This window comes from Heteronotia binoei, chromosome 11 (assembly GCF_032191835.1).
Source record: "Heteronotia binoei isolate CCM8104 ecotype False Entrance Well chromosome 11, APGP_CSIRO_Hbin_v1, whole genome shotgun sequence".
Taxonomy (NCBI): domain Eukaryota; kingdom Metazoa; phylum Chordata; class Lepidosauria; order Squamata; family Gekkonidae; genus Heteronotia; species Heteronotia binoei.
In genome coordinates, this window is record NC_083233.1 from 77,635,439 (window position 1) to 78,187,371 (window position 551,933).

Sequence of the window (551,933 nt, forward strand, 5' to 3'; positions counted from 1 at the left end):
CCCAGCAATGGTGCCCCTCGACCATTCTGTTGCTTAACAGACAAGACGTTAAGACTCAATAGGTTCTGAAGGTCAAATAAGAGATTAAAAATTAAGTGTTCTTCCAGGCCATTCCCCACAACTATATTAAATATAAACATGTCTTCTCTTATGTTCTAATCTTCTGGGGGGTAATTGTGGCTCAGTCAGTCTCTCTCTCTCAGCCCAACTCTTGCTGGGTTGTGGTGAAGGAAAAGTGCAGAAGGGAGACCTTGGGGTGCAAGGATAGAACTAGTGTAGTGGTTCAAGAACCAAATATGGCAGACCCCTGCTTCTTCTTTTTCTGTGAGGCAAATTATCCCACCAAAAATTCCTTTTTAGTTCCATGCTGTGACTGAGCAGCCACCAGTAATGCGCATTAATAAAGATTCTTATATTTGGGTGTCCCACCCCCTTTTGTCCGATAAGTTTTTTGGCTTTTGCCTAGTTTATAGATTCGTTGAGGAACGGCAGGAGTTGATCGATAATCCCTTTATTTAAAATGGCAGCTGAGATGTTGTAAAGTTCAATCTGAAATAACAGTTTTATTTAACAGGCATGGCAGGTTAGGGATAGGAAAGGGATGAGAAAGCTGAGGTAAATTTTGTCGCATTTACAGGCGATGATGTTTTTAATAGATTCAAGAGTATTTGTTGACGCTTATTTTCATAAATGCTTGGTTCTTAACAGCGAGAGATTTCTTTGTCCTAGAGATGCCTTTGCAGCAAAACTGTGTCTTCATAAAGGTTAATTTAACTAACTTAGTTTCCTGGAGGCAACAACTTTCTTCCTGTACTTATCTCCCTCCCTGTGAGATTATAGCGATCCCTTTGAAGGTGTCCAATACCATTTTCTTTGACACAAACCAGGGGTCCTTTCGCAGTTAAACCCACTGAATAACTGAGAAGGAAATATCCTCTGCTTCCTAGAAACAATATTCCTTTTCTATTTGCCTGGACTGGCTGTTTCAACCTACTGACCAGTCTCTTCTGTCAAACCTGATCCTCACTTCTTAACACTCTGAATAAATGGTTTTCAGCCTGGCTGGTTTTTAGAAGAAGAAGAAGAAGATGATATTGGATTTATATCCCGCCCTCCACTCCAAAGAGTCTCAGAGCGGCTCACAATCTCCTTTCCCTTCCTCCCCCACAACAGACACCCTGTGAGGTGGGTGGGGCTGGAGAGGGCTCTCAGCAGCTGCCCTTTCAAGGACAACCTCTGCCAGAGCTATGGCTGACCCAAGGCCATGCCAGCAGGTGCAAATGGAGGAGCGGGGAATCAAACCCGGTTCTCCCAGATAAGAGAGCTATGGCTGACCCAAGACCATGCCAGCAGGTGCAAGTGGAGGAGTGGGGAATCAAACCTGGTTCTCCCAGATAAGAGTCCGCACATTTAACCACTATACCAAACTGGCTCTCCTTTTTAGACTGAAAGTTCCTATTTTGAACTTTTCCTCAGACTCAGGTAGTGTTCAACAAGGGCGAGGGTTTATTTATTATTTATTTATCACATGGCGGAGTTCCACACAGGAAGCACATAATAATGTAAACTATGTAATCAAGGGCAAGGAGTTGTGTGTGTCCCCTGACTTTCAAGGTGACTTTGTCCGATTCCCTCTAACAGACAGAATTGCTCCAACTGTCTGGCTACTGACTCCAAACAGTCCCAAAAGACCCTTTTCTCAGCACTCAGCTGCTCTTAAAGTTCTCCTCAGCTGGCACTGACCAATCAGAGCAAGGAGGCGCTGACCAATGGGGGAGGGTGCACACAGGCTGCGGCTTGTCAATCAGACGGTATCGCAGTGAGGCATTAACTCTTTACCTTCCTGCTTTCTGAAACAGCTATAATGCAGTCCATCACAATAGACTAGGGTTGCCAAGTCCCATTCAGGAAATATCTGGAGACTTTGGGGGGGGGGGGTGTCAAGCATGTGGTTTATATTCAGTATTAAGTTTTAAATCTTGTTCTTTCCTTTAGAGTTCCTTTCCATTTAATTGCATATCAAAGCTAAGTAGCCTTCCTTTGTTCTCGCCCCCTTTTCCTTTTCCCACCTTTGAGTTGCAAATGTAGGAACGTCAGGCTTTGATAATAGGCGCCTCCCGAAAAGGTTTCCAGGCAGTAACTATCAACTGTAACAAGAATGCATGAGACCGAGGGAAGTTTCAATCGCAGAGATGCATATTAGTAGTAATTCACAATCCTTGTTATGTCTTTAAACTATCTCTTCTTCGCGCTTTGATGTAACCCTTAAAGCTTCATACCGTACAGTACATTGTATCACTTTCAAGGTGTTCTACCTTGAAGCAACAATGGATTATCAATAAACTGAGACTTTGTATTAAACAATTACTTGGTTATCTGAAACTTCCATGCTTGACAGGTGGAGCCAGGAGACTTTGGGGGCGGAGCCAGGAGCAAGATTGTGATAAGCATAATTGAACTCCAAAGGGAATTCTGGCCACCACACTTCAAGGGACTGCACACCTTTTAAATGCCTTCCCTCCATTAGAAATAATGAAGGATAAGGGCACCTTCTTTGGGGGCTCACAGAATTGGACCCCCAGGTCCAATCCTTTTGAAACATGGAGGGTACTTTGGGGAGAGGCATTGGATGCTATGCTGAAAATTTGGTGCCTCTACTTCAAAAAACAGCCCCCCAGAGCCCCTGGTCAACTCTCCATTATACCCTATAGGAATTGGTCTCCATAGGGAATAATGGAGTGCCCAGCAGACATTTCCCTCCCCGCCCCCCACCGCTTTCTGATGGCCCTGAAGCAGGGGGAGGGCCTCCAAACCGGGGGATCCCCTGCCCCCACCTGGGAATTGGCGACCCTACACCAGATTATAAAGAACAAAACTGTTCTGGGTCTCCATTGTTTTAGACATAATTTACTCAATTGCAGGACTAGATTTTTTCACCAGTATGCCATCAAAAATTAAAAAAGGGGGGGGGGGGTTTCCCCTGACCTGGATAGCCTAGGCAAGCCTCAAATCTCAAAAGCTAAGCAGGGTCAGCTCAAGAGCACTTGGCTGGGAGACCTCCTTGGAATACCAGTCGGGAGGTGGGGGCAGGCTTATTCAGCCACTTCCTTGAATATCCTGCAGGCCCCCAGGAGGGGTCAGTCACCAAAAATCACCATGACCTCCAGGTGCGCGCACGCACACAGACATATAAATAAAAAAAATACCAAGAAATAAAGGGGAGAGTTTCTCTTACACTAATTTACTCAAACGCAGGTCTAGATTTTTTCACAAGTATGCCATAAAAAGGAGGGTTGTCTTACACTAGCAAAGAAGTTATAGTGATGTCCAGAGTTCTCTCTAAGCTCAGTTTTTTGTCTCAACTGGCCTCGGAGCAAACTAATTTATGTAGCAGCTCACAACTTTCATGCCAGTAGCTTGTGAAGCAGAATTTCTGCTCACAAGACTCCACAGCTAAGAGGGGGTATTGGTTGCGTCCAATAATTTTTGCGTGTGTGCATATCACATTGTTAAGAGGATCACACATTCAGAGTCCTCTTCCTAGCGAGTAAATACAGGAGACAGATAAGAACATAATATAAATACAGTGGTGTTGATCAACGGTCCATCTATCCACCTATTTTACACAGTTGCTCCCCCCAAAGGCCCACAAATAAGACACAAATGCCAAAGCGGCCTCCTATTGTTGCCCCCACAAGTGATAATCAGAAACTGAACATGGAAAATCACCCATCCATCACCCGACAGCTCCAAAAGCCAGTTTGGTGTAGTGGTTAAGTGTGCGGACTCTTATCTGGGAGAACCGGGTTTGATTCCCCACTCCTCCACTTGCACCTGCTGGCATGGCCTTGGGTCAGCCATTAGCTCTCTTATCTGGGAGAACCGGGTTTGATTCCCCACTCCTCCACTTGCACCTGCTGGAATGGCCTTGGGTCAGCCATAGCTCTGGCAGAGGTTGTCCTTGAAAGGGCAGCTGCTGTAAGAGCCCTCTCCAGCCCCACCCACCTCACAGGGTGTCTGTTGTGGGGGAGGAAGGTAAAGGAGATTGTGAGCCGCTCTGAGACTCTTCGGAGTGGAGGGCAGGATATAAATCCAATATCATCATCATCAAAATTAGCCAACCCCACCTTTTTCAATCCCACCAAACCAGGTGCCATCCCTACATCCTGTGGCACAGTGGCAATGAGTTCCAAGGGCGCCTTTAAGTCCAACCAAGTTTTATTCGAGGTACAAGCTTTCATCTGCATTTATACTTCTTAGTGTGCATGCACACAAAAACTTATACTCATAATAAAACTTTGCTGGTCGTAATGGTGCCCTGGACTCAAACTTGGTTCTCTGTAATGTAGCATTTCCTTTTTATTAAGTCCTGAGTGGCGCTCCCTCTAAAGCTGACTTACTGTGGCCTAGCTTGCAGATTTTTAGCTTCCAGCTCACACATTTTTGTCTTCACTCAAGAAAAATGGTCCGCGGCACAATAATTGATGCAGTTGCTCCCAACTTTAATACCAATAGCTCACAAAGTAGAATTTTTGCTCACAAGACACTGCAGCTTAGAGGGAACGCTGGTCCTGAGTTCTAGTGTTTCGGGAGAGGGAGAAAAAGCTCTCTTGGTGCACTCTCTCCATCCCATGCCTAATTTTATTATAAACATTTTGTCATCTCTGTCCCCCACCCCACCCCCCAGTCATCTCTTTTCCAAACTAAAAAGTCCAAGGCTCTTCAGCCTCTCTCCTCTGAGGGAAGGTGCTAAAAGCCCTTCGTCCTCTTGGTCGTCCTACTTTTTGCAACTCTGCAATGCCCTTTTTCTAAAAGAGCCAAGGGGAAGCGCAGGAAAGCCGCTGGAGCCATGCAGGGAAGGGGTCTTCCTACCCCCAGTCGCCCTAGGGTTGCCATCTCGGACTCAAGAAACATCTGGGGACTTTGGGGGTGGAGCCAGGAGACTTTGGGGGTGGAGCCAAAAGCAAAGGTAAGGTAAGGTAAAATTTTATTTGTATCCCGCCCTCCCCACCTAGGCAGGCTCAGGGCGGCTAACAACATCTCATGCATATACAATAATCAATGTAAAAACTTTAAATTTAACAATAAAACTTAAATTAACATCGTTTAAAAACCAGTTAATGTATTTAAAATTCGTAATTTAAATTAATCTGGCAGCAATGGTGGCATTCTGATGCTAGTTTCTGCCAATTTGATTAGGTGTGACATAATACAGATGTGACTCCAAAGGGGGTTCCGGCCATCCCATTTTAAATGCCTTCCCTCCATTTAGAATAATAAAGGATAGGGGCACATTCTTTGGGTGCTCATAGAATTGGACCCCCCGTCCCAACCTTTTTGAAAATTGGGGGGTATTTTGAGGATAGTCACCAGATGCTATGCTGAACATTTGGTGCCTCTGCCTCAAAAAACAGCCTTCCAAGGGCCCCAGATACCCACGGATCAATTCTCCATTATACCCTATGGGAATCGGTCTCCATAGGGAATAATGGAGCGCCCAGCAGGCATTCCCTCCCCCCCCCCTTCTGATGACCCCAAACCGGGGGATCTCCTGTCCCCACCTGGGGATTGGCAACCCTCCGCCAGCAGGCTCCTCAGGGGCCAAGAGGCTTCGGGGAAGGGGGGGGGAGCTGGGGAACCGGCAGGCCGCCCGCCATGGAGCAGGCCCCGCAGCCGGGAGCGGTTTCCTCCGGCTTCTCTGAGGGAAGGCCCCGGGGGAGCCTCGGCCTCGCTTACCTGCCGCCGCCTCTTCCCGCGCCGGCCCCTCGGCCTCTCTGGACGGGCGCTTTCTGGAAGGAAGGAAGGGGACGGGCCGCGGCGCCCCCGCAGGCTGCTTGGCCGGCCGGCCGGGACCCTGGAGGAGGCTCCCCTGCGCGGCGGGGCTCGTCCCGGCCTCCTGGCTCCGGGTTAGAAGGCCTTCGAGCCCGACGGGTTATAATCCGGAGCGGCCCAAACCGCCGTCGAGGGCGAGGAGGCCCCCTCTCTGCCTCTCCTTCAGGAACAAAGTTGGAGTCCGGGGGCTCCTTGAAGACCAGCAAAGTTTAGTTCTGGGTAGAAGCCAGGGGCGGCCAAACTTGCTTAATAGAAGAGCCTCATAGAATAAATGCCAGATGTTTGAGAGCCACAAGGGAGGGAGGGAGGGAAGGAAGAAGAAAATAGATACGGGAGGGAGGGAGAGGTAGAAAGAAAGCAGCTTTAACTTTAAATGGCCCTCGAGCCCGCCACTGCGGGCAAGGAGGCCCCCTCTTTGCCTCCGTGTCAAACTTTTCTTCAAGAACAAAGTTGGAGTCCGGGGGCTCCTTGAAGACTAGCAAAGTTTAGTTTTGGGTAGAAGCCAGGGGTGCCCAAACTTGTTTAATAGAAGAGCCTCATAGAATAAATGTCAGATGTTTGAAAGCCACAAGGGAGGGAGGAAGAAAGGAAGGAAAGGAGGGAGGGAGAGGTAGAAAGAAAGCAGCTTTAACTTTAAATGGCCCTCGAGCCCGCCACTGAGAGCAAGGAGGCCCCCTTTTTACCTCTGTGTCAAACTTTCCTTCAGGAACAAAGTTGGGAGTACAGGGGCTCCTTGAAGACCAGCAAAGTTTAGTTCTGGGTAGAAGCCAGGGGTACCCAAAATTGCTTAATAGAAGAGCCTCATAGAATAAATGTCAGATGTTTGAGAGCCACAAGGGAGGGAGGGAGGGAAGGAAGAAGAAAATAGATACGGGAGGGATGGAGAGGTAGAAAGAAAGCAGCTTTAACTTTAAATGGCCCTCGAGCCCGCCACTGAGAGCAAGGAGGCCCCCTTTTTACCTCCGTGTCAAACTTTCCTTCAGGAACAAAGTTGGAGTACAGGGGCTCCTTGAAGACCAGCAAAGTTTAGTTCTGGGTAGAAGCCAGGGGTGCCCAAACTTGCTTAATAGAAGAGCCTCATAGAATAAATGGCAGATGTTTGAGAGCCACAAGGGAGGGAGGGAGGGAAGGAAGAAGAAAATAGATACGGGAGGGAGGGAGAGGTAGAAAGAAAGCAGCTTTAACTTTAAATGGCCCTCGAGCCCGCCACTGCGGGCAAGGAGGCCCCCTCTTTGCCTCCGTGTCAAACTTTTCTTCAAGAACAAAGTTGGAGTCCGGGGGCTCCTTGAAGACTAGCAAAGTTTAGTTTTGGGTAGAAGCCAGGGGTGCCCAAACTTGTTTAATAGAAGAGCCTCATAGAATAAATGTCAGATGTTTGAAAGCCACAAGGGAGGGAGGAAGAAAGGAAGGAAAGGAGGGAGGGAGAGGTAGAAAGAAAGCAGCTTTAACTTTAAATGGCCCTCGAGCCCGCCACTGAGAGCAAGGAGGCCCCCTTTTTACCTCTGTGTCAAACTTTCCTTCAGGAACAAAGTTGGGAGTACAGGGGCTCCTTGAAGACCAGCAAAGTTTAGTTCTGGGTAGAAGCCAGGGGTACCCAAAATTGCTTAATAGAAGAGCCTCATAGAATAAATGTCAGATGTTTGAGAGCCACAAGGGAGGGAGGGAGGGAAGGAAGAAGAAAATAGATACGGGAGGGATGGAGAGGTAGAAAGAAAGCAGCTTTAACTTTAAATGGCCCTCGAGCCCGCCACTGAGAGCAAGGAGGCCCCCTTTTTACCTCCGTGTCAAACTTTCCTTCAGGAACAAAGTTGGAGTACAGGGGCTCCTTGAAGACCAGCAAAGTTTAGTTCTGGGTAGAAGCCAGGGGTGCCCAAACTTGCTTAATAGAAGAGCCTCATAGAATAAATGCCAGATGTTTGAGAGCCACAAGGGAGGGAGGGAGGGAGAGGTAGAAAGAAAGCAACTTTAACTTTAAATGGCCCTCGAGCCCACCACTGAGGGCAAGGAGGCCCCCTCTTTTCCTCCGTGTCAAACTTTCCTTCCTGAACAAAGTTGGGAGTCCAGAGGTTCCTTGAAGACCAGCAAAGTTTAATTCTGGGTAGAAGCCAGGGGTACCCAAAATTGCTTAATAGAAGAGCCTCATAGAATAAATGTCAGATGTTTGAGAGCCACAAGGGAGGGAGGGAGGGAAGGAAGAAGAAAATAGATACGGGAGGGAGGGAGAGGTAGAAAGAAAGCAGCTTTAACTTTAAATGGCCCTCGAGCCCGCCACTGCGGGCAAGGAGGCCCCCTCTTTGCCTCCGTGTCCAACTTTTCTTCAGGAACAAAGTTGGAGTCCGGGGGCTCCTTGAAGACTAGCAAAGTTTAGTTCTGGGTAGAAGCCAGGGGTGCCCAAACTTGCTTAATAGAAGAGCCTCATAGAATAAATGGCAGATGTTTGAGAGCCACAAGGGAGGGAGGAAGAAAGGAAGGAAAGGAGGGAGAGAGAGGTAGAAAGAAAGCAGCTTTAACTTTAAATGGCCCTCGAGCCCGCCACTGAGGGCAAGGAGGCCCCCTTTTTACCTCCGTGTCAAACTTTCCTTCAGGAACAAAGTTGGAGTACAGGGGCTCCTTGAAGACCAGCAAAGTTTAGTTCTGGGTAGAAGCCAGGGGTGCCCAAACTTGCTTAATAGAAGAGCCTCATAGAATAAATGCCAGATGTTTGAGAGCCACAAGGGAGGGAGGGAGGGAGAGGTAGAAAGAAAGCAACTTTAACTTTAAATGGCCCTCGAGCCCACCACTGAGGGCAAGGAGGCCCCCTCTTTTCCTCCGTGTCAAACTTTCCTTCCTGAACAAAGTTGGGAGTCCAGAGGTTCCTTGAAGACCAGCAAAGTTTAATTCTGGGTAGAAGCCAGGGGTGCCCAAAATTGCTTAATAGAAGAGCCTCATAGAATAAATGTCAGATGTTTGAGAGCCACAAGGGAGGGAGGGAGGGAAGGAAGAAGAAAATAGATACGGGAGGGAGGGAGAGGTAGAAAGAAAGCAGCTTTAACTTTAAATGGCCCTCGAGCCCGCCACTGCGGGCAAGGAGGCCCCCTCTTTGCCTCCGTGTCAAACTTTTCTTCAGGAACAAAGTTGGAGTCCGGGGGCTCCTTGAAGACTAGCAAAGTTTAGTTCTGGGTAGAAGCCAGGGGTGCCCAAACTTGCTTAATAGAAGAGCCTCATGGAATAAATGGCAGATGTTTGAGAGCCACAAGGGAGGGAGGAAGAAAGGAAGGGAGGGAGGGAGAGGTAGAAAGAAAGCAGCTTTAACTTTAAATGCCCCTCGAGCCCGCCACTGAGGGCAAGGAGGCCCCCTTTTTACCTCCGTGTCAAACTTTCCTTCAGGAACAAAGTTGGGAGTACAGGGGCTCCTTGAAGACCAGCAAAGTTTAGTTCTGGGTAGAAGCCAGGGGTGCCCAAACTTGCTTAATAGAAGAGCCTCATAGAATAAATGCCAGATGTTTGAGAGCCACAAGGGAGGGAGGGAGGGAGAGGTAGAAAGAAAGCAACTTTAACTTTAAATGGCCCTCGAGCCCACCACTGAGGGCAAGGAGGCCCCCTCTTTTCCTCCGTGTCAAACTTTCCTTCCTGAACAAAGTTGGGAGTCCAGAGGTTCCTTGAAGACCAGCAAAGTTTAATTCTGGGTAGAAGCCAGGGGTACCCAAAATTGCTTAATAGAAGAGCCTCATAGAATAAATGTCAGATGTTTGAGAGCCACAAGGGAGGGAGGGAGGGAAGGAAGAAGAAAATAGATACGGGAGGGAGGGAGAGGTAGAAAGAAAGCAGCTTTAACTTTAAATGGCCCTCGAGCCCGCCACTGCGGGCAAGGAGGCCCCCTCTTTGCCTCCGTGTCAAACTTTTCTTCAGGAACAAAGTTGGAGTCCGGGGGCTCCTTGAAGACCAGCAAAGTTTAGTTCTGGGTAGAAGCCAGGGGTGCCCAAACTTGCTTAATAGAAGAGCCTCATAGAATAAATGTCAGATGTTTGAAAGCCACAAGGGAGGGAGGAAGAAAGGAAGGAAAGGAGGGAGGGAGAGGTAGAAAGAAAGCAGCTTTAACTTTAAATGGCCCTCGAGCCCGCCACTGAGAGCAAGGAGGCCCCCTTTTTACCTCCGTGTCAAACTTTCCTTCAGGAACAAAGTTGGAGTACAGGGGCTCCTTGAAGACCAGCAAAGTTTAGTTCTGGGTAGAAGCCAGGGGTACCCAAACTTGCTTAATAGAAGAGCCTCATAGAATAAATGCCAGATGTTTGAGAGCCACAAGGGAGGGAGGAGGGAGAGTAGAAAGAAAGCAACTTTAACTTTAAATGGCCCTCGAGCCCACCACTGAGGGCAAGGAGGCCCCTCTTTTCCTCCGTGTCAAACTTTCCTTCCTGAACAAAGTTGGGAGTCCAGAGGTTCCTTGAAGACCAGCAAAGTTTAATTCTGGGTAGAAGCCAGGGGTGCCCAAAATTGCTTAATAGAAGAGCCTCATAGAATAAATGTCAGATGTTGAGAGCCACAAGGGAGGGAGGGAGGGAAGGAAGAAGAAAATAGATACGGGAGGGAGGGAGAGGTAGAAAGAAAGCAGCTTTAACTTTAAATGGCCCTCGAGCCCGCCACTGAGGGCAAGGAGGCCCCCTCTTTGCCTCCGTGTCAAACTTTTCTTCAGGAACAAAGTTGGAGTCCGGGGGCTCCTTGAAGACTAGCAAAGTTTAGTTCTGGGTAGAAGCCAGGGGTGCCCAAACTTGCTTAATAGAAGAGCCTCATAGAATAAATGTCAGATGTTTGAGAGCCACAAGGGAGGGAGGGAGGGAGGAAGAAAATAGATAGGGGAGGGAGGGAGAGGTAGAAAGAAAGCAGCTTTAACTTTAAATGGCCCTCGAGCCCGCCACTGAGGGCAAGGAGGCCCCCTCTTTTCCTCCGTGTCAAACTTTTCTTCAGGAACAAAGTTGGAGTCCAGGGGCTCCTTGAAGACCAGCAAAGTTTAATTCTGGGTAGAAGCTTTCGTGTTAATGCACTAAAGCAGCTTATACCCACAATTAAACTTGTATGTTTTTATAAAGGCGCCTCTGGACTAGGGTTTCCAAGTCCAAGAAATATCTGGGGACTTTGGGGGTGGAGCCAGGAGCAAGGTTGTGACAAGCAGAATTGAACACCAAAAGGAGTTCTGGCCATCACATTTAGAGGGACCACACTAAATGCCTCCCCTCCATTGGAAATAATGGCTAGGGACACCTTCTTTTGGTGCTCATAGAATTGAACCCCCGGGTCCAATCTTTTTGAAACTTGGAGGGCGTTTTGGGGAGAAGCACTGGATGCTGTGCCGGAAATCTGGTGCCTCTACCTCAAAAAACAGCCTCCCCAGAACCCCAGATACCCACGGATCAATTCTCCATTATACCCTGGGAATTGATCTTCATAGGGAATAATGGGAGTGTCCAGCAGACACTTCCCTCCCCCCCACAGCTTTCTGATGACCCTGAAGCGGGGGGGAGGGCCTCCAAACCAGGGGATCCCTTGCCCCCACCTGGGGATTGGCAACCCTACTCTGGACTCCTTTCTTTGGTTGCTTTGGACCAACACTGGGACCCACCTGAATCAGACTTTCCCCCAGTTTAAATGCTCTGGAGCAGGGGTGGCCAAACTGCAGCTCGGGAGCCACATGTGGCTCTTTCACACATATTGTGTGGCTCTCGAAAACCCCACTGCTCCATCAGCCAGCTTGGAGAAGGCATTTCTCTCTTTAAATCAGTCCACCAAGCCAGCCAGCGGCTTAGAGAACACATTTAAAGTTGCTTTCTTTCCACCTTTCTCCCTCCTCCTTCCCCCATCAATTTGCCTGCCTTTCTTCCAGCTCGCAAACATCTGACATTCATTCTGTGCGGCTCTTACGTTAAGCAAGTTTGATCACCCGTTACAGAGGATGGTGCAGAATTTTCTGTTGCCCCAGAAGGTTGGACCAGAACCAGTGAGCTGAAATTAAATCAGAAGAGTTTCCAGCTCAACATTAGGAAGAACTCCCTGACAGAGCGGTTCCTCAGTGGAACAGGCTTCCTCGGGAGGTGGTACACTCTCCTTCCGTGGAGATTTTTAGACAGAGGCTGGCAGGGAGTTGGACTAGATGACCCTGGAGGTCCCTTCCAACTCTAATGATTCTAAAAAAAATGTAAACGTAAAGTCATCCAGCTCTCGACTGCATAAAGAGCAAAACAGGCTGCAGAAAGATCACAGTTGGAGGACAGTGATAACATGTTGAGGTCAAGATATGTATGCACCTTGGTTAAGTGAATCAGATGTTTGCTTATCTGAGAAATTTATTTTGCTTCTGCTAGCATGGTTCTTAACCCTGTCTTCAGGACTCCACATGTGCTTCACCGGTGGAATCTTCCTCAGTTCTTCGCAAAGATCACTTCAGAGGGCAGCCGTGTTGATCTGCAGTGGAACAGCTAGGTTCAAGTCCAGCAGCAGCTTAAGAGACCCAACAAAATTTCCAGGGTATCAGCTGCGACTCTTGAAAGGTCATACCTCGAAAATCTTTCTTTACATTTTTTTAAAAAGTATTTGTGTGTGTGTGTGTGCCTGGAAGTCATGGTAATTCCTGGTGAACCCTACTGGGGCAAGGCCATTTTCCAGAGGCGGATTGGTACACCTGCCTCTGCGTCCCAGCCCTGGTATTCCTTTGGAGGTCTCCCAAGGACTTGCTAGGGTCAGTGCTGTTTGGCTTCCGAGATGTGATGAGATTGAGCTTGCCTGGGCTGTCCAGGTCAGGTTAAAAATTGCCAAACAATGGAAAACAACGTTGTGCCCCACGATACAACAGTGGCAGGCAAAGGTTTGGGAAATTGCGGCCATGGATAAAATAGCAACACAGATCTATGTAGCAGAAATCCCTACTAAAGAAAATAATTTTGTAGCAAAATGGTTCCCCTTCTTCGAGTATATTAACGCCACTACAGACTTCAAATCGCATATTCCAAAGAAATATCTCAACTTCTCGTTTTACTGATGTGGTCACCTAAAATTTCGACACGTGCTGTATTTCTGTGGATGGAAAACTTTAATAGTGCTAAGAAAAGATGGTAGTGCTGTTGGAAATAATTTATGTTTACTGGTTTTGATACAAAATGTATATTAACACTTTGAAAGAGGACTGTGAAGAGAGCGGTTGTTGTAATTGTGTACCTTGTATTTTTTGAAAATTTAATAAACAATTATGTTTTAAAAAAAATCTTTGTTTCTCAGGTACTACTGCACTCAAATCTAAGTCTTCCTCAGCTCCACAATTCTCCAAAGTCATGTGTATTTTGTAAAACTTCTCCCTGCAATCATGAGGACTAGAAACCCTGTTTGGGCAACTGCTGACACACAAGAGCCTAAGCATAACAGTAAACTTTGTTCCTACAGGTACTCTTGTGTAGCCCTTAATCTATGTTGAATACCAGCGGTCCCCAACCTTTTTGGCACCAGGGACTGGTTTTGTGGAAGACAATTTTTCCCCGGACAGGGGAGGGGTGGTGGTGGTTTCAGGATGATACACTTGTGCACCTTTTTTTCTGTTAGTTTGGTGTAGTGGTTAAGTGTGTGGACTCTTGTCTGGGAGAACCGGGTTTGATTCCCCACTCCTCCACTTGCACCTGCTGGAATGGCCTTGGGTCAGCCAGAGCTCTCGCAGAGCTTGTCCTTGAAAGGGCAGCTTCTGGTAGAGCTCTCTCAGCCCCACCCACCTCACAGGGTGTCTTTTGTGGGGGAGGAAGGGAAAGGAGATTGTGAACTGCTCTGAGACTCTGAAATTCAGAGTGGAGGGCAGGATATAAATCCAATGTCTTCTTATTATTACTACTTTGTAATATATAATGAAATAATTATACAACTCACGGCCCAGTTGCTAACAGGCCACAGACCGGTACCAGTCCACGGACCGGGGGTTGGGGACCCCTGGATTAGACTATGCTGAATGAGCTCATAGGTTATTTCTGGTCTTCTGAATCCTTTCTTTAAAGAGATTCTAGAGTGGGCCAATGAAGGAGCAGAAACTGCAAAAGTGTGCAGGGGAAGGGAAACAAAAGGAGGAAAACCATCAACTGGGGAGGAACAATAACTTCTTTATTTAAGTCTCTACGTCATGCGCAAGCATGATAGACCCACTTCCCCAGGTTTAAACTTTGGCAGAAATCACAAACAGAAAGTAAGCAGCCAATAGGACAGTGACATTGCCAACAGTAACGACCCGTGGAACAGTTTGCTGTCGGGTGGACACACTTAGAGAAGCCTCGCTTTGGCTACGTCGACTAGAACTCGGTGGTTATTAAAAGGCAGGGTTTTTAAAAAAAGAGAATCACTTCTTGACTTCTCCTAGATCTTCGATGCTGTCGTCATCCACCTGCAAACAGAAAGAAAACCGCATTATTGCTCGGAATGGCATTTTTAAAAGTAAAATAATAACAAAGTGTGTGTGTGTAGGGGGGCGGGGCTCAAGACAAGGTCAGGATTTCTGAAATTTCAGATAGCTCCCCAGGAAAGGAGAAGAATTTGACCCGATGCATTGGTCAAAAGAACTAGAATTCCCTGTTCCCCCAACATCCAATCAGAGCTGAGTGTGGTGCTGGAGACCAGCTGAGAGTCTATTACAGGGGTGGCCAAACTGTGGCTCAGGAGCCACATGTAGCTCTTTCACACATATTGCGTGGCTCTTGAAACCCCCACCATCCCATCAGGTGGCTTGGAGAACACATTTAAAGTTAAAATTGCTTTCTTTCCACCTCGCCCCTCCCCCAAATCAATCAATCATCTATCCATCCATCCAGCCGGTGGCTTGGAGAACACATTTAAAGTTAAAATTGCTTTCTTTCCACCTCGCCCCTCCCCCAAATCAATCAATCATCTATCCATCCATCCAGCCGGTGGCTTGGAGAACACATTTAAAGTTAAAATTGCTTTCTTTCCACCTCGCCCCTCCCCCAAATCAATCAATCATCTACCTATCCATTCATCCAGCCGGTGGCTTGGAGAACACATTTAAAGTTAAAATTGCTTTCTTTCCACCTCTCACCTCCCCAAAATCAATCAATCATCTACCTATCCATTCATCCAGCTCGTGGCTTGGAGAACACATTTAAAGTTAAAATTGCTTTCTTTCCACCTCTCACCTCCCCAAAATCAATCAATCATCTACCTATCCATTCATCCAGCTCGTGGCTTGGAGAACACATTTAAAGTTAAAATTGCTTTCTTTCCACCTCTCACCTCCCCAAAATCAATCAATCATCTACCTATCCATTCATCCAGCTCGTGGCTTGGAGAACACATTTAAAGTTAAAATTGCTTTATTTCTACTTCTCCCCTCCCCAAAATCAATCAATCATCTATCTATCCATCCAGCCAGCCAGCTGGTGGCTTGGAGAACCCATTTAAAGTAAAAATTGCTTTCTTTCCACCTCTCCCCTCCCCAAAATCAATCAATCATCTATCCATCCATTCATCCATCCACCCTCAAAAATCTGATGCTCATGTTTTGGAACTCTCAAACATCTGACGCTTATTCTATGTGGCTCTGGCATTAAGCAAGCTCGGCCATCCCTGGTCTATTAAGAACATAACAAAAGTCCTGCTGGATCAGAACAAAGGCCCATCAAGCCCAGAACTCTGCTCACACTATGGCCGGCCAGCTGCCTCTCTAGGAAGCTCACGAGCAGGAGGACCGTGACAGCAGCCTCCTGCCCGTGCGCCTCAGCAACAGATATGGAGAGGCCCACTGTCTCTGGTACTGGAGGAAGTAGATATCCATCGTGACTAGTAGCCACTGATGGCTCATTCCTCTATGAATTCATCCACACCCTTCCCCCTTTTAGAACCTTCCAAGTTGGTGGCCATCATCACATCTGATGGCAGCGAGTTCCAAAGTTTTAACTATGCGCTGGGTGAAGAATTTCTTCCTTGGGTCTCTCCTGAACTGCCAGCCCTTCAGGGGGAGGAGGGAGAGGAGCCCTCAGCCAATCAAGGGAAGAAGAAGAAGAAAGAAGACTGCAGATTTATACCCCACCCTTCTCTCTGAAAGAAGAAAGAAAACTGCAGATTTATACCCCGCCTTTCTCTCTGAAAGAAGAAAGAAGACTTCAGATTTATACCCCGCCCTTCTCTCTGAATCAGATACTCAGAGCGACTTACAATCTTCTATATCTTCTTCCCCCACAACAGACACCCTGTGAGGTGGGTGGGGCTAAGAGGGCTCTTCCAGCAGCTGCCTTTTGAAGGACAACTCCTGCCAGAGCTGTGGCTGACCCAAGGCCATTCCAGCAGCTGTAAGTGGAGGAGTGGGGAATCAAACCCAGTTCTCCCAGATAAAGAGTCCGCACAAGGGAGGCTTGATTTTCTTTCTCTCCTCTGCGAAGCAGGAAGCAGGAGAGGAGAGAGCTGGGCAAAAATGAGCTGTGATGCAGTAAGGAGACAAGAGCCAGTTGCTCACAGGATGGATAGGAGCCCTGCAGGGGCCAGTTCTGGCCTGCAGACCATCTGTTTGACACCCCCGCATAGAGTTACAAAGAACCGCTGAAGCGTTTGAGTGTTGTTTCACCCTCAACCAAAAACCTCAAAGGAGGCTACAAGAGAGGTTTATAATTTTGGGAATATGATGTATGTGGGAGGGACATATTGCTCCCTTGTGTTACTACCTAATAATACTTCGTGCCATAAAACTGACTGAAAAAAGATTCAGGACAGACCAAAGAAAGAACTTCGCATGAGTGGAAGATGCTCGTCGGTACAGTGGGCCGTATGCAGCCTTCCCTTCCGTTAGAGGCAAAAGCTATGGGGTCAGACCCACTTCCCGCCCCACGGCTTTGAAGTCCTGCCTGCTTTACAGAGAGGAGACAAGGCCACCCTTGTATGAATTTGGCCCTGAATGCAGAACACAGTGGTAGCTGTACAATTTCCTCAACAACTGAAAGTCATACAGAGTTGCTAGTCCTCATGAAGAGCGAAAAAAAAAAATCTTAATGGACTACACAGCGCTCAAGAAGGGAAGGCTGCATACGTCCCACTGTACCGACGAGCATCTTCCGCTCATGCGAAGTTCTTTCTTTGGTCTGCCCTGAATCTTTTTTCAGTTAGTTTTATGGCATGAAGCCTAGAAGCACCTTAGAAACGAGTAAGATTTTCAAGATATAGACTCTGAGAATTAAAGCTCTCTTTGTCAGACGCTCTTAGTTTTTGGTCTCCCAAAAATCGCCAGAGGAAAAAAAATAGCACATGGAAATTTAAAAACTTGTGGGGGTGGGGTGGGGAGAGAAAAGGCGTGGTTTACCTCCGTCCACTTCTCTTGGATGACGTCGATGATGTCATCCGTGAAGTCGCCCTGAATGATGATTTCGTCCTCCCCTGTGACTGAGGCACCGCAGGAAAACTTCTGAGCAAAGAACCTTTGTGCTTCCTTGAGATCTATTTCTGTTAAACCAAGAACAAGGAGGAACCGTGACCACCGGTCTTTCCTTATTTCTGTCATACCGCCATTGTAGTAGGGTTGCCTAACTCTCCAGGAAGGGCCTGGAGTTCTCACAGAATTTCAACTCATCTCCAGATAACAGAGATCGGTTCCCCTGAAGGAAATGGCTTCTTTTGGAGGTTGAACTCTAGGGCTTTATACCTCATGGAGGTCCCTCCTCAAACCACTTCCTCTCCAAACTCTGTCCCCAAATCTCCAGGGATTTCCCAACGCAGAGGTGCGAAGCCTATGCTGTGCATGTTGCTTTGCAGAATAACAGAAGGCCCCCAATCCCACCCCGAGAAGACCCCTGCCCCAAACAGAATTGAAGAAGAAGGTATTGGATTTATATCCTGCCCTATACTCTGAATCTCAGAGCGGTCACAATCTCCTTTACCTTCCTCCCCCCCAACAGACACCCTGTGAGGTAGGTGGGGCTAAGAGAGCTCTTCCAGAAGCTGCCCTTTCAAGGACAACTCCTACGAAAGCTATGGCTGACCCCAGGCCATTCCAGCAGGTGCAAGTGGAAAAGTGGGGAATCAAACCCAGTTCTCCCAGATAAGAGAGCTCTGGTTGACCCAAGGCCTTTCCAGCAGGTGCAAGTGGAGGAGAGGGGAATCAAACCTGGTTCTCCCAGATAAGAGGGCTATGGCTGACCCAAGGCCATTCCAGCAGCTGCAAGTGGAGGAGTGGGGAATCAAACCCGGTTCTCCCAGATAAGAGAGCTATGGCTGTCCCAAGACCATTCCAGCAGCTGCAGGTGGAGGAGTGGGGAATCAAACCCGGTTCTCCCAGATAAGAGAGCTATGGCTAACCCAAGGCCATTCCAGCAGCTGCAAGTGGAGGAGTGGGGAATCAAACCCAGTTCTCCCAGATAAGAGAGCTATTGCTGACCCAAGGCCCTTCCAGCAGCTGCAGGTGGAGGAGTGGAGAATCAAACCCGGTTCTCCCAGATAAGAGAGCTCTGGCTGACCCAAGGCTATTCCAGCAAGTGCAAGTGGAGAAGTGGGGAATCAAACCCGGTTCTCCCAGATAAGAGTCCGCACACTTAACCACTACACCAAACTGGCTCTCTTTGACAGAGGGGGAGAAGCTGAAGGAAGGAGAGAAGCGGGGGGGATTATTTATTATACATTATAGCCTGTCTTTCTCTCCTAAGGCTGCACAAGCAGGGGTGGGAGGGTGGAGAACAGGCCTTGCCCAGACCCACTGCAATCTAGCGCCCTCCCAGTTCATATCCACAGCACAGGACATCCAACAGCAGCTAAACTGGGGACCCCCAACCGTTTTTGAGTCTGTGGGCACCTCTGAAATTCTGCCACAGCATGGTGGGCACAGCTACAAGATGCCGCAGGAGATGGAGCCAGCTGCAAAATGGCTGACACGGGTTACCATCAGTCCACACAGTGAAGATCCCTGTCATGTGGCGGCGGTTGCTGCTGAATCAACGTCTTTAAAAATCTCCACAGCCAATCAGATCTCCGAAGGCCAATCAGAAGCCTAGCTGGACAAAAGACTCTTTTGGCCTCACCTACTTTCTACAAACAGTTGGAGGGAACCATGGTGCCCATCGGCACTGCATTGAGGAGGAAAAAAGAAGAGACTGGATTTATACCTTGCCCTTCACTTGGGAGTCTCAGAGCGGGTTACAGCCTATTTCCCTTCCTCTCCCCACAACAGACACCCTGTGAGGAAGGCGGGGCTGAGAGAGCTCTGAGAGAACTGCCCTTGAAAGAACAGCTCTGAAACAGCAGCTCTGAAACAGCAGCTGCACGTGGAGGAGGAGTTGGGACTCAAACCTGGTTCCTCCAGCTTAGAGTCCACATTCTTAACCACTACACCAAACTTTCTCTCACTGATGGGAACATCCAGGCACTGGTGTGTTTTTTTCTTTACAGACCTGTTTCTGTGATCGCCATTTGCCTGGCAAATAAATCTTCAAGCTTGTTGTTACCCAGTTGTCTTTCTATTTGGAACTCCAGCTAGACAACAAGCCTCGTGAATTCCACAATTCAGAAATTGGGGGGGGGGGCAGGGTTTCGTTACAAAAAAGTCCTCATTCACACGGTTCTCCAGCTGCACTGTACAATGGCACAGCCCAGCAAACGTTGGTTCAAGACCTCACTGAGGACGACGCTTTAAGACCTCCTTCACTCACCGAAAGTCGCAAGACCACACACCCTTGTGACGTATTTCTTTTTGGCCCGAGGAATTTTCGCTATCGTCACTTTCTGAGGCACAGTCTTCTTCTTCTGTTTTATCTGACCTCTTCCACCTAGGGACAGGGCAGGGAAAGGCCATAAGAGTCCCGGCAGACACCTGACAGGCAAGGCCAGGCCGAGATGTCAGATCTTTCCACCTCCCAGCATCTGCAATATGGTCCTTGTCAGCCAGCCTCTACAGAGCCCCATTGAACATGAACATATGAAGCTGCTTTCTACTGAATCAGACCCTCCTGGGTCCATCAAAGTCAGTATTGTCTTCTCAGACTGGCAGCGGCTCTCCAGGGTCTCAAGCGGAGGTTTTTCACACCTATTTGCCTGGACCCTTTTTTGGAGATGCCAGGGATTGAACCTGGGACCTTCTGCTTCCCAAGCAGATGCTCTGCCACTGAGCCACCGTCCCTCCCCTTGGCTGTATTCTTGGCTGTATTTCAGCCTGTAAATAACTGGCTGTTTAGACCTTGCCTCTCTTTTGCTTTTTCTTCTCTTCCTCTTCTCCTGTTGTTCCTTGGCCTTCTCCAACTCCAGATTCTTGTTTAGGAGAGTTTTCTACATCAGAATATAAAACAAGGTTAAACTGTTGGTTTTTTTAAAAAAATGGTTATTTCTTTCACTTTTAGCCATTCGTTAACCTCCTGGTTCAATTTTTCTTCTTTCCATTCCTCCCACCCACTTTCCTTCCTTTCCCTCCCCTAATCTTATTCTTATTTATTTTTGCCTAATACAAGGTCTTCTTTATTTAATTTTTAATTTAATTTAATTATTTTATCCCTTCAATATTATTATAAGTAAAGGTAGTCCCCCGTGCAAGCACCAGTCGCTTCCGACTCTGGGGTGATGTCGCATGTGACGTTTTCACGGCAGACTTTTTTAACAGGTTGGTTTGCCCTTGCCTTCCCCAGTCATCTACGCTTTCCCTGGGTACTCATTTTACCGACCTCGGAAGGATGGAAGGCAGAGTCAACCTTGAGCCGGCTACCTGAACCCAGCTTTCGCCGGGATGAAACTCAGGTTGTGAGCAGAGTTAATAATGTCTTATAATGTAAATAATTGCCTATATCTAGCTGAGCTTTCACCGTTCTAGTCTTTTCACGTTGGTGTTATATTTTTCTGCTAAGTTTTCAATAAAACTTTTTTTTAAATGGTTATTTCTGAATGAAACTAAGCAGACTTGTACCATGGTGAAATCAGTGGAATTTAAGCAAGGATAATTTAGCTCTCTGGACTGCACACAATGTTTTTTATAGTGATACTCTCTGGGCCAGATCTTGCAGCCAAATAGCTTCTCAGCACATTTAATTCCTGAACTGTTCTCGTTGAGAAAGAAAGCAATAGGGAAGAGGTGAAAAGGATTGGGGATGGTGGGGTCATGTCCCAGCTGATTAATGGCAACTCTGTAGGGTTTTTAAGGCATGAGACAGTGAGAGACACTTTGCCATTGCCTGCCTCTACGTAATGACCCTGGTATTACTTGATGATCTCCCATCCAAGTATTGGCCAGAGCTGACCCGGCTTAGTTTCCAAGACCTCTGATGAGATCAGGCTAGCCTGGGCCCTCCAGGACAGATGAAAAGGAATACTGACCTCAAATCCCTTCCCTGTTGATGCAAATAGCAACCCACCCCCCAGAAAGACCTGCTGCGACTCTTCCTCGAATTCCTCCGCCTGCTATGTTAAGTGAAACGATTGCCAGTTTGGTGTAGTGGTTAAGTGTGTGGACTCTTATCTAGGAGAACTGGGTTTGATTCCGCACTCCTCCACTTGCAGCTGCTTGGGCCAGCCATAGCTCTGGCAGAGTTGTCCTTGAAAGGGCAGCTGCTGTGAGAGCCCTCTCAGCCCCACCCACCTCACAGGGTGTCTGTTGTGGGGGGGAGAAGATATGGAAGATTGTAAGCCGCTCTCTGAGTCTCTGATTCAGGGAGAAGGGCGGGGTATAAATCTGCAATTCTTCTTCTTCTTCTAGGGCAGGGGTGGCCAAACTTGCTTAACGTAAGAGCCATGTAGAATAAATGTCGGATGTCTGAGAGCCTCAAAACATGAATGCCAGATGTTAGGGAGGGAGGGAGGGGGGAAGGGAGGGAGGGAGAGAGGAAGGGAGATAGGGAGGGAAGGAAGGAAGGAAGGAAGGAAGGAAGGAAGGAAGGAAGGAAGGAAGGAAGGAAGGAAGGAAGGAAGGAAGGAAGGAAGGAAGGAAGGAAGGAAGGAAAATAGATGGGGGAGGGGGAGTTATAAAGAAAGTAATTTTAAATGCATTCTCCAAGCTGCCTTTGAAAGAGAAATGCCTCCTCTAAGCTGGCCAATGGGCTTCAAGAGCCACACAGTTTGTGTGAAAGTGCCACGTGCGAAGCAACAGTTTGGCCACCCCTGCTCTAGGGGTATCATCACATGACCCCATGGAACAGAGTTGCCCTGTTAGGTTCACGCAGGCAGGGGAAGGAGACAGCAGAATGCTGACTGCACCACAGACGAAGGACGAGGTGGTGGAGGAGGAGGAGGGGATTGGACTTATATCCCGCCCTTCACATGGGAGTCTCAGAGCAGCTTACAATCTCCTTCTCTCCTCTCCCCACAACAGACACCCTGTGAGGCAGCTGGGGTTGAGAGAGTTCTGAGAGAACTGCTCTTGAGAGAACAGCTCTGAGAGTGACCCAAGGTCACTCAGCGGGTGCATGTGGAGGAGGAGTAGGGAATGAAACCCGGTTCTCCCAGATTAGAGTCCGCGCGTTTAACCACTACGCCACACTGGCTCTCTGCAGTTTGCACTGCAGTGGATGGATTGCAGCTCTGAAACTCCATGCAAGCTGAAAACTAGCAATGCAGGGAGAACAGACTCTCTCCCCCACCCCCACTTTGCTTGAGGTCCTGGTCTGCTGTTTTCTGGGAGCTTTTAAATACCGAGGATTATTCCAAAATGTGATCCTCCCATGACCCTCTGCCCACAATTTGAAGTGGTGCAGTCCATTTTACCATCTGGGGGGGGGGGAGAGGTTGCATATGTGAACCAGGCCACAATAGGTTACTGCAAAGGCAACGGAGTACCTTGAAGGCTAACATATTTTCACAGTTTCCATAGTCAAGACACTCAGTTTTACCCTTGGGAGGAAGCAAATTTGTTAGAAATTGCAAGCACGCAAACATGCTCGGGGGGGGGGGTCTATTTGTCTTCTCACTGAAGCAAAGGATTGGGGGAGTCACTGGGGGTGGAAAGGGGAGCTACACGAAACCCTAAAGGATCTGACATGATGAGCATTGAAAGAAGGACTGCCACGCCCAGAAAGAATGAATATATCTGTGTCTCACGCTTCCAACCATTGCTACCGAAAGAGTGAGGCATGGATATACTCAAGAGTTGTAATTTAGAATAGTTTATATGTCAGCATCTCTAAGTACAACCCTGTTCCCACAGCAAAATCCCCACAGCCTCTCTCTGCCTTTGCGCCCAGCTTTCTGAACCCCCAAGTCTCCCGTTAATGCTAGAGAAAGATCCTCTTACCTACAGTCAGTTTTGCAAACTCGTTTGGAAAATTCTTCTCTAGCCACTGCCTGCATTTTGCCACATCAGGCATGTATTCGCAATACTGTGAGAGAAATGCAATTCATTAGTTGGGAAGCTATACACACACACACACGTGCGCGCGCACAAAGCAAAGCAGGAGTCAAGTTGCACCTTTAAGACCAACCACTTGACTCCTACTTTGTTCTACTGCTTCAGACCAACACGGCTGCCCGCTTGGATCTATCTGCACAGCAAAGCAGTTTGTCTACGGCTGCACAAACAGCTTGCATCTAGAATACTTCATTCCCCTGGAAGTTACAGCAGGGAGAAACTCTCACCAAGGGGGACCCAACCCTCCTCCCCAGGACTTCCTGGCTAGCACAGGACACTTCTGCTCAACCTTGCTCACATTTGGGAGACTAGCTTAAACGGTCTGCGATACCCAGGCAAATACAACACAAAATTATGGAGTGACGGCCTATACAAGAAGAATCAACAGCACCCGACACTAGGCAATACATAAATTATTAAGTCCCACGGTGCAATGTTGTTAGCCCAAGTAGTCCAAATGAAGACCCTGGGTTATTACTCAGTTTCAATTTTTTCATAAGATCATAAGAGAAGTCATGCTGGATCAGGCCAATGGCTCATCCAGTCCAACACTCTGTGTCACATAAGAGAAGCCATGTTGGATTAGGCCAATGGCCCACTCAGTCCAATGCTCTGTGTCACATAAGAGAAGCCATGTTGGATCAGGCCAATAGCCCATCCAGTCCAATGCTCTGAGTCACATAAGAACATAAGAGAAGACATGTTGGATCAGGCCAGTGGCCCATCCAGTCCAACACTCTGTGTCACATAAGAACATAAGAGAAGCCATGTTGGATCAGGCCAATGGCCCATCTAGTCCAACACTCTGTCATACAGTGGCCAAAAAAACCAAGTGCCATCAGGAGGTCCACCAGTGGGGCCAGAAGCCCTCCCACTATGGCCCCTCCAAACACCAAGAATACCGAGAATCACTGGTCCAAACATAAGGACATAAGAAAAGTCATGTTGGATCAGGCCAATGGCCCATCTAGTCCAACACTCTGGGTCACACAGTGGCCGAAAGTGTTGGACTGGATGAGCCATTGGCCTGATCCAACATGGCTTCTCTTATGTTCTTATGAAAAAATCAAAATGGAGGAATAAAAACCCAAGGTCTTCGTTTGGATGTTTGTACTACTTGGGCTAACAACACTGCACCGTGGGACTTAATAATTGATATATTGCCTAGTGTCGGGCGTTGTTAATTCTTCTTGTATAGGCCGTCACTCCATAGTTTTGTCTTGCATTGTATTTTCAATCTTCGACAGCGGTGAGAGCTTCGGTCGAGTTAATTTGGATGCCAAGGTCATTTCTATTACGATTTCTGAGTTTCCTGCTTCGATCGAGTATACGTGGGTATCAAGGAAATGTTTCTTGTTACATTCCTGAGTTTCTTTATTATTCCCCACGTTGCCTAAGCATTAATGCAGCCAGTGGAATTAAGGCAGCGCTCAATCAGACAGGCATCTTCCAGCATGGGACTTAATAATTTATGCACTGCCTAGTGTCGGGTGTTGTTGTTTCTTACTGAGATTTCAGGTCCGGCACACTGTCCTCAGCTCAACGGACCAATGGCCTAGCTCAGTCTAAGGGCAGCATCGATCAGACACCTGCTATTTTCTTTTGAAAAAAGAAACCAGCCTGATTAAGTGCAGGTGGGCCAGCCGTGTTGGTCTGAAGCAGCTGAGCAAAGCAGGAGTCAAGGGGCACCTTTAAAACCAGCCGAGTTTTATTTAGAACGTAAGATTTCGTGTGCTCTCTAAGCACGCTTCATCGGACGAGGGGATCAGGTATTGTGGCTGGAACACATGCGGTTTGTCGATTAGGAGGGCAAACTAACGGATCACGTGGTCACGTAAAACAGCGCGGCTCGGCCATTTGGTCCGGATAAGCCCTAAAAGGTCATTTTAAAAAAGCCTGAAGAAGCGCAGCTCACAGAGGGACATCACTCCACCTCCACTGCCCAGAGCTGTCCCGAACAGAAGAGCCTCAACACATTCCGTTCAGGGGAAAGCGAATCCGGTCTGCCTCCCTTGGCAAGTCCACAGTTTCATTTATTCATCCGATTTATAACCTGCACCCTTCTCTTCTAGTCAGGGTGGTTCACAATATACGCAACGTAACATTACAACTTAAAATAGACAGTAAAGCCTATAAACACAAATAAATATAACAGATTCTAATAAAAATTCAACCAGCCAGCTGGCTCGCCCATACTCTTGGTTAATTAAACGCTGCACAAAACAAGGCAGACTTGCATGCCCTATAGAACCCTAACAGATCCAGCAGGGCATGAACCTTGTTGGGCACTGTGTTCCAGAGGGCAGGAGCAGCCACCAAGAAGGCCCTTGCCCTAGTGGATGACAAAAAGGCTGTTCATGCAGTAGGTGAGGGGGGGGTCATACTGGGAGAAGAGGTCCCCAAATCAAGGTGCCACCACTGTTAAGTCCCTTCATCCCCCCAATAGCTTTATGCCATGCTTCCGATGGTGACAGCTTCCTATTCAGGGCCTCTTTGGCCAGTCTTCGGCCAAAGATGCAATCTGCACAAAGAGATACTCATTCACATAATCTGGGCCATACCCCTACACTCCTATCTCCGTTTCACTGGGACGTAAAAAGGATGCCAGCAGGGAAACCAAGGCAATAAAAATGAAGGCGACTCACCTCTGTTGGCAACGAGCAAACTGAAAAAAAAAAAGAAAAACCAGTTTGATTAGGAATATTACATTTTCCCTAAAGAGTTATGCCATTCTCAGCCTACTGAAAACAATGGACTAGGAGTAGACTAACTCTGCAGAGGATTGTACTGCCAGCTCACTTCAACGGCACGACAAAGAACGTCCTTTTCTCCCTTTCTCACAATACGAGAACTCGTGGGCACTCAACGAAATTGCGGAGCAGTCAGGTTAGAACAGATAAAAAACAGTACTTCTTCGCCCAAAGAGTGATTAACACATGGAATTCACAGCCACAAGAGGTAGTGGCGGCTACAAGCATGGATGGCTACAAGAGGAATTGGATAAACATATGGAGCAGAAGTCCATCAGTGGCTATTAGCCGCAAGGTATAGATGGAACTCTCTGTCTGGGGCAAGTGATGCTCTGTATTCTTGGTGCTTGGGGGCGTGGCAATAGTGGGAGGTCTTCTAGTGTCCTGGCCCCACTGATAGACCTCTTGATGGCACCTGGGTTTTCTTGGCCACTGTGTGACAGTGTTGGACTGGACTGGCCACTGGCCTGATCCAAAATGGCTTCTTTTATGTTCTTATGACAGAGACTCCCATGGCTCCTTAAAGCCTAATGGAACTATTACAGCAGACACTTTACACTACAATAACTTTTAATAACATCTCTATAACACATGCATTTAAAACCCCAACACGCTTCTGACTGATAGACAAGCTGGAACGGGTCCAGAGGAGGGCGACAAAGATGGTGAGGGGTCTGGAGACCAAGTCCTATGAGGAAAGGTTGAAGGAGCTGGGTATGTTTAGCCTGGAGAGGAGGCGGCTGAGAGGTGATAGGATCACCATCTTCAAGTACCTGAAGGGCTGTCATGTAGAGGATGGTGTGGAATTGTTTTCAGAAGGCCGGACCAGAACCAGTGGGTTGAAATTAAATCAAAAGAGTTTCCAGCTCAACATTAGGAAGAAGAAGAAGAAGAAGATATTGGATTTACATCCCGCCCTCCACTCTGAAGAGTCTCAGAGCGGCTCACAATCTCCTTTACCTTCCTCCCCCACAACAGACACCCTGTGAGGTGGGTGGGGCTGAGAGGGCTCTCACAGCAGCTGCCCTTTCAAGGACAACCTCTGCCAGAGCTATGGCTGACCCAAGGCCATGCCAGCAGTTGCAAGTGGAGGAGTCCGCACACTTAACCACTACACCAAACTGGCTCTCCAGGAAGAACTTCCTGACCATTAAAAGCGGTTCCTCAGTGGAACAGGATTCCTCCTTGGGAGGTGGTGGACTCTCCCTCCTTGGAGGTTTTTGAACAGAGGCCAGATGGCCATTTGACAGCAATGAAGACCCTGTGAATTTAGGGGGTGGCATTTGTGAGTTTCCTGCACTGTGCAGGGGGTTGGACTAGATGACCCTGGAGGTCCTTTCCAACTCTATGATTCTATGATGTATCTACAGTGTCAAATCCTACCATGGCCTGAATTTTATTAATCACCCAGAGCAAAGTTTAGACCTGATGCGGCAGAAAGGCAGGATACAAATTTTGCAAGTAACTGCAATAAATAAGTTTCACTCATTTTTCATAGAAAGTTAAAATGGCTGAAATTAGGACACCGACTCTTTGTAAAGCCCCATTTTAACACCAAAGGAGGAGGGCAGAGGGCGGTGAGAATTCTGCTCTTTTTCAACCATGTGTTTACAGCTGAGCTTCTCAAAACTGTTCGTTTCCGGAGGCGTCCCCGTTTCTTTTTCCACCTCTGTCAAGGCGTTGCAAGAAGATAATATACACAAAGGAAATCTACTTGCTGTGCAATATAGGACACACTCCACATTTTCTTATACAGCAAACAGTACAGGAGAATCATTATCGCTGTTGGAAGGACTGCCTCTCCCCCATCCAGAAGGCACTTACGCTGGTGACCTTCTATCAGGTTTGCAAAACCTTTCTTGTTTCTGTGGGCTTTTCTCCGGAAGGATACATGAAACCATGCCTTCACTTACAGCAACATTTCAGACAGGCAGGGCCGGCCCTAGACTCTCTAGCTCCCTAGGCAAGGCTAGGTTCTGGCATGTGAAGAGGTGCCCAAGTTGGTGCCCCCAGAAGACCAGCGCCCTAGGCAGTTACCTAGTTTGCCTAGCGGTAGGGCCAGCATTGCAGACAGGCAATAGGTGCTCTGTTTTGGAAAACTGTTAGGTTCAGTGTTCCCTCTAAGCTGAGTTCGCGTGAGTCAGCTCACAGATTTTTAGCCTCCAGCTCACACGTTTTTGTCTCCGCTCAGGAAGGATGACCCCAGAGCACACTCATTTATGCCGGAGCTCACAACTTTAATGCCAGTGACTCACAACTTTAGTCGCTCACAAAGTAGAATTTTTGCTCACAAGACTCTGCAGCTTAGAGGGAACATTGGTGAGATTCACGCTGTAGTTCTTTGCATTATCTTTTTAAACCTGTATCTATCAGGCTTGTGTTTTTTGAAGTTTTTTTGGACCGATCAGGAAAGGCGGAACATCATTTTGCGAGGGGGGGGGGGAGAGGGAAGGAAAAACAAAGAAAACGTTCTTATAAGACACTGAGGCTGCAGTCCTTGAGCTGGCAAGCCCTATGATGGGAAGAGTATCGACAAAGTCATGGACAAGTTTCTTTCTTTCGCAAACATCCAGGTAGATCTTTCACTGTCTGTTCTGGGCTGTTCTTATGAATGGAATTATTACTATCATCATCCTCAGCATTCATACATCCTGTATCCTTTAAGCACTTGCCTCCGCAGTAGAGAACTCGCAGGGGATAGTCGCCATCTGACCTGGCGTTGTACCTTTGGTCTCCTTTGCAGTCAAGACCGAGAGGCTCCGCAGCGTCCATGCCTCACAAACCTAGGAAGCGTCCAAGCAGAGAACGTCAGCACTGTAATAACGATCCTCTCTCTCTTTTCTCCGTTAGGCCAAGGTCTTAAACAATAAAATTGAAATTGAAAACAATAAAATTGAAAAACTGAAATAAAACCCGTTTAAAATCTACCAGGGACCGGGCCTTCTCTGCTATGGCCCCTTCCTGGTGGAACCAGCTGCCGGAAGAGGTGAGGGCCCTGCGGGACCTTGCTCAGTTCCGCAGGGCTTGTAAGACAACCCTCTTCCGGCTGGCCTATAACTAACCGGCACAAGAAACTAAGTGTGGTTTTAGTAGATTTCTGCTGCTCTTAATGTTTTAAATGTTTTAATTATTGTAACTGTTTAAATGCCTAAACCTAATTTATGTGAGATTCTATGTTGTAAGCAGCCCTGAGCCACTTGGTGGGAAGGGCGGAATATAAATCATAAAATAAATAAATAAAATCGAAAAACGCCTCCCTTCAAAGATTCTCTACAACCTCTAGAAACTGAGCAACGAAATAAGTGGGACGAGAATTGGAATCCTCCAAGATAGGGTGGCCAAACGGTGGCTCTTTCACACATATCGTGTGGCTCTTGGAAGCTCCCACCAGCCGGCTTCGAAAAGACATTTCTCTCTTTAAATCACATCTCTCTTTAAATCGCTTCTCCAAGCCAAGCCAGGCGGCAGGTGGGAGAATGCATTTAACCTTCAAGCTCCTTCCTTCCTATCCAACGTCTCATGCTCATGTCTTGCAGCTCTCATCTGACATTTATTCTGCGTGGCTCTTTTGTTAAGCAAGTTTGGCCATCCCTGCTCTACGAGAAATTGAACCTTTGGCTCTAATTTTGCTAGCTGAAGCAGAGTCCAATTATCAAGGCATGGCATAACCCGTTTTAGCCTAAGCTGGAGCTCATAAAGAACGTTGGAGGAGAATATGTAAAAGAGAGTCCAATGACTGGAAGGGGCGGGGACAGAACTAATTTGAAAAAGGGACCCTTGGCAGATGACCCAGCAATACCATTAAAAGGGACAGCTGAGTCACGAATGCAGAAAAGGACCTACATAAATTTGGGGTAACCAAGGAGTCTAAATAAGAGAGTTTACTCTTAGACAAACGAACGTAAGAGAAGCCATGTTGGATCCACCCAATGGCCCATCCAGTCCAACACTCTGTATCACACAGTGGCCAAGAAACCAGATGCCATCAGGAGGTCCACCAGTGGGGCCAGGACACTAGAAGCCCTCCCACTGTTGCCCCCACCCAAACACCAAGAATAATAATAATAATAATAATAATAATAATAATAATAATAATAATAATAATAATAATAATAATAATAATAATAATAAATTTATTCTTATACCCCGCCCTCCCCCGCCAAAGGCGGGCTCAGGGCGGCTCACAAGCATGGAATTCCATGGTTCAATAAAACAATACAATACAACAGCAATTTTAAATAATCAATAACATAATAAATAAGTTAGTTAAAATAGATAAAAGGTGCTACATTACTATGGGTCATAATATCCACAAGATGGCTGGATGGCTACACATCAATTTCATCAGTTTAGCCAGGTTCTGTTTCGAAAGCCAGCTGGAAAAGAAATGTTTTACAAGCCCTGCGGAATTGATTCAAGTCCTGCAGGGCTCGTACCATCTCTGGCAGATGATTCCACCATCGAGGGGCCATTGCGGAGAAGGCTTGCTCCCTGGTTGCCTTCAATCGAGCCTCTCTTGGCCCAGGGATTATTAGGAGATTTTGCGAGCTAGATCTCAGTGCTCTCTGGGGAACATATGGGGAGAGGCGGTCCCTTAGGTAGGCAGGTCCTCGGCCATATAGGGCTTTAAAGGTAATGACCAGCACTTTATAGCGAACACGGTACACAACCGGCAGCCAATGCAGATCCCGCAGCCCAGGCCGCACATGTTCCCACCGTGGTAGTCCCAATAGCAGCCTGGCTGCCGAATACAGAGCATCACTGCCCCAGACAGAGAGTTCCAACAATATACTGTGGCTAATAGCCACCAATGGACCTCTGCTCCATATGTTTATCCTAAGGCAATGTAAGAGGAGAATATGTCCATCATCGTTTTTATCTCGGGCATAAATCAGTTTGGCCACATTTTTTTGCTCTTTAGCTTGCAGAAAGAAAAAAGATCCTCCTCCACCCCCACAAAAGAGGACCTCAGCACCAATGGTGAGCCTAGGAGTCATCTCAGCAAACCTTCAAACCTGAGACTAGAAAGTGGGCAGAGAGAAATAAGAGAAGAGATGGAAACTGACAATCTGAAGTTCACACAATTAGCAGAACCAGAACCCAACAGGGTGCCATTAGAAAACAGCAAGTTTTGCCAAGAACATAGATACAATACTGAATACTGAACCTGAAATTGAATTTGAATTGAGTGTAGCTTTAAGACCGCTGTATGATTTTAACGTTTATGTACATAACAATTGCCTAGATTTTTAACTATAAATTATAAAATGTTAATTTTAATGTTTAATTTTATACTTTTATGTTAGTTTTACATGTTGTAAGCCGCCCTGAGCCACCTGGTGGGAAGGGCGGGATATAAATCTCAGATAAATAAAAATAAAAAATAAAATAAACAAGACCCAAGGAGAATCAAGGTAAGATCTGAAGCAAGCACTATGAGCTGAATGAAGAAGAAGACTGCAGATTTATAACCCACCCTTCTCTCTGAATCAGAGTGGCCTACAATCTCCTATATCTTCTCCCCCCACAACAGACCCCCTGTGAGGTGGGTGCGGCTGAGAGGGCTCTCAAAGCAGCTGCCCTTTCAAGGACAAATCAGCCAGTATCATAATGCCCCTTGTATAAATCGATGGTGCGGTCTCATTTGGAATACTGTGTGCAATTCTGGTCACAGCACCTCAAAAAGGATATTATAGCATTGGGAAAAGTGCAGAAAAGGGCAACTAGAATGATTAAAGGTTTGGAACACTTTCCCTATGAAGAAAGGTTAAAACGCTTGGGGCTCTTTAGCTTGGAGAAACGTCGACTGCGGGGTGACATGATAGAGGTTTACAAGATTATGCATGGGATGGAGAAAGTAGAGAAAGAAGTCCTTTTCTCCCTTTCTCACAATACAAGAACTTGTGGGCATTCGATGAAATTGCTGAGCAGTCGGGTTAGAAAGGATAAAAGGAGGTACTTCTTCACCCAAAGGGTGATTAACATGTGGAATTCACTGCCGCAGGAGGTGGCAGCGGCTGCAAGCATAGCCGGCTTCAAGAGGGGGTTGGATAAAGATATGGAGCAGAGGTCCATCAGTGGCTATTAGCCACAGTGTGTATATGTGTATGTATGTGTGTGTGTGTGTGTGTATATATATATATAGAAAATTTTTGGCCACTGTGTGACACAGAGTGTTGGACTGGATGAGCCACTGGCCTGATCCAACATGGCTTCTCTTATGTTCTTATGTTTAACTCCTGCGATAGCTATGGTTGACCCAAGGCCATTCCAGCAGCTGCAAGCGGAAGAGTGGGGAATCAAACCTGGTTCTCCCAGATAAGAGTCCACACACTTAACCGCTACACCAAACTGGCTCTCCACTATACCAAACTGGCTTTCAAGGTATGGGTGCTACAGTATGCATTACCTTTTGGGTCAGAAAATACAAGATGGTGGTGGTGGTGGGGAGACAATATCTAACGTACATGGCACAGCTGTTAGAGCACAGGGTGGGAGGGGGGGCTTCCAAGGTGGGGACAGGCCACATGGGATGTAACCAGGAACTGGAAAGCAGAGGTCGATCGAGTGCAGAGCAAATACAATGCCCCAGGATCAGCATGTCTATCTAAAAGACTGACCAAAGCTAACAGATGAACACAGAAGATTGATGGCAGATGTTCTAATCTTGAATACTGATTTGGCAGCAGGCAAAGCAGAGAGATCCACGGTTTGTGACTTGGAGGGCAGGGTTGGAGGAGAGAAACAGGAGTACCTTTTGAATACCAGGAGTGAGGCAGAAAAAGTAGCTTGTGGGACATCTGAACATGAGGGCAAAAAGAGAAGCAATGCTGGCAAGGCACAGCTGTTAAGAGGGGTGGTAAAGGTGGAGGGTCTTGAGCTAGAAAATGTGAAGATGGAAGATAACTGAATTTAGACGAGAGAAGAAGGGTCACACCTCACTGGCAGGTCCCATGCACAAGGTCCTGAGTTCAATCCCACCTCTCTAGCGAAAAAAAAGGACAAAAGGGAGTAGAGCTGGGACCAGGAGGGCTAATACATGGGCCAGCCAGACCAACAGAAATTCAATAAATAAAGACAACAGCACAGAGCCTCTTCTCTGATGTCAGGGGTGGCCAAACTGTGGCTTGGGAGCCATGTGTGGGTCTTTCACACATATTGTGTGGCTCTTGAAGCCCTCACTGGCTGGTTGGCCAAAACAGAGAATGCATTTCTCTCTTTAAATCACTGCTCCAGCCAGCAGCTGAGAGAATGCATTTAAAATTGCTTTTTTTCCCACTTATCCCTCCCCTCCATCTATTCGCCTGCCTGCCTTCCTTCGATGTTCATATCTTGTGGCTCTCAAACATTTGACTTTATTCTATGTGGCTCTTACATTAATCAAGTTTGGCCAACCCTGGCTTACGTTTTCTTGAAGCTATCAAGAGGGCCTGGCTGCAGAGGTCCCCAGGGATATCCAGGGAACAAAGTGTGAGTCCACTGGCAGGGAGGAATGGTAAAGGAGGGGAGGAAGGTAAAGGAGATTGTGAGCCGCTCTGAGACTCTTTGGAGTGGAGGGCGGGATATAAATCCAATATCTTCATCTACCTCACAGGGTGTCTGTTGTGGGGGAGGAAGGGAAAGGAGATTGTGAGCCGCTCTGAGACTCTTCAGAGTGGAGGGTGGGATATAAATCCAATATCTTCATCTACCTCACAGGGTGTCTGTTGTGGGGGAGGAAGGTAAAGGAGATTGTGAGCCACTCTGAGACTCTTCAGAGTGGAGGGGGGGGATATAAATCCAATATCTTCATCTACCTCACAGGATGTCTGTTGTGGGGGAGGAAGGGAAAGGAGATTGTGAGCTGCTCTGAGACTCTTCGGAGTGGAGGGTGGGATTTAAATCCAATATCTTCATTTACCTCACAGGGTGCCCGTTGTGTGTGTGGGGGAGGAAGGGAAAGGAGATTGTGAGCCGCTCTGAGACTCTTTGGAGTGGAGGGGGGGGATATAAATCCAATATCTTCATCTACCTCACAGAGCATCTGTTGTGGGGGAGGAAGGTAAAGGAGATTGTGAGCCGCTCTGAGACTCTTCGGAGTGGAGGGCGGGATATAAATCCAATATCTTCATCTACCTCACAGGGTGTCTGTTGTGGGGGGTGGGGAAGGTAAAGGAGATTGTGAGCCGCTCTGAGACTCTTCGGAGTGGAGGGCGGGATATAAATCCAATATCTTCTTCTTCTTCTTCTTTAAGGCCAACAACGTTTTATTCAAAGCATGAGCTTTCCTGGGCAATCTTAAAGGTGCCACCGGATTCAAACCTTGTTCTCCCACTACAAACCAACACAGCGACCCACCAGGATATCTGTTCTTCGCAAGCTTTTCATTTTTCACTGCTTCTGTGGACCACAGCTGGTTTTGGTTGGCCAAGACGCCCCAACCTATTTTGCAAACCTTGGGCAGAAAAAAATTTCCTACAAATGCATAAAACTGGGCAAAGGGGGAGGAAGAGGAAGGGTTGGAAGACTTTCCGAATGAAGGAAGGTTAACACACTTGGGGCTCTTTAGCTCGGAGAAACATCGATTGAGGGGTGACGTGATAGAGGTCTACAAGATTATGCATGGGGCAGAGAAGGTAGAGAAAGAAAGAAGTACTTTTCTCCCTTTCTCACAATACAAGAACTCGTGGACATTCAATGAAATTGCTGAGCAGTCGAGTTAGAACGGACTTTAAAAAGTACTTCTTCACCCAAAGGGTGATTAACACATGGAATTCACTGCCACAAGAGGTAGTGGCAGCTATGAGCATGGACGGCTTCAAGAGGAATTGGATAAACATATGGAGCAGAAGTCCATCAGTGACTATAAGCCATAAGGTATATTAGAACTCTCTGTCTGGGGCAGTGATGCTCTGTATTCTTGGTGCTTGGGGAGAGGGGTGGAACAGCGGGAGGGCTTCTAGTGTCCTGGCCCCACTGATGGACCTCCTGATGGCACCTGGGTTTTTTGAGCCACTGTGAGACACAGAGTGTTGGACAGGATGGGCCATTGGCCTGATCCAACAAGGCTTCTCTTATGTCTGGGGCAATGATGCTCTGTACTCTTGGTGCTGGGGAGGGGGGGCACAGTGGGAGGGCTTCTAGTGTCCTGGCCCCACTGATGGACTTCCCAATGGCACCTGGAGTTGTTTTTTTTGGGGGGGGCACTGTGTGACACAGAGTATTGGACTGGATGGGCCACTGGGCTGATCCAACATGGCTTCTCTTATGACTTCAGAAAGAGCCCAGGGGAGGGGTCGCCAGGGCAGAGAGGTGGGTTGATTGGTTGCATCATGCAGGGGGCGAGTGGCACGCTAGGCAAAGAGTGCCCAAAGGCATGGGTGTGCAGGGGGGGAGGGACTTGAAAAACTGAAGGTAACAACTTTTTTTGGAAAGGGGCAGAATGCCAAGGCTGGTGGTGCCAACCCAGGGCTGGGCAAGGCATAGGGAGGGGAGAGGGAGTCATGCCAGGCTCAAGGCTGACAGGTGCCCAAGGGAAGGGGGGGCAGGGCGTTTCTTACCCAGGGAGTCCCTAAGCCACGGGGGAGGGGCCGGTGGTTCCTCCTCCTGCCGCTGCCAACCTCCCGAGCGGCACATGCAGCAGCAGCAGCGCCGGCACAGCTTCAGGGAGCCAGGAACAGGAAATCTCGCGAGATCTGGCGTCTCCTCTCGCGAGGTCCGTGCCGGAGTAACAGCAACAGGAGTTCCCCAATGAGCTTCTTGCTCGTGGCTCCGCCTTCGCCGCTTGGCTTGAGATGGGCCGTCTCGGCCACCGTCAAAGCTGAAATGATTGACAGTTCGTCCCCTCCTAGTCGAAAGTGCTAACAAGTACCTGTTGGAAAACGTGTGGCTGATTTAATCATGGATATTCTCGTTTTCGGTTTTATAAAATCTAAGCATTTGCTTATTATGAATCTTAACTGCGGACATTCTCATTTTGTTTTATAAAAATCCAAGCGTTTATTATGATGGCTCTTTTAATTGTGGGCATTCTCAATTGTTTAGTTTTATACAATCCAATAGGGTTTCTTTCCTGATTATCGTTCCCATGTGGTTTTTAAAGCTCCAGTTTTAAACGTTTTTAGTGTTCTATGTATTGAATAAAAATTACTGTGGGTGCCCTTATTAGTGTAAGGCGGGGTATAAAAGTTCTCAGTAAACATTTTTTTTAAAGGTAAAAGTAGTCCCCTGTGCAAGCACCAGTCGTTTCCGACTCTGGGGTGACGTCGCATCATGACGTTTTCGCGGCAGACTTTTTACGGGGTGGTTTGCCATTGCCTCCCCCAGTCATCTACGCTTTCCCCCCAGCAAGCTGAGGACTCCTTTTACCGACCTCAGAAGGATGGAAGGCTGAGTCAACCTTGAGCCGGCTACCTGAACCAAGCTTCTGCTGGGATCGAACTCAGGTTGTGAGCAGAGCGCTTGAACTGCAGTACTGCAGCTTTGCCACTCTGCGCCACGAGACTGCCTCAGTAAACGTAGAAGAACGTATTACGTTTTTATATCCAAGGTGGGTCCCCGGGTTGATCTGAAGCAACAGAACAAAGTTTGAGTCCAGGGGGGCACCTTAAAGTCCGACAAAGTTTAATTCCGGGCAACAAGCTTTTGTGTGCATGCATCAGTTCAAATATTGAGGAACTCAAGTATCAGTACTGCAAAGGCAAATGAAAATTCCCTGCATGAAACCGACTTGCAAACGCTTTGGCGTCCCATAAAAGTCACTTGTGCCCCGAGGGGAAGCGGGCAAGCCAGCTGCAGTCCTCCTGCCCGTGCGCAAAGAACAGTAAAAAAAAAAAATATTGCGGGCTCTCGAGTTTCTGCTGCAAACAATCTGTTCACACTTTAAAGTCCCGCAAAACTTTTATTACGTCTGAATAAGGAGGGGGAAAAAAGAGCCAGGATCGGGTTCGCGGTTTGAACCCTGGAGCTTGCCATCTTGGCGGAAGTGAAGTAAACGGTCGAACGAGAGACAAAACCATAGAGAGGAGAGGGAATGAGAGGACCAAAGGCGGCCTGCACTACGGAAAGGTCCCTGGGCCAAACTAGTGGCACTCGCTGTTTCCCAGGGCTGGACAGGGGCAAAAACGCGCTCTTACCATGCCCCGCTTCGCCCAGCTGGTGATGGGGCCGGCGGGGAGCGGGAAGGTGAGCCCGGGGCAAGAGGGTCGTTTTGTGCGGGGAGAGTTGGGCAGTCCTGGGCTGAGCTAGGAGGTCGTGGCGGTCGGGGAGGGGGGCATTGCACGTGGCTCTCCTGCCAGCGGGACTTCTTGTACGGCCAGCTGTCTCTGCGGGATATAAATGATCTAAGCAGGGGTGGCCAAAGCTGCTTTTATTACCTTTTATTGTTATCTAGACCAAATGGTCTTCCAGCTTATTACACTATTTTGCCATTGGATCCTAACTTTGTATCAGTGAACCCACCAATTACATGTAGTTCAGCCCACTGCACCCTATCCTTTTGTCTGAAGAAGTATGCATGCATACGAAAGCTTACATTCTGAATAAAACTTTGTTGGTCTTAAAGGGGCAACTTGATCCCTACTTTGTTCTAACGTTGCTTAACGTAAGAGCTAACTGAATAAACATCAGATGTTTGAGAGCCACGAAAGAGGCAGGCAAATGGATAGGGAAGGACAGGTGGAAAGAAAGCAACTTTAAATGCATTCTCTGAGCTGTTGGCCATTGGGGTGGTGAGGGCTTCGAGAGCCATACAGTATGTGCGAAAAAGCCACGTTTTAGCCACCCCTGATCTAAGGAAGCAAATCCATGAAGCGTTTTTTCTGTTGGCTGAGTCAGACTCCCTGCACGCGAGAAACTCCAGATGGTGGCCCAGCTATTCTGGTTGCAGCAGAAATAAACAGAAGGCGGGGTGGGAAGAACTACCTCAGACACATGGATATGTTTTGCACCCGCTGAATACCTGCTATCTGATGAAGTGTGCTTGCACACAAAAGCTGATACCGTAAATAAAACCTTGTTGGTCTTAAAAGTGCCACTGGACACAAACTTCGTCCTGCTTTTTAGGACAGGAACTCCACGGGAAGGGGGCCACTGCAGAAGAGGCCATGCATAGCCTCTGGGTGCCAAAGACACCTCTTGAGAAATGCTTCTTTGGACACTTTGCTCACAGGCCAAGGCTCTTTTGATCAGTGGCTTTTTTGAGGTGATGACATACCCTTCTGTAGGGACCAAAGCAGAGCACACAAACTATTCAGTGTTATGCTACATAATAGAAATAACAGATCATTACTGAGTGGAGCGAAGGCTCAGCTGACTTAGCTTCTCCCTCCCCATAGCCGTCTGATTGCTGATGTCTCATGGCTTTTGCTATTCCATGCATGTGTTGCATTCTTTCTTCCAGAGCACTTACTGCCACACCGTGGTCCAGCACTGCGAAGTGCTGAAGCGCTCTGTTCAGGTAGTTAATCTGGATCCGGCAGCAGAACATTTTGACTACAATGTCATGGCAGGTATGTTCACAGCTTTGGCAGACAGCACATGAAGATATGGCTAGTGAAGGTTTCAGAGCCTGTATCTAACTTGTAGAAAGCCCTCCTGAGACTCTCTGCTGCTGTCTACCTAGAGGGAATCATTGCATTGGGATGGCTAGGAGGCTGAGGCATGAGCCAGCAAGTCTCAGGTTCAAACCTCATCTCCTCCACAACTCCACTTGGCTTCTCTTCCTCATTAGCAAAATACAGATAGTAGAGACCTACCATAGAGAGTCAAAATGATGTAGCAGAAGGGCTTTAAGTATAAGAGACATCATTTGCCATTACAACTGGAAGTCCTGGGAAAAACTGGGAGAGGAAGAGGTCCGTCCAAGGAATAGGTTCTTTCTAGGACTTTGCATTCAACGAAGTGATTGTAAAATAATAATAATAATAATAATAAGTTTTATTTATATCCCGCCCTCCCCGCCGAAGCAGGCTCAGGGCGGCTAGATCCTTCATGTTCAAGGACAGTATAGCTATCAATACCAAATGCCGGGGAGGAACATGAGAAGAGGGCTGCTGCCTTCGCGTCCCGCTTTCCGGATCACTGTTGGAGATTTTAAGATCAAATTAATTTAGGTCTGATCCACCCAGGGCAGTGGCTTCGTTCTTCAGCTCTCCAGTGTAACAGTGCCCTCTTCCTTTCAGACATCCGAGAGTTAATAGAAGTGGATGATGTCATGGAAGACGATTCTCTGAGGTTTGGGCCCAACGGTGGCTTGGTTTTCTGCATGGAATACTTTGCGAATAACTTTGACTGGCTGGAAGAATGTCTCGGCCACGTGGAAGACGATTACATACTTTTTGATTGCCCAGGTAAAACCCAAGAAGTTTTCCCTTTTAAAAAGTTCATTCATAACTCTGAACGAGAGAGAGACGTGACCTTCGGGACGCACTTTCGTCCGTCTTTCTTTCTGTGATTTTGTCTCAAGAGTCCTCCAGATGCAATAATCAGCAGTGACCATAAATCTTTTCCTGTCTGCTATTGGCCCTGGGATATCCCTGGTTCAGCTTGAGAGAACCCCCCCCCCTCTAGTTCTGTGCACATTGCAGGAAGCATAAAGGGAGGGGGAAATTTCTCATTGCATGCCTCTGAGTTCTCTAGCACATATGCCAAAGTCTGCTGGAGTGGGGGGACTCAGCCTTTGGTTGTGCTTCAGAAGCCCCTGAGCCCAAACTAGACATTACCTTTAGCACAGATGTCACAAAGCAGGGCCTTCTACTGGCTGGCACCATTCTGGTCAGGGTCTGCTTGGGAGGGCCCAGAGCACCTAACCACCCTTGTCTTCCTTATTAATAAATACCTCTGAACTGTGACCAAGGAGACGTGAGAACCCAGGCAGTATAACGACATAAGTTTATTACTAGTGCTCTAAAAACAATACGTGGGTGATGAAGATTTAGTGCTATAGTGAATACGAAACAGTAAAGGTTGGTGCAAATAAACAAAAGTCCTGACACGTTTAGTTATACAGTCTCTACTCTAATATTAAAACTTACCATCTCCCTTGGGTGAGGGATTTTCCTACTGCCTGTTCCAGAGAGCACTCCTTTTCTGTCTGCAACCTCTCTAGACAGAGAACCTCCCTGCCTGCGGCCTCTCCAGGAAAGAACACACCCTGTCTATACTTGGCCCTTTTTATGCTCTCTTCCCAGTCCCACTCCCCTCCGGGCTAGTTTCCCTCCAAAACCTTGCCACCCATTCAGAGAGACAGAAGGGATCTTGGGAAATGCAGGCTTTCTTTAGTAACTCCTAGGCAGGCTTCTCTGGAGCCTGTAGGCCTCACTAGGCCCAGGATCATGACAACAGGTCAGGGGGAGGCTGAATTCCCCTCCTCCCCCCTCCCCCCCACATTGCAGTCCTGAGCCGAACTGGGGCCTTGCATACTTGGGGGCTTCGGTTACCTGCTGTCACATTCAACTGTGCAAATACCAGACTCAAGAGCCAGTGTGATGTTGTCAGAGTGCTGGATTCGGATGTGGGCATTCTTTCTTTGTATCTGTCTCTTTGTTCAGGTGTATTTAAATTTGGGTCTGTCCCACAGGTCAGATTGAGCTGTACACTCACTTGCCAGTGATGAAACAGCTGGTGGAGCAGCTTCAACAGTGGGAATTCCGCGTCTGTGGAGTTTTTCTTGTCGATTCTCAATTTATGGTGGAGTCCTTTAAGGTATCTTACAGTTATCCCTAAAGAAATGTTTTGCAGTTCATGCTCTTCATGTCTTTTTTAATATATATATATATATATATATATATATATATATATATATATATACACACACACACACACACACACACACACGCACACACACACACTATCTTGTGGGAAAGCAGGTGTTTTTGTGCGGAATTGAAATGCAGCCTCTCTCTTAAAGTTTGAGGCATGATTTGTTGTTATTATTTATCCATTGCTCTTCACTCTTTTATTGCTTTTATTGTTTGACGGTTTTAGCTTGTAAGCTGCCCTGAGCCCATTCTTGGGGTAGGGCAGCGGTATTAATTAATTAATTCATTCAATTATAGAATAAATTAAAGACTTGACCTGTTATTTCCCCTGAATCTGCCACCTGCAGATGACTGCTGTCCTGATCTGACCTCGTTTAATGGCAGAGCCTCCTTCTCTTCCTAACTTCCAAAGAGCCCTTGAGTTTGGGGCCTGTACCTTTATGGGGTAGTGGGAGTGGCCAGTTGGGTGCTTCTTTTGAAGAGCCCTCCCGGAAGAGGCAGTTTGGCACAGTGGTGAAGCGCACGGACTCTTATCTGGGAGAACCGGGTTTGCTTCCCCACTCTTCCACTTGCAGCTGCTGGAATGGTCATGGGTCAGCCATAGCTCTCATAGGAGTTCTCCCTGAAAGGGCAGCTGCTGTGAGAAACCTCTCAGCCCCACCCACCTCACAGGGTGTCTGTTGCGGGGGAAGAAGATAAAGGAAATTGTAAGCCGCTCCGAGTCTCTGATTTAGAGAGAAGGGCAGGGTATAAATCTGCGGTCTTCTTCTGACATCTCTCTTCCTTTGTGTCGCTCTCTGCCAGTTTATCTCCGGTGTTATGGCAGCCCTCAGTGCGATGGTGTCTTTGGAAATTCCCCAAGTCAGCATCATGACCAAGATGGACTTGCTGAGCAAGAAAGCCAAAGCAGAAATCGAAAAGTAAGTTTTCAGAACCGCGGGCTCCTCCGCTCGGCACCTCTGGGACGAGACCCAAGCAAATCCTGAGTCTCTGCCTCCACCAGTTCTGTCTTGTCCTGTTTCTGCAAGGCCTTTCTTGTTTGGGGACAGTGTGGTGTGGTGGCTAAGAGCAGGAGGTCTCTAATCTAGGAGGACCGGGTCAATGAATTTGCTCATGAGGAGGAACAGCTATGATGAAATATACAAGGGAAAATCTTGTCCCAGCTGCACATGATGCTTCTGATACGTAAAAGACAAAAGTGAAAGCGGGACGTGGCTAAAGCACAAAGCCGAGACGCTTCCTGGGCTACCAATTAGCATGTTTCGGCTATGATGTTTTCTTCCGGCCACGCTATTATTTCAGAACCTCTGCTCACATAAGAACATAAGAGAAGCCATGTTGGATCAGGCTAATGGCCCATCCAGTCCAACACTCTGTGTCACATAAGAACATAAGAGAAGCCATGTTGGATGAGGCCAGTGGCCCATCCAGTCCAACACTCTGTGTTACACAGTGGCCAATATATGTGTGTATGTATACACACACACACACACACATATATACACACCTACTGTGGCTAATAGCCACCGATGGACCCCTGCTCCATATTTTTATCCAATCCCCTCTTGAAGCTGGCTATGCTTGTAGCCGCCGCTACCTCCCGTGGCAGTGAATTCCACATGTTAATCACCCTTTGGGTGAAGAAGTACTTCCTTTTATCCGTTTTAACCCAACTGCTCAGCAATTTCATTGAATGCCCATGAGTTCTTGTATTGTGAGAAAAGAAAAGTACTTCTTTCTCTACCTTCTCCATCCCATGCATAGTCTTGTAAACCTTTATCATGTCATCCCGCAGTTGACGTTTCTCCAAGCTAAGGAGCCCCAAGCGTTTTAACCTTTCTGCATAGGGAAAGTGTTCCAACCCTTTAATCATTCTAGTTGCCCTTTTCTGCACTTTTTCCAATGCTATAATATCCTTTTTGAGGTTCATTCACAGTTTTTCATTCATTCCATTACCTGGAGGAGGTGACAATTGCCAATGAACTGAATCCCAGAAGCTGCATTACAGCAACTCTTGGTTGACCTAGATCAGGTCTTTCTGCTCTTGCTGGCAGGTGCTCTCCAGGGCCTCAGGTAGAGGTCCTTCCCCCCTTCCCTCTGCTCTTTGCACTCCCATCCCCAGAGATGCTAGGAGCTGAAACTTGGGCCATCTGCCTGCAAAATGTATTCCACTGAGCCTCGGCCCTCTCCCCACTCCAGACCTTGGAATTAAACTGAACAAAATGCAGGGGTGGAATTCTAGCAGGAGCTCCTTTGCATATTTATTTTTATTTATCTATTTAGTAGGCTTATATTCCGCCTTTTCCCGTAAACGGGCTCAAGGCGGATCACGTTAGGCCACACCCCCTGATGTAGCCAATCCTCCTGGAGCGTACAGTAGGGCCTGTACTAAGAGCCCTCTAAGCTCTTAGAGGATTGGCTACATCAGAGGGGTGTGGCTTAATATGCAAAGGAGCTCCTGCTAGAATTCCACCCCTGGCAAAATGTCCAGGGTGGGTGGATGCTGCTGCTCTGGTTTGTAGCAGTTTTTGCATCTGGACTTGAAACAACCAGCCGTGTCTTGCCTCATCTTAGGCAGTGTGTAAAGAAAAGACACGTCGTTGTCGCCGTCGTTGAAATGGAAGAGTTAAACCATTCCTTGCCATAGCACAAGGCCCTTGGGTTACAACTTCTCACCATGAAAGATTCTGCCCCTGCAAAGGGAAGTACCTTGAATCAGCAGCCCATACCTTTCTCTGCTGCGACTTTCATGAGGAAGTGCAAGACCGTATAATGAGACCTGTTCTGCCCAACCATCCTGAATTACCAGATGCAAACTTCGTCTTTTTTTTTTTTAATTATCCAGTCGATGCCCTCATATCACAAATTCAGTGGCAGGATACTTTTTGGCTGTTAATCAGGGAGCAAATGACAAATTCTCCCATTTGATGTCTATCGGCAGATCTTGTATTTTTTCCCTCCTGAGAAATATGTTCTATTTTGTGTCTTTTTTTTATGCCAATAAAGGTATTTTGATTGGATTGGGTTACAGCGTTATTGCGATACAACTGCTTTTTCATGGTTCGTCTTCCAGGTACCTGGACCCTGATATGTATTCGATGCTGGAAGATTCGACGGGTTTGCTCCAAAGCAACAAGTTCAAGAAGCTGACAAAGGCCATCTGCGGGCTGGTACGTTTGTGCCCGCTTGCATTTTTCCGAGTTTTTGGATTCAGCATGGAATGCGCAGCTGTCAGGGGTGGCTGATGGTCCACGTTGGATGGCTCAACTCTTCCCCCACCTTTCCCGGTTGCTCACTAGTTTCCACAGCCAGGATAGTCTCTCGTGGGTGCTGAAGGCAATACGGGCCGCTCACCCATGCACAGGAAGGGAGGGGAAGGGGCTGGGAGAACGGAAAGATGTCTCCCGAGAGCAGCTCTGCTCGGTCACATGGAAGCCTTCTTGGCCCAGCATCCTGTTTCCAAGGGTGGCAACAAGCCAAATGCCCTCTGGGAAGCCACTTGAGTCAGGCCTTTCCTTTTTGCTTGCCAACCAACATGTGGTTCTTGGTGGTAGACTGCCTCTGAGCATGGATGTTTCATACAGAACTGGTGGCTGATCGTTGTTGATGGCTGTATCCTTCGTGATCGTGTCTCATTGTTTCCTAAAGCCATCTAAGCTTGTCTTATATAAGTGAATTCCAGGGGCTTTTTTAATAGCAGGAACTCCTTTGCATATTAGGCCACACCCCCTGATGTAGCCAATCCTCCTGGAGCTTTCAGAGCTCTTCGTACTGCTGGGGAATGCTCCATGTGGTCCCACCCAGGGGTGGAATTCTAGCAAGAGCTCCTTTGCGCTACATCAGGGGTGTGTGGCTTAATATGCAAATGAGCTCCTGCTAGAATTCCAGCCCTGGTCCCACCCATTTCTAAAAACACTTCCCGGGATCCAGGAAAGGTGTAATGCGCTACACTGGCAGTTAGACAACTATCTGTCTGAGCATTCTGTCGATGGAAGTGGGTGGCACCAGCGTTCCTTTCTCCTCAAAGCGACCTGTGAGCGCTGAAACGACGTGCTTTTCAAAAACCGAAACGGTCGCTGCTTCTGCCCACCGCTGCTGTCTGAAAACCCGGCGGTTCCCTTTCAGATCGACGACTACAGCATGGTCCGCTTCCTGCCGTTCGACCGCTCTGACGAGGAGAGCGTCAACATCGTCCTGCAGCACATCGACTTCGCTATCCAGTACGGGGAGGACCTCGAGTTCAAAGAGCCAAAGGTAATGAGCCAAAGACCTTGGACGCAGATAATAATAAAACCGGGCTTTCTCGGCTGAGGTTAAACCGCCCTTGAAAAGTAACACGAGAAAAGAGCGCAGTTTTGTTTTTTGTTTTTTTAACGAGGTTAAAGGCTCATTTGTGATGTTGACAAAATGGAATTTGTCAGGGCTTTTTTTTTTTTGTAGCAGGAAGTCCTTCGCGTATTAGGCCGCACCCCCCTGATGTAGCCCATCCTCCTGCAGCTTAATAGGAGGCCCTGCACTAAGAGCCCTGTAAGCTCTTGGAGGATTGGTGTGTGGCCTAATATGCAAAGGAGCTCCTGCTACAAAAAAAGCCCTGTAATTTGTGATATTTCCTTGCCTGGTGAATTTGTAGGATTGTACTCCCCAAAAGTGACCAGGGATCAAGCCATCCAAAACGGTGATGGGTTCTGATTTCACTGAATCCCCCACTCCGCCCCTGGAAGCTCGCTGGGTCATCTGAGGCCAGCCACAAACTCTCAGCCTAACCTCCCTCACAGAGTGGTGGTGAGCAGGGCTTTTTTTTGCAGCAGGCACTCCTTTGCATATTAGGCCCCACCCCCTGACGTAGCCAATCCTCCAAGAGCTTACAGGGCTCTTCATACAGGGCCTACCGTAAGCTCCAAGAGGATTGGCTACATCGGGGGCGGGGTGTGGCTTAATATGCAAATGAGTCCCTGCTGCAAAAAAAAGAAGAAGAAGAAGATATTGGATTTATATCCCGCCCTCCACTCCGAAGAGTCTCAGAGCGGTTCACAATCTCCTTTACCTTCCTCCCCCACAACAGACACCCTGTGAGGTGGGTGGGGCTAAGAGAGCTCTTACAGCAGCTGCCCTTTCAAGGACAACCTCTGCCAGGGCTATGGCTGACCCAAGGCCATGCCAGCAGGTGCAAGTGGAGGAGTGGGGAATCAAACCCGGTTCTCCCAGATAAGAGTCCACACACTTAACCACTACACCAAACTGGCTGGTTGTGAGGATAAAAATGGAGGGTGGGGAAAGAACGCAAGCTGCTTTACGTTCCAGGTTGGGAAGGAAGGCCCGGGTACAAATCAAGCAAACAAAGCAAAGGTGTGCGTTGATTATGCTGAAAGGGGAAATAGTGTCCAGCAGCATGATTAAGAGGGAAAGAGAGTCAGCCCCAGGAGGGTGCGCTCCTCCGCTCTGTGGCTCCTTCTGCAATTCATTAAATAGAATCATGGAAGGGGGCATAGAGGCCATCTAGTCCAACCTTTTGCTCAACGCAGGATCAGCCTAGGGCAGGGGTGTCAAACTTATTTGTTACGAGGGCCAGATCTGATATTTATCTCAGATCTCGGGCCGGGCCATGTGTGTCCCTATTTAAGATTAGGTAGCAGAGAGATAAACTTTATAAAGGACACAAACACAATTGAAGATTTTTTTAAAATAAAACCTTAAAAAAATAAAACATGCTTAAAACATTAGCACTCATAGGTCTTAAAGGTGCTTTCTTTGTATCTCTCCCACGGGATCCAGGGAACTGGGCAAAGGAAGCTCTGGTTCTTTCCTTTTTTCCCCAGGAGATCAGGAGGGGGAGGAGCTTCAGCTAACAGAAGGAAGAATAGCTCTGCTGTGCGACTGAGAGAGCCTGGCAAAGCAAGCTTTGCCTCCTCCCCTTCCTTCCCAAGGGAGGAGCCTCAGCCAATGGAGAAAATAGAGGCTTTGCTCTGTAGCTCTGCTGTGCAATTGAGCAAGCCTGGCAAACCAAGCTGTGAGGCAGAATGAACCAAGAGAGAAGGAGCAGGAAGCGGATGACAGACAGTTGCTTGGGGGCCTGATAGGAGCCCTCCGGGGGGGGGGGGGAGGGCGATTCAGCCCCCAGGCTGCGTGTTTGACACCCCTGGCCTAGGGCACTCCTGACAAGTGATCATCCAGCAGCTGCTCGAAGACTGCCAGTGAGGGGAGCTCAGCCCTCCCAAAGCAGCTGATTCTACTGCTGAACTGCTCTTACTGCGATTATCTTGCGTAATATCAGCCAGTATCTTTCCTCCTGCAAATTTAAGCCCATTATCCCAATTCCAGTCCATCGCTGACAAGAGAAGCAGCTCCCTGGAATGGGCCCAGAGGAGGGCGACGAAGCTGGTGAGGGGTAGAATCCTGGAGTTGGAAGGGACCTCCAGGGTCATCTAGTCCAACTACCTGCACAGTGCAGGAAACCCACAAACACCTACCCCTACCTACCTACCTACCAAGTCCTATGAGGAAAGGTGGAAGGAGCTGGGCATGTTTAGCGTGGAGAGGAGGCGGCTGAGAGGTGATAGGATCACCATCTTCAAGTACTTGAAGGGCTGTCCTATAGAGGATGGGGTGGAATTGTTTTCTGTGGCCCCGGAAGGTAGGACCAGAACCAATGGATTGAAATGAAATCAAAAGGGTTTCTGGCTCAATATTAGGAAGAACTTCCTGACCATCAGAGTGGTTTCTCAGTGGAACAGGCTTTCTCCTCGGGAGGTGGTGGGCTCTCCTTCCTTGGAGGTTTATAAACAGAGGCCAGATGGCCATCTGACTGCAATGAAGATCCTGTGAATTTAGGGGGAGGTATTTGTGAGTTTCCTGCATTGTGCAGGGGGTTGGACTAGATGATCCTGGGCGGTCACTTCCAACTCCGGAGGTGGTGGGCTCTCCTTCCTTGGAGGTTTTTCAACAGAGGCTAGATGGCCCTCTGACAGCAATGAGGATCCTGTGAATTTAGGGGGAGGGGTTTGTGAGTTTCCTGCCTTGTGCAGGGGGTTGGACTAGATGACTCTGGGGGGTCCCTTCCAACTCCGGAGGCGGTGGGCTCTCCTTCCTTGGAGGTTTCTAAACAGAGGCTAGATGGCCATCTGACAGCAATGAAGATCCTGTGAATTTAGGGGGAGGTATTTGTGAGTTTCCTGCATTGTGCAGGGGGTTGGATTAGATGATCCTGGGTGGTCACTTCCAACTCGGGAGGCGGTGGGCTCTCCTTCCTTCGAGGTTTTCCAACAGGGGCTAGATGGCCATCTGACAGCAATCCTACGTATATAGCAGGGGTGGCCAAACTTATTTAATGTTAAGATCCACGCAGAATAAATGTCAGCTGTTTGAGAGCTGCAAGACGTGAATGTCAGATGTTTGAGAGCTGCTGAGGAAGGAAGGAAAGAAGGAAAATAGATGGAGGAGGGAGGGAGAGGTAGAAAGAAAGCAACTTTAACTTTATATGCATTCCCCAAGCTGCTGGCTGGCTTGGCTTGGAGAAGTGAATTAAAGAGAGACACCTTCTCCAAAAGGGCCAACAGGATGGTGGGGGGGCTTCAGGAGCCACACAATATGTGTGAAAGAGCCACATGTGGCTCCTGATCTACAGTTTGGCCACCCCGGATCATAATTGTCATAGCCAGAGCTGGGGTGCGTATTAGACAACTGAGCAAACTTGGCGAAAACTCAAAAGTGTTAAAACATTTGTGTCGATTCTCTCCCCCCCTCCAGGAAACGGAGGAAGACAAACCTTCTGCTTATGATGAATTCTTTCAAGACAGAGAGGACGAATGAAGACTCCTGGCTGGTTTTAGCGAGGCTCTCGTCATGTTTCCTGCATCTCGGACTTTAAAACAGACCTTGGAATCGCACCGGGCTGTGGGGGGGGGGCTTTCCCCCAGGAAGCTCGTTATGTATATAAGTGTACAGCTGCAACTTCACATGCGGTTTTCTCATCTTTAAAGGGGGATGAATAAATTATTTGTGTCGTTTTTGGTAGTTGGCTGCCTTAAGAAAAGGACTCCCCCCCCCCCCGTATCGCTGTATCGCTCACACCCTGCCACAAATTTTGTCAGTCTCGAAGGTGCTGCTGGATTTGTGTGTTCTTAGTGTAATGCTCGTTCAGCCTTGCCGCTGCATACCTTCCGTTGGAAAGTGAGCTTAGCCCCCTCAGCGAGTAAATGTGGAAGCGTTACCTCTGGTCTTGGGCAGGGTGACTGTCGCCTCAACACTGAGTTTCTGTGGTGAACTCTTACGCATTACGGGGAGAGGTAACAAGGATTTCCAGACGTGTGAGGAAACAAAATATTCTGCCACGCTGGAGTCTCCTAGTGACTCTTAGTGGAAAACCCCAGATCAGAAGAAGAAGACGACTGCAGATTTATACCCCGCCCTTCTCTCTGAATCAGAGACTCAGAGTGGCTTACAATCTCCTATGTCTTCTCCCCCCACAACAGACACCCTGTGAGGGGGTGGGGCTGAGAGGGCTCTCACAGCAGCTGCCCTTTCAAGGATAACCTCTGCCAGAGCTCTGGCTGACCCAAGGCCATTCCAGCAGCTGCAGGTGGAGGAGTGGGAAATCAAACCCGGTTCTCCCAGATAAGAGTCTACACACTTAACCACTACACCAAACTGGCTCTCGGGGGGCGGGGGGAAGCCCTGTGTAAGAATCTCTGCAGCCTTGTCCAGATTAGCTAAAAAGCTAATTTTAATTTAAAAATGGCAGACATCTTTAGAGAGGGAAAATTTGGAGTTAGCCGTTTTCTTTTTGCTTTTTAACTGAAAATGCTTTTCGCTATTCCCATAAGCCGCCTTGAACCACAGGGAAAGGTGGGATATCAATGTTTTACTACATGAATCTCCTTGAAGAACAGGATGCAGAGTAGATGTGGAAAACAGCTATGGCCTACAATGTCCTTCCTGGCGTTATATATGTTTTCAGGCTAATTGGAGAGCCCTAGCTGCCAAAGGAACTATACGGGTTCTAAGAAATTACTGACGGGAACTGGCATTCAGGATCTGTTGGTTCTGTCGGAGAGCCAGTTTGGTGTAGTGGTTAAGTGTGCGGACTCTTATCTGGGAGAACCGGGTTTGATTCCCCACTCCTCCACTTGCACCTGCTGGAATGGCCTTGGATTAGCCATAGCTCTGGCAGAGGTTGTCCTTGAAAGGGCAGCTGCTGGGAGAGCCCTCTCAGCCCCACCCACCTCACAGGGTGTCTGTTGTGGGGGAGGAAGGTAAAGGAGATTGTAAGCCGCTCTGAGACTCTTTGGAGTGGAGGGCGGGATATAAATCCAATATCTTCATCATCATCTTCTTCTTTCAGTGTGGTTGCAAACATGTAAAGATACATTGAAAAGGTTCAACCACTCCTTAAACGTAATTCACCTTACCCTCTGATTAGAGTACATTCCACAGTTCTAAGAGGGACACGAAGAAAACAAACATTATAGATTTTTCCCTCTACAAGATAACATGGCACCAGCCCTTAACTGAGATATAGTTGCCTAGAGACCAGGAGGTCAAATATCAGGTTTAGGTAAGGGTGAAAATAAGGGCGGGAACATTCTAAAACAAGGGTGGCCAAACCTGCTTCAATGTAAGAGCCTCATAGAATAAAAGATGCTTGAGAGCTGCAAAACATGAACGTCAGATGTTTGAGAGCTGTGAGACAGGAAGGCAGGCAAACGGATGGAGGGGTGAAGGAAGGAGAGGTGGAAAGAAACCAACTTTAAATGCGTTCTTCAAGCAAGCTGACAGAGTGGTGGGGGCTTCAAGAGACATACAATAGGTGTGAAAGAACCACGTGTGTCTCCCGAGGCACAGTTCGGCCGCCCCATTCTTAAAAATAGCAAATCATTCCACAGGAGATCAGACTAATCTTCAGGCTCACTAGAAGTTATTGGAAGATCCTTTATTTTTGCTTAGTGGTGAAATAAAACCCTCTAATGCTTCTGAATGAATGTAAAGATCACATTAAAGTAAGGGCGATTAGATCCTTACCAATGGCCAAGTCTTTTTGGGGTGGGGGGTGGGGGGGGATGCCAGATTAACACATCTAGATGGCCAGTGACTGGGGGTCTATGGTGGAAGAGTCTGGTTGCTAAATTTTAGGATTGCCAGCCTCCAGGTGGGGCCTGGAGATCTCCCAGAATTACAAGTTATGTCCAAACTACAGATATCAGTTCCCCTGGAGAAAATGGCGGTTTTGGAGGGTGGGCTCTAGGGCATTGTTCCCTCCTCAGGCTCCGCCTCTAAATCTCCAACACAAAGAGTTGGAAATCCTAAATTGCTTCTCTCCTCTCCACCCCCATCATTAACAGAAGTGTGGCAGGCAAACACCCATCTGGTGGGCTCTGAATGTGTACTGAATACATCCCCCCTCCTTTCTGCTTCCTTGTTGGGGGACACTTTACCTGTTGAACTTCTGCTTGTCACAGCCGCTAAAGGCTCAAAAACTCCTGCGAGGGTGGAATCTCGGATCTGTTGGTTGGTTTCCAGGGCGGCTGCGCCTGTCCTCTGCTGCAAACCTAAATTGCTGCTGGGAATCCTAAATTGCTTCTCTTCTCTCCCCGCCACCCACCCATCCACCACGGTCATTAACAGAAGTGTGGCAGGCAAACGCCCATCTGGTGGGCTCTGAATGTGTATCACAGGGGTGGCCAACGGTAGCTCTCGAGATGTTTTTGCCTACAACTCCCAGCAGCTGCAGCCAACATGGCCAATGGCTTGGGCTGATGGGAGTTGTAGGCAGAAAACATCTGGAGAGCTACTGTTGGCCACCCCTGGTGGATCGAATACATCCCCCCTCCTTTCTGCTTCCTTGTTGGGGAACGCTTTACCTGTTGAACTTCTGCTTGTCACAGCCGCTAAAGGCCCAGGAACTTCTGCGAGGGTAGAGTCTCTGATCTGTTGGTTGGTTTCCAGGGCGGCTGCGCCTGTTCTCTGCTGCAAACCTAAATTGCTGCTGGGAATCCTAAATTGTTTCTCTTCTCTCTCTCTCCCCCCAGTCATTAACAGAAATGTGGCAGGCAAACACCCATCTGGTGGGCTCTGAATGTGTATCGAATACATCCCCCCTCCTTTCTGCTTCCTTGCTGGGGAACGCTTTACTTGTTGAACTTCTGCTTGTCACAGCCGCGAAAGGCCCGGGAACTCCTGCGAGGGTGGAATCTCTGATCTGCTGGTTGGTTTCCAGGGCGGCTGCGCCTGTCCTCTGCTGCCCCCTCGTGGCCGTAAATTTCCCTGCGCGCCCCCTTTTTTTCCCCCCACGCCTGGCCTCTCTCTCACTTCCTGCTTTGGGTGGAACAGGAAGGGGGTTGCCCGGTTGCAAGATCGGCTGTTTTGCTAGCTGGAAGGGGGACTTCGCCGCCTTAGCCTCGGATCGGTCGGACTGCAGCCGCTCAACATGCCGGTGAGGCCAAGGATCTGCATGCATTTGGGTTGGTCCGGGGGTGGGTGGGTGCGTTGCTGGTCGGAGAAAAAAGCAGGAAATGCGGTTAGAGATGCTGGGCCTGGAGGGAAGAGATGAAAGGAGCTGCCATTGATGGATTGATTTGTCTTTGCTTCCTTTCTGAGATCCATGCCGGCCAGCCCAGCCTCCCCCCGTGCTTTAAACTAAAGCCCATGTAAAACTAAAGCCCATCTATCGTCCTGCAGAATGATACACAGGTAGCATAGAAGGACACAAAATACGTAGAGGGTTGTGCACACGCCAGTTTCTCACCTCCTTAAAGACAGTCTTGCGGGGAAAGGGGAACTTCCTTATATGGCCATAGTTACACATAAGCAGCGTTGATACCAGACCTGGGACACAATCTGTCCTCCCCCCACCCCCTTCCAAACGTGGGTGGGTTTCTAGATGCAAGTGCCTCTGCGTAATCTTCCATAAGCTCGTTCAGATGCAGAGCACAGAAAAATAGGATGCTTTGTCAAATAATTTTTTTAAAGTAGCTGTTTCGAAGCAGCGTTTGAGATCTGTCGGGAAAGCCCTTCTGGAGGAGAGCAAAGGTTTCTCTGGTCCAGCATCTTATTTTCTCGCAAAAGTCATCTGGGTAGCTTGAGGAGACCCCAACCCGGGGCTTGAAGTCAAGAGCTGTCTTCTGCGGATCTCGCCTTTTGTGCCTGATCTTTAGGGGTGCGAGTGCCTCTGAACATGGAGGTTCCATTGAACCAGCACGACTAACAAGGAAAGGGAAGGTCCCCTTGCGCAAGCACCATTCGTTTCCGACTGTGGGGTGACATTGCTTTCACATTTTCACGGCAGACTTTTTACGGGGTGGTTTGCCATTGCCTTCCCCAGTCGATGGCAAACCACCCCGTAAAAAGTCTGCTGTGAAAACGTTGTGAAAGCAACGTCACCCCAGAGTCGGAAACGACTGCTGCTTGCATAGGGGACCTTTCTTTTCCTTTCCTGTACACTAGTAGCCATCCCTGCATCTTTTGGCAGAGAATTCCCTAAGTCGGTTCAACATTTCAACACCTCCTTTCCAGCGTTCCCTCTACGCCAGTTTGATGTAGTGGTTAAGTGTGCGGACTCTGATCTGGGAGAACCGGGTTTGATTCCCCACTCCTCCACTTGCACCTGCTGGGATGGCCTTGGGTCAGCCATAGCTCTGGCAGAGGTTGTCCTTGAAAGGGCAGCTGCTGTGAGAGGCTTCTCCAGCCCCGCTCACCTCACAGGGTGTCTGTTATGGAGAAGGAGGGTAAAGAAGATTGTGAGGGACGATGGCTCAGTGGTAGAGCATCTGCTTGGTAAGCAGAAGGTCCCAGGTTCAATCCCTGGCATCTCCAAAAAAGGGTCCAGGCAAATAAGTGTGAAAAACCTCAGCTTGAGACCCTGGAGAGCCGCTGCCAGTCTGAGTAGACAATACTGACTTTGATGGAGCAAGGGGGTCTGATTCAGTAGAAGGCAGCTTCATATGTCCATATGTGAGCCGCTCTGAGACTCTTCGGAGTGGAGGGCGGGATATAAATCCAATATCTTCATCTACCTCACAGGGTGTCTGTTGTGGGGGAGGAAGGGAAAGGAGATTGTGAGCCGCTCTGAGACTCTTTGGAGTGGAGGGCGGGATATAAATCCAATATCTTCATCTACCTCACAGGGTGTCTGTTGTGGGGGGGGGGGGGAGGAAGGGAAAGGAGATTGTGAGCCGCTCTGAGACTCTTCGGAGTGGAGGGCGGGATATAAATCCAATATCATCTTCTTCTTCTAAGCTGAGTTAGCGTGAGCCAGCTCACAGATTTTTAGCCTCCAGCTCACAAATTTTTGTCTTGGCTCAGGAAGGACGATCCCAGAGCACACTAATTTATGCAGCCGCTCGCCACTTTAATGCCAGGAGCTCACAACTTTAATGCCAATAGCTCACAACGTAGAATTTTTGCTCACAAGACTGCAGCTTAGAGGGAACATTGCTCCGATCTAAAAAAAAATCTTTGTTGGAGGTTATTCAAGGGCCACCCTAGTCCGGATAGGGGTCTGGGTCGTTTGCCCTTTGCTTCCTTGTAAGTCACCCCAGCCCCATTTCTTCTGCTAAAAGACGGGCTTATTATGCTGCTGGTGGGCGGGTCGGAATGTAGCTTGGCTCACTTGCCTGAGTGACCTAAATGCCTCTGCAGCTCCTTTAAGGGCCGCTTGCCTTGGACTCCCCAATGCAACGCTTTGTATGACTTGCTCGGTGGAGGTGGGCTTGATCCTGCCTAGAAGCAGGTGTGGGAGCCACGGGTCTCCCTCTCAGCTGGTCCGTGGCTGCACTTGAGGGAGGTGGCGCAGGACTCCCACACCCCTGGGCTACTGCATAGCCGCCACTATCCAGCTACACGCTTTTCTCTCTCCTTTCCTCTGAGAAGCTTGGTGTGGGGCGCATCGTTCATTTCCCCAGCTCATCCTCACGACACCCCTGGCCAGGTAGGTTGGGTGGAGAAGGTGTGTCTGGCTCAAGGTCATTCAGAGGGATTCCAGGCATGGAGGGGAGGGATTTGAACCCAAGTCCAACAGGTCCTGGTGTGACGTTGCAGCCGGTGCACAACACTGCCTCCTACAGCCCTTGCGGTGTCTTTCCCCTCTCATTCATCTTGTTGTAGTGTAGTGCTTAAGAGCACAGACTCTAACCTGGGAGAACCAGGTTTGATTCCCTCCTCCTCCTCCCCATGCAGCTGCTGGTGTGACCTTGGGCCAGTCACAGCTCCTGAAAGAGCAGCTCGCAAAAGAGCTCTCTCAATCCTACCTGCCTTACTGGGTATCTCTTGTAGGGAGAGGAGAGGAAAGGAGATTGTATGAGACGCTCAGTGAAGGGCGGGGTATAACTCCAGTCCCCTCCTCTTCCTCCTCTTTTCCTCCCTAGTCCTTCTTGTAGGCTGCCTCTTCTTGGCAAGAGAGATGGAAGCCTTAAGATGGTACCCAGACCGGCCTTGGCCCAGGGGCTGCAGCTGCCGATTCTTCCTTCTTGCCTTGCAGTCCTTGACTTTTTTTGACTGAGAACTGAGGGCCAGCGGAAGGGCAGCTTTGTCTCTCTCCCTCAGTGCGTTTGCAGGAGAACGGCAAAATGCATTAGCTGCTCCTCTTGATGTCATGGTCTTTTGGTTGCTGACAACCCTTCCTCTTTGGTGTAGTGGTTCAGTGCGCGCACTCTCGTCCGGGAGAACCGGGTTTGATTCCCCACTCCTCCACTTGCAGCTGCTGGAATGGCCTTTGGTCAACCGTAGCTCTGGCAGAGTTGTCCTTGAAAAGGCAGCATCTGTCAGAGCTCTCTCAGTCCCACCCACCTCACAGGCAACGTTCCCTCTAAGCTGCGGAGTCTTGTGAGCAAAAATTCTACTTTGTGAGCAGTGTTTCCCTCTACGCTGAGTTAGTGTGAGCTAGCGCATAGTTTTTTTTATCTTAGCTTAGGAAGGATGACCCCAGAGCACAATAAGTGATGCAGGAGCTCACAACTCTAATGCCAGTAGCCAGGGACCTTCTGCTTCCCAAGCAGATGCTCTACCACTAAGCCACCGTCGCTCCCCAAATTTTTGTCTTGGCTCAGGAAGGACGATCCCAGAGCACAATAATTTATGCAGAAGCTCACCACTTTAATGCCAGGAGCTCACAACTTTAATTCTATGTTTTGTAGAAAAATAGGTGGTGGAGCTCATCCAGGAATTGTTATGCAGCTGCACCTCCTATTCAGTGGACAAAGTAGGTGGGGAGGAGGAGGGGGAACCCTCAGAAAGGTTCAGGAGCTGAGCTCCTGTGAGCTCCTGCTGAATCTGAGGCCTGCCAGTAGCTCATGAAGTAGAATTCTTGCTCACAAGACTCCACAGCTTAGAGGGAGCTAGTTCACACTAACTCAGCTTAGAGGGAACATTATATGAACATATATGAAGCTGCCTTCTACTGAATCAACCTTTGGTCCATCAAAGTCAGTATTGTCTACTCAGACTGGCAGCGGCTCTCCAGGGTCTCAAGCTGAGGTTTTTCACACCTATTTGCCTGGACCCTTTTTTGGAGATGCCGGGGATTGAACCTGGGACCTTCTGCTTCCCAAGCAGATGCTCTACCACTGAGCCACCGTCCCTCCTTTATTGCTCACGGGGTGTTTGTTGTGGGGGAGGAAGATAAAGGAGATTGCGAGCCACTCTTAGCTGGAGATTAAGAGCGAAGGGTGGGATATAAATCCAGTACCTTCTTCTTCTCTGATGCAGGCCTATCACTCGACGCTGATGGATTCGGACACCAAACTGATCGGCAACATGGCCTTGCTACCCATTAGAAGTCAGTTCAAGGGTCCCGCGCCCAGAGAAAGTAAGTTTGGACAGCGCTCTGGAAAGAGACCTTCGCTGCGACTCTCGTCTGTGTTCTTTGCAGCCTTGAAATGTCTACAGTGAGGCGCGAGGGGGAGTCAGCTGCTTTCCACATGCAAAGTTCAGCGGCTGGCATCTCCTGGGAAAGGGCCTCTTGGAGCGAGGGTCAGGGGGAAAAAAAGTTTTCTGTGTGAAAATCCGGAGAGCCGCTGCCTGTCAAAGTTCTGCTCCAGATTTCGGCCCTGACCTGGATAGCCCAGGCAAGCCCCGATCGTGTCAAAACTCAGAAGCTAAACACGGCTGACTGTGGTTAGTACTTGGATGGGAGACTGCCTTTGAAATACCCAGTCAGGAGGTGCGGGCAGGCTCTATTCAGCCACCTCTCTGAATATCCTCCAGGCCCCCTGTAGGTCAATGTGACTTTCAGCTGCACGTGCGCACACCCCCCCCCCCCTCTAAAATATACAAAATTACAAAAAAATCCGGAGAGCCACTGCCTGTCAGAGTTCTGTTCTAGATTTGGGCCCTGACCTGGATAGCCCAGGCAAGCCTGATCATTTCAAAACTCAGAAGCTAAACACAGCTGACTGTGGTTAGTACTTGGATGGGAGACTGCCTTTGAAATACCCAAGCAGGAGGTGGGGGCAGGCTCTATTCAGCCACCTCTCTGAATATCCTCCAGGCCCCCTGTAGGTCAATGTGACTTCCAGCTGCGTGTGCGCACACACACACCCTCTAAAATATACAAAATTACAAAAAAAAAAAGTACTCCTCCAGATTTGAGAGAGGCTGTGGCTTAACAGCAGAGCTTGGGGAGGGACGGTGGCTCAGTGGTAGAGCATCTGCTTGGTAAGCAGAAGGTCCCAGGTTCAATCCCTGGCATCTCCAAAAAAAGGGTCCAAAAACCTCAGCTTGAGACCCTGGAGAGCCGCTGCCAGTCTGAGTAGACAATACTGACTTTGATGGACCCAGGCAGGGTCTGATTCAGTATAAGGCAGCTTCATATGTTCTGTTTGGCATGCAGAAAATCCCAGGTTCAATTCCCAGTGTCTCCAGCTGAGGATCAGGTAAGGCGTATCTCGGTGCTAAGTGCCCTCAGGTCATTTCCGATTGGTGGCAGCCCTATGAATTCACTCCCTCCAGCGTGTCCTCTCGTTTGCAGCGTTGCTCAGGTCTTGCAACCTGAGGGCCCTCGTGGCTTCCTCGACCGAGTCCATCCATTTCATGTTGGGGCTTGCCCTTTTTTCTGCTGCTTTCTGCTGTTTCTAGAATGAAACTGCTCCAGTTTGGCCAGAGATCCTGGAGGCTTTTGCCATCTTCTGAGCATGGAGCAGGGGTCAGTGGGGATGTGTGCATGTGTGTGGGGTGGTGGTATTTGTGAAGTTCCTGCATTGCACAAAGGATTGGACTAGATGCCTCCGGAGGCCCCTTCCAACTCTATGATTCTATAATGATTGTCTTCCCCAGTGACTCTTGTCTTCTCATAATGTGACCAAAGTACTATAGCCTGCATTTAGTCATTTAAGCTCCTAGGGAGAGTTCAGGCTTGGTATGATTTAGGACCCGCCGATTTGTCTTTTTTGAAGCTCCGTGCTGACCTTGATCGGGCAACGGGTGATAGGAAAGGCCTCCGCCCGAGACCCTGGAGAGCCATGGCCAGTCTGAATAGACGGTTCTGACTTTGATTTACCAGGGGTCCGATTCGGTATAAAGCGGCTTCGTGTGTCCACGTGACCGGCTCAGCCCAAATCAAAAGACGTCACCCCCTTCGCCCCCCATAACGTTGTTCTTCCTTTGCAAAGCACAAAGTCTCCCATATTTCCCCAGCTTCTTCCGGACAGGGCAGACACAATCTCATCTTGCAAGCGCTGAGCTCTCAACAACTTCAAAGCAACAAACCCTTTGAGAACATCTGAAACAGCACTGTAGATGTTGGTGTTTTCTCCCCTGTAAGAATCGGTATTGAGCCACTAGAACATAAGAGAAACCATGTTGGATCAGGCCAATGGCCCCTCCAGTCCAACACTCTGTATCAAACAGTGGCCAAAAATTTATATTCTTTATATAAAATTTATATTTATACTTCACCCAAAGGGTGATTAACATGTGGAATTCACTGCCACAGGAGGTGGTGGCGGCCACAAGCATAGCCACCTTCAAGAGGGGTTTAGATAAAAATATGGAGCAGAGGTCCATCAGTGGCTATTAGCCACAGTGTGTGTGTATGTATAACATTTTTTGCCACTGTGTGACACAGAGTGTTGGACTGGATGGGCCATTGGCCTGATCCAACATGGCTTCTCTTATGTTCATATATATATATATATATATACACACACACACACACACACACACACACACACTGTGGCTAATAGCCACTGATGGACCTCTGCTCCATATTTTTATCCAACCCCTTCTTGAAGCTGGCTATGCTTGTAGCCGCCACCACCTCCTGTGGCAGTGAATTCCACATGTTAATGAAGAAGGACTTCCTTTTATCCGTTCTAACCCGACTGCTCAGCAATTTCGTTGAGTGCCCATGTGTTCTTGTATTGTGAGAAAGGGAGAAAAGGACTTCTTTCTCTCCTTTCTCCATCCCATGCATAATCTTGTAAACCTCTATCATGTCACCCCGCAGTCGACGTTTCTCCAAACTAAAGAGCCCCAAGCGTTTTAACCTTTCTTCATAGGAAAAGTGTTCCATACTAGCAGTGAGACGTGCAAGGTTTGGTGAACAGGACTCCCCAGAAAAGGCAGATCTAAGCCAGTATGCATTTGTGGTGCCCAGTTTTGATTTTCTACCAAGGAACCTGAACTCATCTCCTGACCCACGGGGTCAAAGATCTGCATGAAGTCTTCAGCAGTGCCTTAGACTTTCTGAGATGACCAATGTATGTACTGGACATCTCTCCTTTCCTCCAAGACCTCTTTATGAATCTTCCTAGTGCTGTTAATCAATTTAAGATTCATTCAGTCCTGACCAATGTTTCCTCTAAGCCATGGAGTCTTGCGAGCAAAAATTCTACTTTGTGAGCTTCTGGCATTGAAGTGGTGAGCTGTTGCCTAAATTAGTGTGCTCTGGAGCCCTTTTTCCCGAGCTAAGACAAAAATGGGTGAGCCGGAGGCCAAAGATCTGTGCGCTAGCTCACATTAACTCGGCGTAGAGGGAACGCTGGTCCTGACGTGTTTATTGGGGTGCAAGTCTCCCAGAATTCAGCGGCAAATACTTCTGAGGAAACGTTCATGTGACCAAACTGTTCTTCCTTAAGGCACCTACCTTGGTGTGCAGGCAGCTTCATGTCTCTTAGGGGACCTGTTCCTTCCTTCCTTGAGTCTTCCAAGTAACATTTTCCCTCTCCCTTTCGGCAGCCAAAGACACAGACATTATCGATGAAGCCATCTACTACTTCAAAGCAAATGTCTTCTTTAAAAATTACGAAATCAAGGTAAGGACTTCAGCTGTTTGGTGTAGTGGTTAAGTGTGCGGACTCTTATCTGGGAGAACCGGGTTTGATTCCCCACTCCTCCACTTGCACCTGCTGGAATGGCCTTGGGTCAGCCAGAGCTCTGGCAGAGGTTGTCCTTGAAAGGGCAGCTGCTGTGAGAGCCCTCTCCAGCCCCACCCACCTCACAGGGTGTCTGTTGTGGGGGAGGAAGGTAAAGGAGATTGTGAGCTGCTCTGAGACTCTTCGGAGTGGAGGGCGGGATATAAATCCAATATCTTCATCTACCTCACAGGGTGTCTGTTGTGGGGGAGGAAGGGAAAGGAGATTGTGAGCCGCTCTGAGACTCTTCGGAGTGGAGGGCGGGATATAAATCCAATATCTTCTTCTTCTTCTTCTGTAAGACGTTCGCTAGGCCAGTATGGCGTTAGGTTGATTCCAGGAGGATGGTGGCAGCAGCAGCTTAGTTTGGTGTAGAGCCAGTTTGGTGTGGTGGTGAAGTGCGTGGACTCTTACCTGGAAGAACCGGGTTTGATTCCCCACCTCCAGTTGCAGCTGCTGGAATGGCCTTGGGTCAGTTGTAGCTCTCATAGGAGTTGTCCTTGAAAGGGCAGCTTCTGGGAGAGCTCTCTTGGCCTCACCCACCTCACAGGGTGTCTGTTGTGGGGGAGGAAGATAACGGAGATTGTGAGCCACTCTGAGACTCTGATTCAGAGAGAAGGGCAGGATATAAATCTGTGGTCTTCTTCTAAAAATTGCTGATATAAGTACAATGAAAATACGGGTGGTGCATTGCGAATTAAAAGGGACTGCTTCTCCCCCATCAAGGGCAGGTTCGTGCCTAATTCCCACCCTTTTATCTGTTTCTCAGCTATTGTGAATTCCTAACCTGGGATTCTCCTTTGCAGCTGGGGGTAGGTTGGGGGTGGAATTTCCAGGGAAAGAGAGATAAAGTCGGATCGTGAGCTGAAGGTGGCTGTGTTGGTTTTGCTTCCTGTTTATTTATTGTTTTACTTTCTAGAATGAAGCTGACCGAACTTTGATCTACATCACCCTCTACATCTCCGAATGCTTGAAAAAGCTGCAAAAGGTAACCGAGCAGAGTTGCAAACTCAGCTGCATAAAACAAAACAAAAAAGAGGTAGAAATGTGTTCTCCATCCGTACCTAACAGAGCTCCTATTAAACAGGAGACAGAGATCTTGGAAAAAATATATGGGCTAAACTCAGTCGCTTGAGAGAGACACTGGAAAAGTTGCAGAAAAGGACAACTAAAATGGTTAAGGGGGTGGAACACTTTCCCTATGAAGAAAAGTTAAAGAGGTCAGGGCTCTTTAGCATGGAGAAACAATGACCGAGGGTTGACATGTTAGAGATTTACAAAATTATGCACGGGATAAAGATACAAAAAGAAGTACTTTACTCCCTTTCTCACAATACAAGAACTCATGAGCACTCAATGAAATTGATGAGCAGTAAGCTTAGAACAGATGAAAGGAAGTCCTTCTTCACCCAAAGAGTAATTAACATTTGGAATTCACTGCCATAGAAAGTGGCGGCAGCTACAAGCACAGACAGCTTCAAGAGGGGATTGGATAAACATATGGAGCAGAGCTCCATGAGCGGCTATTAGCCACAAGATATAGACGAAACACTCTGTCTGGGGCAGTGATGCTCTGTATTCTTGGTAGTTGGGGAGGCAAGAGTGAGAGGGCTGGAGTTCTGGCCCCACTGGTGGACCTCCTGATGGCACCTGGTTTTTTGGCCACTGTGTGACACAAGAGTGTAGGACCGGTTGGGCCATTGGCCTGATCCAGCATGGCTTCTCTTATGTTCTTATAGCCAGCTTCAAGAGGGTACTGGATAAACATATGGAGCTGAGGTCCATCAGTGTCTATCAGTCACGCTCTGTCTGGGGCAGTGATGCTCTGTCTTCGTGGTGCTCGGCAGGCCACAGGGGAAGGGCTTTTGGAGTTCTGGCCCCACTGATGGACCTCCTGATGGTAGCTGGGTTTTGGCCACTGTGTGACACAAGAGTGTTGGACTGGGTGGGCCCCTGGCTGTTCCAACATGGCTCCTCTTATGTTCTTAAGGGTGCATGCTTCTGCTCGCATCTCTTTTTTTCCCTGAAGGGAGGGTATCACTCTTGCCTGTGCTTCCTTCATTTCCAGTGTAACTCCAAAGGCCAAGGGGAGAAAGAAATGTACACCCTCGGAATCACAAACTTCCCCATCCCTGGAGAGCCGGGATTCCCACTCAACGCTCTCTACGCCAGGCCCAGCAACAAGCAGGAAGACGGTGAGGAGTGTTCTCAGCAGATCCGTCGGCTTCGATCGACACGCGGGGGCCAAATTGCAATCCTGCACGTGCTTTCCTGGAAGCAAGTCCCACTGGAGTCAGGGGGCTTTACTTCTGAGTAAACACAGTTGTATAATAAGCCCAAGACCCCCAGGACCAATGTTCCCTCTAAGCTGTAAAGTCTTGTGAGCAAAAATGATGCTTTGTGAGCGACTGGCATTCAAGTGGTGAGCTACTGCATCAATTAGTTTGCTCTGGGGCCATTTTTCCTGAGCTGAGACAAAAATGTGTGAGCTGGAGGCTAAAAAATTGTGTGCTAGCTCATGGAGAGCCAGTTTGGTGTAGTGGTTAAGTGTGCGGACTCTTATCTGGGAGAACCGGGTTTGATTCCCCACTCCTCCACTTGCACCTGCTGGAATGGCCTTGGGTCAGCCATAGCTCTGGCAGAGGTTGTCCTTGAAAGGGCAGCTGCTGGGAGAGCCCTCTCCAGCCCCACCCACCTCACAGGGTGTCTGTTGTGGGGGAGGAAGGGAAAGGAGATTGTGAGCCGCTCTGAGACTCTTCCGAATGGAGGGCGGGATATAAATCCAATATCTTCATCTACCTCACAGGGTGTCTGTTGTGGGGGAGGAAGGGAAAGGAGATTGTGAGCCCCTCTGAGACGCTTCGGAGTGGAGGGCGGGATATAAATCCAATATCTTCATCTACCTCACAGGGTGTCTGTTGTGGGGAAGGAAGGGAAAGGAGATTGTAGGCCGCTCTGAGACTCTTCGGAGTGGAGGGCGGGATATAAATCCAATATCTTCATCTGCCTCACAGGGTGTCTGTTGTGGGGAAGGAAGGGAAAGGAGATTGTAGGCCGCTCTGAGACTCTTCGGAGTGGAGGGCGGGATATAAATCCAATATCTTCATCTACCTCACAGGGTGTCTGTTGTGGGGAAGGAAGGGAAAGGAGATTGTAGGCCGCTCTGAGACTCTTCGGAGTGGAGGGCGGGATATAAATCCAATATCTTCATCTGCCTCACAGGGTGTCTGTTGTGGGGAAGGAAGGGAAAGGAGATTGTAGGCCGCTCTGAGACTCTTCGGAGTGGAGGGCGGGATATAAATCCAATATCTTCATCTACCTCACAGGGTGTCTGTTGTGGGGAAGGAAGGGAAAGGAGATTGTAGGCCGCTCTGAGACTCTTCGGAGTGGAGGGCGGGATATAAATCCAATATCTTCATCTGCCTCACAGGGTGTCTGTTGTGGGGGAGGAAGGGAAAGGAGATTGTGAGCTGCTCTGAGACTCTTCGGGGTGGAGGGCGGGATATAAATCCAATATCTTCATCTACCTCACAGGGTGTCTGTTGTGGGGGAGGAAGGTAAAGGAGATTGTGAGCCCCTCTGAGACGCTTCGGAGTGGAGGGCGGGATATAAATCCAATATCTTCATCTACCTCACAGGGTGTCTGTTGTGGGGAAGGAAGGGAAAGGAGATTGTAGGCCGCTCTGAGACTCTTCGGAGTGGAGGGCGGGATATAAATCCAATATCTTCATCTGCCTCACAGGGTGTCTGTTGTGGGGAAGGAAGGGAAAGGAGATTGTAGGCCGCTCTGAGACTCTTCGGAGTGGAGGGCGGGATATAAATCCAATATCTTCATCTACCTCACAGGGTGTCTGTTGTGGGGAAGGAAGGGAAAGGAGATTGTAGGCCGCTCTGAGACTCTTCGGAGTGGAGGGCGGGATATAAATCCAATATCTTCATCTGCCTCACAGGGTGTCTGTTGTGGGGAAGGAAGGGAAAGGAGATTGTAGGCCGCTCTGAGACTCTTCGGAGTGGAGGGCGGGATATAAATCCAATATCTTCATCTACCTCACAGGGTGTCTGTTGTGGGGAAGGAAGGGAAAGGAGATTGTAGGCCGCTCTGAGACTCTTCGGAGTGGAGGGCGGGATATAAATCCAATATCTTCATCTGCCTCACAGGGTGTCTGTTGTGGGGGAGGAAGGGAAAGGAGATTGTGAGCTGCTCTGAGACTCTTCGGGGTGGAGGGCGGGATATAAATCCAATATCTTCATCTACCTCACAGGGTGTCTGTTGTGGGGGAGGAAGGTAAAGGAGATTGTGAGCCGCTCTGAGACTCTTCGGAGTGGAGGGCGGGATATAAATCCAATATCTAAATGCTAACTCAGCTTAGAGGGAACACTGCTCAAGAAGACCCCATGTGTTTGCTTTACAGTCAGCCATTAGGCTGTGCGTTCAATCCGATAAGGCTGCCTTTGAAAAATCTTTGTAAGATTCCTCATGTTCAGAATACAGGGTGTTAACTGTCGTCTGCTATAATAAGCATACGGTATAATACAGTATAATAAGCATAGAGCCCCGTGGCTCAGAGCGCTAAAGCTGCAGTACTGCAGTCCTAAACTCTGCTCACACGACCTGAGCTCGAACCCGGTGGAAGCTGAGTTCAGGTAGCTGGCTCAAGGTTGACTCAGCCTTCCATCCTTCCGAGGTCGGTAAAACGAGGACCCAGCTTGCTGGGGGGAAAGTGTAGAGGACTGGGGAAGGCAATGGCAAACCACCCCGTTAAAAAGTCTGCCATGAAAACGTTGTGATGCGACGTCACCCCAGAGTCAGAAACAACTGGTGCTTGCACGGGGGACCTTTCCTTTCCTTGCTGGGGGAAAAGTGTAGAGGACTGAGGAAGGCAATGGCAAACCACCCTGTAAAAAGTCTGCCATGAAAACATTGTGAAAGCAACATCACCCCAGAGTCGGAAACGACTGGTGCTTGCGCAGGGGACCTTTCCTTTCCTTGCTGGGGGGAAAGTGTAGAGGACTGGGGAAGGCAATGGTGAACCACCCTGTAAAAAGTCTGCTGTGAAAGCAACGTCACCCCAGAGTTGGAAACGACTGGTGCTTGCACAGGGGACTACCTTGTCCTTTTTTCTAAAAAAAACATTTTAATGGGGGTCACTCTGCATTTCATTATGTTATGCATGGAGCATAGAGAGTTGGCAAACAGAACCTTTCTCCTCCTCCTCCTGAGAGACTAGAACTCGAGGACGTCTAATGACACTGATGAGCAGTAGGTTCAGGATGGACAAAAGGGAATACTGCTTTATACAAAGAGTGATTCAAATGCAGAATTCGCTGCCGGAGGATGCGGGGATCGCCACAGGAACAAACAGCTTTAAAAGGGGATTACATAGAATCATGGGAGAATAAGTCTATCAGTAGCTACTAGTCATGGTGAGTAAATGGGGAACCTCCACGTTCAGAGGCACCGATCCTCTGGAGCCTAGAGCCAGGAGGCAACCTCAGGGGAAGGCCTCAGCGACTGTGCCTTGTTGGCTGCTGCGTGCGACAGGATGCTGGACTAGATGGACCTTCACTGATCTGATCCAGCAGTGCTCTTTAATATTGCTTCTGCCTCTATACCTTGTTGATGGCCCTGCAGAGGAACTGGTTGGCCACTGTGTGAGACAGGATGCTGCACTAGATGGACTGTTGGTCTAATCCAGGAGGGCTCTTCTTTTGCTCTTACGATGTAACAGAGGTTGCCAATCTTTCAGTCACATTTTTGGCTCTCCTGAAATGTACCTTTTGTTGCTCTTTTGGAACAACCCTGGGGAGGGAGGAAAAGATCCAGAGCTTCCTTTGCCCAGTTCCCTCGATCACATGGGAGAAATACAAAATAAGAGCATAAGAGAAGCCATGTTGGATCAGGCCAATGGCCCATCCAGTCCAACACTCTGTGTCACATAAGAACATAAGAGAAGCCATGTTGGGTCAGGTCAATGGCCCATCCAGTCCAACACTCTGTGTCACATAAGAACATAAGAGAAGCCATGCTGGATCAGGCCAATGGCCCATCCAGTCCAACACTCTGTGTCACATAAGAACATCAGAGAAGCCATGTTGGATCAGGCCAATGGCCCATCCAGTCCAACACTATGTGTCACATAAGAACATAAGAGAAGCCATGCTGGATCAGGCCAATGGCCCATCCAGTCCAACACTCTGTGTCACATAAGAACATAAGAGAAGCCATGTTGGATCAGGCCAGTGGCCCATCCAGTCCAACACTCTGTGTCATATAAGAACATAAGAGAAGCCATGCTGGATCAGGCCAATGGCCCATCCAGTCCAACACTCTGTGTCACATAAGAACATAAGAGAAGCCATGTTGGATCAGGCCAATGGCCCCTCCAGTCCAACACTCTGTGTCACACAGTGGCCAAAAACCCCAAGTGCCATCAAGAGGTCCACCAGTGGGACTAGAAGCCCTCCCACTGTGCCGCCCCCCCCAAAGCACCAGAATACAGAGCATCATCACTGCCCCAGACAGAGAGTCCCAACAAAAAGCTGTGGCTAATTGTGTTTGTCTGTGTCCTTTATAAAGTTTATATCTCCGCTACTTGGCGTTACAGTTTATGACTCTCATGGCCCGGCCCCCCAAAGTCCCATTTACGTCAGATCCGGCCCCCATAACAAATGAGTTCGACAGCCCTGTTCTAGGGCGACTTGCACTTATAGCTGTAGGCTGGCTTAGGAAAGCATGCCACAGTGACGAACCGAGAGAGCAGGAAAAACAACTTCCCAGAGCCCCCACAACACAGGATGGAATGTAAAGCAGTCTCTTCTGCAGGGCAAGCTAGGGTGGCCACCCTCAGCCTTACGCTTTGGTGTGTGTGTGTGGGGGGTGCCCTTTAACATTTCAGCGGCATGTAGCCATAATAAACATATATAACACGGGATTTGTCCCCTTGAGGCTGCTCTGACTGAACGAAAGCTCGAATGTGATATGGTCACACTGAGAGCCAGTTTGGTGTAGTGGTGAAGTGTGCGGACTCTTATCTGGGAGAACCGGGTTTGATTCCCCACTCCTCCACTTGTACCTGCTAGCATGGCCTTGGGTCAGCCAGAGCTCTGGCAGAGGTTGTCCTTGAAAGGGCAGCTGCTGGGAGAGCTCTCTCAGCCCCACTTACCTCACAGAGTGTCTCTCCTGAGAGTCAGTTTGGTGTAGTGGTTAAGTGTGCGGACTCTTATCTGGGAGAACCGGGTTTGATTCTCCACTCCTCCACTTACAGCTGCTGGAATGGCCTTGGGTCAGCCATAGCTCTCTTATCTGGGAGAACCGGGTTTGGTTCCCCCACTCCTCCACTTGAAGCTGCTGGAATGGCCTTGGGTCAGCCATAGCTCTCTTATCTGGGAGAACCGGGTTTGATTCTCCACTCCTCCACTTGCGGCTGCTGGAATGGCCTTGGGTCAGCCATAGCTCTGGCAGAGATTGTCCTTGAAAGGGCAGCTTCTGGGAGAGCTCTCTCAGCCCCACCCACCTCACAGGGTGTCTGTCGCCTGAGAGCCATTTTGGTGTAGTGGTTAAGTGTGCGGACTCTTATCTGGGAGAACCGGGTTTGATTCCGCACTCCTCCACTTGCAGCTGCTGGAATGGCCTTGGATCAGCCATAGCTCTCACAGGGTTGTCCTTGAAAAGGCAGCTTCTGAGAGAGCCTCTCAGCCCCAACCACCTCACAGGGTGTCTGTTGTGGGGGGAGAAGATAAAGGAGATTGTGAGCCGCTCTGAGGCTCTTGAGTGGAGAGCAGAATATAAATCCAATGTCGTCATCGTTGGTCTTAGCTGGGCATGTTTCTCTCTGTTTTCAGAGGTGATGAGGGCTTATCTGCAGCAACTGAGGCAAGAAACTGGGCTGAGGCTTTGCGAAAAGGTCTTTGATCCCCAGAGCGACAAGCCTAGCAAGGTAAGATGCCCTCCGCCGTGTTTTGGTCCTGTTCAAGGCTGCTGAGTGAACGGCAGTGCCATGCCTCCTCTCTTTTGTTAAAAGTAAGGAACTGCAGAGTTTGTCAGATGACAGGATCAGGGTTATCAATCTCCAGTTGGGGCAGGGGATCCTGTGATTTGGAGGCCCTCTCCCCACCTCAGGATCATCAGAAAGTGTGTGTGGGGGGGAAATGTCTGCTGGGCTCTCCATTATTCCCTATGGAGACTGATTTCCATAGGGTATAACAGATAATTGATCCACGGGTATCTGGGGTTTGGGGGGAGGGCTGTTTTTTTGAGGTAGAAGCCTCTATCCTTCATTATTTCCTATGGAAGGAAGGCATTTAAAAAGGTGTGCGGTCCCTTTAAATGTGATGGCCAGAACTCCCTTTGGAGTTCAATTATGCTTGTCGCACCCTGTCTCCTGGCTCCACCCCCAATGTCTCCTGGCTCCACCCCCCAATGTCTCCTGGCTCCACCCCCAATGTCTCCTGGCTCCACCCCCAAAGACCTCAGATATTTCTTGAATTGGACCCGGCAACCCTAGACAGGATACCGGTGAAGCCCCCTGAGGGCGCAGCTGTTGAACTTAGCAGCCTAGCACTGTGTATCTTAGTGGTTGAATAGGAATATGGGTGGTTCTTTCATTACAGAAAAATGGTCTTCCATTTTGTGTATGTCTTCTGTTCGTCCCATGTGTGGACACTTATTGCAGTGAACCCTGAGCCAATGGGGTAAGGTAGGGTATATGGCAAAGTAAATATTTGCACTTTCCACTTTATCAGAGCATGTTTTGTCCCTCTTTTTAACAACAAAAAAAATTATTTGGGCAGCAGTAGAGTTTATGGAAGACATAAGACTGTCTTTTAAGACGGAAGCTGGGTCTAGCTCTCCCACAATCCTTTGCAACGTCAGCAAACCTCCCCACAGGGCACTACACTGAATTGGTGGAACAGGAGCAGAGAAACTTCTAGCATGCTGAGGAGCGGGGCTTTTTTTGAGCGGGAATGCAGTTCCGGCGGGCTTGGCGTCAGGGGGTGTGGCCTAACATGTCGATGAATTCCTGCTGGGCTTTTTCTACAAACCCCCCCCCCCCCCTATATCAGGGGTGGCCAACGGTAGCTCTCCAGATGTTTTCTTGCCTACAGCTCCCATCAGCCCCAGCCATTGGCCATGCTGACTGGGGCTGATGGGAGCTGTAGGCAAAAAACAGTCTGGAGAGCTACCGTTGCCCACCCCTGCCCTGTGTGAAATGATGGTGACACCAGGGTGTGTGGCCTAATATGCAAATTAGTTCCTGCTGGGCTTTCTTTCCCCCCCCCTTCCAAAAAAGCCCTGCTGAGGAGCATGTCGTGATTTAAATAGGGATGCCAGCCTCCAGGTGGGACCCAGGGATGCTCCTCAGAACGACAGAGATCAGTTCCCCTGGAAAAAAGAGGCTTTGGAGGCTGGGCTCTATTTCATTGGATGCCACTGAGGTCCCCGTCCTCCCCGGGCTCCATCCCCAAACCTCCAGGAATTTCCCAGTTTGGATCTGGTATCCCTGCCCCCCACCCCCCATCGACCACCCGTGGTCAGGGGAAACCGACAACCCTAAGTGAATTTCATTAGGCATTTGGGGTGGGGGGGGAGAATTTTAAAAAGAGATGCCATTTTTAGTGGTAGTGTCATGTCTCCCATAATGTCTAGTTCAGGGGTGGCCAAACTTACTTAAGAGAGCCAGTTTGGTGTCGTGGTGAAGTGCGTGGACTCTTATTCCCTACTCCTCGACTTGCAGCAGCTGGAATGGCCTTGGGTCAGCCATAGCTCTCGCAGGAGTTTTCCTTGGAAGGGCAGCTGCTGTAAAAGAGCTATCTCAGCCCCACCCACCTCACAGGGTGTCTGTCTCCTGAGAGCCAGTTTGGTGTCGTGTTTAAGTGTGCGGACTCTTATCTGGGAGAACCGGGTTTGATTCCCCACTTCTCTGCTTGCAGCTGCTGGGATGTCTTTGGGTCAGCCATAGCTCTGGCAGAGGTTGTCCTTGAAAGGGCAGCTTCTGGGAGAGCCCTCTCAGCCCCACCCACCTCACAGGGTGTCTGTTGCTGGGGGGAAAGATTGTAAGCTGCTCTGACTCTCTAATTCAGGGTGAAGGGCGGGATATAAATCTGCAATTCTTCTTCTAGTGTAGAAAATCAGTTTGGGGACAGGACTGGGGAAAGGAGATAAAGGAGGTTGTAAGCCACTCTGAGTCTCTGATTCAGGGAGAAGGACAGGGTATAAATCTGCAATTCTTCTTCTTATCTGGGAGAACTGGGTTTGATTCCCCACTCCTCTATTTGCACCTGCTGGAATGGCCTTGGGTCTGCCATAACTCTGGCAGAGGTTGTCCTTGAATGGGCAGCTGCTGTGAGAGCCCTCTCAGCCCCACCCACCTCACAGGGTGTCTGTTGTGGGGGAAGGAGCTAAAGGAGATTGTGAGCCGCTTTGAGTCTCTGATTCAGAGAGAAGGGCGGGGGTATAAATCTGCAATTCTTCTTGTTAACATAAGAGCCACATAGAATAAAGAAGATGAAGAAGAAGACTGCAGATTTATACCCCACCCTTCTCTCTGAATCAGAGACTCAGAGTGGCTTACAATCTCCTATGTCTTCTCCCCCCACAACAGACACCCTGTGAGGTGGGCGGAGCTGAGAGGGCTCTCACAGCAGCTGCCCTTTCAAGGACAACTTCTGCAAAAGCTATGGCTGACCCAAGGCCATTCCAGCAGCTGCAAGTGGAAGAGTGGGGAATCAAACCCGGTTCTCCCAGATAAGAGCCCGCACACTTAACCACTACACCAAACCACTACACCAAATGTCAGATGTCTGAGAGCCGGAGGGAGGGAGGGAAGGAAGGAAGGAAGGAAGATGGAGGAGGGAGAGGTGGAAAGAAAGCAACTTTGACTTGAAATGTCTTCTCCAAGCCACCGGCCAACAGGGCAGTGGGGGCTTTGAGAGCCACATAATATGTGTGAAAGAAGAAGACGACATTGGATTTTTATTCCGCCCTCCACTCAAGAGTCTCAGAGCGGCTCACAATCTCCTTTCCCTTCCTCCCCCACAACAGACACCCTGTGAGGTGGGTAGGGCTGAGAGGGCTCTCACAGCAGCTGCCCTTTCAAGGACAACCTCTGCCAGAGCTCTGGCTGACCCAAGGCCATGCCAGCAGGTGCAAGTGGAGGAGTGGGGAATCAAACCCAGTTCTCCCAGATAAGAGTCCGCACACTTAACCACTACATCAGCTGGCTCTCTTCTCAAATGTGGCTCCTGGGCCACAGTTTGGCCACCCCTGGTCTAGTTACAAGGCAAAATTAAAACATTTAACTCTTTCTTCCTGTATTCCTTTTTAAAATCTCTCTCTCTTTTTTCCCCCCCTCCCTGCAGTGGTGGATCTGTTTTGTGAAGAGGCAGTTCATGAACAAGAGCCTGTCAGGCCCTGGGCAGTGAAGAGGAGGCCGAGGAGCCATTTTGTTGAAGCACTTTGCTGCCAGTCGTACCCAACTCTGCCTCTGTTTTAATATACGTTTTCTACTGAGAGAGAAGACGACACGCTTCTGCAGGGGGGTGGGGGGAAGCTACCGACAGCATGAAACGTGGAACCAAAATCATGTGCAAGACCTCTTGTTGAGCCGGAGCTTAATGACGGATGACAATAATAATAAAAAACTGGTTTCTAACGATTTTTTCCATCTTTCTTTACCTTTGTCAGCTGCAGGTGTGTCTTCAACCCACTGTTTGGAGGTGCCTGGTGGCCATATTTGAACAGTGATTTTTTTTTTTCCAGACTGTGTTCTGGGGAGAGATCAATAATAAAAGATTATCTTCTCTGAATTATGCTTCTTACAGGCTACCAGTCTTTCTTTGCCATTCAATTTCCATGTTACCCCCAGTGAATTGACTTTATGCCTAAGCATAGGTCCCTGGATCTTCTGCAAACTATTGGACAGGGTTGTCAAACATGTGTCTTGAGAGCTGAATCAGGCCCTCGGAGGGCTCCAATCAGGCCCCCGAGCAACTGGCTGTTGTCTGCTTCCTTCTCCCTCTCTCTTGCTTCCTTCTGCATCACAGCTGGCTTTGCGAGGCTTGCTCAATCGCACAGGAGCTACAGAGCAAAGCCTCTGTTTTCTTCATTGGCTGAGGCTCCTCCTTTGGGGTGAAAGGGGGGGAATAGCTTGCTTTGCCAGGCTCTCTCAATCGCGCAGCAGAGCTACTGAGCCAAGCCTCTCTTCCATTGGCTGAGGCTCCTCCCCCTCCTGATCCCTTGAGGAAAGAAGGAAAGAACCAGAGCTTGCTTTGCCCAGCTCCCTGGATCCCACAGGAGAAATACAAAGAAAGCACCTTTAAGACCAATGAGTGCTAATGTTTTATTATATATATATTTTTAAATCTTTAATGGTGTTTGTATGTGTCCTTTATAAAGTCTATCTCTCGGCTACCTAATCTTAAATAGGTTCACACATGGCCCGGCCCAGCATGGCTTGGCCCAACAAGATCATATTGATGTCAGATTTGGTCCTCATAACAAATGAGTTTGACACCCCTGCTCTAGGTGTTCCCAGGGTAGTCTTAGTGATTTGGAGGCCTTGGGCAAAAGTCCAGCATGGACTATCACCCACACACCCCACTGGAGCCAAGCAAAGAGTGATCCTCTCATGCCATGCCAGGTGGGTGGGACTTGCTGCTGGAAGCCATAGGCCCGATTCCCAGATGGGACAGGTGCAACCATTCGCAGGAAATATCCCTATTCTGCCTGGGAGAGCCAGTTTGGTGTAGTGGTTAAGTGTGCGGTCTCTTATCTGGGAGAACCGGGTTTGATTCCCCACGCCTCCACTCGCAGCTGCTGGAATGGCCTTGGGTCAGCCATAGCTCTCTTATCTGGGAGAACCGGGTTTGATTCCCCACTCCCCAACTTGCACCTGCTGGAATGGCCTTGGGTCAGCCATAGCCCTGGCAGAGGTTGTCCTTGAAAGGGCAGCTGCTGTGAGAGCCCTCTCCAGCCCCACCCACCTCACAGGGTGTCTGTTGTGGGGGAGGAAGGGAAAGGAGATTGTGAGCCACTCTGAGACTCTTCGGGGTGGAGGGCGGGATATAAATCCAATCTCTTCATCTACCTCACAGGGTGTCTGTTGTGGGGGAGGAAGGGAAAGGAGATTGTGAGCCACTCTGAGACTCTTCGGGGTGGAGGGCGGGATATAAATCCAATATCTTCTTCTAGCTCACAGGGTGTCTGTTGTGGGGGAGGAAGGGAAAGGAGATTGTGAGCCACTCTGAGACTCTTCGGAGTGGAGGGCGGGATATAAATCCAATATCATCTTCCAATATCTTCTTCCCCCCTCCCTTGAAGGAGTAGGGATGTGGAAGGTCAGGGTCCCCCCCCCCCAAGATCCCAACTGCCCCCGTTGCCCATTAGCTATGACCACCTCAGGGGGCCCACAGAATTGGAGAGAAATTTCTTGGCATGTCAGTAGCAAAGAGCAAGAATCCAGTAGCGCCTTCAAGACTCTCTTTCTAATCTGCCTTTGACAAAGGGATTTCAAGGGAGATTAGAAAGAACGACTGCTGAATTGCAACTGATAATGAAGCTCAGGACAATGCCTCCTCCTGGACAGAATAGAGACGTAGGTTTCCTGTCCAGTTTTTTTTTTAACCAGTGCTGATCTCTCCGAACCAACTACCCCTCTGCATATCACACCTAATCCAATCATGCCTGTTATTTTCATTTGTCTGCTGTTGTCATTTGGCATCTGAAATCACTCCACTCTCCAATAAATAAGGACAGATAAACTCACATTTTAGTTGTATCTGAAGAAATTAGCAGAGACTCACAAAAGCTCTTCCCCTGTCACAAATTTTGCTAGTCTTTCAAGTGTTCCTGGACTTTTGCTCTTTTCTACAGTTACAGACAGACTGACGCGGCTTCCCATCTTGGTGTATCTTCCCGGCATACCCATCATTCTGGAAAGGGTTTTCTGAATGTACCGTGCAAACCTATGAACAGTTACTTCTGTCTAAACTAACTGAAATCAATTGGCTTAGATGAGAGTAATTCTGTACAGGACTGCACTGTACAGGGTTTGAAAAACTGCCGTTTAGATACATTCTGCATCCTGAACTGAGACTAGTAAAAGGAAAACAGAACTTCCTGATTCCACAACAAAGATCAGATACAAGTAAGGTTCGTCCTCAGCGTTCCCTCTAAACTGAGTTCGCATGAGCTAGCTCACAGATTGTTAGCCTCCAGCTCACACATTTTTGTCTTACCTCAGGGAGGATGACCCCGGAGCACACTCATTGATGCAGGAGCTCACAACTTTGATGCCAGGAGCTCATGAAGTAACATTTTTGTTCACAAGACTGCAGCTTAGAGGGAACATTAGTGGCTTTTATGCCTCCATCCATCGCTACCTATTTCTTAGGTCCTGGCAATCTGTTGAGCTCTGAGAAGCTTGAGGAAGCTTGTCATTCGGATTAATCTGTTAAAAAAGTATGGCGGGAAGGGGATTTGCATTTTTGTAGGGTCCAAAACTAAAATTAAAAGACGTTTGCTCCTTGGGAGGACAGCTATGGCGAACCTGGGCAGTATAATAAAAAGAAGAGACATCAGCCTGCCAACAAAAGTCCGTATAGTCAAAGCGATGGTATTCCCAGTAGTAATGTATGGCTGTAAGAGCTGGACCATAAGGAAGGCCGAGCGCAGAAGAACAGATGCTTTTGAGCTGTGGTGCTGGAGAAGACTCTTGAGAGTCACTTGGACTGCAAGAAGATCCAATCAGTCGGTCCTAAGGGAAATCAACCCTGACTGTTCCCTGGAAGGTCAGATGCTGAAGCTCAAATCCTTTGGCTACCAAAAATGAGAAGGGAGCACTCACTGGAGAAGATCCTGATGCTGGGAAAGAGAAGGCAAAAGAAGGGGATGGCAAAAGAGGAGATGGCTGGCCAGTGTTACTGATGTAACAAACACGAATTTGAGCAAACTTCGGAGGATGGTGGAAGACAGGAGGGCCTGGCGTGACTTTGTCCATGGGGTCGCAAAGAGTCGAACTCAACTGTGCGACTGAACAGCAAAAGGGTCCAAAACAGCTCTGTGCTATCTACCAATGTTCTGTTCAAATTCCTCTTAATTTGGCATTTTCTGTCAGTGTAAATCTGGATCTGTTTCAAGTTTTTTTCTTGATCCTGTTCATGCTCACTGAGAAGAAAGACCCTGTTTATTCAGTGGACTTATGGTATTCAGTGGACTCTGGTATTATGGCCCTTTATGCTTGGAAAAGTCCAGTTTTGTGTCATGGGGGAAAACTGCAGAGTGTGGGATTGCATGCCTAATTTGTGTAAAATTGCACACAATAAAAACTACACTAACAAAATTGCAAAAAAACCCAACTTAAGTGCTGGAACTGGTGTAAGGGGTAAGAGTGCTAAACTAGTATCTGGGAGATCCAGGTTCGGATCTCCACTCTGCCCTGGAAGCTGTCTGGGTGACCATGGGCCAGTTAGCCTACCTCACAGGGTTATTGTTAGGATAAAATGAAGGGGACCGACGTAAGTGACTTTGGGAAGCCCCCTTGGGGAGAAAGGCAGAGTGCAACTGAATGAAGTAAAATAAACTTTTCTAAAGAAATGTCAAATGTTTGAATCAACCCTGTATCTTTCTAGATAAGCCTAAAGCAGTTGCTAGGCGCTCAGCGCATGCGCCCTTGCCTTATCCTTGTCTCAGAGATAGGAAAAGATACATGACAGAAGTCTGGTGAGCTACTTTCGGTTAAAAAAAACAGGCTTGTCTGTCTATCATACGGCTATAGAACGGCTAGTTAGAGAGCGGCGCTTTCTTCCGTCCTCAAACCACCAATAGCGCCTTTCGATTTTTACCGGAAGTTTATTAAAGCGCTTGGCTAGTCTTTCTGTAGGAGCGCCGGGCGTCTATTGCGCATGCTCTATTTACCCCTTTCTTATTAAGGTCTTTTTGTTCGTTCAAGGCGTCCAGAAATGTGCCTTAACCATTTTTTTGTTAAATCGTCTGCTCAAGCAACAAAATATAGTTTTGAAACGAGGAGAAAAATCTCAGTCTGAAGTAGGAGGACGACAACGTCAGGCCAGGAGCGCGGCAGCTGACGTCAAAGATGCCAGGCGAACAGCGTGGACAGCCCCGCAGCGCTGACGCCGTTATGGCCTCCTTGGCGGCGAGGACCCCTAGCCGAGGCGCCATTTTAGAGTTCCTTCAGAGGGCTCCCACCGGACGGGTGACCGATCGACCGACCGACCCGCCGCCGTTCCTTCCTCTTCCTCCCCGGCCGCCGTTTCGCCTCCTCCCCGTCGCCATGAGCGTGGTGGATCACGTGCGGGAGATGGCGGCCGCCGGGCTCCACTCCAACGTGCGGCTCCTCAGCGGGCTTCTGCTGACCATGAGCGGCAACAACCCGTGAGTGAGACGCCAGCCGCCCTGCGCCTTCCCCTTCCTCGTCGGGGGCTGCAGAGGCCGCGTCCCGCCTTCTCCCCAAGGGCTGGGCGACCAGCAGGCTCAGGGCGGGGGGTTCCGCCCCATCCGTAGGGTTGCCAACTCCCGTTCAAGAAATATCTGGGGGCTTTGGGGGTGGAGCCAGGAGACTGGGGGTGGGGCCAGGATCAAGGCTGTGACAAGCATAATTGAACTCCAAAGGGAGTTCTGGCCATCACATTTAAAGGGGCGGCACACCTTTTCAATTCCTTCCTTCCATAGGAAATAACAAAGGATAGGGGCACCTTCTTTTGGGGCTCATAGAATTGGACCCCCTGGTCCAATCTTTTTGAAACTTGGAGGGTTTTTTGGGGAGAGGCACTAGATGCTATACTGAAAATTTGGTGCCTCTACCCCAAAAAACAGCTTCCCCAGAGCCCCAGATACCTGCAGATCAATTCTCTTATTATTTTCTATGGGAATAAATCTCCATAGGGAATAACAGAGTTCCCAGCAGACATTTCCCTCCCCTCCCCCCCCCCCGCTTTCTGACGACCCTGAAGCGGGGGGAGGGTCTCCAAACCAGGGGATCCCCTGCCCCCACCTGGGGATTGGCAACTCTAAGCTGGGGGCTTTGGGGGTGGAGCCAGGAGACTTTGGGGGGTGGGGCAGGACCAAGGTTGTGACAGGCACAATTGAACTCCAAAGGGAGTTCTGGCTATCACATTTTAAATGCCTTCCCTCCATTAGAAGTAATGAAGGATAGGGGCAGCTTCTTTGGGCTCTCATAGAACTGGACCCCTTGGTCCAATCCTTTTGAAACGTGGAGGGTACTTTGGGGAGAGGCGTTGGATGCTATGCTGAAGATTTGGCACCTCTACTTCAAAAAAAACAGCCCCCCCCCCCCCCGAGCCCCAGATACCCGCAGATCAATTTTCCATTATATTCTATGGGGAATTGGTCTCCATAGGAAATCATGGCGTGCCCAGCAGACATTCCCCCCTTCTTTCTGATGACCCTGAAATGGGGGGGGCGCACTCCAAACTGGGGGATCCCCTGCCCCCAACTAGGGATTAGCACCTCAAAACCCCAGGGTCCTCTGGATGCAATACGTCAGTTGCAACTTGATGGCACACAGTTGTAGCCAGCACCTGCTAATGTTTAGTGCAGGAGTGGCCAAACTTGCTTAACGTAAGAGTCACGTAGAATAAATGTCAGATGTTTGAGAGCCACAAGTCATGAATGTCAGATGTTTGAGAGCTGCAAAGCAGGAAGAAAGGAAATAGATGAGGGAGGGAGAGGTAGAAAGAAAGCAATTTTAACTTTTAAGTGCATTCTCCAAGCTGCAGGCTGGCTTAGCTTGGAGAAGTGATTTACAGAGAGAACTGCCTTCCCCAGGCTGGCTGATGGGGTGGTGAGGGCTTTGAGAGCCACGCAATATGTGTGAAAGAGCCACATGTGGCTCCCAAGCCACAGTTTGGCCATCCTTGGTTTAGTGCTTCCATGTGCTGTCTTTTAAAATACTCAGAAAAAGAGCTTCATATACCTTTTTTTAATATAATCCTTATAACAATCCTGAAAAATAGGTTAGCAGTATTACTTATGCATGCGCCAGTCTTTTTAGCCCAAACCAAAAACCTGCCTGACTTCATCTGCTGATAGGGGAGCAGTAAAATTTGGATCGGGGAATTTCTGTTTTGTGGCTCAATCTGCTGACCTCTTTGCTATACTTGTTCCCTGTTACGGGGGCGATTCAGAGGAGGGGGGTACTGTTTGGACACATAGCAGTGTAGGGGAATTACTTGGAGAGAGAAGTGGGAGGGTTCTCTAGTCGCAGTGTGTCAGAGATCCAGCTCTAACATTAGGTGCGAATAGAAAAGATTTATAGAACAATAGACACACAGAGAGACGTCTGAAAAGTTTCAAAAGGTGCACCGGGAGTTTTCGTGAGGAATCAGCAGAGACTAACTCCTCCTGTCGCCCCCAGTTGCTTTTATTAACAACATGACCTCACAGCATTCCACCTACATCAGCCAATTAGGGGTCATATTTATTCTATCTCTGCGCATGCTTACATCAATCAACCATAATGTTTTTCTCTGATAACACTAACAAGCTTCAGTGCAATACATTCTGTGATGCAGTTTCATCTCTCTGCTCTTCAACCTGCATTCCTACAGCAGTGATGTGGGGTTTCTGCATATTTAAATAACTTAAGTGTTTAAATAACGTTAGCAAAAGAAAACAGATAGACCACATACAGTCCCTTTGTCCGCGCTTCGTACCCCCAATCACCCCGCCAAACACGATGGATTTGCAGCATGAAAAGCACTGATGAGAATAGATAAATGTACTGCATTAACATCATGGGTGTGGGAGGTTTTTGGAGGACGGTGGAAGACAGGAGTGTCTGGCATGACTTTGTCCATGGGATCGCAAAGAGTTGGACTCGACTGTGCGACTGAACAACGTGGGAGGTTTTCCACTGGAAAAATACAGCATCAGAGTTTTGTTTTGTTTTTTAATTTCTGCCCCGTATCAGGAGGCACAAATGTATCTGGCAGGGAACTAGTGTCTTTAATAGTTATTTAGTCATTAGGGTTTGTAGAATCTTTCGGGCTCAAGTGCCGTGTTCTACTGGAAAAAGTTTTCCTTCCAGACGTTTCGTTCTCAGCTGCGGAGAACATCCTCAGTGGCGTTGCAGCCGGAGCAGGCGCTCTGACCTTCTTGGCTGCTGTGCGTTGAGTGGGGCCAGGGCTGCTGGAGAGCTGCTATTTCTAGGCTGGAGGGGGTGTGATGAAAGGGCAATTGGTTTGTGGATGTGCCCATTGCCCTTTCATCACACCCCCTCCAGCCTAGAAATAGCAGCTCTCCAGCAGCCCTGGCCCCACTCAACGCACAGCAGCCAAGAAGGTCAGAGCGCCTGCTCCGGCTGCAACGCCACTGAGGATGTTCTCCGCAGCTGAGAACGAAACGTCTGGAAGGAAAACTTTCTCCAGTAGAACACGGCACTTGAGCCCGAAAGATTCTACAAACCCTAATGATGTTACCAGCCGTGAAAACCTGAAATCTTTGAGTTATTTAGTCGTTTAGCATCTATATAGCAGGACTTTGTGTCCATTCTTCTAAAAATGCTTATATACATAGAGTAAAGTGACACATTACTGTTAGTCCCATATTATGAAGGGTGTAGAATCATAGAGCTGGAAGGGACCTCTAGGGTCAACTTCTAGGTATGTTTGTCGTAAGACTGACAGTATATTGACAAGCGGGCAGCCGTGTCGGTCCAAAGCAGTTGAACAAAGCAGGAATCGAGTGGCACTTTCAAGACCAACCAAGTTTTATTCAGAACGTAAGCTTTCGTGTGCTCTCTAAGCACACTCGTCTGCTGAAGTGTGCTTAGAGAGCACACGAAAGCTTACCTTCTGAATAAAACTTGGTTGGTCTTAAAGGTATGACTTGACTCCTGCTTTGTTCAGTGTATTGACTTGCTGTACGCCGCATAGTGAATTCATGGCAGAGGGCTTCCTTGTCCCGAAATACTTCTCAAAGAGAGGATTGGCTTTGGAGGGTGGATTCCATTCTGAGGTCCTTCCCCTCTCCAAACCCCAGGTGCCACCTCCAAATCTCCAGGTATTTCCCAAGCAGAAGTTGGCAGCCCTGCTTATGACATCTGTGTGTACATTGTAGAATCTTGGCGCATGATGAGGAGATGAACAGATGGCCCTTGAGCAGAAATTCACTGTGGAATTCACTGCCACAGGAGGTGGTGGCGGCCACAAGTATAGCCACCTTCAAGAGGGGTTTAGATAAAAATATGGAGCACAGGTCCATCAGTGGCTATTAGCCACAGTGTGTGTGTATATATAAAATTTTTTGCCACTGTGTGACACAGAGTGTTGGACTGGATGGGCCATTGGCCTGATCCAACATGGCTTCTCTTATGTTCTTATGTGACACAGAGTGTTGGACTGGATGGGCCATTGGCCTGATCCAACATGGCTTCTCTTATGTTCTTATCTGACACAGAGTGTTGGACTGGATGGGCCATTGGCCTGATCCAACATGGCTTCTCTTATGTTCTTATGTGACACAGAGTGTTGGACTGGATGGGCCATTGGCCTGATCCAACATGGCTTCTCTTATGTTCTTATGTGACACAGAGTGTTAGACTGGATGGGCCGTTGGCCTGATCCAACATGGCTTCTCTTATGTTCTTATGTGACACAGAGTGTTGGACTGGGGGGGCCACTGGCCTGATCCAACATGGCTTCTCTTATGTTCTTATGTGACACAGAGTGTTGGACTGGAGGGGCCACTGGCCTGATCCAACATGGCTTCTCTGATGTTCTTATGTGACACAGAGTGTTGGACTGGATGGGCCATTGGCCTGATCTAACATGGCTTCTCTTATGTTCTTATGTGACACAGAGTGTTGGACTGGAGGGGCCACTGGCCTGATCCAACATGGCTTCCCTGATGTTCTTATGTGACACAGAGTGTTGGACTGGATGGGCCATTGGCCTGATCTAACATGGCTTCTCTTATGTTCTTATGTGACACAGAGTGTTGGACTGGATGGGCCATTGGCCTGATCCAACATGGCTGTTCTTATGAAACCAAATCCCACCGTTTACCCCTCTGTTAAAAGCGCAGGAGCCCTTGCCGCCCCTCGTGTAGCCTGTTCACCCTTGTTCGCCTTGCCTTCCTGTCAGGCAGTCTAACTTTTCCTGAAATAAAATGCTTAGCCTAATAGCTGCCATGTTGAACCGCCGTTACTAACCATGAGGAAGACCTTGCATATCAAAGTAGAATGCTGTAGATGGTTGCCAGTGCTTGATGTGAACCTCTCTCTCCCTAATACTAACAAAAGCAAGAATTCCCCTTTGAAGATAAAGTGCCTCCAGGGACGAGCCTCTTGGCCATCCCCGGAAGACAAACCGTAGGAATAAGATAAGAGAGAGGGACCATGTGAACCTTCACACCTCAGCTCAGCAGTGTTTAGAATTGCGGCTTTTGTGTAGAAATCTTTGATGTAGCCTTCTTAAGTACTTCTGGTTGCTTTGAAACCTTATTGCCCGACGCTTCCTTTCAGGGAGCTGTTTTCTCCATCGCAGAAGTATCAGCTCCTGGTGTATCACGCCGATTCCCTCTTCCACGACAAGGAGTATAGAAATGCCGTTAGTAAGTATACCATGGCTTTGCAGCAGAAGAAAGCGTTGAGTAAAACGTCCAAAGTGAGGCCTTCTACCGGGAATGCTGCGTCGACTCCTCCGAGTCAGGTACTCAGACTTCGTGTGCTAAGCTGTAGCACCCTGCCTCACTGGCGAAGAAGTTGGGATGATTGACATAGCATGTAAATCGTGATCAACGTTAGTTTATGCCTGAACGCTTTGATAAATGAAAAGCGATATACCTGATGGTGCATGTTTTTTACCTTAAGGGCTGGGGGCATAGCTCAGTGTCGGAGTTTGCATGTAGGAGTCGGAGAACAAGCATGTCGGAGAGCAAGTTTGGTGTAGTGGTTCCCCACTCCTCCACTTGCACCTGCTAGCATGGCCTTGGGTCATCCATAGCTCTGGCAGAGGTTGTCCTTGAAAGGGCAGCTGCTGTGAGAGCCCTCTCCAGCCCCACCCACCTCACAGGGTGTCTGTTGTGGGGGGAGAAGATAAAGGAGCCCCTCTGAGACTCTTCGGAATGGAGGGCGGGATATAAATCCAATATCTTCATCTACCTCACAGGGTGTCTGTTGTGGGGGAGGAAGATAAGGGAGATTGTGAGCCGCTCTGAGACTCTTTGGAGTGGAGGGCGGGATATAAATCCAATATCTTCATCTACCTCACAGGGTGTCTGTTGTTGGGGGAGGAAGGTAAAGGAGATTGTGAGCCGCTCTGAGACTCTTCGGAGTGGAGGGTGGGATATAAATCCAATATCTTCATCTACCTCACAGGGTGTCTGTTGTGGGGGAGGAAGATAAGGGAGATTGTGAGCCGCTCTGAGACTCTTTGGAGTGGAGGGCGGGATATAAATCCAATATCTTCATCTACCTCACAGGGTGTCTGTTGTTGGGGGAGGAAGGTAAAGGAGATTGTGAGCCGCTCTGAGACTCTTCGGAGTGGAGGGTGGGATATAAATCCAATATCTTCATCTACCTCACAGGGTGTCTGTTGTGGGGGAGGAAGGGAAAGGAGATTGTGAGCCGCTCTGAGACTCTTTGGAGTGGAGGGCGGGATATAAATCCAATATCTTCATCTACCTCACAGGGTGTCTGTTGTGGGGGAGGAAAGTAAAGGAGATTGTGAGCCGCTCTGAGACTCTTCGGAGTGGAGGGCGGGATATAAATCCAATATCTTCATCTACCTCACAGGGTGTCTATTGTTGGGGGAGGAAGGGAAAGGAGATTGTGAGCCGCTCTGACACTCTTCAGTGTGGAGTGCGGGATATAAATCCAATATCTTCATCTACCTCACAGGGCGTCTGTTGTGGGGGGGGGGGAGGTAAAGGAGATTGTGAGCCGCTCTGAGACTCTTCAGTGTGGAGTGCGGGATATAAATCCAATATCTTCATCTACCTCACAGGGTGTCTGTTGTGGGGGAGGAAGGTAAAGGAGATTGTGAGCCGCTCTGAGACTCTTCAGTGTGGAGTGCGGGATATAAATCCAATATCTTCATCTACCTCACAGGGTGTCTGTTGTGGGGGAGGAAGGGAAAGGAGATTGTGAGCCGCTCTGAGACTCTTCGGAGTAGAGGGGAGGATATAAATCCAATATCAGCATCTTCTGCATGTAGATAGATCCAGCTGGGCAGCCGTGTTGGTCTGAAGCAGTAGAACAAAGTAAGACCGACCAAGTTTTATTCCGAATGGAAGCTTTAGTCCCTGGCACCTCTGCCTTAGGAGCACCGTGAAGGGCTACTTGAGAAGATCCTGGAGGAGGGTTGTTAGGATCAGGCAGAACCGGGCTAGACGGGTCGAAGATACGACAGGTCCTAGAGCAGCCCCTGAAGATGATGAACCCTGTTGTATAAAATCCCATCGTACTGTTTCCTTCTGTTGTAGGAGCTGCAAAGCTATTACAGAATTGTCTCTGTTGTGTTTTTAGTGCCTGCCGTCCGAAATCGAGGTGAAATACAAAATGGCGGAGTGCTATACCATGTTGAAGCAAGACAAAGACGCTATCGCTATACTTGATGGAATCCCATCAAGGCAGAGAACCCCCAAGGTAGGGCCTTGAGAAGGAAACAAAGGTGGTGTTCCTCTGGAGGCACGGGATAACTAGTTGGAGGAAGATAATTATTCTTTGCGGCGTCTTTGCTTTCGGGATTTAATGGGCAGATCTCACTTCCTCAAATAAAAAGTGAGGACAGATTGACATTAATCCTTCTCAGGATACATTTTGGTCCCTCCCCTGTGTCATTTTCCTTTACCAAGAGCTGAAACCGTTGAGAGAGTGAAATCTTAAGCCCCTTCTCCGTTGACTAGCTAGGTCTCTCGTGACTGTATTAACTCCGTTGTCTTTATAACTGGATTTCTGTGGGTTACAGATTAACATGATGCTGGCCAATTTGTACAAGAAGGCAGGTCAAGAGCGGTCCTCCGTCACGAGCTACAAAGAGGTGCTGAGGCAGTGTCCATTAGCCCTGGATGCCATCCTAGGTAGCCGTTTTTCTTCCCACTAATGATTGCTGTTAAGATAATTTTAAATGTCGCAAGCATAAAAGGTGCGATTGAAGGAGGTGAATAGGGTTGAATGTTTTCAGTGTGGACTGGTGCCAGAACGTGGATTCATGCAGGGGTGCAGCAGCCCACCTTTTCAGGAGTGGGCACTAAGAGACTTTCAGAGCTGTCTCTCTCTCTCTCCTGTCAGCTAGCACGGTGGGTGAGTTCTGTTGAGCCCACCAGTCTGCAAGGACGAATGCATGTTGTTAAGTTACCTGTTATACGTGGATACCGGAGCCTGAAGTTTCCTCGGTCACAGAGGCAGCCGTCTCAACTGTCTGCCGTGTCTTTTTTAAGGTTTGCTGTCGCTCTCTGTAAAAGGCGCGGAAGTTGCCTCCATGACAATGAATGTGATTCAGAGCATCCCAAACCTGGACTGGCTTTCCGTGTGGATCAAAGCATATGCGTTTGTGCACACTGGAGACAACACCAGAGCGATCAACACCATCTGGTAAGAACTGGAAAGGGCTGCCTTGAAGAACAAGTGGCCGGAGGGGCTCAGCTCATATCAGAAAGCTGCTTCTTGTGTGCTCCTTGGGAGAAGACATTTCACCGACATCATTTAACTCAGATTATTATTATTCTTTACTTCTTCTGAGTTTAAATATCATCCATATGTATTTTGAGTGGTGTTTAAACTCAGAAGCAGTAGCAAAGACTTATTTGATTTTTAGCCTGCCCTCCCCTACACCCCTGATGTAGCTAATCTTCATGGAGCTTATTGTAGGCCCTGTACTAAGAGGCCTGCAAGCTCTTGGAGGATTGGCTACATCAGGGGAGTGTGGCCTAATATGCAAAGGAGTTCCTGCTACAGAAAAAGTCCTGGTAATGGGGAATACTGCAGCATTAATTACTTTGATCTTTGGACATCAGTGATACATCCTTACATCTAAGTATCTTTTCTAGTACCTTCATAGTATAACTTTAAAATTACAGGATGCAGTTTACTCCTATTGAAGGCTTAACTGTCCCTGTTTTGGATTTTACCAAGGACAGGCTGACTCCTCTCCCTAGGATTTCAGCTGGCCAGAACGAAAAAGCAGAACTAAACAGCCTGACTTTGAGAGAGGAACCACCTTGTGAAGGCTTTTTGTGACCTAGAGCTGAGCATCGTCACTTGCTTATTGATCCGTAGCATTCTCTTGTTCAGGTGACAACTCCAGGGGCAGGTCCTCCCATGTGAAGGACAAAAGCTTCTTCCTTTTTTCAGACTCTTAGATAGTTTGTAATAATTTGGGAGGGGCCGTGGCTCAGTGGCATGCAGAGGGTCCTTCTAGTGCAGAGGTAGGGAACAGTGGCTCTCCAGATGTTTTTTTGCCTACAACTCCCATCAGCCCCAACCAGCATGGCCAATGGCTGGGGCTGATGGGAGTTGTAGGCAAAAAAAATATCTGGTGAGCCACTGTTCCCTATCCTTGTGGAAGGGCTTCTAGCTCCACTGGTTTTTTTGGCCACTGTGTGACACAGAGTGTTGGACTGGATGGGCCACTGGCCTGATCCAGCATGGCTTCTCTTATGTTCTTATGTGACACAGAGTGTTGGACTGGAAGGGCCATTGGTCTGATCCAACATGGCTTCTCTTATGTTCTTATGTGATACAGAGTGTTGAATTGGATGGGCCATTGGCCTGATCCAACATGGCTTCTCTTATGTTCTTATGTGACACAGAGTGTTGGACCGGAGGGTTGGATTGGATGGGCCATTGGCCTGATCCAACGTGGCTTCTCTTATGTTCTTATGTGACACAGAGTGTTGGACCGGAGGGTTGAATTGGATGGGCCATTGGCCTGATCCAACATGGCTTCTCTTATGTTCTTATGTGACACAGAGTGTTGGACCGGAGGGTTGGATTGGATGGGCCATTGGCCTGATCCGACATGGCTTCTCTTATGTTCTTATGTGACACAGAGTGTTGGACCGGAGGGTTGAATTGGATGGGCCATTGGCCTGATCCAACGTGGCTTCTCTTATGTTCCTATGTGACACAGAGTGTTGGGCTGGATGGGCCACTGTCTTGATCCAACATGGCTTCTCTTAGGTTCTTATGTCCCTGGTTCAATCGCTGACATCTGCAGTTAAAAGGACCAGGTAGGAGGTGATGTGAAAGACCTCAGCCTGAGACCCTGGAGAGGCACTGCCATTCTGTGTAGACAATACTGACTTTGATGGACGAAGGGTCTGAGTCAGTAAAAGGCAGGTTCATGTATTCACGTGCCCTCTCCTTTTCCTTTTTGTTGCCTCCTTTGGGCTGAAACAAGTCCTACGGCAAAGGTAGGCTCAAGGCAAATGTGTCCAGTATTTGGATTTCAGGAGGCTGTTCATAAATTGCTGATCACCCCTGCAATTTATTTTTCTGCTTGTTCTTCTCTCTCGAAAAAGCTCGCTGGAGAAGAAGTCACTGCTGAGGGATAACGTTGATATATTGGGGAGTCTAGCAGACCTTTATTTCAGAGCCGGCGACAACAAGAACGCAATTCTGAAATTCGAACAGGCTCAAATGCTGGATCCGTATCTAATAAAGGGTAAGTCTGTGGGAAATCCGGGGGCTTTGCTAGAATCTTTTGTGCGTTCAAATTAATTACGCTACGGCGTTTGTAACAGCACTAAAGCTGAACGAGAAACTAAAGTAAAATTATAGGATTCATTCCGATTATTTCCCCCCCCCCCTTTTTGTGCTCCTACAATCAGGGGAATAAGCAGGGACCCACAAGGAACTCGCGGGGGAGTAGAAATCCCACCCCGCTGTCTCTTCATCCTCTGCCACCTCCTCCCCATAGTCGCTGCTCCTGATTTCTGTTCTCTGCCTTCCTTTCACCTGCCACTCCTCCTCCCCTGTCCCCCTGCTGTCGCTTTCTCCTTTACCTCTGCCTTCTCTGTTCCGAAAGTGCCTGCTGATGCAGCGTCGCTAGGCAACCCCACGCCGCCAACCGTGATGTTGTGAGAGCTCAGTTGGCATTTTTTTTAAAAAAAGCTCCGCGCCGTGTACGCGCGCAGGCTCACCAGCTGCTTGCTTAGTTTGCAGATGTTTTCTTAAACAGTACACCCCCCATGCGGGGTCAGGTTCAGAATTAGATAAATACTTGTGAATACCCTCAGTGTTAATTTGATTGCAGTGAACTGAAGAAGAATCTGTAAGGTTACTAGTTGATGCATCGATAGTGTTGTGGAGCTTCAGCTGTTCCGGCTGAAAAAGCAAGAATATTATTACAAGTTTGCGTGCAGTCCTGTCTAAAATTATATCCCGCCCGTTAATGTAACTTAAATGTTAAGTATTGAACATAAAAAAGATTCTTAGTCTATACACATCGGTGGGTGTGTAAATGTAAACACTTTTGCTATTCTTCCTAAGTATTTGGGAAAAAATCTCTTTTCCCCCTACATACTATGCAAGAAAGGTCAAGGTAGTCCCCTGTGCAAGCACCAGTCGTTTCCGACTCTGGGGTGACGTTGCATCACGAAGTTTTTGCGGCAGACTTTTTACGGGGTGGTTTGCTCTTGCCTTCCCCAGTCATCTACGCTCCCCCCCCCCGCCCCCCAGCAAGCTGGGGACTCATTTGACCGACCTCGGAAAGATGGAAGGCTGAGTCAACCATGAACCCAGCTTCCTCCGGGATCGAACTCAGGTCGTGAGCAGAGAGTTTGGACTGCAATACTGCAGCTTTACCACTCTGCACCAGGGGGCTCTTACTATTTTACTTACTATCTTACTTACCATGACAGAGATGCAAAAGATTTTGTCCTTACTGGTTCATCTGGGCTTTTTCTTAACTTTTCTTTTTTTTAAACAAGCAAAACATTGTAGTGAAACCTTAATTCTTCATTTAGGAATGGATGTCTATGGTTATCTGTTAGCTCGTGAAGGTCGCCTGGAAGACGTGGAGAATCTGGGCTGCCGCCTCTTCAATATTTCTGACCAGCATGCAGAGCCTTGGGTGGTCTCAGGGTAATGCGCCGCTTCTTGTTCCCTTTGGCCTCTTCCATTGAAATGCCAGTCAAGCCTAGCTCAAGGCCCCTTTAAGCAAGTTCTCAGCTGGTTGCTTTCATGTTATAGGAACATACGAAGCTGCCTTTTACTGAATCAGACCCCCCTCGGTCCATCAAAGTCAGTATTGTCTACTCAGCCTGGCAGCAGCTCTCCAGGGTCTCAAGCTGAGGTTTTTCACGCCTACTTGCCTGGACGCTTTTTAGTTGGAGATGCCGGGGATTGAACCTGGGACCTTCTGCTTACCAAGCAGATGCTCTACCTCTGAGCCACCATCCCTCCCCAAAGTATGCTTACATATATATGAACACATGAAGCTGCCTTCTACTGAATTAGACCCTCGGTCTATCAGAGTCAGTATTGTCTACTCAGACTGGCAGCGGCTCTCCAGGGTTTCAAGCTGAGGTTTTTCACACTCATTTGCCTGGACCCTTTTTAGTTGGAGATGCCGGGGACTGAACCTGGGACCTTCTGCTTTCCAAGCAGATGCTGTACCACTGAGCCACCGTCCGTCCCCAAAGTTCAGGATGGCTGGCTTAGTGTCCAGCTGCAGCTCCCAATTCACATGAGGTTGGTAGATTCCCTGAAGACCAGGAGTTTAGTGAAGGTTCAGTGTGAGATGTCTAGGCACTCCCAGCAGTTGCCATCTTGAACCATGAGGAAAGGCAGGGTATAGATGTTCAGTGAATAAAATTGGTGTGAACTATCCTATCACAACTTCCCAATATCCTTGCTGTTCCTGAACTTCTTAGAAGTTCTGCCTAGAAGCACAGACAGCTTCCAGAGCGGATTGAATAAACGAATAGAGCAGAGATCCATCAGTGGCTCTTAGCAGCAAGGGATAGACGGAATACTCTGTCTGGGGCAGTGATGCTCTGTATTCTTGGTGCTTGGGGGGCAAGAATGGGAGGGCTTCTGGAGTTATGGCCCCACTGGTGGACCTCCTGACGGCACCTGGGTTTTGGCCACTGTAGGATCCAGAATGTTGAATTGGATGGGCCACTGGCCTGATCCAACATGGCTTCTCTTATGTCCTTATGTAGAACTGTTGGATCAAATAACATCTGTTAACAAATGTAAGAAGTCATTTCCTTAAAATTACAAAAAAGCCCCCAAAAGCTGGCCTGTGATTAAAAAAAAGCCCCACTTTATTACGGTATCTCACATCTTTAGGTGTCAAGCAGAAATGGGCCTCCTTCAGCAATATATTTCATAATTTTGGAGGCACTACTGACCAGTAACCAGCTATTTTTTTTTCTATCCTTTTCAACTCAAATTGTTATTAACAGTAGTAGACCTTGATCCTTCCCCTTCCAAAAACAACAACAAGGAAGTTGGAAAAGTGCAAGTACTGAGAGCCAAGTGAAGAGAGGGTGTTTTTGGGGCAGACAATATACTATAAACCTTCCAGAACCCGTCATTCGTCAGACCTGATGTGAAAGTGGGCGGGACGACAGCAGAGTAGCTCCACCAGCTGTTGTTTGTTGAGGGGGGTGGGGGTGGAGAAGAAGGTGAGTCACATGCCTGTCTTCTTTCTGCAGGTGCCACAGTTTCTACAGCAAACGCTACTCCCGAGCCTTGTACTTAGGAGCCAAAGCCATCCAGCTGAACAGCAACAGCGTGCAGGCACTGCTGCTGAAAGGCGCCGCTCTACGGAACATGGGGAGAGTGCAGGAGGCGATCATACACTTCCGCGAAGCTATCCGGCTCGCCCCTTGCAGATTGGACTGCTATGAAGGTGCATAGCGATAGTGCAGGGGCGGCCAAACTTGCTTAGCGTGAGAGCCACAGAGAATAAACATCAGATGTTTGAGAGCTGCAAGACAAAGAAGGATAGATGGGGGAAGGAGGGAGGGAGAGGTGGGAAAGAACACAACTTTAACTTTAAATGCATTTCCCAGGCCGTATTCCAAACACACCGGCTTCCAATTTTTTTTTTTTCAGTCAATTTGGAAAATTGTGTTCGTGGGAAATGTTGAAAACGCTAGGAAAATCCTTACTTTACAGCTATGTATTCTAATTTGCCCTTTTTTTATGCTACAATTCTGTAAAAATAAGTCCTTGATATCTGACACTACAAGGCTCTTTCCTAAAGATTTGATCTATGCCAATTCCTTTGGCCTTTGCTCCGATGAGTTTCAGTGTCCTTAAGCCAAACGGGCTGCTTACGCTTGCTATGAATAGCTCTGAAATGAAGGCCACTTTCTTCTGGGGGGGGAAATGAAACTGACTTTCCTGCCTCTGATCCTCAGGCCTCATAGAGTGCTACTTGGCATCCAACGGTCTCCGCGAAGCTACCGTCATGGCCAATAACGTCTACAAAACCCTGGGAGCCAATGCGCAGACACTGACGCTTCTAGCCACCGTTTGTCTAGAAGATCCCGTTGCGCAGGAGAAAGCAAAGACGCTGCTGGACAAAGCGTTGACGCAGAGGCCCGACTACATTAAAGCCGTGGTAAAGAAAGCCGAGCTCCTCAGTGAGTCTTTTAATCTTTATTTATTTACCTTACGTTTGTTTGCTGCCCACTCCATACGGACTCTGTGCAGCTCACAGTCACAATACCATAATAACAGTGCCTTATGGTTATAAAATCAAAAACATATAACAATTTATAATTTAAAAATTTAAAATGGTGCTATAAAATTTCTTACTGGACAGGCGGTCCAGCTTCATTATGGTTCCATAAAAGCGTGTTCCATAAATTAGGGGCTGCCACAGAGAAGGCCCTCGCCCGCGTAGAGCACAATCTGGCCTCCCTTGGTCCGAGGATGGATAACAGATGTCTGCCTCCTTTGTGCCACTTGTCTGCATAGTTTATTCTGTGAGCATAAATATGTTCCTAGGTAGATGTCCCCTCTCCATTCTCTCATAAGAGAACATAAGAACATAAGAGGAACCATGTTGGATCAGGCCAGTGGCCCATCCAGTCCAACACTCTTTGTCACAAAAGAACATAAGAGAAGCCATGTTGGATCAGGCCTGTGGCCCATCCAGTCCAACACTCTGTGTCACAAAAGAACATAAGAGAAGCCATGTTGGATCAGGCCAGTGGCCCATCCAGTCCAACACTCTGTGTCACATAAGAACATAAGAGAAGCCATGTTGGATCAGGCCAATGGCCCATCCAGTCCAACACTCTGTGTCACATAAGAACATAAGAGAAGCCATGTTGGATCAGGCCAGTGGCCCATCCAGTCCAACACTCTGTGTCACATAAGAACATAAGAGAAGCCATGTTGGATCAGGCCAGTGGCCCCTCCAGTCCAACACTCTGTGTCACATAAGAACATAAGAGAAGCCATGTTGGATCAGGCCAGTGGCCCATCCAGTTCAACACTCTGTGTCACATAAGAACATAAGAGAAGCCATGTTGGATCAGGCCAATGGCCCCTCCAGTCCAACACTCTGTGTCACATAAGAACATAAGAGAAGCCATGTTGGATCAGGCCAGTGGCCCATCCAGTCCAACACTCTGTGTCACATAAGAACATAAGAGAAGCCATGTTGGATCAGGCCAGTGGCCCCTCCAGTCCAACACTCTGTGTCACATAAGAACATAAGAGAAGCCATGTTGGATCAGGCCAGTGGCCCATCCAGTCCAACACTCTGTGTCACATAAGAACATAAGAGAAGCCATGTTGGATCAGGCCAGTGGCCCCTCCAGTCCAACACTCTGTGTCACATAAGAACATAAGAGAAGCCATGTTGGATCAGGCCAATGGCCCATCCAGTCCAACACTCTGTGTCACATAAGAACATAAGAGAAGCCACGTTGGATCAGGCCAGTGGCCCATCCAGTCCAACACTCTGTGTCACATAAGAACAGATGAAAAGCCCTTCTTACCCATCATGGAGCTGGAAGGAGCAGCTTCCAAACAAATAGCCGTATTTTGATTTTCAGCTCCTTGGTTTTTCCGCATCTAATGCCGGCTTCCATCTGCTGGCCGTCTTAAAATTTCCTTAGTTTCCCCTTCATCGTATTGCAGGAATTAAGACACCCTGTGAGGTAGGCAGGGCTGAGAGAGCTCTCTCAGAAGCTGCCCTTTTAAAGACAGCTCTGCGAGAGCTATGGCTGACCCAGGGCCATTCCAGCAGGTGCAAGTGGAGGAGTGGGGAATCAAACCCGGCTCTCCCTGATAGAAGCCTGCACACTTAACCACTACACCAAACTGTTGTTGATTTGTGGGTGTTTATTTTAAGTTAAAAGCTCTCCTCGCTGACAGGCCGGGAACAGAAATACGAAGATGGAATTGCTTTGCTAAGGAATGCCCTGGCCAATCAGAGTGACTGCATCCTGCATCGGATGTTAGGGGATTTCCTGGTAGCTGTTAATGAGTATCAAGAAGCCATGGACCAGTACAGTATCGCTCTAAGGTAAGTTTGTGAGAACCTCAGGCTTCTGTTGTCTGGCAGGGGCTGTGGCCCTTGATGCTTACAAATTGCTGTGCTGGGATATCTGCCTCCAGTAGTTGTAAATGGCCTGGGTTTTCTGTCATTCTTTTATCGTGTATATTCACACATGCCTGTTTGTGGAGTGGTCTGTCAGTTCTCCTGAAGGATGGCTGGGTTCTGGTTTTCCCAGCTGAAGAGACTCCTAGGCAGTATTCAGTGAGCTAGCTCACAGTTTTTTAGCCTCCAGCTCACACCGTTTTTTAGCCTCACGGCTCAGGAAGGATGGCCCCAGAGCAAACGGATTCATACAGTAACTTACAACTTTAATGCCAGTAGCTCACAAAGTGGAATTTTTGCTCACAAGACTCCACAGCTTAGAGCAGGAGTGGGGAACCTCCGTCCCGAGGGCCGTATATGCTAATGAGTGTGTGACCTAATATGCTAATATTAGGGGATGTGGTCTAATATGCTACTGAGTTCCTGCTGGACTTTTTCTACAAAAAAGCCCTGGACCTATGCATTTGCCTAGGACGGTGGGCGCCAGATTAGGCTCTCCCCACGTGACTTCAAATAGAAAAACAATTTGCATTAATTTTGCTGGCTTGAATCATTCTCCCTTGGCGGAGCACTGTTTTTTAAGTTGATAATTTTGTATGGCCCGCGAATGATGTTATAAATATCCATACGGCCCTTGGCAGAAAAAAGGTTCCCCACCCCTGCCTGAGAGGGAGTATTGCTCCTAGGAGCTTTGTGTTCCTGTGTGCAGCAGGCTAGATGCTTGGAGCTTTTCGCTCTGACAAAAAGCCATAAGGAAGCTGGCTGGGCATGAGGCTAGTTGAAGTCGGTGGGGCCATTGCCCAAATGCTCAGGCTACTGGTTACAATCACGTGACCTTGTGGCTTACTTCCAGTTGCTCACTTGCTTGCTCTTAGCTCTCCTAGAAGGGTATCTTCAGGGATCTGAAGAAATGAGCGGTGGCTCACAAAAGCTCATATCCTGCCACAAAACTTATAGGTGATTGGGGAAACCTATGGAGCAGAGGTCATATGAACATATGAAGCTGCCTTATACTGAATCAGACCTTTGGTCCATCCAAGTCAGTATTGTCTTCTCAGACTGGCAGCGGCTCTCCAGGGTCTCAAGCTGAGGTTTTTCACACCTATTTGCCTGGACCCTTTTTTGGAGATGCCAGGGATTGAACCTGGGACCTTCTGCTTCCCAAGCGGATGCTCTACCACTGAGCCACCGTCCCTCCCCAATGGCTATTAGCCACACATTATAGAACCCTCTGTATTTTTTATTTATTTATTTATTTATTTATTTCATTTATATCCCGCCCTCCCCCACCTCGGCAGGCTCAGGGCGGCTAACAACATTCCATAAAAACATACAGTAATAAATAAAACCCTAGATTTACAATATAGAACAATAAGACATTAAAACATTAAGTTAAAACCAATCCAGTAAATACAGTTGTACTGCGGTATAGATCTTTAGACCGCATTGGCGGATCCTTGATTGCCGTTTTCTTAGCAGTCCGAGTATGCTAATTTAAAAAGAGTGGTCTTGCAGGCCCTGCGGAACTGTATGGGGCAGTGATGCTCTGTATTCTGGGTGCTTGGGGGGGGCACAGTGGGAGGGCTTCTAGTCCCACTGGTGGACCTCCTGATGGCACCTGGGGTTTTTTGACCACCGTGTGACACAGTGTTGGAGCAGATGGGCCGTTGGCCTGATCCAACATGGCTCCTCTTTGGTTCATGGACCTAATTGTGTTCAGATGCCAAACTCTTTTAAGATTTCTACAAGCTTGTAATGGATCGATCTAAATTTTGCGACAGCCGTTTTCTCCTCCTCTGAGTACAAGGGACTGTTCACCTCTTTTTCTGGAGAGAAAAGCAGGGAGAAGCTGCGAGTATCAGCAGTTAATCTGGGTCAGGGGAGGCCAAATTTGCTTAACGTAAGAGCCACATAGAATTAATGTCAGATGGTTGAGAGCCACAAGACATGAATGCCAGAGTTTGAGAGCAGGAAGGAAGGAAGGGAAATAGATGGGGAGGGAGGGAAGGAGAGGTGGAAAGGAAGCAACTTGAACTTTAAATGCATTCTTCAAGCTGCTGGCGGCTTGGTTTGGAGAAGCGATTTAAAGAGACAAATGCCTTTTCCAAGCTGGGTGATGGGGCGGTGGAGGCTTGGAGAGTCACACAATATGTGTGAAAGAGCCTCATGGGGCTCCCGAGCCACAGTTTGGCCACCCCTGATCTAGATACATCCCCCTCCTCCCCAAAAAAAAGAGTCTGGGCTTGACAGCTTCTGCTCTCCCCGCCTCCCACCCCCTTCTTTCTCTCTTACGACTTCTCCCTTCAGATAGTTCTGTTTGCTGTTCCCCCAGCCTGGATCCCAACGATCAGAAGTCTCTGGAGGGGATGCAGAAGATGGAGAAAGAAGAAAGCCCCACAGATGCTACCCAGGAGGAGGACGTGGACGACATGGAAGGGAGCGGGGAAGAAGGCGACTTGGAAGGCAGCGACAGCGAAGCCGCCCAGTGGGCCGACCAAGAGCAGTGGTTTGGCATGCAGTGACTCCCCCCCCACCCCCCAAGGCCTGCTTCTCCCTGGACCGAGGAGGGCCGAGGGGCCATAAAAACTGGACGGTGGCATGCCTCGAAGCTGCCACGGAGGTTCAAAAGCTCACGTTCTTGGTTGATGCTTCTTTAATACAAATGCCGAGTGACTGCAGGGGCTTGTGCCGGGGAGGCGTTGGTATCAAACCGCGACTTGCCTCCTTTATGTCTAAAATTAGAAGCGTTGAAAGAGCGTGAACCGTTTCCCTCGTTAATGACTCAACCGACCCCGGAATCGTGTTACAAACTAATTACTCTCGATTCCCTTTGGTGGCTAAACGCAGGCTCCTTTGTATCCTTTCCGTAAAAGAGGCTTTGCGCACAAAGCCCACACGGCGGGTCGAGAGGCGGGAACTCCTCCGGAAAGCTGTGGGAGTCTCTCACAAGGGCAGCCTGCCCGCCCCCCCCCTTCCCGGTCTCTCCTTCTCTAGATGGCACGCTATAAAAACAGGAGACCACCTTGTGCCTCTAATTGATGAGCCGATCGATTCACATATGGCGACACGGGAGAGAATTACAGGCATTTCCACATTCCGTGCCGGTGGGTTGCCGCTCCTATAAACCTTTACGGGGTGTCGAAAACATAAGAGGGGACAATGGAAAAGGTCATACCGAGAAGAGGCAATTGAAGGCACTTAGGGCTATTTGTACCGAAGAATGCAAATTCTCAACCTGAAAGCTCCCTCACCTTTGTATATAACTATTAAAAAGAGCCTTGCAAACTTGTGGGTCCAATTTGGATTTGTTGGAAGTTCTTCTGTGCGTGCGTGTGTTCATTGAGATGAAAAGAAGCTACGTAAGAGCTCACTAGTTGTGTATTTCTTGCAGAACAAAGCCCTGTTTCCTCGCTGGACTCTTAAGGAGGCTCGCTTTAAAACAACAACTTGTGCCACACAGCTGAAACGTCTCAATAAGAAAAGTTTCCTTGTTTCAGAGTAGTTACAAAGAGCCCCGATGGATCAGACCAGTGGTCCATCTAGTCCAGCAACTGTGGCCAGCCAGTTCCTCTGGAGGGCCAACGACAAAGCACAGAGACCAAGATTTTCCCCATATCATAAGAACATAAGAGAAGCCATGTTGGATCAGGGCAGTGGCCCATCCAGTCCAACACTCTGCGTCACACAGTGGCCAAAAAAACCCAGGTGCCATCAGAAGGTCCACCGGTGGGGTCAGGACACTAGAAGCCCTCCCACCCAGAATACGGAGCATCACCACCCCAGACAGTTCCATCAATAATCTGTGGCTAATAGCCACTGATGGACCTCTGCTCCAGACGTTTATCCAGTCCCCAATCTTGCTTCCTGGCACTGGGATTCAGAGGTTGACTGCTACTGAACAAGGAGGCTCCCTAGCAATATTGTTTCTCTCGCTATCTATGCAGATATTCTCGGGTTCCACCCCTAGCATTTTCAGTCAAAAGGTTAAGTAATCCACAAGACCTCTGTAGCTGCCGCCAGCCATAGTAGAGAATACATTTAGATTGACGGTATGATTCAGGAGAAGGCAAAGGCAATATCATGCATGCGTGACCGAGTTGTAATCTATTCAGAATGGCTCTGAGTTGCCTTCAAGAGAGTGTGCTGCAGCAGCCAAAATGCCTAGGTTGCAGCGGCATTGATCCGCTAAAAGAGAAGATGTCCCCTGCCAAAATTTAACCTATTCTTCCATCAGCAGCCGCATCAGTAAAATCCTTAAAATGCCTAGTAGCTCTTAATTGATCTATATACCCTGTGTTCCTCCCCAACGAGGAACTAAAGCAGCTTACATTGAGCTCATCACCTCCGTTTTATCCTCACAACAACCCTATGAGGTAGATCAAGCTGAGAGTGTGTGATGCCCAAGGCCACCCAGCAAGTTTCCCATGGGCCCAGTGTGATTCATACCCAGGATGGTCTCTCGAGGTTTTAATCCAGCCACTCTTAACCGCTACACCACACTCTCTCAAGCTGTTATTGGACTCTTATACTGACTTGGTAGATCAGAGTTGCTTCTCTTAAGCAGCTGGACAGTCGTTTTTTCTACAGGGAGGGGGGAAGCTCCCATCCACTCACCCTGAGCTTTTAAAAACATGGAAAGAGAGAACAGAGCCATTAGGTAATGCTTCATGCAATCTAGCCTAGACGGAGTCTGGAAGAATAAGCTTTGCAAAAACTCTGGGGAAGGTCTTCTTTTAGCGAGGGATGGGCAAGCCATGTGGGGGGGTCGCTTGGCCTCCATCGTAACAGTCTCTCAGAGGGCAGCAATCATCCGCAAGAGTTGATAGAAACCATTCAGTGGGAGAAAGCAAAATAGTGCATTTGGAGCCAGGAAGTGGGGGAGGGAGGGGACAATTACTCCTGCCCCTGCTAGTGAATGCCCGCAGTTAGGAATTCATTTCAATATCCCCTCCGATCTGCTTCTTGTTCATGAGATTTTTTTTGTTTAATGACAGCAGAGCTGGAATTTTAAAAAGGAAAACCATGCCAATGCTATACTTACAACCCTTGCCCTAAAACTCTGAAAAAAAACCTGGCATATTAATAGACTTTAATTAGGGCACACTTAATTTTAGAACACGATCTCTGCATTTCTACAGCTTTCTCCTGACCAGACTTGTGACTGTTCTCGCTCCCTGCTTCAGCGGAGGGAATAGAACTCTTCCAAACCAATTGCCTCAGATGTGGTCTGTTTTGTTTCGGTCCACACCCCTTCCTAACGCTGTTTCTATGTGTGTCTTCCAATACTGGCAGGTTTTCCTCAGTGAGCCTGAAATGGCCTTGTGCACACATGCATTCTGCCTCTGCTGGATAATCCATGTTGGGCTCTCGGCAGTAGCAATTCCTGCACTGCTCTGCAAAGAAATTGGAACTCGGCGTACACCTTGTGATTCTCATATATTGCATGTGGGAGCTGAGACCGCCCTAGGGCCTAGTAGTGTTCCCTCTAAGCTGAGTTAGCATGAGCTGGATCAGGAGTGGCCAAGGGTAGCTCTCCAGATGTTTTTTTTTCTACAACTCCCATCAGCCCCAGCCATTGGCCATGCTGGCTGGGGCTGATGGGAGTTGCAGGCAAAAAAAAAAATCTGGAAATCTACCCTTGGCCGTCCCTGAGCTAGATCATAGTTTTTTAATCTCTGGCTCAGACATTTTCGTCTTAGCTCAGGAAGTATGGCCCCAGAGCAAGCTAATTCATGCAGTGGCTCACAACTTGAATGCCAGTAGAACAATACTGCATTGGAATGTGGAGATAGCGTTACTGATGTCACTAACACGAATCTGAGCAGACTTCGGAGGATGGTGGAAGAGAGGAGGGCCTGGCGTGATTTTGTCCATGGGGTCACAAAGAGTCGGACTCGACTGTGCGACTGAACAACAAAAAGGGCCAGGGCTTCTTTTGAACAGGAATGCCGTTCCGGCTGGCTTGGTTTCAAGGGGTGTGTGGCCTAGTATGCAAATGAATTCCTGCTGAGCTTTTTCTACAAAAAAAGCTCTGCGAAACCATGGTGACAGCAGGGGGTGTGGCCTAATATGCATATTAGTTCCTTCTGGGCTTTTTCTACTCGGAAAAGTCCTGGGTAGGGCCATCTACTGAGTTTGGGGCAGATGCGTAATTTGACCCCAAGGGGCCTCCTGGGTCTTAGCTGGTTCTCTTAGCCACTCAGCCCTGGATGCTGTAACCTTAATAATGGGATTGGCTCTACTTGGAAGCGGCTGGCAACAGTTGATCTGAGGAGCAGCATGCTCTTGCTTCCTCCAGTTTGGTGAGTGTAATGTAATGTAATGTAATGTAAAATTTTATTTATACCCCGCCCTCCCCCGCCAGAGCAGGCTCAGGGCGGCTTACAACATTTAAAATGAACAATACAATAATAAAACATTAAGAACACATTAAAACCAATCAGTGATTAAAACATTCCTAGACTAACAGTGGCGGTAAGCATTATTAATTTAGCAGTAAACATTGGTACCATCATTAATGAACGCCTGTTTGAAGAGGGCGGTCTTGCAGGCCCTGCGGAACTGATCTAAGTTCCGCAGGGCCCGCACCTCCTCTGGGAGCTGGTGTGGGGCTGCGGCGGAAAAGGCCCGAGTGCGGGTGCTTTGCAGTTTTACTTCTTTCGGCCCAGGGATATTCAGTTTATTTTTGCCTACTGACCTCAGTGCTCTCTGGGGCTCATATGGGGAGAGACGGTCCCTCAGGTAGGTCGGTCCTTGGCCATATAGGGCTTTAAAGGTTATGACCAGTACTTTGTACCGGATCCGGTATACAATCGGCAGCCAGTGCAGTCCGCGCAGCCCAGGCCGTATATGCCTCCATCTTGGAAGACCAAGTAGTAGCCTGGCTGCTGCATTCTGCACTAGCTGCAGTTCCCGGGTCCGGTATAGAGGCAGCCCCATGTAGAGAGCGTTACAGTAGTCCAGTCTTGAGGTGACCGTCGCATGGATCGCCATCGCTAGGTCCTGCCGCTCTAGGAAAGGGGCCAACTGCCTCGCCCGCCTCAGATGAAAGAATGCTGACTTGGCAGTGGCTGTTATCTGGGCCTCCATTGATAATGAAGGCTCCAGTAAAACACCCAGGCTCTTCACCCGTTGCGCCGTCTTCAGTGGCGCCCCGTCAAAGGCCGGGAGAGATATTTCCTTCCCCAGAGTGCCACAACCCACCTGGAGAACCTCTGTCTTCGCTGGGTTCAACTTCAGCCCGCTCAGTCTGAGCCACGTTGCAACAGCCTGCAAAGCCCGGTCCAGGTTCCCCGGGGCGGAGGCGGGCCGTCCGTCCATTAGTAGATAGAGCTGGGTGTCATCTGCATATTGATGGCAACCCAGCCCAAATCTCCGGGCAATCTGGGCGAGGGGGCGCATATAGATGTTGAATAACATCGGGGAGAGAACTGCTCCCTGGGGCACCCCACAATCTAGTGTGCGCCTCTGGGATCGCTCACCCCCAATTGCCACCCTCTGTCCCCGACCCATGAGGAAGGAGGAAAGCCATTGTAAGGCCAGCCCCTCTACCCTTATGTCGGCGAGTGGTTAAGCCAGGAGAGCCAGTTTGGTGTAGTGGTTAAGTGCGCGGACTCTTATCTGGGAGAACCGGGTTTGATTCCCCACTCCTCCACTTGCACCTGCTGGAATGGCCTTGGGTCAGCCATAGCTCTGGCAGAGGTTGTCCTTGAAAGGGCAGCTGCTGTGAGAGCCCTCTCAGCCCCACCCACCTCACAGGGTGTCTGTTGTGGGGGAGGAAGGGAAAGGAGATTGTGAGCCGCTCTGAGACTCTTGGGAGTGGAGGGCAGGATAGAAATCCAATATCTTCTTCTACCTCTCTGGGTGTCTGTTGTGGGGAAGGAAGGTAAAGGAGATTGTGAGCTGCTCTGAGACTCTTGGGAGTGGAGGGCGGGATATAAATCCAATATCTTCATCTACCTCACAGGGTGCCTGTTGTGGGGGAGGAAGGTAAAGGAGATTGTGAGCCGCTCTGAGACTCTTCGGAGTGGAGGGCGGGATATAAACCCAATATCATCTTCTTCTTCTTCTTCTTCCTTCCATCTTCCCCCTGGTTTTATGGACAAGAGTATTCTCTTGGGGCGAACGAAGTTAATTGAGTCACCAAAAGCTGAACCTTGCCCAGAGAAGCGGTTTGGCTCACGGCTTTCTTTGAGAACTGACACACAAGGCCAGTATCGATGTTAAGTGCCCTGCGAATAGCCCTGAAAACAATACTTTGCCAGTGGGCAGCCGAGACAGTCGGCGCAGTTGCTATTAACGTCTCCGGACGAGACGCCTGCAGTGCTGCTAATGGTGAATTTAATAGCTCTTTAATGCTTTGTGCGGAAGGCGCATTGGAAGTTTCATTGCCGCTAGTGACGGATGTTTACATCATGAAATCCATCATTAAACTACCCGCCAGCCTTATTTTCTCCCGCCGACGTACGACTAGAAGTGTTTTAATGGACTTGCGAGCCCAAGCTCCCTGGTCACAGAAAAACCTGCCCTGTATTCTTGTTTTGTTAAAGTACCCTTTTGCTTGCGAGTAGGCTACCTGCACTCGGATTGCCACCCACGTGCAACTTTGGGGGGGGGGGGGTTTGGAGAGGAAGAATAATTATACCTGCCAATGCAAAAGCTATTATTTCCAAACCAAGAAAACTGGGTGACTCACTGGCTGCGATCACCTGAACAAAAGCAAGGACTTTTATGTAAGGAACAAAAGTTATTACTTATAATCCGTCAATGCTGTATAGGCCACTTTTTGTATTTTGAGTTACAAATGCTTTATAGTTGGACAAAGAGATAGGGTCAAGCAAAAGAGGGGAGAGATGGACAGAGATACTCAGATTAGAATGCCTTGTAGTCATGGAATTTGGCGGGTATCTTCAGACCAGCCATTTCTTCTTTCCTTTCACGGAAAAACCCCATGGCCTCTCCTTTTCCTGTTTCCTTCTTTCCTTCCTGCTCATCAACCTACCTACCTTTATCTTTATTTCAGCTTTCCTTCTGCTGCTCCCCTGGCAGCTTTTCTGCAGGTAGGTTGATGGGTGGGAAGGAATGAGGAAAAGGAGAGAGACTATGGGATCTTTTATCTTCCCTCCATCTTCAGCTGTATTTATTACTTGTTTGCACCATTTCTACCTCACCCCTCTCCACAGTGGGGACCTAAAGCAGCTTTTGTCATCTTTCTCCCCTCCATTTTATCCTCACAACCACCCTGTGAGGTAGGTTAGGCAGAGAATTGTTACTGGCCCAAGGTCACCCAGCAAGCTTCACAGCTTGGGAGTTGTGTGGCGTTGAGTCACTGGGTGTTTGCTGCCAGGGCTGGCCCCGACTGGTCCACCCTCAAAGGCCAAAATAGCCCCGGAAAGGTCTGAGCCCTCCCTCTGCCTTTTACAGACAGACGTCAGAACTAGAAGGCTGACAATACCGTTATGGTTGCCTAGCAACCCTTATAATTGCCTTAGGGAGGACATTTGTTTCTTACAACTACAGGTGTCGCTTCTCTTGTTTCAGGGTGTTTTGTTTACACCCCCAATGGATATATATTTTTGTAAGATTTCAGAATTTTCTGTAAACCTGAGGGTTGTAGAAAGAGCCGCCTTCTCTGTTCACGGCTCCAGTCTCTGGATTTAACTATCCACAGATCTGGCCATGCTGAGAGCTGGATACATGGATGTAAGAACCAGTTGGGCTTGTCAATTTGGAAATGTTTACCAACTGACAAAAAGGACCAGAAATGAAAGCTGGCTTTGAGAAGGGACAGAAGCTACCAGCCTACATAATTGTTAGCGGAGCTTTCAGGAGTTTGGATGGTTTCCCAGATGGGATCCTTGCCTTAGGAAGTTTAGTGTTTGGCAGGAATTAGAAACTTCTACTGGCAGCCAGTCCAAGAACTTGGCAATAGTCAATGGCCTCGCAAAAGCCCCAGATCAGAGTGGCCGATAGGTTTCATGGCACATTAAAAAAAAATTATTATAATCTCATGGGAAATCTTCCCTCCCATACCAACATAACCTCTGTTTCTTTAACCACTGGACAGCACCTTCCATATACCAAGTCTAAATACCTGATATCCATTAAAAGGTGCTCTTGAATCCTTAAGGTGCCAGAGCATTCCTGTTTTTTTGCTGTCACGTGGCTGGCCACAGGTATTTGAAAAGGTTGAGTCAGTGACAATGGAGAGTTCTGCTGCATTGGATGTGTCTAGTTCTAATTTTAGCTGCTTCTCCTTTCTTGGGAAGGGAAGGTCCAGAAATTCAACTATGGAGGCATCTGCATAGCAACCCCTCTGTCTGCACCATTTAATTTTAATGACACAAGAGCTGATTTCCCATTGGGCTGATTCTGGGAGGCCTGTTTGGGGATGATGATGATTCAGTATGTATGTGTGTGTGAATGTGCTTGCATTGCTGTTCAGTCACACAGTCGAGTCTGACTCTTTGCGACCCCATGGACCAAGTCATGCCAGGCCCTCCTGTCTTCCACCATCCTCTGAAGGCTGCTCAAATTCATGTTAGTTAAATCAGTAACGCTGTCCAGCCATCTCCTCTTTTGCCGTCCCCTTCTTTCTTTCCCAGCATCAGGATCTTCTCCAGGGATTGGTGGCCAAAGTATTGGAGCTTCAGCTTCAGCATCTGACCTTCCAGGGAGCAGTCAGGGTTGATTTCCCTTAGGACTGACTGACTGGATCTTCTTGCAGTCCAAGGAGCTCTCAAGAGTCTTCTCCAGCACCACAGCTCGAAAGCATCTATTCTTCTGCGCTCAGTCTTCCTTATGGTCCAGCTCTCACAGACGTACATTATTATTTGTTGTTGTTCAGTCACACAGTCAAGTCCGACTCTTTGTGACCCCATGGACCAAGTCACGCCAGGCCCTCCTGTCTTCCACCATCCTCCAAAGGCTGCTCAAATTCGTGTTTGTTACATCAGTAACTCTGTCCAGCCATCTCCTCTTTTGCCGTCCCCTTCTTCTTTTGCCTTCTGTCTTTCCCAGCATCAGGGTTTTCTCCAGGGAGTGCTCCCTTCTCATTTGGTGGCCAAAGGATTTGAGCTTCAGCTTCAGCATCTGACCTTCCAGGGAACAGTCTGGGTCGATTTCCCTTAGGACCGATTGATTGGATCTTCTTGCAGTCCAAGGAGCTCTCAAGAGTCTTCTCCAGCACCACAGCTCGAAAGCATCTATTCTTCTGCGCTCGGCCTTCCTTATGGTCCAGCTCTCACAGCCATACATTCTTATGTAGGGCAATGCAATTCATCTCTATGGCATGTCAGTGTTGTAGTCGTGGGCAAAAACCAGAGCTTTTTTCAAAAGAGAGAAGCTCCCACATGCAGCATTCATGCAAAGGGTTCAATGTATTATATTATTTGTTTAGTGCTAGGGTTGCCAGGTCCATTTGGGGGCGGAGCCAGGAGACTTTGGGGTTGGGGCCATGACCAAGGTGTGACAAGCATAACTGAACTCCAAAGGGAGTTCTGGCCATCACATTTGAAGGGACCGCACACCTTTTAAATGCCTTTCCTCCACTGGAAATAATGGATAGGGGCACCTTCTTTGGGGGCTCATAGAAGTGGACCCCCTGGTCCAATCTTTTTGAAACCTGGAAGGTCTTTTGAGAAGAGGCAATGGATACCCTGAAGCGGGGGGAGGGCCTCCAAACCGGGGGATCCCCTGCCCCCACCTGGGGATTGGCAACTCTAGTCAGTGCAACAAAGCAGGAGTCAAGTGGCACCTTTAAGACCAACCAATTTTTATTGAGAACGTCAGCTTTCGTGTGCTCTTAAGCACACTTCATCAGACGAGGAATCTGGCACAGTGAGCAAAGCCATACATAGCTGAGCAGAGCCATACAGAGCTGGTAGGCAGTGGCCCAGAATGCAACATGGTACAGATTTAAGAACCAATGACAGTGAAGTAAAATTGTCTGGTAGGCAGTGGTTTAGAATGTAAAATGGCACAATGACAGAAATGGTAGAATGACAGAAGAATGCCCGCTTGGATCTATCCATTCAGTGCACTTTTAGATCCCCTGTGAAGAAAGTATGGTCAACAAGTGGGTCGGGGGGGGGGCAGTTTAACAGGATGCTTCAGGAGAGGGGAAGGAGGCTTCGGGGGAGGGAACTCCAAAGTGAGTTCCAGGTGAGCTGCTGTTGCATTTAAAGAGACTGTGTTCCTTTTAAATGCTTTCCCTCTATTGAAAATATTGGAGGATAGGGGCACTGTCTTTGGGGGGGTCATAGAATTGGTCCAATCTTTTTTAAACTTGGGGAGGATCTTGAGAAGAGGCACCAGCAGCTACCCTGAAAATTTGGTGCATCTACCTCAAAAAACAGCTCCCCCCCCCACCAAGCCCCAGATATCCATGGATCAATTCTCCATTATACCGTGCGGGAACCAGTCTCCATAGGATATAACGGAAGTCCCAGCAGCTATTTATGCAGTTGGCTCACAACTTTAATGCGAGTAGCTCACAAAGTAGAATTTTCACTCACAAGATTCCACAGCTTAGAGCAGGGGTGTCAAACATCCAGCCCAGGGACCAAATCAGGCCCCCGGAGGGCTCCTATCAAGCCCCCAAGCAACTGTCTCTTGTCTGCTTCCTTCTCCGTCTCTCTTGCTTCCTTCTGCATCTCAACTTGCTTTGCAAGGCTTGCTCAATCGCACAGGAGCTACAGAGCAAAACCTCTATTTTCTCCATTGGCTGAGGCTTCTCCCTTGGGGAAGAAATGGGGGAAGCAGAGCTTGCTTTGCCAGGCTCTCTCAGTCGCACAGCAGAGTTACTGAGCCAAGCCTCTCTGTCATCTATTGTCCCCTGGGGAAGGAAGGAAGGAAAGAGCCAAGCTTCCTTTGCCCAGTTTCCTGGATCCCCTGGGAGAAATACAAAGAAAGCACCTTTAAGACCAACAAGTGCTGATGTTTTAAGTTTTTGTTTTTTTTAAATCTTGAGTCATGTTTGTGTCCTTTAAAATGTTTATATCTACTACATAATTTTAAATAGGTACACACATGACCCGGCCCGACAAGGTCTCATTTATGTCAGATCGGCCCTAACAAATTAGTTCGACATGCCTGATTTAGGGGTAGTATTGAGTCTGATGCTTCATAAGACTTGGATTAATCTTGGTGCGTTAACTTCCCCCGCTACTCTTCAGCTCACTTAAAAGAAAAGTTGCTCCCGCCCACCCTTTTCTCTCTGGCTCAGTCAGTCTGAGTTCGGCCTGCTGGGAGGAGGACACGGAGCGGAGGTGAGGAGGGGCGAAGGATGGACCCTTGCCGGCTGTACCATTTGACTATGTGGGCAGCTTCCTGCAGCTGGTCATGCCTCAATGGACTACCAGAAGAGATGCAGGCCCACCCTCAGCAGGGGACTCGCACGCAGGCCTACTCCAACGCCGGCTACAGTTCCTTCTCTTCTCCCACAGGTTCTGAGCAGAGCTGTAAGGCTTGTGGGGTGCACTTCAACAACTCCTCCCTGAAGCACATCTGCTTGGACTGTAAAAAGAATTTCTGCCCAGACTGTTCGCATCAGCCCGAAAGTGGCCCCTGCCTTTGCCTCCTCTGCGAGCGGTTCCACGCCACGAACTTCCAGCGGGAGGAGCTGATCAAGATGAAGGTGAAGGATTCTCTTATAAATATAAAGCTTTTGCAGATGACATTGTGTTTATTATAGAGAATCCGATTCAAGTAACACCGTTACTTTTAACCAAGATAAAAGAATATGGAGAGATTGCAGGACTATATATAAATACAGAGAAGTCGACGTTTTTATGTAAAAATATGCAACCAAATAGAATGAATTGCAGGCACTGACGGGGTGTAAAGTTACTTCTAAAGTTAAATATCTTGGCGTAGAAATAACCATGAAGAATATCGATTTATTTAAAAATAATTATGAAAAGCTTTGGTGCAAGATGGACAAAGATTTGATAAAATGGAACAGACTTAATTTGTCTTTGTTGGGCAGGATTGCTGCAGTTAAGATGAATATTCTGCCAAGAATAATGTATCTGTTTCAAACTATCCCGATTGTGAAAGATAGCAAACAATTCAATAAGTGGCAAAGGAAGATCTCTGACTTTGTATGGGCCGGGAAGAAACCAAGAATTAAGATGAAAATTTTAACAGATGCAAAAGAGAGAGGAGGCTTTCAGCTCCCGGACTTAAGACTGTATCATGATGCAGTTTGCTTGACGTGGATTAAGGATTGGATAATGCTGTTGGATAAAAAACCTTTAAGGTTAGAAGCCCATGGGAATAAATTCGGCTGGCACGCGTATTTGTATTATGGGAAATACAAGATGGACGGGTTTTTTTCTCATCACTATATTAGAAATACTTTGTTAAATACCTGGTTAAAATATAAGAAATATGGTGATGAGAGGAAGCCGCTTTGGATAGTGCCAGCAGAAGTAATAAAAATAACACCTGAATCTGAGGAAGAAAGAGCGATGTCATACAATCAATTGTAAAGATTCAAGGTGGGAAAGTTGAATTAAAGTCTGCAGAAGAGCTAAATAATAAATATGACTGGTTTCAAATGCAACAAATAAAAAGTCTGATGGAAAACGATATGAAATTTGATGGAATTAGACGTGAGCAAACAGAATTGGAAAAGGTTCTGCTTGGAGACAATGAAAAATTAATATCAAAAGTATATAAATTATTATTGAAATGGTCTACAGAAGAGGAAGTAGTAAAATCTCAAATGGTTAAATGGGCAATCAATATAAACAGATAAATTCAAATGGATACTTGGGAGTACCTTTGGAAGAACTCGATGAAGATATCAACATGTCAAAATATTAAGGAGAACTGTTTTAAAATGATGTATAGGTGGTATATGACTCCGAAGAAACTGGCAAAGATGAATAAAAAGATGTCAGACAGATGTTGGAAATGTAAGCACCATGAGGGTTCTTTTTTTCATATGTGGTGGACTTGTGAAAAAGCAAAAAACTTTTGGCGAATGATACAACAAGAAATTTCTAAAATTTTGGGTTATGACTTCAAGAAAGTTGCAGAGACCTTTCTGCTAGGATTACAAATAGAAAAATTTCCAAAAGAAGATAGGACTTTAATTTGGTATCTGCTCTCAGCTGCTAGGACATTGTATGCGCAGCTGTGGAAGCAAGAAAAAATACCAGAGAAATGGGATTGGATTGTGAAAGTTTTATCGTGGAGTGAGATGGATAAATTAACAAGAACTTTGAGAGACTATGATTTGGAAGTGTTTAAAAGGGAGTGGAAGAAATTTAAAAAATATATAGAGTTAGAGTGGAACGTAAAAAGACATTGGACAACTTTTTTAATATGAATGAGAAGAAAAAGACATTGTACTTAGATAGGTCTGGGATACCTTTAGATTTGGATTTAAATATATAACTTCGAGGGTAAGTCCAATAATGGAGGGAGGGGGGATTGAAAATATCATATGGGTTAGGGATAGAAAAGATATAACTAAACATTGTAACCGTATGTTATTACATAAATTGTTAAAACACAAGATGAAGGTGAAGGACTTGCGGGACTACCTGGAGCTCCGGGAGATCTCCACAGAGATGTGTCGCGAGAAGGACGAGCTGGTGTTTCTGATCATCGGCCAGCAGCACCCCGTCCCCCAAGGGGACAGGACTATGAAGAAAGGTTGAAACGCTTGGGACTCTTTAGCTTGGAGAAACGTCGACTGAGGGGTGACATGATAGAGGTTTACAAGATAATGCATGGGATGGAGAAAGTAGAGAAAGAAGTACTTTTCTCCCTTTCACACAATACAAGAACTCGTGGGCACTCGATGAAATTGCTGAGCAGACAGGTTAAAACGGATAAAAGGAAGTACTTCTTCACCCAAAGGGTGATTAACATGTGGAATTCACTGCCACAGGAGGTGGTGGCGGCCACAAGTATAGCCACCTTCAAGAGGGGTTTAGATAAAAATATGGAGCACAGGTCCATCAGTGGCTATTAGCCACAGCGTATGTGTGTATATAAAAATTTTTGCCACTGTGTGACACAGAGTGTTGGACTTGATGGGCCACTGGCCTGATCCAACATGGCTTCTCTTATGTTCTTCTGTGTCACAGAGTGTTGGACTTGATGGGCCGTTGGCCTGATACAACATGGCTTCTCTGATGTTCTTCTGTGTCACAGAGTGTTGGACTGGATGGGCCGTTGGCCTGATCCAACATGGCTTCTCTGATGTTCTTATGTGACACAGAGTATTGGACTGGATGGGCCACTGGCCTGATCCAACAGAGCTTCTCTTATGTTCTTATGTGACACAGAGTGTTGGACTGGATGGGCCGTTGGCCTGATCCAACAGGGCTTCTCTTATGTTCTTATGTGACACAGAGTGTTGGACTGGATGGGCCGTTGGCCTGATCCAAAATGGCTTCTCTTATGTTCTTCTGTGTCACAGAGTGTTGGACTGGATGGGCCACTGGCCTGATCCAACATGGCTTCTCTTATGTTCTTATGTGACACAGAGTGCTGGACTGGATGGGCCATTGGCCTGATCCAACAGGGCTTCTTTTATGTTCTTCTGTGTCACAGAGTGTTGGACTGGATGGGCCACTGGCCTGATCCAACATGGCTTCTCTGATGTTCTTATGTGACCCAGAGTGTTGGACTGGATGGGCCACTGGCCTGATCCAACATGCCTTCTCTTATGTTCTTATGACTACTTGGGCCACGCTGTTTACGGCGGACTCCACTGTGACGCAGCCGGACTTTGAGGCTGTGCCGCAAACCAGGTTGCCGGACCCTACCTACCTCAATGGATGTCTCTCCAGCGTTGGACTCGCCAGATCTGTCCTTGGAGTCAGAGGAGGCCGCCCCCCCCCAGGCAAATGGGCGTGTGCCACCAAGCCAAGAAGACATGGCGGAAGTCGAGAACGCAGCCGAAGCACTGACTGAGGAGGAGGAGCCGCAGTCCACCGACTCGGAGGATACCTTGGTTTTGGGACGCAGGGCCTCGCTCTCGGACCTGACGAGCGTGCAGGACATTGACGCCCTCTCGGTGCGGCAGCTGAAGGAAATCCTCGCTCGCGACTCCGTGGATTATAGCGGCTGTTGCGAGAAGTGGGAGCTGCTGGAGAGGGCGACCCGCCTGTACAAAGAGAAGGGCCTTCAGCAGCTGGTTTGCGGCACAGACGCTCCAAACGCTACATCCAGTAATGCCGCGCTCCCCGGCTGGGAAGAGAACCTCTGCAAAGTCTGCATGGACTCGGCCATCGACTGTGTCCTCCTGGAGTGCGGTCACATGGCGACCTGCACGCAGTGCGGAAAGCAGATGAACGAGTGCCCCATTTGCCGGCGGGACGTGGTCAGGGCCGTCCACGTCTTCAGGTCTTAAAGGGACCGGCAGTTGTCTTGGAACGCTTCTTCGCTGCGATGGAGGGAGCGTCGGCTTGCCAACACCCCCGCCTCTGATATCCCTGAGAGGCGAACAGCAGGACCGCAGGCCCTCGAGTTTGTCTTTTTTTTGGTGCGCAACCAGTGTGTGAAACACCACAGCGCCTGGAGAGCTGGAAGTCCTTAGTAGACACTCAAACACGACCCCCCCCCCAGTCTCCCCTTTTGACTTGTGAAGATCTTGGCGAGAACCAGAGAGAACTGAGGCTTTTCCCCTCTCTCCGATGAATAAACCAGGTGGCCTAAGAAAGTTAGCACATGAGAGCGGAGACAAAGGGTTTGCTGCTACCAATTCTCCTCCTTCCTCTGTCTATAAAATATTCTTGCTTCAGGTCATGCCTTTCTGTGTTGGGCTTTAAAAGTGTATTTCAGGGGCTCATTCCTTTTCTGATTTTTTTTTTTTTAATGTGCAAAACTCCTTTTTGGTTTTTTTATCTGCCTTACAGATCATGCTGTAGGGTTACCCCTTCGGTGGGTTTGGAGTTCTTGTATAGATCAGGTTTAAGAACATAAGAGAAGCCATGTTAGATCAGGCTAATGGCCCATCTAGTCCAACATTCTGTGTCACACAGCGGCCAATACACACACACACACACACACTGTGGCTAATAGCCACTGATGGACCTCTGCTCCATATTTTTATCTAACCCCCTCTTGAAGGTGGCCATGCTTGTGGCCGCCACCACCTCCTGTGGTTTAAAGGTTATCAGGAGGATGCCCATGAAGGAACACCCACTGTGGCACCCCGTGGCGGGGATTTGCAACTGTGAAGGACTTGGGAGAAATGTTTGTTTGCGTGTCTGGGTGCTTAACATAGGCTCCTTGGGTCTACCTCCTGGTTTAGGTTTTTGTTTTTGTTTTAATTTTTGATGACTGTTAATCTTGTGAGCAAGTGCTTTGGGTTTCTGGGAGTTGCAAATGATGTTAGACTTGATTAAATGTGCAACGTTCCACATGCAAGGAGAATCCCATGGTCTGAGCCAGATCTCACTTGTGCAGTTCGTGTGGGTGGGGGAATGAAGTCAGAATAACTCTCAACTTCCCCCAAAGCCATTGTTGTGATAGTGAAATCCTGCACTGTAATCAGCCCTCTGCCATGGTGGCCTTTGTCGTTCAGTCATGGTTTCAGTCTCCGGTAGCTCAGCACCATTTCCTTAGCCTGGGATTCACAGATTCCTTGACTCCACTGCAGGCCAAAGACAGTCCAAGCTTCCTTAAGCTCCAAAGCTTTAAGGCATTTTGCCTTAAAAATGCCACATTTGGCTTCTGAAGATGCCTTTTGTGAAGGGAAACCTGTCAAGCCAGTTCATGGAGTTCTGGCAGAAGTTGCATGCAGGTGGTTAGATATGACTTTGCCAAAGGCTGTGTGTGTGTGTGAGGAATTATTTCTGGAGGGGGGGAAAACGTTTGTCCAACCAGCTCCTGCTGCCTCTTCTAATTTCGTGTGCCTTTTAGCAGTCGCTGGGTTTTCTCGCCCACCCATTCACAGTCCCACTCTTTCAGGAATTCAGAAAACTCTGCTTAAAGACGATGACGTCCATCCCTATGCCCTAAGAACAAAAGACCCATTTCCTTGCCAATTGCTGTGGACTCGCTGTGCGGAAACTCTTGTCAGAGATCAAGGGTGACTTGGAAGTGGCTGGGGTGGGTAACTTGGTTATGTTTCTGCCATCCACTTTCAGACATATATTTATTTTCAGAGGCCACTGGTCTTTTTTCCTTCCCCCCCCCCCACCTCCTTCCCAAAGTCTGCAGAGGCCTTACAAAAATATTATCCATTTTAGCACCAGCAGCTCAGGTTCTGTTGACTGTCTTGGTGTACTCTACCTCAAGGTAGATGGGCTGACATTGAAGGCAGAGGCTGCAGTTTGGAGTTGGTATCAACCCCACCCCCACAAGACATTAGAGTTATCTTTAGAAAACCCCTTTCAGAAATGTACAAATGCTGTTCTTTCTGGAGATCTAGCAGCCATGTTGCACCCCTGAGGCTTCTGTCTGCCTTAGCCTACCCAGAAGGGAATATAGACCTTTTCCATCCTTCATTCAAGATAGCCTTCAAGTGGCAAGGGTTACTAGACTTTGCTCTTATGTGCTCCAGTAACCAGCTAGATGTTTCTGGTACAGAACAATTCGAAACCAAAGATGATAATGAAACTGGCTGCTGCCCTAATTGCTCATGTAAAGGAAAGGTTGGTGGTGGTTTTTTTTTTTTAAACAAACAATGCTGCTTGTTGCCTCCTAAAAAGTTGTTTGTGTAGCTGATATAAGATGTAACAAAGCAGACAAACCTGTTACAAGAAATACCACTGTGACTCAATTTGAAATTCCAGTTTTATGGCTAGAGTCGGAAGCCTTGTTGAAAACCATGGCTTCTGGATTCTCAGCTCTTCCCCCACCCCTGGGAACAGCTTTTTGCAAGGTATGATTTCTTCCCCTCTTTAATACCAGGCACCTAACAGTTAACTGCACTGGAAAGGGTATGAGCAAGAGAGGTGTTCATATGATACACAGCAGGGGAAGTTACCACCCAGGGCATGACCCACCATGCCCCTTGAGTACCATCCCCATTTAGCCAAGTTCATCTCAAACTGCAGCTTGAGAAATGATTAAAATCTATCCAAAGTGCAGGGGTCAGTGGCTTTCCATCACGAACTGGAGAAAAGTTATTGGCGCAAATTGATGCACTGTCATTCAAGAGCCAGTTTGGTGTAGTGGTTAAGTGTGCGGACTCTTATCTGGGAGAGCCAGGTTTGATTCCCCACTCCTCCACTTGCACCTGCTGGAATGGCCTTGTGTCAGCCATAGCTCTGGCAGAGGTTGTCCTTGAAAGAGCAGCTGCTGTGAGAGCCCTCCCAGCCCCACCCACCTCATAGGGTGTCTGTTTGGGGGGGAGAAAATATGGGAGATTCTAAGCCGCTCTGAGTCTCTGATTCAGGGAGAAAGACGGGATATAAATCTGCAATTCTTCTTCTTCTTCAAGTAGGCTATTATATGGGCTTGTGAGAGTCAGTTTGGTGTAGTAGTAAAGAGTGGCGGACTCTAATGTGGAGAACTAGGGTTGATTCCTCACTCCGCATGCAGCCAGCTGGGTGACCTTATGTCAGTCAGTTCTCTCATCCTCACCTACCTCACAGGGTGTCTGTTGTGGGGGAAGGAGATTGGAAGCCACTCTGAATGAAGGGCAGGGTATAAACTGAACTCTTTCTATGACCAAATGGAGCTAGCTAAACTAGTTGAGCGGCTATGTTTTTGAAAGGAATGCTGAGAAATGATTCTCCAACAGCAGCCAGTTTATATTTCTCTGGTTACATAATATATACTCTGTTCCCCCACCCCCTTTACAAAGTTGAGTAGTCTGGCAAAAAAGTCGATGTTTCTATCTAGAGAGTCTGGATGGTGGGTTGGTGAAAGGAAGCTGCTGGAGGATACATTTCTGGGAAATATTTTGTATTAACGCCTGACCTGCTTGAAAAGAAATGTCTTCTGGGGAGAAACAGTGTGGTTTGAAAAGGCTAACTCTGATAGAGCGTTGTGCTTTATAATTTTGTAATAAAATGGAAATGTTAAATAGAAAGAAAAAAAAAGAAAAGTTGCTGTGGTTAAGCCTTATCTAAAAGGGCAGAACTGCTGCCGTTGAGCTGGCTGTTCTGAAATGAACTTCTTCCACAGCAAAGGGGGCAAAAGAAGTAAGCTGCCGAGGGGGGCGGGGGGTGACTCTCCACTTCTTAAACTTCCCAGATTTGGGCTGACTTCACACCGTAATAGGAAAAACTGCTAAGGGGAGGGATGAGGCTAAATATTTCTCAGCCTCTCCAGCTGTTGAACTGTAAGGCGGCCAGCCAAGCTTTGCGGCGGGTTTTTTGTTTTTTTTTAACAGTTGGCGATGTTTTCGGAACACTTTATTCCCACATCGCAGCTATTCGGTGTTCTCTGCCAATGCTCTTGAGCCGATAATCCTGGTGATTATGAGGTGGAGAATCACCTCTGTTGATTCAGTCTTATGTGCTCAGCTCTCGGATAGTCAATTGATAAGCCCTACATGTTCACCGGCCAGCGGCGCTCCACACTGTGAGGAGTGCGAGCCTTCACACGAACCCATGGAAAGGGTTAGAAGCGAGACAGATTAAGAGAAGAAGAAGAAGAAGATATTGGATTTATATCCCACCCTCCACTCCGAAGAGTCTCAGAGCGGCTCACAATCTCCTTTCCCTTCCTCCCCCACAACAGACACCCTGTGAGGTGGGTGGGGCTGGAGAGGGCTCTCACAGCAGCTGCCCTTTCAAGGACAACCTCTGCCAGGGCTATGGCTGACCCAAGGCCATTCCAGCAGGTGCAAGTGGAGGAGTGGGGAATCAAACCCGGTTCTCCCAGATAAGAGTCCGCACACTTAACCACTACACCAAACTGGCTCTCCAGGCTCTGGTATTCCATAGAGTGGGGGTGGCCAAACTGTGGCTCGGGAGCCACATGTGGCTCTTCCACAGATATTGTTTGGCTCTAGAAGCTCCCACTGCCCCATTGGCCAGCTTGGAGAAGGCATTTCTCTTTAAATCACTTCTCCAAGCCAAGCCAGCACCTTGAAGAATGCATTTAAAGTTGCTTTCTTTCCACATCTATCCATCCATCCATCCATCCCTACCTACCTAACTCTCAAACATCTGATGTTCATTCCATGTGGCTCTTACAGTAAGCAAGTTTGGCAAGCCCTGCCATAGAGTCTAAGAGAAACAAAAGTCCTAGAGCTCCTTCCTATCCCCATCTAGGCAGCACTCCAAATTTTCAGGAATGTCCCAAGCCAGAGCTGGCTATCTGAAAGAAAGGCTGTCCTTCCTTACCTGCAGTCATCTATTCAGAATTTTTACCCAAGATCCTTTTAATTGGACCTATGGGAAGTTGAACCTGACACTGGAAAAACAAGTGCTCTTCCACTGAGCGATTGGCAAGGAAATCGGGACAAATTTTTCAGTAGGAGAGAGATCTGAGGGAAATGGTGGTGATAATACCCCAAATAGCTGTAAAATTCCGGGCAAATATTGAGCCAGATTTCAGTCCAGGCAGGAGCACCTTAGAAACCAACAACATTTTGGGGGCTTTTGAGAGTAAAAGCTCCCTTTGACAAATATAAAATATTGACTCTCAAAATCTTATACCCCAAAATCTTGTTGGTCTCTTGAATCTTCTACCACAGACCAACATGGGTAGCTTCCTGGAAGGCAAATCTTGAATTTATTTGCACGTTTGCCCTTCTTCCAAAGGGCCTAACGGCACGTGAACTTCACAATTCTGCTCATTTAAGGCTTGTTTCTAGGACTGCCAAGTTCCCACCGGGGACAGGGGATCCCCTAGTTTGGCGGGCCCCAGCCCGCAAGCAGGGAGGAGGCCGCCAGGGGGATCCTGGTCCCCCAAAGTCCTGTTGCTGCACGGTGTGTGTGGGGCCCAGAAGTGACATATCGCAGTGGGCATGGCACACAGGGACACTCTAGGAATTTGCGGGGAACTCTAGCAATTCGGGGGGGACTCTATGGTACCATAGAATTTCCCCAAAATTGCTAGTTTCCCATGGAAAAAAGTCCCCCACCAGCAGCCGTGGGGGACATGGCAACCTTACTTGTTTCAGGCAAACCAACAAAGGTTTGCCAGCCTCCAAGTGGAGCCTGGAGATTATCTGGAGACTTTAGCGGTGGATCCAAGAGAGGGTGGTTTTTGGGGAGATCCAGCCCTCATAACAAATGAGCCTGACGCTTCTGGCCTACAGGGGCTTAAACAGCACTTTTTATACACAAGCTTCTAATTTATGTCCACTAGATGGATGGACTGTTTCTTGACTTCCTGACTGTTCCCTGGAAGGTCAGATGCTGAAGCTGAAATCCTTTGGCCACCAAATGAGATGGGAGCACTCCCTGGAGAAGATCCTGATGCTGGGAAGGACAGAAGGCAAAAGAAAAAGGGGACGGCAAAAGAGGAGATGGCTGGATAGCATTACTGATGTAACAAACACGAATTCGAGCAGACTTTGGAGGATGGTGGAAGACAGGAGGGCCTGGCGTGACTTGGTCCATGAGGTCGCAAAGAGTCGGACTCGACTGTGCAACTGAACAACAACAGATAGATGGAGACATGCCTAAAAAGGATTCTTCTGTTTCTTGAAGTTTTGTCAACATATTTTAATTCAGTTGTACACACCACAGTTATGTTTCAATTTTTTTAAAGCAGTCAGCCCTTGTAGAGCATGGGATCAGGCCCCAAAAACAACACTGCACAAAACAGAGGTCATGGCTTCGGTCAACCACAGTGCAAACGTGGGAAAAGCCAGGCTTCCGTACTAGCGAAGAAAAAGAGCGCAGCTTCAGTGGGCAGACTTTGACAATTATATTTCCTTTGGTTTTATTTCCTACCAGTATAAAATGGATCGAGACCTGTCTCAAGTTATTGTCAAGAAGGGTGAAGGCCAGTCACGTAAGTTAAAGGGTGATTAGAAGAAGAAGAAGAACATAAGAGAAGCCATGTTGGATCAGGCCAATGGCCCATCCAGTCCAACACTCTGTGTCACATAAGAACAAAAGAGAAGCCATGTTGGATCAGGCCAATGGCCCATCCAGTCCAACACTCTGTGTCACATAAGAGAAGCAATGTTGGATCAGGCCAATGGCCCATCCAGTATATATATATATATATATATATATATATATATATATATATATATATATATATATATATATATATATATATATATATATATACATACACACACACACACACACACATATATATATATACACACTGTGGCTAATAGCCACTGATGGACTTCTGCTCCATATTTTTATCTAACCCCCTCTTGAAGCTTGCTATGCTTGTAGCCGCCACCACCTCATGTGGCAGTAAATTCCACATGTTAATCACCCTTTGGGTGAAGAAGTACTTCCTTTTATCCATTTTAACCGGACTGCTCAGCAATTTCATCGAATGCCCACAACTTCTTGTATTGTGAGCAAGGGAGAAAAGTACTTCTTTCTCTACTTTCTCCATCCCATGCATAATCTTGTAAACCTCTATCATGTCATCCCGTAGTCGCCGTTTCTCCAAGCTAAAGAGCCCCAAGCGTTTTAACCTTTCTTCATAGGGAAAGTGTTCCAACCCTTTAAGCATTCTAGTTGCCCTTTTCTGGACTTTTTCCAATGCTATAATATCCTTTTTGAGGTGCAGTGACCAGAATTGTATACAGTATTCCAAATGAGACCGCACCATCAATTTATACAGGGGCATTATGATACTGGCTGATTTGTTTTCAATTCCCTTCCTAATAATTCCCAGCATGGGAATGATGATATTGGATTTATATCCTGCCCTCCACTCCTAAGAGTCTCAGAGCGGCTCACAATCTCCTTTATCTCCCTCCCCCACAACAGACACCCTGTGAGGTGGGCGGGGCTGAAAGGGCTCTCACAGTAGCTGTCCTTTCAAGGACAACCTCTGCCAGAGCTATGGCTGACCCAAGGCCATGCCAGCAGCTGCAAGTGGGGGAGTGGGGAATCAAACCCGGTTCTCCCAGATAAGAGTCCACACACTTAACTACTACACCAAACTGGCTCTCCTTCTTAGGATTCCTTCTCCCCCTTTTTGAGAAGTGTACAGTATCAGTCATACCATTAAAAAAAAAATCAATTGAGAAAGGTAGTTTATTAAAACGTCTTACAGGCTCTTCGTTATACAAAGCAAAACATTTTAAGAAATGCTACGGGAGTGAGTGAATGCAGACCTACCCAAGCTCCCAGACTGACAGATCACACCAGCACAGAGGAAGGGAAGAGGGCATTTCCAGCAGCCTCCGGACCAGAAGGAAGACCCTGCTGAGACCAGCTGCTAGGATTTAGAGTTAAGCCGCTCCTTCAAATGACGACTGGCCGTCTCTCAAACTGCCTGCGGAATTCTCCTCCACTTTAGAAATGGTTGGGAACCATATTCAACCCCCTTTAAGGACACATTCCTAAGAGTTCGCTGGGCTCCAGCCAACATGACGAGCATTCAAGAACCAAGAATCGACACCTCTCTCTACAGACCTCAGCCACATTTTTCTGCCCTTCTTCTGAGAAGTGGAGAGAAGCAGACATTGGGCTCCTTTCTCCCACTTGTCGCCTCACAGAGACACTGCGTATCTGGATGGCCACTGTCTCTCAACCATGGAAGGCCCTGAACCCACATCTCCTTGCTTGAAGTCCACCGCTACAGCCTGGGAAAATTCCTGGGGAGTCTCAGTAAGGACGCAGTGTTAGAGCCCACACTCCAAACTGCCACTTTGTGCACGAGGGAAGTGACCCGTCAGCTGGAGATGGGTAAATAAAAATTAAACCGTAACAGCCGTGATATTTTTACAAAAAACAAATCCAACTTTTTCAAGGTTTGAAAAACCTTAATACAATTGTGTGTCTGTTGTGGGGGAAGAACATGAAGGAGATTGTAAACCACTCAGACTCTGATTCAGAGAGAAAAAGGTAACGAGAGTCCCCTTTGCAAGCACCAGTTGTTTTCGACTCTGGGGTGACGTTGCTTTCACGTTTTCACGGCAGACTTCTTATGGGGTGGTTTGCCATTGACATCCCCAGTCATCTACACTTTCCCCCCAGCAACCTCGGAAGGATGGAAGGCTGAGTCAACCTGGAGCCGGCTACCTGAACCAGCTTCCGCATTCGATTGGGCTCGAACTCAGGTTGTGAGCAGAGGGCTCCGACTGCAGTACTGCAGCTTTACCACTCTGCGCCGCGGGGCTCTTTCCAGAGAGAAGGGTGGGGTATAAATCCGTGGTCATCTTCTTCTGAATTCACATAAACACCAATATCGTTCAGTGGTAATCAACACAGTCCTGTAACATGATACTCCTTTCTGTTGCTGGAGACTGCCCCATCCTCTTTGCTTCCAGGGTCACCCAAAGCAATCGAAGTGCAAAAGGCCAAGCAAATGTATCAGTCTTTGTGTCAGCCTTGCTGGGTTTGATTCCCCACTCCCCCACTTGCAGCTGCTGGAATGGCCTTAGCTCAGCCATAGCTCTCGCAGTTGTCCTTGAAAGGGCAGCTTCTGGGAGAGCTTTCTCAGCCCTACCCACCTCACAGGGTGTTGGTTGTGGGGGGAGAAGATATAAGAACATAAGAGAAGCCATGTTGGATCAGGCCAATGGCTTATCCAGTCCAACACTCTGTGTCACACAGTGGCCAAAAACCCCCCAAGTGCCATCAGGAAGTCCACCAGCGGGGCCAAGACACTAGAAGCCCTCCCACTGTGTCCCCACAAGCACCAAGAATACAGAGCATCACTGCCTCAGACGGAGTTCCAACGATAAGTTGTGGCTAATAGCCATTGATGGACCTCTGCTTCATATGCTTATCCAATCCCCGCTTGAAGCTGTCTATGCTTGTAGCCGCCGCCACCTCCTGTGGCAGTGAATTCCACGTGTTAATCACCCTTTGGGTGAAGAAGTACTTCCTTTTATCAGTTCTAACCCAACTGCTCAGCAATTTCATTGAATGTCCATGAGTTCTTGTATTGTGAGAAAGGGAGACCTTTGTCTACCCTCTCTATCCCATGCATTATCTTGTAATGTATGAACATATGAAGCTGCCTTATACTAAATCAGACCCTCGGTCCATCAAAGTCAGTATTGTCTACTCAGACTGGCAGCGGCTCTCCAGGGTCTCAAGCTGAGGTTCTTCACGCCTACTTGCCTGGATGCTTTTTAGTTGGGAGATGCCGGGGATCGAACCTGGGACCTTCTGCTTTCCAAGCAGATGCTCTACCACTGAGCCACCGTCCCTCCCCAATATAGGGGAGTCTAAGCCGCTCTGAGTCTCTGATTCAGAGAGAAGGGCAAGGTAAACATTTGCGGTCGTCTTCTTCTTAGCATAAGGAGTCACGATCCTGCAAACAGGGTAGCTGAAACACCTGTTTCAACACGCTTCTTTAGAGCAGAATATCCAAGGGCTCTACAAAATCTAGTCCTGTTCCATTCCTTGACCTTCCCCAGGCCTGAATAGCTCAAACCTTTAAAAACTGAAGTTGTTTTTCGTAAAATATCACAGTTGTTATTTTTTAAATTTTCATTTATCCCTCTTGTGATCTGTCTGGAGATCGGCTGCAATTCTGGGAGGTCTCCAGGCCCCACCTGGGGGTTGGTAAGCCAAATCCAGCCAACACTGCAGGAACAGAATGGCGTTCTGTGGCTTCCCCTCTCACTGCATGCAGACTTCAGTCCACCAAAGCTCATGATGCAACACATATTTTTTATATACTTAAAAAAAAATAGCAAGACGATCTTTAAAAATGCAACCCACCTCCATACCGCACATGGTACAGAGTTCAAAATTCTAGCATTTTATTCTGTGTAATGTAACTGCTAGTAAGCATATAAAGCGGGGGTCTCCAACTCGCACATGCCCCAGTGAGCACTTCGGTCTGGTTCTCAAAAGCTGTTGACAGTTCCCAGCATCAGAGAAGCGAGGCTCAAATCAACGAGAGCCAGGGCCTTTTCCGTTGCTGCCCCTAGCTGGTGGAATGAGCTGCCGGAAGAGATCAGGGCCCTGCGAGAGCTTCCACAGTTCCGCAGGGCCTGCAAAACGGCACTCTTCCACCAGGCATTTTCATGGCAACATCTGCCGCAGTGGGATTGGCCCATAAAAACATCACCGACCGTCCACCTCTTCACACTATCGCGATCCTAGGACCTCTTAGAACGGCTAACCACCATTCAGACCGCTGCCTGAAACCATGACACCAGCACAAGTAGATGTTTTTAGTAATTGTGTTTATGTTTTTATTGTTAGTTTTATTTGATCACACAAATGTAACTGTGTGACCTCTAATTTGTGAGCCGCCCTGAGCCTGCCGTGGCGGGGAGGGCGGAATATAAATCAAATAAACAAACCAACTCTTTTGAGCCTGCAAGCGTCTTTGGAATTCTAACGGGATGTGTCGGGCACAGTCACAAAACGGTGGCTGCAGGCAATGTTCCCTCTAAGCTGCGGAGTCTTGTGAGCAAGAATTCTACTTTGTGAGCTGCTGGCATTCAAGTGGTGAGCTACTGCATCAACGATTGTGCTCTGGGGCCATTTTTTTTCTGAGCGGAGACAACAATGTGTGAGCCAGCTCACGCTAACTCAGCTTAGAGGGAACACTGGCTGCTGGAGGTAGAGCCAGCCAAAAAACGGCTGTCGCGGCTTACCTTGAGCCACACAGCAAAGCCCCTTTTGCCGTGATGGCAACAGCTGCCAAAGCAACATTTAAAAAAAAAAATCTCCATAGCCAATCACAAGTCTTGCTGGGCAAAAGCTCCACCTCTCCCTGCCCACTTTCTAACAACATTATTAGGGTTTGTAGAATCTTTCGGGCTCAAGTGCCGTGTTCTACTGGAGAAAGTTTTTCTTCCAGACGTTTCGCTCTCAGCTGCAGAGAACATCCTCAGTGGCATTGCAGCCGGAGCAGGCGCTCTGACCTTCTTGGCTGCTGTGCAACGCCACTGAAGATGTTCTCCGCAGCTGAGAACGAAACGTCTGGAAGAAAAACTTTCTCCAGTAGAACACGGCACTTGAGCCCGAAAGATTCTACAAACCCTAATGATGATGCCAGCCGTGAAAACCTGAAATCTTTTCTAACAACACCTGATAGGCCCCAGTGGCGGGTATCACGTTGGGGACGCCTGATAGAAAGAACCAGGCACTCAAAAGCTGCATGTACTGGTCGGCGAAAGGAAGTTGATCCAAACAACATACCAACTGTGTATCATAGAATAAGTTTATTTTACCTGAAACCAGGATGGTAGGTGTGATGCTCGTTATTGTTGGCATTGAATCAGAACAACCAAATGTTATTTACAACTCCTAAAAAAAAAGAAAGGTCACACATGCTGCTTGTATGAACTAAGTTCATGATTGGGCTTCTGCTGCTGTTAAGATAAAACGCCATCACAACATGTGTATTGCACCAACGTGTGTGTCTACGGCTTTAGAATTAAATAAGTTACATTATTACAGTGCAAAATAAGTCTATTTGCACACTCCAAGTTTTTGTTTTAAAAAGCTGAAGGTATGGAATTGAAGGTTGTTGGGTTTTTTTAAAACAATTTCTCAAACATTCAACAACAGTACCGTTGTCAATGAACCTGTATAAATAGAATTGCATATTGTACAGAGCTGTTTAAAGTGGTCTGTTTAAGATACAATAAGAGATTATCGGCTACTTACAACTGAAAAGCATGCATTACAGTCCAATATTGTACAACTATGACATTTTACACAACGGAATATGAAAAAAAGGAGAATAAAACTTGGCCGATCGCCACTCTCTTTAATTCTTGCTTTAGCAGTTTAGGGAGATTGTCGTCTTCATGCAGCAAAGAACCCCAAAAACTTCCTTGTGGAGTGGTCTGTTTTAATCAGTTAAAAACTATATTGCACATTTGTAGATCTGTATATGAACTGAAGCTTCAAGAGCACCACACACTTCCTTCACAGAACACGACTTTTCAGTTCTATTTTTTTCCTCCCTCCCTGGGGAAAGAATTTTGTTTCTGTATTCATTTACAAGACTCATGCAGATGTTTTCGGTAGATGCGTAGCTAAAGACGCATGCACACAACAAAAATTAATCTTACGTTTCTGCAAAAATTTGCTTAGGGCTAAGAGATTACTCCAGTTTTGCTGTAAAGGAAAAAAAAGAAAAAGAGAAAGAGAAACAGAGAAAGGTAACGTTAGTTAGCAAGATGGATAAAAAGGACTTAATAAAAGCAAAGCTTTAAACAAACCACAGGAATTAATAGCCTCAGAGATAGTGGGAAATATTAAAGTTTGACTGCTGGTTTCCCATTTTTCCAGTGGGAGAACACAAGTCAATAGAAAAGCCACGAGTCAGTTAAAAGCTAGGAGAGTATTCGTTGAAGCACCCCACCGGCTAAATTAGCCTGGGGAGATGATGTCAGAGGATTTGACGACTGGAGACTACCCAAATGCCAAATATCTTGATTGGGGAGCTATTGCATAAGGAAGGAACGGAAAGAGTCCTGCAGATCAGGCATTCCCTTAAAAGTTTTGGCCAGGCCTGCAGCAGGTTGCTTCGGACAGATCCTTTCCAAGATCTTAGCTCTTCCCTTCCACAACTCAAAGTGGATTATTTTTTGCTATTGCTATGGGAACTAACTGAAGGTTGGACAGAACATTCACCTGCATCACTTGCTGACTGCCCTGTTAAAGTACACAGCACTATTCGTTTTAAAAAGGTCAAGGTAGTCCCCTGTGCAAGCACCAGTCGTTTCCGACTCTGGGGTGACGTTGCTTTCATGTTTTCACAGCTGACTTTTTGCGGGGTGGTTTGCCATTGCCTTCCCCAGTCATCTACACTTCCCCCCACCCAGCAAGCTGGGGACTTATTTTATCCACCTCGGAAGGATGGAAGGCTGAGTCAACCTGGAGCCAACTACCTGAACCAGCTTCCGCCAGGATCGAACTCAGGTCATGAGCAGAGGGCTCCGACTGCAGTACTGCAGCTTTATCACTCTGCGCCACGGGGCTCTTGCTATTAATTTTAGCAGGGCTTTTTTGTAGAAAAAGCACAGCCAGAGCTCATTTGCATATTAGGTCACACCCCCTGAGGTCACCACATGGCTTTTTTGTGGGAAAAGCCCAGCAGGAACTCATTTGCATATTAGGCCACACACCCCTGACACCAAGCCAGCTGGAATTGCGTTTCTGCTCAGAGAAGGCCCTGCATTTTAGCCGCATTTAACTGAGCGTCCTCAAGTGATGTACTTGCCTGAGAGCCAGGCAAACCCCAAGAGCCAGGCACGCTTTGGCCAAACCTACCAGAAGCCTGTAACGATCTTAAAGGTGTCTTTGGAAACTTCAGACAACCAAAGAATTCGTTTCACTTGGTTTTTGCAAAAGCTGTCACGCTTGGGGGGTGGGGGTGGGAACTGGCTTCATCCATCCACTTCTATGCATTTCCTGTGTGGGCACCAAGGAAGCTGGCCAGATCTATCCGCTTTTCCCTGGCAACAGTGTTCCGCACTGCTTGATTATTCAGTGTCTTCTTGTGCATGCCGAATTCTAGTCATGTCATCTGGATTTCCCAGGTGCCAAGTCCATTGAAAAGGATATGCCGCTGGTTTAGAAAGCAATCAGAAGCACCTAGGAAATTATTTACAAGCAGGGGTGGAATTCTAGCAGGAGCTCCTTTGCATATTAGGCCACACACCCCTGATATAGCCAATCCTCCAGGAGCTTACAAAAAAGCGCCTTTTAAGCTCTTGGAGGATTGGTTACATCGGGTGTGTGGCCTAATATGCAAAGGAGCTCCTGCTAGAATTCCACCCCTGCTTACAGGTATTCTGGGCATTACAGTAAACGTTACAGGATCTTGGTTTTCCCTCCTTCCCCAAATACAGCACCCAAGTCCCATTTTTTAAAACATACATCATGTATAAACCCAAGGGCTGTGGACCAATAGCCACCAAGGAATTATCTTGGGTAGCGGTGACGAGGAGGATCAGAGAAAAGGTCTCAACTAATTCAGGCAGTAAGCCCTGCATTATAATTTTTTTTTTTTAAGCTGCCTTTTGTAGAATTTCTGGCTCCCCAAGCCCCATGGAGTTTGTGTTGTTAAAAGTATGTAGGTTATCTTGATGCTGACTGTTAATTTAAAAAAAAATTGCAATTAGCAGAGATTAGGGAAACAGTGATTAAGAAGTGCAAGAAATCAACGAGACAGGTGCAAGGACAGACAATTTGGGTTGTTTTACCTATGCCTTGCCCACTCTGTGATAGTCCCTGCTTTTTCTCCCTTTGTTCACCCAAGTCATCTCTAATCAGATGCGTCTATGGAAGACACTATGAGGTTGCTGTACTGCATCTTATCACCACACATTAAAGGCCCCCTGGCCAATGATTCTTTTAAAAAGCGCCACTCAATCTTTTAGGGATTTTACGCAAGAATTTTTTTTAAAGACCCTTAATGAGACAAATACCGTTTTCGCACACAGCTAACCTCGCAGTCACAATCCTGTTCCCCCCGCAGCGTCCGGTCGGATTTCCCACCATCTGCGCCGGAGTTACAGGAAGTGCCACGGCTTTTGCGTAGCAAACGTAAACCGCTAAAACCCAGTTTACGTTTGCTACGCAGAAGCTGCGGCACTTCCTGTAACTCCGGCGCAGATGGTGGGAAATCCGACCGGACGCTGCGGAGGGAACAGGATTGTGACTGCGAGGTAAGCTGTGTGCGAAAACAGTAAACACTGATTTTTTAAAGGAAAAACTCTGGGAATCCTGTCTCAGTCCTGTGAACATTGGATGCATTTATACTGCAGAAAGTGGGGAGGGGGCTGCAAATTGCTCATATCAACACATTTAACCGAGCTATGCTTTTGTGAGACCACTGACCCAGCTAGCTACGTGGGTTCTATTCCAACAGGCAGAACTGCTTGAGAAAAATGGGCATATGAATCCCTGATTAGACCACTGGCTATCTAACCCAGCATTTTCAACCCAAGATCTCAAGTCATGGTCTTCCTGAACCTTGCAGCTGGAGTTCCATTTTGATGGGCAAAGGTAGGAACTGACCTTATGCCGTGCAGACTAACTCCGCAGCTGTGGCTTGTCCTATGCAGCTCTTATCGAAAGCTATACAAACTTCCTTGATGCATCACAGCAAATTTGATATTGGATTTATAGCCTGCCCTCCACTCTGAATTTCAGAGCAGCTCACAATCTCCTTTATCTTCCTCCCCCACAACAGACACCCTGTGATTTGGGTGGGGCTGAGAGGGCTCTCCCAGAAGCTGCCTTTTCAAGGGCAGCTCTATGAAAGCTATGGCTGACCCAAGGCCATTCGAGCAGCTGCAAGTGGAAGAGTGGGGAATCAAACCCAGTTCTCCCAGATAAGAGTCCGCACACTTCACCACTACACCACACTGGCTCTCTAAAGTTGGAAAGCGTTGCGAGACAGAAGCCAGAATGTATACACCAAAACATTAAGAATCATCTCCCAACAGGAGCTGCTCTATTTTTTGAAAGGATCTATATATCCACCAAACTAAAAACCTGGATGGGCAAATGGAGAGCCATTTCTGTATCCTGTTTGTCTGTGCTGCAACCTGTCTTGCAATGAATGCGTCACAAACTCATGCAGGGTTTTATGCCTAGATTTGGTTATGCTTGTCTCTGCATGCAGTCACGCTTAGAGACACATACAGGGTTTTCTCTGCCTTCGCCCCTACAATTCATTGCCAGGTCTTCCTCTAATGGGCATCTCTGCAAGGCACTTTCTTTGGGATGCGGGGGGGGGGGTATGAGCAGCGAGATATCCTCGGATCAGTGTTCCCTCTAAGCTGCGTGAGCATGAGCTAACTCAGATTTTTAGCCTCTATCTCACACACGTTTGTCTTAGCTCAGGAAGGATGACTTCAGCAGTAGCTCACAACTTTAATGCCAGTAGTTCACAAATTAGAATTTTTGCTCACAAGACTCTGCAGCTTAGAGGGAACACTGCCTAGGACTGTCAGAAGTTCGCTTTGTGCGAAATGAGGGAAACACAAACTAATGCCCATTAATCCATGTTCAGTGCAGCCCACTAGTATGAAACAGGATCCAGACCAGCAAGGCCTATAACTAGTGACATGAATGGGGGAGAGAATTAACCCTGATCCCCTAAACCCTATAACTGGCATAAATCATAAGAGAAAAGTCTGAAGTTTGGAGAAATCTAGATTTATGAAAGCAGGACCAAAATGTGACAGAGAGGAAGCACACAGCGGGTCAAGTCCCCAAGTTTAGAAGGGCAGCTCTTTAAATACTCAGCCAAATACATTCCTACGAGCACCGGGCTTGTCTTTCATCTAGTGATACGCCTATGCTCTTTTGCCGCTTATTAAAGGGGTGATCCATAGCAAAGGTCATGATGCAGAATAGTTGGAAGACGCTGAAGGCCTGGTCTACACACACAGGCAAATAAAGTGAAGGAACGGGCTACATCCTGGCAGACTACAGAGGAAGGAGTCCAGCACTGGATGTTTTGTTCTACTGTGCGATTCTCCTGCATCTGAAAGAGGGTCAGATTGCTGTGTGAAGTCATGAGAGCTGGTAGACTGGGGGGTGGCTAGCTAATGGGAGGGAGGCTTTGTGGCTGTCCTGCAAGGAGGCCCACTGACCTGCTATACCATGTGAGCTGGACCTGCCTCTCCTAGCACTGGGTTAGCACCTGTTCCCCAGGTCAACAGACCCAGAGGGAAAGCCGCGACAAGTCAAGGAGCTGGGATTGAAGAACAGATTAAAGAGTTTGGCAACTTGGCCAAAAGGCTGGCCACTACCAAACCGCAAAGAAACTCATAAAAGTTCGAGGCGTGGTTTTGAATGCTTGCATGGGTGTTGGTCTCCATCCCCATAAAGCTTTAATGGTCTACTGTGGAGCTTCTGAAATTTCGCAGTCAAGAATCCATCGAGTGTTCCGTGCCTGTCATGGTGACAGACTGCCCTAGCTCTCGCTAAGTTGAATCTAGCCTTCTGAAGCAGGGGTGTCAAACATGTGGCCTGGGGGCCGAATCTGGCCCCCAGAGGGCTCCTATCAGGCCCATGAGCGACTCACTGTTGTCCGCTTCCTTCTCCCTCTTTGACTTTCTACTATAATTCATAGACTTCAGCCTCAACCACTCTTCTGTTACGAGTCCACCTTGCAGCCATCTCAGCACATCATACTCCCATTGAGGGATAGTCTGTATTCATGCATCCTTCTGCATCACAACTTGCTTCGCCAGGAGCTACAGAGCAAAGCTCCTCTCTTGGGGAGAAAGTGGGGGGGGGGGAAGGAGAGCTAGATTTGCCAGGCTCTCTCAATTGCACAGCAGAGCTACCAAGCCAAGCCTCTCTTCCTTCTGTTGACTGAGGCTCAACAAGCCAGTGAGCTGGATTAGGCTGAGGGTGTGTGTTTGCCTGTGTTCTTTATAAAGTTTATATCTCTCCTACCTGGCATTACATTTTATGACACACACATGGTCCGGCCCGACAAGGTGAAGATCCGGCCCTCATAACAAACGAGTTTAACACCCCTGTTCTAAACAACAAGACTGACCTAGAAAGTGATGAATGCATGAAGCCAGGCTACTGTCTCCCTACTGCTTCGCTGCAGCACATTAAAAGCTCTGCCCGGTAGAAGCCATCAAGGAACTGTCCTGTTACGAGCAGCCTGCCTAGAAATCTAACTGCAAGAACCTTGACCTGTTAACAAGCTGGCAACACCTCTGAACAAAATGGGAAGCGCTCCAATACTACCAAAGCTACATTTCATGATAAGCAACTTGGGGTCTGGAATCTGGATACCTCTGTTTCTCTTCGTTTTGGGGGAGGGGGAGGGGAGTAGGAAAAATAACCCTATGACTCAAGGCTCTGGGAGAGCTTCCACCACACAAAGCCTTTTTTTTTTTAGAGATGCCGACAGTTGCTAATGGAGAAATGAATGCAATTTCGGAACAAAAGCGGCAATTTCCTGAGCCTCTCAGGGCACTGCTCCCACTAGGTCAGTTCTAAAGATTAAGCGGATAGAAACGGCAGGCACAAATGCCCTCGGCGCTTCAAGTCGTCAGGGCCTTCCGCTTACTGGATGCAAGGGTGTGAAGAGTGGTGATAATAATGTAGCACAGCAGAATATCTGACAAAACGCAGCATGGGATGGAGGAAAAATTAGCATTTTATTCTTTGACATGTATACAGCATATGCTTTTTTTTTAAAAAAAACCAGCACATCACCACTGGAATGGTGAAATGGGAAAGAAATACTCACTTCAGTCGATGAATGTTGGAAGGCATTGGAGAGAAACACCACACAGTTAGGACTGTTAATGAACTTACATGTTGTTGGTACAGGACTCAGTTTGGAGGGGCAAAACACGAACATCATGCGCTAACATTTATCTTAATAGAATGACGGTGGTTAGTGCCACATTAAAAATAAAAAATAGTTCTATACAATATGTTCATTTGGTCATGTGGTATTTACAGATTTTACAAAACACACGCACGCGCACACACACACACACACACAGAAACGTGGTTACTTTTCCACATCAGGCTAGAAGAACGTGGCCAGCAGGCTATGCTCCAAGATGTGTCACTGACAGTTAGAGGTTTAACAAAAAAAACCAAAAACCCAGCGAGAACTCCAGCTGGGTTAATTTGAGTTGTTTGCTTCCAAGGCCCGTTACCAAATGCTCAGATTTAAAAATAGAACCAAAAAAAGAAAGAAAAAAAGGAAAGTCGGACACACGCAAAAAAAAAAAAAAAAAAGATAATTAAAAAGGAACTCAGTTTCCTAGGGCTTAATATGAAAAGACAGCCGTAGAAATCTCTCAGTAAAAAAGGTGTTTTTTTTTTTAATTTTATGGTTTTTCCCCCCTCGTTTGAGAAGTCCATCCTGGCAGCCATCTATCTCCCTTTCTGCTTCTCCCCCACCCACACAGAACAGGCAATGCCGGTGAAATAATGCTGTTACAATACACGTAAGACATTTTAAATAAATATTTTTTTTTTTAAAAAAAATCCCTACTTGTGTTAAGCGGAGATGGGGGTGGGGGGAAACACCACCGCACAACATTAAGAGGTTGCTCCTGGGAGGGTTATTTTCTGCACTGGCGAGAACAGACGCGCCTCGCATTAAGATGGGTGTAAACAAAATTAAGTCAGAACCTAAAATACGGAAAGGGGGTGGAGAAGAAAAGATGGGAAGAAGAACAGAAAGGAGGGGGTAGGGAAAAAATACTGAGGTAGCAGTATACTCCGCCCAGTGCAGAAAAAGCCCAACTGAATGACAAATTAGATGACCATGCAGAATACACACAAAACTGCATGCTTTTAGTTTGAGAGAAAAAAGACACGCAAAAAAAAAAAAGAAAGAAAAAACATTCATTCCCTAAAATCTGCTACCAATTGATGCTTGCTAAATAGTGTCCACTGGTACTCCCCCCCCCCCCCTCCCCAGTCCCGCAAAACACTATTATTTTGTTTTTACAAGGATGGGTTAACTATTAAACAGAACACTGTACATGCTTCTCCTCTACAAAAAATATTTGCATAAAATAGTGTTAATTTCTCTGTACATGTCAATGGACACCCTAGTTGTGTATAAAAGAAGGGGGGGGGAATACCGCTCCCCTACTGGAGTCGGGGTGGAAATTAAGAAAACCCAAAAAATTTAGGAATATGAAACCTCAGTCACCGGCAAATATGTTCATGTGAAAATTCAGCAGAATAAGACAAATTGCTTTAAACAATAAAAAAAAATTTGATTTAAGTTAAACATCTCTCTGTCAAACGGTTATTCACTTCAGGTCAAGACAAGAACATGTCGCTAAAGTTAGTGTCTGTGCTGTACAGCCAGATAACCAAGGGCAAGGTAATGAACACAAACGGCCAGGAAATCCCTTCAGTGCATGCGGACAGAGGACGCGGTTTGGTGGCAGGCGGCAGACTATCTTTACCAGGCTCTAAGTAGTTACGCGCCACAAATTTAAGTGTTTCATCCAGCAGAATGACGGGCAGTGAGATTTTCAAAACCATCAGCCACTGGGTCAGATTCAAGGGTGTGATTTGGAAGATCAGCTGTGGAACGGAAGAGAAAAAGGAACGGTTCAAGCCTTTTTTTCACGGCACTAGGAGGCAAAGAGAGAAGATGAAACGCTCTGGGCTTGAGATTCTCCCCCAAGATGCGTCTTTGCATACTTACTGGCAGTGGCTCCACGTAGAGGATGAGGAAATGAAGAGACATGGACAAGCAGATGGAACCCAGCAGCCAGACATTCTCCCAGGGAGGCATCCGCAGCAAAGACTGGTTCTCTGACAGGCTGCAAGGAAACAGCGCAGACGAGGCTTCAGAGCTCCATATTGCTCTGTTCCGTGCCAGGCAACCCACACCAGGCCTGCCGTACATCTAATACCCCCGCAAACATTCATGCATAAAGTGCTTTTTAGAAAGATCCAGCAAGGCAGACCGGTATTGTTGTCCATTTATTTCAGAAGGCACATAGGCTGTGAAAGACAGTTTTGTTTAAGTCACCTAAATGAACTCATGGCTAAGCTACAATCTGAACCGAGGACATGGCTAAGCTACAATTTGAATTTAGTAAGCTCAAGAGTCATGGAGTAAAAGGACAGGCCCTCTTGTGGATCAAAAACTGGCTAATTAATAGGAAGCAAAGAGTGAGTATAAATGGGCAGTCTCCGCAGTGGAGGACGGTAAGCGGTGGGGTGCCGCAGGGCTCAGTACTGGGTCTCATGCTCTTTTAACTTGTTCATTAATTATTTGAAGTTGGGAGTAAACAGCGAAGTGGCCAAGTTTGCAGATGACACTAAATTGTTCAGGGTGGTGAGAACCAGAGAGGATTGTGAGGAACTCCAAAGGGATCTGTTGAGGCTGGGTGAGTGGGCGTCAACATGGCAGATGAGGTTCCATGTGGCCAAGTGCAAAGTAATGCACATTGGGGCCAAAAATCCCAGCTACATATACAAGCTGATGGGGTGTGAACCGGCAGAGACTGACCAAAAGAGAGATCTTGGGGTTGTGGTAGGTAACTCACTGAAAATGTCAAGACGGTGTATGTTTGCAATAAAAAGGCCAACACCATGCTAGGAATTATTAGGAAGGGAACTGAAAACAAATAAGCCAGTATCATAAGGGGAGGGGAGGGACGGTGGCTCAGTGGTAGAGCATCTGCTTGGGAAGCAGAAAATCCCAGGTTCAATCCCTGGCATCTCCAAGAAAGGGTCCAGGCAAATAGGTGTGAAAAACCTCACCTTGAGACCCTGGAGAGCCGCTGCCAGTCTGAGAAGACAATACTGACTTTGATGGACCAAAGGTCTGATTCAGTATAAGGCAGCTTCATATGTTCATAATGCCCCTGTATAAATCAATGGTGTGGTCTCATTTGGAATACTGTGTACAATTTTGGTCACCACACCTCAAAAAGTATATTATAGCACTGGAAAAAGTCCAGAAAAGGGCAACTAGAATGATTAAAGGTTTGGAACACTTTCCCTATGAAGAAAGGTTAAAACACTTGGGGCTCTTTAGCGTGGAGAAATGTCGACTGCGGGGTGACATGATAGAGGTTTACAAGATTATGCATGGGGAGAGAAAGAAGTACTTTTCTCCCTTTCTCACAATACAAGAACTCGTGGGCATACAATGAAATTGCTGAGCAGTCGGGTTAGAATGGATAAAAGGAAGTACTTCTTCACCTAAAGGGTGATTAACATGTGGAATTCACTGCCACAGTAGGTGGCGGCGGCTACAAGCATAGCCAGCTTCAAGAGGGAACTGGATAAAAATATGGAGCAAGGTCCATCAGTGGCTATTAGCCATAGTATATTACTGGAACTGTCTGGGGCAGTGATGCTCTGTATTCTTTGTTCTTGGGGTGGAGGGGCAAAGTGGAAGGGCTTCTAGACCCACTCATGAACCTTCTGGTGGCACTTGGGGTTTTTTTTTTTTTTTTGGCCACTGTGTGACACAGTGTTGGACTGGATGGGCCACTGGCCTGATCCAACATGGCTTCTCTTATGTTCTTATGACAGGACTCCCAAGGCCCTTTACAAAACCCCAACAATTTTTTTTTTTAAGTCACTACTAAAATCGGCTGCAATGGATGAAGATGAGACTAGGATGTGTGAAACATTATTGGTTCCTTTTCACGGGTCCTTTGAAAGCTCTGCCATTTCTTTCCTTTCTTCAGTGGACCAGTGGCAAGACCACATGTGCCCACAGCACTCCCAAAAGCAAGGCCGCTAAGCACCATTCTGAAGCACTGGGCTTTCATAGTCTCTAGGGGTGGAGCCTCTCCTTGCCCGGTTGCCAGCGGAAACTTGGCCTGAGTTGTTTGGCAGTTGCAGAGGTACCAAGGCGGCCGGGCGGCCGTGAGTGGGCAAGTGACATTCAGTCCTCCCCAGCCAAAACAGTTCCCATGCTGAGCATGGCTAGAGGTCAACTTAATTTTGCACTACATCTTTGACAGTGACCAGGCAGTGACCTTTGGGACATTCAAAGGCAGCACAAGATAGACTTTCTTTCCTTTCTTGCTGCCGGTAATCAAGAGGCATGCCAGTTCCACCCATCCCATAGTCCAGCCAATTCCAGGCCTATAAATCTTTTCAAGCCACCTCTGAATTCCATAAACTCCAGCTTGGAAAATTCCTCAATGGATATGAATAAATTTTAATGGTGGGATTTTCTGCATTTAAAAACTCACTGGAATGCACTGCCACAGGAGGTGGAGGTGGCTACAAGCGCAGACAGCTTTCAAGAGGGGATTGGATAAGCATATGGAGCAGAGGTCCGTCAGTGGCTATTAGTCACAGCCTAAAGCTGCAGTACTGCAGTCGGAGACCTCTGCTCACGACCTGAGCTTGATCCCAGCGAAAGCTGGTTCAGGTAGCCGGCTCCAGGTTGACTCAGCCTTCCATGGTCGGTAAAACGAGTATCCAGCGTGCTGGGGGGGAAGTGTAGATGACTGGGGAAGGCAATGGCAAACCACCCTGTAAAATGTCTGCTGTTGAAACCTTGTGAAAGCAATGTCACCCCAAAGTTGAAAACAACTGGTGCTTGCACAAGGGACTACCTTTACCTTTTACCTTTATCATTGGAACTCAGTCTGGGGCAGTGATGCTCTGTATTCTTGGTGCTTGGGGGGCGGGGCACAGTGGGAGGGCTTCTAGCCCCACTGGTGGACCTCTTGCACCTAGCTTTTTGGGCCACTGTGTGACAGAGTGTTGGACTGGATGGGCCACTGGCCTGATCCAACATGGCTTCTCTTATATTCTTATGTTCTCACTCTGCTGCACCAATGGCACAGAGGCTGGAAACTATCAATCAAGGAAAGGGAAGGAAATCCTTTCATTTTCTGTTTCAAACATGCTCACCTGTTGAGGGCATTGCACATCTCAATTGTGACCAAGACAGAAAGAGCCATTGTCATAGGATACGGAGACTCAAAGACAACACAGTCGACACCTTCGAAATCTGGGTTTTCATCTTTGCACTGCAGGAAATGGCTCTGGAAGACACAATACACAAGTCAGTCTAACTACACTTTCGTCTTGTTGATCAAAATAATCTATATAAAAACATAGCTACTACACTTCAACCGCGTTTTTTTTTAAAGTATTAGTTGGATAGACTATATCTTGGCATTGGTAAAAAACTGGTGGTGTCTTAAAAAGCCATTTTGATATCTCAACAATAAAAGCAAAGTCAGTTGTTCTCTGAGAATGTAAGCTCTGCTCCAAAACTCTAACCATGCTTGTGTTTTTGAAATATTGAACAGGAAATTAATACCAGCTGGTAGAAGGTGATTCTTGGTCCACCATCAGCAGCAATAAACCACCAAGCGGCAGCCCCCACGGTAGCAGCTCCAACGTAGCCTTCGAGAGAGAAAAAGAGCACACATCTTAGCAGACCAAACAACGGAGCACCTGTGCTGCGGGCTGACCTCTCCCCCTCCGTACAATAGGTTACTTGTAACCTTTGCTCATTTCCTGTAATTAAGGAGCCACGCTTAGATTTCAATCTCCCAATTCACTACAACTGACACTTCCCAAGATCACATCTCTCTCTTTTTTTATGGCTGCCATAGCTGAGCTTTTTATATGGTCAATCGCATACCCTCCCCAAAACCACAACTCGCACACAAAGTGACACAAAGTGTGCTGCTTCCTTTAGCCACAGCCATTCCTAGTGGGTCGGAGACCCAAGGCGCAGCTGATTACAAAAGAAAAAGAAAAAGAAAGGGGGGGGGGGTTTACAGACTCAATTTAAGTGGCATCGCCGAAGAACCAAGGGAGAAGTGGTCTCGTTGCTGACTACATTAGCAAGTACAAAAATGTCAAGGGACTAGGGAAAAAAAGGATGCAGCAGTCACACACGTTCAGGCAACTTCTAGCACACAAGGAAATTTCAATGCCATGAGCCACCCCACCATCACACACACACGCTGGGTGGATTCTCTGATGCTTTTAAAGCCACGAGGAGAAAAGGACAGACAGCGGTGGATCGTAAGGGAAGAACAGTAGCTGCTCAGTTCCACCTGAGCTCCCGCAGAGCCAAAGCCAAAGCAGATATACTCACATCCTATGGCCAAATAACGGAAGAAGAGCCAGCCGGAGATCAGGGGCTCTTTAGGATTGCGAGGAGGTTTGTCCATGATGTCCAGATCAGGGGGGTTGAAGCCCAGGGCAGTGGCAGGCAGGCCGTCAGTCACGAGATTCACCCACAACAGCTGGACGGGAATTAAAGCTTCAGGGAAACCCAGAGCAGCAGTCAGGAAGATACTGCCAAAGAAACCAAAACGCATCCTGAATACTTTAACTCCTTGTCACAGGCGAGAGGTTAGGCTCAGGTCCCCCCATGCATCCACTTGGCCACAATTTGTGCCATTACAGGTGAGAGTTCTTCAGAGCCAAATCAGCAGCTGCCCTTCCAGCTTTTAGCACTAACGTCTCGCGACCAAGACGGAGACTGCTTGTAGGAAAGAGTTTCAGTCCTGTGCGTAACAGGGTGGGAAACTACGTGCACCGGAGACCTTCCCACAAATAGCAAAAGAATTGTGAAGGGGAAGTATTTGTGCTTAAAAGTTTTCTGGATCTGAGATAACCAAGACTCCATGCCAATAAAGGGATTTGGAGATAATCGAGACCCTGGGTCAGAAATCATACCAAGAACACAAATCAAAAGGGCGAGCTCTGGCATGGCATTCCCCCTTCAGCTTCCTAGACACATCCTGACAGGTGGGATTCCTCAAGTCGCTTGATTACTTGCTTTGGACTGTATTTTCTCCCAAGCCCCCACTATTCCACTGAGCAAAGCAAGTGCACTTGCTCAGTCCCCAAGAGCACTGGACTACACAGACTCTTCACTGGCCTGATCCAGAAGGGCTCTTCTTATGTTCTAATGCAGGGGTGGCCAAAAGTGTGGCTCTTTCACACAGATTGTGTGGCTCTTGAAGCCCCCATTGCCCTGTTGGCTGGCTTGGAGAAGGCATTTCTCTCTTTAAATCTGGTGGCTTGTGAATGCATTTGAAGTTAAAGTTGCTTTCTTTCCACCTATCCCTCTCCCCCAGCTTCCCTCCCTCCCTGTCTCTCAAACGCCTAATGTACATGTTTTGTGGCTCTCAAAACATATGATGTTTATTCTATGTGGCTCTTGCGAAAGAAGTCCTTTTCTCCCTTTCTCACAATACAAGAACTCTTCGGCATTCGATGAAATTGCTGAGCAGTCGGGTTAAAATGGATAAAAGGAAGTCCTTCTTTACCCAAAGGATGATTAACATGTGGAATTCACTGCCACATGAGGTGGTGCCAGCGACAAGCATAGCCAGCTTCGAGGGGTTTGGATAAAAATATGGAGCAGAAGTCCATCAGTGGCTATTAGCCACAGTGTGTGTGTGTGTGTATATATATATAAAAAAAAATTTTGGCCACTGTGTATCACAGAGTGTTGGACTGGATGGGCCATTGGCCTGATCCAACATGGCTTCTCTTATGTGACACAGAGTGTTGGACTGGAGGGGCCATTGGCCTGATCCAACATGGCTTCTCTTATGTTCTCTTACGTTAAACAAGTTTGGCCACCCCTGTTCTAATGCTTGCTGCACCTACCAGACGACCTCCCCGACGTTTGAAGAGATGAGGTAGCGAATGAACTGTTTCATGTTATTGTAGATTGCACGGCCCTCTTCCACAGCAGCTACGATTGTCGAGAAGTTGTCATCCGCCAGCACCATTTCTGAAGCTGTCTTTGCCACGGCGGTGCCCGACCCCATTGCAATTCCGATCTCTGCTTTCTTCAGGGCTGGGGCATCGTTTACACCATCGCCAGTCTGAAGCACAATGTTTGAAAGATGACACAGTGGACCATGCCGATGCCCAAAGCGTTAACTCTGCTTGAACTACAGGCTCCCCGGCATGAGGGTTAGGGGACTGGCTGGGGAAAGAACTCAAGGACTCGTGCTCATGGACATGCTTACTTCTGCTACAACGTCAGAACAATCTGCAAACTGAAGCCCGTTTCTAGTAACCAAAAGCTGAGACCCCACCCCTAAACGTATTCCCATCGGCAGTTCACGCAATCAGCCTCTCTATCTTCATATTGCAAGCTACCTTTCCAGATTTAACCTCAAATAAACATCAACCACATAAACCCACCGCTCCCCTGAAACGAGCATACGTTGTTCTTCACTCAGGCAGCTAGATTTTCCTTCATGCAAGGGGCTGCAGCCTGCCACTTGTCCCCAACACACTTACCATAGCTGTGATCTCATCAAAAGACTGCAGGAACTCGACAATTTTAGACTTATGGGAAGGTTCCACACGGGCAAAACAGCGGGCATTTTGACAAGCGTCTCTCTGGGCAGCCGGGGAGAGTTCGTCGAACTCGCGGCCAGTGAAGGCTTTTGTGGTGACATCCTCCTCTTCCCCAAAGATGCCAATGCGACGACAGATGGCCACCGCAGTCCCTTTGTTGTCCCCGGTTATCATGATCACGCGAATGCCGGCTTGCCTGCAGAGCTTGATGGACGAAGCCACTTCAATTCTGGGGGGATCCAGCATTCCCACGCAGCCGACGAAGGTCAAATTGGTCTAAAGCAAGAATGGCAATTCAAGTCATGTTTTCCATATCACCTATTGCAGGGGTGTCGAACTCAACTGTTATGAGGGTTGGATCTGACATAAATGAAACCTTGTTGGGCCGGGCCATGTGTGTACCTATTTAAGATTAGGTAGCAGAGATAAACTTTTTAAAGAACGCAGACAAATATGACTAAATATATTTTTAAAAAACAAAACCTTGAAATAAAACATTAGCACTTGTTGGTCTTACAGGTGCTTTTTTTTTATTTCTCCCATGGGATCCAAGGAACTGGCCCAAGGAAGCTCTGGCTCTTTCCTTCCTTCCCCAGGGGACCAGGAGAGGGTGGAGCCTCAACCAATGGAGAACATAAGAACGTAAGAGAAGCCATGTTGGATCAGGCCAATGGCCCATCCAGTCCAGCATTGTGTCACAGTGGCCGAATACACACACACACTGTGGCTAATAGCCACTGATGGACCTCTGCTCCATATTTTTATCTAACCCCCTCTTGAAGCTGGCTATGCCTGTAGCCGCCACCACCTCCTGTGGCAGTGAATGCCACATGTTAATCACCCTTTAGGTGAAGGACTTCCTTTTATCTGTTTTAACCTGACTGCTCAGCAATTTCATAGAATGCCCATGAGTTCTTGTATTGTGAGAAAGGGAGAAAAGTACTTCTTTCTCTACTTTCTCGATCCCATGCATTATCTTGTAAACCTCTATCGTGTCACCCGCAGTCGACGTTTCTCCAAGCTAAAGAGCCCCAAGCGTTTTAACCTTTCTTCATAGGGAAAGTGTTCCAACCCTTTAATCATTCTAGTTGCCCTTTTCTGGACTTTCTCCAATGCTATAATATCCTTTTTGAGGTGCGGTGACCAGAATTGCACACAGTATTCCAAATGAGACTGCACCATCGATTTATACAGGGGCATTATGATACTGGTTGATTTGTTTTCAATTCCCTTCCTAATAATTCCCAGCATGGCGTTGGCCTTTATTGCAATCGCACACTGTCTTGACATTTTCAGTGAGTTCTCTACCATGACCCCAAGATCTCTCTGTCAGTCTCTGCCAGCTCACACCCATCAACTTGTATTTGTAGCTGGGATTTTTGGCCCCAATGTGCATCTCCCCACATGTTCCCCAGAGAGTACTGAGATCGGGAACTCGAAATCTCCTAGTTATCCCCGGGCCAAAAGAAGCCCGCTTAAAATCTACCAGGGACCGGGCCTTTTCTGTTATGGCTCCCTCCTGGTGGAACCAGCTGCCGAAAGAGGTGAGGGCCCTGCAGGACCTTGCCCAGTTCCGCAGGGCCTGTAAGACAACCCTCTTCCGGCTGGCTTATGACTAGCTGGTACAAGAAACCAGGTGTAGTTATAATAGAGGTTGCTGTCCCTAATGTTTTAAATGTTTTAAATGGCTTAAATGTCTTAAAATATTATATGTATTAATTATCTTAACTGTTTTTATGCTTAAATTGTACTTATGTGGAACTTTGTGCTGTGAGCCGCCCTGAGCCACTTGTTGGGAAGGGCGGGATAAAAATCATTAAAAAAAATTACTTTGCACTTGGCCACATGGAACCTCATCTGCCACGTTGACGCCCACTCACCCAGCCTCAACAGATCCCTTTGGAGTGCCTCACAATCCTCTCTGGTTCTCACCACCCGAGGTTTTGCTCTGTAGCTCCTGTGTGCTATAGCAAGCCTTGCAAAGCAAGCTGAGATACAGAAGGAAGCAACAGAAAAGGAGAAGGAAGCGGACAAGGGCAAGTTGCTCAGCCCCCGGGCCGCATGTTTGACACCTACGACCTATTGTATGGTTATTTAAACTGCAGAGCAACACACACGAAGCTGCTCTATCCTGAATCGGACCCTTTGTCCATCAACACCATTATTGCCTACTCAGACTGGCAGCAGCTCTCCAGGGACCTTCTTCATACAACACAGCAGGCCTTCCACTGAGCCACAGTCCCTTCTGTGACACCAAGTTCCCATGTTATGCATAAGAACATAAGAAAAATCATGTTGGATCGGGCCAGTGGGCCATCCAGTCCAACACTCTGTGTCACCTAGTGGCCAAAACTCAGGTGCCATCAGGAGGTCCACGAGCGAGGCCAGAACGCCAGAACCCCTCCAACTGCTGCCCCCCAAGCACCAGAGCTCTGTGAGGCAACAGGCCCTGCTCCAGTGCAATAATCTTAGGATTTTAGTAGGAATAAGGCCTATTGTGAAGAAAAAGACAACTGATTCTGGAATGAGGCTCTGGGCGAGTGCCCCCCCTCCCCCTGGATGTCTTCCCACTCACCCAAGTGAAGGCATTCACTCCCCACCCACCCCCACCTCAAGGAGAGCAGATCTCTGCCATCTGGAGAGATGTGAGTGATTCTCCAGCCCTCATCTGGAGACTGGCAACAGTGACTCCCCAGGAGGAAATGGCTGATTTGGAGGATTTTTGAGGGCATTGTACCCTTCTGAGGTCCCAACTCTCCTCAAACCTCTCTAGGCTACACCCCTCAAATCTCCAGGAATTTGCCAACCTGGAGCTGGCAACTGCTAAGTCACACTGCCTGCCATAGGGGGGCTGCTGTTAAACAGGAGCAAGCAGCCAGGCCCAGTTAAGTCATGCCAGTCAGATGGCATCATCACCAAGAGGGTGCTGCCAGGGTAGCCAACCTCCAGGAGCCTAAAGATCTCCTGGGATCAGAACTGAACTCCAGACAACAAATCTCTCTCCCCTTGGAAGAAATAACTGCTTTGTATGGTGGACTCTGTGGCATTATATTCACCTGAAGCATCTCCCTTTACTGAGAGAGCCAACTGTGGTTGCCTAGCAACAGCCTCCGGCTAGCAGCTCCCCCAGTGGCCCACTCCTTGTCTGTCCTGGAGCAAAGCTGAGGGAAGGAGGAAGTGACAGGAATAGGCAATCACCATGGCCTCTGAGGAAACGCTCTGTGAGGCTGCAGTAGAGCGGCAGTCCTTTCTGAGGCCAGTTGGAGAGGACCCAGAGAAGCATCAGAGATGCATCTGTCTGAGGTAAGACTGTTTTGGCAGTTTGTTCAGTGTTCCCAATAGGCAGGGGATAGGGGAGTCAGCCAACAGGAACCCGGAGGTGATGACTGACACATGATGGACCATTTGTTTGTTGAATGCACCCATCAGCCAATGGGAGTGCTCTATTTGGCCACCACCATTAGGGAATTATTTTCTGATACCGTAACAGTAGTACTTAAATTTAATTGGCGGTCATCCTCACAACAGTACAGTGACATTAATCAGCCCCATTCCCATTTTGCAGGTGGGGAAGGCAGGCAGAGAGGCAGAACAACCCTAGATAAGGCCACTGAGTCGGTGATTCGACAGACGTGAATCAAAGTCTCTTGAGCTAAAGGGCAACACACCATCCAGGCTGCCTTAGAAGGAAAGTCTTCACTCCTCCCTTGTGCAGATGGTCGCAAGTTCTCTCAGCGGAGGGCACTGCTGCTACGCAGCTGCAGAGATGATGCTCCAGCAAAAAACCTCACACCAAACCAACCTCGTAATTAATGAAGTTTGCAGAGTCCTCCAGGTTCATTTCATCCCTCCTTGGTGGATTGTCGTGCGTTGCCAGAGCCAGACAACGCAGAGTGTCTCTGCCTGAGCCCCACTCTCGGATGACGGTCAGGATCTTCTGCTTAATTCCCGGCGTCAAAGGCATTTTAGTGCTTCCCACTCGAATGTGCGTGCACCTGTCGATCACACCTTCGGGAGCGCCCTGCAGGAGCGTAATGCACAAACCGATTAGCCTCGTCAGTGAGAGCCGAGTCAAGTCATTCGCCTTCCCTCACACGGAACCATTAAGAGAACACACAAAGCAGCAGCTCGGCCGCTCCAGGAGCTGACGTACTAAACCTGGATTTATGGAGGGGGGGGGGGGAGAAAAGGGCGAGATTGCGCTGCAAATTTGTTTTGGCAAAAATTCAGGAGCCATGCTGCTTTTGAGCTGATTACCAACCACTACTTCCCAAGCACGCTTGCCTTAACAAACATCTTGCTCATGGCTGTCCGACTGGGCTTGTTTGGAGTGCAGTACACAGACATCGACTTCCTATCTCGTGAGAATTCAAGAGTGAACTCTTTCTTCATGAGCTGCTTTATCACCTGGAAGACCGGGGGGGGGGGGGGGGGGGGGCGGGGAGGGAGGAGAGAAGAGTAGTAATATCAGAATTGCACTGGAATGGGCTTGTGCAAAAGGAGATTCGTTTCATCCGGTTTTGTGAGCGTCACTGTAGAACTACTGACCGAGTTGCAAGCGTTTGCTCGTTCAATTCTGGACAGGCCTTTCAATTCCGTGTCAAACACATTCATCTTCTCAACCAGGCAAGTGAGGGCTGTCTCTGTAGCTTCGCCGACCTTCTCGTAGACGCCCTTTCCCTTCATTAAAAAGAAAAAAAAGAAATAAGACACATCTGTTAATAGGGCTGGTGGCTCTGGGTCGGAAAATACCTGGATCTCTGCAGGACCATCGAGTCCCACCCTCCAAAGCAGCCATTTCCTCCAAGGGAACTGATCTTGGACATCTGGAGATCCACTGTAATAGTGGGAGAACTCCAGGTGCCATCTGGAGGTTGGCAACCTTTTCTGTGAGCTTGGGAAACCAACATCTCCACAAAATTTAGCAAAAAACCCCCCTGGATTTATAAGAACATTTCATAAAGCAGAATTGGTACTTTCTCTGAACTGCACTAGTCCTTTTCTTTACAAATAGCTGCTTCTTTGACTTGTTTACAGTCTGCTACACTTTGAGCCTTTTAAATTCTGACATTTTGCAGACAGCAGACCTATCCTGTTGCAGCAGCATCTGAACTCTATCAATCCTCTCAAGTCTCTGCCCTGAGAAGCGTGGGCAGGTCAGTCTACTTTCAACCCCCTTCTGCTCAGGTTTTTTCTCCTGGGCCCTCTTGCTATTAATTCACTCCTACATTTAAGCTCCACTCCAAAACTACTGCTTTGCCTTTTGACTGCAAGAAACAAGTATCAAGTCACCTCCTTCCAACCCCATGAGGAAGGAAGTCACCCTCTTTCCTGCACACTTGGCTTTTTTCCTCCTCAGCTTTCTTCTCCCCTTAACTGCAATTCCATGGAAACACAATACCAGAAGAAGATATTGGATTTATATCCCACCCTCCACTCCAAAGAGTCTCAGAGTGGCTCACAATCTCCTTTCCCTTCCTCCCCCACAACAGACACCCTGTGAGATGGGTGGGGCTGCAGAGGGCTCTCCCAGCAGCTGCCCTTTCAAGGACAACCTCTACCAGAGCTATGGCTGACCCAAGTCCATGCTAGCAGGTGCAAGTGGAGGAGTGGGGAATCAAACCCAGTTCTCCCAGATAAGAACCTGCACACTTAACCACTACAGCAAACTGGCTCTCAGGAGACAGGACACCCTGTGAGGTGGGTGGGGCTGAGAGAGCTCACCCAGAAGCTGCCCTTTCAAGGACAACCTCTGCCAGAGCTCTGGCTGACCCAAGGCCATTCCAGCAGGTGCAAGTGGAGGAGTGGGGAATCAAACCCGGTTCTCCCAGATAAGAGTCCGCACACTTAACCACTACACCAAACTGGCTCTCCAGAGCATTTGTAAGCTGCTCTGCCATCAAATGGCATGCAATTTTTTTCAACAATGAGATGCCACTTGAGAAGCAGGAATGGTATTTTCCTTTCCTCACCATACTTCTGATTGTGTGGAAAGCGTTTGGCATACTGGCCACTGGTTATCTACTCTTGTCCACTGCGGTGCAGATGGTAGGGGCCCAGCACTGGTTGAATAGAGACTCAACGTGGACCCTGGCAGGGTGTTTGTTCTTTAAGCCTAGAACACAATGGACTGTCTACAGTTCCCATGCACTGTCCTTGGCCACTCCTCATGCACGGAATGCTGTGACTGCAGACAGCAGCGTGGTATCTCTTTTATTTTCCAGCACATCTCAAGATAAAACCAGTTCCTTGTAAACAGCAGCCATTTTGTTCTTTCTGTGGCACTCTTATTTTGGAAAGAGCGGCTCACCTCATTGAAATCCAGAGAAGAGTCGTTGCAGAGGGCACAGATGGTTGCCAGTTCTATAAGGCCGTCATACTGAGAGCATCTGACAAGTTTGTCATCTTTATGCCTGTCAGAAACAAATGGACTGTGAGGCTTTCGTTCCAGTTGCTCATGGAACATCACGGTTTACGAGCTGACAGGACGACACACGCTTAGCAACTACTACCCCGCTCATACTTACGTCCCTCACACCTTGAGTCCCCAAAACAGCCAATGGCTTGGCTTAGGCTACACAGGACTAACCAGGAAGATGTGGCGCATTTTAAAAAAGACACGAGAAAGTTAAGCGAACATATTTTTGTGCTGCACGGCCCTCCAGAATGAGATGGGGATTCTCCAGATCAATAAAATCTATTTAGCAGTCTTTTCCTATCTAGGCTGTTTTGAGGCTGTCTGAAGACTGTCTCTCTTCTGGCTCGCACAAGCGTAAAGGATTATGGGTCCACGGGGAAAGTACGCGGCATGCTGGTATGAATTATTTGTCTGTCTTATGAGACTGTTGCCCGGGGGCAGCCGACGTGTCTGCTGAACACAGAATGGTGAGCAAACAGACTTCAGAAGGGTCCATGATGGAATCCATTAACAAAAGAATCCTAGAGTTGGAAGGGACCTCCAAGGTCATCTAGTCCAACCCCCTGCACAATGCAGGAAACTCACAAATGAAAAAGGGAAAGGTAGTCCCCTGTGCAAGCACCAGTTGTTTCTGACTCTGGGGTGATGTTGCTTTCACAACCCTTTCATGGCAGACTTTTTACGGGGTGGTTTGCCATTGCCTTCCCCTGTCATCTACACTTTCCCCCCAGCAAGCCGGGGATTCATTTTACCAACCTCGGAAGGATGGAAGACTGAGTCAACCTCAAGCCAGCTCCCTGAACCCAGCTTCCGCTGGGATCGAACTCAGGTCGTGAGCAGAGCTTAGGACTGCAGTACTGCAGCTTTACCACTCTGCACCGCGGGGCTCTTTATTCACAAATACCTCCTCCTAAATTCACAGGATCTTCATTGCTGTCAGACAGCCATCTGGCCTCTGTTTAATCCTGAGACTTAGCTCTCAAAACATAAAGATACAACTATTTAGGACCCCACCTCACCCTTAAATAGGTGAGCTGAGATCTCGTTGAAGCTTTTCAGAGCGTCTCCTTGAATTGGGTTCAAAATATCAGCACGTTTGAGTCACCTTGCACATTAACAAGGTCATTCTCTGAAATCATACCGATTTGAAGGGGCACCTCTCTCATGGTATTTCTTTATACAGGAAGAAGAATGCTACCACATAAAAGAATCTGCAAAGCAATGTGCAGATTTTCAAGAACGAATCGTTAACAAACTGTAAACTATTAGGAACAATTGAGATTTAAAATGTGTGATGATTCCTATGTCCTAGAAAGGACTTGATGCATGAAGTTGCCTTCTGCTGAGTCAGACCCTTGGTCCTGTTTGGGGTAGAGGTTGAGTATGCAGACTCTTATCTGGGAGAACCAGGTTTGATTCTCCACTCCTCCACCTGTTGGAGTGACCTTGGGTTAGTCAACTCCCTCAGAGCTGTTCTCAAGAGAGCTCTCAGCCCCACCTACCTCACAGGGTGTCTTGTGGGGAGGGGAAGGGAAAGAAGACTGTAAGCCACCTTGAGACGCCTTCAAATAGTGAAGGGCAGGGTATAAATCCAATCTCCTCTTCCTCCAACAAGGTCAGTCTTGGCTGCTCAGACAGCAACAGCTTTCCAGGGCCAACGGCAGACCCTGGAGGTCTTCCACATCACCTGCTACATGATCCTTTTAACTGGAGGTGCTGGGGACTGAACCTGGGGCCTTCTGCATGCCAAGAAGATGTCCTGTCACTGAGCCACGGGCTATACTCAAAAAGGTATGCATGCTAGAACAGAGGTCCCTAACCTCCGGGCTGTGGACCAGTACCAATCCGTGGCCTGTTAGCAACCGGGCTGTGAGTTGTATAATTATTTCATTATATATTACAATGTAATAATAATAATAATAAAGATGACACTGGATTTATATCCTGCTCTCCACTCCGAATCTCAGAGCAGCTCACAATCTCCTTTATCGTCTTCCCCCACAACAGATGCTGCCCTGTGAGGCTGAGAGAGCTCTCCCAGAAGCTGCCCTTTCAAGGACAACTCTGTGGGACCTACGGCGGAGGAGGAGTGGGGACTCAAACCTGGTTCTCCCGGATAGGAGTCCGCGCACTTAACCACCACACCAAAATAAAGTACACAATTGTATCATCCTGAAACCATCCCACCCCCCAATGGAAATATTGCCTTCCACAAAACCGGTCCCTGGTGCCAAAAAGGTTGGGGACCACTGTGCATATGTACACAAAACGCTGGCTTGTTCTGAGGGCAGCTGGGATTTTAGTTGCAATCACACCTTTAGATAAGAAGAGTTTGTTGTTATACCCCATTCTTCACTATCCAAAGGAGACTCAGAGTGGCTTATAATTACCTTCCCTTCCTCTCCCCACAACAGACACCCTGTGAGGTAGGTGGGGCTGAGAGCACTCTGAGAGAACTGAGACTGACCCAAGGTCACCCAGCTGGCTTCATGTGAAGGAGTGGGGAATCAAACCCAGTTCTCCAGATTACAGTCCACTGCTCTTAACAGCTACATCACACTGGTTTTCTTATGGGCTTGAAGTACACAGTTACATTTGCTGAGACCAGTTCAAACATCAAACACATCGGTCTCAAGGAAAGCTGTGGTCCAAAGTGACCAACCCCAATCCAAAACATCATCACTTTAAAATGTATACACAAGTAAAGAAGCTCCCTTCAGTCTTCATTTTGCGGCTCTGACCTTTCTTTCAGGCAGTAAAAATTCTAAGTCCTGCAGCCACTGTGCATGCAGCTACACCTTTAAGTGCATCATTTGGCAGCAAAACAGAGAGAAAAGCCTCTTACACTTCTCCCATAGGAGCGTATGTTGAGCCAGACACTGTAAATTCATTCAGAGAACAGCTGTCCCCTTCCACTCTGTCCAGAACGAACATCTGTAAGAAAAAGGAGGCTACAGTTATGTTCAAATAATTGAAGTGCCTCGGAATTCATATATGGTCAATGACCCAAATGCAAAAGGTTTCCAAGGAATGAAACTTAACATTTGCCGTTAAGAGATAAATTGGCCAACATCTCAGAATTATCTGGAAAAGGTTAAAGGTCACAGATGAGCCCTTCTATTGCATCTTTGCGATTACTCAACTTCCCCATCCCCAGTTTATCAACACCTTTAGTGTGTGTGTGTGTGGGGGGGTGTTTACACACACCTCTTCTGCTTGTACAGTTACTGATGCTTAAGCTCTGCCCACCAAAAGTGAATTAATGCATGTTTTTAATCAGGATGACAATACTCCACACTGCAAGCGTGACAATTTTGGAATCTGCTTCCTTCACCAGCATCACTGGTGCTATCCAAGAAGTGTCAAGTTAGTACACCAAGCTTTATATAGCATTGCATATCTTACCTTTGGGTTTTTTTTAAAAAAAGAAAATACAGAAAGTGTCATTTTTTTAAACCCCAAATTTTAGCCCTCGTGGAGATATTTAAATATTTTTGGCAATGAGTGCAGTATCTTTCAGTTCGGAGGACAAAGCTTCTGTGAAAGGCAACGTTACTTATACCTTTCCTTTAGAGCCTCCAGTCACGACCTTCCTACTCAAGCATTCCTTCAAACCCCTGCTCAACACCTCTTCTGCTACTACACAGCTCTCAACAGCAACAAAAAATCAACATAAATTTGGAGTCCAGTTCTTCGCAATCCATTAAAATCAGCCAGTATCATAATGCCCCTGTATAAATCGATGGTGCGGTCTCATTTGGAATACTGTGTGCAATTCCGCTCACCGCACCTCAAAAAGGATATTATAGCACTGGAAAAAGTGCAGAAAAGGGCAACTAGAAGGATTACAGGTTTGGAACACTTTCCCTATGAAGAAAGGTTAAAATGCTTGGGGCTCTTAAGCTTGGAGAAACGTCGACTGCGGGGTGACATGATAGAGGTTTAAAAGATTATGCATGGGATGGAGAAGGTAGAGAAAGAAGTACTTTTCTCCCTTTCTCACAATACAAGAACTCGTGGGCATTCAATGAAATTGCTGAGCAGTCGGGTTAGAACGGATAAAAGGAAGTACTTCTTCACCCAAAGGGTGATTAACATGTGGAATTCACTGCCACAGGAGGTGGCGGCGGCTACAAGCATAGCCAGCTTCAAGAGGGGGTTAGATAAAAATATGGAGCAGAGGTCCATCAGTGGCTATTAGCCACAGTGTGCATATATATGTGTATGCATATATATACACACACACACATTTTTGGCCACTGTGTGATACAGAGTGTTGGACTGGATGGGCCATTTGCCTGATCCAACATGGCTTCTCTTATGTTCTTATGTGACACAGAGTGTTGGACAGGATGGGCCATTGGCCTGACCCAACATGGCTTCTCTTATGTTCTTATGTGACACAGAGTGTTGGACTGGATGGGCCATTTGCCTGATCCAACATGGCTTCTCTTATGTTCTTATGTAATGAAGAAGCACTAAGCCAGGGGTGGTCGAACTATGGCTTGGAAGCCACATGTGGCTCTTTCACACATATTGTGCGGCTCTCAAAGCCCCCACTGCCCTATCAACTGGCTTGGGGGAAGGCTTTTGTCTCTTTAAATCACTTCTCCAAGCCAAGCCAGCTAGTGGCTTGGAGAATGCAGTTAAAGCTGCTTTCTTTCCACCTCCTCCTCGCTCCTCCCTCTCTCATTTACTTTCCCTTCCTGCCTTCCTTCCATGTCTTGTGGCTCTCAAAACATCTGATGTTCATATATGGTCAATGACCCAAATGCAAAAGGTTTCTAAGGAATGAAACTTATTTGCAGTTAAGAGATAAATTAAAATGGCCAACATGCAGCTCCCATCTCAGAATTATCTGGAAAAGATGTTCATGCCTTGTGGCTCTCAAGCACCTGACGTTTATTCTATGTGGCTCTTATATTAAGCAAATTTGGCCACTCTTGCACTAAGCCAAGAGTTTGGGTTTACGTTCCCAGTCCATTCCAGGAGAGCACCATTACTCTAACTTCTTACTGGGTGTTGGTGGTGTTTTTTCCTCTTTGGATCAAGCAAAGAACACAGGTGGGTACCAGACTCCAAGAATGATTTGTGTCTGCACCCAAGCAACAGGATTCCAAGTCTTGTGCTTGGAAGTGTATCTCTGCTCCTGGAGGCCTATTTAATATCCCTTCCAGTATGGTGATACACAGAATGTGGGTAAAAAGGAGCATAAACATTACACAAGGAAGAGGGAAAAGGTGGCCAGGAACTGAGTAACAAGGGATGAGATACAGGAGAGTCAGAAGGCAAGGAAGGTGAGCTTTGGCTTGGGTGGGTATTCTTGAGGAGAAGATGGAAAGGACTTTCTCCCTAGAGAAAGCACAGCTCAAGAATGAGAGAACAGGTAGAGGAGACAAGCAAAAAATAATAAGCGAACCTGTTCAACAAAAGACCATGCATGCCCAACTTGAACATGCATGATGTTTTCAGGGCCAAGCAGAACACACACACATATATATGCACGTGCCCCTACTGAGAGATAAATCCTTTCTTATATTAACTTCCAGCATTCAAGAGCTGCAGTGAGTCTCTTTTAAGGCTTGCTCCGTGGAACTCTCAAGGATTTAAAAATTCACACCAGCTTGGACTAGCTACAGTTTGGCAACAGACCACAATGCAGAAAATCATCCCCCAGGATTACTTCTACAGTCGCTTCCTAAAGAGAAAGCCTCTGTGTGTATACAGGCATATCTTGCTTTACTGCTTTTACGTGCTAAGGCATCCTTCCAAAATTTTGCAACCAAAGCCCTCTGCATTACCTAAATGAACCTGACAGTAACTAAAACAAAGAATCCCCCCCCCCATCCTACAAAGGGTGGGATTAGAAACACTTTTCTTTTAGTCTAGAAGAATGCAAAGAAAGTAACAGATCGAAGCTGCTTTGTAAGAGATTCTCTTTAAAAGGAGAAAACTTGGGTTTGAAGAACCTTTCTACTTTTTTGGCATCTACCTCCTTAAGAACTGGGCAGTTATGCAATACCCCTGCAAGTAACCTCCTCCAGAATACAGATGAGCAACTGCTTTGTGTCCCAAAGTCAGAAACACTAGAGCAGTATGTGCGAAGCAAGACAAGGGAGCAATACAGAGTAAACAGCAAGTTAGGAAAAGGAGGGAGCAAATGGCTATCGTTTTAAACCGACCCACAACCCAGCAGATTTCTTTCAAAAGCTACATGCACAAATAAGACATCTTTATTACCATTTTGCTCATATGAAATTCAACTCTGGCCCAGTAACTCTGAAGAAAATTATGTAAGGTCATACAGTACAATGTAATGCTTCAGTCCACTTAGACCATCAGATAATTACCTTACAAAACACAAGGTCCTTTAATTTGAATTCCGCATCTCACTTTGTGCTCCTGTTAAATTCCTGCTCAGAATTTCAAGCGCAAGTGAGGCACAACAGATTGAGAATGAATAGTCTGGCTTAACTGTTAAAGAACACTACAATTCGCAGCTCAATTAGCATTCCAAATCGCTTTCTCGAGGAAGAGAAACAAAGCTGGCTGCTCTACTCAGAACGAAGTGTCTAGCACTGAAGGTGACCTTGGGAATCTAGTCAGAACTCTGTTTATTTTACCAACTCAGATGATGCGTCGGATTTTAAATCTGAGCCTCCCACATCTAACCCAGCCAGGAAACACTAATATCATCTGACCAGTAGTATCTGAAGTTGCAAAAACGGGTGGATTGCCCAGAGCCTGACAATACAAGAGGGGCTTGTCTACTCATGATCATGGCTCCTCCAGCTTTTACCTTCACCTTATTCTCTAATATTATCTGAAGACACTTTAACCTTGAGTTATCCAAAAACTTCAGAGCCTTTTAGAAAAAGCTAAAATGGAGCTTGCATTATATTGCGATTTCTATCATGCTATAATATTAACTGACTGGTTGCTTGTGACAGCAGGAATAACTTCTAGGCAAACCCCGCCCCCCCCCCCCCCCCCAGCACTTTTACTTTATCCCAGCTGAGTGAGTCAAGGACATTCCAGTGAAGGAAAAGCATCCTAAAGGTACTTTTTATTATCCCAAGCTGAGCCCAGGACTGAACAGAAATAGAAGCGATAGAAGCCACTAAATCTTGTATGACACTTACTGTGCTGCAAATAACACTTGATCTACAGAAAAGGCAGCTTTGATTAAATCTAGGTATGGCTTCTGCTACGAGATACTAAACAAGCCAGAGCTTGGGAGGCGACGGCTTTGGCAACGAAGCTAGACAAACAATCACACTGACTGAATCTGCAGCTCCGAAATACGCTCTAGAGTGCTGATGCTAACACAGAATAGATCATCACCCTTACCCTGCAGACAGACATCTGGTTGGTGGTAAGAGTGCCAGTCTTGTCTGAGCAAATGACTGAAGTGCAGCCCAGGGTTTCCACGGAGGGTAGGCTTCGAACAATAGCATTCTTTTTGGCCATTCGGCGGGTTCCCAGAGCCAAGCAGGTGGTAATGACAGCAGGCAGACCTTCTGGGATGGCAGCCACTGCCAGGGCGACAGCAATCTTGAAGTAGTAGATGGCGCCCCGGATCCAAGAGCCACCATGGACAGGATCATTGAAGTGACCAATGTTGATTATCCACACCGCTATGCATATAAGCGAGATGACCTTTGACAGCTGCTCCCCAAACTCGTCCAGCTTCTGCTGGAGCGGGGTCCTCTCTTGCTCAGTGGCCACCATTTCGTCACGGATTTTGCCAATTTCGGTGTTGACCCCGGTTGCCACGACCACACCCATGGCTTTGCCTGCAGCAATGTTCGTACCCTAAATCAAGAGGTTAAAAGAAAAGGTGAGAACTGTGGAGCAAATCATGAAACGCGAAGCCTTTAATGTTACAGATCTCACGCAGAGGCACAATGTAAGGCAGGGGTGTCGAACTTATTTGTTATGAGGGCCAGATCTGACATGAGACCTTGAGGGGCCGAGCCACGTTGGGTCAGGCCATGTGTGTACCTATTTAAGATTAGGTATTTATAAACAACACAGACAAACACAAATATATTTTTTAAAAATCTTAAAACATGCTTAAAACATTAGCAGTCGTTGGTCTTAAAGGTGCTTTCTTTGTATTTCTCCCATGGGACCCAGGGAACTGGGCAAAGGAAGCTCTGGCTCTTTTCTTCCTTCCCCAGGGACTGGGGGGGGGGGGAGCATCAGCCAATAGAAGGAAGAGAGGTTTGGTTCAGTAGCTCTGCTGTGCGATTGAGAGCCTGGCAAAGTAAACTATTCCTCCCCCCTTCCTCCCCAAGGGAGGAGCCTCAGCCAATGGGAGAAAATAGAGGTTTTGCTCTGTAGCTCCTGTGCAGTTGAGCAAGCCTGACAAAGCAAGCTGTGATGCAAAAGGAAGCAAGAGAGAGGGATAAGGAAGCAGATGACAGCCAGTTGCTCGGGGGCCTGATAGGAACCCTCCGGGGGCCCAATTCAGCCCCCAAACTGCATGTTTGACACCCCTGATGTAAGGCTTCCATAAGGCTTCCTTGCCACTATCAGAACCACAGAATAGAACAGGCATGCAAATGGGCTTGAATCTGTGCTTTTGCCTCCACGCTCTTCACATTGTAAGAGTAATCGCTAAGTGGCACAGCACATGCCTGGCTGGCACACGCACCCGGCAAGGCCCGAAGCTCAGACCCCACCCTCCTGTTAAAACAGATGCCATGGAGCAGGGTGGGGAATATGTTGCTCGGAGACCCTGAAGTGCTGCTACTAGCCGGAGAACTCAGTAGCAAACCAGAGAATTCAATGGTTTAACTCCGTGTAATGCAGCTTCATGGGTTCACTTGACACTGCTGCCTTACAGTCCCCAACGCTTTGCAGTAAACAGACGCCAGCATCTTGGTGCTATCACTGTAACGACTTTTAAGGGGGCAGCAAGGGTTTGACAAGGTGGGCAGGGAGGTGGCTAAGCATACCCTCCTGAATCCATCAACCTTCAAATATGGACCTTCTCTAAGTGGCCTACCCCTCCCCACCCTTCACACATCAGCTCCTGCTTTGTATGAATGGATCCAAGTGTTCAAGAGTTTACTATAACCGAAGACGGTGTCTACATGCTACTTCAACTCTGCTCATTTAATTCCACAAAAATGTCATCGTTTATATAACAAGATATTGTAAACACTTCCGACTTCACCTATCCTAGATGGAGTGGGGGGAAGGCTAGTTAAAAGCTCCACAGGGAAGGAAGCCAAAGCTGCAGACTATTCTCTTAATAACGCCCACGCCCACACACAGAACATGTGTTTAATCATTCACTTACAGAAAAGAGCATGTTCTTCTTGTCCTGATTCACCGCACGAGGATCGGGCACGGGGTCTGTGTGCTTGATTACAGACACGGATTCACCTAGATAAAAGGTTACAGTTTTTAAAGTCACATTAAGCCTCTCTCCACAGTCCAAACATTTTGCGTCTATGTAAAGTCCTCAATCAGAATATAGTGCTATTCCTATATGGAATTTTACCATTCACGTGTAAAAATTATTCTTCCATGGACAAAAGTAATGATTTTGGAATTGTTTTACTCGCTCATGAAAGCCATCTTTTGAAGAAGGCAACCATTTCACAAAGATCACTCCCAGAATACAACATGCATTAGATCTACGGACTTAGCACGTGTATAGGGAAGCGGGAATTTTGGTGTACAACTGAATGAAGGTTTTTGCTTCACAGTTTACTGACAGTTTTAAGAACTCCCAAATTTCACATCACATCTTAGCAGTAGTCAGATACCACTGATCCAACCTTGTGAATAATTGTTCCCTTATATTTTCATAAACTTAACTGATTAATCTGTTTTCCAAATTTTATCTAATAGAAATTGGAACTCAATGCTTTCTATTCAACCCACCATTAAACCTTTTTCTGTTTTGCACCACTACCATATCCTTTGATTTCTCTCTCATTTCTTTCTCTTCTCTCCACACATTCCCTCCCTCCCCACTACAGGCTTTTAACCATGCCAGTTACCACTGCCCCTTTCCTTCCTTCAGCCCGTTTTTCATCTGTTCTTCCAATTCCCAAAGTCTTAAGAGACTCCAGAGGCAACAGCACTCAAGAGTCTCACTCCCAGACACTCCAATCAGCAAAGGCATCTCCAATAGAAGTGGGCCATGAAACCTGGCTGGCTAGCTAAAATGGACACCCCTAGAATCATAGAGTTGGAAGGGACCTCCAGGGTCATCTAGTCCAACCCCCTGCACAATGCAGGAAACTCACAAACACCTCCCCCTAAATTCACAGGCTCTTCATTGCTGTCAGATGGCCATCTAGCCTCTGTTTAAAAACCTCCAAGGAAGCAGAGCTCACCTCTTCCTAAGGAACCCCTTAACTAGTGCTAAGGAGAAGAGAACCAACACAGATGTTCTCCAGTTCCCACCTACATTTTAAATTGGTCCTAGGCTTTCCCATGAAGTTAAAGGGAAAGGACTGCAAATAGTAGGTATTTGGAATTCCCACAAAGGGCTTTAAATAAGGAATGGGGTTTATGTTGCATTGAATACTTTATAGTAAGCTAGAACAGGTTCAAGCCATTGTAGTATTTTTAAAAGATCTATTCATTCCCAGAGGTCCAATCCATTTGGCTAGGCTGCTTGCTGAATGTTTAAATTTAGTACCAACATGTAGTCTAATCCACTGACCAAGAAGGGGAATTAACAGATGCGCATCTCTCCTTGGCTTTGCGAGCCGTCAATAGCCCATGGACTTTTTTGTTTCTCTCGGCAAGAACCTACATTTCACCTACAAAGCAAGCAGCTTACTCTTGCCTTAATAATAATAAGAATACAAAAAATTAACGCAGCAACTAGGACAGAATACAAAGAAGCCTCCACTCCAGCATTACTCTTAAAACCATTTTTTAAAAGATGAACAGCAAGCAATGTCAAGGAAAACCAAGGTGAAGTCCACTAGGAAAGAGCACAATGTGTGCTCCCAGTGGACCCCTTTATTTTTGACAGTCTGTCAACGATGTCAAGTGAACCAGCCAAAGGTGGAAGGAAAGGTAAGAGTTCTCCCCCTCCCTGTAATTCTTTGTTGTAGAGAAGTTACATAAATTGTATTTCACAAGTAATATCTGCAATTTACTGAAGGAAGTTAATCAGAAAGTTCTTTCTTGATTCCAATATGACTTCCTACAGTACAAACTGATTACCTCAAGATTCTTTGGAAACGAGCACATCTTGTTCATTCCTGATTCTAGCTGAACTCTTTGGATATTTAGATTAACAAGACCTACGAAGGTGTGCTAGTCAAATACTGAGAGAGCAAGTGTAACGTGCGCACCCAAACGCAACATGCACTGCTCTTGTTCACCAGGTCAAGACCTAATAACTGAATCAACAGCACTGCCCTGCTGTAATCAGGACCTAGTTTCTAATCTGTTTTCAACTGCTGGCCAAAACCAAACCTTTTCTGAGAGAACTCCAAAAGCCACATACCTGTAAGAATTGATTGGTCTACCCTTAGAGTTGTAGATTTTATAGAAGTAATTCTTATATCAGCAGGTACCTTGTCTCCAACTGTGAATTAAGAAACAAACACATGAATTTAATCCTTAGGGAACTTTAAAACGTGGTAAAACAGAGTAAGCATACTACTAACAGGACATTTATTCAAATTTTCTTCTCTCATTTCAGCAACAGAACAGCTAACTCCCAATATTTTTCAGAACGTTCAACAGAAACTCTATAGATTCCTCTAGACCAGGGGTGGCCAAACCGTGGCTCCAGAGCCACATGTGGCTCTTTCACACATGCTGTGTGGCTCTCTTAGCCCCCACTGCCCCATTAGCTGGCTGGGAGAAGGCATTTCTCTCTTTAAATCACTTATCCAAGCCAAGCCAGCTGGTGGCTTGGATAATGCATTTAAAGTTGCTTTCTTTCTACCTTTCTCCCCTCCCCTCCGCCTTGTGGCTCTCAGACATCTGATGTTCGTATCTTGCGGCTCTCAAACATCTCATGTTTATTCTATGCGGCTCTTACGTTAAGCGAGTTTGGCCTCCCCTGCTCTAGAAGTACTTCTCACCGTCTGAGTATTTAGGAAATTCTCAAGGTAGATTTCTCTTCCTGAGATTTAAGCCCATTACTATTTCTTTCGTTTTTAATGTTCAATTATGTTTATAGTATTATAGCTATAGTATCGTAGCACGTATTTAAAAGATGCATGTGAGTGCACATGGATGCTTCAGCTTTCCATGAGTTCTGTATCAGTACGCTAAGACAGACAGCTGGCAGGACACAACTGTTCTAATAGTTCCATAGCGCAAACGGAGCTTCGAATTGGCCTGTCTCAAACACCTCATGTCCAGTGTTCCCTCTGAGCTATGGAGTCTTGCGAGGTGAAATTCTACTTTGTGAGCTGCTGGCATTAAAGTTGTGAGCTAGTGCATCAATTAGTTTGCTCTGGAGCGATTTTTCCTGAGCTAAGACAAAAAGTGTGTGAGCCAGAGGCTAAAAATCTGTGAGCTAACTCGCACTATTTCAGCTTAGGGGGAACACTGCTCGTGCTCCAAAAGCGGCAAGACAAGCTGTCTGAGAAGCAGAGGGAGTTTCCAATACAGTTTGTGTCACAACACTATGGGTGGGGGTGCTAATGTTTGATGTAAACAGGTGAAGAAATACCAACTGTATTTTTGAGCACCCGTGGGCACAACACACCACAGCGCGTCAGATCCTCCCTGTCCAATTCCAATTCCTGTGCACCCATCCATATTTCACCCTGTCAATATTTCTAAAGCAGCGCATGCCAGCGGTTTAAAAGAAAAAATTCATATAAAAATGCTTGATCCAAAAGCATTCCCAAAAGCGCAGGAAGAGGGCACCGAGAATTCTTGCATCACCAGTTAATAACTGCGGATCCTGACACAGAGAGTGGACTTGTTACACCATGGTCCCTCTAGTTTTACTGCAGGGACATGGAGTCAACGTATATTCCTTCAGGAACTGCTTATGCAACTGGCAGCAATCATGCATGTGGGGAGAAAGAGGCTGTGAGAAAAGACAGGCAAACGGCAGCCTCCATGCTCAAGAATACAAATGGAAACACTTCCCAGATGATTAAAGTACATATAAATTTGTGGCTTTAGATACCCTCTTAGAAAATAAGAACACATTCCTGTGCAGTTTCTCCAAAGGTTAAAATTATTATCCTAGCCTGGAGTCTCTGCTGGGAGATAAAAACTACATTATACTTATATGGTTAGCTATACAGATGAGCCTGCTATACTCTTCCTTTCCCTTTGTTCCATTATTGTACATGAAAAACCAACCTAAACTCTGTGCCCCTGAGCAGTGAAGAGAAAATAGTACAAGGCAAACAATGACCAAGGCCAAAAATGGGCAAAATATTTGAGTGCACTCCCCTGATGTCGAGAGGAGGTTTATATGTAGATACATGATAGCAGCTGTTTTTCAGTTTCACAGTTCCACCACACAGCAAGCTGAGGCTCAGCACAATGTAAGGGAAAGCCCAACACTCTGTACAGCACACAGGGTTGCCGGGCTTTCGACAGCTGAACATCTCAAAATGCACCACCGCACTTGACAATGGCATATTAAACGGTGGGATCTCTTTACCAGGAATTTATGCAGCTCAGTCGAGGCATGACAGCTACAGACAATTATAAGAGCTCCTTGCAAAAAGATCTCTCCTGCAACTTTGCACTCGAACACATGCAGAAGTGAACAGCACAGTAACCTTTCAGTGTGGCATTTAAGAAAATGCTACCTCTTTTAATAGCGACTTTTATGACTGTATCATTTTTAACTGTTCTGAAAATGTGGTGTCAAAAGCTGATGAGCCCAAATAAGAAGAATGCTGACATGCTCAAAGAGGCCTTTGGTACCCAATGATGTCCTTGCACAGAATGTACATGTATTCCTGATAATTGCTACTGATTGCAATCCTTGCTGCCTAAAACAATCAAGCTAACATTCTCATTGTTTGGGAGGTCTGCTAAGCTACCCAAGGGAACAATTAAGTCTGGGCAGTGCTCAAATGCTGACCATTCTAATGCCGGAGTACAGTGCCGAGGTTTGGCATTCCAGTACCGAAAGTTTCTAGAATTGCCATTATGTGTTATAAGCAGCAAGCATATCTTTCAGTGTAATGCTCTGAAAGGGTTGAGCAAGTTCATTCCTGCCTTACATTTCCCACAAAACTTGCTTACACAGAAGCCCAACACTTTACTGGAAGAGATTGATGCTGGTGTCTGTCAATCCTTTTGGTACCAATGTCCAATTTCCTTCTTCTTGTAGCCTATCTTGCCAGAGACTTTACAGCTGCCTCGCTGCAATCCAGATTTATGTTAGAAACTACAGGTCTAAATTTTAAAAATCCCATTATCTAGAGCCTGACGAAGACCCTGATATGTGAAAGCAGCCTATCCCCATCCCCCTTTTCTTTTGCTGAAAGTGAAAGCCAAGGTGGCTGGAAACCAGACTTATTACTGCTTTATGTTACCTAATAGCTTAATACAAAGGGAAGACAAGGGGGTTTACAACAAATCAGAAAAAGGCGAAACAATGTGTTTTACCTGTAACTTTTTCATTCTAGCACATATTGAAAATTACTCAGCATTCACAAAACCTATCTGTGCACTGTAAATTATTTCTTGGCATTTTTGGTGGTATGTTTATGTTTATTTGGTTAATAAGGCTAGACTGCAAATATGACTAAACCAATTGTTTATACAAGGAGGTTCTTTATTCCCCTATATGTTGCAACAACCATCTTAGCTGTAAACAGAGTTCAGAGTAATTCAATGTCTGAAGAAGCTACCAATCCTCTTAAATACCCCAATAGAATTATCTTAGGACATTACTGCATAACGTCGTTAAAAAAACTAGATCACATTTTTACCAAAAAACAGTAACGTTTTGGACATGCCCAAAATTCAGGTATCAAACCTGCTTGACCCTAATCACATCTCCAACATACATTGCCTAAATTTCTGTATACAGTCACTAATTATGAGATGCAAGCCACCTCTATTCATAGCACACACCAGCATTTTCCAATACAACACTTGTCTATCTGTTGCCCCAGATAAATTAATTTTCCCAGAATGCAAGGACTCAAAAAAAAAGAGCATTCATCAACATCAGAAGAGCCCTGCTGAACCAGACCAATGGTCCACCTTGTAGAGCATCCTGTCTCACACAGTGGCCAACCAGTTCCTCTAGAAGGCCAACAGCAGGGCATTCAGGACAAGGCCTTCCCCTGAGGTTACCTCCTGGCTCTGGGATTCAGAGGATTAGCGCCTCTGAATGTGGAGGTTCCCCTCAGTTACCATGGCTAGTAGCCACCGATAGACTCCTCCTTCACGAATCTGTCTGACTCCCCTTTTAAAGCTGTTTATTCCTGCGGCCATCACTACATCTTCTGGCAGCGAATTCCAAATTCTAATCACTGTCTGAGCAAAGCAATATGTCCTTTTGTTTGTCCTGAGCCTACTACCCACCAGCTTCATTGGATGCCCTCCGCCCCATGCGTAATTTTATAAACCTCTCTCATCTTCCTTGGCCATCGTCCCTTGGAGGGAAACATTCCAGCCTCTCATCATAGGAAGCCTGCTCCAATCCCTAAATCATCTCGGCTACCCCCTTTTGTGCTTTTCCCAGCTCTGCATTATGCTTTTTTGTAATACTGAACTTTTGAGAATGTGCAAGCCGCTTCTTACCGATCAGCTGGAATTCCAAATCATTACCGTGCTGCTCCATTTCTGCTTTCGGTCCCCAGCTTATACATCTAAACTGAATAGGTTTTATTTTCTAGGACAGTGAAAACTTGTGGGACATCCTAATGTTCGCAAGACCGTGGGCGAGACCACCAAAATTCATCAAGGGCAGAACACCGCTTGCCCAAAGCAGCAGCTTTCCCATCACCACCACTTCCAGCAGCACTCTCACATAGCCAGAGTAATCACTCACAAGAATCAAGGAACCCTCGGAACAGCACGAGGTGATGCTGGAGCAAAGAAATTAGAGGTACACAATTCCTCCTGCTCAACAAAACAGAGGCCTGGACCCAATGTCTTGATGCCATTATCTCCCTCACTGTCCCAAAAGGACGTACAAGTTCAGCAAATTTTACGCAGAAACCCACAGGGCTTAATCTAGGACTATGACGATCTGTCAGCGAGCATGTTTCTGAAAGGATTGGAACAGCCTACAACCAACTGCAATGATTTTGCTGCATTACCCTTAAATCTTCGAGCTTCTCTATTGCTCTTACAAAAAAAATGTCACTTTGGACTCTTGCAAGAGAGATAATTACGAGTGTTTAAATGCAGACTGGTAAACTGTTAGTTGAAAATAATTAGGAGACTTATAATTATAGCAATAGCTAAGCGCGTAGGCTTCCAACACAAGGAAGAGTAATTCCCAAAAGTAGCACTGCAGTCAGCTTAGCTAGTGATAGAAATGCAGCCTCTTAGTTCAGGGGTCCAAAAAGGGAAGACCAGCAGCATTCAGAGGATTCTGGCATGTCTTCAAAATGAAGCTGAAGCATCCAGTAATTATGACAAGAGTATATATTCCGTTAATGTTAACAGGGATTTTTCATTAATCTCTAAACAAAGACTCTAGCAGCTTGATTAAAAGAATCTGCCCCAGCAATATGCAGCATTAACAGATGGTTACCTTGATGTTCAAACATTCTGTTTTGTCTTGTTTTAATAATGAAGTTTTATTTGAAGCACAGTTCTTATTATAAGTATAAGACGACAGCTATTCTATGAATCCAAAGAATGAGACTAGCACAAACTTCATACTCTCTACACTTTACGGTTTAGTAACTCACAAAGGGAGAAACCATGAAATCCAGCAAGAGGTATCAAATTAAACCTTCCTTTTACACATTTAGATAAATGCACTGACCTGGTTTGAACCCTACAGTAGATCATCAATTCCAGTGCCACAGCGCAAGAGGCAGGGATTACTTTTACTTTAGAACGCTTCTAGCAGACACTCTCTCTCTCACACACACACACAAAATCCCAGCTGAAAGCTACACTCAGTGATAAACAGACAAGTGTGGCTGGATGTCATACTTTTCTTACTCAGAACACACAGACGCGCACACATGAAATTTGGGAGGGCAGAATTCTTGCATAAGTTCCAAAAGTAGTAATAATATCACATTATGTATTAGCAAAGCATTGTTCCTTGCGTGCCAATTATATAAACCCAGAAACTCTGAAATAATATGTGAAGATAAAGCACAGCCAAAAAAAGAAAAAAAAAGATACTTTTGCTTTTAGACAAGCAGCCTAGGGTCCTAAATAAGCAAGAAGTTAAGTTTCACTGAACTCAATTCAGTGGTGCTTTTAAGAAAGTGCGGTACTAATACCAGTTAATAAACCTTCAAGTATGCAGCAAGTGAGCTTAAGAATTTTTAAAAAGCATCTTCAAAAGATCCTAACCATATTATGTATACCTCTTAAGGAGAGTTAACAGTATTTGTTCAAAAAGCTTATATCCTGCCTCTCCATCAGAACAAACAAAAGTAGCAGAAATTAAAAGCTTCACAGGTGGAGGCCTGATAGCCACTGTTCTTGTTGAAAGAAGGCATTTCTATTTGATTGTTAAGGACACAGAAAAGTTATGTATCATAAGGGAAGGAGCAAGAGGGATTAAGAACAGTCTGGAATCAAGCTGCTTTCATGAATAAGAGCTTCTTTTAGTGCTTAGGCCTAAGCAAAGCTTCCCATCAGTGATGCTGCCTTTTGCTAAGTGTTTAAAAATGTACAGGACTCAAGCAACCCCGTGACAAACCAGAAGCCTGCTTAAACTAGAGTATATGCAAAAAGCTTCTGAGAGTCTGAAGTTGGCTAATTCACACAACCCCATTAGGAAATCTGGACGCAGCACAAATGCAGTGTCCTAATTTGAATGTCAAGGATGCTCCCCCTGTATGCTTCCCATTTTTCTGCAAGTTTGTGTCATCGTGTGTGAATTCAGGGAGGAAAACAGTATATTATGCAAGCAAGTTCAGGGCTTGCTTGCATAACATTAACCTATGGTTTTTAACGTTACAGGTGAACACAGTTACATTACAAGCCCTCTGTACCCCCCTGAAGATAATCTGTATAGTTCACATGTTCTCTGCAGAATCAGAGGATGGGGCATAGGGGATGGGGCACAGATTGTGTCACAGATGTATGGAACAAAACACGGCTATCCCAATAACGAAAAGTGTTGAAATATAATTGGGTACACCAAGAAGTTTAATCTTAAAAGGAGAAGATTCTTGCCCCTCAGATTTATGTGTAAATGATATTTGTAAATCAGAAGCAGAACAATTAAGCTGTGTATTTTATACTATAAATTAACAGCAGAGTACCCTCAAATAAAGAAAATCCCATGAAAATCTAATTAAAATCTAGCAAGTCAGTAAGGTGCAAGTAATTTAAGGACAGCATCTGGCATCACCCTCAAATTACTAAACTGCATTTTGTTTGCTATAAAACAGCAAGAGGCCCAAGAAATACATATGCAGAGATCAACAAATAATCCTAAAAGAGGTATATCCTAAAGTTCTTTATTCTCCAAACTAGACCTCCTTTTGGAGGTCTATGTACTGGGATAATCTTACAAGTCACAAATTATAGCAAGTTGCACAAAAAAAGTCACAAATCATAAAACGGCCCATTGGACTTACCGTGAGGGGTCCTTCTCCTCAGAGGTTCGGAGGACATCTCTGTGGGTTATTCCTACTATTCCTTCAGGGAGGCAGGAACACTTTTTTCAACTTCCTGTTGGCGCCTTCGGAATAACCCCGCCCTCAGTTGTGGGACTCCGAAAGCAGTGTCGTCTTCCCTCTAACTAGAAGGACTATAAACACAACTAACAACTCGTTTTAACATGTAAACTGTAAACTTGAACTCCGATAATACTGAAAGTAACACAGTACAAGGGAGATAGGCTATAGAAAGAAACCTAAGCGATGAAATGAATCTGGGAGTGGCGAGATGTCCTCCGAACCTCTGAGGAGAAGGACCCCTCACGGTAAGTCCAATGGGCCGTTCTCCCTCAGAGGTTGTCGGACATCTCTGTGGGACCTATCAGAGCAGTCCCCTTTAATCGGGTGGGTCTTCATCGCTGACCTCCCCCAGAACATGCAGTAATACCTTTCTCCCAAATGCTGCATCTGCTGATGCCATGGAATGGATCTTATAATGTCTTATGAATGTAGACGGAGAGGACCAAGTAGCAGCTCTACACACCTCTTCGACTGAAGCCCTATTCAGCAGTGCCGCGTTTGTGGAGGCACTCCTAAGAGAATGTGCCGTGATTCCTCCAGGTACCTGTAACCCTGATGCCCTATATGCTTCGCTGATACAGGCCTTCAGCACTGCACTGATGGATGAATTAGACATCTTGTCTCCCACTCTTGGAGGAGAGATGTTGATGAACATGGATTCAGTTTTTCTAATTGACTCAGATCGTAGAATGAAAATCTTCAAGGCCCTGCGCACATCTAACGTATGCCAGACTACCTCCTTTGGGTGTTTGGGTTCTGGACAAAAGGTGGGTAAGTAGATTTCTTGTGAGCGGTGGAACCTAGAAGCAGCCTTAGGAATGAAGGAGGGATCCGTGCGCAGAACCACCTTTTCTTTGTGGAACACGCAAAGACCCGCCTTCACTGATAAGGCCCCCAGTTCCGAGACTCGACGTGCAGACGTGATGGCTACTAAGAAGAGAGTTTTCATTCGCACCCATTTTAAGTCCACCTCTCGAAGGGGCTCAAATGGCTTCTTGGTAAGCGCTGATAAAACGGTATGGAGCCGCCAAGACGGAAAGCGATGGACTGTCGGAGGAGATTTCGATTTTGCCCCCTGCAAAAATAATTGGATGTGTGGATGTTGAGATAGCCTATACCCTCCAACGACCGGTAAGACAGTGGACAGGGCAGCTATCTGCCTTCTCAGCGTAGCTGGTTTTAACCTGGACTCCAGGCCCTCCTGTAAAAACGCTAGTATCTCCGCAATGGAAGGGGAAAGCGAAGGAACCTTTTTCCTACGACACCATCGGACAAAGGCCTTCCAGGTGGTGTTGTATATGCGAACTGTGGAGGGCCTTCTTGATGCTAGCATAGTGTCCGTCACCTCCGGAGAGTAACCTAGATTTCTGAATGTCTCCCGCTCAATCTCCACGCGGTCAGATGAAACCACCCCGGGTCGGGGTGCCACACCGGACCCTGATGAAGCATGTCGGGAGGAACTGGAAGTGACATTGGAAGGTCTATTGATAGCTCTGTCAACATTGAGAACCACGGACGCCGTGGCCAATAGGGAGCTACCATGATGATTTCCGCCTGTAGAGCTCTCACCCTCCGCAGTACTCGAGAAACTAGAGGGACCGGAGGAAACGCATACAAGAGACCTGGAGGCCATATGGCTGTCAAGGCATCTGTCTGTTCGGCTTCTGGATGGGAGAACCTTGTGAAGTACCTTGGTAGTTGCGAATTTGTGTTTGAAGCGAAAAGATCCACCTCTGGTAGACCCCAACGCTGGCATATGAGGTCGAATATGTCTGAGCTGAGGGCCCACTCGCCCTCGCAGATTTCCTGTCTGCTTAACCAATCTGCCTGTATGTTGTCCTGGCCTCTGATGTGTTCCGCCCTTAGAGAGGCCAGATGTTTTTCTGCCCATGTCAGAATTCTTGATGCTTCCCGGTGCAACTGAGAAGACCTGGAGCCCCCCTGGTTGTTCAGATACGCCTTGGCTGTGATATTGTCCGTTCTGACAAGCACATGCTTCTGGAACAATTGGGTCCTGAATGCAACCAGGGCTAGACGTATGGCTCTGATTTCTAGCAGGTTGATGGGAAGCAGACTCTCGGACTGAGACCACCTGCCTTGGACTGGCTTGTCCTGAAGAGAAGCTCCCCAGCCCCCCAGGCTGGCATCTGTGAATACCTCCAGGTATGAGGGAGGATGGAACAACTTGCCCTGGCGAAGATGAGACAAGTCCGTCCACCATCGCAAACTCCTCTTGACTGACAACGGAATTATCAGATTTATGGCCTTTCTCTCCATTATCTGAAGTTGAAATGGTCGTAGGAACAGTTGAAGAGGCCTGGAATGGAATCTGGCCCATTGAATCATGTCTATGGTCGATATCAAAAGTCCCATTAGTTTGGCAAGCAACATCAGAGGTGATGATTTGCTCTGGATGACCCTGGAAGCCAAATCCTTGATGGCCCTGGCCTTGGACAGAGGTAGAAATAGCGAATTGCAAGTGGAGTCGATCATTGCGCCTAGGTGCTCCAACCTCTGACTCGGCTGAAGTGAACTCTTTTCTTTGTTCACCAGGAATCCGTGAGACTGAAGACACTGAATGGCCAGAGTTGTCCCCCGAAGGGATTTCTCCTTGCTGTTGGATCTGACCAAGAGGTCGTCCAGATAGGGGTGAATGTGAATACCCTGCTTCCTCAGCTGGGCTATTGGGTGAATTAACATTTTGGAAAAAACTCTGGGCGCTGTTGACAGGCCAAAGGGTAAGGCCCTGTATTGGAAGTGCTGATTCAGTACCACGAACCTTAGAAAACGACGATGAGAAGGGTGGATAGGGATGTGGAGATAAGCTTCGGTCAGGTCTATGGAAGTGAGGTACTCCCCTGACAATAGAGAGTCCATAATGAATCTCAAGGTTTCCATTCTGAAGTGACGTACTTTGACATAGCGATTTAGAAACTTGAGATCCAAGATGGCCCTCCAGTCGCCATTCTTCTTGGGTATGGTGAAAAGGATGGAGTATACGCCTTTCCCCTTCTCCAACCCTGGGACTAGTTCGACTGCTCGAATGTCGATAAGATGCTGAATTGCTTTTGAGGTGATGAGACGTTTGTGCTTCTGCTTGGGGGAAGGTGATCTGACAAATCTGTCTGGTGGAATGCGGTGAAACTCTATTGAATACCCCTCTTTTACAATTTCTAAAGACCATTGGTCTGCCTGAGAGGCCTCCCAGGCTTCTGCAAAGTGGAGTAGTCGAGCTCCCACCGGTACGTGACCGTAGTCATGCCTGCTTGGACTTGCCCTCTCTGTCAGGCTTGTCCATTTTGGAGAAGTTATTACGATTGAATTTGGAGCCGAATGAGCCTCTTTTGAAGGAATTCTTTGGTGTTTCCCAATTAAACTTCTGGAAATTGAGAAGAAGAAACAGAGAAAAAAGGCTGAGCCTAGCCTTGTGCTGCTGCTCCCTGTAGAGGCAGGAACAAAACTGAGGGCGGGGTTATTCCGAAGGCGCCAACAGGAAGTTGAAAAAAGTGTTCCTGCCTCCCTGAAGGAATAGTAGGAATAACCCACAGAGATGTCCGACAACCTCTGAGGGAGAACCTTTCACTTCAACTTTCCTTTTCTTACAGCGCAATGCCTGGTTTATTTACCTTTGCTGCCTCTCAGTAGCCCATACCTAACAATATTTAGCAAGATGTCAAAGCATGTACCTTTCTTGATTGAATGCCAAGTCTCTGGTGTTTGGTTCTTATCCTATCAGTGTCCAAATGTAGCCTCTCTTCTACTCTTAACACATTTTAAGAGGGCATATTTGAACCCCTTTACTCTTATCTTCATAAATTTACAACTGTAGGTACAAACCGCCACTTCACTAGCAAGTGACAGAAATAGTTGTTTCAAGCAAGAAAGGGAAGCCAGATCTACACACATTCTAGCTGGTTTGTGAAAGCCCAGCTGCAAATGCTGGCATTTCATTATTTTCTCACAAGATGCTTGGCATCCAGGAGGAGATCCAGCAATCTGAAGTGATTGACCACATCATGAAGGCAGCCTTACCCACTTATCTACATCAAACATACCATATGTCAGGCTACTTTCACCACATTGTCAGTCACTACAAACTCCCCTCACCAATGCATAATTCCATGGCTAGACCATAGGCAACATCCGCATAAGTGAATCTGAGCGTGGAAGTTTTAATGTCTAAAGCCTCTGCCGAGCACCTCCTTAGCAGAAGGCAATGGTCTTTGAAGGGGAATTCTGCATACAAACATGTACCAGACTGAAACTTGAGTGTAATCCTAAACAGGTTTTTCAGCTTAGTTCTTACCAAGCCAAAATTTACCAAGTGTTTTAGATATTCTGGGAGCCCGACACTTGCTTCATGCTATTAAGATATAGCTAAGGGCAGATACACAAAAAAACTCATCACCTATGTTTAGAATCCATTTCCTCCTGACAAAAGAGATGCTTTCTTTCAGAGTTAATGACTATGTTTTCATGCCCCCTCCATATATCCTCCCCCCAAAAGCCTATAATCAAATACCCCTCAATATCAGGCACCACTGACATATGGAATAGAAGATAGCTGCCACCTGGTTATTTGCACCAGTCAACAGTGAGGTGCACTTGCCTGGCCATGCAAATGTCATTGGCACTCAGCCTAGAATTCCAAGGCCAGATATGCATCCCGGCATCAAGTGCTTTGTTGCTTCCCTACATGGCCCGCATTTTGCGGGCACTGTGTCAAAGGCCATCCAATACGCTTATACTTGTGACAGAGGCATGCACATAGTCTCTCTCACCTTCAGGTCTTGACACTAGCTATGGAACACAGTGTATGTACTCTTTGCCACCTATCCCGAATATTGCACTAGGTTTAATTCACAAACTGTGACAGTGCGTTGTTGCCCCTGTGGGAGTCACTGGCTATCAAAATAACCACATCGACTTTGTCAGCACAGTAGTTAAATGTATATAATCCGTATTGTTAGAAAGAAAGACTCAAGCTGATAACAAATGACGTGCAACTGATCATCTGAATTTGCCGCCACTGCTAGTTGGTAAATCAGCAAACCATGTGAGCCAACCAGATTAAATCTTCCAAGAGCACAGAACTCTCCCCTGACTCACAGCCCACTGACCACCACAAAATGCTGTTCCAGTGGGATAGGTAACCCTGTGGAATGACTTGGGGGTCCGCAGTTAAGACAGTGGGACTGGAGATTGCTCATTTACTCTGTATCCAACAGTATACATTCAGCAACATGAGGCAGAAGATACAAAATTGGGCATCGCAGCGAAGCTATCAATGGAAGCTATCTGCCACACACAAAGGTATCTCCAAAGCCAATACTTTTGCATCAGGGCATGCATCAGATTAACCACCAAAAGCATTTTCTTTCAAGGCGTATTGACATCTTGAGGACTGCAAATATGTATAATTTAAAATTGAGTCCACAACCTCGAAGCTATTCAACACGCCTCAAAAAGATGGAAACTGGGCTCCAATCAGCAAAGACGTTTATACTCCAGTTGAAAAGGGGGGGAGGAACCCTGTCAAATGCTAGCTTCAAATAAAAGGAATTGTTTTATGTTTTTAAGTACAGTTTCCCATTCATCTCAACCCTATCAATTAAAAGCATATTGTGGCTACAAGCGTCTAGAAATTGCTTACAAAACCTTATTCTACAACAATCATGTTAAGAGAGCTCTGTGCTATACTGAAAGGACTAAGATGGCTTCTCTAGTTAAATCTGACCATTTGAAAATGCCAGGAGGTCAACATAATTTTGAATACATACACCTCCTCTCAAAGCACAAGCCTGTACATCACTAGTGAGTGGTATCTGAAGGATATCATGGAGAGAAGAGCCAGAGAAAACCACACCCACCTTCCCATATATGCTATTCCATAAAGGCTACTGCTCCATGTAATAGCAAAAGATGAGAGCTGGCAATTGGGAGTAGGGAACTGTTAAGAGAACTCTGCACTGTGCATCTTTCTCTGGCAATACAGGCAAGAAGCAGCTGGTAGACCTGCTATATCCTTTACAAGTACATACATTTCCTCCTCCACTAGCATACAGCATATGGAATTTTGCTCACTTGGAAATACTCTGAGCAAACTGAGGTTTTTTTCCCATTAACTTTATTACTGGACTGTAAACCATCCCACCACATGTCTTAGCTAACTGGTGCATAAAAATTCTTGAATAAATATATAGTTTCAAATGTCAACTAAGATTCAGGCACACTAAGAGTCTGACTAGCTTATGCACTCCTATGAACATTCTCTGCAATAGCAACTCCAGGCCCATGCCAGAGCCAATGGTCCTCCTATTCTATTTAGGTCACTTCATGACAGGTGAGCTTTTTTAGCAGCAAGTCTCTCTACCTCTGGATACAATCAGTTTTCTTCCCTTCACAGCATGGAAGCTGTTGTGGAAAGGGAGGCAGACAAAAGTATTCTGCTGATAATGCAGGCACTCAACATGTCAGCAAGATTTACACAACTAAAAAAAAATGGCAGAAATCTGACTACAAGCCAGCTCTACAGTACCAGTTCACCACAAGCATGTCATCCAGCAAGAGAGACTGCACTTGGTATGAAGTCAGCAGCAAGCTTTCCATCAGTTTTAATGGCTCTGGAGCCCATGCTAACTCACACTGTCTCCACCTGAACAGTAAATCAATGCATAAGAATTTATTGCCAGTTCACTGCTTCAAAACCTGTAACATAAAAGGCATTTTAAGACATGTGTATTATATAACCAACATAGTATCTCACCAGCTACTTCCACAATATCACCGGGGACGATGTCTCTAGCTTTTATCCTTTGGACACTTTTTCTGTCTTGTCGATATACTTTACCCATTTCAGGTTCATATTCTTTAAGAGCTTCAATAGCATTTTCAGCATTTCTCTCCTGCAAGAGAGGGGACAAAATTCATTGTTCCAGAAGACAGAAGCACTAGCTGAAGGTGGCAAAACAATCAGCTTCCAATTTTCTCACTTATACCATTAAGCATACAGAAATCTACGTTCATTCACTAACACAACGAGACTCATCACACCGCTGCAACAAGCTGAGGGGGCAGCCTGCAAAGTACCACTGTCAAACAATCTGTAGAAGCCACTGTGCCTTTCACTCCAGTTCATTTCACATCCTTGTTATGGCACAGACAAAGTAGGGATAGTTTTTAAAACAGCGGTTCTGAGGCAATTCCTCTGCTGGAATGCTTATTCATTATCAAGAGGACTATCTCGCATTAAATGTGTGAAGTACTTATTTTAACACAGACATCTCTTGCATATTTCTTACAGTGACTAACCAAGAAACCAAGTCTGTAATTTTAGAATCCAGCCCCAAGTTTTAGTCTGTTCCTGCTTTTATAACACTCAAGACCGTATTTTGCTAGATATACATTTATTGTCAGAAACCTCTAGAATGGAAGAGAATGGCTGCCCCAAAGCCTCTTCGCTCTAGTAGTGAAATGATAATGGCTGGCGTGTCACACTCGCCATTTGCTAACAAAGCTAATGTATTTTTTTTTATAATAGTAACAAGATCGGTATCATAACAGAGGAAGCATCAACCCCTCATCATTATTCCAGTTTGGATTTTTTAGCTGTCCTCATAAGAATGACCATATGATTACAGTAACAGTACTTTCATAGCTACTGTTATTTAAGAACCTAGGTCGTGGGGTCCAGGATACCCAAGGGACCATTTGCTTGAGTACAGCATTGTCTGGATGTTCAATCCCTTCTCCTTAGGCTCTTGGCTTCTGAAGTGAGGCAAATGGTCATAAAGGATATGGTCTTCCAGTGGCTGCCTCCTGGAATTGCCTTCCCCCTTCCTATCACTGAAAAGCTTTTTACACCAGGCCAAATCTCACACAGCTTTCAGATAATCTGATGATTATTCCTATAGGCAGCAGTAGTTTTTTTCCTATCCTAGTTTTTAAAGTGCTGCTTCCGGTCTCATAGTATTGTTTTTATGTTAAGGTGTTATGGGACCACTTTATTTGTCTTTTACAGTCTTGTTGCATTGCAAACTGCTTCGAGCATGTTATCGAAAAAGAGGCAGTACATAAATTACTGGAATCAAAAAAATATATACAATGAAAAAGATTTTCAGTTGATAAGACTGTTTTCTCCCAGACTGTCTGATACTGAAGTTTTCATAAACACGCTGTCAAAATTGAAATGTTTGAGACACCAGTAATTTCTGTCTAGGATCTTCACTGAAAGTCAAAGGTAAAGCATTGGGCTGTCGTTTCTGCAGCCAGTACATGCAGATTCAGAAAAAGTACAAATCGTGGCTTAAGACATAAAGACTTTTCATCTTCTCAGTTACAAATTACTCTAGTCCAACTGCTTTGACAATCATGCGCAAAAAAAGAAAAATAAAAAGATGAATGCTGAAAATGAAATGTCTCTTCAGCTTGTTCCTGCAGTGTAGCTTGTTTGCAAGGGAAATTTCTACAATATGAGCAGACCTAACCAGGCCTAACCTAAAGCAAACAACAAAAAACATTGTCTCCTTTAACAATAGGAGTTACAAAACAATAGGCTCAGCATATCTACACTATTAAACTACTAGCTTTTTTATTATGATGACAATCAGGGTTATTCCATATTTATTTATAGGTAGTGACAACTGCTGTTACAGCTTTTAAAAGATGTCAAGCAACTCTGAAGACTTCAGGATTGGGTTCTGTGGTAGCAATGAGAAAGTGTGGCCATTAAAATATAAAACTCTGGAAGTTGAAAAATAAGCCTGTATCCTAAATTTTTGGGGTGGCTCCTAAAACTACAGAAAGTCTGCCAAGGTCAGGATCTGTTCCAAAAGAGCATTTTCTGAATGACTATTTTTAAACATTCCATCTGTGAAAGCAAAAAAAGAGCAGTATAAAGAGCCCTGCATTAGGGAGGCACCTTATTCAAACTCCCTGCTCTAAATCCCTGTATTTGCAAACACACACTGATCCTGGTTTGAGTGTCACAGCTAGGCTGCTGGAATCATGTTGCAGCTTCCCAAACTTCCTCTCCCGCCCACACAGAACCCCTCCTGTACCTCCTGGTTTATGCCAACCTACAGGGTCCACACTGTGGCCTTTTCCTAGCTGGCAAACTACAGCAGAAAACAGGTTAAAGAGAATTTTGCAGACAATCCGCAATCCTACTCAACCGCCATTCAAAGCCTTGTTCTTTTTCTTAGTCTCTGGTAGCTAACTCCAGTGCTCCATGTCAAAGCCATAAAATCAAAACCTAGTAAAATCTAATAAAAAGTGAAATAGTTCATCTGCCTGCACTCCTGTAAAAGCAACACTATCTATTCAAAGTTATGAGTCAGAATCTGGCAGCTCCCTCTCGGCAGTGGCAGGATAACGTAGGAAGACTGCCATCAATATTTATGTTACCATGGTGCTGTGGGACAGATTCCCATTATCACCATACATTCAGAAATGACTCTGTCTGGACCCTCCCTTTTCAAACATTTTGCATGGCCAAGTTCTCTCTTGAATAGCCCTACTTACACAGGCCACTCTGTAGCAGCGATAGCCCTACTAACATAGGCCACTGTCATCTAGACAAAAAGGCAATTGCAAAGCATAGGGGGCGCGCACCCATTTGTATGCAAAACGTTGCAAAGCAACCTTATAATGGAACCAGGAGCACTTCAACCACTGCAGCTGAGGTTTGGTTCTAAATCAATGGTCTGAACAACTGTAGTACAAGCAATACTGCACAACAAAATCCTTTAAGAGTACCTGGGACAGGGGCTATTGGATGAACTGAGCAAAGGGAACTGTGATATAGTCAAGACAGTTCAAGGTTCCAGTTGTAATTAAGAAGAAATTTTGCTGGTGATCCAATTATGCACCCTACTAGCATCTGACATGTAAATACTAGTAGCCTCTACTCAACTGCACTGACTGTGACCCCGCAGTCAGGGACTTTTTAAAAACAATACACTTTTAAGTGCCTAGCTGTTATACACTTCATAAATATTATTGCTACTACCAGAATTCTGATATCACTGAGCACAATTAACAATTTTTAAATAAGCAAAGTAGAGCCAGACACATTTCAGCATCAGCTAGGATATGTCTCATCAACCCCTTTAGAGGGCTCTATCAATGCTGAAGAGCTTGTTGATCTCTCCACTTTATAGCTGTTCAGTGGATGAAGAGAGGTTTTTCAGCCACAGAACACTGAAATGGGCTTAGCCAGGACATCTGAATGCAGGTATCGGGGCAAACAGGCGGCTTACTGAAAGCTTCCTGGTTTGGAAACCCTTTATTCGCGCTCTGCATAGAAGGGGTACAACAGATGGGAGGATGAAACACCTGAGGACAGACTGGCTATGCTGGTGCCTAATACAAAGGTTTTCTGGGATGTCTGAACATGACCAGAATTTGAGCTCAATTAGAATGTACAGATATTATAGCAATAATCTGGAAAAAAATTACTTTAAATACACCCAAGGGCTTGGGTATGTTTTAACTAAAGTTTTCTTCGTTTGGGAGGGACGGTGGCTCAGTAGTAGAGCATCTGCTTGGTAAGCAGAAGGTCCCAGGTTCAATCCCCAGCATCTCCAACTAAAAAGGGTCCAGGCAAGTAGGTGTGAAAACCCTCAGCTTGAGACCCTGGAGAGCCATGAATGGGGCTTTGGCTCAATGGTAGAGCATCTGCTTGGTAAGCAGAAGGTCCCAGGTTCAATCCCTGGCATCTCCAATTAAAAAGGGTCCAGGCAAGTAGGAGTGAAAACCCTCAGCTTGAGACCCTGGAGAGCCACTGCCAGTCTGAGTACACAATACTGACTTTGATGGATCGAGGGTCTGAGTCAGTATAAGGCAGCTTCATATGTTCTTTTCACTATTCATACAGAATACAAACACACACCCATGGGGGGGGGGGGGGGAAGGCTGAACATCTTGTCTTTTTTCATTCCAAAACATGCTCAAGTTTTCTCCCGGGAAACCTGAAGACTTGACAACCAGAAGTCGTGAAATTAATTTAACAGTGAAATGTTTCATATTTGCTGTCTTTTGTTTTTCTAAATAAGTATTTTTGCACTTCTTTGTAAGCTGCCCTGAATCCCAAAGGGAGGGAAAAGCAAGACAGAAATACTTAAGAAAATTGATTCACGCAGTAGCTGCTTTGTTTCAAAAGGTTGCCATGAAGCATTTGAAAAGGGGGGGGGGGGGAGAGAAGCGGGGGAGGCTGCTCTTCAAGAAAGTCCAAAGCTTCCTTGAGTGCACTGAATTAGTTACATGGCTCTTTGGATACTAGCCAATCTAGAATGCACAGCCTTTGTTCAAGAAATGAGAAGGCACAATTTGAAACACTTCCTTCAAATGATATCTAAAGATCTCCCAGCTTCCGTATACTTTTACATCACTGTAACATATGGCAATTTTAATTCAAAGCTGTTTAAAATCCATGTGCATGAACAGCACCCTCACTGCAACAACGTTTGCTATAATTTCCTAAGGTTCCGCAATACAGAGAGCGTTTGCTTACCTGCCACACACCCACAATTGCATTAGCAACTAATATGAGTAAAATTACAAATGGTTCTACAAAGGCTGTTACTGTTTCTTCACCTTCTTCAAACCAGGCCAACACCTGCAAGAGAAATCAGAGTTACAAAACATGTACACAATTAGACTGCATTTTCTTTAACATCTTGCAATAATCTCAATTTCAGCAACAATTTATTTTCCAGCAATCACGTATTTCTCTAAGATGTGCTGACGCATTCCACAGGGTCGCTTAAACCACACCTTCGATGCTGAAAACAAATTGCATTTCACAGAAATAAATTCCCTCACCTGCCTCTTTGCTCTCGTAAGACACTGGCAGGAGAATTTCCCCCCAAAGTTAGTCACTAAGATTTGTCTTTGTAAACAGACCCTAAATGTTAAATAAGCACAATCACACGAAAAGTATAATTTTTAAATTACCCTTTAACCTTCCTTTCCACAGAGTAGTTTATGTGGCCATCTGAGGAGCTACTCCTCAAAACTGAATTAGGATATTTAATTCCTAATAGTTTCTTAAAAACAGGCTTTTATTTTTTTTAAAAATTGTTCTAAATTTAGTGTAGGACCCTTTTCTTCTGCAGAGCAAATAGCAGCAGAAGGCCAGATGGATAAGTTAAACTGCATTGGAGAAAGACATACAGGCACTGCGCATGCTTCTCCTGGTGAGAACAGTTAGCTTTTATACCCTGCTCGTCTCTACCCCAAGGAGTCTTGGAGCAGCTTACAATCACCTTCCCTTCCTCTCCCCACAATGGACACCCAGTAAGGTAAGTAAGGCTGAGAGAGCTCTGAGAGAACCGCTCGAGAGAACTGTGACTGAGACCCGAGGTCACCTAACTGGCTTCATGTAGAGGAATAGGGAATCAAACCTGATTCTTCAGATTACAGTTCACCACTCTTAACCACTACTACACCATGCTGGCTCTCAACCAAGAACTAGGGGTGGGGAGAAGAAAAATAAATCTGTATCAGGAAGGTGATATGTGAGAAAGGGCTGAAATTCCCTCTCACATTGCACAGCCCCAATCCAACCAGGAGAGTCCCACAGCTATCCTTTACCATTAAGAATCCACAAAATCCATGCATTCATAGATCTCACAAGGTATCCTCTAGATTGAGTCTAACAGCAGCCACGCACAGTCACATATCTTGCATATTTTCCAGACACAAAGTTTTAAAGAAGCAGATAAAAGAGCAAATTTAAAGACAGAAAACAGTCCTGAGATCAAAGCCCCACTTCATCTAACCAACCTCTTAAATTCCTCTTGTATTGCCCAACAAAGTTTCCCAGAAACTCTAAGGACTTTCTGAAGCTGCTGTGATGAACACAAACAACAGGGATATTCCCTGTACAAATGTGCCATTTTAGGTCATGGCCAAATTGTCCTTACTGGATTCATTCAGTTTAAGTACACAGGCTTAATCTATAGCCTCTTGGAAGACTTCAGACTGATTAATGAAAAATGTAGTTACTACCATCCTGAGTAACAGGAGGTACAAAGTGACTAATGCAAAGATCATCAGCGTTATAAACTGGGAGCAAGCAAGCAAATGAGGGATTTTCTTCTGGGTAGCTTTAATGCAGCAACACCCAAACAGCATACTGGGGAAATTTCTAGATGGCTCACAGGCTGCAGAAGTTGGGGGTGGAGGCACTGCTGCATTAACAACAGGGATGGAAACATCTAGGTCAGCTGGTATGATAGCATGGAATAAGTCTAGTGACCAGCCTCTTCAAACAGTTCCACTGTTGTACACTACAGCAGTTTCCAGAGCTCTGCATTCGGAGTTCTGAACAGCTGTTCAACTCTGACTACTTCAGAAAATAACGTGGAAACTGATCTCCTACTAGACAAGCACCAACCACTGGATTAATCCAGAGGCAGACTAGCATTACCAACTCCAAAGTGTTTCAGCACCTGTATTAGCCATTCCCTTCCCTGCTTTTAACAAGGAAAACGGGATTATAGCAGAGCGTCCTAAAGAGCATAAAACACCCGGTTCCCACTCCAAAATTACATCCTGGCTCTTCTAAAATGGCTGCAACTATGACATCATTAGCCACTTGATGGAGCTCCAGTCATGCAGCTATAATGTAGACCAAAGCAGAGACTCAAAAGCAGAGTGTAGAAAAAAAAGAGATCAGTATTAAATGACCTCCACAGCTGCATTAGCCGGTTGATGGGCAATACAGGCAATGTGTTTTTAAAACTGGCCAGTTAAACATATGGTTATAAACGTCTACCAAAGCACAACATATTAATATGTATCTACCTGAATTATGAAGAACAGTAGACCCTCCTTATGCATCATTTACAACTTTGTAACTGACACCTAGTATGAACATTTTTGATTCGACTTCACACAGAAGCTGGATTTCTTAAAATTAAACTTTCTCCACGGTGTATGGCACAAGCACAATTGTACTAAAGAAAATCTAGTACCTTTTTTTCCTGCCATTACTCAAAGGAGCTCAGGGAGATGTACACAGTTCACCTCTACACCACTTTATCCCAACAACCCTGTGAGGTAGGTTGGGGTGAGAGAAAATGACTGTCCTAAACTACTGATGACATTAGGGTTATCTGTCAGTGAAGCATGACTTCCTTGTCTCCCCATCATATTTACAAATGAAGTTGCAAAGTGGAAATTTTTAAGTCAGTGTTAATTAAAGGCATAGGGGCAGATTTCCATAGCAGGTTCTTTTAGCAATAGTGACTTCAGCTTTGAAACCTGCATTACAGCTGCATACTGCCTTTTTATTGTACATTTAATACCATAAAAAGATATATAAAATATATATATTCTTTATAATATGTACAATAAGTACAAGGACAATATGTCTACCCAGAGCATAAAAAAACCCATATGGAATTATGAACCCTCTCACACTTCGCAAGATCCATTCACTGCACAGCCCTCAAGTATGAACAGTAATCTGGAGGTATCTCTACTTTGCTAAGAGAATATACTCCATCCTTGTCTCCTCTGAACACTTCAAGCATTTATTTGGTGAGACTTCTACCCTATTCAGTTTTTCCTTTATAGCCAGAAAACTGCTCTTGAAAGCATATAGTCAATCTGAAACTCTTCTTTTCATAACAAAACAGATGCCAGGCAAATTTGAAATCACCTGCTAGCTGATACAAGGCACTACACACCAAATATGTGTTGTTTCTTACCATAAGTCTTAGTCAAAGTTCAAAAGAATATGAGTATTACCAGCTAAGACGACAGTGGATATAGAGCTCAGTCAGCCATGCCAAAGTCTACTTCAGGGGTGGTCAACGGTAGCTCTCTAGATGTTTTTTTTGCCTACAACTCCCATCAGCCCCAGCCATTGGCCATGCTGGCTGGGGCTGATGGGAGTTGTAGGCAAAAAACATCTGGAGAGCTACCGTTGGCCACCCCTGGTCTACTTCATTAGAAGCAATTAAAAGAGCATGCTGTACAACTAAGTCCAGAATGTTTTGATTAGATAAAGATATTTATATACCATGCTCATATAGCACACCAGACAGCTCTCTTTCTCCCTTCTCCACATGGCCAGACCCACAAATAAGATATTCCTAATAAAATTAGATTTAGATTAGATTAATAAGATTTATATCCTGCCCTCCCCGCTGAGGCAGGCTTAGGGCAGCTTCCACAAAAACACAATGATGTGTGAATCCATTTTCTGCACTGGGATCTTTGAGATTATTCTTTTCCCTTATAATTCTAAGTAGCCATTAAAATCTTACAATTCTTTTGCAACATCAGTTACTACACCTTCCAGGAGCCTAAGAAAATCTAGTGGCATCTGAAAAAGTTACTTTGGTATGAATATGAGCTTTCATAGGTTATTAGCATTATCTGATACCACTTGAAATGAGAAATCAGTAGCAAGAATGTTTTGGAAGAATTCTTAAAGGAACATTAAGTAAGAAAGATTACATAGGAAAGTTCAGGATATAAGAACTCTCAGGCTTCATAGTGTTAAGCAAAACTTATAATCTCTGGTCCAGTCTTCACTGAAATAGTTAAGCTTCTCAATAAGATCCTCTTCTGCTGTCTCACATTCCATACAAGCACTCAAATACAATTGTTTGAAAATGGTTACTCTGTGACCTGATGAAATGATAAGTAAAAACGCTCAGCAATAAGTATGGCTATTTAGGAATTTGTTCCTTATGCCAGATTTATGCATTCAACCCGCCCCCCCCCCCCCAATACAGCCCAGTCTGACAACGGTAAATGGACATTTTCTGCAAGGTACATGTGATTTTTACCAGTGTTCTGTCTAAACAGCACTAGTGACATCAAGTCCTCTAATTGTGCTACTGATTAATGGGCACTTAAGTTCTGTTGCACGCTCCTGTGCCTTGACACAATTCCATCATGATGTTTTTATTGCCCGTTAGCAGTCTTAAATTGGGGGGAGGAGGACGGGACATGGAGACAGGATGGACAAAAAAACAACAACAGCAGCCAGAGTCGTGAAGGCAATCTTATTTGGATGCCCTGCAAGATGCTCTCTTGTGTCTGAAAGCCTTCATTATAAACTGTTTAGGCTTCTTTCATCAACCAAAGCATTGCTGTAACATAATTCCAGAATCTGAAATTCACATTTCTCCAGTTCTGAACCTTATAACAGATGCCACGCTAGTGTGCAACAGATCCACTGCAGACTACTCTGCAGTCAGAAGTAGTACAATCCAGACATAGCTTTGCCATGACAGCTGCTGAACCAAACCTAAGCTCAAAGAAAGGAATAACAATATGAATAGGTTACAGCAGCACTGCTCACCTTTCCTTTATAACAAAGGATTGTAGGAAAGGGTCACACAGCCCAACAGAAATGAAAATGTTAAGCAGATAGGAAGAAGACAGAGAAAACACGTTTGTGGAAAATGCATTACTAATGCAATTTTCTCCTTTAGTTATGCTTATGCTGCTATCTTGAACACTGAAGGAGTAGATTCTGGAACCTGAAAAGGGGTCATGAGATGCACTTGCTAGGTTCCTAGTGGCAGTTGTAGCTGGCAGGTTCCTGCCCCAAAATAGAACAGGGGCTGGGGCATACCCAACTCTTGCCACACTTTCCTGCCGTGCTTAAGAGGTCTCACCGTTTTCAAGTGTCTCTAGAGTTCAGTGTAATATGAGATATTAAAGAAAAAAAGAAAACTTTTCGTTTCAATTGGGGTGAGAGGCAGGAGAAACTATGGCTTGCTTCCAAGGGGAACCCAAATGTGTAGATCCCAAGCCAAAGCATTTTGTAAGTCTGCCAGAAAATGATCTTTACCAAAGCTAAGATGTAACACATTGAATAGTAAATCCTGGCACACCTGATTCCCCAGTAACTGCCGCCTACCATTATCAACGGATATTTTGCAGGGAGATCTCTTCAACCATGGAGAGATCCATGGGTGCTGTGCAGACTAATCATTAGCATGCTATTCTAAGTTAACAATGAATGAAAGTTCAATGAAACACTTCCTGTTCAAAAAGGTACAATGAAAGACAGCAAGGATAAGCAACTCTCTATTGTTTCACTATCCCTGTACCGGCTTAAGAAATACCAAGTTTATTTTTGATGCTACTACTTTTTAGCTGGGAAGTTCAATCGCTGTTGAGAGTCACCCCTAATCCATTAATTGCTTGCAGAACTCCAGCATTATACAACCAGAAATTTTAAAGAAGGTATGTACAATAACAGAAACAAACTCTGTATCTGCAGCAGCCCGGTTAGTTCATGATCATTATCTGACAAGTCGGTAACAGACCTACAATTAAGACTGTCAGCAATTATTTGGTCAAGGAAGAAGAAAACGAAGAAAGAAGAAAACTAAAAATATTGCAACAACTCCTGTGCAGATTTGACCACTTCATGAAAAGTCACATTAACAATTATTAATATAACACCAGTGTGATGTGTCTAATAACTATGACTAATCCTAAAACAAGGAGCATGCAAAGCATAGATTGTATCAATAATCCACACATCTACTGACCCACTGTGGAGCGGAAGAATCACTTGAATGACAAAGTATTTCAGTGGCAAACAGAATCCTACCTAAGTCTAATTAAACTAATTCATTTCCCTGTCCAATCCTGCTAAAATACAGTTTTGTTAAATGTTAGATTGCATATTTAGTACATGTTATGTATCCGACAGTCCCTTATTAACGCTATCATTTTTCTCACCCTCTCTAGAGTGCCATCTGGACTTTTAATAGCTTGCTGATTTTACTATGATGAAGTCTAACTTACCGTATTTCATTTAAAATTAAACAAATAAAAGTTTTCTTTGCAATAACCTTGACAAGTTATTCCACACAAGTTATTTGGCCATATGGGGAGCTGCCAACCATCAGTTCAGATTGTTTCATCTCTCCTCACAATTCAAAAGGAGCTAACTCTTTCCACTGAAAATCCCACAGAAAAAATGAAGCTATCAACAGAAGGATTAACCCTGTCTGCTACCTTCCCAGACCCTTACCAATTTATCTGCATCTATCAGTTGCTATTCTGACTTTGAGACGTGGAAAACAAGGGTTCTCTGGAATCAATGCAATCATCAACTTTAAATATCTTGCCAAGGTAATCCCTCCTAAACAGGCTACTTTGCAGCTTCTTTTTAAAATAGTTCTACAACTTTATTACAACTTTAAAAAAATGATACTAAACAGCTTTAGTCTGCAAGACCTAACGCAGAGTTGCATAAATGCTTTCCCCTTGTCTTAAACACCTGAACTACCACAGACATACAATTCTTAGGCAGTTTAAGAACCTCCCAAGATTTATCCGATCAACTATTTTGACAGCATCGGATCAAATATCAGTCAATCAGCTCATTAAAAGCACAACGGGATTAAATGTTTTCTGATATCCTTCTCAGATACGTCTAGGAAATCCAATTTTCATTTTCATTAACCAAAGCAATTCAGCAGCCATTTTCAAACATCCTTTGTAAACAAGACAGGCTACATAGCAAGTAATATTTTTACCTCAATGCCTTTTCAAAGGCACAGAGTTTGAGAAAACAAATCTGCAAGGAGCTGTCCACGGAGGTGCTAGAAATAAAATGAGTTCTTCAGGATGGAACAGGCCCCACTTACACCAAACCCTTTCATCCAGTTTTAGTTGGGGTGTCACGTCACATTCATTGCTTTATCAAAAGGGGAAACAATCCAAAATCACTGTTCAAAAAAGTGATCTTACATAACAGGTGGAATCCCTCCTTTCTTAGAATAGCAAAGCTATCAACTCCACGTGGCTCTTAATAGGTGGAACAAGTTAAGTTCGACTTACCCAAAAGCAGATTGCCTTCGTGGTTAGAGCAGCAAAAGAAGCTGGTGGTCTGATGACTACCTGAATTCGTATTCAGGTTACGAACATGTTTCCTGAGCTATATTGAGCCCACTTCAAGAAGTGCCATCAGATAATACATGCAATCCCCAGAAGTCAGAACACGCCAAAGCTAAAACATTGTGTATGAATGCAGAGCATAAAGAACACTGTGCATTACTCCTGGTATAGCAGATACAACTAGATAAAATGATCTCACGCTCCAATAGCTTAATCTTCTATGCTGCATTTGTGATGCTACAAGAGTATGATTGTGTGCTCTGAACCCTTTGCTACATCAGTGTCACGGTCGCTTTTCAAATCTTCACAGCAGACTGTTATGCTCAGGACAATAATGTAAATCTGCACTTCAAATGAATACGTAACCATTGAAACTGCATCCAAGAAACAAGGCTAGTATCGCAGGATGTGATGCTGTAGAAGGGCGTCTCCAAGAACGGGAGACTAGCTCAATGGAAAAGTATGTGCTTATATGCCTAAAAACCCAGGTTCAATCTCCAGAGAGGAGCAGTGGAGCTGAAAAGGACCTCTGCCTATCAGGTGTTAATGATCCACTTCTAGTCAGAGTAGACAAGGCAGGAGAGGATGAACTAGTGTGTCCAGTTCAGGATATGACTTAAGTACCTTCCAACTAGGGTGCGCATTCAGATCTACCTGAGCTGAAAATACCTTAAAATATCTTACTAGTATTTTGGTTTCCCAAATGTATCTGGGTTTTCTTGGGAAATACTGGGGGCGGGAGGGGGAGAGGACCATTACTGGTAGATTAGAAAACAGCTGTTTGTTGGGCTTCTAACGCAGCTAGTCCCTTTAAAGTTTAAAGGGACTGCAGAAGATAGCTAGAGAATCAGCTGTGCTGGGGGAGCAGACTGTTCCCACCAGCTCAGCTTGGAGCCAGCTCCTCCTGAAGTGCAGTTTAACCTGTACTGCAGGAGAAGTCAAGCCAACCCCAGGATTGGGCTGGCTTTAAAAAAAAAAAAAAACAGGCACTTTTCTTCTTGGGTCTATTGGACCCCTAACATTTGAGATTTTTTTTTTTTAAATCTGGATCTGAATACCATACTGGTATTGTGATCCAGGATTTTTCAGAAATACCCATTTCCCGCCCCCCAGCCCAATAGACCTGAACAACAACAAAATCAATTTTAAAAACTGCACACCCCTACTTCCAACATATCGTTAGCAAATGCAATTATGTAGATACTCCCTTGAAGCGACAATTATTTCCCTCTTCTCTTCAATGCATGCCTGCTAAGCTGTACTTCTTCACAAGAGTGCCTAAATCCACATCTATGGGACAGTCATCTTCCCATTCCATTTTTCAAACAACTCACCAACATAATGCCACATATACAAAACTGCTCAAGTTCATCTCTTCCTGGATTTCTACTGCTAACACTGACGCAACCTATACTTAGCTCATGATCTTTGTGTACAAACTTAAATGCTAAACTGCTGGACATCCATAATAGCTCAACATTAAAATTCACGTAAAACTTTATGGTACGTTATGTCAATACAGAAATGATATATTCATGCAACAGTGAAATTGTAACACAGCTCAGATTTTGAATATTTTAAATTGCACTTATTCATAGCACAATGTAGCACAGACACACACACCTCACAAAACTACTGCCCTGTATTCTCCTTGAGATTTTCCAGATTCATGCAAGTCTTGGAAGTTAGACAGTTTTTGCCCCAGCAGTCTCACGCTTGCCCTTATAAATATCTTTTCAGGAAACAAATGGTGCAAGTTCATTATGATTATTGAACAAATGAGTTCTCCTGTTATTCCAGTAGGAACAAGTTTAAACACTTTATAATTGAATATTTCCACCTTGCACTCCAACATCAGTACTCACAATTGTCCCTGTATTAATGCAGTGCACAAGAAAAAAGCTATGCAATGTCACCTTTTTTCATTTACTAGACTATATCTGATCAAAAACTGCCAGATGTCATGGTTTCAATATGCCAACACATCTCAGCTTTGTCCAGCAATGAATTTGTAAGTCTATATTTGTTTCTAATCAGTAGAAGCTCATCAAGACCAAACTCGATCACAAAAAAATTCTGGCTTGCAAAGAGGACTGCATCTCAGAACCCATAGACAATTGCTTAACAATGCAGTTCGAGGATTACAATTAGTTTGTTCATCAAATATAGCCAATGCTGATCCCCCTGCAAAACCTAATCTGCAAATATCTTTAATATGCATAATGCAAGTCTAGAATGTCATTTCTGAATTTAAACAGAATTAGATGACACTATTAAAGCAGTAATAATAAACTCAGTGCAAATATAAACTGTGGAATGGAAGTCAATACACCTATTTTTTCCTACTACTGTGAAATTAGCATACTCCAAATTTAGTTTTGAAAGATTAGAACAGACTGTGAAGGAATAGCCTCACTGGTTTCCTTCCAGGAAACTGCTTTAGAAAAACAAGTTCCCAGCAAAACTGAAAATGTGTCATCATACCTGCTAAGGAATACCACATAAGATAAGGCAAGTCATCTCCAAGTTTGAGCCATCTAACTCTAAAGGTCAACTTACCACACTAATAACTGACTGGCAGTCGAATCTACTTTGAAACCAGAAGTTTTTATTAAGAGGAAATCATCAGCTTCTTTGTTAAACGAAACAGACACACTAATCAATGCAGGAACTAACAGCTTAAGCAACAACTTAAACCACCTCTGATCAAATCTATTACTAATACTACGTCCATTTTTTTTTTAGTGGGCCAGAGTATCCCTGTTTTCCCCCACTCTCTCTAGCACGCTCCAAGACATGTAACTGTCATCTTAAGCACCAGCTTCCTACAGATAAAATGCCCACTCATTCAAAATTTGTACTGCCAAACAAAGCTCACCTTCATAAGGGGAAAAAGTCAGAATGACTAAGCCACCTGTCTCCCACAAAGCAAACGTGCCAGCCAAAGCCTGCCTACCCTGATATGTGCATACCAGAACTGAAGCCCGCCCCCCCTTTTTTAAACAGCATGCCAGCATGTCCTGATATGTGAAACTCTCATTGGCCTAGAAGCAGCAGCAGACTACACTGCAGAATGGTACAAAAGATTCCCTTCCTCACTGTCCCAAGTCAATCGCCAAGGGCAGAACAAGTCAGGATTGTGTCTGTTTTCCATTTTAAAAGCCACCAAGAATATGGAAGTTACTTGAGAAACTGCTATTTATATTAGGTGCACTTAAGAAACACAAATTGAGATTTCCACACTCATGTTGGTGCTTCTGCACAAGCAATGGATTTCTCATGCTACTCCCCCTCCCGTCGCATCTTTCATGACCCTGAAAAGCTGCTCCAGGAAACTGTGGAATCATCTGGAGGAAGGATCTGTTCACTGCACAAACAAGCTAAGCGGCCACTTGCGGAGTCAGCACCTGAAGAGGGTGGCAGCACGAGGAGCCGGCAGCAAGTGTGGCTTGTGCCCATCTCCACATCCCTGACTCCCTCCACCACTGCACACCTGCCAGGAGGGTGAGCCCCAGCAGCAGCATCAAGCTTGCCTTATTCTCGAATCCCAGACAACTGCTGCACAGGTCAAGTGGAAATGATCTGCCAGGAGCTCTCAATCCCAGGTGGTGTGGCCTCGGAAGGAGACTGGGCACCAGTAGCTTTCCTGACACTGGGAGGAAAGCAAGTTCTAGGAGGCTTACCTTGCATCTGGTGATATCGGTCAGGGAAATGACAACCTGTAATCTCTCCACCCCCCCCCCCAAACATTCATTACCTCTGGGAAGAGGATGAACCCTAGCAGTGCTAGAAGCACCTCTGAGGCTCATCACCTTTTGAACTGCATGTATGTAGGTGATGTGATTGGTAACTGGCCTCCAGGATGTGCCTGGGGCAACAAAATGCCTTCCGTCCTCCTCTCAGGAGCAGCCAAACACAACACAAGGAGCTGTAGCAGAAAGGAAAAACTAGAAAGCCCCAATACATGCAAGGAAGTAATACATACTCTAGTACATGTGGCAAGGGCCTCTGGGAATCCAACCTTTTCTAGGCTACTTTTTCAGTGTACATAGCACTTGTCTCAGTGGCCCTGTGAGTAGGCTCAAGCAACAAGCAGCTTCATGCCCAAGGACATTGGGAGCTTTGGGCCCAAAAACAGATTGAGATCTGCCTTTCCTCACAAGTCATGCATAACGCTATCTAATGCAACGTGATTAACCCTCAGTAATTTAACCTATTCTCTTTGAAGAGAATCTGCCCAATTTTTCCTTATTTAACTTGTCCGTAATACACGTACCATGACCTCCTGTGTTTTTATTTATTTTTGCTATGCGCCTAGCGTTCCTTCACAATCACACAATGGGCACTGGACAATAATAACCGACCCCCTTTGTAAAATACATATATATTGAGACCCAGCTCCACAGCTCCGTCCCACTAGTTCTGCATGCAAGGCAAGGAGTTTCTTTTACAAGAGGCTTCCCAAAGGTCAGTTACCAAATTTGGTCAACAATGGTGCCATCACCGCTGTCATCGTTCTTGTCACTGTCAAGAGCAACAACTGTCACCTTGCTATTATCAGCAAGGGAGGGCAACTGGAATATTCCCCATGCAAATTCTATTTACAGTTTGCATTGCATCCAAAAAAAGACTTCCAGTCTCAGTTAGTTTCATAACAATCAACTGCAAAAAAAAAAAAAAGTTCACCTTCCTATTGGGGCCAAGGTTAAAAGGCAACACTAGGCAAATCTGCTTCAAGCCAAGGTAAAAATGTCCCAGACAAAGATAACATTTATCCAAAAGCATTTCTTGCACCTAGCTTAACTTATATACGGTCTAGACTCCATATTAAACATAGCTTTTCATTGGAATGTTCCAGATAAATTTGTTCATAAAGAAGCATACTGAGGATTAAAGGTAGTTCCCTGTGCAAACACCAGTCGTTTCCGACTCTCGGGTGACGTCGAGTCACAACGTATTTACAGCAGACTTTTTTATGGGATGGTTTGCCATTGCTTTCCCCAGTCATCTACACTTCACCTCCAGCAAGCTGGGTACTCATTTTACCGACATCGGAAGGATGGAAGCCTGAGTCAACCTTGACCTGGCTACGTGAACCCAGCTTCCGCCGGGATTGAACTCAGGTCATGAGCAGAGTATACTAAAGATTAGGATCCAGTTTATTAAGACTTAAAGATTGAAGCAGAAAGGAAATAAAACTGAACATACATTTCATTTCTCAAGATTTTACACAGAGCAAATTAAGAACTTCAGGGAAACCTGTACATCAACATACACATAATACATTAAGGATATAAGAGAATACTTACAAAAGATATACATGCTGCCAACAACAAAATTCTAACTAATAAGTCTTCAAACTGTTCGATCACGAGCTCAAGTAAAGTTTTTCCTGCCAAGATAAAACACAGGCATAAACTGTAAGACACACGGTGTAAAACATGCAGAAAAATATAACTTCAGGTGGGTAATTTGCTGCTCACCCTCTAGCTATATGCATGGATTGGTAACTTCCATTTCAATGTAACTGAAGAGGTGTGCATGCACACAAAAGCTCACACCTTGAATAAAATCCTGTTAGCCTTAAAGGTGTCTCTGACTCAAACTAGAGAAATATAACAAATGGCTTATAAGTTTGCTTACCTTCTTCAGCTGGTAGTTCTTTAAGAGGCAAGGATTTCCCCGGAAGCATGAGAAAGAGGGGAGACAAAGAAAAAGTCAGGAAATTCTATCAGATAAACAGTATCCTGTCACCAATGCTTCTCACTTTGGTTCACAAGCTAAACCATTTTGTTAAGCTAGGACACTCAACTGAAAAATTTATGCAGGCATAAGCTACATCACTCTTACACCACCTTCTATCAATGAGGCAGGCAGATAGCTCAGGCCTCATGCGGTTAAGTGAGTTTCAGCAGTGAGCTGGTGAGGTTACAAATTCAGCCAAGTCATCACTGGTGCCAACTGTAACTTCTAATGCAGCTCCCCACACACCGGGTCAAAGGCTTTGAATGCTCCGCTACCCTCCCCCCCACCATGGCCAAACATGGAATCCTGCCCCATCATTTTCCGGAAGAAAAAAGAAAATTGAGATAGCTGTAGTAGGAACCATTATGCTATTCTGGGATAGCTCCTGGTACAGCTTCCCCCAATACCGATTTACTATTTAAAAACAGGTTCTTTTAAAAATACACAAACACACAAATATCCCAGTGGTGGGGGGGGTTTTTTTTGGGGGGGGGCGCGTGGAATCCTTTGGAATCCATTCTGGAATAAAGAGCAACCCCTGGCACGGATCAGGAACAAAGCCGGAAGGAAAGCACGGAGGAAACAAGAGGTCAAACAGGCGACACAGAGAAGCAAATAAAACCCCATGAAGATGGGGAGTGAAAAAAATCCAGAAGTCACCCCCCCTTTTTTTTTAATAAAAGTCGCCTCTCCCCCACCCCGCAACCACTGAGAGGTGAAAAGGAAGCCAAGCTGACAGCTTGTATGTTGGAACAGCCCCAGCAGCCCGGGGCATGCAGGAAACCCACGAGGTAGATTCCGAGTCAGCCATCTTCTCCTCTCCCTTCCCCCCCCCCTTCCTTTGATTCTGGGTCCTGAAACAGATGCCGGCTTTTCTCTCTCCGCCCCCCCCCCCGCATGTGTGTATGTATCTCCCTGTCTGTTGTGGCTCAAAGCCTTGAAACAGGCCCAGAATGGAGATAAAGAGGAATGATAGAGGAGTGAAAGGTGGGGAGAAAGAGAGAGTATCTCCAAAGCATCTTCCCTTTCCAGGGAAAGGATTTTTTTTTTGGGGGGGGGGGGGGAGGGAGAAGAGACACAGAGAGGCAGCCAGAAGCCGAGTCCTGTGCCGCCGTCCCCCACCTTACCGTTGGCTCCCCATCTCTCCCTGAGCTTCTTGACTTGCTCCAAGCTGAGCCCGGTGCTCTCGTTGACGCTGAAATAAGCCAGCACTTCCTCCACGGTCTTGGTGTGCGCGTTCTCCATGGCGGCGGAGGCCGGGAAGCAGCAGCAGCGGCAGAAGGGAGGCGAGTAGTGGTTCCCCGGCGTGCCTCCTCCTCGCTGCTCTCTCCTCCTCGCTCTTCCTCTTCCTCCTTCGCAGCAGCAGCAGCAACCCGGAGCGGAGCCTCGGCCGGCCACTTCGCCCCTGCGCCTCGCCACCCCCCCCCGCCCCTACGGATCCCCACGCCGCCTCCGAGTCGCCACCATAGAAAGAGCCAGAGAAGTCTGGACCCGGGAGGGAGGGAGGGAAGGAAGAGGAGGATGGATTGGGGAGGGGAGGGGAAGGGGGGAAGAGTTGTATTGGGTTTTTTTAAAGGCTTCCCCTCCCTGGGAAGAGCCGCTGTGGGGAGGGGAGGGTGCTTTCCCCCCTCGTTCTGCGGGCCCCCTTAGATCGGCCCTTTTCGGTGGTGGGGCCAATTGTCACCCGGCCCCTTTTAAATGGAGCTGAAGGGGGGGGGATTTTGTCAGTGACGGAACTCGGGGGCGATTCAACGTGTGGGACCCCCCTGTTTCTTCCCCTCCCCCCCTCCTTTTCCAAGGCTGGTTGGATTCGAGGCCGCCTCCTCGCTTCCCTCAGGGGTCGGGTGGCCACTGCCCAGGCCTCCGGCGGTTGCTGCCGGTTGGTCTTTCTGTCCTCTCAGCGGCAGGCAGGCAGGCAGCCTCGGCGGCGGTTCCCTTTCTTTCCTTTCCTCCCTCCCCCCTCGGTCGGCTTCCCTCCCCAGAGCGGGCTGAGCCGGCGGCGGCTGCTCTAATAGAATTTATCGGAGCCAACTCGCCGCTGCCCCTCGCGCGGCCGCGGCATGTGGACGACGCTGATTGGACGGCGGCGCCGAGCCGAGGAGGGGGAGGAGCCACGGCGGAGCTCCTCCTCCTCCTCCAGCCCCTTCTGCTCTTGCTCGGCCGGCTCCCTCCCTCCCTCTCGTGGTGTCGTCACTCGAAACCCGGATCCCGCTGCTGAGGTTGTAGAGAGGAGCCGGGCAAGGAAGGAAGGAAGGAGCGCTCGCCTCACGTCAAGGCGCGCCACACAGACCATTTACAAAAAAAAAAAAAGTCCCCCTCCCGCGCCTTGACTTTGCGGTTAGCGACCACGGGATTGGTAGCGCAGTGGTGGAGAACCCCGCAGGCGGGCGTCAGAACCAAACGAATAAAACGATTTTTTTTTTTTAAAAAAAAAGAGGCCAACCGCCGCCCCTCCTCCCCCTCCCAGCGAGGGAAGTCTCGCGCGTCAACGGACGGCAGGGAGGGGGAGGGGCGGGAAAGATCCCTCATTCCCCTCAGCGCGTGAGGCTGTGAAAAGCTGCTCTCCGTCTCGCGCCACTAGGCGAGGGCGTGGCTTGCTCTGAGGCGGCCGACCCCTCTTTGCGATGAAGTGCAGCGTAAAAATACAAAATCATAAAAAGGGGGAGGAATAAAAATTAATAAAATAAAAATAAAAATTAATTTTTATCCCCTCCCCTCTCGAACTTCTCATATTTCCAAAAAAAAAATTCAGACACAGGACGTGGCTCTTCACAGGGAGCGCGTGTCGCAATGACAGGATGTGAGGAAATAGGAAGAAATTAGGAATTGGAACGGATTTGTGATGAACAGGGGTGGCCAACGGTAGCTCTCCAGATTTTTTTTTGCCTACAACTCCCATCAGCCCTAGCCAGCATGGCCAATGGCTGGGGCTAATGGGAGTTGTAGGCAAAAAACATCTGGATAGCTACCGTTGGCCACCCCTGGAGTAGAAGATAGATCCAGGTGGACAGCCGTGTTGGTCTGAAGCAGTAGAAAAAAGCAGGACTCAAGTGTCACCTTTAAGACCAACAAAAGTTTTATTCAGAATGGAAGCTTTTGTGTGCTCTAAGCACGCTTCATCTGACAATAAGATGGAATGGCAGGCGGTACTAAATATGGAGAAAGCGGGCAGGGAATTAGTGTGCAGAGTCATGGAAATGTTTTTTTGCCAGGTTAAAAGAATCACAAATTGGGGTCTGGTCTTTGTTTGTTCGTGTTAACTGGGCTGAAACCACAACGAAAGTGGAGTAGGTTAGTCGTTCTGATTGCAAAGCGGTGGTGACCCTTTTTTATTATTTGTTAAAACATTTGTATCCCGCTTTTACTGGTAGTTCAAGGTGTCTTATAATAATTGTTGAAAGCATTTCAGCTAAATCCATCATCCAGGGCTTTTTTTATGGGGGAATGTGGCAGAACGGAGTTCTGGAACCTCTTTGTGGAAACAAAATTCTCCAACATTTTTAAATTTGTATGTTTCTCCTTCGTTTCCCTCTTGAGAGTCTCCACACCTCTTTTTCCAGGAAAAAATCACTGTAAAATCTATCTATCTATCTATCTATCTATCTATCTATCTATCTATCTATCTATCTATCTATCTATCTATCTATCATCTTTTTAACTGAAAATATATGTTGCTGTTGAGTCACAGCTGATTTGTGCTGACCATGTAGGTAGGGTTGCCAGCCTCCAGGTGGTGTTTGGATATTTCCTGGATATTTGGAGAAAACCAAAACGTAAGACCAACAAACATTTCATTAACATAGGACCCCACTGAATATCTAATTAACCATCATCCAGGGCTTTTTTTCATGGTGCTTTCTGGCACCCTAGGCGAATTACCCACTAGTGCCCCCCTCCATTAGTAAAAAAAATTAGGGAAAATGAAGAGCACCAAACTTTAAACTTTTCGCATTCTTAATTTTTCAAAAAAAAAAGTGATGTTATTAAAAAATTGTGAGAAGAAGTGCTTGCCGGTCAAACCAGGAAGGAGGGTGGCGGGATAGGATGAGGTGGGAGGCCAAGTCACACATCGGGGAGTGGCTTGGCTTTGTTGAGGGCAGCTTGGTGATGGGAGAGGACAAGGTGACAGCGGTCAGGAGCCAGAGTCACGCATTGGGAGGGGGCGCCCAGTGGTGCCCCCTAGGCCAGGTGGCACGCTAGGTGACTGCCTACTTTGCCTACTCCCACGCACTGGCCCTGCTTAAAGGCTATCAAAGTCAACATCAACTCACACCATGGCCACAATTGAAGAGCAAGACTAACCACATTTGCGGCAGAGGAGGCGCTTGTGAGACGCTGCTCACTTCTTCAGGTACAGCTGGAATGTGAGTCCATCTGTCCAATATATTGGAAAGGAGTGATTTCAGATGCCAATTAACATTAGCAGGCAAATGACAATAGAAAGTATGATTGGATTAGGTGTGATATGCAGAGAGGTCATAGGTGTGGTGAAATCAGTATTGGTAATGAGACAGGAAACCTAGGTCTAGACTTAATCCAGGTGGATGCATTGTCTTGAGCTTTGTTAGTTGCAATGCAGCAGTCTTTCTAATCTCCCTTTAAAATGGCCACAAGTCTGCTTTGTTAGGTGTGTGTACCTCTTGTCAAGTCTTGATGGGTGGCTTCCAAGCTTGTATGTGTATGTACGTACCACGTACATGTCATCAAGTTGCAGTCAATTTATGGCAAATTGGAGTTTTCAAGGCAATTGAGAAGCAGAGGTGGTTTGCTGTTGCCTCCCTCTGCAGAGTCTTTCTTGATGGTCTCCCATCCTAGTACCAGCCCTGCTTAGCTTCCAAGATTTGACGAGATCAGGCTGGTGAAACTGTTCCACATTCCCTCCCAAGTTGTGTATCTGTGACAACATACAAGGATAGTTTGTTGTGAATTAAGAATATACCCATGTCTCGTTTTACTGCAGGGTTTTTATGGCAACAATTCCTGTTGGTTGTGACTTCTCACTCTATGTGCGCCCAGCAAGAAAGACTTGCATGCTGAAGAATGATTTCTAGGTAAGAAATTTAACTTTGTGTGAGGTGACATTAACATTCAGAGAGAGTAACTTTTCCAAGGATTTGGCAAAGGTAGCATTGGAAGAGGTGCAGAAAAGGGCCACTAAAACGATGGAACATCTTCCCTATGAAGAAAGGTTAAAAATGTCAGGGTTCTTTACCTTGGAGAAATTATGATTGATGGGTGACAAGATAGAAATTTACAAAGTTATGCATGGAATAGAGAAGACAGAGAAAGAAGTATGTTTCTCCCTTTCTCACAATACAAGAACTCGTGGGCCTTCAATTAAATTAATAAGCAGTAGGCTTAGAACAGATCGAAATATGTACGTCTTCACCCCAAAAGGGTAATTAACATGTGGAATTCAATGCCACAAGAAGTGGCAGTGACTACAAGCATAGACTGCATCAAGAGGGGATTGGGTAAACATATGGAGCAGAGGTCCATCGGTGGCTATTAGCCCCAAGGTATCGATGGAACACTCTGTCTGGAGTGATGATGCTCTGTATTCTTTTGGGGGGTGGGGCAACTGTGGGAGGGCTTCTTGAATTCTGGCCTCACTGGTGGACCTCCTGATAACACCCGGGTTTTGTCCACTGTGAGACAAAACAGAGTGTTGGACTGGATGGGCCACGGTCATGATCCAACGTGGCTTCTCTTATGGTCTTATGTAAAGTTGCCCCAGTTACTTCCAAGGAATCCTTCCAGGTCATTTGCAAGCAGTGTAGTATAATAATTAAGACTGGGCAGACTGTGCAACTCATTGCACATCTTGGGCCAGTCAGTTTCTCACAGCTTACTCTGCTCCAGGGTTGTTGTGGGGATAAAATGGGGATGGGCAGAGTCATGTACACTGTTCTGTGATTGTTAGAGGAAGGGTAAGATATACAAGTATAAACTAGATAAAATCCCCCCCTCCCTCTCTCTCATGTTCACTCCCTCAGTCTACAGGGCTCTTTGCCCTGCTATTCTGAGGTTCTTGTAGGATAAGAATAGGTTTGCCAGGTCTCCCTTACTACCAGTGGGGCGTGGGGGGGGGGCAGGGTTGCCAGATCCAGATTGAGAAACTCCTGGAGGTTTGGGGGTGGAGCCTGGGGAAGACAGGGACCTCAGCAGGGACAACACCATACAGCTCACCCTCCAAAGCCTCTATTTTCTCCAGGGGAAATAATCTCTGTCTAGAGATGAGCTGGAATTCCAGGAGATCTAAAAATAAGTCAATATGCAATTGCTGCCTATATGCTAGGGGCTCAAATATTGAGAGTTCTGAGGTCCTCAATCCATTTATTTACCACAGATTCACCTTTCCAGTGTTGTAATATGAGTTTTTAAGCTGTAATATGGGCATGGATGGTCCATTTTAATTGACCATCGGTGAGCCTCCAAGAGATGGGCAGATAGTTTAAAAATACATAGGCAACCTCAAAAGTCAGTGAACAATATAATACAAAATTGATATGAACACTAACTTTCTCTCAGAAAAAAACTGATGACTGGACATGGCCAAAGCATATGTTTAAGGGATATTTCCTGTGAGTTAGCACACCAACAGATACTTCACTTAATCCTTGCTAAACAGTTGCTTTGGTCTCCAGTAGATCCTAAACATAATTTTTCTTTGCTGAATTAATCACAGCTTAAGATCCATCAGGAGAGTAGGTATAAACTTTAAGGCCATATATCCCATTGCTTTGACAAAATACGGCAGTCTAGCTTATTCCATTGAAACTCTATATATCGTATTTATTAAACAATATTTACTATTTATATTATAGACAAATATTGTAGGTTTCATTTTCTGCATTGATTCAATTAAGGTTCCAGGAGCAAAAAAGGACTCTGCCACAGGGCTATATTTAGATGTCAACATATGTTGCAATCGTAAATATTACTATTTAACAGAAGTTGACAAATCATATCTAGACCTCAGCTGAGAAAATGATAAGAGACTCATCATCATAGTCTAGGTGCAACTGGTCCGTTGTAAAAAATTCCCTCATCAGTCTGGTCAGTTATCTTCTGTGCAGAAATTCTGAGTATGTTTTCCTTTTGCAACTAAACTTAACTAGACCAAAAAGATTTTTGTTAGGGAACCTAAGGAGATCGCACAAGACTAAACCCAGCTTACTTCACCCGTTCTTGACTTAGAACAAGAGTACATAGGGGGAGTTGGTGACCTCTTTACAGTGCTGGAGCACACTATATTGATCTTGAACTCTAGAATCATAGTCCTCACCAATTTTATGGATCCTTTCGCTTTCAACAACTTACCTGGTCCACTGGGATTGTGTAATAGATCATTCATCTTAACCCAAAACCTTTTCTTCATATTTGAATTCTTTACTCATTATTTTAGCCATGATAAATCAAGAAAACAAGTTATGAAATCTTTGCATTATGTGTGAGCAGTATCCTAACTATGTTGAAAGTGTTAATTAGCTTGCAAAGGAGTTGGACTGTGTTGCAATATGGTGAGCTTTATCTAGCAAGATTAGCTGCCATTATTTGGGACATTGGCCTTCCCTTAGTGAATTTGAACCCATAAAATTATCATTGCCATGACCTAATGTAGGTGGCACCAGTACCATTTCCTTTTAGAAAATAGGTTTGGAAATCAGATTACAAAATGGGAGGGAGAGCTATCCTAAAATCTTGTATCTTCTACTCAGGAACATTGGCAGATGCTAGATTGTAAACACTTGTATGTTGAACATAAAACAGTGTCAAATAAGTGTAATTATTGGTATCTCTCAAACACTGAAGGATCTACTTTAGGTTCTCCATTCTTTCTTTGTGCCCTGTTGTTTCTGATAAACATAGGTGAGGCCTGCATACTAAGATAGCAAAATCCCTTTGTTTTAATGCTTCAGAAAAAGTGCTTGTTACAAAGTTGCCTAGATTTTGTCCCTGGTTCACTCAGTTATGGAAACTTGTCTGGGAAAGTAGTGATGGGGCATACATTGGGCTATGCATGAATTAATTTCTGCTAGAAAAGAGGGGGCAGCTTGAAATATGAATGGAGGGAATATCCATTGTATTCAGAGCTGAGACTGGTCCACAAATGAGCTGTAACCGAGCATGATTTCTTACTCGTGTTTCTCTGCTTCCAGGCTCTTCAGTTTCCCCCAGCACAAGCAATTGATTTCCCACCAGTTGCTTCATGGGCTCATTTTAACACGGGGTTCCGTCCAGTTTCCTCATGGTTTTGTGATGCTGTCTTTTAGGGATTATGATACCACATGGGGAATTGGAAAGAGCGCCATGTCAAAATGCGCCTGCAGAGCAATTGATGGGAAATCGATCGCTTGCATGGGGTGGGGAGGGACAGAAGCCTGGGGGCAGAGCAATGCTAATGAGTGTCAGTTCCTAATAAAGCCTCTGGGAATTTTTTCTATGTATTTCTGTGGAATTGAGATCAGAGCACTGAGTGGCGGCCTTTAAGGAAACATGGAGTTTCCCTGATGGTGAACTATGTCAATGTGGCAGATTAACTTCAGTATAGAAATTTCTAACTAGAAGGAAGGCCAATACGTAGGAATTTGCTACCCCCAAAATGCTGAGATTGCAAGGTGACTGTATAGTAGTATTTTGAACAGGAATATAGCACTGCAAGAAATTAATTCTTGGTGAAATCCTATTGGCTATAATGGGAGGAAATTCTGATTTATACATGTAGTGAAGTAGGAAAGTCACTAGCCATCATCATGCCACAACACCGGTCATACCATTTGTTCTTACTACGAAACCAAATGTTTCAAATATTTTTTAATATTATCTGTAAGGCATTCTTTGCACAGATGATGGCATATTTTTATTTACGTACTGAGTACAAGGTTTATGCCCTGTTTTTTCCACCGCTCACAGATATAATTAACCTATATAAAATGTTCTGTCACACTCTAGTTTAATAATGAAACACAACCTGGAGAGGCCTTGGGGCAATGTAGACAGAAGCAGTATTGGTTCTTAATGTTTGGGGTTGCCATGGAGTCACTAGGAGCAGGTTTAGCCCTGTGCACTGCCTTCCTCTTTGCTCTATACACATAAATGATTGTAATTTTATTTGCATTAACTGCTATGGGGAAAAGCTACACAGTACACTTGATCAATGGTGCAGTAAGGGCACCAGTGCCACCACCCAACTGATAGAGGGGATACCCAAACCTCAGAGTGCCAGCATTGCACCCCGTAGAGGTCCTTCCAATATATACAAACCATCTATCTTGTTCTTCATAATGAGGCACATTTTTACAAGTAAAATAATATTAATTTTGGCATCGCTTCAAGTAGGTGGGTGTGACTCCATTTGGGCAAGAGCCCTGGCACCTCTCATCGTCAGAAATGAAGTTGTTGAAGTTATTGACACAGATTTAATCAGGTCTTCCCTTTCTCATGCAGATTTGTTAACAAATGCAGGTAATACATGAATGGAGGCATAAACAGGATTTGGTCTCCCAGGGGATATCTGGTGTAGTTGGTACCACAAATCTTCGTGGACTCACCCACATGACACAAGGTGATAGGTTAGTTAGTTTTGTCTCTTTGATGCTCCAATGTTTGGTGAGAAACAAATAGCTTTGGCTGGAGCTAAACAAAGCACAGGAGGGTGCCATTCGAAATCCCCAGCCAGTTCACCAGACTGCTGACCTGCAGTGCCCTTTCTGTTTGATGTATGAGCCTGTTCTGTCTGGTCATAGACAATGTGTTACCATTACCACTAGAGTCTAGGATGAGCCCATGAAGTTATGTTAATGTTTAAATCCAGATTAGGTTTGCTATCCTTAAACCTCTGAGTATATTCTAGCTGGATTTTGTACTTTGTATTAATTAATCTTGAATAACAGTGCCCCAGAGTGCGGGTAGATGGGTGAAGATCCTGTTGAGGGAACACAGGACCAAATTTAGTGGGGGTTTTCTTTGGGGGGAGGTTATAGCACCATATTATGGGGGTTACTGTCTTTTATCTCCCTCTGTCCCTAATTTCAGTGTGGGAGGATATTGGCTGTCTCTTCTCATTCAAATTGCTACCTTATGGCAAGAATTAGGAGCAGGACTTGATGCACAAAGCAGGATTTGTTACTTGCATCTGTTAGACTAGCCAGAGTATATTGTACAAACCACAGTTGAAACAGACCGTGGCTTATAATGACATCTGAATGCCTCCTTACTCTGAGAGGAGCCATGCAATGTTACCGTGTTGGAGCAGCCTGATAACTTTACCCCTCATTGGAACAGTCCCAGCAATGGACAGGCAGCCTTTAGAGAGGCAGCCTCCTCCAGAGGGCCAACACTCAAGGCCTTACCAAATATGGCCAATGACACAACATGGTGCACAGAAGCAAGTCAGCTGGTTGGCAGAATCCATCGCTCTAGCTGTCAAGCGCAAATTGGATGCACTTGGTCAAGTCTCGAGCCAATTGCCAGGGTCATTGGGGTGGGGTGGCTCTAGAGCAAGTGGAAGGGAAGGAGCAGGAGTGTTAAGCCTGTATGAAGTTATTTAAGCCCCAGGCTGGCCAGGCCATCATCTTCCCCAGCAAGATAAGGGCATCAGAGCCAGAGGAGAGGCAGAGCTAGGTGAAGGGAAAATCCAGTCCATGAACCCCTTCCCCTCCTAAGGCAAGGCCAACAGGAGGGGAGTTGTAGGGTGACCCCCCCTTGGATGCAGGACACCCCCTAACAAGGACCATTGGCAGGTACAAACTTAGAGGGTCACATTCAAATTACATTTGCTGCCTTTTCTGCTGTCACCTGCTGCAATTAAAAATATTATACATTAAGCAGCACTTTACATCTCCCTTCCCCTATTAAATTGCCTCAGACTCGCTGGATCAGAATGGATAGATTCTAAAGCTGCATTTCTCTGATAGAATAATACTGTTTAAATATAGTAACTACATTTGAGAGTTTTGAGAAGTCAGCTTGTTCTTTGATATCATGGGAATGTGTCAAGCTCCGCTTAAGAAGCTTATAGCTTTAAACTGCAAAAAGACTTTTTTGATATAGTGAGATGACTGAAATAGTTATGCAGACCTGCTAGAGAAAAAAAATGCTTCTATGTGATTTTTGAATTTAGCTAACTCTGTGATCCTGACTTTTTGCTTTATTATCTTTATTGCCAGGCAGTTCATGCATTCCTGTTAGCGACAGGGGGTAGAAACTGGCAAGAATCCAAAATTTGTGGCTGCAAAACAGGAGAGCTTCATTTCACAGATTTCTCAAAGCGGGCCATTTGTCTTTCTCTGCTTTCAGTTGCTTCCTCTGCTGACTGTGGAAGTGTGGCAGGATTCTAAGTGACACGGAGCAGTTCTGTACAGCAGCCTGAATTGGTGTGGGCCTCTCTGCTTGGTTCTCTCCCATAAGGTGTTGCAGGAGGCTCTTCGGCCTGACAATGCACCCTGCACTCTGCTGTAAAAGAACTGTTTACATTTCTGAGTTCCAGCCGCGAAGACAAAACATCTAATAATGGCCAAAGACGCACTTTCTGTGAACCTAAATATGAGAAGTCCAAATCTGGGTTGGTGGGATTCGTGGTTTGCTTTCCAACAGCTCATAGACTCTTTGATGGGAAGAACCCTGTTCTGAATCCAGCCTTTAAAGCTGTCCCTCGCATTGCCGAAATGCCACATTCCCTTTGGATTAGGAGTTCATGATGAACTCATCATGGGATGCTTTTGTCATATCCATTCTTACAAAGGCATCTTCAGATGGAGATGTTTGACATTTTATTACATCTGGATGCCTGAGAATTCTTCAGCTTTGCCCCCGACATGGTGAAAAAATATGATCCCATGCTGGGGTGCATTCATAAAACATGTGCACGGCACAGTGAAAAGATTTGTCATGGATGATTGATTGCCCCAGTCCAAAAGCTCAGCATGGTTAATTGTCAGTACAGGATTGTAGGTAACTGCCGAGAAAGAGTGTGTGTGTGAGAGAGAGAGAGAAGAGAAGTGAGGTTAGGAGAAGAGACCAACCAAGGAGAGGTCAACAGCCAGGAGTTATACATCTTTTCTGATAGGTCAGAAGATGCCAGTGGCTTTCCTGCATGGACAAATTTAATTTCTGAGCCTACAACACTTCACCATGGAGCCATTTTGATCTGTAGTTCCAGTGGCTTACCATATAGGACGGCAACACAGAGCTCTGTGGGTCCCATTGTAGGCATGGCACTTCCTGACTTTAACAAACTGAGATGAGTAAGAATTCCCTTTTAGTTTGTCCAACACAGATAGTTGATGTGGTCCCAAAAAGATGTTCAGACTTGGACTTTGGTGAGGCTTCATTTGAAGGGCGATGGACAACTGAGGAGTTGGGGGAGCCACTGGGGGAGCCTCTTGTTGATACTGTGAACACCGCAAGTGCTACCAGCATGGCACAAGAACAAAGTCTGAGTCCAGTGGCACCTTTAAAACCAACAAAGTTTATTCAACGTATAAGCTTTCTTGTGCACACATGCACTTCTTCAGATGCATTGAAATGTAAGTTATCAGTCTATACATATAGATGGGGGGTAAGCAGTAAATTAGCATGCAGCATAATGAATATGTTTAACAGATTCAAGGACCACACAGGAATAACAAGCTTAATTTATATGGTTACCATTTTGGGGGGTTTAATTCTGGAGGGGGGGGGAGGGAACATAAATATATCAAAACTGAAGATTGATAGGCAGATGTACCTTTCTTAATTGTATAATACAGAGAGTAATTAACTGAGGCCCTGCCATTGCACTCTATCTGTTTTCTCTCAAGCATGGAGGCGCCACCAGATTCGAACTTTGTTCTGCTGCTTCAGACCAGCACGGCTATCCATTTGAACCTAGCATGGCACAAGTGCTTCTAGAGATATAAGAGAGTAGTTGGCAATAGGTATCCTGAGAACATGACTGGTGGCCAAGGCCTTAATTATTTTCATTATCCATTTCTGATTTGGTCGCAGGTGGGTATTGCTTCTGCCTCTTCTTTGTTCACCTCCAGAAGCAGGCACAATCTATCTTCATGCTTCCATTTTTATTACTGTCACAGGTGCATCAGCTTCTCTTTTTAGAAAATCTTGTCTGCTCTACCATTGAGGTCAACGAGACAAACACACACAGACACACAGGGAGAGAAAGAAGCACTGAGATCTGTCATGCCAATCTGGTAGGGAATGTTATCCTTTCTAGTGTGGGGAAGTAATTTATCCTAAAAGGGAAATCTGCTCAACTGCTGAATAAATACACCATGATTCAGAAACAAACAAACAAAAATTAAAAAGAGTAAAAAAATGGTGCAAAATGCAAACATAAGAACATAAGAACATAAGAGAAGCCATGTTGGATCAGGCCAACCGCCCATCAAGTCCAACACTCTGTGTCATACAGTGGCAAAAAATTTTATATAACCACATACACTGTGGCTAATAGCCACTGATGGACCTGTGCTCCATATTTTTATCTAAACCCTTCTTGAAGGCTATTCTTGTGGCCGCCACCACCTCCTGTGGCAGTGAATTCCACATGTTAATCACCCTTTGGGTGAAGAAGTACTTCCTTTTATCCGTTTTAACCTGTCTGCTCAGCAATTTCATCGAATGCCCACGAGTTCTTGTATTGAGAGAAAGGGAGAAAAGTACTTCTTTCTCTACTTTCTCCATCCCATGCATTATCTTGTAAAACTCTATCATGTCACCCCGCAGTCGACGTTTCTCCAAGCTAAAGAGTCCCAAGCATTTCAACCTTTCTTCATAGGGAAAGTGCTCCAGCCCTTTAATCATTCTAGTTGCCCTTCTCTGGACTTTCTCCAATGCTATAATATCCTTTTTGAGGTGCGGCGACCAGAACTGCACACAGTACTCCAAATGAGACCGCACCATCGATTTATACAGGGGCATTATGATACTGGCTGATTTGTTTTCAATTCCCTTCCTAATAATTCCCAGCACGGCGTTGGCCTTTTTTATTGCAAACGCACACTGTCTTGACATTTTCAGTGAGTTATCTACCACGACCCCAAGATTTCTCTCTTGGTCAGTCTCTGCCAGTTCACACCCCATCAACTTGTATTTGTAGCTGGGATTCTTGGCCCCAATGTGCATCACTTTGCACTTGGCCACATTGAACCGCATCTGCCACGTTGACGCCCACTCACCCCGCCTCAACAGATCCCTTTGGAGTTCCTCACAATCCTCTCTGGTTCTCACCACCCTGAACAATTTAGTGTCATCCGCAAACTTGGCCACTTCACTGCTCACTCCCAACTCTAAATCATTTATGAACAAGTTAAAGAGCATGGGACCCAGTACCGAGCCCTGCGGCACCCCACTGCTTACCGTCCTCCACTGCGAAGACTGCAAACACAGACTCTGAACCCAAGCTTCATGATTTGACTACTGTGAAAAACAGTGGTAAGCTGTGCGTGTGCAATAGGCCCTAAACAAGCAAAACAGGTTCAAAAACTGTTGTCTACAGGGAAAAAAATGGGCTGGCATAAACCCCCCCCCCAGAGAATAGCCTCAGAGGATCTGAGCCCTGTTCCCTTACCAATTTCTGGATGACTGCAGGGGAGTCTCTGCTGACACTGCTTCATAAAATGAGGATAGCAATCTTTGAAATCACAAGAATACAAGATATCGTGTAAGGAGGCTGGAAATTGTTGGGCACAATACAAGACAGAAGAAATTTTGGGATGGCATTATAACAAATCCAGAACAGGGGAGCCATGTGAGTTTGGTATGGTACAGCAAAAAGAGGCTGAGCGTTTGTGACCATAGTTCATGATGTCTGCTGGCATACCTGGTTGATTAGAATCTTCTTGTCCTCAAAAGCCATAACTCTGTTAGTTTTGAAGGTGGCAGAAGACTCCTAATGTCCCCACCACCACCTGTTATAACTTTGTGTCCCGAGGACAGAAAGTCTCCTCTTGCTTGTCTTTTCAGAGCATTATGGTACCATGCTCCATAGAAATAGATGGCAAAGTGAATAGAATCATAGAGTTGGAAGGGACCTCTAGGGTCATCTAGTCCAACCCCCTGCACAATGCAGGAAACTCACATATACCTCCCCCTAAATCATAGAATCATAGAGTTGGAATAGTTTTGTTATAGTCAAGAACAGGGCTGTCACAAAATACATTCTCTCTCTAAGCGAGGTAACCTGCTGTCGCCACAGGAGCTTAGCTTGAGCCTGGCTACTAGTGGTACAGTTTAAGGAATCAAGACTTGTCAGTTCTCGCCCCACCAATCCCTGTGGTGCATCAAACCTCTCCTCAGTATGCCACGCCAAGTAGTTAGAATTACTTTTCTTTTTGTGACAGATGCTAATTACAGTCCTGCTGTGACGATTGTTGTTGAAAAAGAGGGCAACGTGCAATCCATTCATCTCTCTTTCAAGTTGATTACTCATTTCTGACACAAATGTGCTTCGTAACAGTTTCTAATACAACGGCTAGCCTTCAAAAACATTGAAACATCAGCCACAATGGCCCCAAATTTTGCCAGTTTTTCTTATAATCCCAAACTCCAAATCATAACCTAAGCATGATTTGACCAGCAGACGGTTTGAGAGGACAAAACAAGTTTGTGGCGTGTTCCCAGAACTCACTATGCTGGGGGGTCAGTGTCCTGCTTTTCCCTTTTGCTTGTGCTTCTACGTCAGAGGCAGTTGCATGCGCGCTGAAATTGTCCTGACCTCCAAATCTGTTTCTATTTTAGACTTCTTAAGTTTTTCCAGTTGTTTTGCTACATTGTCCCAAGGGGCACATGTAAAGCAAAAAGCTTTTCCTCTTATTACTATTTTGGTATCTGATTCAGAAATAGGGTTCCCAACTTTTGTTTTCCTCTCCCTGCTTCTGTGCTAGACAGGGTTGCCACCTCTGGTCTAGAAAATTCCTGGAGATTTAACCTAGAATCAACGATATACCATAGAGTCTGCCCTCTGAAGTTTCAGTTTTCTCCAGGGGAACTGCATGGAGATCAGTTCTAATTCTGGGAGAACTTCAGGCTCCTCTTGGAGGTTGCCAAATCCCATTTAGGAAACTCCTGGAAATTTCAGGGTGGTACCTGGAAGGATAGAATCTGAGGAGGGTGTTCAGTAGAGCTGGGAAGCTATAGAGTCCACCCTCCAAAGCTTCCATTCCTCCCATGGGCACTGATCTCTGTAGTCTGGAGATCAGCTGTAATTCTGGGAGAACTCGAGGCCCCATCTGGAGGTTCCTAACCTTATTGTCGACTGGCCTGAAAAGATGAAGCAGTCAAAGTTTTCCCTGGCCTGGAAATATAACTTTGCTTGCTTAATTTCTGTGTCTTCATGCTGCACGTGAAGGCGACTTTAATCAGCAAATTCTACTCCAGGTGCATTATCTTGTAGTATTTTAATGGAAATATCCCTCCCTGCTATGAATTGCAAGAGCCATGGTAGCTAAACTGCTATTCTCATTTGAATTCATAGTTTGGATTTGTAGTTCCTTCAAAACACTTTAAAAATAGGACGCAACAATTATTTTGGGGGATCTGATCTACTCTGATCTCTGCATCCTACACAGTTACTCAATTTACACATTTGTTTGTAAAATCTGTACTATGTACAAGACAAATACTTCGTTAAGGGACAACTAGCACAATCAACAGCTAATAAAAGCTGAATAGTTGGGATCTCTGAATTCTCAGTTTTATTTCTTGTTTTAAAAGTAAGCTTCTAGACTTGTCCATGGCAGGGATATAAGGGGAAATTCACATCTCCACAAAAGATAATAGAGACTTGTATTTTAAAGTGAAAGCTGAAAATGTAGAGCAGGGGTATCAAACTAATTCGTTATGAGGGATGGATGAATTAAATGAGTTCTTGCTGGGTCAGGCCATCTATGTCATAAAATGTAGTGCCATGTAGCAGAGATATAAACTTTATAAAGGAAGCAGACAAACACAAAAAAATTTAAAAACTTAAAATATGCTTAAAACATTAGCACTTGTTGGTCTTAAAGGTGCTCTCTTTGTATCTTTCCCATGCAATCCAGGAAACTGGGCAAAGGAAGCTCTGGCTCTTTCCTTCCTTCCCCAGGGAACAAGGAGGGGGAGGAGTCTCAGTCAACAGAAGGAAAAGAGGCTTGGCTCAGTAGCTCTGCTATGTGATTGAGAGAGCCTGGAAAAGCAAGCTATTCCTCCCCCCCCCCTTCATCTCCAAGGGAGGACCCTCAGCCAGTGGAGAAAATAAAGTTTTGTCTGTAGCTCCTGTGTAATTGAGCAAGCCTGGCAAAGCAAGTTGTGATGCAGATGGAAGCAAGAGAGAGGAGAAGGAAGCAGATGGCAACCAGTTGCTTAGAGGCCTGATAGCAGCCCTTTGAGGGCCTAATTCGGCCCCTGAGCCACATGTTTGACACCCTTAAGAGAACTTGATAGATGCATTGTATAATAACAATATAATGATACCGAATTGCAGATTTTTAAAAAAGCCCTCCATTTCCCCAGAGGAGAGCACATTCAAAAGAGACGGTTGGCTGGGCCAACTGAACGCAGCCCTTCCAGTATTGTATTACATTTGCATCCTGCTTTTCTTCCATCATGATACTCAATATAAAAAATTGGGAAGATAGAACCATGTATACTGCCTGAGCTCTTAGGAGGAACAGCAGGATAACAATGTACCAAATGGATACGGTAAGTTCTAAGGAGATACTGACTGGGTCCAAGGCTACTTTTTGGTCATCTCGTCTCATAGGCCTTCCAGCAGTATCCAGGACCACATGCAGGAATGTTTGCCCATGCAAGTATCATGGCCAAAGCTGTGAGTTTTGGTAGTATCAAGAATTAAAACACTCATGTTCCAGAAATACAAAAATGAAGAAGATATTGGATTTATATCCCACCCTCTACTCCGAATCTCAGTGGCTCACAATCTCCTTTATCTTCCTCCCCCACAACAGACACCTTGTGAGGTGGGTGAGGCTGAGAGGTCTCTCACAGCAGCTGCCCTTTCAAGGACAACCTCTGTGAGAGCTATGGCTGACCTAAGGCCATTTTCAGCTGGTGCAAGTGGAGGAGTGGGGAATCAAACTCGGTTCTCCCAGGTAAGAGTCCACGTACGTAACCACTACACCAAAATGGCTCTTGGGTTCTTCCTTATTTCTCTCTTCTTAAAACTGAGCAGGTTTAAGAAGAGAGAAACAAGGAAGAGCCAATTAGCAGGCTCAAAGGAAAGGCTAATAGGTGGGCACAGAGAAAGAAGGCCCTAGCCAATATTCTTGAGCAAAGGGAACCCACTAGGTGGGATAGCATTTGGGGCCAAAATACAAAACATGTGACATGTGTTTCATAGATGCCTGACCGGATGTACTTGTGAGCTCAGGAAAACAAACCTTCAAAGCATTCTGTTGCTCCATTCAGCTCATGAGCATGGTAAGGGGGGGGAGGAGGTTCCTCATTCCGCCCCCCCCCCTTGCAGCACTCCTGAGCCAAACGAAGCAATGGGACAATTTGCAGGTGTGACCCTCAATCACACAAGTAATTACAAGTTGGGTTGGGATTTGGCACCCGTAGGATTGGTAACTGGTGGGAAACGAGGGTGCTGACATGCGGTGCCAGCGGTGTGTGGTATGACATCACTTCTGGGGGAACAGGGAAGTGATGTCGCATTCCTCTAGAAATTGTTGGAAGCTCTATGATAAAACCAAAAAAGACATCACATTGTGTGCGTTTTTGGCTATTTTTTTCTCCTGCCACCCAAAGGAACAGCAAGAAGAGAGGGTTGCTGGCTGGCTATTTCCTGCCATAATGGGAGACCCCCCCCAACCCTAGATGACTCAGCTTGTGTCACACGTATCTTGTATTCTGGCCATAAAAGACAGTCTATAGAGTTGCTAGAAGCAGAAGCATTCTAAAAAACTCCAGCCTTCTTCCCAAATTTTAAGGGTTGTTTTTTTTAGGAGAGTAGCAACAATGGCAGGGAGCTAAGAGAAATAAATTAGAATAGCTTTAAATTCCCAGCAAAGCCTGCTGCTTTTTCTTGCCTTACGTAACACAAAAATAGAAAATAATTATCTGGGAGCAAAATGTGCAACCTACTGAGTGTGCCTGTGTGTAAGAATGAGTGAGTAGGTTTGGAAGTAATTAGATGTAAAACTGCTAATATGCCGTTGAAGTATCTGTGGCCTGTCAGTGCAGACAAGAAAATAAATCTGTTGCGTTCTCTTCGCACTGAAGCACTGATTGCCAGAAGCTGAATTCCACAGTCTTCGCTCTGCTCTGTGCTTTACATCTGCCAGGCTCCTAAGTTTAAAATCTAGCTGCAGACAGAGCACTGTGTGTTCATATCACTGAAGCAGAACCTAGCCTCTGGCACAGTGTTCGGCACAAAGATAATCTTCAGCTACCAAAGGTTGTTTCTGGCTCTCATGATTGTGGAGAACAGTAACACATCAGCCATCTCTGTAGACCAGGGGTGGCCAACGGTAGCTCTCCAGATGCTTTTTGCCTACAACTCCCATCAGCCCCAGCCATTGGCCAGGCTGGCTGGGGCTGATGGGAGTTGTAGGCAAAAAACATCTGGAGAGCTACCGTTGGCCACCCCTGCTGTAGATGACTTGAGATGCCTGTGGGGAGATATCCTGGTTCAGGCCTCAGTGATTTTGTTGTGGAAGTGACTTGTGGTCCTTGGCCCCACTACCAAACTTGGTTTTCTGCGCTATCATTACCATCTGCCTGGGGATCCTCTGGGTTTTATTGAGCACTGAAGATGCAAACGTATTTAACAGCCATTCTTTCTTCTCACGGAACCTTGGGAAGTGAAGTTCTGTGAGATGGGAAGGGCTGTCTAATATTTAGCACTTTGGGCAGATTACAATTCCTAGGATTCCTGGGAAGAAGCCACTGTAGATCACACTGATACGGAACTGATACATGTTTTATAGCAGGAGTAGCCAAGCCACATAGAATAAACATCAGATGTTTGAGAGCCACAAGACATGAACATCAAATGTCAGGAAGGAAGATGGAGGTGGGAGTGAGATGTGGAAAGAAAGCAACTTTTAACTTTAAGTGCATTTTCCAAGCCGGCTAATGGGGTGGTGGGGACTTCAAAAGCTGCACAATGTGTGAAAAAGCCACATGTGGCTCCTGAGCCACAGTTTGGCCATCCCTGTTTTATAGACAGATCAAGATGGGTTAGTCTATCGGTAGAAAAGAGCAAGAGTAGCACCTTAAAGACTAGCAAAATTTGTTACTGCTCATTTCTTCAGGTATCTGAAGTAGTGGACTCGTGCTCTTTTCTGATGTTTCAAGGGCATTGTATCTTTGTTACTGCCACTCCTTTCCCAGTGGCAGCTGAGCACAAAAGATAGCAGCAGAGGTGACTTTTAAAGTGCTTATCTGATACTCCACATCAAGTCTGTCTTGTCTCTCCCAGACTTGTACCCTCACCAAGTTTTATGACTGGCACAGGCTGGGGCTTTTATAGTATAAAGTTGTCTCTCATTGGTGCTTGGAAGTAATTTGATCTGAGTCAAAAGCACCAGCTGTTCGTGTAATTTCTGTTTGTTTAAAACAAAATTCCATGGTTCATGCAGCCAGCAACACCAGGAATAGACAGTCATTATAGCAAAAAAATTAATGTTAAGGAATACATCCATAACTGCACTGTGGCTGACAACCAAGCCTGTTCCAGATTGTCACAGGAGCAGGCAATAAGGTAGCAACCAACTCTAAGATGTGGAATCTTGTGAGCAAAAATTCTATATTGTGAGCTCCTGGCATTAAAGTTGTGAGCTACTGCATAAATTAGTTTGCTTTGGGACCATTTTTCCTGAGCTGAGACAAAAAATGTGTGCGCTAGAAGCTAAAAAATTGTGAGCTAGCTCACACTAATTCAACTTAGAGGGAACACATGAAAGAAATCAATCTTCACTGACCAGCATCTTTAATCTAAAACAAGGAAGGCTTGTTGCTAAAGCCTTTCAAAGGAATCAAGGGAATCAACTGCCTTTTTTGGATTAGGAGGCACATTAATGTTCCGAGGAAGTGATAGTGCAATAATAAACCTCTAACGTAAACCATAGTCTCACTAACCTCTTAACACTGGCAGTCAGGATTTCCTGACAATAAATATGAAAATCTTCCATATCTGGCTTGGTTTTTAGGAAATCCCATATCTTGTTTGAAAGATTGAAAGGTGGGGGCAGTATACCTAGGATTCTGATTTTGTTGTACTACACTATTAAGTTAACTTTCATAAGCCTTAACCTATGATTCCCACTTGGAACTGAAACCTGTTGTGAGGTTACACTTGTTTTCCTGTATGCTGGAAGACTTCAGTTGGTTACTTCTAAAACCATTTACTGGTAATTAGTACCAGCTGTTTCCTGGCTATCCAAGAAGGTGCTGGCTAATGCAGTTTTGCAGTCGGCAAATCATGCATTTTGTAGTTGATTAGTAAAATGCACGCCTTTATATGACAAGTGGAATCTATTTGGAAATAGACTTTCGTGCACTGGGTTTGTGTGTGTGCTGCACATAGGTGCATTTCATGGCCCTTGTGAGAATCCGCCAGGACCATTCATTTGTATAGAAGAAATTCAAGGATGAGACTGGGAAGGGTTTAAACTTGCTCTTTGCTCTTGGTAGCTTTAACCATCACTAATGGTTCTTTTTTAGTCTCACATCTTCGTCTGTGCAGCTCTATTGCCATTTTGGTTTCTTGGTCATTCTGGAGAGCAACCAAGTGTCAGAAATGTATGCAGACAGAAGACAGGCTGGTGTTTCTCAAGCATATTTAATGTGGTGCAAATTTATCAACTGTATTGCAGGTCTAGGGCAGGGATTTTACTCCTTGCTGAGGCAACCCACAAATTAACAAGAGGAAAAGTGAATTGTCACTTCAATTTCAGAGCGAAGTCATTGTTTGAATGAGGCCAGGTCTTTCATCTTATTTATTTATTTATTTTATGCATGAATAGTCTTCCTTTCTCACTGGGACTGAAGGCAGAGTATACACATTTTTAAAAATACAGTTGGAGCAACAGTATAATAAAATGGAGTTACGGATTTTGCGTAGTGTGCTAAACAATATTCTTCAATGCAGAATACAATGCAATGATGTTATACACACCACACACACACACACACACACATATAAACATACATATACAAAAATAATTGATTGCAACATAAGAGAAGTTATGGTATATACAATGAAGAAAGCATTGAAAGCTACCTGAAGTTTCACAGATCTTGATCGTGACATGATTCCCTTTATAAAAATGCCCTCCTAAGCAATTCTGTTTTGCTCATACAGAACAATAAAAGTTTGGGAGCCTTCCTGTCCTTCATTCTGTTTGTTTTCATGATTTAATGACTTTTAACAGCCTGATGTTATGTGGGTTTACTTAGGAGAGCTAGTTTGGTGTAGTGGTTAAGTGTGCGGACTCTTATCTGGGAGAACCAGGTTTGATTCCCCACTCCTCCACTTGCAGCTGCTGGGATGGCCTTGCATCAGCCATAGCTCTGGCAGAGGTGGTCCTTGAAAGGGCAGCTGCTGTGAGAGCCCTCTCCAGCCCCACCTACCTCACAGGGTGTTTGTTGTGGGGGAGGAAGGTAAAGGAGATTGTGTGCCGCTCTGAGACTCTTTGGAGTGGAGGGAGGGATATAAATCCAATATCATCATCTTCTTCTTCTTATAACATTATAAGTCACTCTTATTTTGTTCAGTGGGACTTGCTTTCAAGTAAAGATGTACAGGATTCTAACCTTATTCATATTATTTTAACATTACAGCATTGAAACAATCTTTTACATTTTAAAATAATGTTTGCTTAAAAATGTAAAGTCAAGAATAATCCGTGTATGTGTGTATGAGAGAGGGAGAGAGAGCGCAATTGGATTTTCTAGCCAGTTTTGTCACATACTTGTATGACCTCAATCAGTTGCACTCTGGGGGCCTTCTGCCGGGAGGTTAAACAAGGTCGCTATCTGTCTGACAGGAAGGGAAACCAAGAGGTGAGTTCCTGGTTGGAAACATGCTTTGTCATCCATAGAGACTGTGGTGTATCACTTTTCCTCATTCCGTAAGAGGAATTTGCTCCTGGCCATATTGGCAGAGAGTTCCCGTTACCCTTTCTGGCTTTCATCTTGTACCTGTTACATAGCTTGTAAAGAAACACAAATCAGTGGTATGAATCTGTCCTACCAGAGTTGAGTGTCCTTCTCTCCCTTCACAAGGCACAAGATTTAGTCCTTTATTTAGACCACCCAAAGCTGGAGTTTCCCAAATAATTTGGCTTGAAGCCATGTTTTATAAGTACCGTATTTTTTGCACCATAAGGCGCTCCGGACGATAGGACGCACCTTCCTCCTGGGGGGCGATCCGCTGCCTCTGCCTTCGATCCGGTGCTTCCCCCGCGCCTCCCTGCCTGGCTCCATCTTCTTGCAGCAAGCGCTGGGATCGCTCCACGTGGCCCCACTGCAAACCCAGCACTTCGCGAGCGCCGGCTGCGGAGGGGGCAGCGTGCTTCCTCCTTGCCTGTGTGCCTGGCTCCACCTCTGATGCTTAAAGCAAGCGCTGGGATCGCTCCCTCCGCCTTCCGATCCCAGCGCTTGCTTTAAGCATCACAGATGAAGCCAGGCACACAGGCAAGGAGGAAGCACCTGCCCCCTCCGCAAACCTAGCGCTTCGTGAGCGCCGGCTGTGGAGAGGGCAGTGTGCTTCCTCGTCTGTCTGCCTGGCTCCACCTCTGATGCTTAAAGCAAGCACTGGGATCGGAGGGCGGAGGGAGCGATCCCAGCGCTTGCTTTAAGCATAAGAGGTGGAGCCAGGCACACAGGCAAGGAGGAAGCACGCTGCCCCCTCCACAGCCGGCGCTCGTGAAGCGCTGGGTTTGCGGTGGGGCCACGTGGAGCGATCCCAGCGCTTGCTGCAAGAAGATGGAGCCAGGCAGGGAGGCGCAGGGGAAGCGCCGGATCGGAGGCAGAGGCAGCGGATCGCGCCCCCCCAGGAAGGTACGTACCTTCGCTCCATAAGACGCACACACTTCCCCCCCCCCACTTTTTTGGAGGGGAAAGTGCGTCTTATGGTCCAAAAAATACGGTATATAGTATTTTAACTGTGTAGTCCCTAACCTAAGACCACAGTGGAACATACTTTGAATAAAAGCTTAGTAAGCCAGACTAATATAAAATTTTATAGTGAGTGCCATTTTAGTTTCCCTAACAATTTCAGATCTGTCTGTCTCAGCCTTCTATCCTTCGAAGGTCAGTAAAATGAGTGCCCAGCTTGCTGGGGGTAAAGTGTAGATGACTGGGGAAGGCAATGGCAAACCACTCCATAAAAAGTCTGCCATGAAAACATCATAATGCGATGTTACTCCAGAGCCGGAAACGACTACTGCTTGCACAGGGGTCTACCTTTATGTTTTTATCATTATACATAAGTTTTCCAGTGCAACAAAGAACAGTTAATGGTCTTGTCTTTCAGTTTACAGATAATTGTCTTGTCTTTCCGTTTACAAAACAAAACAAAGCCCCTTATTCACGGCAATTGCTACTGTCAGAATACAGTCCCCAGGTGCCTTGGAGGCACAGAGTTCCTAGGGTTGCCAAGTCCAATTCAAGAAATATCTGGGGACCTTGGGGGTGGAGCCAGGAGACATTAGGGGTAGAACCAAGATCAAGACTGTGACAAGCATAATTGAACTCCAAAGGGAGTTCTGGCCATCACATTTAAAGGGACAGCACACCTTTTCAATTCCTTCCATAGGAAATAATGAAGGATAGGGGCACCTTCTTTTGGGGCTCATAGAATTGGACCCCCTGGTCCAATCTTTTTGAAACTTGGGGGGTATTTTGGGGAGAGGCACTAGATGCTATACTGAAAATTTGGTGCCTCTACCCCAAAAAACAGCCCCCCCGAGCCCCAGATACCCACAGATCAATTCTCCATGATTTTTTATGGGAATAGCAAATGTCTGTTCCCAGCAGACATTTCCCTCCCCCCGCTTTCTGATGACCCTGAAGTGGGAGGAGGGCCTCCAAACCGGGGGATCCCCTGCCCCCACCTGGGGATTGGCAACCCTAAGAGTTCCCCTTGCACATGTGATCCAAAGACCTTGTTTTGGCCGCAAGGATCTATGTATCTTGTGGATTTGCTCAACTGCCCTTCATGGTGACCACAGGAATGGCCTCCCCTGGCCTCCTACTAGGACCAGCCTTGCATTTGCTCGGCAGGTATTTTTTGAGCTACACCTTTTCTTTGCCAGTTTGAGTTGTTATGCCAAAGTCTTGGTTGGACTACATGTCCCTTAAGGTCCCTTTGGACTCTGTGATTCTACCAAAATAGCCCCCAATTTCAAGGAATTTGCTCCCCCCCAGGTGGGACACAAAGCTTTTGTAAAGGTCAAAGAGAGGCAGGCCTTGTCTCCAGTCTTGGTAAATAAACAGCTTGAGACTTGGCGGCTGGCAAGCAGCATTGTATTAATAGTGGCAGATCTGGTTTCTCCTTGTTGGGCTCCTCTTGTTTCATCACTGGAGGAGACTGAGGAACACAATATGTTCTGCCTGTCCCTCCCCCACCCTTGCTCTCCCTCCCTCCCAAGGGGAAATGAAGCCAATAGGGAGGGACTTTATTGTTTAAAGATATTACCGAAGAATGGGCTTGGAGAAAGAGGACACCTCCGTTTACATGCGGTAACCAATGGCTACCACCGCTGGTGAAATGAGGAGCCCTACGTACATTGCTGAAAGCCTTCCATGGGAAGAGGGTTTTGGGACAACGTCAGTAGAAGAGAAAACACCTCAACCTAATAATAATTGTTGTGGCCTTGAGCGGGATGGAAGGCGTGCTTATCCTTTGACATTTCCCTCTGGATAGGTTACTCGAGTCCACAGTGAAGTAACGCTGCTAGTCCACATGCCAGCTTCTTTGTCAAACAGTCACAAATGGTTCTGCTTCTCACAAAGCAGGGTCAGCCCCAGAATTTGCCTGGCAGGACTTTCCACTTGGAGGATGTTTCTCCGTTATCCCTTTCAGGAGAGGACTCCTGGTGAGCGGTTGCTATTTTTGTTACATGCAGATATTTGTACAGCTCTTCTTAAAGTATAGAGTGTCTTAGAGCAGGGGTCCCCAACCACCGGGCCGCGGACTGGTCCTGTTGCATGGCCTGTTAGCAACCGGGCCATGAGTTGTATAATTATTTCATTATATATTACAACGTAGTAGTAATAATAATAATAAGATGACATTGGGTTTATATCCTGCCCTCCCCTCCGAATCTCAGAGTGGCTCACAATCTCCTTTATTTTCCTCCCCCACAACAGACACCCTGTGAGGTGGGTGCGGCTGAGAGGGCTCTCACAGCAGCTGCCCTTTCAAGGACAACCTCTGCCAGAGCTGTGGCTGACCCAAGGCCATTCCAGCAGCTGCAAGTGGAGGAGTGAGAAATCAAACCCCAGTTCTCTCAGGTAAGAGTCTACACACTTAACCACCACACCAAAATAAAGTGCACAATCTCTGTGGAAAAATTGTCTTCCACAAAACCGGTTTCTGGTGCCAAAAAGGTTGGGGACCACTGCCTTACAGTCTTAGTTATGGTCAGTTTATCAACAGCCCTTGGGGGTAGATCACTATAATCCCCCCTTTTACCTGTTACAGATGGAATCTGAAGCCAAAAGCGGGGCATTTTTTTTTTCTGGAAAAAGAGGTGCAGGAGCTCTCAAGAGGGAAATGAAGGAGAAACACATGAGTGCCCCTCATGGACTTTTAAACATTTTTGGAGAATATTGTTTCCACAAATAGGTTCCCTCTAAGTCATGGAGTCTGGTGAGCAAAAATTCTACTTTGTGAGCTACTAGCATTAAAGTTGTGGTTGAGCAGTTTGGCTACTGCATAAATTAGTTTGCTCTGGGCTAGTCAGAGGCTAAAAAACTGTGAGCTAGCTCACACTAACTCCGCTTAGAGGGAACACTCTAGAACTCTGTTCCATCATATTCCCCCCCCCCCCACAAAAAAAAACCCTGCCCAAGAGCTACCTATATGTAATGCTGAAGTTTCATGATTAGATGTGTAACTGGGTCCTCCGCAGTCACAATCGGATGTGATGCTAGGAAGGGGGGGGTGTATCTCACCAAAGGAGCACTGACTCTCATATGCTTATATGCTGTGGAAATCTAATTGTTCTGTGATGCTCCTGGACCTGAATCTAGCTGTTCTACTGCAGAGCAACATGCATGGCTATCCTTTGAAGCTTACTCCATCCTGTGTCCTTGCTTGACAAAGGTTGATTCTGCACTCACCTTGCTCCGGGGCAGACTTCCGTTTCTGTGCAGAGCAAGATGGCGATTTCACACCAGTTGCTCCACGCCACCATTTTGCGCAGGGCAAACCCGCGAATTGCCACGCCGCAGTGTAAACCTGAAAAAACAATTTGGCGCAGCAAATTGTGGGTTTGCCCCGCGCAAAATGGCGGCACGGAGCAACTGATGCGAAATCAGCAGCTTGTTCCGCACAGAAACAGAAGCTTGCCCCAGAGCGAGGTGAGTGCAGAATCACCCAAAGTTTCCCCGCTGGAGTACTTTTTGTTGTGGAAATAGCAGCCGCCACCACTGCAGCACCACAATCTCTGCCCAGATCACTGGCCCAAATGTCATATCTGGAGTTCCTTCATCTGTTACTGAAGCTATACATGAACCCAAGCCACAGCCCAGTATTTGTCATAACACATGTCAAGAGGCCTCTTGCCTCCAGATCCTGTTCCAAATGCCCCAGTGCAGGAACAGGGACCAATGTCTAGGGAAGATGCCGGAAGGGAAACCAGACACAGCTGAGCAACCCATAGCTTTGCCTCCATGGTATGGTGCAGCTGTATAATTTGAAAAATCTGCAAGTGGTTTTTTGGGGAAATGCATTTTAATAAACGAATTATTACTTTTGAATTCCAGTCCACAAGAATCTTTGCAAAAGCTCTCCAAAGCCTTGGGCAACATAAAGACTAAAATGTTTGTTCTGGCTTAAACTTTCTGGAACAGAACTCACTTTGGCTGATGTATGACTCTTGGTTAGCTGACATGACCATCTGCTATAGTATACAGTAAATTTATAACAGTATGCGAAGACAGTGTACAGTAAGTCTATGGTAAACACACCTTTTATCTAAAACTATGTACTAGAAATGGGGGGCCACTTAACAGGGACAAAAGTCCAGGGGAATGCAACAAACTCAGAGGCCCACATCTGCGCTGGTAACCAGGGTCGGATCTAAATTGTTTGGCACACTAGGCAAGGCTAACTATTTGCACACACACCCCTTCTCTGGCGTTGCTGCGGCTTGATCTCTCAATCCTATCCTATGGACTCCATTCTATCCTATGATCCTATGGGCCCGTAGGATAGAATGGAGAGATTGGGCCGCTGTGACCCCAGAGAAGGGGTTGCCCTGCCAGCCCGCACCTCTCAGAGACTCCAAGAGGCATGTGGGGGGGGGGGGAGATCCTTTCCCTGCTTTTGCACCCTGGGGTGCACAAGCAGGGAGAAAGCCCCGCCGCACATGCCTTTCGGAGTCTCTGAGAGGCATGGAGGGGATCATTTCCCTGCTCTTGCACCCTGCAGGGCTGCAAAAGCAGGGAGAAAGCCCCACTGCCAATGCCTCTTGGAGTCATTTTCCTGCTTTTACACCCCTGGGGCGAACTCGGAGGCACCCAATTTGTGCCCCTGGGCTGCCACTGCCCTAGGCAAATGCTTAGTTTGCCTAGTGGGCAGTCTGGCCCTGCTGGCCACACATTATTGCAAGACCTAATAACACCATCCAACTTACCAGGGGCTCATCTACTAGCTCATTCTCTTAATGTGGTGAATTGACATCACTCGCTAGCAATGCCTGTCTGCAGTCTACATGGGACAAACAGCTCAGTCCCTACACAAGAGAATAAATGGAAACAAATCGGACATCAAGACCATCATGATTCAAAAATGATTGGGAGAATATTTCAGTTTCCTACATCATGCTGCTGATTTCAGGGTCACCATATTTCAAAACATCAAAAGAGGACTGAATGAAATGCAAGTCCATTGAGAATTTCCCGGTGGATTTCCCTCCACATATCTGAGAAATATGGACTCTGACTCACAAAAGTTTATATTGAAATAAACAGTCTTCGTATTTTTTAATTTGAAATTGCACCACACTTATAACAACAGAGGGTCCTGAAACAAAGGAACAGGATCTATTATACAAAGACCTGGATCTTTTATTTTATTGTAAAGATGGAATATAAGGTCTTATGATTTAAGTATTTGTCAGCAGTAAATTGTAATGTCACACATTATTATAATGAACATGTAATCAGCGGTCATTTTGTAGAAAAACAGGTGGTGGAGCTCATGCAGGGATTATTATGCAGTGCTGCAATACTATTCAATGGACAAGGAGGTGGAACTCTCAGAAAGGTTCAGGAGCTGTGCTCCTGTGAACTCCCACTGAATCTGAGGCCTGCATATAATATTATTACCATGTGTGGCATAAGACCTAAAAATATGATATAAGCCTATCTAAATTTGAAGAAGACCGCAGAAGGAGAAGATTGCAGATTTATACCCCGCCCTTCTCTTTGAATTAGAGTTTCAGAGCGGCTTACAATCTCCTATATCTTCTCCTCCCACAACAGACACCATGTGAGGTGGGTGGGGCTGAGGGGGCTCTCACAGCAGCTGCCCTTTCAAGGACAACTCCTACGAGAGCTATGGCTGACTCAAGGCCATTCCAGCAGGTGCAAGTGGAGGAGTGGGGAATCAAATGCGGTTCTCCCAGGTAAGAGTCCGCACGCTTAACCACTACACCAGACTGGCTCTCTTTGAGACAGTGTTTGTGTGTGTACTCTATCAAATTTAGATGGTCTTATACTGTATTTTTTTTTTAACTGATTCTGCATATGAAATAAATGGAAGCCTTTTCCTGAGATATAATTGGGGATTTTCCATACTTTTCAGTTGTGCTGAGATCTTGTCCATTTGAATGATGTCCATAATGTTGTTATACCAGCTTGTGACGGAAGGCCATCTTCCCCCCCTTATGGCTTTTTTTGCCACGGGAAGTCTTCGTCTCTAAGGTGCCATGGCACTTTTGTTTTCATTTTGTTATAACAGACCCCCACAGCTACCCTTTCCTCTGTCGTGTGTGTGCAAACGCACAGGACTATGGTGATTCTGGCAGAGAGTCCCCACGGCCCTCAAGCCTCCCCTCCCTTCTCCTCCCTAGGTACAGTGCAGCTCAGCCAAGAGAGGTGAAGAAGCCCTTTTATAAAAGGCTGCAAAGGGGAAGAACAAGTGGAGCTTAGTTACACCGTTCTGAATGCGGAGTTGACTTCTGCCCCCTTCCTTGTGCAGGCTGCATGTGGGGCATTCAGAAGGTTGTCTGTCCGCAGCCGCCCCATCGTTTCCCCTTTCAGCCAGATCAAAAGAGGTTTATTTTTGATCCAACTCTGAGGGGGGTGGGAATACCACTGTCCTGACAAGTTAATGCGAAAGCATGTCATTGCCTGGATGCTCCCACATACTCCGGGGCTTCTCGCCAGACATGCGTGCCAAAATCCCCTTCTCGGAGCAGCCACAGTCATCCAAAAGTGCATAAAAATTGTCTTGCAAATGCTGGTGAATTATCTAAACTGTCTATGGTTGTTCGTACAGCACATCTGACAAAAAGGAACCATCACACCTAGAGGCAGTAAACCTCAGTGCTAGGAGGCCTCTGTGCCCTGTTCATCGGCCCTCAAAGGCAGCTGGTTGGCCGTTTTGTCAGACATGAGGATGTGTTAGATGGACCACTGGTCTGATCCAGCAGAGCTCTTCTTACATTCTATTTTATGATTGCCTTTACAGAGCTCTTACGTTCAGTTTTATGATTGCCTGTACAGTGCATGCTTTTAAAATAAACATTTGCGTTTGTTTAGTTTACTTTATAGGTAATTTGATATAAACTACTAAACATGGATGTTACTGATTGCATTTGTGTAGAGACCACTGGGGACAGCAAATCACGCTCCTCAAGAAAGCATCAAGACCTTAAAAGGCAAGCAAATGGCAAAGTTCTCTCTGGAGTTAGGGTTGGGTGGAGATCTTTTTCTTTCTTCTTTGTCTTTGCAAAGGTGGATTAACAGGATAAATCCTTTCCAATAACTGCTTATAGTTTGGTGTAGTGGTTAAGTGCACAGACTCTTATCTGGGAGAACCAGGTTTGATTCTCCACTCCTCCACTTGCACCTGCTGGGATGTCCTTGGGTCAGCCATAGCTCTGGCAGGAGTTGTCCTTGAAAGGGCAGCTTCTGTCAGAGCCCTCTCAGCCCCACCCACCTCACAGGGTGTCTGTTGTAGGGGAGGAAGGGAAAGGAGATCGTGAGCCACTCTGAGATTCAGAGTGGAGGGCGGGATATAAATCCAACGTCGTCGTCTTCTTCTTACCAGTAAGACGCCTTAGACACTTTCCTATGCACAGTTCCGCTTTTCTTTCAGCAGCATCGTTCTCCGTCGAGATCAGAGTTTGGGGGAAACTATGCATCCGGCTCTCAAGCTCCTTAACAATTTATTGAGAATACTGACTCACTGCAGAGTAGTATCACCGAGCAGGGTGATGCTCTCCCAAATGATGAATCAGTTCAAGGGAAGTGGGAAAGAAGGCCTCGTCTGGTACTCCACCAGGGACGCCAGGACTCTCCTGGCTACCGGCGAGGGGTGGAGGTTGCCTGCTGCAGGTTGGGAAACTCCTGGATATTTGGGAGTGGAGCCTGGAGAGGACAGGGATCTCCGTGGGGCACAATGCCACAGAGTCCATCCTCCAAAGCATCCATTTTCTCCAGGGGAACTGATCTCCATATTCTGGAGATGAGCTGTCATTCCAGGGGATGCCCAGGTCCCACCTGAAGGCTGGCCCCCTCCACCTCTGCCCACTAGAGAGGGCTGTGAACTGGATGCTGGAAATAGGAAGAGCCGACATCAAATTCAAAGGAGGTGAAGAAGCAGGTGTGGTGCTCAGACAGAAAAGATTGCCAGCCCTGGTCTGGATTCTAATTTAACCTGCACAGTTTTGTTCCTGTGCTGTTAAATAGCTTTGCATGAGGCTTTCCTCAAGAGCAGGGCCTTTCCAGAGACCACCTCGATATTTGATTCCTCTCTTCCTCTCCCCCCCGCCAACCCGGATCATTGCTCTCCCCATTTTTTTTATCTCGTTCTAAGAACTGATGGGAACACTTATTTATTTATTTTGCCAATTGTTATGATATTTGGACTGGGTCAGTCATCTTCATTCAGCCTAACCTATTTTACAAAGTTTTTGTGACTTATGGAAAGAAGGAAAGATGGGTGAAAGAGAAGGACATAAGAGAAGCCATGTTGGATCAGGCCAATGGCCCATCCAGTCCAACATTGTGTCACACAGTGGCCAATATACACACACACTGTAGCTAATAACCACTGATGGACCTCTGCTCCATATTTTTATCCAATCCCCTCTTAAGGCTGGCGGTGAATTCCATATGTTAATCACCCTTCGGGTACTTCCTTTTATCCGTTCTAACCTGATTGCTCAGCAATTTCATTGAGTGCCCATGAGTTCTTGTATTGTGAGAAAGGGAGAAAAGTACTTCTTTCTCTACTTTCTCCATCCCATGCATAATCTTGTAAACCTCTATCATGTCACCCCGCAGTCGACGTTTCTCCAAGCTAAAGAGCCCCAAGCGTTTGAATCTTTCTTCGTAGGGAAAGTGTTCCAACCCTTTAATCATTCTAGTTGCCCTTTTCTGCACTTTCCCCAATGCTATAATATCCTTTGGTACGCTCTTTGGAGGATGAACATGTGATTGATGGCTTGGCAGCTATATGGGGATGGATTTTGGTTGCTTAATGGTGACAAGCTTTGCTTAGTGCTAAAGAGCTCTGCTTGTGCTCCAAAGCATAGTTAGTGTTATTGTTATGGCTGTTTATGTTACAGGGATTAGCCACAGTAGATTCTTCTAGGTTGTGCTTTGGATCAAACGGAGCCCTGTTTGTGTGATCTTCTCTCCCCTTTCTCTGTTCACTCCAGTATTATATGATCAAGAAATGACTGACTCAAAATTTGCTGGAATGTCGTTAAGGTTTGAGGGGAGCTGTTGCATCATCCTAATGCTTCAAACCGGACTACCCAGCGTTTTAGCGGGCATTAATTTGATTAAAGTTGTCAGGATTGCTCAACCAGGCATCTTGAGCCAGGTTCTCCTAAGTTTCCCCTTTTAAACCCACAGCTTATTTCCGGGGTATTTGAAATCTCTCAGCTGGGGGAACAGCTGCCCCGGTTGGAATTTCACTGTCATGCACAAGAACCCTGCCCAAAGCTGGTGGCAACCTTACCCAGTTTGCTATTCAAGTGAGGGTTGCCTGTGTCACTCCAAGGAGGAGAGATACTGGCCTTCTCCCTTGATTTGCTGATGTTTCAGTAGACCCCTGTAACTCTGTCTTCAGCAGAAGCTTGGCATGTTGCGATAAGAGCATTCAGTCACACACTTATCCCTACGGTGCCTGCTGGATGACTCCTCAGGCTGTCACTAAAAACACAGAAGCAGGTCAGATCTGTTTTTTTTCCCCTGCATCAGTTGGCAACCCCGTGAGTCTTTCAAATCTGCAACATCTGTGGGAACTGGATCTGGATCCTTTTCTACCTTTCTCTTCACTTGTTTGCATTCTGGCATCTGTTCCTATGTGGCTTTCCTCTTTCACAAGGCACAGTACAAGGAAGGGGTGGGAGCAACTGATCAGGAGACAAGGAAGTTTTGTTGTTGTTGTTTTTTTAATTGTTGGCTGCTGTTTGCTTGTTCTTACTGGGGGCCAGCTGTTCCAGCTGAAGAGCATCAAGGCCTTTGGAAAGGTACAAAGGCTGCTGGGCACACCTTATACATGCCTGGTTGAAAACCACATCCCTGTGCTGTGGCTTAAAGGGATCTTTACTCAAATCCGGGATTCCGTATAGTTCCGATGCCATGCTGGAAGAAGAGCTTATCGTTCAAGCGGATTTATTTACAAAAAGACTATGCTTATGACAGGGAATGGTTTACAGGGATGCCATGCTGCTATTGGCCCTCACATCTACCACTGACTTTTTGCCAGTCTTCCTCTCCCAGGAGCAATATGAGAATCATAGTACTGACCGACTTTGCAGGATTGTTGTAAATATTACTGCAGTAATTAGGGCTTTTGATTGATTAAGGAGTTTTGAGCAATCATAGGCCTTTTGATAGATTAATTTCATTTCATTTAATAATTCGATTTATATCCCGCCCTATGCCACAAGCGGGCTCTGGGCAAATGACAACATTAAAACCTTACAGAAACATTTAACGAACCACATCCAGACTAGACAATGTCATGACGACAGAATCTGTAGAATTTCAGAGTGATCAAAGTAGTATTCAATATAACTTAAGCACCTCGATGGTAAGGTGCTGATAAGGTGCTGGGGGAAGTGATGACTTCTCAGATAGATTAATTTACTAAGTTTGCACTTTCAGTTTTTGGGTGTTTTTTTTAATAGCTATTTGTTTAACTGACTTGCATATTTTCTGTAACTAACTTGCATATTTAACAGCACTTATTCAAAGGTCTTTTTTTTGAATACTGAAGGGAGACTGAGATAATTCACCAGTGAATAAGCTAGGGATGCCACTCATTGATAGAAGGAACTGACGCTTTGAATATTTTATTTCCCACTCTGTCTTTCTGTAAACCAAAAGCAAAGTGTTGTTATCATAATCACAGAAGTGTGCCCTGACCTGGATAGCCCCCCTGACCTGGATAGCCCACGCAAGCCCGATCTCAGAAGCTAAGCAGGGTTGACTGTGGTCAGTCTTTGGATGGGGGCGACTTCCTTGAAATACCCAGTCGAGAGGACAGGGTCAGGCTCTATTCAGCCACCTCTCTGAATATCCTCCAGGCCCGCAGTGTGAAAGAGCCACATGTGGCTCCCGAGCTGCAGTTTGGCCACCCCCGAACCTAACTCAGTCTCCCCACAGTCACACAGCAGTTGCTGGGGATGCCTCTGACCTCTGAGGCCCCTCCCCTCCCCAAACCCCACCATCCTCAGGCTCCACCCCCCACCCCAAATCTCGAGGTATTTCCCAACCCAGAGCTGGCAACACTAGTCAGGTAACTTTTTGTCCTGTAGTGCAGGGGTGGCCAACGGTAGCTCTCCAGGTGTTTTTTTTGCCTTCAACTCCCATCAGCCCCAGGCATTGGCCATGCTGGCTGGGGCTGATGAGAGTTGTAGGCAAGAAACATCTGGAGAGTGACCGTTGGCCACCGTTGCCGTAGTGGATCCCACCCTAAGTAGATTCCACACCACTGCCTGGGTAGTAAAAACAGGTTCCAAACCTGCAAATGTCAGACCAAAGTTCCAACAAGATTTGTGAGACTCATTTGCACAACTTCTGTTCATCCCTGTGGGGGTTTCACAGCATAAATTCCAAGTGGATCAGGCCCTTCTGTTTGTAAGGACATAGGTGCCAACAGGCCCTGTTCTGTTCTACGCTCTGGCAAGTGACAAGGTTACTGGTGTCCTCATTTAGACGTTACCTGCTGTGTGTCTTGACATCAGATCCTTGGTAACTAAAATGTCAATTCCTAGTTATAATTGCTTAAAAACAAATAAATGTAGACCAGCAAATGTACCCTTCCGTTTCACGTTTTGACAGCCAAGTCAGAAAAGCCTGACACCAGGTATGGAGAAGTAGCTCACTGATGAATGTCCTTAAATAGATCTGCAATTCTCAGAAAACAGACATGGCAGAAAGGGGGTGGAGGTGGAGAGACGCTGCCAGTTGCTGTCCAATGTTAATGAGGGGGAAAAATGCCATTTTGCACACTGGTTCAAAATGTTTAAAGACTATCCTTATTCCCTTTAGACGAGCCATGAAGTCCTAAATTGGAAAAGCAGCTCTGCGCTCCAAGGTCACTTGTGCTGTTTCCAAAAATATCTTGAAACAAAACGCAAGAGGGGCACTTTGTTGGATGTTATCTGGACATATAGAGTTTCAATCAAATTGTTCAAGAAGTGTTAGAATAAAAGCTGACCACTTGTTTTGACACAGGCAAGTCACTAGCAAGAGGAAAGAGAGAGAGAGAAAATCCCCATACTTCTTCAAGGCAGAAATAAACGGCCAAGGGAGGGGGGGGGGTGAAAGCATTAATTTTCTCCTAGTTCTTCCTTTCTTTGGAAAAGGGGGAATAGTATTTGGGCAAAGTGTGAAAAGCTCTTTAGTGGGCTAGTTTTAAGAGCATAAGAAGAGCCCTGCTGGATGAGACCAGTGGCCCATAGTCCGTCATCCTGTCTCACACAGTGAGAGCCAGTTTGGTGTAGTGGTTAAGTGTGCGGACTCTTATCTGGGAGAACCGGGTTTGATTCCCCACTCCTCCACCTGCACCTGCTGGAATGGCCTTGGGTCAGCCATAGCTCTCTTATCTGGGAGAGCCGGGTTTGATTCCCCACTCCTCCACTTGCACCTGCTGGAATGGTCTTGGATCAGCCATAGCTCTCTTATCTGGGAGAGCCGGGTTTGATTCCCCACTCCTCCACTTGCAGCTGCTGGAATGGCCTTGGGTCAGCCACAGCTCTGGCAGAGGTTGTCCTTGAAAGGGCAGCTGCTGTGAGAGTCCTCTCCAGCCCCACCCACCTCACAGGGGGTCTGTTGTGGGGGAGGAAGGGAAAGGAGATTGTGAGCCGCTCTGAGGCTCTTCGGAGTGGAGGGCAGGATATAAATCCAATATCTTCATCTACCTCACAGGGTGTCTGTTGTGGGGGAGAAAGGTAAAGGAGATTGTGAGCCGCTCTGAGACTCTTCGGAGTGGAGGGCGGGATATAAATCCAATATCTTCATCTACCTCACAGGGTGTCTGTTGTGGGGGAGGAAGGTAAAGGAGATTGTGAGCCGCTCTGAGACACTTCGGAGTGGAGGGCGGGATATAAATCCAATATCTTCATCTACCTCACAGGGTGTCTGTTGTGGGGGAGGAAGGGAAAGGAGATTGTGAGCCGCTCTGAGACACTTCGGAGTGGAGGGCGGGATATAAATCCAATATCTTCATCTACCTCACAGGGTGTCTGTTGTGGGGGAGGAAGGTAAAGGAGATCGTGAGCCGCTCTCAGACTCTTCGGAGTGGAGGGCGGGATATAAATCCAATATCTTCATCTACCTCACAGGGTGTCTGTTGTAGGGGAGGAAGGTAAAGGAGATTGTGAGCCGCTCTGAGACTCTTCAGAGTGGAGGGCGGGATATAAATCCAATATCATCTTCTTCTTCTTCTTCTTCAGTGGACAACCAGTTCCTGTGGAGGGAAGTCCAACAAGAGAGCATAGAGGCTGAAGCCTTCCGCTGATGTCGCCTTCTGGCACTGGCATTCAGAGACGGAATGCTTCTGAACATGGAAGTTCCCCTCCATCGTATTGGCTAGTAGCCACTGAGAGACTTACGTGTTCCCCATGAATCTATCTAATCCCCTTTCAAAGCTGCTTTACTCCTGCGGCCATCAATACACCCTCTGGCAGCGAATTCCACATTTTAATCACTCTCTGTCCATCCTGGACCTACTGCCCACCAGCTTCATCGGATGCCGTCGAGTTCTAGTATTTTGGGTTTTCTGAGCTGCTGCAGTTTCCTAAGCTTGCCACAGTGGCTCATCGCAGTGGGGCGCCCGTCCTGCACTGTGGCACGATGGCTTCCGCAGCAGGTGGTTGCGTGTGTGCCTGTTGTGGAGAACATAAACAGGACCCTTGGGGCCTCTTAAAGACAAACCACATTTTGTTGCACCATAAACTTCCACGCACCGGAGCCCACTTCTTCAGGTGCAGTGAGTAGATCCTTACTATATACCTGTGTGGTGTATGGAAAAAACAAGCAAACAGAGTCAAGAAGAAACCTCCCCCCCCTCGTATATTTTTCCTTATGGTTGTTATTTTCTAAATCCTTTTTTGGTGTATATTCTTTTTAGGTATTTTGCTTTCAACTTTAATCTTTAAAAATTAAACGGAATAAGAAGCCTCTGGATAAAAATGATTCTCTGAAGCAGGTCTCTAGACAGACAATATATAATTTTATTTGTTTGTTCGTTCGATTTTTAGCCCGCCCTTCCCGTAGGACAGGCTCAGGAGCAACTAAGCAAAGAGCAACTAAGGATCAAGGGAAAATCTTGGATCCCTTTTAGGGGCATACAAAGGGCCATCATCATAAGTGAATGAATTATGGAGAGTCCCCTCTCCTGGCACACATAGGCTCCATCGGTCCAGGATGTAGCCTTGATGTTAGAGGCGACCCTATTCGGAGGCAAAATGATGTCTCCTGCACAGGTAAGAATATATATCTGACCTCCCCTCCAGTGATCCCAGGTCCGAGTGACCACTTGAGCCAGTTTGGTGTAGTGGTGAAGTGTGCGGACTCTTATCTGGGAGAACCGGGTTTGATTCCCCACTGCTCCACTTGCACCTGCTAGCATGGCCTTGGGTCAGCCATAGCTCTGGCAGAGATTGTCCTTGGAAGGGCAGCTGCTGTGAGAGCCCTCTCCAGCCCCACCCACCTCACAGGGTGCCTATTGTTTGGGGGGGAGGAAGGTAAAGGAGATTGTGAGCCTCTCTGATACTCTTTGGAGTGGAGGGCGGGATATAAATCCAATATCTTCATCTACCTCACAGGGTGTCTGTTGTGGGGGAGGGAGGGAAAGGAGATTGTGAGCCGCTCTGATACTCTTCGAAGTGGAGGGCGGGATATAAATCCAATATCTTCATCTACCTCACAGGGTGTCTGTTGTGGGGGAGGAAGGTAAAGGAGATTGTGAGCCGCTCTGAGACTCTTCGGAGTGGAGGGCGGGATATAAATCCAATATCATCATCTTCTTCTTCTTCCATTGGGTGGAGATCTGTTGAGGCAGTGGATGCTTTCAATGATGATATTCTGATACTTGATGTATTTTCATCGTTTAATGGTTTTTATTGTATGGTTTTATGATGGCACTCGCCCTGAGTCTGCTTGCGGGGAGGGTGGGATATAAATGGAATACAATGAAATGAAAGAAGTGTCATGCTGAATTAGACCATCACGCCCAGCATTCTGTCCACACGGCGGACAGCCAGCTGCCTGTAGGAACCCCACAAGCAGGAGGACTGTGGCAATACCCTGCCACCCATGATACCAGAGGAAGTAGATATCCATCATGGCTAGCAGTCATTGTGACTAGTAGTTACTGATAGCCCCCTCCGCCATGAATTTGTCCACTCCCCTCTAAAAGCCTCCCAGGATGGCAGCCATCACCACATCCTGTGGCAGCAAGTTATGCAACTTAATGATGCACAGGCGGCAGACTCGGGGCACCAATAAGGGCAAACGGCAGCTAGTTATAACTCAGCTAAGGGCACAAAACCACCTGCAAAAGTCTCTGTCCAGTGGGTGCTGCTTTGTTGGAAAAGCAGTGGGAAGATGACAAGGAACAAAATCCCTTCTGTGTCACAATATTATTTGTTTTGGCCTGGATGAGGTAGGTGTTACTACTTTAGAAAACCCTGCTCTTGTTAATGCGATCACAGGGAAAATGTTCTAAGATTGAATAGCCACATACAAATGCCTGTGTATGTGTGTGTGTACATTCTATGCATAGTTGTTTAAGATGAATGTTCCATTTAGCATAATCCACCTGAAATAAACAGGCATAGGGAAGAACCAAAGAGACAGGCTTGCACTACTGTAGGTTGAGAGCATACTAATGAGTTCTGCATGAAAGGAATCAGAATGCAATGTTTTCATGGCAAGAAAAATAATAAAGGCCACGGGAAACAAAAAAAAAGGCATTATATTGAGTGTCTTGATTCAGCTCCTGTTTGGAAAGCGCTCAGGCATTGTCAGGGAAGGTAGAAACTGCTCTGAAATCTCAAAAAGATTGTTTGCTGGTGTCTAGATCCAGGAGTAAACGGATGACCTCTTTTCCCATCCACCTCCTTCCGTCACATCTCATTTCTATTCCACACATCCTCCCAGGGGTTCACAGCAATCTACACACCACTTCATCTCTACAAATGTGGCCGGCCCAAGCTCACCCACTGGGACAATTTCAGCTATAGCTGTCTCCCTTATGGGAAAGGATAATTTGAACTCAGGGTCTTGAGCAAGTGAACTTTTCAGCACAGTTCATGTTGGAAATCAACAGAAGCTCTTCACAGCTCAGGAATCTCTTCCAAATAAAATTGTGCCCAGTGAGAGTCATTTGGGATACTTGGTACAGGGGTTTTGCTCTGGCTCCAGCGCTACCTGGGGAGGGGCCATGGCTTTGCATGCAGAAGGCCCCAGGTTCAGTCCCCAGCATCTCCAGTTAAAAAGACATGAACATATATATGAACATATGAAGCTGCCTTATACTGAATCAGACCCTGGGTCCATCGAAGTCACTATTGTCTCCTCAGACTGGCAGCGGCTCTCCAGGGTCTCAAGCTGAGGTTTTTCATGCCTACTTGTTTGGACCCTTTTTTTGTTGGAGATGCCAGGGATTGAACCTGGAACCTTCTGTTTACCAAGCAGATGCTCTACCACTGAGCCACCGTCCCTCCCCTATGGCCGGAGGTGATATGAAAGACTTCTGCCTGAGACCCTGGGGAGCTGCTGCCAGTCTGAGTAGACAATACTGACCCTAATGGACTGATGGTCTGGTTCAGTATCAGGCAGCTTCATGTGTTCATCTGTCTACTTGATAATTGGAGCTTAAACTTCCAGTCGCCAAAAGACTTAAAGGCATACATTATAGCAGAAAGAACAGTCATGCCAATTAAGCCTCGGGCTCTTCACGTTGTCTTGCCCCTGGTGCACCATTTGGAATCATGCACAATTCCATAGACCAATACTCCCTCTAAGCTGTGGAGTCCTGTGAGCAAAAAATTCTACTTTGTGAGCTACTGGCATTAAAGCTGTGAGCTGCTGCATAAATTTGTTTGCTCTGGGGCCATTTTTCCTGAGCTAAGACAAAAATGTATGAGCCAGGGCCTGTATAACTATGAGCTAGTTCACACTAGGGACGCTGGGGAGGGACGCTGGCTCAGTGGTAGAGCATCTGCTTGGCAAGCAGAAGGTCCCAGGTTCAATCCCTGGCATCTCCACTAAAAAAGGGTCCAGGCAAATAGGCATGAAAAACCTCAGCTGGAGAGCCTGGAGAGCTGCTGCCAGTCTGAGTAGACAAGACTGACTTTGATGGACCGAGGGTCTGATTCAGTAGAAGGCAGCTTCATATGTTCATATATGTTCACTAAGTCAGTTTAGAGGGAACACTGCTGTAGACCTCAGTATTTTGCATGGACTAACAGGGTTTTCTGGTTTGATCTATTTCAGACACACATCAGAACTCAGGTACTGCATCAGACCTGGGGATCCCCAGAATCACAGGTCTTCTCCAGACAACAGCGATCAGTTCTCCTGGAAGAAATGGATGCTTTGGAAGGTGGACTGCATGGCTTTGTACCCCACCGAGGTCCCTGTCCTCCTCAGGCTCCATCCCCAAATCTCCAGGAGTTTCCCAACTTGGATCCAGCAACCCCGCACCTCCATCCCCCACCTGTGGCCAAGGGAGACCTGGCAACCCTACTTCCGACAAATAAATCATACCTGAATCTATTTGTTTAAAGCTGTATAACAAGCCATTTAATCCTGCCGTGGGAGTGATCTTTATTTTTCCATTCAGTGGTGGTGATGAGGGAAAGAGAGCACCGAATCACCCTGTTGTCTTTGCACGGTAGTCCGTTTACTTCCGATAGAAAGAGCAACCATTTGAGAACAGATCTGTAATTTTGCTAGGCTTGTACTATTGCCCTTTCCTCAAAGAGAGCCCTACGTAAAATGTGACCCTGGGCATATAATCAGCATACCTGTGCAGAATTCAACGCCCAAGCTTTTGCCTCTTCCTAAGGTCAACTCACCTGCAGATCAAGGATCTGTGGTCCACACAGGGAGTTCATTGATCCTGTAACCACAAGGACCTCAGGACCCCAGTTAAGTATGACACAGGAGGCCAAGATTCTCCCCACCCCAAGATAAGTGTTTTGCACAAGCGTTGTGGTGTGTTGAAATCAGGCCTTAGAGTGGGTTACATTCCTCCACTTTAAAAGCTCAGAGACCTCGATCTGGTTGGCGCTCTGACAGATGCCTTCAACTCCAGATTAGCATCCCTCAACATGTCCATAAATCAGATGTAAAAAAGTGAGTTCAGGAATCGGCCTCCCAAGATTATGGATCACGCGCTGGCTTTTAATTTGCGTTGATGAGAGGCTATAGCTGAAGGTGATTTTCCAAATGGTGTGCATAATCTCATTTATTAGTCAGCTGGAGTATTAAAGCTAATAGAAAAAGGCATAATATGAAGGAACTGTCAGACAGTCAGATTCCCCCCCCCCACTCCCCATTGCATCTGTAACTGGTTGCCGGGGGAGGGGGTGGAGTCACTCAACAAAGACTATTAAAGTTGCATCATTGAATGTCCACTTGCATGAAAGCTAAAGATAGGCATTTTATCCGTTCCCCTACTTTTTTTCCTTTCTTTGGATAATTATAATTTTCTGCTTCAGCTGAGAAAGTAATTTCTGATGCTGCTGAAGTGCGTAATCCGTTTGCCCTTCTGCAGGGCAGCAGTGGCAATGACGCAGCACTTAAAGTCAACCCACAAATTTATCGGGGGGGGGGGGGGGTGGCAGCATATTCTAGCCTGAGTGACTGCCTAAAAGCTTCTATTCATTTCATTTCTTTTTCTTATTTCTATTTGCATCTGGACAAAAGATGAAGCTGCCACGTTGATGATATCAGAATGGACATCTTGGAGTCCAGTAAGACCTTCAAGACCAAAAGAAGTATTTGGGTCTCAGCTTTTGTGAGTTAAAGCTCACTCTGTCAGGTACAAATAGAAGGAAGCACCACCAGCCCTTCTAGCCAGGTGAGAAAGGGGGAATGCGTTCCCGAAGACCAGTTGGAATCAGGATGCAGGGGTACAATGTAAACTCAGCCTGAGTAGAGCAAGGGTTTATTCAGAGACACAGGGAAGGCAGAAAATTAGGAACTGTAATGAGTTAAGAATACTATGTCCCTATTGAGCCCTGGCGGAATGTCCATTGTCCTGAACTTGTTAATGAACCTCTCTTGGAAACTTTTGTGTAGGAGAATGGCCACTCTTAGGTCAGCAATGAAATGTCCTGGAGGATTAAAATGTTCTCCCACTGGTTTATGAATATTGTGATTGTTTAATATTGTCAGATTGATATCTTTGTATTCTTTTGGATAAGGAATGACCTGACTTTCCGATACAGAGAGTAGAAGGGCATTGTTGACAAATGACAACATATATTATTTTTGTTGTTGATTTATATTCCTTGCCCTCTTAATTTATAAGAAGAGAATTTATAAGAAGAGAGGTTGTGCCTTGCCAGAGGCTGAGCACATTTCAGAGAGCTCTGAGAGAGAGCAGATAAGAAGTGCTATAAGGATGAGGTTTGGCTTTCTAAACAGCTGGGGGAGTTGCTGAGAATTTCTGAGTTTGTGTGACTGTGTGATTGCTGAAAATTCTGAGTTTGTGGTTGCTGGGGAACTGCTGTTTGTTTGGTTTGAGTGGGCTGAAGGTGATTGTTGCTGATTGATTAGGAGTGGCTGTGTTTCTGGGGCGAGAGCTAAAGGGCTCTTGGCTTGTGGCTCTTAGCCTGGTGACTGTGTAAGGACCAGGAACCCAGATCCCTATTTTCCTTGTGTTCCCAATAAGGTAAGTAGACCCTCCAGAAGGAAAGCCACATAAAAAACCAAGGATTTAAAAGGGGACTGTATATTTTTTAAAAAGCTATCATGAAGGTATCATGGATGTGTGCTCGATGCAAGGAGCTCCTGGTCCTCAGGGAACGAGTTTGTACCCTTGAGGTTGAGGTGACTGACCTGGAGAAGCAGAGACGGTCAGTTAAGCACTCGGAGAAGACTCTCGGGGACATATTAGATGAGCCCCACTCTGAACATGGCAGTCCCGTTGCTGCCAGGGAGCATGAAGGTCGAGAGGGAACAGGACACCATGCTGAGGATAAGGGGAATTTGCCCTCAGAAGGGACCTCTTCTTCAGTTGATGAGCGGGTATCCTTTTGCGCCAAGGAACCATCCCTGGGCAGGGAGAGAGGGGGGGGGGGAGTCTTGGTATTTGGTGATTCGATCCTCTGGCAAGTAGACAGCTGGGTGGCAAAACCACATGCTGACCGTATGGTGACTTGCCTGCCTGGTGCGAAGGTAGCGGACATTACACGTGTTGTAAATAGGCTGATAGACAGTGCTAGAGAGGAGCCAGTGGTCGTGGTGCATGTTGGCACCAACAATGTGGGGAAATGCAGTCATGAGGTCCTGGAGGAAAAATTTAGGCTATTAGGCAGGAGACTTAAGGCCAGGACCTCCAAGGTAGCCTTCTCAGAAGTGCTACCTGTTCCACGTGCAGGGCTGGAGAGATAGGCTCAAATTAGAAGTCTCAATGTGTGGATGAGATGATGGTGTAGGGAGGAAGGTTTAAGTTTGTTAGGCACTGGGATGCTTTCTGGAACAAGCGGGAGCTGTACAAAAGAGATGGTCTCCACTTGTCCCCAGATGGAACCAGACTGCTGGCGCTTAAAATCAAAAAGGTGGCAGAGCAGTTTTTAAACTAAATCTTGAGGGAAAGCCAACAGGAGATGAAATGTCTCTGGTTCGGGAGGATTCATCTCAAAGAGATGAAGGGTTAGCTGTTACTTTTCTACTGGGTAATGGATCAGAGTTGTCCACTGAGATGGTGACAAACAGTATGGACTGTCTGCCAAAGTCTCAAGGCAGCAGGAGGAAGGTTGCAGGCCTAACTTGCCTGGGAAATTATAGGTGTTTGTATACAAATGCTAGAAGTGTTCAAAGTAAAATTGATGTGTTGGAATGTTTAGTGTTGGGGGAAAACAGACATTGTAGGAATTTCAGAAACTTGGTGAAATGAGAATCAGTGGGACACAGTGATTCCTGGATATAAGTTATATCGGAAGGATAGGGAGGGAAGGGTTGGAGGTGGGGTGGCTCTGTATGTCAGAGAGGGTATACAGTCCAGTAAGACTGAGGTCGGAGAATTAGATTCCCTTCTAGAAATGCTTTGGGTCAAAATAGAGGGCCCAAAAGGAAATTTAACTATGGGAGTTTATCACCCACCAAATCAAAAGATAGAGGACGATTATAATATGATGGAAGGATTAAAGATAGTGGCTAAACATAAAAACTGTGTCGTAATAGGTGATTTTAACTACCCGCAGATTGACTGGGTCAATATGTGTTCAGGTTGAGAGAAAGAGATTGAGTTTCTAGATGCTCTCAATGACTGCTATGGAGCAGATGGTCACAGAACCTACCAGGGGTGGGGCGATCCTGGATTTGGTCCTAAGTAATGCCCAAGACTTGGTGAGAGATGTAAAAGTGAACGCACCACTTGGGAGCAGTGACCATAACGTTATTGATTTCACCATTTGTATAAATAGGGAGTTGCCCCAAAAGACCAGCACAACCACGTTTAACTTTAAAAGGGGGTAAATTCTCTGAGATGAGGAGGCATGTGAAGAGGAAAGGTAAATACAATCAGAACCCTTGGGGAAGCTTGGAGGCTATTTAAAACAACAATCCTAGAAGCTCAGATAAAATACATACCACAAGTTAGGAAAGGCACAAACAGGTATAAGAAAAGGCCTGCATGGTTAACAAACAAAGTAATGGAAGCTGTAAAAGGTAAGAAGGACTCCTTTAAGCTGTGGAAAGCTAGTCCAAGTAAGATTAATAAAAGGGAACACAGGCTGTGGCAAATCAAATGCAAGACTGTGATCAGGCAGGCAAAAAGGGACTATGAGGAGCATATTGCAAAAAAACATAAAGACTAACAATAAAAATTTCTTCAAATATATTAGAAGCAGGAAACCAGCCAGGGAGGCAGTGGGGCCCTTGGATGACCAAGGGTAAAAGGATTACTGAAGGAGGACAGGGAAATGGCTGAGAAGATAAATGCATTTTTTGCCTCCGATGCTCCAGAACCACTAATTTTGGAAGGGGTATTGAAACACCTGAGTCAGATTGAGGTGACAAGAGAGGAGGTCCTACAACTGATTGACGAATTAAAAACTAATAAGTCACCAGGTCCGGATGGCATACATCCATGAGTTCTGAAAGAACTCAAAGTTGAACTTGTGAATCTCCTGACAAAAATATGTAATCTTTAATTGAAATCTGCCTCCGTTCCTGAGGACTGGAAGGTAGCAAATGTCACCCCCATCTTTAAAAAGGGTTCCAGAGGAGATCTGGGAAATTACAGGCCAGTCAGTCTGAGTTCAATACCAGGAAAGTTGGTAGAAACCATTATCAAGGACAGAATGAGTAGGCACATTGATGAACACAAGTTATTGAGGAAGACTCAGCATGGGTTCTGTAAGGGAAGATCTTGCCTCACTAACCTGTTACAGTTCTTTGAGGGGGTGAACAAACATGTGGACAAAGGGGACCCAATAGATGTTGTTTACCTTGACTTCCAGAAAGCTTTTGATAAAGTTTCTCATCAAAGGCTCCTTAGTAAGCTCGAGAGTCATGGAGAAAAAGGATAGGTCCTCTTGTGGATCAAAAACTGGCTAATTAATAGGAAGCAAAGAGTGAGTATAAATGGGTAGTCTTCGCAGTGGAAGACGGTAAGCAGTGGGGTGCCGCAGGGCTCAGTACTGGGTCCCATGCTCTTTAACTTGTTCATTAATGATTTGGAGTTGGGAGTAAGCAGTGAAGTGGCCAAGTTTGCAGATGACACTAAATTGTTCAGGATGGTGAGAACCAGAGAGGATTGTGAGGAACTCCAAAGGGATCTGTTGAGGCTGGGTGAGTGGGCGCCAATGTGGCAGATGAGGTTCAATGTGGCCAAGTGCAAAGTAATGCACATTGGGGCCAAGAATCCCAGCTACAAATACAAGTTGATGGGTTGTGAAATGGCAGAGACTGACCAATAGAGAGATCTTGGTGTCGTGGTAGATAACTCATTGAAAATGTCAAGACTGTGCAATTGCAATAAAAAAGGCCAACGTCATGCTGGGAATTATTAGGAAGGGAATTGAAAACAAATCAGCCAGTATCATAATGCCCCTGTATAAATCGATGGTGCAGTCTCATTTGGAATACTGTGTACAATTCTGGTCACCGCACCTCAGAAAGTCCAGAAAAGGGCAACTAGAATGATTAAAGGTTTGGAACACTCTCCCTATGAAGAAAGGTTAAAACGCTTGGGGCTCTTTAGCTTGGAGAAACGTCTGCTGCGGGGTGACATGATAGATGTTTACAAGATTATGCATGGGATGGAGAAAGTAGAGAAATAAATACTTTTCTCCCTTTCTCTCAGTACAAGAACTCGTAGGCATTCAAAGAAATTGCTGAGCAGCCAGGTTAAAACGGATAAAAGTGCGTGTGAATCTCTGTCAGAGGGGTTGGAACAGATACAGTTGGGTTGTAGAAGTTGGCTTTAGCGGATGGCTATAGAGTATTACTAACACAACCCATCTGAAAACACTTTATTAATGATTGAATGATAGTTAAATGAAAACAAGGCAGAGCAGAAGACTAAATCATGTTATCCTGGTGGGTACGGACCAACTACTAATGAATGTTGTCAATGAAGCTAACAGAGAGACAATTGGAAGTAAGCTCCCAGTCCTTATGGAAATCAAATCTGCATTTGAATTCCAATCCACACCACTGATGAAGTCAACTGGGGCTCATAAAACCTTGTGCTATGATGAATGTTAATTAATTTAAATTCATTAGCTTTCAGAGAGACCCTCTGATGTCTTGCCTGTGACAGGCTAATCATGCTGCTACCCTTTGGGAATTCCCCACAAGAAATTCCTAGTTCCTCTTCCCCTCCTCCTTGAAATCTGGGTGGATGTTTGAGCTTCTCTGTGAAATATCCCACTATTGGTTTCAACAGGGCTTTTTGTAAGACTCACCCGGTAGCTCCACCGAAACAAACAGAAGTTAGGCAACAGCAGTTCAACAAAAGAGGTCTATGCCTGTGCTTGGTGTGTGTCTGGATGTGGAAGGGACTGAAAGAAAAGTCCACAGCAAAACCTTTTTAGCATGCAGGGAGAAATGCTGATGAAGATGAGTCAGGTCTGATTATGACAAATCTCTCTTCAACATCCCATCTTTTCCTGCAGGTGGTTGGCTGAACCTCTCCACTGTCACCATCAGCCTGAATGGTGCTTCAATATACACAACGGCCTCTGCTCACATTGCTACCCTGGTCTTTCTCTCTGCGAAGTTCAGCCTGTTTTCCTTTGTGTCAGAAGTGAGGTGGAGGCTGATTTATGGAACACTATAAAACACTGTGCTGTCAATCACAGTGCCCTGTCAATCACGGTGATGAACAAATTGGAGGTTTGTGAAGAATTGTTTGGACATTGTGAGAGTGATTCTTAATAAAATGTGGGAACTCAGATCTTCTGGCTAGGACAGGGGTAGGGAACATTGGCTCTCCGGATGTTTTTTTGCCTACAACTCCCATCAGCCCCAGCCATTGGCCATGCTGGCTGGGGCTGATGGGAGCTGTCGGCAAAAAAACATCTGGAGAGTCAATGTTCCCTATCCCTGGGCTAGGATTAGGCTTTATGGGTTTACACAGACCCATTTCTCCATCCCTCTGTTTCTCCCCATGGAGCCAGCATGGCATTGTGACTGAGAGCTGTGGACTATGGAGAGTCAGGTTAGATTCCCGACTCCTCTTCCACATGAAGCTTGCTGGGTCACCTTGGGGTGGTCACAGTTCTCTCAGTGCTTTCTCAGCCCCACTTACCTCACAAGGCATCAGTTGTGGGGAGAGGCTGGGAAGGAGACTGTAAGACACTTTGAGACTCTTTAGGATAGAGAAAAGTGGGGTATTATTCTTCTACCTGACTGCCCATATAAAACTACTATTAAACACCTTGCCGGTTCTCCTTCAGTCTTCCAAGTTAAGTAGGTGACATCACGGTGCAGTCCAGAAAACCTGCTTCCAGTTGTTTCTAGAGCCAGTTTGGTGTAGTGGTTAAGTGTGCGGACTCTTATCTGGGAGGACGGGGTTTGATTCCCCACTCCTCCACTTGCACCTGCTAGCATGGCCTTGGGTCAGCCATAGCTCTGGCAGAGGTTGTCTTTGAAAGGGCAGCTGCTGTGAGAGCCCTCTCCAGCCCCACCCACCTCACAGGGTGTCTGTTGGGGGGGAAGAAGGGAAAGGAGGTTGTGAGCCGCTCTGAGACTCTTCGGAGTGGAGGGTGGGATATAAATCCAATATCTTAATCTACCTCACAGGGTGTCTGTTGTGAGGGAGGAAGGTAAAGGAGATTGGGAGCCGCTCTGAGACTCTTCGGAGTGGAGGGCGGGATATAAATCCAATATCTTCATCTACCTCACAGGGTGTCTGTTGTGGGGAAGGAAGGGAAAGGAGATTGGGAGCCGCTCTGAGACTCTTCGGAGTGGAGGGCAGGATATAAATCCAATATCTTAATCTACCTCACAGGGTGTCTGTTGTGGGGGAGGAAGGGAAAGGAGATTGTGAGCCGCTCTGAGACTCTTCGGCGTGGAGGGCGGGATATAAATCCAATATCTTCATCTACCTCATAGGGTGTCTGTTGTGGGGGAGGAAGGTAAAGGAGATTGTGAGCCCCTCTGAGACTATTCGGAGTGGAGGGCGGGATATAAATCCAATATCTTCATCTACCTCACAGGGTGTCTGTTGTGGGGGAGGAAGGTAAAGGAGTTTGTGAGCCGCTCTGAGACTCTTTGGAGTGGAGGGCGGGATATAAATCCAATATCTTCATCTACCTCACAGGGTGTCTGTTGTGGGGGAGGAAGGTAAAGGAGATTGTGAGCCGCTCTGAGACTCTTCGGAGTGGAGGGCGGGATATAAATCCAATATCTTCATCTACCTCACAGGGTGTCTGTTGTGGGGGAGGAAGGTAAAGGAGATTGTGAGCCGCTCTGAGACTCTTCAGAGTGGAGGGTGGGATATAAATCCAATATTTTCATCTACCTCACAGGGTGTCTGTTGTGGAGAGGAAGGGAAAGGCGATTGTGAGCCGCTCTGAGACTCTTCGGAGTGGAGGGTGGGATATAAATCCAATATCTTCATCTACCTCACAAGGTGTCTGTTGTGGGGGAGGAAGGTAAAGGAGATTGTGAGCTGCTCTGAGACTCTTCGGAGTGGAGGGCGGGATATAAATCCAATATCTTCATCTACCTCACATGGTTTCTGTTGTGGGGGAGGAAGGTAAAGGAGATTGTGAGCTGCTCTGAGACTCTTCGGAGTGGAGGGCGGGATATAAATCCAATATCTTCATCTACCTCACAGGGTGTCTGTTGTGGGGGAGGAAGATAAAGGAGATTGTGAGCCACTCTGAGACTCTTTGGAATGGAGGGCGGGATATAAATCCAATATCTTCTTCTTCTTCTTCTATAATAGTACATAGCTGACATTCAAAAGTGGACCAGGGCCTAAAAGCTGGATCCACTGAAACCTACTTGCAAAGGCATCATTCTCTTTTCCCACAAAGGCTAGAATCAGGTTTTAGGACAGGCTGCAGCACTGGCTGTTACATGGGACCACAAAGGAACCATACAGTTGGCACCTCTCATCAGGCACTGGTTGCCTATTGGGAACCTTTCTAAAGCGTTAAAGGCCTTGAGCAAACTTCCGTTTGATCCTTTCAGAATCTAAAGTTTCCTTCTCAGAAGACAGATTTTTTTTTCTTGTGGAGATGACTTCTGCAAGAAGGTTTTCTGAATTTGGGGCTTTATTGGGCAGGAAGAAATCGTGCCTATTTCATAAGGTCTCAGTAGTATTCAGGAGGAACCCTTCCTTTGTGCCCAAGGTATTTTCGCCTTAGCATGATAATAACCATGAGGTGGTAACTATCATCCTTTTGTCTTCACCATGTCACCCCCAAAAGAGAGTGTGGTCCAAACTAGACGTGCACGTACAGGGCTCTGTACATCTGCTTGACTAGAAAGGTGCAGGTTAGGCAAAAGGGTTTTCTGTGTCTCACAGCTCACAGCCTTTAGGGAAACAATCTCAAGCCATGTGTCTGAAAAGCAGATGAAGTGCAAGGCCACCAAAGGACCTCCAAAGGATGTTACTGCCTCCTCCACCAGATCTGCAGCAACAGTGGTGACCTTTTCCACCAGGGTTCCAATGGAAGAAATCTGTACAGCCGCTACTCAGTCCACCTTTTATACCTGTTAGAAAGGTGTGCAACATGGTGGTGGAACAGAATAAAAGTAAGGATTGCACCCAGGTTGTAGCTTGGGCATACAACCAGTTTGGATGACTTCCCCCACTGAAGGAGAATGAAACATTGGAACTCATCTAAAGCTTTCTTCTCTTCAGTGAGGCAAAGTCATCCACATCCCACTGCAAAAAAGAAAAAAAGAAAGAAAAAGGAGCAAAATCTGTTATGGAGCTGAGCTGTACTGAGACTGGAGAGTCAGCCTCACTCTGAGCCGAAACAGTCTGCACAAGTTTGCATAGCCCTGCCTGGAGTGAAAGGAGGCGTGCCCTAACCAGTTTGGATGACATTGCCCCACTGAAGAGGGTAAAATTCAGATACAGATAGATGGGAGAAGGAATGTAGGCATCTTAGCTGCACAACTCCTCTATTTTACATTCTGACATTCTGTACCGGGTGGAAGAAAATTTTCACACCCAAATATTCCTGGAATTTCTCTGCTTTTAGAGCAAAATACAAGAGATGCTAAGAAAGATTGTTTCAATCTGAATGCTAACCCCTGCTCTGAGATTTCAAAAGTGCCCACTTCTGTGGCAACAAGCGGTGTTGTAGGGTGACTAAATGATTTAATGGGTGTGACTTAAAGGTTCTAAGTGGCTGAGTGGCTCAGACTGAGTGGACTGAGGCTAAATCCGGCGAAGACGGAGATCCTTTGCTTGGGTCATCGGGGGCCGGGAGGGGAAATCCCCCTGCCAGTTTTTGACGGTGCGCCACTGATAGTGGCGGACAGGGTCAAGAGCCTGGGGGTGCTATTGGAGCCTTCCTTAAAAATGGAGGCTCAGATAGCAGCCACTGCCAAGTCCACGTTTTTTCATCTTAGGCGGGCAAGGCAGCTGGCTCCCTTCCTGGATCGCGACGATCTAGCAACAGTGATCCATGCTACGGTCACCTCGAGGTTGGACTACTGCAATGCCCTCTACATGGGGCTGCCCCTGTGCCGAACTCGAAAGTTGCAGCTGGTGCAGAATGTCGCGGCCCGGCTGTTATTGGGCCTCCCAAGATGGGGGCACATTCGGCCGGGTCTTCGGGCTCTGCACTGGCTGCCAATAATATACTGAGTCCGGTACAAGGTGCTAGTTATTACCTTTAAAGCGCTATATGGCTTGGGACCTGCCTACCTGAAGGACCGTCTCTCCCCACGTTCCCCTGAGAGTAGTGAGATCGGGAACCCAAAATCTTCTCGCTATCCCTGGGCCAAAAGAAGCCCGTCTAAAATCTACTAGGGACAGGGCCTTCTCTGTTATGGCCCCTACATGGTGGAACCAGCTGCCGGAGGAGGTGAGGGCCCTGCGGGACCTTATTCAGTTCCGGAGGGCCTGTAAGACAACCCTCTTCCGGCTAGCTTACACCAAACTGACAGAGGATATTAAATGTAGCTACCAGACTCTTGCTATACATATTGTTGTAATGCTTAATGTTTTTAATGTTTTAAATATTTATATATTTAAATGCCAATTTAATTTATGTTTGACTATCTGTTGTGAGCCGCCCTGAGCCACCTTCGTGGGAAGGGCGGGATATAAATCATAAATAAATAAAAAATATAAGCAGCAGTCAAGCTACTACTATTTAAAGCCCCCCACCCCCCAAAAAAGCTTAGAAATAAGGAGTGCTGCTTGCATTTCCCTCTCCGCCCAAGGGCATTTTCTCTCCCTTCAGAGCATGTGCTGCCCCCTCTCTCCTCTTAAGGGGAAGACCAAGCTTCAGCACTCTGCTGGCTGACCCTTCCTTAGAGGTTCAAGCCCTTTGATGTTGCCCCACCAATGCGACAGAGTAGAAGACAAGCAAGAGCAGGATCGTACCAACCACGGGGAGCCAGTCATTCTCACCTGAGCTAGTCCGTTCTGCCTTCAGGTGCAAGTCGGGGCTACAGTCAAAACAAAACTCCAGCGCCATGCCAGGAAAACTCAAATTCTTCAGGCACAAAAAAGCCGATGTCAATTAAGCACGCATGCATAAACACACACACACACAGCATCATTGTCCTATTAAGTAGGCAAAGGATTTCTACTATTATTTGTTTAGACAGAAGATCTTTAGAAGTGTGTTTTATTTGCCCGTGCGATGTAGAGGAATACTTTCATTTCAAAGAAGGGCAGCTGAGGAAGACATGAGTGTGATTCTTCAAGGCCATGCCAAAAAGTCCATGACATGAGATTTGAACACAGATCCAAGTCCCTAGCCACTCTGACCACACCAGAGATTTTTGAAAGGCACATAAAAAAAAAGGAAACTATAAATACAACAAAAGATGTATTTGCAGATTCAGGGAGACTCCAGCACATTTCCTAGGATCCATGTTTCGGGAACTGCTGGAATACTATTCAAGGCACTTGGGGGTGGGGGTTTCCCTGGTCCTAGTCTACCATCAGATAGTGTGGGAAACTTGCCTCTAGTCCAAAAGGTGTGTGTGTGGGGGGGCAGTTTCCCTCCCAGAGATGTTTTCATCATTGCTGTGGAGTGGGTGTTACATGGTGGTTTCCCCACACCCACCATTTCCCCCCGACATACAAGAGGGTTTGTTTTTAAAAATTAGGTATTCCTCGATTATAAAGGCCTCCCACAACAATCTATTTCATCAACTTTAATAAAAAATAATTATCTGACTCTTCTTGTTGCTGAATTATAAAGAGCAAGGTGCACGCTAAACATTTGTTCTTTTCACTGTGCAACAAAAAGACTAGTTTTTCTTCCTAATGAAAGCTGGGAACCAGTACATTGCTGTAATAAGTTGTTATAACATTATAGCACTACTCAGTTTTTAAAAACATCCCCAGTGTGTGTGTGTGCATGCGTGGGGGGGGGGGGGGGGGCGAAATCCACACTTTCCCATCCACATGGCAGCTACTCTAGCTTTGCTGATCTGTCCAAAATGACCGAAGTAAAGCAAATTAGGGAAATAATGCAGGGGAAACACCAACTTTTCAGCGGTATACAAGCCGTGGCAAACAACCCACGTGTAAGATCCAGCCAACAGACAGGGATATGGTGGATTTTCTGAAGTATGGAACTCATCTTGGAATAAAAAGAGGAAAATAACTCAGTCTGTAAAGCTCAGATCTGAACAGTGTCGGGGAAGTTCGTCCATCTCTAGACTGCTGCTGTACAGAGCAGGCCTCCCACTTCCCACGCTGCTGAAGAGGACAGCTGTGGCTTTGCAGCTCCCCCTCAAGTCAGCACTCAGTATGCAACCAGGCACTCTGCTTCACCGCAGCTCAAGAAATAGACGAGGCAGCCAAACAGAAGCTGTCTGACTGTGTGTGTGTCAGTTTCAGGTCTACCAGTTTATTGTGGAGTCTGTGGGCTGCTCAGAAAGTTTCCTTTGGGGTTCTTGCAAGAGTAATTCTGGGAGGCAAAGTTGGACTGGACACTCCTGGTTTTTTCCCTTAAATGCACTGAAAAAGGGACCAAAAGGAAAGAAAGTGGAAACATCAACATGGTCAACAGTAACTTTTATTTGCCTCTATAGCTGTATTAACAATACATTAAATCTATTCACCAGCCAATACAAAAAAGGCAGAGAGCAGAGAGCCACAGGTGCTCTTGAAAGGCAAAAATATCAGTGTTGTAACAAAGCTGAAAAAACTACTGTAAAAACCTAAAGGTTTCAAGGAAAACCGAAATGTTCCTAAATGACTTAACTAGAATTTCAAACACTTCAAGGAAGCAACAACCTGGAACCCTGAATTCTGAAAGTTAATCCCAGAAAAGCAGTAATTTGAAGACAGGCTGTGGTGGAAAGAGTGATGAGACAGCTTTTCTGATCCCGAGAGCACACAAATGCAACAGGAGGGAATACAGAGATAGACAAGGCCAGCAAGGCAGTTATGATAACTGGCCTTTTCTCCTTCTGCAAGGGAAGCTGAGGCTGGTGTTCCTACACTGGACTAAGCCTCCTGTGCAAAATGACACCAGTCTTTAGAAAAACTCTACAACAAAGACCATCATGCAATTGCAAAGAGCTCCGTTCTTGGGAAGTTATCAAATGCTCAAACAAGAGATGGAGTTGGAACTTTAACAGGTGAACATGTGGTGGCTTCTGATGTCATTTAAGGACCAGTTAAAGAGCAGCATCAAATTTTGATGAGGAAATAAACATGGAAGAGGCTGAAGATTCAAGCCATTTCCTTTTAGTTCCACTCTTGCCTCTTGGGTGTGGGACTGGCGCCATTCCTGAAGTGCAGGAATGGGGGCAAAACGTCTGGCTTGCACATGACTGAGTGGGGCATTTGGACTTCTTGACTGCAGGTGCAGCTCCTCAAAGTGCCGCCTAGAAACTATTACCCCAACAGACCAGAAGGAGAATGCCATCTGCAAGGAGTTCACCTGGAACAGGAGTTCTCCCCACACAGCTATGCTGGGGAAAAAGCCAGCTCATGGCCCAAGAGATGGACTTGGCCTGGGCTATTCAAACGGGGGAGAGGCACCCTCTTCCTTTCCCCTATGCTATTAGACTGACCTTCCAATGGCATTCCATATGCATGAGAAAAGTTCATTTTCTCGCCTTGAAATGAGAGCTAGCTGAAAAGCTCTCACCTTAATTCCAAACTCAGCTGAGACCTCTCTTTCCCACCTTTTACAGTTGAGCCTCTTGGCTGAACTGCAGCTTGTGCCAAAGAAGTTGGAGAACTAGCCTAGAATTCTTAAGAGGGAGAAGGGCATGAGGGAATACGGGCAGCCAGCGCTCACAACACCAGCCGGTCTTCTCCTCCTTCCTGAATGACCTGGCCGATGGAGACCTGATTCTGTTGCCTTAGGAAACACTCCTTCTTGCACTCCATCAGCAACTCGAAATCCCGCCACATTTTCACCTGCTTCATGTTGGGGCCATGGCTCTCCCGGACTGCTTTTTGCTTCTCTCGCAGCTTCTGTTATTAAGAAAGGACAGTCAGACCCATTGCCCACAACTGCATCTGCCAGCTGATGCTTGTGTTGGATGCTTTGCAAAATACCCCACTGACTGGACCTAAAAGCATTACTCTGCACAAGCAGTGACTGCTCCTTTCACTTTGACAGCATCACCAGCAACTGAAGTGAATGGAGGTCAGTTGTGGCGCTGTCTGTGGAAAACAGCCCCCAACGTAGTGCTGGCGGAATAGGGCAACTCGGGAACTGCAAGCCGTTGAATACTACAAACAGTCCACATTAACATAACGGGTGGTTTTACGGCAATCCCACAGAAGAGATGGTTAAATGGGAACATGGCAACGAAGCCTTCTTGGGGCTAAAAACTCAAAGGGTATATTTGGTTTCTGTTTGGAATGAACTGTATTCGTTCTGAGAAAGTATTTACAAATCAGTCATTTCTTGACTTGGGTGATTTGTGCCCTAGAGTAAACGTCTCATTGAAATGAGAAAGCCTAAAATTACACTTTACAAGAAAATTCTGCATTTGAAGTATGCGTGTAAGCTAGGTTTATACAGGTTAAAATTGAAGAGAAGACCTTTCAGAACAACAAATTAGAAATGCTTTTCAGTGTTACGCTGAACATCATAAAAGGCTAAAAATGTTTAGAACTCCACAAGGGTTGTCATCAGCGCAGTAAAAACAGGTTACTCACCTGTAATTGATGATCTTCGAGTGGTCATCTGTGCAGTCACACACATGGGTTTTCCCGTCAGGACGAACCCTACCTCGGAGATTTTAAAAGCTAGCCTAGGCGTTATTTTTGGCGCGCACTCCCTTTCGCTCTGGGGAGCAGGCATCCACTGCACATGCCTGGAGCGAGAGGGAGGCGCCCCACCCACTCAGTTTCTTTCCCCGCCGCTGACATAGTAGGTGAGCGGTTGTATAGGACCAGTAGCCAGCAGCGGGGATGGCTGGGCGGGCGTGTGTGACTGCACAGATGACCACTCGAAGATCATCAATTACAGGTGAGTAACCTGTTTATCTTCTTCGTGGTCTCTGTGCAGTCCCACACATGGGTGACTGATAAGCTGACCTGCAAGGTGGTGGGTGCTGGCACTAGAGTTGGAGAAAAGAATAATGCAAAGGTTAGTGCAACACAGTCAGCACATAACAGGCTACAAGGTAAGCAATTACTCACCAAGCATCCTTAGTCAAAGATGGAGCGGAGTACTGCTTGTCCGAAGGATGCATCTCGCCTAGCACGAACGTCCAAAGCGTAGTGCATGGCGAAGGTCGAAGGGGAAGACCAGGCGGCAGCAGCGCAAATGTCTTCCATGGATACACCCCTGGCAAGGGCAGATGACGTTGACAAAGCTCTTGTGGAATGAGCTCGTATGGCAGATGGGACTGGTTGCTTTGCGAGTTTGTAGCACAGCTCTATAGCAGCAACCAACCATTTTGACAGTCTCTGTGTAGATATCTTTTTTCCCTTATTAAGGCGGCCGTAGGCCACAAAAAGTCTGGAGTCCGTACGGAACGATGCTGTTCTATCTATATAGTAAGCGAGTGCTCTTCTAACATCTAGACAGTGTAGAGCTGCTTGACCCTTGTCCGTAGGACGTTGGAAAAAGGCAGGTAAGGTTGTGATTCTGTGCAAATGAAATGCGGAAACCACCTTGGGTAAGAAGGCAGGGTCTGGCCGTAACACCACCCTATCGTGGTGAAAAATGGTGTAAGGCGAGTCTGCTCTGAACGCACAAATATCACTTGCTCTCTTAGCAGAGGTGAGTGCGACTAATAGTGCCGTTTTCCATGAGAGAAGGTGAAGCGGTATCGTAGCCATAGGTTCGAAAGGCGGTTTTACTAGCTGGCTTAGCACTAGCGATAAACTCCAGCTAGGATACATTTGCCGCAATGGTGGGTGCAAATGTAAGATTCCTTTTAAAAAGGATTTCGCAGCAGGGTGTGAAAAGACAGTCCGACCCTGTACATGCGGGTGAAAAGCTGAGATTGCTGCAAGGTGCACCTTTAAAGATGAGTACGTGAGGCCCTTTTCTGACAAATGCAGTGTATATGCCAAGATTTGAGGTATGGAAGCCGAGAAAGGTCTGAAGTTATGCTTGGTAGCGTAGATGGAAAATCTTTTCCATTTCATGGAGTATGACTTTCTCGTTGCTGGTTTCCTCGCATTTAAGAGGACATGTCTTACTCCTTCAGGAAAGTCTGAGAACATATCCTCCAAGCCGTCAAGCGAAGCCTGTTCGGGTCGTGATGGAGAACCCTGCCGTTCTGCTGAGACAGGAGGTTCTGTGCCAGAGGAAAGTGATGGTAAGTATTTTTTGACAGAAAGAGGAGGGTTGTGAACCATGGCTGGCGTGGCCACCATGGCGTCACTAGAATGCAATCTGTGTTGTCCAGTTGAATTTTCTGTATACATCGTGTTATCAACGGGAAGGGTGGGAAGAGGAAGTGTAGTGGACCGGTCCATGTCTGTATGAAGGCATCCCCTGCAGACTGTTGTGAGGGCGGACCTCTCATAAAAAAGAGAGCACACTGTGCATTGTCTGGTGCAGCAAACGCATCTATTGAGGGGGTTCCGAATTTCCGGAATACTGGCAGAAGATATGACCTGTGGAGTGACCACTCGTGGTCGTTGATGAGATATCTGCTCAGCCTGTCCGCTTGAGCATTCTGGACGCCAGGAAGATGTACCGCAGTGAGATGGATCCGGTGAGCAATACTCCAGTGCCAAAGGTGCATTGCTCTTTTGCAAAGACGGGTGGATGCAGTTCCTCCTTGCCTGTTTATATAAAAGACCGTCGCCACATTGTCTGAAGCGATTTGTACATGTCGGCCTTGAAGAGATGGGAGAAACGATTTTAAAGCTCTGTGAACAGCTAGAAGCTCTAAACAATTGATGTGGAGCGACTGTTCGTACGGTGTCCATTGCCCCTGGACAGTGAGTATGTCGAGATGGGCTCCCCAGCCCCACCTCGAGGCGTCTGTTGTAACTACTGCTGATGGGCTTGGCCGTAAAAATGGCATTCCTGCAAGCAGGTGAGCTCGTACTGTCCACCATTCGAGTGAGGGGAGGATGTGGTTTGGAACAGTGAGGACGGTTCTTTGAGACTGGCGTTGGGGCCGAAATGCACGGACGAACCAGATTTGCAGGGTTCGCATGCGTAGTCTTGCGTGTGTTAAAACTGCAGTCGTGGCTGCCATAAGTCCTAACATGCGCTGAATGTTGAAGGCCGTTTGTTTGGGTTGTTGTATTATTTGTGTGGCCAGTGTCTGAATGGAAGATATCCTGTCTACAGGAAGGTATGCCTTGTGGTCCGTGGTGCACAAGCGAGCCCCTATAAAATGGATGTCTTGAGTTGGGGTCAGGTGTGACTTTTGTTGATTGACCTGGAGGCCCAGTTCTGCTAAGAGCGCAAGTGTCATTGAAATGTCCTTCATCAACTGTGCCTTTGAAGCTCCCACGAGGAGCCAATCGTCTATGTATGGGTAGGTTGCAATTCCGCGTTGTCTGAGGTATGCCGCAATTACCGCCATACATTTCGTGAATGTCCGTGGTGCTGTGGAGAGTCCGAAGGGTAGGGCTCGGAACTGGTAGTGGTTGCTGCCCACGGCGAAACGCAGGAACTTTCTGTGGCATTGGTGTATTGTCAGGTGGAAGTATGCGTCCTGTAAATCTACCAGTGCCATCCAAGAGTTTCGAGGGATTAAGGGCAGAATCGATTGTAAGGTGATCATTCTGAATTTTCTGTGACGGATGAATTTGTTTAGGGCTCTTAGATCCAGAATCGGGCAGTGTCCCCCATCCCTTTTGGGAACTAGAAAGTACCGGGAATAAAATCCGGTCCGATGGTACTGGTCTGGGACAGGCTCTATAGCCGCTTTGGCTGTTAAGGTGTCTATTTCTTCCTGAAGGGAAGGGGATGGGGGAGTTGAAACAAAATGATGTTTTGTTGGTGGTGTTTGAAACTCTATCGAGTAGCCTCTCAAAATGATATTTAAAACCCATTTGTCCGTGGTTATTTGTTGCCAGTTCTCGTGAAATGGAAGAAGTCTGGAAATGTGTTGGGTTGGTAAAGGTAGAAAGTCAAAGAGACTGCTTTGATGAAGACGCAGCCTTTTTAGGTGGTTGTGGTCTCTGCTGTCTCTGGTTAAAGGATTGCTTCGGAGGAGGCGCCTTACGTTTCCAGTATTCAGATTGTCGAGGAGATCTGGAGCGTTTGAACGGCATTGGTTTCCATGGTCTGGGCTTATAGCTCTGCTGTTGTTGTTGTTGCGCTACACCGAGCCTTTTGGCTCGTTTGCGGCTGTCGTCCACGGTGGTAAGTATATCGTCTGTTGTGGCATTAAAGAGACCTTGGCCGTCGAAGGGAAGGTCCTCAATTTTGAACTTAAGATCAGGTTGCAACGAAGAGGATCGAAGCCAAGCGTGTCGTCTTAGGGCAATTGAGGCAGCCATCGCCTTTGAAGTGCACCCCACAGAGTGTCGGATAGTATTTATCTGTTGCTTTGAAACCCTGTTGAGCTCCTGTAGCAGCTTATAGGCTTGTTTCTGGGAAGGTTCAGGTAGGGCAGAGACCAGCGTATTTAGTTGGGAGGAGATATTGTGGGAATACACGGCGAAGTATGCTAAGTAATTGTTGATTTTGGCATTTGCCTTAGAAATTGAATACATTTTCCTTCCTAGGGTGTCTAATTTCCTGCCTTCCTTCTCAGGAGGTACAGGGTGACGTGTCTGTTTAGATTTAGAAGAAGAATGAACTATCAGAGAGTTCGGGGCTGGATGGCTAAATAAAAATTTCGACTCCGTTGCTTGGATCCTGTAAAGGGATTCAATTCGTTTTGAAGTTGGGGGAATAGATGCTGGGTTGTCCCAAGCTTCTTTGATGGCTTCTAGGTGTACTGGTAACATCGGCAGAAAGGAACCAGCAGGTAAATCTGAGTGCACCAAGTCGTGTACCACGTCTGTTACCTTGGGTGCATCTGAGGTAAGGGTAACGTTAAGTGCAGAGGCCATGTTGGCAATCAAGTCCAGGTATGTCTTTGCCCCTTCGGAAGGTGACAAATCCGCGGGTTTGGCGATATCCGAGGCAGGGGATCCAGGGGACATCGACTGTATCGAGTCCGATGATTGTGCGTCGGATTCGGCATCAGAGTCAGGTTCGGGTGCCGTTGGGTCCGGTCTGGTTGGAGTCGTGCTTTTAGGTCTGGTTGGACTCTTAAGCTTAGAAGTCGAAGTGGAAGGAGTCGGAGATGGCTGTTTTGTTAGTTGCTTACTCCGTTGGACAGGAGTCGCTTCCTTGGATTGGTTCCTGTGGTAATCGGTACGGTACCGAGAGTGGTGGTAGCCGCAACATGGATGGGAATCCATTGATGGAGACCTCGAAGCGTAGTGGCGTCGTCTCGGGGACATGGATGGAGACCGAGATCTCGGGTTGTAGCGATAGCGGTCCCTCCCCCTACTAGGGGATCTCTCCGGGAAACGCGTATGATGGTACCGATGTCTCTCGATGCTGGGAGATCTGGCTGGGAACCGATGAGTATCAAAGTACCTATAAGCGTCATGTCTGTATTGGATGGGATTCGACATATCGCGGAACGATCTAGGGTTGATGTGCTGTTGAGTCCACTGCAGCGGGTCTCGGATCTTCTCCAGCGAAGGGTCTGGTATGGATCCTTGCAGAGAAGGGGATCGAGACGGAATCGGAATAACTTCTTCCGTCTGCTGATGCCGTGATTCCGTAATCGGGGTGGCCGCTTCTTGGGTATCGGATCCGGGTGTGGAGGGCTCACATTGTCTGTCAGGCTCGTGGGCTTTCTGTTGTTCCGAAGATTTGTTCGGGTCGGTAGATTTTCTCGAGTCCTTCGGGTCGGTAGATTTTTTCGGGTCCTTCGGATCGGTAGGTTTTCTCGAATCCTTCGGGCCCTTCGGATCGGAGTGCTTGTGTTTCTTAGTGTGCTTCCCACTTTTCGTTTTAGTAGACGCGGCCGTTTGTTCTGACGCGCCGTCGCCGGCTTTCGCGGCATCGCCGGGCTTATGCTTGCTGGGAACAATGGCCACTGAAGCTGCCGACCGTGCGCCGTCCCCTTGGGGAGTCAGGAGGGGAGGCGACTTACTTGCAGAAGAAGATTGAGACATTTCAGGGTGAAGCACAGACTCCATAAGATGGCTTCTTAGTCTAGCGGCTCTGTTTTTGCGCGCCTGTTTGCCGAATTGAAGGCAATGCGCACAGGCGTCCACTTTATGGGTTTCTCCCAAGCAGAATAAGCAAAGCGAATGTCCGTCTGATGTAGGGATTTTCGCCCTACAACGCGAACACCTTTAAAAAGTTATTTTACTGTCCCTTCCTTCCATACGCCCGGGGGGGGGGGGGTAGGGGAAGGGAGGTCTGAGGTAAAAGCGGGGAAGATATTTATGCTTTTTTTTTTTTTTTTTTAGAGAGTATAAGAATATAAGAAAAATAGCAAGGGAAATAGAATAAAGAGGAAAACGTGAAGAAACGGAGGCTAGATGTTTGAGGTAAACGAGGAGCGCAGCGAGGTAAGACTATCCCGGGCGGCGGTTGGAAAGAAACTGAGTGGGTGGGGCGCCTCCCTCTCGCTCCAGGCATGCGCAGTGGATGCCTGCTCCCCAGAGCGAAAGGGAGTGCGCGCCAAAAATAACGCCTAGGCTAGCTTTTAAAATCTCCGAGGTAGGGTTCGTCCTGACGGGAAAACCCATGTGTGGGACTGCACAGAGACCACGAAGAAGATCATCAAATGTGTCACCTTTTAAAAAGATACCGAGAACAACAGCTTGGGAAATGCATTGTCTTCTGTCAGTTGCTTGTATATATCACTTCGAATTTGATCTGGCAGTGTTTCATCTGCATCACAGTATCTTATCCTGGGGCTTTCCAGGGAATGCACTGGTCACAAAAGATAGTTAAACAGCCCAGGCATTATCTGTAGGAAACTGACTTTAGCATGGTTTGCATAGTTCCGTTTCAGAAAACAGTCCCCCCCCCCCCACTAAAATGGAGTTGTTCTTAAAACAAAAAACCCCAAACATTGCATTACCTTCCCCAAGTTTTCTTGTTCTGTGATCATCCGGGAATATTGCTCCCTAAAAAGAATAATGCATTTAACCACCACTATTTAGTATTCAGAAAGTTCAAGACGATTCAGGTCTGGTGTAATTCTGACAATACCCCTGTGAAACGGATTGATGTTTTCATCCCTACATGCCAGGAGTTATGCAAGAGATCCCCTACAAGGAAAAACAGGTTACTCACCTGTAATTGATGATCTTCGAGTGGTCATCTGTGCAGTCACACACATGGGTTTTCCTATCAGGACGAACCCTACCTCGGAGATTTTAAATAGCTAGCCTAGGCGTTATTTTTGGCGCGCACTCCCTCCCGCTCTGGGGAGCAGGCATCCACTGCGCATGCCTGTAGCGCGAGGGAGGCGCCCAACCCACTCAGTTTCTTTCCCCGCCGCTGACATCATAGGAGCGCGGATATATAAGACAAGTAGCCAGCAGCGGGGACGGCTGGGCGGGCGTGTGTGACTGCACAGATGACCACTCGAAGATCATCAATTACAGGTGAGTAACCTGTTTATCTTCTTCGTGGTCTCTGTGCAGTCCCACACATGGGTGACTGATAAGCTGATCTGCAAGGCGGTGGGTGCTGGCACTAGAGTTGGAGGAAAAAATAGTGCAAAGGTTAGTGCAACATAGGCAGCACATTATAGGCTATAAGGTAAGTAACTACTCACCAAGCCCGGACCAGCTTCTTAGTCAAAGATGGAGCGAAGAACTGCCTGTCCAAAGGATGCATCCCGCCTAGCACGAACGTCCAAAGCGTAGTGCGTGGCGAAGGTCGAGGAGGAAGACCAAGCGGCAGCAGCGCAAATGTCCTCCATGGATACACCCCTGGCAAGGGCAGATGACGTTGACAAAGCTCTTGTAGAATGAGCTCTTATGGCAGATGGAACTGGTTGCTTCGCGAGCTTGTAGCACAGCTCTATAGCAGCAACCAACCACTTTGATAGTCTCTGCGTAGATATCTTTTTTCCCTTATGACGGCGGCCGTAGGCCACGAAAAGTCTGGAGTCTGTGCGGAACGATGCAGTTCGATCTATATAGTAGGCGAGTGCTCTTCTCACGTCTAGACAGTGTAGAGCTTCTTGGCCCTTATCCGTAGGCCGTTGGAAAAAGGCAGGTAAGGTAGTGGTTCTATGCAGATGGAATGCGGAGACCACCTTCGGTAAGAAAGCGGGATCTGGCCGTAACACCACCTTATCATGGTGAAACATGGTGTAAGGCGAGTCCGCTCTGAACGCGCAGAGATCACTTGCTCTTTTAGCAGAGGTGAGTGCAACTAAAAGAGCCGTTTTCCATGAGAGGAGGTGAAGTGGTATCGTAGCCATAGGTTCAAAAGGTGGTTTTACTAGTTGGCTAAGCACTAGTGACAAACTCCAGCTAGGATACATTTGCCGTAGTGGTGGGTGCAAATGTAAGATTCCCTTTAAGAAGGATTTCGCAGCAGGGTGTGAGAAGACAGTTCGACCCTGTACATGCGGGTGAAAAGCTGAGATTGCTGCCAGGTGCACCTTCAGAGAGGAGTACGTAAGGCCCTTTTCTGACAAATGCAGTGTATATGCTAAGATTTGAGGCATGGAAGCCGAGGAGGGTCTGAAATTATGCTTGGTAGCGTAGATGGAAAACCTTTTCCATTTCATGGAATATGACTTCCTTGTTGACGGTTTCCTTGCATTAAGGAGAACGTGTCTTACTCCTTCAGGAAAGTCTGAGAACATATCCTCCAGGCCGTCAGGCGAAGTCTGTTCGGGTCGTGGTGCAGAACCCTGCCGTTCTGTTGGGACAGGAGGTTGTGTGCCAGAGGGAAGTGATGGTAAGTGCTTTCTGACAGGAGGAGAAGGGTTGTGAACCATGGCTGACGTGGCCACCATGGCGTCACGAGAATGCAATTTGTGTTGTCCAGTTGAATTTTCTGTATGCACCGTGTTATTAACGGAAAGGGAGGGAAGAGGAAGTGTAGTGGACCGGCCCACGTCTGTATGAAGGCATCCCCTGCAGACTGTTGTGAGGGCGGACCTCTCATAAAAAAGATCGCACACTGTGCATTGTCTGGTGCAGCAAACGCATCTATTGACGGAGTTCCGAATTTCCGGAATACTGGCAGAAGGTATGACCGGTGGAGTGACCACTCGTGGTCGTTGATGGAATATCTGCTCAGTCTGTCCGCTTGAACATTCTGTATGCCAGGAAGATGTACCGCAGTGAGGTGAATCTGATGGGCAATACTCCAATGCCACAGGTGCATTGCTCTTTTGCAAAGGCGGGTGGATGCTGTCCCTCCTTGCCTGTTTATATAAAAAACCGTCGCCACATTGTCTGAGGCGATCTGTACGTGTAGGCCTTGAAGAGATGGAAGGAACGATTTTAACGCTCTGTGAACAGCTAGAAGCTCTAAGCAATTGATGTGGAGCGACTGTTCGTACGGTGTCCATTGCCCCTGGACCGTGAGTACGTCGAGATGAGCTCCCCAGCCCCATCTCGAGGCGTCTGTTGTAACCACTGCTGATGGACTTGGCCGTAAAAAGGGCATTCCCGCAAGCAGGTGAGCTCGAACTGTCCACCATTCGAGCGAAGGGAGGATGTGGCTCGGAACAGTGAGGACCGTTCCTTGAGATTGGTGTTGGGGTCGAAACGCGCGGACGAACCAGATTTGTAGGGTTCGCATGCGTAGTCTTGCGTGTGTCAGAACTGCCGTTGTGGCTGCCATAAGTCCTAACATGCGCTGAATGTTGAAGGCCGCTTGTTTGGGTTGTTGCATTATTTGTGTGGCCAGCGTCTGAATGGAGGATATCCTGTCCACAGGAAGATACGCCTTGTGGTCCGTGGTGCACAAACGAGCCCCAATAAACTGAATGTCTTGAGTTGGGGTAAGGTGTGACTTTTGATGATTGACCTGGAGGCCCAGGTTTGCTAGGAGCGCAAGTGTGATGGAAATGTCCTTCATCAACTGTGTCCTTGAAGCTCCCACAAGGAGCCAATCGTCTATGTATGGGTAGGTTGCAACGCCGCGTTGCCTGAGGTACGCTGCAATAACCGCCATACATTTTGTGAATGTCCGTGGTGCCGTGGAAAGTCCGAAGGGCAGAGCTCGGAACTGGTAGTGGTTGTTGCCAACGGCGAAACGCAGAAACTTCCTGTGGCATTGGTGTATTGTCAGGTGGAAGTATGCGTCCTGTAAATCTACCAGTGCCATCCAGGAGTTTCTGGGGATTAATGGCAGAATCGATTGTAAGGTGATCATTCTGAATTTTCTGTGGCGGATGAATTTGTTTAGGGCTCTTAGATCCAGAATCGGGCGCTGTCCCCCATCCCTTTTCGGGACTAGAAAGTACCTGGAATAAAAACCTGTCCGATGATACTGGACTGGGACAGGCTCTATAGCCGCTTTGGCTGTTAAGGTGTCTATTTCTTCCTGAAGGGAAGGTGATGGGGGAGTGGAAACAAAATGATGTCTTTTTGGTGGTGCTTGGAACTCTATGGAGTAGCCCCTCAAAATAATGTTCAGAACCCATTTGTCTGTGGTTATTTGTTGCCAATTGTCGATAAATGGAAGAAGTCTGGAGACGTGCTGAAGTGGTAGAGGTAGAAAGTCAAAGAGACTGCTTCGATGAAGATGCAGCCTTTTTAGGTGGTTGTGGTCTCTGCTGTCTCTGGTTAAAGGATTGCTTTGGAGGAGGAGCTTTACGTTTCCAGTATTCAGATTGTCGAGGGGATCTGGAACGTTTGAAGGGGGTTGGTTTCCATGATCTGGGCTTATAGCTCTGTTGTTGTTGCTGCTGTTGGGCTACCCCCAATCTTTTCGCTCGTTTGCGGCTGTCATCCACGGTGGACAGTATATCGTCCGTTGTGGCATTAAAGAGACCTTGGCCATCGAAGGGAAGGTCTTCTATCTTGAATTTTAGATCAGGCTGCAACGAAGAGGATCGAAGCCAAGCATGTCGTCTTAGGGCAATGGAGGCGGCCATCGCCTTGGAAGTGCACCCCACAGAGTGACGGATGGTGTTTATCTGTTGCTTTGAAATCCTGTTGAGCTCCTGAAGTAGCTTGCAGGCTTGTTTCTGGGAGGGCTCAGGCAGGGCAGAGACTAGCGTATTCAGTTGGGAGGAGATATTGTGGGAATACGCGGCGAAGTATGCTAGGTAATTGTTGATCTTGGCAGTTGCCGTCGAGATTGAATACATTTTCCTTCCAAGAGTATCTAACTTCCTGCCTTCCTTCTCAGGGGGTACCGGGTGGCGGGTCTGTTTGGTTTTAGAAGATGAATGCACTATCAGAGAATTCGGTGCTGGATGGCTAAATAAAAATTTCGAATCCGGTGCTTGGATCCTATAAAGGGATTCGATTCGTTTTGAAGTCGGGGGAATGGAGGCTGGGTTGTCCCAAGCTTCTTTGATGGCTTCTAGGTGTACCGGCAGCATCGGCAGAAAGGAACCAGCAGGTAAATCTGAGTGCACCAGGTCGTGTACCACGTCTGTCACCTTGGGTGCATCCGAAGTCAGAGTTACGTTAAGTGCAGAGGCCATATTGGCAATCAAGTCCAGGTATGTCTTTGCCCCTTCGGAAGGTGACAAATCCGCGGGCTTGGCGATATCTGAAGCAGGGGACCCAGGGGACATGGACTGTATCGAATCCGATGATTGAGCTTCGGATTCAGCATCAGAGTCAGGTTCGGGTTCAGGTAGGTCCGGTCTGGTTGGAGTCGTGCTTTTGGGTTCCACTGGAATCGCACCCCTAGGTTTAGAAGTCGAAGTGGAAGGAGTCGGAGACGGCTGTCTCGGTGGTTGCTTGCTCCGTTGGACAGGAGTCGCTTCCTTGGATGGGTTCATGTGATAATCGGTTCGGTACCGAGAATGATGGTATCCGCAGCATGCATGGGATTCGATGGAAGGAGACCTTGAAGCATAATGGCGTCGCCTCGGGGACATGGATGGGGACCGAGATCTCGGGTTGTAGCGATGGCGGTCCCTCCCTCTACTAGGGGATCTCTCCGGGAAACGCGCATGATGGTACCTATATCTCTCCATGCTGGGAGACCTGGCTGGGAACCGATGCGCATCGAAGTACCTGTAAGCATCATGTTTGTGCTGGATGGGATTCGACATATCGCGGAACGATCTAGGATTGATGTGGTGTCGAGTCCACTGTTGCGGGTCTCGAATCGGCTCCAGCGCAGGGTCTAGCATGGATCCATGCGGGGAAGGGGATCGGGACGGAATGGGAATAACTTCTTCCGTCTGCTGGTGCGGCGACTCCGTAGCCGGGGTGGTCACTTCCTGGGTGTCGGATCCGGGAGTGGAAGGCTCGCATTGCGTCTCAGGCTCATTCTGTTGTTCGGAGGATTTTCTCGAGTCCTTCGGAATCTTCGGGTCCTTCGGGTCTGTCGGTTTCCGCGGAGCCTTCGGATCGGACGGTTTTCTCGAATCCTTCTGGCCCTTCGGGTCGGAATGCTTATGTTTCTTAGTGTGCTTCCCGCCCTTTGGTTTAGTCGCCGCGGCCGTTTGTTCTGACGTTCTCGCGCCGTCGCCGGCTTTCGCGGCATCGCCGGACTTATGCTTGCTGGGAGCAATGGCCACTGAAGCTGCCGACCTTGCGCCGTCCCCTTGGGGAGTCAGTAGGGGAGGCGACTTACTTGCTGACGAAGATTGCGACATATCAGGCTGGAGCACAGACTCCATTAAGTGGCTTCTGAGTCTAGCGGCTCTGTTTTTTCGCGCCTGTTTGCAAAATTGAAGGCAGTGCGCACAGGCGTCCACTTTATGGGATTCTCCCAAACAGAACAAGCAAAGCGAATGCCCGTCCGATGTAGGGATTTTCGCCCTACAGCGCGAGCACCTTTTGAAAGTTATTTTACTGTCCCTTCCTTCCATACGCCCGGGGGGGGGGGGTGGGGGTGGGGGAAGGGAGGTCTGAGGAAAAAGCGGGGAAGATATTTATCTAAATCTTTTTTTTTTTTTTTTTTTTTTTGAAGATAAGAATATGAAGAAATAGCGAAGGATGAAAGAAGAGGAAACTTGAGGAAAACGAAGGCTAGATATCTGAGGTAAGTGAGGAGCGCAACGAGGTAGGACTATCCCGGGCGGCGGTTGGAAAGAAACTGAGTGGGTTGGGCGCCTCCCTCGCGCTACAGGCATGCGCAGTGGATGCCTGCTCCCCAGAGCGGGAGGGAGTGCGCGCCAAAAATAACGCCTAGGCTAGCTATTTAAAATCTCCGAGGTAGGGTTCGTCCTGATAGGAAAACCCATGTGTGGGACTGCACAGAGACCACGAAGAAGATCCTGCATCTTCCTTCCACCAGAATTCTCACACAGCCTCCACTTGTGCTCATCTATCTCTGCCCCTCCCAATAGCCATTCAACTGCCCTGAGCATTTCATATCTCCTGGACGGCAACGGGGGTCAGTTGGGGCTCCAATGAGCCGTCTCAGCCCTCACCGGCCATTTAAGGTAAGAGCTTTCTTTTTGTGGTGTTTACTGCATATGTGGAGGAATCCCTTGAATAAGCAGAAACTCCAGCCTTGTCTGTGGATGGCTCCATTTCACTGCCCTACTGAACAGCATTTAATCATCAGGTTTGCTCTTAGGGTGAATAAGCGGGGGGCCCACAAGGAATCACTAACGGGGAAGGGGTGAGGAAGTGGGGAAATTCCTCTCCAGGATACTATAAGCTCTTAGGGCCTTGAGCTGTTGAATTCCCCCATCATTCTGTTTTCATCTCCCCCACCCCCCTTTTGCCATCAAGTCACAGCTGACTTATTGTGACCTCATAGGATTTTCAAGGCAGGAGACATTCTGAGGTGGTTTGCCACTGCCTGCTTCAGCTAAGCCACCCTGGACTTCCTTGGTGATCTCTGATCCAAATTCCCTTTTAGCCCTTGCTTAACTGCCCCCAGTAGCCAGTGCTTCCTAGAGTAGGCTCAAGCATCCCTCTCCACCCCATTTTTTTTAAATTTACAAAGTCCTGTGTTTTGAACACAAAGGGTTGGGGTTCTTGGATGGGAGACCACCAAGGGAGACTGCAGAGGAAGGTCAATGGCAAACCACCCCTGCTTCTCCCTTGCCTTGAAAGCCCCTTGCTTGGGAGCACCGTAAGTCAGCTAGGATCGGACAACACTTTACATGCACACGCACACAACACACATTCTGATTCACTGACACCTGGGAGCTGCAGCCTAGATTTCTGTAGAAGTAGGACTGCAATCCAAATTCAGTTGGGGGACTTAACAAGTTGATGCATATATCATAAGGAATGTCCAGAACTGCTTGCGATAGGAAATGCACATTCTGGAAATCCTATTGGGCAGATGCTTGTAGGTTTCCACTGGGGGAATGATCCCCCAGTCTTTGGAGTTTGTGCCAGTCACTCAGAAGAAGAAGAAGAAGGATTGCAGATGTATACCCTGCCCTTCTCCCTGAATCAGAGACTAACAATCTCCTCTATCTTCTCCCCCCACAACAGACACCCTGTGAGGTGCGTGGGGCTGAGAGGGCTCTCACAGCAGCTGCCCTTTCAAGGACAACTCCTGCGAGAGCTACGGCTAACCCAAGGCCATTGCAGCAGTTGTAAGTGGAGGAGTGGGGAATCAAACCCGGTTCTCCCCGATAAGAGTCTGCGCACTTAACCACTACGCCACACTGGCTCTCTCATGCATCCTCACCCCCTATATTGCATGTTATGTGGGGAGAGGGGATTTGTGCCGGGGACATGTTTGGCCACCTGGGACATCTGTCTTTCTCATAACCTGCATGCAGCTGCTGTCCTTTGTGCAAGGACCAAAGTGGCTTCAGTTGCCCTGAGAAAAAAAGAATCATCTATTGACTTTCCTTCCCAGCTCTTCAGGTCCTCCAGTTCAGCCCCAAGGATACGTTTGGTTTATTATAAAGAAAGAGACCAGAAAATTTAGACTTTTAAACATCCGCTTTGGGGCTATTTATAATGATGCCTGGAAAGAATGCAGCTTAATTTTTAAAGTTAAACTATTTTTAGAGAATAAAATTAACTTTTCAAATTCCTCAAGACTGACTCCATGGAATGGAGACGGGGATCAGAATTAGGCCATTTTTGGTCCACTAACAAACAGAGGTTTTGCTGAAGGGTCAGCTGGGCTCCGTTTACATTCCAGCGTCCACAAAAAAGACACCCGAGCCCTGAATGCATTTGGAGACCCCTGCCTGCTTTTTCCATTGGGCTGTTTTGTTCTGCAGCCCATCAAGCCTCCATAAGATCTTCCGCCTGGGAGAATCTGCACCCTGGATTAGCTTTTGAGGGAGAAGCAGCAGTCTGTCACAAATGAGCCAGAAACGAACAGTGCAGCCTCGGACATGGCAGGAATTACGAGGCAGCTTTCTTCCCCAGAAAAGGTGGGCAAACTTGCCTCAACCTGCCTCAACCACCATCCTTCTCAGTACTGGGGAAGGGCATGTGAGGAGCTGGGCAGGCAGAAACTGCTATGGAATACCCCCCATGTTTGGGGCAGGGTAAACAGGCCAAGTCCAGTGTACGTGTCCAGAGGAACCACAAACTCCATTATGCTGAGATGAGCAAAGCCTGGAAATAGTCCCGATTTTTGACGAAATGGGGCAAAATCAACCTACAGATGTCACACCAGGCCATCTGTCACTATGACCTGTCAACATGGGGGTGGGGGGAGGGGAACAAGAGAGTATTTTCTCTAGTCTGACACCCATTAATCCCCTGTACGCCCCACCCACTTCCTCTGCACTCTGCATTACAGGGGTGGACTAAAAAGAACCCTGTAATCCTCAACTGACAGTTCATTGGTCAAATCCTCCTTTGGTAGAAAGGCTGAATGAGAGACCTGCTTTCTGACCGACTGTAAAACTTCTGTGTCGAAGGGACATCTAAAAGGGGATTGGACAGGTTGATGGAGGATAGGTCTGCCAGTGGCTACTAGCTGTGGTGACTAAAGGGAAGCTCCACGTTCAGAGGCACTCAACCTCTGAGTCCTATTGAGGCACTCCACCCTGAGTCCTAGGTACACCCTGAGTCCTAGGTCTTTGAGTGAAACTAAGTCCTCAGGGCCAGATGAATTGCATCCAAGGGTTCTAAAAGAGCTTGTGGATGTAATTTCTGAGTCTCTTTTGAGAATTCTTGAAGAACAGGAGAGGTGCCGGAAGATTGGAGGCGGGCGAATGTTGTCCCCATCTTCAAGAAGGGGAAAAAAGACGATCCGGATAACTACCGACCTGTCAGCTTGACATCTATACCTGGAAAAGTTTTAGAACAAATCATCAAACAGTTGGTCCTGGAACATTTAGAAAGAATGGATGTGATTACTAAGAGCCAGCATGGGTTTCTCAAGAACAAGTCATGTCAGACTAACCTGATCTCTTTTTCTGAGAAAGTGACTACCTTGCTGGATCAGGGGAATGTTCTAGGCATCGTTTATCTTGATTTCAGTAAGGCTTTTGATAAGGTTCCACATACTATCCTTGTTGACAAGTTGGTAAAATGTGGTTTGGATCCTGTTACCATCAGGTGGATCTGTAACTGGTTGACAGGTCGTACCCAAATAGTACTTGTGAATGGTTCCTCATTCTCTTGGAGAGGAGTGACAAGTGGAGTGCCTTAAGGATCTGTCCTGGGACCAGTTTTGTTCAACATCTTTATCAATTATTTGGATGAAGGAAGAGAGGGAATGCTTATTAAATTTGCAGCTGATACTAAATTGGGAGGGGTTGCAAACACAGAAGAAGACAGAAACATGATACAGGATGACGTTGACAGGCTGGAAAACTGGGCTAAAATCAATAAAATGAATTTTAACAGGGATAAATGTAAAGTTCTGTATTTAGGTAGGAAAAATCCAATGCATGGTTATACGATGGGGGAGACTTGTCTTAGCAGAAGTATGTGCAAAAAGGATCTAGGGGTCTTAGTGGATCATACGCTGAACATGAGTCAACAGTGTGATGGGGTGGCTAAAAAGGCAAATGCAATCTTGGGCTGTATCAACAGAAGTATAGTGTCCAGATCACGTGATGTGATAGCATCGCTTTGCTCTGCTCTGGTAAGACCTCACCTGGACTATTGTGTTCAGTTTTGGGCACCACATTTTAAGGATATAGACAAGCTGGAACGGGTCCAAAAGAGGGCGATGAAGATGGTGAGGGGTCTGGAGACCAAGTCCTACGAGGAAAGGTTGAAGGAACTGAGGATGTTTAGCCTGGAGAGGAGGCGGCTGAGAGGTGATATGATCACCTTCTTCAAGTACTTGAAGGGCTGTCATATAGAGGATGGTGTGGAATTGTTTTCTGTGGCCCTAGAAGGTAGGATCAGAACCAATGGGTTGAAATTAAATCAAAAGAGTTTCTGGCTTAATATTAGGAAGAACTTCCTGACCTTTAGAGTGATTCCTTAGTGGAACAGGCTTCCTCCATGGGAGGTGTTGGGCTGTCCTTCCTTGGAGGTTTTTAAACAGAGGCTAGATGGCCATCTGACAGCAATGAGGATCCTGTGAATTTAGGGGGAGGTGTTTGTAAGTTTCCTGCATTGTGCAGGGGGTTGGAGTAGATGACCCAAGAGGTCCCTTCCAACTCTATGATTCTATTGGTCTGATCCAGCAGGGGTCTTCTGATGTTCAGAAAGATCCCCACCCACCCCAGAAAGACAGGCTCCACCCCACCCCACTATAGCCCCCTGCATTCCAGGCAAGCCCCAGTGGTCTTAATATGAATGTTAAAATGTGGGCTGAAAGACGGCTCTTGTGTCCCACCAAGTGCAAATACTAGGGCTACAACAAACAGATCTGGTGTACAAAACGGGAAATGAAACATGGGCAGTTAACTGTGGAGCTGAGCATCCTTGGCTACCTTCCACTCTATCTGCTCCCTTGTTTCAATTGGGGCTCCAGAGACTTTCTGCTTCCTTTGGCATCATTCAGATTCCCTCCAGTTAAGCAGATAAATCCATTGCAAACAACAAAGGAAACATACTTTGCACCCTGTCCTTACCTGCCCCTCAATTTAGCCACCATAAACGGGAACTTGCAAGATAAGCAAGCGTTTTGTTTCTCTTTGCGTTTCTCTTTGCAGCCTCATTTCTGCAGGCAGATAGTCCTTTACAGATTGTAGCAGAGCTGAGAGGCATCTCTGTAGTAAACATGAAGCAGCTCCACACCTCTGCAGGGTAGCTGTTTACTCCAGAGAAACTTCAGGTGGCCACCTCTAGTTCAAGCGCTCATGATGCAGCCTCCCTTTCTGAAAACTCTTTGTTTTGCCTCACGGAATCCCTGGCACATTTACCTAATCGCCTTTCTCCTCTCCTGGGGATCGGGAGAGACGTACATCTTCATCTCCTCTTTGGCACGCTGGAGCTGTACATCCAGAATCTAAGAAAAAATCCTCACAAGTTTAGATACAGAGTTTGGGTCCGGCTTAAATCGTCTTCAAACATGTAACAAATGTTTATTTTGCTTGGACTCTGTGAGCATTTCTGAAAGAGTCACTTTTCAGCCCCTTTCTTCCTTTTCAACAATTATGGCCTATATGTTTATTAACAATGAAAAACCCTGAAGAGATTCTCCAAAGTGGACAGATTCTCTGTCCATGGTGGCAAAGAGAAGTGGGAGGAAGGTTCATCCAGCTCCTTTTCCATGAGATGAGAAGAGGGCAGTTGAAGCCCTATACGGAGGGGGGAAGAGTGCTCCAGAAGTCCCTGGGGCTAGTACAGACATGCGTGCCTCCCAGTGCACAAATGCACAAAAGCTGCAAAGATTTATTTATTTATCATATCTACATCCTGCCTTCCCCTAGCGGGCTCAGAAGATGATGATGATGAAGATGATATTGGATTTATACCCCGCCCTTCACTCTGAATCTCAGAGCAGTTCACAATCTCCTTTCCCTTCCTCCCCCACAACAGACACCCTGTGAGGTGGGTGGGGCTGAGAGGGCTCTCACAGAAGCTGCCCTTTCCAGGCTGACCCAAGACCATTCCAGCAGCTGCAGGTGGAGGAGTGCCGAATCAAACCCGATCCTCCCAGAAGAATCCACACACTTAACCACCACACCAAACTAGCCCGTACCCTTTTCATGCAGTTGATATGATGGTAATGGCTTTCCTCCTGCCCACATTCCTCATGAAGAACTTTCACCTCCTGAAGGAGAAGAAGTGAGTGGGTCAGTACAACCACCCAAAAGATGGGACATTCCAATAACTAATGCATTTGGATTTCAGAAGTCTGGAATCACCAGAAAGAACTAAAGCAGAGCATAAGTATTCGCATGACACGTTAAGCAAGATAGAAATTACATAAATAGGATCCTAGTTACAATAAGTTATACACAGCATTGCAGATCACAGTTCCTAAAACGTTTATCCAAGCAAGTTTCTGAACCCTTTTGTGCAGTGCAACCTACTGCCTGGGCAGAAAAGCAAGGGGCCATTACTGAAAAGGCCTGGTTGCTCCCTGCCTCATCTCTGAGGGTGGGGACAATGAGAGCAGGGCTCAAGAGGCAGATCTTAACTGGCAGGCTGGGTCATTCAGCTATCCTGGTCTCAAGCCGTTTAGGGCCTTAATGGTAAGAACCAGCCCTCTGAATTGTGCCCAGAGTCAGCCAGTGGAGTATTCTTCATTCCCTGTACTCTTCCGCTCCCCAAGGATCATCTACACAGCCCCCCACCTGTAGGGTAAGGGAGCCCAGCCATGGCTGCTACTCTGGGAGCTGCACCTCCCTCCCGCCATCTTACCTGTGCCAGGGCAGAACGGCTGCTCTCCAGCCCCGCTGCACAGCTGTCATACTGGGTTTTTTTCTCTTCACATCCTTGAGTCAGCTCCTAAAGAGAGGGAGGCAAATGGGCATGTGAAGCACAGCATGGTTCAGCCAATCCCACCCTCTTGCCTTTGGTACCTGGAGCACAAAGGGGCCAAGAGAAACTAAAAGGACACCCCACAGAAGAAGAGGAGACTGGATTTATACCCCACTCTTCATTCTGAGTCTCAGAGCGGCTTACAATCTCCTTCCCTTCCTTTCCCCACAACAGACACCTGCGAGGTAGGTGGGGCATTCCAACCTGCAGAGACTAACTGCAGGATTTTCAGGGTATAAACTTTCCAGAGCCCCGCTCAGGGCTACAAGCAGCATGTGGCAGGCCAGTGGACAGGCCCCGATCCGTTGCAGGACTGAGTTCAGCGTCGGTGTGAGGAGTCTTGCCCCAGTGTCATGAATCCCAGAGCCCAGCTGTGTTCCGAGAGCACCACAAAAAACCCCACTTGCCTGGCACTTCTGTCGCAACTGCCTTAAGTCTTTGATAACGGGAGCAAGGTTGGACTTCTTATCCGCCACCAGAGCGTTCAGCTTTTTCACCTGTTTGATGGGAGGTGAAACACACCATGTGAAGGTTCTATAAATAGCGCAGCCAGAAAGCTGGGAAAGGAAAGATTGTGTGTGTGTGTGTGGGGGGGAGCAAACGGACGGGAAAGGGGAAATGGAAAAAAATCAAGGGAGCCATGAAGAAAGGAGAAGATGGTACCATTTGGCCAAAGTGCAAGCACACCACCGAGCATCTCCATCCCACCCGCCTTTCAATACTGCCCAAATCACCATTTCAGACATGCCGTCCAGAGTGCGCCCCTTCATCTCATCCATTTCGCTCTTGACCGCCGACACCCTCTCCAGCTCTTCCTGTGTGTAGCTGTATCCGGAGATGCCCTTTTTGGCCTCGATGGCTTGCTGGATGCAAAGGGAAAGGAAGACCGTCATCCCAGGAAATGCTGCTGTCTTGCTTATAGCCCTGCTCGTGGACAGCTATGGATCGTTTTGGGGAAGAAATAGCCTGCGCACGTGACATCAGCTACCATGTTCTGCCACAGCTCTTCTTGTGAGTCCGATAAAAGCATCAAACAAAACAAGGGCTCTGTCTAAAAGTGATTCACTTTCTAACCAAGCAAGTAATGCCAGATGCAATGGCAAGGAACAAGGTGGCGACCCGTGGGAGTGGCTCTCCACAGGTGGCTTCAGTGGCTTCAATGGGCATGTGTGGGAACCTGCTCTCATTAGACCCAAGGGGCTGATTCACTGGCAGTTTCTGAATAGCACATGCTGGAATGGAAATAGAATGGGATGTGATTTCTTTTAAAAAGTTAAAAATACAAGGACAGACTTTCGTTTGTTTGTCAGTCAAAGCGTGAGTGGTGAAGAGCATAGTCATGATTTTGCTGAAGTCAATTTTTTCTTTTAAAGGCTCTGCTTCTATTTGAGGGGTTCTTCTAGTATTCGGCCTCCAGCAGAAGGAGGAGTTGCCCAAAGACTTCCAAATGATTAACATGCGGAATTCACTGCCACAGGAGGTGGTGGCAGCTACAAGCATAGCCAGCTTCAAGAGGGGGTTAAATAAAAATATGGAGCAGAGGTCCATCAGTGGCTATAAGCCACAGTGTGTGTGTATATATATATTTGGCCCCTGTGTGACACAGAGTGTTGGACTGGATGGGCCATTGGCCTGATCCAACAGGGCTTCTCTTGTGTTCTTATGTGACACAGAGTGTTGGACTGGAGGGGCCATTGGCCTGATCCAACATGGCTTCTCTGATGTTCTTATGTGACAGTGTTGGACTGGAGGGGCCACTGGCCTGATCCAACAGGGCTTCTCTTATGTTCTTATGTTCTTAAATGTAGTCCTCTGCTGCTACTACCTGGGGTCTAATTTCTGCACATCAGCCATGCAAAGCTTAGCCAGTTCTCTTCTTGACTTTGCTCATTCTTTCCTTTCTCCTCCCCTTGTCTTCTTGCCTCTTTCTGCTTTGGAACCAAGAGTGACTAAGGATTATTTAGTTATTTTTTTAATTTAAAAAACCTTCATTTATTAGCTGCCTTTTTTCTTGACGAAGCTCAAGGAATGAGATGGGCTATGGAGGGAACAGGACAGGGGGGAGAACATGGCCGGTGTGGTGTGGTGTGGAGCATGCTGGGCCAGGATGTGGGAGGCCCAGGTTCCAATGATCTAAACTTTGCCAAGGAAGCCTGCTGGATGACCTTGGACCACTCACCCCCTCTCAGCCTCCCTGACCCCCCAGAATAAAATGGAAGAGAGGAGAATGATGCAAACTGCTTTGGGTCCCCCTCCCAATTGGGAAGAAAGACAGGGTTTAAATGAAGCACATAAAGGTGAATTATTTCTTACAAGTATTTGAAGGTGTCAGTACATTTTCGGCAATTAAAAAAAAGACCGAAGGGAAGACTCTGGGGATCCAATCTGCTAATGGTGGTACTTTCTCCCAGCATAGTGAGACGCTTGCAAAAGGGGAAGGCTCCGTGTTACAGGGAAAGCCCCACCGCTGGAGCAGGATCCTACCGTGTGCCTGTTTTACAAGGAGCAGCACCAGAATAATTGCCCATCGTTTCTCAGTTAGGGAATCAGATTGCTCTGTGGGCTGCAAAAGACAAGCTTTGCCTGCGGCTTTCCTGCGCAGACAGCTTTGGAAGTCTGCAGAGTCACGGAGGGGCTCCTTACCAACTGCTGCTGGACGTCTTCGTGCCGTTGCTGGAGGAGCTCTTCCGTCCTCTGCAGGATTCCGTACTCGGCGGTAATTTCCGCTATTTCCAGGCGCTTCTTTTTGTAGAGTGTGTTTTTGCTCCGGAGCTTGTTAACGTAGCGCTTGAACTGTGGCACGGGATTGAAATAAGGTGGTGTTTGAATTTCAAAAGAACTGGATGACAGACTTATGGCTGTAACAAAAGCCCCTAGCACCCCATGGTATCCTTGTGGGCTCTCACCTGTACCAAGTAGGGGTTGCCTGCTCCAGGTTGGGGAATTCCTGGAGATTTGGGGGTGGAGCCTAGGGAGGCAGGGCTTGGGAAAGAAAGAAACCTCAGCAGGGTCTGACGCCATCCAGCCCACCCTCCAAAGCAGCCATCTTCTCCAGGGATAATAAACACAATTGGAACCGGTGTACTCAATGGATAATATAAGCAAATCACCGGAAACAATGTGACTGTCACAAAACCGTGTATCAATATATTTAGTGCAAACTGAATTGAACAAAAAGAACAGAACACGGAGTATACAGTATAAGTAGTATCCCCACAAGGTCTTTCCACAGCCTGGAAGTCGGCTTCTTCTAATAGACATAGGGGTGGGCAAAATCTTTTGAACTCAGCGTTCCAACTCCAAACGGCATGGAGAAATTAAGAAGAAGAAGAAGATATTGGATTTATATCCCACCCTCCACTCCGAAGAGTCTCAGAGCGGCTCACAATCTCCTTTCCCTTCCTCCCCCACAGCAGACACCCTGTGAGGTAGATGAAGATATTGGATTTATATCCTGCCCTCCACCCCGAAGAGTCTCAGAGCGGCTCACAATCTCCTTTCCCTTCCTCCCCCACAACAGACACCCTGTGAGGTAGATGAAGATATTGGATTTATATCCTGCCCTCCACCCCGAAGAGTCTCAGAGCGGCTCACAGTCTCCTTTACCTTCCTCCCCCACAACAGACACCCTGTGAGGTAGATGAAGATATTGGATTTATATCCTGCCCTCCATCCCGAAGAGTCTCAGAGCGGCTCACAATCTCCTTTCCCTTCCTCCCCCACAACAGACACCCTGTGAGGTAGATGAAGATATTGGATTTATATCCTGCCCTCCACCCCGAAGAGTCTCAGAGTGGCTCACAATCTCCTTTACCTTCCTCCCCCACAACAGACACCCTGTAAGGTAGATGAAGATATTGGATTTATATCCTGCCCTCCACCCCGAAGAGTCTCAGAGCGGCTCACAATCTCCTTTCCCTTCCTCCCCCACAACAGACACCCTGTGAGGTAGATGAAGATATTGGATTTATATCCTGCCCTCCACCCCGAAGAGTCTCAGAGCGGCTCACAATCTCCTTTCCCTTCCTCCCCCACAACAGACACCCTGTGAGGTAGATGAAGATATTGGATTTATATCCCGCCCTCCACTCCGAAGAGTCTCAGAGCGGCTCACAATCTCCTTTCCCTTCCTCCCCCACAACAGACACCCTGTGAGGTGGGTGGGGCTGGAGAGGGCTCTCACAGCAGCTGCCCTTTCAAGGACAACCTCTGCCAGAGCTCTGGCTGACCCAAGGCCATGCCAGCAGGTGCAAGTGGAGGAGTGGGGAATCAAACCCGGTTCTCCCAGATAAGAGTCCACGCACTTAACCACTACACCAAACTGGCTCTCAGGAGACAGACACCCTGTGAGGTGGGTGGGGCTGGAGAGGGGTCTCACAGCAGCTGCCCTTTCAAGGACAACCTCTGCCAGAGCTCTGGCTGACCCAAGGCCATTCCAGCAGGTGCAAGTGGAGGAGTGGGGAATCAAACCCGGTTCTCCCAGATAAGAGTCCGCACACTTAACCACTACACCAAACTGGCTCTGCTGATCTCCAGATAAGGAGGAATCGCTTATTGCAGGACTCCTTGCGATTTCGAAGTTACATAGTTTCCGGTCATTTTCTCCAGGGAAGCTGATCTCCGTTACCTGGAAATCAGTTGTAATTCTGGGAGATCCTGGGGGCTCTCCTGGAGGTTGGTAACCCTAGCACCAAACATATACTATATACCTCAGGAGACCTGTTAACACCAGTGCTGTAACAACATGGGAAAAAAACTGAATAGGCTGTAGTTCCTGGGAGGAGCCAGAAATCAGGCAAGTGTAACTTTCTGTTTCTCCTCAGCTGGTAGAATGAAAACTAAATCAACCGGGTTTCTCTACTTCTGAGTAGGCAAACTGTGCGCTCCACTGAGCCACGTCCATAACAGGAAGATCAGAACCACGGTGTAAGAGGCTCATTATAGTTTCTTACACCGTGGTTCTCCTCAGCTGGTGACTGAGCGGAATGAGAGAAGGCCAAGGCCATGAGCTCTGTAAAGAAGTTATTAAGGTACCCCCCCCTTTGAAACAAATGCAAAGAAAACCTTTAAAAGTGTGTGTGGAGACTATATTTGAAAAAACAAGAGCAGCACTGTCTGTGACATCTCCCCCCCCTCCTGAGTGTCAAGTGCCACACCCCCCTCCCCGTGCCAGACTCCGAAGCCGGAGAATCCCCTTCCCCCAAGTAACTGTATGTTCTGCGAAAAGAAGAGTGTCCTGGGCACCAGGCCCATCCTGAAATCGACCCGGCTCATCTGCCGGCTCGGGCAGGGTCGAGGCCGAAGCCCCGTCCACCTGAAAACTATTTTTAAAGCCCAAAGCGGTCATTATTTCTGGCGAAAGAACAAACCCGCGTATTACTTTGTGTGCTCTATGCAGGCTGAGCTGGGCGCAGAATTCAGAGCACTGTTGTCTATCGGGGAGAAGGTCAGGGAAGGTGGAAGGAATCAAAGAAGCCACTGAGCTGAGGGTGCTCCCCCCGCCCCGTTCGCTTTTTAAAACTACTACTGCAAAGATTTAAGGTGTGGATCACCGAGAGCCGCTGCTCATCTCAATGAAATGCATTAATTACGATATTTAGTGACCCCATGTTTTCCTCCCAGGGTGTCAGCTTGGATTTTTGGCGGCTTCTTTTAATGGAGCTGGCTCGCAGTAACAACTTGTTTTTTAAGAGAAGGGGCTGTGGTTCAATCGTAGAGCATCTGCTTGGCACACAGAAGGTCCCAAGTTCAATCCCTGGCATTTCCAGTTTAAAAAAAATCTGGTAATAGATGATGTGAAAGACCTCTAACTGAGACCTCTGGAGAGCTGCTGCTGGTCTGAGTAGACAATACAGACTTTGATAGACCAAATCAGCCAGCTTCATATGTTCAAGGGCTGGGTTTTAGCTGTAAACTGCCTCCAGCAGATCTCTGGAGAAATGGCTTAATTTTTTTTCTAAATAAATAAATTAAATCAAACATGACACATTTTTTTTAAGATGATGATGATATTGGATTTATATCCCACCCTCCACTCCGAGTCTCAGAGCAGCTCACAAGCTCCTATATCTTCTCCCCCCAAAACAGACATCTTGTGTGCTGAGTGTGGCTGAGAGGGCTCTCCCAGCAGCTGCCCTTTCAAGGACAACCTCTGCCAGAGCTATGGCTGACCCAAGGCCATTCCAGCAGCTGCAAGTGGAGGAGTGGGGAATCAAACCCGGTTCTCCCAGATAAGAGTCTGCACACTTCACCACTACACCAAACTGGCTCTTTCAACCACCTTTCAAGGACAACCTCTGCAAGAGCTATGGCTGACCCAAAGCCATTCCAGCAGCTGCAAGTGGAGAAGTGGAGAATCAAACCTGGTTCTCCCAGGTAAGAGTCTGCACACTTAACCACTACACCAAACTGGCTCTCTTTACTTGTGCTTGCTCAGCTTTCCCTTTTGCTATGCCTCTCTTTCTTTGGAGGAAGCCACAAGGGCCCTCAGTTCGTAAGACCTGAGGAAGGTTGATAATGTTAAGACATTCTGGAGGACATCAATTCATCAGTTGGAAGGGACCTGAGGGCACTTCACACGCACATCCTACCCAGCCACCATATGTCCATCTTAGTCCGACATCTCAAACCTTTCCCCACCTTTGCTCCTATCAGAGTCAGATTATATGTTAATTCATCAATCTTCCCTATTACATTTAAGTCTTCGTTAAATGTCATATAATTGAATGTACTTTGTCTGTAATAACTTTTTAAAAGCCTGCCAAAGTCTGGTATTGGGACAGCGGGGGTGGGGGGGAATGGTGGCTCTGGGAGGCTGAGGCAAGGAGAATGGAACACCTTTGCACGTGGGACGTTAAAAATGCAGACCTTTTGACCCATGTGACATACAAAGATCATTGTCAAGTAAGGTTTGGAAAGATGAAGAAGATGATATTGGATTTATATCCTGAGTCTCAGAGTGGCCACAATCTCCTTTACCTCCCCCACCACCCACAACAGACACCCTGTGAGGTGGGTGGGGCTGAGAGCTCTCCCAGAAGCTGCCCTTTCAAGGACAACTCTGTAAGAGCTATGGCTGACCCAAGGTCATTCCAGCAGGTGCAAGTGGAGGAGTGGGGAATCAAACCCGGTTCTCCCAGATAAGAGAGCTCTGGCTGACCCAAGGCCATTCCAGCAGCTGCAAGTGGAGGAGTGGGGAATCAAACCCAGTTATCCCAGAAAAGAGAGCTCTGGCTGACCGAAGGCCATTCCAGCAGGTGCAAGCAGAGGAGTGGGGAATCAAACCCGGTTCTCCCAGATAAGAGAGCTATGGCTGACCCAAGGCCATTCCAGCAGGTGCAAATGGAGGAGTGGGGAATCAAACCCGGTTCTCCCAGATAAGAGAGCTATGGCTGACCCAAGGTCATTCCAGCAGGTGCAAGTGAAGGAGTGGGGAATCAAACCCGGTTCTCCCAGATAAGAGCGCTATGGCTGACCCAAGGCCATTCCAGCAGGTGCAAGTGGAGGAGTGGGGAATCAAACCCGGTTATCCCAGAAAAGAGAGCTCTGGCTGACCCAAGGCCATTCCAGCAGGTGCAAGTGGAGGAGTGGGGAATCAAACCCGGTTCTCCCAGATAAGAGAGCTCTGGCTGACCCAAGGCCATTCCAGCAGGTGCAAGTGGAGGAGTGGGGAATCAAACCCGGTTCTCCCAGATAAGAGAGCTCTGGCTGACCCAAGGCCATGCCAGCAGGTGCAAGTGGAGGAGTGGGGAATCAAACCCGGTTCTCCCAGATAAGAGAGCTATGGCTGACCCAAGGCCATTCCAGCAGGTGCAAATGGAGGCGTGGGGAATCAAACCTGGTTCTCCCAGATAAGAGAGCTATGGCTGACCCAAGGCCATTCCAGCAGGTGCAGGTGGAGAAGTGGGGAATCAAACCCGGTTCTCCCAGAAAAGAGAGCTCTGGCTGACCCAAGGCCATTCCAGCAGGTGCAAGTGGAGGAGTGGGGAATCAAACCCGGTTCTCCCAGATAAGAGAGCTATGGCTGACCCAAGGCCATTCCAGCAGGTGCAAATGGAGGCGTGGGGAATCAAACCTGGTTCTCCCAGATAAGAGAGCTATGGCTGACCCAAGGCCATTCCAGCAGGTGCAGGTGGAGGAGTGGGGAATCAAACCCGGTTCTCCCAGAAAAGAGAGCTCTGGCTGACCCAAGGCCATTCCAGCAGGTGCAAGTGGAGGAGTGGGGAATCAAACCCGGTTCTCCCAGATAAGAGAGCTATGGCTGACCCAAGGCCATTCCAGCAGGTGCAAGTGGAGGAGTGGGGAATCAAACCTGGTTCTCCCAGATAAGAGTCTGCGCATTTAATCTCTACATCAAACTGGCTCTCGCCAAAGGAAGGGAAAACCCAAGAAGCAGACATTTAGGGGACACAATTATGTGGATGCTTTACAAAAAAACCCCTGAGCAAACCCTCCATGCGGAAGCAACCTTTACAATAACTCCGCTTCCCCCACTCATCTGCTGTTTGCAGTTCTGGGTCTAAATCTCTCTGCCAACTCAACGTAATACTTCGTGCATCTGACAAAGCAGGCATCGGATCGCAAAAACGGCTAGCACAAGAACCGCATTCGGTCCTGGCAGTACCATGCCAAAACACTCTGGCTGCAACGGATTAACACGGCTAGCCCTCTGAAACTAATTCAGGTTCCTGAGAATAACCTTAATGAGATACAGGGAGACGGATCTTTAATTGTCGCAGTAGGATGCTATAGCAAAATGTTTGCAAGTAGCTATGTCCTGAGAATGATGGAGCAGATGGCCGGTCTTCCTGCCAGTCCAATTAATGCAAAAGGGATCTCACAAGCCATTGAAAACACTGAGTCTAAGCAAATCCGCGGCTGTGACAAGCTCCCAACAATCGTTTGTGAAGTATCTTGGAACTGAGCTCGGACAGCCAGTTGGGGATATGATTTATGACCTCTCTCACTCCTGGTTAGGTGCCGGGAAGTCCCACGGATTTCAGTCCCACGTTGAGTACATAAATGACGGTAGGAAGAAAAACATCCCACCATCTGCTTGCCAGACAGGCCAATCAAGCAATTTTGAAAATTAATACTGATTAAGATGCATTTTCTGGGACAATCCTGGTTAGCCCGTTTGCCAGGGCTGGCTGCTTTAGAAGAATCTCTCTTAAACCACAGACTTCTATGAAACCTCTTGTATTTTTTTTTTAATAACTCGGCTCTGTAGCATCATTGCCGTTTTAAAAATCAATGCTCCGAAATGTTCCTTCATACAAATACATTCAGCCGGCAAGCACAGAAGTCGAGAAGGCTGGAAAAGACAATAATGCCAGGAAAGGCTGGAGGCAGCAGGAAACGAGATGGGTCGACTCAGTCAATAAAGCCACGAGGGCCCTCAGGTTGCAAGACCTCAGCAAGGCTGTTAACAAGACGTGTTGGAGGTCTTGCCTTCTCATAACGTGACTGAAGTATGACAGCCTCAGGGTGGTAATTTTCGCTTCTAGGGAGAAGCCAGCCTTGGTTTTTTTTTGCTGTCGAGTCACAGCTGACTTAAGGCAACCCCTTCCCCTCATGGAGTTTTCAAGGCAAGGGACATTCAGAGGTGGATTGTCATTGCCGGCCTCTGCATTAAAAAGGTAGCCCCCTGTGCAAGCACCAGTCGTTACCGACTCTGGGGTGACGTCACATCACAATGTTTTCACGGCAGGCTTTTTACGGGGTGGTTTGCCGTTGCCTTCCCCAGTCATCTACACTTTCTCCCCAGCAAGCTGGGGACTCGTTTTACCGACCTCGGAAGGATGGAAGGCTGAGTCAACCTGGGGCCGGCTACCTGAATCCAGCTTCTGCTGGGATCGAACTCAGGTCGTAAGCAGGGAGCTCAGACTACAGTACTGCAGCTTTACCACTCTGCGCCACGGGGCTCTTGCCTCTGCATTACTACCCCCAGTATTCCTTGGTGGTCTCCCTCCCAAATACTGACCAGAGACAGCACTGCTTAGCTTCTGAGATCAGACGATACTGCTGGGCTAGCCTGGGCTACGTGTTCCATATAGAACCCACTTATTTTTCTTTTTTGGCCGCCCACGGTATCCTTAAAGCTCTCCTCCGGCACCACATTTCAAAGGAATCTCTTTTCTTCCTGCCAGCCTTCTTCAGTGTCCAACCTTCACATCCATACCTAGTCAAGGGGAAGGCTAGAGCACTAGATCTTTGTCACCAGCAAATCTTATCTTCGTGGCTGTCTTTCCCAGTCACAATCTCCTTCTGATTTCTCGTCTGCAGTCTCCCTGTTGGTGGACGATTAAGCCAAGCGACAGAAAGTCTTGAACAATTTCAGTTTCTTCAATAGTCAGTCTTAAAGTTGTATAATTCCTCAGAGGTCATTACTTTGGCCTTTTTGATGTTCAGCTGTAATCCTGTTTGAGCACTTCTTCAGGAGTCATTTAAAGTCTTCCCTTTTTTTGTATTTTGTGTGTGTGTGTGTGTGTGTGTGTCTGCACCTGGAAGTCATGTCAGTCTCTGGTGACTCACCACTACTGGGGGCCTGGAGGATATTCAGAGAGGTGGCTAAATGGAGCCTGACCCTGTCCTCTCAACTGGGTATTCCAAGGAGGTCTCCCATCCAAGCACAAAACCACAGTTGACCCTGCTTAGCTTCCAAGATCTGACAAGATTGGGCTATCCAGGTCAGGGCCAAGTCTATTTTCTGCCAGTAATGTGGTGTCATCTGCTTATCTCAAGTTGCCAATGCTCCTTCTCCCAATTTTCACTCCACCTCCATGTAAATCTACTCCAGCTTTCCTTAGGATATGTTCTGCAAACGGACGGAAGAGATGGAGATAAAATCCATCCTTGTCTGACAGCTTTGCCGTATTCTGCCCCAACAGTAACCTTTTGTACTGAGGAGGAGGAGGAGGAGGAGGAGATGGGATTTATACCCCGCCCTTCGCTACTTGAAGGAATCTCAGAGCGGCTTGCAATCTCCTTCCCCTTCCCGTCCCTACAGCAGGCACCCTGGGAGGTAGGTAGGGCTGAGAGAGCTCTCCCAGAACTGCTCTTGAGCAGAACAGCTCTGAGAGACTTGTGATTGATAAACACAACCGTTGAAATATAGGAGCACTAGGAGTCTCCAAGTATTATATCAACATTATACTTTTTTATCTATAACATATAGTAGCAATATTTAGTTGGCCATTAGTCACATCCATATAACAATAGAACAGGGTCCCATGAGAAATCCTTACTTCTTCCTCTTGAGACCTGCAATTATAGCCCGACTGCTTGTGCTACATCTTGCCTTACTATTAGAGCAACTCTGCATTGTCTGTTTTGTCATTTCTTGATTTTGTCATTTTTTGTCATTTGTAATTTTTTGGCTGAAAACTGTTCACTCACTCCCGGGACTGCAATGTTTAAACAATTGTTTTACAATTTCGAGTATACCTCGATTCATACTTCTCACGTCCCTGGGAGTTAACTGAGTGCCATCCGACCTGAGGGTCCTGTCTTTCGGCACTTTTTTTTCCATTTTGGATTGTCTCATCATAGAGTTTTCAAGACATGAGGTGATCAGAAGTGGTTTACCTTTGCCTCCTTCTGTGCAGTGCTAACCAGGGTGAGCTGAAGCTGTGCAGTGCTGTTGTCTATCATAGATCCTCGGAGAGTGTTAGCGGCTGCTACTGCTGTTGCCCAATAGCTACCTTTCCAAGGATTCCTTCAACCTCATCGCTATTGGAACTGTCTGTTCTCTTCTGCTGATGTGGCTGCTGATTTCAGGAGGAGATGGAAGCATCTTAGACTGGTGTTTCAGCTGTGACCGTTCCACCTTGAGTAACTCTGCTAGGAATTTAGCCTCGTTTAAACTCCTAACGGAATTGCTCTCAGCTAAACTCCTTATAAGAACCCCGTGGCGCAGAGTGGTAAAGCTGCAGTACTGCAGTCCTAAGCTCTGCTCACGACCTGAGTTCAATCCCGGCGGAAGCTGGGTTCAGGTAGCTGGTTCGAGGTTAACTCAACCTTGCATCCTTCTGAGGTCGGTCAAATGAGTCCCCAGCTTGCTGGGGGGAAAGTGGAGATGACTGGGGAAGGCAAGGGCAAACCACCCCGTAAAAAGTCTGCTGTGAAAACGTTGTGAAAGCAACGTTACCCCAGAGTTGGAAACGACTGGTAATCGCACAGGGGACTACCTTGACCTTTTTTTCTCTTTTAGCTCCTTATGGAATTGCTCTTTGCTTTGCTGACACACACAACACCCCCCCCCTCCTTACCGTGATAAGGTATGTGTCTAAGAGGGGGGAACTTATTTACTTAGGATATTTCCTAATTAAATCAACATTCTTCCTCTTGGCTGCATACCTTATAGTGAGAGATCTGTGTGTCTTTATTCCTTTATTTAGGATACATCTATGCTACTGCTACAGAGTCCTACTCGAGGCAGCCTCCCAGCCCTGGTGACTCGCTCGTTCTGCCTCGGGCACAGCGCCTTCTTCTCCTCTCCCTGCATTCTGTGGGAGCACAGAAGCCAGAGCTCATGCTCCCTTGGTCCTCCCCACTGGCAGATAAGGGGGAAATGTCAGGTGCCTGCCTAGCAATTATTTATCCTGGGATCCAGTCCAGGAGGAAAGAGGCTGGGAGCTTGCGGCTGGGAAGACAAAGGCTTCGCCCGTGCCAACAGCAGCTCCTGGAGCACTCATGGGTACTGAGCTGCATTTGACTTCCGAGCTGCACCATCAGTCTGGCGTCACTGACGGATGATGCTTCAACCGCTCCCGGCTTCCAGAACGGTTCTGAGCACTCGGCTCAATGCTGCCTGTCAAATCCACCCACTGTCCGTTCCAGGTGTACAGTTCGGAAGGAAGACTCCAAGCCCTTTCCTATTTGTTGCCAAGGTGGGCACACACACAAAAGCATGCCTCTCTCGTGCTGGGGAAGAGTGCTGTACAAACAATGCCGGGCTACGAGTTTGTGGTGTGGGGTCTGTTGGGCCTTGGCCTTTCTTCTTGTTGAGAGGGGGCATCCTCCCAGGACAGCCCAGCAGCCTTAGAACCTTGACCTCCCCTCCCACTCCCTGACCGAAAGAGCCTTCCGCACCCTAAAGAGGAACATCGATGGGGCTGCCCCTCCGGGCAGGCAGAGCTGGAGCAATCCACCATTCCAGAACTCCCCTTTCCTGTATTCCCCTCTAGCCCACCAACAACTTTTAAAATATGGCCCAATTTTTCAATCAACACAGCTGGATTCTCAATTGAGCTGCGTCCTGATTCTGTAGACCCAACTTGGCTTCCCCACAGCTGAACAGCAGCTACGGGGGATGGCTTCTCAGAATGCTGCCGCAGGGGGAGGAAGAACTCCCGCTCCCCCCCCCCCAAGCTAATTTCCTGCATTGAACATTGTGGTAGGGAGTTATTTCCCCATTTTTACTGCCCCACATGTACAGTATACTCAACACAAAGCAGCAAAAATGGGGAAATAATCCCCCTTCCCACGTACTGTTTCAGAAAATGGGTTGGTGGAATCCCCCCCCCCCCGTAATAGCGTTGCGGTGCTCTCCTTTGTTTTTGCAAAAGCCATTCCCTGCAACTGCTATAGGGCTGTGAAGAACCTCAGTTGGGTCTGGGGAACCAGGATCCAACTGGTTAAAAAGTTAGTGACTGTTGCTTGCTCCCCTCTCCCATTCTTTTATCCTTCTTGTTCCTCATTCAAAAAGCGTGTGAGGAACCCACCCCCCTCTTATTATGCACTTCAGGCTCCAAAATACATGAACCCTGGGCTCAGCCTGGTCTCGCTTTGATTTCATTCTGCCCAGTGTGCTGCGGAAAAAGAAATCTCGGTTCCCCAGGACCTGCATGCAACTTTGAAGAATATAATGTGCTGTGAAAAAAGAGCTAAAAATATCTCTGCTTTACTTAGGATCACATGTAATTGAACCACCTACCCTTCCTAAGCGCTGGAATGCAATTCTCTAATTTTCAGGATCTGACAGCCACAGCAAGAAGCCTGCCAGCTTTGAATGGTTTTTTTTCCCCCTTTTCCTTTCATGCATTCTCACCTCACACCTGAGGTTCTTTTAAGCAGCTCTTGCTATCATTGAAACAGTCAATTTTTTTCCCGAGAGGAGGGGTCTGAAATCAGTTACGTTGGCTAATCCAGTCCTCCCTCCCCTGCCGTTTGCTTGTCAGTCCCAGCCAGCTGTGTAAACTCCAACACTGGCTTAGGCTGGAAGGCTGTATATATTTCCCTTTGGATCATTAAGGGAGAAAGCAGCGGGCTGCCGGAGCTGACCTTTCGGTGGACGAAGTGCTAAGACCTCAGCTGAGGATACAATTGCTGGCATGCGAGAGTCCGGCAGAGACGGCATTAACTCATTTGACTGCCAAAGCAAGCAGGGCTGAGGCCATAAGAGGATACAGCAACAGAAGGGGGGGGTGGGGGGAGAAGAGAGAGAAGACACAACCCGGCCCTAATAATGATTTATTTAAGAGCGCCAGCACCGTGTCGAAAGTATGAAAGGGACACGCGGATTTCTCTATAGGAACTGGGGAGGGAGAAGGCAAAGGCCGCTCCTTGGAAAGCTCCCCCCCTCCATATCTTAGACCCACAAAGATACAAAGATTTCTAAGCAGAGTTAGACAAAGACTGACTGCCGCTCACGACATACTACAACAAAGGGAAGTTGCACACGGATGGTAACCCAACAAAGCCCTAAGGCAAACAACCCGCAAAAAAGCTGTACAATGTTACATGCACTTATTGACGCATGATATCATCACTGCAAAAACTAGAAATGTATTAGCATGTGACGACTCACGAACCACCTTCAACTGGGCACCGTATATGGAGCCTAAGCTTGCAATGTTTCAAAAAGCTCAATGAAGACGTATAAAGTCCTTCAGCTTCTCCAAGTGGAGTGTGCGTTGTTTCCACGAAGTCAACAAGAAGTCCCGACATACTGCAGCATTCTGATATGTCAAGTCAGTGTTAACCAGCAAATCCTGACTGTTGTGTAAGGCCCAGCCAGACCGCTTCTTGACGCTCCCCTGCTCCTGCTCCCTGCACCACCATCCCCAGGGCCGATGGCAAGGCTATTTCTGCTGTGGTCTGTGAATTCAGAAGTTGCAGCAACCCACTCAACTCAACCAAACAAACAGCAGAAAATGGGTTGGGGGAACCCTCCCCCCCCCGTAATAGCGTTGCGGTGCTCTCCTTTGTTTCTGAGTTTTTAAAAGCCATTCCCTGCAACTGCTATAGGGCTGTGAAGAACCTCAGTTGGGTCTGGGGAACCAGGATCCAACTTGTTAAAAAGTTAGTGACTGTTGCTTGCTCCCCTCTCCCAGGTTTACAAGATAATGCATGGGATGGAGAAAGTAGAGAAAGAAGTCCTTTTCTCCCTTTCTCACAATACAAGAACTTGTGGGCATTCGATGAAATTGCTGAGCAGTCAGGTTAGAACAGATAAAAGGAAGTCCTTCTTCACCCAAAGGGTGATTAACATGTGGAATTCACTGCCACAGGAGGTGGTGGCGGCCACAAGCATAGCCACCTTCAAGAGGGGGTTAGATAAAAATATGGTGCAGAGGTCCATCAGTGGCTATTAGCCACAGTGTGTATATGTGTGTGTGTGTGTATATGTGTGTGTGTGTGTGTGTCTGTCTGTCTATCTATAAATAATTTTTTTGGGCCACTGTGTTACACAGAGTGTTGGACTGGATGGGCCATTGGCCTGATCTAACATGGCTTCTCTTATGTTCTTATGTGACACAGAGTGTTGGACTGGATGGGCCATTGGCCTGACCCAACGTGGCTTCTCTTATGTTCTTATGTGACGCAGAGTGTTGGACTGGATGGGCCATTGGCCTGATCTAACATGGCTTCTCTTATGTTCTTATGTGACACAGAGTGTTGGACTGGATGGGCCATTGGCCTGACCCAACGTGGCTTCTCTTATGTTCTTATGTGACGCAGAGTGTTGGACTGGATGGGCCATTGGCCTGATCCAACATGGCTTCTCTGATGCTCTTATGTGACCCAGAGTGTTGGACTGGATGGGCCATTGGCCTGATCCAACATGGCTTCTTTTCTGTTCTTATGTGACACAGAGTGTTGGACTGGATGGGCCATTGGCCTGATCTAACATGGCTTCTCTTATGTTCTTACAAACTGCAGTTAGCAAAGTGGCTATATGTTCTAGTCTGAAGGGGAAGGTCTTTCTGATCATTCTACTGCAAGCAATGATTTCATGAGACCTTATCTACCAACCATGCCTTCATCCCACCCTTCTTTCCTCCCAGCAGTTCAGGGCAGCAGACAGAGAGCCCCTTTCCCTTCTATCCTCACAAAAAGCCAGGAAGGAAGATGTCAGGCAAAGAGACAGTGACTGGCCCACCGCTGCCCAAAACAGAGCTTCATGCTCAAGCAGGGATTTGAACCCAATGCACTCTAGCTACTACACAACAACGACTCTGTCATGTTTCCTAAATCTCCTCTTTGCAAAATTAGAACAACTCAAAGACTTGTATGCCAATGAACCTTTCATTTGCCTGTCTCTGTACAAGTCAAGACGCCCACCTTGGGTTGGATCCTATGGGCCTGTTCTACTCACGGCGGCACTGCCCTCTGGTACTGGAAGCATGCGCTGTTGCAAAAGACCTTTCGTGCATGAGGGGGAAGCACCTCTCTCTCTCTCGGCTTGGCTTCGCGAACGAAGATTTAAGAAGGGTGCAATAGTCCACGTTTGCTGCAGGCTCGCTGGTGGCTGACAAGACCAATGTGGGACAGGCAGGTCACCGCGAACAGAAAGGGCACATGGGACTCAATTTCCTTTTCAAAATCGGAATTGTTTTCTTTTTTTTAAATAAATAACACCTGTGAAATGAAACCTGTCCTTTAGGCTTCTGGGGACAAGCCAAGTGAGTTCCAAGCAAAAAGAACGCTGCACTAAAGGGGCCACACTACTCAACTGAAAATATTAATAATGTGGAAGGTAAATGAAGACAAAACAAAATGGAGCTTGTTATGCTAAGGCAACATGACTCTCAACCTGCTGCAAACCCATTAAGTGAACAGATCCATGTGGGCAGCCATGCTGGTCTGAAGCAGCAGAACAAAGCAGGAGTCAAGCTGCACCTTTAAGAAGCGGCACTCTTTTAGAGCAGTGTATCAGAATATTTTGCTTTTTGTATTGATCTACTCAAATAAGGGATATGGGCTGCTTATCTCATTACCTATACTAACCCATCTCTCACTATATCTTAATGTACCCATTTTTTCTAATGGCAAACTAGAATGTATTTCTCTTTTAGAACACTGTATCAGAATATTTTGGTTTTTTGTACTGACACACTCAAATAGGGATATTGGCTGTTTATCTTATTACGTATACTAACCCATCTTCCACTATATTTTAATGTATTCTTTTTTTTTAATGGCAAACTATAATGATGTTATAACCTCTTGAGATACTAATGCCCTCCATGGAGAGCCAGTTTGGTGTAGTGGTTAAGCATGCGGACTCTTATCTGGGAGAACCGGGTTTGATTCCCCACTCCTCCACTTGCACCTGCTAGCATGGCCTTGGGTCAGCCAGAAATCTCTTATCTGGGAGAACCGGGTTTGATTCCCCACTCCTCCACTTGCACCTGCTGGAATGGCCTTGGGTCAGCCAGAGCTCTCTTATCTGGGAGAACCGGGTGTGATTCCCCACGCCTCCACTTGCACCTGCTGGAATGGCCTTGGGTCAGCCAGACCTCTCTTATCTGGGAGAACCGGGTTTGATTCCCCACTCCTCCACTTACACCTGCTGGAATGGCCTTGGGTCAGCCAGAGCTCTCTTATCTGGGAGAACCGGGTTTGATTCCCCCGTCCTCCACTTGCACCTGCTGGAATGGCCTTGGTTCAGCCAGAGCTCTCTTATCTGGGAGAACCGGGTTTGATTCCCCACTCCTCCACTTGCACCTGCTGGAATGGCCTTGGGTCAGCCATAGCTCTCTTATCTGGGAGAACCGGGTTTGATTCCCCACTCCTCCACTTGCACCTGCTGGAATGGCCTTGGGTTAGCCATAGCTCTCTTATCTGGGAGAACCGGGTTTGAGTCCCCACTCCTCCACTTGCACCTGCTGGCATGGCCTTGGGTCAGCCATAGCTCTGGCAGAGGTTGTCCTTGAAAGGGCAGCTGCTGTGAGAGCCCTCTTCAGCCCCACCCACCTCACAGGGTGTCTGTTGTGGGTGGGGGAGGGAAAGGAGATTGTGAGCCTCTCTGAGACTCTTCGGAGTGGAGGGCGGGATATAAATCCAGTATCTTCATCTACCTCACAGGGTGTCTGCTGTGGGGGAGAAAGGGAAAGGAGATTGTGAGCAGCTCTGAGACTCTTCTGAGTGGAGGGCGGGATATAAATCCAATATCATCATCATCTTCTTCTTAAATCCACAACTAATGAAGCCAGAATGACACCCAGATGGGGAGGGACGGTGGCTCAGTGGCAGAGCATCTGCTTGGTAAGCAGAAGGTCCCAGGTTCAATCCCTGGCATCTCCAAAAAAGGGTCCAGACAAATAGGTGTAAAAAACCTCAGCTTGAGACCCTGGAGAGCCGCTGCCAGTCTGAGTAGACAATACTGACTTTGATGGACCAAGGGTCTGATTCAGTATAGGGCAGTTTCATACGTTCGTATATGTTCAGATTTATGGCACTTCACACCTATGACATGTCTGCTTTTCATCACCCTCCACTGCTGTCACAGCCCAGTTAACAATACAAGCAAACAAACAAACACAGACCCCAATTTGGGATTCTTTTAATCTGCTAAAAACATCCCCATGACTCTCCATACCAACTCACTGCCCACTTTCTCTATATTTAAAGATAGCTTGCCATTCCAAGTTTGTCTGATGAAGTCTGCGTAGAGCGTACGAAAGCTGACATTCTGAAAAAAACTTAGTTGGTCTTAAAGGTGACACTTGCCTACTGCTTTGTTCCCTGAAGCGAAGGTGAAAGCGACAGAAGCTGCCACGGGAAGGCTCCCGTACCCAAGCTTCTCAAAACCAGAATGTGAGCGAGCAGGAGCTACGTTCACACGTGCATGTGCTGTCCTCTGTCGCCTCCGTCCGTGACACCGTCGTGAACTTCACATCTGCTCCGGTCCACTTCCTGTCCTGTCACCGTTATTAGTCTTGACAATTCAGCTACTCAACAGATCGCTCCTGTCAGGTTCTCTGACAAAACGGAACGTTTTCTATGTACTTTACAATGCAAGCCAACACACAACAGATAAGGCCAAAGTGTTTGCGGCTCACTCACTCACTCACGCCCTTGGGCTGCTGGGCGATTAATCATTTCTTTCCCCACAGCAGGAACGTCATGAAGCCCAGACTGCCTGCTCTCAATTCTTACTAAAACAAAGGCTCCAAAGGAAGACAAGTCGAGTACTATAATGGAGGAGGGGAAGGAAACACACGAGGTTTACGGAGCAATTGAAAACCGTTTGTTTGCAACGGCAGAGGCTGTTAGGTGCCGGAACATCTGCGGGAGCGCGGCAAGCAAAGACCATTTTCCCTTAAAGACTCTTTATCTCAAGGGTTTGTCATCTGGTCGTCTTATGTTGCAAAGAGAGACTGTGAAAGCCATATTTGGTATGGGGAACGGTGCCCTTGACTTCAGACAGCGATGATAATAGAGCAGGGGTGGGCCAAACACTCAGCATCGGCTCCTCGCACAAGCCCTTCCAAGTCCAGCAGACACCACAGCCCTGGTTGCTTCCTCCTCCTCCGGGAACTGTCCAGCTCCCTCAGCCCTGCACTCCTGCTCCCGCCACCTTCCCTGGGCCAGTCACGACACAGCTGCTCCCTTCCCCTTTCCCAGCCTGTCTCAGGCCCCTCAGAGACTTGGGAATCCCACACAGAGTAGCGACTAGCTCTGCCTGCAGCCGTCCCTCTCAGTCCCAGAGTGGAGCTGTGAGAGGAGGAGGAGGAGAGAGAAATGTCGAATGAGGGGTGACATAATAGAGGTTTACAAGATTATGCATGGGATAGAGAAGGTAGAGAAAGAAGGACTTTTCTCCCTTTCTCACAATACGAGAACTCGTGGACATTCAATGAAATTGCTGAGCAGTCGGGTTAGAATAGATAAAAGGAAGTCCTTCTTCGCCCAAAGGGTGATTAACACATGGAACTCCCTGCCACAGGAGGTGGTGGCAGCTACAAGCATAGCCAGCTTCAAGAGAGGATTGGATAAGCATATGGAGCAGAGGTCCATCAGTGGCTATTAGCCACAGCTTATTGTTGGAACTCTCTGTCTGGGGCAAGTGATGCTCTGTCTTCTTGGTGCTTGGGGGGAGGGGAGCAACAGTGGAAGAGCTTCTAGTGTCCTGGCCCCACTGGGGGACCACCTGATGGCACTTGGGGTTTTTTGGCCACTGTGTGACACAGAGTGTTGGACTGGATGGGCCATTGGCCTGATCCAACATGGCTTCTCTTATGTTCTTATGTGACACAGAGTGTTGGACTGGAGGGGCCATTGGCCTGATCCAACACGGCTTCTCTTATGTGACACAGAGTGTTGGACTGGATGGGCTGTTGGCCTGATCCAACAAGGCTTCTCTTATGTTCTTATGTGACACAGAGTGTTGGACTGGAGGGGCCATTGGCCTGATCTAACATGGCTTCTCTTATGTTCTTATGTGACAGAGTGTTGGACTGGATGGGCCACTGGCCTGATCCAACATGGCTTCTCTTATGTTCTTATGTGACACAGAGTGTTGGACTGGATGAGCCATTGGCCTGATCCAACATGGCTTCTCTTATGTTCTTATGTGACACAGAGTGTTGGACTGGAGGGGCCACTGGCCTGATCCAACATGGCTTCTCTTATGTTCTTCTGTGACACAGAGTGTTGGACTGGATGGGCCATTGGCCTGATCCAACATGGCTTCTCTTATGTTCTTATGTGACACAGAGTGTTGGACTGGATGAGCTATTGGCCTGATCCAACATGGCTTCTCTTATGTTCTTATGTGACACAGAGTGTTGGACTGGAGGGGCCACTGGCCTGATCCAACATGGCTTCTCTTATGTTCTTATGTGACACAGAGTGTTGGACTGGAGGGGCCACTGGCCTGATCCAACATGGCTTCTCTTATGTTCTTCTGTGACACAGAGTGTTGGACTGGATGGGCCATTGGCCTGATCCAACATGGCTTCTCTTATGTTCTTATGTGACACAGAGTGTTGGACTGGATGAGCTATTGGCCTGATCCAACATGGCTTCTCTTATGTTCTTATGTGACACAGAGTGTTGGACTGGAGGGGCCACTGGCCTGATCCAACATGGCTTCTCTTATGTTCTTATGTGACACAGAGTGTTGGACTGGAGGGGCCACTGGCCTGATCCAACATGGCTTCTTATGTTCTTTTGTGACACAGAGTGTTGGACTGGATGGGCCACTGGCCTGATCCAACATGGCTTCTCTTATGTTCTTATGTGACACAGAGTGTTGGACTGGATGGGCCATTGGCCTGATTCAACATGGCTTCTCTTATGTTCTTATGTGACACAGAGTGTTGGACTGGATGGGCCATTGGCCTGATTCAACATGGCTTCTCTTATGTTCTTATGTGACACAGAGTGTTGGACTGGATGGCCCATTGGCCTGATTCAACATGGCTTCTCTTATGTGACACAGAGTGTTGGACTGGATGGGCCATTGGCCTGATCCAACATGGCTTCTCTTGGGTTCTTATGTAGAGAAGACAAGGTTGCCTCGGCTGCATCAGCATCCCAAGGCAAGCTGTGCAACTGGCTGTTCCTGGGAGTGAACAGGAGCTAAGGGAAGAGACAACACCTCGCGTTGTCAAGTTCCAGGTGGGGGTTGGAGACCTCCTGGAATTCATGTTGATCTCCAGACTACGCAATTGCTTATTTATTTGAAACATGTATCCCACTTCCCCTAGAGCAAATGGCTGCTTTGGAAGGTGGACTCTAGCTGGCCCTGGGTGAGCTGACACTGATTTCTCTTGCCGAGGATGTGAGAAACAAGGTCTCCAAAACGCCAGCAAAGTCATGGCAGTTTGGCTTGAGCTTACACCGTTGGAGGCTCTCTGGACAAGGGATCTGTCAAGCATTGTATGCTCATTTTATATTATAGAATTCAGATTTTAGAGTTGTTACTAACCCAGAATTAAATATGGGCACATCAAAGTGGCAGCTCCCCCCCCCCCTTTCTTTTTTCGCTTTTACTATCAGATGCAGGAATGTCTTCTTTGAAGATAAGGCCTCCCGGGACTTGTTCCCAGGCTCAGCCAGGCCTGAACCCAGGATGTGCTAGTCACAATATAGATAAGGAGCCCAGCGTGTGAATTTCACACGTGAATGTAGAATAGTTTATAGAACCTTTGATGTGCCATTTTAAAGCATGTATTCTAGTGTTACCAAGTATCAGTTCCGATCTTCAGCTGGAATGAGCCACATGGATTATCAATAAACCTAACTTTGTTTCAAAATCCAAGGCCTGGTTATTGTGAAATTTCATGCTTGACAGGATCCAGCCTCCAGATGGGGGCTGCATGCAGATCTGCTGGAATTACAACTGATCTCCAGGCTACATAAACTGTTTGCCTGCTTACTTATTTAAAATGTTCCTTCCACTTCTCCTGGAGCCAATGACTGCTTTTGAACGTGGACTACCTGGCATTACACCCGACCAAGGTCTCTCCCCTCCCTAAGCCCCCCTTCTCCTCAGCTCCACCCTCAAATCTCTGGGTATTTCTGAACCTGAGGTTGGCAGTGCTAAGAACAGCGGGAAACCTGGCTGCTTAAGAGAGCAACGGGCTGGGGATTCCTAAACATCAGTCTTCCTTCCAACAAACGGCTCTGAACTGGAGGGGAGCTACTAATGCGGCCTGTTGCAGCACTGGCTGGCTGCATTGCACTCTGCTTTCTTTCTTTAGGCTTAACGTTTCTGTCCCATATCCCAACCAAACTGGCTGTCGGGGTGACATACAGCAGCAGAGAAAACATTACAAATCAGCTCAAAAAGCAGGCTTTTAAAAAAGGGTTCAGTTATTATCAGTGGTTCTGAGTAAAGTAGGAGATCTAACAGACCAACATAAGCCCCACACTAAAATCCAAACACTGACACAAAAATGCCAAACACAAACTGTGGAGGGAAGGTTCATTCCACAAATGGGGTGCCACAACTGAAAAGGCCTTGCAAGTCTGCTGTTTATAAGTACTCCAGTTGCCAAGGGAGTCGAAGCATGCAAAGAACGCAAGCTTGGACTTTTACTTGTTCACTCCTCCAGATGGGACTCCGGCTTACCTCGTCGCCTTTCAGGACTTCCGTGCCACTCATCTCCTGAGCTTGGTTTGATTTCTGCCGCATTTGCCTCTCTAAATTTGCCATCTCTTCCTTGGCAGCCTGAAGCTCTTCTGCCTTGGCTGCTTTCTTCCGGGAAATGATGGAGGCCTGCATGATTAATCAGATCGTTATAAGAATCATGGTTTAAGCATCAGAGGTTTAAACATTTCCGGGAGGTGAACACAGTGGAAAAAGCTGGCATTCAAGTCTGAAGTTATTGACACACGAGTGCTCTACTAGAGTGCCTGCCCACGCACAAGTCTATTATTTTTGGCACACAATGGCCTGAAGTGTGTGCATGTGTGTGTAGGGGAGGGGGAGGGGAGGGTATCAAACTCTTACCCCATTGAAAAGACGCAGCTACCTGGTCACCCGAAATCAATCCCAACTCAACACCAGTGGCCAGACAAGGGTCTATTTACAAGCCTGATTCAAGAAGCAGGTATATTGCTAACTAAAGGGTTTTAAAAAAAATACCCAGCACTAAGCAGCACTGCAATTAAGAACTGGATTAACGCTGACATTTAAATGTTTGACTTCCATGCCAGCATTCAATGCTTTTCTTCTGGCAGTATTTTTTTTTTTTAAAAAGACTTCAATTCTTTCAAGGCTGTACATAAGTAGCAGCAGGAAGCAAGCGGCAGAAGTTATTCAACAAAGATACAGTGTGGATTTCTTCACCCGACCCCTACATCAACCCTACAGAAATATGCGGCATGCAGATTAAGACAAAATGGTGACAAGAAACAAAGTGGTTTTTTGACCTTTAAAAAAGAATGGTGAACATGATCTTCCCATGTGGGCAGTATTATGGAAAATACCAGTTTTTTAATTTGAATGATAGCCTCCAGAAATGTGCTATTACAATGCAAATGACCCCTGGCTCACACATTATACTCTTCCTTTGAACAGGTCAGCAAGATAGAGTATCTGACACCAATCCCAATTCTGCTATAGGGAAATCTAGCCCTAGCTTAGGGGGAAAAAACACTTGCAGCTTGCAGCTGCTGGAATGGCCTTGGGTTAGCTACAGCTAGCGCAAGAGTTGTCCTTGAAAGGGCAGCTTCTGGGAGAGCTCTCTCAGCCCCACCCACCTCACAGGGTGTCTGTTGTGGGGAAAGAAGATAAAGGAGATTGTAAGCCGCTCTGAGTCTCTGATTCAGAGAGAAGGGCGGGGTATAAATCTGCAGTCTTCTTCTTCTTCTAATCTAAGCAGGGTCAGTACTTGGAGGGGAGACCACTGAAGAAGGCTCTGCAAAGGTAGACAATGGCAAACTGCCTCTGCTTCTCACTTGCCTTGGAGCAGGGTTAATTTTTATACCCCACTTTTCTCTACCATAAGGACTCCCGAAGCAACTTATAATCGCTTTCCCTTCCTCTCTCCCCAACAGGCCCCTTGTGAGGTAGGTGGGGCTGAGAGAGTTTGGAGAGAACTGTGACCGGCCCAAAGTCACCCAGCAGGCTTCACATGGAGGAGTGGGGAATCAAACCCGGTCCTCCAGATTAGTCAGCCGCTCTTAACCACTACACCATGCTGGCTCTTGCCTTGAAAGCCCCTCGCTGGGAGCTGGCTGCAATTTGGTGGCCCTTCACACACACACACACACACACAATTGCCTCGACAGGCAGCAGTTCTCAGGGGTCCCAGGATCACTTTATTATTTAGAACATTTTTTGTCCTGACTTTCCTCAATCACTTGAGCTTTTCTGCACGACACTGGAGATAGCAGGGAGCGAGCCAGCAGTCTCAATGCAAGCAAAGCCCATGTTCTGCTACTGAGTTCTGGCCTCTGCTTGTCACACATTAGCAGGTCGGTCGGACGTCACTGTGCTGACGGCAAAAACACAAAATCTGATTTGACCTGTGGCTGACGACATAATCAATGTCTGCAGCACAGGAATCATGTTCAGGACACTCAAAAAGCATAAAAAATGCTTTTAAAAACCCAAACAACACATACCGGGAGGGAGATTTCCTATTATTGTTTGGTGTAGTGGTTAAGGTGTGGACTCTTATCTGGGAGAACCGGGTTTGATTCCCCACTCCTCCACTTGCAGCTGCTGGAATGGCCTTGGGTCAGCCATAGCTCTCTTATCTGGGAGAACCGGGTTTGATTCCCCACTCCTCCACTTGCAGCTGCTGGAATGGCCTTGGGTCAGCCAGACCTCTCTTATCTGGGAGAACCGGGTTTGATTCCCCACTCCTCCACTTGCACCTGCTGGAAAGGCCTTGGGTCAGCCAGAGCTCTCTTATCTGGGAGAACCAGGTTTGATTTCCCACTCCTCCACTTGCACCTGCTGGAATGGCCTTGGGTCAGCCAGAGCTCTCTTATCTGGGAGAACCGGGTTTGATTCCCCACTCCTCCACTTGCACCTGCTGGAAAGGCCTTGTGTCAGCCATAGCTTTCTTATCTGGGAGAACTGGGTTTGATTCCCCACTCCTCCACTTGCACCTGCTGGGATGGCCTTGGGTCAGCCAGAGCTCTCTTATCTGGGAGAACCGGGTTTGATTCCCCACTCCTCCACTTGCACCTGCTGGAATGGCCTTGGGTCAGCCAGAGCTCTCGCAGGAGTTTCTTTGAAAGGGCAGCTTCTGGAAGAGCTCTCTCAGCCCCACCCACCTCACAGGGTGTCTGTTGTGGGGGAGGAAGGGAAAGGAGTTTGTGAGCCGCTCTGAGACTCTTCGGAGTGGAGGGCGGGATATAAATCCAATATCTTCATCTACCTCACAGGGTGTCTGTTGCGAGGGAGGAAGGTAAAGGAGATTGTGAGCCGCTCTGAGACTCTTCAGAGTGGAGGGTGGGATATAAATCCATTATCATCATCATCGTTTGTACAGAATATTAAGTTCTGCCCATTTTCTGAAAATGCGGTTTCAGAACACGGGTCGCAGCGCATCAAGAGCTGAACGCTCCAAGTGGAATCATGCAATCCAAAACCACGACCCAAGGTTTTTAACTTTAAACACAAGACCGTGGCTCTTTGCTTCCTTCACACGCAGCTTAAGCAGCAGCTTTGGGAGCAGCCTCCTCTCGCTGGATTGGAGCACTCGCTTTTATGCTATCTATCCACGATGATTCAGCCCGTCTGTTATTCGAGCCCTCTGCTTCTCCAAACTGTGCCCACAGTGACAAATTGTGCTAAGACTCACGTGGTGATCTTGCAAAGCCAACGACAGCGCCCTGCGGAGCGGAGCAGAGGCTGCCGTATGTTTTTCACTAAGAGCAGCGCTCCGAATTCCTGGAATGGCTCATCCGTGGGACGTCAGCACTTTATATTCGGAGCCAGCTGGTCTCTTGTACCAGCACATTATGTAGCATTCTTAACCTTGCAATGCATCGCTCGCTAAATGAACAGGCTTCGGGGTCACAGTCACAAGCAAAACCCACATTTTTTTCCATGTATCAACAAGCACTTTGACCGCTGACTTCAACGGCCCCTTCACACCGTCTCTAAGTATAGACATTTATCAAGATATATTAGGATATCTTGCAGTTTGCTGGAAATGATTTCGAGTTTGCAAGATCACTTTCCTCATCTGTTGCTCAGCAAGGGCATTGTTCTTACCTGCTGTCGGTACATTGAAAATTTGCTGTCAATCGGTTCGTACTTCATCATCCTCTTCTCGATCAGCTGATTGATTTGTGCATTGACTTCATTGATCTGGGGGGAAGGAAAAACACAAGATGTATCTGAAGTCAGAAAGTCCTTTAAGTACCCTTGGATATGAGCCATGCTGAGGTTTTCTAGATCAAAAGCAGCGCCTTGAATGGGGCCCCAAACAGACCAGCAGTTTAGTGTAGCTGGCGGAGTACTGGTTGCGAGTGTTTATTCCAGCAAACCTCTCTAGCCCAAACTCTCACTGCTCCACTTTGCAATTGCTGAAGCGTCCGGACTGCCTTCAAGGGCTTCCCCAAGCACAGCCTGCTGTAGTTAGTCCAGCCCGGATGTTACCAAGGAATGTGTGACTGTGGCTTTTAGATCTGGTTCCTTCACGAACAGTCGCATCTGACAAATCAGCCTAGGCTAGACTCGAGTTGTAGCTCTCTTCACCACCTGTTTGTCTAGAGGTGAGGATGAGTCCAGGAGAATACCTCTGCCTCAATACTACTCAGGTCTGCCAAGATAAAGGGAGGGGCCACTGCTCAGAGGCAAAGCGCCTCCTATACATTCTGAAGGTCCCAGAATCAATCCCTGGCATACCCCACCCCCACAAAAGAAAGGTAACAGGTACTAGAGCACTAAAGAGCTGCTGCCAGTCAGAGTAGACAGTATTCTGACTGCTCTGAGAGAAGGATGGTAAAGATGATGTATGCCTCTGGGCTTTGGTCAACCTTACTGCTTTGACTGGTGTTCTAAATAACACTGATGAACTATATGGACTAATTTCAGCCATTAATATTGTGTTCCTGGTCTGACAAAGATACAAAATACTGACCAGATCTGGGAGCAGTGTTGCACACACCTCTGGATGAACACAACTTGGATGAATGTAATTTATAGAGACGACTGATCCCATAACGCTCCTCCAGATTTTGCTACATCTATATACAGCAGAGCGACTTTACAAAACTTTGTTCTTATTCTTTTGAGCTCTATGGACTACTTTGTTACTGTCAGGATGATAGCTCTCTTTTTGCATAAATTCTGGAACTGTTTCCTGCTTATTTTGTGTTTGTTATACAGACTGACAATACATAAGTTATTGATACTAACAAATTTTCATTGTGCTAGTTGGGTTTTTTGCTATTGCCTCTGAGCATAGAGCAGGGGTCTCTGGGGGAGAGGGAGGGGAGATAGTTGCAAATTTCCTGCATTGTGCAGGAGGTAGGACTAGATGACCCTTGAGATCTCTTTCAGCTCCACATTTTCAGTTTTTCTTTGTGCAAATCTATTACACTTGCTACTGAAATCTAGGATTGTCCCCTCTCTTCCTCACGACCCCACATACACAGTATATAGCATGATGAACACATGAAAAGCCCCCTGCCTTTTATTATGTGAGTCTTTGTAGGGCTTTCACTGTGTATCTTATCCCTTTCTTTGCCCTGAGCCTTCAAGACATGGAAGGCTACAAATCAAGGCACTCAGTTAAGGGTACCTGCAAACTGGGGCAAACCAACCCCTGCAAATGTCTTTGGTTTCACTGGGGCTTACTAGTTTGGCAACGATTCTCTGTTATGAGTGAACCAGGACTCCCCACACATGGTTGGTTTTGTGTTGACTGACTGTTATATTGGAAAAAATCTTTTCAGACTGGTACTCCATATTATAACCCAAACTTTCCTAATGAATTCTCTTATTTCAAAGATTTCTTGGTGGGGGGGGGAGGGGGTTTGTTCTAAAAGGTTTCCAGTTGGCAACATGCTCACATATAACTCTACATGAATTGTTCCCCCTTGGTAGACAGATACCAGTTTGGTGTAGTGGTCAAGTGCATGGACTCTTATCTGGGAGAACCGGGTTTGATTCCCCACTCCTCCACTTGCACCTGCTGGAATGACCTTGGGTCAGCCACAGCTCTGGCAGAGGTTGTCCTTGAAACGGCAGCTTCTGTGAGAGCTCTCTCAGCCCCACCAACCTCACAGGGTGTCTGTTGTGGGGAAAGAAGGTAAAGGTGTTTGTAAGCCACTCTGAGATTCAGAGTATAGGGTGGGGTATAAATCTAATGCCATCATTATCATCATCAGTTCAAAGAAGGTATGCTCTGCCTATAACATCCATAAATCTCTCAAAGAAACTCAGTCAAAAGATTCACAGCAAAACGCCCACCTTCTTTGGGGTGAACTGGTCCCTTTAAAAGACCTGGATTTTATATATAATAGGCAAGCACTCTGTATTCTTTTGGTGTTTCATGAGCAAGGACATTGTGTCAAAGGGACGCTTGCAGTTTCAGTTCATGAATACAAAATGTGTGCCTCAGGATAATCCCCAGGAAAAAACAGGTTACTCACCTGTAATTGATGATCTTCGAGTGGTCATCTGTGCAGTCACACACATGGGTTTTCCCGTCAGGACGAACCCTACCTCGGAGATTTTAAAAGCTAGCCTAGGCGTTATTTTTGGCGCGCACTCCCTTCCGTCCTGGGGAGCAGGCATCCACTGCGCATGCCTGGAACGGGAGGGAGGCGCCCCACCCAGCCAGTTTCTTTCCCCGCCGCCGATATAGTAGATGAGCGGTTGCAGAGTACCAGTGGCCAGCAGCGGGGATGGTTGGGCGGGCGTGTGTGACTGCACAGATGACCACTCGAAGATCATCAATTACAGGTGAGTAACCTGTTTATCTTCTTCGTGGTCTCTGTGCAGTCCCACACATGGGTGACTGATAAGCTGAACTGCACGGTGGTGGGTGCTGGCACTAGAGTAGGAGAGAAAAATTAATGCAATGTTAGTGCAAATCAGTCAAGCAAGTATTGGACTCCAAGGTAAGTTGGTACTTACCGGATCCAGATCGTATCTTAGTCGAAGATAGAGCGGAGTACTGCCTGTCCGAAGGAGGCATCTTGCCTAGCACGAACGTCCAGAGCGTAGTGCATAGCAAAGGTCGAGGTGGAAGACCAGGCGGCGGCAGCGCAGACGTCTTCCATGGAGACCCCTCTGGCTAAGGCAGATGATGTTGACAAAGCTCTTGTAGAGTGAGCTCGTAGTGTAGTTGGAACCGGCTGCTTTGCTAGTCTGTAACACAGCTTTATAGCAGCAACCAACCATTTCGAAAGTCTCTGAGGAGATATCTTTTGTCCTTTATTGTGCCGTCCATAGGCCACAAAGAGTCTGGAGTCCTTCCTGAATGATGCTGTTCTATCTACGTAATAGGCGAGTGCCCGTCTAACATCTAGGCAGTGTAGGGCTTCTTGGCCCTTATCCGTAGGACGTTGAAAGAAAGCGGGTAGAGTTGTGACCCTGTGGAGGTGAAACGTGGATACTACCTTAGGCAAGAAGGTAGGATCTGGTCGTAACACTACCCTATCGTGATGAAAAATGGTGTAAGGCGTGTCTGCTCTAAACGCACAAATATCGCTGGCTCTTTTAGCGGAGGTAAGTGCGACTAGCAGCGCCGTTTTCCACGAGAGGAGATGCAAAGGGATTGAAGCCATGGGTTCAAAAGGTGGTTTCATTAGCTGGCTTAATACTAGAGATAAACTCCAACTGGGGTACAGTTGTCGTGATGGTGGATGCAGGTGTAAAATTCCTTTCAAGAAGGATTTCGCAGCGGGGTGTGAGAATACAGACCGTCCTTGTATGTGAGGGTGAAAAGCTGAGATTGCTGCCAGGTGCACCTTTAAAGACGAATGAGTTAGCCCCTTTTCAGATAATGACAATGTATAGGCCAAGATTTGAGGCATAGAGGCAGACAAAGGTTTAAAGTTATGCTTGGTTGCGTAGATGGAAAATCTTTTCCATTTCATGGAATATGACTTTCTCGTTGATGGTTTTCGTGCATTTAATAGGACGTTTCTCACTCCCTCAGGGAATTCTGAGAAAGTATCCTCCAAGCTGTCAAGCGGAGTCTGTCCGGGTCGTGATGAAGAACCCTGCCGTTCTGTTGCGAGAGGAGATTCTTGGCCCGGGGGAAGTGATGGTAAGTATTGTCCGATAGGAAAAGGAGCGTTGTGAACCATGGTTGGCGAGGCCACCACGGTGTGATTAGAATACAATTTGTATTGTCCAGTTGAATTTTCTGTATTGATCGTGTTATCAGTGGAAACGGTGGGAAGAGGAAATGTAATGGACGTGTCCATCTCTGAATGAAGGCATCCCCTGCAGATTGTGGTGAGGGCGGACCTCTCATAAAAAAGAGAGCACATTGTGCATTGTCTGGTGCAGCAAACACATCTATTGATGGTGTTCCGAATTTCTGGAACACTGGTAGAAGGTATTGCCTGTGGAGTGACCACTCGTGGTCGTTGATGAGGTACCTGCTCAATGTGTCCGCTTGTGTGTTCTGGGCACCGGGGAGATGTACTGCAGTGAGATGGATCTGATGCGCGATACTCCAGTGCCAGAGGTGCATTGCTCGCTTGCAAAGACGGGTAGATGCAGTCCCTCCTTGCCTGTTTATATAGAACACAGTCGCCACGTTGTCGGACGCTATTTGAACGTGACGGCCGTGAAGAGTTGGCAGGAATGATTTCAGAGCTCTGTGGACGGCTAAGAGCTCCAGGCAGTTGATATGGAGCGACTGTTCGTATGGCGTCCATTGCCCCTGGACTGAGAGGGTGTTTAGATGGGCTCCCCAGCCCCACCTTGATGCATCTGTTGTGACTACCGCTGACGGGCTTGGTCTTAAGAATGGCATGCCTGTCAGCAAATGATTTCGAACTGTCCACCATCCCAGAGAGGGAAGGATGTTGTTTGGGACAGTTAGGAGGGTTTGTTGAGATTGGCGTTGGGGACGATATGCACGAACAAACCAGATTTGTAGGGGCCTCATACGGAGTCTTGCATGTGGTAGAACCGCCGTTGTCGCTGCCATGAGTCCTAACATGCGTTGAATGGTGAAAGCTGTCTGTTTTGGCTGTTGCATGATTTCTGTGGCTAGAGTGTGAATAGAGGCTATTCTGTCTATTGGGAGGTACGCCCTGTGGTCCGTGGTGCAGAGGCGAGCCCCTATGAATTGAATGTCCTGTGAGGGGATTAAATTCGATTTTTGCTGGTTGACTTGGAGACCCAGGTCTGCTAAGAGTGCAAGGGTTATAGCAATGTCTTTTTCCAGTTGTGGCCTTGAAGGCCCCACAAGGAGCCAATCGTCTATGTATGGGTAAGTTGCAATTCCGCGCTGTCTGAGGTATGCAGCGACCACCGCCATACACTTTGTAAAAGTCCTGGGTGCTGTGGAGAGTCCGAACGGAAGCGCTCGAAACTGATAATGTCTGTTTCCCACGGCAAATCTCAGGAACTTTCTGTGGCCTTGATGGATTGTTAGGTGAAAATAGGCATCCTGTAAGTCTACCAGCGCCATCCAAGCATTTTGAGGGATTAGGGGCAAGATGGATTGGAGGGTGACCATCCTGAATTTTCTGTGGTGGATGAACTTGTTGAGAGCCCTGAGGTCCAAAATCGGGCGCTGACCTCCATCCCTCTTGGGGACTAGAAAGTACCGGGAGTAGAAGCCTGTCCGATGGTACTGATCTGGGACAGGTTCTATGGCCGCCTTGGCCATAAGAGTGATGATCTCTTCTTGGAGGGGAGGGGATGGAGGGGTTGTAACAAAGTGGTGTCTTGCAGGGGGAGAATGAAACTCTATTGAATAACCTCTTAAAATGATATTCAGGACCCATTTGTCTGTGGTAATTAACTTCCAGTTCTCGTAGAACGGTAGGAGTCTGGAAGTGTTGTGAGGTGGCAGAGGTGGAGAGTCAAAGAGACTGCTTGGATGCAGTTGCAGTCTTTTTAGGTTGTTGTGGTCTTTGCTGCCGCTGGTTGAAAGGCTGCTTAGACGGTGGAGCCTTACGCTTCCAGTATTCCGATTGTCGAGGGGACCTGGAGCGTTTGAATGGCATTGGCTTCCATGGTCTGGCTTTGTAGCCCTGCTGTTGCTGTTGGGTCACACCAAGTCTTTTTGCCCGTTTGCGGCTGTCGTCGACTGTGGTGAGTATGTCGTCTGTCGTGGCATTAAAAAGGCCTTGGCCGTCGAAAGGGAGATCTTCGATTTTGAATTTAATGTCGGGTTGTAGGGAAGAGGAGCGAAGCCAGGCGTGCCTTCTCAAGGCAATGGAGGCAGCCATCGCCTTGGAGGTGCATCCCACGGAGTGACGAATGGTATTTATCTGTTGTTTGGAGACTCTATTGAGCTCCTGTAATAATGTGCATGCCTGTTTTTGAGCAGGTTCTGGTAGAGCCGAGACAAGCGTGCCCAGTTGGGAGGAGAGATTGTGGGAGTAAGCAGCAAAATATGCCAAATAATTGTTGATTTTGGCGTTTGCTGTGGAGATGGAATACATCTTCCTTCCCAGTGTGTCCAATTTCCTGCCCTCCTTCTCCGGGGGTACAGGATGACGAGTCTGCTTCGATTTGGAGGAAGAGTGGACTATCATCGAGTTCGGAGCCGGGTGACTGAAAAGAAACTTCGACTCCGTAGCTTGGATCTTGTATAGGGATTCGATGCGCTTTGACGTGGGAGGAATAGATGCCGGCTTGTCCCAGGCTTCTTTAATGGCATCTAGATGCACCGGAAGCATTGGCAGAAAGGAACCGGCAGGTAGGTCCGAATGGACTAAATCGTGAACTACATCCGTGACCTTGGGCGCGTCCGATGTCAGCTTTACATTAAGAGCAGAAGCCATGTTTGCAACCAAGTCCAGATATGTTTTGGCTCCGTCGGATGGTGACAAATCTGCAGGCTTTGCAATATCTGAAGCTGGGGATCCAGGAGAGGACATTGATTGCATCGAGTCCGATGACGCGTCGGATTCGACATCGGAGTTGTCAGGTTCGGGTGCTTGCGGGTCCGGTCTGGTTGGACTCGCGTTCTTAGGTTTAGAGGTCGAAGTGGAAGGAGTCGGAGATGGCTGTTTCGTTGGCTGCTTACTCCGTTGGACGGGAGTTGCTTCCTTGGATTGGTTCCTGTGGTGATCTGCACGGTACCGAGCGTGGTGGTAACCGCAGCATTGATGGGAATCCATTGATGGAGACCTCGAGGTGTAGTAGCGTCTTCTCGGGGACATGGATGGAGACCGAGATCTCGGGTTGTAGCGATAGCGGTCCCTCCCCCTGCTAGGGGATCTCTCCGGGAAACGTGTATGATGGTACCGATGTCTCTCGATGCTCGGAGATCTGGCTGGGAATCGGTGAGTATCAAAGTAGCGATGAGCATCGTGTCTATATTGGATGGGATTCGACATATCGCGGAACGATCTGGGGTTGATGTGTTGTTGAGTCCACTGCAGCGGGTCTCGGATCTTCTCCAGCGAAGGGTCTGGTATGGATCCTTGCAAAGAAGGGGATCGGGACGGAACCGGGATAACTTCCTCCGTCTGCTGATGCGGTGAGTCCGTAAGCGGAGTGGCCGCTTCCTGGGTATCGGATCCGGGTGTGGACGGGTCACAACGTATGTCAGACTCGTGTTGTTCCGAAGGTTTGTTCGGAGCGGTAGGTTTTTTCGAGTCCTTCGGGTCGGTAGATTTTTTCGATTCTTTCGGGTCGGTAGGTTTTCTCGAATCCTTCGGGCCCTTCGGCTCGGAGTGCTTGTGTTTCTTGGTGTGCTTCCCAGTTTTCAATTTAATAGGCGCGACCGTTTGTTGTGACGTCTTCGCGCCGTCGCCGGTTTTCGCGGCATCGCCGGGCTTATGCTTGCTGGGAACAGTGGCCACTGAAGCTGCCGACCTTGCGCCGTCCCCTTGGGGAGACAGAAGGGGAGGCGACTTACTTGTAGTAGAGGATTGCGACATTTCAGGGTGAAGCACAGACTCCATAAGATGACTTCTCAGTCTAGCGGCCCTGTTTTTCCGCGCCTGTTTGCCGAATTGACGGCAATGCGCACAGGCGTCTACTTTATGGGCTTCTCCCAGGCAAAATAAACAAAGTGAATGTCCGTCCGATGTAGGGATTTTTGCCCTACAACGCGAACACCTTTTGAAGGTTATTCTACTATCCCTTCCTTCCATACGCCCGGGGGGGGAGGGGGGGTAGGGGAAGGGAGGTCTGAGGTAAAAGCAGGAAAGATATTTTTTTCTTTTTTTTTTTTTTTTGAAGAGTAATGAAGAGTATAAGAATATAAAGAAGAAAATGGAATAAAAGAGAGGAAACGACGAAGAAGCGAAGGCTAGGATCTGAGGTAAAAGAGGAGCGCAACGAGGTAAGACTATCCCGGGCGACGGTTGGAAAGAAACTGGCTGGGTGGGGCGCCTCCCTCCCGTTCCAGGCATGCGCAGTGGATGCCTGCTCCCCAGGACGGAAGGGAGTGCGCGCCAAAAATAACGCCTAGGCTAGCTTTTAAAATCTCCGAGGTAGGGTTCGTCCTGACGGGAAAACCCATGTGTGGGACTGCACAGAGACCACGAAGAAGATCCCAGAGTTATCCTGGGATAACCTCCCCCAGGATCTATTTTGGGGCATTCAGATAGTTCCATTGCAAAAAAAAAAAGGGGCCTTGAAAAGAAACACACACAACAATAGTATATACTAAATCACAGCATGATGGAGGATCAGTTACCCTGAGTCATGCAAATGTTCCTTCTGCATGATGACCACAGAACATTAAGCTGGGATCATTAACAGAGGATCAGAGAGTGAGCTACCTCAGACTTTTAAAAAATGTGGAAAAGGATCACCACCCTTTATCCCCAAGGCCCATAAGCTGGGTCTGGGTGCCAGTGAAGTAAAAAGGGACAGTACAGGCATCAGTCCAAGATTTAAGCTTCAAGAAAAAAGGATCAAACTGAATGAGCCTTAGAGATATTTAAAGGGATCCAAGTTCTAGAGAGATGGGAGGGAACAGATGCAAAGGCCCCACCCAATTTGTGAACACCTGTGTATTTATTTTACGGGGGGGGGGGCAGAAGAGCTGAGGAGCACAAAGCTGCCCCCCCACCCCGCTAAGATGCCCCAAGAGCCCCTTTCTGGGAGCGCTTTAGAACATAAGAACATAAGAGAAGCCATGTTGGATCAGGCCAACGGCCCATCCAGTCCAACACTCTGTGTCACACAGTGGCAAAAAAAATTATATATACACACACACTGTGGCTAATAGCCACTGATGGACCTCTGCTCCATATTTTTATCTAAACCCCTCTTGAAGGTGGCTATACTTGTGGCCGCCACCACCTCCTGTGGCAGTGAATTCCACATGTTAATCACCCTTTCACACACGCTGGATTGGGTTGGTTGGCCATAAACCTGCAGGCTTTTAAAATCAGGTTCCTGCAGATTGACTCAAACAGCTATTTTAAGATTCAAAAGTCTAATTCCTAGTTTTCGGCTTCCTGCCATCTCGAGAGAAGGTGCGGCAAGAGGAAGTTGGGCTGATGAGGTCCCTGAATCAGGCTTGCTTAGTGGTGGCTAAGCTGCACTGAAAGTTGAGAGACACAAGCTGATTGCGAATAACTTGCACCTTCTGTTTTAACACGCTTAGTCACCATTCGCTTTCGCGGGATCGGAGCAATCCAGGGCTGTTTTAAAACCGAAGCCTTCATCCCAAAACGGTGGAGAGTTTGAATATTATTCACAATTTCTATTTTTATTTTTTAAAAATTATTTATTTAATTCATTCATGCCCCATCTTTCTCCCTAACGGAGAACTGAAGCGCCTTCATATTGTTCTCCTTCCTTCCCGTTCACCCTCCTAACAACCCTGTGAGGTAGGCTAGGCTGAGAAAGTGCGACCAGCCCAAGGTCACCCTGTGAGCTTCCATGGCACGTGGCTATTCAAGTCCCAGTCTCCCAGATACTAGTCTGGCGCCCTTAGCTGCTACACCACACCGGGTTTCTAAGAAGCAGAGACCTCTTTACCTAACAGAACAACTCAATTAATTATTCTGCCTTAAAATACTGGTAATACGGTTCTCTTGGACAACATGGGTGCCCGCCACCTGCAGGAAAAAGGTGTACATTTTTTTTACCGAAGGTGTGGAGGGTGAATCACCCACAGGGTCAACTTGGAGCAAGCAGGCTTGTAAAGGCCTCCCTCGGATGGGCCAGGCTAGCCTGAACACGTCAGATCTCAGAAGCTAAGCAGGGCTGGCCCTGGTCAGGATTCGGAAGGGAGGCCTCCGAGAAAGTCCAGGGTTAGGGTTCGTAGAATCTTTCGGGCTCAAGTGGCGTGTTCTACTGGAGAAAGTTTTCCTTCCAGACGTTTCGTTCTCAGCTGCGGAGAACATCCTCAGTGGCGTTGCAGCCGGAGCAGGCGCTCTGACCTTCTTGGCTGCTGTGCAAACCCCTTCCAACCCTCCCAGCAATTAACACGGAACAATGGTCACATTCAACAGCCAGTTTCCTTATCACTACCCTTCCAGGAAGCCCCACCAAACAATGGGCACATCCGCAAACCAATTGCCCTTTCATCACACTCCCTCCAGCCTAGAAATAGCAGCTCTCCAGCAGCCCTGGCCCCACTCAGGGCACAGCAGCCAAGAAGGTCAGAGCGCCTGCTCCGGCTGCAACGCCACTGAGGATGTTCTCCACAGCTGAGAACGAAACGTCTGGAAGGAAAACTTTCTCCAGTAGAACACGCCACTTGAGCCCGAAAGATTCTACAAACCCTAATGATGTCACCAGCCGTGAAAACCTGAAATCTTTGATAAGTCCAGGGTGGCTACGCAGAGGCTGGTGACGGCAAACTTCCTCTGGACGTCTCTTGCCTTGGAAACCCTATGGGCCGCCGTACGTTGGTGCAACTTGAGGGTATTTCTGTCACAGCTGGGCTTGCAAGGATCCTGCCGGCTGTCTCTTTATACATTTCCCATCCTGACTTTACGACATGAATGTCAAAGCAGATCCGGAACAGCTCCAGCATCGTGGACATGACATGGCTCCATTCCCCTTCCCCCATCTGCAATTCAACGCCGACCTGGGTAGCCCAGGCAAGCCCGTTCTTGTCAGCTCTCGGAAGCTAAGCAGGGCTGACCCTGGCGAGGACTTGGAAGGGAGACGTCCAGAGAATACCAGAGTTGGGAGGCCGAAGCAGGCTGTCAAGCCACTTCTCTGAATGTCCTACGCGCCCCAGCAGGAGCTGCCAGAGGTCGCCATGATTTCCAGGCATGGGCACACACACACATGCACACAAATGCAAAAAAAAAAAAACCAGAGAGAGAAAGAGAGGGATGCATTTCAACCACAGATCCTGGTAACAGTTCCAGGGGTCAACAGCTAAAACACCGTGATTGGAAGCTGAATCAGCATCCCACTTCTGATTACCAAATTAGCTATGATGTTACCATTCAGAATAGCAGCCCCGTGGCGCAGAGTGGTAAAGCAGCAGTACTGAGGTCTGAACTCTCTGCTCATGACCTGAGTTTGATCTCAGTGGAAGCTGGGTTCAGGTAGCCGGCCCAAGGTTGACTCAGCCTTCCATCCTTCCGAGGTCGGTAAAATGAGTCCCCAGCTTGCTGGGGGGAAAGCGTAGATGACTGGGGAAGGCAAGGGCAAACCACCCCGTAAAAAGTCTGCCGTGAAAACGTTGTGAAAGCAACATCACCCCAGAGTTGGAAATGACTGGTGCTCGCACAGGGGACCTTTCCTTTCCTACCATTCAGAGCAAAACCAAACGAGAAAAGAAAGAAGCTAAGTGAGTGTTTGCTGATCCTGTCACACTGATGCTAGCCGTACGCTGCACATAAATGTGATCTGCATAAATGAACAGATACCCGGGACCTCATTCTCCACTTCCTTCAAGCCTCCAAGGGGACTCTACTCCAACACAAGAGGGTGTGGAGAAATGAACTTCTCTCTGTGCAATGAGTAATGTAATTTCCTAATTAGCTTTGAATAATGTCAGCGGCAGGAGGCGGGTGGTTGCTGAGCAGCTTGGAGCGTCTTTAAAAAGGAAGGAGAATTTTTTTTTTTACAAAAAAACCCTTTCCCCCCTGCTGGTTTAAGGGAAGTGATCAGAAGGAAGAATGCTGATGGGCACACTGAGGAAGATGCTATAATGGGACGAATATTCTGGAAATGAGCCAGCGGAAAATAGGTCAAGCATGACCAGGTACATTTTAAGCCTGGTTCAACGTCCAATTCACCTCCCCCCCACCTGCCCCGAGTCAGCTTCACTAAAACAGGGAATCTGGAGAGGCAAAGTCCATTATGGATGCGTGGCACTGTGAGCGAGTATATGCATGCTCTCCTCACCCCCGCCCACTGTGAAAAAAAAGACACAGGAAATTCCAGTCCCGCAACTTAGTGCAAAGAAAGGCCATTCTGTCCTCTAATCAACAGGGTGCTAAGTATCATCTTCTTCCAGGACTCAGCAGAAGGCAAAACGGTGTCTTCCAGAAACAGCCCCACATAAATGCAAACTGAACATCACCAAAAACAGCGCAGCAGTTACGGAAATGGTAAAAAGATGTTCTAAAATAAGCTACTCAGCAATGGCCCACTGGCAGGTAATGCACTGCCAGCGACTTGCTTTTGGAGCCCTTAACCATGGGGCTGCATTACCTCCCTCCACTTACTTTGGTTTCCAGTTCGTTGAGATCAGACTGGCCCATTGCTGGCTCTGCCACAACTTTCTGCAAGAGCTGCAGGGACTGTTTCTTCGTTTCCAGCTCTCTAGGAAATTTCTCAGACACCAAGTAGGAATTGAACTTTATCTCCTCTTCCAGTCTCTTCATTAAGCCTGGGGGGGGAAAACAAAACAAACCACCACATCAACACATCTAAACAGAGTAATGAGAGGAGCAATTTGGTTTCATACTGTAATAACTATAATTTGACCCCGACTATTCAGCAGCCAATTACAATAATTTTTGTGCCTACTAATAAGTGGTGTCTAGACTCGCTTTGCAATTTGCACTGCACACGTATAAATGCACAACCAAGCAGCAGATAACAAACTGTACAGACTTCTGTAGAGGATGGAATCTTACCACCTTGTGCATTCTTCCCATTTTGTGACTTGCCACGAATTCCTGAATATTCAAAGGCCATCCTTTGAAAAAGATCCCTTCCAGCTCTGCACGTGGAAAATTTTCATTCAGTCCTGTTTTTAATTAGTTTTCCCTCCTCTAAGTGAAGCTGAGAAATGTGGTGTCGGAGGAGTATTTTACAGGCACCACGAACTGCCAAAACTACAAATAAGTGGATTCTCAATCCATTCACGCCTAGAAGCCTAAATGACTCAATGGAGGCTATCACATTTTGATCACATCCTCCGAAGACTAGAGTCACTGAGAAAGGCTGAAGGCAGCGGGAAATGAGGAAGACCAAACAGGAGATGGATTGACTCCTGGAAAGTACTTGAAAGGCTGCCATATAGAGGATGGGGTAGAACTGTTTTCTGTGGCCTCAGAGGGTAGGACCAGAACCAATGGGTTGAAATTAAATCAAGAGTTTCCAGTTCAACATTAGGAAGAACTTCCTGACCGGTAGAGCATGTGTGAGAAGGGCTGTCATATAGAGGATGGGGTGGAATTGTTTTCTGTGGCCCTGGAAGGTAGGGCCAGAACCAGTGGGTTGAAATTAAATCAAAAGAGCTTCCGGCTCTACATGAGGAAGAACTTCCTGACTGTTAGAGCGGTTCCTCAGTGGAACAGGCTTCCTCCATGGGAGGTGGTGGGCTCTCCTTCCTTGGAAGTTTTTAAACAGAGGCTAGATGGCCATCTGACAGCAATGAGGATCCGGTGAATTTAGGGGGAGGCGTTTGTGAATTTCCTGCATTGTGCAGGGGGTTGGACTAGATGACCCTGGAGGTCCCTTCCAACTCTATGATTAGAAGGAGGAGGAGGAGAATCAACAGAGGAATCCAGCTCAACATTAGGAGGAACTTCCTGACAGCTAGAGCGGTTCCTCAGTGGAACAGGCTTCCCCCTTGGGAGGTGGTGGGCTCTCCTTTCTTGGAGGTTTTTAAACAGAGGCTAGATGGCCATCTGACAGCAATGGAGGTGTTTGTGAGTTTCCTGCATTGTGCAAGGGGTTGGACTATATGACCCTGGAGGTCCCTTCCGACTATGATTCCATGACTCAGTCAAGTAAGCCACAAAGGCCCTCAGTTTGCAAGACCTGAGCAGGGCTGCTTAGGACATCCTGGAAGTCACTCATTCACAGGACTGCCGAAGGTCGAAAGCAACATGAAGGCACTTAACACATACACAGCTGAGAAAAGTTAATACATGAGCCAAGCATACAACTGTAGCTCAAAAGGCAGGGTCCAGACATTTGGAGCTTCCGTGTGCGGGAGAACTTATACCAACCTGCCCCTCCCCTTCAACCTGATCCACAAGAATCTGCACTCCTTGGTTTTGTTTTAGGCAGTTCTCGCAGACATGGACATTGTGTGTTAGGCTCATGACACACAGGGCTCTATGAGAAGATTTAAAAGCGGCTCATAGGGAGGAGCAGCTGCCACTGGGGAGGGAGGGAGGGAGAGAGAGAGAAAGAAAGAGAAAGAAAAAGAGAGAGGGGGGGGGAGGGAGGAAGGTTGCAGATTTATACCCCGCCTTCTCCCTGAATCAGAGACTCAGAGTGGCTTACAATCTCCCATATCTTCTCCCCCCACAACAGACACCCTGTGAGGTGGGTGGGGCTGAGAGGGCTCTCACGGCAGCTGCCCTTTCAAGGACAACCGCTGTCAGAGCTATGGCTAACCCAAAGCCATTCCAGAAGTGCAAGTGGAGGAGTGGGGAATCAAACCCGGTTCTCCCAGATAAGAGTCCATGCACTTAACCACTACACCACCAAACTGGAAGGGAACGACATTGTCCTTTTTGCCTTGTGAATGAGCGGAGCTCCAGATACAGGGGATATGGGAAAGGAGTCATTTGGCCCCCTTCCTCCTAAGCTGCCAGTAAGCTTTCCTGGATTGGAAACTGGCAGAAAAAGCTGCCAATAAGCTTTCCACAATTGGAAATGTGATCTTGCGAGAGCCAGTTTGGTGTAGTGGTTAAGTGCGCTGACTCTTATCTGGGAGAACTGGGTTTGATTCCCCACTCCTCCACTTGCAGTTGCTGGAATGGCCTTGGGTCAGCCATAGCTCTCGCAAGGCTGTCCTTGAAAGGGCAGCTTCTGTGAGAGCTCTCTCAGCCCCAACCCACCTCACAGGGTGTTTGTTTTGGGGGAGGAAGATAAAGGTGATTGTAAGCTGCTCTGAGACTCTGATTCAGAGAGAAGGGCGGGGTATAAATCTATGGTGGTCTTCTTCTTCCACCTCTGGGAGACGAGATCCCACCCACCCTGCACAACCCAAAGCTCTGCAAATCTCCAGTGGGCACTCAAGAAGCTCCATGTGTGTGCAGATGTCACCATTCTTTTTTTCTCTCTGAATATGCAATGGGAGGGGGGATTCTCTATTCTGTGTATATATTAACCCTTGTTTTGCAAAAGCAGCTTGCCTGGGCTGCATCTGTTGGGACTCAATCGGATCCCACAAAGGGATGCCAGAGTTCCTGGACTGGGGACCCAGCTGCTTGGGGTTTTCCCCTAACAGCATTGTTATTCCACTCTTCTTCCAAGAAGCCCAGGAAGGCATCATCCCTCACATATTTCAGCCTCGCAACAACCCTGCCGGACAGGTTAGGCAAGGGGTGAACAAACTCATTTACCGTAAGAGCCACATAGAATAAACATCAGAGAGCTGAAAGATATGAATGTCAGAGGTTTGAGAGCCTCAAGAAAGGCAGGGAAATATGACAGTGGAGGGAGAGGTGGAAAGAAAGCATCTTTAAGTTTAAATGCCTTCTCCAAGCCTCTGGCTGGCTTGGGTTGGAGAAATTATTTAAAGAGAGAAATGTCTTCTCCAAGCTGGCCAGCGAGGGTGGGGAGGGGGCGTCTTTGAGAGCCACACCATGTGTGTGAAAGAGCCACATGTTGCTCCTGAGCCACAGTTTGGCCACCCCTGGGTTAGGATTTCATGCTATAGTGAGAATCTGGACCCAACCCCCCACCCCCTCCCCGCCACACACACACACACACACACTCTAGTCCAGCAACCTAGCCCCTATACAGCCCTGGCTCTTTTCTAGCATGGGTGTTCTAATTGGCTCTTTCTGGAGATGAAAAAACTCAAAAGACCCTACAAACTTTAATGCAATCAGGGCCATAGCCGGAAGGTGGCCCCCCCCCCCCACAGGGGCAATGCCCCCTATAGAATTTGTAACACCCCCACCCAATCTTCCCTTTCCGTTAAAGAGAACACTGGAGAAGATTTGCTGCAAATTCTGTAAGAGGCACTGCCTCTGCGCCCCCACTGCTGGCTATTGCCCTGTCTAAAATCTTGAGGGGGGGGGGGCACAGAGAGGCGCTCTACTCTGTGCCTGCCCACAATGCATGGAAAGCGCCATCTGTTTTCTGAGGCCAAGTCTCGTCCTCTTAATCTGCAGTGCCAGCATGGCACATTATGGCCACCAAACGCACCTGAGGAACTAGAGACGATCAAACGAGCATGTCCAGAATCTTTAGAAAATATCTAGCTGCCCCGGAGCCATCTGGCCTTCTGCCAGCCGTCCCCACTTTTGAAAACTGGTTCCTTTGCAGTCATGGGGGGGACAGGGAGAGCGGCAAAGGAAGGAGTAGAACTCGCCAAATTGAGGAAGAAATTAAAATAAAAAACAAATTCTATTCAAGGCACGTATGATACTGCAAGGAAAACTTGTGATACGGATGCCGTCGATCTCATCAAGACAGAGGCACAACAAGCATTCACTATTGCTGAAGATGCCGGGGGGGGGGGGGGAGGATTAAAAAGCTCTTTTGAAAGAAACACTGAAGGGCCAGTGCACCAGCTCTTTCTGATGATGCCAGAAGCCAGAGAAGCGAGTTAAAACACGAAAATGGACTGATTCAGTGGGCACAAAGGAAGAAGAAAGACAAAAACGGGTGGCTAGCCTACTTAGAGGTTTCAGAGAGTAAAATGTTCCAAAACTCTGCAGGATCGGTCACGTGGGAAAGATGTTACCTAATTCTTCCTTTCTGCAGCTTAACTGAACTTCTCCAGAGCCTCCCACCTTCTGCAGATTCTCAGGCCAGAGAGCCAAGCACCCAGCCCGCTTCCCATTACGCAATCTTCATTTCTAAAAGTTCTCCTTTAAGGTTTCTGGAATGCCTACGTCCATAAGCTGCACAAGCATTCTTGGCTCGGGCCCCAATGCTTATTTGAGTTGCTTTTTGCCAATGGTGTATTTACGCGCGAAACGCTATTAATAGCTGTTCATCATTTTCCGTCCGGATTGTTGCATGGAAAGCTCGGGGAGAGCCGGTCCGTGGCTTGCTCAGACAAGCCGGAGCTGAGGTACCCTCCCCTGCCTTCCTGTTGTGAAACTCTCCCAGGCCTGAGATCTCCTTTCCCAGCAGGCAGGCAGGCCTTCATATACCCATGTCTCCAAAAGGAATGGCAGCCCTGCTCAACTCACGAGTGGTCCTCCTGCTGCCCAGCCACCTCTCCTCAAGTCCTGTCTTCTCCCTAGACCTCAGAATTGGAAGCTTCACCTCCTTTCTCTCTTCTGCAGGCAGCACCTCTTGCAACCTTGAGCAAAGCCCTGCTCCCCGCCCCACCACCATCAGGAGTCTCCCTTTTAACCTCTGATGTTGCCACCCCTCCCCCCCACCTGCACCCAATTCTCCTCCTAGCTGGTGCCTCGGCCAATCCTGGTCTAAGAGGCCAGCAACCTTCATTTCCTTTTCCCCTTGTCCCGCCTTCCTGCCTCCTTCTCACAACCTGTAAGAAACAAACGCTATGATGTACTGGCTAACAATGTTTAGTAAAACCTCTTTAAGAATCATAGAATCATTTTGTACATCACAATATTACAAGAAAGGTCCATTCTTTGAGCACCCGGATATAGGCTCATCTTGTCAATAAATTTCCTCAGAAGCATTCCTTCCTATTTCCTTCAATATGCTCTGCAACATCTTTATCTTTTTCAAGATCTCTCGTCCTGGAATAAACGATAATTACAATGAGATACAACACAAAGTTGAATGGAAGTGGATAATTCTTAAAAATTTTTAAATGGTGTACATAGAATGGACCTTCCTTGTAATACTGTGACGCGCAAAAAGATTCTATGATTCTTAAAGAGGTTTTACTAAACACTGTTAGCTAGTGCATCACAGCATTTGTTTCTTGCAGGTTGTGAGAAGGAGGCAGGAGGGCGGGACAAGGGGAAAAGGAAACGAAGGTTGCTGGCCTCTTAAATCTTAAAGCCACCATGAGCCCGCCTCGGTGGGGTAGGGCGGGATATAAATCAAATAAAATGAAATAAATCCAGGATTGACCAAGGCACCAGCCGGGAGGGGAATTCATAGAATCAGAGCTGGAAGGGACCTCCAGGGTCATCTAGTCCAACCCCCTGCACAATGGAGGCAACTCACAAACACCTCCCCCTAAATTCACAGGATCCTCATTGCTGTCAGATGGCCATCTAGCCTCTGTTTAAAAACCTCCAAGGAAGGAGAGCCCACCACCACCCGAAAAAGCCTGTTCCACTGAGGAACTGCTCTGTCAGGAAGTTCTTCCTAATGTTGAGCCGGAAACTCTTTTGAGTTAATTTCATCACATTGGTTCTGGTCCAACCTTCTAGGGCCACAGAAAACAATTCCACCCCATCCTCTATAGGACAGCCCTTCAAGTACTTGAAGATGGTGATCCTATCACCTCTCAGCCGCCTCCTCTCCAGGCTAAACAGGCCCAGCTCCTTCAACCTTTCCTCATAGGACTTGGTCTGCAGACCCCTCACCATCTTCGTCGCCCTCCTCAGGACCCGTTCCAGCTTGTCTATATCCTTCTTAACATGTGGTGCCCAAAACTGAACACAATACTCCAGGTGAGGTCTTACAACAGCAGAGTTAAGCGATACCATCACATCACGAGATCTGGACACTATACTTCTGTTGATACAGCCCAAAATTGCATTTGCCTTTTTAGCCAACCACATCACACTGTTGACTCATATTCAGCATATTATCCACTAAGACCCCTAGATCCTTTTCATACATACTACTGCTAAGACAAGACTCCCCCATCCTATAACCATGCATTGGATTTTTCCAATCGGGTGCCAGTGGGCGAGGGTATTGTCTGTAACGTGAACTGTGATCCCAGTTTGTTGGTTTTCCTTCTCACAACCAGGCAGGCTAGCCAGGAGGGAGGGGCAGTTGGGTCTCTGAGCCCTCCCTGCCTTGCAGCAGGGCCCCCCCTCCTGTTGCCTCCAGCTCGACCCCCCCCCCGGATGGACTGTCCTTTGCTGGAGCTTGCCCCAATGGTTTCATACCCACCTGTGCTGGACCAAACCTGCCCCACCATCCCTGCCTTGCTGCTGGCCTTGTTGGGTGAGGCTGCTCTTGGCTGTTTCGCCTCCCCCTCCGCATTAGGAAGGAGGTTTCTTTTTTGTGTGTGCGAAGGTGGGGGGAGACAGTGCCATCACTATGACATCAAGAAGTCCAGTGTGGTAAAATGCTGGAATGTCAGACTAAGTCCTAGGAGAGTCCAGTTAAAATCCTCACTTGGCCATGGAAGCTCTCTGGGTGACCACGGGATGCTCACACTCTCTTAGTCTAACCGTGTATGCCCCCTCCCCCCGAGTTCTTTAGAGGAAGGGGAGAAGAATTACATACACAGGAGAGTGGGAGAAAAGTAACAAGGCTCAGAGGTAGTTTCAGAGACCAGCCGGGTTGGTCTGCAGGAGAACAGCAAGATTTTAATCCAGCTGCACCTGAGAGACCAACAAGATACGAGCTTTTGAAAGTCGAAGTTCCCTTAAGCAGTCAAATCAAGGCTCAGACTTGCAATGGACAACTAATTTTCTCCACTATTCCCTTTCCCCTTCCCTAACAGCCCCCACAGCATCGCCCTTTCTCCTGCTTTCTTCTCTCCTTTCCCCCCACCAGCCAGCCTACTTCCATCTGCCCCTCATCTTCAGCTTTCCCTCCTTGGAAATCTCTGGCTCAGTTGTGCAGTATCAGTTGAGTCAGGCCCAGTTACGCAGTGGGAAACACTTGCAAAGGACACATTTCTTCCTGTATCCCCCTCCCCATGCTATTTCCTCTTTTCCACCTCCGGGCAATCCCCATATCCTCACCTTTCCCTGCTTCCTTCTCTCTTTCCCATCCACCAACCAACCTTTCATCTGACCGCGATCTCAAGCTACATCTATTATTAATTTCTATCCCACCTTTCTCTACAATGGGGACTCAAAAGCAGCTTGTATCATTCTCCTCTGCTCCGTTTTATCCTTACAACAAACCTCTGAGATAGGCTAGGCTAAGAATGTGCGACTGGTGTAGCCACCCAGTGAGCTTCCACAGAAGAGTGGTGATTTGAACCTCTGTCTCCCAGATCCTAGTCTGAAACTCTAACCACTACACCACTCTGGCTTTCATGGGGTGGCCACCACGGCACAGCAGCAAGCAGCCAGGTGTGGCTGAGTCGTTCAAGTTGCACAGTACCAAGCCACCTGGTGATTCCTGTCAGGCCAATAAGTACTTTCTTTAAACAGTCTCGGAAAGTGCTCTGCCTTCCCCCCCTCCTTTTTACTGAGAGATACTAAGGCTTGAACACTGACAATATTATTGTGGTTGCTTAGCAACAGCCACTGAAGTTTCTTAAAACTATAGGTGCTCCTTTTAGCATTTAGAAGGGTTTTAAACCATCCAAATGTATTTTTTAAGACCTTTGATTTTTCTGCAAACCTAGAGCTTTTCTTAGGTTGTAGAAAGATTTGCTTTGTCTGTCCAGGGCTAATCTCCAGATTTAGGTATCCGCAGACGCGGAGTTAGAGACATCGATGATGTTGAAAACAAGTGAGTTTGCCCCTCCAGGCATCTTTATTTTTTTTCTCCTCTGAAGGTTTAGAATATGATGCCAGATTGTTTAGTTCTTTAATGCTGGGTGGGAGGTGTGTAGGCAGTAGAAAACCACTGGACAGGTTTGGTGGAGCTTCATACTCCTTCACCTACTTATTCCTCTTGATGCAAATATCTCCTCGCTCCAGAATATGGGGAGGGACAGTGGCTAAGGGAAGAGCATCTGCTTGGTAAGCAGAAGGTCCCAAGTTCAATCCCCGGCATCTCCAATTAAAAAGAGTCCAGGCAAGTAAGCATGAAAAACCTCAGCTTGAGACCCTGGAGAGCCGCTGCCAGTCTGAGTAGACAATACTGAGTTTGATGGACCCAGGGTCTGATTCAGTAGAAGGCAGCTTCATATGTTCATATATGTTCAATATTTTAACAAGAGTTTCCCCATCTGGGCTCTAAACTTGGGAGATAAGTCCAACCAGGGACGGGGGAATTTGAAAAGAAGAAACTTTAAGAAACCTGCTCACAATTCTCTCCTACAAAACATCCTCTTTTCCCCTGCATTACCCTGAGAAACGCAGGATTGCGGGACACAGGGAAGTCTTTCACACAGGCCATTTGCCTCAGCTTAGATGTTGTTAATGTAGGTTCTTTCCCCATTCCCCCTCCCCCCTGCATCATGGTGCTCCCAGATTTCCTGGCTTTTATTGTTCTTTTCAAATGCTGTTTTGCTCTGATCTTTATGGAAAGACTGCAGCGAGGCTAGGATGGGTGCTGTGTAGAAAGAAAGATGCAAATTGCTCTCCATCCATCCCGCCCACAGCAATTCCGTTTCCCCTGCCTCTCCCCACAATGGAGGGCTGCTCCCCCACCCACAAGCGGGTATTACCATTTCCGTATAGGGTTAAAGCAGTCTATGGCAACAGTGTACTAGTTCCCAGCTTCCACTTCTAAAACCTCTCTCGTTTTCCCTCGTGGAATTATAAAACATGGTTCGTCGTGATGTCTGAATGCAGCCCAAGAGAGCTGTGGGCTTGGGAGGCAAAAGCTTTGCTTCACCAGACACAGGGGCCCTTCCACAACACAACAGCAGGCTATAAGAAAGCAATTAGCTTTTAAGCTGCCACAAGGCAGTCTGCTTGCTGCTGCACATCAACAACCGCTATGCAGGGGAGAGTGGGGAAGCAGCCTACACGGAAGAACGGTACAAGCAGTTCCCTACTTCCCAAGTGCCCTCCGGCCAAATCTCCCCGCCTCTAGGAAACCAGCGCTAGTGGGCTCTCCCATCACAATGACCTGAAACGCAGAACGGCTTCTTTGTCTTACAAGGACCATGTCTAGAGCGGTTCCTCAGTGGAACAGGCTTCCTCGGGAGGTGGTGGGCTCTCCTTCCTTGGAGGTTTTTCAACAGAGGCTAGAGGGCCATCTGACAGCAATGCGGATCCTGTGAACTTACAGGTAAAAGTAGTCCCCTGGGCAAGCACCGAGTCATTACCGATCCATGGGGTGATGTCACATCAGGATGTTTTCTTGGCAGACTTTTAACAGGGTGGTTTGCCATTGCCTTCCTCAGTCATCTATGCTTGACCCCCAGCTAGCTGGGTACTCGTTCTACTGACCTTGGAGGGATGGAAGGCTGAGTCAACCCGGAGCCGGCTACCTGAACCCAGCTTCCACTGGGATCAAACTCAGGTCATGAGCAGAGCTTGGACTGCAGTACTGCAGCTTACCACTTTGTAATGGTTTTAATTAATTAATTTAATGTATTTTAATGTGTTTTATTGTCTAATGTATTGCTGTAATCATGGCACTTTCCATGTCTGTGAGCCGCCCTGAGCCTGCCTTGGCGGGGAGGGAGGGATAAAAATAAAAATTATTATTATTATTATTTGTGCCACGGGGCTCCCTCCTGTGAATTTAGAGGGAGGTATTTGTGAATTTCCTGTATTGTTCAAGGGGGTAGACTAGATGACCCTGGGGGTACCTTCCAGCTCTATGATTCCAACCCTGCATTGGATGAATCACCAACTGGTATCACAAACTGGAACCCATCCACCATTTTTCTTATTTATTAGCCTAAATCTTTGCCAAGCCAACTCTTCTCTTTGACAACTTGGTGCTGGTGAAGAGAACAAGACTTTGGACAAGGATGAAGCAGTCAAAGTCATCCGGGTGCCATCTTAAGCATCAGTGGTTTGTGTTTTAGCCAGAAGGGAAATTCACTGGCAACGAAGGAGGCCTTATCGTGCAGAGGAAGGAAGCAGGAGTTCAAGTTTTCCCATCAGGCTCTCTTTAGTAGCCACTGTCCAAAATAGCCAGTAGCTAGATTGTGGGTTTAAAGAAAGAAAACACAGTAGAAACTGTACAAGATGAACAGCTGTGTTAGTCTGTCCGTAGCAGCAGAAAAGACCAAAAACAAGTAGTATGAGCCACAAATTTTGTTAGTCTTTACGGCGTTACCGGATTCTTGCTCTTTTCTACTACAACAAAAGGGACAGTGGCTCATTGGTAGAGCACCTGCTTGGTAAGCAGAAGGTCCCAGTTTCAATCCCTGGCATCTCCAACTAAAAAAGGTCCAGGCAAATAGGCAAGAAAAATCTCAGCTTGAGACCCTGGAGAGCGACTGCCGGTCTGAGTAGACAAGACTTTGATGGACCGAATTCATATATTCATATAAAACCAAGCCACCCACAAGACGAGTTAGGAGGGTTGAAATATGCAGAGGACACCCCAGGTATGCTGAAAATATGGCTTCTTTGACCAAATGAGGCGGGGAATAACCAACCGGAAAACACAATACCCAGCTTGGTAGCAACTGAGCACACCACAAGAGGCACAGGATAGACAGCAGCAGAGAAATCAGATAGCAGGAGAGGGGGAAGCCCAGAGGAGGAATATTGGCTTCTCAAACCCCCAGCAGCTGACAGACTCTTGAGAGAGAAATTGGGAGAAGGACGTCCGTCATTTCCAGATCATTTTCCTCTCTGCAATTCCTTACAGGTGCTATTTTGTTCCCCAAATGTGTATATGGAAGAAAACAAATAAGGTCGCCCACTGAGAAGGAAGGGAGCAACAGGTAATAGGACTGCACTGGACACAGTCATTCACAAATTTATGAAGATGAAGAAGATATTGGATTTATATCCTGTCCTCCACTCCAAATCTCAGAGCGGCTCACAATCTCCTGTAAGACAGCCCTCTTCCGGCAGGCCTACAACACCTAACTGAAGAGGAGAACATCTTGGATGGAACAAAATGCTTTATAGACCGCTGGTTTTATTTTTATCTTGTTTTATCAATTGTGGTTTTAACTGTACTTGTAAATGTTTTAAATAGAATTATGTGAATTATTGTGTTGTGAGCCGCCCTGAGACACTTTGGTGAGAAGGGTGGGATATAAGTCCATTAAATAAATAAATAAATAAATTTTCCTTCCCCACAACAGACACCCTGTGAATTGGGTGGGGCTGAGAGGGCTCTCACAGCAGCTGCCCTTTCAAGGACAGCTCCTGCGATAGCTATGGCTGACCCAAGGCCATTCCAGCAGGTGCAAGTAGAGGAGTGGAGAATCAAACCCGGTTCTCCCAGACAAGCGTCCACGCACTTAACCAATACACCAAGCTGGCTCTTGGATAAGTTACTGGGAATGTGCTCTAGACGGCTGTGTATAGCTTCCCACAAAAGCAGTACCTGATTACATCATTTCTGTACCGCTTAACGTGTCATGTGTAATACTTAAGGCTTTCTCTTGACTGTACATATGAACATATGAAGCCGCCTTCTACTGAATCAGATCCTCAGTCCATCAAAGTCAGTATTGTCTACTCAGACCGGCAGCAGCTCTCCAGGGTCTCAAGCTGAGGTTTTTCACACCTACTTGCCTGGACCCTTTTTAGTTAGAGATGCCGGGAATTGAACCTGGGACCTTCTGCTTACCAAGCAGATGCTCTACCACTGAGCCACCATCCCTCCCATGAATGAAGGATTGAAAGCTTGCCTCTTGATAGCTGATACCCCAAAAAACCTTGTTGGTCTCTAAGGTGCTAATGGACTCCAATCAATCTAGCTTTGTTTATTACAGCATAGCCAAAGCACGACCAAACTAGTACGGCCTAGAAAAGAGCTTGAGTTCAGTAGCACCTTGAAGATTAACAAAATTTGTGGTGGAAGAGGAGCTTTTGTGTATCACTGCTCACTTCTTCAGGTATGAACATGAAGCAGCAGTTCCACGCTAAGTGAAAACAAACTCTGTATTGGTATTTAGGTACCCTCCTTTTTGGGAGATTTTTGTCATCTTAAGAGAAACACTAGTTTGGTGTAGTGGTTAAGTGTGTGGACTCTTATCTGGGAGACCCGGGTTTGATTCCCCACTCCTCCACTTGCAGCTGCTGGCATGGCCCATAGCTCTCCTAGGAGTTGTCCTTGAAAGAGCAGCCGCACCCACCTCACAGGGTGTCTGTGGTGGGTGGAGAAGATATAGGAGATTGTGAGCTGCTCCGAGTCTCATTCAGAAAGAAGGGTGGAGTATAAATCTGCAGTCCACAGAAGAGAAATCTTTTATCCAGCTGATGCACAGACCGACACCCATGTGTGAGTCAAAATTGTAACAATTATCATCCATATGTTGCTATTATCATGTAATGTTTGCTATCATCATGTAATAATTATCATCAGTATGTTGCTATGGTGCCCAAGGAGCACCACAGAGTTACATTAGTTACACACTGGAGAGCCAGTGTGGTGTCATGGTTAGCATGGTGGATCCGGATCTGGAAGTCTCAGGTTCTAATCCCCACTCTGCTGTGGAAGCTTGCTGGGTAACTGTGGCCAAGCCACACACACTCTCAGCCGAGCCTAACTTCCAGGGTTGTTGTGGGGATAAAACGGAGGAGAGAAGAATGGTGAGTCCCCACTGGGGAGAAAGGCAGGACATAAAGGAAGCAATTAAATTAGCAAGAAGACCAATAAGCAGCCTAGAGAAGACACAAGGGTAACAAGGGAGAAATGCAAACAAATGCAGTTTCCTGAATTCCGGCTTCAGTTCAGTCGGCAATGTGGATCCAGTGGTTAGCATCGATTATTAACAATAATAAAGTAATTGGTCATGAATGTTTTTGAGTCCAGATTTTAAATACACACACACACACACATATACACATATATATCCAGAATTTCAAAAGTATCGAGCAGAACCTGTAAAAAGAAAATTTGAATTCTAAAGGGCATGATTTTTCATCTTTCCCTCTTTTCGAAGTCCTTCCGTGGTTTTTGGCAGCAGAAAAGAAGGAGAGGGGGGGTAAAAAAAACACAAACACATTTTAGAACTCCTACTTACTTTCTGGCTTGGAATCCACTGCTGCATGACGCATATCCTTGAGCTGGAGTTGGACTCTCTGCAGCCTTTGCTCCGCATGAAAAAGCTTAGAAAATATGCATGGATCTATTTATAAGCTTAGTCTTGGGAAACATACACGCACAAATGGCAATGATCAAAATGCAAAGCGAAAAAGGGGGGGACCCCCCTGGGAAATTTGAAGTAGGATCTTGTAAGAGGACTGAAAGTGCACATAATTTCTCAGTGGATTATGCCCTCATTCTTAAACCTTTAACTGAATTAATAAGAAACTGTTCTAAAAGGAAACTACGGCAACCTTATACCGTTGAGCCCACCTTTTACAATAAATAGCGTAATTAGGAGGCTAAGCCCAGGACAAGAGATAAGAACATAAGAAGAGCAGTACTGGATCAGACTAGTGGTCCATCTGGTCCAGGATCCTGTCTCACACAGTGGCCAAAAGTTTCTCTGCAAGGCCAACAACGGCATAGAGGCTGAGGCCTTCCCCTGATGTTACCTTCTGGGATAAAGAGAATTAGTGCCTCTGAATGTGGAGAGATCCAAGTGGGCAGCCGTGTTGGTCTGAAGCAATAGAACAAAGCAGTAGTCAAGTGGCACCTTTAAAACCAACTAAGTTTTATTCAGAATGTAAGCTTTCACATACTCTAAGCAGACTGATTAAAGGTGCCACTTGACTGCTGCTTTGTTCTATTGCTTCAGACCAACACGGCTGCCCACCTGGATCTCTCCACATTCTGACTGATGAAGACTGCTTAGAGCATTCTGAATAAAACTTAGTTGGTCTTAAAAGTGCCACCTGACTACTGCTTTGTTCTGAATGTGGAGGCTAGTAACCACTGACAGACCCGCCTTCATGAATCTAATCTAATCCCCTTTTTAACAGTGTCTCATCTTTTTTTTTTGCAGACAAGCATGCTGCCATTAATAGAATGGGGCAACTTCTGAGCCCCACTGTTTCTGGGAGCTCCCGTGATCTCAATTTCTAACAAAATGCTTTCAAAGAAGTGAAGATGGTGGCCTTCCTCCACTTTGTCCCCAACATCTGGCATACAGAAGTATCCATCCTTGATACCCCCAAAAGCTTAACCTTAATATTCATATAAAGAATGGCTATATACCTCAGTGAAACAGGAATGCTGTTACCAAAGACAACCAGCATCATTTCCCCCGCCTCCAAGCAATGCTGATAGCCTTCCTTTAAAAAAACACATTTCCCCTTTGATCTTAGCTGGCGTGCTTTTGCTTGGGTACCTGGTTTTTCTGCTCTTGCTTCTGCAGGGCAAGAGATTCTTCTCTCTCTTTCTCTACTCGCAGCTGCCTCGCCGACTCAAGCATCCGCTGATGATTTTGCACCGTCTCCACCTACAGCAAAAGGGTAAGCGGTGCACGTTACCCATCGCATAGCCAAGAAATAAACGGGTGCGATTGTGTGTCTCACAGATTCACACCGTGCTTCCTTCCCGTGTGTGACCCTTCTTAGAGCTGACACCGGAGAGCTGGGCAGAAGGTCTTTAAACATTTTGGACTGCTTCCCGGGAAAGATTCTCTTCCCTCCAAGTTAGCCATCTGAATCTTCCCCCAGACGTTTGGCATGCTAATCTTAATCCTTGTTTGCATTCCCCAGACAAACGTGCAAGCCAGAGATGACAGCCATATGCTACAGCATTGCTTCTCCAATTTACCCGCTTCTTAAGACGCTCGACTCTCTTGATCAATTGATCCTTCTCTTCCTCCATGGCGGTGATATCCTAGAAAGCACAACAGCGATAATTTAGAGGATCTGGGCCAGACCCAGTTATTCTTCTACAAACCTGGAATCTTCCAAATTTCAGTACGTTTTGATATTCGTATCATTTAATCACTTTATGTTACAGATTGCAGTTATGCCATCTCTTGTCTTCAGCCCATATCAGCATATTGATAACCAGCATGCTGCGGTTGGGTAGAATATGAGACTAAGATCTTGGCGACCTGAGTTCGAATCTACTCTCTACCCTGCAAGTTTGCTGGATCTCAATGGACCAGTCACGCATTCTTGTCCTAACTTACTTTGATACCCTTAAAAAAAAAACCCAAAAATGAACACACCACAAACCCACACTAAACCCTGGTCATTTCTCTTTTTTTACCCTTCGTATTTCTGCAGTTGAGAAGCCAGATGTCTTGAGCTGTTCACATTCTTTATGTAGGTTTTTGAAAGCTTCCATCAGCTCTTCGTACTGTAAAAAAGGCAAACGGAACCTCTTTATATTGGCAGGACTACAGCCTCCCAGCCCGGTTTTGTTTTATTAATTACATTCAGAGTGACCATGGGGGGAAGAACAAGCCCATTTGCAAGTCAGGGGCTAGAAGCTGCAGAGCTTGGCTTCTCTATAATGAGCAATGGACAAAAAATGTACAGAATAAATTTGCAGTGAACAATGATCAAAATAATTGATTTGGTCATAAAATAAAATATTGTACATAGAAATAAGCAGGTATTTTCTTGACTTTCAGCACTGTTTAAACTCTGTGAGCCAGAATTGTTTAAAGGTGGTTTATTATTACAGTTTCCATTTTAAGCAAGCTGGTGGATTATTGGAGCACATTTTTACCTAATGGAAAACGCAGAGTTGTATCTTTATACAAATTAGGAGTGGCACACACTGAATAAACATAAAAGCTGCATTCCTTTCTCTAGCTACAGTTTCTGTTTAGTTATTTTAATTATAAATTTAAATATTGTCAGCAGGAGGAAAACACTCCTTTTTAACATCTATGCAGCCATATACTTCTGCAGACTCTTAGAACAATGCTGAGTATTATGTAAACACGGCAAAACTTTCCATGCAAGACTGTAACCAGATCTGTGAGAAAAACAGCACAAAATGCTAATGAATGATGCTGGACTTATATTTTGCTTTTGAAAACCCTGTCTGGTAATTTAAAGTCAACAACTAAAAAAAAAAATCCCTTCACTACTAAGCCTTACTTATTTCTAGAAATGGAATTATCAATGTATTCTACTCTGGGCGTCAGGAATCAATCAGAAAACAAGGGTTTTCAGTTGCACCAGGAGACCAACTAGAAAAATCCTTTAAGAAAAAAAGTCACCAGGGGGTGGGAGGTATGCTCCTCAGTTGCGGCTGAGGCAGCAGAAGAGGGGGCATACTGCCCTCTCTGTTTCTGCATTGCCAGCATAGCTCCCTTCCATCCTGACAGCGAGCAGCAGCTTTTGAGGGGGTGATTTAAATCAGGAAAACAGCACAAGTGGAAAAAGAGAACATGCCTCCCTCAAAGCTGCAGCCCCACTCTGATTCAAGCATCCAGGTGGCTGAGTTTAACTAGAGCTGCCAACCCTGCATTTCAAATTCTTTGAGATATTGGGAGGGGGGGGGGGTGTAGAACCTGAGGAGGGTGGAGTTTGGGGAGAGGAGCCCAGCAGGGATGTGATGCCACAGAGCCTGCTCTCCAAGGCTGCCGTTTTCTGCAAGACAACTTATCTTTGCAGTCCAGAGACAAAGATGGATTCTGGGAGAAGTCCAGGCTCCCAGCTGGAGGTTGGCAAGCTTCTTTTTAACCTTTTGAAAAACCCTGATCCTCATCACGGAACTGGGAACGCTTAAAAATTACTGAGAAGATCTAGCAAAAGTTATATGCTTTAAAGTTCCCTGAATTTCAACGGGAAAGTTTTAAATGGGTGCTCAACTTTCCCAGTGAAATCCAACAGAACTGAAACATGCAAACATTGGATGGATCATCTTATGTTCACAAGCTCTTCAAGCAGAAAATTATGTCTAGAGGAGGACAACGAAGACAGTGAGGGGTCTGGAGACCAAGTCCTATGACAAAAGGTCGAAGGAGCTGGGTATGTTTAGCCTGGAGAGGAAATGACTGAGAGGTGATACAATATCCATCTCCAAATATTTGAAAGGTTATCATATAGAGGATGGAGAGGAGTTGTTTTCTGTTGTCCCAGAAGACTGGACCACAACCAGTTGAATGAAATTAAGAGTTTTTGGTTAGACATTAGGAAGAACTTCCTGACAGTTTGAGTGGTTCCTCAGTGGAACAAGCTTCCTTGGGAGGTGGTGGACTCTCCTTCGGAGACAGAATGTGAAAGGGAAGGCAGGAAGGGATGAGCATGTACTCAGCTCTTGTGGCCCATTTTTTTAACATGCCCAGGGTAATGCCAATGGCCACTTGGGGTCAGGATGGAAGTTTCCTCCAGGCGAGATTGGCCCAGGGATCCTGGATGTTTTTCACCTTCCTCTAGGAACAGAGCAGAGATCACCGGGGAAGCAGGGGAGATAGTTGTGAATTTCCTGCATTGTGCTTCATTAGATGACTGTGATATCCCCTTCCAGCTCTGTGTTTCTATGCTGTAACCTTTAGGACATACTTAGTACAGACAACAGACTTTATTTTACCCTATCAGGCCCAAGCCTGCCCCCGATGCCCCGCTGGGGCCACGCAAGAGGACTGTTGCTGTTTTACACAAGCCAAGTCCACTGGACATAGTCCCATCTAAGGTGGGTTAGACTACAATGAAGCATCAATGATCTTTGAACCAACAACCCCAAGGACCACTCTTGTGGATAATGATTCAAGACATACAGGGGCTCCACCAAAGGATGTGGGAAGGAGACAATGACAGGATGGCATGCTGATGATTGCTGTACAGTGCTGTCAGTAGGTATGTCCAAGCACATACAACCTTCCTGAGCCTCAGAATGTGCCATAATTTGAGGACTCGGTCTGGTTGAGCATTGTTCTGATCATCTTCTGGAACGGAATTTTTTTTTTTGGCATGTCAGTTTTGAAATTCAATTTGGAATTCATGTTTAGCCTGGAGAGGAGGCGGCTGAGAGGTGATATGAACAGCCCTACCCACCTCACAGGGTGTCTGTTGTGGGGGAGGAAGGTAAAGGAGATTGTGAGCCGTTCTGAGACTCTTCGGAGTGGAGGGCGGGATATAAATCCAATATCTTCTTCATCTTCTTCAAGTACTTGAAGGGCTGTCATACAGAGGATGGTGTGGAATTGTTTTGTGTGGCCCCAGAAGGTAGGACCAGAATCAATGGGTTGAAATTAAATCAAAAGAGTTTCCAGCTCAACATTAGGAGGAACTTCCTGACTGTTAGAGCAGTTCCTCAGTGGAACAGGCTTCCTTGGAAGGTGGTGGGCTCTCCTTCCTTGAAGGTTTTTAAACAGAGTTAGTACAATACAGGACATCTGACAGCAATGAAGATCCTGTGAATTTAGGGGGAAATATTTGTGAATTTTGTGCAGGGGGTTGGACTAGATGACCATGGAGGTCCCTTCCAACTCTATGATTCTATGATTCTAATAAAAAAAACAGGCGTCACCTCATATACTGTCTGCATGACTCCTGGTCTGTAGCAGGTACCTATCACATTAAGGAGATTTGGCAGTGAACTCTCACTGTTGTTACCTACATTAGTGCTTTTGACAGTGCCAGGATAACAAATGCATCAAAAACGCTACCTGTCTGTTAGTATCAGCCACCACATCATCCTGCAGGAACTCCATTGGCACGTCCACTCTGATCAGGAAGCGGGCCAGGTAGGCTCTTTTCTTGAGTTCCTTTGTCCGCTGAAGGAGCCAATGCAGGACAGGATGAATCACAGGCTTGCTTCCAGTAACTAAACCTTGGCGGAAAGTGCTCCTAGAGGAAAGCACAGCATCAGACTCTAACAAGGCATCCTGAATCAGAGGAAGGAGGTTCAGAAGAAACCTAAGCGGCAGGTCTTACCGCTTTTCCCCCCGAGTGCCTAGAATTAATAACAGTCCATCTTTTACCACCTTACAGCTTCTACTGATCACATACAGCAGAGAAAATTGCTTGCCTCCCTAGGCCTCCCACAAAATGCACCACTGCTCACTCGCTCTCACACACACACCCTTCCCAAATCAGTTCCTCTTGCCACCAGTTCACAGAGCCAGTTTGGTGTAGTAGTTAAGTGTTCAGACTCTCATCTGGGAGAACCGGGTTTGATTCCCCACTCCTCCACTTGCACCTGCTGGAATGAACTTGGGTCAGCCACAGCTCTGGCAGAGGTTGTCCTTAAAAGGGCAGCTGCTGTGAGAGCCCTCTCAGTCCCACCCACCTCACAGGATATCTGTTGTGGGGGAGGAAGGTAAAGGAGACTGTGAGCCGCTCTGAGACTTTGAGATTCGGAGTGGAGGGTGGAATATAAATCCAGTATCTTCTTCTTCTACTCCTTTCTCCACTTCCATCCTTCTTCAGTCACTTTTGTGAGTGGATTCGGACAGCCATGCTCTTTGCAGTGCCCCCCTAATCATTCTCCCTTGGCACAGCAGCTCTGCCCATGGTTGTAGGAAGCTCTGGCAAGGGTTCTCTGTAGCAAAGTGCTGCACAATTAACCCAATTCTCCCATGCCTCTGGAACAGTATGCAGATTGGGGGAGGGGGCGGTTTGCAGGGATAAAGCAACATGCTTCAGATTCATACCTGCCATGCAGCAAGATTATCCTAAGGAGTTACCAAAGCGTTCCTGACAGAAACAGCGTAAGATCACTGGCACTAAACCATAGTTAAAACAGTAGCACCCTCTAGTGTCCAACGTAAGATACACAAGGGGCTGATGAAGAAACAAGGGAAGGGTAGTCCCATAGTCCTGCAAGAACAAACTGCGAGGTAATCTTGGTCATGTTTACTTAGAAGGAAGCCCCATGGATTTCAGTGATGCTTCCTAATAGACATGCAAAGGAACACAGCTGTGTGGAAGTCCATGCTTTCAGGGTTGCCACATTCAAACTGGGTTGTTACTCATCATTACACCCAGTTCCAGGCTGACTAATGACACACTCTGAAACCTGATAAACCTGAGTTCAGCTCAAAGTGAAGATGCATCAAGCAATTAGCTGGTGGTAATAATAACTTAGTGCAAACTAGCAAACAACTTACTGCTATAAGGCATTACATGAATTTTAACATCAGTATGCTTGTACAAGGGATAAAATTGACCGACTTCACAGATATGGAGTTTTCCAGGTTCAAATGTCTTCAGTGCCAGCTACATTTCACTGTCATCAACAGAACATAAATACTTACAAGTCACTGGTACCTCCTGGAGGTTTATATTTCAGAATACCGAGAAGGCTCAACATCCGTTTAGCAGTCTGCTCTGGCAACTCTTCTCTAATATCAACAACATGCTGAAAAGTTTAAAAATAACCACAGTATAATTAATACAACTTTGCTGCACACATAAAACAAGGTTATACTAATAGGGTTTAGCTGCTTGTCAAGGTGATGTAGAACCTACAAGATGTTGTATATCAACTAGATAAACTTAATCTGGGTTATATCTTCCCTGGCCATGAGTTTAAGCCATTTCCATTGATTTCAATAAGCTGTTCATTAACAACAACACACTTCTGCTTTGCAGAAGTAATTATTGGAAAGAGAAACGGTACTGTTAAATTGCAGGAAGAAGTTTCTAAAATTCATTTGGGGGTGGACTATGTACACAATGTGCAGGGGGAAAAATTAAAAATTGTGTGGGCCAAAATCACAACGTAAACATGCATTACCTATAGCCTGATAACATTCATATTTACTTCAAAGTACTTTCCACTGATCTCAGAAAGACATATTTCAGAGTAAACATGCATAGAATCATAGAGTTGGAAGGGACCTCCAGGGTCATCTAGTCCAACCCCCTGCACAATGCCGGAAACTCACAAATACCTCCCCCTAAATTCACAGGATCCTCATTGCTGTCAGACGGCCATCTAGCCTCTGCTAAAACCCTCCAAGGAAGGAGAGCTCACCACCTCCTGAGGAAGCCTGTTCCACTGAGGATCCGCTCTAATGGTCAGGCAGTTCATAGAATCATAGAGTTGGAAGGGGCCTCCAGGGTCATCTAGTCCAATCCCCTGCACAATGCAGGAAACTCACAAATACCTCCCCCTAAATTCACAGGATCTCCAGTCCGGCTTCCGCCCGGGCCATGGGACGGAGACAGTCTTGGTCACCCTCATGGATGACCTCCGGCGACATCTGGATCGAGGCGGCTCGGCGGTATTGCTGTTGCTAGACCTATCGGCTGCGTTCGATACGGTCGACCATCGGCTGCTGACCCGCCGCCTCGCCGACGCAGGAATTCGGGGGCTAGCCTTACAGTGGCTCTCCTCCTTCCTTAAAGGTCGGGGACAAAGGGTGGCAATTGGAGGAGAGCTGTCCCAGAGACACCAACTTAATTGTGGGGTGCCTCAGGGGGCAGTTCTCTACCCGATGTTGTTTAACATCTATATGCGCCCCCTTGCCCAGATTGCCCGGGAGTATGGGCTGGGTAGCCACCAGTACGCTGATGACACCCAGCTCTATCTATTGATGGATGGCCGGACTGACGACGTCCCTATAAATCTGGACCGGGCGCTGCAAGCCGTGGCAGGTTGGCTCAGGCTGAGTGGGCTGAAGCTGAATCCAGTGAAGACTGAGGTCCTTTGCGTAGGTTGCGGCGGGCCAGGAGGGGAGATCTCCCTACCAACTTTTGACGGTGCGTCACTGATACCAGTGCGCAGGGTCAAGAGCTTGGGAGTACTACTGGAGGTTTCCTTGACAATGGAGGCCCAGATAGCTGCCACTGCTAAATCCACCTTTTTCCACCTTAGGAGGGCGAGGCAGTTGGCCCCCTTCTTGGAACGTAGCGACCTGGCAACTGTGATCCACGCAATGGTCACCTTGAGGCTGGACTACTGTAACGCCCTCTACATGGGGCTGCCCTTATACCGAACGCGGAAACTGCAGTTAGTGCAGAACGCGGCGGCCAGGCTGTTAGTGGGACTACCTCGGTGGGAACACGTGCGGCCTAGGCTGCGGGAGCTGCACTGGCTGCCAGTTGTGTACCGAGTCTGTTATAAGGTGCTGGTTATTACCTTTAAAGCCCTATATGGCTGAGGACCTGCCTACCTTAAGGACCGCCTCTCTCCATATGTTCCTCAGAGAGCACTGAGATCTAGTTCCCAAAATCTTCTAAAAATCCCTGGGCCAAGGGAGGCTAGATTGAAAACAACGAGGGAGCAAGCCTTCTCAACAATGGCTCCCCAATGGTGGAATCAACTACCAGAGGAGGTGCGAGCCCTGCGAGACCTGAATCAGTTTCGCAGGGCTTGCAAAACCACCCTCTTTCAGCTCGCTTTTAAGATGGAACCCAGTTAATTGACATCTAGCCATCCTATATATATTCTGAATTGTAGCATCTTAATTAATAATTTACAATGGGTTAACTGTTTTTATCTAACTTTTAACTTAATTTATGACTGTAACTTAACTATATTTTAATTTGTTTTTATAGTAATGATTGTATTTTATTGTAATCATGGTAAACACCATGTTCTGTGAGCCGCCCTGAGCCTGCCTTCGGCAGGGGAGGGCGGGATATAAAAATAAATTTATTATTATTATTCATTGCTGTCAGATGGCCATCTAGCCTCATTCCATAACTGTTTCTAGATTTTCTACAACTGCTGAGATCCTGACAAGCTCCCTACCCCCAGCATTTATTAAATCAAATCTGTTAGGAAATTAAGCTATCTAATTACATAAAGGTCCTCCTTGGGTAGAATGCTTTTGCTTCAGTGTTTTCCTCTGCAGACACAATCCACCTACTGTAACAGGACAGATTTTAGATTCTCTGGGACATCTGGTGAAGCAGGAGGATGTCAGCGCAAGACAGCAGGCCAACCTCCTTGTGGCAGAATAAATCTTTGAGCCACAGGAGGCTTACAAAACAAAAAAGAGCAGCTGCCAATACAGAAGGTACTCAGGTGTTTTTATGTTTTAAGGGACAGGAAACATGCAACATTTTCAGAACACTGGGGCTACTCGGGAAGTGCCTTTGCGGCATTCGGTCTAAATATACTCTCTTCTCCTGGGCTGACATATGAAAAACTGGTTCACGTTGGAGAAGAAGCACAGTACTGATAGACTGTCACCCCTGTGGTATCACCAAGAAAACTTACACCCTGGCTCTTAAAACATTTTTCTTTTTTTTTTTCAAAATGAGGTAATGTGATTAATAAATCATGTCTTTTATTCTCTTGTTTAAACACAGGTTCCTCACAAGTTACTTTTAACAAAAAATCCAAAACGTGACAAATATAAGGAGCTGCGCACATAACAATTATGCTTAAAACAAACAATGATTATAAAAACCCATATCCACCTAGAACATGGGAGATTAATAACGGAACTAGTGTTTAATTTATTGACCTGAATGCCAGTCTTAGGCTGTACAGGGGAATCTGAGTTCCCATTGAGGCTGAAGGATACACTGTGATAACTTTTTAGCATACCTGACTGTGAAAAATCAATTGATATAACCTTCAAATCAGCCAATATTTTTTATTATGCCTTTCTTCACCATAAATTTGAATGAGGAACCTGGAGAGAGCAAAATGAAGGCCAGAACTCCAGCATGGTCTACTAAGTCCATGCATCTTTTGTTAACCTTCTTCATGGACCTTACTTCTAAATGAATCTTGCTTTGTTCATTCTTTAATAAACATTAAAGAATGTCCTACAAGACAGCAAGTTTGGTGTAGTGGTTAAGTGTGCGGACTCTTATCCAAGAGAACCAGGTTTGATTCCCCACTCCTGCACTTGCACCTGCTGGAATGGCCTTGGGTCAGCTCTCACAGAGCTGTCTTTGAAATGGCAGCTTCTAGGAGAGCTCTCTCAGACCCACCCACTTTACAGGGTGCCTGTTGTAGGGGAGGAAGATAAAGGCAATTGTGAGCCACTCTGAGATTTGGAGTGGAGGGCAGGACATAAATCTAATTTCTCCTTCTTTTTAATTCTTAGAACATATATGGCCTCAGAATTCAAGAATCCTCTGCCAGCTAGCTGAGAGGATGGTATTGCTAAGTAGCCAGCTTTCTAACACCCACATTTCAGTTTCTTAAAGCCCAGGCTTACCTTTGGGTCAATCTCCCCCAGAACATCACTGAGTAATTGTAACAGCTGCATAGACTCCAAAGAGTCAAAGGTGATTAGATTGAAGTTCTTCTTAAAAGGTTCCTTATTGAGCTTCTCAACGATGAACTTAAGTTGGTCGCTCATCTTGACACCCCTGAAAGTGGTCCTACAAGACAGCAAAGCCAGATTTATGGAACAATGCAAAGGAATCTGTCCTTCTTTGTGAAAAGAATAAATGTTCTTATAACAGTGACCCACGCAAAAAATTGAAGAGGCTGCAAAATAACAGCCCAAAGACCATACACTTCAGCTTCTTTTGTAGGTCAGACTAGCTTAAACCTTTGTGTGTTGTAGCAACCTCCCTCTGCAGCCAATAAAGCCATACAATTTGTGCTTGTAATACGTCTCCAGCCCCAGTGAGAAAGGCAAACTATAAATTAGAACAAATAATAATACTAGACCATCTTGGCTAAATTTACAGCAAGAACAGCTCCTGACTGCAAAAAGCATAAGAACCGTAGCACATATCCCTTTCTTATTACTTTGACCTTTTCCTTTCCTGTCTGCCTTCGTTGCCCTGCGTTAAATTTTAGTGTATAGGTTCTTCACGGCAGAACCATTTCGTTTTACTTATAGTAGCCCGTAAAGCATCATGCACACTGATGGCACTATGTTATTAATGAACAAAGATGTCACTTTGGAAGACAGCTATCAAAAATGAGACTAATATATAAGCACCACCACTGCCTTCGCTTGCCAACCTCCAGGTAGGGGCTGGAACTCTCCCAGAGTTACAGCTGATCTCCAGACAACCGATATCCATTCCCACGGTGAAAACAACTGCTTTGGAAGGCGGACTTTATACGCCGCTATAACAGAGATAGCCAAACAGGCTCTTTCCTGCATCTTGTGCGGCTCTCAAAGCACCCGCCGCCCCACCAGCTGACTTGCAAAACGCATTTCTCCCTTTAAATCACTTCTCCAAGCCAAGCCAGCTGGCAGCTTGGAGAACGCGTTTAAAGTTGCTTTCTTTCCACCTCCTTTCTCCCCCATCTATTGGCCTGCCTTCCTTGCTCTCAAACATCTGACATTCAAGTCTTGCGTCTCTCAGACATCTGACCTTTATTCTATGCGGCTCTTACGTTAAGCCCGTTTGGCCACCGCTGCACTATAACCCTGCAAACCCCAGGCTCCACCCCCAAATCTCCAGCCGTGTCCCCAAGTGACAGTTGGCAACCTCAACGATTCCTCCCCCCCCCTCAACGAAAGCCATTCCTGCAGACTCTCTTCTGGCAAGAGGCACCCCCTTTTTCCTCAGAAAGGTGCCCCCCCATTAATAGAAGGACCCTCCCAAGTGCCAGAGGGACCCTATTTGCCAAAAGCTGGTTGTTCCACGAGAGACCAAAGAGAACGTTTTCGGGGGGGGGGGGCCGCCAGCGCCTGAGCTGCACCCCTTAAGCGTCATTCTCTCCCATTCCCGCACCCCGCTTCCTCCATTACCTCAGACTGTACCCAAAATGCCCATCGAAACCGTCCCCCTCCCTCCCTCCCCGCTAAGTCGCCAGGCCCTTGGCAACGGTTGCTAGGGCGCCGCGGCGCCGGCGCGTCGGCTCACGTGACCGAGACGGCGGCGCACGACGAAAGAGGAGAACGCGGCTTCCAAGTCGACCGCAGGCGTTGCTTACGCGTGTCGATCGCCGCGCATGCGCTGAGTGTGGCGCGAGGCGGAAAGAGGCGGGATGTCTCGGCTTTCGCGCTCGCTGAGGGGAGGGAGCGGGGGCGTAGGAGGCCACTGACAGGAAGGAGAGGGGAAGGATTAGTTTTTCGCGCAAGCGCAGATAGCGTTAGGGGGTTTGGTGGGGGGAGGTTGTGATGATTAATTAATCATAGGATAATAAATACATTCCTGTATGAACAGTGGGCAGCCGTGTTGGTCTGAAGCAGCAGAACAAGGTTTGAGGCCAGTGGCACCTTTAAGACCAACAAAGTTTTGTTCAAGGTGTGAGCTTTTGTGTGGGTGCACACTTCCTCAGATACATTGAAATGGAAGTTAGCAGTTCATATATATATATATATATATATGTGTGTGTGTGTGTATATATATATATATATATATATATATACACATATACACATACATACATACACACACACATACAGAGAGAGAGATGTTGCTTCAGACCAACACGGCTAAAAAATGGTAATGGTAGTCCTCTGTGCAAGCACCAGTCGTTTCCGACTTTGGGGTGACGTTGCTTTCACAACGCGGCGCAGTACTGCAGTCTGAACTCTGCTCACGACCTGAGTTTGATACTGGCGCAAGCTGGTTTCAGGTAGCCAGCTCAGGTTGACTCAGCCTTCCATCCTTCCGAGGTCGGTAAAATGAGTACCTAGCTTGCTGGGGGGAAAGTGTAGATGACTGGGAAAGGCAATGGCAAACCACCCCATAAAAAGTCTGCCATGAAAACGTGAAAACACGGCTACCCACCTGTATTTATTACTTCTAGGACTGTAGCCATCAGCCAGGGTATGGGGCGGTGCCCCCTATAGAATCTGCAGCACCCCTTCCTCAGGGAAGATTGGGTGGGGTTGCTGCAGATTCTATGGGGGGCGCCGTCCCTGTGGCCCCTTGCTGGCTGCGGCCCTGATTACCCCTCTTTCCCAAACAGATTATTCAAAACTGCTCATGTCACAGTTTAAAAATATAAAATAAAATCTTTTAGGTCAGTTGAACTTAATAAACAGCAACAGAAGTTTTAAAATAGCAGATTTTTTTTTTTAAATCACTTTGGTGTAGCAGATTATTGGAGGTTCTCTTGTACTTAGCTTTGTCAAAGAACCCCTGTTTAAAAATTGCGCTTTATTGCCATCTGCTGGTTTGATGCTCTCTCCACATGGGTAGATAGATTCAGGTGCTGGTCTGAAGCAGCAGAACCAAGCAGAGTCCTCTAGCACCTTTAAGACCAACAAAGTGAGCAGTACGGCTCACCCTCTACCTGTATGTATGGACTGGTAATTTCCATTTCATTATAACTGTTGTGTCCTAGGTTCAAATAGAGAACTGTTACTTTTGGAGGGAACTGTTACTTTTGGAGGGAAGCTGAACAAGCCAAGCTTGTACTCCACACCAGGGTTCCAGAGAAGGCCTAAGCGTGCCCAATCAGGGGAAGGATTGAAACATAAGTAGCCAATCAACATCTAGGCTCATACTGTACCCTGATAGGCCCTTAGGCCTCTGTAAATAGCCAATCCATGTACATAGTTAAGGTCCAATCAGAAGGGGGCAAGAATTGTATAAAGGAGCGGGAGGTTTGAATAGAGCTCAGTTTGTGTTGGTGTTCCTGAAGTAAAGCTTGCTGAAATCACTCTCCGACTCTGGTCTCTTACTGTGTCAACCCCAGTACTTTACACTGGCATCGAGGATGGGACACCAGTAAGAACCAGCAACAGAACCAGGAACATGGAAAGGTGGCTAAATCCAAGCCATCTGGGTCCGCACCTCCGCTCTGCGCACACCCCAGCTCGCAAGCCGCCCAGACACGCTGCCAAGAATGGAGGCTCCAGCCAACCTCCTACAGCCCTTTAGCATCGATCGCCCCGAGCTGTGGGACTCATGGGTTGAAGGCTTCCAGTCATACCTGACCTTCCGGAAGATTACAGAGACTACCATGCAGAGAGCTCTGCTTATCAATACGTGTGGCACGGAGACTGTGGACTTAGCCAGGGCTCTTGTGCACAAAAGCTTATACCTTGAATAAAACTTTGTTGATCTTACAGATGCTGCTGGACTCAAACTGTGCACGTGAGTGGAGTAAAGGATTTTTAAACCTGATGCTGTGGATTGGTAAAATGGCAAAATAGCTTCTCTGTATGGCTTTGCATGCGCGCTTTGGTATAAACTGTGCTGCACACCATGCAAAGTAGCTGCACCATGTTAACGTGCCAAAACAATATTTGTAATGAGAACTACAGATCTCTGGCATGCAAACTAAACCAAGTAGATACTTCACAGAACAATGTACAGAGACCCAGCGTTTGGGCAAAGCTGCACAGAGGCCTTCATTTGCTATTCCCATCTAGGCTTGCCAACTCCAGATTGGGAAATTCCTGGATATTTGGAGGAAGAGCTCAGGGAACGACTTCAGCAGGGTATAATGCTATAGAGTCCACCTTCCAAAGCAATGTTTCCTCCAGCGGAACTGATCTATGTAATCTGGAGATCAGCTGTAATTCAAGGAGGTCTCCAGGCTCTACCAGGAGGTTGGCAGCTGCCCAGGGCCGCTTGACACACTCTGGCTGTTGTAGATTAACACCTGTATCCTTTGTGTTCTGCATAATGCTTGTCTTTTTAATTTGGTTTTGAGTCCATGTACACAAGACAGCTATCATAAAGAACATCAGAAGAGCTCTGCTAGATCAGACCAATGGTCCATCTAGTCCAGCATCCCGTCTCACAAAGGGGCCAACCAGATCCTCTGGAGAACCAACAACAGAACATGGAGGCTGAGACCTTCATAAGAGTATTAGAAGAGCTCTGCTGGATGAGACTAGTGGTCCATCTAGTCCAACATCTTGTCTTACACAGTGGCCAACCAGTTCCTCTGGAAGGCCAACAACAAGGCAGAGAGGCTGAGGCCTTCATAAGAACATCAGAAGAGCCCTGCTGGATCAGACCAGCAAGGGTCCATCTAGTCCAGGCTCCTCTCTCACACAGTAGCCAATCAGTTCCTCTGGAGGGCCAACAACAAGGCAGAGAGGCCGAGGCCTTAGATAGATAGATAGATAGATAGATAGATAGATAGATAGATAGATAGATAGATAGATAGATAGATAGATAGATAGATAGATAGATAGATAGATAGATTGTCATTGTTCTCAAAAAAAGGAAAATGAGAGCAACGAAATGAGGTGCTCTTCCACAAACATATCGACACTAAAGAAAAGACATATACATAAACAATTTAAATACATCTAAAACAAATAACCATTCATGACCTTACATTAGCCTACATCTAAAACAAATAACCATTCAAAGCCCTGCATTTAGCCTAACCACAGCACTTGGATAGAAGCTGCCCTTAAATCTATTTGTCTTAGCCTTCAACACTCTGTATCGTCTGCCCGACGGTAAGATCTCAAATAGCAAGTGGCCTGGATGTGAAGGGTCCTTTAAGATCATTTGTATCTTCCTTTTACATCCCATATTATACAGATCCACCAATGAGGGGAGAGAGCATCCACAAATCTTCTGTGCTCTTACCATCACTCTTTGGAGCACCCTTCTCTCTGCTTCTGTGCAGCTCCCAAACCACACGCAGAGGCAATGAGATAGAATGCTCTCAATGGAACTACCATAAAAGGCAACCAGCGGACTCCCTGACAGTTGTTGTGATCTTAAGAGTCTTAAATAGTATAGTCGTTGCTGGGCCTTTTTCTCTAGAGCTGAAGTATTTGCCCCCCATGTTAGATCCTGTTTCATAGTAATTCCCAAAAACTTCCATTCTGTCACCTGTTCTACCATACCACCATCAATAAACAATGGCTGAATATCCAGACTACTCTTCCTGTAATCCACTATGATTTCCTTCGTCTTATTTACATTAAAAATAAGATTATTTACTTTACTCCAAAGGGACAGCTGATGAACTTCATAAGAACATCAGAAGAGCCCTGCTGGATCAGACCAGTGGTCCATCTAGTTCAACATCTTGTCTTACACAGTGGCCAACCAGTTCCTCTGGAAGGCCAACAACAAGGCAGAGAGGCTGAGGCCTTCATAAGAACATCAGAAGAGCCCTGCTGGATCAGACCAGTGGTCCATCGAGTTCATCTTGTTTTACACAGTGGCCAACCAGTTCCTCTGGAGGGTCAGCAACAGGGCACAGAGGCTGAGGCCTTCCCCTGATGTTGCCTCCTGGCTCTGGGATTCAGAGGATTAGTTTGCTGGGTGACTGGGTCCGTCACATACTCTCAGCTTAACCTACCTCACAGAACTGTTGTGACGCTAAAATTGAGAGGAGAACAATGTATATTGTATTGAGACCTCATGGGGGGGAGTAGGCTATCCTCAAGGCAGTAAACATTTAATTTCAAACATTAAAATGATTTTAAAATACAAATCTGTATAAAATATCTAAAACAAATAAAACATATAAACACATAGGAAAACACACAAACAGGAGGGCTAATAAGAATTAGAGAGGGAATGCTAAACAAAACAGAAAGACAACTAAAGACAGCTATAGAGACAGGCGTGTCTCTCTGGGGAATGAGAGAAAGAAAGAGAAAAGAGCAAGCATCCAGTAGCAGCTTAAAACCAGACTAACAAAATTTGTGTCTGGGTATGAGTGAAAGAAAGAGAGATAAAGTTACATCCCCTCCCTTTCCTTTAATCACTAAGTAAGAGGTCTTCCAATCTGTCTGGTTCATCTTCCTTTCCTCTTTGGCTGCCTCCCTGTGCCTTTAAGTGGTGTGGTTTGGATTTGTGCAGGGCGTGCATGTGCGGCGGGGAAGTCAGCAGCTCAACAGCTGCAGCGCAAAGAGAGGGTGTCTTCCATAAGGGAGTTCCTACCATGCCTGCGTGCTGCAGTTTGAAGAATGTGTGTGAGTACGAAACTGCCAAAGTTGTGCGCATTCAGAGTGTTTACTACGGGAGCATCAAGTGGGCCATCCACTCTGTTGTCTTCTTGTATGTCTGGTAAGTTGAGAGGGAAAAGTTGAAAACAGGCCAGAGGTTTGAGCAGAGCGGGGGAAGCTGGCACGGGCTGCAGTCTTTGGATGTATCGCCTGTCAGAATCAATGAGATCTGGGTCTCTGAACATGCTGTGATCAGATTGTAAGGATCCCTCATTGACTAGAACTCTCAAATTGCACCCAACGTATCAGTAGAAACCGGCTGGTTAAGTAGTTAAAAACAAAAGGGAGTCTTGTGGCTCCTCAAAGACTGATCAAAGTACCAGCTTTCATTCCAAACTGAACAATAATAACTTTGTTGGCTGTTAAGGCATCACGATGGGCTCTTTTTACTCTGGGCTGCTAGCACGACTACCACAGAGGTTTAAGTGGCTGTATTGACTGAAAGTTGTTTTTATTTTGTTGTCTTTATTTTATCCCACTGTTTTCCTGCCTTTTGTCCAAAGAACAAGCCTGTAAGGCAAGTTGGGAGAACTGCTTGCTCAAGTGTCTTATCACAACACGGGTCTCCTAGCTCAGCGTGCTAACCTTTGCACTACGCTGGCACCACATGAGATACCTGTGCATGATAAATCCAGGTGGGTAGCCATGTTGGTCTGAAGCAAAAGAATAAAGTTTGGGTCTGGGAGCGCCTTTGAGACCAACCGAGTTTAATTCTGGGTCTAAATTTTTGTGTGCATACACACTTCATCAGATATATTGAAACAAGATTTCCTCAATCATTACCAGGGCTTTAAAAAATGTAATTTAATTTAATTTTTATTTATTTATATCCCAACCTATCCCGCAAGTGGGTTCGGGGTGACTTACAACAATGAACAGGAATGCAGTTTTGGCTGGCTTGGTGTTGGAGGGTCTGGCCTACTATGCAAATAAGTTCCTGCTGGGCCTTTTCTACAAAAAAAATTTAATGTATGAAACAATGGTGATGTCAGGGGTGTGGCCTAATATGCAAATAAGTCCATCCTAGGCTTTTTCTACAAAAAAAAGTCCTGACCATTACATATAGGTAAAGAAGGGGGGTGGGTGCAGTTGGTTGCTGGGAAGGGCTACTTGGAGTCAAGATGTATAAGTAACTGAGCAATGTATAGCTAAGATTGTATAAAAGCAGTTGGTAAGATCTGTGAATAGCAGCAAATTATTATCTCACTACACATGCCGAGTCGCTCAGTTCTCACTTATACCCAGAATTAAACCATAGTGGTCTTAAAGGCGCTGCTGAACTCAAATGTAGTCCTCGCACGTGTTAGCTGGTCCTTCTCTCTCTCGGCTTGGCTTCGCGAACGAAGATTCAAGAAGGGTGCAGTAGTCCACGTCTGCTGCAGGCTCACTGGTGGCTGACAAGCCCAATGCGGGACAGGCAGATCCGGCCACAGTGGCTGCAGGGAAAAGTCTGATTTGGGGTTGGTGCTGTAGCAGTACGATTCTTCCTCAATCTCCTTTTGTCCTCAAGACCAGCTATGCGTGCGTTCTCAAAGGAAGAGACAGCCTGGTGGATGGTGTGCCTCCATGCTTTGCGATCTGAGGCTAGGTCAGACCACTGGTGATGGTTGATGCGACAGGTGCCAAGGGATTTCTTCAAGGAGTCCTTGTACCTCTTCTTTGGTGCCCCTCTATACATCGCATAAAATGGCTGCTACGAAATGGTCACTGCAGGAAGCTGAGATAGTCACAAAAATGGATGCCGCAGGTTGTCTTCAGTCGCACAGTGAAGATCCTTGCACTTTGGTGGATGTTTCTGCCAAAGCAACATTTTTAAAAATCAGCAGAACCAATCACATCTCCAGCAACCAATCAGAAGTCTTGCTGGGTAACACCCGCCTGTTACTTCTCCCTTTCTAACAACATTTGGTGAGCATCCGGAAAGGTGATGCTGGGCGCCATGTTCCTAGAAAGCTTTGTATAAGTTACAGATCTTCTACAAATAAGCAATGTAGTGGCACCTTAAAGCTATCATAAAAGCAGCTTCTAGAGAAGGGGACACAGTCAGGGGTACGACACTCGGGATGGGAGAGAGGAGAATTCTGTCCCCACCCCCGATGAAAGATAGTTGGGATTTTTTTATTTTTGTATTTTTTTTGCACATGCATGCATGTGTACATGCACCTGGAAGTCATGGCGACCTCTGCTGACTGACCCTGACCCTGACTGAGGATATTCAGAGAGGTGGCTGAATATTCATTATTTATTTATTTTAGCAAATTTCTATTCCGCCCATTCCCCGTAGGGCTCAGGGCGGAGTACAGCATATAATAAAACAATAAAATACAATAAAAACATTTTAGAACAGACAACAGCACTCAGATGACCATGACATCACATATTGCCCAGCCTAGCCATCTCACATCTCACAGATGTTGGGGAGGCCAAACGTAACGACTTCCTGGGCACATATGGAAAGAGACGGTCCCGCAGGTATGCTGGTCCCAGGCCGCGTGAGGCTTTAAATGCTAGCACTAGAACCTTGAAGCGGATCCGGTACTTGATGGACAGCCAGCGCAGACTGCAGAGCGCCGGCCGAATGCCCACCCGTAAAGGTGGTGCGGTCAGCAGGCGAATAAAGCCTGCCCCTGCCTCCAGGCTCTGGTATTCCAAGGAGGTCTCCTATCCAAGTACTTGACAGAGTCGATCCTGCTTAGCTTCCAAGATCTGATGAGATCTGGCTTGCCTGGGCTATCCAGGTCAGGGCTCCATACTGACGGAGGTTTGAGGAGCATTTCCAACTGGGAAATGGAGGAAAGTTAGCCTATCTTTTCCCAGCCTAGGTCCATACCGGAAGGCTCCCCCCACCTCTTGGTTGCTGTTTAGGGTCAACTAAAATATCTGGTGCTCCAGACATGCCTCTCCAACATCATGCATAGTTGGCCCTTCTTATCGGTGCTAACTCAGAAACGTCGCAGGCAGCCCTAGGATCTAAGCTCCCAGAGATGTGAATCCATCCTACAAATACTGAGACACATAAGTGTATTAATTGATCCAGTCCTCTGAAATGAAGATTTATCTCTGACGTCTCATTTAGCATTTGGTTAACAGGAGAAGCGTCTTCCAGACAAGTTCAGCATTGTACGCTTGACATTTGACATTTCCACCCACGCTTGACGGATCTTGTGATGTAACTTTCCACTTTTAAAAGGACGCTTGGAACATGAAGGGAGGACGTATCTTTTCTTAATTTGTCACAAAACAGATCAACAAAAATGTTATACATACATACATATATAGAGGGGGGGTGGAGAGAGCGCATTTCGTGTTAAAATATCCATCTGTTTGAGAGAATTTAAGGAGACCAGTTGCCTCTATTCAGTTAGCACTTAGTAGGTGGTTGGAAAAGGGAAGCCACTCTATGTTTCAGTTCTACTAAACATTCTCATGAAGAATGAGGTTGTCAGCTTATATTCTTTTCTTCCTGTCATTTCTTCAAGTGTTGTACTGATTTCCGACAAACGCTATCAAAAGAGAGATGCTGTCATCAGTTCAGTGCATACAAAAGTGAAAGGGGTGGCCCAGACTGAACAGAGAATTTACGATACGGCAGAATACACTATCCCCATGCAGGTGAGTCTCTTTTTCCTGCCAAATAAAAAAAAAAATCAAATGACGTTAACGCAAATTAAGCATCATGACATAAAAATAAAATAAATGTCACATGCTTGGGATTAGAATTCAGAAGATCACCATTCAGAACTCAACCACAGGCATCAAACCACCCCTAAAGCCCTCTGAGTTTTTTTTTTTTTAAAGGTTTAATCTGATACAAATTAGTCCTTAGACAAGAAAGGACATGCCTAAATGGGTTTCCCTTGGGAAGGGGTTCTAAAGTGTTGGGTGCTGCAACTAAAAAGTCCTTGTAGCCATCAATTATACCAGGAGTGGCCAAACTGTGGCTCGGGAGCCACATGTAGCTCACACATATTGTGTGGCTCTTGAAGCTCTCAGCGCCCCATTGGCGGGCTTGAAGAAGGCATTTGTCTCTTTAAGTCACTTCTCCAAACTAAGCTATCCACCAGAGTGCATTTGGAGAGTGCATTTAAAGTTAAAGTTGCATTCTTTCCACCTCTCCCCCTTCCCATCATCCATTTGCCTCCCTCCCATCCATCCTGTTTTGTGGTTCTTAAACATCTAGCATTTATTCTACATGGCTCCTACATTAAGCAAGTTTGGCCACCTGCACTATGCATGTGTGGCAGATGGAGAATCAGACCTCTATAGATAGGCATGAGTCATCCTTGAGGTGTCCAGGTCTCAGAACATTCAGGAATTTAAAGGCCAAGACCATCCTTTGTATATGGGTGTTGATAGCTCTAAGACAGGGGGGGGTTACAGCTTGAAGCCCAAGCTAATTTTGGTGGGAAATTAACAAACGTTACCACCCTCCAGGGGGCAACCTGGAGATCTCCTGGAATCCTAACTAATCTCCAGACTAGATCAGTTCCCCTTAAAATTGCTGCTTCATCTGGTGGATTCTGTGGCATTAGAGCTTGCTGAACTCCCTCACTTCACCAGAGCTGGATTAACAATTAGGCCAAGTAGGCACTGGCCTATGGGCCCCCACGCCTTTAGGGACTCCGGGCTGGCTTCCCCACCCCCTGGTTTCCCCCCTGCTTGCAGCCTTTCCAGCCTGCACAAGCAGCCAGCAACTGAGCCAGCAACTTTGCCTGACTTGCCTGGTGTAGTTGCTGCAGGCGTTGTCGCCAAGTTTGCCTCTCTCTGCCTCTCCTCTGCGCTTAGTAAAAGGGGCCTTTAAGAGGAGCCTGCAGGTTGCATTGGGGGCTGCGGGGTGGGTGCTCAGACTCTGAGATAATTTGCAACGGGGCCCCCAAGATTTCAACTGCCTAGGGGCCTCCACAGGGTTAAATCCAGCACTGCACCTCCCCAAAGTCTATCCCCTCCCCAGAACCTATCCCCAAATCTCCAGGAATGAATCAACCCAGAGCTGGCAACCCTTGAGGAGAGGCCGATCCACCAGTCTGACCTCTCAGCCCTCCTCTGATCGAACCTTAAAGAAATTCACTTTGTTAACCAAGATTTGAAAAAATGCTGTTCTGGAGTGTCAATTGCATTAAACTCCTTCTCCTCTCTCTTTATCTCTCTTTTGTCTCCCCCCCTTCCCTCATCCATATAGGGAATAGATTCCTTCTTTGTGGTAACAAACATCATCATGACGGAAAACCAAATCCAGGGACTTTGCCCTGAGGTAACTGCATTTTTTGCAAGAGGCCATTGGGAACAGCAATCAACAGCTGAATATTTTTAATTAGCGTCTTATCGCTGCGGGGATCCCACGCAAGTGAACGTTGAGTCATCTTCCCCCCCAGTTTCTTTCTGTAACTGGGAAAAATGCAAACAAGCAAGGACTTGTGCAACCATCTTTCTCCGCAGCTTTTGTTCAGCTTGAATCTTCTGGCTCCAGCGATTGGGGCAACGCATCCAGTGCCGCGTTTAATTCCACACATCTGCATGCTCGTGGAGCAAAACTGTAATCTAGTGACCGGTGCAGGCTTCAGTATCTGTAGAATCCCTATCTTAATTTAAAAAAAACAAAGCAAGATTCTACTTTTTGATGAGGTGTCAGGTTTGAGCAGGCCCGTAGACAGGATTTTAAAAATTGGGGGCATGTAAAAAACAGCTTCCTTCCCCTGGCTGCCGTGACTCAGGGTGCCTAACTGATCGGCAGGCCCTTTCAATGCCATGGGAAGGGGCAGCAGCAGGAGAGCCAGTTTGGTGTAGTGGTTAAGTGTGCAGACTCTTATCTGGGAGAACCGGGGTTGATTCCCCACTCCTCCACTTGCAGCTGCTGGAATGGCCTTGGGTCAGCCAGAGCTCTGGCAGAGGTTGTCCTTGAAAGGACAGCTGCTGTGAGAGCCCTCTCCAGCCCCACCCACCTCACAGGGTGTCTGTTGTGGGGGAGGAAAGTAAAGGAGATTGTGAGCCGCTCTGAGACTCTTCAGAGTGGAGGGCGGGATATAAATCCAATATCTTCTTCTTCTTCTGCTACTGGGTACTCCTCCTGTGCAATCTAAATCATGGGGGAAGGAGCAGGTGGCTCCCAGCCTCTTAGCTTTCACCCCCCCCCCATGATGGTGGCAGAGAAAGGGGGGAAGGTTGGGGGCACTTGAGTTGGGGCGCCCAATATGAAGCCAAGGGGCAGGGCCCCCACAGCCCCCTGTAGCTAGAGCCCTGGGTTTGAGACAGCATGGGGTGGTATCTGGTGGAACCCCAGAAACTAGGATGAGGACCTTGTATTTTGTGCCCTTCTTTGCATGGCCCTTAGTAGCCCACCTGTCCCCAGTGAAGCATCCGGACTTCCCTTAAATGTGCTTCAGCCAGTCATCTGCGTTGTTCCTTCCACGGCAATGTGTTGACACTGTCCTGCATACCTGGCCAGGGTGGGCTGGCCATCTGACTTAGAGGGACATTTCCCAGTGGGCCTGCAGAGCCAAGACTCAGCACCTCTGCCAACGACTGAGGGGCCGCTTGCTTCAGAACCGACAACCACAACAACACTAGCCCTGACCTTGGTAGCCCAGGCAACCCCGATCTCATCAGATCTTGGAAGCTAAGCAGTACTCCGGGCAAGTATTTGGATGGGAGACCTGCTTGGAATACCAGCAGTTGGAAGGTGGGGACAGGCTTTATTCAGCCACCTCTCTGAAAATCTTCCAGGGCCCCAGTAGAAGTCAGTCACCAGAGGTGGCTGTGACTTCCAGGTACAACACACATAACATAATTGCTGAGCAGTCAGGTTAAAACGGATAAAAGGAAGTCCTTCTTCACCCAAAGAGTGATTAACATGTGGAATTCACTGCCATAGGAGGTGGTGGCAGCTACAAGCATAGCCAGCTTCAAGAGGGGATTGGATAAAAATATGGAGCAGAGGTCCATCAGTGGCTATTAGCCACAGTTTCTGTCTGTCTGTCTGTCTGTCTATCTGTCTATCTAAATTTTTTTTTGGCCACTGTGTGACACAGAGTCTTAGACTGGATGGGCCATTGGCCTGCTCCAACATGGCTTCTCTTATGTTCTTAACCCTTCTGTACAACCCCCCCCCCCAAAAAAAATACCCTCTCCCCCAATAAAAATCCCACAATGACACTTGATGTCAACTCACAAATTGTTTTCTCAAGTGCAGTGGCCAGTATGGGGACAGATTATAACAGGTGAGCTGAGAGCTGGCCCTGCCAAGCTAGGTGATTGCCTAGGGTGCCAGCCTTCCGGGTGCACCAGATTAGGTGTCCTCATGTGACTCAGTGATGTTATCAGTGCAGTGGGGAGGGTGCCAGAAATTAGCCTTGCCTAGGGTGCCCAGTGGTGCAGAGTGGTAAAGCTGCAGTACTGCAGTCCAAAGCTCTGCTCATGACCTGAGTTCGATCCCGGTGGAAGCTGGGTTCAGGTAGCCGGCTCAAGGTTGCCTCAGACTTCCATCCTTCTGAGGTCGGTAAAATGAGTCCCCAGCTTGCTGGGGGGAAAGTGTAGAGGACTGGGGAAGGCAATGGCAAACCACCCCGTAAAAAGTCTGCCATTAAAACATTGTGATGCACCAGAAATGACTGGTGCTTGCACAGGGGACTACCTTTACCTTTAGGGTGCTAGACAGTCTAGGGCCAGCCCTGGATGAGCTAATGCCCAATACTGGCCTCACAGAGCTGAGTTTCAGGCCCTGAAGCACTGGCTTGCAGCTTCACAGCAGCCTGCTAGAGAGATGTTTCCACTTTCCAGTCCGCTCCTGGGCTTGGCCAATTCCAAGGCAGAAGGGGGAAGGGGGGGAATGGAAGCCTGATCTCAAATGTTTTCTGAAGCTTGATATTCTTGCCTATGTGAGTAGACTGACCTTCCCATTCCCTCTCTTCTGCTAAGTTTCCCATTCCCAAAACGATTTGCACGACGGACAAGAGCTGTGCCAAAGGCCGTATGGACCCTCAGAGTAACGGTGAGTGAGTTTTATCTTGTAAATGCTTTGCAGGAATTTCCTCTTGCATTGCATCTCTGAGCGATACTTCAGCAATACTGCCCACCGTGACTGATCTTCCACCTGCAGTTTCCAGCCACGGGAGAAAGTGAAGTGAACAAACTTGAGCAATGCCCCCAGATGAACAGAGCCTGGGTCCTAGACGAGCCCTCCCCTGGTATTTCATCCCCAGCGTCTAATATTTAAAGATACACTTCTCCAGGCCTTGAATTCAGCAGGAGCTCACAGGGGCACAGCTCCTGAATCTTTCTGAGGATTCCCCCTCCTCCTCCCCACCTATCTTGTCCATTGAATAGGAGGTGCAGCTGCATAACAATTAGGGTTGCCAATCCCCAGGTGGGGGCAGGGGATCCCCCTGTTTGGAGGCCCTCCCCCCGCTTCAGGGTCATCAGAAAGCAGGGGGAGGGGAGGGAAATGTCTGCTGGGTACTCATGATTCCCTATGGAGACTTATTCCCATAGGAAATAATGGAGAATTGATCCGCGGGTATCTGGAGCTCTGTGGGCCCTGTTTTTTGAGGTAGAGGCACCAGATTTTCAGCATAGCATCCAGTGGCTCTCCCCAAAATACTCCCTAAGTTTCAAAAAGATTGGACCAGGGGGTATAATTCTCTGAGCCCCCAAAGAAGGTGACCCTATCCTTCATTATTTCCTATGGAAGGAAGGCATTGAAAAGGTGTGCGGTCCCTTGAAATGTAATTCCCTTTGGAGTTCAATTATGCTTGTCACACCCTTGCTCCTGGCTCCACCCCCAATGTCTCCCGGCTCCACCCCCAAAGTCCCCAGATATTTCTTGAATTGGACTCGGCAACCCTAATAACAATCCCTGGATTAGGAGAGCGGGCAGCCAGTCACCAGGGGCTTTGCCACGCCCCCAGCAGCCCTCATTAACCACTGGAGAGGCCCATGCCACCCTTTCTCCACTTCTTATTTGATTTTGGGTGGCAGATGGCTTGCTAGCCTTTTGACTGTGGGGGAGGCGGCCAAGGAGAGCCCCAGGTGAGCGAGGCCTACTTGGACTGGCTGGATGTTTAGCCAGCTCAAGCAGGCCTCGCTCGCCCGGGGCTCTCTTTTCTTGCGTTGGGTTGCTGTTGGCTGTTAGCATATGCTAATGAGTTTTGCTAATGAGCTCCACTACCTATTTTTCTACAAAACGACCCCTGCACTTCTCTGGAACATGGAAGCTCAATTTAACAACAGTGAAGATGCCGTTGCACTACTAGAGGTAATGTGGTGCAGTGGGCTAGGACCGGGGTGACACAAGTTCAGATCCAGTGGTTAAAAGTGTGGACTCTAATCTTCCTTCCTCCTCCACATGCAGCTGCTGGAGTGACTTTGGGTCAGTCACAGTTGTCACAGTTCTCTCAAAGCTGTTCTCTCAAGAGCAGTTCTCTCAGAGCTCTCACCCCCATCTGACTCACAGGTTGTCTGCTGGGAGAGGGAGGGAAGACTCTAAGTGAAGTATAAATCCAATCTCTTCTCCCTCTTCTTCTTAAAAAAAGAACTGAAGCAAAGCACAAATATTAGTATATGACACATTAAATGATGCAAAATTTCATAGCAGGATCCCAGTTTCAAGAAGCTATGCACAGTAGTGTAGACTACATTCCCCTAATAATTTTTCTAAATAACCTTGTGAATAATTTACTACAGCGCAAATCTATCACCTGGGGAGAAAAGCCCTCTTGAACAACTGAGTTCTTTGCAGGAAGGATGAGATAAAAATATGTTAGACGAATTGACTGAGTGAAAGCTCCATTATTTTCTTGGACATGAAATTGACATTTACAGATCTATCGCCTATTAGCAAGTGGCAATCTTGGGGCATTTTAAAGATTAACAGAATTTGGCTCCAGCATCAGCTTCGTGCATGATGGTTTACTTGAAAGAACGGGGTGGTCACTAGCCAGGCCATCGATCTTATTCAGCCTGTCATAGTGTAACGACATTTCTGGTTTTTCTAGTGGGGATATACCAGACAAACCCCAAGACTGTGTCCCTTGAATAAAAGCTGTGATCTTCTTCGTGGTCTCTGTGCAGTCCCACACATGGGTTTTCCTATCAGGACGAACCCTACCTCGGAGATTTTAAAAAGCTAGCCTAGGCGTTATTTTTGGCGCGCACTCCCTCTCGCTCTGGGGAGCAGGCATCCACTGCGCATGCCTGTAGCGCGAGGGAGGCGCCCAACCCACTCAGTTTCTTTCCAACCGCCGCCCGGGATAGTCCTACCTCGTTGCGCTCCTCACTTACCTCAGATATCTAGCCTCCGTTTCTTCAAGTTTCCTCTTATTTCATCCTTCGCTATTTCTTCATATTCTTATCTTCAAAAAAAAAAAAAAAAAATTTAGATAAATATCTTCCCCGCTTTTCCTCAGACCTCCCTTCCCCCACCCCCACCCCCCCCCGGGCGTATGGAAGGAAGGGACAGTAAAATAACCTTCAAAAGGTGCTCGCGCTGTAGGGCGAAAATCCCTACATCGGACGGGCATTCGCTTTGCTTGTTCTGTTTGGGAGAATCCCATAAAGTGGACGCCTGTGCGCATTGCCTTCAATTCTGCAAACAGGCGCGCAAAAACAGAGCCGCTAGACTCAGAAGCCACTTAATGGAGTCTGTGCTCCAGCCTGATATGTCGCAATCTTCGTCAGCAAGTAAGTCGCCCCCCCTACTGACTCCCCAAGGGGACGGCGCAAGGTCGGCAGCTTCAGTGGCCATTGTTCCCAGCAAGCATAAGTCCGGCGATGCCGCGAAAGCCGGCGACGGCGCGAGAACGTCAGAACAAACGGCCGCGGCGACTAAACCAAAGGGCGGGAAGCACACTAAGAAACATAAGCATTCCGACCCGAAGGGCCAGAAGGATTCGAGAAAACCGTCCGATCCGAAGGCTCCGCGGAAACCGACAGACCCGAAGGACCCGAAGATTCCGAGGGACTCGAGAAAATCTTCCGAACAACAGAACGAGCCCGAATCGCAATGCGAGCCCTCCACTCCCGGATCCGACACCCAGGAAGTGACCACCCCGGCTACGGAGTCGCCGCACCAGCAGACGGAAGAAGTTATTCCTATTCCGTCCCGATCCCCTTCCCCGCAAGGATCCATGCTAGACCCTGCTCTGGAGCCGATTCGAGACCCGCAACAGTGGACTCGACACCACATCAATCCTAGATCGTTCCGCGATATGTCGAATCCCATCCAGTACAAACATGACGCTTACAGGTACTTCGATGCGCATCGGTTCCCAGCCAGGTCCCCCAGCATAGAGAGATATCGGTACCATCATACGCGTTTCCCGGAGAGATCCCCTAGTAGAGGGAGGGACCGCCATCGCTACAACCCGAGATCTCGGTCCCCATCCATGTCCCCGAGGCGACGCCATTATGCTTCAAGGTCTCCTTCCATCGAATCCCATGCGTGTTGCGGATACCACCATTCTCGGTACCGAACCGATTATCACAGGAACCCATCCAAGGAAGCGACTCCTGTCCAACGGAGCAAGCAACTACCGAAACAGCCGTCTCCGACTCCTTCCACTTCGACTTCTAAACCTAGAGGTGCGATTCCAGTGGAACCCAAAAGCACGACTCCAACCAGACCGGACCCACCTGAACCCGAACCTGACTCTGATGCTGAATCCGACGCTCAATCATCGGACTCGATACAGTCCATGTCCCCTGGGTCCCCCGCCTCGGATATCGCCAAGCCCGCGGATTTGTCACCTTCCGAAGGGGCAAAGACATACCTGGACTTGATTGCCAATATGGCCTCTGCACTTAACGTAACTCTTACTTCGGATGCACCCAAGGTGACAGACGTGGTACACGACTTGGTGCACTCAGATTTACCTGCTGGTTCCTTCCTGCCGATGCTGCCGGTACACCTAGAAGCCATCAAAGAAGCTTGGGACAACCCAGCCTCCATTCCCCCAACTTCAAAACGAATTGAATCCCTTTATAGGATCCAAGCACCGGATTCGAAATTTTTATTTAGCCATCCAGCACCGAATTCTCTGATAGTGCATTCATCTTCTAAAACTAAACAGACCCGCCACCCGGTACCCCCTGAGAAGGAAGGCAGGAAGTTAGATACTCTTGGAAGGAAAATGTATTCAATCTCGACGGCAACTGCCAAAATCAACAATTACCTAGCATACTTCGCCGCGTATTCCCACAATATCTCCTCCCAACTGAATACGCTCGTCTCTGCCCTGCCTGAGCCCTCCCAGAAACAAGCCTGCAAGCTGCTTCAGGAGCTCAACAGGATTTCAAAGCAACAGATAAACACCATCCGTCACTCTGTGGGGTGCACTTCCAAGGCGATGGCCGCCTCAATTGCCCTAAGACGACACGCTTGGCTTCGATCCTCTTCGTTGCAGCCCGATCTAAAATTCAAAATAGAAGACCTTCCCTTCGATGGACAAGGTCTCTTTAATGCCACAACGGACGATATACTGTCCACCGTGGACGACAGCCGCAAACGAGCGAAAAGATTGGGGGTAGCCCAACAGCAACAACAACAACAGAGCTATAAGCCCAGATCATGGAAACCAACGCCCTTCAAACGTTCCAGATCCCCTCGACAATCTGAATACTGGAAACGTAAGGCTCCTCCTCCAAAGCAATCCTTTAACCAGAGACAGCAGAGACCACAACCACCTAAAAAGGCTGCATCTTCATCAAAGCAGTCTCTTTGACTTTCTACCTCTACCAATTCAGCACGTCTCCAGACTTCTTCCATTTCTCGACAATTGGCAACAAATAACCACGGACAAATGGGTTCTGAACATTATTTTGAGGGGCTACTCCATAGAGTTTCAAGCACCACCAAAAAGACATCATTTTGTTTCCACTCCCCCATCACCTTCCCTTCAGGAAGAAATAGACACCTTAACAGCCAAAGCGGCTATAGAGCCTGTCCCAGTCCAGTATCATCGGACAGGTTTTTATTCCAGGTACTTTCTAGTCCCGAAAAGGGATGGGGGACAGGGCCCGATTCTGGATCTAAGAGCCCTAAACAAATTCATCCGCCACAGAAAATTCAGAATGATCACCTTACAATCGATTCTGCCCTTAATCCCCAGAAACTCCTGGATGGCACTGGTAGATTTACAGGACGCATACTTCCACCTGACAATACACCAATGCCACAGAAAGTTTCTGCGCTTCGCCGTTGGCAACAACCACTACCAGTTCCGAGCTCTGCCCTTCGGACTTTCCACGGCACCACGGACATTCACGAAATGTATGGCGGTTATTGCAGCATACCTCAGACAACGCGGCGTTGCAACCTACCCATACATAGACGATTGGCTCCTTGTGGGAGCCTCAAGGACGCAGTTGATGAAGGACATTTCCATCACACTTGCGCTCCTAGCAAACCTGGGCCTCCAGGTCAATCATCAAAAGTCACACCTTACCCCAACTCAAGACATTCAGTTTATTGGGGCTCGTTTGTGCACCACGGACCACAAGGCGTATCTTCCTGTGGACAGGATATCCTCCATTCAGACGCTGGCCACACAAATAATGCAACAACCCAAACAAGCGGCCTTCAACATTCAGCGCATGTTAGGACTTATGGCAGCCACGACGGCAGTTCTGACACACGCAAGACTACGCATGCGAACCCTACAAATCTGGTTCGTCCGCGCGTTTCGACCCCAACACCAATCTCAAGGAACGGTCCTCACTGTTCCAAACCACATCCTCCCTTCGCTCGAATGGTGGACAGTTCGAGCTCACCTGCTTGCGGGAATGCCCTTTTTACGGCCAAGCCCATCAGCAGTGGTTACAACAGACGCCTCGAGATGGGGCTGGGGAGCTCATCTCGACGTACTCACGGTCCAGGGGCAATGGACACCGTACGAACAGTCGCTCCACATCAATTGCTTAGAGCTTCTAGCTGTTCACAGAGCGTTAAAATCGTTTCTTCCATCTCTTCAAGGCCTACACGTACAAATCGCCTCAGACAATGTGGCGACGGTTTTTTATATAAACAGGCAAGGAGGGACAGCATCCACCCGCCTTTGCAAAAGAGCAATGCACCTGTGGCATTGGAGTATTGCCCATCAGATCCACCTCACTGCGGTACATCTTCCTGGCGTACAGAATATTCAAGCGGACAGACTGAGCAGATATTCCATCAACGACCACGAGTGGTCACTCCACCGGTCATACCTTCTGCCAGTATTCCGGAAATTCGGAACTCCGTCAATAGATGCGTTTGCTGCACCAGACAATGCACAGTGTGCGATCTTTTTTATGAGAGGTCCGCCCTCACAACAGTCTGCAGGGGATGCCTTCATACAAACGTGGACCGGTCCACTACACTTCCTCTTCCCTCCCTTTCCGCTAATAACACGGTGCATACAGAAAATTCAACTGGACAACACAGATTGCATTCTAGTGACGCCATGGTGGCCACGCCAGCCATGGTTCACAACCCTTCTCCTCCTGTCAGAAAACACTTACCATCACTTCCCTCTGGCACACAACCTCCTGTCCCAGCAGAACGGCAGGGTTCTGCACCACGACCCGAACAGGCTTCGCCTAACGGCCTGGAGGATATGTTCTCAGACTTTCCTGAAGGAGTAAGACACGTTCTCCTTAATGCAAGGAAACCGTCAACAAGGAAGTCATATTCCATGAAATGGAAAAGGTTTTCCATCTACGCTACCAAGCATAATTTCAGCCCCTCCTCGGCTTCCATGCCTCAAATCTTAGCGTATACACTGCATTTGTCAGAAAAGGGCCTTACGTACTCCTCTCTGAAGGTGCACCTGGCAGCAATCTCAGCTTTTCACCCGCATGTACAGGGTCGAACTGTTTTCTCACACCCTGCTGCGAAATCCTTCTTAAAGGGAATCTTACATTTGCACCCACCACTGCGGCAAATGTATCCTAGCTGGAGTTTGTCACTAGTGCTTAGCCAACTAGTAAAACCGCCTTTCGAACCTATGGCTACGATACCACTTCACCTCCTCTCATGGAAAACGGCACTTTTAGTTGCACTCACCTCTGCTAAAAGAGCAAGTGATCTCTGCGCGTTCAGAGCGGACTCGCCTTACACCATGTTTCACCATGATAAGGTGGTGTTACGGCCAGATCCCGCTTTCTTACCGAAGGTGGTCTCCGCATTCCATCTGCATAGAACCACTACCTTACCTGCTTTTTTCCAACGGCCTACGGATAAGGGCCAAGAAGCTCTACACTGTCTAGACGTGAGAAGAGCACTCGCCTTTTATATAGATAGAACTGCATCGTTCCGCACAGACTCCAGACTTTTTGTGGCCTACGGCCGCCGTCATAAGGGAAAAAAGATATCTACACAGAGACTATCAAAATGGTTGGTTGCTGCTATAGAGCTGTGCTACAAACTCGCGAAGCAACCAGTCCCATCTGCCATAAGAGCTCATTCTACAAGAGCTTTGTCAACGTCATCTGCCCTTGCCAGGGGTGTATCCATGGAGGACATTTGCGCTGCTGCCGCTTGGTCTTCCTCCTCGACCTTCGCCATGCACTACGCTTTGGACGTTCGTGCTAGGCGGGATGCATCCTTCGGACAGGCAGTTCTTCGCTCCATCTTTGACTAAGAAGCTGGTCCGGGCTTGGTGAGTAGTTACTTACCTTATAGCCTATAATGTGCTGACTATGTTGCACTAACCTTTGCACTATTTCTTCCTCCAACTCTAGTGCCAGCACCCACCGCCTTGCAGGTCAGCTTATCAGTCACCCATGTGTGGGACTGCACAGAGACCACGAAGAAGATAAACAGGTTACTCACCTGTAATTGATGATCTTCGAGTGGTCATCTGTGCAGTCACACACGCCCGCCCAGCCGTCCCCGCTGCTGGCTACTTGTCTTATATATCCGCGCTCCTATTATGTCAGCGGCGGGGAAAGAAACTGAGTGGGTTGGGCGCCTCCCTCGCGCTACAGGCATGCGCAGTGGATGCCTGCTCCCCAGAGCGAGAGGGAGTGCGCGCCAAAAATAACGCCTAGGCTAGCTTTTTAAAATCTCCGAGGTAGGGTTCGTCCTGATAGGAAAACCCATGTGTGTGACTGCACAGATGACCACTCGAAGATCATCAATTACAGGTGAGTAACCTGTTTTTCTCTTTTCTACAGGAATTCAGACAGGCAGATGTGTGAAGTACAGTGCCACTGTTAAGACATGTGAAGTCACAGCCTGGTGCCCAGTAGAGTCCATCAAAAGCGCTCCAACGTAAGACCTTTTAAAAAACTTTTAATAAACTAACTATCATGCACTGCTCTTTTTTCTGCATGTTGATCACGCACGCTGTCCCTGTCCTGGTAGTAATAGGAGGCCTATTGGATGTTTAAAAGGTCAAGGTAGTCCCCTGTGCAAGCACCAGTCGTTTCCGACTCTGGGGTGACGTTGCTTTCACAGCGTTTTCACGGCAGACTTTTTATGGGGTGGTTTGCCATTGCCTTCCCCAGTCATCTACACTTTCCCCCCAGCAAGCTGGGGACTCATTTCACTGACCTCGGAAGGATGGAAGGCTGAGTCAACCTGGAGCTGGCTACCTGAACCAGCATTCGCTGGGATCAAACTCAGGTCATGAGCAGAGGGCTCTGACTGCAGTACTGCATCTTTACCACTCTGCGCTATGGGACTCTACTATTGGGTGTTACCAGGTTGTTTTTTTTCCTGAGCAGGAATGCACAAGAATGTAGTTCCGGCTGGCTTGGCATCAGGGGGTGTGGCCTAATATGCAAATAAGTTCCTTCTGGGCTTTTTCTAAAGTCCTGGATTGTACTACATCTCCAGTAATAGCTGCAATCCCATCTATGGCTCCTGGGGACAATCCATTTAATGTTAGATATGTCATGAATTTTCATATGCTCTATTGCAGGGGTGGCCAACGGTAGCTCTCCAGATGTTTTTTTGCCTACAACTCCCATCAGCCCCAGCCATTGGCCATGCTGGCTGGGGCTGATGGGAGATGTAGGCAAAAAACATCTGGAGCGATACCGTTGGCCACCCCTGCTCTATTGGTCCCTATTTTCTGGAACTTGCTCCTGGAAAATCATGGAGCCAACATTATCCCCTTTGGGGGATGCTTTGATAATGTCTTTAGTACTAGCATTGTAATAACGGTTGCCAACCTCCCGGTGGGCCCTGGAAATCTCCTGAAATTATAATTGATCTCCAGGCTATGCAGATTAGTGCTCCAGGAGTCAGCATGGTGCAATGGTTAAAGTGTCAGACTAGGATCTGGGAGAGCCAGGTTCAGATCCCCACTCTGCCATGGGACCTTGCTGGGCGACCTTGGGCCGGTCACATACTCTCAGCCTAACCTCCCTCACAGGGTTGTTGTGAGGATAAAACGTAGGGAAGGAGAATGATATAAATTACTTTGACTCCCCATTGAGGAGAAAGGTGGGGTGTAAATAAAGTGAACAAATAAAGGAGAAAATGGCCGCTTTGGAAGGTGGGTTCTAGGGCATTATACCCCTCTGAGCTCCCATCCCTGCCCTCTATAGGCTCTGTCCCCAAATCTCTAGGAATTTCCCAACTGGTAGATGGAAAGCCTAACTGTAGTTCTCCAGGGTTCAGTTTCTAGCAACAAGGTCTCCACAACAGCACTCTCGCACAGTAGGGTTGCCACGTCTGGGTTGAAAAGTACCTGGAGACTTTGGGGGTGGAACCAGGAGAGGGCAGGTTTTCAGAAAGCGTCTCCACACGACAGGGCTTTTTTTTGTAGCAGGAACTCCTTTGCCTGTTAGGCCACACAACCCTGATGTAGCCAGTCCTCCAAGAGCTTACAGGGCTCTTTGTACAGGGCCTACTGTAAGCTCCAGGAGGACTGGCTACATCAGGGGTGTGTGGCCTAATATGCAAAGGAGTTCCTGCTGCAAAAGTAATCCTGCCACACGATGAGTCCACTCTTCAAATCAGGCCTTTTCTCCCGGGGAGACGATCTCTGCCAGCTGGAGATCGGTTATGAAAGCGGGAGATCTCCAGGCCCCACATGGAGGCTGGCAACCCTATTCCACAGGTATTTGGGACTGCCCAGGATTGTGTTTCCTGGTGCCCACGTCCTTCTAAAAATCGAAGCAGGGGCGGAAATCCAACAGTTCTCTGATGGAACAAAAAGCTGAAGGAACCTCTCTGTTTACCAGCTGATCGTCCAGCAAAGCACAGGATTTATTCCAGGCAGGCATATTACAGCTTCATGCCCTTGGCTTGGACACAGGCACAGATTTGTTTATGTGTTTGGGATTGGCAGCGTATCCTTGAGACTGCAGGAAGCAAACTGTCCTTTCTTTTAAAACAGAAACCAAACAGTGTTTTTTCCTCCCCAGAGCAAAGAGCCAGTTCTAACCCCCTCTCGCACATCGTAGCAGTCATTTTGTGGTGGCACCATCTGTCCTTTCTTGACATTCCAAAAGTACCCATAGTTTCAACAGTGTTGGGGACCCCTACTAAAGAAAGTGTGCAGGTTAATCCGTCTGGGCCATGGTGCAGATGCAGAGACAGCTTCAAGAGGGGATTGGATCAACATATGGAGCAGAGGTTCATTAGTGGCTGTTAGCCACAGGGTATTGATGGAACTCTTGCTGTGATCGCACGTGCTAAATAATGCAGCTTCAATCCACTTTCAGTGCACTTTCCAACTGGATGTTACAGTGTGAACTGGCAAAATCCAGTTGGAAAGTACATTGAAAGTGGATTGAAACTGCATTATTTAGCATGTGTGATTGCAGCGTCTGTCTGGGGCAGTGATGCTCTGTATTCTTGGTTCTTGGGGGGGGGGCAACAGGGGGAGGGCTTCTAGTGTCCTGGCCCCACTGGCAGACCTCATGACGGTACCTGTGGGGTTTTTTTGGCCACTGTGTGACAGAGTGTTGGACTGGATGGGCCATTGGCCTGATCCAACATGGCTTCTCTGATGTTCTTATGTGACTCAGAGTGTTGGACTGGAGGGGCCACTGGCCTGATCCAACATGGCTTCTCTTATGTTCTTATGTGACACAGAGTGTTGGACTGGAGGGGCCACTGGCCTGATCCAACATGGCTTCTCTTATGTTCTTATGTGACACAGAGTGTTGGACTGGATGGGCTATTGGCCTGATCCAACATGGCTTCTCTGATGTTCTTATGTGACTCAGAGTGTTGGACTGGAGGGGCCACTGGCCTGATCCAACATGGCTTCTCTTATGTTCTTATGTGACACAGAGTGTTGGACTGGATGGGCCATTGGCCTGATCCAACATGGCTTCTCTGATGTTCTTATGTGACTCAGAGTGTTGGACTGGAGGGGCCACTGGCCTGATCCAACATGGCTTCTCTTATGTTCTTATGTGACACAGAGTGTTGGACTGGAGGGGCCACTGGCCTGATCCAACATGGCTTCTCTTATGTTCTTATGTGACACAGAGTGTTGGACTGGAGGGGCCACTGGCCTGATCCAACATGGCTTCTCTTATGTTCTTATGTGACACAGAGTGTTGGACTGGATGGGCTATTGGCCTGATCCAACATGGCTTCTCTGATGTTCTTATGTGACTCAGAGTGTTGGACAGGAGGGGCCACTGGCCTGATCCAACATGGCTTCTCTTATGTTCTTATGTGACACAGAGTGTTGGACTGGATGGGCCATTGGCCTGATCCAACATGGCTTCTCTGATGTTCTTATGTGACTCAGAGTGTTGGACTGGAGGGGCCACTGGCCTGATCCAACATGGCTTCTCTTATGTTCTTATGTGACACAGAGTGTTGGACTGGAGGGGCCACTGGCCTGATCCAACATGGCTTCTCTTATGTTCTTATGTGACACAGAGTGTTGGACTGGATGGGCTATTGGCCTGATCCAACATGGCTTCTCTGATGTTCTTATGTGACTCAGAGTGTTGGACTGGAGGGGCCACTGGCCTGATCCAACATGGCTTCTCTTATGTTCTTATGTGACACAGAGTGTTGGACTGGATGGGCTATTGGCCTGATCCAACATGGCTTCTCTGATGTTCTTACGTGACACAGAGTGTTGGACTGGATGGGCCATTGGCCTGATCCAACATGTCTTCTCTTATGTTCTTATGTGACACAGAGTGTTGGACTGGAGGGGCCATTGGTCTGATCCAACAAGGCTTCTCTTATGTTCTTACATGACATGGAGTGTTGGACTGGATGGGCTATTGGCCTGATCCAACATGGCTTCTCTGATGTTCTTACATGACATGGAGTGTTGGACTGGATGGGCCATTGGCCTGATCCAACATGTCTTCTCTTATGTTCTTATGTGACACAGAGTGTTGGACTGGAGGGGCCATTGGTCTGATCCAACAAGGCTTCTCTTATGTTCTTACGTGACATGGAGTGTTGGACAGGATGGGCCATTGGCCTGATTCAACATGGCTTTTCTTAAGTTCTTATGTTCTTCAGTTAGTAAATGCAAGCATCTGAACACTTAAAGGCACCAGCAAGGTTTACCACCTCCCATTTTACACTGGAAATGCTGAGGCGTATCTTCCATGGTTGAAAATGCATTACAAGAGCATTATGCTTTTAGTGGTGTATCATTAGTCTGAAGAACCATCACCACCTGGACTTTTAAAACACTGGCAGATAAACTATTGTGGAATGCATCTACGCAGCGTACAACCGGTGGCGAAGAGCTTTCAGTAACATGGAGCTGGGTGGGGGAAAGGGCTCATGATCCTTGACGTGGGTTTAGCTGTGTCCCTGTTTCCACTTATGTTGGAACAGCACGTCCCTGTTTCCACCCATGAAATGTTGGAGGGCATAGGCTTTCCAGCGAACCCTTGAATGTTATGATTTGTGGTTGCAATCTATAACATGAAGGAACTTGTCTGAAATGCTTCTCCTTCTAGGCCTGCTATTTTGAGGAGCGCAGAAAATTTCACCGTCCTCATCAAAAACAATATCCACTTCCCAAAATTTAATTATACAACGTAAGTACAAAACTTTTGGGAACTATGAAACAGGGCTATTTTTTTTTTTAAGGCACATTAATATTGTTACAAAAAAGGGGTGGCCCGTGTGGATTCTGCTTCCTCAAGGGGCTGGAAGTTCTGTAGGTGGCCCTTTCATTGGGCCTATTTCTTTATAATGAGAGAAAGCGCTGGAGGCTTGTGACATTTTTGCATAGGGTTGCCAAGTCCAATTCAAGAAGTATCTGGGGGCTTTGAGGGTGGAGCCAGGGGACTTTTTGGGTGGAGCCAGGAGCAAGGTTATGGCAAGCATGACTAAATTCCAAAGGGAGTTCTGGCCACCACATTTAAAGGGACCACACACTTTTTAAATGCCTTTCCTCCATTAGAAATAATGAGGGATAAGGGCACCTTCTTTGGGGTCTCATAGAACTGGATCCCCCTGGTCCAATCTTTTTGAAACTTGGAGGGTATTTTGAGGAGAATCATTGGATGCTATGCTGCAAATTTGGTGCATCTACAAAACATACCCCCCAAGGCCCCTGATACCCACAGATCAATTCTCCATAGGGAATCAGTTTCCATAGGGAATAATAGAATGTCCAGCAGACATCCCCCCCCTGCTTTCTGATGACCCTGAAGTGGGGGGAAGGCCCCCAAACCAGGGGATCCCCTGTGCCCACCTGGGGATTAGCATCGCTATCTTTGCATCTGTTTATAGTTCATGTCATAGTATTCCCTATTATTCTGTACGGGTGTGAAAGTTGGACTGTGAAGAAAGCAGACAGGGAGAGGGATGATTCATTTTAAAGGTGGTAGTGGAGGAGAGTTTTATGGGTACAGAGGATTATCACAAAGACAAATAAATGGGTTCTTGACCAAAAGTAGCCTGAACTCTCCCTAGAAGCTAAAATGACTAAACTGAAGCTTTAGTATTCAGGACCAGCCCTAGACTGTCTGACACCCTAGGTAAGGCTAACTGCTGGTGCCACATCCCTGGGGAGGGCCGTGGCTCAGTGGTAGAGCATCTGCTTGGGAAGCAGAAGGTCCCAGGTTCAATCCCCGGCATCTCCAAAAAAGGGTCCAGGCAAATAGGTGTGAAAATCCTCAGCTTGAGACCCTGGAGAGCCGCTGACAGTCTGAGAAGACAATACTGACTTTGATGGACCAAGGGTCTGATTCAGTATAAGGCAGCTTCATATGTTCACTGATAGCATCACTGAGTCACATGGGGGGAGGCGTACAATTCAGAACCCTCCAGAAGGCTGGCGCCCTAGGCAATCACCTACTTTGCCTAGTGGCCGTGCTGGTCCTGATAGTATTTAGGTCATGTGATGAGTCACTAGAAAAGACTATAATGCTAGGAAAAGTTGGAGAAAGCTTATGAATGCATTTAATCATACGTGCTGACTCATTGAAAAACACTTAACACAGTTCTTAAAAAGCAATCACTTAATTGCCCAAAAACCCTTGAGGGCACACACAAAATGGATTTTTAAATAGTTTCTGATGGCTCTGTAGAGCTTCCAGTGTCAGTCCAAAATCCAGAAAAGTCCAAAGTCCCTTTTGTGGAGGCCTTGGGAAGACCCAACATGAGACAGATTGCTTCAGCCAAGGCAGCCTTGACCCTCAGTTTGCAAGACCTGAGCAAGGCTGTTAACAATAGGACATTTAGGAGATCATCAATTCATCGGGTCTCCATAAGTTGGAAGCGCGCACAAACACACTCAAATGAGCAGCGGCTTGCTTTAGGAGGTAGCAGAGCTGCTGATCCTGAACCAAATTCCAAGAAAGAATCCATTATGCGCAGCTCTTCCAAAGGCAGCTTCATTTAGTTTCAGCTAAGCTCCCAGATCTTTGGCACTACTTGTTGAAATTCCAGCATCTCAAAGATATCGCTCTCTTTGTTCCCCCCAAACTTTATTTGCCATGATATTCCAAAGCGGGGAGAGACAGTTCCTGCCATTAAAGGTTTTGACGTTTATTGTTCACCAGTTTGTTGTTGTTGGTCAGTCGCACAGTCGAGTCCGACTCTTTGCGACCCCATGGACCAAGTCATTCCAGGCTCTCCTGTCTTCGACCATCCTCTGAAGTCTGCTCAAATTTGTGTTTGTTACATCAGTAATGCTGTCCAGCCATCTCATCTTTTGCTGTCCCCTCCTTTTTTGCCTTCTGTCTTTCCCAGCATCAGGGGCTTCTAGGCTTGCCAATCCCCAGGTCCCAGCAGGGGTTCTTCCGCTTTCCCAGGCTCCTTCCCGCCCCCAGTCAGCTGGCCAGCAGGGGTAAGCCCCGCCCCCAGAGGACCGTGTGCCTTTCCACCTCCGGAGGCTTCAGTCTCCGATTAAAAGGCTTCCTCTTGGGATGGGGTGTTTGTGTTACTTTGAAGAAGTTGGCAGCAACTCGTGAGTAGAGAGGCCAATCCCTCGCTTCAGAGTCGCCAGAAACGCGGCGGGGGGGAGGGGAGAGAAACATCTGCTGAGCACTTCATTATTCCCTTTGTGGAGATCGATTCTCATAGGATATAATGGGGAATTGATCTGGAGGTTTCGGGGGCTCTGGGGGAGCTGTTTTTTGAGGTAGAGGCACCAAGTTTTCAGTATAGTATCTAGTGCCTCTCCCCAAAGTACCCCCCAAGTTTCAAAACGATTGGACCAGGAGGTCCAATTCTATGAGCCCCCAAAGAAGGTGCCCCTGTCCTTCATTATTTCCTATGGAAGGAAGATGTTTAAAAAGGTGTGCTGTCCCTTTAAATGTGATGGCCAGAACTCCCCTTGGAGTTCAATTATGTTTGTCACACCCTTGTTCCTGGCTCCGCCCCAATGTCTCCTGGCTCAACCCCCAAAGTCTCCTGGCTCCACCCCCAAAGTCCCCAGATATTTCTTGAATTGGACTTGGTAACCCTAAGGGCTTCTCTAGTGAGTGCTCCCTTCTCATTGGGTGGCCCAAGTATTTGAGCTTCAGCTTCATCATCTGACCTTCCAAGGAACAGTCAGGGTTGATTTCCCTTAGGACTAACTGATTTGATCTTCTTGCAGTCCACCAGTTTATGGAAAACCAATAATCAAGTCAGCCATATCCTTGTAGGACTGTCTAGTAGCTGAGTGCAGAAACAAAAGGTTTTCCAATTGCTTTTAATTTTGTTTTAAATGCCGAAGGAATCCATAGAGATACAAAACAGAGATATGGAGTGTTTTATTTTTTTGTAAAAACAGATTGCTTTCAGAAAGATATTATGTTTTATACAGTTTAGTTTTGTATTACTGGTTGAATTAAAAACTTTTTGTGTGTGTGTATGTGGGGGCTGTCCCTGCAGAAGAAACATTTCACCAGAATTCAATATTTCCTGCACATACAACAAAGTCTCTGCTCCACATTGTCCCATTTTCCGCCTGGGAGATATTCTCCAAGCAGCAGGAGAAACTTTTTCAGAGGTGGCTATTCAGGTATGTGACATTTCTCATCCCGCCCCTCTTTTAAAAACAATACTCATGAGTATTCTGTGCTTCCTAGCAGCTGAATTCTAAAATGCGATGGTAACTAGTTTGTCTCAAACCTTTCCAAGCAATCCTTTTCTCCAGGGGAGCTGATCTCTGCCAGCTGGGGATCAGTTGTAAAAGCAGAAGACCTCCAGGCCCCACCTGGAGGCTGGCCGACAACTCTATTGCACAGATTAAAATAACACTGCTTCAGTATTAGCTGCTATAACAATGCTGGTTTTAGTCTGTCATTCCTCTTTCCCAGTTTTGTGGGGGGGTGCGGTTTACTATCCTCGCTTCTGCTCTGCACTTGGGGTTCTGTGTGGGTGGCTCTGCCCTGTGGTAGCCATTTTGGTTGGTTTCACCTCCTGTGGCAGCCATTTTGAAGTTGTGCCTACCACCCTGGGTCAGAATTCCAAAGGTGTCCACAGGCTCAAAAAAGACTGGGGATCCCTGAATTAGGAGCTGACCTTGGAAATATTTTAAATACATAAATGAAGGAAGGCATAAAGGTACCATGGTTTCCTCTTACGTACACTGTCGTTATTAGACTCCATTTAAAAATATTTCAGTTATTTTATTATTATCTAGCCTGCAAACAAATTTCAGTAACAAAGAAAGAAGCAAACATACAAAAGAAAAAAGGGAGCAAGAAACGGGCCAAGAGAAGCTTCCGAAATAATTGATGATATTATCTAATTGTACTTTTCATTTTCAATTTCATTTCATTTGATTTATATCCCGCCCTACCCCACCGAGGCGGGCTCAGGGCAACTCACAACATAATAATTCTAACAATAAGGTTTAAAAATTGAAATACAATAATAATTTACATAATTAAAAACAACCAGAATATCAATGTATCAGTCAATGTCAGTTGCTATCTTATTGTCTTCCTTCAGAATATTTCAGTGCCGGTCAGTTATAAGCCAACTGGAAGAGGACTGTCTTACAGGCCCTGCGGAACTGTCCAAAGTCCCACAGGGCCCTGACCTCTTCCAGTAGCTGGTTCCACCAGCAAGGGCTGTGATTGAGAAGGCCCTGTCCCTAGTTGACTTCAACCGGGCCTCCTTTGGCCCGGGGATTACAAGCAGATTTTGAGAGCTGGATCGCAGCACTCTCTGGGGAGCATATGGGAAGAGACGGTCCCTAAGGTAGGCAGGTCCTAGGCCATATAGGGCTTTAAAGGTAATAACCTGCACCTTGTACCGCACTCGGTATATTATTGGCAGCCAGTGCAGTCCCCGGAGCCCCGGCTGAATGTGCTCCCATCTAGGGAGCCCTAATAACAGCCGGGCGTTGTTGTTCTGCACTAGCTGCAACTTCCGGGTTCGCCACAGGGGCAGCCCCATGTAGAGGGCATTACAGTAATCCAGCCTTGAGGTGACCATTGCATGGATCATTGTGGCCAGATCGTCCTGCTCCAAGAAAGGAGCCAACTGCCTCCTTTAATATATTATTATTAATTATTATTCCTTTTGTATCATGTTTATCAATTCTTATATGCCAATAAAGACTGATTGGTTGATTGATTGTTCTGTTGCTTCAGACCAACATAGCTACTTACCGGAATCTATTTTGTAGTATGAGTCACTCTGTTGATGGTTTCTGAACTGAAGTAAGCACCTCGCTGTTGCTTTATCAATTTATATGGTATATTGTAAGCTGCCTCATAGATACTTGCGCGAGGAGGCAAGGCAGTAAACTTTTCAATGCATCAAGTGTGTCCCTGTCTCGTTCTAGTAATGGAAAATCTGTGGAGAACAGACCAACTTCTCTCAGTTTAAGTGAACCAGCTGTCACATTTTGTTGGTCAACCCCAGGAGTGGAATTCTAACAGGAGCTCCTTTGCATATTAGGCCACACACCCCTGATGCAGCCAATCCTCCAAGAGCTTACAAAAATGAACCTTGTAAGCTCTTGGTGGATTGTCTACATCAGGGAGTTGTGGCCTAATATGCAAAGGAGCTCCTGCTAGAATTTCACCCCTGGTCAAACCCCACACTTAAAAAAAAAAAACCAATTGTACTTTTCTCTGTGTCATTCAAGGGAGGCATTGTGGGCATTGAGATCAACTGGGATTGCAACCTGGACCGATGGCTCCATCGCTGTAGCCCCAAGTATGGCTTCCGGCGTCTGGATGACAAAAAAGCGAGCGAAGCTTTATACCCCGGCTACAACTTCAGGTAAGGATGTCATTGAATCTCCTGCCGCAGGGAGTATCTGTTTACCTATATGGCAGGCACACCACCATTACGAATCCAAGACAGGAGGAAATTAATGCACCAGTTGTGTGTCGCTTTATTCATTTTTCCTTCCAATGTGCAACAGAATTTAGGAAAGTTCGCTCAGGGGACCATGGCAATGCAACAAAGTCTGTTCTGAATTAGATCAAGATGGGTGTCCGTGTTAATTTGTCTGAAGCAGCAGAAAAGAGCAAGAGTCCAGGAGCACCTGAAACACCTGTTAGAAGCAGGGGAGGAGATATTGCGAGTCACTGCTGATGTCTTCAAACAGAGCTGTATCTGAAGAAGTGGGCAGTGACTCTCAAAAGCTCACCCCCTGCCACAAGTTTTGTTAGTCTTTAAGGTGCTCCCGGGCTCTTGCTTTTTTCTACTGTTCTGGATTTAATGATAACATGTGGCATAAGAACATAACAGCAGCCATGCTGGATCAAACCAATGCCCATCTAGTCCAGCATTCTGTTTCCAACTATGCTCAGTCATATACAGAAAGCCCACAGATAGAATACCCTGGCAGCAACCCGTACCCGATTGCTTCTAATATCTGCCAATCAGAGGCATTCGTCCCCTGACCCTGGATGTCACATTCAGCCATCATGGCTAGTAGCCATATAATTTCCCAACTCCTTTTAACTGCATCCAAGCCAGTGATCAAGAGCTCCAAGACGGGATTGGATAAACATCTGGAGCAGAGGTCCATCAGTGGCTATTAGCCACAGCGTATTGTTAGAACTCTGTCTGGGGCAGTGATGCTCTATACTTTTGGTGCTTGTAGGGGGGCACAGTGGGAGGTCTTCTAGTGTCCTGGCCCCACTGATGGACCACCTGATGGCGCCTGTTTTTTTGGCCACTGTGTGACACAGAATGTTGGACTGGATGAGCCATTGGCCTGATCCAACATGACTTCTTTTATGTTCTTATGACCGGCAGCACAGCTTGAAGTGGTGAGTTCCACAAGTTAATTGTGTGAATCAGTATCTCCTGTTAGAAACCACTGGGGAAAATCTGAGTGTGTGCGTGTGGAGCTTGCAGTGTGAGGTGCTTAAGCTATGGGCTGCTTATATTTTACTTTTGCAAATACACACAAAATCCCCTCCCCAGTCTGTTCCACCATAGAACAGAAAAAAGTACTACTTGACACAATTCATAATTATGGGGCCTGCCAAAAGGAACAGTGTTGGTCTAAAGCCGATACAGTTTTTAAAAAGCTATTGCACAAATTGCATGAAGCATCTGGAATAGCCTGACTGCAAAAGAATATTGTAAGCTGCCTTGAACCAAGAGGAAAGGCAGCATATCTGTGTTTTAATACATATGTAAATAAATAGAACTTCTATGTACCAAGACAATGTGCTGCTGTGTTCCAGAAGCTGGGTTAGACTGAACAGGAGAATGCTTTCCATTGTACTCTGCTTGTGAACTTCTGGCATTTGTCTGGCCACCGCTGGAAACTGAATACTGGGCTACACTGAATTACATGCTGTGATCACACACACTAAATAATCCACTTTCGATGTACTTTCCATCTGGATTTTGCCAGTTCACGCAGTAAAACCCAGTTGGAAAGCACACTGAAAGTGGATTGGAAATGCATTATTTAATGTCTTTGAACATATGAATCTGAATCAGACCCTCGGTCCATCAAAGTCTACTACTCAGACTGGCAGCGGCTCTCCAGGGTCTCAAGCTGAGGTTTTTCTCACCTATTTGCCTGGGCCCTTTTTTGGAGATGCCAGGGATTGAACCTGGGACCTTCTGCTTCCCAAGCAGATGCTCTACCACTGAGCCACACAGCCCTTCCCCATGAAGCTGCCTTATACTGAATCAGACCCTTGGTCCATCAAAGTCAGTATTGTCTACTCAGACTGGCAGCCGCTCTCCAGGGTCTCCAGCTGAGGTTTTTCACGCCTACTTGCCTGGACCCTTTTTAGTTGGAGATGCCGGGGATTGAACCTGGGACCTTCTGCTTACCAAGCAGATGCTCTACCACTGAGCCACCGTCCCTCCCCTGAGCCACCGTCCCTCAGCCTCAGTCTTCTTTTCCAGCAAGGATCTTGTTATTCCTTACTCAACTGGCCTTTCTTCCTCTCACGGAAGCTGTGTGCTAGGCAGTGTGGGAATGCATTCACAGTAATTAGCATATGCAAATAGTTGCCAGCAAGTTAATTGCATTTTATTGAATTCTGGAAGAGGAGGTCATTCAGCTTTCAGTGACAAAGGTGATAATTGCCCAGCAATATTAATATATGCATTAAAAATGAAGCTTGCACATCTGTGTAGGGTTACCCAAGAGTAAGCCTCATTTAGGGTTGCCATTCCCCAGGTGGGGATAGGAGATCCCACAGTTTAGAGGCCTCTCCCCCGCCACTTCAGGGTCATCAGAAAGCGGGGGAGGGGGGACTGTCTGCCAGACACTCTGTTATTCCCTATGGAGACCGATTTCCACAGGTTATAATGGAAAATTGTTCTGTGGGTATGTGGAGCTCTGTGGGTACTTTGTTTTAGCTAGAGGCCCCAAAGTTACAGCATAGCATCCAACACCTCTTCTCAAAAGACCCTCCAAGTTTCAAAAAGATTGGGCCAGGGAGTCCAGTTCTATGGGCCCCCAAAGAAGGTGCCCCTATCCTTCATTATTTCCAATGGAGGGAAGGCTCACGGTTCCTTTAAAAGTGATGGCCAGAGCTCCCTTTGGAGTTAAACCTTGCTCCTGGCTCTACCCCCAAAGTCCCCAGCTATTTCTTGAATTGGACTTGGCAACCCTAGCCCCATTGGATTGGGGGAGCTTATTGCTGGATAAGAGCCAGTTTGGTGTAGTGGTTAAGTGCATGGACTCTGATCTGGGCGAACCGGGTTTGATTCCCCACTCCTCCACTTGCAGCTGCTGGGATGCCCTTGCATCAACCATAGCTCTCTTATCTGGGAGAACCGGGTTTGATTCCCCATTCCTCTACTTGCAGCTGCTGGGATGGCTTGGGTTAGCCATAGCTCTGGCAGAGCTATGCCCTTGAAAGGGCAGCTGCTGTGAGAACCCTCTCAGCCCCACCCACCTAACAGGGTGTCTGTTGTGGGGGGAGAAGGTATAGGAGATTGTAAGCCGGTCTGAGTCTCTAATTCAGAGAGAAGGGCGGGGTATAAATCTGCAATTCTTCTTCTAAGTCTCAATAAGAAGGCTATGAGACTATGAAAAAGGATGTGATCCAACTGCTTTGTCAAGACTAAGTCAGGCAATAAGATACCAGACAACAACTACCATTCCCAGTAATATCTCCGCCCCCCCCCCCCCCCAAATAACATAGTTCAAAGGAGAAAGCTGTTCCTAAAATAGCTCAGCTGGCTGAAGATAAATTCACCGGTTTGCAGATTTGGGATTGGTGAAAACAAGGAAGTATCATAAGAACAAGGCTGCATGTGTCCTGTGATGCTGACTCACACCTTAAAAGTACAGGGAACGGAATGCAAAATTGAGAACTCTGAGTTCATCAGGGTTTCTCAGAGAGAAAGTGGGGGAGGGGGGCTTCTTTAAAATGAATTTCGAGCCATTAGGCTTTTAAGATTAACTTGAGAGGTAACAATGCTTGGTGGAATCTCCCAAGGCAGAGTGGAAAGAAAGAAGGATTTTCAGTGCCCCTGAAGCAGGACAGTAGTGAGAGCCAGCATGATGTAGTGGTTAAGATCAGGTTTGATTCTGCACTCCTCCATGTGAAGCCAGCTGGGTGACCTTGGGTCAGTCACAGCCCTTTTAGAGCTCTCTCAGCCTCCCAAAATAAGTGTAGCTCATCACATAGTGGTGCATAACACTAAAAGAGCTATAACTTCAAGCTGCCAGGATCTCCTGGCACACAGTGCCATACAACAACGATGACGATAATAATTTAGTACAATGCAACTTCTGGTGTTCCTGTGAGGTCAAGTAAAGAGAGATGCAGGGTACTATTGCAATAATAATAATAATAATAATAATAATAATAATAATAATAATAATAATAATAATAATCAGGAGTGGAATTTTAGCAGGAGCTTCTTTGCATATTAGGCCACACACCCCAGATGTAGCCACTCCTCCAAGAGCTTACCAAAAAGAGCCTTGTAAGCTCTTGGAAGAGTCCCGTGGCGCAGAGTGGTAAAGCTACAGTACTGCAGTCGGAGCCCTTTGCTCACAACTTGAGTTCGATCCCAGCAGAAGCTGGTTCAGGTAGCCGGCCCCAGGTTGACTCAGCCTTCCATCCTTCCGAGGTCGGTCAAATGAGTACCCAGCTTGCTGGGGGGAAAGTGTAGATGACTGGGGAAGGCAATGGCAAACCACCCCATAAAAAGTCTGCCATGAAAACGTTGTGAAAGCAACGTCACCCCGAGTCGGAAGCGACTGGTGCTTGCACAGGGGACTACCTTGACCTTTAAGTTCTTGGAGGATTGGCTACATCAGGGGGTGCAGCCTAATATGCAAAGGAGCTCCTGCTAGAATTCCACCCTGATGATGATGATGCAATAGTACCCTGCATCTCTCTTTGCTTGACCTCACAGGAACACCAGAAGTTGCAATGTACTGAATCAGACCACTGGTCTATGAAAGTCAGTCTCATCTATTGTGGCTGGCAGTGGCTCTCCAGTGTCTCCATCGGAGGTCTTTCACATCACCTGCCACCTAGTGCCTTTAAGAGAAGATGCCAGAGGTTGAACCTGAGATCTTCTGTAGGCAAAGCATATGTTTTACCACAGAGACGTGGTTTCTCCCCCAGAGTTCATCCTGCAGTGAATACAAGTCTAGCATCAATCTGAAATACATGCAGATTTGCTCTATTTTCATCATTTGTCCCAGTCACCAAGTCAGCTTGTTACAGTGTTTTATGAGCTTTTGATGATTACATCTTGGATATATGACATCTCGTTAGCTGCCCTGAGCCTGCCCGTGGGGAGGGCGGAATATAAATGGAATGAATGAATGAATGAATGAATGAATGAATGAATGAATGAATGAATGAATGAATATGCTCAGAGAACTGCAGCACTTTGACAATCTTGAAAAACTGTGAAACTAGAAGTATTTGCATTGCAAATTTCTGTCCTTGATGGTGATCGTGATGCTTAGAGTTGCCAAGTCCGACTCAAGAAATATTTATTTATTTATTTGGGATTTGTATCCCGCCCTTCCCACAAGTGGCTCAGGGCGGCTTCCAACAACTAGTCAACATAAATTTAACAATTTTAAATATAAAACAATTAAATAATTAACATTTAAACATTAAAACCAGTAACATTTCACTCCATAAAACAATACAGCTTAAAACCAATAACATGTCATTATATATAAACAGATGGCTGGCCAGTTACGTCAAGTTTTATCCCAGCTAGGTGTAGGCTAGCCGGAAGAGGGTCGTCTTACAGGCCCTGCGGAATTGAGCCAAGTCCTGCAGGGCCCTCACCTCTTCCGGCAGCTGATTCCACCAAGTGGGGGCCATAACGGAGAAAGCCCTTTCTCGGGTGACTTTCAAGCGGGCTTCTTTTGGCCCGGGGATAGTGAGGAGATTTTGTGTTCCTGACCTCAGTGCTCTCTGGGGAACATGTGGGGAGAGACGGTCCTTCAGGTAGGCAGGTCCCAGGCCATATAGGGCTTTAAAGGTAATAACCAGCACCTTGTACCGGACTCGGTACATCACTGGAAGCCAGTGACTTTGGGGGTGGAGCCAAGAGCAAGGGTGTGGCAAGCACAATTGAACTCTGAAGAGAGTTCTGGTCATTACATTTAAAGGAACCACGCTCCTTTTAAATGCCTTCCCTCCATTTGGAATAAGGAAGGATAGGGGCAACTTCTTTTAGGGATAACAGAATTGGACCTTGCAGTCCAATCTTTTTGAAACTTGGGGGAGATTTTGAGGAGTGTCACCAGATGCTATGCTGCAAATTTGGTGCCTTTACCTCAAAAAACAGCTCCCCCCCGCCAGGGTCCCAGATACCCACAGATCAATTTTCTATTATATCCTATGGCAGGGGTGGCCAACGGTAGCTCTCCAGATGTTTTTTGCCTACAACTCCCATCAGCCCCAGCCATTGGCCATGCTGTCTGGGGGTGATGGGAGTTGTAGGCAAAAAACATCTGGAGAGTTACCGTTGGCCACCCCTGCCGTATGGGAATTGATCTCCATAGGGAATAATGGAGTGCCCAGCAGACATTTCCCTCCCCCCCACTTTCTGATGACCCTGAAGCGGGGGGCGGGGAACCGGGGAATTCCCTGCCCCCACCTGGGGATTGGCAGCCCTAATGATGCTGCAACAGGTGACTGGCACGCCAGTTCAGCATGAAAGACATCCTCAGTCCAGACCAGTGCATTTGGCTAGTCTAACTGTATGGCAAGAGTGGACGGCACACTTCCACAATTGGGCAGGACAGGCTGCATGGGAACCGTGTTGGGAATCCTGTTCTAAACCAGCTTTAACATTAGTTGCTTACTTGGGGGGGGGACCTAATGCAGAGGAAGCCACTCTATGGGGAATCCGAAAGAACCTTCCAGACATGGAAAAGAAGGCCTGCGAGGCATCTGAAATTGGTACAACAGGCTTGGCCAACTGCTTGCTGGTAAAACATGCCCAGCCAGAGAGCAGGAAACAGGGAATCAAAGTGCATTTACTGTTTACAGGGAAACACAACCAGAATGCTGTGGTTCAAAGTCAAATGACTCACCCACAGATAGCAGCACAATGAAAGGAAGATGACTACATCGCAGAATTTAGTGAGTGCACGAAAGGACTTCCTGCAGAGATAGGGAGGGGGCGGGAAGGAATCTGTGGCTCTCTGGTCTTTGGCTTTCCAGTAGAACAGGGGTGGCCAACGGTAGCTCTCCAGATGTTTTTTGCCTCCAGCTCCCATCAGCCCCAGCCATTGTGATTTCATTACAGATTTGCAAAATACTACAAGCAGGCCAACGGGAAGGAGGAGAGGACTCTGATCAAAGCTTATGGCATCCGCTTTGACATCCTGGTTTTCGGCACGGTAATGGCAACCTCATTTTCCTTCTTGGCCAGTAATTTCAGACTATGAGAAATAAGAGTGTAATAACGTAGTCAGTAGAGGAATATGGAAGTTGGAAGAAATGGTGGCACTTCCTAGCAATTGTGGCATGAGTTGAATTTCTGTTATTTTTCTGAGCATCTTGGGTATAAGAACATAAAGAGACGCCATGTTGGATCAGGACAATGGCCCATCCAGAGCAGTGTCACAGAGCAGCCAAAATTCAGGTGCCATTGGGAGTTCCACAACTCCAGAAGCCCTCCTACTGTTGTCCCCCAAACACCTTGTGAATACCCCACCCCAAGTTTACATAACTTTACTGAGGGCTATAGCCCTGGAGGAGGCCTCAGATGTTCCACACACCCCCTCCCTCCAATCTTCAGTCTAAATTGCATATACTTTATTTCCTTAGAGAGATATGAGAAAACACACACACACAGCTTGTATCCTGGCCAGTTGTTCCTCTTTCCCAGAGTTCTGTGGCTAAGGCATACAGCAACAATGTGGTGGCAGACAAGCATCTGATGAAACTTTATATTAAACATGATTTCTGCTCATTTGCAGTCACTGACCCCCCTTCCAAAGGCCATTCACACATTATGGTCCTCACAGGTTGTGTCTGGAATCCCTGCTATGACTTCATCAGATGTGAATTGTGGGTTCATCTCAGTTCCTTTACACACAGTGCCTGATTTGGATTGTGAACACGGCACACAGAGAGAAGCTTCACTCCTCCATCGTTTTCCTGACCTGAACATGTCCCGAGAGGGCTATCTGACCAGTGGGGAACTCCATACTCCCCAGGAACAATTTAGGTCTGGAAAATAGCCCATGGGAAGATGGGAGATCCCCTTTTTTACCACGGTTGCAATCTGAATTGGACACAGCATGTGTGGGAATTACTGAGAACCTGCAGCTCCCATCTAACTAATGAACAGAGTTGGGAACTGAGATCCATCCTGTGTAGATGGTAATATGTGAATTTCCTCACCATCACATTTCTGGCAATTGACACGACTCCATTCATGAGACAGAAATGATGGTATCTTTCTCTTCTCTTACTTGCTCGTTACAGTCAGGGCTTCTTTTGAGCAGGAACGCAAGAAACGCAGTTCTGGCTGACTTGTTGGCGGGGGGTGGGGGTGGCCTAATATGCAAATGAGTCCCCGCTGGGCTTTTTCTGCAAAAAGGCCCGCGTGAAACAATGGTGGCATTAAGGGGTGTGGCCTAATACACAAATGAGTTCCTGTTGGGCTTTTTCTACAAAAAAAAGCCCTGGTTACAGTTAATTTCTTTTTTGCATTTCCCAAAGGCAGGACAATTTAACTTCTTTGAGCTGCTGGTCTACATAGGTTCAGCACTTTCCTATTTTGGGCTGGTAAGAGAGAGTTTTATACGTTGTGATTCTCAAAGTGGGAGGGGATGATTTCTGGAAAGAAAACCCATTCCGAAAGCTGCATGGCCAACCTCTTCCGGTGTTTATTTGCAGGCTCAATTATTTGTTGATTTCCTCATCACTTCATATACATTGCCCTGCTTCAAATCAAACCCAGTGAAGGAGTATTATTACAGGAAGAAGTGTGAGTCAGTGCCAGGGCCCAGATGGGTACGTACCAAAGATATCCGTTCCCTGATCATATTTGAGCTAGACTACCGCCATGTGTTTTACATGGGGTTGCCTTTGAAGAGTGTTTGGAAGTTCTGGTGGGTGGAAAAATACCAGTTGGGGAAAAGATTTTGAATATTGGCAATAACTTGGTAATTTTGACTCAATTGAATTATTGTTCTGAAAGGTCCTAAACAGTCATAGCAACAACATTTAACGTACTGGGAGTCTCGATGATGTATCTTTTACTACTATTTATATATGACATACTAAGTACATTTCTGGAGGCTCAGAGTGCCTGTTTCTTTGTCTCTTTTGCTGGACAGACTTTGCTGTACGTGGCGTACGTGGACGAGCCGCATATTCTTATGGTTGACAAATTGCTGCGGACAAGCCTACAGAAAATCAAAGGCGAAGTTATTCACGTGAGTCAAGATCGTTCTTGCACCTGCCTGTGTATGTGCTGAGCTCTGTCTCACAAAATGCCGGTATAACATTTGTCAGTCTTTAAAGTGTCATAAGGCTCCTGTTTGAGTAATGGTTTATGGCACCACGGCAGCTGCCCACTAGGTGTTTTTAGAAAGGAGGGATGGCCAGGTGGAACTTTTGCCCAGCGGCATTTCTGATTGGCCTTTGGAGATTTGATTGACTGAGCGGATTTTTGTCAAAATGTTGCTGTTATGTATTGGAACTGGAGTTTGGCCTTAGGGCCAGCAGAGATTAGCCCCCTGGATTCAGGAAGGAGGCCCATCACGGATCATTAGGCCAGCTATTAACCTATAGTTGTGTGTAATGGGATGATGGTAACGGGTTTTTGGGTGGGGAGGTTTGCATACATATAAGCAGGGCCGTTGGTCCTGCCAGACAGTTCTGTTCCTATCTCATTATGCTGAATCACTGAATAAAGAGCTGACTCACTATCTCTTGGGCGTCCTCATGCTTTGAACCCAGTACATTATAGTTGCTTTGGCAGCAGCTGCCACCACAGCACAAGGATTTTCACTGTGGGATTGAAGGGAAGGTCGGCAGCCATTTTGTGGCTGCCTCTGCCTCCAGTGACGGCCATTTTGTGGCTGCGCTCACAGGCTCAAAAAGGTTGGGAACCACTGGCCTTTGGGAATATATGGTTGGCTGGGAGGTATGAAGGGACAGAAAAAGCGAATGCGCGCACCATTGGATGAAGGGTCACCACAGAAGAAGCAGCCCCCCCCCCCGACATTATTCTTCTGAGCATCCCAGCCTGCTTATTTCTTTGGAGCAGGAGGGCTCACCCCATTGCTCGGAGCACCCTGCTTCAGGAAATGATGTCTCTCACTGGCTCATCTCTTAGGGCAGGGGTCCCCCCCCAACCCCTGATCCGTGGCCCGGTACCGGTCTGTGGCCTGTTAGAACATAAGAACATAAGAGAAGCCATGTTAGATCAGGCCAACGGCCCATCCAGTCCAACTGGGCCGTGAGTTGTATAATTATTTCATTATATATTACAATGTAGTAATAATAATAATACTAAGAAGAAGACGGCGACATTGGATTATATCCTGCCCTCCACTCTGAATTTCAAGTTTCAGAGTGGCTCACAATCTCCTTTACCTTCCTCCCCCACAACAGACACCCTGTGAGGTGGGTGGGGCTGAGAGAGCTCTCATAGAAACTGCCCTTTCAAGGACAACTCCTGTGAGAGCTATGGCTGACCCAAGGCCATGCTAGCAGGTGCAAGTGGAGGAATGGGGAATCAAACCCAGTTCTCTCAGATAAGAGTCCACACACTTCACCACCACACCAAACACTTTAGAAATAAAGTGCACAATTGTATCATCCTGAAACCATCCCCCCTCGTTCATGGAAAAATTGTCTTCCACAAAACTGGTCCCTGGTGCCAAAAAGGTTGGAAACCACTGTCTTAGGGGACTCTGCCCGTTGCCTCCTTTCCTCCTGCTTCCTTTTCCTTGCTGCTGCTCTTGATGTTTTGCTTGGGAGCACAGTTGAAGGAGAAGATATCCCACCCTGTACTCTGAATCTCAGAGTCTCAGAATGGTCACAATCTCCTTTACCTTCCCCCCCTCCCAAAACAGACACCTTGGTAGGCAGGTGGGGCCAAGAGAGCTCTCCCAGAAGCTGCCCTTTCAAGGACAGAGTCTCAGAGCAGCTCTCAATCTCCTTTACCTTCCTCTCCCACAACAGACATCCTGTGAAGTGGGTGGGGCCAAGAGAGCTCTCCCAGAAGCTGCCCTTTCAAGGACAGAGTCTCAGAGCGGCCTACAATCTCCTTTCCCTTCCTCCCCCACAACAGACATCCTGTGAGGTGGGTGGGGCCAAGAGAGCTCTCCCAGAAGCTGTCCTTTCAAGGACAGAGTCTCAGAGCAGCTCTCAATCTCCTTTACCTTCCTCTCCCACAACAGACATCCTGTGAGGTGGGTGGGGCTGAGAGAGCTCTCACAGAAGCTGCCCTTTCAAGGACAATCTCTGCAAGAGCTATGGTTAACCCGAGGCAAGGCCATTCCAGCAGCTGCCAGTGGAGGAGTGGGGAATCAAACCCAGTTCTCCCACATACTTAGCCATTACACCAAACTGGCTCTCAAGTTGTTGCCTCCCTTAGCCCCAGGTTTAAGTCCCTCTCTCATCACTGCTATGATTTACAAAATTAGCCCTTTGGAGCTGCAGAGCCTGGGTGGTGGTGGCCCCCTCAGATGCCGCGGCTGTACACCTTGGGGCAAAGGGGCAAGGAGAGGCTGAAAGGCTGCTTTGTCTGTGAGAGGGAAATTGTTCCTAGGAAATAGGGAAGGCTGCCCTGCTCTTACATATTATTTGGAGGGCTGAGGTGGTTTCCCTAAATGATGTATGTATAGCATCTAGAGCTTAGCCCAGGGGTGCCATGATGCCCACCCACACCTTTCTTGGCAGCCACCGTGTGTTTTTACAAAGTGGGTGCGTCTCTTGCCCAGTAGGGCTTCTGATTTACCACTGAAGATCTGATGGGCTATTCAGATTAACATATGGGGCACTTCCACACCCGCTGAATAATGCACTTTCAGTCCACATTCAGTAGCACTTTAGTGATGGTTTGCAAGGGGATCTTGTCATTTCACACTAGGATTGAGAGGTCCGTGTTTGGAAAATACCTGGGGATTTTGGGGGTGGATCCAGGAGAGGGCGGGGTTTGGGGAGGGGAGGGGCCTCAGTATGGTGCAGTGTCCTAGAGCCCACCCTTCAAAGCAGCCATTTTCTCCAGGGGAGCTGAACTCTGCCAGCTGGAGATCTCCAGGGTCTGCCTTTAGGTTAGTAGCCTTAGCGACCTACTTGGAGGCGGGCAACCTTCTTTCTCATCATAAAATCTAGGTGCAAAGTGGACTGAAAGTGCATTATTCAATGTGTGTGGAAGAGCTTGTTGTTTCAGTGGCAGCTGGTTCCACAGTGTTTTGTTTTGTTCTCTTTCACCCTTCTTCCCTGGTGTATTTTTCCATTACCCCTCTCCTGCCCTGCACTCAGGCTTCCTCTATGTCATTGGCTCCGCCTCCTGCGGCAGCCATTTTGTGGTGGTGCCCACCCACCCCCATGTCAGAATTCCAAAGGCACGCACAGGCTCAAAAACGTCGGGGAGTCCTGGCCTAGCCGTTTCATAACATACACCCCGCTTTTCGTCCAACTGTAGAGACGCTCGGGCGATTCCACGCATTCTGCCAAACTCCCACCGCGACATCCGGATGAGGCCGCCACTTCTGGAAACGTCCAAGAGCTGCAGCCCCTTCAGAAGAAAGAGGAGGTGTCTCCGTCCTCCCAGCGTCCTCCTTGGTGCTGCTGCGGGAAATGCCGCCCGGCGCAGCCGTACTGGGAGCAGCTCTGCTGCCGGAGGAAGGACGGGGCCTGCATCACCACCTCGGCTCTCTTTGAGCGGCTGGTCCTTTCCAAACCGGCGCTGGAGTTCATCCTCCTCTACGAAGACCCCTTGCTGGACCTCAAGGTGGAGAGCCTGAACAAGCAGCTTCGGCACGTGGCCTACAAGCAGTACATCCACTGGCGCTTTGGAGAAGACGGCAGCCTAGCCAAACGGGCCGTCCTCCCGAACTGCTGCCGGTGGAAAATCAGAGAGGCCTTTCCCAGTGAGGACGGCCAGTACACCGGCTTCAAAAAGACGAAATGACTTTCTGCAAGCGGAGACTCTCCGTAGCAGGGCATTAGCACGCTCTGGTATAAAACAGGCGGGGTTGTTTTGTAGAAAAATAGATGGTGGCGCTCGTTAGTATATGCTGCCACCCCCCCCCAGCCAAAAGCAAACCGATGCAAGAAAGGAGAGCCCCAGGCGAGTGAGGCCTGCTTGGGTTGGCCTCGCTCGCCCGGGGCTCTCCTAGCCCCACCCCACACAGTCAAAAGGTCAGCAAGTCACTCGCTGCCTAAAATCACATCAGAAGTGGAGAAAGGGTGGCATGGGCCTCTCCAGGGGTTAATGAGGGCTGCTGTGGGTGTGGCAAAGCCCCTGGTGGCTGGCTGGCTGCCCGCTCTCCTAATCCAGGGATTGTTATGCAGCTGCTCCTACTATTCAATGGACAAAGTAGGTGGGGAAGAGGAGGGGGAACTCTCAAAAGGGTTCAGGAGCTGCACTCCGGTGAGCTCCTGCTGAATCTGAGGCCTGAAAATAGGTACATCAGGACCTGCGAGGAAATGTGGGAGGGGGAAACAAATGTAGAAATCTTGCCCCCTGCAAAAAAACCTCTCACTGCCAGGCGTCTGTAAACACTGTAGATAGGGTTGTGTAGGGTTGCCATCTTCCACGTGGATAACACAACAAAAAATGCAAGCTAGTGACCAGTTTACTAAGAAGTATATAGGAACCAGTCCAAATGTCCAAAACATGTCTATTCAAGTCCCAAAGTAGTGTGGTGACAAGCCAATCGATTAAGTATTTGTTTCTTTTCAGTCTTCATCAGACCTGGGACCAATATTGGGACCACATCGGCTACAGCTCAGTATGTGGCTTCTTGCTGAGCTGTAGCCGATGTGAAATTGCTTCTGGAGACGCTCTGCGTTCCTCTTTTTTGAAAATTGTGTAAAGAATCTATATAATTGAATCAATATCAGTCCCAGGTCTGATGAAGACTGGAAAGAAACAAGTACTTAATCGATTGGCTTGTCACCACACTACTTTGGGACTTGAATATACATGTTTTGGACATTTGGACTGGTTTCTATATACTTCTTAGTAAATTGGTCACTAGCTTCCGTTTTTTGTTGTGTTATCCATTATAGTGACCTCTCTCGGATTGTATTATCTTCCACGTGGAGCCTGAAGATCTCCCAGAATTGCAACTTATCTCCCGACGATTGAGATCAGTTCCCCTGGAGAAAATGGCTGCTTTGAAGGGTGGACTGTGTAGCGTCACATCCCTCCCCAAACTGAGCTCTTTTCCCTCCCCAAACTGCACCTCTTCCAGGCTCTGTCCCCCGACCCCACAATCCAGGAATTCCCAAACCCAGAGTTGGCAACCCTGTTCTCCCACCTTCCTCCCACACCTTTGCCTCACTCTCAAGGTTCCACATCTCCTGCAGCATACCCAGGTAGGGATGCCAGCCACTAGGTGATCTGGGGATCCCCCGGAATTCCAGCTCATCTCCAGACTACAGAGAAAACGGCTGCTTTGGAGGAGGGTCTCCTGCTTTGGAGGAGGGTCCCTGATGAACTCCCTCCCCTCCCCAAACTGCTGCTTCCCCAGGCTCTGCCCCCCAAATCTCCAGGAATTCCCTAACCCAGAGGTGGCAAGCAGCCCCCTTTGCCTCACTCTTAACATTCCACGCCTCCTGGAGAGTACTGAGGCTATTTTTAAAAGTTTTCATTTTCTTTTGCTCATTCACAAGTCTTCTTAGTAGATCTGGTGGGGTCCGCCGAGTGATATGGAGACTGCCCCCTCGGCTTATGACCATCATTGAGTGGGAAGGGCAATCACGTCACTGTTAATTTAATGGGGGGTGTCACACTTCTGCCAGGAGCCTCGTCCCTCCAGAGGTTTGACCGCATCAGGCATTCCTTCCCACTAGGGTTGCCAAGTCCAATTCAAGAAATATCTGGGGACTTTGGGGGTGAAGCCAGGAGACATTAGGGGTGGAGCCAAGATCAAGGCTGTGACAAGCATAATTGAACTCCAAAGGGAGTTCCGGCCATCACATTTAAAGGGACGGCACACCTTTTCAATTCCTTCCTTCCATAGGAAATCATGAAGGACAGGGGCACCTTCTTTTGAGGCTCATAGAATTGGACCCCCTGGTCCAAACTTTTTGAAACTTAGGGGGCATTTTGGGGAGAGGCACTAGATGCTATACTGAAAATGTGGTGCCTCTACCCCAAAAAACAGCCCCCCCCCAGAGCCCCAAATACCCTTGGATCAATTCTCCATGATTTTCTATGGGAATAAATCTCCATAGAGAATAACAGAGTTCCCAGCAGATATTTCCCTCCCCTCCCCCCCCCTTTCTCATGACCCTGAAGCGGGGGGGGAGGGCCTCCAAACCAGGGATCTCCTGCCCCCACCTGGGGATTGGCAACCCTACTTCCCACCCACACGGCCACTCTCAGTGCTTGCTCCTCATTCATACCTGGTGAGAGCTGAATTAGTGCTGCCACCTGCCCTCTCGAAGGCCAGCAGCGTCCCAGGAAGCTCTGCAAATGAGAGCAGGAAAGATACTGCTGGTTTATTTTCCTCTTTTGGGGAGAGGAAATCAGCTTTACTTTTGAGTCAGCTTTGCTCCTGAGTCATAAACAGCAGTGCCAGTGGTAGGCAGGCTCACCTCTGATGCTTCCAGCAAAGGACAGAAAAGAACTAGGAGAAACTCCACCTTGTTTTACCTGTTTAAGCCAGGCTTGGCCCTGCAGCTAGGTGATGGCCTAGGGCACTGCCCTTCTGGGTCCCTCCGAATTGGGTGCCCCCCCATGTTACTTGGTGATGTTATCCGTGTGGGGGTGGGGGAGCACCAGAGGTTAGCCTTGCCTAGGGTGCCGGACAGCCGAGGGCCAGCCCTGGTTAAAGCAATGAAATACTGAGGTCCCGCACAGGCTTTTAAAAGAGATCTATTCAAAAAGGGAACAACGCTATGAGAAAGCCCTGCTCAGAGAGCCAATTCGGCGTGGTGGTGAAGTGCGTGGACTCTTATCTGGGAGAATGGGTTTGATTCCCCACTCCTCCACTTGCACCTGCTGGAATGGCCTTGGGTCAGCCATAGCTCTGGCAGAGGTTGTCCTTGAAAGGCAGCTGCTGTGAGAGTCCTCTCAGCCCCACCCACCTCACAGGGTGTCTGTTGGAGGGCAGGAAGATAAAGGAGACTGTGAGCCGCTCTGATACTCTGATTCAGAGAGAAGGGCGGGGTATAAATCTGCAATTCTTCTTGTTCTTCTTCATCTCCGGTATCCTGGCTGGCTGTTTCTTCCAGGGAAGCCATCCGTTTCTTTGCGTCTTGTTTTAACCACTTTGAATTGTTCTGGCCCAATAGCTGTGCTGGCGTTATTTTTTTTTAGGGTTCCTTTGAGAATGTTGTTACACTACCGATGAAGCTTCAAAAGGTTCTAGTCCTCAGCAAGTTTCACTGGCTAGCTGGCCTGCTCGCACGTGTCTGTGCTGATCAGTGTGGTCCACTGATGGTTTAAGGGCGGGGTGGGGGTGGGGGAGAGAGCTGTCTTCCATTTCACGGATCTTTGCCTGGGGTCAGAGCATAAACAAGCAGTGGGGGGGCTTATGACAATCCTGAGCTGCTCTGCCAGTTTATTGGGGGACTACTGGGGTATGTTTTGATACCACATTTTAATTTGCCATTTTTATACATTTTTTGTTAATTTACTGCCTCTTTGGGTTCATATGATAATAAAGGGTTTGCGGAAGAACACACTGCTTATTCAATTCATATGTTTTGCATTAAGGACTTCCAGGTACTTTCATGTGATCCCCTCCTGTCTCCTGGTTGGCTCATTGAAGACTTCCTCTCTTGCTTTTTCCCTGGCTGTTCCCCTTACACAGTCAAGATGGTTAGATAGTTAGAACATTCTTGCTCCTCTCCTCTTTGCAGTTGTTTCTCTTCTAAATAACAGTTGTTAACTGTTTCAGCATCTTGAGCTCCACTCCTTTTCTGCATCTGCCGGCACTATGGATGTGAGTGGATTTCATGCTCCTGTGTTTGCAAACGGCCTGTTTGTGGCTTCTTTGTTTCAGTCTGTTGGGTTGTCAGAAACTGCTGCCCGGGAAGGAATTCCAGCCTCAAGCAAAAAATGTCTTTATTTCTTAATTCTTTGTTTCATAGAATTCTTTACTTCATTTATACCAGAGAGTCAATATGGTGTAATGGTTAGGTGTGCGGACTCTTATCTGGGAGAACCGGGTTTGATCCCCCGCTCCTCCACTTACAGCTGCTGGAATGGCCTCGGGTCAGCCATGGCTCTCGCAGAGTTGTCCTTGAAAGGGCAGCTTCTAGGAGAGCTCTCTCAGCCCTGCCCACCTCACACTTGCACCTGCTAGCATGGCCTTGGGTCAGCCATAGCTCTGGCAGAAGTTGTCCTTGAAAGGGCAGCTGCTGTGAGAGCCCTCTCCAGCCCCACCCACCTCACAGGGTGTCTGTTGTGGGGGAGGAAGGTAAAGGAGATTGTGAGCTGCTCTGAGACTCTTTGGAGTGGAGGGCAGGATATAAATCCAATATCTTCTTCTTCTTCACAGGGTATCTGTTGTGGGGAGGGGAAGGGAAAGGAAATTGTAAGCTACTTTGAGAGAGTATAGGGCAGCGTATAAATCCAATACCATCTCTCTCTCTCTCTCTCGGCTTGGCTGCGCGAACGAAGATTTAAGAAGGGTGCAATAGCCCACGTTTGCTGCAGGCTCGCTGGTGGCTGACAAGACCAATGTGGGACAGGCAGGTCCGGCCACAGCGGCTGCAGGGAAAAGTCTGATTTGGGGTTGGTGCTGTAGCAGTGCGATTCTTCCTCAATCTCCTTTTGTCCTCAAGACCAGCTATGCGTGCGTTCTCAAAGGAAGAGACAGCCTGGTGGATGGTGTGCCTCCATGCTTTGCGATCTGAGGCTAGGTCAGACCACTGGTGATGGTTGATGTGACAGGTGCTAAGGGATTTCTTCAAGGAGTCCTTGTACCTCTTCTTTGGTGCCCCTCTATTTCGATGGCCGGTGGAGAGTTCGCCATACAGGGCAATCTTGGGAAGGCGGTGGTTTTCCATCCTAGAAATATGCCCTGCCCAGCGCAGCTGCGTCTTCAACAGCAGTGCCTCGATGCTGGTAACCTCCGCCCTCTTGAGGACCTCAGTGTTGGTCACAAAGTCACTCCAGTGGATGTTGAGGATGGTGCGAAGGCAGCGCTGATGAAAGCGCTCAAGGAGTCGCAGGTGATGACGGTATAAAACCCACGATTCGGAGCCGTAGATGAGGGTTGTCATCACAACCGCTTTGTAAACATTGATCTTTGTGCCTTTTTTCAGATGCTTGTTGCTCCACACTCTTTTGTGCAGTCGGCCAAAGGCACGGTTTGCCTTTGCCAGCCTGTTGTCAATCTCCTTGTCGATCTTGGCATCTGAGGAGATGATGCACCCCAGGTAGCTGAACTGCTGGACGGTCTTCAGAACTGATTCACCCACAGTGATGCAGGGAGGGTGATAATAAGAACATAAGAGAAGCCATGTTGGATCAGGCCAACGGCCCATCAAGTCCAACACTCTGTGTCACACAGTGGCAAAAAATGTTATATACACACATACACTGTGGCTAATAGCCACTGGTGGACCTGTGCTCCATACACTGTGGCTAATAGCCACTGATGGACCTGTGCTCCATATTTTTATCTAAACCCCTCTTGAAGGTGGCTATACTTGTGGCCGCCACCACCTCCTGTGGCAGTGAATTCCACATGTTAATCACCCTTTGGGTGAAGAAGTACTTCCTTTTATCCGTCTTAACCTGTCTGCTCAGCAATTTCATCGAATGCCCACGAGTTCTTGTATTGTGAGAAAGGGAGAAAAGTACTTCTTTCTCTACTTTCTCCATTCCATGCATTCTCAAAGGAAGAGACAGCCTGGTGAATGGTGTGCCTCCATGCTTTGCGATCTGAGGCTAGGTCAGACCACTGGTGATGGTTGATGTTCCTGGGGTGCAGGCTGGTGGAGAACTTCTGTCTTCTTCAGACTAACTTCTAGGCCAAATAGCTTGGCAGCCTCTGCAAAGCAGGACGTCATATGCTGCAGAGCTGATGCCGAGTGGGAGACGAGTGCAGCATCATCAGCAAACAGTAGCTCTCGGATGAGTTTTTCCATTGTCTTGGAGTGTGCCTTTAGTCGCCTCAGGTTGAACAGGCTGCCATCGGTGCGATAGCGGATGTATACACCATCGTCATCATCTAGATCTACTGCGGCTCTTTGAAGCATCATGCTAAAGAAGATCGTAAAGAGAGTTGGCGCGAGAACGCAGCCTTGCTTTACACCTGTGCCTATTGGGAAGGGCTCCGAGAGGTCGTTGCAGTGTCTGACTTGGCCTCGCTGGTCTTCGTGTAGCTGGATGATCATGCTGAGGAACCTTGGGGGACATCCTAAACGTTCCAAGATTTGCCACAGGCCTTTCCTGCTAATGGTATCGAAAGCTTTGGTAAGGTCGACAAAAGTCACATACAGAGCCTTGTTCTGTTCCCTGCATTTCTCTTGGAGCTGCCTGAGAACAAATACCATGTCGGTGGTGCTCCTGTTAGCTCTGAAGCCGCACTGGCTCTCTGGGAGGAGTTCTTCTGCAATGGTGGGCAGCAGTCTGTTCAGGAGTATTCTGGCAAGGATTTTGCCTGCGATGGAGAGCAGGGTTATCCCCCGGTAGTTGGAGCAGTCTGACTTTTCCCCTTTGTTCTTGTATAGGGTGATGATGATTGCATCGCGAAAGTCCTGTGGTAATTTGCCTTGTTCCCAGCAGGTGACAAGTACTTTGTGAAGTGAGCTATGTAGTACTGTGCCCCCATGCTTCCAGATCTCTGGTGGAATTCCATCAACTCCCGCTGCCTTGCCACTTTTCAGTTGCTTGATGGCTTTAACAGTCTCTTCTAGGGTGGGGATCTCATCCAACTCTGTTTTCACCGGTTGAAGTGGGGTGAGGTGGATTGCTGAATCTTGAACTACGCGGTTGGCACTGAAAACCTGAAAATACTCCTACCACCGGTTCAGTATGGATGCCTTGTCTGTGAGGAGCACTTGGCCGTCTGCACTATGCAAGGGACTCTGAGCCTGATATGATGGACCATATACTGCCTTCAGGGCTTCGTAGAACCCTCTTAAATCACCAGTGTCTGCACACAGCTGGGTTCTCTCTGCAAGCTTGGTCCACCACTCGTTCTGAATGTCTCGAAGCTTGCGCTGGAGGTTGCTACATGCAGCGCGAAAGGTTGCTTTTTTCCCAGGACAGGAGGGCTGAGCAAGATGTGCTTGGTAGGCAGATCTCTTTTTTGCCAGTAATTCTTGGATCTCTTGATTGTTCTCATCAAACCAGTCCTTGTTCTTCCTTGTGGAGAACCCGAGGACTTCTTCAGAGATCTGCAGGACGGTAGTTTTTAGGTGTTCCCAGAGTGCTTCTGGAGAAGGGTCTGTGGGGCAACTGGGGTCCTCAATTCTTGACTGGAGTTTTGCCTGGAAGGCAGCTTTAACTTCGGCTGACTGGAGGCTGCCAACCTGAAACTTCCTCCGAGGGATACCTCCTCTCCTGGGTGTGGGTTTAAAGTGAAGACGGAGATTGCAGCGTACAAGACGATGATCCGTATGACATTCTGCGCTGGGCATTACTCGGGTGTGTAAGACATCTCGAAGGTCTCTCTGGCGCACCAGAATGTAGTCGATAAGGTGCCAATGCTTGGACCGTGGGTGCATCCAGGTTGTCTTCAGACTGTTCTTCTGCTGGAAGATAGTGTTGGTGATGGTGAGCTGGTGCTCCATGCAGAATTCTAGCAGGAGGCGCCCGTTGTCATTGCAGTTGCCAATGCCGTGTTTGCCAAGTACTCCTTTCCAGGCTTCCGAGTCTTTACCTACTCTGGCATTGAAGTCGCCAAGGATGATCACCTTGTCCTCTGTAGGGGTCTTCCGTACGAGGTTGCGTAGATCAGCATAGAACTTGTTCTTTTCTGCAGGATCTGCTTGAAGGGTTGGGCCATACACACTGAAGAGTGTTGCATGCTGCTTGTTTTGAAGTGGGAGGCGCATGGACATGATGCGATCTGAGTGACCTGTTGGCAGGTTTTCGAGTTTGGAGGCAATGGAGTTCCTGACCATGAAGCCAACGCCAGAAAGGCGGCTCTCAGCCTTTGACTTACCCGACCAGTAGAGGGTATAGCCAGCACCGTGTTCTTGAAGACTACCTTCCTCAGGGAAACGGACCTCACTGAGAGCTGCTATGTCGATATTCAACCTGAGAAGTTCGTGGGCAACTAGAGCAGAGCGTCGTTCAGGGCGACCACTGCCTACTGTGTCAAGCATGGTTCTGATGTTCCAACACGCAAGCTTTAGTCTTTGCACACTTTGTGAGGCAGGTGCATGCCTTTTCTTTGTTGTTATTTTTCGACCGCAAGTAAGGATGCCCGTTGACCGCGGCTAGCCAACTGGGGTGGGGGAGACGAGCTTTGTTTAGGCCACCTTTTCTAGGCCCCTCTCCGTGTGGAGCAAGCAGTGCTGTCCCTAGATAAGGCTGCTTGGTCGTTCAGGGTGCTGCCGAAAAATGCTTTCGTCTCCGGGTTAGCATCAGGCGACCAATATCCTGAACCGCCTACATGCAGGATCGGGACTGCGGCTTCCAGTGGCACCTTCCACCTGCCGTTTTGCCCCTTGCCCATCACTGCAGGACTTGATGCGTTGTGGGTTGTGTGTGTGGATATGCCCTTCAGGCCTGCGCAGAGGAATTTTTTAGGTGAAGCGCAGTGTGCGCGGTACTGGCTCCACCCTTTCACCTGGGGGTCATCTGCCATGGCCCAGTAAGCCGGGACGCCGGCAGTGAGTCCTCCAGGTGGTAGGTGTTACATTAACGAGCTCTATCTGCCCGGGTTTGATGTTAGAGTTTTCCTTCTCTTAGGCTGGCGAGGCCAATACCATCATCATCATCATAATCATTATCATCAATCATAATCATCAGTCTTCTTCCTCTTCTTCTTCCTCCTCCCTGCTTTTCTCTGTGAGGCAGTCCCAGGCCAGCTAATATAATTCTCTTCGTTTTATCCTCACAGCAATTCTGTGAGGTAAAACTGAAATTATTGAATGTGTGTGTAGAATAGCCGAGAGATCCCTCCCTGGAGGGGGATTGTTTGGGTTCTTTTTCTGGCACCACTAGGTGGCGAACTATGCTTATTTTGAGAGTGAGAGTACTGTGACTTGCCCAAGGTCACCCAGCTAGCTTCAAGTGGAGAACAGGGGAGCGGACCCTGGTGCTCCAGTTTAGAATCTGCCTCTTAACCGCTACACCAAACTGGCCTATGAGGTTGGTTAGTCTGAGGGAGAGTGAGTAAGTGATTGGCCCAAGGTCAACAACCAGTGAGCTTCCATGACGGAGTGGGGATTCAAGCCCAGGTCTCCCAGATGTGTTTGCATTTATTTATTCACATCCTGCTTTTCTCCAGTTTGGTGAAGTGGTTAAGTGTGCGGACTCTAATCTGGGAAAACCAGCTTTCATTCCCCACTCCACCACTTGCAGCTGCTGGAATGGCCTTGGGTTAGCCATAGGTATTGCAGGAGTTGTCCTTGAAAGGGCAGCTTCTGTGAGAGCCCTCTCAGCCCCACCTACCTCATAGGGTGTCTGTTGTGGGGAAGATAAAGGAGATTGTGAGCTGCTTTGAGACTCCGAGATTTGGAGTGGAGGGCGGGATATAAATCCAATATCATCATCATCATCTCCTCCTCCTCCTCCTTGTTTTGGACACAAAGCAGTCTTTTGCGCATTGCTCTCCTCACCTCCACTTCTCCACAACGGTCCTGTGAGGTAGGAAAGGCTGTGACAGGCCAAGATCAACCAGTGCGCTTCCATTGTAGAAGTGGGCATTTGAACGTCACCCAAGGATTCTAGTTCACCATTCTCTCCCTTGCACCACTGGCTCTGGCCAGATCCTAACATATACAAAGACCCAGTAAAAAGGAGAAATCATTGCATCTGAGGGTATATAGACCCCCTCCAAACTGGTCATGACTTTGGATAGGCCCCCACAAGACCTTTGAGGCTACAAAAGAGGAAGAAGACATGGCTACGAAAGCTTCCATTCTGAATAAAACTTAGTTGGTCTTAAAGGTGCTCCTGGACTCCGACCGTGTTCTGTTGCTTTGGACCAACATGGCTGCCCCCCTGGATCTAAAGCAGTGGTGTCCTATCAGGCCCCCAAGCAACTGGCTGTCATCTGCTTCCTTCACCCTTTCTCTCGCTTCCTTCTGCTTGCTTTGCGAGGCTTGCTCAATCGTACAGGCGCTACAGAGTGAAGCCTCTGTTTTCTCCATGGCTGAGGCTCCTTCCATGGGGAGGCAGATGGGGGGAGGCAGAGCTTGCTTTGCCAGGCTCTCTCAAGCGATCCCATGGGAGAGGTACAAAGAAAGCAGCTTTAAGACCAACAAGTGCAAAATGTTTTAAGCCTGTTTTAGTTTTAGGCAGCGGTCATTTCATAGAAAAATCGGTGGTGGAACTCATCCAGGGATTGTTATGCAGCTGCACCTACTATTCAATGGACAAGGAGGTGCAGCTCTCAGAAAGGTGCAGGAGCTGAGCTCCCACTGGATCTGAGGCCTGGTTTTAGTTTTTTTTTGTTTTTTGTTTTAAATTTCTTTAATTGTGTTTGTGTCCTTTATAAAGTGACATCACATTTTGAGGGTCCTCAGGATATTCAGCAAAATTATCATATTTGCTTAGCAGAATGGTGCATTTATGCAAGAGTGTTTCTTTAAGCTTCTAGTGTAACCTTGGGAAAGAAAATCTTGGTAAGCCATTTGGCTGAAATCTTTGGTCTCTATAAATTGCTTTGGTCTCTAAAAATTGTATCCCTTTTCCCTTTAAAAGTTATTTAAAAAGGGGCGGTATTTGTGAGTTTCCTGCATTGTTGGACTAGATGACCCTGGAGTTCCCTTCCAACTCTATGATTCTATGAATCTTTACCTAACCCCTACCTAACCCTGTGGCGCAGAGTGATAAAGCTGCAGTACTGCAGTACTGAGAGTCTGAACTCTCTGCTCCCGACCTGAGTTTGAAAGCAACCTCACCCCAGAATCGGAAACGACTGGTGCTTGCACAGGGAACCTTTCCTGTTTTTTCCCAGTCTTAAACAGGAACACACACAGCCCGGCCCCATTTATGATAGATCCGTCCTTCATAACAAATGAATTTGACACCCCTGGAAGGTTGAATTATGCATGGGATTACGCATGGGATGGAGAAAGTAGAGAAAGAAGTCCTTTTTTCCCTTTCTCACAATACAAGAACTCGTGGGCGTTCAATGAAATTGCTGAGCAGTCGAGTTAAAACGGATAAAAGGAAGTACTGATTAACATGTGGAATTCACTGCCACAGGAGGTGGTGGAGGCTACAAGCATAGCCAGCTTTAAGAGGGGACTGGATAAAAAATATGGAGCAGAGGTCCATCCGTGGCTATTAGCCACCGTGTGTCTGTCTGTCTGTCTATCTTATATATAGATAGATATATAGATATATATATTACACACACGTATATTGGCCACTGTGTGACACAGAGTGTTGGACTGGATGGGCCATTGGCCTGATCTAACATGGCTTCTCTTATGTTCTTATGAATGCTGTAAGCATGCCCGCCGTGCACACACGGAAGCTGAAATCCGGAATGAAAGTTGGCTGTCCTTAAAGGTGCCGCTGGGTCCCAACTGGTGCCTTCTCCTTTCTCCTTCAAAACTTTTTGCAGCTGCAAGGACGATAGCCTCGGAAAGGGAGAGCCGGAGGAGCTCCCTCTCCCTTCCCTCCCGGCTGGGTGCGTCCTCCTCCTCCTCCACCTATCGCGGCGTCCCGGAGGGCAGGAGGCGCTTGCGGGGAAGCGGCGCTCCAAGCTGCGGCCGGACCTGCCCCCTGGAAAGCGGCCTTCGCGGGCCACGCGGGACTGGAGCAGGAAGCGGCCGACGCCTCCTGCTTGGCGGGCGAGCGAGCCAGCCTCGGGGGGCGCCACCACCAGCATGGCCGCGGCGGCGGGGGGCTGCTGCGGGGCGCTGTACAGCTGCCTCTTCGAGTACGACACGCCGCGGATCGTGCTCATCAAGAGCCGCAAAGTGGGGCTCATGAACCGCCTGGTGCAGCTGGCCATCCTGGCCTACGTGATCGGGTAAGGCGGTCGTGGGAACGCGGGTTGGGTCGAGTCAGGCGCGCCCGGAGGCTGAAGTCTCCCCGTGGCTCGGCTTCGCCGGGTGGGCGGACTTGGGGGGGGGGGAGCGCCCTGTCTGTGCCTTTGCGTGCCGGAGGTTCAGCCCTGCTAGGCCGTCCCCTGTTGGAGACAGGATCGCGGGCAGCTCTTTCCGGGGCGAGAGGTTCAGGGGTTAGACAAGGGGTGGCCGCACTGCGGCTCTTTCACACACATGTGGCTCTTTCACACATATGGTGTGGCTCTCAAAGTCCCCACCGCCCCGCCCGCTTGGAGAAGGCATTTGTCTCTTTACATTACTTATCTAAGCCAAGCCAACTGGCAGTTTGGAGAATGCATTTAACGTTAAAGTTGCTTTCTTTCCACCTCTACTTTCCCTTCCTTCCTGTCTTGTAGCTTTCAAACATCTGACGTTCGTGTCTTCTGGCTCTCAAAAAAATTGTCATTTATTCTTTGTAGCTCTCAAGTTTGGCCACCCCTGGGTTAGACTGACTTCTTCACCCAAAGGGTGATTAACATGTGGAATTCACTGCCACAGGAGGTGGTGGCGGCTACAGGCATAGCCAGCTTCAAGAGGGGGTTAGATAAAAATATGGAGCAGAGGTCCATCAGTTGCTATTAGCCACAGTGTGTGTGTGTGTGTGTGTGTATATATATATATATATATATATGTGTGTGTGTGTGTGTGTGTGTGTGTGTGTATAAATTTTTGGCCACTGTGTGATACGGAGTGTTGGACTGGATGGGCCGTTGGCCTGATCCAACGTGGCTTCTCTTATGTTCTTATGACTGGGGAGAACTGAACTTAGGTTTCCACTTGGTTATCTCGAAGAACAAAGCTTGAGTTGGCCTTTAAGACCAACAAAGTTTTATTTCAAGTGCACATACGCTTCTTCGGGGATCTTGTTATCTTGAGCTAGCCACTCTCCTTCCGGGCCTACCTTGCAGGGTTGTTTTAAAGACAACATGGAGGTTGATTTCCCCAAATTGCCAGGAGGAAGGATGCATTTAAACAAAAAAAAAGTAGGAGATGGCTTGTGTTTAAACAGGAGGTGCCCTTCCCTTCCTTAAAACGGGAAGGAGGAAAAGTCACTTTACACTTTAAAAATCTAAGATGGAGTCACCCCCCCTCCAAAAAAAAAAGACAATGACGGTTTTTGCGTGTGTGCTGTTTTGCCGTGATTGAAAAGGTGATCTGTGTTTTTCAAAGCTGTGCTTCTTGAACGGCTGCTGGATAGCCAATTCTTGTCAGTTCTTGGTAGCTAAGCTGGGTCAGCCCTACCCAATATTTAGACGGGAGACCACCAAGGAAGTCGTGAGTCCTTAAGCAGAAACCACCTCTGAGTGTCTCTTGCCTTGCAAGCCCCATGATGGGTGGGCCATAAGTTGGCTGGGACTTGATGCCACTTTTCACCATCACTGCCCCTTTTAAACTTTTTTCTTTTTTCAAGACACAAGATTCGCGTAGCCGAAAGCCTCTGCGTCACCTCTCTTCTGCTGTTAAGCTGCAGAAAGTAATTCCATCATGTTTCCAGTGACGGAAATGCAGAATCTAGGAAAGTGGAGAGAGGGGGAAGTGTTTTTACTTTCCTTGTTGGGAGCTCTAACAGCTGGTTTGCAAGAGCCTCGTGCCGTGACTAATGTAAAGAATAAACCAGATCTTAACAGAATCAGATCTGGAGATAACTGTGGCATGTGCACAAAAGCGGATACCCAGAATTAAACTGTTTAGTTAAAGGTTGGACTCAAACTTTGTTCTCTGGCTTCCTGTGTTGGAGCAAAGGAAGATGGTGTGACTGAATGGCCCAGATCACCAGCTGGCTTGAATATAGAATTAGGGGAAGGTGGGTGGGGAGGGGACGGCACACAGGTGAAGTCCTAAACAGGCTGTGTTAAACTCTGTTGTTGGTGTGTTCCTTGTGTAAACGTCTGAATGCCTTTAAAACTGCCTCGAATCAGTGTTTTTTAACCTTTCATTCACCTCTTTCCACTAAAGTATGCAACATTATCATTGAATACCAACCCCCCTTTGTCACAATTAAAAAGTTAGGTTACAAAAGGCAGTATTTCAGACAAAGCAATTTTAATTGTAACAGACATTTTAATGTTCATTATATCTATTTATTTCATTTACCAAAGAGCCCCGTGACGCAGAGTGGTAACGCTGCAGTACTGCACTCAGAGCCCTCTGCTCACGACCTGAGTTCGATCCCAGCAGAAGCTGGGTTGAGGTAGCTGGCTCAAGGTTGACTCAGCCTTCCATCCTTCCAAGGTCGGTCAAATGAGTACCCAGCTTGCTGGGGGGAAAGTGTAGATGACTGGGGAAGGCAATGGTAAACCACCCCGTAAGAAAGTCACAGAACAACCAGCACATTCCACAGAACAATCAGCACACTCAACAACCATCTTCCTTATCTTCACACCCCTTCCAACCCTCCCAGCAATTAACACAGAACAATGGTCACATTCAACAGCCAGTTTCCTTATCACTACCCTTCCAGGAAGCCCCACCAAACAATGGGCACATCCGCAAACCAATTGCCCTTTCACCACACCCCCTCCAGCCTAGAAATAGCAGCTCTCCAGCAGCCCTGGCCCCACTCAATGCACAGCAGCCTGCTCCGGCTGCAATGCCACTGAGGATGTTCTCCGCAGCTGAGAACGAAATGTCTGGAAGGAAAACTTTCTCCAGTAGAACACGGCACTTGAGCCCGAAAGATTCTACAAACCCTAATCACCCCGAAAAAGTCTGCCGTGAAAACGTTGTGAAAGCAACGTCACCCCAGAGTCGAAAACGACTGGTGCTTGCAGAGGGGACTGCCTTTACCTTTTTTAAAAAACTTCATTTATACCCTGTCTGTCTCCCAAATGGGCACCCGAAGGACCTGACATCATTTTCTCCTCCTCCGTTTTTTCCTCACAACAACCTTGCAAGGTAGGTTAGGCTGAGAGTGTGTGACTGACCCAAGGTTGCCCAGTGAGCTTCCGTAGTAGAGTGGGGTTTCGAACTCGGGTCATCCGTATCCAAGTCAAACGTTTTAACCACTACACAACACCATATGCACACGCAAATACCCGGATCTCTGAAAGGCTTGTGCCAAATGGCTGTCAGCCAGCTCCTTTAACATTAGGTTTGATTTCTGTTTGCCTCTTTTTGAAGAGTTGAGGGGAGAAATCTTGGGTCTGAGCCTCTGTGTGAGGTGAATCGTCATAAAACAGCCCTCTTCCGGTGGCTTTAAGAAGCCATTGTGATGGGGCTTCCTAAAATCCAGAATGGCCCCTGTTTGCCCTCAAAAGCCTCGCATGGGCTCCATTAAAAGAAAGGGCCTGACTCACATCATGGCAAGTATTGGTTTGCCCACCTCATGATTGTCATGTGACAGGCGGTGGCTTTCCAGGATCTCAGACAGCACAAAGATCTTTCACATCTCCTGCCTAGATCCTTTAGTGATGGGTGCCAATCTGACCCTGCAATCACAGTTGCAATCACTCATCCGGGGTGTCAAATGTGCGGCCCGTGGGCCTAACCCAGCTCCCAGAGGGCTCCAATCAGGTCCACCGTCATCCTTCTCCCTCGCTCTTGTTTTCTTTGGTCGCCATTTTGGTGAAACAATAATTCAGAGCAAGAGGTGCCAGTTGTTAGGATCTGTTAAAACAAAATATTGCAAAGATGGTGATATTTTAAACATGTTTTATTTTAAATAAAAAAAGTTGTGTTTTTCTGTATCCTTTATAAAGTTCCTATCTCCGCTACCTGGCATTACATTTTATGACACTCACGGCCTGGCCCAGCAAGGTCTCATTTATGTCAGATCTGGCCCTCATAACAAATGAGTTTGACACCCCTGCACTGGTCAATAAGACTTGATTTAGATCATGGTTTTCTACATAAAGGCTAATTTTTGCTGGCTATATTTTACAACCCAGATGAAGGTTTCATTTTAGTAAATTTTCAAGTTAGTTTTAGCTATATCAGAAAATTAATTATTGGTTATTTACTGCTTGAAATAGGTAATAATGAAATCATTGTAAGGGGAACTATTAGGGTTGCCAAGTCCAATTCAAGAAATGTCTGGAGACTTTGGGGGTGGAGCCAGGAGACATCGGGGCGGAGCCAGGAACAAGGGTGTGACAAGCATAATTGAATTCCAAGGGAGTTCTGGCCATCACATTTAAAGGAACCGCACACCTTTTTAAATGTCTTCCTTCCATAGGAAATAATGAAGGATGGGGGCACCTTCTTTTGGGGCTCATAGAATGGGACCCCCTGGTCCAATCGTTTTGAAACTTGGGAGATACTTTGGGGAGAGTCACTAGATACTATACTGAAATTTTGGTGCTTCTACCTCAAGAAACAGCTTTTTTGACAATTTAACTTTTCTCTGTCTCTCCCCCCTCCCTTCTTTGCAGCTGGGTGTTTGTGTGGGAGAAAGGTTATCAAGAGTCAGATTCGGTCGTGAGTTCCATAACCACGAAGGTGAAAGGACTTGCTGTGACCAACACCACGAAGATGGGCCTCCGGGTTTGGGATGTAGCCGACTATGTGATTCCCCCTCAGGTACACTTCTTAGGGGCGAGTTTTGTGGCTTCTCTAGAGCAGGGATCCCCAACTGTGGGCACCTTTGGAATTCTGAGATGACCTAGTGGGTGTAGCCACAAAATGGCTGCCACTGGAGGCAGAACCGGCCACAAAATGGCTGCCACTGGAGGCAGAGCTGGGACTTCAACAAAGATCCAAATTTACAGCTTGGTAACCTGTTTGGAACTGTAAATTCGGATATTAGTTGAAGTGCCTTGTCACAATTGAAGTTTAGAAAAAGCTTGGGAGGCGAAAACGGGTTCTGAATGTCCGGAGACCTCATTTAGCCGTTATCAATTCTAAGAATGAACAACACTGCACAACGTTAATCCCTGTTGGCTGCCTTGGTAGCCCATTCCTTGGCCGGAGGTGGTCTTTTACTGCATTTCATCGTAGGAGCTCGGTACTTGCACCTTCTATAGGAAAGACTGTGCGGCTGAACAGCGGGACTTTTTGCACGAAATTTACTAGGTGTATTGTTGCCTTCTCCCTTATATTTCATTCACTTGTGTAAATTGTTAAGTTTAAGCTTTATAAATACTTGTTACTTTACTTTAAGAGATATGTTTCAAGACATTCTGGTACACGGAAGCATTGCTTTGGATCCCCCACCCCCACCTGGGGATTGGCACCCTATCCTAGCCTGACACTCTAGCCACTGGGTCACCCTGGATTTATTGCAAATAGACTGTAAGGAGCATAGAGCTCTTAATGGGTTCTAAGAAAATGCATATTGGGGATGGGGGGGGGGACAGAAAAACCATCTGGGTGAGTCGCATTGGCAAGAGTGGAGCCATCCAGTACATGGGATTGTGGGGTGGTGGGTTTTTTTGGGGGGGGGCTCTCCCTTCCCTGATATGGGAAAGGTTATTGGGTGGGGGCCCCTGGAGACCCAGAGAGTGGTGCAAAGCTTTTGTCTCTGACTCTACCCACTGTGGCTTTCGCCCTAAAGATGAACTAGAAGGGAAGATTAACACCTGAAGGAAAGATTAGTGGGGCAGCTGGATTCTGCTTTCTTAAACTGGCTCTCGCTTGTTGCCGTCTTAATGTTTAACTTCCTTCTGTTTGTTCTGACTTTGGTTTCTTCCATGTGAGCCAGGATGGTGGGGTGGGGTGGGGTGAGGAGGGCTCTTCTCCTTCCTCGTGTATCAGCTGAAGTGAGCTCCAGCTTCTGGAAGCTTCTGTTAGAATAAATTGTGTGAGTCTCTCAGGTGCTCTGGATGACTACTTGATGTTCTTAATAGCGGAACCTGCTCCATGTTAGTTTTACGGACAGGGTGCCATCTTCTGTTCTTCAGCAGGGATTTAGTTTCTTCTTTACAGGTCCCCTTTTGTGTTGGTTTGCGGTGTTTTGCTCTCGCCACGCAGCACGAGGGTTATAATATTTCATTTTGTAAGTGGTGCCATGGGAAAGAAAGGCAAGGGGAAAGGTTTCCCAGCTTCCTTTGCAGCCTCAAGTGTTAAGGCACAGCATTTTTTTTTAAATAAAAAGGAAACTTGATATAAACTTCAGCATCACTGTCCTCTGGAGCTAGTGCCTGGGGGACTTTGTTGCTGTCCCACATCAGAGTCTGGTGACTGGGGTCTCTTGACTGGAATAGATCTTCTTCGTGGTCTCTGTGCAGTCCCACCCATGGGTTTTCCCGTCAGGACGAACCCTACCTCGGAGATTTTAAAAGCTAGCCTAGGCGTTATTTTTGGCGCGCACTCCCTTCCGTCCTGGGGAGCAGGCATCCACTGCGCATGCCTGGAACGGGAGGGAGGCGCCCCACCCACCCAGTTTCTTTCCAACCGTCGCCCGGGATAGTCTTACCTCGCTGCGCTCCTCTTTTACCTCAGAACCTAGCCTTCGTTCTTCCCCGTTTTTTCTCTTCTATTCCGCATTATTATTCCATCTTCCTTCTTATATTCTTTCGAAAAAATAAATAAATAAATAAATAAATATCTTCCCTGCTTTTTACCTCAGACCTCCCTTCCCCTACCCCCCCCCCCGGGCGTATGGAAGGAAGGGACAGTAAAATAACCTTTAAAAGGTGTTCGCGTTGTAGGGCGAAAATCCCTACATCAGACGGACATTCACTTTGTTTATTTTGCCTGGGAGAAACCCATAAAGTGGACGCCTGTGCGCATTGCCTTCAATTCGGCAAACAGGCGCGGAAAAACAGAGCCGCTAGACTAAGAAGTCATCTTATGGAGTCTGTGCTTCACCCTGAGATGTCGCAATCCTCTTCCGCAAGTAAGTCGCCTCCCCTTCTGACTCCCCAAGGGGACGGCGCAAGGTCGGCAGCTTCAGTGGCCATTGTTCCCAGCAAGCATAAGCCCGGCGATGCCGCGAAAACCGGCGACGGCGCGAGAACGTCAGAACAAACGGCCGCGCCTATTAAAATGAAAAGTGGGAAGCACACCAAGAAACACAAGCACTCCGATCCGAAAGGCCCGAAGGATTCGAGGAAACCTACCGACCCGAAGGACCCGAAAAAACCTACCGACCCGAAGGACTCGAGAAAACCTACCGACCCGAACAAATCTTCAAAACAACGGAAAGCCCACGACCCTGACAGACAATGTGATCCGTCCACACCCGGATCCGATACCCAAGAAGCGGCCACGCCGCTTGCGGAATCACCGCATCAGCAGACGGAAGAAGTTATCCCGATTCCGTCCCGATCCCCTTCATTGCAAGGATCCATACAAGACCCTTCGCTGGAGAAGATCCGAGACCCGCTGCAGTGGACTCAACAACACATCAACCCCAGATCGTTTCGCGATATGTCGAATCCCATCCAATATAGACACGACGCTCATCGGTACTTTGATACTCATCGGTTCCCAGCCAGATCTCCGAGCATCGAGAGACATCGGTACCATCATACGCGTTTCCCAGAGAGATCCCCTAGCAGGGGGAGGGACCGCTATCGCTACAACCCGAGATCTCGGTCTCTATCCATGTCCCCGAGAAGACGCTACTACACTTCGAGGTCTCCATCAATGGATTCCCACCAATGTTGCGGTTACCACCACTCTCGGTACCGTACCGATTACCACAGGAACCAATCCAAGGAAGCAACTCCCGTCCAACGGAGTAAGCAACCAACGAAACAGCCATCTCCGACTCCTTCCACTTCGACTTCTAAGCCTAAGAACACGAGTCCAGCCAGACCGGACCCACAGGCACCCGAACCTGACAACTCTGATGCCGAATCCGAGGCACAATCATCGGAGTCGATGCAATCGATGTCCTCTCCTGGATCCCCAGCTTCAGATATTGCGAAGCCTGCAGATTTGTCACCATCCGACGGAGCCAAAACATATCTGGACTTGGTCGCAAACATGGCTTCTGCTCTTAATGTTAAGCTTACATCGGACGCGCCCAAGGTCACGGATGTGGTTCACGATTTGGTCCATTCAGACCTACCCGCTGGTTCCTTTCTGCCGATGCTTCCGGTACACCTAGATGCCATTAAAGAAGCCTGGGACAAGCCGGCATCTATCCCCCCCCACTTCAAAGCGCATCGAATCCCTATACAAGATTCAAGCTACGGAGTCAAAGTTTCTGTTCAGTCACCCGGCTCCGAATTCAATGATAGTTCACTCTTCCTCCAAATCGAAGCAGACCCGTCATCCCGTACCCCCTGAGAAGGAGGGCAGGAAATTGGACACTCTGGGAAGGAAGATGTATTCCATCTCCACAGCAAACGCCAAAATCAATAATTATTTGGCATACTTTGCTGCTTACTCCCACAATCTATCCTCCCAGCTAAGCACACTTGTCTCGGCCCTGCCAGAACCTTCTCAAAAACAGGCATGCACATTATTACAAGAGCTCAATAGAGTCTCCAAACAGCAAATAAATACCATTCGTCACTCAGTGGGATGCACCTCCAAGGCGATGGCTGCCTCAATTGCCTTGAGAAGACACGCCTGGCTTCGCTCCTCCTCCCTACAACCCGATATTAAATTTAAAATCGAGGATCTCCCTTTTGACGGCCAAGGCCTTTTTAATGCCACGACAGACGACATACTCACCACAGTCGACGACAGCCGCAAACGGGCAAAAAGACTTGGTGTGACTCAACAGCAGCAGCAGGGCTACAAGGCCAGACCATGGAAGCCAATGCCATTCAAACGCTCCAGGTCCCCTCGACAATCGGAATACTGGAAGCGTAAGGCTCCTCCATCTAAGCAGCCTTTCAATCAAAGGCAGCAAAGACCACAACAACCTAAGAAGACTGCAACTTCATCCAAGCAGTCTCTTTGACTTTCCACCTCTAGCACTTCACCACACTTCCAGACTCCTACCGTTCTACGAAAACTGGAAGTTAATTACCACAGACAAATGGGTCCTGAATATCATTTTAAGAGGCTATTCAATAGAGTTTCATTCTCCCCCTGCAAGACACCACTTTGTTGCAACCCCTCCATCCCCTCCCCTCCAAGAAGAGATCATCACTTTAATGGCCAAGGCGGCCATAGAACCTGTCCCAGAGCAGTACCATCGGACGGGCTTCTATTCCCGGTACTTTCTAGTTCCCAAAAGGGATGGGGGTCAGCGCCCGATTTTGGACCTCAGGGCTCTCAACAAGTTCATCCACCACAAAAAATTCAGGATGGTTACCCTTCAATCCATTCTACCCTTAATCCCTCAGAATGCTTGGATGGCGCTGGTAGATTTACAGGATGCCTATTTCCACCTAACAATTCATCAATGCCACAGAAAGTTCCTGAGATTTGCCGTGGGAAACAGACATTATCAGTTTCGAGCGCTTCCGTTCGGACTCTCCACAGCACCCAGGACTTTTACAAAGTGTATGGCGGTGGTCGCTGCATCCCTCAGACAGCGCGGAATTGCAACTTACCCATACATAGACGATTGGCTCCTTGTAGGAGCTTCAAAGTCACAACTGGAAAAAGACATTGCTATAACCCTTACACTCTTAGCAGACCTGGGTCTCCAAGTCAACCAGCAAAAATCGAATCTAATCCCCTCTCAGGACATTCAGTTCATAGGGGCTCGCCTCTGCACCACGGACCACACGGCTTACCTCCCAACAGACAGGATAGCCTCTATTCATACACTAGCCACAGAAATAATGCAACAGCCCAGACAAACAGCTTTCATCATTCAACGCATGTTAGGACTCATGGCAGCGACAACGGCGGTCTTACCACATGCAAGACTCCGTATGAGGCCCCTACAAAACTGGTTTGTCCGTGCATTTCGTCCCCAACACCAATCTCAACAAACCCTCCTAACTGTCCCAAACAACATCCTTCCCTCTCTGGGATGGTGGACAGTGCGAAATCATCTGCTAATAGGCATGCCATTCTTAAGACCAAGCCCGTCAGCGGTAGTCACAACGGATGCATCAAGGTGGGGCTGGGGAGCCCATCTGAACACCCTCTCAGTCCAGGGGCAATGGACGGCATACGAACAGTCGCTCCATATCAACTGCCTGGAGCTCCTAGCCGTCCACAGAGCCCTGAAATCATTCCTGCCATCTCTTCACGGCCGTCACGTTCAAATAGCGTCAGACAACGTGGCGACCGTGTTTTATATAAACAGGCAAGGAGGGACTGCATCTACTCGTCTTTGCAAGCGAGCAATGCATCTCTGGCACTGGAGTATTGCACATCAGATCCATCTCACCGCAGTACATCTCCCCGGTGCCCAGAACACACAAGCGGACACATTGAGCAGGTACCTCGTCAACGACCACGAGTGGTCACTCCACAGGCAGTACCTCCTACCAGTATTCCAGAAATTCGGAACACCATTAATAGATGTGTTTGCTGCACCAGACAATGCACAATGTGCTCTCTTTTTTATGAGAGGTCCGCCCTCACCACAATCTGCAGGGGATGCCTTCATCCAGAAATGGACAGGTCCACTACATTTTCTCTTCCCACCTTTTCCACTGATAACACGATCAATACAGAAAATTCAACTGGACAATACAAATTGCATTCTAGTCACACCGTGGTGGCCTCGCCAACCATGGTTCACAACGCTCCTTTCCTATCGGACAATACTTACCATCACTTCCCCCGGGCCAAGAACCTCCTCTCACAACAGAACGGCAAGGTTCTTCACCACGACCCGGACAGACTTCGCTTGACGGCTTGGAGGATACTTTCTCAGAATTCCCTGAGGGAGTGAGAAATGTCCTATTAAATGCACGGAAACCATCAACGAGAAAATCATATTCCATGAAATGGAAAAGATTTTCCATCTACGCAACCAAGCATAACTTCAAACCTCTATCTGCGTCTATGCCTCAAATCTTGGCCTATACATTGTCATTATCGGAGAAGGGGCTAACTCATTCGTCTTTAAAGGTGCACTTGGCAGCGATCTCAGCTTTTCACCCTCACATACAGGGCCGGTCTGTGTTTTCACACCCCGCTGCTAAATCCTTCTTGAAAGGAATCTTACACTTGCATCCACCATCACGACAACTGTACCCCAGCTGGAGTTTATCTTTAGTATTAAGCCAGCTAATGAAACCACCTTTTGAACCCATGGCTTCAATACCGCTGCATTTTCTCTCGTGGAAAACGGCGCTGCTAGTCGCACTCACCTCCGCTAAAAGAGCCAGTGATATTTGTGCGTTTAGAGCAGACACACCTTACACCATTTTTCATCATGATAGGGTAGTGCTACGACCAGACCCTACCTTCTTACCTAAGGTAGTCTCCACGTTTCACCTGCACAGGATCACAACTTTGCCTGCTTTCTTCCAACGTCCTACAGATAAGGGCCAAGAAGCCCTGCACTGCCTCGATGTTAGAAGGGCACTCGCTTATTACATAGATAGGACAGCATCATTCAGGAAGGACTCCAGACTTTTTGTGGCCTATGGACGCCACAATAAGGGACAAAAGATATCTACGCAGAGACTTTCGAAATGGTTGGTTGCTGCTATAACGCTGTGTTACAAACTCGCAAAGCAGCCGGTTCCAACTGCATTACGAGCTCACTCCACAAGAGCTTTGTCAACATCATCTGCCTTTGCCAGAGGGGTCTCCATGGAAGACGTCTGTGCTGCCGCCGCCTGGTCTTCCACCTCGACCTTTGCTATGCACTACGCTCTGGACGTTCGTGCTAGGCAAGATGCCTCCTTTGGACAGGCAGTACTCCGCTCTATCTTCGACTAAAGATACGACCTGAGTCCGGTAAGTACCAACTTACCTTGGAGTCCAAAACTTGTTTGACTGATTTGCATTAACTCTGCATTAAATTTTCTCTCCTACTCTAGTGCCAGCACCCACCGCCGTGCAGTTCAGCTTATCAGTCACCCATGTGTGGGACTGCACAGAGACCACGAAGAAGATAAACAGGTTGCTCACCTGTAACTGATGATCTTCGAGTGGTCATCTGTGCAGTCACACACGCCCGCCCAACCATCCCCGCTGCTGGCTACTGGTCCTCTACAACCGCTCATCTACTATGTCAGCGGCGGGGAAAGAAACTGGGTGGGTGGGGCGCCTCCCTCCCGTTCCAGGCATGCGCAGTGGATGCCTGCTCCCCAGGACGGAAGGGAGTGCGCGCCAAAAATAACGCCTAGGCTAGCTTTTAAAATCTCCGAGGTAGGGTTCGTCCTGACGGGAAAACCCATGTGTGTGACTGCACAGATGACCACTCGAAGATCATCAGTTACAGGTGAGCAACCTGTTTTTCTTCTCTCTGTTCCCCTGACCTGCTTGCTGAATTGTTTATCACTTGCAGTTATTTCTGGCTTGGGTACTCCTGGTTTGTTCCTGTTTCAGCCCTTATAAGACTACATATATTAGATTGGGTGGAGGTGGGGAGTGCAGTTGGTCTTCTCTGCTTCAGCTATCATTGAGTCAGTCTTCCTTCCCACATGACAGAGCTTTGGTCTTTCTTGCGATACGGTGATTGTTGTAACTTCTGCATTCGGCTTCACGCGAAGCCATTAGAGAAACGTTTGGTTGGCCAAGTCAAATCACTCTTCTTCCTTCTGCAAATCTCTTCATCCATCTTGCTCCACACAAACCCCAAACCTCTGCGGCCTTGTTTGTTTGTTCTCCTGCCTGCCGGCAGTGCATGACTCCGCTTGACCTGAACCCTTTATTAACATCTTATTCCTACTTAAACGAACGTCTCGTGGCTTTGCAGGAGCAGCACTGCTTGACAACAGTCTGCTGCTGGCTCCGCTGCTCTGAGCTGTTAGAATGTCATGATGAAATCCTGATTACTTAGCTGTCGGCAGGGTGACGTACAGGCATTGCATGGGCAACTGAAGTATACACTGCTTATTTTGGTAGGAAGAGCGGTAACTATCGAGTCCTTGCTGTGACTCCTGTCTGTGAAATACTATCAAACTGGAGGGCTTCTGGAGTTCTGGCCCTGCTGGTGGATCTCCTGAGGGCACCTGAGTTTTGGCCACTGTGTGACACAGAGTGTTGGACTGGATGGGCTGTTGGCCTGATCCAACATGGCTTCTCTTATGTTCTTATGTGACATAGAGTGTTGGACTGGAGGGGCCATTGGCCTGATCCAACATGGCTTCTCTTATGTTCTTATGTGACATAGAGTGTTGGACTGGAGGGGCCATTGGCCTGATCCAACACGGCTTCTCTTATGTGACACAGAGTGTTGGACTGGATGGGCTGTTGGCCTGATCCAACAAGGCTTCTCTTATGTTCTTATGTGACACAGAGTGTTGGACTGGAGGGGCCATTGGCCTGATCTGACATGGCTTCTCTTATGTTCTTATGTGACACAGAGTGTTGGACTGGAGGGGCCACTGGCCTGATCCAACATGGCTTCTCTTATGTTCTTATGTGACACAGAGTGTTGGACTGGATGGGCTGTTGGCCTGATCCAACATGGTGTCTCTTATGTTCTTATTTCTGGGGCAGTGATGCTGTGTCTTCTTGGTGCTTGGAGGGGCCACAGGGGGAGGGCTTCTGGAGTTCTGGCCCCACTAGCAGACCTCCTGAGGGTCCCTGGGTTTTGGCCACTGTGTGACACAGAGTGTTGGACTGGATGAGCCGTTGGCCTGATGGCTTCTCTTATGTTCTTAAATCCCCCCCCCCCCCCCCCGTGTGTAAACTGATAGCTGTTTCTGGTCCATATTTAGGGTGAAAATGCCGTCTTCGTTATGACGAACCTGATCATCACATTGAATCAGACACAGGGACGCTGTCCAGAGGTATGCCTCATAATAAGAATCTCTGTCTTTATATTTAGTGTCTCTCCGCCCCAAAAATCTAAAGCAGGGTTGCCAACCTTTTTGAACCTGTGGACACCTTGAGAATTCAGATATGACCCAGTGGGCAAAGCCACAAAATGGCTGCCATAAAATGGCTACCTCAGGAGGCAGAGCCAGTCACAAAATGGCTGCTGCAGCTTATCTTCAGTCATCCAGTGAAGATCCTTGTGCTGTGGTGGCAGCTGCTGCCAAGACAACATTATTCAAAATCTGCACAGCCAATCAGAAGCCTTGCTCGAGTCGAAGCCCTGCATGCCCAACTTCCTAATAAAGACTTGGCATCAGAAAAGGTTTTGGCAGGTGCCTGATCTCAAAGCAACTGGGTGGGTGGCGGGGGGTGGGCCGATGGGGGCTGCCTGCCTTGTCTTTTGGTTGTAGAATAAAACTCTCACTCCCGTGTAGAAAAAAATATACTGTTGTATTCAGTGTGTATTCAGTCTATTCCAGAATGTATTTTCTTGTACATTTCTCAACGGTACAGACAAGAAAGCCGTCTAATGCACAACACCCCTGCTGTCCAAACAAATCGCAATTAATTAGAGCCCAACGGATCATAAAAAGAACCGGTCCATTTCGTTTCGGGTGGAACTCTTCTTCAGGGGACAGTCTTTTGTATTTATGGATTCAGTAGCGTTGTTGTGCTGTATTTCATGTCTTGGCTTTCCAAATAAATATTTTATACAGAATCTCTTATTGGAACGCCACTGCCAGTCTCTATCCTGCAGCATCTAATGTCTTTTGGTATAGCAGTTTGATGCTGGTGATGTTGGGTGTAATTAGCAGGCCTTGTTTGGTGTAGTGGTGAAGCGTGCGGACTCTTATCTGGGAGAACCGGGTTTGATTCCCCACTCCTCCACTTGCACCTGCTGGAATGGCCTTGGGTCAGCCATAGCTCTGGCAGAGGTTGTCTTTGAAAGGGCAGCTGCTGTGAGAGCCCTCTCCAGCCCCACCCACCTTACAGGGTGTCTGTTGTGGGGGAGGAAGGTAAAGGAGATTGTGAGCCGCTCTGAGACTCTTCGGAGTGGAGGGCGGGATATAAATCCAATATCTTCATCTACCTCACAGGGTGCCCGTTGTGGGGGGGGGGGAGGTAAAGAAGATTGTGAGCCGCTCTGAGACTCTTCGGAGTGGAGGGCGGGATATAAATCCAATATCTTCATCTACCTCACAGGGTGCCCGTTGTGTGTGTGTGAGGGGGAGGTAAAGGAGATTGTGAGCCGCTCTGAGACTCTTCGGAGTGGAGGGCGGGATATAAATCCAATATCTTCATCTACCTCACAGGGTGCCCGTTGTGTGTGTGTGAGGGGGAGGTAAAGAAGATTGTGAGCCGCTCTGAGACTCTTCGGAGTGGAGGGCGGGATATAAATCCAATATCTTCATCTACCTCACAGGGTGCCCGTTGTGTGTGTGTGAGGGGGAGGTAAAGAAGATTGTGAGCCGCTCTGAGACTCTTCGGAGTGGAGGGCGGGATATAAATCCAATATCTTCATCTACCTCACAGGGTGCCCGTTGTGTGTGTGTGTGGGGGGAGGTAAAGGAGATTGTGAGCCGCTCTGAGACTCTTCGGAGTGGAGGGCGGGATATAAATCCAATATCTTCATCTACCTCATAGGGTGTCTGTTGTGGGGGAGGAAGGGAAAGGAGATTGTGAGCCGCTCTGAGACTCTTCGGAGTGGAGGGCGGGATATAAATCCAATATCTTCATCTACCTCACAGGGTGTCTGTTGTGGGAGAGGAAGGTAAAGAAGATTGTGAGCCGCTCTGAGACTCTTCGGAGTGGAGGGCGGGATATAAATCCAATATCTTCTTCTTATTATTATTTTTACGGAGTTTTTTTGTGGAGTTAAAAAAGAAAAAGAAATCCAGGCTGTTCTGTGATATCTTTTTCCCTCCTGTTTGCCTCCGCATGAGCTGATTCAAAAGCAGAGGTCAGTGGAGTATCAGATGAGGCCTTTGTGGTGGTGGAGGGGGGGCTCCGTGTATTTTAGGCACGCACTACCCACAATTCTTCCTCTGTAGTTTCCAGATAAGACGACCAAATGCTCCTCCAATAAGAACTGCACGGCAGGGTACATCGACACTCACAGCAACGGTAAGTGTTGTCTCTTTAGAGAAAAAAACAGGGCTCTGTCTTTTGTTCGTTTTTTCTTTGTAGCAGTTCAGTCATCTTTGGGATAAATTCTAGGTATGATTCTAGTGCTGGGGTTCCCAATGCTTTTGAGCTTGCGGGCAGCTTTGGAGGTCCGTTACAGTGCGGTGGGCGCAGACATAAAATGGATGCCACAATCTAGCTGCCCCTAGAGGCACAGCCACTGATAAAATGGCTGCCGAGGCTCACCTTCAGTCACACAGCGAAGGTCCTTGTGCTGTGGTGGCAACTGGTGCCAAAGGCTGTCTAGCCTGGGGCGTCAAACATGCGGCCCAGGGGCCGAATCAGGCCCCCGAGCAACTGGCTGTCATCTGCTTCCTTCTCCCTCTCTCTTGCTTCCTTCTGCATCACAGCTTCTTTTGCAAGGCTTGCTCAGTTGCACAGGAGCTACAGAACAAAGTCTCTATTTTCTCCATTGGCTGAGGCTCCTCCCCCCCCCTGGTACCCTGCGGAGGGAGGGAAAGACCCAGAGCTTCCTTTGCCCAGTTCCCTGGATGCCATGGGAAAGTTGCAAAGAAAGCACCTTTAAGACCAACAGGTGCTAATATTTGAAGCATGTTTTATTTTTAAGCTTTAAAAAAATCTTTGTGTTTGTCTCTGCTCTTTAAAAAGTTTGCATCTCTGCCCCCTGGCATTACATTTTATAACACAAATGGCCTGGCCTGACAAGGTCTCATTTTTGTCAGATCTGGCCCTCATAACAAATGCATTTGACACCCCTGGTCTAGCCAATCAGAAGCTTTGCTGGACAGAGCCCCCCCCCCTCCACACCCACTTTCTAAAAACACTTGGTGGGCACCACGAATGGTGTTTGTTCTGGACCCCTGATCTAGTGCTTTACAGTGTTGAAAGCGCTTCATAGGCAACCAGAAACTTCTCTGGAATTGTTTTCTGTGGTCCCAGAAGGTTGGACCAGAACCAATGGGTTGGAATTAAATCAAACATTGTTTCCGGCACAACATTAGGAAGAACCTCCTGACCGTTAGAGCAGTTCCTCAGTGGAACAGGCTTCCTCCGTGGGAGGTGGTGGGCTCTCCTTCCTTGGAGGTTTTCCAACAGAGGCTAGATGGCCATCTGACAGCAATGAGCATCCTGTGAATTTAGGGGGAGGTGTTTGTGAGTTTCCTGCATTCTGCAGGGGGTTGGACTAGATGACTCTGGGGGTCGCTTCCAGCTCAGGAGGTGGTGGGCTTTTCAACAGAGTTTTTCAACAGAGGCTAGATGGCCATCTGACAGCAATGAGGATCCTGTGAATTTAGGGGGAGGTGTTTGTGAGTTTCCTGCATTCTGCAGGGGGTTGGACTAGATGACTCTGGGGGTCCCTTCCAGCTCAGGAGGTGGTGGGCTCTCCTTCCTTGAAGGTATTTCAACAGAGGCTAGATGGCCATCTGACAGCAATGAGCATCCTGTGAATTTAGGGGGAGGTGTCTGTGAGTTTCCTGCATTCTGCAGGGGGTTGGACTAGATGACTCTGGGGGTCCCTTCCAGCTCAGGAGGTGGCAGGCTCTCCTTCCTTGGAGGTTTTTCAACAGAGGCTAGATGGCCATCTGACAGCAATGAGGATCCTGTGAATTTAGGGGGAGGTGTTGGTGAGTTTCCTGCATTCTGCAGGGGGTTGGACTAGATGACTCTGGGGGTCCCTTCCAGCTCAGGAGGTGGTGGGCTCTCCTTCCTTGAAGGTTTTCCAACAGAGGCTAGATGGCCATCTGACAGCAACGAGGATCCTGTGAATTTAGGGGGAGGTGTTTGTGAGTTTCCTGCATTCTGCAAGGGGTTGGACTAGATGACTCTGGGGGTCCCTTCCAGCTCAGGAGGTGGTAGGCTCTCCTTCCTTGAAGGTTTTTCAACAGAGGCTAGATGGCCATCTGACAGCAATGAGGATCCTGTGAATTTAGGGGGAGGTGTTTGTGAGTTTCTTGCTTTGTGCAGGGGGGCTGGACTACATGACCCTGGAGGTCCCTTCCAACTCTATGATTCTATGATCAAGATGCACATATTGTTTAAAAATATTGTCTTGCATTCTCACAGTCTACTTTCAGCCACACAGTACTGTGGTAGCAGTCCTCGTGCTGTGGTGGCAGCTGCTGACAAAGCTGAGTTTTTAAACATTTGCACAACCAGTCAGAAGCCTTGATGAGCAAAAGCCCCACCCCTTTCCCAGAATCACTTGATGGGTGCTGGAAAGGTGTGGGCAGGAGCCCTGGTGCCTCTGGGCATGATATGGGGGATCACTGCTCCAAGGAAACATCATAGGTCTGCTTGCTGGTTGTTGTGTTCTCCAGCAAAGGCTGCCAGACTGGGGCAGAGTGGATGCCCGGCCCCCAGGTCCCATTGCCCACCCCCATTTAATAGAGGTGGCTGGAGGAAAATGTTTTTAAAAAAGCAGCCTTGTGCACTTGCCCGGAAGTGACAATAGGGTAGCTCTAGGAATTGATGGGAACTCTATGGTTTTTCTCCTGCAAGGCTGTGCTTCCTGCAACTCTTCCACCAGTTGCTTGGCAACCCTAGCCTCAGCCCACTGCAATCTGGAAATTTACCAATCTCAGCGGGCCTCACTCCCCAGAAAGCGGCCTCCCTTAGTAACGGCTTTGTTGCGTCCCTGCAGGCGTTCAGACTGGGCGATGCGTCGTGTACAAAGGCCAAGATAAGACCTGTGAGATCTTCGGGTGGTGTCCTGTGGAGGACGATGCAACTGTGCCCAGGTGAGTGAAACCAGTGGATATCGTTCAGAGAGATTCTGAAATGTTCTGAGGGGATGGCGAGAACTTAAGTCTCTGTGTACTTGTCTGTCCGCTCCCAAACTTCCTCTAAACTCCCTCTGTAAAGTTGACTGTTGTTCACTGCCCCAGGAAGTGGTGGCGGCTACAAGCACAGACAGCTTGAAGAGGGGACTGGATAAGGATATGGAGCAGAGGTCCATCTGTGGCTGTTAGCCGCAAGGCATGGATGGAACACTGTCTGGGGCAGTGCTGCTCTGTATTCTTGGTGCTTGGGGGAGCAACACTGTGAGGGCATTTGGAGTTCTGGCCTTCCTGGTTGGCCCCTGCGTTTTGGCTGCTGTGTGACACAGAGTGTTGGACTGGATGGGCCACTGGCTTGATCCAGCATGGCTTGTCTTATGTATTTATGTCTGGGGCAATGATGATCTATATCGGGGTGGCCAACGGTAGCTCTCCAGATGTTTTTTGCCTACAACTCCCATCAGCCCCAGCCAGCATGGCCAATGGCTGGAGCTGATGGGAGTTGTAGGCAAAAAAACATCTGGAGAGCTACCGTTGGCCACCCCTGCTCTATATTTTTGTTGCTTGGGGGTCAACAGTGGGAGGGTTTCTGGAGTTCTGGCTCTACTGGTGGACCTCCTGATGACGCCTGGTTTTTTGGCCACTGCGTGACGCAATGTTGGACTGGATGGGTTATTGGCCTGATCCAACATGGCTTCTCTTATGTTCTTATATTAAACATTTGGGGGGTGGGGTGTCTCAGCTTCTTTCCCCACTGTCCAGCACTGCCTTCTCAAAGTAGCCATCGAGCAGTTTCAGGGGGCTAGTTGCATTGGTCTGCCGCACAGCAAGGTTCAAGTCCAGTAGCACTGTGGAAACCAACAAGATTTTGGGGGAGTAAGCTGACACCTTGAAAACTCTGTTGGTCCTTAAAGGTGCTAGTGCAGGGGTGTAAAAGTCATTTGTTATGAGGGCCGGATCTGACATAAATGAGACCTTGTAGGGCCGAGCCATGTCAGGCCGGGCCGTGTGTGTACCTATTTAAGATTAGGTAGGAGAGATATAAACTTTATAAAGGACACAAACATAATTAAAGTTTTTTTTTTAAAAAAATTAAAATAAAACATGCTTAAAACATTAGCGCTTATTGGTCTTAAAAATGCTTTCTTTGTACCGGTATTTCTCCTGTGCGATCCAGGGAACTGGGTAAGGGAAGCTGTGTCTCTTTTCTTCCTTCCCCTGTTGGCATATTCGCTGGTATGCTCTGGGTTCGAGAGGCTTAAGAATATACAGCACACTGACTTGTGCTAACTATATACATTTGTTTACAGATATACAAGTTACAGCTGTCCTGGTATACCCTGGTCAAAGTGCTTCGCCAGACAACATATACGATAGCAGAGGATACACTATACAGACTCTCCTCAGTTATATACTCATAGCTATTTACAAGCACCAATCAGCACACAGTGCTGAGTCATTACAAGGAGCATCAGCCAATAGAAGGAAGAGAGGCTTGGCTCAGTAGCCCTGCTGTGTGATTGAGAGAGCCTGGCAAAGCAAGCTCTGCTTCCCCCCCCTTCCTCCCCAAGGGAGGAGCCTCAGCCAGTGGAGAAAATAGAGACTTTGCTCTGGAGCTCCTGTGCAACTGAGCAAGCCTGGCAAAGCAAGCTGTGATGCAGAAGGAAGCAAGAGAGAGGGAGAAGGAAGCAGGTGACAGCCCGTTGCTCAGGGGGCCTGATAGGAACCCTCTGAGGGCCTGATTTGGCCCCTGAGCCGCATGCTCGACCCCTGGGCTGCGTGCTCGACACCCCTGTGCAGGTTCAAATCTAGCCCTCTATCTGGACTAGCAGTTGGTTAGAGCCGTAGGGTATGATCTGAGACCATGTTGCATTGCTTCTCACTCAACTCTCTCTACTTGGAGGGTTCCAACTTGGGAGCGAACACTCAGACATGTGATGTGCAGGTCACAGCTGCTCTCTTGGCTAGTAATGCCAGCTGCTCCCTTTGGTTTTTCTCCCCCCCCCCCCCCCCAGGCCTGCTTTCCTCAAGGAAGCGGAAAACTTCACCCTTCTGGTCAAGAACAACATCTGGTATCCCAAGTTCAACTTCACAAAGTACGTATCCCTCCCCGAAACTCTCTGGGGGGAATGTGGTGGGCTCTCTTCTTTTGCTAGGAGAAACCCCAAACTCCAGGCAACTGGCCTAACCCAGTTCCAATCCAAACAGCCCTTTTGATGGGGTTTAGACCCATTTTGGCAAGCTGCAAGTGACTGTGGCTCACTGGCAGAGCCCTGTTCCTGGTTCCAGTTTGGTGTAGTGGTGAAGTGGGCGGACTCTTATCTGGGAGAACGGGGTTCGATTCCCCACTCCTCCACTTGCACCTGCTGGGATAGCCTGTGGTCAGCCATAACTATCGCAGAGGTTGTCCTTGAAAGGGCAGCTGCTGTGAGAGCCCTCTCAGCCCCACCCCACCCCACCGCACAGGCTGTCTGTTGTGGGGGGAGGAAGATAAAGGACATTGTGAGCTGCTCTGAGTCTCTGATTCAGAGACAAGGGCGAGGTATAAATCTGCAGTCTTCTTCTTGCCCACTCCTCCACTTGCACACTTAACCACTGCACCAAACTGGCTTTAGCTTAACCACGACACCAAAGAAGACAAGCAAGGGCCAGAGAGGCTCAGCATCTAACCCGTGAGATGGTGGGACCGATTGCCAAGTGTAAAAAATGAGTGAATTCTCCTAACCCTTTCCCTCCCTCATTCTCTTGCATGCAGAGTTAACCATATCCAACAATCAGGGAATGGGATTTGGATGGAGTTGTACTCAATTGGCTGAGAACGGAAAAGTTGAGTTGGGGTCAGCAGAGCAGGCCGTTGGCATTTAATGGACCACAGTAATTCCAGTTTGAGACCACAGTAATTCTAGTTTGGTGTAGTGGTGAAATGTGCATACTCTTACCTAGGAGAACTAGGGTTGATTCCCCACTCCTCCACTTGCAGCTGCTGGAACGGCTTTGGGTCAGCCATAGCTCTTGCAAGAGTTGTCCTTGAAAGGGCATCTGCTGTAAGAACTCTCTCAGCCCCACCCACCTCACAGGGTGTCTGTTGTGGGGGAGGAAGGTAAAAGAGATTGCAAGCCAGTCTGAGATTCAGAGTATAGGGCGGGATATAAATCCAATATCATCTTCTTCTAGTGAGCTGCCTAGCAAAGGAGCTGCCCGGTTTGTTAAAAGTCTGGCAAGTGGATGGAATTTGCAACCCTGACCAAATTGTCATTTCATGCTGAAGGTCGATTTAGCTTGGGAGACAGAAAGAGAGTTGCTGGATTTTGGTGGGGGTGCCAGTTGCACCTGGCTCACAATTTGACCCATACTTCAGGGGCCAGTTTTCTTTGGGGTGGGGTTGCGGGTGGCGTGTATCGGCCTTAACTAAAATACTTGGGGACCTTTCTCTCTCCTCCTAATCCTGAAATCTTTCTCTCCCTCCCTCTAGGCGAAACATCCTCCCCACCATCAATAAGACGTACCTCCAGTCTTGCAAGTACCACCCCAAAACGGACCCCTTTTGCCCCATCTTCCGTCTCCGTGATATGGTGGATGCTGCCGGGCAGGACTTCCAAGAGATGGCGGTTGAGGTTAGTGAGGAGGGGGGGTGGTGGTAGGTGTTGTACAAAGGCTGGAATTCTAGCAGGAGTTCCTTTGCATATTAGGCCACACCCACCCGACGGAGCCAATCCTCCAAGAGCTTACGAAAAAGAGCCTCATAAGCTCCTGGAGGATTGGCTCCATCAGGGGGTGTGGCCTAATATGCAAAGGAGCTTCTGCTAGGATTCCACCCCTGCTTGAACCTCCAGCTGACCCTCCCAAAGAAAGGAGGGCAGTGTTTTTAGAGCTGATATTTCTAGAAATATTATTTCTTTTGACAGGATTCCACAAAGCATATAATAAATATACCTCTTAATGAGTCTTTAAAACTGAGTCCTTGCTTTTGAAATATAAAAGAGAAGTCCAGGTACTCTTAACAAATGGCTGCTAGCAGGGCTTTTTTTGTAGCAGGAACTCGTTTGATTCCCCACTCCTCCATCTGCAGCTGCTGGAATGGCCTTGGGTCAGCCATAGCTCTCAAAGGAGCTGTCCTTGAAAGGGCAGCTCCTGTGAGTGCTCTCTCAGCCCCACCCACCTCACAGGGTGTCTGTTGTGGGGGAGGAAGATAAAGGAGATTGTGAGCTGCTCTGAGACTCTGCGATTCGGACTGGAGGGTGGGATATAAATCCAATATCATCATCTTCTTTGCATATTAAGCCACACTCCCCTGATGTAGCCAATCGTCCAAGAGCTTACAGGGCTCTTAGTACAGAGCCTATTGTAAGCTCCAGAAGGATTGGCTACATCAGGGGTATGCAACCTAATATGCAGAAGAGTTCTGGCTACAAAAAAAAAAACCCTGGCTGCTAGTCATATTGGCTAAATGGAGCCTCCAGTGTCTGGGGCAGTGTATCACTGAATACCATTGCTGGAAGGCAACAAAACCGGAAGCTTTGGCTTCTGTGCCCTGCTTCTGGCTGTGTCCAGTGGTGGGGAAAGAGTCAGCCGAAGCAGACAGACCTGCCTTTAGGCCCAGTGGAGGTGTTCTTTTGGTTCTTTACTCCAGATTTTGCAATACTTCTGTCCAAGCGGCTTGCAACTAAAGAAGCAAACACTGTAAAGAGAGCCAGTTTTTGGAGCAAGCGGGACTGCTTGTATGGAACACTCCTCTTTGTGAGAAGGCCCTGTTTTTCACAAATGGTTGAAATTCCCCGCATCTGTCATACTCCGCCCCCACAGAGGCCACGTCCATTTGTTAGATTGTATTTTTTTAGTAAATACAATCTCCACCTTTCTATTCTCAATCCTACTCACCACGGCTTTCATCAAGAACAGCAGCAGGAAGATGTTAAAAACAGGACTAATCTCCCAGCTGCATCTTCCTTTTTTTAAAAAGGACCTTCAAAGAGCAGCGACTCCAAAAACGCTACGGAAGCAGCAATTTTGAAAAGTTACAATGAGTAGGAAATGCAATATAAAAGCTCTTCTTTCCTAAATCTCAGTGATCCAGCGTTTTTCCGCTTTGTCTTCACAACAGCCTTGTAAGGCAGGAAAACCAATTGCTCTCAGGGCCAACTCGGTGAGTTATATCAGCGGTTCCCAACCTTTTGGGCACCAGTGACCAGTTTTGTGGAAGACAGTTTTTCCACAGACTGGGGGGGGAGAGAGGGGCAGGAATGATACAACTGTGCACTTTATTTTGGTGTGGTGGTTAAGTGTGCGGACTCTTATCTGGGAGAACCGGGTTTGATTCCCCCCTCCTCCACTTGCACCTGCTGGAATGGCCTTGGGTCAGCCATAGCTCTCTTATCTGGGAGAACCGGGTTTGATTCCCCACTCCTCCACTTTCACCTGCTGGAATGGCCTTAGGCCAGCCATAGCTCTCTTATCTGGGAGAACCAGGTTTGATTCCCCACTCCTCCACTTGCACCTGCTGGAATGGCCTTAGGCCAGCCATAGCTCTCTTATCTGGGAGAACCGGGTTTGATTCCCCACTCCTCCACTTGCACCTGCTGGAATGGCCTTAGGCCAGCCATAGCTCTCTTATCTGGGAGAACCAGGTTTGATTCCCCACTCCTCCACTTGCAGCTGCTGGAATGGCCTTGGGTCAGCCAGAGCTCTCTTACCTGGGAGAACCGGGTTTGATTCCCCACTCCTCCACTTGCACCTGCTGGAATGGCCTTGGGTCAGCCAGAGCTCTCTTATCTGGGAGAACTGGGTTTGATTCCCCCCTCCTCCACTTGCACCTGCTGGAATGGCCTTAGGCCAGCCATAGCTCTCTTATCTGGGAGAACCAGGTTTGATTCCCCACTCCTCCACTTGCACCTGCTGGAATGGCCTTAGGCCAGCCATAGCTCTCTTATCTGGGCGAACCGGGTTTGATTCCCCACTCCTCCACTTGCAGCTGCTGGAATGGCCTTAGGCCAGCCATAGCTCTCTTATCTGGGAGAACCAGGTTTGATTCCCCACTCCTCCACTTGCAGCTGCTGGAATGGCCTTGGGTCAGCCAGAGCTCTCTTACCTGGGAGAACCGGGTTTGATTCCCCACTCCTCCACTTGCACCTGCTGGAATGGCCTTGGGTCAGCCAGAGCTCTCTTATCTGGGAGAACCGGGTTTGATTCCCCCCTCCTCCACTTGCACCTGCTGGAATGGCCTTAGGCCAGCCATAGCTCTCTTATCTGGGAGAACCAGGTTTGATTCCCCCCTCCTCCACTTGCACCTGCTGGAATGGCCTTAGGCCAGCCATAGCTCTCTTATCTGGGAGAACCGGGTTTGATTCCCCACTCCTCCACTTGCACCTGCTGGAATGGCCTTAGGCCAGCCATAGCTCTCTTATCTGGGAGAACCAGGTTTGATTCCCCACTCCTCCACTTGCAGCTGCTGGAATGGCCTTGGGTCAGCCAGAGCTCTCTTACCTGGGAGAACCGGGTTTGATTCCCCACTCCTCCACTTGCACCTGCTGGAATGGCCTTGGGTCAGCCAGAGCTCTCTTATCTGGGAGAACCGGGTTTGATTCCCCCCTCCTCCACTTGCACCTGCTGGAATGGCCTTAGGCCAGCCATAGCTCTCTTATCTGGGAGAACCGGGTTTGATTCCCCACTCCTCCACTTGCAGCTGCTGGAATGGCCTTGCGTCAGCCATAGCTCTCGCAGAGTTGTCCTTGAAAGGGCAGCTGTTGTGCGAGCTCTCTCAGCCTCACCCACCTCACAGAGTGTCTGTTGTGGGGGAGGAAGATAAAGGAGACTGTAAGTGAGTCTGAGATTCAGAATGGAGGGCAGGATATAAATCCAATGTTGTCATCGTCTTATTATTACTACATTGTTATATATCTAGTGGCCCCGTGGCGCAGAGTGGTAAAGCAGCAGTACTGCAGTACTGTGGCTTGAACTCTCTGCTCACGACCTGAGTTCGATCCCAGCGAAAGCTGGTTCAGGTAGCCGGGCCAAGGGTTGACTTAGCCTTCCGTCCTTCTGAGGTCGGTCAAATGAGTGCCCGGCTTGCTGTGGGGAAAGTGTAGAGGACTGGGGAAGGCAATGGCAAACAACCCCGTAAAAAGTCTGCCGTGAAAACGTTGTGAAAGCAACGTCACCACAGAGTCGGAAATGACTGGTGCTTGCACAGGGGTCCTTTCCTTTCCTTTCCTTTCCTTTCCTTTCCTTTCCTTTCCTTTCCTTTCCTTTCCTTTCCTTTCCTTTCCTTTCCTTTCCTTTCCTTTCCTTTCCTTTCCTTTCCTTTCCTTTCCTTTCCTTTCCTTTCCTTTCCTTGTTATATATATATATATATATAACAAGGAACATATAACAACAGTTAACAATTTGCTAACAGATTTAAATTATTACAATCAAACATTAGTAAAATATTAAAAGCAATTTTAAATACAGTTTCCGTTTCAGATGGCGTTCTGTCTGGTTCAAAATGATTTATGTTAATACTGTGGGATGGTGGGTACTGCGCACCCCCGTAGATGTTAGGAGCACCTCCAGTTAGTTATTAAAAGCCTGCCTGAAAAGGTATGTCTTACAGGCCCTGCGGAATTGTGACAAGTCCTGCAGAGTCCTAGTCTCCTCCGGGAGGGCGTTCCAGAGGGCATGCGCAGCCACGGAGAAGGCTCTCGCCCTCCTAGTAGTCAGACGGGCATCCTTTAGGCCGGGGATCTTCAACAGATTTAACGAACTTGATCGTAGTGCTATCTGGGGCTCGTGTGGGGAAAGGCAATCCTGGAAGTTGGCAGGTCCCAAGCCATATAGGGCTTTAAAGGTTACAACCAGCACTTTGGACTGGGCTCGGAACACCACAGGCAACCGGTGCAGTGTCTCCAGGGCAGGTTGGATGTGCACCCGTAAAGGCAGCTCCAATACCAACCTGCACCAGTTGCAGCTTCCGGGTCCAAGTCAATGGCAGCCCCATGTAGAGGGTGTTACAGTAGTCTATATGATGACCACAAGTGAGGATGCCCGTTGACCATGGCTAGCCAACTGGGGGGGGAGGAGACGAGCTTTGTTTAGGCCACCTTTTCTAGGCCCCTCTCCGTGTGGAGCAAGCAGTGCTGTCCCTAGATAAGGCTGCTTGGTCGTTCAGGGTGCTGCCGAAAAATGCTTTCATCTCTGGGTCAGCATCAGGCGACCAATACCCTGAACCGCCTACATGCAGGATCGGGACTGCGGCTTCCAGTGGCATCTTCCACCTGCCGTTTCGCCCCTTGCCCATCGCTGCAGGACTTGGTGTGGTTGTGGATGTGGATATGCCCTTCAGGCCTGCACAGAGGAATTTTTAGGTGAAGCGCAGTGTGCGCAGTACTGGCTCCACCCGTTCACCTTGGGGTCATCTGCCATGGCCCAGTAAGCCGGGACTCCGGCAGCGAGTCCTCCAGGTGGTAGGTGTTACATTAACGAGCTCTATCTGCCCGGGTGTGATGTTAGAGTTTTCCTTCTCTTAATGAATATAATGAAACAATCATACAACTCACAGACTGGTTGCCCACAGGCCACGGACCGGTCCTGGTCCATGGCCCGGGGGTTGGGGACCCCTGAGTTGCATGACCACTCGGTCGAAGCCTAGCACTTGCTCTGTTGTGCTTGCTTGTCTTTAACAAAACAAAAGACTCTCGGCATAACCTACGAGAGCCAGCGGGGCATCTCTATGTGGCAGAAGCTCTTCTGTGCTCCTAGTTGGCTGCCCGGAAGGGCTTTTCCCGCATCGTCGGCTTCTGTGTCGTCTTCAAACTTCGCTTGGGGCAACGCAGGTCCAGATCCCATCGCGAGGGGAGAGATCTGCAAGAGCTAGAATCGTGGCGCATTGCTAACTGCCACGCAGAGGCTGTTCCAAGCTGTTTCCGTGCGGCAGCTACGTTGCAGGGTCAGACTCTGCGCGCGTGCGCACTCTCGTTCTGGGTCCTTCCAGGTTCTTATTAGCAAACAATTTATTTGGATTAACTGTTACTCAGCGGCCCTTGTGCAAATATGGCCGTCTGGCGGACTCTCCAGGCTGTGAGGAATGCGATCGGTTGAGTCAATATTTAACTTTTTCTCCCTCCTTACAATCCAAGATGCCATTGCAACGACTAGATCCTGCTTCCGGTCATGTTGTCCTTATGAGCTGTTTACCCAAACTGAGCATTCCCTAGATTTGGTCTCACAATGGGGAAGCGAGCCCAGGGCCAGCGCATGGCAGTAGGTGGGGTCGGGGGGCTGCCTAGAGTGCCACCGTGCCTTGGGGCTGCCACTAGGTGGCCCCTTACTTCCCCCTGCCCCTGCAGAACGCTCCTCCTTAAAGGCGAGCTTGGAGGATCACTACACAGCGCACTATACCAGGAGTGGTCAACGGTGGCTCTCCAGATGTTTTTTGCCTACAACTCCCATCAGCCCCAGCCATTGGGCATGCTGGCTGGGGCTGATGGGAGTTGTAGGCAAAAACACCTGGAGAGCTACGTTTGGCCACCCCTGCACTACACAGTTCAACCCAAAAGCAGCCAGGCACTGCTAAAACAGTGCGCTTTTTGGAAGCCTCTGAAGAGCGTACAATAGGGAAAGTGGCATCACTCTTGTGCGCCGCCCATCGTTCCGTCTCCTTGCCCTGCGTGATGACGTTACTCTCAGTGATGTCATTGTGCCCCGCGTGTGAGAAGTTTTTAATACAGGGGTCGTGCAGGGAGAGGGGGGGCGCGGCACGGGGGTCTGCCTGGAGCGGCAGAATCCCTAGCGCCGGCCCTGAGCAAGCCTCTCTTTCCCTTTCTCTCCTCCCTCACCTGGTTGTAGCATAGCTCGGCTTTATGGGGGTCGGTGCAAAGATGAACGGGGGGGAAATGCAGGGGAGGCCCTTGAAATGTGCTCTCGAAGCATCTTTAAAACATTGCTGCCGAGGTCATACTTTCAGACCGTAAGAAAAACCCTGCTGGATTTGGCCCCAGAGGCCCATCTAGACCAGCATTCTGTTTACCCAGTGGCCAACTAGTTGATTGTAGGAACCCCACAAAGAAGGAGGCTGCAACAGCAACCTCCCACCAGCGCTTCTCAACAACTGATTGAAAGAGGCACACGACCTCCGGGACTGGTGGGGAGTGGATAAGAACATAAGAGAAGCCACGTTGGATCAGGCCAGTGGCCCATCCAGTCCAACAGTCTGTGTCACATAAGAGAAGCCATGTTGGATCAGGCCAGTGGCCCATCCAGTCCAACACTCTGTGTCACATAAGAGAAGCCATGTTGGATCAGGCCAATGGCCCATCCAGTCCAACAGTCTGTGTCGCATAAGGACATAAGAGAAGCCATGTTGGATCAGGCCAGTGGCCCATCCAGTCCAACACTCTGTGTCACATAAGAGCAGCAATGTTGGATCAGGCCAATGGCCCATCCAGTCCAACACTCTGTATCACATAAGAACATAAGAGAAGCCATGTTGAATCAGGCCAATGGCCCATTCAGTCCATCAGTCTGTGTCGCATAAGAACATAAGAGAAGCCATGTTGGATCAGGCCAATGGCCCATCCAGTCCAACACTCTGTGTCACATAAGAGAAGCCATGTTGGATCAGGCCAGTGGCCCATCCAGTCCAACACTCTGTGTCACATAAGAACATAAGAGAAGCCATGTTGGATCAGGCCAGTGGCCCATCCAGTCCAACACTCTGTGTCACATAAGAGCAGCAATGTTGGATCAGGCCAATGGCCCATCCAGTCCAACACTCTGTATCACATAAGAACATAAGAGAAGCCATGTTGGATCAGGCCAGTGGCCCATCCAGTCCAACACTCTGTGTCACATAAGAACAGAAGAGAAGCCATGTTGGATCAGGCCAATGGCCCATCCAGTCCAACACTCTGTGTCACATAAGAACATAAGAGAAGCCATGTTGAATCAGGCCAATGGCCCATTCAGTCCATCAGTCTGTGTCGCATAAGAACATAAGAGAAGCCATGTTGGATCAGGCCAATGGCCAATCTAGTCCAACTCTCTGTGTCACATAAGAACATCAGAGAAGCCATGTTGGATCAGGCCAATGGCCCCTCCACTCCAACACTCTGTGTCACATAAGAGAAGCCCTGTTGGATCAGGCCAATGGACCGTCCAGTCCAACACTCTGTGTCACACAGTGGCTAAAAACCCAGGTGCTATCAGTAGGTCCACTAGTGAGGCCAAAACTCCAGAAGCCCTCCCACTGTTGCCCCCCAAGCACCAAGAATACAGGGCATCACTGCCCGAGACAGAGTTGCATCATGATTAGTAGCCTGGTTTCTTTTAGGGAAGAAAGGGGACCAGTGGAGATTTCTTTAGATGGAGCATCTTGGACCAAGCTCCCAGGGTCCCTCCTTCATTGCAGGCTACTCTGCACCTGTGTTGCCCTCCACTCTGCTCCAAGGGCCACAGCAGCGCCCCATCCCTCCAACCAGCATCCTTTCTTGGAGAGAGCCAGCATGCTGTAGTGGTTCAGAGTGGCAGACTCTGATCTGGAGAACTGGGTTTGATTCCCCACACCTTCTCCACATCAAGCCAGCTGGGTGACCTTGGGCCAGTCACAGTGCTCTCCGAACTCTCTCAGCCCCACCTGCCTCACAGGGTGACTTGTGGGGAGAGGAAGGGAAGATGATCCTCTCTTTTCCTCTCTTTGAGGCAGAGAAAATTGGGGTATGAAAACCCAACTGGTGTTCTTCTCCTAACAAAATCTGAAACTGCCCAAAGCCCCATTTAAAATCCCACCCACCCCAAAAAACCCAATCCTGTTTTGACTCCCTTTCTGAAGGATGAGTGGAATGGCACCAGATGGACCTCATGGGCGAGAGGGAGTTCCACCGTCCTGGGGCCATCACTGAAAAGGCCCTCCAGGGGGCATTGCACAAAGCAAGGATTCACCAGAGGACTTTGGTATAGGTGGTATTTCAGGCAGCCCTGTTTGCAGGTGAATTCAACTGTACCGGATGCAGGGACGCAGGAATGTTTTCTTCTGGATTTAACTCGAACGCGTGGCTGCGTCTTGTGCAGGGCGGAGTGATGGGGCTGCAGATCAACTGGGACTGTGACCTGGACAAACCGGCTTCTCGCTGTGTGCCAAAGTACAGCTTCCGACGCATTGACAACAAGGATTCTTCCCACACTGTCTCTCCAGGATACAATTTCAGGTCAGCTGACGCGACGGCCTCATTTATAGGCTTGGTGGCTACGTGTCTCTCACTCGCACACATTCTGGGAAGAACAGGTTTCAGATATTCTGTTGGAAACCAGTTCCCAGACCTGAAGGTTGCAAAAAAGATAACGGCGTTTGACTATATTGAGAGCCAGTTTGGTGTAGTGGTTAAGTGCGTGGACTTTTATCTGGGAGAACCGGGTTTGATTCCCCACTCCTCCACTTGCACCTGCTGGAATGGCCTTGGGTCAGCCGGAGCTCTCTTATCTGGGAGAACAGGGTTTGATTCCCCACTCCTCCACTTGCACCTGTTGGAATGGCCTTGGGTCAGCCAGAGCTCTCTTATCTGGGAGAACCGGGTTGGATTCCCCACTCCTCCACTTGCACCTGCTGGAATGGCCTTGGGTCAGCTATAGCTCTCTTATCTGGGAGAACCAGGTTTGATTCCCCACTCCTCCACTTGCACCTGTTGGAATGGTCTTGGGGTAGCCATAGCTCCATGGTCTTGGGGCAGCCATAGGAGTTGTCCTTGAAAGGGCAGCTTCTGGGAGAGCTCTCTCAGCCACACCCACCTCACAGGGTCTCTGTTGTGGGGGAAGAAGGTAAAGGAGATTGTAAGCCGCTCTAAGACTCTGAGCTGCTCTAAGACTCAGATTCAGAGTGGAGGGTGGAGTATAAATTCAATATCGTCATCTTCTATGTGGTACATGCTGACCGAAATCTCCAAAATGGGGTTTAACGTTTGTGCCTCCATATGGTTTGTCATAGAATGGTGGTGGAAAGGGTTGCAGATGAGTTTGGGTGAATCCCAGAGAGTTTTCCAGGCAAGAGACACACAGAAGTAGTTTGCCATTGCCTGCTTCTGTGGGACCTGTATAAACCCTGTGTCCAGTGCCACGTGTGGCCATCATTCCCCCCCAAACGTGCCCCAGAATTCTTCAACACATCTGGATTTTCCACATTGTTTGAAAGCCACTGATTTACAACACTTTACGTAGCGCACAGGGGCCACGGGGCAGTCTGCTTAGCTTCATAACCAGATAATCTCTCTTGTTTCCTCTCTTTAGGTTTGCAAAATATTATCAGACTCCGAAGGGAGTGGAGAGCCGGACGCTCATCAAGGCTTATGGCATTCGCTTTGACATCATGGTCTTCGGCAAGGTACCTGCCCTAGCAGCGAATATGTAGAAGTGGGGCTGGCTAATTCTACGGGTGACCTGCAAAGAGCGTGGGTCACATTTAGCGCTCCTCTTGCCTTGACTAGGCCCTCGTCTAAGTGGCAGAGAGCCAATTGGTGTAGTGGTTAAGTGCGCAGACTCTTACCTGGAAGAACTGGGTTTGATTCCCCACTCCTCCACTTGCAGCTGCTGGAATGGCCTTGGGTCAGCCATAGCTCTCTTATCTGGGAGAACCGGGTGTGATTCCCCGCTCCTCCACTTGCAGCTGCTGGAATGGCCTTGGGTCAGCTCTCTTATCTGGGAAATCTGGGTTTGATTCCCCACTCCTCCACTTGCACCTGCTGGAATGGCCTTGGGTCAGCCATAGCTCTCTTATCTGGGAGAACCAGGTTTGATTCCCCACTCCTCCACTTGCAGCTGCTGGAATGGCCTTGGGTTAGCCATAGCTATTGCAGGAGTTGTCCTTGAAAGGGCAGCTTCTGGGAGAGCTCTCTCAGCCCCACCTACCTCACAGGCAGTGTTCCCTCTAAGCTGAGTTAGCTTGAGCTAGCTCGCGGAATTTTAGCTTCCCGCTCTCCCACATTTTTGTCTTAGCTCAGGAAAAATGACCCCAGAGCACAATAATTCATGCTGGAGCTCACCACTTTTAATGCCAGTCGCTCACAAAGCAGAATTTTTTGCTCACCAGACTCTGCAGCTTAGAGGGAACATTGCTCACAGGGTGTCTGTTGTGGGGAGGGGAAGGGAAAGGAGATGGTAAGCAGTCTCCTTTGGCTAGCAAAGGGCAGGGTATAAGTGCAATCTCTCCTCCTCCTCCTCCTGTCTTAACACGAGGACAGCTTACATTTTATTTATTTAAATATATATTTATTTCCTGCCTTTCTGCAAGCGGGCCTGGGGCAGCTTACCCGAAGAATGCCGGACAGTGTCCGTAAGACAGGAATACTGTCACGGGCCTGAGCTTCTCGGATGCAGTCTTACTTGTGCGTGCTTCTCTGTTATTTCTTAGGCAGGCAAGTTTGACATCATTCCTACGATGATTAACATTGGATCTGGCTTAGCCCTGTTTGGCGTGGTAAGTGTTCTCTTTTGTCTTATGGGGTACTGTAGGGGTCCCCAGTGTGGTGCCGATGGGGGCCGTGGTGACCCCCAAGTGTGGTGTCAGTTTGGTGTAGTGGTTAAGTGTGCGGACTCTTATCTGGGAGAACCGGGCTTGATTCTCCACTCCTCCACATGTACCCGCTGACGTGACCTTGGGTCAGTCACAAATTCTCTCAAGGCTGTTCTGCTCAAGAGCCATTCTGTCGGGGCTCTTTCAACCCCACCTACCTCACAGGGTGTCTGTTGTGGGGAGGGGAAGAGGAAGGAGAGTTGTAAGCCACTCTCTATATATACATATATTGGCCAGTGTGTGACACAGAGTGTTGGACTGGATGAGCCATTGGCCTGATCCAACATGGCTTCTCTTATGTTCTTATAACTCCATAGGATAGCAAAGGGCGGAGTATAAATCTAATCTCTTCTTTTAAAAAGTGGGAGGTGCTAAGTGGGGCTTCTGGTTGACCAGTGAACATTTTGTTTATTTATTTCGCTATTTTTGTATTTTATAGGTGTGTTCACATAAGAGAGCCAGTTTGGTGTAGTGGTTAAGTGCACGGACTCTTATCTGGGAGAACCGGGTTTGATTCCCCATTCCTCCACTTGCAGCTGCTGGAATGGCCTTGAGTCAGCCATAGCTCTTGCAGAGCTGTCCTTGAAAGGGCAGCTGCTGTGAGAGCTCTTTCAGCCCCACCCACCTCACAGGGTGTCTGTTGTGGGGGGAGAAGATATAGGCGATTGTAAGCCGCTCGGAGTCTCTGATTCAGAGAGAAGGGTGGGGTATAAATCTGCAATCTTCTTCTGTTGTGTGGGGAGAAGATATAGGAGATTGTAAGCCGCTCGGAGTCTCTGATTCAGAGAGAAGGGCGGGGTATAAATCTGCAGTCTTCTGTTGTGTGGGGAGAAGATATAGGAGATTGTAAGCCGCTCGGAGTCGCTGATTCAGAGAGAAGGGCGGGGTATAAATCTGCAGTCTTCTTCTTCTGTTGTGTGGGGAGAAGATATAGGAGACTGTAAGCCGCTCAGAGTCTCTGATTCAGAGAGAAGGGCGGGGTATAAATCTGCAGTCTTCTTCTTCTGTTGTGGGGGGAGAAGATATAGGAGATTGTAAGCCGCTCGGAGTCTCTGATTCAGAGAGAAGGGCGGGGTATAAATCTGCAGTCTTCTTCTTCTGTTGTGTGGGGAGAAGATATAGGAGATTGTAAGCCGCTCGGAGTCGCTGATTCAGAGAGAAGGGCGGGGTATAAATCTGCAGTCTTCTTCTTCTGTTGTGTGGGGAGAAGATATAGGAGACTGTAAGCCGCTCAGAGTCTCTGATTCAGAGAGAAGGGCGGGGTATAAATCTGCAGTCTTCTTCTGTTGTGTGGGGAGAAGATATAGGAGATTGTAAGCCGCTCGGAGTCTCTGATTCAGAGAGAAGGGCGGGGTATAAATCTGCAGTCTTCTTCTTCTTCTTCACCTGTAAGTCATGGTGACCTCTGGTGACTGATCCCTACTGGGGGCCTGGGGGATATTCAGAGAGGTGGCTGAATGGAGCCTGCCCCTGTCCTTCCAACTGCTGGTATTTCAAGGAGGTCTCCCCCATCCAAATATTAACCACAGTCAACCCTGCTTAGCTTCCAAGATCTGACGAGATTGGGCTTGCCTAGGCTATCCAAGTCAGGGTGACCACTGGAGATTTTATCCACATTTATAGCATTGCTTTGGCAATGGTTCTTCACTGTGTAACTGAAGGTACATGCAGCAGCCATTTTGTGGAAGATTATATCTTCTGTGGCAGCCATTTTGTGGCTATGATCACCACAGTGTGTCACAATTTCAAAGGTAGCTGCAGGCTCAAAAATGTTAGTGACCCCTGGCCTAGTGTCGGATTATGACCACGGAAACCTGGATATAAATCCCACCCCCACCCTCCAGTCACGAGGTCACTGGGCAACTTTGAGTACAAATAGACAAGATTTTTTTTTAAATTGTGTTTCACTTTTGACCAGGCAACGGTTTTGTGTGACGTCATTGTCCTGTATTTCATGAAGAAAAGGTTTTATTACCGAGAGAAGAAATATAAATATGTGGAAGACTATGAGTTGGTAAGTGTGACAAGCGATCTTGTGTTTTCTGCATGGAGCTTCCCTTTGTAATGTTGGTTTCGCTGCTCCAAAAAGTGACTTAGAAGCTCTTCTTTGGGACATCTTTCTTGTGTTGTGTGTGTTGGGGTTCTGCAGAAGCTTTAAGAATGGCTACAAAATTGTGGTTGGCATGTTTTACCTTCACCTCAAAGGTGAGACTTCGTAACTGTAGTTCTGTCAGGGAGCCAAGCATTGCCCGCGGAATTAACAGTGCCATCGTGAAACTTGGATTCTTAAACTTCCTTGTGTGAGATCATGTCACAAATAAAGCAGGTTAATAAAATACAGGAGTCATACCTGGGCTAAAAAGGCTCTTGAGGTAAATTTTTGACTTATATACCTGTTTCTCAAATTCACACAGCTGGGGAAATCAGCAGCTAGCGTTCCTGAGGCAAAAAATGTGGCCTCTTCAGACAGACCTTTTTCTCCTCTGTTGGTAGCCCTGAGGTGAGAATTATGGGTGCAGCCTCTGTTGAAGGTTTGCCCACTGCTTCCCAACATGGCCTTTCGATAAAACAAGTCACTGACCAGAGATAAGAAGATTACCACCAGTGTTTGAAAATCCCACAGGAATTAAGCTGTGCCCAGTCCTAATTTAAAGGGAAGGCAAGAAGACCTTTTTATGAGGTGTTTAGCTTATTCATCGAAGCACTGCTGTTGAAGACGCAGCTGCGCTGGGCAGGGCATATTTCTAGGATGGAAAACCACCGCCTTCCCAAGATTGCTCTGTATGGCGAACTTTCCACCGGCCATCGAAATAGAGGGGCACCAAAGAAGAGGTACAAGGACTCCTTGAAGAAATCCCTTGGCACCTGTCGCATCAACCATCACCAGTGGTCTGACCTAGCCTCAGATCGCAAAGCATGGAGACACACCATCCACCAGGCTGTCTCTTCCTTTGAGAACGCACGCATAGCTGGTCTTGAGGACAAAAGGAGATTGAGGAAGAATCGCACTGCTACAGCACCAACCCCAAATCAGACTTTTCCCTGCAGCCACTGTGGCCGGATCTGCCTGTCCCGCATTGGTCTTGTCAGCCACCAGCGAGCCTGCAGCAGACGTGGACTACTGCACCCTTCTTAAATCTTCGTTCACAAAGTCAAGCCGAGAGAGAGCTTATTCAGTAGAACAAAGTCGGAGTCAAGTTGCATCTTTAAAACCAACGAAGTTTTATTCAGAACGTAAGCTTTCTTATGCAGGCACACTTCATACGAGGGGATAAGGTACAGTGGGCTGAAATACATGTCGTTGGTTAAGTTGGTAGCACTCTTAACCCACCGACGACATGTATATCAGCCCACTGTACTTTATCCCCTCGTCTGAAGAAATGTGCCTGCATACGAAAGCTGATGTTCTGAATAAAACTTTGTTGGTCTTAAATGTGCAACCTGACTCCTACTTTGTTCTACCGCTTCAGACCAACACTCCTGCCCACTTGGATCTAGCTTATTCAGGTACTTGTGTGTGAGCCATAAATAAAATACTTCATATGGCCAAACTTTTGGAGGCAAACAGTAGGAATTGTCTGTGGCAGAGGTATTTCTACATTAGCAAATCTGTAGCTGTTTTTTGACACGTGACTGCGAGACCTGCCATCGGAACCACTTCACGTCTTAAATTTATCATGCTCGGCAAAGTAGCTACTTATTTGGAGCATGAGGTCAGTTTGGGTTTGATGTTACAACTGAGGTTTTTTTTGTAAGGCATAGAAAAGGTAAGTGATGTTCTCAGAGTATGTTCACTGCAGCCTTTTATAGGGGGTTTTGCTAGTTTGATAGCAGAATGCTACTGGGCTGAATAAAAAAGACCAAAGCCACATTGCAGGAACACGGCACATACCTACAAAGACTAGTTATGAGAGTCTTCAGTCAAAGTGAAGCTGGCTATAGGATCGTGTGTGAAGGACCGCTGGGAAATGCGTACTAGAGGGTTTTCATTTTCCCTTTCTTTCTTTCCAAGGGAGCCAACGAATCTTACGGAGCCCAGGCAGAGACCCAGCAGTCTTGTGGTGTCAGATGAAGGCTCCAAAATGGCCACCGTCAACAATCCTCTTAATTTCACATACATGGGACTGTGAAGGAGATACTGCCACTGGACCGTTTGTCCTTGGGAAAGTGGGATTGGGTTGTCTGCCCTTTCCAGCTGGAGGTGGGAAAGATACTCACTTAAAGGGGTTGCGTATTGCTGTTAGGACACCCTGCTGAAGACCAAAACACCCCATGAGGAGGTGAAAGATGGGATATTTGGTGAACACCTGCTAACACTTTCTGTGAAAGTTTGGGTCTCGTGTAATTCTGAAAGCCATCTTACATTGTGGGCTCAAAGGGGCAGGGCAAGCTGCGTCTCCCCCAGTGCGAAGCAGTGCCCTTGTGTGTTCAGAAAATATCCCAAAGAATATCTGACCCTTCTAGGGAGCCATACTTCATTTCTACCACACCAAATCCCTCGTTGCTGTGGAACCCTTAAACCCGGTTGATCTCTCCCCCCCCCCCCCCAATTTTGGCCAGAAGTTCTGCCTGCTTTTTTTTGCTTAGCTGGGAAAGGATGCAAACAGGCAACGCCATTCCAAGTATTAACTGTGAATGTTCTGCCTCAGGAGTACTGTAAATGTGAAAGCCAAAAAAGGTTCCAGTAGAATTCCTGAACGTCAGTTCCCAGCTATTTAAGAGGACAGTAAACAAGCTGTGATGTTTGAACTAGATTAACGTGTAGGCATACTGGGGGTGGGAAACGGCCAGGCCTCCTCAGCTCCTCCCATTCTTCTGGGAGCCTCCAGAATTCAATTTTAACCCTCTTGAAAGAATGTACATGTACCTGCACTTTTTTTTTGGGAAGGGGGGGGGGATACAGAAGCCAAAAAACCCCACTGAATGTCAACAAAAGAGCATAATTATTTATTTTACAGAGAAAATAAAACTTTTTGGAAAGCAGTTTCTGTCTGCCCTGTTCCTTTCTCGTCTATATGGCAGAAGTCCAATTAATCTAGATTACAAAATACTGCTAAGGTTTCACTTCCTTGTAGTATATGCTTTTCCAGGATAATGTGAGAGGGCCAGCTATAGAAGATGATGCTATTGGATTTATACCCCACCTTTCACTCTGAATCTCAGAGCGGCTCACAATCTCCTTTCCCTTCCTCCCCCACAACAGACAGCCTGTGAGGCAGGTAGGACTGAGAGAGCTCTTCCAGAAGAGCTGCCCTTTCAAGGACAACTCCTACGAAAGCTCTGGCTGACCCAAGGCCATTCCAGCATGTGCAAGAGGAGGAGTGGGGAATCACACCCGGTTCTCCCTGATAAGAGAGCTCTGGCTGACCCAAGGCCATTCCAGCAGGTGCAAGTGGAGGAGTGGGGAATCACACCCGGTTCTCCCAGATAAGAGAGCTCTGGCTGACCCAAGGCCATGCCAAGCAGGTGCAAGTGGAGGAATGGGGAATCAAACCCAGTCCTCTCAGGTAAGAGTCCCCGCACTTAACCACTATACCGAACTGGTAGCAGGGGGTACTGCTGGAGTACACATTTCTTTTAATCTGGGAGATCAGTCTGAGAAAGTACAGGGCAGACAAAGGTTCACCACTTTGTTCCGGATATTTATACTAACTCTCCTTTTAAGATGGATTTGGCCACTAGGCAGATCGGCTGATTAATAATAACCCCCTCCAATATGTCCCACAATGGGGACAGTTCCATGTCTTGGGCCTTACTCGGAGTCCGAGAGCTGCAGGGAGAATCTGGAGCCTTCGGGGAATTTTGAGTCTTCAGGGACACTTGGAATTCTGACGCAGTACCAAGCCTCAGTTTCAGCAGGAGCTCACAGGAACACAGCCCCTGAACCTTTCTGAGGGTTCCCCCTCCTCCTCCCCACCTACCTTGTCCATTGAATAGGAGGTGCAGCTGCATAACAATCCCTGGATTAGGAGAGCGGGCAGCCAGCCACGGCTTTGCCACGCCAACAGCCTTCATTAACCCCTGGAGAGGCCCATGCCACCCTTTCTCCACTTCTAATGTGATTTTGCTTTAGGCCGCTCTAGGCCTTTCTAGGAAAACTCTATGGTTTCCCTGGACGTTCTAGCATTGTGGGAGGGAAAACTCTATAGTACAATAGACTTGGCAACCCTAACCATGGTCCTTATGAGCATCCCCACATTGGGGACCAGTGTTGCCTCTAAGCTGAGTTAGTGTGATCTGGCTTCTGTTTTTTAGCCTCTGGCTCACACCTAGGGTTGCCAAATCCAGTTCAAGAAATATCTGGGGACTTTGGGGGGTGGAGCCAGGAGACATTAGGGGTGGAGCAAAGCTCAAGGCTGTGACAAGCATAATTGAACTCCAAAGGGAGTTCTGGCCATAACATTTAAAGGGACGGCACACCTTTTCAATTCCTTCCTTCCATAGGAAATCATGAAAGATAGGGGCACCTTCTTTTGGGGCTCATAGAATTGGACCCCCTGGTCTAATCTTTTTGAAACGTGGGGGGTATTTTGGGGAGAGGCACTAGATGCTATACAGAAAATTTGGTGCCTCTACCCCAAAAAACAGCCCCCCCAGAGCCCCAGATACCTGCGGATCAATTCTCCATGATTTTCTATGGGAATAAATCTCCATAGGGAATAACAGAGTTCCCAGCAGACATTTAACTCCTCCCCCCCCCCCCCCCCGCTTTCTCATGACCCTGAAGCGGGGGGAGGGCCTCCAAACCGGGGGATCGCCTGCCCCCACCTGGGGTTTTGGCAACCCTACTCACACCTTTTTTGTCTTCACTGAGGAAGGATGGCCCCTGAGCAAACGAATGCATGCAGTACCCAAATCGCTCGCTCACAACTTTAAAGCCAGCAGCTCATGAAGTAGAATTTTTGCTCATGAGACTTCACAGCTTACAGGGAGCATTGCTGGGGAAACTGCAAACCCTCCCCGCCCCCCCCCGCCATGCATGCAGATTAACACAGTTTAAAAAAAAAAACAACCTTCGCGGTAAAACTAACCATGACCCATTTTGGCGTATGCGCAGAAACCACTCTGCAAAGAAAGCCAGAAATGTCTCCTTAAATTGTTTTTTTTAAAGCGATAAGGACATTGCATTTAGGCACCTGATTAAAATAGAACGGGCAGTATAAAGGATTTGGGGTAAAGCGGAAGTCTTATTTGTTGCCGATGGTAAAACCGGCAACATCCTACATGAGAGGGAAGCTACCGACTGGCTTGGCTTCTGATTCAGTAGCTGAGTTCAGGCACAAAAGACACATTTAGAAGCCCAGCAGAAAGAGCAGAAAGTGGTACTTAGAGCCATAATGGACTGTGGATTTGGAATGAATGAAAAAAAAAAACCCCCGCTTTTAAACATCTGAAAAAGGAGTAATGTTTATTTCCTGAGGGATTGGGGGACAGATTGCTCGCTACGAACCGTATAACCCACCCACCCACCCACCCCTCCGACACAATTACAGTGATTAAAACACATTCATTTTGTTCTAACCTCTTGCCATTAATCCGGATTACCCTAAACGTTTAAAGCGGGTTAATTTTTGTTTCTGTGACAGAGTGGGCAAAGTGACAGAAATAAAGCCGTTCTCTTCTTAAAGCCCAAATGTGTTTTAATTGTATCCTGGTATATGACTTAATTTGCAAAATCCCCTAAAAGTGCTAGAGCTGAACTGGTGGGTTATTTCTCTGAATAGATGGGCATTTAAATAAAGTTTGAGGTTTTTAATATTCCCCCCCCCCTTAATTAGTCTACCGCAGGGCTCTCAAAGGAGCCAGTGTGTTTTCCTTTCACAGCTGTTAAGATACCCAAGAGAGAATTTCTGCTGAAAGATCTGCAAGTAAACCACAGCGAAATATCTTGCTGACATCAAAGCCAATTCCACCTCTGCCTCTACGAAATGCTTCTGGTTGTACCAGGGCACAAAAGGAACAGGGAAAGGGAAACTTATGTATAAGCACGGCTATTGGTGTTATGCCACATGGCAGAGTCTTCTCAAGACTGTAAAAGTAAAGGTAGCCCCCTGTGCAAGCACCAGTCGTTTCTGACTCTGGGGTGACGTTGCTTTCACGACGTTTTCATGACAGACTTCTTTACAGGGTGGTTTGCCATTGCCTTCCCCAGTCATCTACACTTTCCCCCCAGCAAGCTGGGTGCTCATTTGACCGACCTCAGAAGGATGAACATATGAAGCTGCCTTATACTGAATCAGACCCTTGGTCCATCAAAGTCAGTATTGTCTTCTCAGACTGGCAGCGGCTCTCCAGGGTCTCAAGCTGAGGTCTTTCACACCTATTTGCCTGGACCCTTTTTTGGAGATGCTGGGGATTGAACCTGGGACCTTCTGCTTCCCAAGCAGATGCTCTACCACTGAGCCACCGTCCCTCCCTGATGGAAGGCTCGGTCAACCTCGAGCCAGCTACCTGAACTAGCTTCTGCTGGGATCCAACTCAGGTCGTGAGCAGAGGGACTCTGCGCCACGCCCATGACTGTACCAGTTTAAAAAATTCCAAGAGCCCAGAAGCACCTTAAAGACTAACAAAATCTTTGGTTCAGCCATGACTCATGCAAGCTCCTCCCCTGCCCCAAATTTTGCTAGTCTTTAAGATGCTCCTGGACTCTGGCTCTTTCTAACTGCTACAAACAGACGAACGTGGCTACCTGTCTTCAGGCCTTGAATTCAGCAGCTCACAAGAGTGCAGCTGAACCTTTCTGAGGGTTCCCCCTCCTCCTCCCCACCTACCTTGTCCACTGAATAGCAGGTGCAGCTGCATAACAATCCCTGGATTAGGAGAGTGGGCAGCCAGCCAGCCAGCCACCAGGAGCTTTGCCACACCCCCAGCAGCCCTCATTAACTCCTGGAAAAGCCTGCACCACCCTTTCTCCACTTATTACGTGATTTGGGGCTTGCTGGCCTTTTGACTGGGGGAACGCCTACAAGAGCCCCAGGCAAGTGAGGCCTGCTTGGGCTGGGTGGATCTCTGGCCAGCCCAAACAGACCTCGCTCACCCGGGGCTCTCCTTTTCTGCGTCAGGTTGTTTTTGGCAGGGGAGGGCATATGCCAATGAACTCTGCCGCCTATTTTTCTACAAAATAACCCCTGCCTATCTTGACCCTGTACCAGTTTAGGATGGGTGAAGAGGGGCAGCAGGAACACACAATGCAAATCTGCCCTGTGGCACACTCTGCCCCTGCCAGCAATCTAGCATGACATAAGAAGAGATCTCTAAATATGCTTTTGGAGGCTGGGATTCCCTCCCCCCCTTTTAAACATAGGAAGTCAATTCAAATGCCCCCCATTGTCACTATAAAATCAGTCCAGCAACACCCCCCCACCCCCAAATCTTTGAATAAAGTTTGGATGATTATATATGAAGTTAGGCATTTTATCTCCTGATCCCAGATAACTGACTGAGAGAGTATTCAGCTAGCAGCTATGAGGATGCAAAGACTACACTGACCATGGTGCAGTTCAAAAGAAAAAAAATGCAGCTTCAGAATGAAGAAAAGACAGAAAGCAGCATATGAGCTAATCTGAATATTGGCGGGCCGCAAAAGTTTACGTATTATTTCAGTAACGTCCCTTGTAGCAAAAACTGCAGGGCGTTGGCTATTCTTCGAAATGTATTAAACTGTGTAACCTAGCAGGAAGTGTTGGATTGTTGTTGTTTTTGTAAAAACCCTGAATTTTGGACATACCCATAACAGACGCTGATCAAGTAAAATTTCCAGCAGTACAGTTTGGTTAGTGCTTTCGTCAGCTGGACAGAATTTTGTTCCTAGCCAGCCCTGCGCCGTCTTCGCTTTGTGCTTGAGTGCAATCATGCCGAAGTCCAGCACTCCCGAGGATTCTGGTAGTTTCAAGCCCTTTTGGCAGAAAAAAAGAGAGAGAGGCGACCTTACATGCCTGGAATGGTCACAATCCAGCAAGCCACACGGATGGTAGGATCTCGACAAAGGTCGGGTCTGGCGCTCGGCGGAGCCAAGGCCGGCTGCAGTCAATGTCGTAAAGGATCGGCACATAGAAGGCAAAGGCCTTTTGTTTCAAAAATGCCCTTGGGTGGGAGTACTATTTGTGTGTTCTGTTTTTTTTTCATGCAATAAAAAGTGTAAATACAAAAATGGGAGGAAAACACCAAAGCAAGAAAAGATGTACATTACTGGCAAGTTTCAGACACTCTACTTGGCACAGAATGTCACGCGTAGATCTGTCCACTTTTGCTGAAAACGGGAATTGTAGGCTCTGAAACATTTGGCCTGAAAACTTGGCTTTTAAAACTCTTGCCCCTAACCCCCCCTTTTTTTGGAAGGGGGGGGTTCACTTAGTTGCTTTTTGCAAAGCCAGACTGATAAAGCATCTAATTGTTCCCATCTGTAAAATGGCCAGTCCCAGCCCAGGCCCGCTTGCGGTTTTCTCCAGGCTGACATGTGAGGCCCCTCCAGAGAAGAGAGTTACCGATGAACGGACAGTCAGGTTTTTACAGCATGCTTGTTATTTAAAATCTCTGCATCGCAGAACGCTGGTTGGTCCCGCCGGCGCTCTGGAGCGTCCTCCCCTCACAGGTGTGCATGCGTTGCAAAGGGAGCGGTGGACGGGGGGTGGGGGGGGACGGGACCGGTTGGCGCATCCCAAACCAAAGGGTCCGCTTCAAGAAAGCAATTCGTCTTCATCCACATCCGGCAAGTCGCTGCTGAGTTTCAGGTTGTCTTCGCTGCCTTGCTTTCTGCTTCGAAGGAGAAAAAAAAAAAAACGCACGTTGAAACAAAAGGGTGGAGGGAGGCTGTGACGTATGCTCTTAACTGCAGAAAGCAAAAAAAAAAAAAAACCCATCTCAGTGGGAATAAATAAGAGTATAAATATAAAGGTATGCTTAAATATCCATTCACAATACTGTGTAAACTATAGGGAACATATGCAATATGATCTATAACAGGGATGAAGAAGATGATATTGGATTTATATCCCGCCCTCCACTCCGAAGAGTCTCAGAGCGGCTCACAATCTCCTTTCCCTTCCTCCCCCACAACAGACACCCTGTGAGGTAGATGAAGATATTGGATTTATATCCCACCCTCCACTCCGAAGAGTCTGAGAGCGGCTCACAATCTCCTTTCCCTTCCTCCCCCACAACAGACACCCTGTGAGGTAGATGAAGATATTGGATTTATATCCCGCCCTCCACTCCGAAGAGTCTCAGAGCGGCTCACAATCTCCTTTCCCTTCCTCCCCCACAACAGACACCCTGTGAGGTAGATGAAGATATTGGATTTATATCCCACCCTCCACTCTGAAGAGTCTCAGAGCGGCTCACAATCTCCTTTCCCTTCCTCCCCCACAACAGACACCCTGTGAGGTAGATGAAGATATTGGATTTATATCCCGCCCTCCACTCCGAAGAGTCTCAGAGCGGCTCACAATCTCCTTTCCCTTCCTCCCCCACAACAGACACCCTGTGAGGTAGATGAAGATATTGGATTTATATCCCGCCCTCCACTCCGAAGAGTCTCAGAGCAGCTCACAATCTCCTTTACCTTCCTCCCCCATAACAGACACCCTGTGAGGTAGATGAAGATATTGGATTTATATCCCACCCTCCACTCTGAAGAGTCTCAGAGCGGCTCACAATCTCCTTTCCCTTCCTCCCCCACAACAGACACCCTGTGAGGTAGATGAAGATACTGGATTTATATCCTGCCCTCCACTCCAAAGAGTCTCAGTGCGGCTCACAATCTCCTTTACCTTCCTCCCCCACAACAGACGCCCTGTGAAGTGGGTGGGGCTGGAGAGGGCTCTCACAGCAGCTGCCCTTTCAAGGACAACCTCTGCCAGAGCTATGGCTGACCCAAGGCCATGCCAGCAGGTGCAAGTGGAGGAGTGGAGAATCAAACCCGGTTCTCCCAGATAAGAGTCCGCACCCTTAACCACTACGCCAAACTGGCTCTCCAAATCTGCTTAATGTAAGAGCCACGTAGAATAAAGGTCAGATGTTTGAGAGCCACAAGACATGAACGTCAGATGTCGGAGGGAGGGAAATAGATGGCGAGAGGAAGGAGGGAGAGAAAGGTGGAAAGAAAGCAACTTTGACTTTTTAAATGCATTCTCCAAGCAGCTGGCTGGCTTAGCGAAGCGATTTGAAAAGAGAAAATGTCTTCTCCAAGCTGGCCAATGAGGCAGAAGGGGCTTAGAGAGTCACACAATATGTGCAAAAGAGCCACATGCGGTTCCCGAGCCGCAGTTTGGCCACCCCTGATCTTTAATAAGACATTCTTTCTGATATATAAAGTCTTCCAAAAGGAGTTCTCAGGTGTACAAAAGTATGTTTAAAAATCCATCAATTTTCCCAGACCCCAACAGATTGAAAAGTGCTTGTATGATATTCTCCAAAGTCTCCTCTGCCCAAAAGTGCTTGAATAAATTCTCCAAGGTCTCCTCTGCCCAACGGCTGTTTCGACAAACAAAACCAAGCCTTTCTCAAGGGCCAGGAGTCATCCTCTGGAACAGCTATGCCTGTTTCTTTTTCTTCAATCCTAAGAAAACTTCTTGTTGCTAGCAAGTATTATGAGGCTCTATTGTTCTTAAGCATACCATTATATTTATAGATCCAAGCAGTCGAACAAAATAGGAGTCGAGCTGTACTTTTAAGACCAACTAAGTTTTATTTAGAATGTAAGCTTTCGTGTGCTCTCTAAGCACACTTCATCAGATGAGGAATCCGGTACAGTGAGCAAAGCCACACATAGCTGCTGATCACTGGCTCAGAATGCAAACTGGTACAAATTTAAGATCCAATGGCAGAATAGTAAAATTATCTGGTAGGGAGTGGTGGTTTAGAATGCAAAATGGTACAAATTTAAGATTCAATGACAGAATAGTAAAATTAACAAATGGAGCAAACCTTTGATCTGAGTAGCACGAGCATGCAAAAGCAATAAAACAGTCATATGTCAAAATGTGAGAATGTCTGCTAATGACTATATTGTATTAAGCCTGGGTCAAAAGGAAGGTATTTATATCTCAGAAGATTTCCCATCCAACTAATTTACCTTTTAACATGTAACATACATGTAGTTTGCTATTAGGGGAAAAATACATTAAAATTAGTGGGGGATGGGTTCAGTCTATGTAATGGGATGAACAGCCAATATCCCTGCTTGATATTATATTTATACTCCATTTGTTCCCAGTGTGATGCTTTTCCTTTTTGCTTTCTGCACCTTGGTGACTCATGAGGCCCTTTTTCATCTCTGACATATGCTCTTAACACGCCTCTGTCATCCGTCTGCACCCTTCCAATGGCTCCAATGTGCCAGGAAGTCTCCCACGCACGTGGAGATCCATGCAAGCAGTTGTCACGCTACAGCCTGAAGCATCAGGGCAAATATGTTCGATATGCACACAAGAGCCCTGTTAACTGAAGGCCACGTGTTCCATACGTGCAGCGGAGCCTGGGGGGACTTGGGCTTGCAAAGAGTATTTCCCAACTGCGTTACACAGAAACAAGCACGGATCGAGGCCCTCTCGCTAGCCCCGTGCGTATCAAATGGTCCGTCAACCCAATTCGTTTTGCAACAGCTTTACTTTTCTAAAAAAAAATCATGCCACACATTTTGGGAGCGGGGAAACCCAAGACCTGAGCATTCCACATCGCCTTTCGCGGGCACCATGCTCTCCCTACCCATGCAGCAAAGGAGGGTTTTAGTCCGAAACTCATCGCAAGACAGACAGGGAAGGAGGCTGGAAGGACAAGGCAATCGCAAGCTTTACCTTTGACTGAAGTAATACTTCATATTCCCCGATTTGTTTTTTCTGGAGTTGGAGGGGAAAGGTCAGTAGGGAGGAGGAGGAAGACGGAGGAAGCGGATGTGAGAATATGCGCACAGAAAAAAGAAATTGGATGGAGTCAACCGCCATCGGGTGCAATACCAATTATGCAGAAGTGCCTTTTTTTAGATAACGTTCAAATAGCACAACCGTGAAATGAAGCGACAGGATATTATTTAGTCCGCGGGCCTCCGGGCTTCACTACTGGGTTTAGGATTTGGCACCAGGTGGGGGCAGGGGATCCCCCAGTTTGGAGACCCTCCCCCCGCTTCAGGGTCATCAGAAAGCAGGGGGAGGGGAGGGAAATGTCTGCTGGGAACTCTATTATTCCCTATGGAGATTTATTCCCATAGAAAATCATGGAGAATCGATCCATGGGTATCTGGGGCTCTGTTCTTTGGGGTAGAGGCACCAAATTTTTAGTATAGCATCTAGTGCCTCTCCCCCAAATACCCCCCAAGTTTCAAAAAGATTGGACCAGGGGGTCCAATTCTATGAGCCCCAAAAGAAGGTGCCCCTATCCTTCATTATTTCCTATGGAAGAAAGGAATTGAAAAGATGTGCCGTCCCTTTAAATGTGATGGCCAGAACTCTCTTTGGAGTTCAATTATGCTTGTTACAGCCTTGATCTTGGCTCCACCCCTAATGTCTCCTGGCTCCACCCCCAAAGTCCCCAGATATTTCTTGAATTGGACTTGGCAACCCTATTTGGCACTGCTTAAAAAAAATTCACCTTTCATCGAAAATAAACAAAGCAGCAGGTTTCGAGTCTGCAGGGGAGCAAGAGGAAAGCTGGCGATGTTCCCACACTCTCCCACTGTTCCTACTTTCTTCTTTGCCATCTCTTTAGAAACTGAACTGAATATGAAAATCATTTATTCTGTTCACATAATCAGAGTTCCCTGCTCACTAAATCTGGACTTTAGAGGACAGTGACGGAGAAAAGACAAAGATGACTAATAGCTGTCGATGGTGCTTCCTGATAGTTTCACTGTGACCCTAAAGCTGCCTGCGTATTTCAAGATATCCTCTGAGATTGAGACCTTATATAACTTGTTTAAAGTTAAAAGGTCGGCTAGAGTGAGCCAGAAAATGGCCAATATTGTAGCACCCTTGTATAAATGTGTGCGGCCCCGTGGCGCAGAGTGGTAAAGCAGCAGTACTGCAGTACTGTGGTCTCAACTCTCTGCTCACGACCTGAGTTCGATCCCAGTGGAAGCTGGTTCAGGTAACCGGCCCAAGGTTGACTCAGCCTTCCATCCTTCCAAGGTTGGTAAAATGAGTCCCCAGCTTGCTGGCAGGGTGGGGAGTGGAAAAGACTGTGGAAGGCGATGGCAAACCACCCCGTAAAAAGTCTGCCGTGAAAACGTTGTGAAAGCAACGTCACCCCAGAGTTGGAAACGACTGGTGCTTGCACAGGGGACCTTTCCTTTCCTTGCTGGGGGGAAAGCATAGAAAACCGGGGAAGGCAATGGCAAACCACCCCGTAAAAAGTCTGCCGTGAAAACGTTGTGAAAGCAACGTCACCCGAGAGTCAGAAACGACTGGTGCTTGTACAGGGGACCTTTCCTTTCCTGTATAAATCTATGGTGCAGCATACTTTGGAATACCTGTACAGTTCTGGTCACCAAGGTTCCCTCTAAACTGTGGAGTCTTGTGAGCAAGAATTCTACTTTGTGAGCTACTGGAATTAAAGTTGTGAGCTACCGGAATTAAACTTGTGAGCTACTGCATGAATGAGTTTGCTCTAAGGGCCATTTTTCCTGAGCTGAGACAAAAAAATGTGTGAGCTGGAGGCGAAAAAACTGTGAGCTAGCTCACACTAACTCAGCTTAGAGGGAACACTGCGGGTCACTATACTGCAAAGGGGACTTTGCTGAGTTGGAAAAAGTGTAGAGGAGGGCGACTAAGCCAATGGCGCTCCCTGTGGAACCTCCCACTGTTTGGAAGTTTCTCCTAATACTCAACCAAAATCCACCCTCAAACATACGAAGGCTGCCCTATACTGAATCAGGCCACTGCTCTAACTAGGTCACTATTATCTACTCAGACTGGAAGGGGCTCTTCAGGGTCTCGGGCAGAGGTCTTTCACATTACGTCCTGCCTGGTCCTTAAGTGGAGATGCCGGGGATTGAACCTGGGACCTTCTGCATACCAAGCAGATGCTCTCCCACTGAGCCACAGCCATGCATGTAACTCAAGTCTCTTAGAGAAGAAGAATTGCAGATTTATACCCGCCCTTCTCTCTGAATCAGTGCGGCTCACAATCTCCTTTATCTTCTCCCCCCACAACAGACACAGCAGCTGCCCTTTCAAGGACAACCTCTGCCAGAGCGGTGGCTGACCCAAGGTCATTCCAGCAGGTGCAAGTGGAGGAGTGGGGAATCAAACCCGATTCTCCCAGGTAAGAGTCCGCACACTTAACCACTACACCACTGCATTTAACCACTACACCACTACAACAAACACACTTAACCACTACACCAAGCTAGCATTGCCTTCTGAAGCAGCAGAGAACAAGTCACTTGCTTAGCTTCAGCAAGGATCTTGTGTCTTCAAACCTCTTGTGTCTTCAGACCCTGGACCTCTTCTCAAGAAGTCTTTTTTGAGGGAAATGGTAGGCAAGGTGGCTCAGGTTCTTTCTCCAGAAACCAGTTTAGAAACTACTGGTCAACCCTTCAGCCCTCGGGGGCTCCTGCCCCAGAGACACTTACGTCAACAAATTCCCCGGTGCAGACAAGGATCTCTCATCTTTTCTGCTCCCCTCAAATGGGTTCCCAAAAGATCTTTTTCTGATCATCGACTTCACCAGGATCTGAAAGACAAAATTGACATGCGGGGAGAGACGGGACACGCAGCTAGCACAGCCAAGGGGAGAGTTAAAACACAGCCCTTTCCCTGGTAGGTGAATTTAGATTATCTCCCTCCCAAAATACTAGAACTCAAGGGCATCCAATGAAACTGAGGGGCAGTAGGTTCGAGACGGACAAAAGGAAAGACTGCTTTACACAGCGAGTGATTAAAATGTGGAATTCACTGTCAGAAGATGACCACAGAAATAAACAGCTTTTTTAAAAAAGGGGATTAGATAAGAAGAAGATGAAGATATTGGATTTATATCCCGCCCTCCACTCCGAAGAGTCTCAGAGCGGCTCAAAATCTCCTTTCCCTTCCTCCCCCACAACAGACACCCTGTGAGGTAGATGAAGATATTGGATTTATATCCCGCCCTCCACTCCGAGGAGTCTCAGAGCGGCTCACAATCTCCTTTCCCTTCCTCCCCCACAACAGACACCCTGTGAGGTAGATGAAGATATTGGATTTATATCCCGCCCTCCACTCCGAAGAGTCTCAGAGCGGCTCACAATCTCCTTTACCTTCCTCCCCCACAACAGACACCCTGTGAGGTAGATGAAGATATTGGATTTATATCCCGCCCTCCACTCCGAAGAGTCTCAGAGCGGCTCACAATCTCCTTTACCTTCCTCCCCCACAACAGACACCTTGTGAGGTAGATGAAGATATTGGATTTATATCCCGCCCTCCACTCCGAAGAGTCTCAGAGCGGCTCACAATCTCCTTTCCCTTCCTTCCTCACAACAGACACCCTGTGAGGTAGATGAAGATATTGGATTTATATCCCGCCCTCCACTCCGAAGAGTCTCAGAGCGGCTCACAATCTCCTTTACCTTCCTCCCCCACAACAGACACCTTGTGAGGTAGATGAAGATATTGGATTTATATCCCGCCCTCCACTCCGAAGAGTCTCAGAGCGGCTCATGATCTCCTTTACCTTCCTCCCCCACAACAGACACCCTGTGAGGTAGATGAAGATATTGGATTTATATCCCGCCCTCCACTCCGAAGAGTCTCAGAGCGGCTCACAATCTCCTTTCCCTTCCTCCCCCACAACAGACACCCTGTGAGGTGGGTGGGGCTGGAGAGGGCTCTCACAGCAGCTGCCCTTTCAAGGACAACCTCTGCCAGAGCTATGGCTGACCCAAGGCCATTCCAGCAGCTGCAAGTGGAGGAGTGGGGAATCAAACCCGGCTCTCCCAGATAAGAGTCCGCACACTTAACCACTTCACCAAACTGGCTCTCCAGATAAGATTTGTGGAGAAGTCTATCAAGGGCTACTAGCCCTGGTGACTGAAGGTCACCTCCACATTCAGAGTCACTAAACCTTTGAATCCCAGCGTCAGGAAGCAACATGAGGGGAAGGCCTTGGCCTCTATGCCCTGTTGTTGGCCCTTCAGAGGAGCTGGTTGCCCAGTGTGTGAGACAGTACGCCCGACTAGATGAGACCACTGGTCTGATCCAGCAGCACTCTTCTTAAATCATTCAAGAATATGAGCCCCCCCCCCCTCCCAAAGTAGCACAGTCCATCTCGTTCTGCATGCCCATGTGCAGGAATGGAATTCTAGCAGGCACTCCTTTGCATATTAGGCCTAGGGTTGCCAAGTCCAATTCAAGAAATATCTGGGGACTTTGGGGGTGGAGCCAGGAGACTTTGGGGGTGGAGCCAGGAGCAAGGGTGTGACCAGGATAACTGAACTCCCAAGGGAGTTCTGGCTATCACATGTAAAGGGACCGCACAACTTTTAAAATGCCTTCTTTCCATAGAAAATAATGAAGGATAGGGGCACCTTCTTTTGGAGCTCTTAGAATTGGACCCCCTGGTCCAATCGTTTTGAAACATGGGGGGTATTTTCGGGAGTGACACTGGATGCTATACTGAAAATGTGGTGCATCTACCTCAAAAAACAGCCCCCCCCCCAGAGCCCCAGATACCCGTGCATCAATTCTCCATTATTTCCTATGCGAATAAGTCTCCATAAGGAATAACAGAGTTCCAAGCAGACATTTCCCTCCCCTCCCCCCGTTTTTTGATGACCCTGAAGTGGGGGTGAGAGCCTCCAAATAGGGGAATCCCATGCCCCCACCTGGGGATTGGCAACCCCAATTAGGCCACACACCCCTGAAGTAGCCAATCCTCCAAGAGCTTACAAAAAAGAGCCTTGCAAGCTCTTGGAGGATTGGCTACATCAGGGCTGTGTGGCCTAATATGCAAAGGAGCTCCTGCTAGAATTCCACCCCTGCCCATATGGATTGGTTCTTGGACACAGACTTCCACCAGCTCCTCTGCAAAACTGCAGGGCTTGCCAGCACCAGCAGGACAGGTATATTTAAGGACTGAATTTGATTAAAGTGGTCCTAATCTGTGATTTTAGATTTGGGTTTTATGTATTTTCACATCCCCTATGTTATTTATATGGTAAGCCTCCTTGCACTCTGAAAGGAGGACATGCTACCAATAAGCGTTTTAAATGAAATACACGAAAGAACTGAGAGGGGCATTTAAAGAGAGGCTGTGGCTGGCCGCCCCTTGAGACCGCCTTTAGGAGGAATCCGGGCCAGTCCTCCAACCCCCTGCAGCCACCCTCCTCCCACTCACCACTGTGGCCAAGCTCGGGATGTGCTTCACTGAATTCTCCACCTCTTCTTCTGTCACCTCCACCAGCGTGCAGTTCTCGTCTTCTGTAGGCAACGGCTCTACTCCATTCTTGGTCACCCAAGGGTGCACCTGGAACGGAAAAATTAAAATGGTGTACTCCTTTTCTGGGGTCTCTTTTTCCTCAATGAAGAATGTGGTAAACCCAACTTATCAGAACCCTGTAAACACCAAAAAATAAAAAAGCCTGCAAAATACAAGGCTTACAAACAAAAATACCACAGAAAGTTTTGGGGGCTTTTTTTTTTACCACTGACTGAGTAAATACCATCTATTAGAAACCATGTAACATCTTCTAGGACCACTGATGGTTTATAATGAAATTCTGAAAGAACTCAATTGAAGTTGAATTGCCTGCTGAAGAACGTTTTGAGATTTGCCTGTTTATTTTTGAATAGCACCACTGTGTTTGTTTGTATTTTAATAATTTTAGCACTGTACTGTTTTTAGATGTCACTTGATGGTTAGCTGCCCTGAGTCTGCTTGCAGAGAGGGCGGGATATAAATGGGAAGGAAGGAAGGAAGGAAGGAAGGAAGGAAGGAAGGAAGGAAGGAAGGAAGGAAGGAAGGAAGGAAGGAAGGAAGGAAGGAAGGAAGGAAGGAAGGAAGGAAGGAAGGAAGGAAGGAAGGAAGCTAGGTAGGAAAGAAAGAAAGAAAGAAAGAAAGAAAGAAAGAAAGAAAGAAAGAAAGAAAGAAAGAAAGAAAGAGGGAAGGGAGGGAGGGAGGGAGGAAAGAAAGAGAGAAAGAGAAGGAGAGGGAGGGAGGAAAGAAAAAGAGGAGAGGGAGGGAGGGAGGAAGAAAAGAAAGAAAGAAAGAAAGAAAGAAAGAAAGAAAGAAAGAAAGAAAGAAAGAAAGAAAGAAAGAAAGAAAGAAAGAGGGAAGGGAGGGAGGGAGGGAGGGAGGGAAGGAGGAAAGAAAGAGAGAAAGAGAAGGAGAGGGAGGGAGGAAAGAAAAAGAGGAGAGGGAGGGAGGGAGGGAGGAAAGAAAGAAAGAAAGAAAGAAAGAAAGAAAGAAAGAAAGAAAGAAAGAAAGAAAGAAAGAAAGAAAGAAAGAAAGAAAGAAAGAAAGAAAGAAAGAAAGAAAGAAAGAAAGAAAGAAAGAAAGAAAGAAAGAAAGAAAGGCAATACAGATGAAAAGAAAATGGCAGCAAACAAGGAAGAGTGGCAAGAAGACAAATTCAGGGAGGAGAGGTCTGCCAGTGGCTCACCCATGACAGCTCAGAGGAACCTCGATGTTCCGAGGCACTATACTTTGAACACTGGTTGCTAAGAAACCAAAACAGGGGGATGTTTGACCTCTTTGCCCCTGCAATAAGCCTTCTGGCGCATCTGGCTGGACATTGTAGGAGACAGGAATTAGGGCCAGTCTGATCTAGCAGGGATGTTCTTATTGGCCGTGATAGACAGGAAACTTCCAGGGAAGGGAGCATTCTACCTGCATAACAGAGAACTGAGACAAGTGCTGGCTTGTGGGCTGGGCTGGCCACTGTGAGAAAAGGGACACTGTACCCGGTGGAGCTTCTTCTTTGTAATCGTATGCAAAGTGGAACGGCTAAAAGTGAAATGGCCAACAAAGCACAGGGTGCTGTTCAAACACAGTGCATCAGGAACGCAAAAAGCAGAACAAAATAAGGCACTCCTGAGATGAGATACCTTAATTTCTGGGACTGTGATCCTGGATTCGGGGTTTTTGTCCAGCATCTGCGTTATCAGATCCTTCAGTTCATCAGAAATATCTGGCCTTGAAGGAAGAAGGAAAATTAAAATGAGCCTAAAGTTAACTTGACGGGGCAGTCTGTCAGCAAACAAAATGGTTTCCGTTTCTTGAGAACCTTACATGAAACTAACTTGCCTTACGCTGAATCAGACCCTCAGTTCATCCAAGCCAGTGTTGTCTACTCTGACCGGCAGCAGCTCTCCAGGCAGAGGTCTTTCGCGTCATCTGCCACCTTTTAACTGGAGATGCCAGGGATTGAACCTGGGACCTTCTGCATGCCAAGCAGACGCGCTTCCACTGGGCCACAGCCCTTCCCCTCCCATTTAAGGAGAAAGAGGTTTCCAGCTCTCAGGCAAAGATAGGCTTGAGAACCTGTGGGCAGCTCCCTGATGAAATCTCAGAGGTCCAGGCAATGGAATGAGCTTGCCGCTGGTCAAGGAATGGCGATTCAGGCCGACACAGTGCTGGCCTCTTCCCCAGGACTTGTGGAAATACAAACATCCTCCAGCCCGGAACCACGGAGACTTGAGCCTCATTCGGTCCCATTCTGGAAGACTACTTAGTCCCTCCCCACCCCCAACCCCCGATAGAGTTGCCCGCCCTGCCATGTATGAAGGATCCCCTGCCACAGGCCTGCTGCTGATAAGCTGGCTGGCGGGGAGACTTACCAGCAGGGGAGGCGGGCCTAGGCTGATGTCATCAGCAATGCAGTGATGTCACTTCCAGCCTGTACTGGAAGTGACACCATTGCGTTGCTGGTGTTGCAGCAACACTGGCAGAAGCCATTTTTATCAGAGTTTTGGGTTAAATACCACAGCGATGATGGCAATGCGACGACATCACTTCCAGCACGTAGAGGAAGTGATGTCACTGGCAATGAGGTCTAGGCCTCTCTTCCTACCCCCCAAGTGTGAATGAGGACATGCTCTATTTGATCAGGGAAGCCAAAATATGACCCTACCCATTCACTCTGGTCATCTTCAGAGGCCCCGCTTTGTGTACCACCACCCTCCAAGGCCCGATGGGTGGCAACCTGAAAAAGGGCCTTCTTGGTTGTGGCACCAAAATAATGGAATTCCTTTTTCAGGGAGATTCATCTGCCCCCTTCTATCACTATCTTTTACCAGCGGGTGAAGACTGAAGACTTTTTTGTTTTGTTTGGTGTGCCCCCAATAACTTTTACTGGCCCACTACCCTCCTTGGTTGTGAAAAAGAAAAAGAGATTGGATTTATATCCCACCCTTCACACAGAGTCTCAGAAGCAATCTCGTTCCCTTCCTCTCCCCATAACAGAGGTAAGTGGGCTGAGAGAACTGTGACTGACCTAAGGAAAGTCACTCAGCCAGCTGCATGTGGAAGAGTGGGGAATCAAACCCAGTTCTCTAGTTTAGAGCCCACGCACTTCACCACTACACCAAACTGGCTCTCGTGTTGTTAACACATGGATTTTTTTGATATTTTTATTAAACAGATTATGTTTTATATGCATACACTTTATTTGAAATGCTGTTCCTATGCTGAAATAGTTTAATGTCCCCTGCTTTTGGACCCCGTTTAAATCTAAAGGTGTCAAAGGAGCGTTTTAAACAGGGCTTTTTTTTTGAGCAGGAAAGCACAGGAACGCATTCCAGCTGGTTTGGTGTCAGGGGGTGTGGCCTAATATGTGAATGAATTCCTGCTGGGCTTTTTCTACCAAAAAAGCTCTAAGAACATAAGAGAAGCCATGTTGGATCAGGCCAATGGCCCATCCAGTCCAACACTCTGTGTCACATAAGAACATAAGAGAAGCCATGTTGGATCAAGCCAGTGGCCCATCCAGTCCAACACTCTGTGTCACACAGTGGCCAATATACACACACACATATATGGACATTGTGGCTAATAGCCACTGATGGACCATATTTTTATCCAATCCCCTCTTACAGCTGGCTATGCTTGTAGCTGCCACCACCTCCTGTGGCAGTGAATTCTGATTGTAAATTAAACGGCAAAAGGGGCCACACCATTGAGGCACGTTTTCTCGAGAACCTCCTCTAGCAAGCCACATGGTAGGAGCTTCTGTATTCTCTTGCATCCCCCCGCAACCTCTCTTCCAGCTTTTTTCTGCTTTATTGTTCAAGCACCAAAGCGACCATCACCCTCCAGGCACAGGTACCCCCCGTTCTCCGATACACTCACTGGTCCGGGAACTCCAACATCTGGCTCTTGATCTTGCTGTGCAGGCTGAGAATCCTCTCATCCATAAAGGGGCACTGAGGAAGAAGTGGAGATCATATCCAGCATTCAAACTCAGACAATGATATCTCGAAATTCACAGAGAAATGGTTTCCTTTTATTGAGTTCATTACAGCAAATGATATTCAGCCACACAAACCAGAATATCTTGATCATCTCTATTTGTAAAGTTTTTAATATTTTTTCTTCAGTTTTGTTTTTGCTTCTTTTCCTTTTACTAGTACTTTTTCATTTCTCTCTTTTTCTACCTTCCTTTTCTTTTACTGTGCTAGTCGTGGACCGCACCTAATAGTAATTACTCGATAGTAATTTTTGGAATAAGCTGTAATAGTTTGCATTAAAATTATTTGGGCAGTTAAGAATTCTTCGCAATGCTTACTTAACAGTTTAATGATAGTATGGGTTCTATTAGATTGATTGTATTTTGATGCAGGAATTATTGCCTTAACTTTAATCTTGTTTTCATCTTGATATCTTTTCCTTGGATAGAAAATGGTTTACATATCTAGACACATCTATATAACTTAACATTCTTACTAGATATTTTATTGTATGTGTGTCTTTATGTTTGTTTATAACCTGATTCCAGAAGATTAATTAGTTGTATATGAGTATTAATATTGATATTAACTTGTATATTTTCAAAATTCAATAAAATATATTAATGAAAAGGGGAAGACGCAGTGGGATTTCAGATAAGACTGGGCTTGTCTGGGCTGCTAAGATGCCCACCCGCGCAGACACCAAGCTGCCTTATACTAAATCAGGATGACATCCATCAAAATCAGTGACGTCTACTCAGAACGGCTGCAGCTCCTCAGGGTTTAAAAGCAGAGGCTTTCTGTACCTACTGCCTGGTTCTTTTAACTGGAAATGCCAGAGATTGAACCTGGGACCTTCTGCATGCCAAAGCTGATGATTCAGGGCTTTTTAAATACCTGGAACTCCTTTGCATATTAGGCCACACACCCCTGATGTAGCCAGCCCTCCAAGTGCTTGCAGTAGGCCCTGTGCAAAGAGCCCTGTAAGCTCTTGGGAGGACTGGCTACGTAAGAGGGGAGTGGCCTAATATGCAAAGGACTTCCTGCTACAAAAAAAAGCCCTTCAATGAGTTATTACTGAGCCACGGTCCATCCCTTCCTCTTGCTCACAACAGCAATGATCATCATAATATTCCATTCCATAGAAATATACATTCCCCCCCAAGAGCCAAGATAACAACCGATGGCAAACAGACACAAGTAGGGAGCCGTGTTGGTCCAAAGCAGCAGAATGAAGTCTGAGTCCAGTGGCACCTTTGAGACCAACTAAGTTTAATTCTGCGTATAAGCTTTTGTAAAAGGAGCCCCGTGGCGCAGAGTGGTAAAGCTGCAGTACTGCGGTCCGAGCTCTCTGCTCACGACCTGAGTTCGATCCCAGCGGAAGCTGGTTTCAGGTAGTCGGCTCGAGGTTGGCTCAGCCTTCCATCCTTTCGAGGTCGGCCAAACGAGTCCCCAGCTTGCTGGGGGTCAAGGGTAGATGACTGGGGAAGGCAATGGCAAACCACCCCGTAAAATAAAGTCTGCCGTGAAAAGGTCGTGATGCGATGACACTCCAGAGTCAGAAACGACTAGTGCTTGCACAGGCGACTACCTTTATCTTTATAAGCTTTTGTATGTAAGCACACTTTTTTCATGCACGCGAAAGCTTATCCTCAGAATTAAACTTGGTTGGTCTTAAAGCTGCCGCTGGACTCAAACTTTTTCCCTAATGTTAAACACACACAGGCAAAAGAGATTCTTTCTCCTGGTCACCAAAAGAAGTTCAGTTCCACTCTGAACTCTTGAACGTATGAACATCTGAAGCTGCCTTATACTGAATCAGACCCTCGGTCCATCAATGTCAGTACTGTCTACTCAGACTCGCAGCGGCTTTCCAGGGTTTCAAGCTGAGGTTTCTCACGCCTACTTGCCTGGGTCCTATATGGCCGAGGACCTGCCTACCTTAGGGACCGCCTCTCCTCATATGTTCCCCAGAGAGCACTGAGATCCAGTTCCCAAAACCTTTTAAAAATCCCTGGACCAAGAGAGGCTAGATTGAAAACAATGAGGGAGCAAGCCTTCTCAACAATGGCCTCCCGATGGTGGAATCAACTTCCAGAGGTGGTGCGAGCCCTGCGGGACCTGAATCAGTTCCGCAGGGCTTGCAAAACCACCCTCTTTCAGCTCGCTTTCAAGATAGAACCCGGCTAAATTGACTTTTAGCCATCTTATATACGACTGTGAAAAGTAGCACCTTAATTACTAACACATAACAGCTGTTTTATCTAATTTTAACCTAATTTACAACTGTAATTTAATTGTATTTTAATTTGTCTTATTGTATTGATTGTATTTTATTGAAATCATGGTTGTTCCATGTCTGTGAGCCACCCTGAGCTTGCCTTTGGCGGGGGAGGGCGGGATACAAAAATAAATTTATTGTTATTATTATTATTATTTTTTAGCTGGAGATGCTGGAGACTGAACCTGGGACCTTCTGCTTACCAAGCAGATGCTCTGCCACTGAGCGACCGTCTCTCCCTTGAGAACACTTTAGCTCCTTTGACCAAGCATCTATGGTTCATTGGCCTGTTTTTCTCTGACTGGCTTCAACTCCCCCTCTAACCCAGCATGTAGTAGCACCCAGAACCTGCCCACTTTTATTTCCTTCACTGTATGGATTCTCTAACTGGGGCTGCCCACAGCCCGGCTTCTGGTGAACAAACACAGTTTTGGGAAAGTCACAACGTTTCCTTACCTGCCCAAAGACGAAACAGTAGAGGGTGATTCCCATAGCCCAAACATCTAATGCCTTGGAAAAAGGGAGAAAGAGATGAAGCACATCAGTTTCCCAAAATATCCTTGCTGCTTTAAGCTCTAATTTAAGCAGTATGCTGTCATTTGGAAATTAAAAACAAATCAAAACAGCTAGTGTGGTATCTCATAAGAACGTAAGAGAAGCCTTGTTGGATCAGGCCCATCCAGTCCAACACTCTGGGTCACACAGTTGCCAAAAAACTACAGGTGCCATCAGGAGGTCCCTCAATGGGGCCAGAAGCCCTCCCACTGTGGCCCCCTCCAAGCACCAATTGCGAAAGACAATGAGATAGACATAAAACAGAATGCTGTCTATACTTGTAGCTGCCACCATTGCTCAAGAAAGTGGTGGTGGCTACAAGCATAAACAGCTTCAAGAGGGGATTGGAGAAACTTATGGAGCAGAGGTCCATCAGTGGCTGTTAGCCACAGGGTAGAGATGGAACTCTATGTCTGGAACAGAGATGGTCTGTATTCTTGGTGCTTGGGGGGCAACAGTGAGAGGGCTTCTAGTGGCATGGCTCTGTTGGTGGACCTCCTGATGGCCCCTGGTTTTTTTTGCCACTGTTTGACACAGAGTGTTGGACTGGATGGGCCATTGGCCTGATCCAACATGGCTTCTCTTAGGATCTTATGTGACACAGAGTGTTGGACTGGATGGGCCATTGGCCTGATCCAACATAGAATTATAAAGTTGGAAGGGACCTCTAGGGTCATCTAGTCCAACCCCCTGCACAATGCAGGAAACTCACAAACACTTCCCCCTAAATTCACAGGATCTTCATTGCTGTCAGATGGCCATCTAGTCTCTGTTTAAAAACCTCCAAGGAAGGAGAGCCCACCACCTCCCACCACCAACATGGCTTCTCTTATGTTATTATGTGACACAGAGTGTTGGACTGGATGGGCCATTGGCCTGATCCAACATGGCTTCTCTTATGTTCTTATGTGACACAGAGTGTTGGACTGAATGGGCCATTGGCCTGATCCAACATGGCTTCTCTTCTGTTCTTATGTGACACAGAGTGTTGGACTGGATGGGCCACTGGCCTGTTCAAACATGGCTTCTCTTCTGTTCTTATGTGACACAGAGTGTTGGACTGGATGGGCCACTGGCCTGTTCCAACATGGCTTCTCTTCTGTTCTTATGTGACACAGAGTGTTGGACTGGATGGGCCATTGGCCTGATCCAACATGGCTTCTCTTATGTTCTTATGTGACACAGAGTGTTGGACTGGATGGGCCATTGGCCTGATCCAACATGGCTTCTCTTAGGATCTTATGTGACACAGAGTGTTGGACTGGATGGGCCATTGGCCTGATCCAACATGGCTTCTCTTATGTTCTTATGTGACACAGAGTGTTGGACTGGATGGGCCATTGGCCTGATCCAACATGGCTTCTCTTCTGTTCTTATGTGACACAGAGTGTTGGACTGGAGGGGCCACTGGCCTGTTCAAACATGGCTTCTCTTCTGTTCTTATGTGACACAGAGTGTTGGACTGGATGGGCCACTGGCCTGTTCCAACATGGCTTCTCTTCTGTTCTTATGTGACACAGAGTGTTGGACTGGATGGGCCATTGGCCTGATCCAACATGGCTTCTCTTATGTTCTTATGTGACACAGAGTGTTGGACTGGATGGGCCACTGGCCTGTTCCAACATGGCTTCTCTTCTGTTCTTATGTGACACAGAGTGTTGGACTGGAGGGGCCACTGGCCTGATCCAACAGGGCTTCTCTGATGTTCTTATGTGACACAGAGTGTTGGACTGGATGGGCCACTGGCCTGTTCCAACATGGCTTCTCTTCTGTTCTTATGTGACACAGAGTGTTGGACTGGATGGGCCATTGGCCTGATCCAACATGGCTTCTCTTATGTTCTTATGTGACACAGAGTGTTGGACTGGATGGGCCACTGGCCTGTTCCAACATGGCTTCTCTTCTGTTCTTATGTGACACAGAGTGTTGGACTGGAGGGGCCACTGGCCTGATCCAACAGGGCTTCTCTGATGTTCTTAAGTGACACAGAGTGTTGGTCTGGATGGGCCACTGGCCTGATCCAACATGGCTTCTCTTAGGTTCTTATGTTCTTACCAGCGCAGATCCAAAGACGACAGAAGGACATCATCAGGCACAGACATAGATACGTACGCAAACTGAGACTCACAATCAGAAATTTGCCAATACTATTTCACTTGGCACCACGCAGGAACACTCATCAAGCTTCCTCCTGAGCCAGACGTTCGGTCCATCAATGTCAGCCTTTTCTGCTCTAACTAGCAGCAGCTCTTCCGGGTCTCAAGCAAAGGTCTTGCTTGTCATTTAATGGTGGAAAGTGCCATCAAGTCGCAACTGAGCCTGCTTCAGCGGGGAGGGCGGGATATAAATCCAAGGAATAAAATAAACTGATTTATGGCGACCCCGTAGGAGTCCCAAGGCAAGAGATGAGCAGAGGTCGGTTTGCCACAGCAGCCTAGGACTTCTTTGGCGGTCTCCTGTCCAGGTGCTAACGAGATGACCCTGCTGAGCTTCTGAGATCTGAGGAGAGCAGGCTAGCCTGGGCCATCCACCCACTACCTCATCCTTGTTTTAAAATTGAACGTGTCACGGAATGAACCTGGGATTCTCTGCAGGCAAAACTGGTGTTCTGTCTCTGAGCCACAAACCGCACCGAAGCAGTGACTGTCCCAGACAACAATATAAAACATTCCCTAAGCCATGCCCAAACCCGCAAACCCAGGGCGTTCCAATATACCTTTCCAGAAAATATTTTCCTGGTTTCCGAGAGGGTTTCCGGAGCCATGAAAGCCGGGGTGCCCACTGTGTTGGTTAACAGAGCATCGGCCCCTTTGAACTCGTTGCTCACACCAAAATCGGCAATCTTGACGTGACCGTCTTCCCCAACTAAGAGGTTGGAAGGCTTGATATCCCGGTGGATTATCTTTTGGTAATGCACTGCAGAGAAAGACAGGATGAGACACAGATCTGATACCATCGCAAAGACTCCCAGGACACAACGCTCCCTCCGGGGGGGGGGGGGCAGTTTGCAATGCCAGATGTGGGGGGGCTCTGCCCAGCTCAAAGCTACATCCATAGAAATGGGAAAAGCACAGTGTCAGGGTTAAGAGACGGAGCTATAAGCTGCAAAAACAAAGGGTGCTTTCACACGCACTAAATAACGCCCTTTCCATCCGCTTTCAATGCACTTTGCAACTGGATTTTACTGTGGGAAGTGGCAAAATCAATTTGCAGAGGGTCGCTGAAGTGGATTCAAACTGCGTTATTTACCATGTGTGAAAGCACCCAATGTCTTGATATCTACTCTGCCCTCTGCCATCAACTCACCTTGGATTACAGACAGATTGTCCCCCCCCCCACCGCCCCAGAGGACTGAGAGAGTGGGTTTTAAAGAGAGGGCTGCTTGTGGCATATATATGTATCCATCCATCCATGCACATGCATATATCTATGCGTATGCATATCTATATACATATATATTTATATGCATATGTCTGCATATATAAATATATGTATATATGTATCTGCATCTATATCTATATGCATATCTAGAAGATGAAGAAGATATTGGATTTATATCCCGCTCTCCACTCTGAGGAGTCTCAGAGCGGCTCACAATCTCCTTTCCCTTCCTCCCCCACAACAGACACCCTGTGAGGTAGATGAAGATATTGGATTTATATCCCGCTCTCCACTCCGAAGAGTCTCAGAGCGGCTCACAATCTCCTTTACCTTCCTCCCCCACAACAGACACCCTGTGAGGTGGGTGGGGCTGGAGAGGGCTCTCACAGCAGCTGCCCTTTCAAGGACAACTCCTACCAGTGATAAGGCTGACCCCAGGCCATGCTAGCAGGTGCAAGCGGAGGAGTGAGGAATCAAACCTGGCTCTCCCAGATAAGAGTCCGCACACTTAACCACTATACCAAACTGGCTCTCCACACCGAACTGGCTCTCTATATCTATAAATGCATATGCAGATATATATGTGCTGATATATATATGTATATATATGCACATCTATCTATCCATCCATCCACCCACATTCTCTTCTCATAAATAGGGAATGGAGAGGTCTGTTGCTTCTCAAACCTGTTTTGACTGGAGGGGGAGTAGGACTAAAATAAATGTTTGTACCTTGTGGCTGTGTGCAGTTTCACACTGAGGGAGGGGCCTCGTGGCACTGCAGGGCCACTTCAAGCTTCTCCAAGGAAGAAGGGCTAAAACTCAGGGCCACTTCACGTGGCAAAGTCTGCGTGGGACATGGTCTGCGAGCGCCTAGCTAGCTGGACCAGGACCACCAGCTGGCGTTTGCCCCTTTCCCTCGCTGTCACCCCAAATGCTTACAGTATTCAATGCCTTTGATCAAGTCTTGGAAGTAGAAGCGTCCCTGGTCTTCCGTAAGAGGTTTCAAGGTTGGGACTTCCATCACGGGCCTGCAAGGGGCAACAGACAGGATTATTCTTCTAAGAAATTGTCAAGCGGCAAGAAAGGAAGCGCACCGTCCCTAATCTGTCCACTTAAGGAGTCACAAGTAGAATACGGCTGCCAAGTCCCTGGCCCAGGCGGGGATTCCCCTGCCTGGGAGGTTCCCAACCTGCCAGCCCACATTGGGTCAGCGGCGGGAACCTCCCCCGATGTCGCGATAGCCTCCCTTGGAAGTGACATCATTGCACCGGCGACGGCGCACGTCAGCCGCTCTAGGCATTTCCGGGAAAACTCTATGGTTTCCCCAGACGCTCTAGCCATTTGGGAGGGAAAACTCTATGGTACAATACAGTCCCTCAATGGAGGCTGCAAGGGGCTTGGCAACCCTAAAGTAGAACCATGAGGGCAGGGCCGGCCCTAAACTATCTGGCACCCTAGGCGAGGCTAATTTCTGGTGCCCCTCCCCTCCCACTAATAACGTCATCCAAGCCACACGGGGAGCACCCAATTTGCCGCCCTCAGAAGGCCAGCTCCTTAGGCAATCGCCTAGTTTGCCTAGTGGCAGAGCCGCAGAGGGCAGGTGCGAGGGGCGCTTTGGGGGGACGCCAGTCCGTGAGTCTGCCTAGGGCGCCACGGGGCGTCGGGTCACCCCTGCTGGTTGGAGTGTCGGACTAGGATCTGGGGGATCCAGGTTTGAATCTGCACTCTTGGGCCAGTCTCACCCATTCAGCTTCATCTACCTCACAGGCTTGTTGTGAGGATAAAACAGAGGGGAGGACAAGGACGTGAGCCTCTTTGGATTCCCAACGAGGGAGAAAGGTGGGATGTAATGAAATAACATCTTTTAAAAAGCAAAATACGCTAATCAGGTCAACATGGGTAACAGTAGGAGCCAATATCATTAGACTGGGACCAAAGAGACCCAGATTCAAATCTCTGTTACGAAGCTCCCAGGGGGTTTTGGATCAGTCAATCTCTCTCATCCCAATCCACCACACAGGGTTTTTGTGGAAATAAAACAGAGGATAGAACTATACAAGGGACTCTGAGCAGCTTGGGGAAAGGCACCACGTAGGGTTCCCAACCTCCAGGTGGGGCCTGGAACTCTGAAATTACAACCAATCTGCAAACTCAAGTGTGGCTTGACAGAGGATGCCCCCTTCTCCTTTTAGAAAAAATGTTAACTCCCTGTCTTTCCAGTTAAAGGATACTTAATGCAGCTGACGATAATACAAGCAAGCCAAGACAAAACATCCATCATAATAAAGAGAAGCAGCCATAAAAACCCATCGATGTCGAGAAGGGAGGTCCATTAAAAGAACAAATAAAGCGCAACCGCACCTTAAAGCATGCGCCATAAAAGAGCAGCCTCTCCCAGAAGGCACATCAAGCAGACCGGCACCTTAAAAGACTTCGGCATCATGAGACAAGCCAAACTAATTCAGGGGGGCAAACAGCTATTCCCGGAACAGGCTGTTCGCTCCCGGCAGAGGCCCTGATGTGCAAAAGGGAATGGCGTTCCTTGCACTTCTGGGGGAGGGGGGGACAGCACAGATGAGGACAGGCAGCTGAAAAAGCCCTGCCTGCCACCTGAGCTCCCAAAACCAAGCGGGGGCGCTGTGGCTCAGTGGAAGAGCCTCTGCTTTGCCTGCAGAAAGTCCCAGGTTCGATCCCTGGCTTCTCACATTAAAAAGACCAAGTGGTAGGTGATCACAGAATCCTAGAGTTGGAAGGGACCTCCAGGGTCATCTAGTCCAACCCCCTGCACAACGCAGGAAACTCACCAACACCTCCCCCTAAGTTCACAGGATCCTCATTGCTGACAGATGGCCATCTAGCCTCTGTTTAAAAACCTCCAAGGAAGGAGAGCCCACCACCTCCCACGGAGGAAGCCTGTTCCACTGAGGAACCGCTTTAACGGTCAGGAAGTTCTTCCTAATGTTGAGCCAGAACCGCTTTTGATTTCATTTCAACCCACTGGTTCTGGTCCTGCCTTCTGGGGCCACAGAAAACAATTCCACACCATCCTCTAGACGACAGCCCTTCACGGATTTGAAGATGGTGATCATATCGCTCTCAGCCACCTCCTCTCCAGGCTAAACATCCCCAGCTCCTTCAACCTTTCCTCATAGGACTCAGTCTCCAGACCTCTGGAGACCTTTCATATTCTTCAGATATGAAAGGCCTCTGCCTGAAACCTTGGAGAGCTGTTGCTAGTCTGAGTAGACAGGACCAGTGGTCCCTCTCAGCTGAGTTAGTGTGAGCTAGCTCACAGGTTTTTAGCCTCCAGCTCATCCGTTTTTGTCTTGGCTCAGGAAAAAGGACCCCAGAGCTAGCTAATTCATGCAGTAGCTCACAAAGTAGAATTTTTGCTCACAAGACTCCACAGCTTAGAGGGAGTATTGGACAGGAGTGACTTTGATGGACTGGGGGTCTGATTTGGTATTAGGGTTGCCAATCCCCAGGTAGGGGGGGGAGGAAATGTCTGCTGGGCACTCCATTATTCCCTATGGAGACCAATTCCCATAGGGCAGGGGTGGCCAACGGTAGCTCTCCAGATGTTTTTTTGCCTACAAATCCCATCAGCCCCAGCCAAGGTGGCCAATAATAATAATAATAATAATAATAATAAATTTATTTTTATATCCCGCCCTCCCCCGCCAAAGGCAGGCTCAGGGCGGCTAACAAGACATGGTATGCACCAGGATTACAGTAAAATACAATCATTACTATAAAACAATTAAAATAGATAAAATTACATTTATAAATTAAGTTAAAATTAAATAGACAGTTAAACCATTATAAGTTATACATTTCGGTTATACAAGTTATACAATGTATGTATACAATGTATGTATAAGTTATACAATGGCTGGGGCTGATGGGAGTTGTAGGCAAAAAAACATCTGGAGAGCTACAGTTGGCCACCCCTGCCATAGGGTATAATAGAAAATCAATCCATAGGTATCTGGGGCTCTGGGGAGGGCTGTTTTTTGAGGTAGAGGCACCAGATTTTCAGCATAGCATCCAGTGCCTCTCCCCAAAACACCTGCCAAGCGTCAAAATGATTGGACCGGGGAATCTAATTCTATGAGCCCCCAAAGAAGGTGCCCCTATCCTTCATTATTCCCAAGGGAGGGGAGGCACTTAAAAGGCGTGCAGGCCCTTTAAATGTGATGACCAGCTCTCTTTGGAGTTCAGTCGTGCCTGTTACAACCTTGCTCCTGGCTCCACCCCCAAAGTCCCCAGATATTTCATTGAATTGGACTTGGCAACTCTATTTGGTTTCAGGCAGTTTCATGGGAAACCAAGTGGCACCACCTGATGTTTGACCCCAGGCCCGTTCCCACGCAGGGCCAGTCCTCAGCAAAAGGAAGCAGGCACCAGTGAAGCTACCTGCCATCAGTGGCACAAGAAGGGACAGGTGTCCCCTCCTGCGCCTCTGTCCCCATCAGCCAGGTCCAAGCGAAGGCCCTGTGACCCAGAAGGACACATTTAGAGCACTGAAGACCCACACCTTGCCAAGTCTCTCCCTTCCTAGGTTTCACCCCCCAAATCTCCAGATATTTCCCAACTCAGAGTTGGCAACCCAAGGTAGAAATGAAAATAAAAACTGGATGATGCAGATTCAGTTTCTTGAAGGATTAATTCCACAACAGAATTTAGAAGATATTGGATTTATATCCCACCCTCTACTTTGAATCTCAGAGCGGCTCTTCCTCCCCCACAACAGGCACCCTGTGAGGTGGGTGGGGCTGAGAGGGCTTTCCCGGCAGCTGCCCTTTCAAGGACAACTCCTGCGAGAGCTATGACTGACCCCAAGGCCATTCCAGCAGCTGCAAGTGGAGGAGTGCCCACTGGGGAGGAACAGAGGCTAGATGGCCATCTGACAGCAATGAAGATCCTGTGAATTTAGGGGGAGGTGTTTGTGAATTTCCTCCATTGTGCAGGGGGTTGGACTAGATGACCCTAGAGGTCCCTTCCAACTCTATGATTCTGTGAATGGGGAATCAAACCCAGTTCTTCCAGATAAGAGTCCGCACACTTAACCACTACACCAAACTGGCTCTCAGGAGACAGACACCCTGTGAGGTGGGTGGGACTGAAAGAGCTCTCACAGCAGCTGCCCTTTCAAGGACAACTCCTGGGAGAGCTACGGCTGACCCACGGCCACTCCAGCAGCTGTAAATAGAGGAGTGGGGAATCAAACCCGGTTCTCCCAGATAAGAGTCCGCGCACTTAACCACTACACCAAACTGGCTCTCAAATAGATCCGCTTAGTGCCTCATCTTCTTCATCTGTTTGCTTTCTCTATTTTAAATTGCCGCTGAGTGTGCAGACCACTTGCTTGAGTGGATGGGGACAGAGCAGATTTTGAGAAGACAGAGAGGCTCACAGAGATGGGACCGTGGAACAAGGGGGAAAGGCGGAGGAAAAGAGTCTGCACATGTCCTAATGGCAGGGAATAAATTTTAGGCGGCTGGATCCTTGGGAACAGGACTCGCCCTCAGACGTATGGCCCCAGCTTAATTGACACAGCCCTGGACAAATTAATAAGCAATTAAAGCAACAATAATCATAGTAAATCTTACCCTTTTTTCACAAGTTCAAATACTGGAAAACAAAAGAAACAAGGCAATTCAGTATGGAAAGTGGGAACTTGCAGACAAAAAAAACTATCTTATTCATTAAATAAAACCCTCAGCCGTTTTAATCTCGTACATGACAGTCGAAGTGGGTCAGGAGTTAGTGGAAACCCAGGTTCAAATGCCCGCTTGTGCCATGAAGGTCATTAGGCTGATCACCCACTCTCAACTTAGGGCATTTTCCCGCATAGCTTACCTCGGAGCAACGTCCCTCTTCACCGCGCAGCGTCTGCGCGGGTTTCGCACCAACTGCTCCGCATAACCAGGAAGAGCCGCGGCTTTTGCGTCACAGATGTAAACTGGTTTTTAGCGGTTTACATCTGCGACGCAAAAGCCGCGGCTCTTCCTGGTTATGCGGAGCAGTTGGTGCGAAATCCGCGCAGACGCTGCGCGGTGAAGAGGGACGTCGCTCCGAGGTAAGCTATGTGGGAAAACGCTCTTAGTCTACCTCTTAGGGTTGCTGTGAGGGTAAAATGGAAGGGGGGGCAACGGCATATATGCTGTGTGTATTTTGAGCAGCCCTGTGGCTACGGCGGGGTCCGTGAAGGCCCTGCCCCTTGACTTCCTGTTGGGTGCCCCAACCCAGGTTTCTACTCTGGGGCACTCCTCCTGTGCAATTTAAATCCCAAATGAGGAAAAGGGCAGCCCCCGGCCTCTCAGCTTTCACCCCTGTGGCCGCTCAAGCAGTGGCAGCAGCGGGGTTGGGAGGAAGGAAGCAAGCAAGCAAGGAAAATAGATGGAGGGAGGTGGAAGGAAAGCAACTTTAACTTTAAATGCATTCTCCAAGCCTCCAGCTGGCTTGACTTGGAGAACTGGTTTCAAGAGACAAATGCCTTCTCCAAGTCGACCGACAGGGCGGTCTGGGCTTTGAGCGCCACACAATATGCGGGAAAGAGCCTCAGTCTGGCCACCTCCGGCTTCGAGGGGGCCCTGACCACAAGGTTAGTCCTTCATTTAACTCGGGGAAACTGAGTACAACCAGAGAGAAACCGACTCGCAAGGGGTCACCCAGTTCGTAATTGGCCGCGAGGGAAGGAATTAAAAGCTGAACACCGACAGGCTTCTCTACAACTGCAGAAGTGTTCCACCTCCCCCGAAAGAACAGCAAGATCCCAGCAGCGGGGGAACTGCGCCTAGGTGGACAGTTCAAATTACGTTACGCTTTTCCAAAACATTCCTTTCCATCAGGTCTTCAGTTGCAAAGCCCACTTGAAACAAACACCAGATGGTGCGAGGAGGGATGAAAATATGGGCGACGCAGCCCAAGATCTATTTCGGTCTTTCTGCCATCTGGAAGTGGCCACTTGCGTAGGCAGGGTGCCAACCCAACTGGACGGCTGCCCCCCATGGCTGTGCTTACCTGATCTAGTTCCACACAAAACCTAGGGAGAAAGGCAGGGGGGAAACCAACCACAGCTGGGAAAAGTACGTATTTTACTAGCTGGAGTGACAAGACGGCCTGTGTTCCAAATGGCCGGCCTCCTCGATAAGCCAATTGCAAATATATATGTAAATACGGGGGTGTTTTTTGGTAGAAAAAGGTCCAGCAGGGACTCATTTGCATATTAGGCCACGCCTCTTGACACCAAGCCAGTCGGAGCTGTGTTCCTGCTCAACAAAAGCCCTGTGTAAACACATATTTGCAGTTTACAGATGCTACAAATAAGTGCTATCTAATTGAGTAAGGAGCCTTTAATGGACTGATCGCTTGTCTTTTAAACCAATTGAACAATTCATCAGTTACATTTCATGATTTGTTTGTTTTTTTTGGGGGGGGAGGGAAATGATAAACAGGTTACTCACCTGTAATTGATGATCTTCGAGTGGTCATCTGTGCAGTCACACACATGGGTTTTCCCGTCAGGACGAACCCTACCTCGGAGATTTTAAAAGCTAGCCTAGGCGTTATTTTTGGCGCGCACTCCCTTTCGCTCTGGGGAGCAGGCATCCACTGCGCATGCCTGGAGCGAGAGGGAGGCGCCCCACCCACTCAGTTTCTTTCCCCCGCCGCTGACACCGTAGGTGAGCGGTTATATAGGACTAGTAGCCAGCAGCGGGGATGGCTGGGCGGGCGTGTGTGACTGCACAGATGACCACTCGAAGATCATCAATTACAGGTGAGTAACCTGTTTATCTTCTTCGTGGTCTCTGTGCAGTCCCACACATGGGTGACTGATAAGCTGACCTGCACGGTGGTGGGTGCTGGCACTAGAGTTGAAGAAGAGAATAATGCAAAGGTTAGTGCAACACAGTCAGCACATAGCAGAGTACAAGGTAAGCAAGTACTCACCAAGACGAAACCGCATCATCAGTCAAAGATAGAGCGGAGTACTGCCTGTCCGAAGGATGCATCTCGCCTCGCACGAACGTCCAAAGCGTAGTGCATGGCGAAGGTCGAAGGGGAAGACCAGGCGGCAGCAGCGCAAATGTCTTCCATGGACACACCCCTGGCAAGGGCAGATGACGTTGACAAGGCTCTTGTGGAATGAGCTCGTACAGCAGACGGGACTGGTTGCTTTGCGAGTTTGTAGCAGAGCTCTATAGCAGCAACCAACCATTTTGACAGTCTCTGTGTAGATATCTTTCTTCCCTTATTATGGCGGCCGTAGGCCACAAAAAGTCTGGAGTCCGTACGGAACGATGCTGTTCTATCTATATAGTAAGCGAGTGCTCTTCTAACATCTAGGCAGTGTAGAGCTTCTTGACCTTTGTCCGTAGGACGTTGGAAAAAGGCAGGTAAGGTTGTGACTCTGTGCAAATGAAATGCGGAAACCACCTTGGGTAAGAAGGCAGGATCTGGTCGTAACACCACCCTATCGTGGTGAAAGATGGTGTAAGGTGTGTCTGCTCTGAACGCACAAATATCACTTACTCTCTTAGCAGAGGTGAGTGCGACTAATAGTGCCGTTTTCCATGAGAGAAGGTGAAGCGGTATCGTAGCCATAGGTTCAAAGGGCGGTTTTACCAGCTGGCTTAGCACTAGTGATAAGCTCCAGCTAGGGTACATTTGCCGCAATGGTGGGTGCAAATGTAAGATTCCTTTTAAAAAGGATTTCGCAGCAGGGTGTGAAAAAACAGTTCGACCCTGTACATGCGGGTGAAAAGCTGAGATTGCTGCAAGGTGCACTTTCAAAGATGAGTAAGTGAGGCCCTTTTCCGACAAAGACAGCGTATATGCCAAGATTTGGGGTATGGATGCAGATAGGGGTCTGAAGTTGTGCTTGGTAGCGTAGATGGAAAATCTTTTCCACTTCATGGAGTATGACTTTCTCGTGGATGGTTTCCGCGCGTTTAAGAGAACATGTCTTACTCCTTCAGGAAAGTCTGAGAACATATCCTCCAAGCTGTTAAGCGAAGCCTGTTCGGGTCGTGATGGAGAACCCTGCCGTTCTGCTGAGACAGGAGGTTCTGTGCCAGAGGGAAGTGATGGTAAGTATTTTTCGACAGAAAAAGGAGGGTTGTGAACCATGGCTGGCGGGGCCACCATGGTGTCACTAGAATGCAATCTGTATTGTCCAGTTGAATTTTCTGTATACATCGGGTTATCAGTGGGAAGGGTGGGAAGAGGAAGTGTAGTGGACCAGTCCATGTCTGTATGAAGGCATCCCCTGCAGACTGTCGTGAGGGCGGACCTCTCATAAAAAAGAGAGCACACTGTGCATTGTCTGGTGCAGCAAACGCATCTATTAAGGGGGTTCCGAATTTCCGGAATACTGGCAGAAGATAGGATCTGTGGAGTGACCACTCGTGGTCGTTGATGAGATGTCTGCTCAGCCTGTCCGCTTGAGCATTCTGGACGCCAGGAAGATGTACTGCAGTGAGATGGATCCGGTGAGCAATACTCCAGTGCCAAAGGTGCATTGCTCTTTTGCAAAGACGGGTGGATGCAGTCCCTCCTTGCCTGTTTATATAAAACACCGTCGCTACATTGTCTGAAGCGATCTGTACATGTCGGCCTTGAAGAGACGGGAGGAACGATTTTAAAGCTCTGTGAACAGCTAGAAGCTCTAAGCAATTGATGTGGAGCGACTGTTCGTAAGGTGTCCATTGCCCTTGGACAGTGAGTGTGTCGAGATGGGCTCCCCAACCCCACCTCGAGGCGTCTGTTGTGACCACTGCTGATGGGCTTGGCCTTAAAAATGGCATTCCTGCAAGCAGGTGAGCTCGTACTGTCCACCATTCGAGCGAGGGGAGGATGTGGTTTGGAACCGTGAGGACGGTTCGTTGAGACTGGCGTTGGGGACGAAATGCACGGACGAACCAGACTTGTAGGGTTCGCATGCGTAGTCTTGCGTGTGTTAAAACTGCAGTCGTGGCTGCCATAAGTCCTAACATGCGCTGAATGTTGAAGGCCGTTTGCTTGGGTTGTTGAATTATATGTGTGGCCAGCGTCTGAATGGAGGATATCCTGTCCACCGGAAGGTATGCCATGTGGTCCTGGGTGCATAAGCGAGCCCCTATAAAATGGATGTCCTGAGTTGGGGTCAAGCTTGACTTTTGTTGATTGACCTGGAGGCCCAGTTCTGCTAAGAGCGCAAGTGTTATTGAAATGTCCTTCAGCAACTGTGCCCTCGAAGCTCCCACGAGGAGCCAATCGTCTATGTATGGGTAAGTTGCAATTCCGCGTTGCCTGAGGTATGCCGCAATTACCGCCATACATTTCGTGAATGTCCGTGGTGCTGTGGAGAGTCCGAAGGGTAGGGCTCGAAACTGGTAGTGGTTGTCGCCCACGGCGAAACGCAGGAACTTTCTGTGGCATTGGTGTATTGTCAGGTGGAAGTATGCGTCCTGTAAATCTACCAGTGCCATCCAAGAGTTCCGCGGGATTAAGGGCAGAATCGATTGTAAGGTGATCATTCTGAATTTTCTGTGACGGATGAATTTGTTTAGGGCTCTTAGATCCAAGATCGGGCGCTGTCCCCCATCCCTTTTGGGAACTAGAAAGTACCGGGAATAAAATCCCGTCCGATGGTACCGGTCTGGGACAGGCTCTATAGCCGCCTTGGCTGTTAAGGTGTCGATTTCTTCCTGAAGGGAAGGGGATGGGGGGGGTTGAAACAAAGTGATGTTTCGTTGGTGGTGTTTGGAACTCTATGGAGTAGCCTCTCAGAATGATGTTTAAAACCCATTTGTCCGTGGTTATTCGTTGCCAATTGTCGTGAAATGGGAGAAGTCTGGAAATGTGTTGGATTGGTAGAAAGTCAAAGAGACTGCTTTGATGAAGACGCAGCCTTTTTAGGTGGTTGTGGCCTCTGCTGTCTCTGGTTAAAGGATTGCTTCGGAGGAGGAGCCTTACGTTTCCAGTATTCAGATTGTCGAGGAGATCTGGAACGTTTGAACGACGTTGGTTTCCATGATCTGGGCTTATAGCTCTGCTGTTGTTGTTGCGCTACCCCGAGCCTTTTTGCTCGTTTGCGGCTGTCGTCAACGGTGGTAAGTATATCGTCTGTTGTGGCATTAAAAAGACCTTGGCCGTCGAAGGGGAGGTCCTCTATTTTGAACTTAATATCGGGTTGCAGCGACGAGGACCGAAGCCAAGCGTGTCTTCTTAGGGCGATTGAGGCAGCCATCGCCTTTGAAGTGCAGCCCACGGAGTGACGAATAGTATTTATCTGTTGCTTTGAAACCCTGTTGAGCTCCTGTAGCAATTTGTAGGCTTGTTTTTGGGAAGGTTCAGGCAGGGCAGAGACTAGCATATTTAGTTGGGAGGAAATATTGTGGGTATACGCGGCAAAGTATGCTAAATAATTGTTGATTTTGGCATTTGCCGTAGAAATTGAATACATTTTCCTTCCTAGGGTGTCTAATTTCCTGCCTTCCTTCTCAGGAGGTACAGGGTGGCGGGTTTGCTTAGATTTAGAGGAAGAATGAACTATCAGAGAGTTCGGGGCCGGATGGCTGAATAAAAATTTCGACTCCGTTGCTTGGATCCTGTAAAGGGATTCAATTCGTTTTGAAGTTGGAGGAATAGATGCTGGGTTGTCCCAAGCTTCTTTGATGGCTTCTAAGTGTACCGGTAACATCGGCAGAAAGGAACCAGCAGGTAAATCTGAGTGCACCAAGTCGTGTACCACGTCTGTTACCTTGGGTGCATCGGAGGTAAGGGTAACGTTAAGCGCAGAGGCCATGTTGGCAATCAAGTCCAGGTATGTCTTGGCTCCTTCGGAAGGTGACAAATCCGCGGGTTTGGCAATATCCGAGGCAGGGGATCCAGGAGGAGACATCGAGTGTATCGACTCCGAGGATTCTGCTTCGGTTTCAGCGTCTGAGTTGTCCGGTGCGGGTAGCTCCGGGTCAGGTCTGATTGGGCTTTGTTGCTTCGGGTCCGGCTTCGGCCCCGGCTTGGAAGTCGAAGCGGAGGGAGTCGGAGACGTTGGATCCGATGAGTGTTTAACCCGTTGAACAGGGGTTGTCTCCTTCGATCGGTCGGTATGGTGTTCTGAACGGTACCGAGAGTGATGGTATCCGCAACATTGGTGGTAGTCCATAGATGGAGATCTCGAACGATAGTAACGTCGTCTGGGGGACATAGATGGAGACCGAGACCTCGGGTCGTAACGGTAGCGATCCCTCCCCCTGCTTGGAGATCTCTCTGGAACTCTGGTACGATGGTATCGGCTGCTGATACTAGGAGACCTGTGTTGAAACCGACGAGGTTCGGAGTAACGGCGGTGCTGTAGATACTGCTGAGTCGGATTCGACATATCAGAAAAGAATCTGGGGTCGAGATGTTTTGGATTCGACATATCAGAGAAAAATCTGGGGTCGAGATGTTTTCGGGTCCACTGCATCGGGTCCCTGACTTCTTCAATCAGTGGCTCTTGGTTGGAATCGTGGAGAGAAGGAGATCTGGAAGGGATCGGTATAACTTCTTCCTGCTGCCGAGGTGGTGTCGGATTCAGAGGCACCAGAACGGATTCATGGGCAATGGATCCATGCGCTATTGGATCAGATTGCTTGCCGTCGGGTTGGTGGACCTTCGCGTATTGATCCGCAGGGTTGGTCGAGTCGGAAGTCTTCTTCGACTCCTTCGGATTCTTCGGGTCGGGGTGCTTTGTCGAGTCGGTAGTTTTCCTCGAGTCCTTCGGATCCTTCGAATCGGAATGCTTATGCTTAGGGTCATGGGACTTCTTAGTATGCTTCCCGCTCTTCATTTTAGTAGGAGCGGCTGTTGATTCTGACGATTTCGCGCCGTCGCCTGTCTTAGCGGCGTCGCCGGACTTATGCTTGCTAGGGACAGCGGCCATTGAAGCTGCCGACGTTGCGCTGTCCCCTTGTGGAGACAGAAGGGGAGGCGACTTACTTGTAGAAGATGATTGCGACATCTCAGGGCGAAGCGCAGACGCAATGAGGTGGCTTTGTAGTCTAGCGGCCCTATTTTTCCGCGCCTGTTTGCCGAATTGAAGGCAATGCGCACAAGTGTCCACTCTGTGAGTATCTCCCAGGCAAAACAAACAAAGCGAGTGCCCGTCTGAAGTAGGAAATTTCGCTCTGCAGCGCGAACACCTTTTAAAGGTTATTTTACTGTTCCTTCCTTCCATACGCCCGGGGGAGGGGGGGGAAGGAGAAAGGAGGTCTGAGGTAAAAAGAAGGGTAGAACTATTTTTTTTTTTTCCTAAGGAAAAATATAGTAAGAAGAAGAATTTAAGACGGAAGAGTGATATGAAAAGAGAAGAAAGCGAAGGCTAGATGTCTGAGGTAAACGAGGAGCGCAGCGAGGTAAGACTATCCCGGGCGGCGGTTGGAAAGAAACTGAGTGGGTGGGGCGCCTCCCTCTCGCTCCAGGTATGCGCAGTGGATGCCTGCTCCCCAGAGCGAAAGGGAGTGCGCGCCAAAAATAACGCCTAGGCTAGCTTTTAAAATCTCCGAGGTAGGGTTCGTCCTGACGGGAAAACCCATGTGTGGGACTGCACAGAGACCACGAAGAAGATCCAGTAGCTCCACTGCTTTTATGTTCAAAGTACTCCCAGCAGTTAAGAAAACATTAAAAAGCCATCAAACGTAACACGAGGCACAGTAAACAAGAGACGAAAACTATTCTGAAATGGCCGAGTGGTGACGTTTCTGCAACAGTTTCGTTTCCACCAAGCAACTGCTTGTGTTGCGACGGATTCCCTGGGTTGCACGCACAGCTTCAAGCAAGTCCAGCAGCCCCCAGGGTTGGGGGTACAACTGCCAACCTCCAGGGGGCAGCGGAAGCTCTTCCAGAATTACCACTGGTTCCAGGTGACAGAGGTCACCTCCCCTGGAGAAAACGGCCACTCTGGAAGGTGAACTCTATGGCATTACACCCCATTGAAGTCCCTCCTTTCCTCAGGCCCCGCCCTGCCCTACTCAGGTTCCGCCCCCAAGTTCTCCAGCTGTTTCCCAACATGGAGCAGGCCAACTTAGTTGTAGAAGACCAGTTGTGGTGAGCAATTAGGGCTGCCAAATTGCCAGGCTGGGGTTCTCCCGCCCTGGAGGTTCCCAACCTGCCAGCTCACATTGGGCCGGCGGGGGAGGGGATCCTCCCCCAATGTCGCCGGTGCGATGACATCACTCTAGGAGTGTCAGGAAAACTCTATGGTTTTCTCGGACGCTCTAGCAATTTGGGAGGAAAACTAGAGTTTCCCTTCCCGGACGCTCCTAGAGTGGCTGGCACGCGACATCGCTGGCACGATGACATCACTTCCGAGGGACATCACCGCACTACGCATGCTAAGCGTGCATGAAAACAGTCCCCTGCTGGAGGCCGTGGGGGATTTGGCAACTCTATGAGCAATAGTGGCTTCCCATGAGGGGTGCCGCATGAGGCCTCCACCCTTCCACACTGCCAACATGCCAACTCTCTCTGCCTGCCCAACGTAGCACTTCCCCAAGGCCTCTGGACTTTTAGGACTGCCAGCTTCCAGGTGGGGCCTAGAGATCTCCTGGAATCACAGCTGTTCTCCAAGCAAAAGCAATCCGTTTCCCTGCAGAAAATGGCTGCTTTGGAGGATGGACTCCAGGACAGGGGTGTCGAACTCATTTGTTACGAGGGTCGGATCTGACATAAATGAGACCTTGTCGGGTGTCATGGGTGTCAGAAAATGTAACGCCAGGAAATGGAGATATAAACTTTATAAAGGACACAGACAAACACAATTAAAGACTTAAAAAAAACAACCCCTAAAATAAAACATGCTTCAAGTATTGGCACTCTTGCAATATTGTGGCCAGTATGAAAGCAATCTATCCCTCCCCCATTCCTACCCAAGAGAGGAGCCTCAGCCAAAGGAGAAAATAGTGGCTTTGCTCTGTAGCTCCTGCGCGATGGAGCAAGCCTGGCAAAGCAAGCTGTGATGCAGAAGGAAGCAAGAGAGAGGGAGAAGGAAGCAGATGACAGTCGGTTGCTTGGGGGTTCTGATAGGAGCCCTCCAGGGGCCTGATCTGGCCCACAGGCCATATGTTTGACACCCCCACTCTAAGACATTAAACCAGACAGAGGCCTCTCCCCTCCCCGAGCCCCACCCTCCCCAAACCTCCATGTATTTCCTAACCCGGAGTTAGCAACCTTATGCTGGATGGCAGAGCTGGCCTTGGTGGGGTTGACGTGTAAAGCAGTTTCCCGGTATTAGATGGCAAAACCATCTTTAGAAAAGCCCTGTCGTGCATCGGAGCCTCGCTCTCACTAGCTGACCACAGCACGATCCGCGCACTGTGATGGTAATGCAAACGTAAGTTAACAACAGTTTAAAAGAATTTGCAAATCGCCCCTCCCTTGCTCAAGAGGCCACCTTTAGGCAAATTTGTCTCTGGCTGGAGATGTTGGTTGGAGAGCTCTCACGCACACCAAGGGGAAGGGAAACCACCACGTCCCTCTTTTGGGCGGGTCTCAAGCATGCAAAAGCAGGCGGGAAGAGCGGCTTGTTTACCCATGTACAGATGATCTTCGCTGGGGTCGTCTAGCACCTGTTGACACAACAGACAAGGAAACACAAAAAGAGGCACCAGAGATGTGAACAGTGCAACACAACAACCGTCATGTGTCTCCAGATTGTGGCAGCAAACACACTTCAGAATGTCACCCTGTGCTCCTAGCAGCAGCAGCAGCAGCAGTAGTAGCAAAAGAAGAATTGCAGATTTATACCCCGCCCTTCTCCCTAAATCAGAGACTCAGAGCGGCTTACAATCTCCTTTATCTTCTCCCCCCATAACAGACACCTTGTGAGGTGGATGGGACTGAGAGGGCTCTCCCAGCAGCTGCCCTTTCAAGGACAGCTCCTGCGATAGCTATGGCTAACCCAAGGCCATTCCAGCAGGTGCAAGTGGAGGAGTGGGGAATCAAGCCCGGTTCTCCCCGATAAGAGTCCACACGCTGAACCAAACTACACCAAACTAGCTCTCAGTACAACCCGAACTCCTGATTTCCCACAATTCAAAGGCAACAGAAATCTTGCCACGAATTTGCATTTCTGAGAATCTCCATTTTTGGCTGGAAAGTCACGATTCTAGATCTCATGGCTGTAGATCTGCTTTATGCAGCACAATCCTAAACAGGTCTACTCAAATCCTACTCTCAGGAAAGCGTTTTTAGGATGACACTGTAAAACATGCAAGCAGTGTCCAGCAAATGATGTTTGGGGAAGGAAGGAACTCCTTCTCTTCCTCTCACTTTGTGTTGGGGCCACATCGTGCTTGACCTGACTTTTGAGAATGAACAGCCACTTAAGAACATAAGAGAAGCCATGTTAGATCAGGCCAATGGCCCATCCAGTCCAACACTCTGTGTCACACAGTGGCAAAAAAATTATATATATATACACACACACTGTGGCTAATAGCCACTGATGGACCTCTGCTCCATATTTTTATCTAAACCCCTCTTGAAGGTGGCTATGCTTGTGGCCGCCACCACCTCCTGTGGCAGTGAATTCCACATGTTAATCACCCTTTGGGTGAAGAAGTACTTCCTTTTATCCGTTTTAACCTGTCTGCTCAGCAATTTCATCGAATGCCGACGAGTTCTTGTATTGTGAGAAAGGGAGAAAAGTACTTCTTTCTCTGCTTTCTCCATACCATGCATTATCTTGTAAACCTCTATCATGTCACCCCGCAGTCAACGTTTCTCCAAGCTAAAGAGTCCCAAGCATTTCAACCTTTCTTCATAGGGAAAGTGTTCCAGCCCTTTAATCATTCTAGTTGCCCTTTTCTGGATTTTCTCCAATGCTATAATATTCTTTTTGAGGTGCGGCGACCAGAACTGCACACAGTACTCCAAATGAGACCGCACCATCGATTTATACAGGGGCATTATGATACTGGCTGATTTGTTTTCAATTCCCTTCCTAATAATTCCCAGCATGGCGTTGGTCTTTTTATTGCAAACATACACTGTCTTGACATTTTCAGTGAGTTATCTACCACGACCCCGAGATCTCTCTCTTGGTCAGTCTCTGCCAGTTCACACCCCATCAACTTGTATTTGCTGCTGGGATTCTTGGCCCCAATGTGCATTACTTTGCACTTGGCCACATTGAACCGCATCTGCCACGTTGACGCCCACTCACCCAGCCTCAACAGATCCCTTTGGAGTTCCTCACAATCCTCTCTGGTTCTCACCACCCTGAACAATTTAGTATCATCCGCAAACTTGGCCACTTCACTGCTCACTCCCAACTCTAAATCATTTATGAACAAGTTAAAGAGCATGGGACCCAGTACCGAGCCCTGCGGCACCCCACTGCTTACCGTCCTCCACTGTGAAGACTGCCCATTTATACTCACTCTCTGCTTCCTATTACTCAGCCAGGTTTTGATCCACAAGAGGACCTGTCCTTTTACTCCATGACTCTCAAGCTGTCTTCACTTAGAAGACAGCCCCCCTCCCCTCCCTGGGAAGCCTGCAATATACACTGGACCAGCTCCCCCTGTTGGCGTAACCCTCTCCCCCTCCCTGTTTTATAACAAATACTTAGGATTTGGACAATACTTAGGACAGTGTTCAAAATGCTTCACAGATGCTTGGGTTGTGATTCTTATAACAACCCTGTGAGGCTGGCCAGTATTATTCCCCCCATATTTCAGATGGGTAGACTGAGGTGGAGGTAGACAGGCAGAAGCTTGCCTAAGGCAAGGTTTGAACCAGAGACAGTGTGGGGCAGACCACAGCCGATGCTGTCCCAGCTCACTGAAAGCCAGCCACCAGTCTCTGGGCTTATCTTCTGGCCTCCTTCACCGAAAGCCATCCTTGGAGAATGAACAATAGTATCTTCCACACAACAGCTTTCTCTGCAGTTTTTCTGCCCTAAACCCGTGGAAGCGGACACCCTCTCCTCTGGGTCCCATGGCACTAGAAAATAGTTATACCGATATACCATTGAACTATAGGCTTGGCAAGCTCTGTATTCTCAGCTCATTTGAAAAAAAAAACAGTCTCTAGTCCCTTTGGTGGCAAAAACATGCCTTTTCCCTTATATTCTAATATGCCTTTTCTCTTATATTCTGCAAGGGAAAAGGCTAGAGACTTACTTTTTAAAAAATGAAAGCCGAGAACTCAGAGACTTTGGCTACACTTGTTGTCACAGTGAAATATCAATACAATGAAATCCTAGTGCCAACGGTGTATAAAACAAAGAGCACTTCTGAGGTGGTAGGCTTGCCAGCCTCCAGGTGGGGCCTGGAGATCTCCCGTTTTTACAACTAATCTTCAGCTGGCAGAGATCAGCTCCCCTGGAGAAAATGGCTGCTTGGAAGGGTGGATTCTTTGCCATTGTACCATGCTGAGGCCCCTCCCCAAACCCCAACCTCTCCTGGCTCCACCCCCAAAGTCTCCAGATATTTTCCAACACAGACCTGGCAACCCAAGACGGTGGATGGGAGGAAACAGTTCCCATGCGGGCAAGGAAGATGGCCGCCAAGTGGGCTGGAAAAGCTGAATTTTCTCACCCGTACAGCAGCCATCCAGGCTCTACTGAGTTCTTGCCCACAATGTCAGAGCAGAGCGGCTGTGAGAAAGATTGGCAAAAAGCTGGGGGACCCCAGGAGGGGCACAAATGCACCACAATGCAGTGTGTGTGTGTGTGTGGGGGGAATGCTCCCCAACAGCACTGAACCCTGGGCAGATAATCCGTGGGGAACCCAACAACATCTTATCCCAATCCTCAGTTTGGAGCCCACTCCAGCCTCCTCACCTCCACCAGCTTGACTACATTCGGGTGGTCGAGTTTTTTCAAGATGGCGATCTCCTGATACACCTGTTCAATGGGGCCTTTGGGTTGGCAGAAGCCTTCCAGGGGGGCCTTGGCACCGCGAGGGGGAGGACGGCCTGTTTGAGACACACAAGGAGGGGTCAGATATACGGCGATCCAAAGCTGCTTATGAAGGAAAAGGTTGCAGACGCAGTCGAGGGTTGCCAGCCTCCAGGTGTGGCTGGAGATCAAGAATTACAACTGCTCTCTAGATGACATAGATCGGTTTCCATGGGAAGAATGGCTGGTTTGGAGGACGGAGTCTATAGCAGGGAGCCTGTTTGGAATTCTGACACTGCATGACGGGTGCAATGATAACATGGCTGCCACAAAATGGCTGCCGCAAGAGGCACAGTCAGCCACAAAATGGTTGCCATATAGGCTTCCCAACCCTCCTGCCCTGGTGGGGGACCCCAGGATTTCCAGCCTCTTCCCCCGCTCCCCAAAAAAATGGAAGCGGGGGGAGGGGGGAAATGGCGCCAAGGAGCGTGGCGAGCCACCCCATCTCGGAGCGGGCGACGCCGCTGTGTGGCTGCTGCCTCTTCTCCACTCACCGTAGCTGCTCCTCCGAGATGGGCTCAGGCTGAGCCCATCTCGGAGGAGCGGCTAAGATGAAGCCGAGAAGACGCGGCGGAAGCGCAGCGCCATCGCCCGCTCTGCCTCTGAGGTAAAATCAGAGAAGGGGAGGGTGGAGGCAGGCCAGGAGCGTGGTGAGCCACGAATCTGGGTCCTTCTAGGACCCGGACTCGCGGCTCGCCACGCTCCTGGTCTGCCTCCACCCTCCCCTTCTCTGATTTTACCTCAGAGGCGGAGCGGGCGATGGTGCTGCCGCCGCCTCTTCTCGGCTTCATCTTAGCTGCTCCTCCGAGATGGGCTCAGCCTGAGCCCATCTCGGAGGAGCAGCTACGGTGAGCGGAGAAGAGGCGGCAGCTGCGCAGCGGCCGCCCACTCTGAGATGGGGCGGCTCGCCTCTCTCCTTGGCGCCGTTTCCCCCCCTCCCCCCTAGCTCCACCCCAGTGTCTCCTGGCTCCACCCCCAAAGTCCCCAGATATTTCTGAAATTGGACTTGGCAACCCTATTGCCATAGCTTAACTTCAGTAACACAGAAGAGATTCCTGTGTTGTGGTGGCAGCTGCTGCCGAAGAAACATCTTTAAAAATCTGCACAGCCAATCAAATCTCCCAATAGTCAATCAGAAACCTCGGTGGGCAAAAGATCCACCTGGCCCCACCCACATCCTCAATACACTTGGCAGGTGCCAGAAAAGGTGTGGGCGGGCAGTGATCCCTGATCTATAGCATCGTACTATGCGGTGGCCCCTCCTAATTTCCACCTTCCTTGGACTCCATCTCAAAATCTCCAGAAATCCCCAAACCCAGAGTTGGCAACCCAACCACAGCTACACCCTGCTGCTCACATCACCCTCTGCAAACCCTCAGCGGGAAGAATCCAGGTCTTCTGGCTGAGCGGCCACGTAAGGGAGGCAGATCTTCCCCTGTCTTCCCACTGACGATGCAGCTTCTCAGCCACATCACGAGCCCGCCTGCCTTTCATTCAGCTCATCTCATTTCACGCATTGTCTCGCTCGCCCCGTCCCGAGGCCTTAAGGCAGGTCAACCCCCGCATTTTGATAGCGTGTCTCTGCTTCTGACTTACGAGGAAACCCCGCTTGTCTCATCAGCTTCTTTTTGGAAAGCACTTTCATTGCCTGGAAGATAAAATTAATGCGCTGCTCAGATCTGGGCACAGAAAGGAAAACAGACATTGCAAAAAGCCTTCCTCTAGGAGGCAAGAGAAGCCGTGGGCGATGTTCCCTCTAAGCTGTGGAGTCTTGTGAGAAATTCTGCTTTGCGAGCTGCTAGCATTAAAGTTGTGAGCCACTAGCATTTAAAGTTGTGAGCTACTCCATACATTTGTCCGCTCTGGGGCCATTTTTTGCGAGCTAAGACAAAAACGTGTGATCCAGAGGCTAAAAAACTGCGCGCTGGCTCACGCTAACTCAGCTTAGGGGGAACACTGGCCATGGACTGCCCACGCCATTCAGACTACAAACCATGAGGACAGCTCTTACTTTGGAACAGTGGCTTCGTTCTCAAAGGAGCAATGGCCAGTCACAGGAATGCCACCCGCCCACCCACCCACCAGTTCCTGCATGACCCAAGAAGCAGGCAAAGAGCTCCAGTGTCACCCCGACCAGTGCAGGCAGCCAACATTCCTCCTTAAACAGCTCACTCCCATTTAAACAGCTTGCTCTGGGCTTGCAAAACCTTCATTGCTGGGCATGCCGGAGAGGGCGCCTTTGCTCTGGGGAAGAGAGCCGAGATGTGTCCTAGCAGGAAAGCCTTGCATGTTCTGGAAAGACGGGCCTTACGGCTGGAACCCACACTATGGTCAGAGCCGGATTAGATTTCTGCAGTACACATCCACTGGAGTCTTGGGATCCAGCAGCTGGAAGCACAGGAATGGGCAATAGGAGTGCTAGCACTGGCCAACACTACCGGGGAGCAGTGTTCCCTCTAAGCTGAGTTAGCGTGAGCTAGCTCACAGATTTTTAGCCTCCAGCTTACACATTTTTTGTCTTAGCTCAGGAAGGATGACCCCACAGCACAATAATTTATGCAGGAGCTCACAACTTTCATGCCAGTAGCTCACAAAGTAGAATTTTTGCTCACAAGACTGCAGCTTAGAGGGAACATTGCTGGGGAGTGTTGTGGCTCGCTCGTGGTTTCCAAGAGGCCACCAGCAACAGGTCAATCCACCTGCCCCACCTGCCCTGTTCTCACCTGTCAAGGCTCCACAGAACTGCCGTGCGTCCTATTGAAGCAAAGGGACAGACACGCTGTATGTTCCTTGAATGATGCCCCAGCGGGGCAAGCAAGCAGCTCTTTGTGCCCAATCAGGGTGGCACACTGGAGCTGGGGGAAGTGAAACGCCGTGCACCGCACAGCCCTAATTCAAACTGGGGGACTGCCCAGCTGCTATTTACAAATGGTAGAAAAGGACGCATGCACGTGGGTTCTCTGAAGACCAGACTCCTAGCATCTTTTCCATAGAATGTCATCAAGGCACAATTTGAACTCAGAACCCTCCTCTCCCAACTCCTTTCTGCTGTACCAGACACAAACTCACATAGTAGGTGTTATCATCTTCATTGTAGGCCAGCTTCACGACCCCGTAGGAGCCCTGTGTTTGGAGGGGGAGAGGAAATCACACATGCAAACATGAGTTATAGGCTGGGGAAGGACTCAGCAAACGGGGGCCCTTTCTTAAATGGGAGGCTATTTAAAGAGGTCATTGTGCCTGCAGGGGGAAACCGCTTATTCCCGTGGCTGCCTCTTGTGGGAACAGGCAAAGATGCTTTAAAAGGCCTGGTCTGGAACGGCAACTGTCATCTACTTAAACCAAATTCTACAAGTCGTGAAATCAGCACACACAGCTTTGTTTCAAATTTCTGAATTTAAAGGTGGCGGCACAGCTCTGGCCAAGAGACCCCTACATGGATTTCCTTGACCTCTGGTCAATGGGCAGACACTCCCTGCTTGCACCTGCGAAGGGAGCCTGGTGAATTTAGTTCAGGGGTGGCCAAACCGTGGCTCAGGAGCCGCATGTGGTTGTTTCACATATTCAGGGGTGGCCAACGGTAGCTCTCCAGACTTTTTTTGCCTACAACTCCCATCAGCCTCAGCCAGCATGGCCAATGGCTGGGGCTGATGGGACTTGTAGGCAAAAAAACCGTCTGGAGAGCTACCATTGGCCACCCCTGACATATATTGTGTGGCTCTCGAAGCCCTCGCTGCCTGTTTGGCCGGCTTGGAGAAGGCATTTCTTTAAATCACTTCTCCAAACCAAGCCATCCGGCAGCTTGGAGAATGCATTTAAAGTTAAAGTTGCTTTCTTCCACATCTCCCTCCCCCTTATCTATTTTCCTTCCTTCCTCCCTCCAACATCTGACATTTATTCTATGCGGCTCTTACATAAAGCAAGTCTGGCCACCCCGATCTAGTTAATCTTGCTGGTTAATCTGCCTATTTGACACCAGACTCTCTCATTTGCACAGATTCTCAGGGCTCAGCGCTTCCCGATGCCTCCAGAATCCCCAGCACTGGTCAGCTCTAGCTCCAGTTGCACCAGCAAAGTCGTCTTCTCCTCCCCAGAAGTGGGTCACTGGAATATCTAGAGGAGGGGGAAGCTAATGCTCTACAGAAGCAGGATTCTCCCTCCTCCACTTGCGGTCTCGGTGCACAACAGGAGAATTCGCCAGACGGAGAGGCAGCTTTGTAGAACAGCTGGGGACTTTGTAAATCACAGACCAAGTGTCTACAACCAGATACCGGGTCCCGAGCTGCCCTTTTGGTTACCCCACCACTCCCAGGGGGCCCGGCCTCAAACGCCAGCTCCTCCCAGCCCCGCTAGTCATGTCCAAATGTCAGAGAATCAAAAAAAAAGACCCCAAACATTCACCTTTCCGATTTCGTCTTTCAGCGTATATTGATTTAACTGCACACAGTCCTAGGAGAGAGGAGTTAAAAATACATGAGCCTGCAGGCTATGCCGAGACCAAAAGAGATATTCATGTATGTTGCATTACTCACAAGCAGGGGGAAAAACAAATGCTTCTCCTTTTGATATCTGTGCTGAACACTCTTTACCTCCAGCGAACATAGAATCATAGAAGTCTAGAGTTGGAAGGGGCCTCCAGGATCATCTAGTCCAGCCCCCTGCACAATGCAGGAAACTCACAAATGCCTCCCCCTAAATTCACAGGATCTTCATTGCTGTCAGATGGCCATCTAGCCTCTGTTGAAAAACCTCCAAGGAAGGAGAGCCCACCACCTCCCGAGTTGGAAGGGACCCCCCAGGGTCATCTAGCCCAAACCCCTGCACAAAGCAGGAAACTCATCAACACCTCCCCCTAAATTCACAGGATCCTCATTGCTGTCAGATGGCCATCTAGCCTCTGTTGGAAAACCTCCAAGGAAGGAGAGCCCACCACCTTCCGAGTTGGAAGGGACCCCCAGGGGCATCTAGCCCAAACCCCTGCACGAGGCAGGAAACTCACAAACACCTCCCCCTAAATTCACAGGATCTTCATTGCTGTCAGAGGGCCATCCAGCCTCTGCTTCAAAACCTCCAAGGAAGGTTGAGTCCACCACCTTTTAAGGAAGCCTATTCCACTGAGGAAGTTCTTCCTAATGCTGAGCCGGAAACTCTTCTGATTTAATTTCAACCCACTGGTTCTGGTCCTACCTTCTGGGGCCACAGAAAACAATTCCACCCCATCCTCTATGCAGGGGTGGCCAACGGTAGCTCTCCAGATGTTTTTTGCCTACAACTCCCATCAGCCCCAGCCATTGGCCATGCTGGCTGGGGCTGATGGAAGTTGTAGGCAAAAAACATCTGGAGAGCTACCGTTGGCCACCCCTGCGTCTATAGGACAGCCCTTCAAGTACTTGGTGATGGTGATCCTCTATATGATAGCCCTTCAAGGACTTGGAAGTTGTATGCTCCCTGATACCAAATACCTTTCATCCAATCAGAGGCTGGTTTGAGGGCTGGGAAAAGAAATCCTCATCTCCTGCCCCGCATGTGGTTCAGCTTCATGCTGACCCAAGTTGTGATGGTCAGGCATAAAGCTCTCCTGCACATTCAGATGGTAACAGACAAACAACACACACACCTCCCTCTCCAGGGAGATTTGTGTCATGAGCCCTGATGAGGAGGAGCTGGAAGGGTTAACAGATCTGAACGAGTTGCCAGCCAGTTCCTCAGCTGAACAAACAGCAGCTGGCCCATCAATCACTCTCCAGTCACCAGTGTCAGCTGTTGACGATCAATCTCCTCCAAGCTCTCCTCCTTCCATCTCAAGAGTTTGAAGCAGGCTCTGGAAAGAACACTCAGAGCAAAGACATGAGACACGCCGAGGCTTCAGATCTCTCAGCCCTGAGTTCTACCAGAGTCACTGCCACCCAGGGAGCAGGCTGATTGAGACTCCCATATAGCTCCCACCCAGGACCTGGTAACCTTGTGGAAGCAACGTCTATTCTCTGGCTTGCATCCACGCTCCTTCCTGATCCTGACCTGCTTGATTTCCTTGGCACCCTGACCTTTTGGCTTTTGGACATTGACTTCTGATTCCGGTTTGTGATTCGGCATTGGTGACTTGGATCCTGCTCAAGTTCCTGGACTTTGACCTTGGACTGGCTTTGGACTCCTGCCTGCCTGCACCCGGAGAACGTGACAATTTGTTTGTCTCACTCTCCAGCCTGCAAGCAGAGTTACCACCAAGTGGTGGCTGGAGATCTCCTGGGCTTACAAATATTCTCCAGTCAGCCCCCTCCCCCAATGTTAACTAGGGCAGTGGTGCTTTGTCTTCTTGGTGCTTGCGGGGGCAGCAGTGGGAGGGCTTCTGGAGTTCTGGCCACACTGGTGGACCTCCTGTTGGCACCTGGGTTTGGGCCACTGTGTGACACAGAGTGTTGGACTGGATGGGCCACTGGCCTGATCCAACATGGCTTCTCTTATGTTCTTATGTGACTCAGAGTGTTGGACTGGATGGGCCATTGGCCTGATCCAACATGGCTTCTCTTATGTGACTCAGAGTGTTGGACTGGCTGGGCCATTGGCCTGATCCAACATGGCTTCTCTTATGTTCTTATGTGACACAGAGTGTTGGACTGGATGGGCCACTGGCCTGATCCAACATGATTTCTCTTACGTTCTTATGTCTGGGGCGGTGATGCTCTGTATTCTTGGTGCTTGGGGGGGCAACAGTGTGAGGATTTCTAGTGTTCTAGCCTCAATGATGGACCTCCTGATGGCACCTGGGTTTTTTGGCCACTGTGTGACACAGAGTGTTGGACTGGATGGGCCACTGGCCTGATCCAATGTGGCTTCTCTTATGTCTGCGGCAGTGATGCTCTGTCTTCTTGGTGCTTGGGGGGGGGGGGGAGTGGAGGGCTTCTGAAGTCCTGGCCCCACTGGTGGGCCTGTACCTGGGTTTGGGCCACTGTGTGACACAATGTTGGACAGGATGGACCACTGGTCTGATCCAACATGACTTTTCTTATGTCCTTTAGTTTGGAGCAGTGATTCTTTGTATTCTTGGTGTTTGGGGGTGGGGCAACAGTGGGAGAGCTTCTGGTGGACCTCCTGGTGGCACCTGATTTTTTTGGCCATTGTGTGGCACAGAGTGTTGGACTGGATGAGCCACTGGCCTGATCCAACATGGCTTCTCTTATGTTATGTCTGGGACAGTGATGCTCTGTATTCTTGGTGCCTGGTAATGTCCTCCTAAACACCATTTGCTTCAGAAATCTTAAGAACGCAGGTGTTTTGCTGGGATGGACCGAAGCATCCATCTAGCCCGGCATTGTGTCTTCAGCAGCAGCCACTCAGAAGTTCATAAGCAATGGCTCACTTCCAGTATCTGGCATACAGGGGCACCCTGCCACTACGGATGCCAGCTCCAGGTTGGGAAATACCTGGAGGGGTGGAGTCTGAGGAGGGCAGGGTTTGGGGAGGGGAGAGACTTCGGAGGGGTATAATGTCACAGACCACCTTCCAAAGTAGCCATTTTGTCCAGGGGAACCGATCTCCATCATCAAGAGGTGTAAGAGCACATCTCCAGCCACTACCTGGAGGTTGGCAAACCCCACCTGCCACTGGACACAGACCCTGAAGTATGCTAGTATAGCTATTGATGGGGTTACCCTTCTTGAATTTGTTTAATGGTGTTTTTGAGGCCGTTTATGGCCTGACTGAAAAGCGATGCTGGCAAGGGAAGAGCGTGGGATTGTGGGACTTCGCACGTGTGAAAGCTCACGTTTCAACTGGGCTGCCTTCCGGCAAAGCCACTCCATAGCGCATGAAGCTCTCTGCACAGGTAGCAGCCCAGTTTAAATGCAATTCTACGCGAGTGCAAAGGCTGATGGTTTTTTTTCCTCTCCAGCATCACTTTTCAATCAGGCCAAAGCCAGAGGCCGTCCTTGCATCCTGCGATCACAGATTCCATAATATCTGCTCCTATTTCCAAAAGAGGGGGAAGCGCGGGGAGAAATACGTGCTCCTCGGTTACATTTCTTGGGTCATAAAGTGTCGGCAGAGCTTACTGCCACTTTGGGGCGAGATAAATCTTCTCAGCCCCTAGCAATAATATTTGAGTTTTATTAGTTGTAAATGGGCTGCGGTATTTTCTGGGCACCGATAACGGCTAGCACTGAAGAGAGAGAGAGAGAGAGAGAGGCCAATGAAACCCAGCATATTTAATGCGGAGACAGTTGGATTAAACAAAGCAGAAGTCTTCTTTGCGGGCGTTCGAGGCATCAGGCCTCTAATGACCAGGAAGCAAGCACATTTTATAGCATCTTAAACATCCAGCCTGTTTGGTGTTCAAGACAGCTCCCGGGCATGAAATAATGATGACCTTTAGAACGGCTTCTCCCTCACCTGTCACTTATCCATGACCCCATTTCCAATTTAGACATGAGGAAGGAGACAGCGAGTTAAAAGGAAATATTAAAAATATCAGTTGAATTCTGAGTCAGGAGAATTAAAATATAAATGAAGGGAGGATGCTAAAATAACCTCTCAAGGCTTCGTGCCCGATGGAGGTGTTTGGGACCGGGCTAAGAAGTATTTGAAAATCACCTTTCTTTTCCACCTTGTTACGATTAATGTCCAAAATCTGGTGCCTGTAGATGTGTTAGCATGGACAATCCAGATTAATTTTGTCCCAAATGTCCAAACGACTGATAGCTGGCGTTTAGTGTTTACTATTCGTTTAATCAATGTACCTATATCCCACCCTTTCTCTTTAAAAACAAAACAAAACTTCAGAACAGCTTACTGAAGAAGATCAAATAAATGAAATCAAATAAATAAAATGCTGTATACTGTTGAATGGCCAAAAAGTGGCAATACATGTATTCGGAAATATTCACAAATGACGGGTTGGATCCAGTGCTTGCACTGGACCTCTCGCACAAATGGAAAGGCAAGGAAGAAAAAAAAAGGGTAGCCATTTGTGCCACATCAAACATACCGTATCACCACCTTTATTTCCGTTTGTGCAAGAATTCACACAACTAATTTTGGAGTGCTATAAGTGGGGAAATCGTGAGGCATTGCGCTAGGTCACGTGCAAGCGGAACTGCATTAAGTCTGTTTCGGTCTCCACGCTGAACACTGCTGGATCTAAGTTTTTGTCTGGAACCGTCAACCCTGAACACATTTTGAACGTCCACTGTGACCAGGGGTGGAATTCTAGCAGGAGCTCCTTTGCATATTAGGCCACACACCCCTGATGTAGCCAATCCTTCAAGAGCTTACAAGGCTCTTTTTTGTAAGCTCTTGGAAGATTAGCTACATCAGGAGTGTGTGGCCTAATATGCAAAGGAGCTCCTGCTAGAATTCCACCCCTGACGGTGACACAAAAATCCACTTCAGCCAAGCCAGCCAAATGATTTCTTGGCAGGGGTGGTAGTGGTTGCACAATGTGGAGGGCACTGATATGCCATGGGGGGAGGGGCAGGAGGCTCATCTGGTTCCTCACCATCAGCGAATCCTGGGTCAGTTGTGTTCAACTCAAATAATCTCCTGTCTTTCTAACCTCCTAATTGTTTTGAAACCCCAGCGTTCCCTCTCTCTAGCCCTGTGGCGCAGAGTGTTAAAGCTGCAGTACTGCAGTCTTAAGCTCTGCTCACGATCTGAGTTCGATCCCTGGTGGAAGCTGGGTTTTTCAAGTAGCCAGCTCGAGGTTGACTCAGCCTTCCATCCTTCCGAGGTTGGTAAAATGGGTTCCCAGCTTACTGGAAAGTGTAAATGACTGGGGAAGGCAATGGCAAAACCGCCCCGTAAAAAGTCTGCCGTGAAAACGTTGTGAAAGCAACGTCACCCCAGAGTCGGAAACGACTGGTGCTTGCACAGGGGACCTTTCCTCCTTTTCCTTCCCTCCCTCTGACATGAGCAGAAGTGGGAACTGATAAGAGAGCGAGAGAGCGGAAAAAAAAGAAAGAGAATGTTATCCCGCAAGCTCTTTGGTGATAATTCCTCCCCTTGCGCTTCCCCGCTTTTCTTCTTGTCTAAACCCAATTGCACACTTCCCCATCTGCTGCATAAAACATGCATTGATTTCATGCGGGGAGATGGGTGTGCATTAGCATAAGTGCGCCTTCCTTTCTAATGCATAATTGAGAAAGAAAGAAAGGGCGGTGAACATCAATTCCGCCCACCACTGTTTTTAACCAGCCACCCTGGTCATAGATCATGCCATTCCCTATATGGATTTCCAAGGAGCTTCTATTCCCCACCACCAACAACGCGTTTATCTCCTCTCTGCCTTCACCCTCTGCATAGCTGACCCTCCGCTTCTCTTCGCTAGCAAAACACCGATCTACGGGGCTCTATTAACAGAGCGATTCAGACAAACGTGGCAGCAAGGCGGGGGCATCCGCCAAGCGCTGATGGCTGCTTCAAGGCACTGAGGAGGTTTTCTAAGTCGCTGTCCTTTCAGTGGAATGACATTTCCTCCACTAAAAGAGCAGAGGGCAGTGCCAGATCAAACCCCGCGGAGGCCCCTAGGCAGTCAAAATCTTGGGGGCCCCCTTGCAAATTATCTCAGAGTCGAAGCACCTGACCCGCAGCCCCCGCGGCAGACACCTTCGCAAAAGCCCCTTTAACAAAGCTGTGGGGGGAGAAGTAGAAAGAGACAAACTTGGAGATGACGCCACGCCAGCAGCCACACCAGGCAAAAAGCAGCTCAGTCGCTGGCTGTGTGTGCAGGCTGGGAGGGCTGCAAGCAGGGGGGAAATGGGGAGGGGGGAGCCGGTAGGGTGGCCAAGTCCAATTCAAGAAATATCTGGGGACTTTGGGGGTGGAGCCAGGAGACATTAGGGATGGAGCCAAGATCAAGGCTGTGACAAGCATAATTGAACTCCAAAGGGAGTTCTGGCCCTCACATTTAAAGGGACGGCACACCTTTTCAATGCCTTCCTTCCATAGGAAATAATGAAGGATAGTGGCACCTTCTTTTGGGGTTCATAGAATTGGACCCCCTGGTCCAATCTTTTTGAAACTTGGGGGGTATTTTGGGGGAGAGGCACTAGATGCTATACTGAAAATCTGGTGCCTCTCCCCCAAAAAACAGCCCCCCCAAAGCCCCAGATACCCGCGGATCAATTCTCCATGATTTTCTATGGGAATAAATCTCCATAGGGAATAACAGAGTTCCCAGCAGACATTTCCCTCCCCTCCCCCCGCTTTCTGACGACCCTGAAGCGGGGGAGGGTCTCCAAACCGGGGGATCCCCTGCCCACACCTGGGGATTGGCAACCCTAGGAGCCGGCCCGGGGCCCCTAAAGGCATGGGGGCCCATAGGCCAGTGTCCACTTTGCCTAATTGTTAATTCAGTCCTGGCAGAGGGCAGCACACGCTAGTCACCCCGCACACACACACACTGTCCTCAGACTGACCTGCAGTAACACAATTTCGGGGAAAGAACGGGCAGGCCTTCCATTACAACGTGCCGCTTACAATCCAGAGATCTTTATTTTCCCCTTTGGGCTAAATTAGCTCAGTATATAGGCAGAATACTTTTGCAAGGATGATGTTGTCAGTTAGTTGCACCACCGAGAGTGGAACAGCGTATTTTTATATGATGTATTAAAGCAGGATTTCATATGTCTTGTAATAGGATTATAGAAACATATGTATTGTAGTGGGATTTTATATGTACTGTGATAGGATTTCAAGCGTTGGAAGTCTCTAAGAGACCGTCTGAGTGAGTGCTGACTGAAGAAATTGAAAACTTAAAATTGGCATATGGTGGTGTTAGTTTCCTTAAAACATGTATAAAGAAGTCTATCTAGGTGCCCTTACCCTCGATAGGGATGCCAGCCTCCAGGTGGGGCCTGGGGATACCCCAGATTTCCCCTGGAAATAGGGTTGCCAAGTCCAATTCAAGAAATATCTGGGGACTTTGGGGGTGGAGCCAGGAGACTTTGGGGGTGGTGCTGGGAGACACTGGGGATGGAGCCAGAAGCAAGGGTGTGACAAGCATAACTGAACTCCAAAGGGAGTTCTGGCCATCACATTTAAAGCGACTGCACACCTTTTAAATGCCTTCCCTCCATTTGGAATGATCAAGGATAGGGGCACCTTCTTTTGGGGCTCAAAGAATTGGACCCCCTGGTCCAATCTTTTTGAAACTCGGGAGAGTGTTTTGAGGAGACTCATTGATGCTATGAACATAAGAACATAAGAGAAGCTATGTTGGATCAGGCCAACGGCCCATCAAGTCCAACACTCTGTGTCACACAGCGGCAAAAAATTTTATATACACACATACACTGTGGCTAATAGCCACTGATGGACCTCTGCTCCATATATTTATCTAAACCCTTCTTGAAGGTGGCTATACTTGTGGCCGCCACCACCTCCCGTGGCAGTGAATTCCACATGTTAATCACCCTTTGGGTGAAGAAGGACTTCCTTTTATCCGTTCTAACCTGACTGCTCAGCAATTTTATTTATTTTTATTTTTTATTTATTTAAGATTTATACCCCGCCCTTCCCACAATTTCATTGAATGCCCACGAGTTCTTGTATTGTGAGAAAGGGAGAAAAGTACTTCTTTCTCTATTTTCTCCATCCCATGCATTATCTTGTAAACCTCTATCATGTCACCCCGCAGTCGACGTTTCTCCAAGCTAAAGAGTCCCAAGCGTTTCAACCTTTCTTCATAGGGAAAGTGCTCCAGCCCTTTAATCATTCTAGTTGCCCTTCTCTGGACTTTCTCCAATGCTATAATATCCTTTTTCAGGTGCGGCGACCAGAACTGCACACAGTACTCCAAATGAGACCGCACCATCGATTTATACACCCTAACCCTAACCCTATGCTGCAAATTTGGTGCCTCTACCTCAAAAACAGCCCTCCCAGAGCCCCAGATACTAGTGGATCAATTCTCCATTATACCCTATGGAAATCGGTCTCCATAGGGAATAATGGAGTGCTCAGCAGACATCCCCCCCCCCTCCTGCTTTCTGATGACCCTGAAGCGGGGGGGAAGGGCCTCCAAACCGGGGGATCCCCTGCCCCACCTGAGGATTGACAACTCTAGTTTAAAATGCTCTGGAGTTAACCGGACGAGACAAAGATGCTTTGCAGTGCGCCGTTTGGTTGTTTCTTCAACCGTTCAGCACACCTCCCCTCGCTGAGAGGAATCTTTAAGGTGACATCAACAGAGTGCTGATACCAGTTCAAAAGCATTGGCAACAGAAGACAATTTCTGAAGGCTGAGCGCTAATAATTCAGCCGCCTCTGCAAAGAGCATCTACAGACGACTTTCCCTTACCTGCAAACCGGTGATAGACACTCTGTGGGATTCTATCGTCGGCCTCCGGGGCAGACGAGGTGAAGAATGCGGAGACGTGACTGGAGAATAAGGGAGGGAAGGGTAGATGTAGCGCCCGTTTACGCCCACGTTGCTGCCAGGAGACTGGACCGACTGAGACCTCTCCTGGAGAGAAAGTTTCCGGCTCGAAAGGTTCAGTTTGCTTCGCGGTTCCTTCAAGGGGGCCTCCAGAGCACATCTGAGGAGACCCTTCTCGTCCGTTTCTCCAGGATCGGACGCCACAGGCTGTCCCTCGCAGGGTTCCATCGGTTCCTCATCCTCCAGACCATCCGGCTGCCCCTCTCCGGGCCTAGTGGTAGAGTCATACTCTGTCACGACGACAAAAGAATCCATGGCGCCCAGGCAGTGGACATTCAGAGCCAAGGAGCAATGTGGGGGATCAGGAGCCACTGGGAGTAGGCTGAGCAGCTCATCGCGGCCTACAGGCTTCTCTGCGGCAGGCCTGAGGGAGACGCATGTTGTCATGGTGCGTTAGACAGCTACATTCCAGCGGCACGGTTAGTTCCATCAGATGCTTGATCAAAATGAGAACAGGCAAACGCAATTAGAGGGAGGGAAGGGACTGCTGCTTCGTCAGAATCTGCTAGCTCAGGGGTGGCGAACACTATGGCTTGGGAGCCACGTGTGGCTCTTTCACACATATTGTGTGGCTCTCAAAGTCCCTGCTGACCCATCAGCTGGCCCGGAGAAGGCATTTCTCACTATAGATCACTTCACAAAGCCAACTGGCGCCTTGGAGAATGCATTTAAAATTAAAGTTGCTTTCTTTCCACCTCCCCCATCTATTTGCCTTCTTCCCTCCCCTCCTTCCTTCTCTCAAACATTTGATGTTCATGTCTCGAGGCTCTCCAACATCTGACATTGATTCTATGCGGTTCTTACGTTAAGCAAGTTTGGCCACCCCAGTGCTAGTCCATAAGGCCATGTTTAATCGGGAGTTAGGTCTATGCCAGGGGTCCCCAACCTTTTCTGGCTCGTAGGCACCTTTGACATTCTGACATAGTGTGATGGGCGCAGCCACAAAATGGATGCCACGGACTTACCTTCAGTCCTTGTGATGCAGCCAAAGCAACGTCCTTAAAAATCTGCACAGCCAATCAAATCTCTAGTGGCCCAGAGGCCCATCTGTCCACGCCCACTTTCTGTTAACATTTTGTGGGCATCAAGAAAGGTGTCGGCGGTTATCACGGTGCTCACCTGCGGGGGACCCCTCATCTATGCATAGGGCAGCCAACCTCCAGGAAGAAACAACCAAAGAAGTCACACGGAAAGCAAGACCGAGGAAAAACTCGTAGGCTCTGGATTGCGCGCCTCTAAAAGACGTGTTATTCAAAATCTTCGAATAGTACTAATGACTCTCCAACACCAATATAAGAGATTTACTCCACTTTTCACAGTTTATCAACGTGGCATCAAACAAGTATGCATTTCAGGCGGAAGAAATACATTAACGGCACTTTTCTTCAGACGTATGTATTCTCCCAACGATTAGGCAATAACACTTCCGAAGAAACGTTCACTGTTTCCAAACATTCAACCTGTACAGCGACAGGCAAAACCGGTTTAATGTCCTGTTTCGCTCAACAGCTTTTCCCCGGCTTCTCAAACTTCAATATTAGAATCACTTCTCACAGGTGTTGGTTAGTGGATTGTAACAAGTCATTGTGACAGCATTGTAGGAGAGAGAGAAGTGATTCTAATATTGAAGTTTGAGAAGTCGTGAAAAAGCTGTTGAGCGAAACAGGACGTTAAACCAGTTTTGCCCGTCACTGTACAGCCACTGATGGACCTCTGCTCCATATGTTTATCCAATCCCCTCTTGAAGCTGGCTATACTTGTAGCCACCACCATCTCCTGTGGCAGTGAATTCCATGCATAATCACCCTTTGGGTGAAGACAGACTTCCTTTTATCCATTCTAACCTGACTGCTCAGCAATTTCATTGAGTGCCCACAAATACTTGTATTATGAGAAAGGGAGAAAAGGACTTCTTTATCTTCTCTTTCTCATGCATAAACTTGTAAACCTCTATCATGTCGCTTCTCAGTCAACGTTTCTCCAAACTCAGAAGCCCCGAGCAGCTTTAAGACTAACAAATTTTATTGTCACATATGCTTTCGAAAAACACAGCTTTCTTCATCAGATGCCTGGATTGCATATTCTATCTTTTTCATGACTTTTGCAACTGCTTTGCATTTACACGGCACTCACTTCCTGCATCTACTCCCCCCTCAAGATAAAACGTGAAGATCTCTGGCCAGTTTCTACATACCCTCCATGCATCTGACGAAGAGAGCTGTGTTTCTCAAAAGCTTACGCTACAATAAAATTTGTTAGTCTTAAAGGTGCTACTGGACTCTTAACTATTTTGAAGGGGTACAGTCCATTCTAAAGGACCGGGCTTTCTTTTGCCTATCTGATGGGACCACCAGGTTTCTACCTCCTGCTCTGGACCCCTATCACACAAGTATGTTCCCTACTGCAGTGTCTCAAGGTATCACAACAGATCATTGCTCCAGGCAGGACTAGGCCAACAGCTGGGGGATCTCAGGTAATGAGCAGAACCAGGAAGAACCCGGCTGGTCAGGAGTAGAGTCAGAGCTAAATCTGGCAGAGGGAAGCCTGGCAGAAGCTGGATCTTACTGACCCCAATATTGGTTACCTGATATAACAAAGCTTTGTAGGACAGCCCTAGAAAACACAGTCTGGCTGCTCAAACTGAATCTTGCTCTTGGCTGCCGTGATACTCACACAACAGTCTTCAAATCAGGGCAAACCATTTCTGCAGGAGGGAAACCTAATTCTGCAACCTGCATACATTACATGACTACTTTCTTGCTTTGCCCCATCTAGGTTCTCCTGCTATGCATGGGGAGACACAAAGAATTCTGCAGCCCACCCTGCCGCAAAGAGCTTACTGTTTGAAGAGGGAATGTCATAAGAACATAAGAGAAGCCATGTTAGATCAGGCCAATGGCCCATCCAGTCCAACACTCTGTGTCACATAAGAATATAAGAGCAGCCATGTTGGATCAGGCCAATGGCCCATCCAGTCCAACACTCTGTGTCACATAAGAACATAAGAGAAGCCATGTTAGATCAGGCCAGTGGCCCATCTAGTCCAACACTCTGTGTCACATAAGAACATAAGAGAAGCCATGTTGGATAAGGCCAATGGCCCATCTAGTCCAACACTCTGTGTCACATAAGAGAAGCCATGTTGGATCAGGCCAATGGCCCATCCAGTCCAACACTCTGTGTCACATAAGAAAATAAAAGCCGCCATGTTAGATCAGGCCAGTGGCCCATCCAGTCCAACACTCTGTGTCACATAAGAACATAAGAGAAGCCATGTTGGATCAGGCCAGTGGCCCATCCAGTCCAACACTCTGTGTCACATAAGAACATAAGAGAAGCCATGTTAGATCAGGCCAATGGCCCATCCAGTCACACAGTGACCAAAAAAAAAATTATATATATACATATATACACACACACTGTGGCTAATAGCCACTGATGGACCTCTGCTCCATATTTTTATCTAACCCCCTCTTGAAGGTGGCTATGCTTGTGGCCGCCGCCACCTCCTGTGGCAGTGAATTCCACGTTAATCACCCTTTGGGTGAAAAAGTACTTCCTTTTATGTCAGGAGGTGGATCTTTGCTCACCTCAACAGGGTTGCCAACCTGCAGGTGGGAACAACGCAGTGGCAACACAGTACCGCTATCCTACCAAAAAACAACTGTTAAAAAATCAATCACTTAGTAGAATACAGAAAATTGCATTGCATTTCATAGATGCTTCAACAGCAAATGAATTCATACGGAAACATCAAAAAGTTAAAAAGAAAGTCCCATTAGCAATAGTCCATTCCACTGGGCGACTCTGAAGAAACTTTTCAATTTCCAATGGGTGTACCACTCCAAATTCTTTTTGTAGTACAGAGTCCAGCCTCAGAAATCGGCTCCAAAGGAAAAATCACCTTCACGTGATCGCCATCACTTAAGAATTTGAAAATGGGTATGTATGAGTGATAAGCAGACTGCTGTTATAAGGATTTTTGATCAGCTTATGAAAAAGCTGGAAACAGTGAAACGTGATGAGAAGCTGGCGATCACGTGAAGGTGATTTTTCCTTTAGAGCCGAGGGTCTTTTGAGGAGAGGCACCGGATGCTACGCTGAAAATTTAGTGCTTCTAACGCAAACCCCTTCCCGAGCCTCAGATACCCATGGATCAATTTTCCACTATACCCTATGGGAATTGGTGTCCATAGGCCCTAGGGTATAATGGAGTGCCCAGAAGACATTCTTCTCCCCTCCCCGCAATTTGTGATGACCCTGAAGCGGGGGGGGGAGGGGCTCCCTACTGGGAGATCCCCTGCTCTCCAGCTGGGGATTGGCAACCCTAACATTTCAACAGTTCAAAATGAGGAAAACACAACTGACAGGTATAATGTGCCTAACGATTTTGACAGTAATCAACAAACCAATGCTGTTTAGGGTGAGAAAAGCAATCTGGATTTATTGAACACCTGGATAAATTAATCAAAAATGTGTCTGTTGTTGCCTCATCCAGCATTGTTGCCTCATCCATGCCATCTGTGACGAGATTTGGGGGTGAATGGGGGACTTCCACAGCTTTGTCAATCCCCTCTGGGCAGCATCCCACAGAGAGAAAAGCCTAAAGATCTTTTCCTCAGATCTTCCAAATCATCTTCAAATTGTATGATCAATCTAAGCACCTCAATATTTCAAGTGTGCTTTCCACCCCGCCTTATAAAACTCACTAGGTTGCGGGGGAAAAGACCCCTGTGCAAGCAGCAGTCATTTCCAACTCTGGGGTGACATCGCATCACAACGTTTTCACGGCAGACTTTTTTAACGGAGTGGTTCGCCATTGCCTTCCCCAGTCATCTACACTTAAGAACATAAGAGAAGCCATGTTGGATCAGGCCTCAGAAGGATAGAAGGCTAAGTCAACCTGGAGCCAGCTACCTGAACTCAGATTCCGCCGGGATTGAACTCGGGTCATGAGCAGAAAGCTCAGACTGCAGTATTGCAGCTTTGCCACTCTGCGCCACGGGGCTCTTCAATCACTGGATTGAACAGCAGCCCTCTTTCTGAACATCCAGGCTGACACGAAACCATCAGGGATAAAAAAGGGAACAACACTGCATGGTTATTTTCCCCCCTCCCTCTTCCCCAGTTGTTCTTAACACTTTGGAACGACAGTTATCAAAATTAGCGACGCGCTCATCTAAAATTAAAATTCCTGTTAAAGTTGTGTCCTTCCACCCAGCGTAACTGAAAGCAGACGTCAGAGATACAAAAAAAGTGAGTGTGAAGAGACAAATATACGCTCTCTATAAAACTGCACGATCGCTTGAATAACACACAAAAATAATACCATTTTCTCCAACAGCCGAAACAGCTGATTGCCCCTCTCGCCCGCCCAACGGAATGTGTTTTTATCTGTTATTAAAATTCAGACTGAAGAAAGTAGGGCGAGATAAAAATGTACTATAGAGATATAGGAAATGGTGACCCACGATGGCAACCAAAATGAAGGAAAGAATATTTTTATAGCTCCCAGGTGTCGACATTTGTGCCTGGCTAATGCCAGAAATCTCTCTCAAATGTATGAAATACTGTTGCCAGCCTCCAGGCAGCACCTGGAGATCTCCCCCTATTACAATCGATCTCCAGACAATGATCAGTTCATGTGGAGAATATGGCTGCTTCGGAGGGTGGACTCTATGGTATTGTATGTTCCTGAGCTCTTCTCAAACCCTATCCTAAGGCTTCACTCCCCAAATCTTCTGGTATTTCCCAACCTGGAGGTGGCAACAGAAACACCCATAGCCACACATCCCTGATGTTCTGGTCCAGACCTCGTTTTACAAGGGAAATTTTATGAGGTAAAATGAATGTCCTGAATTGAACTGTTAGATGCGAACATTTCAGTCCTCATCACAACTGGGGTGTATAATTTTTTTTTAACTACAGATTTATACCCTGCCCTTCTCCCTGAATCAGAGACTCAGAGCGGCTTACAATCTCCTATATCTTCTCCCCCCACAACAGACACCCTGTGAAGTGGGTGGGACTGAGAGGACTTTCACAGCAGCTGCCCTTTCAAGGACAACCTCTGCCAGAGCTATGGCTGACCCAAGGCCATTCCAGCAGGTGCAAGTGGAGGAGTGGGGAATCAAACCCAGTTCTCCCAGATAAAAGCCCACACACTTAACTACTACACCAAACTATGTACAGTGGTTAATACACCAAATGATGTGCATAACAAATGTCCACTTTGTGCATAGAGCGTCTCAGCTATTTTGAGGTTCACTTTGTCTTTGCTGTTTTTGTGAGGGAAATAAGAAATAAAAATCACTTTTCCATATGCTCTCATGATAGAAAAATCCTGAAGTGCTTGTTTCATTGAACTTCAGGTTTCTAATTCATAGGAATGTTCTCCAACAACTCTGATACCCTTGGGCGTGACGGAGACCCAAATATGCTGAATAACAATATGCCCATTTTACTTCACCCTCCCCCCCCCAGATAAATTCTTGCATTTGGCCATTGTAGATTGAGAAGATAAACACACAATATTAGTATTAAAATTACTATATTACAATACTGTTCCTTCCTACCTGCTCTGCCTTATTAAGAGGACAGGTCACTGCGGAGGTACACCTGGTTGTGGAGCTCTAGTATGAAGCCACCCATCTTGCGTTATATCTTTGACCCATCCTGCAAATGTGTTATGAGGACTTGCTTTTTTACTTCGGCAGCCTGGACTGCTTTGGCTTTCAGAAAAATTGCAACCTTAAATGACAGCTTTGAGGAAGAGGTGGAAGATGATGCTGAGTGGCTGAAATGGAGACAACGAATGGGGCCAGGAAAGCACTTCAGGTCAACGTTATCCTCCGCTGACTCCACTGACTTAATAGGTAAATTATAGCTTTTATTGTATCCTTCACTCTACCCCATACTCAGGGAAACTTTACATATCTACTCCCGAGATGTGCTCTTGTCAAGTGCTGTCATTGATAGGTACCCTATGGATGCTAATGGGCCATTAGGTGGTACTTTGCCCATTAAGGAGGGTCACACCCACCCACTCAATAGCAAAAATATGGGATCTGGGTTGCCTGGCGAATGATGGGCAACAGAACTTGAATGAAGCACTTTGGAATATAGTGCCTGAATAGTTAAGAAGAAGAAGATGATGATATTGGATTTATATCCCGCCCTCCACTCCGAAGAGTCTCAGAGCGGCTCACAATCTCCTTTCCCTTCCTCCCCCACAACAGACACCCTTGTGAGGTAGATGAAGATATTGGATTTATATCCCGCCCTCCACTCTGAAGACTCTCAGAGCAGCTCACAAACAATCTCCTTTACCTCCCCACCCCCACACACAACAGGCACCCTGTGAGGTAGATGAAGATATTGGACTTATATTCCGCCCTCCACTCCGAAGAGTCTCAGAGCGGCTCACAATCTCCTTTCCCTTCCTCCCCCACAACAGACACCCTGTGAGGTAGATGAAGATATTGGATTTATATCCCGCCCTCCACTCCGAAGAGTCTCAGAGCGGCTCACAATCTCCTTTACCTTCCTCCCCACAACAGACACCCTGCGAGGTGGGTGGGGCTGGAGAGGGCTCTCACAGCAGCTGCCCTTTCAAGGACAACCTCTGCCAGAGCTCTGGCTGACCCAAGGCCATGCTAGCAGGTGCAAGTGGAGGAGTGGGGAATCAAACCCGGTTCTCCCAGATAAGAGTCCGCACACTTAACCACTACACCAAACTGGCTCTAGAAGGGGGAAAGCTTCCAGAAGGGGGAAAAGAGTGCTAGAACTCTGAGAGAGGAACTTGCAGTGCATCAAATGTTTCCCATGGACTTGTTCCTTCACCTTTTAAATTAGGGTTGTTTACTCCAGGTTGGGAAATTTCTCAAGCCTTGCCCTCCCTAGACTCCATCCCCAAATCTCCAAGAGTTTCCCAACCTGAATATCTGGCAACCAGTGTTCCCTCTAAGCTGAGTTAGCGTGAGCTAGCTCACAGATTATCAGCCTCCGGCTCACACATTTTTGTCTTAGCTCAGGAAAGATTACCCCAGAGCACAATCATTTATGCAGTAGCTCACAACTTTAATGCCAGTAGCTCCCAAAATAGTGTTTTTGCTCTCAAGACTCTACAGCTTAGAGGGAACATTGCTGGCAACCCTACACCCCACCCCCCACTGCTGGTGGCCAGGGAGAACTAGCAACTCCATCCCTTTGTCAGATATGTGAAGGGGGGGGGATTGCACAAGCTACATCTGGAGAAAGATCCGATATTAACATGTGTGCCCCTCCCCCTCATTATCACACGTGGGATATATAAAGATAATCTTTCCCCAGTTCTTGCTATCATCGTGAGCCTCCATTTTCCGCATCTATATAGCACGTTTTTAATCTCACCCTGCTCTCTTAGATCCGAATTTTAATATCAAATAAAAACATACATCAGTTCCCTACATGAACAAAGACTGAAGAGAACAGCTCTACCAACAGCTGGGAACATAAGAACATAAGAGAAGCCATGTTGGATCAGGCCAATGGCCCATCCAGTCCAACACTCTGTGTCACATAAGAACATAAGAGAAGCCATGTTGGATCAGGCCAATGGCCCATCCAGTCCAACATTCTGTGTCACATAAGAACATAAGAGAAGCCATGTTGGATCAGGCCAATGGCCCATCCAGTCCAACACTCTGTGTCACATAAGAACATAAGAGAAGCCATGTTGGATCAGGCCAATGGCCCATCCAGTCCAACACTCTGTGTCACATAAGAACATAAGAGAAGCCATGTTGGATCAGGCCAATGGCCCATCCAGTCCAACACTCTGTGTCACATAAGAACATAAGAGAAGCCATGTTGGATCAGGCCAATGGCCCATCCAGTCCAACACTCTGTGTCACACAGTGGCCAAAATTTTATATATACACACACACACACACACACACACACACTCTGTGGCTAATAGCCACTGATAGACCTCTGCTCCATATTTTTATCTAAACCCTCTTGAAGGTGGCCATGCTTGTGGCCGCCACCACCTCCTGTGGCAGTGAATTCCACATGTTAATCACCCTTTGGGTGAAGAAGTACTTCCTTTTATCCGTTTTAACCTGACTGCTCAGCAATTTCATCGAATGCCCATGAGTTCTTGTATTGTGAGAAAGGGAGAAAAGTACCTCTTTCTCTACTTTCTCCATCCCATGCATTATCTTGTAAACCTCTATCATGTCACCCCGCAGTGAAACCCTACATGCTCAGTCTATCCCTAAATTTCAAATGGGAAAACAGCGGGAAGTCTACCACAGACATGCTTTTCTTCTGAGCGCTTGTAAACAACTGGGGTGGACTTCTGCCATCAGTGCCAGCACGCAAGCCTGCACATCACGTTGAGTAAAATCTATGAAGCATATGTGCCTCTGGCACCGTTCTCTTACTGGGCAAAACCTGCTTGTGAGCTCATCACAACCACACTTTGGTAAAATCCCATCCACGTACTGCACACAGCAGCAGTCAGCTCCCAAAGGCAAGTTTTCCCGTCAGCTTTAGGGGCTGCCTCTTGGGACCTCTGCCAGCCATCACATATAAATAATTATCCCATTGACTGGGAACGGTGCCCAAATGGCTGAATCCTTAGCCGCTACCCTAAGTCCCCATCGATGAAAGCCCACATCAGAAACGGAACCAAAAAAGGAAGTGGATTGGCAGGGGACAGTGGAAACGGAAGCAAGTGGTCACAGAGCGGAGAGAGGTCACAGCAAACACAGAGACGGTACTTTGGGAAATGCTCTGTTATTTCAAGGGCTGGATACTACCAAAGTCCATAGTTTCGGTTTTGTATTTGCCTCCTTCTTGCGCTAACTGACCCAAGAGCCCCGTGGCGCAGAGTGTTAAAGCTGCAGTACCTGAGTTCGATCCCCGGTGGAAGCTGAGTTTTCAGGTAGCCGGCTCAAGGTTGACTAGCTTTCCATCCTTCCGAGGGCGATAAAATGAGTACCCAGCTTGCTGGGGGGGAAGTGTAGATGACTGGGGAAGGCAATGGCAAACCACCCCATGAAAAGTCTGCCAGGAAAACGTTGCGAAAGCAACGTCACCCCAGAGTCGGAAACGACTGGTGCTTGCACAGGGGACCTTTTCTTTCCTGTGCTAACTGAATCTGTGCACCTTTACGATTTGTGCCATTTTCTATTTCTTTGTGCCAAATTTCCCAATGTTATTTTTGCATCAGTTGCAGGGCATATAATTGGCACCCAACGTAATAAACAGCCTTAAAAGAAAACCCACAAAGGAAACAACCGATTTGGGCATGCCACTGATGAGCAAAAGGGCAAAAAGGTACCTATAATATAGTGGGTTCAGTGCAATGAAGAGGCAAGGTGATAGCGATCGTAACTTTTATTACGTACAGCATAGTATAAGGCTGAACTCCTAGACTGAAGAACTGGGTCAACTATATACAACTCAGGACTCCTACGCAAGCACGTGATTGGATCATTCAAACCAGCAGGGGGCCCGTGATTGGAGCAGGGCAGCAGGGATTTGGATCGTACTGCCCATTGTTCCCAAGTCCCCAAGCTCCGACTCCAGTGAGCCAGGCAGGAACACCCGTATCAGTCTTCACTTAGGTCCTCATACACAACAGTACTTAAGCGGCCCTGCAACAAGAAAAAGGCTTCTTTGTCCATGTTCAGGGCCCATTCTCCAACCGAGTGACTGCGTGGGAAACCTCAAAATATATCCCTGCTTTAAGTACAGGATGTTGCGACACTGGCCAATGGTTAAACAGCTTTGAAAAGAAATGAACAATATTGAGAGGAGAGGTCTGCCAATGGATATTAGTCATCATGACTAAATGGTACTTCTATGTTCAGTCGCAAAGTAACTCAATATCCGTCGCTAGGGCAAACAAAAAGGGGGAGGGGGCTTGGACTTTAGTGTCCTGCACTTTTTCATCCATATTGTGTGGCCCTTGAAGCTCCCACCGCCCTGTTGGCCAGCTTGCAGAATGCATTTAAAGTTGCTTTCTTCCCACCTCTCCTTCCCACCTCTCTATTTGTCTTCCTGCCTGCCTGCTCACTCTCAAGCATCTGACATTCATGTCTTAGCAGCTCTCAAACATCTGATGATGATTCTATGTGGCCTCTTACGTTAAGCAAGTTTGGCCACCCCTGCTATATACGAATAGCCACACGTGGCCCCCATCCGCAGACAGCTAAAGCTAGAGGTTGGAGTCACTTGGAGGCGAAACAGATTTTTCAGCAAATGCCTCGGCACAAATATATGAAAACTAAAAATGCACAGAGGGTTTAAATCCCCCCTCTCATAGTAAAACAGCACAGGCTCAGGAGCCATGCTGGACATGGGCCCAACAGGAATGTAGTGGGAATCCCTCCCCCCATGAGTCTCATGGGCCTAAAAAAAGGTAAAGGTAGTCCCCTGTGCAAGCACCGAGTCCTTACTGACCCATGGGGTGACGTCATATCATGACGTTTTCTTGGCAGACTTATTGCTATGGAGTGGTTTGCCCTTGCCTTCCCCAGTCACCTGCACTTTCTCCCCAGAAAGCTGGGTCCTCATTTTACCGACCTCGGAAGGGCGGAAAGCTGAGTCAACCTTGAGCCGGCTAAGTGAAAAAACCAGCTTCCGCCGGGATCGAACTCAGGTCGCGAGCGGAGAGCTCGGACTGCAGAACTGCTTTACCACTCTGCGCCACGGGGCTGCTCTCATGGGCCTACACTCGCGTATATTATTTCCAAAACAACAGCGTAACCCCGCTTCTTAAAAACCATTTCTGCTTCTGGACATTACTACGTCCAGTGGATAAGAATCCCACCATTCAATTATTTGTTAAATGAAGAAGCATTTTCTTTTGTCCATCTGGAATCTATCGCCCATCAACTTAAGCAAATGCCCCTTGAATGCTGGTATCATGGGGCGGGGGAAAGAGGCTCTTTCTACCCAATTTCTGTGCCCCATGTTTAATGGTATCATTGTACAAGCTGTGGTCATACCTCTGCCCTGATGAGCTAGCCTAAGATCTCATTGGATGGGAGAAGAAGATGATGATATTGGATTTATATCCCGCCCTCCACTCCGAAGAGTCTCAGAGCGGCTCACAGTCTCCTTTACCTTCCTCCCCCACAACAGACACCCTGTGAGGTAGATGAAGATATTGGATTTATATCCCGCCCTCCACTCCGAAGAGTCTCAGAGCGGCTCACAATCTCCTTTCCCTTCCCCCCCCACAACAGACACCCTGTGAGGTAGATGAAGATACTGGATTTATAACCCGCCCTCCACTCCGAAGAGTCTCAGAGCGGCTCACAATCTCCTTTCCCTTCCCCCCCCACAACAGACACCCTGTGAGGTAGATGAAGATACTGGATTTATATCCCGCCCTCCACTCCGAAGAGTCTCAGAGCGGCTCACAATCTCCTTTCCCTTCCTCCCCCACAACAGACACCCTGTGAGGTAGATGGAGATATTGGATTTATATCCCGCCCTCCACTCTGAAGAGCCTCAGAGCGGCTCACAATCTCCTTTACCTTCCTCCCCCACAACAGACACCCTGTGAGGTAGATGAAGATATTGGATTTATATCCCGCCCTCCACTCCGAAGAGCGGCTCACAATCTCCTTTCCCTTCCTCCCCCACAACAAACACCCTGTGAGGTAGATGAAGATATTGGATTTATCTCCCGCCCTCCACTCTGAAGAGCCTCAGAGTGGCTCACAATCTCCTTTACCTTCCTCCCCCACAACAAACACCCTGTGAGGTAGATGAAGATATTGGATTTATATCCCGCCCTCCACTCCGAAGAGCAGCTCACAATCTCCTTTCCCTTCCTCCCCCACAACAGACACCCTGTGAGGTAGATGAAGATATTGGATTTATCTCCCGCCCTCCACTCTGAAGAGCCTCAGAGCGGCTCACAATCTCCTTTACCTTCCTCCCCCACAACAGACACCCTGTGAGGTAGATGGAGATATTGGATTTATATCCCGCCCTCCACTCCAAAGAGTCTCAAAGTGGCTCACAATCTCCTTTACCTCCCCCCCCCCCCACAACAGACACCCTGTGAGGTAGATGAAGATGTTGGATTTATATCCCGCCCTCCACTCAGAAGAGCCTCAGAGCGGCTCACAATCTCCTTTACCTTCCTCCCCCACAACAGACACCCTGTGAGGTAGATGAAGATATTGGATTTATATCCCGCCCTCCACTCTGAAGAGTCTCAGAGCGTCTCACAATCTCATTTACCTTCCTCCCCCACAACAGACACCCTGTGAGGTGGGTGGGGCTGGAGAGGGCTCTCACAGCAGCTGCCCTTTCAAGGACAACCTCTGCCAGAGCTATGGCTGACCCAAGGCCAGCTTGCAGGTGCAAGTGGAAGAGTGGGGAATCAAACCCGGTTCTCCCAGATAAGAGTCCGCACACTTAGCACTATTATTATTATTATTATTATTATTATTATTATTAATTTCATTTATATCCCGCCCTCCCCCACCTTGGCAGGCTCAGGGCGGCTAACAGCAATCCATAAAAACACACCATAATAAATAAAACATTAGAATTACATTATAGAACAATAAAACATTAAAACATTAAATTAAAAACCAGTCTAGTAGATACAATTATACTGCGGTATAGATCTTTGGACCGCATTGGCGGATCTTTAATTACCATTTTTCTTAGCAGTCCGAATATGCTGATTTAAAAAGGATGGTCTTGCAGGCCCTGCGGAACTGTTCAAGGCTCCGCAGGGCCCGCACCTCCTCGGGGAGTCGGTTCCATAGGGTAGGGGCCGCGATCGAAAAGGCCCGTATTCTGGTGCTCTGATATTTAACTTCCTTCGGCCCAGGGATAGTCATTAAGTTTTTCCCCGTTGACCTCAGTGCTCTCTGGGGTTCATATGGGGAAAGACGGTCCCGCAGGTAGGCAGGTCCTCGGCCATATAAGGCTTTAAAGGTAACGACCAACACTTTGTACTGGACCCGGTATATAATCGGCAGCCAGTGCAGTTCACGTAGTCCCGGCCATATATGCTCCCGTTTCGGGAGTCCCAACAACAGCCTGGCCGCCGCGTTCTGCACTAGCTGCAATTTCCGGGTCCGGCACAGAGGTAGCCCCAAGTAGAGGGCGTTACAGTAGTCTAGTCTTGAGGTGACCGTTGCGTGGATCACTGTTGCGAGGTCCCGGCGCTCAAGGAAAGGGGCCAACTGCCTTGCCCGCCTCAGATGGAAGAATGCTGACTTGGCAGTGGCTGCTATCTGGGCCTCCATCGATAATGAAGGCTCCAGTAAAACACCCAGACTCTTTACCTGGCGCGCTGCTTTCAATGGCGCACCATCGAAGGCCGGGAGAGCTATTTCCCTTCCCAGAGCGCCGCGACCCACGCATAGGACCTCTGTCTTCGCTGGGTTCAACTTCAGCCCACTCAGCCTGAGCCATGTCGCTACAGCCTGTAATGCCCGGTCGAGATTCCCTGGAGCGGGGTCGGGCCAGCCATCCATTAGTAGATAGAGCTGGGTGTCATCTGCATATTGATGACAACCCAGCCCAAACCGCCGGGCAATCTGGGCAAGGGGGCGCATATAGATGTTAAACAGCATCGGGGAGAGAACTGCTCCCTGGGGCACCCCACAATCCAGTGTGCGCCTCCGGGACCGCTCGCTCCCGATAGCCACCCTCTGTCCCCGACCTAGGAGAAAGGAGGAAAGCCATTGCAAGGCCAACCCCTCGACCCCAATGTCGGCGAGGCGGCGCGTCAGTAGCCAATGGTCGACTGTATCAAATGCAGCCGACAGATCTAACAGCATCAGTACCGCAACGCCGCCCCGATCCAGTTGCCGTTGGAGGTCATCTACTAAGGCGACCAGCACCGTCTCCGTCCCATGGCCCGGCCGGAAACCAGACTGACATGGGTCTAAGACAGAAGCGTCATCCAGAAACCCCTGTAGCTGCAACGCCACGGCCCTCTCAATAATTTTACCTAAGAACGGTAAATTGGACACCGGCCGGTAGTTCGCCAATTCGGCCGGGTCTGCTGTAGCTTTTTTCACTACACCAAACTGGCTCTCCAGGGAGACCAGGGTTGCTATGCAATGGCAAACCACCTCTGATCATCTCTTGCCTTCAAAACCCTATGGGGTTGCCATAAATTGGCTGTGAATTGACAGCACTTGATACATATCTCACCCCTAGGCTAGTTAGCCCCCTGGGCCCAGTGGGGGATCCCCCGGTTTTACAGGCTCCTTCCCGCTGCCAGCCAGCTGGCCATGGGGGGTGGGGAAGCTCCACCCCAACAGTCACCATGTGCCTTTAAACTCGGCAGGCTGTGAAGAAGCTTGTAAACTGCTTGTGTTTTGGAAGGTGTGTGTGCTTTTAAATCTCAGCAAAACAAAAGCTGCATGGGTGGGGGGAGCCATGCGTCTCTTTCCAGGGAGTGTGTGAAGCATGTGAGAAAGGAAGAGAAGCCAGCATAGTCCCTCTGTATGTTTAGAGGAAAACTCCATCGCCTGGGCTGCTTTGTTTTCATTTTCCTGTTCGTCTGAAGAAGTTGGTTGAAATACAGTAGATGGTTATATTCAGCAACTCCCATGCCCCAAATGAGATTTAAAAAGTGTGCACTAGCAAACTGTTTATTGTGGCTGCTGTGTGTGTGTGTGTATACGTCAAAGCATTAGACAAGTGCACCTTTAAGACCAACTAAGTTTTATTTAGAATGTAAGCTTTCGTACGCTCTTAAGCAGACTTCATCAGACAAAATGGGAATGGCAAGCAGCAATTCTTCATATAAGTGGGCAGTGGGAAATCATGGGAATATTTTAGCAGATTAAAAGAATCACAGATAGGGATCTTTGTTTGTTAGTGTAGGACAAAACAGGGTTGAAAAAACATTGGAGAGTGATAAAAAGCAGACTGCTGTCGTAGGTGCGGGTGCCTACTGGGATCTATCTACATGGAATGCACCACATTAAGCCTCATGGAATGGAACTCCATCAACCTTACAAAGAAACTTGCACGGGTAAGAGCATACGAAAGCTTTCATTCTAAATAAAACTTAGCTGATCTTAAAGGTGCACTTATGTACTGCTTTGTTCTATTGCTTCAGACCAACACGGCTGCCTACTGGGATCTATATATATGTGTGTGTTCCGTTTCATTTAGTGGAAGTGCAGCTGTGGGGGGGGGGGGATGAGAAAATGAAGACTGTATTCAGGGGAACTGCAACTGCTGTGTTTTTATTTATTTTAGGGAATGGGGAAGTCTCCAGGCTCCACTCCCCAAACCCCCAGATATTTTCTGAGTTGGACCTGGCAGCCCTACACACGCCTGCTTAGTCATCCGTTTTTTAAAAAACTAACCCTCCTTATCATCTTGGTTTCCTTCTTCTGCACTTTTTCCATCAAAGCAACCAGATAAAGCAACCAGAACTGCAAACGGTGTTCCAAACGAGGGCACGCCGTAGATCTATACAGGGGCATGACCACACTGGCAGTTTTATTTTCAGTACCTTGCCTAATAATCCGTAGCCTGCAATCTTTCCTTTTCACACCCCTTCAACAGGGGCGGCTGTGCTGCGGTCTATTGTTACAAAACAAAACCAAGAAAAAAAAGCCCAGCGGCTCCTCAAAGGACAACAACAGTTATTTCATTCCGTCTTCCAGCTCCAGCGCTTGCTTTGGGGAAAAGATTTCACCACGTTCCTCATGATATTTGTTTCTGCTTTTATGGCACAGCGGAAAGCAAAGCACGTGTACCTTCTTTTTATTTCCCATTTAAGAAAACCCCGTTGCAGCCTTTAAAGCCTGCTCTGATCCACAGAGTGTGAACTTTTGCACGATTATTACTTCCTATTTGCCGCAAGCCAGGGGAAGTGATCTTTTAAAACGCCTATTCACATGTCAGTTCAAAATTAATTCATTCCTCAGTTGCTGCAGGGTGAGAAAAACATCGGTCAGAGCTGCACTGGGATGGATTTTTACAGACAAATAAATGCCAAGGGAGCGAGGCTGGAGTCAGCGACCAAAACGCCGGCCTGATCTAAAGCTCCCGTTTCTTTTGGCTGAGCCTCTTGCCGTGAATGGTTATCACATCAGTTGCAGCAACAACTAGTTTTATCCCTGGCTGACGAAGGGAGCTTTCACTCTCGAAGGCTACTCACTGAAACTCTTCCTGGTTTTTTAAGGTACTCTTGGATTCAAACGTGGCTTTTCTACCGCAGGCCAACACAGCTGCCCTCTGAAACTAATTCTGGAAGAGAAGACCCCTTTTTTACCTCTAACTCAGGGGTGTCTCAAACTCATTTGTTATGAGGGACACATCTGACATCAAAGAGACCTTGTTGGGCTGGGCCATGTCTGGTTGGGCTGAGCCATGTGCGTACCTATTTAAGATTAGGTAGCAGAGATATAAATTTTATAAAGGACACAGGCAAACACATATATATTTTTTAAAAACTCAAAAACATGCTTAAAACGTTAGCACTCATTGGTCTTGAAGGTGCTTTCTTTGTATTTCTCTCATGGGATCCAAGGAACCGGGCAAAGGAAGCTCTGGCTCTTTCCCTCCCTCTCTAGGGACTGGGGGGGGAGCTTCAGCCAATAGAAGGAGGAGAGGCTTGGCTCAGTAACTCTGCTGTGAGACTGACAGAGCCTGGCAAAGCAAGCTATTCCTCCCCCCTTCCTCCCCAAGGGAGGAGCCTCAGCCAATGGAGAAAACAGAGGTTTTGCTCTGTAGCTCCTGTGCAATTGAGCAAGCCTTGCAAAGCAAGCTGTTATGCAGAAGGAAGCAAGAGAGGAGAAGAAAGCAGATGACAGCCAGTTGCTCAGCGGCTTGATAGGAGCTCTCCGGGGGCCTGATTCGGCCCCAGAACTGCATGTCTGATACCCCTGTTCTAAAGCTTGCAAGACCTAGCCTTGTTTTTTTCGGATTACTTTATAAAGCATTCAGCCATGGTTCAAAACTAATATGGAAATAAAATGGGGCAGTACTGAGCAGTGTTCCTTATGAACTGAGTTAGTGTGAGCTAGCTCAAAGGTTTGTTTTTTTAGCCTCTGGCTCATACATTTTTGTCTTAGCTCAGGAAAAATGGCCCCAGAGTGAAGTATTGTATGCAGGAGCTCACAACTTTAATGCCAGTAGCTCACAAAGCAGAATTTTTGCTCACAAGACTCCACAGTTTAGAGGGACTGGTGGTACTAAGAGTCCCAAAGCAATCTAATCCAGTATTGCATGCTTGTGGATAAACATGGAGGTGTCAGGGATGTGGTTGGCCACCCATCGCAGATGGTGTGCATGCACACGGAAGTTTACTTTCTGAATAAAAGTTTTTGGTCTTAAAGGTGCTACTGGACTCCTGCTTTGTTCTACGTACAACTACTGTAATTCTGAAACAATGACAACACCTTGTAGACAACACCACTATTTCTCTAACTTATTTGTACCCAGTTTCAGAGGAGTCGCCCTGTTGGTCTGGAGCAACAGAAAAAAGTTTAAGTCTGGGCCCGGGGTACCTTTAAGACCAACAAAAGGTTCATTCCGGGCATGAGCTTTTTTGTATCTGAAGACGTCTGCGTGTGCACGGAAGCTTATACCCAGAATTAAACTTTGTTGGTCTTAAAAGTGCCCCTAGGCACAAACTGTGTTCTCTTATTTGCGCCCAGAAGACACCTTCTTGGCTTTTGAAGCAGTGTTAGGCAGACAGTCCGCTGAGAAAATAAACACACCGCAAAGCGGAAGGAGCATTAACGGAACTCTCCGCAGCAGAGGCTAGGAGGGGCTCGAGCAACTGTTCTCTGCGGGGAAAGAGAGATCCTAAATAGGGTTGCCAGTTTCCAGGTGGTGGCTGGAGATCTCTTGAAATCACAACTGGTTTTCAGGTTACAGAGATGAGTTCCTCTGGAGAAAATGGCTGCTTTGGAGGGTGGACTCTGTGCCGCTGTACCCCACAGGAGTTTCCCAACCTGGACGTGACCACCCGACCTCCCCATCCCCCACTGGTGTCCAGGGGGGCGGGAACCTGGCAACCCTAGCAGCCCTAAACAGGGCCTTCTCTGTTGTGACCCCTTTTGGTTTAACTCCCTCCCCGGAGTGATTAGCATTAATAATCCTTTGCTGACACTCCCGTCCTAAAAGTCCTTCTGCAGAGCTTTATTGCTGTTGTTATCGGCGGCATTTCATTGCTTTCAACGTTTCATTGCTTTTCAAAAAAGCTACCTGAACGCTTTTTAAATACAAAGGCTAGTCAGCTTTAGAAATCCATCAATAAACTCTGGTTTAAATGAACAGTCGGGAACAGGGTGTGGCTCTCCCTCCACCCTTTCAATATATGCTTTGGCTCTATATTAGCCATTAAGAACAACCAGGAACTTCCCGGTCAACACACTGATAGTCCCAGCAGCAGGACAAACGGGAGGAAGAACAGATCCCCCACCATTGCACCCCACCCCTCCATGCATGTGCATGTATACACACGCTCTGCGTGCGCAGGGAGTTCACCTGACCAAGCGGGGCTCTAATGACTTTCTGTCCGGTCAGGCCTCAGACTTTGCCTGACCTCATTTCCAAGGATTTCAGTTGCCTTTCTGCAGGCCTCGTTTTGGGCAGGAGCTCACAGGAACGGAGCTCCGGAACCTCTAAATTTTATTGTGCTCTTTCTTTCTTACTCTCCCTCCCCCCAATGTATAATGCAATGCATAAGAATATAAGAGAAGCCATGTTCTGCGTCCACAATGGCCAAAAAAAACCCAAGTGCCATCAAGAGGTCTATCAGTGGGACCAGGACACAAGAAGTCCTCCTACTGTTGCGCCTCCCAAGCACCAAGAGTATAGAGCATCAGTGCCCCAGACAGAGAGTTCCATCAATACTCTGTGGCTAATAGCCACTGACGAACCTCTGCTCCATATGTTTATCCAACCCCCTCTTGAAGCTGGCAATGCTTGTAGCCGCCACCACCTTCTGTGGCACTGAATTCCATGAGTTAATCACCCTTTGGGTGAAGCAGGACTTCCTTTTATCTGTTCCAACCTGACTTCTCATCAATTTCATGGAGTGTCCACAAGTTCTCGTATTGTGAGAAAGTAACCAGACCTCATGGCGATGGTGACTAAAGGAGACCCTGGGGTCCCCGGATGGAGGGGTACAGTATTGGAGCACACAGAAGGGGCTGCTGGGGCCTTATGGGAATGCCAGAATTGGGCCTATATGCCAAGAAGACGAAGAAGATGACAATGAAGAAGACAAAGAAGATGAAATTGTATTTATACCATGCCCTTCTCTCTGAATCTCAGTGTCTCAGAGCAGCTTACAATCTCCTTTTATCTTTTCGCTCCACAACAGACACCCTGTGAGGTAGGTGGGGCTGAGAGGGCTCTCCCAGCCCTCTTTCAAGGACAGCTCCAGGAGAGCTATGGCTGACCCAAGGCCATCCCAGCAGCTGCAAGTGGAGGAGTGGGGAATCAAACCTGGTTCTCCCAGATTAGAGTCCGCACACTTAACCACTGCACCAAACTGGCTCTTAGTCTCTGAAGGCTTGTCATCCGTGTTGGCAACTGGAAGTACAGAATTCCAAGGGGAATCATGGCAATAACATTTATTGGAATTTGGTACAATTATAGGATGCACTAAACTGAACTCAGGACCTCCTGCATAGACAAAGCAGATGCTCTACCGCTAAGCCACAGCCCCTTCCCCCCCCCCCCCGACTTCAGCCATCTTTGCACATGGGTTTCACCTCAGAACTCCCTCCCCTGCAGCTCCAGGTCACACAGGGTGTAGATGAACCAATCCGTTTGTAAACCTTTCCCTCCTTCCCCACCCACATGGACCACACCAAGGTTGGTTCCTGTTTTGCAAAAATAGACTCAAGACGTAGCAGTTATCTGGCTTCCGCCGCTGCGGTGGGAAGCACCTCTGAAAAAAACACTGGATACCAGCTCATGCCAGAAAGAAGGTACAATGAAATCCCTATACCTGCCATGCTAGCTTTCTGTGTGCGAGGAGTTTTCCCCATGGAGAATATTTAAGCACACAATCCCAGTTCAAGCACACGTGCCCAAACTTGGAACAGAGCTGCAATCCAAGTCCAGGCCAATCGCACAAACCAGCCTGGGGAGAGCCCAAATTTTAGTCCAAAGATTAGCTTGCCAAAATGAATCCATGAAGGACCAGAAAGGGGGGAGGGCCACCTGCGCACCTTGCCAAAATTTAACCAGTCCTGTACAGTTCAGGAATGGAAGAACCACAGTCAATAAAGGGGAACGTTGAAAATCTACAGCTTGGTGGCGGGGGGGCGGGGAAGGAGAGATAAAGCAGAGGAGTACTAGGACAAAAAAGGGAGCAGAGAAAAAAAGAATCAGCTGGAGAGAGAACAAGAAGTTCCTCTGAAAGGAATTTATTTTAAAAGGGACAACTGGACGCTTTGTTTCCCCCCGATGATCTATCACAGTTCCCAGGCTCCGAGTACAGAAGGTCGTCCTTTTCATCGGACTCAAACCTTGTTCAGGAGGATTCGAAACAGCCATTTTGTTCGACGCAAACCCACCCACACAGAGCTGTGAAATCCTTGAGAATACAGATAACGTGGGCTGCAGAAACACCCAACTGCACTGACACACGCTTTGCTGGCGGGCTGGCTGGCAACGGCCCCGGGGCTGCTTTAGGATAATCAGAAAGGCCCAAAGCGTCAAGGAAGACACTTACAAAATATTCAGAGGACTTGGGTTAGGTGGGGCCGTGACTCATTTATAAAATTACAAAGGAGATAATGTGTATTTTCTCTCTCCTCCGGGACCAGAAACGGGGGCAAATTGAACCTGGCCAATAGCAGAAAATACTTATTTACGGCACATGCAATTAGCAAAGGAAACTCAGACAGAAGAAATGGCGACAGCTACTGAACTAAACAAAAATTTAATTCCGGGGTGTCTACTAACAACTATTCACTGTGACACAAAACTGAACCTCCATGTACAGTGGCACTGGACCTCTAAATACCCAAAAGCTGGAGAAAACCACAGGGAGGGGGACGCAACTGGACGCTTTGTTTCCCCCCCACGATCTATCACAATTCCCAGGCTCTGCGTATAGAAGGACTCATCAGACGCAAACCTTGTTCAGCCATTTTGATTGACGCAAACCCACCCACATGCACAAAGCTGTGAAATCCTGTCATTTTGCCCCACTGGACGCAAGAGACAACCGGATGGCAATTGATTCCTGGGTGTCTACTAACAACTGTTCGCTGTAGCAGCAAAAGCGAACCTCCATGTACAGCGGCTCTGGACCTCTAAAGACCCAACGCTGGGAGAAAAGCAAGGGGTAGGGCTTCTGTCATTTTGCTCCGCTTGGAAGCAATCAGGAGGCAAACCGGATGGTATTTTGGTCTGATGCAGGAAGGCAGATCAAAAGGTGCTCCGTTATTAATGCAAAGAAGGCCACATTGCTTTGTTTAAAAGCCCTGAGCATTAATAAATAAGCGCTTGGGTAATGCTGACCCCATGCACTTTTACTGCTGTCTTCATTAAGCTTGATGTAACCCGGAATTGCTAAAAAGGCAAATGCGATTTTGGGCTGTAACGACAGAAGTATAGTATCCAGATCATGGGAAGCGATGGTATCGCTTTACTCTGCTCTGGTAAGACCTCACCTGGAGTATTGCGTTCAGTTTTGGGCACCACATTTTAAGAAGGATCTAGACAAACTGGAACGGGTCCAGAGGAGGGCGACGAAGATGGTGAGGGGTCTGGAGACCAAGTCCTATGAGGAAAGGTTGAAGGAGCTGGGCATGTTTAGCCTGGAGAGGAGGCGGCTGAGAGGTGATAGGATCCCCATCTTCAAGTCCTTGAAGGGCTGTCCTATAGAGGATGAGGGGTCTGGAGACCAAGTCCTATGAGGTTGAAGGAGCTGGGGATGTTTAGCCTGGAGAGGAGGCGGCTGAGAGGTGATATGATCCCCATCTTCAAGTACCTGAAGGGCTGTCATATAGAGGAGGATGGTGGGGAATTGTTTTCTGTGGCCCCAGAAGGTAGGACCCGGACCAGTGGGTTGAAATTAAATCAAAAGAGTTTCCGGCTCAACATTAGGAAGAACTTCCTGACCGTTAGAGTGATTCCTCAGTGGAACAGGCTTCCTCGGGAGGTGGTGGGCTATCCTTCCTTGGAGGTTTTTAAACAGAGGCTAGATGGCCATCTGATAGCAATGAAGATCCTGTGAATTTAGGTGGAGGTGTTTGTGAGTTTCCTGCATTGTGCAGGGGGTTGGACTAGATGACCCTGGCGGTCCCTTCCAACTCTATGAATCTATGATTGGGCAACACACCATCTTCAAAGGGTTGCAAATCTTTCCTAGAGACACAAAAACACCAGCGGCCATTTAACTAAAGCAGAAGTTTGTGGCCCTCACTGTTGTTTTTTCTGAAACTACCCCCCTTCAGAAGAAGAGTTGTTCAAACAGAACCGGGATGCGGCTACCATCTCCAAGCAGAACCTTGTCTAGTTCCCAGAGCCCCCCCACCCCGCCAAGCTCTGAATTTTGTACCCTTAGTCAGGGGTCCCCAACCCCCCGTCCGTGGACCAGTACCAGTCCGTGGCCTGTTAGCAACCGGGCCGTGAGTTGTGTAATTATTTCATTACATATTACAATGTAGTAATCAGGCCTCGGATTCAATGGGAGCTCACAGGAGCACAGCTCCTGAACCTTTCTGAGAATTCCACCTCCTTGTCCATTGAATAGTAGGTGCAGCTGCATAACAATCACTGGATGAACTCCACCACCTATTTTTCTACAAAATGACCCCTGGTAGTAATAATAATAATAAGACAACGACATTGGACTTATATCCTGCCCTCTAAGCTGAATTTCAGAGTCTCAGAGTGGCTCACAATCTCCTTTCCCTTCCTCCCCCACAACAGACACCCTGCGAGGTGGGTGGGCCCGAGAGAGCTCTCACAGAAACTGCCGTTTCAAGGACAACCTCTGCGAGAGCTATGGCTAACCCAAGGCCATTCCAGCAGCTGCAAGTGGAGGAGTGGGGAATCAAACCCGGTTCTCCCAGATAAGAGTCCGCACACTTAACCACTACACCAAACTGGCTCTCAGGAGACAGACACCCTGTGAGGTGGGTGGGGCTGGAGAGGGCTCTCCCAGCAGCTGCCCTTTCAAGGACAACCTCTGCCAGAGCTATGGCTGACCCAGGGCCATGCTAGCAGGTGCAAGTGGAGGAGTGGGGAAATCAAACCCGATTCTCCCAGATTAAGAGTCCGCACACTTAACCACCACACCAAACTAATAGAAATAAAGTGCACAGTTGTATCATCCCGAAACCATCGCGCCCACCCCCAGGTCCCTGGAAAAACCGTCTTCAACAAAACCGGTCCCTGGTGCCAAAATGGTTTTGGACCACCGCCCTCAGTAACCCCAGCCACATTAGTATAGCCAAAACTGCAAAAAGGTAGATTTTTTAAAACATCCCATGACATCGTTCGCTTCTTACAGTTTCTGCAAGCCAGTAAACGCATGCAGCAGTTGACACAGTAACAGCCCTCACACCTCAAAGTGCTTCTCAGAATGTACATGTGGAACCAATGGTTTGAAAGCCCCTTTGCCCCCAAATCTGCACGCAGCGGTAAAACGAAGGCTAAGGAAAGAACACTCTGTTATTGGCACGCTGGCATTGGAAGCTGTGGCCCACGAGAGGCCTCTACCGCCTGCCCTCCTGAACCAGCGCTTAGAATCCTATACACACTTTTAAAATATAGATATACACACACGACAAAAGATCTCCATGGTGACTTTACCGCATCATTTCACAGGGCGAAGGATTTCTGTGATTGGACCGGCATGCGGAGAAATGAGAAGTTACCAAGGAAAAGGGGCGTTTTCACTCCTGGGTCTACAAGCACTGATCTTGCGCTAACGTTTGTGTGCTTGCATTCCGTTGAAAAACAGCTCCGCGCCCCAAGCCACATCGACAATCATCGTCCATGCATACGGGCATAAGCGCAAGAGTGGTGCTTTAAGCGTCAGGAGAGAAAGCAAGCCCCCTCTCTCCCCCTGGCCTTTTGTGCCACTGTGGAAGGGAGCCGGAAAAGTGGAAGACTCAACATGAGACCCAAGTGGAAGACCCAACGCAACCAGGGAAGCCCCAGTCTTCAGCTTGCGAGGCCTGAGAAAGGCTGTTAGCGAAGGGGACGGTTTGGAGAAGGGGTGGCCAAACTGCGGCCACATGTGGCTCTTTCACACATACTGTGCAGCTCTCAAAGCCCCCACACACCCCGTCAGCCAGTTTGGAGAAGGCATTTCAAGTTAGAGTTGCTTTCTTTCCACCTCTCCTTCCTTCCCTCCTCTCTTTGCCTTCCTCCCTCCCTCCTTCCTGTCTTGAGGCTTTCAAACATTTATTCCATGAGGCTCTTACGTTAAGCAAGTTTGGCCACCCGTGGTCTGAAGGACATTAGTCCATCGAGTTGCCATGAGCAGGGCACCGAACACACACAAGGTAGCCAAGTGACCAGGAAGAAAACAAGCAATGAAAATCCCGTGAATTTAGGGGCAGGTATTTGTGAGTTTCCTGCATTGCGCAGGGGGTTGGACTAGATGACCCTAGAGGTCCCTTCCAACTCTATGATTCTAAGCCAACCTCAAACTGCTCTTGCACCTTTAAAGAGGATCTGGCAACATACACAAAAGGAAAGAGGACTTCAGTGGCTATCGAGAAACTATCTAGATTTATTTGGGCACTTTTTTTTGAGAATCAGATCTCACTTCGTTGGACGCATCATGATGTGTGTCCATCCAACGACGACTGTCTATCCACAGCTGGGAGCAGTCCTCAACCACAGAGACAGAATTGATTACTCTTTTTATAGATGTCTGCTCCAAGGCATGTGAGAAAGTGAGACCCGATTCCCAAAAACTCACGCTGGAAACACGTCTGGTTCGTGTGTTATTTTGCAGCCGCCTCTCTGGAAGGATCCCCGGCCAGGCACAAAAACCAGGCCCTGCATATTAGGGGGTTGTTAGAAAGCACAGCTATAGAAGTCAAGGGGACAGCCAAGAACGGCCAGCTTTTCAGCTTAGCAGCCCTACGCCCCTTCTGGAAACGGGTGCCCCAGCAGGGCTGAGAACTTATCTTAGGCAGCCAATTAGCCGCTCCCAGGGTTGCCAACTTCCAGGTGGGGGCTGGGGATCTCCCGGAATCACAGCAGTTCTTCATACCAGAGATCCGTTTCCCTGGAGAAAATGCCTGCCAAGGAAGTTGGGGGCTGTGGCCTTGCGCTCCACTGAGCGCCCTTCGCAAACCTCATCCTCCTCACCGACGTTCCCTCTAAGCTACAAAGTCTTGTGAACAAAAATTCCACTTGTCGAGCGACTGGCATTCAAGTGAGGGAGGGCGGCTCAGTGGTAGAGCATCTGCTTGGGAAGCAGAAGGTCCCAGGTTCAATCCCTGGCATCTCCAAAAAAGGGTCCAGGCAAAAAAACCTCAGCTTGAGACCCTGGAGAGCCGCTGCCAGTCTGAGAAGACAATACTGACTTTGATGGACCGAGGGTCTGATTCAGTATAAGGCAGCATCATATGTTCATATGCATCGATTACTGTGTTCTGGGGTCATCCTTCCTGAGCGAAGACCAAAATGTGACAGAGCCAGAGGCTAGAAATCTGTGAGCAGCTAGCTCACGCTAACTCGGCTTAGAGGGAACACTGCTCCCCACCCAGGCGTCTCCTGAGCAGGAGTTGGCAACCCTAACCACAGGAACTCAGAGCTGGAAGAAGCGGCAAGAGCAGCAACCCGGGGGGGGGGGGTGGCGGCAGTGGGGAGGAGAGGTCTCCTTTCTGGAGGGGGATCCACCCTCTTCCCAAAGCAGGCCTAGAGTAGAGCCCCAACCTTCCCCTCCCCTCTCGCCTACCTTCACAGAATCCTAGAGTTGGAAGGGACCTCCAGGGTCATCTAGTCCAACCCCCTGCACAAGGCAGGAAACTCACAAACACCTCCCCCTCAATTCACAGGATCCTCATTGCTGTCAGATGGCCCTCTAGCCTCTGTTGAACAAACCTCCAAGGAAGGAGAGCCCGCCACCTCCCGAGTTGGAAGGAGTCCCCCAGGGTCATCTAGTCCAACCCCCTGCACAATGCAGGAAACTCACAAACACCTCCCCCTAAATTCACAGGATCCTCATTGCTGTCAGATGGCCATCTGGCCTCAGTTGAAAAACCTCCAAGGAAGGGGAGCCCACCACCTCCCGAGTTGGAAGGGACCCCCAGGGTCATCTAGTCCAACCCCCTGCACAATGCAGGAAACTCACCAACACCTCCCCCTAAATTCACAGGATCCTCATTGCTGTCAGATGGCCATCTGGCCTCTGTTTCAAAACCTCCAAGGAAGGAGAGCCCACCACCTCCCGAGTTGGAAGGGACCTCCAGGGTCATCTAGTCCAACCCCCTGCACAAGGCAGGAAACTCACCAACACCTCCCCCTCAATTCACAGGATCCTCATTGCTGTCAGATGGCCAACTAGCCTCTGTTGAACAAACCTCCAAGGAAGGAGAGCCCACCACCTCCTGAGTTGGAAGGGACCCCCAGGGTCATCTAGTCCAACCCCCTGCACAATGCAGGAAACTCACCAACACCTCCCCCTAAATTCACAGGATCCTCATTGCTGTCAGATGGCCATCTGGCCTCTGTTTCAAAACCTCCAAGGAAGGAGAGCCCACCACCTCCTGAGTTGGAAGGGACCTCTAGGGTCATCTAGTCCAACCCCCTGCACAATGCAGGAAACTCACCAACACCTCCCCCTAAATTCACAGGATCCTCATTGCTGTCAGATGGCCATCTGGCCTCTGTTTCAAAACCTCCAAGGAAGGAGAGCCCACCACCTCCCGAGTTGGAAGGGACCTCTAGGGTCATCTAGTCCAACCCCCTGCACAATGCAGGAAACTCACCAACACCTCCCCCTAAATTCACAGGATCCTCATTGCTGTCAGATGGCCATCTGGCCTCTGTTTCAAAACCTCCAAGGAAGGAGAGCCCACCACCTCCCGAGTTGGAAGGGACCTCTAGGGTCATCTAGTCCAACCCCCTGCACAATGCAGGAAACTCACCAACACCTCCCCCTAAATTCACAGGATCCTCATTGCTGTCAGATGGCCATCTGGCCTCTGTTTCAAAACTTCCAAGGAAGGAGAGCCCACCACCTCCCGAGTTGGAAGGGACCCCCAGGGTCATCTAGTCCAACCCCCTGCACAATGCAGGAAACTCACCAACACCTCCCCCTAAATTCACAGGATCCTCATTGCTGTCAGATGGCCATCTGGCCTCTGTTTCAAAACTTCCAAGGAAGGAGAGCCCACCACCTCCCGAGTTGGAAGGGACCCCCAGGGTCATCTAGTCCAACCCCCTGCACAATGCAGGAAACTCACCAACACCTCCCCCTAAATTCACAGGATCCTCATTGCTGTCAGATGGCCATCTAGCCTCTGTTGGAAAACCTCCAAGGAAGGAGAGCCCGCCACCTCCTGAGTCGGAAGGAACCCCCCAGGGTCATCTAGTCCAACCCCCTGCACAATGCAGGAAACTCACAAACACCTCCCCCTCAATTCACAGGATCCTCATTGCTGTCAGATGGCCATCTGGCCTCAGTTGAAAAACCTCCAAGGAAGGGGAGCCCACCACCTCCCGAGGGAGCCTGTTCCACTGAGGAACCGCTCTAACGGTCAGGAAGTTCTTCCTCATGTCGAGCCGGAAACTCTTTTGATGTAATTTCAACACACTGGTTCTGGTCCTGCCTTCCGGGGCCACCGAAAACAATTCCACCCCAATCCTCTCTAGGGCAGCCCTTCAAGGCCTTGAAGACGGGGATCCCATCACCTCTCAGCCGCCTCCTCTCCGGGCGGATCGGCGCCTTCCTCGGCGGGCAGGCGACCCTCCTCGCCCCACGCGCGCCCCCGGGGGAGCCCACCCAGCGGGACCTTTGCAGTCTGCGGCCGGATCCTCAAGAAGGGAGAGAGGCGGCAGGGCTGCGACGGCCCTCGGTGCCCGGGAGGCACGCGGCGCTGGGCGGCCAAGAGAGGCCCCGCCGGCCCCCTTTCCCCGCCCGCCTCCCGGATAACGGAGCCAGCCAGGATGGATGGATGGGAAGCCGCGTCCAGCCCTGATCCAGCAGCCCAGAAGGCGCCCCCCGGCCAGGCCAGGCCCGGCCCGTGCAAGGGGAGCTTCCCGTCCCGTCCCGCCCGGCCTCACCTGCTGCCCGGCGCCCCGCAGCCGTCGCCGCTCCTTCTCCTTTGCAGCCGCTCCATGGCGCGCCTCGCCAGGCGGCCCAGATGCGCGCAAGGGCGCCCCCCGATTGGCTGCGCCGCCGCGCTTCCCCGGGCCAGAAAGTGAGAGTCGCCGGGCGGCAGCGCGCCCCTGATTGGCTGGGCCCGCCGGGCCAGGGAGGCGCTGACTGGCCCAGATGTGCGGGAGCGGGGGGGGGGGGGAGGCGGCGCTGCAGGGAGGAGGGGGAAGGTTGGGGGGGAAGCGGCGCGGCGCCCTGCTCGGCCTTGCTTCCCGGCAGCCCCGTCCAAACGCAACAGCGAGGCTGGCAGAGATCTTCAGCCCCCGGGGCCAGGGCTTCGAAAGAGGGCAGGCAGAATTGCGCCCCCTCCCCCCGCCAGAGCTGCAGCCACAGACTTCCAGGCTGGGCCCCCCCGACTTCCAGGGAGCCCTCTGGGGTGCAGCCAATTTTTTTTTTCCCCCATAAGCAGCAGCTGGAGCCAGGAGAGCTGAGAAGGGCGCAGTGCGCTGAAACAGCAGGAGGAGGGAGGCCGAGGAAGCCATCTGGAATGGTCTGGGGGAGAGGGAGGTGGAAGGGACCTTCCCGTTTGCATGCAGAGTGCAGCCCCCTTTGGACTCCAAAGACTTAGGTTGGCTGCCTCGACTTGGCCACTTTCAGTGCCTCCAGCTTTTGCCCCTATCCCAGAAAGCTTCCGAGAAGCAGCAAACCCCGCAGTGGAGGAGAAAGGATGCCCCCCCCCCGACTTTTTAAAAGGCCCCCTGACTTTCAAAATCCTGGCTACGGCCCCGCCCCCCACCTAGCACAAGTATCGTTGCCAGGTTCCCGGTCAGAAGATTACCTCAGGGTTTTTTTTTGGGGGGGGGGTAGAAACTGCCCAGCATGAACTCATTTACTTATTAGGCCACACCCCCTGACACCACCATTGTTTCACGCAGGGCTTTTTTGCAGAAAAAGCCCACCGAGAACTCGTTTGCATATTAGGCCACACCCTCGGACACCACCATTGTTTCACACAGGACTTTTTTCGTAGAAAAAGCCCACTGAGAACTCGTTTGCATATTAGGCCACACCCCCTGATGCCAAGCCAGCTGGAACTGTGCTCCTGATTTTTTTTTTAAAAAAGCTCTGTTTAACCAGGGTGGCCAAACATAAGAGCCACAGAGAGTAAACATCAGATGTTTGAGAGTCACAAGAAATGGACATCAGATGTTTTTGAGAGCTGCAATGGAAGGAAGGAAGATAGATGGGTGGAGGGAGGGAGAGATGGAAAGAAAGCAACTTTGAAATACATTCTCCAAGTCGCCAGCTGGCTTGACTTGGAGAAGGGATTTAAAGAGACAAATGCCTTCTCCGAGCTGGCTGATGGGGCGGTGGGGGCTTCTAGAGCCACACAGTATGTTTGAAGAAGAAGAAGAAGATATTGGATTTATATCCCGCCCTCCACTCCGAAGAGTCTCAGAGCGGCTCACAATCTCCTTTACCTTCCTCCCCCACAACAGACACCCTGTGAGGTGGTGGGGCTGAGAGGGCTTTAAACAGCAGCTGCCCTTTCAAGGACAACCTCTGCCAGAGCTATGGCTGACCCAAGGCCATTCCAGCAGGTGCAAGTGGAGGAGTGGGGAATCAAACCCGGTTCTCCCAGATAAGAGTCTGCACACTTAACCACTACACCAAGCTGGCTTTGAAAGAGCCACAGGTGGCTTCTGAGCCCCAGTTTGGCCCCCCCTGCTCTTAACACTCTTGACACATTTATTTGCCTGTTTTCTCCTGGAATTTAATCTAAACAATGATAACCTCATAAACTTAGCTTGTTATTCTTGTTTGCATCTGTTACAACATTTCATTATATTGCATGCTTGCATACCAATTAGCTGTTCAACCTCCGCCTTATATGTATGGACTGGTAAATCTCATTCCGTTCTGTCTGACAACGTGTGCCTGTGCACGAAAGCTCACACCCTGAACAAAACTTTGTCGGTCTTTAAGGTGCCACAGGACTCAAACGCATGTCGCCTCCTTTTGCAGGCTCTCTGGGGCAGATCTTGGAATGAATCTTGCAATAATTCAAAGGATAAAACATTTTTAAACGTTTCGCTTATCATATCATGTAACGAAAACAGATCTCAGTTAAGACAATAGAACAGCAATCTTTTAAAGTCCAACTCCTCTTCCAAGTCTCCAGGAATTTTTCTGCCCAGAGATGGCAACCCAGCAGCTACCAGGAAGTAACAGTGTTGGTATACAAGAGATTGAAATCAACTTTGTTGAAGTTTATTGATGTAGAGATTGTTGTAACACAGTGTTTTATTTTATTTTTTTTTTTGGCAAACCTTCACTCCATGGTTTCCCCTGTTGTGTACTCACCTGGAGTTTGGCAACAATGGTTTCCCAGGAGGAAATGGCTGGTTTGGAGGGTAGAATCTATGGCACTGTACCTGTCTGAGATCTGGTATATAAGCGGTTCCAGACACTATATTATTTGTCAGCAGACCTGACCAAAATGTCAGAGAGAATGCAAGATTTCAGGTTCTCCAGAATTCTTCAGCAAGCTGATTGCTAAGTACAAAGGAGATAACAAGAGAAGACAGAAAAACCTGTCTTGGGGTAGGATATTAAAGTTTGCTTCTTTCTTGAAAAGCTAGAAGGCCCCTGCAGGGGCAGAGATAAGCCATGGTTTTTTTTTTCTTTGCTGCTGATTTTGATCAATTTTCTAGGCAAAGACTTCAAAAAAGCAACCATAAAGCAAATGACAAATCCCACGTTATTACCATTAACCACTTGCAAACTTCTCGCAGGCTCAGCGTTTGGGTGGCAGTGCTGGATTAAACCCTGTGGAGGCCCCTAGGCAGTTGAAATCTTGGAGAAAGGAAAGGTCCCCTGTGCCAGCACCAGTCGTTTCCGATAATGGGGTGATGTTGCTTTCACAATGTTTTCACGGCAGACTTTTTTTACGGGGTGGTTTGCCATTGCCTTCCCCAATCATCTACGCTTCCCGCCCCCCAACAAGCTGGGTACTCATTTGACTGACCTCAGAAGGATGGAAGGCTGAGTCAACCTGGAGCCGGCTACCTGAACCAGCTTCTGTTGGGATCGAACACAGGTCGTGAACAGAGAGCTTGGACTGCAGTACTGCACCTTTGCCACTCTGCGCCACGGGGCACTAAAGGTAAAGGTAGTCCCCTGTGCAAGCACCAGTCGTTTCAGACTCTGGGGTAATGTCGCTTTCATGGCAGACTTTTTACGGGATGGTTTGCCATGGCCTTCTCCAGTCATCTACATTTCCCCCCCCAGCAAGTTGGGGACTCATTTTACCGACCTCGGAAGGATGGAAGCCTGAGTCAACCTCGAGCCGGCTACCTGAAAACCCAGCTACCGCCGGGGATCGAACTCAGGTCGTGAGCAGAGCTTAGGACTGCAGTACTACAGATTTAACACTCTGCGCCACGGGGCTCTTGGGGGCCTCCTTGCAAATTATATCAGAGTCTGAGTTCCCACCCTGCTGCCCACAGACCCCACCGCAGCCTTCTTAAAAACCCCTTTTACTAAGCTGCAGGGGAGAGGCAGAGAGAGGCAAATTTGGCAACACCAGCAGCAGCCGCAGCAGGCAAGTCAGGGAAAGAGCTGCTCAGTTGCTGGCTGTGCGTGGAGGCTGGGAGGGCTGCAAGCAGACGGAAAATGAGGTGGGGGGGAGGGAGCTAGCCTAAAGGCGTGGCGACCCATAGGCCAGTGCTACTTGGCCTAATTGTTAATCCGTCCCTGTTGGGTGGGGTTGTTAGACAGCTTTGGCTTGTCTTGTAGGAGACCTATTTAATAAAGAGGTTGATCGTTTAACATTATTTCCGCCTTAACTAGATACTTTAAGGTTTCAGTGGAACTGAACCTGGAGTCCGCGGCTGACAGCCAGGTAGGGCCTAGCAAATCCTTCCCTCACCTGGAGAGCGTAAGAAGTGTTGGACCTTGCTTAAAGCTTTTCTTGCACACGCCCATGCGAAAGCGTGCTCCTCTTGGAGAAGGTGTGGTCAAAACGTAAGAGAAGCCATCTTAGATCAGGCCAGTGGTCCATCCAGTCCAATACTCTGTGTCACTCAGTGGTCAAAACCCAGGTGCCATCAGGAGATCCACCGGTGGGGCCAGAACTCCAGAAGCCCACTGTTGCCCCCCAAGCACCAAGGATACAGAGCATCACTGCCCCAGACATCAGAACAGAAGAGAAGCCATGTTGGATCAGGCCAATGGCCCATCCAGTTCAACACTCTATGTCACACAGTGGCCAAAAAAAAACAAGTGCCGTCAGGAGGTCCATCAGTAGGGCCAGAACTCCAGAAGCCCTCCCACTGTTGCCCCCCAAGCACCAAGAAGACAGAGCATCACTGTCCCAGTCATAAGAACATAAGAGAAACCATGTTGGATCAGGCCAATGGCCTAGCCAGCCCAACACTCTGTTTCACAGTGTCCAAAAACCCAGGTGCCATCAGGAGGTCCTCCAGTGGGGCCAGAACTCCAGAAGTCCTCACCCTGTTGCCCTCCCAGCACCAAAACTACAGAGCATCACTGCCCCAGATATAAGAACATAAGAGAAGCCATGCTGGATCAGGCCAATAGTCCATCCAGTGCCCACAAGTTATTGTAAGGTGAGAAAAATAGAAAAGTACTTCTTTCTCTATCCCATGCATAATTTTATAAACCTGTAATGTCACCCCCTCAATCGTCATTTCTCCAAGCTAAAGAATCCTCACTTCTTAACAAATTGTTAAGGGGTTCCATCCATTTTAGTTGCCTTTTTTTGCACCATCTCCAATGCGATCAGATCAGCCATAGCTCTAATAGAGAGCCAGTTTGGTGAAGTGGTTAAGTGCACGGACTCTTATCTGGGAGAACCGGCTTTGATTCCCTGCTCCTCCACTTGCAGCTGCTGGAATGGCCTTGGGTCAGCCATAGCTCTAATAGAGAGCCAGTTTGGTGTAGTGGATAAGTGCGTGGACTCTTATCTGGGAGAACCGGGTTTGATTCCCCACTCCTCCACTTGCACCTGCTGGAATGGCCTTGGGTCAGCCATAATTTTCATAGGAGTTGTCCTCGAAAGGGCAGCTGCTGTGAGTGCCCTCTCAGCCCCACGCACCTTACAGGGTGTCTGTTGTCGGGGAGGGAGATAAAGGAGATTATAAGCTGTTCTGAGACTCTGAGATTCGGATTGGAGGGCGGGATAGAAATCCAATATCATCTTCTTCAGATACCAAGAAGTGAGCTGTGACTCATGAAAGCTCCTACCATACCGCAAATATTAGTCTTTAAGGTGTTCCTCGAGTCGTGCTCTTTTCTGCTGCTACGGACAGACTGACACGGGCGACCCGTCTTAACATGCCTGTACAGTAAATCAAATTGTGCCGCATAGGAGAAAAAACCAAAAGAGGCGTCATATGCCTACAAGTTGCTGTAGAGAAATTTCCCCTCCTTAAGTAACTCCGTCCACTCTTCCGGTCGTCAGAAAAGCCTCGCAGTCTTTATTGCAATCGGTGTTCCAGCAGCTTGGTGCCCTGGATTAAATGTTTTTTTAAAGACTAGGCCTTGGAAGAATCAATGAAGATTCTTGAACATTAAAACATAAAAACAAAACATTAAAAACATTTTAAAAATTAAAAAAAAAGACTAGGCCTTGGAAGAATCGATGAGGATTCGATAAGCATTCTTGATGTTTACGGCAACAAGAAATCATTTGGATCCAAATAGCATTTTTCATCCCCCCCCCCCCCAGCATACATTTGTTGGAGATCAATGCTAGTGGGAATGTACCACCCCCGACAACTGCCCTGTGAGATTTATCCTGAACACCCACACAAGAACTGGCAGATTTTGAGGGCAGTCGATGCAAGGCTGCAATGCCCACTTGAACGTTCCGGGAAGCCTTCGAATCGCTCTGCCCCTCGAATGAAAAGTACCTTGCGAGAGAGAGGAGAGAAAAACTAAAGCATTGATTGCACTACGGCTGGTGCTCTTTGGATGCTTACCGTCCTCATGAGGGGCTCCCAGGTTCACCTGCGTCTTCAAGGATCAGCTATGAAAACGCATGCAAATTCCCTTAAGCAGCAGCAGCGGCTCTGGAAGTAGAGCAAGTGGAGAAATGCGCCTACTTGAAACCTCTCCTCACCTAGTTTCCCCGGCTGTTGCTAAAGCACTATCGGACCCTTCTACGCCACACCCTCTATTAACACAACACCGCTGCTTGCTCTGGGATCAATAATCAGCAGCGAAAGGGGAGAGACTGGCGAGAGACGGCGACTCTCCCGGCTGAGGCGTGCAACATGCTGGCCGTTAGTAAAACACCATTTACTTTCTTTAAATCCCCTTTTCAGTACGTCTTAATTAAGCACACTCTCCAGACGGTAAGTGGGTCGCAAAGGACTACTTCCGAGCCAAAGGTGGGCAAAATTTTGACCCGAGGCCACATCTGTCCCCCAACTTGTCTAATCAATCGGGATCATTGGCCTGCACCATCCGTTAGCAAGCTAATTTGGTGAGAGCCAGTTCGGTGCAGCGGTGAAGTGCACAGATTCTTATCTGGGAGAACCAGGTTTGATTCCCCACTCCTCTACTTGCAGCTGCTGGAATAGCCTTGGGTCCTCCCCCTCTGACATTCATGTCCTGCAGCTCTCAAACATTGGGCATTTATTCTCTGTGGCTCTTATGTTAAGCAAGTATAAGAACATAAGAACATAAGAGAAGCCATGTTGGATCAGGCCAGCGGCCCATCAAGTCCAACACTCTGTGTCACACAGTGGCAAAAAATGTTATATACACACATACACTGTGGCTAATAGCCACTGATGGACCTGTGCTCCATATTTTTATCTAAACCCATCTTGAAGGTGGCTATACTTGTGGCCGCCACCACCTCCTGTGGCAGTGAATTCCACATGTTAATCACCCTTTGGGTGAAGAAGTACTTCCTTTTATCCGTCTTAACCTGTCTGCTCAGCAATTTCATCGAATGCCCACGAGTTCTTGTATTGTGAGAAAGGGAGAAAAGTACTTCTTTCTCTACTTTCTCCATTGCATGCATTATCTTGTAAACCTCTATCATGTCACCCCGCAGTCGACGTTTCTCCAAGCTAAAGAGTCCCAAGCGTTTCAACCTTTCTTCATAGGGAAAGTGCTCCAGCCCTTTAATAATTCTAGTTGCCCTTCTCTGCACCTTCTCTAAAGCTATAATATCCTTTTTGAGGTGCGGCGACCAGAACTGCACACAGTACTCCAAATGAGACCGCACCATCGATTTATACAGGGGCATTATGATACTGGCTGATTTGTTTTCAATTCCCTTCCTAATAATTCCCAGCATGGCATTGGCCTTTATGGCCACTTTATGGCCACCCCTGCTCTGAAATTATCTTCAGGGCAGGCCCGTAGCTATGATGGGGCATGTGGGGGCACAGCCCCCCCCCTGACTGCTAGACAGGGCCCCCTGACTTCTGCTTGCTTAGGGGCTGGAAGAAGTCTCTGACCCCTCAGCAAGCAGAAACAACGGGGCACTTTCAGCGCCCAGGACTGAAAGCTAAGCTCCACGTTGGGCTGACATTGGGCTAGAGGGTGCCTGCAAGAAGAGGCTGTTCTGGCCCTCAAGTGGGGCGGCGGAGGTAGGGGTCGGATGGCTCCATTGCAGACAGGGCAGAGTAGGGGAGGCTGGCGCACACAAGTGGAGGTCCCGGCTGCAATCCGGGACTGGGGATCAGTGGAGAGGTGATGTTCGCCTGCAGGGGTTTTCTGGCCTGGTCTCACTGGCCACCCGAACGAGGGTGGGAGCTGCGCTTGGGCAGCCTCGGCTCGCCCTCCGACAGGAAGAAATCCGAATCGGCGGTCTTGTAGCCCCAGAAGTCAGTTGCAACTTGGTGGCGCCTTCCACCCGCCTCCCCCTTGTCCCGCCGGGCTTGCCTAGCTGGGTCATGCTACAGGTGAGGGCAGGAGACCTCTGAATGGCTCCCCACCAGAGCTGCTGGGAGAGGGGTGGAAAGGGATCATTTTGGGGCAGCTGTGGGGAGGGGGGAGGCTGTATGACAGCGAGCTGGCAGCTTTCCTCCTCAGCGGTGGTAGGAGAGAAGGCCATGGAGGTTGGGGCCACTATGTGTCCCCTGAAAAAAAATCAGGGCCCCCCAATTCTTCAAATCCTGGCTACGGGGCTGCTTCAGGGATTGAAGCTGGGGCCTTCTGCATGCCCAGCCGATGCTCTGCTCCTGAGCCACAACCCCTCCCTGTTCCATGCTGGTTCCTCTCGAAGAAAACTGGTGGCCAGAACTTGTACAGATCAGGTTGACTACACTTGTGCATCTAGACTGCTGCCATATGGGGGGGGGGGGGAACAGAGCAAGCTATTGGCCAGGCGAAGACAAAGCCGCTCGCCGCGGTTTCCTCCAGCTGAGCTGTTTTGTGTTCGAGAGTTTAAAGCATCTCCCTATAGACACACCGATTCCAGTCAGTCAAGTGGACGAAAGAGGCGGCCGGGCTTCTTAAAATGGGCATTGCGGAGTTAAAATTTCAAGCAGAGGACTCCTCAAGATGTATTTACATTACTTTTGCATGCGCTAAAAGCTGGACCTCAGCTAAGCCTCCATCTACGAGGACTTTTCCATCAAGGAGGTTTGAATAATGCAAACACACAGCGCTCGGGGCACTTTTCTTGTCTGGAAAAGCTCGTCATTTGGAAGAGAGTTCTGTTTCCAACGGACTTTGGAACACAGGTGCACTATTTCATTTGGAGCTCTGCATGACTTGCCAACATCCCCGGCACTGTCAACAAAAAGGGATGTTTCTTATAAAGCTGTATTAGCAGCGCTAGTTCTGGAAAGCAAAACAATAAAAGGCCCTGAACTCTGAAGAGAAGCTGGGTGGGGCAGGGGGTAATCCTGGCTGTATGCTGCTATATGTGCAAACATCAGAAGAGCCCTGCTGGATCAGACCAGTGGTCCATCCAGTCCAGCATCCTGTCTCACAGAGGGGCCAGCCAGTTCCTCTGGAGGGCCAGCAACAGGGCACAGAGGCTGAGGTCTTCATAAGCACATAAGAGCCCTGCTGTATCAGACCAGTAGTCCTTCTTAGTCCAGCATCTGGTCTCACACTGTGGCCAGCCAGTTCCTCTGGAGGGCCAACAACAGGCCAAAGAGGCCAAGGCCTTCATAAGAACATGAGGAGAGCCCTGCTGAATCAGACCAGTGAGGGTCCATCTAGTCCAGCATCTTGTCTTACACAGTGGCCAACCAGTTCCTCTGGAGGGCCAACAACAAGGCAGAGAGGCTGAGGCCTTCCCCTGAGAAGAACATGAGAAGAGCCCTGCTGGATCATACCAGTGGTCCATCTAGTCCAGCCTCCTGTCTCACAGTAACCAACCAGTTCCTCTGGAAGGCCAATAACAGGGCATAGAAGCTGAGGCTTTCCCCAGATGTTGCCTCCTGGCTCTGGAATTCAGAGAATTAGTGCCTCTGAAGCAGAGGTTCCCTTACGTCACAATGGCTAGTAGACCACTGACAGACTTTTCAAGTTTTTTTCCTCCGTGGCCATCACTACATCCTCCAGTAGCAAATTCCACGTTTTAATCACTCTCCGTGTATAGTAACATTTCCTTCCGTCCGTTCTGAACATAGGATGCCCTCAAGCTCTAGTCTTTTGGGAGAGGAAGAAAAAGTTCCCTGTGTCAGCTCTCTCCACCCCATGCATAATTTTATAAACGTCTATCTATTGTGCCCGCTTTCCACCCCATGCACACTGTTCTAAACCTCTATCTCTCATGCCCTATCTATCGTCTCTCTTCTAAACGGAGAAGTCCCAGACTCTTCAGCCTTTCCTCATCGGGGACGGTGCTCCAAGTGGTGTAACGCCGAATCAATGCCACCTGCTGTGTCTCCACAGCTCCTGCTTCTAAATCTTGGATGCCCAAGGCGGTTGTGGCAGTGACTCACTTGCAAAGGACACCTACCCGTCTCTATCCTCGTGTGCCAGCTAATATGCGATGCCCACTCGGGTCTCAGGAGGTCTGATTTAACCATCCCTCAACTGCGGGGGAACCCAGCAGGAGATCTTTGCGCCTCCTCTGAGCTGGTGTGGAAGTAAAAACGAACCAGAGCAGAGACGTACGAGAATGGTAAAGTCACGTAGGCGAGGCGCGATCGTGCTGTGACTGCAAGGATAAAGGACCTCAGAACTAGAATTAATTGGTCTGGAGTGAGCCATGAGCAGCTGCAGAGAAAAGATACTAAGAAGCAAAGCTTTTTTGGTAGGAAAAAAGCCCAGCAGGAACTCATTTGCATATGATTTGCACCCCCTGATGTCACAATTGCTTCATATAGGGGTGGTTTTTTTGGTAGAAAAAGCCCAGCAGGGACTCATTTGCATATTAGGCCACACACCCCTGATGCCAAGCCAGCTGGAGCTCTGTTCCTGTGCATTCCTGCTCAGAAAAAAAAAAAGCCCTGCTAAGAAGTCAGTTTAACTGGAAAACCCCAAATTTAAGTCCCAATTGCACATGTTTTTATGGGAAACTATAAATGGGAGGGGTACATGAGAGCCAGTTTGGTGTGGTGGTTAGGTGTGTGGACTTTCATCCGGGAGAACTGGGTTTGATTCCCCACTCCTCTACTTGCACCTGCTGGCATGGCCTTGGGTCAGCCGTAGCTCTCGTAGGAGTTGTCCTTGAAAGGGCAGCTTCTGGGAGAGCTCTCTCAGCCCCACCCGCCTCACAGGGTGTCTGTTGTGGGGGGAGAAGATAAAGGAGATTGTAAGCCGCTCTGAGACTCTGATTCAGAGGAAAGGGCGGGGTATAAATCGACGGTCTTCTAGCGCCCCCCCCCCACTCCTACTTTTGCTGTCTCCTGTGACCATACAATAAAGAATTCAAAGTCTTTGGAAAAGTGGGACTATCTCCCGAGACCACGTCCCCTCACCATGTTCAGATGTGCACTATGATCATGGCAGGAAAGTTGTGGCTTTCATCTGTGTCGTGTAGAAACTGTTTAGTTCTGAAGTTTGGATCACACTTCTTTAGCAGAAATTTGACTTTGGGAGGTAACCATGAGGGCTAGAATCTTAGTTTTCCAGTCTTATCCGTTGACTTTGATGAAGGACGCTCCATGCCACACGCAGTGCTTAGGGATACTGAAGTACTAACACAGCCTTACGGCACCAGAAATCACAGTCACACAGACTCACAGCTAAGCCACTCTGCTCCAAAACGCGAGAGGGAAAACCCAAAAAATCCTGTATTTGCATAGGCGGTGGGTAATTTGAAAACCAGTCACCCGTTTGGCTAGCCACACAGTGAGCCTTTTGTTTCTGAAGCCTGTTTTCCCTATTTGTCAATCTAACTGGTCATGTCTCACCTGGAAGAAAGGGGAAAACCCACGTAGTACATCCACAGCCGTACAAAACAAGAGATTGGCAAAAACAACCCCTCACTCTACCAACACCACTCCAAAAGCAAAACAGAAAACAGCTGGTACGGAATGGGGAGAGACTGTGGGTCAGTGGCACAGCATCTGCTCGGCATGCAGAAAGTCCCAGGTTCAATCCCCGGCATCTCCAGTTAAGAGGACCAAGCAGGAGGTGATATGAAAGACCTCAGCCTGAGACCCTGGAGAGCTCCTGCCAGTGGAGTAGACAATACTGACTTTGGTGGTCTGATTTGGTATACGGCAGCTGCATGTGTTCCAGTGCTGTGGCCAGAGGGCAGACTGGAGTCGGTCATAGGGACCTCAGCACTCAAGTCTTGGCTTCCGGGCTCAATTAAAGATATTGGATTTATATCCTACCCTATACTCTGAATCTCAGTCTCGGAGCAGTTCACAATCTCCTTTTACCTCCCCGCCCGCCCCCCCACAACAGACACCCTGTGAGGTGCGTGGGGCTGAGAGAGCTCTTACAGAAGCTGCCCTTTCAAGGACAACTCCTATGAAAGCTATGGCTGACCCAAGGCCATTCGAACAGCTCCAAGTGAAAGAATGGGGAATCAAACCCAGTTCCCCCAGATAAGAGTCCGCACACTTCACCACTCCACCAAACTGGCTCTCTAAAGTTCAATTCAAGGTGCTGGTATTGACCTTAAAAGCCCTTTAAGGCCTGAGACCAACGTACCTTCAAGACTGTCATCTTGCTGTGTGAACCTACCTGCTCACCCTGGTCATCCTCAAAGGTGGCCCCATCATTGGAGGCAAGGCAGGTAGAGTGAAGAAGAAGATATTGGATTTATATCCTGCCCTCCACTCCGAATCTCAGAGCGGCTCACAATCTCCTTTACCTTCCTCCCCCACAATAGACACCCTGTGAGGTGGGTGGGGCTGAGAGAGCTCTCCCAGCAGCAGCCCTTTCAAGAACAACATCTACCAGAGCTCTGGCTGACCCAAGGCCATCCCAGTAGCTGCAAGTGGAAGAGTGGGGAATCAAACCCGGTTCTCCCAGATAAGAAGACTGAAGATTTATACCCTGCTCTTCTCTCTGAATCAGAGACTCAGAGCAGCTTACAATCTCCTTTATCTTCCTCCCCCACAACAAACACCCTGTGAGGTGGGTGGGGCTGAGAGGGCTCTCACAGCAGCTGCCCTTTCAAGGACAATCTCTGCCAGAGCTACAGCTGACCCAAGGCCATTCCAGCAAGTGCAAGCAGAGGAGTGGGGAATCAAACCCGGTTCTCCCAGATAAGAGTCCGCTCACTTAACCACTACACCAAACTGGCTCTCAGGAGACTAGACACCCTGTGAGGTGGGTGGGACTGAGAGGGCTCTCACAGCAGCTGCCCTTTCAAGGACAACCTCTGCCAGAGCTATGGCTGACCCAAGGCCATGCCAGCAGGTGCAGGTGGAGGAGTGGGGAATCAAACTCAGTTCTTCCAGATAAGAGTTCGCACACTTAACCACTACACCAAACTGGACATCTGCGCCCTGTAGGACCTAATACAGTTTTGCAGTGCATTCAAGACAGAGGATGTACCACCAGGTCTGTAGTTGAAGACAGCTATGGTTTTCCCATCACATCCAGCCCATGACCTACCCCTTGGAGGAAGAGGGTGGTTTAGAAATTAATTAATTAAATACACAATCCAAGAAAGGACCTTCTCCACTGCAGCACCAAAACTCTGTAATTCCACCCTTAAGAGATGCAGCTCTCTCTACCTGTACTGGTGTCTTTCGCCAGCAGGTGAAGACCCCTCTTCCTCTGTTTTGTCCAGCATACCTCCAATTTACCGTCCCATTTTCTAGTGTAGTTTGCTTATGCGTTTTATAATTTTAACTGTATTTTTATTGTTTGAAACACTTTAAAGTTTGGGGTTTTTTTTAATATTCACCACTTCGTGGACCCTGTTTGGATGGAAAGGTGGCGTGAAAATGAATAAATGAAACCGGTATCAGAAAACTGAGGTTTTGTTCTGCTATTTATTTTCCAAATGGTGAGTTGCGCAGTACAAAAAATGCCATATTACAAAGCTGGGGGGGGGGGGGGCAGAGGAGGAAGCGCCTGGATGTCGGGAAGCTCCCCCCGTAGCTAAGGGCCATGGGGGGAGGGGCTAATGGGAGGGCCATGGGGGTGAGAGCAGGAAGCTGGAGAGGCTGGGGGCCACCCCTCTTCCTCCCCCCTGTGTGATTTAGAGCCAGCCAATAATATGAAATTAAATTAAATTGCACTGGAGTGGGAGGGAGAGGGTTGGCCCTGGGATGTGGGGTGAAGGCCCCCCCAAAACTGTCAGGGGGCCAGGCCCCATGGGCTCCTGGTTAGCGACGGGCCTGCGCAGAAGCCAGGCTGCTGCTGATGAGCAGCCGACAAACATGCAGAAAAGACCACCATCCCCGTGACTTGCAGCAAAGACCATCCTGTGACTTGCAGCAAAGACCATCCTGTGACTTGCAGCAAAGACCATCCTGATGGGACGTGGCCTTCTGCTCAACTGCCTCATTTAAAAGCATTGATCAGGGGGACTTCACCCATAGGCAGCTCCTGGTTCAGCTGCCGGAAGAGCATGGCGCACTGGTTCCTCTCCTGCGCCTTGCCCAGGCTGTGGTAGAGCCTGGCTTGGAGGTAAAGGACGTCTCGCAACTGCTCCTTACAGTCCACTTTTGCAAAATAGGTTTTGGCTTCGTTGAGGTTCAAGATGGCCGACTCCAGAGCTGCCAGAAAGAAGAAGAAGAAGAATTGCAGATTTATACCCCACCCTTCTCTGAATCAGAGACACAGAGTGGCTCACAATCTCCTATATCTTCGTCCCCCACAACAGACACCCTGTGAGGTGGGTGGGGCTGAGAGGGCTCTCACAGCAGCTGCCCTTTCAAGGACAACCTCTGCCAGAGCTATGGCTAACCCAAGGCCATTGCAGAAGCTGCAAGTGGAGGAGTGGGGAATCAAACCTGGTTCTCCCAGATAAGAGGCCACATACTTAACCACTACGCCAAACTGGCTCTCAGGAGACAGACACCCTGTCAGGTGGGTGGGACTGAGAAGGGCTCTCACAGCAGCTGCCCTTTCAAGGACAACTTCTGCGAGAGCTATGGCTGACGCAAGGCCATTCCAGCAGGTGCAAGTGGAGCAGTGGGGAATCAAACCTGGTTCTCCCAGAGAAGAGTCTGCACACTTAACCACTACACCAAACTGGCTTTCAGAAGAAGAGGAGAAGGATTTTTTTTTTCTGTGGCTGTCACCCCCAACATTTCTTTCCCCCTTTCACCTTGCGGTCACCTTGTCCAATTTCCACCCGGGGCCTCTGGGTCACCTCCTCCCAAAATTCTAGGACTCGAGAACATCCCATGAAGCCGATGGGCAGTAGGTTCAGGACAGGCCAAAGGAAATGCTACTTTACTCAAAGAGTAATTAAAATGGGGGAATCTGCTCCCAGAGGATGTAGCGATGGCCACAGGAATAAACACCTTCAAAAGAGGATTTGATAGATTCACAGGGAGCTCTGGAAGGCAGCTGAAAGCAGTTTTCTTTAGAACTGCATTAGGCCACTTTTATATTTTGTTTAATGGCGGTCCTAACAGATATTTAAATGGTTGGTCTATGTGTTGTTTATAATCGTCGTTTCATTTACCACTGTAAGCTGCCTTGAGTGAGGCACGGAGAAAAGGCAGCTAATTGACGTTTTAAATATGTAAATACACACAAAGCTGCGCGGGAGACAGTAGCAGCGCTCTCCCTGGCGGACGGCGCTTTCTTACCTTCTGCTTTCTTCTGGGGCATGTAGGAGGCCGCGGAGGCGACTTGGCACTTGGCCATTAGGAACATGGCAGCCCCTTTGTCCAGCACAGTCCCGTGAGCCAGGATGGGTTCGATTGCCAGGTGGAGAATACTTAAGGCTTGTTCAGGAATGCCAAGCATGAGCTGAAGGGAAAGTGAGGGGAAGAGCTACATCACTGAGCTGAAGGGAAGGGGAGGGGAAGAGCTACATAAAGTCATAGAATCATAGAGCTGAAAGGGACCTCCAGGGTCGTCTAGTCCAACCCACTGAACAATGCAGGATCCACAGATGCCTACCCCAAATTCACAGGATCTTCATTGCTGTCAGATGGCCATCTAGCCTCTGTTTAAAAACCTCCAAGGAAGGAGAGCCCACTACCTCCCAAGGAAGCCTGTTCCACTGAGGAATCACTCTAACGGTCAGGAAGTTCTTCCTAATGTTGAGCCGGAAACTCTTTTGATTTAATTTCAACCCATTGGTCCTGGTCCTACCTTCCGGGGCCACAGAAAACAATTCCACACTATCCTCTACATGATAGCCCTTCAAGTACTTGAAGATGGTGATCCCATCACCTCTCAGCCACCTCCTCTCCAGGTTAAACATGCCCAGCTCCTTCAACCTTTCCTCATAGGACTTGGTCTCCAGACCTCTCACCATCTTCATCGCCCTCCTCTGGACCCGTTCCAGCTTGTCTAGTTCCTTCTTAAAATGTGGTGCCCAAAACTGAAGACAATACTCCAGGTGAGGTCTTCCCAGAGCACAGTAGTGACTCATGTTCAGCGTATGATCCACTAAGACCCCGAGATCCTTTTCGCACATACTGCTGCTAAGACAAGTCTCCCCCATCCTATAACTATGCATGGGATTTTTGCTACCGAAATGCAGAACTTTACATTTATCCCTGTTAAAATTCATTTTATTAGTTTTAGCCCAGTTTTCCAGCCTGTCAAGGTCATCCTGTATCCTGTTTCTGTCTTCTACTGTATTTGCAATCTCTCCCATCACTGAGCTGGAGGGGAGGAAAAGAGCTACATCACTGAGCTGAAGGAAGGGAAAGAGCTACATCACTGAGCTGAAGGGGAGGGGAAGAGCTACATCACTGAGTTTAAGCGGAGGCGGTGGAAGAGCTACATCACTGAGCTGAAGGGGAGGGGAAGAGCTACATCACTGAGCTGGGGGGGAGGGGAGGGAAGAGCTACATCACTGAACTGAAGGGGAGGGGAAGAGCTACATCACTGAGCAGGAGGGGAGGGGAAGAGCTACATCACTGAGCTGGGGGGGAGGGGAGGGGAAGAGCTACATCACTGAACTGAAGGGGAGGGGAAGAGCTACATCACTGAGCTGAAGGGGAGGGGAAGAGCTACATCACTGAGCTGGGGGGGAGGGGAGGGGAAGAGCTACATCACTGAGCTGAAGGGGAGGGGAAGAGCTACATCACTGAGCTGGGGGGGAGGGGAGGGAAGAGCTACATCACTGAACTGAAGGGGAGGGGAAGAGCTACATCACTGAGCAGGAGGGGAGGGGAAGAGCTACATCACTGAGCGGGAGGGGAGGGGAGGGGAAGAGCTACATCACTGAGCTGAAGGGAAGGGGAGGGGAAGAGCTACATCACTGAGCTGGAGGGGAGGGGAAGAGCTACATCACTGAGCTGAAGGGGAGGGGAAGAGCTACATCACTGAGCTGAAGGGGAGGGGAGGGGAAGAGCTACATCACTGAGCTGAAGGGGAGGGGAAGAGCTACATCACTGAGCTGGGGGGGAGGGGAGGGAAGAGCTACATCACTGAACTGAAGGGGAGGGGAAGAGCTACATCACTGAGCAGGAGGGGAGGGGAAGAGCTACATCACTGAGCGGGAGGGGAGGGGAGGGGAAGAGCTACATCACTGAGCTGAAGGGAAGGGGAGGGGAAGAGCTACATCACTGAGCTGGAGGGGAGGGGAAGAGCTACTTCACTGAGTTTAAGCGGGGGCGGAAGAGCTTCATCACTGAGCTGGAGGAGAGGGGGGGGAAGAGCTACATCACTGAGCTGAAGGGGAAGGGAGGGGAAGAGCTACATCACTGAGCTAAAGGGGAGGGGAGGGGAAGAGCGACATCACTGAGCTGGAGGGGAGGGGAAGAGCTACATCACTGCAGGTTGGTTGCCCACCGGTTACCATTTTGCTGATCCAGTTTTCCTGATGCTGTAGAGCAGGGGTGTGCATTTGGTTTATCCAAGCTGAAAAAACCCTGCAAATTACCTTACCTGCAGGCTTCCCTTGACTCTACCACATTCAGAAACAACAAGGGAAGCCTGAAAGGCTCAAACTCCCTTTGATCCTGGCCGGCTCTCTACACAAATGTATGGTGCAGCTGCTGCACACGGAACTGGCGTACCTGGGAGAAAGCCAAGCTGAGGATGGTTTCGGAAGCCAGATGCTGGAGGTGGTACTCCTGGGAAAGAGCGAGGGCTTGGAGGAGGATGGGCAGGGCTGTCGTGTGGCAGAGAGAGCGCAAGTGGAGCTTGGCAACAGACAGGAGCACTCTGAACAAGGGGGAGAAAGAAAGAAGTGGTGTGTGAAAAAAAACCCTTCAAAGGCAACGCTCCACCCTTTGGGTCCATACCCCCTTCTTGGCTCCTCCCACACCCCTTCTTTAAAGGGACAGGCAGTTGCATTGTCATAAAAGTGCAACTGAATACATCAGAATGCTAAAGTGGAGAGAAAGCAGGGCAATGCTTTGCGTATAACAAGGTTATGCACGGGATGGAGAAAGTAGAGAAATAAGTCCTTTTCTCCCTTTCTCACAACATGAGAACTCGTGGGCATTCGATGAAATTGCTGAGCAGTCGGGTTAAAATGGATAAAAGAAAGTCCTTCACCCAAAGGGTGATTAACATGTGGAATTCACTGCCACAGGAGGTGGTGGCAACTACAAGCATAGCCAGCTTCAAGAGGGGGTTAGATAAAAATATGTAGCAGAGGTCCATCAGTGGCTATTAGTGCCGCTTTAGAAGGGAGGATGATGTTTGAATTAGACTCTTATATACCAAAGAGCAATGGGAAGGTCACTTTTTAGAACTATTTAATGACCAAACCAAAGTAAGTAGTGCATTTAACTGCCCAGACGTAACTTTATTAACTAGCTTACCTGAGTGGCCTCCTGTGACTGTGAGTGTGTGTGTATATATATATATATACACATATATTTTGGCCACTGTGCGACACAGAGTTGGACTGGATGGGCCATTGGCCTGATCCAATATGGCTTCTTTTGTGTTCTTATGTGACACAGAGTGTTGGACTGGATGTGCCACTGGCCTGATCCAACATGGCTTCTCTCATGTTCTTATGTGACACAGAGAGTTGGACTTGATGTGCCATTGGCCTGATCCAACATGGCTTCTCTTATGTGACACAGAGTGTTGGACTGGATGGGCCATTGGCCTGATCCAACATGGCTTCTTTTATGTTCTTATGTGACACAGAGTGTTGGACTAGAGGGGCCACTGGCCTGATCCAACATGGCTTCTCTTATGTTCTTATGTGACACAGAGTGTTGGACTGGATGGGCCATTGGCCTGATCCAACATGGCTTCTCTTAGGTTCTTATGTGACACAGAGTGTTGGACTGGATGGGCCACTGGCCTGATCCAACATGGCTTCTCTTATGTTCTTATATGTGCAGTGGCTACTTTTAAAGTTTGTATTTACATTATAGTATTACATTACACAACCTGAATTCGATCCCCGGTGGAAGCTGGGTTTTCAGGTAGCCAGCTCGAGGTTGACTCAGCCTTCCATCCTTCCAAGGTCGGTAAAATGAGTCCCCAGCTTGCTGGGGGGAAAGCGTAGATGACTGGGGAAGGCAATGGCAAACCACCCTGTAAAAAGTCTTACGTGAAAACGTTGCAAAAGCAACGTCACCCCAGAGTCGGAAACAACTGGTGCTTGCACGGGGGACCTTTCCTTTTTCCTTCCACCTTTCTCACCTGGACTCAAGGTGGATGACACTGAGTCAGTTAAATCAATGGGACGGGACATTCGATAAACAATGCCATGGGACTAGAGTTGTAGAACCAATTAGAAGACTAAAAACAGAAGCAAAGCAGAAGTAGGAACTCAGCACATTAAATGATGCAAAAATTACACAGTAGGATCCAAATTTCAGCAAGCCAGACCCAGAAGTAAAGACCACCAGGGCTTTTGTTGTAGCAGGAACTCCTTTGTATATTAAGCCACACCCCCCCAAGTAGCCAATCCTCCAGGAGCTCACAGGGCTCTTCGTACAGGGCCTACTGGAAGCTCCAGGAGGATTGGCTGCATCAGGGGTGTGTGGCCTAATATGCAAAGGAGGTCCTGCTAGAATTCCTTACAGGGCTCTTCTCACAGGGCCCACTGTAAGCTCCAGGAGGATTGGCTACATCAGGGGTGTGTGACCTAATATGCAAAGGAGGTCCTGCTAGAATTCCTTACAGGGCTCTTCGTACAGGGCCTGCTGGAAGCTCCAGGAGGACTGGCTACATCAGGGGTGTGTGGCCTAATATGCAAAGGAGGTCCTGCTAGAATTCCTTACAGGGCTCTTCGTACAGGGCCTGCTGGAAGCTCCAGGAGGACTGGCTACATCAGGGGTGTGTGGCCTGATATGCAAAGGAGGTCCTGCTAGAATTCCTTACAGGGCTCTTCGTACAGGGCCTGCTGGAAGCTCCAGGAGGATTGGCTGCATCAGAAGGGGTGTGTGGCCTAATATGCAAAGGAGTTCCTGCTACAAAAAAAAAAGCCCCGCAGACCACAGTCGCAAATGATTTATCCAAGAAACTCTGTGAAATCATTTAGTACAGCGAAGAGAATGATCTGAGAGCCGGCTGGTCCAAACCTGGGTTCAACCACAGACTCGCAAGCCCTCCGCTCTCTGCCTCGTTCTCACCCCACGTGGGTCTACCTCGCAAGCTCACTGTAAAGATTACAGTGAGCGAAGCCCTTCCCCATTGCTGTGGAGTTCCTAGGAGAACGTAGGCGAAGCCCCCGTCGCAGGACCTGAGGAGATCCTTGGTTCTTACCTGATCACCGTCTCTGTGATTTTTATTTTCTGGCAGTGAATCAAAAGCTTCTGCAGGAGTCTGTGCGCCTCCGACATCTGGTTCTGGGCTTTCAGTACGATGGCTTTTCTGCAACACAACAGGGCCCCCCCCCCCCCCCCCCCCCCAAAAAAAAATGTACAGATGAGAAGAACGCTATCCCGTAAAATCTTTTTTTTTTTTACCTTCCTCGATTTTAAGAGAGGGTTTTTTTTAAATTTTAAACAAACTTTATTTCATGCTTACAAGGACAACCATGACATGTCCATACAGTTCACATAGACGAGATCTATCTAATGTTGAAAACAAAGTACAAGGTCTAAAAGTCAGTTGTGCAGAATATACAAAGTAACTCCAAATCAAAAATAAATCAGTTTTCGGTAAAATGAATTCTGAGGTACAATATCATGTTCCATTAAATAGGAAAGGAAAGGTCCCCTGTGCATGCACCAGGCGTTTCTGACTCTGGGGTGATGTTGCTCTCACAACATTTTCACGGCAAACTTTTTACACGGTGGTTTTCCATTGCCTTCCCCAGTCATCTACGCTTTCCCCCCAGCAAGCTGGGTGCTCATTTTACTGACCTCGGAAGGATGGAAGGCTGAGTCAACCTCGAGCCGGCTACCTGAATCCAGCTTCCGCTGGGATCGAACTCAGGCCGTGAGCAGAGAGATCAGACCACAGTATTGCAGTACTGCTGCTTTACCACTCTGCGCCATGGATGATATTTAATGTTCCATTAAATAACAGAGGCTTAAATTTTTTCCAAAGCAATCGCTTGGGAAATAAAAACGGCTCCATTTTGCTGTAGGATCGCCAAATCCAGGTTGGGAAATTTCTGGAGATCTGAGGGGGCAGAGCTTGTGGAGCGTGGAGTTTGGGGAGGGAGTTAAGCAGGAATGTGACACCATAAAGACTGACCGAGAGATCTTGGGGTCGTGGTGGAGAACTCACTGAAAATGTCGAGACGGTGTGCGACTGCAATAAAAAAGGCTAATGCTATGCTGCGGATTATGAGGAAGGGAATTGAAAACAAATCAGCCAGTATCATAATGCCCCTGCATAAATTGATGGTGCGGTCTCATTTGGAGTACTGTGTACAATTCTGGTCACCGCACCTCAAAAAAGATATTATAGCATTAAAAAAAGTGCAGAAATGGGCAACAGGAATGATTGAAACACTTTCCCTATAAAGAAAGGGCTTTAGCTTGGAGAAATGACAACTGCGGGGTGACATGACAGAGGTTTACAAGATCATGCATGGGATAGAGAAGGTAGAGAAAGAAGTCCTTTTCTCCCTTTCTCACAATACGAGAACTCGTGGGCATTCGATGAAATTGCTGAGCAGTTGGGTTAGAACGGATAAAAGGAAGTCCTTCACCCAAAGAGTGATTAACACACAGAATTCACTGCCACAGGTGGGGCTGGCAGCTATAAGCATAGACATCTTCAAGAGGGGATTGGCTCAACATCTGGAGCAGAGGTCTATCAGTGGCTATTAGCTGCAGCGTATTGTTGGAACTCTCTGTCAGGGGCAGTGATGCTCTGTATTCTTGGTGCTTGGGGGGGGGCAACAGTGGGGGGGGAGCTTTTAGCGTCCTGGTGTCAGGCGATGGAGACTCAAGGCCGTATTCATTGATAACAATGGACACTTTATTGGAAACTCATTGCAGGATACAGAAATTGAGACCAATGCCAGAGACTAGGGGTCTCTGGATCTTATGGAATTCTACATCAAAGCAAAGTTATTCTCGTAACAAAAGAGACTGAAGGTGCAAACTTTCACATGAGAGCTCCCCCTTATCTCTTCGCCTAAGGGAGGATGCTGGCCGGACATGGTATCTATTAACGGCCACATTCTTTTACTCCTTTCACACTCTGCACGAGGTTAACACTTCAAACAGCCTCTCTTTGATATGCATGCTCGCTACAGTATAGCAAAGGCTTTGGGGTTAGTATGGAGAGTCCATTTGGTTAGTATTATATGGCTTTTATTATAGTAAAGTTACAGAGGCTGACACCTGACCCCACTGGTGGACCTCTTGAAGGCACCTGCTTACCTGTATACCCCCTCGGTGCTGTTCAGTGCTGTAATGCCGGCAACAAGTGAATCAGCGACGTGGTACTTGCCGTCATTCACTGCTCTGTCAAACTGGATCTTCTGGTCGCACAGCATCCACAGCTAAGAAGAAGAAGAAGAAGATGAAGAAGATATTGGATTTATATCCCGCCCTCCACTCCGAAGAGCCTCAGAGCGGCTCACAATCTCCTTTCCCTTCCTCCCCCACAACAGACACCCTGTGAGGTAGATGAAGATATTGGATTTATATCCCGCCCTCCATTCCAAAGAGCCTCAGAGCGGCTCACAATCTCCTTTCCCTTCCTCCCCCCACAAGACACCCTGTGAGGTAGATGAAGATATTGGATTTATATCCCGCCCTCCACTCCAAAGAGCCTCAGAGCGGCTCACAATCTCCTTTACCTTCCTCCCTCACAACAGACACCCTGTGAGGTAGATGAAGATATTGGATTTATATCCCGCCCTCCACTCCAAAGAGCCTCAGAGCGGCTCACAATCTCCTTTACCTTCCTCCCTCACAACAGACACCCTGTGAGGTAGATGAAGATATTGGATTTATATCCCGCCCTCCACTCCAAAGAGCCTCAGAGCGGCTCACAATCTCCTTTACCTTCCTCCCCCACAACAGACACCCTGTGAGGTGGATGGGGCTGAGAGGGCTCTCACAGCAGCTGCCCTTTCAAGGACGACCTCTACCAGAGCTATGGCTGACCCAAGGCCATGCTAGCAGGTGCAAGTGGAGGAGTGGGGAATCAAACCCGGTTCTCCCAGATAAGAGTCCGCACACTTAACCACTACACCAAACTGGCTCTCCACTAAGAGGGGTGGGTTTCAGGAAAGCAAGACAGAATTCTTATCTCATTGTTATTGTTCTAGCCAAGATAACATTTTTTTTTTCCCTTTTATGACAGATAGCAATATGAAAACGAGGGTTAAAAAAAGAGGGGAAAGGAAGCAGACGACGGGAGCAAAGGGAAATAGTGCTGTGAAAATGTTCTCTCTGTAGGCTTCAGCTGCCCCAAAACGTAGCCATGAGAAGCATTCGATCCCCCGCTGCTGAGAGCAAGTCCAACGGCCTGTTCAAATCCTTAGAAACGCTGTAAATCCAGGAGACCCTTGCCACCGCATTTCTGAACACTGCTCAGCTTGCAAATGAAAGGAGCCGAGATTTATTTTACTTACTACATCTATAATCTGCCTTTCTCCCCAATGGGGACTCAAAGCAGCTTGCATCATTCTGTCATCCTCCATTTTAGCCTCACAACAACCCTGTGAGGGAGGTTAGGGTGAGAGAACGTGACAGGCCCAAGATCACCCAACAGGTTTTTGTGGTCCAAGCGCGTATTCGAACCTAGGTCTTCCAGAAATCAGACTGACCCTCTTAACCACTACATCCAGGGCTTTTTTTTTTTTTGGTAGCAGGAACTACTTTGCACATTAGGCCACACCCCTCTTATGTAGCCAACCCCCCAAGAGCTTACAGGGCCTATTGTAAGCTCTCGGAGGATTGGCTACAACAGGGGTGCCTGGCCTAATATGCAAAAGGAGTTCCTGCTACAAAAAAAAAAGCCCTAACTATGCCACACTGGCTCTCTCGCATCTGACTCCTCCTCTACCCACTGTGAAATGGAGGAGGGGGCTTCATTTCCCAAAGGGGAAGATGTCAGTCATCTTGTCAGAATTCTCATTTGGGGATGCACAAGTCAGAATGTGACATACACACCCAACCCGAGCCAGTGGCGACAGGGGCCTATCCAGAAGCCGTTCCAGGGACCGGTGCAGAGTGCCTCAAAAAGGTCCGAGGCGGCAGGACAGAATTCTCAGCTTGCAGTTCCGTCAGCTGCCAGGGCAAAACGATCCACAATCTGACGCCGGGTATGTGGGTGGAGTCGTATGGAGTTCGACAGGTGAAAAAGAAACCCTCGCCCAGTGGCTCCCAACCTTTTCGGCACCAGGGACTGGTTTTGTGGGAAACAATTTTTCCACGGACCAGTGCAGGGGGTGGTGCTGGGGTTTCCGCTGCCGCAGGCTGCCCTCCCCTGCCCCCCATGCGGGGGGTCTTTAAATGAGGGGTAGGCGAAGGTTGCTGCCACACTGCCCCTTCCGCCCGTCCTGGACTCAGGTGGATGAAAGAGGTGGTGCTTCGGAGTGCGGCCGTGCTGCCTCTTTCATCTGCCCAAGTCCCAGGCAGGAGGAAGGGGCAGCGGGGCTGCTCTACCTTGCTCTGAGGCTGCCTCCCCTGCCAGGAGAGGCAGCCTCAGAGTGAGAGGAGTGAAATAATGAAATGAGCTGAAACAGAAGCAACCAAATGTAATGTCTTAGAGATTGTGAAGATGCAAGAAGCAGAACCAGGTACAAACAGTTAGTAACCATAGTACAGGTGTATTACCCATTGTTAAAACGCAGAAGTAGAAAAGAAATGACACGGTTGAACAGGCCATGGCAACAGTAAAGATTAATAGCAATAGAGACTAATAAGTAGCAAGTACGCAGGCGTAATCAAGTAATAAATATTAACTGACACACCCCACCTCAGGGAAGGGTAAATTTAAATGCACATGCAATGTATGTAACGGGAGGGGTACATGTCAAGGAGGGGGTGAAGTAGGCGTGCCGGGTAGCCTGTACCCTCTAAGTACCTCAGCCTATGGGGAAAGGAGGAGGGACTCATCGGCCGGGAGTAGAGGATAAAAGGGCATGTATGGAACTGATCGGGGAGCTCGTTGAAAAGCGACTCCCCTCTTTCTTGATATCAATAAAGTTGTATACTTTAAAGGAGACTCCCGACTGACAGCTCTTTTTCTTTGCATCTCCTGGAGGGCCAGGGGAGGCGGACAGATTGTCTCTAACAAGAGCAAGGCTTTGCTGCCTTTTTCATCCGCTGGGGTCCAGGTGGGTGAAAGGGGCAGTGTAGCGCCTCTGCCACTCTCTGCGGCCTGGTTACTAACAGGCCACAGACTGGGGGTTGGGGACCCCTGCCCTAGCCCATTCTTAGCTCCCCTGGAAGCTGACAGACTGGACCTCACCTGTGCATGCTGGCTGTTGGGAGGAAATCTCTCTTTCAGGTGCTTCAGGATTTCGGAGGCAGCTGCAAAATAGCCCTGAGACACAAAGAGAGGGAGAGAAGTCAAGGAATCCATGTTTTAAAGCAGCAGTCTCTACAACATCTTTTCTGGTGCCTGCCAAGTGTTTTTCGGAAGTGGGTGGGACCAGATAGGGCTGTTGCCCAGGCAAGGCTTCTGAATGGCCCCCGGAGATTTGATTGGCTGTGTAGATTTTTTAAAATGTTGCTCTGGCAGCAGCTGCCGCCACAGTCCAAGGATCTGCACTGCGCAACTGAAGAGAAGCTGTGGCAGCCATTTCGTGGCTGGCTCCGCCTCCTGAGGCAGCCATTTTGTTGCTGTGCCCACCATATCATGTCAGAATTCCAAATGTGCCCACAGGTTCAAAACCCCTGCTCTAAAAGAGATCTTGGTGTCTGTGCAAACTCCACATTTGGACTTTGGAAAGGAACTGGCCACAATACAGCCAAGTATTCATGATTTTCAATTCAACTGACTGAAACTGTGTGTGTGTGTGGGGGGGGAGGGGAGTGTAGTGTGGTCTCAAGGCTGAACTGCATGTGATGTTAGACCAGGGCTTTTTTTGTAGCAAGAACTCCTTTGCATATTAGGCCACATCCCCCTGATGTAGCCAATCCTGGAGCTTACAGTAGGCTAGGGTTGCCAAGTCCAATTCAAGAAATATCTGGGGACTTTGGGGGTGGAGCCAAGATCAAGGCTGTGACAAGCATAACTGAACTCCAAAGGGAGTTCTGGCCATCACATTTAAAGGGACGGCACACCTTTTCAATTCCTTCCTTCCAGAGGAAATAATGAAGGATAGGGGCACTTTCTTTTGGGGCTCATAGAATTGGACCCCCTGGTCCAATCTTTTTGAAACTTGGGGGGTATTTTGGGAAGAGTCACTAGATGCTATACTGAAAATTTGGTGCATCTACCCCAAAAAACAGGACCCCCCCAGAGCCCAGGTACCTGCGGATCAATTCTCCATGGGCGTTTTCGCACTTACCTTAATCGGCAGCGACGCCCCGCTTCACCGCGCAGGATCTGCACGGTTTTTGCACTAAGTGCTGCAGAGCACCTGGAAAAGCCGCAAAGTCCCGCGGCTTTTGCGGCGCAAATGTAAACCGCCAAAAACCAGTTCACATTTGCGCCGCAAAAGCCGCAGGACTTTGCGGCTTTTCCAGGTGCTCCGCAGCACTTAGTGCGAAAACCGTGCAGACCCTGTGCGGTGAAGCGGGGCGTCGCTGCCGATTAAGGTAAGTGCGGAAATGCCCCATGATTTTCTATGGGCATAAATCTCCAGAGGGAATAATAAGTTCCCAGAAGACATTTCCCTCCCCTCCCCCTGCTTTCTGACGACCCTGAAGCGGGGGGAGGGCCTCCAAACCGGGGGATCCCCTGCCCCCACCTGGGGATTCACAACCCTACAGTAGGCCCTGTAAGCTCTTGGAGGATTGGCTACATCAGGGGGTGTGGCCTAATCAGGGCTTTTTCTGTAGCAGGAACTCCTTTGCCTATTAGGCCACATCCTCCTGATATAGCCAATCCTCCTGGAGCTTACAGTAGGCCCTGTACTAAGAGCGCTGTAAGCTCTTGGAGGATTGGCTACATCTGGGGGTGTGGCCTAATCAGGCTTTTTCTGTAGCAGAAACTCCTTTGCCTATTAGGCCCCCCTGTTGTAGCCAATCCTCCTGGAGCTTACAATAGGCCCTGTACGAAGAGCCCTGTAAGCTCCTGGAGGATTGGCTACATCAAGGGGTGTGGCCTAATATGCAAAGACGTTTCTGCTACAAAAAAAAAAAAAAGGTCCTGCACTGGGGATCTCCAATAAGATTCCCCCAGTCCTACTGGGTCACCACTCTGGTGCTTTTTAAGGTTAACAAAGCAGCTGTTGAGAGGACAGAGTTGATTTGTAGTCAGGATACTAAGGAAGGTCCCCCCCCCTTCAAAACCACCTTTGCCTGCTATTTCCGTGATCAAAACCATTTCTCCTGCCCCGCCCCCCCCAGCTGGCTATTATTAGCATTGCTAGAGGGCTAGAGGGAGACATCTACATGGGAGAGAAGATCGAGGAAGGAGAAAAGACTCCTTTTCCCCAGGAGCCACAAGCAAGATCCGGTCTTCCTCCTCCTCCGGAGCATCCTTTTCAGCTTCTACCCAGAAACAAAGAGCGCCACGGAACCCGAGCGCAGGGCTGCTCACCTGCTCGGCGTGCAGCTCGGCTAGGTGGCACAGAACCACTGCAAAGGACTCGGTGTTGTTCTGCTGGACGCCCACGTTCACGGCCTCCAGGCTGTTCATGCTCAGCAGCATCTGGGCTTGCTGGAGGGCCATGGTGCTGGGGAGAGAGGGATTCGGTCAGCACGCTGCGAGACGTGTCAGACCCGACACGCCTGAGGCTGCTTGTGCTCTGTTCAGGGACTCTTTAGCACTGAAATTCTGAGCCACGCAAAAGGCCTGTAGGAAGGTCCTCTGTGCTCTGTGCTGATTTTGGCAGGTTTGTTTCCCCCCAAAGGCAGAAACCCTGAGGGCGGCAGACCCCTGACTTTATCTACCACCCTTTAAGAAAAGGGCAACTAGAATGATTCAAGGGTTGGAACACTTTCCCTATGAAGAAAGGCTAAAACGCTTGGGGCTCTTCAGCTTGGAGAAACGTCGACTGCGGGGTGACAGGATAGAGGTTTACAAAATTATGCATGGGATGGAGAAGGTAGAGAAAGAAGGACTTTTCTCCCTTTCTCACAATACAAGAACTCGTGGGCATTCAATGAAATTGCTGAGCAGTCAGGTTAGAACGGATAAAAGGAAGTCCTTCTTCACCCAAAGGGTGATTAACACGTGGAACTCCCTGCCACGGGAGGTGGCGGCGGCTACAAGCATAGCTTCAAGAGGGGAATAGACAAGCGTATGGAGTAGAGGTCCATCAGCGGCTCTTAGCCACAGCTTATCGTTGGAACTCTCTGTCTGGGGCAGTGATGCTCTGTATTCTTAGTGCTGGGGGGCGGGGTGGCAAAGTGGAAGGACTTCTAGCCTCAGTTGTGAACGTCCTGATGGCACTTGGGGGGGGGGGGGGTTGGCCACTGTGTGACACAGAGTGTTGGACTGGATGGGCCGTTGGCTGATCCAACATGGCTTCTCTGATGTTCTTATGTGCAACGAAGCACCTGCGACCGTAGAGCCTCCAAATAGCCGTCTTCTGGGCGATGCTGATGTCGATCAGCTCGGACAAGCTGTGCTTCCAGTGCAGGAGGTCGGAGTCCTTCAAGGCATCCATTAGCTTGCTGGCCGTCTTCCCTGCAAAAGCTCTTTGCTGAACCAAGGACTGGATCCCCAGAGAGGCTAAATACTAGGAGGAAAAGAGAAGGGGGGGAGGGGAGGAAATGTGCATTTCAGAGATGAAACCATTCATCACTGACCGCTCCGAGTCAACAGACGAGAGTTAATTTAACAAAGGTTAGAGAATTCCAGCGGGCGTTCTTCGCGGGCGCAGAGGGCTGGAGGGATGACCGAGGGGAGAACTTGGGGTGTACTCAGACCCACCTTTTGCAATTTAACATGCACAGCTTCGGGTAGAATCTTAGGTGCCTCCAGGGCTTTCTTTTGTATGAGGAGCTCCTTTGCATCTTAGGCCACACCCACACCCCTGATGTAGCCAATCCTCCTGGAGCTTACAGTAGGCCCTGCACGAAGAGCCCTGTAAGCTCTTGGAGGATTGGCTACAGGGGTGGAATTCTAGGAGCTCCTTTGCATCTTAGGCCACACCCACACCCCTGATGTAGCCAATCCTCCTGGAGCTTACAGTAGGCCCTGCACGAAGAGCCCCTTAAGCTCTTGGAGGATTGGCTACAGGGGTGGAATTCTAGGAGCTCCTTTGCATCTTAGGCCACACCCACACCCCTGATGTAGCCAATCCTCCTGGAGCTTACAGTAGGCCCTGCACTAAGAGCCCTGTAAGCTCTTGGAGGATTGGCTACAGGGGTGGAATTCTAGGAGCTCCTTTGCATCTTAGGCCACACCCACACCCCTGATGTAGCCAATCCTCCTGGAGCTTACAGTAGGCCCTGCACGAAGAGCCCTGTAAGCTCTTGGAGGATTGGCTACAGGGGTGGAATTCTAGGAGCTCCTTTGCATCTTAGGCCACACCCACACCCCTGATGTAGCCAATCCTCCTGGAGCTCACAGTAGGCCCTGTAGTAAGAACCCTGTAAGCTCTTGGAGGATTGGCCGCATCAGAGGGGTGTGGCCTAAGATGCAAAGGAGTTCCAGCTGCACACACACACACAAAAAATCCCCGGCCATTAATACACGTAAGCATTCTAGGCACACAAGAAAAAGCGGCAAAAGCATTTTAAACATATCCCCATAACCCACAGAGCCAACGGTAAGCTCCAGGAGGACTGGCCACGTCTGGGGTGCGTGGCCTAATATGTAAAGGAGTTCCTGCTATAAAAAAAGCCCTGGGTGCCTCTTTCAGGTTCCTAATTCTTGCAGAAGTCTACCATTGCCCATGTTTGAAAACTAGCTCCGGGTACGGAATTCAGCATCCCAAATTAACTTTAGCTTGCCGTTTTGTTTTTGCATAAAGATTCCAGACCACATGGCCAGAAAGAGAGGCTCAAGCCTTTCGGCAATGTCTGATGAAGCTTCAGACGCCAAGCAGGGCTTCAGCCTTGCAGACTTCCTTCCTCCTCCCCGAAGACCAGGGGAGGGAGGGGGAAGAGGAGGGAAAATAAGTCATGTGCACAAGTCGCACCCTTCGCATAATCAAACCTTCAGCAAACTTCGAAGAGCTGTGATACTGCTCAAAAATGTGTGCCAAGATCTATAGCAGGGGGTGGCCAGACTGTGGCTCGGGAGCCACATGTGGCTCTTTCAGACATAGGGTGTGGCTCTCAAAAACCCCGCCCCCCTGTCAGCTGGCTTGAAGAAGCTATTACTCTTTGAATCACTTCTACAAGCCAAGCCAGCTGGTGGCTTGGGGGAATGCATTTAAAATTGCTTTCTTTCCACCTCTCCTTCCTCCCCCCTTGATTTTCTATCCTTCTTCCTTCCGCTAGTTTGGTGTAGTAGTTAAGTGCGCGGATTCTTATCTGGGAGAACCAGGTTTGATTCCCCTCTCTTCCACTTGCAGCTGCTGGAATGGCCTTGGGTAAGCCATAGCTCTGGCAGGAATTGTCCTTGAAAGGGCATCTGCTGTGAGACCTCTCTCAGCCACACCCACCTCACAGGGTGTCTGTTGTGGGGGGAGAAGATAGAGGAGATTGTAAGGCGCTCTGGGTCTCTGATTCAGAGAGAAGGGCGGGGTATAAATCTGCAATTCTTCTTCTTATCTGGGAGAACTGGGTTTGATTCCCCACTCCTCCACTTGCAGCTGCTGGAATGGCCTTGGGTCAGCCATAGCTCTGGCAGGAGTTGTCCTTGAAAGGGCATCTACTGTGAGAGCTTTCTCAGCCACACCCACCTCACAGGGTGTCTGTTGCGTGGGGAGAAGATATAGGAGATTATAAGCCGCTCTGGGTCTCTGATTCAGAGAGAAGGGCGGGGTATAAATCTGCAGTCGCCGTCTTCTTCTTCCATCTGACGTTCAAGTCTTGCGGATCTCAAACATCTGATGCTTATTAAACAAGTCTGGCCACCCCTGACCTAAAACCTGATCTTGCATGGAGCCATTCCCCCTGCCCCCTCCACCGAGCCAGAAGAAGCCAAGGGGCCCGGTCTTCCTGCACCGTTGCCAGCTCCAGAGAGAGACTGTCTCTTTGATTGCTCCTTCACAACAGGCCATCCTGTGCACAGCAAGCTGGTGTGGAAAACAGCAGGGTCCCTTTTTTGCCCCTGCTCTAATTACAGGAATTGCTTTGTAGTTTCACACAGGGAGCACATTCCCACAGGTATATCCACCTATGCAGCCTGCAAACCCAATATAAGCTTCACTGCTCGATTCGCACAACCCTCGTCAACCAGCCCTGCGGTTCCGCCGGAGCGAAGACGTACTGGCAATCCGAAGTGCACCGCCTTTTTCACGGAGTGCTCCAAAAGCACGCAGCTGTCTGATTTCTTCTGCTCCAAGATGTACAGCCAGCTCTGGAGAGAGAAAGAGGTCAGAGTAATGCAGAGGGCTAATGGCCAGCATCTCCCCAGGCCTATGAAAAAGGTACCGGCCTAATGCCCTCTCTGAAAAAGCAAACACCCTTTCGGGAGCTGCAGATCGAAAGCGAGGCCGGCCTGAAGAATGGAGGCAGGAGAAAAACAGATCAATGATCCCGCCGGGCCGAGAGTTATAGGACTGGACAGCGGTCAATACCAATTATTTTGCAAGGACGTTTCCATTATACAATTAATACGCGCATTAAGAACATCAGAAGAGCCCTGACGGATCAGGCTAAAGGCCCATCTAGTCCCAGCATTCTATCCATACAGTGGCCAACCAGCTGCCTCTAAGAACCATGACCGTTTTACCATTACTGTGACTGTGCTATGTTGCTAGACGCTGGCCTATGCGTTGCCGTGTACTCTTGCCTGTCAGTATAGAGTCCTCCGTCCACAGCATGAAAAAGAAGCATGGAGCAGCAGGTGGATCTACATTGACAGTGACAGCATCTGACAGGTCAGGTCAGATCAACCTTGGGAGTGAGCCGGTTCTGGCTGGACTGTATCCAGGGGAAAGCACCTGCTGGAGTCAGCAATTGTGTGGACTGCCGTGATTGGCTGCGCTGTATATATAAGGACTACTGTGCCAGACAGTATTTCTCTCAGTCGAGAGTTGGTTCCCGGCGTAGCACTTTGTCACTCAGTTTAATGTTATTCACCGCACTAGTTGTATTGTATATAGTTTGTAAATACACTACTTTTATACTAGGTGCTGGTGTGTGGCTCAGCTTCTTCCCAGAGTCTACCTTCAAGCAGTTCTCTGTTTTGCACTCTGCACGTGAACCACTGACAATGCCTTCTTACGCCAGTTGGCTGATCTGTCGTGCTGCCCTCAGATTTTTATACCGTACGCTTTTGCGATGTTTTATACTTTAATCTGTTAAGTATGTTATACTTTTGCTGTAAGCCGCCCTGAGCCTATTGGCAGGAAAGGGCGGGCTATAAATCCAAAAAATTAAATTAAGTGACATTAAGAAGCCCACAAAGGGGACCCGTGTTCCCCTGAAACTGATTGAAAGAGGCGTACTGTCTCGGGTACTGGAGCGAATAGATATCCATCACGACTAGTGGTCACTGACGGTCCTGTCGCCCACTCCCCTTTTAAAGACTTCCAGGCTGGTGAGCGTGACCGCATCCGGTGGCAGCGAGTTCCGCAATTCGACTGTGTGCTGGGTGGAATACTGTGTGCAATTCTGGTCACCGCACCTCAAAAAGGATATTATAGCATTGGGAAAAGTCCAGAAAAGGGCAACTAGAATGATTAAAGGGTTGGAACACTTTCCCTATGAAGAAAGGTTAAAACGCTTGGGGCTCTTTAGCTTGGAGAAACGGCGACTGCGGGGTGACATGATAGAGGTTTACAAGATTATGCATGGGATGGAGAAGGTAGAGAAAGAAGGACTTTTCTCCCTTTCTCACAATGCGAGAACTCGTGGGCATTCGATTAAATTGCTCAGCAGTCGGGTTAAAACGGATAAAAGGAAGTCCTTCACCCAAAGGGTGATTAACATGTGGAATTCACTGCCACAGGAGGTGGTGGCGGCTACAAGCATAGCAAGCTTCAAGAGCGGGTTAGATAAAAATATGGAGCAGAGGTGCATCAGTGGCTATTAGCCAAAGTGTGTGTGTGTGTGTATATATTTTCGCCACTGTGTGACACAGAGTGTTGGACTAGATGGGCCATTGGCCTGATCTAACATGGCTTCTCTTATGTTCTTATAAGTACTTCTAGGTGTCCATCCAGAACAGGGGTGGCCATATTGCGGCTTGGGAGCCACACGTGGCTCTTTTGCACCTATTGTGTGGCTCTCAAAGCCTCCACCACCCCATTGGGTGGCTTGGATAAGGTGTTTCTCTCTTTAAATCACTTATGCAAGCCAAGCCAGCCAGCGGCTTGGAAAATGCATTTAAAGTTAAGGTTGCTTTCTTTCCACCTCTCCCTCCCCCATCTATTTTCCTTCCTTCCTTCTTGTTCTTAAGCATCCGATGTTCATGTCTTGCCATTGGTCCATCCAGTCCAACACTCTGTGTCACACAGTGGCCGAAACCCAGTTGCTATCAGGAGGTCCATCAGCGGGGCCAGAACTCCAGAAGCCCTCCCCCTCTTGCCCCCCTAAGCTCCAAGAATACAGAGCATCCCTGCCCCAGACGGGGTGTTCCATCTACACCTTGCGGCTAACAGCCACTGACGGACCAATTATTCATATGTATCATCCTTGCCATAGCATCTCATGGAATTCCGCCTAAACCTGGAAAGATTTCCCTCTGTGATGGTCAAGCCCTCGTATCTAGCATCCCATATTTAAACAGCAATACCTCCTATCACAGTATAAGGCTGAATCTGTTGCTGACCCACAACACCCTGCTTAGAGTTGATATGTTACCATCTGCAGTAATAGAAGGCAAATATAAAAGGCGACCGAGAAAGACTGTGTGTCTGTGGAGATGGGAAGACAGAAACAAGGGAAAACGTGATGTTTGAATGTAAACTGTACCAAAACGTTAGAGCCAGTTCTATAACTCTGATCTGCTCTCAATTCCCTGGGACAAATGAAAGATTTTATTTAGACAGGTTGTTAGCTGACGGAGAGCAGGGAATTACTTTAAACATGGCCAAATTTGCTATATGGGCCATTAAAATCCGGGAACAAGCTATCCACAGCTAGTCAGTCCAAACAAGAGATTTTAATTGTTTTAATTGTTTGATGGGGCTTTAAATCGTCTGATGGTCACTTTTAGTGCTTTGCTGGCTGGTGTTGCTGATAATGTCTGTGTGAATTGTGACGGTGTGCTGGCTGATATGGGACCTCTTATGTATTTTATGTGTTTGGTCCATGACTGTAGGAATCAATTATGTATGCATATGGATATGACTTCAAGTCAGCGGAAACCGGCTGCTTTGAAAGTCTCCAAGGATTTGGAATCCCTGGCGCTGCAGCAGCATAGCCTTGCAATGCGTGGCTCCAAAGGCAGCCAGGACTCTTAGACCCGTCGCCCCCTTAATCCACAGGGCTTGGGGCAAGTGCTGAGCCTCCCTCCTTGGAGGAGGCTGGGCAGATGCAGCGGCTTTTACACCCCTGGTGTCAAAACATGAAAGCAGGAAGAGCTGGCTCTCCCTCTCAGCTACAGGGCCCTGAAGGACCGCCTCACCAAACAGTGTTGCAGGCACACGTGATCGTTGGACTCTTGAGCGATCCGGATGGCTTCCCGCAGGGCCAGTTCAGCTTGCTGGCTGCAACCGAAGGGAAAAGAGGGAGACCTGTGAGGCTCTGAATGCACAAACATAGAGACATGTGAACATATGAAGCTGCCTTCTACTGAATCAGACCCTCGGTCCGTCAAAGTCAGTCTTGTCTACTCAGACTGGCAGCAGCTCTCCAGGGTCTCAAGCTGAGGTTTTTCACACCTATTTGCCTGGACCCTTTTTAGCTGGAGATGCCGGGGATTGAACCTGGGACCTTCTGCTTCCCAAGCAGATGCTCTACCACTGAGCCACCATCCCTCCCCTATAGGAACATATGAAGCTGCCTTATACTGAATCAGACCCTTGGTCCATCAAAGTCAGTCTTGTCTACTCAGACCGGCAGCGGCTCTCCAGGGTCTCAAGCGGAGGTTTTTCACGCCTACTTGCCTGGACCCCTTTTAGTTGGAGATACCGGGGATTGAACCTGGGACCTTCTGCTTACCAAGCAGATGCTCTACCACTGAGCCACCATCCCTCCCCTATAGGAACATATGAAGCTGCCTTATACTGAATCAGACCCTTAGTCCATCAAAGTCAGTCTTGTCTACTCAGACTGGCAGCGGCTCTCCACGGTCTCAAGCGGAGGTTTTTCATGCCTACTTGCCTGGACCCTTTTTAGTTGGAGATGCCGGGGATTGAACCTGGGACCTTCTGCTTACCAAGCAGATGCTCTTCAGCTGAGCCACCATCCCTCCCCTATAGGAACATATGAAGCTGCCTTATACTGAATCAGACCCTTGGTCCATCAAAGTCAGTCTTGTCTACTCAGACCGGCAGCGGCTCTCCAGGGTCTCAAACGGAGGTTTTTCACGCCTACTTGCCTGGACCCCTTTTTCGTTGGAGATACTGGGGATTGAACCTGGGACCTTCTGCTTACCAAGCAGATGCTCTACCACTGAGCCACCATCCCTCCCCTATAGGAACATATGAAGCTGCCTTATACTGAATCAGACCCTTAGTCCATCAAAGTCAGCCTTGTCTACTCAGACCGGCAGCGGCTCTCCACGGTCTCAAGCGGAGGTTTTTCATGCCTACTTGCCTGGACCCTTTTTAGTTGGAGATGCTGGGGATTGAACCTGGGACCTTCTGCTTACCAAGCAGATGCTCTTCTGCTGAGCCACCATCCCTCCCCAATAGGAACATATGAAGCTGCCTTATACTGAATCAGACCCTTGGTCTATCAAAGTCAATCTTGTCTACTCAGACCAGCAGCGGCTCTCCAGGGTCTCAAGCTGAGGTTTTTCACGCCTACTTGCCTGGACCCTTTTTAGTTGGAGATGCCGGGGATTGAACCTGGGACCTTCTGCTTACCAAGCAGATGCTCTACCACTGAGCCACCATCCCTCCCCAAGTCAGTCTTGTCTACTCAGACTGGCAGTGGCTCTCCAGAGTCTCAAGCTGAGGTTTTTCATGCCTACTTGCCTGGACCCTTTTTGGTTGGAGATGCCGGGGATTGAACCTGGACCTTCTGCTTACCAAGCAGACGCTCTACCACTAAGCCACTATCCCTCCCCTAAGACAGATCAAGATCAATAGTTAATCCTGTTGGTCTGTCTGCAGCAATAGAAAAGAGAAAGTGCCAGCAGCACCTTCAAGACTGACAAAATTTAGGGCAGGGTTGCAGCTTTTGTGAGTCACTTCTCACTTTGTGACTCACGAAAGGCCCTCCCCTGCCACACATTCGTTAGCCTCTGAGGCGCTACCGGACTCTTGCTCTTTGTTGGAGCAGTAAATTTAGGTAGCTGGCTGGAGGCTGACTCAGCCTTCCATCTTTCTGAGGTCGGTGAAAACCTCGAGCCAGCTTTGTTGGAGCTCCTCCTGACCCTGCAACGCTGCGTATGCAGCTCGGGCACCTCTTTTTCCGCTCCCCTATCCAGAACCTCTCTCATCGTCAGCAGCAGAGAGATGCAGCTGGATGAGACAACCGGAAATGGGAGCCCAGAGGCTAAGGATGGATCCTGCAAGTGATGCTACTGAGCCATGCTGACCAATAACCAGGGTGGAATTCTCACAGGAGCTCCTTTGCATATCAGGCTACGCCCCCCTGAAGTAGCCAAGCCTCCAAGAGCTTAAAGGTCAAGGTAGTCCCCTGTGCAAGCACCAGTCGTTTCTGACTCTGGGGTGACGTCGCATCACAACGTTTTCACGGCAGACTTTTTACGGGGTGGTTTGCTGTGGCCTTCCCCAGTCATCTACACTTTCCCCCCAGCAAGCTGGGGACTCGTTTTACCAGCCTCGGAAAGATGGAAGCCTAAGTCAACCTCGAGCCGGCTACTTGAAACCTAACTTCCGCCGGGATCGAACTCAGGTCGTAAGCAGAGCTTAGGACAAGGCTCTTTTTTGTAATCTCTTGGAGGACTGGCTACTTTGGGGTGTGTGTGGCCTAATATGCAAAGGAGCTCCTGCTAGAATTCCACCCCTGCTTTTAGCCTTTCTGTGTGATTTGTAGTCAATCTGTTAAAACATCATTTTAAGAGAATGGGCCCAATCCCTTTTGACAGCTGTCAAAAAAAGAGGCTGTTACTGCCACCTTGTGGCAGAGCGTTCCACAAATTGCGTTGCCTGAAGTAGTATTCCTTGTGCCAGTCCTGTTATTTATTGTCCTTTAATTTCACTGTGAAACCCTATTATGGCAGCAGGAGAAAATATTCTATTCCCTTTCCCTTACATCTTGTGTAATTTTAAAAATGCCTTGAACCTATGGGAAAGGCAGAGTGTAAATGTTTTAACAAACGTACAAATTCATGTACCAATTTAACTGCTCTGGAAAACTGGGAACACACACGAAGTTGCCTTATACTGAATAAAAAAGGTAAAGGTAGTCTCCTGTGCAAGCCAATGGCCCATCCAGTCCAACACTCTGTGTCACATAAGAACATAAGAGAAGCGATGATGGATCAGGCCAATGGCTCATCCAGTCCAACACTCTGTGTCACATGAGAACATACCAATGGCCCATCCAGTCCAACACACTGCGTCACATAAGAACATAAGAGAAGCCATGTTGGATCAGGCCAATGGCCCATCCAGTCCAACACTCTGTTTCACATAAGAACATAAGAGAAGCCATGTTGGATCAGGCCAATGGCCCTTCCAGTCCAACATTCTGTGTCATATAAGAACATAAGAGAAGCCATGTTGGATCAGGCCAATGGCCCATCCAGTCCAACGCTCTGTGTCACATAAGAATATAAGAGAAGCCATGTTGGATCAGGCCAGTGGCCCCTCCAGTCCAACACTCTGTGTCACATAAGAACATCAGAGAAGCCATGTTGGATCAGGCCAATGGCCCATCGATCCCAACCCTCTGTGTCTCACAGTGGCCAAAAAACTAGGTGCCATTAGGTGGTCCATCGATGGGGCCAGGACACTAGAAGCCCTCCCACTGTTGCCCCCCTTAAGCACCAAGAACACAGAGCACCACTGCCCCAGAGAGTTCCACCTATATCTTGTGGCTAAGAGCCACTGACGGACCCCTGCTCCCCTCTTGGCACCTCTTGGCACCCCTCTTGGCACCTTAGCCACCGATGGCAGCCGGAGAAAGAAAGTCCACTCACTAGTGCCCGAAGCGGCAATGCAGGGCAGCCAAGTTCAGGGCTGCGTATCTGAGGCTCCTCCCGTAGCCTTCGTCGCCATTGCTTTTGCTTTCGGCGCCGGTGAGGATCAAGCGGTCAAAGTAGTGGAGGAGGCTGTGGGTGGAACTAAAGACGTCTTGGACCCGGAGGCTGTTTAAGTAGCTCAAGTAATGCTGGAAAGAAACAAAACACAGCGGGCGCATCAGAAACAGGATTGATTCGGCGCAATTAGCGGCTGTATGTCCACAGAGTCACCGGCTCTGGGTGAGAAATACCTGGAGCCCCAGCGGGGTATAATGCCATAGATGCAGGGACTTTTTTTTTTGTAGCAGGAACTCTTTTGCATATTAGGCCACACAACCCTGCTGCATGCAGCCAATCCTCCAGGAGCTTATAGCAGGCCCTGCAATAAAAGCCCTGTAAGCTCTTGGAGGATGGGCTGCATCAGGGGTGTGTGCATCAGGCTGCAAAGGAGTTCTTGCTACAAAAAAAAAAAAAGCCCTGGGATGGACAGTACTGGTAAAGAGTCACAGGAGTAACTGGAAGGACCTGGAGCAGGTGTACAGTTTCCCCCTTCCCCAGAGTTGGAAGCAAGGTCCATTTGCTATCTCACCCTCACAACTGTGGCGCTTTCACACACACACGCTTTGCAACTTGATTTTACTGTGTGAAATGGCAAAATCCACTCACAAACTGTCGCTAAAGTGCCCTGAAAGTGTGTTATTCAAGGAGTATGAAAACTGCAGAATTCAACCCCTTCCTCATGACCCTTTAATTTCTGGAACACAAGAGTCGATGTGGGCAGGGTTGTTGTTTTTTTTTCTCCCTTGTAGCAGGAACTCCTTTGCATATTAGGCCACACACACCCTGATGTAGCCAATCCTCCAAGAGCTTACGGGGCTCTTCTTGCAGGGCCTACTGTAAGCTCCAGGAGGATTGGCTACATCAGGGGTGCGTGGCCTAATATGCAAAGGAGTTCCTGCTACAAAAAAAGCCCTGCATAGATGCCTGTGAGTTCTAGTATTCTGGAAGAGGGAAAGACGTTTTCCCTGTCCGCTCTCTCTACTTGTACATAATTTTATAAACCTCTATCATGCCTCCTCTCCTACATTATGTCTTTTCTCAACTGAAAAGTCCCAGGCTCTTTAGCCTTTCCTCATAGGGAAGGCACTCCAAAAAAAGGAGACGTGAAATTTCTCTGTGTGCTACAATACAGAGAACACTTAACTTTGCAAATTGGGGGGTGAGGGAGAGGAGCATGGGAGAGTCCCAATCGACCTACCGCTTCAGCAAAATCAGGATTAAATTTTAACAAGCCGTTCAGTTCCTTTTGTAAAGACGCCGGAGAAAGAGCTTTTGTTTCGTCATTTTTCAGGAGAGATGCCTGGAAGTAAAATTAAACGCCTGTCAGTTGAACATACAGAAAAATATGTATATAAACTCTCCCAGATTAAACAGACGTGACTTACTTTTATTATGATCTGAGCTACAACACCCTTTTAATGCTGGAAAGAAAAAAAGGCTGGCAGCACACAGACAAATCTGGGTGGTGAGAGGCTGGCATGAAGCACCATTATAATATGCTTAGAGAAGGGGTTCTTCGAAACACAGAAACCGAGCTGGAAGGGACCTCAAGGGTCATCTAGTCCAGGGCTGACCAAACTTGTTTAACATAGGAGCCGCATAAAATAAATGTCAGATGTTTGAGAGCCGCAAGACATGAATGTCAAATACTTGAAAGCCACCAGGGAGGGAGGGAGGGAGGGAGGGAGGGAGGGAGGGAGGGTGGGAGGAAGGAAGGAAGGAAGGAAGGAAGGAAGGAAGGAAGGAAGGAAGGAAGGAAGGAAGGAAGGAAGGAAGGAAGGAAGGAAGGAAGGAAGGAAGGAAGGGAGGGAGGGAGGGAGGGAGGGAGGGAGGGAGGAAGGGAGGAAGGGAGGAAGGGAGGAAGGGAGGAAGGGAGAGAGGAAAGGAGGGAGGGAGGGTGGGTGAGGTGGAAAGAAAGCAACTTTAAAATGATTCTCCAAGTTGCTGGATGGCTTGGTTTGGCTAAGCGATGTAAAGAGAGAAATGCCTTCTCCAAGCCAGCCAATGGGGTGTTGAGGGCAATGTGAAAGAGCACATGTGGCTCCCGAGCCTGTTTGGCCACCCCTAATCTAGTTCATCCCCCTGCACAATGCCTACCCATCCCTCCCCCCTCAAGTGACCCTCGGTCTGTGCCTGGAGGGAAAGCAAAAAACCTCCAGGATCCCTGGTCCACTCTGGCTGGAGGAGAATTCCTTCCTGATCCTGAAGTGATGATTGGCCTTACCCTGGGCACTTAAGACAGGGCCATGAGAACGGAGACCTGGGGCTCATCCCTTCCTGCCCTCCCTTTCAGTCTGCCTGAATTCACAGAATCAACATCGCTGTCAGGTGGCCATCTAGCTTCTGTTTAAAAACCTCCCAAGGAAGGAGAGCCCACCACCTCCTGAGGAAGCCTGTTCCACTGAGGAGGAGACGGAGAAAAAGACCGTAGATTTACACCCTGCCCTTCTCTCTGAACCAGAGTCTCAGAATGGCTTACAATCTCCTTTATCTTCCTCCCCCACAACAAACACCCTGTGAGGTCGGTGGGGCTGAGAGGGCTCTCACAGCAGCTGCCCTTTCAAGGACAACCTCTGCCAGAGCTATGGCTGACCAGAGGCCATTCCAGCAGCTGCAAGTGGAGGAACGGCTCTGTCAGGAAGTTCTTCCTACAGTTTAGCCAAAAACTCTTGATTTAATTTCAATCCATTGGTTCTGGTCTGACCTTCTAGGCCCAGCTTAATTAGGAGAGATGAGAAGATGGTTTAAAGGATGGAGAGAAAGAAGCTTTGCAAACACCCCTGTTATACCAGCACCTCAAAGTCAATACAATGAACCCCCCGAAGAACTACTTCAGACATGTTCAAGAATGCACAAGTGATTTTTGATTTGATTTTGGGTGGGGGGTGTATTTTTGGATATTTTAGGTGCATGTGTGCACACCTGGAAGTTATGTTGACCTCTGGTCACTGACCCCCTACTGGGAGCCTGGAGGATATTTAGAGAGGCAGCTGAATAGAGCCTGCCCCTGTCCTCTTGACTGGGTATTTCAAGGACAGTCTCCCATCCAAGTATTAACCACAGCAGGCCCTGCTTAGATCCTGAGATGTGATGAGACTGGGCTTACCCAGGTCAGGGAGAGTGCACAGGTGATTTTTGAGGTTTCCCCCTTAAACAGGGGCCTTCTCTGAGTCCCTCCCCACCTCAAGCCATATGGAAATTGACTTCTGAAATTCCCATCATGCCCTGCAGGAGCAGCAGAAGCAAATGCCCAGCATGCCCAGATTAAAGGTTTGGAACACTTTCCCTAGGAAGAAAGGTTAAAACGCTTGGGGCTCTTTAGCATGGAGAAACGTCGACTGCGGAGGGACATGATAGAAGTTGACAAGATTCTGCATGGGATGGAGAAAGTAGAGAAAGAAGTACTTTTCTCTCTTTCTCACAATGCAAGAACTTGTGGGCATTCAATGAAACTGCTGAGCAGTCAGGTTAAAATGGACAAAAGGGTGATTAACATGTGGAATTCA

At 47.9% G+C, this 551,933-nt stretch overlaps 11 protein-coding genes across 18 annotated transcripts in view; 6 read left to right on the forward strand and 5 right to left on the reverse strand.

Annotated features, from left to right (window-relative positions):
• Nucleotides 1–13,914: 13,914 nt before the first annotated feature.
• Nucleotides 13,915–35,601, reverse strand: DENR (density regulated re-initiation and release factor). The gene is made up of 8 exons (XM_060250371.1): nucleotides 35,427–35,601; nucleotides 28,560–28,670; nucleotides 25,783–25,802; nucleotides 23,024–23,108; nucleotides 19,996–20,079; nucleotides 19,467–19,583; nucleotides 17,132–17,271; nucleotides 13,915–14,212 (listed from the first exon to the last, which is right to left on the reverse strand). The coding sequence occupies exons 2-8, from the start codon at nucleotides 28,657–28,659 to the stop codon at nucleotides 14,168–14,170; spliced, it is 591 nt and encodes a 196-aa protein (XP_060106354.1). The 5' UTR covers nucleotides 28,660–28,670; nucleotides 35,427–35,601; the 3' UTR covers nucleotides 13,915–14,167.
• A 1,286-nt stretch (nucleotides 35,602–36,887) lies between these two features.
• GPN3 (GPN-loop GTPase 3) lies at nucleotides 36,888–48,628 on the forward strand. The gene is made up of 8 exons (XM_060250372.1): nucleotides 36,888–37,050; nucleotides 38,267–38,375; nucleotides 39,048–39,215; nucleotides 40,445–40,569; nucleotides 41,430–41,545; nucleotides 43,699–43,795; nucleotides 44,751–44,879; nucleotides 48,369–48,628. Exons 1-8 carry the CDS (start codon nucleotides 37,003–37,005, stop codon nucleotides 48,429–48,431), a joined length of 855 nt encoding a protein of 284 aa, XP_060106355.1. The 5' UTR covers nucleotides 36,888–37,002; the 3' UTR covers nucleotides 48,432–48,628.
• A 3,273-nt stretch (nucleotides 48,629–51,901) lies between these two features.
• On the forward strand, nucleotides 51,902–71,616 carry ARPC3 (actin related protein 2/3 complex subunit 3). Of its 2 annotated transcripts, XM_060249434.1 has the most exons (7): nucleotides 51,902–52,050; nucleotides 56,319–56,418; nucleotides 59,787–59,863; nucleotides 60,882–60,950; nucleotides 62,031–62,157; nucleotides 67,805–67,899; nucleotides 71,321–71,616. In XM_060249434.1, exons 1-7 carry the CDS (start codon nucleotides 52,045–52,047, stop codon nucleotides 71,381–71,383), a joined length of 537 nt encoding a protein of 178 aa, XP_060105417.1. In that variant the 5' UTR covers nucleotides 51,902–52,044; the 3' UTR covers nucleotides 71,384–71,616. The 2 variants fall into 2 exon arrangements, with proteins under 2 accessions (XP_060105417.1, XP_060105419.1); XM_060249436.1 differs by lacking the exon at nucleotides 51,902–52,050 and having other exon boundaries at nucleotides 56,313–56,418.
• Nucleotides 71,617–75,917: 4,301 nt separating this feature from the next.
• On the forward strand, nucleotides 75,918–95,800 carry ANAPC7 (anaphase promoting complex subunit 7). Of its 2 annotated transcripts, XM_060249453.1 has the most exons (11): nucleotides 75,918–76,352; nucleotides 81,463–81,649; nucleotides 83,467–83,586; nucleotides 83,909–84,020; nucleotides 84,381–84,534; nucleotides 86,463–86,605; nucleotides 87,909–88,026; nucleotides 89,607–89,803; nucleotides 90,318–90,542; nucleotides 92,290–92,440; nucleotides 94,848–95,800. In XM_060249453.1, exons 1-11 carry the CDS (start codon nucleotides 76,054–76,056, stop codon nucleotides 95,035–95,037), a joined length of 1,896 nt encoding a protein of 631 aa, XP_060105436.1. In that variant the 5' UTR covers nucleotides 75,918–76,053; the 3' UTR covers nucleotides 95,038–95,800. The 2 variants fall into 2 exon arrangements, with proteins under 2 accessions (XP_060105436.1, XP_060105437.1); XM_060249454.1 differs by lacking the exon at nucleotides 75,918–76,352 and having other exon boundaries at nucleotides 81,463–81,551.
• Nucleotides 95,801–105,720: 9,920 nt separating this feature from the next.
• On the forward strand, nucleotides 105,721–109,889 carry LOC132579201 (E3 ubiquitin-protein ligase rififylin-like). The gene is given in 4 exon segments (XM_060249430.1): nucleotides 105,721–106,151; nucleotides 108,049–108,167; nucleotides 109,213–109,294; nucleotides 109,296–109,889. Coding segments are annotated over 4 exon segments (1,146 nt in total). The 5' UTR covers nucleotides 105,721–105,800.
• An 11,813-nt stretch (nucleotides 109,890–121,702) lies between these two features.
• ATP2A2 (ATPase sarcoplasmic/endoplasmic reticulum Ca2+ transporting 2) lies at nucleotides 121,703–188,650 on the reverse strand. 3 transcript variants are annotated; one of them, XR_009555980.1, is made up of 21 exons: nucleotides 188,301–188,650; nucleotides 187,072–187,089; nucleotides 186,738–186,820; nucleotides 174,056–174,160; nucleotides 169,310–169,448; nucleotides 155,220–155,300; nucleotides 153,042–153,127; nucleotides 151,082–151,546; nucleotides 146,577–146,665; nucleotides 143,624–143,726; nucleotides 141,862–141,993; nucleotides 141,598–141,720; nucleotides 141,116–141,334; nucleotides 137,254–137,589; nucleotides 136,609–136,829; nucleotides 135,080–135,282; nucleotides 134,291–134,376; nucleotides 133,876–134,009; nucleotides 130,688–130,805; nucleotides 128,750–130,563; nucleotides 121,703–122,628 (listed from the first exon to the last, which is right to left on the reverse strand). XR_009555980.1 is itself a non-coding variant. In XM_060250143.1 (21 exons), the coding sequence occupies exons 1-21, from the start codon at nucleotides 188,416–188,418 to the stop codon at nucleotides 122,615–122,617; spliced, it is 2,994 nt and encodes a 997-aa protein (XP_060106126.1). In that variant the 5' UTR covers nucleotides 188,419–188,650; the 3' UTR covers nucleotides 121,703–122,614. The 3 variants fall into 3 exon arrangements, 2 of the variants coding, with proteins under 2 accessions (XP_060106126.1, XP_060106125.1); XM_060250143.1 differs by having other exon boundaries at nucleotides 130,443–130,563; XM_060250142.1 differs by lacking the exon at nucleotides 121,703–122,628 and having other exon boundaries at nucleotides 128,639–130,563.
• Nucleotides 188,651–241,943: 53,293 nt separating this feature from the next.
• Nucleotides 241,944–328,904, reverse strand: IFT81 (intraflagellar transport 81). The gene is made up of 19 exons (XM_060250145.1): nucleotides 328,816–328,904; nucleotides 327,316–327,481; nucleotides 323,446–323,549; nucleotides 321,856–322,036; nucleotides 318,498–318,587; nucleotides 318,051–318,116; nucleotides 317,620–317,730; nucleotides 316,348–316,432; nucleotides 302,741–302,904; nucleotides 290,205–290,300; nucleotides 286,599–286,745; nucleotides 265,934–266,083; nucleotides 264,025–264,153; nucleotides 263,698–263,787; nucleotides 263,171–263,257; nucleotides 262,506–262,577; nucleotides 261,724–261,809; nucleotides 250,435–250,480; nucleotides 241,944–243,376 (listed from the first exon to the last, which is right to left on the reverse strand). The coding sequence occupies exons 2-19, from the start codon at nucleotides 327,457–327,459 to the stop codon at nucleotides 243,194–243,196; spliced, it is 2,031 nt and encodes a 676-aa protein (XP_060106128.1). The 5' UTR covers nucleotides 327,460–327,481; nucleotides 328,816–328,904; the 3' UTR covers nucleotides 241,944–243,193.
• Nucleotides 328,905–333,810: 4,906 nt separating this feature from the next.
• Nucleotides 333,811–373,384, forward strand: P2RX7 (purinergic receptor P2X 7). Its single transcript, XM_060250147.1, has 13 exons — nucleotides 333,811–334,012; nucleotides 337,431–337,563; nucleotides 339,131–339,202; nucleotides 341,863–341,935; nucleotides 350,095–350,191; nucleotides 354,826–354,906; nucleotides 358,199–358,328; nucleotides 360,411–360,547; nucleotides 367,496–367,589; nucleotides 368,920–368,985; nucleotides 369,097–369,213; nucleotides 369,540–369,638; nucleotides 372,863–373,384. The coding sequence occupies exons 1-13, from the start codon at nucleotides 333,813–333,815 to the stop codon at nucleotides 373,349–373,351; spliced, it is 1,788 nt and encodes a 595-aa protein (XP_060106130.1). The 5' UTR covers nucleotides 333,811–333,812; the 3' UTR covers nucleotides 373,352–373,384.
• Nucleotides 373,385–385,260: 11,876 nt separating this feature from the next.
• On the forward strand, nucleotides 385,261–423,765 carry P2RX4 (purinergic receptor P2X 4). Its single transcript, XM_060249677.1, has 12 exons — nucleotides 385,261–385,511; nucleotides 389,958–390,105; nucleotides 399,231–399,302; nucleotides 401,382–401,454; nucleotides 404,117–404,213; nucleotides 406,268–406,348; nucleotides 407,725–407,866; nucleotides 416,292–416,428; nucleotides 417,501–417,594; nucleotides 418,621–418,686; nucleotides 420,701–420,796; nucleotides 422,795–423,765. The coding sequence occupies exons 1-12, from the start codon at nucleotides 385,366–385,368 to the stop codon at nucleotides 422,852–422,854; spliced, it is 1,212 nt and encodes a 403-aa protein (XP_060105660.1). The 5' UTR covers nucleotides 385,261–385,365; the 3' UTR covers nucleotides 422,855–423,765.
• Nucleotides 423,766–428,882: 5,117 nt separating this feature from the next.
• CAMKK2 (calcium/calmodulin dependent protein kinase kinase 2) lies at nucleotides 428,883–481,143 on the reverse strand. 4 transcript variants are annotated; one of them, XM_060250149.1, is made up of 16 exons: nucleotides 480,582–481,143; nucleotides 471,692–471,739; nucleotides 470,360–470,413; nucleotides 468,887–468,938; nucleotides 467,174–467,307; nucleotides 463,916–463,952; nucleotides 453,969–453,990; nucleotides 449,296–449,384; nucleotides 447,689–447,888; nucleotides 444,874–444,927; nucleotides 442,039–442,112; nucleotides 439,797–439,884; nucleotides 438,088–438,216; nucleotides 435,347–435,447; nucleotides 432,576–432,617; nucleotides 429,415–429,534 (listed from the first exon to the last, which is right to left on the reverse strand). In XM_060250149.1, exons 1-16 carry the CDS (start codon nucleotides 481,104–481,106, stop codon nucleotides 429,459–429,461), a joined length of 1,725 nt encoding a protein of 574 aa, XP_060106132.1. In that variant the 5' UTR covers nucleotides 481,107–481,143; the 3' UTR covers nucleotides 429,415–429,458. The 4 variants fall into 4 exon arrangements, with proteins under 4 accessions (XP_060106134.1, XP_060106132.1, XP_060106133.1 ...); XM_060250148.1 differs by having other exon boundaries at nucleotides 429,428–429,537; XM_060250151.1 differs by lacking the exon at nucleotides 432,576–432,617 and having other exon boundaries at nucleotides 428,883–429,534.
• Nucleotides 481,144–523,369: 42,226 nt separating this feature from the next.
• ANAPC5 (anaphase promoting complex subunit 5) overlaps nucleotides 523,370–551,933 on the reverse strand; it is a 40,898-nt gene continuing 12,334 nt past the window's right edge. Inside the window, exons 6-17 of the mRNA XM_060250144.1 lie at nucleotides 549,626–549,727; nucleotides 548,326–548,516; nucleotides 544,675–544,756; nucleotides 541,369–541,458; nucleotides 538,542–538,723; nucleotides 537,580–537,715; nucleotides 535,339–535,413; nucleotides 532,293–532,414; nucleotides 530,215–530,322; nucleotides 527,553–527,700; nucleotides 525,162–525,324; nucleotides 523,370–524,117 (exon numbers count right to left, since the gene is read on the reverse strand). Of these exons, the coding sequence (XP_060106127.1) occupies nucleotides 523,903–524,117; nucleotides 525,162–525,324; nucleotides 527,553–527,700; nucleotides 530,215–530,322; nucleotides 532,293–532,414; nucleotides 535,339–535,413; nucleotides 537,580–537,715; nucleotides 538,542–538,723; nucleotides 541,369–541,458; nucleotides 544,675–544,756; nucleotides 548,326–548,516; nucleotides 549,626–549,727 (1,614 nt within the window). The 3' untranslated portion in view covers nucleotides 523,370–523,902. The remainder of the gene's footprint in view (nucleotides 524,118–525,161; nucleotides 525,325–527,552; nucleotides 527,701–530,214; nucleotides 530,323–532,292; nucleotides 532,415–535,338; nucleotides 535,414–537,579; nucleotides 537,716–538,541; nucleotides 538,724–541,368; nucleotides 541,459–544,674; nucleotides 544,757–548,325; nucleotides 548,517–549,625; nucleotides 549,728–551,933) is intronic.

Coding starts and splice junctions, on each gene's coding strand:
- DENR (XM_060250371.1), bottom strand. CDS start 28,659: ATGGACGCTGCGGAGCCTCTCGGTCTTGACTGCAAAGGAGACCAAAGG. Junction 25,803..28,559: donor GCGAGTTCTCTACTGCGGAG/GCAAGTGCTTAA, acceptor TTTTTTTTTCAG/TTTGCTCGTTGCCAACAGAG. Junction 14,213..17,131: donor TCCAAGAGAAGTGGACGGAG/GTAAACCACGCC, acceptor TTCTGTTTGCAG/GTGGATGACGACAGCATCGA.
- ATP2A2 (XM_060250142.1), bottom strand. CDS start 188,418: ATGGAGAACGCGCACACCAAGACCGTGGAGGAAGTGCTGGCTTATTTC. Junction 141,335..141,597: donor TGAGCAAGATGTTTGTTAAG/GCAAGCGTGCTT, acceptor ACGCTCCTGCAG/GGCGCTCCCGAAGGTGTGAT. Junction 135,283..136,608: donor AACGTCGGGGAGGTCGTCTG/GTAGGTGCAGCA, acceptor TTTCTTTGGCAG/TATCTTCCTGACTGCTGCTC.
- GPN3 (XM_060250372.1), top strand. CDS start 37,003: ATGCCCCGCTTCGCCCAGCTGGTGATGGGGCCGGCGGGGAGCGGGAAG. Junction 37,051..38,266: donor GGCCGGCGGGGAGCGGGAAG/GTGAGCCCGGGG, acceptor TCTTTCTTCCAG/AGCACTTACTGCCACACCGT. Junction 39,216..40,444: donor CATACTTTTTGATTGCCCAG/GTAAAACCCAAG, acceptor TCTGTCCCACAG/GTCAGATTGAGCTGTACACT.
- IFT81 (XM_060250145.1), bottom strand. CDS start 327,459: ATGAGCGACCAACTTAAGTTCATCGTTGAGAAGCTCAATAAGGAACCT. Junction 318,588..321,855: donor TGGCTGATACTAACAGACAG/GTAGCGTTTTTG, acceptor CCTTTTTTACAG/TACGAAGAGCTGATGGAAGC. Junction 318,117..318,497: donor CAACTGCAGAAATACGAAGG/GTAAAAAAAGAG, acceptor TGTGCTTTCTAG/GATATCACCGCCATGGAGGA.
- ANAPC7 (XM_060249453.1), top strand. CDS start 76,054: ATGCCAGGCGAACAGCGTGGACAGCCCCGCAGCGCTGACGCCGTTATG. Junction 84,535..86,462: donor AGAGCGATCAACACCATCTG/GTAAGAACTGGA, acceptor CTCTCGAAAAAG/CTCGCTGGAGAAGAAGTCAC. Junction 86,606..87,908: donor GGATCCGTATCTAATAAAGG/GTAAGTCTGTGG, acceptor TTCTTCATTTAG/GAATGGATGTCTATGGTTAT.
- CAMKK2 (XM_060250148.1), bottom strand. CDS start 481,106: ATGACAACATGCGTCTCCCTCAGGCCTGCCGCAGAGAAGCCTGTAGGC. Junction 468,939..470,359: donor AAGATGATAACACCTACTAT/GTGAGTTTGTGT, acceptor TTTATCTTCCAG/GCAATGAAAGTGCTTTCCAA. Junction 463,953..467,173: donor ATGTAGTCAAGCTGGTGGAG/GTGAGGAGGCTG, acceptor TTGTGTCAACAG/GTGCTAGACGACCCCAGCGA.
- P2RX7 (XM_060250147.1), top strand. CDS start 333,813: ATGTGCGGCGGGGAAGTCAGCAGCTCAACAGCTGCAGCGCAAAGAGAG. Junction 358,329..360,410: donor TTTCAGAGGTGGCTATTCAG/GTATGTGACATT, acceptor GTGTCATTCAAG/GGAGGCATTGTGGGCATTGA. Junction 367,590..368,919: donor ACATCCTGGTTTTCGGCACG/GTAATGGCAACC, acceptor CATTTCCCAAAG/GCAGGACAATTTAACTTCTT.
- ARPC3 (XM_060249434.1), top strand. Junction 59,864..60,881: donor TTAAAAATTACGAAATCAAG/GTAAGGACTTCA, acceptor TTTACTTTCTAG/AATGAAGCTGACCGAACTTT. Junction 67,900..71,320: donor AGAGCGACAAGCCTAGCAAG/GTAAGATGCCCT, acceptor CCCTCCCTGCAG/TGGTGGATCTGTTTTGTGAA.
- P2RX4 (XM_060249677.1), top strand. CDS start 385,366: ATGGCCGCGGCGGCGGGGGGCTGCTGCGGGGCGCTGTACAGCTGCCTC. Junction 399,303..401,381: donor CACAGGGACGCTGTCCAGAG/GTATGCCTCATA, acceptor CTTCCTCTGTAG/TTTCCAGATAAGACGACCAA. Junction 404,214..406,267: donor GACGATGCAACTGTGCCCAG/GTGAGTGAAACC, acceptor CCCCCCCCCCAG/GCCTGCTTTCCTCAAGGAAG.